This window comes from Choloepus didactylus, chromosome 18, assembly GCF_015220235.1.
Source record: "Choloepus didactylus isolate mChoDid1 chromosome 18, mChoDid1.pri, whole genome shotgun sequence".
In the NCBI taxonomy this organism is placed as follows: Eukaryota; Metazoa; Chordata; class Mammalia; order Pilosa; family Megalonychidae; genus Choloepus; species Choloepus didactylus.
The window spans coordinates 39481325-40058040 of record NC_051324.1 but is presented as its reverse complement, the minus strand read 5'-3'; the positions used below and the strand labels follow the sequence as shown (position 1 = coordinate 40058040).

Sequence of the window (576716 nt, the reverse complement as noted above, 5' to 3'; positions counted from 1 at the left end):
TTAATTCCCATTGATGTGGGTGATGACTGTTGGTCAAATACCACTCTTGCATCTGAGACCTGACTTCTCCCCCAATGTCCCAGTGGTAAACACGGAGGAATTGGAGGACAGAATGATTTCACCTCTGAAGTCCTATTTGGTGCACAATTTGAGCCCAGGGACCAGCCACGCAGGAGGCCTGAGGTGTTTTCACTCGAGCACAACCATGAAAGTGTTGTGTATTTTTTTCCCCTTGGGTGGAAAAATGATGGCTTTGCTTTCTTGAAGCATTCCTGCTGGCTTATTCATGGAACCCAAAGAGGGCAACATCCAAGGAGGGCAGCATGCAGCTTTCTGTTTCCCAGCCAGAGACAGGGTTTGGCAAAGAGCAAGAGCTGGAGGGAGGTGGGACTGCTCAGTGCAGTAGGTGAGAGAAGAGTTGGCCAAAAGGTAGGAAAGACTTGAAACCAAAATCCACACTCTGATGTGCAGGGCCTCCCAGTGAGAAGAAACACTCACCAAACACCCACATACTTATTTGGGTTGGAATAGGGTGTGCAGAGCCCAGGAGGCTATTGAAACAGAGAGCCGGCCCCCTTCAGTGGCCTGGGAGAGCAATGGAAAGCAGGGGTAGGGGCTGGAATGGGGACTGGGGGGAGGGGAAGAGGCCCCAGGCAGGGCTGTGGATGTCATGTCCACAAGAATGCATTCTGCAGGTTTACTTGGGACGTGGCTATAGGCTGTGCTCTGTGTAGGGGTGGATGGAGAGACTTATGGCAAGTGGGGAACTCTCTTTTCTCTGGAACCAGACAAACTTAGGTTTGAATCCAGACTCCACCAATGATGAACACTGAAATCTTGGAGAACAGTCACTTAACCTGTCTGAACCTGCATCCTCACCAGTAAAATGGGAATAGAATACCTACATTGTGGTTTTAAAAGAGGATTGCATTTGGCATTGCATGTGAAAAGTTGGTCCCTGTGGCCTGTCCCATGTCAGGTTTCAGCAAATACCTGTCATCATTCCATATATTAGAAACTTGGTTGTATATAGGGAGAGCAGCCCCATATAATGGTTTCAGAGCATGTCAACATGGGTGTAAATCCTGGCTCTAACTATTACCAGCATAAGTTTCTCTAAACCTCAGTTTTTTCCATCATCTAAAGGTTATCATAATATTTAATTGTGCTATCAAGAGAGTTGTGCTAGTGCATGATAAGCACCTAGGACAGTGCCTGGCTAGGTAAGTGTAGTGAGGCTCCATAAGTGTTAGCTGAGATGATAGTGATGGTGAAGCTACCACTGTGCTACAGCCTCAGAGGACAGAAATTGCATAGTCTAAACCATAGTTCTCAACCAGGGACAATTGGCTCAGCAGAGACAGATATTTGACATTTGGAGATGTCTGGGGACATTTTTTTTTGTTGTCACAACTAGGAGTGGGGCATTGCTGCTGGTGTCTACCGGGTAGAGGCCAGGAATGCTGCTAAATATCCTGCAATACACAGCCCCCAACCAGAATGAAATTATCTGGGCCAAAACATCAACAGTGACTAGACTGAGAAATTTGGTCCAAGCTAGGCATATTGTTAAGACTTAGTGTAAACTAGACATCAGAAGGCCACCTGAATTAGTAAGAGGGATGGTTACGTTTTTTGGTTATTTAAATACAAAGCATATGTACCTTCTAAATTGTACCTCCGTGAGTATAGGGACTTTGCCTTAGTCACCTTCATCTCCTGTAGCTTGGTACAAGTTATGCATTCACTAAATGTTTTCCAAATCAATGTATGAAATTACCCAGTGGACAGCTCCAGTGCAAGTTAAAGGTATAATCATTATTGGATAATCCATGGAGGATTTTCACCCTGAAACAAAATGGAAAAATGGGTCAGTATTTGGAAAGCGCATCATCTAGGGTAATCAGAGCTGGAACTGAGAAACCAAAGTAGCAGAAAACACAGGAAAGTTACTGCTTGGCATGTACCACCAGTGTGGGGCTGGGAAGGCTGGGAGTGGATTTGCCTTTCTAATTAGGTTTGACTTGGGCTAATATTGAAGTGAGCTTTTGTTCCCTGAGCAGACACCAGCTGGGAGGTAGTCCAGGAACGTGCTGGGTGGCAGGGTGAAGTCAGCCTGATATTACACATTTTCTCTGAGTGATCCATAAATAGATGGATATATGAGACCAGTCTATAAACTTCGCTCTGACGCAGAATGTCCTGAGAGGTCAGACTCTTGAGTCACTCTGGATGACAGTTCAAATCCAGGCTCCATTACTTGCTCACTGTGTGGCCTTGCACAAGATATTCAGCTTTTCTGAGCCTCACTTTTTCTCAATGTGGAAAATGCAAATGAATAATGTCTACCTCAAGAGGTTTATGAAGCATGAAAAAACAAGAGATAAGAGGTTATGTTGATTCTTACAACAGAAAACTTGGAATGGGCCAAAATTCATTATACCATATACTAATTTAGGGTAGAACATCCTCTAAATAATGACTTATGGTTTACTTAAGCTTTGTGTTACCTCTAATATCTACCAACACTTACCCATACTATTGGATGACTTCTTAAATGTTCTCCTTGCCACTAATCTCTTCTGCCCCACCACAACAATCGTTCTCAGAAGGTATTCCAGAGAGCTCCTCCTAATCAAGCTACTTCCACATTTAGAAAAGCTTTCTGTGACCCTCAGAATAAAATCTAGGCTTATTGACAAGGCTTTGAAGGTCTTCCACGATCTGGTCTCCATGGATGTTCCATTCTTAATGCTTACTAATGCCTCCATCCCTAACACATGTGCATCTTGGGCTACAGCTTTCAGGTTATCTGCTCTTCCTGAAATGTACCTATGGGTTTCATGCTGTTAGGTCTTCGCTTCTTTTGTTCCCTCAGCTTGAACCAATCTTCTTTGATGAAATCATATCCAGTGTTCAAGGCCCAGGTCATAGCCCATCTTCCTCCAGGAAACCTTTCTTCATTTCTGCTCTCTTGGTTGGGATGAAATCCCTCATTCTTCCAGCTTACAGAACACTCGCTGGCTTTATTTTAGGAACTCTGAAAGTTCAGTCCCTGCTACCATAGCAGTTCATGTACTCCCTTTACTCCTGTATGAAGTGAGGAGCTCCAGATAGGTACTAAAAATCTTTGTAACCCCGTCACTCTTCCTCCGCCATCACCTAGAAGAGTGTCTTGCATAGGGAGACACTAAAAAAGTGTTTGTTGAATTGAAAGGCAAGCTCATCAAGGAGTTCATTTCTTAGAGAAATTTCTGTTGCCAAAAGGATATCCTTCTATCCCATCAAAATATCTCCCAAAGGGTGGGTTGGAATAAATTCCATTTACTCTACAGGCCAGAACAAGTTCATGTCTGCCAGCACTAGAAGGTATATACAATGATGGGATGTGATTCAAAGATTTATGTCACATCATTTGTCTACTAAATAATCATTCCTGCAATGCAGGGCCATGCTGTGTGGTGCATGTGTGTTTTTTCTCCATCTAAACTGAGGGTAACTTGAATGTCCATGTATTATTTATATTTCATCCAGTTCCTATGTTGATGCAATACATTTTGGACCTTCCTAAAAGTACAGTACGGAAAGGGGGTGGGTGAGAAGAGTAACTTTACATTGGAGAAACCGACGAACACTACCTTGGCCAAGTGATCAAGACTAACACCAACAGTGTTGTCATAGTTTGTATCCTTGTTGATACAAGTTGATACATAGTTGATAGTCAGTATCTTTGGTATAATATGATGAGAATGATGCTTTACCTCTGTAGTCTTCCTCCCCTAAATTTATAACCCCTGTCTAACCATAAGTCAAACATCAGGCAAACCCAAATTGAAGGAAATTCTACCAATACCTAATCAGTATTCCTCAAAACTGTCCCAATCATTAAAAAAAAGAAACAAAAAACAACAACAACAACAAAAACCACCACCACCACCAATAACAACAACAAAAAAAAAAAAAAAAAAAAAGAAAGAAAGAAAAGTCTAAGAAATTCAGTCTAGAGACTGTGATGACACGATGACTAAATGTGATGTCTTGGATGGAAATCCTGGAACACAGAAAAGGACCCCAGGTAAAAACTAAAGATATCTGAATAAAGTATGGACTTTAGTTAATAATAATTTGTCAGTATTGGTTCATTAATTGTGATAAATATACCAGACTAATGTAAGATATTAACAATACTGGAGACTGGGTGGGGTGTATAGGAATGTCCTGTACTTCCTTCATAATTTTGTGAGTGAATGAAGAGGGGTATTTGAATTTGACTTCTGTGTGAAGAATTAGAAGAAAACTGAACAATTTAAAGCCTGTTTATAGCATGTTGATTCAATAACCTTGAGTAAGTCATTGAGCCTCTTTATTCCCTCATTTATTTGATTTTAAAAAAGTGCATAACTCATGGGATAGAATAAATTAAATAGATCTATACAAAATGCCTGGCACCCAGTAAGTGCTCAATAGTTTTTCATTTCTCTTTCCTTTGCTATAGTAGACTTGTGGGCAAGTCACTTAACTTTCCTATGGACAACAAGATATTTGTTATTGAAATGGGACTGAAAGAAAGTTATTTAAAACAAAAACTGTAGCTGTTACTACAGCCTTCTAATGAATGGGGTGGCATAATTTTTATCACTGGGGAAATAAATCTGTATACTGTCTACTTCCAATTACAGAGAATGATGGAAGGAGAGAGGAAAGATTGCAATTTCAAGATCTTCCATCTCTTCTGTGCTGATAAAGGATGAGTCGAGGGTGGATGAACCTTTGTTTTAGCAGGCTCATTAATGAGGCAGACAATCCAACAGAGGGTGGAGAGTTCAGAAGAGCTGAAATGTTCTGCAAAATTAAGTTAGAGCATTAGGATGAGAGGAAGAAAGACAGAGCAGCCCAGGGCAGTGAGATGCAAGCGAGATTTTAGGTGCCACAGAAAAAAGAATTTGTACATAGAAATGACCTTCGAGCACATGTAGCCCTGGAATTTGCAGAAGCTGGGGCTGGGTATTACATTTGGGCCATGTTTAATACATGAGGGCATGTGTGTATGTGTGTGATGAGAGTGAGAGTGTGTATGTGTGTATGTAGGTAGGAAGTAAAAGCTCACGGCTGCTAATGCACAAACCCTTCCACTTCTTGTCTGCCTTTCCAGACTGGAGACCTAGGGGGAAAGTGTGAGGGCTCATGATTCCTAGGCTCACAGTGCTCTAGAGAAGTGCCCTCCCCAGGACTGAAGGGCCCAAATGCACAAACAGGGTATAGTACATCCTCCATATCCCTTAACCTCATTTTCTGTTATGTTCCCAGATATTGGATTTGCCATATCAAGTCACTTACATATCCTGGAACACATTGTCTTTTATTCCTCCTCCATGCTGCAGGTATGCTATTTCCTCCTCTTTCATTTTCAGATCCCTGCTTATCCGTTAACCTGACTCTAGTCTTTGTTCCACTGTGAAGCTTTCCTAAGCACATTTCCTCCCCTCCCAGATTCCCAAAGTAGTGAGCACACTCCCTCCATAGGGGCACATTGCCCTGGGAAGGTGTTATACAGTATATACCATATACCTCCTGCAGCTCCTAACAGAGGGGATGCAGTTATTGGTTTACATAGCAGTCTCCCTACTGTCCCTCAGACCGTGGAGGCAGACAGAGGTGGAGGCCACGTCAGTTTCATCTTTGTGTTCTGAGCACTTAACACAGTGCCTTGTTCTTTTTTTTTTTTTTTTAATCTTCATTTTATTGAGATGTATTCACATACCATGCAGTCATACAAAACAAATCGTACATTCGATTGTTCACAGTACCATTACATAGTTGTACATTCATCACCTAAATCAATCCCTGACACCTTCATTAGCACACACACAAAAATAACAAGAAAAATAATTAAAGTGAAAAAGAGCAATTGAAGTGAAAAAGAACACTGGGTACCTTTGTCTGTTTGTTTGTTTCCTTCCCCTATTTTTCTACTCATCCATCCATACACTAGACAAAGTGGAGTGTGGTCCTTATGGCTTTCCCAATCCCATTGTCACCCCTCATAAGCTACATTTTTATACAACTGTCTTCGAGATTCATGGGTTCTGGGTTGTAGTTTGATAGTTTCAGGTATCCACCACCAGCTACCCCAATTCTTTAGAACCTAAAAAGGGTTGTCTATATTGTGCATAAGAGTGCCCACCAGAGTGACCTCTCAGCTCCTTTTGGAATCTCTCTGCCACTGAAGCTTATTTCATTTCCTTTCACATCCCCCTTTTGGTCAAGAAGATGTTCTCCATCCCATGATGCCAGGTCTACATTCCTCCCCGGGAGTCATATTCCGCGTTGCCAGGGAGATTCACTCCCCTGGATGTCTGATCCCACGTAGGGGGGCAGGGCAGTGATTTCACCTTTCAAGTTTGCTTAGCTAGAGAGAGAGGGCCACCTCTGAACAACAAAGAGGCATTCGGGAGGAGGCTCTTAGGCACAATTATAGGGAGGCCTAGCCTCTCCTTTGCAGCAACCGTCTTCCCAAGGGTAAAACCTATGGTAGAGGAGTGCCTTGTTCTTAAAAGGTACTCAGTAAACATTTGGTGAATGACTAGCTCAATGATATCTCTTCCTTTGCAGATTAACAACCTGGACCTTATGAAAAGTTAGATAAGGAGATTTTGATTGGTTAGCTCCCTTTAGCTCAGAGATTCTGGAACTTGTATGCACATTGGAATTACCTGGGAGCTTTAAAAGTTACTGATTCCTGGGTCCTCCCCCCCCCCCCCAGCCCCAGCAGTCCTCATTTAATTGGTCTGGGCTGCAGCCTAGGGTGGAGACTTCCCAAAGTTCCTTCACTGGTGCTAATGTGGAACCCAGGTTGAGAACAACCCACACTCCTGCTTGGGTTCATTTTCTCTTCCTCTCCCTCTCACTGCTGGCAGTGTTTCTGATTCCTCCTTTCCTCAAGGCCAATCTTACAGCACTGTCTATAAATACAATAAAATAATATATGGCAAAGTTATTTGAGGAAGTAAAAAGTACAGTAGGACTATTGGGTTAATATAGGAAAGTCTCTTGAACTGGGCTTGGTTTTCTAAGCCCTAATCAAGGTTATTTAACTTCCCCTTGCAGCAGACCCTGGTAAGGAACAAACAAAGGTTTCCCAGGAGTAGTGGGCTTTCTGTCCCTTCTTTCATCCTAAGAAGAGGGTGGATTGAGCAAAGAAGAAGGGCGAGGACATTCCACTAGGGCTTTGTGTCATCGTTGGCTTCATTGACTTGCTTAGAATTTCTTCTTTGACAGAGCCCCTTAACTGTGGCAGGAGGGACTCAAGCAGCTCTGGGATCAAGGATGGGGAGGAAACAGGAAGGTCCTCCTCACAGGCCCACTGCAAAGCTGCTCCCTCTCAGGCTGCTCCCTTGGAAGCTCTCATCTACTCATGTGGCCGAGTCATGATCCAGAAAGTCTCAGTAGAGTATTTTCTCTACTCCCCAGTCCTGGCCTTGGCAGATGGCTCTTACCCCTCTGATCATTTTCTCACCTCCCAATCCTTGCTTAACATTTTTAGTTAGCATCTTTTTTGTCTGTCCTCTTAGGTGGATGTCACAAACACACTAACATAGAGTCACACTGAAGCCCATACGAGCAGATGCTCATATACACAGCCTTATAAATAACAAAGATGCTTCTTTTAATCCTTATGCACAGCAATCTACACCCCAAACAGTATGTTCACAGCATTCATGAACCCAAGGTGGGATTATTATGAACATGTGTGTGATAAACTGAGGATCACAAAATGCTTAGGATCTTCTCCAAACTGTGTCTGATCCTATCTCCTGAGAGAGGAGTCAGGAAGATTGTGCCCATGTGCCATCTCTGCATTACTTTGTCCAGTGAGAGAGAAAGTCATTTTACTTTCTTGAGGCTTAGTTTACTTTATCTGCCAGATAGATTTAGGGAAACTTGTATTGCCTTACACATAGAGTTGCAGCAGTGGTCAAACAGGCACTGAATGAAAAAGTGCCTCCTTCAAGGTGCAGTGGACACAGAGAGTGTTCCATCCGTATACTCTCAGACCCCTCTTCCTGTTTCCAGGCACCCCTTCCCTGGCTTGTGTGTGCATTGCTTCTGAAGTGTACCTTTTACTCTCTTGGAAAGACACTTGTGAGCTGTGGGAGCCGCTTTGCCTGAAGGCTTTGAGAACCAGAGCGCCTGGAAGTACATGTCCCCTGGGGTGGCCCTGAGCCAATGACTGAGAATGAGAGAGTATAAAAGCCCAGCTCCCTTGTCCAGAGTTAGGGCATTCTCTAAGATGTAATTTACACTCCGGGGTCCCTATGAGGGACCAGGCTGAGGCCAGCACTTTGCCTAAAATTGCATGATGGTTTGCCTTCTTCCCCTTCCGTATCTCACTGCCCCTACTCCCTTACCAGTTCCTCCTCGGAACACTTCTTTAATAACCTACTTGCACACAAACCTCGTCCCAGAGTCTGCTTTGGGACATCCTAACCTAAGTTACAAACGTAACATGATGTGATGGTAGAACTCCTCCTGACTACTTGACAATTACAAAAATACATACTTATGGGTCACCTCCTTTGACACTGTTCAGTGGTTTTGATTTGAAACATGCATCACCTTATTTAATCTTTAGTCCAACTTTTGTAGATAGGAAGCTGGGGTTTAGGGAGATTAAGTAATTTTCACATGATCACACAGTAGCTTAGCAGTAATTAAAAAAGAGGTCAGACTGGAACCTAAAACTCTTGCTTTGGTGTGCTCCACCAAACTTAAGGTTTTAAGGAATGTATTTTTCTCTACCTTTTTGTTAATTTTTTCCTTTATTTTCTTTCCTCCTTGCCTGCCCCACCACCCAAATACAGGTCTAAGGATAGAATCATGTTCTTCTGACAGGCAGATTGGAAACAAAAACTCTGCTCACGGCTTGGCAAGTGCAAGGGCAGTGATTGATCTTAGGCTGCTGTTCCAAATGGCAACCACTTTAAAACCAATCCTGCCTCTGTCCCTGGGCGGAGAAAACATCGCTCACCACGCTTCACTTCCTTTCCAAGCTACTAGTAACTTGTTGCTTGCAGCTTGCAGCCCGGCTCAGGTGTGAGAAGTGAAGTGAGCTGTCAAAATAGGGTCTCGTTGCCAGGTGAGGCATGAGGGGGACTTCAGGCAGTAGTTCTTTAGGGAACCAGATGGCAGGTAACTTGAAGATTATTCCTTCAAATAATCTTATTATAATCTCTTACAATTAAGCAACTGCTGGTCACTATTATTTAATTCTGCATCGAGTATTGAGCATATGCTATTTGGCAGATGCAAATTACAAACATGAGTAAAGCTAGATTCCTGCCCTGGGGAAACTTGCGATCTATTGGTGAGACGCATGTTCAGTGAATCCCAGCCTAAGAAAGAATTTGGGGTCCAAGATCAAGGACAATCAAGTCTGCATTGGAGAGTCATAGAAGGCTTTGTAGAGAGGGAGCCCCTTAACTTGGACCTTTGAGATGATTGCAATTTCTTCAAGCAGAATGTTCGTGTAGGGTGGAGTACTAGAAGTTATTTCAGGCTAAAGAAAAAGAATCAGGAAAATCACAGGGCCTTACTATGTAGAATTTATCCTAGGAATGGTCCAGAGTAGCTGGAGTAGCTGGAATGGGTAGAGATGAAAGGTACAGGTGTATTTCACTCAACACACTTCATGATGTGCCTACTAAGTGTCATGTAAAGTGCTAAACACTGTAAAGAATATAAAAATGAATAACATGCAGACTTATCTTTAGGTGTCACAGGTGGAGGAGACAAATAAGCAAAGAGCTACCGATAGAAAAGTGTTTTGATAGGCTCAAAGAAAGGAATCTGCTATAGCCAGGAAGACTGCCTGGAGGAGGGGACACTCAGGATAAGTCTTACAGTTGAGGATGGAAGGGTAGACTGTGAACCAATTGCTGAGTGCTCCATGTCAAAACAGGGAGTTCGGACTTCATAATCTGGTAATGAATATTGGAATCAATGAATATTGATGTGCAGTGTGGGGGGCCACTATTAGACATGCATTTCAGAAAGATCACACAAAAGACAGAGCTGCACATTTGCTGGCCAGGTCTCCTGACACTTCTGCTGGTTGATTGATGTGGTTGTGCCCTGTTTTTTTGAGACATCAGTCCTGTTGTTCTAGCTAATTCACGGATTTATTTTTATCTCTATAAGTGGGTGGCTTTAAGGTCCTAGTAGAAGAACAGGGGCCAGGAGCAGGGTTGAGAGTTTTGCAGACAAAGGCTTTCCACTCACCTGCTGTGCACTGGCCTCTCATTCAATGTTCTGTAACAGAAGAGGAAATGGATGGAGGCACTGATTGCTGATTCAGTAACTATGGTAATGCGCAGGTTCCTGTCATTATGAAGGACCTGAATGGATTAGAAGCACCTTTTAAAATGCCTGTTTGTGAAGAGGTAGCTAAACACATCTTGACTGTCTGCCTCTGACAAGCCTGTTTCTGAATGCGCAGAGACAGGGTTTTAGAAGGCTGAGTTTCAAAGGCACACCCGATCCTTGCGAATGGGAAGAGAAGGCTTGAGGAACACTCGAGCCTGGCCTGGATGTTTCCAACTAACTCTGGGCAGCTGCCTCTAAGCCCACCCCAAGTAACCCATAAAGCAAGGGCTTTGCTTTGAAATTAAGCCTCTGGTCCAAATATTCATCTATTTTTAAACAACAACAACAGCAAAAACCTTTTGTTCCACATCTTCTTACCAGTCCCACCTTAGGAGTTTCAAGTATTTATATCCTCTTTTCTTTTTCTTTTCTTTTTTTTAATTATTAGAGAAGTTGTGAGTTTACAGAACAATCATGCATAAGATACAGGATTCCCACACACCAGTCTACCACCATACCCTGCAGTTGGTGTGGAACATTTGTTGCAATTGATGATAACACATTTCTACAACTGCACCACTAAGTCAAGTCATGGTTTAGCTTAGGGCTCAATGTTTGTGTGCTGTAGTTCCAAGGATTTTTAATAAATGTTTGTTGTTACCATATATACAATCTAAAATTTCCCCTTTTAATCATATTCAGATATATATTTCAGTGCTGTTAATCACATTCACAATGTTGAACATTTCCGTCAGTCCAAATAGGAACCCTGTACGTTTTACTCCTTAACTTTCCATTCCCTATTCCTGCTCCGTCCCCAGGTAACCTATATTCTAGATTCTGACTCTATGAGTTTGCTTATGCTAATTGTTTCAAATCAGCAAAATCATACAATATTTGTCCTTTTGCATCTGACTTATTTCACTCAACATAATGTCCTCAAGGTTCATCCATGTTGTTGCATGCTTCAGGGATTCATTCCTTCTTATTGCTAAATAATATTCCATCATATGAATATACCACATTTTCTTTATCCATTCATTGCTTGATAAACACTTGTGTGGCTTCCATCTTTTGTCAATTGTGAACAATGCCACTCTGAACAACATTGGTGTGCAAATATCTTTTCAAGTCCCTGATTTCGATTCTTTTGGATATATACCTTGTAGTGGGATTGCTGGGTCATATGGTAGTTCTATACTTAGCTTTCTGAAGAACTGCCAAACCGTCTTCCATAGCAGCTGCACCATTTTACATTGCTACCAGGAATGAATGAGTGTTCCTATTTCTCTGCATCCTCTCCAACACTTGTTATTTTCCGTTTTTTAATAGCAGCCATTCTAATGGGTGTGAAACGATATCTCATTGTGGTTCTGATTTGCATTTCCCTGATTGCTAATGATATTGAGCATCTTTTCATGTGCTTTCTGGCCATTTGTATATCTTCTTTGGAGAGGTGTCTATTCAAGTCTTTTGTCCATTTTTAAATTGGGCTGTTTGTCTTTCTTTTGTTAAGTCAAAGGATTTCTGGATATTAAACATTTTTCAGATGTGTGGTTACCGAATATTTTCTCCTGTTGTATAGGTCATCATTTTACTTTCATGATAAAGTCCTGGGATACACAGAAATTATAAATTTTGATGAAGTCCCATTTATGTATTTTTTCTTTTGTTGTTTTTACTTTGGGTCTAAAGTATAAGAAACTGTTGCCTAACACAAGGTCCTAAAGATGCTTCCCTGCATCTTCTTCTAGGAGTTTGATAGTTCTAGCTACTATGCTTAGGTCTTTGATCTATTTTAAGTTGATTTTTGTCTATAATGTGACATAGGGACCATCTTTCTTTCTTTCCTTCTTTCCTTCTTTCTTTCCTTCCTACCTTCCTTCCTTCTTTCTTTCTTTCTCCTTTCTTTCTTTCTTTTTGCAAATGGAGATCCAGTTTTCCCAGCACCATTTGCTGAAGAGGCTATTCTTTCCCAATTGAGTGTTCTTTGCCACATTGTCAAAAATCAGTTGGCTGTAAAAGTGAGAGTTGATTTCTGAGCTCTCAATTCTATTCCATTGGTCTATATTTATGTCCTTATGCCAGTACCATACTGTTTTGATTACTCTGGCTTTGTAATAAGTTTTGAGGTCAGGAAGTGTGAGCCCTCCAACTTTATTCTTCCTTTTCAAGGTGGCTGTAGGTATTTGGGGCCCCTTACACTTCCATATAAATTTGATGATTGGCTTTCCCTTTCTGCAAAGAAGGTTGTTGGAATTTTGATTGGCATTGCATTGAGTCTATAAATTGCTTTGGGTAGTATTGACACCTTGATGATATTTAGTCTTCCAGTCCATAAATATGGGATATCCTTCCACTTATTTAGGTATTCTCTTACATCTTTAAACAATGTTTTATAGTTTTCTGTGTCCTGGTCCTTTACATCCTTGGTTAGATTTATTCCTAGATATTTGATTATTTTAGTTGCTATTGTGAATGGAATTTTTTCTTGATTTCTTCTTCCAATTGTTCATTGCTTGTGTATAGAACACTGCTGACTTTGGGGTGTTGACCTTGTACCCCACCACTTTGCTGAACTTTGCTTCCTCTTTTGAGCTCCCATAATAATCTCTTTCTACCCCTTTTCTGTAATATCATGAGCCATATTTGTTTTCTAGCAGAACCAACATTAATGATAGTTAGGAAGACTGATTCAAATCCAAGCTCTACTGCTTTCTCCTTGCTCTGTAACATTAGAAAAAATACTTAGCCTCTCTGAACCTCAGTTTTCTGATCTGTAAGACGGATATGGCAGTGTGTATTTAAAGAGTTATTGGGAGAGTTTTGTAAGTCCCTTGTCTTATCCCTGGCACAGAGTGAATATTCAAGTAAATGGTGTTTCCTTTAACTTTCCATCCTCCTAAAACTGTGAGCTGCTTCTGGTTCAAGGTCCAACACTCCAATGCTTAGTGCATCGGGGAAGTGGAAAGAAAACCTAGATTGGATCCAAAGTTTTTGTTCAACCAGTTTTTATGCTCAATGTAGTTTATGTATTACATAGTTGAGTTACTTAGATTACTTGGTTGATTGAGGCCAATATGCCAGTTTAGCCAGACAGTGGTGCTCCTGCTGGGCCTGTGACTTTACCCAGACTCTACAAGGGGAATTCAACTGACAGATGAATGAAACTGATGCAAGCTGGTCTCCACTCCCAGGAAAGCAAGCCCAAACCCCTGATTTACTGGTGCAAAGAATTGTGGTTTTGCAGAAAAGATGGACTATTAGAATGTGGGAGCAAGAAGAACAGTCTCAGAATGCCCAAAAAGGGGTTCTAGTCCAATATCTTCAAATTTTTAGTCAGTTTTAATTTCTCTTTAGGTCCCCAAACCCTTCATTCCAACCTCATCATCCTTCTCTATCTGCCCATCTGCCTGGACAGTCCTTTGCATCTTCTCTCTGCTAAAGTCAGTCCTCCTTATCTTTCATGCTAGTTGCTTCCCTTTGTGTACCTTTCTCTGACTCTCCTGTTAAAGTTGATCCCCTCCATTCCAGACCAAGAAACGCACTTATGGTATGGATATGTACCATTTGAGAATTAACTATTAAAAATACCTTTTTGCATTCTAGTTTCAAATCAGAAGATAAAGGTGCTACAAGGCCAAAAGTTAAAAATTTAGGAATAGGAAAATCAATTACCCTTAATCCATATGCTTTAACACAACTATATTTGACATTGTGATATATTTACTTCCTGTGTTTTAATTTTTTAAGCATTTTTAACTTATGTGTAAGAAATAATTATATAAAATTTTATATATTGCATCCTTATTTTTATATTAAAATGTTAGCCTTTTCCTCTATTATAGCATAGTGTTCACAATCATTTTTCACGGATGGATTGCATTCTTTTTTTGTAGGTTAAACTCTCTCTGGTATTTGAATAGTTAGGTTGCTTCTGTTTTTTTACTATTATAAATAATGCTTCTATCTGCATCTTTTGCTTATACAATTGTATGAGTCATCATAGACTACATTTCAATGGGTTAAAAAAAAGTAAAGATCTAGCTCTTACTCATGTCCCAGCCCAAAGTCATCACTCATAATTATGCTTCTCCCATCTGGTGCCTTTGCCATCTTCTAGGACTTGAAAGTTCTCCAGAGGATCCTCTGCATTTAACAGCAGACAAGGGAAGAGATGATGCACAGAGGATTTTAAAGGAGGTTTCTGTGGTCTGTCTGGAGGTGGTGTATAAGATGTATACACACATGTCGTTGGCCAGAACTCAGTCACATGATTTTACCTAATTGTAAGGGAAGCCAGGAGATGTGGTCCTGAAGCCCAGGTAGAAGAGGAATTGGGTTTGATGAGCATCTAACCACTTGCTGCACAATTGCTTTCTTCGTTTTATATTATTTGTTTAGGCTCAATTTCTGGAATAATTTTGGTTTAAAATTCAATAATGCTTTTATACACAAGTCACCATTCTTCCATGCATTCATTTACTTAACAAATATCTGAGTGCCTACTATGATGCAGGTACCATGCTGAGTAGGCACTGGGTACAACACTGGACAAGACATGTATTTTGAATTCTGGCAAGGAAGACAGGCAATGAGTCCAGCCATCGATTACATACTCTCTTGTTTTGCTTGCAAGTGTTTTGATTTGTATAAATCTCCATCAAGATTTTATATTCCTTGAAAGCCGTACCTTTCTTCTATGGCCTTGATACTATCTAGCTCAGTGCCAGGCACATGGAATCCAGTGTGTCATAGATTAAAGAAGGATGTGATCAGTCATCAATTCTACTTTACAAGCAAAGTCCTGAGAGGTGAAATGACTGGTGTCAGATCTACAGAAAAACCCTAGAAACAACCACCAAAGGAAAGTGACCAGTGGAATTGGACGTGATTCCAAATGATGATTTTCCAAGGAAAGGAAGCATGTTTTCTGAGAGTGAGGAGGACTCCCCCATCTCCACCATGTACTTGAAATAAGAAAGCACAAATACTGCATTAACCCACAGCAGGAAGGACTTAGAGCAAAAAAAAGAGCTTCCTGTCATGATGGTTTATCTTAAAGTCAAGGGAGACTGTAAACTCCCTAACCATGGAATACTGCAAGAACAAAGTGAGTTTCCTATTAGTCTAACATGATTGGAAAAGTTCAGCTTACAGGAGGAAGCAAATCTTTTGTTTTTCCTCCATTTCTAAATGTACAACTTGTTTTCAAGCACAGTGCTGTTTGCTTTATGCTATTTTGTCCCCCCCCCCCACTTTTTTTCCAATGAAGCACTAAAATGAAAGTCCATTCCGTGCTGGAATTTATGGTTTTCCCTCCAATTCTCATATTTCTCAGCACCTGTTGGGCAGCTGCTACTACATTTTGCCTAAGCAGTGGCTGCTTTTGTGAGGACTAATTTTGAACAATATGGAAAGTTAGTGATATACTTAAGGGATTTGCAATATGAACTTAACTATAGTTGGTTGCTGGAAATATACTCTCATATTTCCTGTGTAGTTCTGTGGTCTCCTTTAAGAATCAATAAAAATAACAGCACTACTGAGTTCACTGTCTGTATGAATCTTTTCCTACAAGTATATATAACACATAAATGCAATACCTATATGGCCAAATATGTATGAATATGCATGTATCTATATTTCTATATATACATCTAAATCTATCTCTATATGCTGGATGCAATGATTTTTTAAATTGCATTACAGCTTAGCACTTATTAAGCATTTGTGACTGTCAGGCATTGTTCTAAGAAGTTTATGTATGTTGATATTCATTCAATCCTCAAACAACCCTAAGAAGTAGTTACTATTATAATCCTTATTGTATAGATGAGGAAAATAAGCCTCAGAGAGGTTTCAAACTGGACAATATGGATCCATTGTCCATAATTTTTAACTGGTATGCAATATTTAAAAATCATGGATGACAGATTCTAGTATTCAGCACTTAAATTTAACATACTATATTATACTTACTAAACTACACCTCGTAGTACAAAATGAGAATTGTTATTATATTTTTAATTTGCCAACAATGAGATTGAGATAGGTTGGACAAACATTAACAGTTATTGTTATTATTATTATTTCTCCCATAAAGAAAAAGTGAACCTCAGAGAAATTCATTGACGTTTTAAAGCTCATGTAGCTGGTAAAAGGGTAAGAACATCCCACATTCTAAAATGTGCTTCAGGGCCTGATGCATACATTCCTTGGATGTTTATAATAATGAAGAAAATGATTTGGAAATGGCATTTAAAGACAAATGAATTAACTTCTGATACAACAGCATTATCTGTTTGGTCAATATGTATTTATTTTAGAGCCTGTAATGAATTAAAATGCCCTACCCTAGGAAGAAAGGTAAAGAACATTTTATGATCTAAAAGAATTAAGTTCCATATTTCTTGTGAAAAACAAAATACATTGCTTAGGAACAAAAGCGTTATAGGTTTCTTATAACAGTCCGATAAGACTGGTTATTAAAATTTCAGAGCTGCTCCACATTCCATGAATAGTTTATATATCTGTGAGGTTCAGGAAAAATGAGATGAAAGATTGCTTGAGCCTGGGTTCTGCGCTAAGTTCTCCTAGAGATTGATCTCTGGTAACCAGGAACTCTCTAGGCTTCATGTTACTTGATTTAAAAAGGGGCCTAGTGATATCATTAGCTATGCAAAGAGCCTTGGAGCCCTGACCACCAGTTGCTTAACATTACTTATGGCAATGAAGGTGATGAGAAAGGGTGGACATTGCTAACGATGACATTTAGCCTGTTGAAGTCCCACATTCGGTGAAACTCCAGCAGAATCAGGCAAAAAGACAGTGTTTTGCTTGGTCATCTCTTTCTGCTTTTGAAGGTTTATTTCATCTTTATAATGAATTATTATTTGTCATTTGTTATATGCCAGGCACTGTTATAGGTATTGGGGATAGAACTGGGAACTATCATCAAAGTCCCTGCTCTTGCAAAACTTATGTTGGTTTTGGGGAAGCCAGAACTCAAGCAAGTGAGTGGATATTATATAATATGTTGTGAGTTGATAATTGCTATGGAGGAAAATAAAGCAGGGTAAGAATAGAGAATGAAAGTGGAGAGGGAAATCTTTTTTCTCATTTGGCAGGAAATTTTGGTTTGAACTGATGTGAGGCTTTGCTCAACTAATTTGGTGGGAATAGTTAATGTTTGCTGCAAAGTACTAATATATTTGAATATGGGATACCGCATCAAACTGTACTGGGGTGTGTGTATTACATGGCGTGTGCATATAGCTTTATGAAATATAAAAAATAAATTGCATTCCAAAGCACATCTGTACCTAAGTGTTTCCGAAAAAAGATTGTGGAGCTCTACCAGCTGGACTTCAGGAAAGGGGTCAGGACTGGAAATGTGGATGTGGCATTTTGATGAAGCCAAGCATCTGGATGAGATCACCTTAGGGGTGAATATAGGTGGCGAAGGGAAGGGATTGGGGACTGAACTACAGCTCACTCGACTGCTTAGAGGTCAGGAAAATGAGGTGGACATAGGAAAGGAAACTGAGAAGGGATGCCCAGAGTGGTGGGAGGACAAGAAAGAGAGAATATCCTCCAGAAAGCAAATGAGCAAAGTGTTTCAAGAGCACTGCAAGAAGGAGCAATCAGCTGTGTAAAATGCAGCACATAGGACTGTGCATGTGAAAGTGGCAGCAGCGATATCCAGAGTTCTTCCTTTTTTATTATTATTATCAGAATTGATTATACCGACAGCCATTCTTGATACTTGTTTGATCTCATATTTAAAATGACTGCATAAAACGACTGATATAAATTACTCACGTTGTCTGAGTGTGAGGCCTATTAGTCAAAACACAAACTTCAAAGTCAGATAGGGCTGGGTTCAAAGCTGACATCTTAATAGATAACTCAGATCAGTTACTTAACATCTCTATATCTCAGTTGTCTCACATGAAAAATGAAGCTAGTGATAATCTCACATGTATGCTGGAGATAAAAAGTAATCACTTATGTAAAGCGATTTAGCACAAATCCCTCAAAGTTCTCCCCCTTTTCTAGGGAAAGTGGACAACTGTGAAAATGAATCATGTTGGGAAGGCAAAATGTTCACAACGACTGTTTGTGAAACCTCTGATGGCTCTCTTCACATCTCTAAGCCTTAGAATCAGAGGCTAACAGCCAACGAGCTGGAGCTACCACACATTTTTGGTCGGAACATTGTCAAATAGGTACCACTCTCTAGTTTGTGACGGTTCATCCTTTCCTCATGACATCACTCATTTGCACTACCTGCCTGGCCTCTGAATCGATTTGAGTTTGCAATCCCTGGAATAAATAATCTTTCTAGTCCTTTCATTTAGAATATTTTATGAGTTTTGTAAGCAGCACTCCAAGAGGCCCTTGTTCAAGTCACTTCTATTGATTGGACAATTCAGACACAATAGGGTCTACACTCTTTTCAACATGTTTCAAATGTTTTAGACCTGAAAATAAATGTATTATCTCTTAAAAAAGAAAGATGACAAAATTAAAATTGCGAAAGTTCCCATACACAAAAATATAACAGCATATCAACCATTCAACTGTAACTCAATTCAAGTGGGTTGAACAGTAAAAAATAAAGTTTAAATCACAAGATTAAAATTAATAATTTGTCCTTTAGGCAACTTGGAATTATAGAAAAATATAAAACTATATTCAAATTTTTAGGACAAAAATTTCATGTATTGTTAATGTGGAAGCACAAGGTGGAATTCGTTAGGAACTATAGCTACTCTTTTGTTCTCAGGTCATTTTTCTTGGGAAATATAGTCCATGACTTTTGGCTTTTGCCTTGCATGTCCTCACCCCTTTCTCCAAGTTAACCCAGGAGTGAGGGAGGGAATGGCTATGGATGCTTCCATAGCCACTGTACATTCTTATCTCCATAAAACGTAGCATGTTGTAGATGTTCAATAGTATTTATTGGCCTAGTCATCTTCTAAGAGGAAGGTAAGGGCAGCAGGACTTGGGTGTCTGGGAATAGGTATGATACAATACTTTGAATGGTTCATCATAGGCAGTTGACTGTGTTGTAAGAAAAGAATTTGGATTAAGGGAGTTGATGGAATTGATAAGTTTTTTATGTGGTAGACCCTTGCGCCATTGTTGGGAAGGGAATGGTGTGAAGCAAAGAGAGTGTGGGCAGAAGGCAGAGAAGGTATGAGCTGTGGCAGTAAGGGAGGGAGCTTACCTAGTGTGAGCAACTGAATGAAATCTGAAATGATACCCTCGGAGCTACAGACTTCAGAGCTGCAGCAGTTCTAACCCCAGAAGATCATCTCCTTTGATTCCAGGGAATCATGCCTGTCTTGTTCACCACCGTATTCACAGCATCAAACATATAGTTACTGTTACATGGTAGGCACACAATAAATATTAGTCCATTGTGTGGGGAATAAATGAGTGAATGAATGAATGACATAGTTCAGATTATCTCTGTGTGGTAGATACTGTTAGTTGCTTACCCGCTTCCTGCTATTTATTGCCCCTTCTTACTTGATAATTGAACTCTGATATTGTCCAGGGAAGCAATATCCCCAGCATCCCTTGCTTCTAGGAGAAGTCAGGTGGCACGGTTGTGACCAAAGAGGCATAAGTATGAGTCTACTTGGGTTTCTGGCAAAGTTTTTACTTTTCTGGCTCAGTGGGACAGATGCAGCTGGCGTGGCACAGGGTCTTCCTGCCTTCAATCAAGTTGTGATTCCCAAAGGTGCTGATGGTATTTTGACAACAGGCTGAAGATGGTGGAGCAGAGAAGCTGAAGGAAATTAGGCCCTTGATGTCACCGATGAACTGCTACACCAAGTATAGACTGCATATTTCCATATTGTTTATTATGAAACAAATTTAAACCCTATTTGTGTAAGTCACCTATTTTTTTGGTACTTGCAGCCAAAAGATGCCTGATGGCTATGCCAGCAGATGGGGTGGTTAAAATGGAGATGGGGGTCACTGGCATTAACGATATTCAGGAATTTTGATGCTAAGAAGCTGGAGGTGTATTCTGTAAGGAAAGTGATTTGATTGTTTAGGTATACAGATAAAATCAAATAAGAAAAGCATTTAAGAAAACTAGGATGGGAGGAGGGTGTTGTGGGGGACATGTGCTAGGTACTTACACCCTTAAGTCTAAGATACCGGTGGATGATAGAACTACCAGATGCTTAGTATAAACTATCTCAGTTCAGGTACACAACTTCCTTGTATTCAAGATGATCAGGAATAGAACTTAGAAAGCAAAATGAAATTGATGTCTACCACACAGCTTACATTAGCCATCTACACATCTCAATTTTCTTAACAGCAATTTTGGCGGGAGCATGGATGGTAGACAATTCAAGCTAAATTCTTTGGAATTTCATGAAATGTAGCTTTTCACTGGCCAATTTATAAAGCGTTCCTTACTAGATGGTGGATACTCAAAGGGAGGCGCTAAAGAAGGAGGGAAGGGTTTGTGCATTTTGGGTTTTGGGGACATGGAGTTGGAGATAGGATATCTTTCAGGCAAACAGATAAAAAGCTGGGAATTACATAAGATGCTTTGATGTGGTTTTGGAAAAATGATTGATACAGATAGTTGGGAAAGGACGTAATTTTTGTCCTGTGGCTATTTACAAAGAAACACATATTCAAAGGTTTCCAAAATCATGTTTTCCTTGAGATACATTACTTAGAAATTTCTTTTCCAGTTTCATTCAGTTCTTTTGGCATTAGAGAAGCTGAGTGCTAAAACTCAGTCGATTGTGACATGGTGTAAATTAGCTAAAAGGTGTACCTTTGATCTTCATGACTGCTGTTGAATTAGACTATAAACAACTTCAGGGGGTGTCTGTATTTGCATATTCTTGTATGCCCAGGGCTGAGTACAGTGTCTTGCACATAGAAAACACCCACAAATATTTATTGACAATTAATTGCCTCCTGTAAAACTTCAAATGACAATATGAGTTTATCTACCTATTTTTTTTTTTACTCTTTAAACATGTGCAGTTTATTGTATGTCAATTATACCTCAATACAACTATTTTTAAAAAATCAATCCTTTGTAGTTCCACAAGAAGCTAAGTATGTGGGTGCCATAAGGTCCTGCAGCCTCATTACGGGGCATATACCTGGAAGATCTAAGAGAAGGAACATGAATGGACATTTGCACACTGGTGTTTATGGAGGCAGTATGCATGATTTGCAATGGGCGGAGGTGGCTTAAGGATATATGGACTGAGGAACAGAATGGTGAACTGTGGTGTATGCATATAACGGAATATTGAGAAACTACGCATCTACCTATTGTATATCTAACCACGATTATTTCCATCGTATATATAAGTAAGCTGAGGCTCAAAGAAGTTAAAAAAAGCAAAACAAAATAAAACCAGACCAGACATTGGCAGAGCTAGGGTTTGAATCTAAGTATCTTAACACCAAAGAAAGTACTCCTGCTACTAACTAAATCATACCCTCTTACCCTGACTCTCCACTTCTTTGCCTCATTCTTAACACTTCAACCTCATAATAAATACACTTTCAATTATAATATGGAAATAATCAGCGTCCAATAGGCAAGTTTTCATGTAAAAAATTTTTTGGAACAAAAGATAGCCTTCCTTGAAACTAGCCTGGAGTAACAAATATGTCTCAATCGCATCCAACAGAAAACAGGAAAGAATTAAGAGACTGACAAACAAACAATCCATGGGGAAGTAGGAGTCTCTGGGAAACAAACAATACATGGAGAAGTTAGATTCTCAGAAGAAAAGATAGGACTCGCAAAGAGTAAGGGGTCCCTGAACCCTGGAGAGAAACAGGAAAGAAAAGTTAGTGCAATAGGGCAGGGAGCCATTTTACAGGGTCCAATCCTCTGTGATTTGAATCTTAGGTTAAAAAAGTTTTCCTTCATTTTGAACTCTATTACTTGACTGGCAATAAGAATATTTAGAGTGGGGTCTGTGCTTCTCTCTCTCATTTATGATAATGGTTAAATTCTTGGGTTACAAATCAGTAACAGATTCACTATTAACTATCAGCTATATCAAGTTTTTGTCAACACTGTTTAATATTATGAAAACTTCTCTGAAACCTGATTTTCCAGGATTTGGATGAAGGTAACTGTCCAGTTTATCACCCTTTCTTTCCACAAGGTTCCTATATATTTGGAAAGTTCTTCCCTTCCTCTTGTAATTATTCTCTACATTCCCAAGACCTTAAAGACTACCAGGAACCTTTGGTCTAACCCCCATGAATCCTAAATATCTAGGATTTGGTTTGATTACACTTAACCCTTCCTAACATCACCTAAAGAATTTGGCTCCATTGCAGCCTTTTGTCTCAAATGATATCCAACTTACCAGTCATCTCTCTTTTGTCCTTCTGATGCAGGAAAATGATAAGCAAGTATATTTTAAAATAATATGTGGGAAAAATCAAACAAAACTAGTCTTTCAGATTCATGTTACTATACATTTTGTATAAAAATTTAGGTAAGTCATCTCCCTGATTTGGTTTGGCTCAGGTTCTGCTAAATACTAAATAAGTGCTTAGAATTCTTGAGTTTGAATCATAAATTCATTGCATGGCTTACTAGCTACAGAACCTTTGAAAAATTACTTAACATGCCAGTTACTTCATCTATGAAGTAAAAATAACTAATGCATATTGTTATTGTACACTGAACAAGAAGATACAGGTAAAACACTAAACGTGATAACAATTATTGTTATTACTTAATTCATGAAGATAACATTTTTTTTTATTCAAAATATTCATTTATTTTGTTCAAAAGTGTTCTGGATGCTCTAGCCATTACTGTAAGACAAGAAATTTCAAGGAGAATTTTAAATATAAAAGAAATAAGATTGTAAATTTTTAGATAATGTCTATATATCTAAAAGCAAGAGGTTTTAAAATCTATTGCAACATGTAAGATAATTTAATAAACAATTAGATTTTCATATATTTATGTGTGAGTATGTGCTATATATGTATTTATATATATACACACGCATATATATACACACATATCCATATGTACATATATACATATATTGAAACCAGCTTCATACTAAATTCTCATATATATTTATATATTTATGTATGCATTATCTCCAACAATAACCAGCTTTAAATGTAATTAGAAAATAGATTTATTTTCATAATGGTAAAATATATGAGACCGTATGTTTTTACCCCAAGACTCTGATATGACTGATAGAAAAACATGAACAAACATAATTAAAAGGTATAAAGTTTCTTTAATAGCTTAGGATAAGAATCATGTTAATTTGGAGACTTTCACACACAAAAAAGGAGACAAGAAGGCTTGGCCCTAGTTGAAGTCATAGGCGCCATGGGTTTCCTAGGGTTCCCCGTGAGTTTTCCATCAGCTCATGATACCACCTGCACTGAGTGAGGATCCTACCAGAGCTCAAAAACCTTGCTTTTGCTGAGGTTTTAAATATTTCCTCCCTAACCCTGGTCGCTTCTGACAAGAGTGGTTACAATCCTTCCTCCTCACCAGGAAAAGTAACAAGTGCAGAATAAGCTCAGATCATTCCTAAATGTCTGCTGTGAGACTGAGCAAAGAGAACATCAAATTCTCAGTCCTACCTTCCCTAAGTAACAGCAGGTCTTGGGCGTGCCTGAGCTCTGCACCTCTAGACAGATCTTAGATGAGTTTTCTTTTAGTTTTAGCCCAAGAGGTTCAGCCTGTTAAAAATCTTTCTAAATCATTACTGTTTTGGTGTACAGCATCAGACACAAAAACCACTGAGTTTTTTTCACATAACACTCAGGTTAAAAAAATATGATGCATGTACTACAAGCAGAAAAACTACCTTATAGATCAAAAGGTTATAAGTTCATTTATCTTTATTATATTTTACCCATTTATTATTTCCTTTTTACTTTATTCTATATGAGAGTTTGTTACTCCAATATTCATTCCTTTCCCACTAACATGTTCATAATTGTCATAACCAACCACTGTGTTCAAATATAAGTTGCTTTGCTTATCAAAAGACACTGTTAAAAACACCTTGTATATGAATGTTCATAGCAGCATTATTCACAACAGCCAAAGGTGGAAACAACTCAAATGTTCATCAACGGATGAATAGATAAATAAGTTGTGGTATATACATACAGTGGAATATAAAAATGAAAGAAGTACTAATACATGTAGCAATGTGGATGAACCTCAAAAAACATTATGGTAAGTCAAAGAAGCTGGACAAAAAAGGTCACATATTACATGATTTCATTTATATGATATATACAGAATAGTTAAATCCACAGAGACAAAAAGCAGATTGGTGGTTGCCAGGACATGGGGGAGCAAGTAATAGGGAGTGACTGTTTAATGGGTTTGGGGTTTTCTTTCAGGGTAATGAAAATATTTGGAACTAGATAGAGTTGGCAGTTGCACAACACTGTGAATGTGCTAAATGGCACTGAATTGTACACTTTAAAATTGTAAATTTTATGTTATGTGAATTTTACTTCAGTAGAAAATAAACAGGCAAGCCACAGTCTGGGAGATGATATTTACAAATATTTATCTGACAAAAAGAACAAAATCAATAATGAAAAGACAGTAAAAAAGTGGGCACAATATTAAATATACACTCACAAAACAAAATACATAAACAGCCATTAAGCTTATGAAATAGTGCTCAACATCATTAGTTATCAGTGAAACACAAATTAAGCCCATAATGAGATAGTATTATACATCTACCAGAGTGGCTGAAATTAAAAAGACTGAAAACAGAAAATGTTGGCAAAGATGTGGACCAACTGGAACTCTCATGCATTGTTGGTGAGATTTGAAAAATGGTACTACTACTTTGGAAAACACATCTGGCAGTTCCATACAAAACCCAACGCATACCTGATCCGTGACCCAGCAATTTCAATCCTTGGATTTATCCAAAAGAAATGAAAAGATATGTGATGGTTTGGAGCTGTATGTACCCCAGAGAAACATGTTCTTACACTTAGTACATTCCTGTGTGTGTGAACCCATTGTAAGTAGGACCTTTGGATGAGGTTACTTCAGTTAAGGTGTGGCCCAGGATGGGTCTTAATCCTGTTATTGGAGTGCTTTATAAGCAGAATGAAATTCAGACACCTGGAGAAAGCCATGGCTGGCAAGAGGCTGAAGGTCAACAGGAACCGGAAGAGACAGGAGAGGTCAGGAGAGGCCACCACGTGCATTTCTATGTACAGAGGAGCCCAGGACAAAAGATCACCTTCAGCCAGCCCCAGAACACCCATCTTCAGGATGGAAACATTGCCTTGATGATGCCTTGATTTGGGCTTTCTCTTAGCCTCAAAGCTGTGATCTAATAAATCAACAATGTTGAAACCAATCCACTGCATGATATTTGTTTGAGCAGCCCAGGAAACTAAGATAATACATGTCCACAAAAATACTTGTACAAGAAGGCTCACAGCAGCTGTATTCAAATAGCTAAAACCTAGAAACAACAGGTGTATGTATAAACAGACTGATATATTCATGCAGTGGGATACTACTCAGAAATAAAAAGGAACAAACAACATGGATGAGTCTTTAAAACATTATTGAGTGAAAAAGCCTTACACTAAAAGTATACACTGTATGGTTACATATATATAATGTTTTAGAAGAGGCAAATTTCATTTTTGTGGGAAAGAAATCAGAATAGAGTGTGCCTCCAGGGAGACTGACTGGGAAGGGGTATGAGGGAATATTCTGGAGTGATGGCAGTGCTACATATCTTGATATAGGGGTTTGGGTAACACAGGTATATGCATTTGTCGAGCTCAGCAAATGTACACTTAATATTTGTATATTTCATTGTATGTAAATTCACATCAAAAGAAAAGTACGGTTAACAAATATTGAGCCCTAGTTAAACGCATGCTACAGTATTTAGGGGGAAAGGTACAGATGTCTGCAATTTACCCTGAAAGGCAAAAAGAAAAAAAATAAGCTCAATTGATGGATGAAGAGAGGGATACGATAGAACAAAAATAGGTGGTGGGTAATGGGTGTCCACTGTAAAATTCTTTGAATTTTACTATATATTTGAAATTTTTCATATTTTTTGGCCCAAATATGGAAGCTTTTTTCCTTGTCTTTATTTGACTGTTTTACAAGCAATATCAGCTCTGTCGTGTGCAATATTGACTCCAGTCTTGGTGCCGATGTGTACAAAGTCTTATTTTCACTCTCACTTGATAACTACCTCTCTGAAATGAAAAAAAGTCCCCAAACTAAATCCAAATAAACACAAAATAACTCACAGACATAAATGACACCTAGGGTCCCCTTTAATTATAAGACAGCAATACACCTATCCCAAAGACTATTTGGAGACTGGCTTTGTGCCTTCCTGTTTACTAGATAAAGTAGTAAGTGGCAAAACAACTCAATTGCAAATCACTATTGGGATACTATGATATAAAAAGCAAGGTCCACTGGTGGATGCTAAAATTAGAGGCCCAAAATTTGAGAAACAGGATATTTACCTAATCTCAAAGTATCTGCTGCAACATAGTTATCAGTTACAAAGGGAGATGTAATAACGTTACCGTGGAGAAACTCAAGAGACACAATCCTAACGAAGTGATAAAACGTGTTGATGTTATATACCCCCTGATACAAGGACATGTCACTTCTGTGGTATTCTTACCAAAAATTCACAGTAACTGCAATCTTATCAACAGCAGGCAAGCCCAAATTGAGGGAACATTCTATGTAACAATTAACCAGCACTCTTCAGAAGTATCTAGGTCACGAAAGATAAGTGGAGACTGAGGAATCCTCATGGATTGGAGGAGACAAAAGGAGACACGACAATTAATGCAACATGGGATCCTAGAGTTGGTCCTGATCAGAAAAGGACATTCATGGGAAAACTGGTAAAATCTAGGTGCAGTCTGAAGTTTAGTTACTAGTATTGTATAGTGTTAATTTCATACTTTGATAATTATTCTATGGTTGGGTATGATAACATTAGGGGAAGTTTGGTGAAGGGTATGTAAGAGCTCTTTATTCATTTCACAACTTTTCTATACATCTAAAATTATCTCAAAGTAAAAATTTAAAAAGAAAAGAGATTGCAAACAATAAACAAAATACAAACTAGGTTTTTATATTAAAAAGAAGACAAAGTAGAAAACGAAGGGGAGGGAAATCAAGAGGGAAAGTGGAAGAGACCATTCCTAGTCCTGAGTGGTTACAAGGAATCTGAGTAAATTAAAAATCACTTTTCCAGGCTTTCCTTCTCTCAGCTGAAACAGGCTTTAAGGCTGCTTCCCTGCCCGAGGTTATAGACCTCATAACCATTTTAACGAAAACCATAAAATCTTAGTTAAGAATATGAAAGAAGATCCAAGTCAAAGAATCCTCCATTTAAATATCCAATGGGACTTGTGTGGGTAACTTGACTAATTGATAAAATTCCTCGGAGGCATTACAGAGCAGTGGAATGAAGTGTTTAAACTCATGGACTCTGGCACCAGACCTCCCAGTTTCCATGACTCAAATCCGGTTTCCATGACATATTATTTATATATCTTTAGACAAGTTATTAAGCTCTCTGTGCCTCTGTCTCCTCATCAGTAGAATGGTGTATTATAAGGTCTAAAACTTCATGTACTACCTTGATATTTTTGAACTTCACAGGGTCCCAAAGGCCCAAATGTGAGTTCCCCTGATCTCACCAGATATCCCCCCACACCCAGAAAGAAAGGCTCCCTACCTGGCTGTTTCCCGTATCAGCCAGACCACCTGTACTGCATCCAGGACTCAGACTAACTGGCTTCACTTCCCTGGCAGTCTGCAAAATTATTCAAACAAGCCAATCACATCCTCCTCTGGAAACTAAGGGGCACCTCACCCTCTTGTTGCTACGAAGCCTCCAGCCCCTACTGGTTCACTCTGCTCCTGAGTGCAACCTCCATGGGGCCCTGCATGGCATGTGGTGTCCTCCTCTCCTGAGCTATGAGTGTATGTAACTAATAAACTGCTGTCAGTTTCATCTGTCTCATGCTGGGTGTTGTGTGTTCAGCCATCTCATACTATTTAGGGCAGGGGTTCCATCTTTCAGCAATTGGGTGAATAGGAAGCGATCAGAACAAATGGAAATAATACCTATTTCATAGTGGTGGTGTGAGGATTAAATTGGGTTATACATGTAAACACACAGTTTGCAAAAAACTAGTGTTAGCAAGTATTATCCCTCTGGAAGAATTAATGCATAAGAATAGCCATGCTTTGAAAAAGAAGAATAAGTGAGAATGTTGTCTACCAATGGCCAAAACAAACCATGAAACTACAGTAATTAAAAGTTTAATACCAGGTATAGACAATTAAATCAGTGAAAACAAGTGGGAGTCCAGAAACATATGAACGGTGATATTTCAAAGAAGTGAAGAAAAGATGAATTATTCAATAAACAGATTTAGAAATTTTGGTTAAGAAACTAATTAGACCCTTATTTAACACACATAAACAAATTGCAAATGGTTTAAAAATCTCTACTTAGTCTTTTTCTTAACAATTCTTGTCCAGTCTATCTTGAGGTCCTGTTGGCTCTACCACCAAACCATATCCCAAATTCTGTCACTTATTACCATCTTTAGTAAGTATGTATTTCATCTTACTCCAAGCTACAATGATGTCTACTGCAAAAGCCTTCAAGCTAGTTATCCTACTTCTATTCTTGCCCTTACCCATGTAGCCATCCTTCTAGAAGGTGCCACAGTGTTCCTTTCCAATCTATCTTCCTAGCCCTGGAAGAGGTAATTACTATTCTGATTTCCATCCCCAAATATTAGTTTTCCCTGTCCTTGAATTTCCTGAGATTACTATATGTACTCACTCTTTTTGGTTGTTGTCTGGTTTATCCTCTTAATATGTCCATGGGGTTTATCCAAATCTTTGCATATTTCTCTTTGGATATACATTGGAGTGAGATTGCTGAGTCATGAGGCACATGTTTAGCTTTAACAGATACTCCCAAAGAGTTTTTCAAAGTGGTTGTACAAATTTACACTCCAGTCAACAATGTATGAAAGTCCAGGTTGCTCTGTGTTTTCACCAGAAGTTGGTAGTGTCAATGATTTTAATTTTAACCATCCTAGTGGGTATTCAGTCATATGTTACTGTGATCTTAATTCATATTTTCCTAATGAATACTGATGTAAAGAATATTTTTCATAGGTCTAATTGGCTATTGATATATCCTCTTGTGGAAATTTAGGTCATTTAACCCTAACCTCAACTTGAGGTCATCTAATCGTGGCCTTAAAACTACCCCATTCCATGGGTGATTGTATGGTATGTGAATACGTCTCAATAAAACTGAATTAAAAAAAAAAACAAAAACTAATCCATTGCTTTTTTCCACATCTCTCCAATACCTTAAACACTGTGATTTTTAAAAACAATATATTATTTTTTTCCCTACTGCACTGGACTCATTGGCCTGTTGTGACTTACCTCATTCTACTTGGAAGTGGAAGTTCCTGATATGTAGTTTCAAGTGACTCACGTCACGTTAATAACCTGCTTAACACTTCCTGATGCAATTGCCATGAAATCCAAACTAAAGTGGTCAATTATCAGCCTCTCTAACCCCACCATTGACTTGTCCGTCCTTCATTCACTGCTCTCCTGCCCAGTGGCCCCCGTCACCTCTGGAACGTGCGTAATTCATTCCTGCTTCAAGGCCAGAGCCCCAATTATAACCTCTATCTGGGCTCCTCTCTCCTCATATCATTACAAGTCTGACTCTTCTCATGATTCAGGTCTCTTTTCAAATGTCATTTCCTCTGAGACACATTTCCTGAGTTTCCTAGCTAAAGTACTGACACATAAGCTCATTTTTGTCATCACGCTCTTTTGTTTCCTGCATGGAATTTATCACTTTATGAAATGCTATTTATCTGTTTAAGGGCTTATTGTCCATCTTCCCAGCAAAAGGAAAGCTCCATGGGAGTAGAGATATTTTTGTCTTGTTCTTGGCTGTTTTGCAGTGTCGGGCACATGTAAAGTACTCAATAGATATTTGTTAAATGGCAAATAGAAGATCAAAACATAAAAAAGAACTGTAGAAGACAAAATTTAGGAACATGTTATTAAAATATTGTGATAGAGAAGGCTTTTTTTGGGATACCAATGAGCTGAGAAGCATAATGAAAGATTTGTGTTTTACACATAAAAGTATAAAATTTCTTTATAGTGAAATTCTCCATAAACAATGTTAAAAGAAGAAAATATTTACAGCATATATAACTAACATCAGTAAAGACTTAGTTCAGATTAACCCAACAGCATGTTTTAAACCTATTTAGAGAAGAGTCATCTTTCTGATTCAGTTTTCCCCAGACATCCTTTAATATAAGTATAATAGAAGTAATCATCATGGGAAATGATGAAATACTGAAGACAAACAGCCCAGCAGAAAAAAGGGCAAAAGTTATAAATAGGCAATTCACACATGTAAATGGACAGTAAAAAGATAAAAAAGCATGCTCAGATTTATTAATGACTTAAAAATGCGTATTACGTAATGCAATATAATTTTGTTGTCTATGAAATTGGTAAAAATTTAAAAAAATAGCGACATACTATGCTGTCATTGTGTGGAGAAAATAGGTTCTCCAACATGTAACTTGTGGGAATCTGAATTGTATTGACATTTCTGGAGGCCAATTTGGTGATGTTTATCCAAATTTAAATCTACAGGCCCTAAGCCTCAGCAATTTCATTTCTAGGAATGGATCGTACCAATACACCTGAATATATATATATAAAGATGTCCATTCAAAACTGTTTATTGCAGCATTGTTGTCCATTCAAAACTGTTTATTGCAGCATTGTTTACCATTATAACAAAATGATAACAATGCCCACAATGTCCAAAAATAGGAAAAAGGATAAATAATGAATGGCACACCCGTGATGGAATTCTGTGTGATTATTAAAAAGGAAGAAGTAAATCTGAATGTACTTACAATGATGTCTGTGGTACGCTAAGAGAAAAAAACAAGTTGCAGATCAGTATGTGTAACATAAGTCCCTTATTCTAATCTGCAAATACAAGATTCCTAACTGATTATGACTAAAATAGCAAAGGCATCTCATGATCCAACATAACAAATCTGGTGGGATTGTAGCAAGTTATTTTAGCAACCAAATGGCCCTAGGATTCTCTTGGCCTTTCTCTCATGGTCACAAAATGATTATACCTGCTCCAAATAACAGGTCTTGACACCAGTTTCCCAAGCAGAAGACAGCAGGAGGGAAAAGCTTTCTTTTCATGAATCTGTGTCTTTTTATCCCACAAAATAATCCTTCATAGAAACCTCCAAAACATTTTCCCTTACTTTGCGTTGTCCAGAACTATGGCACATTGTCACATATAGCTGCACGGAGCCCTGCAGAGGTATCGTACACAGGGGAATAGGGTTCTGTGGCCTGGTTAGAGGTATCACGACTCAACGCCAGGATTGGAGAAGGAGCCTGCTGCCCTGAGATCGAGAGATCTCTGCTCTCAAAAGCACTAACCATAAAAGAAGAGATTGATAATGTGGACTTCATTAAGTTACTGAATCGTTCAACAAAACAAATGAATCTCACAGAAATGCTGACAGAAGCCAGACACAAAAGATTACATGATGTATTATTTCATTTATATGGAGCTGAAGAACTGGCTAAACTAATCTATGGGGATGGAGGTCAGGAGAGTGGTTACCTTTGGGAGGTGTTGACTAGGAAGGGGCATGAGGAAGTGCTGGGGTGATGGAACAGTGTGTATCTTGAGCTGGGGGATGGTAGAATTACTGCCTATCTGTGTAAACGTTCATTGAACTTAAGATTTGTGCATTTTATAGTATACAAGCTGTAGCTCAATAAAAAGAAAAAAACAAAACCCCAACCCAACAAAAAGGATTTCTCTTTCCTTTAACTTAAAGAATAGGGGTCCTTTGAGATGGACAAGTAGGGGGTTGGTGTTGATGACTGCTGGAATGTCAAAGAACGTATCTGCCATCATTCCATATATATTTATATTTATATGTCTATACACATACACGTTATATATACATCTGTGGGTACATGTTTGTGTGTTTATATTAGTATAGAAAACACCTAAAAGAATGTATGTTCAGCTGATTACAGCCATTACATATGAAGATTGAACTGTAGAGGGATTAAAATGTCTTTGTTTATACATTTTTGATTATTAAAATAAAAATTAGATTACTAAAATTATTTAAATGAAGGAGAAAAAGCATAAAATTTGATCATGACTCTTGAGGATACCTAACTTAAAGGTGTTAGTGTTAGGGATTTGTCCTCTTGGGTGAATAAATGGAGAGAAACAGAGAAGAGGCACCCAATCCCCCAGAACTTTCCTGAGTGGCGGTAGGAAAAGTCACTCAGATCTGCAAAGCCTTCCCTGAGCTCATTCCATCAAGACGGAAAAAGCTACCAGGAAAATTAATATGCATGCGAGTTATTAGAATTAGCTACAGTATATTCTCCTGAAATGACATTTTCTCTTAAATAGATGATGAAAAGGGTAGGAAAGGAGCCTTAGAGATCATCTTATTTAATACCCTCAGCCAATGTACCAATCTTTTCCATAATTCTTACTTTTGAAGTGTCTCAGTAGTTGTTTAATAAGTGGAAAATATGCCTTTTACTATTAAGTAGGGGAGATGTACCATATGGTCAACTGGCTAGAAAACAGGCTGAGAAAATCTGGCCTGCTTGTTTTCTTTGCCTCCTGGAGCAGTGTTGAGTTTGTGTTCATGTGCGCGTGTGTGTATAGAGGAGGCCTGGAGAGACTGGACGAGAAAAAGAAACAGGCTGAGGACTGATGATGGGAAGGAAGCTGGTTCTTGGAACCAATTCGGCAGTGTTTGCTCGGGTTAAGTATTAACGTGTCTAACACAGACAGGAAAAAATAAGATAGATTTTCACTTCAGTCCTTTCATTCTGGTTTCCTCTGAATCAAAAGTGTATCAGGAAAAAGTTCTTAACTTTTCAATAAAGGAGAACTAGAAGTGTTCTGATGTGGCCTTCTTGTATGTCCCTCTCTGGGTCCCTGAAGACAGCTGAACTTAATGGTAGTGGTATTACATAAGTTTTCTGATGTCACCTGATGATTTTTATATCATTATTTGTGGTTACCCCTGATCCTCCTCCCACCATTTTTCTCAACCCTTTAACACATACACACTTTAGTCATCTTTTTTCTCCCTGGCGTTTTAGTTACAAAAATCTAGACACCAAGGGAAATAAAAGGAACTCGTGCATGTGGAGAGCAGATTTCAGAGACCATCTGAAGAGTAATAGCCATGCTTCTTTATTCTTCAAACTGACTTAGAGTTCTCAGAATGGGGAGGAGAAAAGTAAGAAAATATGTGTCAAGTTCATAGATACTGGTAATTCTGGGGTAGAAAGAGCGCTGTGACTGGCTGCCTGGGCCAAACTGGGTGTGAGCAGAAAGAGACTTCAGGTTAGTTTTGTTGCATTCAAGAGCAGAAAGTCCTTGTGTCTCCTTAAGGCACAGTTCTGGAGGGGCAGCAAGCCCCCCGAGAAGATGTGGGGTGTTTAGGCTAACAGGATGTTAAACAGCCTCCTAGAGTTTCTCAATGGGCAGTGTAGTTTAAACACAACAGAAAAATTGTCCCAAAAGAGACCCAGAGATATCAGAGAATCAGTCTGAAGGGGCTCAGTAGACAGAATGAGGATAACCTGTGCCGATGGACAGTAGAAGGGCCCTGGGCATCTCCAAGGAGATTTGCATGGACAGTGGCTGTCACCCTACTGTGTCTTGGTCCTGCACAAGCCTCTTAGGAACTCAGACCATCTCTGTGAGAGGCAAGGTATGGGGGATTGAATTCTAGAATTCATTGAGACTGATTTTCTGCCACCTAATTGGAATTTGGGCTCAAAATAGAAATTGACTTACAAAAAATGAAAAGTTACATATCTTCCTTACAAAATTTTGTTCCTAAACCATGGAAAAAAGCATGACTTTATCTGTTTTTATTGTTACATAATTGGTTCGAGTTCAACTACATTTCTCTGAGGCAGAGGGCCACTTCTTCCCAAATTCTAAATGTTAAGGAGAAGGATTCCTTAGAAAGTTGCTATTATTTCCTCCAACCTCCCACTGAACACTCCATGCAGGTCCTAGTGGGTCCTTTTAGTTCAGAGGGAACGGAAAGCACAATGGTGAGATCATCTCTGGAATAAACTCCTTTAGTATACTTAGGGAAAGGAAAACATGGGGAGAGAAAACACAGGGCGAAATAAATTTTTCTGCACCCATCTTCAAACTGCAGGAAAGTTTGCATTAGAGAAGCCAACAGGAGTGGCTGTGCTGTGTTGATAGGCACCTCATGGTAAATTTAGAATCAACCAAGCATTTCTCTGTGGCCTGAGGAGTCCATTCATAGGCATCAGATGACTGGAAACAGACCACCATGTCAGAGTTGGGCAGAAAGCTCAGAAAGATAACTCAGGCAGCAATATTCTGCTCCCAAAGCCCTCCCACTGTGTCCAGGCCATGCTACCCACCAGAGGTGTGCATGAGAGCGAAGAATTGAATGGCTTTCCCCTTTTGGAATCTTCCTCTTCCTCCTCACCTTCTCCTTCTGTTAATTGTTCCCACTTCAAAAGCCCCAGTGGCTCAGGTTGGGAAGCCTTTTAATGTTTATGATGGAAAATGTATCCTTTTCCACCCATCTTTCTTCGTAGCCCTTCTGTGCCCCTTCTCCTAAGTGATGGATTCAATGGCTGGTACCATTGATAGCTTTGTTGGCTCATCGTTTTTTTTGTTGTTGTTGTTTTCTCTTTTGCATTACAGATGCCTTCTTACCATTTTATTACCTGGCCAGTACTGATCTGGGTACCCAATAGATTTCCCCTCTCTCCACACTCCACTCTTGGTTTTTATTTAACTGGATCTTTGATGCAAAAAAATTGATTAATAATAATCATTGTTTCATGACACACTATCAACACTGATCCATGCATAGACCTTTTTATTTTATGTATTCATTTCTAAAATAAAGAACAACCATGAATTAACCACAGAACCTAAAACCTAGGGCATTGCTGATAGCTTACATTTACCTATTGTCTTCTACCCTAATCTTATGCAGCCCAGAAACTCTTTCTGTAGTTCGTTTAATGGGCATCAGCACTCCCTAAGGAGAGGAATATCCCATTTTGAATGACTGCCTCTGTCTACTTACATTCCCTGCCTCTCATCTATCTCGTGAGCTTGAATTTCAAACTCCTTGAATTGTTTCCAACCTGTAACTTAAACACTGATATACAGACGAACATTTCACTAGGCTTTGGATGAAAAATTCATGAATTCATGGAGATGAATGGTGGAATTAAAACAAAACAAAACAAAACAAAACAAAACATTGCTTTGTACCTACATAAGCCAGTACTTCTGGTAATTGCAAAATATTCTTCACATCTCTAGAATGAAAATCTAAGACCAGAGAATTTAGGAAGAAAAAGGACATTGGCAGGAGGTTTTCCATGTCAGGCCTGGCGCTGCTGCTGCAGCAAGTGAGTCTTCTTACTGTCTAGATTTTCAGCAGCCCCACTATTCATTTTGAATGAGGGCTACCTACTATTGTCAAACAGCAGCCAGAAGACATGAAGGAACGGGGCTTTTCATAGCTTTCAAGAATATTAAGTATGATATATTTTTCCTGGGAAATTTGAGGGATGTTATGTTTAGAGAAACTGGTGGGACTGTTGTTGAAAAATCAGCGGAAATCCGATGCCTACAAGAAAGGACCCTGGAAAAGCCAGCGATACATGGTCACAGGCAACAGGTATTTTGGGGAAGGGTGCACTGTGATAATGTTTTCAGAGGACTTCAGAGTGACTCTCTGCTTCCTCACTGAGATCCCAGAAGGTCTTAGGTATTTGTGTTTCCAGTTGTTTAAATGCAAGATGAGGGAAGTGTTGTACATGCCATTAGCTGAGTCTGTTCTATCTCTCCCAGCCCTTTAATTATTTTCTGTCCTTTCTGCAATTCTCCGCAAATACATCCTGATAGGTTCCTGGACTACTGTTAGGAACTGAGAAATGTGTAAGATCAAGGTTTTAGGCCTTCAACAAAATATCGGTTTTTTTTCTTTCTGGTTTGTATCTTATGGGAACTTTGGAAGTTGGCTTTGCTGTATCCTATTCAGTGCCTCATAATCAGAGGGCTTTAAGAAATTTCCTGAGGCCTAAAGTTCAGACCAAACAGTGGGTCTGGTTGTATTTTGTGCAGATAAAGAGTACATCATTTTCTGTCAGATTTTAGACTCCCTGAATGAAATGCCCTGGGAAAAGCATACTTGGGTGTTCAGGGCTCCCCAAATTTGGAGACTTTGGCTGGATCCCAACATGCTTAGGAGACCCTGTTTAAAAATATTTACCCATTCAAATGAAATGAAAGGGTGCTTGTCCTACAAATGGCCTCTGAAATAACTTTGGAAGTCCAATCCCTGCCACCGAACAGTGGCTATTACCCTTGGACACTGGTAAGCGGGGCTTGTAATTCTGGAATAATTTTCCTTTGAATTTATGACTCTTCAACTTCAGTTCACACATCAGCCTTCTCGTCTCCCTTCCCGTGTTAAATTGGCCCATAAAAGTCTACACTCCATTAAATGAGATCTGGATGGAAGTGTGTCAAAGCATCCCCCTAGATAAACATTAGGATAGACTCCCCCCACCCCACCCCCATCCCACCCCCCAAAAAATGGAAACAAAAGCCTGCTAGCCTGGAGACTTTATTTCAGGCAGCACCCAGGAAGGGTATGTTCTTGTTTAGCTGGGACAGAAGCAGATTTTATAAATGGAGGCCTCCTTTCTCTCTCCCCATTTCCCTTATCTGAGTAGTGGTCTACACAGAGGATTGAGAAAATGCCGGAGTTCTGCTAGAATCAGGAGAGCTGACACCAAGGACTTCTGTGGCCTGCCTCCAGCCACACGCAGGACAGCACAGCCTGGAGCAGCCAGCCCCGATGGTGTCTGAAATATTTGGCTCCTGGCTCCGGCTGTGGGCTGGCTGTCTGGTTTGTTTGAACACAGACTAGCCTGGGAGTCTTTGTGTATAATACTCCTTGAAGCTTTTTCCGTGACATCTGCCAATTAAATGTATGAATTACTCTGTTTACTCCACTGCGACAGGGCTGATATTTTATTCAGAAGCAAAGGATTTCTTCTCATCCTTGCTTTTTCCTTCTAACATTTGATGAGCCCCTAATATGTGCCAGATACTGTGCAAGATACTTTTAGATTTGTGGTTTCATTTTATTCCCCGCTGCAGCCCAGGTAAAAGGGGCTGTTTTACAGATAAGGAAACTGAGATCCAGAGATAGGAGGTGATTGGTCCATGGCCACGTGAATTAATCAGGGACAGAATAGAAACTGCCATCCACACAACTCATTACTTTGGAAAACTGGTAATTATAATAATAACAACGGCTCTCTGACTGTTATATGATGAAGGGACCCATCTGCATTATCTTGCTTCATCCTCACAACAATCCAGTTAATAATTATTGTTATTTCCACTTTCCAAATGAGGAAACAGACTCGGACAGGTAGGGTAATTAGCCCGAGGTCATACAACCAGGAAGTAGCAGACTCAGGATTTGAATGAAACTGCATGCTTCCAAAACTATGTCCTTCAAAACTATGTCCTTAACAACCAAAAAAGTAGACTGTTTTGTAGGAAGAGAAAGGAAGGAAGGAAGGAAGGAAGGAAGGAAGGAAGGAAGGAAGGAAGGAAAGGAGGGAGGGTGGAAGGAAGGATAACCAGCATTTATTGTCATCACTGATGTTGCCTCCATGGAATCATGGCAGCAAGTCTAAACCAAGAGGACCATCTTGGCATGAAAAATGTGGTCTTGGGGACAGCGACCACATGGTATATTCCTATTAGCTGCAGTCAGATTCCTAAGGCATGCAAAGACCCTCTGTGAATGTGGACCCATGCTATCCTCTACTGCCAGCAGGAATACCAGGGAGACCCTGTTCTTAGACCTCTTAAAGAAATGGAAGATTATTAATGCAAGTCGTTAAAAAGATTGGGATTTGAGTCATGGTGTGAGATTGTATTAGACTCATTCTTTTGGTACACCAAAAAATTCTACACTGGATTGCTAGACATTTATTGGAATGGTGGGGAAGGGAAGGCACTAAGAGGGGAGAGAGAAACCACAATCCTTACCATACATTTTGGAGCAAGAGGAGCGATGCTCCTCTGTTGTTTGGTTGCCTCCAACCTGAACACTATGATCCATCTTTCCTTTTCTAGGGTGGCCTATGGGAGACTGACTGGTGAAGACATCTGGGCTAGGAAGAAGTCAAAGAGGCTCCCAATGATCCCAGGGGGCATTTATAGCTCCAAGTCAGGTAGAGTTTATTTCATTCTTGAAAAATAGTTTTCATGGAAGTAAGTGACTTCCATGAAACAACACACTTACTTAATGGGTACAGGGTAAAAGGACAATGTAGAGACAAAAGAATGCAAGCCTACCAGTTGCCAAATGAGCTAAAAAGGGGGTATTAAAAAAAAAAAAAAAAAAAATTAAATAAATAAAATATTGCCCTTCATGGTACAGTGGTGCTGTGGCCTGGGGATGGAACTGGAAACTTTGTGTGGTGAGTTCTAGTGGGATGTGGGTTGGGCCAAAATATATTTGTTTCCAAGAAATACATTTTTCAAAATGCTAAGCCCTAATTTTTTTTTTTTTTTAAATATTAAGTAAACAGCCGAGAAAATGCCAAGCTTGATACTTTCTTGAATGGGGCCTTGGATGCTTCTGCGGGAAGTCCTTCTTGTAAGGGGAAAGCCGTTGTTCGCTTGGCTGAAGGCTTGCTGCAGTTTAGGTCCCTCCAGTTCCGGTTTAGCCCATCCACTTTGAATCTCTGCCCTCGGTGGCTTAACGGCCATGCCCAAACCTCCCCGTTCCATCCCACCACTAGCACATAATGTGCTTCCTTTTTCAAAGGGGCAGCCATATTGGAAGAAGTACAAGGGATGAAAAAGCAGTCTTCCTTGTCCAATAGTCAAATCTCTAAGCCCACAGAGATGTTTCCCTGACTGCCACATTTTCTTTGGCTCTTCCGGGCTCCATCCCTCTAAGCAAACATTCCCTCTACATTTAGACTCCTTCTAACACTGAGTATAATGTAATGGAAAGAAACATTAAGAGCTGAGATTTAGCAGTTTTGCTATTGACTTTTCAGCATTTAACATCCCAGACTTTCAGTTTTTCTCATCTTCATTTAATAATATACATCTCATAGTGTCAATGGAAGAATCAAATGGGATAATGTATTTGAAGGTATGTTACTATGTAAGAAACAAATACTCACTAACTGCCTGCCATGTTCTTGGCACTGATAAATTTGATGCTGAGTAAAATACAGCCCTTCACTTGAGGAGTTTATAATCTAGTCAATAAAACAGAGAAATTGGTTACTTTAATATAATGTGTGAAGATAGGGCGTATTTGTTTGGTCTGCACTTTTTCTTTTTGGGCATAGCAAATAAACCCATAAGCCATCCCCGCTCCCAAACCCTCTGCCACGAATCCCCCTTTCTCTCTTTGGGCCTCACATTTCCAATATGCCAAATGAAAAGGTGATCAGATAATTTGCTGTTCAAAGTGGGGCACTTATGAAAGTGAGAGGACATGCTGTTAATAGTTGTGCCAGAGCAACTGGTATAAAATGAGGTCTGTCCAAGGCAAACATGGATTATGGTCACACTACGAATGATATGGGGCAGCATTCAGTGATATCTGAGGCCAGTTCAAGTTCTTACAATGTATGGCCTTAAATTTATTATTGCAAGTCTCTCTCCTAGTCTCAGGTACATGGTTTCCTCTAAAGCTGCCCTCATGGGTGTGACCGTCGGTCAGTAGTACTGAGTGAGCTGAACCCCAGCAACCCCTGAAAATCCTGGTTCCTGCTCTCACAGCTCAGGTCACTGTACCATCTCCCCTATGGTCACATCATCTGTTAGGCTTAGCTGCTAAGCTGGCCAGAGAAACTAAACAAAACAAACCTAAACACAAGTGGTAGAGACTGTGCTACTGGGCAAAGTTGAGCTCCTGAATTGTGTCTTCTCATATCTCATACTTTGTTTATTAACCTCTTCTTTCAAGTCAGTAAGCCCTGTATTTATATGGGTATGCAAGTTTCCTGATGACACATACTGTTTAATAATACTCACCCACTCTGTGCTTTGGTAAACTTAAGATCAATAAGAGGAAACGATTAATGAGCTGATTTTTGTGTCACTCTCCCTCCATTCTCCTCCATCCTCACAAATTTATCCCCTTTCCATTTTCTCTCTCTCAAGATGTTTTTGGGCTTGGGATGAGATCTCAAAATAAAACTCTTTTTTAAAAAATTTTCCGTGCCATCCCATAAAAATATGCACAACCATAGTGTTAGGGAATCTGAGACAGAGATGGATCACATGGGAGTTCTTGACCTTTTACACACAGGGAATGCACACAATTCCTGCTAGACATTTAAGATTAGTGTTATATATCCAGGCTGAATGTTGCATATCTCCCCAGAATCAGAACCCTTTAACATAGTCTTCAGTGCAAAACCAAGGGGATGCTGCTATGCTAACCATGCCTCTTTCCAAATACATATATATATGTGATTCATATAAGTATCTTTTATCATAAAGAGTTCTAAGCACTAGGGATTCACATGGTCTTGGAGTTTTCTTTTTTCTGGCATCCTTTCTAGGTTTATCACCTCTATCAAAAGTGATGAGGATTGAGGAAACAAACAGATTCTGGAAAGAGAGTGGAGTTCATCACCCCGGAATTATAAGGTCTTGTCCTAATTGCTTTCATCTACATCATAAAACAACCCAGTGTGATGGTTCAATTTTGGGTCAAGAATTTGTGCTGAAAGAACCAGGTTGGGTGTTAAGAGAAGGCAACTGTGGGGAGGAAGGTTAAGGGAGAATACATTGATATTCCAACCCAATTCTGCCTTAAGCTGAAGGAACTTATAAAGACCTACTGAGAGGATGGTTATAAACCCAGTCCCTACCACCTGCTCAGGCACAATGAAATACAGGTTTTTTCTCTTCTTATTCTACATAGTTAGCCTATGCCACTACCATCCTCCAGTAGGACTTGCAACAACCTTGTGGAACTGCCATCTTGGTTGGCTGCCTGTGCAGTATGTGAAGGTAGTCCTGGGAATCACAAATCATGGTCCAAATAGAACTGCTACTATAATCATAAATTCCACTCCCTACTTCCTCAGGGGGATAGGATGATTAATACTTAGTGATGACATGGGCGTGAAGTGGAAGTGGAAGTTCTTCATATGATTTGGCTTGTCCCATTCATATGATTTGGACTGCTGGGACATAAGGTGGGACTCTAGAGCCAATTCTGGCCACTTCTTCTAGTAAGTTTTACTCTGGTCCTTGCTTCAGGGTCTGTATCTGTCTTTCCGTTGACTCTCCAGGAGACTGGCAGTCTTTATTTAGTAAGTAGGTCTTATGATTCCTAATCCAAGAGCCTCAGATTCCATATGGTGTGAAAGGAAAGTATGCACAGTATCTCAAGTTCTTTTTGCTTTGTGTTATAAAATGTTATCTTGAAGATCAAAAGTGAAAGCTCTCTTCTCATGTTGAGCCCAGCTGTCCTGTGGCGCCAAAGGCACCCCTGCTCAGCTGTGCTGGAGTGTGGAGTCAGAGTGTCCTAAACACATGCACAGCAAGTTGCCACTACCCTGTCTCCACCCTACTTTGGCCTTCAAGTATAATTATGGTGCTGTTGGCTCACTACAACTAGAACAGATGATTTGAGATTTTCAGCATAACTAACCAAATGTTTAGTAAGCATCTATTATGTCTCAGGCCCCCATTTTAAAATTCAGTTTTTTTTAAATATATTCACATACCCTACAATCATCCACAGTGTACAATCAATTGTTCACAGTACAATCAATTGTTCACAGTATCATCATATAGTGCATTCATCACCAAAATCAATTTTGAAAATTTTCATTACTCCAAAAAGAATTCTTAAAAAAATTAAAAAATAAAAAAGAATAAAAATGCAAGTAAAGAACACCCAAAACATCCCATCCCCTACCCCCCTATTATTCATTTAATTTTCATTCCCATTTTTCTACTCACCTGTCCATACACTGGATAAAGGAAATGTGAGCCACAAGGTTTTCCCAATTGCACGGTCACACCGTGTAAGCTACATAGTTATACAATTGTCTTCAAAAATCAAGGCTACTGGGTTGCAGTTCAACAGTTTCAGGTATTTCCTTCTAGCTATTCCAATACACTAAAAACTCAAAAGGGATATCTATATAATGCATAAGAATAATTGCCAGGGAGATTTACACCCCTGGGAGTCATGTCCCACGTAGCGGGGAGGGCAGTGAGTTTACCTGCAGAGTTGGCTTAGAGAGAAAGGCCACATCTGAGCAACAAAAGAGGTTCTCTGGGGGTGATTCTTAGGCACAATTATAAGTAGGCTTAGCCTCTTCTTTGCAGTAACAAGCTTTATAAGGCAAGCCCTAAGATCGAGGGATTGGCCTACAACAATAGTAGTCCCCAATGCTTGTGAGAATATCAGGAATTCCCTAGGTGGGGAAGTTTAATATTTCACATTTTCTACCAGTCCCTCAGAGGGACTGTGCAAATACATTTTTATCCTCTGCCCAAATTACTCTGGGATGTATGGTGGTTTCACACTAACCTGTACAAACCAACCAGATTTCACTCCCTATTCGAAGTTCCATGTATTTATGGTGTTTAAGTAAACTGATCAGGCCCTGTTTTTAAGTAGTTTTAAGTTCAAGAAGCAGGTGTTTGGGACTAACAAGATGAGATGAATAAGATATATTTTCAAGAAGCTAATTTACTCTTCAGGGACATATAAATAAGCAACATATAAATAATTGGAAAATAATGTGTAAACAACATGAAACAATGCAAAATGAGATAAGAGGTTTATGGAAGCATTTGGAGCACCTGGAAGGAGCTGTACCAGAGAGGTTCTCAGGTATGTTATCACTCAGAGAGTTTAAACTGAGCTTTGGATATTCATCCAAATGTTCATTCCATTTACCGACTGCCATTTATTGCCATTTACCAAAAGCCTATAAGTGCCAGGCACAGTGCGGATTTTGACAATGTTCCAGCCACCAGGGAGCTTATGGCTAACAGGGGAGCCAGGTAACCAAATGATTATCATAAGATAAGAATTGTTTGTTTGAGGCTGTTAATGATGATAATAACCGCCCATTTTTAATGTTACTATAGTAACTCTCCAGGAACTAATTTTCAACTCATTATCTATTTTGTAATTCAAGATAACCCCATACATTGGAAACAAATGTAAGTTTACACAAGAGGAAACTTGCTGAGTGTTGTCTAGCTAGTCAGTAGGAGAACCAGATTTTTTAAAAATTCAGTTTTATTGAGATATATTCACATACAATGCAGTCATCCACAGTGTACAATCAGTTATTCAGTACCTTCATATAGTTGTGCATTCATCACCAGAATCAATTTTGGAACATTTACCTTCCTCCAAAAAAAAACAACAAAAAAAACAAAAGTAAAACAGAACACCTAAAGCATTCCATCCCCCCCAATCCCACCCTATTTTTCATTTAATTTTTGTCCCCATTTTCTATTCATCTGTCCATACACTGGATAAAGGAAGTGTGAGCCACAAGTTTTTCACAATAGCACAGTCACACCATGTGAGCTACATAGTTACACAATCATCTTCAAAAATCAAGGCTATTGGGCTGCAGTTCAACAGTTTCAGATATTTCCTTCTAGCTATTCCAATACACTGAAAACTCAAAAGGGATATATAGATAACATGTAAGAATACCCTCCAGAGTGACCTCTAGACTCCATTTGAAATCTCTCAGCCACTGAAACCTTATTTTGTTTCATCTCTCTTCCCCTTTTCGGTCAAGAAGATTTTCTCAATCCCATGATGCCAGGTTCAGGCTCATCCCTGAAGAGTCATGTCCCATTTTGCCAAGGAGATTTACATCCCTGGAAGGCATGTCCATGTAGGGGGGAGGGCAGTGAGTTTACCTGCCGAATGGGCTTAGAGAGGGACAGGCCACATCTGAGCAACAAAGAGGTTCTCTGGGAGAGACTCTTAGGCACAATTATAAGCAGACATAGCCTCTCCCTTGTGGTAACAAGCCTCATGATGGAAAGCCCCCAGATGGAGTGCTTGGCCTACTAAGTTGATAGTTCTCAATGTTTGTGAGAATATCAGTAATAACCCAGGTGAGGAAATCTAACATTTCTGCATTTTCCCCCAGTTCCTCAGTGGAGTCCCACAAATACATTTTTATTCTCTGCCCAAATCACTTTGGGGTGTATTGGGATTTCACCCCAATCTGTACAAATCCACCAGATCTAACTTCCCATTCAAAGCTCCATGTACTTAAGGTGTTCAAACAAACTGACCATACAAGTTAAATTGTTTAGTGTGCTACAGAAAGCATAGATCCTGCACTATATAAACATCTCTTCTCTTGGTCACGCATAGAAATTGAAGTTTTAAGCCATAGTCAGTATAGTCCTTTACCCTTTGGCCTGATTTACCTTGGTCCTAACCAGATCTGCTTCATTCATATCTCTAATGGAAGTCTGAACTCTTTTTCAGCCTTTTTAACAGTTGCTGCATGAGGTAATACTGACATTCATAGCTGCTGAGCTGTAGCTCAGAGTTTCAGGTGTTACACAGATACCCAACATTCCAGAGACTGACCAGGTTATACACAGAGCTCAGCATCTCAGAATTTAATGATAGCCATTACAACTCAGAAATAGATGTGACTACTCTAAGAGCTTATAATTTAGGGACCTTTACATTAGGCCTTCCCCTGATTACTGGTGCTCTAAGATTCAATTCTCCGAGTTTGCACATTATATTTAGTCCATATTAGATGAGACGTTGTAATGTTTGTCTTTTTATTTCTGGCATACTTCACTAAAAATGCTGTCCTCAAAACCCATTCACCTAATTGCATGGCTTACAACTTCATTCCTTCTTGCAGTTGCTCAATTTTCTATTGTTAAGCATGCACCACAGTTCACCATTCCGTTCATCAATCAATGTATTGTTAGGCCACCTTCATACATTGCAAATCTCGAATACTGCCACCATAAACACCAGTGTGCAGATGTCCATTTGTGTTCCCTGCTCTCAGATCTTCCAAGTATATACCCAATAATGAAGCTGCAGGATTTTACGGCACCCACATACTTAGCTTCTTGTGGAACCACCACACTGTCCTCCAGAAAGGCTACACCATTCTACTTCCCCACCAACAGTTAATAGGTACATCCCTCTCTCCACATTTTCTCCAGCACTTGCATCCCTTTGTTTAAATTTTCCCTGAAATTTTATAGAGAAATATTTACATAACACAGTCATCAATGGTGGACAATCATTTGTTCGCAGTAGCATCATATAGTTGTGCATTCGTTGCCACAATCAGCACTTGAACATATTTATTACTCAAAAAAAATTTTTTAAAGAATAATAAAAAAGATAGAAAAATTAAAATACCACAAAATACAATATAATAATAAGGTCAGACAACAACACCACTACCAAGAATCCCATACCTCTCCCTTATATCTCCCTCTCATAGACATTGAGCTTTGATATATTGCCTTTGTTACATTTAATGGAAGCATATTACAATGTTACTGTTAACCATAGCCTCCAGTTGCATTGATTATATTTTTTCCCCAATACCATCCCTTTTTCAGAGAACCAGAATTTGAATCCTTGAATCCCTGGGTGCTAAATTCCAAAGCACGTGCTCTTAAATATTAAATAAGAGTTGGGAGAGAAAGAACAATGCAAAATAAGGGAAAAAAATTAGGAAAGACATGGGAGAGTGAAATTACGCTGTAGGATCAGAAAGGGGTACTGCCTTTTTGGTTGAAACTTAGACCATCCTGAGGGATTAATACAAGGTTGGACAAGTAGGATGGGTTTGATCTTTGGTTACCTTGGATGACATATTAGGGACTTCAGCTTTGTTCTGTAAACTGTGGGTACCCACAGCAGATATTTTTAGATAAGACGTGATGTGGAAGCATCCCCAGTAGGTGATAAGAATGAGGATGGGCTCCCTGGGTCCTTCACACATTTTCTGGAGCATGTGGGGAAGGTTAGGTCTTTGGCTCTGGACTTGAAATCATTTTCTTTTCTAGTGGATACATATGGCCCACCTAAAATTGAACTTTACTTTCATTAGCTGTGTATCTGGATGTACCAAAAAAGAAAAAAGAAAAAAAAAAAAAAAAAAAAAAAGGAAAGAAAAAGAAAAGGAGAAGGTAACTTCATTATTTTTGTAGAGTGCTGGTTAATCCTTACATGGCAGAAAACATAGTCTTAATGAGTTTATACAGTCATTTTAGGTTTAAACTCATTCAAATAAAAATTCACTCCTTCTTTCTCTTTGGGGTGGCATCTAAGTTTGGAGGGGCTTTCAAAACATCAAAGGATGGGGCTGGGGAGGTCAGAATCTCATCACTCACTGTTTATTCTTCAGCCACTGGTCACAAACAGAACCACTTTCAGTCTAACCAGGCATGTTATTGCTCTACTTTAGCCCCTTGCCTGCCCCGCTATCAGCTGAGTTCTCAAATGCTTTCCCACATCATTCTGGGGCCATGCAAGATTTGGGGGACATGTTCAGGTCTTCCAGACTTTGCTGATTTTCTGGGCCCCAATTAGAAAGCAAACACAAATCTCTTCTATCGCTGACTCCTCCTGGAACTCATCCAAAGTTCCAGAGCTCTCAGAAGCCCCCAGACCTGCCTCCAACTCTCCTCCCACTCTCTTCACCTCCTGAGCTCAGAAGGTCTTTATCTAGACTAGGGGCTTGGAATGATGAGTCTGTTTTTTGGGAAACGCTGATTATGCTTAATGGCCCTTCTTCCAGGTCTTATACCTGGACCAGGCCTCTCGGCCTTGAAAGCTGTGAATTTGATGAATGACTAAAGATGAGTCACATGGTAAATAGAGAGTACAAGTAAAAACACATGGTTGAACATTTTACAATATTTTACCCTCACTGTTAGACTCTTGGTGTGAACTTTTGCATCCTGGAGAAACTAACTGAAGTTGACTTTATATCCAAAGAAAAATTCAGTCTCAGTAGCCAGGCATTTTCAGGATGGCAAATTCCAACTTTCTTATTTTCTTTGATTCCCCAACAAGGGTCTCATCTATGATCAGAGCCTTTATTTTTCAACAGCACTGGCATATCCTTGAAGGTGTAATTAGCTACCATAGTAACTTTAAATTATAATCTTTCTTTGAATTTCCAGACAGCCTAAATAAGATGCCATCACTTTTCCCCTACAATTAATACTCCCTGAAGAAATATCTAAGTGTCATGATCATATTGCTAAATTTGGAGTCATGCAAGCAAAATTTGGTCATAGCCACCAGCAGTTGCAATGGTAGCAAATTCACTGAATTCAGCAAAATAAATGGGCACACAACCTGGTTAGCATAAGGAATTAACTAGGAGCTTGTGAAACTAAAAATTGAGTATCAGTTTAAAGAAGTCTTATTTATGCCTTGTTTGCCAGAAAGAGGTGGAGATCACCATTCAAGTGATACAGTGAATTATGGGGTTAAGTTTATCCTCTGTCACTCTTCAGAGCATTTAGTGTCAACTCACAGTGGAGTATTATAAAAAATGTTGAGCTACTCCTCCTGCTCCTCAAGATATCTGGAGGTGTTTTCCAGGCACTGTGCTAGGTGTTTTATAATGTTCTTCTCATGTAATCACAATAATAACCTTAGAAGTAGATCCCATCATCCCCATTTCACAGATGAGAAAACCCAAGTTCTGAAAGGGTCTACCCAGCCAGTAAATGGCAAAGCCAATAGTCAAACTCTCATATGTATTTGACAAAAGCAGGACAAAGTTTTGCTCATTTTTTTTCCCTGAGTCTAGGTCTGTACTTGGATGATACAACTTATACTCCATCTTGGTGACTGGTAATTCTCCCTGTTCAGAATATCTGGGTCACTCCCAGGACCAAGGTCTCCTGTGCTACAGTGAAAGGAGTCATCCTGCTGAGCCCTGGTTTCCACTTTGTGTTCCTCACAACCCATCTCCATGATCTTTTATTCTAAGGGAAGGTGAAGGAAAAGAAAAAATTAGTGCATACACTGTGTTCCAAATGTGTGCAACACTCTCGCAAGCTACATATTATTGTCCCCACTTTATAGTTGAAAAGCTGGGCCTCACATTGCTTCAAAAAAGTATTCAATTTTAAAATAAAATAAAAGTAATGATATCTAAAACAAAACAAAAACAATAAAGTTGTCCATGGTGACACTGTTAAGATGTCGAGCACGGAGACAAGACCAGGTCTGCCTCCCTTAAAAACCTCTTCCCATTCCACGATTAATTCACTTGACAAATATTTATTGAGAGTCTGATTATATGCCACAACTGGATATAAATTAGTAAATGAAATAGACATGGTCTTGCCATCACAGAGCATACCATCTGGTGAGAGAGACAGACAAATAATAATGAACAAATAACTGTTATAATATACACTACTATGAAAAAGAATAGCTGGGTTGTCTCCCTAGATATTAAATGTAAGTATTTAATACATTTAATTTATAAATTTATAAATAGTTTTATTTATAAGTAAGTTATTATATTTATATTAAGTCAAAGGAGAAGCGAGGGGTAAGGAATGATCTGAGAGGTTCTCTCTAAGGAAAAGCAGTTAAACTGAGGATGTAGGTGTGTGGAAGAAGGAGCAAGGGACTGAGTGTGGGGAAAACAGAAAAGGGTGTGTGAAAACTGCAGGGCAGTAAAGAATTTCAGAATGAACTTTTGTTCAGCTAGAGAGCAGTCTCTTTGGGGAAGAAGGGCCTGTGATAAGCTACAGATACAGCAGGGGCAGGTCGTGCAGGGAATTAAAGTCATGTTAAAGAGTTTGGATTTTATTCGGTAGACAGTGAGGAGTCAGGGAAGTGACAGGATTTGACTTTCTTTTGAATAGGTCACTCTGGCTGCCTCATGGTGATGGTATTTGAAGGATAAAGCAAAGTGAGCATGCAGTCGTGATGGTGGCTTTGCTGGTGGGGAGGGCGATGGAGATGAAGACAAGGAAACAGGTTGGAGGAGTATTTTCAAGGAGGAAAAGCAGGACCTGCATGGTCTAACCTAGAGTTAGGGTAGGAATCAGACCAATTTGCAGATTTCTGGCTTGACAAACGGGTACATGGTGATGCCAATTACTGAGGCAGCAAGAACCGGGGAGAGGAACCTATTTGGAGAGAAAATCAAGTGTTTGATTTTGGATGAACTTTAAGCTCAAAAGAGGAATTTGAATAGGTGATATAAATTCCTGAGTCATAGCTTATAGATGGCATTTAAAATGATAGGAATGGATAATTTACTTACAGGAAATCTAGAGAGAGAAGAGAACTTAAGACTGAATCATGAGGTATTCCAATATTTAAAGTTAGATTAGACGAAAAGAAACCCCCAAAGGAGACAGAGAAGAAAGGGTCAGTGGGGAAGGAGTCAGACCACAAGAATATTAAATGTTGCTGAAGGATCTGGAACAAAACCCTGCAATAGAACTTTCTGCAATGATGGAAGTTGTCCATATCTGCACTGTTAAGTACAGTAGCCATTAGCCCCATGTAGCCATTGAGCACTTGAAATGTGGCCAGTACACCTGAGGATCTGGATTTTTATTTTATTTTATTTCAGTTCATTTAAACTTAAATAGCTGCCTGTGGCTAGTGGGTTTCATATTGAATAGCACAGGTGTAAAAGGAAAATAACTGGAAAGAAGCCATTGCATTTATTGATTAGAAGTATTGTCACCTCTGACCCGGGAGGTTTTAGTGGTAAGAAGGCAATAGAAATCAGTGTAAGGTAGATTGAAAAGGCAAAGAAATGGAAACAGATGTTTTGGATGACACTTTTGAAATATTGGCTCTGAAAGGGGAAAGAGAAATAGGATAAGAGTGACAGAGTATGGGGGTTTATGAAAGTGGTGTTTTATTTGGGGGGAATGGAAGATGCCATTCATTTACTCATTCATCAGGTATTTATTGAGCACCATGAATTTCCAGGCACTGTTCCACCTAGTGGTGGAGCTGTGAACCAGGAAAACAAGGTCTCTATTTTCATGACATTCACAGTCTAGAGGGGAAGGGGAGATAATAAATTAATTATCTAAAGGATAATTTTATAGAGTGATAAGGACAAACAAAATGAAACAAAAACAAAGTAATGAGAGTGAGAGTGACCAGAGGGAGGGTGAAGGCTATTAAATAGGAGGGTCAAGCAAGGACTTTTCCAAGGTGGTGAAATGAGCCGAGACTTGAGTGATGAGAATAAGCCAGCCCTGAGAATTATTCCAGAGCAAGTCTGTAGGCTGATGTGGATGACTCGGCAGAGAGGTAAAGAATGATAATGTAAGAGAAGAGGATGAGCAAAGCCATAAACTCAGGGAGCAAGAGAAGTTAGGGACCAGGGCACACAAGGAAAGATTTCATGACTTATGTAAGGGAAAGGATTCATCTTGAGATTGGTGGCTTGGATGGCAGGAAGTGACTGAAGAATTATTATTAGCTAGGAAATTGAGCCAGGTAGGCAGGAAGCATAGGAGAATATGATCAAAGACTGATATGCTTAGAATCCTGGTTTGGGAGGTGTTGCTTTCTTGGTAATGACAGGCCCAGAGAATTGAGGAAGAGTGTTTTGGGCATGGGAGTAGAGGTCTTCAGAGCTGCTGGTGAGAAACAGAGAGGCTGGGGTATTGAATGCATCATCCACATGGGTATTGGTGTTGATTAGAGTGATGATCAAAGTGATGATGGAGAGGAGGAACATATACCTTTTTTTTTTTTTAATATATGAGAAATGATCGGGTAAATGATTGCAACAGGGACAGTATATCTGCTCTCAAAGAGCAGAGAGTTGTGAAAGAGTGGAGAAGAAAAAGTTCAAAAGATGGCATAGGAAGCAGGGAGGAAACTGATCCTGCTTCCACCTAAGGTGCGTAGGATTTGAAAGAATGAACAGCCTCTGCTTCAGAGGGCTCATGGCTTGTGGCAGACTCCATGGTTTCTTTAGCTCACAGCTACCGCACCCCCAATCTCTTCTTTCTTACTAAGATTCCCAATTGTGTCTCCAGTCCCACAGGGTGAATAAATGATTGGTCTAAGTTGACAAAGTCAATCCATTCCCTTTTGTCAAGTTTTGCTTGAGTAGCCTCCTTTGAAGCTAAGGATGGCTATGATATAGTTAGGGCCAAAGGACATTTGTTCAACAAAAGGTATTTATTGAGATGCATCCAGATATGCATGTGTATCTGGATGGTTCTAGGTACTGAGGATACAGTAGAAGACAAAACAAAAGCCATGCTCTTTAGACCTGACATTCTAATGGGGAAATGGCAGACAAGAAGCAAATAAATATATATTTCAAATGCCATTAGGTGCTTTGAAAAAAAAGACAGAGGAGGACAGAGTGTGACAGGGAGTTGCTATGTTAGAAAGGTTGGTCAGATGTAAGTGAAAACCTATTCAGGGACTTCTAGGAGAAGTTTTTGTTTTCTCATTAAAAGGATGAGTGTGAAAGATGAATTCACTAACATCTCATCTTCTCTCTTATTTTAGCTGTAGATATGGATATGATGACTGGTGCTGAGATAGCAATTTTGTGATTGTGAGGCAATAAACATGAGTACAAAAAGTTGATTTGCTGAAGGTAGCAGAGTGAAAAGATAGAAACAGTCTGGCCATCATTAAGGTCTTTCTCAAAACAAACAAAAAAAACCCCACTTTTTCTAGACTTATTTCTATGTGAGATAATTAAATGCCTTTATTGTGTAAGCCACTGTGATTCAGGTATTCTCCTATTTGCAGCTGAAAATATACCATGATAGAGCTACATGAGAAGCAATGTTATTTGGGGAGAACCAGGTATCAGTTAAGACAAAGGGCTGAAAAAATGTTTACAGGATAAATTGAGGAGGTTGGGTTTTACTGATCATAGACATACAGATTGAAGAAACATGGGGATAAGATTGAGAGGGAGGGTGAAGGTAAACACTTATTTAGTGCATTAGTTACATATTGCTGTGTAACAAATTATCCCAAAACTTAGTGGCTAAAAACAATAAATATTTATTATCTCACAGTATCTATGATTCAGGATTTCAGGTGTGACTTAAATGGGAAGTTCTCACTCAGGGCTTCTCATGAAGCTGTAGTCAAGATGTTGGCCAAAGCTGTAGTCATCTGAAGCCTGACCTGGGGATGGAGAACCCACTCCCAAGAAGGTTCATTCATGTGGCTCTTGGCATGAGGCCTCAGCTCCTCAGCATGTGCACGTCTCTGTAGGGCTGCTTGAGTATCCTCCAAGTGTGGCAGCTGGCTTCCTCCTGAGCAAGCAATCCAAGAGAGCAAAACAAAGTCTTCAATGTCTTTTATGCTCTAACTTTGGAAGTCATATCCCATTATTTTCAGTGTCTTGTTGGTTACACATGTCAGCCCCACTCAATGTGGGAGGGGACGACACAAGGGATGAATCGCCACGAGGCTGTCTTGGGGCTGGCTACCACATTCAGGTTATGAGAGCTGCAGGGTAGTATGAGGGCAAGACTTTGGAAGATCGTAGATAATGAAGGAGACTTGGACTTCCAATGGTGCATGAGGCAAATTAGGATGAGGCATAGTGGGATTGGTCCTGGTAATCCCTCAGAAGAGATGAGCAATCAGTTCTAGTGCTGTCATCCTGAATATGTCATTGGATGAAAGTCTAAAGGCAAGTGCTCTTTCAGGAGGCTCCTTGTGATGAGGTCATAGTGTGATTGGTGGCTGCTTCCTTAGACATCCCTGCCTAGTATGGCTGAGTGAGGGTCTGAGAGTGCTAAATTAGAGGAAAAGCAGAATGAAACTTCAGTTGCATTCCAATTCTGGCTGCTCCAACTTCTCTGGAAACTGGAGAGCCATTACTGGCCTTTGTTTTTCCAACAAATATCCCACACTATCCTCCCCCATTAATCCCATTCCAAAACCCATTCTTAAATTCTTACTTCCCTCCTGGCACAGCCAGTGTGTTATTCTTTACCACAAGGCTCTCTCTACTCAGTAATTTAAAGCAGTGCATGTCAGAATGGCATTAATTGTATCAGGTCCATCCCTACTCCTCATGAAAGATGAAGCTTTTAAAAGAGTGAAATGCAAAGATCTACTCCTTTTGTAGTGAACATGAGAACCCACTAGATTAAGGATTCAGCAAATAAAGGCAGTAAAGGAGGATTAAGGACAAGTCAACTTTTTAATATAATTTCCAAAACACCCATTTCTGGGTATAGGCTGAAGAAAAATATCTTTTGCTTATAACTTGTTTTAGCAAAATTCCAGCATTTAATTATTAGTTTGGTGAATGACCACAGTGGACTATTTAGTGTAACATGACAGGCCCTGAAGGGAGTAGTCAGTAATTTGAAACACCAACCATGGGTTTTGTCTAAAAAATTAATACCTGAAGCATAATTGGAGTTCCACCAATCAAAATGTCAAAAACAACTCCATGGTACTAATGAAGGCAACTACTGTTCTGGCTTATGGCAAACATAATACTTATTAACTATTTACTATGTGAAACTGCTATAGAGGCATTATCTCATTTCATCTTCTTGACCACTACATGAGCTAAATAATAACAAAAATAGCTATTTATTGAGCACACACTATGTGCCCCAAATTCTTTATTTCTTTATGCATTTTTTATCTTAATCCTTACAATATTATTATCCCTGTGTTACAGATAAAAAATCTTCAAATTAGAAAGTTTAACTAACTTTAGCAATAAATGATGGAGGAAAGATTTGAGCTGAGATTTTTCTAACTCTGGTGCTCATATACTTAACAGCTACACTACATAAAAAACATAGTGAACTCTTATTAATTCTGATTGACCTGGAGGGAGTGGAAGATTGTAGTCTGGATATGGGCAAAGTCTTAATTCCACAACATTTGAAAAATAATTTGTTCTTTTCCATCATGTTTAATTACAAACAATGCCAGCTCTTGGGCTAGTCAATAGAGATCCTTGCAGGATTTACTTTAATGATTAGTAAAACAGATTTGTTGCTGTACAGATAAATTCAAAAGCTTACAAAGAACCTGCTAGAAATAAAACAATAGTTGCCATTTATTACAGACATTGTCTCAAATACGAACTACAGTCCTAAAAGATAGACACTTCTGGTTGCCTACTCAACAACAATCATCACCCCCGTTCTCATTTTTAACACCTTGATTAATATACCCACCCTTCTCTAGTGGTCTTATGCTGTGGGAGAAGTGGGCCCAAACCCCAGCCCTACGAGCGAACCATGGTGAAACTAAGCCAGTTTCAAAGATGTAAACTACCTTGCCAGTGATTGGCTTGGACATGGACACATGGTACAATGCCAGCCCATGAGACATGAAGAGAAGACAGCAGAGGGGCTTCTGGGAAAGGTGTTCTTCTTTGCTCATTTAGAGACACATAGGAAGGACATCTCCTCTTCCTCCACTCATCATTGTCATGTCTGTGTGTGATGCCCAGCACTGCTCCAGCCCTCTTAGGACAATAAGGGGAGTTAGACAAGCACCCAAGGATGAAAGAGAGAAAATATTCAAAGAATATGGAGCCATATGGTGTTGAGTTATTTAATTCACCAACCCTGCTGCCCTATGTACTGCGGAACTTTTTGCTATAAAAGTTGCGATAATACATTTTCTGTGTCGAGTCAGGCAAATCAGGGTTTTTTTGTGACATGTAGCTCACTGCTTCCTAACTGATAGATTTATCATCCTTATTATGCTGAAGAAAACTGAATACTTGCCTAAGTTCATATCCAATAAATGATGGAGCAGAACTTATATCTCAGTTTGTACAATCCCAGAGCCTCTGCACCGTTAAACACCAGCTCTCACCCTTCCTTCTGTAGACTCCAGTTGCATTGCAAAACCCTATTCTCAAAGGGAGAGTTGAGGGCAATCAAAATGAATGTTTTCCTGTCTTCAACAAACGGTGCTGAGAGAACTGGACAGCCGTATGCAAAAGAATGAAGGCGGGCCTCTACCTCACCCCATATATAAAAATCAATCAAAATGGATCAAAAACCTAAATATAAAAACCAAAACTATAAAACTCCTAGAAGAAAATGTAGGGAAACACCTTCAGGAGCTTGTGTTAGGCAATGGTTTCTTAGACTTCACACCACATGCACAAGCAACAAAAGAAGAAATAGATAACTGGGACCTCATCAAAAATTAAAACTTTTCTACATCAAAGGACTTTACCAAGAAAGTAAAAGAAACAAAACAAAACAAAAACCAAAAACCTACAGAATATCTGGTAAGGGTTTAAGATCCAAAGTATATTAAGAACTACAACTCAACAGCAAAAAGACAAACAATCCAGTTAAGAAATGGACATAAGATTTGAATAGACATTTCTCCAAAGAAGATATACCAATGTCCAGTAAACACATGAAAAGATGCTCAGTCATCAGCTACCAGGGAAATGCAAATCAAAACAGCAGTGAGATACTATTTCACACCCACTAAAATGGCTACTATTAAAAAAAAAACACAGAAAATAACAAGTGTTAGAGAGGATTTGGAGAAATAGTAACATAGTAACCCTCATACACTGTTGGTGGGAATGTAAAATGGTGCAACTGCTAGGGAAAACAGTTTGGTAGTTCCTCTGAAAGTTAGGTATGGAATTACCACATGACCCAACAATCCCACTTCAAGGTATATACTCAAAGGAATTGAGAGAAGGGACTCATAGATATTTGCACACCAATATTCATAGTGGCATTATTCACAGTTGCCAAAGGGTGAAAGCAACCCAAGTGTCCATCAACAGATGAATGGATAAACAAAGTGTAGTATATATGTACAACAGGATAGTATTCAGCTTTAAAAAGGATGCAGCAACATAAGTGAACCTTGAAGACATCATGGTGAGTGAAATAAGTCAGACACAAAAGGACAAATATTGTATAATCTCACATCTATGAAATAATTAGAATATGCAAATTCATAAAATCAGAAACTAGAATACAGGTTATCAGGTGCCAAGTGGGGGTAGGCAATGGGGAGTTTAAGCTTAATTGGTACAGAATTTCTGTTTGAGGTGATGGAAAAGTTTTGGTAATAGATGATGGTGATGGAGGCAGAACTCTGTGAATGTAACTACCACCACTGAATTGTATATTTGTAAATGGATAAAATGGAAAAATTTAGGTTGTATGTAAGTTACCAGAAAAAAAACCCCACCTAGAACTGTACAACACAAAAAGTGGGCCCTAATGTAAACTTCATACTATAGTTAATCATATAATTATAATAATGTTACATCAATTGTAACAAAGGTATCACTCTAATGGAAAATGTTAATAACAGAGAAAACTGTGTGAAAGGAAGATATATGGGAACTCTGTACTTTCTGTATGATTTTTCTATAAACCTGCAACTGCTCTAATATTCTTTAATGCATGTTTTCCTATATGCTGAATATCTCTATCTGCATATTGGGCACCTGTTACGTGCTAAGTGCTGAGGAGACTGTAGTGAATGAGTCTTTCCAGGACCTGTATAACACTTCACCAACACACACACACACACACACACACACACACACACACACACACACACACACACCCCCCCTCTCAATTCCTTCCTTCAGCACCACAGGTTAAAATGCCATGACTGTCTGCTGTTGCTGTAAGGATCAGCTCAGACTCCAACAGTGTCTACAAGGCCCTATCAATCTAGCTTCTGCTTTCCTCTTCAGGTTCATCTTTTGCTGCTCAGACAACCTCAAGGCAGAGGATCCACTGTGGTTATTTATTTATTTTCTCTAAGGTACAATTCTTTCTTTCTCTCAGTAAATTCTTTTTCCTCTGACTTAATAACTCTTTTTCCTACTTTTTACTGGGGTACAATCCTCTCATCTTTTAGGTCATAGATTAACAACACTTCTTGCCCTCTTCTAATTCTCGTTTAAAGCACTTATCTCAATAGTATTTACTTATTTCCATATACATTTGTTTAACTCCTGACTTCCCCACTAAATTATAAGCTCTAGAATGGCAGGGGCTGTGTCCGTTCTGTTTACTGTTATTTCTCTAGTTCCTAGCCTAGAGGATTGAATTTGTGGTAGACTCAATAAATATTCGTTGAATAACTGAATGGTGATGAATGATGAATGAAGAAAACCCTTCCCTGCCTGTTTGTATATTGAGAATGGAGTGATCATAGGTTTGCTTGGATGCGAAGACGGGAAGGGGAGTATATGTGCATTTCTTTCACACCCTGAGTCTGACCAATTCTTATCATATTGTCTACCTTGATCCTATTCCAAACCACAATTATCTTTCCCTTAAACTCCTACAATACCGGCCTTACTAAGTTCCTTGCTTTCAATCTTACTATCCACTCTTATATCCCTTAACATACACACCACTTCAGTCTTCACATGGTGATTTTTTTAAATATTATTTTGAAATAATTTCAAACTCATAGGACAGTTGCAAAAACAACACAAATCCCATGCAGAGAACACCAACATACCTCTAGCCCCCCAGATACCTAGATCCACCAATTTTAACTTTTTGCTACCTTTGCCATATCATCCTATCTGTCTGTCTATCTATCTATCTGTTTTTTCTATCATCTATTATCTATCTGTCATCTTCCAAACATTTGAAAGCAGGTTGCACACATCATACTCCTTGAACACATAATGCTTCCATGTATATTTCCTAAGAACAAGAATAATCACTTACGTTATCACCTCAAGTACAGTTATCAAATTCAAGAAATGTAATATTGATATAAAGCTTACATTCTATATTCCAATTTTTTCTTATGTCTCAAGAATTTCCTTTTGAGACTTTTCTCTGTCATTCTTAGAGCCCATCCAGCATCATGTATTGCATTTGTCATTATCTCTTCAATTTGTTTTTCTTTTTTTGTAAATTGTGGAAAAATATATACAACATAAATTTTCCCATCCCAATCCCTCCCAAGCATACCATTCAGTGATTTTAATCATATTCACAATGTTGCAGTACCCTCACCACCCTCCATTACTTGATCTTTCCCTTTCCCCCAAACAGAAACTTTATGCTCATTTTGCATAACTCCCCATTGCCTCCCCCAACCCCTAGTAACCTCTACTCTTTTCTGTCTCTGTGAATTTTACATATTCACTGATATTTTCTTTGTGGTTACCATAGGGCTTAAATTTAACATCCTAAACCTGTAGCACTCTGGTTTGGTTTGGTTTGATATCAACTTAACTTCAATTGTGTACATACACAATGTTCCTATACCCTTCAACCTCCTCCTTTATGTAGTTCTTGTCACAAATTACATGCTTATAAATTATGAGTCAAAACCCATTAATATATGATTACATTTTATACATTTGCCTTTTAGATCCTGTGGGAAGTAAAAAGTGGAATTACAAATGAAAAATACAGTACTCTGTTATACATATTTACCCATGTCATTGCCTTCACTGGCGATTTTTATTCTTCATGTGGCTTCAGTCAATTGTGTAGCCTCCTTTTCTTTCATCTTGCTGAACTCTCTTTAGCATTTCTTAAAGGGCTGGTCTAGTGGTGACGAAGTTCCTCAGCTTTTGTTTATTTGGGAATGTCTTAATCCCTCCCTCATTTTTGAAAGACAGTTTAGCTGGATACAGAATTCTTGGTTGGCAATTTTTTGCTTTCAGCACTTTAGATATGTTGTCCCACTGCCTTCTTGCCTCCATGGTTTCCAATGAGTCTCTGTCTCATTACCCTATTTTCTTCATATCTATTATTGCTGTCTGAAAATATATACTTATATGTTGCTTAATGTATTTGTTGTCTATCACTACTACCATCAGACTATAAGCCCCATGAAGGCATTAACCTTACCCAGTCTTGTTCTCTGTATATTTTTATCACTTAGAACAATGTATGACAAATAGAAGGCACAAATAAATATTTTCCAAATGAATAAATAAATAGGTACATTCATAGAAGTGAATTATTGCAAAATAAGGTGCAGATTTGACAAATATTTATTGTGCCACTCAGGCAAAAATCACTGTGTTAGGCATAGGGATAGGCTAGGAAATGCTGCAATAGCAAATTAACTGCTAAATCTCATTGGCTTAAGACAACAAAGGTTTGTTTTTTACTCATGCTCCATGTAGTTACTAAAGGAACTGAATTGACTGAGGCTCCCCTGCCTTGTAACTGCAGCATATGAAATTTGCAGCATTCTTGATCACTAGGGTAGGAGAAGAAAGAATGGAAACCACACATAAGCTTTTCACTGCCTCAGCCTGAAAGAGACACAGATGATTGGCAAGCATTTCATTGGCCAGGACTAGTCACATGAACCTGCCTAATTACAAGGAAACTACAAAATGTAGGGGGTGTAAAAACAGGAGAATATTAGATTTGGTGAGCATTACTGCCTCTACCACAAGAATTAAGAGGTTACTTTTGGATTTGTCTATTAGCAGGCAAATTTTGCTTTTAGCCAGACCAATTTCACTAGAGCAAAGAGGCTGGAAGCCAGCTTGGAATTAACACATGAATGGGAGATGACTATGTTAGATGCTTTTATAGATTTCAGTATTCTTTACCATTTTTATTCTTGGCAACTACCATACGAGACAGGTATTATTGTTGTTATTTTACAAAGCATCACACAAATGCCCTGCAAGGTCATTTAATGATTCAATTATTAGTTATTGAGTGTTTGCTACATGCAGAACCGGGGATTTAGTAAGCAGTAAAATAAAGACACATTCCCTGACATCATAGAGCTAACAGTCAAATAATTATAGAACTAAATATATAAATACAGCTCTGGAACTTGCTGCAAATGAAAGTCTAAGATACTCTATGCAAGAGCCTGTGATGAGCCAGGCCTGTGGATGGCGAATGCCTCCCCAAATATGCGATGAGTCAGAGATCAGCAGGCAGAGTTGAGGAGTGGGAGTTGGAGCAGCTAGTCTGTTCTTCAGACAGAGGAAATGGTATGTGCAGGCATCATGGAATACAAGCAGCGTCTGAGGTACTGAAAGCCAGTGCGGCCAGAGCATAAAGAACCAGAGGAAGGAAGCTGATACAAGATGTGGTTAAATAAGTGATATGGGATGGGGCTGTCCCCATGACTGTGGGCCACACTGAAAGTACTGAAACTGTCTTATACTTCAGCAGAAGCTTTTGGTTTGTCTGTCTCTCCAGGAGAACACCATTGTCTCCAATATTTGGCCCAAAGTCACAGAGAGATGCTAGGACTGTAGCCCATGTCTGGCCTACTCCAAGCTCATCCACACCCTTCACTAAAGTCCAACTGCCTCTACAGCTAAAACAAGGCCATGTTCAGCTGGAGATGCAGCAGGCTGTTGTTAGGCAGCGTTCTAGTTTGCTAATGCTGCTGGGAGACAAAACACCAGAAACGGATTGGCTTTTATAAAAGGGGGTTTATTTGGTTACACCGCTACAGTCTTAAGGCTATAAAGTGTCCATCAACAAACAGTACCTTCACTGGAGAAAGTCCATTGGCATCCGGAAAAATATCTGTTAGCTGGGAAGGCATGTGGCTGGCGTCTGCTCCAAGTTCTGGTTTCAAAATGACTTTCTCCCAGGACGTTTCTCTCTAGACCGCAGCTCCTCTTCAAAGTGTCACTCTCAGTTGCTCTTGGGGCATTTGTCCTCTCTTAGCTTCTCTGGAGCAAAAGTCTGCTTTCAGTGGCTGACTTCAAACTGTCTCTCATCTGCAGCTCCTCTCTCAGCTCCTGTGCTTTCTTCAAAGTGTCCCTCTTGGCTGCAGCAAGCTCACTCCTTCTGTCTGAGCTTTTATAGGGCACTAGTGAACTAATCAAGGCCCAGGCTGAATGGGCGGGGCCACACCTCCATGGAAATCGTCCAATCAGAGTTATCACCTACAGTTGGTTGGGTCACATCTCCATGGAAACACTCAAAGAATTACAGTCTAATCAACACTAATATATCTGCCCACACAAGATTGCATCAAAGATAATGGCATTTTGGGGGACACAATACATTTAAACTGGCACAAGCAGGTTCTGGGTTGAGGTAACCAGGACAGCTGTTTTTATCACTTAGTATCCCTCCCACAGAAAATCTTGCACTGAACTCACAAATAGATGGCCCCATTTGCTGAAAGACGTGGAACTTTTCTCCCCCTCCTTTTCTACTTCCTGGGGGGACAGAATTACAGGGCTTTTCAAAAGTAATTTTATCAGCTTCCCAGGCTTTCTCATTTTTGTTCTCCAACTTTTCCAGGAAACAAAGAGTGGTGTCAAGGAGATTTTTCCAAGAGCTGCTTTTGAAGGAGTTTGCTTTATTTGCCTTTAGTTCTGAAGACTTTCAGACTGATGTACTGAAAATCTTGCAGTCATATTTGGCTTGGTCTTTCATGTATTAAAATCAGTCTGATGAAAACTAGACAGAAGTGCTTAGGGGGTGTAGGGGAGAAGAGGTAGCTTTAGCTATTGAGATATTTTTGTTTATATGAGCTTTAAAAATAAACATCATCTTTGTCTTTTTTTCCCTTCTGTTACAATGTAAAGAAAGAAAGAGAGAAGGATAACCCTTTCCTTTGGGGGCAGCACTGACAGGAGATGTAACACCCAGACCATGACTTTGGCAAATACAGCACTCTATTTATAAAACTCTAATAAGGCTAGCATGTGGCTTGAGTCCCTATTGGGCTAACCCACTGCACCCCTGATCTTTTTTATTTTTAAATTGCAGGTTCCCAAACAACTGTCATTTTGAACATTGATGCAACATCACTACCCACCTCCCCTACCTCCTCCTAAAAGTTTTGCTGGTTTTCTGCTCTAGCTCCTCAACCATGTCCATTAATTCAACAAGAATGTTACAGAATACATTTTTCTTTGGCAGGAAAACTTCTGAGAAGCAGCTTTGACTTATACACATGCACAAACACATATTCCATGAGAAAATAAATTTTAAAATGGGGTAACCTTTGAACTTTTAAAAATTTATTCAGGAGTTGAGTCATATGGGCCTGTGATGTCACTGGGATGGTAGAGGCTCAGTAGTTAAGGGCAGAGAGCTATGGCGTCAGTTGCTGGGATTCAGATCCTGGCTCTATCAACCGTTTAATGGTGGACAAGAAATATGGAGAAGTTACATAAACTCAGCATTTCCTCAGTGGATGGTCTTAGTGGTAAATACAATACAAATAAGGAGATTAGCACAGTGCCTGGCCTCGCATGAGCTCTCAGGACTTTTGCTATGAGGGGAGTTAATGCTTCAGAATGCAGGTTTTTTTCCCTGCCATTTCGTTATCTCCATCAACTTTTATTTTCAGTCAACATTAATTTATCACCGTGTGCTAAGCCCAGCAGATTCTGGAGTTTGAATGAATGAATGAATGAATGAATGAATGAATGAAAGACACATTGCTTCCAGCCTTCAGTTTGCTCACTGCCAACTTGACTGCACTGCTGGACAGTCAGTTCTGTTGCCAATCAAGGATCAAGGAAAGACACAGTTTCTTACACGGTCTCATCCCACTCTCGAGAGCCCTCTCTCGGCGCATGGTGTTCTCAGGGTGCTGTTGCCGTAGCATCTTGAGACTTTGTAAACTTGGCATCCCCAGGGCTGTGTCGGCCTCAGGTTCTGTAAGCACTGAAGACAGGAGATGAAAACACTCAAAGCAGGGATAAGGAGGGCTCCCAGCATTAAGCCAGAAAGAACAGTTGGTGCCAGGACAGTGACGCCAAGTAGCTGCCTGTCTCCGATGTGCTGTTTCCCTTGACTGGGGAGAGCCAGGCTGAAGAGCCACTTTGATGACCCGACCTCCCCCAGCTGTCTCCTAGATGACTAGGGGGAGGGAAGGGATAGGCGGCTGTGAGCCTTCTGTCACCAGATTATTTATAGTCCCTCCAGCCTCGTGACAGTCCTTGCCATCCATGCTACGGCTTTGTCCATGGCTTGTGGGATGGAGAGCAATGATGGGACACCAGGAAAATGGCTCTTTGGGGGCAAGAACTGCTTTCTGTGCTGCTGAGTGGGAGCCTACCTGATGGACTCCGAAACACCCCCGGGGCTTTAACGAAGGGCTGGAGGCTGCCAGGAGAACACTCCAGTTAGTTACTGTTTTTGCATGGCTTGGAGGAAAGAGACAGAGCATCTTTCAAATAGAATCTTTGTCGATTTTTTCTCCCTGTGTCTTTGATGCCAGGTTATCTGTCGGTTCTCCGCACTGCTCTGCATTTTCTTTTGTTAGTGACTATGGCTAAGCTTCTCCAGCTACTATTATAAAAAAAGAAGGAATGAAACATAACAGTAAATTGAAGGCCCAGTATGTGCAGAATTTTGAGGTTGCTCCCTGAAGGGTTGGAAAACAACAATTGAGCCATGTTCAATAATAGTACCAGAAAGGTACAGATGAACAAATGCCTACACCTTAACAACTCTCTCTCTCTCACACACACACATGCACACATGCATTTCAAATGAGACAAAGTCCTAGCACCCTCAGTGGATTTGCAACCCCACCCGGAACCCCCCTTAGCCAGCTTTCCTGACTCAGCATCTTCTGCCCCTAACCTGTTGCACCTTCCATCCTACAACTTCAGCTAGACCCCTGGAACTTGACCCTGGATTTCTCTCTAAGCCAGATGGCCTTTGTTTCTATCTAGTATCAGAACTGCCTCCCACCACACCTGGTAGAACTTGATCACTGAGACCCCCCAGGACTGGCCCAGCAGGGTTTGCCCAGACCTCAGCCATGGGGGATATGTGATGACATAAACACCAGACTTCAGGAGAGCCACAGTCTCATAGGAAAACAGCAGCTAACCAATTTGAATATAGCACTTTAAGGACCACACTGGAGGGGTGGTTAATGCAGCGGTTCCCAAAGTGAGGTCCTTGGAACACCAGGATCAGAATCACCCAAGATACTCACTAAAAGATGCACAAACTAAGTTGCTACCCCCCAAACTAAGGAATCAGTATACGTATTTTTAACAGCCTCCTTATGTAAATCTCATGAAATCAAATTCTGAAGACCACCCATGTAAAAACTGTGAAAATATTAGCTACCAATAGTATTGTTTCTGGAAGTTTAAACATACCCGCTCCCTCAAAGGATAATAGCTGCAGGTGAGACCCTTCCTGGATCACATAAGAAGGAACTCTGAGGCTCTGGGAAAATTACTGCTCTGGGCTTGAATGTTCTCTCCTGTATAGTGAGGGAGTTGGTTTAACTAATCTCTAGGTCCTGACCAGCTTGATTTCTCTAGGATTCTCTAGGAGTTTCTCAGAGTGGACCAGTCTCTAATGAATTGCAAGGGACCCAGTACAGTTCTAAAGAGTCAAGGAGAAAGAGAGACGATAAAGAAATTCATCATTAATGTGGGGTTTACAGGAAGGGGTGTGAAAAATAGAGAATCCAGCTTTGACATTTTAGACAACTTTGCATAAATACTTGCTAAATGATCCTTTCAGCACCTCAGTGTTGCTTTTGGATAAATGGGGCAAATGAAGGCACAATGTTTATACAACACACACTATAGGATTCAGCTATAGTAGTAGGTGTTCAATAAATGATGAATATTGTTTTCCTCACCTCAAAGCATAGTATTCAGGATTAAGGAAAATCATGTCCATAAAATCTCTGGTATAAGATATGGCACAAAATAAATGTTCCTAAAATGATTTTCTACAGTATACTAGAAAAACACTATACTGCATGATTTCATTCATTCATTCATTTGACCAATGTTTACTGAATTCCTAGTTTGCAGAAGATACAACATTGATATGGGGGTACAAAGATTACTGAGATGACCATGGTTCTGACTGGCCAGCGTTATTGTCTAAGGAGGAGTAAAGACAAGCAAAGGAATTATTAATGTACTGTGCAACAGTTGCTAAGTCATAGGAAAAACAAGGTATTGTAGCTAAAAAGAAGGTGCTAGAGTGTACCAGACTAGTAGAGAATAGCAGGTGCAAAGACCCAGGAAAGGGTTAGGACAGAACAGTCATGGAAATGAGAGAGGCTGGAGCTATAGGCAGGGGCCAGATCACAAAAGGCCATGTAAGTCATGCCATGTATAGCTTCACTTACCCTAAGGGCCATGGGGGACCACTGGTATGATTTAGGAAACTCACTCTGATAGCTAGGTAGAGAAGAATGTGATTTCAAAACCAGAAGCCAATGTAATACTCTTGGTAAAAGACGATGGAATCTGTGGGTAGAGATATAAGTGGAGGCATATTTAAGAAGTAGAATCTATAGAACCTATGATTGATTATTGGATTGGGGGATAAGGAAGTATTATTTTAGGAACAGCCAAGTTGTTTCCTGGTTACCAGAGTTGAAGCTTCTACATTTTCTCATTAACTATTGGTTAAGGCTGAGCTCCTTGAAAAAAGGTGGATTGTGTATTTAATAGGTTTATTTTAACAAATCTATCAATTCACTAGTTCAGGATCTTTGTAATTAGACAGCAGTCTCCTAAATTTGGGGGGAATTGAATTGAGTCAGAATTTTCATTTTTGGCTTTTGGGACTTGGATCTTGCCTTAATTCCAGGTCAAAGTCTCAGAACAAACATTTGCATCTTCAGATGCAATAATTAACTTTAACCACTTGATGGCCACATTTCAAAGTCCTTTGTCTTATTTCCCCACTTCTGGCAATTTTCTATATATTCTAATCAATTGCCTCTTCCCTTCCTGTTTTAATAGGATGCTTGTTCTTTGATTTGTAAGGCATGAGTCTGATATTGTACTGTGCACATATTTGAGCTTCACTAAAAATTACTGAAGAAACAAATGACCAAATGAGTGGATAACAGTGAAAACTGAACAAAGTATTTGGGAACTACCAAATACTTGGGACAGTTTGAAGCCTCATTCTCTTTCAGGCCTTTGAGATTCAAAGAACCCTGTCTTACCCCAATTAAATAAGTATTAGAGGGAAGTAGAGATTTTAGAAAATAGTTTAGATGCATAAATAACATTATAACCATACTAATAGAACTCAATGAAACAAATGAAACAAAAACTTTCTTTTCATTTCTGGTCCATATGCAATTCTAATTCTAATTTTTACATAGTTGTTTTCATTGAATACATGCAATTGTGCATTGTGCCTTTTTTCACTTAACATTTAACATGAATATTTTAGATTCATTAATATAGTTTCTGCCATATTAACCCTTAATTGATTGTATAATAGTATATTGAAGAGGTAAGCCACAATATTCTTGCTCATATTGCTTGTCATACATTCGAGACAATTCTGGATTTTGTGATAAATAGTTCTGTGAGTAATGTTTTTGTGCAGACTGATATTTCCAAGGAGGCAGCCCCAGAATGTTTAGAGTCCAACTGAACTTTGGTGAGTGAAACATTAAAATGAATACATAATTGATTGAGGTATAGATGTTAGTCATCTTACAGATGACAGAATTTATTAATCAAAAAGAGGACTGGCCAACCGTGGAAGTTGAAACACATGAAAAGTTACATGCAATCACTAATGATGGAAGAGGTACCCTTGGCAATGAAACTCTGAGTAGAAGTCCCCACTAATACAGCCAACCCTAAATGGAGATGGACACAGAAGCTTGCAGCTGAATGGCCTTTTGAACATTCAGGTCCCAAAGGCAAAAAACAGTCAAAACAGAATTTTTGTCTCATATCATTAAATATTCAATTTATCTAGCTCTCTGTTTTGAAATCATTCTCATCAAATAAAATTATGATTAGAATTTGGCATTCTGTGCAAATCTGCCTTCAGGGAAAGTACATGCCCTTTCTACAAATTTTCAAGTATTTCCTGTTCCCCTATATCAATGGTCTCTAATTATACAGTAATATAGTGCCATTTCATGCAGTTTTCTACAGAGAGAAAATGTAATGTACTAAACAAACGGATTTCAAATATTTCTGATCCCTGTGACAGTAATTTCACTTATAAATTAATGCACTGCCATTCTGATGTTATATATCAATCTCATGAGCTCAGCCAATGTGAATCTCTCTCTGAGAGATGGATGTGTTCATGAAGTGCTAAAAAAACCAGATCTGAGCCTGCAGGACCAGCAGTCAGATGCTAAACTAGAATACATTCACCAAGGCATTCATTTGATACTGTCTGGTCTCTTAAGATAAACCTTGCCATCTTTATCTCATAGTGGTCACTCATTAATTTCACTCTGGCACCAGGCATATGTATGCATAGTTTTTACAAAGAAACCATTGTGTTAATCAGAGTTGAGTCCAAGCTTTGAGAAACATGAAGCTCATGCAATTTCAACACAGGTTGGGAGAGAGTGTCTTCTTAAGAAAAATAATGCAAAATTATGAATATAAAATTAGCTAGGAAATTTAATATTTACTCAGAAATCACAACAAATTAAACCTTTTAAAGTGCTGAAAAATATCATGTCTGCCATGATGTTCCAGTTTGCTGAAGTTGCCATTATGCAAAATACCAGAAATGGATTGGCTTTTATAAAGGGGATTTATTGGGTTACAAATTTACAGTTCTAAGGCCGTAAAAGTGTCCCAACTAAGGCATCAACAATAGGATGCCTCCACTGAAGAAGGGCCAATGGTGTCTGGAACACCTTTGTTGGCTGGGAAGGCACGTGGCAGGTGTCTGCTGGTCCTTTGCTCCTGGGTTCTGATTTCAAAATGGCTTTCTCCAAAATGTCTCTGAGCTTATGTCTCTCTTAGCTTCTTCAATTCCTGGGCATCTGAGCATCTGGGGGTCCTCTCTTAGCTTCTCTGGGACAAACTCTGGGCTTCATCTCTTAGCTTAGCATCTCCAAACATCCTTCCATCTGCATCTCCCAGCGTCTCCAAGCTTCTGGGTCTGTGTGGGCTCTAGCTCTCCTAAGGCACTCCAGTGATCTAATTAAGACCCACCTAGAATGGGCAGGATCACATCTCCATGGAAATCATCTAATTGAAAGGTCTCACCTACAGTTGGGTGGGTCACTTCTCCATGGAAACAACCTAATCAAAAGGTTCCACCCTAATCAAAAGACTAATAAGTCTGCCCCCATAAAATTGCATTAAAGAACATGGCTTTTGTTGGGGACATAATAGATACAAACCAGCACGCATGATAACATAATATTTGTATTCGTCAACTGTGTGATAGATATGTAATAATTTCTTCCTACGTTTTTGACTGTGTATTCTTTGATCGCTTCTTCCTATGAAAACGATTTTGTAATATGATTTTCTATAGAGAATAGTGAATATATTCACACTTTTTCTAGAATAGCCTCATCATTGGTATTTTAGAAATACTTCTTTTAGCTTCAAGACTCATTAACACAAACATTTTTAGGATGTAATATTTTCAAAAACTCAGTCAGTTGTTTTTCATATATGCTGTACCAGATTTACTTGTTCTTTATAGTAGTGCTAAAAGTATCAGCTTTACAAATACATTTATGTGACCTACACTAATAAAGAAATAAAAATATCTGGGGCACATTACAATTCTATGCTTTGCATTATTGAGTGTACTCTTGGAAGGGAAGACCTGCGGCCTTGACTAGGCTAAGCATCAGTGAGAACAGAATCCTCTGCTTACAATTTACACAATTGTTGATTGAAAGAATCTTCTATAGTCTAGTCCTAGCTCCAATAATTTCAAGCCCTGTTTCTCCTCCACTTACCAAGTACTTGTGGTACTGGTTCTGTAAAACATTCATATCACTTACAGCTTTAGGCCATGCACCCTTGTATCACAGCGTGGGTGAGTTGACGCAGAGGGTGATAGGAAGGTTCTTGGAAGCCATCGGGTACCAGGATGGGTGGCTTACCTGAACCACACAGAAACGACTGTAGACTGTATAGAAATATAGATGATTCAGCTTTGCTGGATTCCAGATACACCTACAGCCACTGTGTACATCTGTGGATGATTTTATGGTATGGAACAACCTCAATAAAATTAAATTAAAATGAAACAAAGGAAATTGTTTTTCTGTTAGATAAAGGATCAGGCTGGCCTAACAATTGAAGACTGAGCTTTCTGAAGGTAGCATAACCAACTAAGCGATTCTTCATATATGTGTTTAATATATATCATTACTCAACTTCTTTCTAAAGAGATTCTTGTCCCATAGTTGTGAGTGTTGGGTTTAGGTCCTGGGGCCTCACACCATCCCCTCCCTTAGGAATTTTTCCATAGAGCCACCACCCCTAACCCCACCCTAGGAACCCCACAGATCTGCAATAAACAACTACCCCTACCGTAGGAACCCTGTGGGTCCACAATAAGCCACCACTCCCACCCTTAGGAATCCTGAATGCTAACATTTTAAACTTTCCCACTTCTAATTCCCTGCTTTCAAACCAGTCAAAGGAAAGTTGCCAGCTACCTCCTTTCCCAAAAGTAGCCACTGAGAAACTGCTGTAACTGTACCTCCAAGCCTCCCTATCCCTGGACAAAGAACTTTCTGCCGGCCATACTTTATAAGTCCTACTGTCCCTTGGCTCAGGACTGTTGTCATTTGTTTAGTCTTCAGCCCACCTGTGCATGGCCAGACACTAAAACTCCTTTTTATCAAGTGCTCTTCTCTTACTGATTGAAAAACCTAACGTTATTGGCAGCAAAACCCAGGATCAAGAAGAGAGATGAAATCTCCATGTGGACTGACTCCAACATCCACTACCAGCAAATGACCTCAGGGTAAGGAGAAAAAGCACCTTATCTCTCCAGCACTCTGTTTTGAATGGGACAACATTCATGGGAATCCTAGCATTAGGTGAGAGCTGCTTCTGTCAGATCCAGGACCCTATGGTTGAGTAGCATGGTGGGATGATTCATTTCACTACCCCATCACTGCACTGGAGCTTAGAAACTCTCAAGGGGGGATGCCCTCTTGATTGTTCCTCAACTTGAGAGCTGGTATTTCTCCTTACCTTACAAACCTCAAAGAACTCAGCCTCAGGATCAATCTAAAACCAAAGAAGCTCATTCTCTATTGAAATTCCTCCTTTCCACAATCTCTACCTGGCCAGAAAATGGAACACTTGATCACCAAATTCTTTTAACCTTGAGAATTACTATTAGTATCTCAGCATATGGAGTGAAGTTGCACATGTCCAGGCCTTTTACAACTTGTGCAGGTGCCCCTCTCCTCTCCATGTCTCTCTACCACTCTCTCTGCCAAAGTTGTTCCACCCATCAAATCCTTCACCTCCTTTTCCTCCCAACTCTCTCCTCAATCCTTCCAAAATGTTCTCCTCATTTGTCCTCAAGATCCTCACCTAACCACATCCATCAGCCTTCACTGCATTCAGAACCCACCTATCCCTGCTGGGCCTCCATGTCACTGATTTTGCCCCACCCCACCCATGCCAGGGCCATAACTACTGCTGCCTGCAATTCTCCTCCTCCTCCTTATGCAGCCCTCCTGGCCAAACTTTAACAGCTGTTAAACCATGACCAGTAAGCAACCTACCCCAACTCCAAATTCTACCTCAAAGTTTCAACCCTCCTTTCATTCCCTGTGAAGGACCCACTCCTCTCAACCTCAGCCTATTCTCTCCTTGTAAGAAGTGTCAGGACCAGAAGGGCCCATCTGTGTACATGTTCCCTTCTCTCTTTTTACCTTTCCCAAATTAAACAGTGCCTAAACTCATAGTCTAAGAATCTCTGCCCTTTTTTCTCTCCTGTCTCAGAAATGCCCTCTTGAACTATGTTAATTTCTTTCCTGACAAGCCTGAGGCTACTCTACTCTGAAATATGCACTTCATTTTTAAAGCCACTTCTGATATAGGCCACAAACTCTGAAAATTAAAATCTGGCCTCTAAATTCTGAAACTCTAACCTTCAAGGTGTTTAATAATATAAACCTGAAGTGCTCTCATCAGGAGTAGGAGAAAACAAAAGCCAAGGTTAACTCAAAAAGCAGACATGTCAATTACTATCAACAGCCTTAAAAAATACCCTCAAGCTGCATCCACTTTGCAAACAGTAAAGCCACTGCATCTGACTGCTATCAGGCCACTCCCAGCCAGAGAACATCAAACTTCTAAAGCCAATCCTATCCATGGCTGGAGTGCCCCAATCTCCTGGGGCTCACCATGGACAACTGAAAATGTCCAGGTACTAAAAAATCTCCAGTCACCACCATTACTCTGATGAAACCATGGGTAACCTCTCAAATGCAAGTAAATATATTTCATTCCTTTACTCTCCAACCAACTGACTCACTCAGCCCAAAAGGGAAATCTGAAGGAAAGGAGGCCATAGTGGAAAGAGACAGCAGATTTAACCAATTACACTTAAAATACCTGACTTTTGAAGAATTTTCAAAAGCACATGACTGTGTGAATACATCACTAGGGCCCTCCCAGGACTTGGAAATAAACTTTGCATGTAAAGTTCCCTAAATGTTAAACTTCATTAGCTTTGGATGTTATGCCTCTGGAATTAATGGACACTTTTAAGGGCTTTGATACATGTTGTCATATTGTTTTCCATAAATATTATATCAACATTTATTTCACCAGCAATGTTTGGGTGTAGCAGCCCTAATGACAGTCCAGGAAGTATTATCTCCATCTGTACTTTGATTTTGTATCTAGCAATTTTTTTAACTATATCAGTAATTTTAGTATTTTAATTATACATTCCATAATAGTTTTTTTCTTCTTTCCCAATCCATATGTCTTTTACACATGGTTTCTTACTTTATTGCAAAGACTGTGATCTCTAGCCTAATATTGAATAGAAATGACAATAAAGAACATTCTTATGTTGTTCCAGGTCTCAAAATATCTGTTTTTAACATAACAGGATAAAGTAATAACTTTGTTTTTCCAGGTTAAGTTCATTTTCTTCTATTTTTTAAAACATTGAATGACCGTTAAATTATACCAAAGACTTTTCCTACATCTATAGAAATATTTTTTTTCCTTTGATGTGTTAACATGGTGAATGATAGTAATGGATTTTCTAATGCACAGTTGACCTTTCATTTCTATAATAAACCCCATTTGGTAATAATGTTTTGTCTTTTTTAATGCATTACTGGATTTGGGTTGCTATTTCATTTGGGATATTTGCATGTCTGTTCATATTAGAGATAGGTATATAATTTTCCGTCTTGATGGTCTTGTTCTCTGGTTTTACAGTAAAGATTATACTAGCCTTATAAAATGAAATGAAGAGTGTTCTCTCCTTCCCTGTTTTTTTTTTGGAAGAATTTGTGTAAGATTGGAAATGTCTGTTTCCTAAGTAATTGTTGCAATTTGCCTGGTTTTTTGTTCTCCTTTTAACAACTAATTCAATTTTCTTACTGGTTATGGACATAGTTCAGTCTAATTGTTGTAGGTTTGTGTGTGAGTAATCTATTTTTTTCTTTATGGTTGTTTTTAATAGGTCCTCTTTTTCCTGTGTTTTCTACCACATCATTATGTTGTGTGTGGGTTATCTTTTGTTTGGGATTTGTTGTATTCCTGGATCTGAAGCTTAATGTCTTAAACAATTCTGGAAATTTTGAAGCCATTATTTTCTCTTCAAATGTTGCCTTTAACCCATCATCTCTGAACTTTCTCTATGGAATTTTGATTTAAGTATTTTTAAATATCTTGCTCTATCCTCCATCTCTCTCTCTCTCTCTTACTTTTTTTTACTTACTTTTTATTGAAATATATTCACGTACCATGTAATCATCCAAAGTGTAAAATAGTTGTTCACAGTATGATCATATAGTTGTGCATGCATCACCACAATTTTTGAACATTTTCATTACTCCAAAAAATAAAAATAAGAACAAAAATAAAAGTAAAAAGAACACCTAAAACATCCCATACCTCTCCTCTCCCATATTATTCATTTACTTTTCTACCCATCCTTCTACTCATTTGTCCATACACTGGGCAAAGGAAATGTGAGCTACAAGGCTTACACAATCACATGGTCACACCATATAACCTATATATAGTTATATGCTTGCCTTTGAGAATCAAGCATACTGATTGCAGTTCAACAGTTTCAGATATTTCCTTCTAACTATTCTAATAAACTAAAAACTAAAAACGGATGTCTATATAAACACGTAAGAGTTACCTCCAGAATCACCTCTTGACTCCATTTGAAATCTCTCAGCCAGTGAAACTTTATTTTGTTTCATTTCTTTTCCCCCTTTTAGTCCAGAAGGGTTTCTCAATCACATGATGCAGGGTCCAGGCTCATCACTTGGAGTCATGTTCCGCGTTGCCAGGGAGATTTACACCCCTGGAAGTCATGTTCCACATGGGGGGGGGGGCAGTGAATTCACCTGCTGAGCTGGTTTGGAGAGAGAGGCCACATCTGAGCACCAAAGAGCCTCTCTGGGGTTCACTCTTAGACACAATTATAAGTAGGCTTAGCCTCTCCTTTGCAGTAATAAGTTTCATAAGGGCAAGCCCCAAGCTTGAGGTCTCAGCCTACTAAACTGGTAGTTCCCAATACTTGCGAGAATATCAGGTTCTCCCCAGCTGGAGAAGTTCAATATTTCCACATTTCCCCCCAGTCTCTCAAGGGGGCTTTGCAAATACTTTTTATTCTCTGCCAAAATTACTCTGGGTTGTGTCTCCTCAATGTCTCTTAATGTTAGATTCATGCTTTTTCAAATATTTGTCTTTTAGTGCTGCATTTTGGATAATTTCTTTGTATCTGTCTTTCAGTTCACTAATTTCCCATTTGCTGTGTCTAATTTTCTGTTGAGGTTTTAATTTCAATTGCCTTTTCTAAACTTTCTATTTGGCTTTTTTTCAATTCTGCTGCATCATTTTGTTAGTATTTTATATCTTGCTCATATTTCTTACTTCCATTTTATTTTTGCTCTTATTCCTTTAAACATATAAAACTTATATTCTATGTCTGTTAGTTCCAGTGTCTAAAGTATTTGCAAGGATGAATCTGCTATTATTGTATAGGCTGACATTCACATGATGCTTTGTTTCAATGTTTGACTGTGAGTTGTTCATTTTTTCTTGAAACTTATGTGGAAGTGTTTAACTTTAAAGGCTAGATCAAAGTCATGCTTCTCCAAAGAGAAATTGTATTGCCTTCAGCAACTTGCCTGGGGAACATTGTTAACCTGTGAGCACCACAAATAAAATTATATGCCTAATATTTTTAAGATCACACCTATAGCCTTAATTTGGACCATAATGTGCATGAGGTGTGGCCTGTGGTTTCAAATTCCAAGATGAACGTTTTCCTTTCCACCCAATGCTAAGGCAGAGGTCAGCAGGTTTCCTCACAGGTCCCTTCTGCTCAGCAGGTCTTTCTCATTTTCCCCTAACAAAGAAGATGTTGTCCTTTCAAGTGATAGATTTTGATAACAATATTCTATTATGTGATCCACTTAAGGTGGCCCTGGAGTCCGTCTTTTGTTCCCTGTACCTGTATAGCTATCAAAGTGGAAACTCAGATTCTTCTAGTTTCAGCAGAAAACTTTAGGGGAAAAGCTGGCTTTGTTTCTTCCTTACTTCCCAGATTCTTACTGTCATTGGATTTTTGGTTTCTGCAAATTCCATCTCATAGTTTTAGATCTGTAATACACTTTAAATGTGATTTTTATTTTTATCCAGCAGTTTGGTTGTTTTAATCATCTACCATTGGGGATAAAGGAGTTAATGTAACTATTCTTAGCTGTCCCTAGAAATTCCTATTTGCATGGTTGTCCCTTGGCTGGTATCTGAAGGGTTCCTATCGTTCCCAGAGCTGATAAGTGGCTCACTGTGCCTAAACTGTTTTTACAAAAAATGTAAGTTATGCTAAACACCTGCTTTCCTTCCGGGAGTCTAGAATTTTGGTACATGCAAGCAGAGGGTGCCAAGTGACCAGCACCCAATAAAACCCTGGGCACTGAGTCTCTAATGCGTCTCCTGGGTAAACAACATTGCATGCATGCTGTCACAATTTGTTACTGGGGATTTAAGCATTTTCTGTTACTCACAGGGAGGGGACTCTTAGAAGCTTGCTCCTGGATCCCTCTGGATTTCACCCTATGCCCTTTTCCCTTTGCTGATCTTGCTTTGTCTCCTTTTGCTGCAATAAATTTTAGCCATGACTGTGACTATATGCTGAGCTTTGTGAGTTTTCCTAGTGAATCATCAAATGCGGATGTGATATTGGGGACCCCCAACATCGCCATACTGCCAGAAAATCCACCAATATCCATTCTTCAAAGAGGTGCCCATCTAATGATTGGAAATAACTGTAATCCAGAGATAGTAATTTAAAGATAGCACTCTTTAGGGGAATTGGAGAGTTTCTCACTATTGGGTGCCTTTTAAAAAAAATCGCATGGCCATAGACTGCTGCAGGAGGATAGCAGGTGATCATGATCACCAACTTCCTCCACCTGGTCCTATTCTTTGTTGTAAACCCAGGGCAAGTTTCTCTGTTTTATGTTGTTAAATTGTGTGTTCAACCCTTACGCTGGAACACATGTATACCATATTTTGGTAATGGCACCTCTATGACAAGAAGTAGTTCTATGGTCAAATAAATTTATTTTTGAGAAATGTCTGTAAACAAAGTTGAATGGATTTCTTTCAGAAGTGGTCAGAGCTTTTAATGCATTAACATTTAATAAAAAGATATGGTAAACAGTGTTTTCAAAACTTATTTGACCTCAAAATCCTTCTTTTCCTCAGAATTCATATTAACATATCTTAGGACACTTATATTTCTGAGGCATAGTTTAGAAAATGCTGGAATAAATACTTGCTTCCTATCTTTAGAAAAGCCTTAGGTTCTGAAGTGTATTTTCTTTTTTTGCCTTGTTTATTGGCTTGAGTCGTACTAAGAACCTTCTGGCTACCTCAACAAAATCATTATGGCTTTAAATAACTCTGTAATCCCCAGATCTACTTTCAGAAGCCAAAGTCCAAAACTCAAAATGTCTCATACTTAATAGGAAACGGCAGTGATTTCAAATAAAACCATTTCATGAATGCATTTTGTAAATTTGTAAGCACCATTCTCAGATAAGAAATTGTTAAACCTACAGATCTGCTCCTAGTGAAGTACTGGCATTTGAAGATTAGAAATAAGTTTGTTGATTATTTAATCCTACTGCGTTTACTGCTTTGAGAGAAGTCTTTCTTTTCTTTTTTTTTTTTTTTAGTGCCTGCTTGGGATAGAAAGAGAGCTTAAGTGGATTTCTTATATGGTCACCCAAAATGCTGATGGTAGAATTTACAAGAGCCAAACTCTCCCCTTTTGACCACTTGATCAGAGATTTCCCCAAAATTTCTTTAGTTACAGGTCACATAGAAGGCCAGAGTTCTGGCATTCTGTATTGCTCTTGATCTTTAGTCAGCAGATGGCTGCCTTTTCATGGCACAGGACTTCCTTCAACTACCACACCGTAATTCTCATGGTCCCGTATTCTGAAAGACTTTGACTCTCAGATGGTATGTCATTCATTTCTCCATTTCATCCATTTACTATCTCTGTAACTGCTCATCAGCAATAACTAACAACTCCTCTATCAAAAGCAAACTTAAGATCAAATATGCCTGGGCAGGCTTATCCTGGATAAATATTCAATTCCCCTTAGGAGTTTTGAAACTCTCATCATTTACATTTCCTGGAGCTCCTCTAGCTCTTTTGAGGACTGTGGCTTGGGTTCAACTCTGGGTTTGAAGCTGGCAAGATTTAAACAGCAGGCAAATGAGTGAGCAGAACTCTCTCCACCACACTTCTTGCTTGATCTTTGATATAGGATCTTTTGGCCACATTCATCGTATGGACTGGATCCATTAATTTTCACCTTAGATTGAATGCTCCTGCAGGGCAGTGCCCAACCCCACCATAGGAGACTGAGACAGATCTCTAGCAGCAATAGCAGAGCAGGCCACAACCACAGCTTAAAAGGGTACATGGCTGTAAGGAAAATAGCAAGAAACAAAGTCAACTGTACAGCCATTCTGCTATCAAGTCGAAGAGGGTGTGCAGAAGTAAGGTAACAACGCCAAAGTGTCAAGAACGAGAGAAATGCACAAACATGAAGAAAGATGAGCAACAGAGGAAAACACGAAAAGGTAAAATCCAGGACATTTTCAGGGAATAGCAAAAAGTCCCTTTTATTGTGCTTTAGTGACAGGGTAGACGAGAGCCTGCTTCGTTAAAAGACCAGGAGCCTGGTTTAAGCAGCAGGCTCTGTGTTTATGTGTCCATACTTCTCCCCTTGTGCAGCACTGGCTCAGAGACCATTGCTGGGGTTCTTTAAAGTACAGTAGCTCCCCATAGCCTCTTGTCTCTCTTGGCTAACCATGAAGCCAGAGGCAGCTCTCTTACCCTCCTAACAGCCACCCGATTGTTGAGCTAAAGCCCAGGGAGATGCATTGCCCCCACCCCTCTCCAAACACTGAACATGAGTTGGTTTGTATGCCTAAAACCAAAGCACTATTATTAACTTGTTCTCATTTGAAAAAAGGAACTGATGTGCGATGGATCTGACTCAAGAGGAAGCTGAAACAGGACTGTGGGAGGCCTCGTCAGAGGATCTGATGTAGGATTCAGTTGAAAAGCCCCAGGTGCTCTAATTTTTCTCTTCTCGTATTTATCTGAGTCAAAGGGTTAGCATGGCAGCATGCAAACATGATCATTACCAGCATCTCACATTTTATGTCTACATGGTAGGTTAATGAGTGTTGTCCCCTGTGCCATCGCCTTTGGACTCATATCACAACCCTGTGGAATCGGGAGGGAAAGGGACTAGTAACCTCAGTATTTAATGACCACTGCAGGAGTGAGGAGCTACTGCTCTCCTGGGGTAGTAAAGGGGGAATAGAGCTTCCCTTCCTGGTCTGGATTGTCATGGGGAAGTGTTGACGTCAATTCTTGGCCCTCTACCTTCCCTATCAGTCCTCATCTGCATCTTACCCTCCTACAGCTGTCTGCTGTGCTCCTCTCCCATAGCTGGAATTTCTTCAGCCCTTCCCAGAGGTGATGGGAATCAGAATGGTTTGGTGAGGTCATGGCACACCCAGAACATGGTACAGGCACAACCCCATCTGAATTCCCTGTGAGACAGCCCAGCTGCTGTGTGGTGCCCTCTCCCAGGGTCCCTAGGCACTTGCATTGTCCCATCTGCCTCCTGGGCCCTGGCCACAGAGGGAGCCCCATCAAATGTCTTCAGCCAGCTGACTGGGGTTTGCTGCTCCCATTCTCTGGTTCTCTTTTCAGAGCATCTGGAGCCATCCAGCCCAATGCCTGGGCCGGCCCTGGGTCTGTGTATCCCTGCTGGGACAGCCCCTACTGGACAGAGGTCTCTTTAGACCCCCAATGTTCATTGTCCCAAAACAGAATCTGCTCTGCCCCATTCAGTTTAGCTCTAAAACTTCTAGCCCTGCCCCTGGAGAGACAGATTGGAGCTTTGCTCCCGCTTCCCCGTATTCTTATTAGCACTTACAAGCTCTTGCTTTGATCTAGGCTTGATCTCCCTTGTTTCCTTCACATCACATGACAGTTTTTTTAAATTTGACTATTGTTCAAACCTATTTAGGAGAAAAGGGACCCTCAATATTGCCTTAAATTATTTCATTATTAAAATAGGTGTAAGGCCATAAAATACTAATTTGGGTTACTTATCAGTAAGCTAATCGCTCTCCTCTGAATGTCATCAGCCACTATTACTTGCTTTTAAGTTTGGAGTGGAAAAGAAGGAGGATATGATGTAGAAAATAAAAAGAGAGAAAAAGTCAAAGCCTGTCTCTTCTGGCTTTAGCAATATTTGCAGAAGCTATAGATAGATGATAGGAAAAGAAAAAAACAAAAGCAAAGAAACAAAACCATTACCACTAAGAAAACCCAGCCTATCTAGCTCCAAGAGATTGTGAAAAGAAGGGAAAGGCAAGGGGTGACAGAGGTAGAATGGACATAACCCCATTTAGTATTCGGGAATCTGGAAGGAAATCACCTTGCAGGCTGCCCAACACCAATCTAGGGGTGAGTAAATAAAAGATAACTTGGGGGTCCTATGTAAACAGTGGTTTTCAAAGTGTGGTCACCATGTGGACCCAATGTCCATGTATCTCTTGCACCCTTTTTGTTGTTGTACTTTTCTTTCTCTATGCTTTAATCTCTCTAATATTTCACTAATTCATATTTGCCTTTCCCTGCAAACACCCCTCAAACCTACATGTCAGTGGTTTCAGACTATGTCAGTTCCCATATCATACTCTCTGTGCCTTTTTTCACACTTCTCTTTCTTTCCAGGATGATCATCCTGCTTTCAATCCATCTAGAAAATATCTACACATCTTTTAACATTAATGTCCACCATCCCCTTGTCATTCACAAAGTTTTTCCTGATGCTGCCCAAACAGAACCAACCACTCCTATATCCCTACTTTACCTCATACAGATGAGTCCAGGACCTACACAATACTTCATGCACCCATTTGTCTGCACATCTGTCTCACACCAATAGACTAGGGACTCCTGTGCCTTATTCATCTTCAGATCTCTAAAATTCAGCCTAGGGCCCAGCCCACAAATAGATGGTAAGTAAATTGTTGCTGAATGAATTAGTGCAATGTACTGAACTGTGGCTATGCATTAGAATCACATAGCAGGGATGATTTTTTAAATATGATACTTAGGCACCATACCAAATCAAATCTAGAGATGGGACTAAGGTATCAGACCATTATTAAAAACCACCACAGATAATTCAAATGTGTAGCCCAGGTTGATGATTGCTGACTTAGTGAATCTCCGTTGGAAGGGTGATTTCATTTGCAGTGGGCAGAGGGCTGAAAAGATTGCCCTGTGAGGAGCTGAGTATGTCCTGTGAAGGTCAACGGAAGTTATGTGTGTCAGGGTGATGCATTTGGGTGCAGTTGTCTACAGATGCATATCAGCAGGAATGCTAGTGGAGGCTTATTGTGTGTGTGTGCATGTGTTGTGTGTGTGCATTTGGGAGGTGAGTGAGTATGCCGGTTTAGATGTATCATGTCACCTAAAATGCTGTGTTCTTTGATGCAGTCTTGTGGGGGCAGATGTTATTAGTGTTGATTAGGTTGGAATCCTTTGATTGAGTGTTTCCATGGAGATGTGACTCAATGAACTGTGGGTGAAATGTTTGATTGGATAATTTCCGTGGAGACACGGACCCCGCCCATTCAGGGTGGGTCTTGATTTAATCACTGGAGTCATATAAAAGAGCTCACGAACAGAAGGACCTCAGAATAGCTGCAGCCAAGAGGGACATTTTGGAGACGGCTGTTGAAAGCAGACTTCTGCTAGCCCAGAGTTTGCCTGGGAGAAACTAAGAGAACACCCCCAGATTCCTAGAGAGGAATTTCCTGGGAGAAAGTCATTTTGAAACCAGAACACTGGAGCAAGTGGATGTCAGCCTTGTGCCTTCCGAGCTCCATCCTTCAGCAAGGGTACCCTATTGTTGATGCCTTTGCTTGGACACTTTTATGGCCTTAGGACTATAACTTTGTAACCAAATAACCCCCCTTTATAAAAGTCAATCCATTTCTGCTGTTTTGCATAATGACAGCATTAGCAAACTGGAACAGTGAGGAATCCCAAAGGTCACAGGAGCCACAGCTTGGGACTCTAATCCAGATGCTTGTGTTGGTAAATAATCTGAAGAAAACTCATCTCTTCTCTCTTCCTCTGCAGCAGTAAAAGCCAACCCATATTGGCAGGCTATCCCTATCTGCTGGCAGGGGACATGCATGGTCCCTGTTCATTCCAAGACTTTTTGGAGATGGAAGGTGACTGATAAAGGCACCATGGGGTAAGGGAAAACTTGATGACAGGCCTTAGGTTAAGCTGTCAGCACTCCTGCCCCAGCTCAGACCTCTCGCTGTGATGATGAGTATGCGTGCCGCCAGTTGTCATGGAAACTGGATCTCTCCTCGTGACTCCTAGACCCTTTGCTGTGTGTTTGAGTTCTTGTTCTTTTAAATGAAATTAGGTGTGCAGTGAAGTGTGCACACACCCTCCCACATGACGTTGCTCTTCCAAATTCAAAGCGGCTCACGAGTAGCCCTGTGCATCAGGAGACAATCAGGGACTCTAGGTAGCCCCAGCCTCCTTGTTCTGCCCTCCAAAGGCTGTTGCCCACGTGGCTTCAGCAGTTACAGTTTGATACCAGCAGTCTGTGGATTCAAACTTCTGAGCTATTTTTGGATTCTCAGATCAAGCACTGGAGAGGAAAGTGGATTAATAAAATATAAGGAAGTAGGAAGAATATTCTCATAGACCCAAAGGGGATAGTTGTGATGTGCTATAATAATTAGGAGGATGACCCTAATCAGAGAAAAATGAAAGTAGCTCTCTGTTGATAGCAAACTGAGTTTAATAGAGTATTAACGAACTATTTACAAACTATCTCAGTTATTCTCTTGACAAGGATTTGAGTATCCAGTTACATTCACTGCCAGTGTGCTAAAGCCTATGCTTCCATGTCTTCCAAAATGTTTATGAGTGTTTCATCATGATTTTTTTTTTTTCCACGAAGAAGAGATTTTAAGGATACAAGCTAGTTATTTGCTTCTCTGCTACTTTTAGGTGTTAGAACTAAGACAAGAGTGTAGTATTATACAGAAGGTTTTTAATGAGCCATTTCCTCATTCCTTCTTCTAGGGTGGCGGGGAATGAGGAGCAGTTTCTTTAAAAACCAGTGGAGGCAAACATTGAAGACTGACGGTTTGGTATGCCGAGCCCTCTATCTTGGAGCTTGCCCATATGAAGCTCGTTACTGCAAAGGAGAGGCTAAACCTGCTTATAATTGTGCCTAAGAGTCTCCCCCGAGTGCCTCAGATGCAGCCTTCTCTCTCTCTGCTAAGCAACCCTGGTGGGTGAAATCACTGCCCTCCCCCCTACGGGGACCTGACTCCCAGGGGTGTAAATCTCCCTGGCAACACGGGATATGACTCCCGGGGATGAACCTGGACCCGGCATCATGGGATTGAGAACATCTTCTTGACCAAAACGGGGATGCGAAATGAAACGAAATAAAGCTTCAGTGGCTGAGAGATTTCAAATGGAGTAGAGAGGTCACTCTGGTGGACATTCTTATGCACAATATAGACATCCCTTTTTAGGTTTTAATGTATTGGACTCCAACCCAGTAGCCTTGACTCTTGAAGACGATTGTGTAACAATGTAGATTACAAGGGGTGACAGTGTGATTGTGAAAACCTTGTGGATCGTACTCTCTTTATCCAGTGTATGGAGGATGAGTAGAAAAATGAGGACAAAAACTAAATGAAAAAAAAGGACATGATGGGGGGTATTATTTGGGTGTTCTTTTTTACTTTTTTTTTTTTTATTCTTATTCTTATTCTTTCTGGTGTAAGGAAATGTTCAAAAATAGATTGGGGTGATGAATGCACAACTATATGATGGTGCTGTGAACAGTAGATTGTACACCATGGATGATTGTATGGTATGTGAATATACCTCCATAAAACTGAATTTAATTTCAAAAAAACAAACAGTGGAAGTGGGGAGGGAGTTGTCTGTGACATTCTGAACGGTGCTGTCTAATGTCCCTCTCACCACCATTTCTACTGGTCAAAAAACTCTTCCTCATGATTGAGCCAGAACCAGTTTTATCCTCCTTGCTTTCTAAAACTCATCAAAGCTTTATCCAATGAATGTACCCAGATCCCCTACTTCCTCCTAACTATTCTGCACTTGTCTATACCAGCTATTGTTGGACCCAAACTTGGAAGCAGAACAATGGCTGGGTGTGTCTGTAGAGAAGGTAGATGTTATGAATTTAATAAGATGAATGCCCCAGTGACCACTACCTTTGACTCAGTCTTTTGTTTTACCCACAAAGGAACCCATTCTGGCACCATGGTGCCCCATTCTTTACTGTCACTGAACACAGCTCTAGTTGTTCATTGATTAGCCCACATTCAACACCTCTTAAGTCTAAATCATCTTGCCCTTGGTCCTTTTGGTCTATGTATGTTACATGCAACAGGACAGAATACATTTTATCAAAATTATCATTCTGTCCAGGCGCTCTGCATCCCTGGAAATTGCTGAATTTATATCAAATTATGTAGAAATCCATTTCTGATATCCTAACAAATTATTTTGAGTTGGAGATATGCTGGATTTAGAAGTCAGAGATGCTTATTTCTCTGTCAGGTGAACCTTTTTATTCACTTCCAAGAATTCTAAAACCACTGAATCAGCCTTTATTTATTTTGCTGCATTGGAACCGAGAATTACATACAAACACCGACTAAACTGCTTCAGAGGGGTCAGTCTTCCAACAAAGACACGCTAGCCTCAATAATAGCTGTGTTCACCTGTGACTCAATGTGGAGCATCAGCCATTATAAGAAGTTAAATAGTTGATCCTGAGAAGCAGAACGCTCCTTTGGAGTGTTACCTTATGTAACAGCTCAGAATGAGGAGCCTGTTTTGTCTTGAATGCATCAACACTCAAAATCTTTACATAGAACTTGATTTACAGAATGTTTTTAGGGAAACATGATTATTTCCAAATAGTGAGTTACACCTGGAAGTTCTCTTGACCTAATACCAAATGGACAGAGTTATCAACAATGCAAATTTGCCCACAATCTCTGACCCAGAATTTTCTATTTTAAACATCACAGGATGTGCCACCCCCAGGCCAGGCCATGTCCATCTTCATCTCTCTGTAGGTGACTTTTTCAATACATCATGGCCCCAACAGACTGTAATTAGTTGATTGTTCCTTTATCCTCAGCATTTACTAACTCAAATTGTCTATCAGTCATGAGAGGCCAAGTTATACCAGCCTAGTAAAAGTCTAATTTCTCAATTGCTTAATACAGTGAAGATTTGTTTTGTATTTGCAGCAGATCCATAATAGACAACTCTCGATGGTAACCTTCCTCCATGAAGCAGCTAGCAATCCAGTTTGAAGTAGCCTCCACCACTACTTTTTTTATGCTGCTTTATAAAGTTGGGCATTAATGGGAATACACATGAACTAGGAACTAAAGTCAGCCATCTTGGATTTGAATCTTGAATGGTAAATCTATTAATAGTTCCCCATGACCTGGGCAAATCACTTTAACATTTTTGAGTGTCAGTGCCCCCCTCAGTAATATGAAGATGCTAATATCTGTTTTTTTAGAACTACTTGAAGACCAAAAGGGATATGGAAACTAAACATCAGGGATTCACGCTTTCATCATTTGATATTTTGTCTTGACCTTCTTGGGACCCAGTTTCAGATTCTCCATCAACTGAAAATTCACACCCACCCACAAAAGGGTGGGCATTGGCATACTCTGGGCTCCAGAGCTGAAGTCTAGAATTCCTCCCTTGTCTTCTTTCCAGAGTACAACCCATAATATTGCACAGAGTGGGCCCAGCGGGAAACTGGCAGTAGAATGACTAACTGAATTAAACAAGGAAAATAAAAAATAAAAAAGGAACACTAACTTTTCTTAAAAAACAAAAAACAAAAAAACAAAAAAGCAAAATTGCTTTTATGAGTTATGCAAATTTTTTTCTCCCTGCCTTTTCCCTCTTTGCAACCAGGAGAGAGTCATTATCTCTTAAACAGTTCTTGTACGCCACTTCAATCGTGTGCATTTGTTAGTCCAATGTGGTGTGTTTTGCCTCCAGGGTGGCTGGGAAAAGAATGAAAGTAAAGGGCAAGGGCTGTGGTGATGGAGGGCCCACAATGAGAGGAAGGGAGTGGCAGCTCCGAGAAGCATTTGAAGGCAGGGAATTAACGTTTGTTGAGCATTTTTCCTGGTGCCAGGAGCATTACACACATTATCTGATTTTATCCCCTCAGTAATACCGCATTGCAGGCAGTTCTCTTTCCACCAAAGAAGCTGAAACTCAAAGAGGTTAGTTAACATGACCAAGGCCTTACAGGGTTGCAGAGCCTGAAGGATTTGAAGGATTCTTTCCCAGGCTGTGTCCTCCCCAAAGCAGCTCGACCTGGATGGGAACCAATGACCCCTCTTCCTTCCAGGCTGGTTCATTGAACCATCTGCCCCACTAAGGGGAAGGTTGTAACATCCAAGGTAACTCAGTATCTGAAGGACTTCTCTGTGCCACCTACTCACTTATGGAAACCATTTAATACCTGCTCCCCTTTCCTAGCCTCCATGAAGATTTAGGGGTGAGCTTGCAGGCCGTCAGATTGTGTTTTGTCAACAAACCTCCAAATATCAGTGAAAGCTTAGAGAAAGGAGTATCATATGGAGATAAGGAGACCTAGGATCCGATGATAATAGTAATAATAACTGTTACTACTAACAGTTATTATTACTATATGCCAGATACTCTTCTATATATTACCTCATATAATCCTCACAACAATCCTATGAAGTAAATACTACTATTAATTATATTTTAAAGCTGAAGCACAGAGATGTGCTGCAACTCACCCCAAGTTGCACAGCTGGTAACAGAAATGGGATTTGGACCTATAAAGGGTGGCTCCAAATCCCAGTTGCTTAACTACTCTGCTAATCATATCACCTGGGAGGTTTTCAAAAATGCCAATGCATACCAGATATTCTGATATATTTGGCATGGGGTAGGGCCAGAACATCAGTATTTATGAAAAGCATCCGGGGTGAAGCTAATGTGCAGCCAGCATTGAAACCCTTTGCACTTACACTAAGCTGCTTCTGAAAGGCTCTAACATTTTCTCCTGTGCCTCAGCTTCCTCATCTGAGTATGAGAGGTGGAGTCTGGAAGTGCAAAGGATGTTTTGGGATGTCACAGTAAGTGAAGAGTCCTATCAGCATTTGGTGGGCAGCTTCCAGGGATGCTAAACATCAAACAATATTGAGGACAGTTGTGCCCAAGGAAGAATTTTTGCCCAAATTGTCAGTAGCATCCCACTGGTATAAGGTGCCCGTTGGCTCTCAAAATCTGTGCATGTGTGATTCTAAGTTCTACTGAGTACCGCGAGAGATGGGGCATGTTCTCCCATCCCTGAATGATGTTGCTTTAAACTTTTTAACCAGTAAGGTGCAAAGGAGACTTTGGCAAATCTGTGTATCCACTTTTCACTACGGTGCCTCTGTGACCCTGGAAAAATGTGTTACCAGTCTGGGCGAAGGATTCTGCATCTACAAAGTGGGATTTTAAAAAATCTCAAAGGGGTTTTCTGAGGATTAAATAAAACATCATATGCAAATCACTGAGCATAGAGGTGCTTGGCACACAATAAATTCTTATAAATAGAATACACAAACATAATGAAATTAAAATCACTTATCTCATTGGGCAGATTAGAGAAGAATCTATGCTAATTCACGTAAAGCATGATAATCATAACAAAAATAATAATAACAGATTCCCAGGATAGTGAAGCCTTCTGATTGTACGCTCACTGTACTCATCCCACTCTACCACCACAATCAGTTTCAACATTCTTGTTTAAAGGGAAAATCTTTTATAAGGCACCACTAATGTCTCCCGTCATAAATGTAAAAATTTTATTGTATTTCTAATATGGCAGGAAAGCAAGCCAGAACATAAAGGCATATAAAAATCATATATATGCTTACTTATATATACCAGATAACTGCAATCTCATGTATATAATTTTGATAAGGGAAAAATATTGATTTTCACCATACCCATCTTTTCTAAGGAGGGGATATTCCCCAACAGGATCCTTTATTTGCCAAACGTGAAGAAACGTATTGGAGGAATTCAGAGAGCACTAAATCACTTTACATTTGAAAAGGGCAGTGAGTGTTGGGGCTACTTGCAGAGAGAGGGGACAGGAGGCAGAGGGGCTGTGAGGGCGCTTGAGGGGGAGAAGGTATAGTAGCTCATCCTTATCTTAATCCTTTCATAGAATCACAGTAAAATAGTCATATTTTCCTTAATCCCTGTGGACTTGAATCTATTCCTTCAATTTGTTAAAGGAAAGTGCTGAGTCCTCCTTCAAGTTGGTTTCGAGTCCGGAACAATAACTGACTGTGTAAGGGTTGCCACATTCAAAAACTAAAAATTTCCGAATTGCCCATAGCCACGTTTGGATTTGGGACTGAAAGCAGTCTAGGTACCCTCCCTGGGGACGGGTAAGCGAGTGTGGAGGATGCCTATCTGGACACCATTTAGCAGGAAGAAGCAACAAGCTAGGCTGTTTACCAGCAAGTTAGAGAACGTAAAAATAGGAAGCAGCCATTAGCACAGTGCCCTTTATATGACTGTAGAACATGAACACACTCTCCATGGTGGAGAGTCAGAAATTCAGAAATTCAGAGATCCATATTCAGTGCATTAGAATGATGGAGCAGGAGTGGGCAATGAGGGAATGAATGGATGAATGAATTAATTTTTTAAAAAGCAAGCAAACAAATACAAATTGAGAGGCCATGAATGAGTCAATGACGATGGTATGCCAGGAACTGGGGAAAGCAATTAACTCAACTCTGTGCTAAACCATGTCACCCTTCAAAACATCCTTGCAACAACCTGAGAATTGGTAGCAGCAGCAAAATCAGCACTTTCCATTTTGTCTTATTTGGGGAGCTTGCAAATTAGTGCAAAATGGTAGACCACTCCTAGTGAATTTGAGAGCTGGTTTTGCTGATTTTAAAAAGCTGAACTATTCAATGCAAGACATGGTGAATGAGCACAAAAAACAGAGCTACATCAAACTGAGGCTAACATGAAAATCATACCGATAGAAGTTGAAGTCTTGTGCCTCCAGGCAGACCAGATACAGACCTTGAGCTGAACAAGCATTCTGTATAGAAAAATGGAATGAACAGTTGCACTGCTTGTATAAACTAGAATTGGTTATACAAATGCTCATACACAGAGGAACATGTTACTTTTCTTTTCATATGGAAAAATAAATTTAGCAACTGCCAGATTCTGAGGTAGGAAGGGAAGAGGCATCCATTTTATTGATTAAATTTTTCTGTGAATTTTCAAAACCAGGAAAAACACATCACCAGACAGAGGCAGAAGACATGACAGAGTCCTCGATTATATAAACTAAATCTCTCTCACTTTCCATGTGTGAATCTCTTTCACATCCTTTATAAAAGAAATCCAAAGAGCTAATTGATGAAGAATCATTTGAAAACAGTGTGAAAATATGTGTACGTGTGTTTGTGTGTGTGTGTGTGTGTTTTGGTGGGGTGAGTTGGAGGTGGAAATGGATCTTCCCACTAAGAAGAATTTGATATGAACTACCTTGACAGCTGGTAAAGGAAGTGGGTATAGAACAATGGCCTAAAGTATTGTCCTGAAAACTTGTCCAAGGCCACTAATTTCACCAGGGACTATCATAAAACACACTCATGTTGCAACCCTTTCCCCAAGCTCTTGGGCAGAACAAAGTGTGTAAGTGTCATATGATGATACTTGATAATTGGTCAGAGAGACAGAAGCATGTTTCGACAGAACTCAGAATCTCTGAAGTCAGCACCAGGCAAATTGCCATTCTGAAAACCCCTACAGAAAGAAAGTCTAATGGAGAAAGACCAAGGAAACAGAGAGGTTGTGGTGTCATAGGAAAAGGATAGCTCAGGAAGTCACAATGATGCGGTCTCCTATTCCAACTCAATCACTAGTTATGTGGCATTGTACCAGTTTCTGAACTTGATGCAGTCTACGTGTCCTCATCAGTAAAATGAGAGTGCTAATACCTTTCAGAGGTGTTTTAAGTACTTAAAACATTAAATATAAATCACAGTGCCTGGTATATTGTCAGTGCTCAATGAAGGGTGGCCATTATAATGGTAGTCAGCATTTAAGAAAAGTGCTAATCTTCCAACTGCAGTGCTATCAAAGAGTTTATATAGAGGGGATTCTTCCAAAGTTCTAAAGAGGGAGAAGGATATTTTAATTACTATTCCCCTCTCCCCTTCACAAAATATACAAAGTGGCCAATGGCTTCCATGGTAGAGAGTCAATTTCATCATCCCTATCACCAAAAATCTCCATTGTCATCACCATCACAACAGCAACAACAAAGCATGTCACCTCTGTTTAGTGCTTTCTTACATATTATCTCAGGCTCTCTGTCCCTCTAATTTTCCTGCTTCCTCAAAGCATGGCACTGAGTGGCTGATATTGTTGCACTTGGTGATTTCACTCTTCCCTGAGCCTTCATGCCCCTGTCTTGCTATATGATATGAAATGCATTTCCCCACAGAAACAAAGGCTGAAACTCTACCATCCATCTTAATGAGGTGCTCATTACTCTGGGGCTGATAATTACTCTGTTCAGTCAGTGTTATATGAGAGCTGGCCTGGAAACCAAACAACCATCTGTTTCTATAGGGGTGGAATGTGTTCTAAAGTCCTATGAAATGACTTGCAAGGAGACTTTTGGAACAAAAGTCAGGCCAATCACTTCACCTCCAACAATGGCTTAACAAGTCAACAGGAGTCCCTACTATGTTCTTTCATGTATGGGTAGACTTCCAGTTGGCTCTGAGGCATGGGGCTTGGGTCCGTAGCCTCTTCCCTTTCCCAGCATTGGGAAACTGGGTTTGGGGCTCCCCCATACACCAGTGCTTGCTGCAAATGTTATATGTACCTGGTCTATATAGCTGCATACTTTTCTAAATTAATGCAAATAGATCACTCAGTAGGACCCAGGAGAGTCATTTTGAGTCTACCATCATATTCATATGCCCGCAGCTGTGGGTACATCTGGAACAAGAAAGGAGTCATGCAATCAGGAGGGAAGGTTATGACCTGACTTTTTATCAAACTTCTCTATCTCTGAGATATTTATATTTCTTTTGCAATTGTGCCTCCAGAGTCCTCTGTTCCTTTCTCTTTAAAACCTCTGGATTCTTCAATTTCTCTAATACAAAATTAGTAAGGATTGATACTGTGTTGGTATCTATGTGCCAAGCTCTAGCAATATCTCATTTTATCCTCACAATAACCTTGAGGGATAGGTATTGTTATATCTGCTCTACAGATAAAAACACTTGACAACAGAGAGACTCAGGAACTAGCCGAAGGTCACCCAGCCAGCAAGTGGCAGATTCAGAATCCAAACCTAGATTAATCAGACTTACTTAATCACTAAGTTATAATTATTCAGTGCTTTATCATTTACAAAGTACATCATTTTTTAGGTGTATGATTAATATTTGAGCTTCCTACCAGTACTGGGAGGTAGGCAGGGCAGACACTGCTGTCTCCTCTTGGCACAAGAAGGACATGAGACTGAGCTGGGCAGATGGCTTGGCCTAGGCCGTCAGGCAGCAGCTGGTGGTGAAAGGCATGCAGATTTAGGAGTCAGAGAGCCCTGGATCTGGGGCTGCTGCTGACTTTCTGGTAGCTGAGGGAAAGTCACTCATACTCTCAGTTTTCTCACCTGTAAAATGGAACTAATTAATACCTCCTTATAAGAGACATTCTATGAGGTAGCCAATTTGGGGGCAGTTTAACATAATAGTTGAGAGAGTACACTGTTTATTTTGAGTGAACTACGCCAGAAACAAAGGCAAACACTACAATGCCTCCCCAATATGGACTAACTACAATGTGTACTCAGAATTGAACCTTAGAGCACAGCTTATCAGAGAAATGCTTATTGTAACAGTCCCAAGACTGTAAGCTCTTACAGCAGTCACATCTGTTCCTGAACTGTAATGGCTATCTCCAGATTCTGAGATGCTGATCCCTTTGTTTATAACCTGATTGATCCCTGGAACTTTGGGTATCTGTGTGACACCTGAAACTCAGAGCTAGAGCTCGGCAGATATGAATGTTAGTATTAGCACATATAGCAACTGCTAAAAAAGCTGAAAAAGAACCCAGGCTTCAACTAGAAATATGAATGAAGCAGATGTGGTTAGGACTAGGGCAAATAGGGTCAAAGGGTAAAGGACAATACTGACTGTGTTTTAAAACTTCAAATTCCATGTGAGACCAAGGGAAGAGATGTTTAGTTGGTGCAAGATCTATATTTCCTAAACAATTTGACTCGCACAGTTTGTTCAAACGTCATAATTACATGAAATTTTTTATAGGAAGTGAGACCTGGTAGGTTTGCATAGGTTAGTGTGAAATAGCGACACATCCGAAAGTAATTTGGACAGAGAATAAAAATATATATGCAGGGCCCCCCTGAGGAGCTGGGGGGAAATGCACAGATGTTGGGCTTCCTCACCTGGATTGTTGCTGGTGTTCTCACAAACATTGAGGACTGGCGGTTTGATGTGCTGAGCCCTCTATCACGGGGCTTGCCCTTAGGAAGCTTGTTACCGCAAAGGAGAGGCTAAATCTGCTTATAATTGTGCCTAAGAGTCTCCCCCTGAGTAACTCTTTGTTGCTCAGATGTGGCCCTCTCTCTCTAGCTAAGCCAACTCGGTGGGTGAACTCACTGCCCTCCCCCGTAAGTGGGACCTGACTCCCAGGGGTGTAAATCTCCCTGGCAATGCAGGATATGACTCCCAGGGATGAATCTGGACCCGACATCATGGGATTGAGAACATCTTGACCAAAAAGGGGATGCGAAATGAAACGAAATTAGTTTCAGTGGCTGAGAGATTTCAAATGGAGTTGAGAGGTCACTCTGGTGGGCATTCTTATGCACTATATAGATAACCCTTTTTAGGTTTTAATGCATTGGAAAGCTAGAAGTAAATACCTGAAGCTATCAAACTGCAACCCAGTAGCCTTGACTCTTGAAGATGATTGTGTAGCAGTGTAGCTCACAGGAGGTGACAGTGTGATTGTGAAAGCCTTATGGACCACACTCCCTTTATCTAGTGTATGGATGGATGAGTACAAAAATGGGGACAAAAAACTAAATGCAAAACAGTGTGTGGGGGGGTGTTTTGGTTGTTCTTTACTTTTATTTTTTATTCTTATTTTCACTTTTTCTGGTACAAGGAAAATGTTCAAAAAATAGATTGGGGTGATGAAGGCACAACTATATGACGGTATTGTGAGCAACTGATTGTACACTTTGGATGATTGTATGGTATGTGAATATATCTCAATAAAATCGAATTAAAAAAGAGAGAGAGAGTACACTGTTGAATTGGGCTACATGTTTTAAATGATTCTTTGGCTTTGGGAAAATTATTTAACCTTGGTTTCTATCAAACAGCACCTAATTTATGATGTCCTTGGGAGGGTTAAATGAAATAACCCAAGTAAAACAATTAGTAAGGAATTAGGAATAAATCAATAAACATTACTGTTATTATTATTATTATTTGTAAAGTAGCTCACAATGTGCCTAATATGTAATAGACAGTTGATAAATATTAATATCTTCCACCAATTCTTGTTCCCCTGCTCTCAAATGTACAGGTCAGGAAACTTCCTCCCTAGCTCAGTGCAGGCCTCTGCCCTCACAGCTCCCACCCGCTTGAACACAGGCCTTTGGGAGGCAGGTAAATGAAGTCAAGAGATGCCGTTTTCAAATGTAATAAACATATGGCCATCACAGAGGCATAACTCATTCCCACTGGCAGTTCATAGATAGTCGTTTCTCTATTACCTATGGCTAATTTTAATACAAGGCCAGTTTCCTCGCTTCACTCTCCACGTTGAGCCATGGCCTCCTCCTGAGACCCAGGTGGGATCTGCTCAGAGAGTGCAGGCTCACATTAGTATCATCCTGAGCAAAACATAATTAGAAAAATAAATCAGCTGCCCCAAGAATAGTGTAATGCTTTCCAAAGCCACATATTGACTGTGTGGACTATTGGTGTTTATGTTTTTTATTTTTTTAGGTATTTTCATTTGATTTGGATTATTCACATCCCTGATTCCCTTTATCAATGCAGAAAATCAAGATGATTGGGCCTCTACCTTGATTCCAGAGTAGGTGGCGGCAAACTAGGGCCCCACAGGTCTAGTCTAGTCCTCTGCCTATTTTGTAAATCAAGTTCTCACGCTACAAGGGCAGACTTGAGTAGTTGGGACAGAGGCCTTGTGGCCCACAAACACTTAAATATTTGCTATATGGGCTCTATAGAAAAAGTTTGCTGACCCTGTTCCAGTGTATCCCTAAGAGAGGAAGCCTCTGGAACAGCCTAAGAGGGGTTCTCGTCCCTCCCAATACTGGCATCCATCAGCTGCCCCCAAGACTAGCAAACTTGGGTGGTGGGGCTGCACAGGAATGGGTTCTCAAGCTGGTAAAATCACCTAACAGGTGATGAAAGCACCTAAGAGAACAAAGACTCCACACGGCCTTCCTAGATTGCCCTGTGCTCATTGCTCCAAGCAGTAAGGGTCCAGAGAAGACCTGCTGGGTCCTGCATCTCCTGGAGGTTGCCTTAGAGCTGATTCCATCCTTGTGGTGGGAAACCTCTGTGTGAAACCTCTGAGATAATTTCCACAGCTCACAGCTTCTGAGGCCTGAGTTTAAAAATGTTCCTGGAGAATTGCTTTATGTCAACTGTAGTCAAAAAAGATGGAGGAGACAGCCCACAAGGAGCCGTGCCTGACGGCCACATCGAGGCTGCTCTCCCACGAGGCGCCGTGCCCCGTGTGGGAACCAGTAACACAGAATGTTCATCTAGCTGTAGTAAAGGGCTTGCTTTCACAACTGCCGTGTGGTTCGAGTCGTGATTCATGACCAGGTTAGTTCGCGCAGTCTGCATCTCTCTCTCTCCTTCCCTGTTTCCCCTCGCCGGCCGGGAACCGGGGACCGAGCGGGGCAGCGCCGGACAACCCCCCACCCAAACTCTCCATGCTCTTGATTTTGGGATGGAGCTTGAAAGAAGAAAGTATTCCAGTACCCCAAGGAAGGAAGGTAATGGTAGACAAATCATGTGGATGGACAATGGAATTAGCAAACAAGATGAGGATACAGAGAAGTTTGGCAACTTGGCCAAAACACAGAGCTGAGACTGATACCAAGCCATCTGGATCCAGAGCCCTACTCTTAACCCCTACATGACAACTACATCAAAAAGGCATTTCATGAATTTCTTTTCCAAATTGGATCAAGAAGTTTTGGCCATTTGAGTAATGGTTGATTGGGTCACCCACAGAAGGGCAATGGTCTACAGAAATAATGAAAAAAAAAAAAAATAGTGGCTCTTCTGTCCTACAAAATTCATGGAGTATTTATTGAGCATCCCTGGTGAATTTAGCAGCAAAAAGATAAAAAATAAAAGTAAACTCTGTATAGAAGCATCAAAAAAAAAAAAAAAAAAAAAAAAAGATGGAGATGGGTTTACAATTATCATTGTGCCTAGAATTCCCTGGGGTACCTACTAAAAATACAGGTTCCTGGCTATAAACAGACAGTCCCAATTAGATAACTCAGGGTAAGGCTCAGGATTCTGTGTTTTTTGTTTTGTTTGTGTTTGAGCGAACATTTCTGTTTTTTGTTTGTTTGTTTGTTTGTTATTCTTGTTGCTCGTGGTGGTAGTGGTGATGACCTAGTAAAGTATTTTAAGAAAGCGTGCCCTGGTGCTGTCATCTTAATCATTTTCATAGCCGGAGAATCTGATAAAAGCTATGGAATCGCCATTTACTGGGAAAAAATGTAATTCTGTGTCCAGACATACACAATGTTGCATGTAACTTTACGGGGGTCCTGGGCTCTCTAGGTCCATTGCTAGAATCCCAAGTTAAGAACCATCATCCTAAAGTGATGGATGAAAGACAAAGTGCATAACAGTCTTGATGAGTTTTTGAGGAAGATGTTCTGACAGCTACTGCCCACTGTGCTGAAAGCCCTGAGGCTCCACGCCTGCTGCTCCACCCCTTTCCCTTTCGGTGGGCTACCATGAAGAGCAGCTCCTCCTCTGTGACAGACAAACTCATAGGGTTGTGAGGGTCACATGAGATCCCATGTATTAAAGCAAACTACAAACTCTAAAGTGTGCAATGCACACACAGCAGATGGTTATGATGCAGACTCAGGGTGAATCTTTGCAATATCGACATGAAGAGTTACCTTCCAGATTCACATCCTCCTCATGTCCTTCAGGTCCAATTTTGGCCAGACAAGCTGCCCCTACCATTTTCCTTGGGTTTCAGTGATTTGAAAAATTTCCTCCGCAGGAGACACCTTGGGAAACAGTGTCCTGGAATAAGCCATGAATATAAGCAGAGACAGAGAGCGCTAAGCCGAGGAAGAGCAAACACCTAGCCCTAGCTGGGAGCCTGCTCTGTGTTTTTAAGGAAGAGAAAGGAGGTCAGTGTGGCTGGGTGAAGTGAGGAAGGAGAGAGGTTGTGGACGGTGCTGACCCATGCTCGGGACAGTGGCTTTTATTCTGAGTGAGTTGGAGAGCACTCTGATTTACATTTTAAATTCATCACTCTGGCTTTGTGTTAAGAATTGGAATTACCTTTATAAAAGTCTCATACTTCCTGTTCAGGGGCAATGGCAGAAGCAGAGAACCCAATTAGGAGGTTTGTTCACTGCTCAGGCAATAGATGTTTCAGGGGCTTGGACCAGGGGGCGGCAGTGCAGGAAGTGAGGGTAGTGAGATTATTGCAAGGTTCTGGATGTATTTTAAAGGTAGGGCCAACCACATTTTAATGATGGTTAGATGTGGGATATGAAATAAAGAGAGAAGACAGGATGACTGCAAGGTTTGGAAACTAACAAATCTGAGATAGTGATGCCTTGGGAGGCAGTGGGTTTGGTGGGGAGTTGGAGCTGGATCAGAAATTTGGTTTAGGCCATGTTAAGTTTGAGATGCCCCTTAGGTCCCATTAGGTAGTAAATATGTAGTTTGATGAATTATTCTGGAGTTCAGGGGAGAGGTCTGAGCTAAAGTCAAGAGTATATTCACAGTATTCAGGTGGTATTTGACAGACTGAGGTTGCATGAGTGTACTAAGAGGGTGGATGTAGACAAAGAAGAGAAAACTAGAGAACTCCAGTGTTGAGAGGTTGGGCAAAAATGGAGAATTAACATAAGAAACTGGGAAAGAGTGACTTGTGAGGTAAGAGAGAAGCAAAACAGAGTCAAATCCTAAAATTGAAGAAAATGGTTCAAGAAAGAAAAGGTAATTCAGCAATGTCAAATGCTACTGAGAGGTCAAATGAAGACTGAGAATTGACCATTGGATGTCATTTTTGTCCTTGACTGTAGTCATTTCAGTGGAGTAGTGGGAACCTAAGCCAGATTGGAAAAGGGCTCTAGGGTAGATGGGAAGAGAGGATTTGGAGGCAGTGGGTACAGTACAAATCTTTAGAGGAGTTATGCTATAAAGGGGAGAACAATGGAACAGTACCTGGAGGGAAACATGGCATCAGGAAAGATTTCCTATGGGAAAATGTCAAGTCTATTAATGCAAATGATCTGAGAGAGAGGAAAAAGTTGAGGTACTGGAGATGGAGCAGAAATTGCTGAAGCAAAGTCCTTGAAGAGGTGGGGATGGGGGACCTAGTATACAATGAAATGGGCAGACGAAAGCAATTCAGAAGCAAGGCACTCAACCTTATAGGTGAGTGCAGCAGTTGCCCATTTTCTTGGTGTGCCAGTTTGAATGTATTACGTCCCCCCAAACACCATTATCTTTGATGTAATCTTGTGTGGGCAGACCTATCAGTGTTAATTAGATTGAAATTCTTTGAGTGTTTCCATAAAGATGCGCCCCACCCAACTGCGGGTGATGACTCTCATCGGATAATTTCTGTGGAGATGTTGGCTCGCCCATTGGGTGGGTCTGAATTAAATTACTGGCGCACTAGATAAGATCAGACAGAAGAAGCAAGCTTGCTACAGCCAAGAGGGACACTCTGAAGAAAGCACAGGAGCTACAGATAAGAGACAGTTTGAAAACGGCCGTTGACAGCAGACTTTTGATCCAGAGAAGCTGAGAGAGGACAAATACTCCAAGTGCAACTAAGAGTGACATTTTTGAGGAACTGCGGCCTAGAGAGGAACGTCCTGGGAGAAAGCCATTTTGAAACCAGAACTTTGGAGCAGACACCAGCCACGTGCATTCCCAGCTAACAGAGGTTTTCCGGACACCATTGGCCATCCTCCAGTGAAGGTACCCAATTGCTGATGTTACCTTGGACACTTTATGGCCTTAAGACTGTAACTGTGTAACCAAATAAACCCCCTTTTATAAAGGCCAATCCATCTCTGGTGTTTTGCATCCTGGCAGCATTAGCAAACTAGAACACTTGGCAACCAATGAATGTTTTGACAAGGTAGATCTATGCAAGGAAGGCCAAAATACATCCCCCCACAGCGCTAACACAGGATAGGTAGTCCATAAATGCATGGGTTGATTATTCATCATCTGTATAGACATATACATGTCTGAGAAAATCTGGAGCTACTACCGCTCGGCTTGGTTCTTCCCCTGCCTGCCTGTCTATTAGGACTGTCCCATGGTGGCACTCCATACTCGGGATGGGTCCCCCAGAAAGTCAGGTCCAGGAATCAGCAACAGCCATTTAAAAACTGTCTCTGGGCCTTTTTCACGAAGATGGCACCAGAAATAAAGAAGAAAGCCCTTGCACCTCCCAAAACCAAACCAAAGCAAAAGCAAAAGCTATGGAAGCTAAAAAGACAGTGCTGAAAGTCATCCACAGCCACAACCAAAAGAAGATCCTTGTATCACCCAACTTCCAGCAGCCCAAGACACGGGGCTTTGAAGACAACCTAAATATTTCAGGAAAGCACCCCCAGGAGAAACAAAGCTTGACTACTATGCCATCATCAAGTTCCCCTGACCACTGAGTTGGCCATAAAGAACAAAAACAACAACCCACTTGTGTGTATTGTGGATGTCAAAGCTAGCAAGCACAAGATCAAACAGGCTGTGAAGAAGCTCTGTGATATTGGCACGGCCAAGGTCAACACCCTGACCAAGAGCAATGGAGAGAAGAAGGCATATATTCATGACTTCTGACTATGATGCTTTGGACAAAACTGAGATTATCTAAACTGAGTCTAGCTGGCTAATTCTACATGTAAATGTTTTCACCATATAAACAAAACAAAGTATCACTGGAATGCTTAGATCAAAGTTATGGAAGTTTGCAGCTTATTGGAAGTATGTGAAATGAGAAAAATAATCTTTATTTCTTGTCTCTAGCTAGGAGTTCAGAACCACCCTTTCTGTCATAACGGAAACTTCTTGCTTGGATGTCAGCAAAAGTGGGAGGAATCTGAACTTGGACACTAGATATGCCCACATGGGAGCCAGGAGATATGAGCAGAGGTCTATGGAAAGGCAAGAATTGTGGAGTAGGCAAGGAAAGGTGTTATCCAGAATATGTGGGCAAAATTGGAACTGGGATGCTATTAAATGGTGTTGGGCATGGGAACCCAGGAACAAGCACCCCCCTCCAAAAAAAAAAAAAAAAAACAAACCAAATTAATAATATATAATGACATGTATATCATTGGTTAGGGTATTGGCTCAAATCCTAATGTAAAACTCTGGTAATCTGGCCTTAAGGCTTACTGTATATAATTCTATAATTCACGCCCATACCTCACCCTGCCCTGCTTGCCCAAATAAGAGCACATATTTTACAGCTAAAGCCTGGCTAATCACCAGCTATGTAACTTTAGGCAAGTTACTTCACCTGTTTTGGCCTCAGTTTCCTCATCTACAAAATGTTATAACAATACCCATTCTAAGGGGTTGATGTGAGGATTAAATGAGTTTCTATATGTATAAATCTTGGGACAGTACATAGCAAGTAAATTAGTAGGGTGTTGTGATTGTAATTGTTGCTTTTGTTCAAAGATAAACCAATCTGATGCATTTCCACCAACACCTTGGACCTAGAGTGATGCCTTCACCATCACTAGACTCTAGCGAGAGAAGATGTAGCCCATCAGATTGGAATCTAGCCAACTGGATCAGTACTTTCTCAGGGAGGAGGAAAAGGAAGGAAGCAAAAACATGAACCTAAAAGAGCCTTGAACATTGTTCCTAAGAGGCCAAGAGGCTTTAAATGCCAGAGCCAGGGAGTTACAGCAGATTCAGTTACAAAACCATGCATCCAGCATCTACTATCCGCCAAGCACACTTCTAGATGCTAGAGGCACCTGTAAGTCAGGTAAGATCCTTGCTTTCAAGAAACTTGCAGACTGGGGAAGGACGGGGCATGTAAGTGGATAAAGTAAGTGTAACATGGCAAGAGAAAGAATTACTGTGTCGGGTTTTGGGAGCACAATGGAGAGGTACCTAGGCCAGGATGTGGAAGGCTGGGAGGAACAGACCTGTAAGTCTTTCTAGAGGCAAAGAGGAGTCTTGAAGGATGAATAGGACTTTGGCAAGCCAGCAAAGGAGAGTGTGTCTGGCAGAGAAGTTATACACAGATTTCACTGTCAGTTCAGCATTCTGGGAACAGAAGCAGGAGATAGGAATAAGCAGGATATGGGGCATGATTTGTGGATTACAGCCCTGACCATATCCCATGGTAGTCCATGGAAGGAACATTGTCTTTATCCCTTATGTATTAATTTTCTATTGCTGCTATAACTAATTATCAGAACTTGAATGGCTTAAACAACAAAAATTTATCTTACAATTCCCTAGGTCAAAAGTCCAACATGAGTCTCACTGGCCTAAAATCAAGGTGTCATTCCTTTCCGGAGGGTCTAGGGGAGGATCTGTTTCCCTGCTTATTTTGGCTGTTGGCAGATTTCAGTTCCTATGGTTGCAGGCAGGAGTCCCCGTTTTCCTGCTGACTGTAAGCTGAGGTTCGGTCCAGTTTCTAGAAGCCTGTGGCCTCCTTCCTCCATCTTCAAAGCCAGTGATCACAGGCTGCGTACTTGTCAAGTTGCATCTCTCAGAGCCTCTCTTCTGCTTCCCTTTTAAGAATTCTTATAGTTAGATTGGTCTCATCTGGGTAATCCAGGATAGTCTCCCAATTTTAATGTCATCTGATTTGCAACCTTAATTTTATCTGCAACATGAATTCCCCTTGCCGTGTAACCTAACGTATTCACAGGCTCTGGTGATTGGAACTTGTACATCTTGGGGAGGAGGCACGTTATTCTGCCTGCCACACCACACACAGTGGGGAAACACTGAAATATTGTAAGTGGGGGTGTAGGGACTTGGTCAGATCTAAGTCACAAAAAGAATGCTGTGCTGGCAATGAGGACCATAGCGTGGAGGGTACAAGAATGAGGAGGGAATACTCCACACTGGATGTCTATTACAACCACCAGGTGAGATATAAGGATGGCCTGTATTAGTGCAGTGGCAGCTGAATGCAACATAGGAGGTATTAACCAGACCTGCTGATTGGGTGGATGAAGGGAAGAGAGGGCCAGAGGGGAAAGAAGTCACAGAATTCTAGCAATGGGGAGGCTGGGAGCTGGTGATAAGAAGAGTTCCATGCAGTCAGCTTTTGGGAGTATTAGTAACTGTGCTGGTTTGGAGGCACTATATTCCCCAAAACGCCATTATCTTTGATGCAGTCTTGTGTGGGCAGGAAACCTATTGGTGTTGACTGGGTTGGAGACTTTTGATTGGATGTTTCTGTGGAGATGTGATCACTCACTCAACTGTGAGTGAGATCTTTCACTGGATAATTTCCATGGAGGTGTGTTCCTGCCCATTCAGCATGGGCCTTGATGAGTTTACTGGAGCACTATATAAACTCAGACAGAAGAAGTAAGCTTGCTACAGCCAAGAGGGACACTCTGAAGAATGCCCAGGAGCTGAGAGAGTAGCTGCAGATGAGAGACAGTTTGAAGACAGCCGTTGAAAGCAGACTCTTGTTCCGAAGAAGCTAAGAAAGAACAAACACCCCAAGAGCAACTGAGAGTGACATTTTGAAGAGGAGCTGCGGCCTAGAGAGGAACGTCCTGGGAGAAAGCCATTTTGAAACCAGAACTTCAAGCAGATGCCAGCCACATGCCTTCCCAGCTAACAGAGGTTTTCCGGACACCACTGGCCATCCTCTAGTGAAGGTACCCGATTGTTGATGACTTACCTTGGACACTTTATGGCCTTAAGACTGTAACTGAGTAACCAAATAAACCTCCTTTTATAAAAGCCAATCCATTTCTGGTGTTTTGCATTCTGGCAGCATTAGCAAACCAGAACAGTAACAGTAACCTACAGCAGGGCTCCAGTTCCTACTAAAGAGTCCATAAGAACAAGGCAGGGCCTGGCTTGAAGGACTGGTCAGGGACTCAGACCCAAGGGAATAAGATAAAGGATGGAGAAAGACCTAACAGAGGAGCAAGACAAATTGCTAGGTCCTTAGTAGAAGCACAAGTTCAGAACTGGACTGGAATCAAGATTATCTTGACCCCGAGGGACCTGACTGCTGAACCACATCTCCTTAACTAGCTTCCAACTGCAGTGGTTTGATCTGGGAGCCTGGGATGAGGCTGAGCCTGCTGTCAAAGTCAAGTGCCTTCAGCTGTAGGATTTCAAGGGCTGTGGAAGTAAAGATCTAGCTCATTAAATCTCCTGCTCTCAGTGAGGAACAGACAGGGTGCCTCTCTGACAGTTGCTTAGACCTCTTGCTTCCTGGCCTCCTTCCATCTGCTATCTCCTGAAATCAGGCCACTGCTGTTTGAGTTGGGGAAGTTGTCTGATTTCCTGGTGGGCTGTAAGGAGATGCTTCATGTGTGAATGCTGAGGACTTGATATGTGATGCTTTAATATGCAGGGAGCTTGGTCAGTTGTGCCTTTTGAATGAACCCTGCCATTGTTTGTCTGAATTTAAGGTATGTTCATGTGTCAGTATAGTTCAATTCATTCCTTTATACATTCATTCTTTCACATAGGCATTCCTTGAGTACCTCCAATGTACCAGGCATTATATTTTTATCAGTGGAATGGGTCATTTCTAATACAGTTCTTTTTGTTGTTCAGACTAAGCATATTATTTAATTCCATATAGAAACTGGAAAAGTGATAAGCTTTTCTTTATCAGGCTATTTAATGAATCCAATTTTTATTTGAGTAAGTTTTAAAAGGCAACAGAAAAAGAAACTGAATTGGAACCAAGAAGCCTTGCACTTAATTACTGGTGGTAACTGCGCATGAACTGAGAGCCTTGATCGGTTATTTGAGCCTCAGGCATGGGTAAACCAAGCATGCAAAAATCATCTGGATGGTATAGACCCCAAAGACTTGAAAGCAGGGACTCAAACAGATGCTTGTACACCAATGTCCACAGCAGCATTAGTCACAATAGCCAAAAAGTGGAAGCAATCCAACTGCCCATCAACTGATGAATGGGTGAACAAAATGGGGTATATACATACTATGGACTATTATTAAGCCATAGAAAGGAATGAAGTTCTGATACACGAGGTATCATGGATGAAGCTTGAAGACAGCACACTTAGTGAAATGAGGCAGACACCAAAGAACAGATATATGATTTCACATATACGAAATAACTAAAATATGCAAATTCATAGAGACAGAAAGTAGATTACAGGTTATCCGGGGTGGGGTGGGTGTGGAGAGGAATGGAGAGTTAGTGCATGATGGGTATAGAATTTCTGTTTGGGGGATGGAAAAATTTTGGTAATGTATGGTGGTGATGTCAACACAACATTGAGAATGTAATTAATACCACTGAATTGTAGACTTGAAAGTGGTTAAAATGGGAAATTTTATGTTGCACATATGTTAACATGATAAAAAATATTTTAAAAAACACTGTTGGTGAGATGCAAGTATAATATTATTATTAAGTTTAAGTGGTGCAAATAATCTGATTTGAAGCTGGACAATTGCCAGACTGACATTCCAAGGCACTTTCTACTGCTTCTTGATCTGTTGGCTATCTGGTTTGGTCTATCTGCTGTTTTTGTGTGTGTCCACATCAGGCTTATACCAAATGGCGAATGCTCCAAGGGGTAGTGTATGTGTAGGAATGGGGTGGTTCAGTATTCCTCACCCCATACAGTGCCAGTGGATGGTTAAGCAATCCGGAAGTTTGAGACCTAGTCCTGGTGCTAGTTCTGGGAAACCCAAACCTCAGTTTCAATGAGGTACAATGAAAGATGATGCCTGCTTCATGAGGCTGCTGTGAGAATTGAATAAAATGTATGCAAAGATAATGACATACCTAATGTTTAGCAGTTGGTGAGTGAGGTAGGAGATGCTGGTGCTGCCTGTCGCTCATGCTTGTCTTTAGTTCCCAGCTTGAAATTGCTACAAGATATCCCAGCCCAAGGACTCACAAGAATCAGCACACATACTCCCTTCCTACACACTACCTCCAGGATACCGCAGCTACCAGGGTTTGTTCCCCTGGGGAGTCTCAAAGGAATATTCCCTAAGGATGGCTGTGAGATAATATGTTAAGGTTAATACATTCTCTACTGGTCCACTGATTTAAAACACTGTGATGAGTATGTAGGGAATAAAGCAATATTTGGGGGTGGGGTGGAGGCATGTTAAACTCTGTGAAATCTGCAGTGTACCCTGGGAGAAATAAGAAACTATTTATACTGGGGAGTTGAAGGGACATTTTAAAACTGAAACTGAGAGTTGCACACAGTGAAGCTAACTTGATAGATTCCCATCTGCTGAGCAGGGTAAATGCCCTTTTCTCACCTCCAAAGAAGTGATTTTTCATCAGAGAAGAAACCTGTCACACCTTTGAGCTGCCGAGCCATAAATCTCCTTTCCTCCAACTTGCTAATAGTTTTTCTTGCCACCTTTTCTGGTAATTCAGAGTAACTGTTACGAAATATGGGCTTGTTCTGTCTCTCCCAGCTGTAGCCCCTCTGTCTCCTGCAGGACCTGGGGAGAGGCAGAGGCCCCATGCTTGTCACCGGGTGCACGTTGGAAGCACAGCAGATGCTGTTACTAAGAACGTGACATCCTGATGAAACCCAAGGCAGCACGCAGCAGCCCTGAAACCAGAGAACAATGGCTCTTCTGCCCAAAACACACCAGCAAGTGGCTTCTACTTTGTTTACAGTGTTTTCTTCTTTGGCGAGGCAGAGAGAAAAATGTACCTCTTCAATCATGGGGATGAAAACATACTTTCATGTATGCTTTACTTCACAGAAATGTATCAAGCATCTGAAATTATCAGACTGAGTTCTGGGTTAAAACTTGATGAAAATGAGCTGTCTGATGTATATATCATATGGAAGCCATGATTAACTGGAGTTAGCTGCCAGGATGTTTTCTCTGGGAAGATATTAGGAGGCATGGGAGTGGGGCGTTTCAGTGAGTGTGGCTTTAAGTCTTCCCCATTCCTTATGACGTATGTTCTTAAAATCAATGTCTATGGGATTTTGCTTGCCCCGTCTGAGCTCCTTCCAGGTCCTGGAAAGCTTTGAATGAGCCTACCAAGCCTCTTAAATGCCCCACCATAGACCCTGAAACTTCAACATGGTCACCTTAGTGGTTGGAAAGGCTGCCTTTTGCAAGCCTGGTCTCCATGGTCTACATCTGGATTCATGGTCCAACTTCTTGATATGCCTAATGCCATCTTGCTACATTGTCCACAAGTTTGATGACAGTGACTTGGCCTCTTAAACGCACCCTCTAGGTAGAACCATTTGTGGAAGGCCAGTGCAAGCCTTTGCAGAGCATCTTCCATTGCCAGGCATCATGCTAAGCATTGGAACTTTCAATAGGAAGTTGAAGACCAAATCCTTGCCCTTAAGAAGTTCAAATAGAAAAGGTCTGTAGACTTCAACTGGCTTTAAGAAAAGCAGCATGCTTGGCAGCTCTGGCTCTACTCTTTGCTCATGGATCTCCTGGCTAAACATGTCTCCGTCTTGGCACCTGGTCACCTCGTAACTGAAAGCTGGCAAGTTAGGATCTGATAGGATTACTCTGACAATTACTTGAGCAATGATTTCTGTGCTATAATTAAAGCCTACTAACAATTTAGTTCTAATTTCTGTAGTTTAATGTAGGGAGTACATTGAGTCAAATGACCCAACACTAAATTGGGTTAAGATTCTGGGGGCCCATTTCTAAGAAAGTGTCGATGCTTGAATTAATCAACTAAAAATGAATAAAGCTCTTCCTCTGTGCCAGACATTGTGCTAGGAGCTTCATATGGATTATCTCATTTAGTTTACAAACCTCTTAAGTATGTACTATTATTAATTCCCATTTTATAGATGAGCAAATTGAGTTCTGAGCCAGTACTCCAGCCCAGGTATCTGGCACCAGCCTCCCACACTAAGCCTTATGATGAACATTTTCTCGATCATGCAAGATTGATTCAGCCACATTACATCTTTACTCGAAAAATGCTAATACATTCTTATTGGTTGCGATGTGTCCACATGATGTATTTAGCAGAGTAGTAAGAGTTGGGGGCTCAGGAGAAAAGGGTAACGGATGATATAACACAAGGACAGTATTGGCAAGGAAATCTAAGGATAATTCCCTGATCTCACTTTGATCAATTCCATTGCTTCCTGTTCTATCCCTGTGATGAACACAGAGGAAGACTTAGACATTCACAGAGAGTAGTCTGGGAAATAGGATATAGAATTAGATTTCTACCCCCAAATTTCAGTTGATTAAACCTGGTCCAATTCACGCAACTTTCTTATCTTTACCTGTAATGTTTTCTCCACCTGGATAACCGATTTCATCCCTTTCTCTCTTTCTCCTCCTGGATAACTCCTTCTTGTTCTTTAAGATTCAGCTCAAGTGTTACATTTTCCAAAAAGCCATCCCTAAATCCCAGGCCTAATCAAGAGGACTTACCCTATGTGTCTGTTGTGCGAGGTGAATCGTGGGAGGAGGGAAGAGACACAAACTGATACAGTGTAACTTTACAGAACAGAATTTATTGAATTACAAGCCTATAAACATTTTTTATTAATGATATCATAGTTGAAAGAAAAGCAGTCTGTCCAGTAGACAAAGGAAAGGAAAGAAAAACTCCCCAAACTGGAGAAAGCCCCCACATCTGATACTACTGGCTGGGGAAGTCCCGGTTCTTCAGCCTATCAGAGTCCCGGCTGGCCCACGGTCCCAGGCAGAGCGTCCCCTCCTGGGTGAGATCTCCAACTTTTCCTGGGACTTGGGCCAGTATTAACTATTATCGAAACTCCTGGGTAAACTCTGTTAGGCTTCAGTGACTTCCTTTGTTATATGTATCTTTGGTTCTTATTCCCTTTTAGACTGGCCGGCACCTACTGTCATGCAGGGCAGCTATCTGCTTGTGGTTCGTGTTGGCTTGATCCATACATTACACCTTCTACAATTTCTAACACAGTCCCGTATTGTCATAGCATCAGAACTGTCTGTGTGCTTTGCTGTATTGTACACCAGGCTATGTCTTCCTTTAATACAAAGACTCTACTTCTCTTTGCATACTCAGCATATAACAGAATGACAAACATGTAATAGGTTCTCAGTGAATGAGTGAATGAATGAGTGAATGCATTCTGACATAGCCCAGGTAGTTTTTATCTGGTTATAACCACAGACTGCCTGCTTCAACTTAGTTACCAGTCAGTCGGCTACAGTGCAGAACCTGTATAGCCAAAAGGAACTCATTGTCTAACAGAAATGTAAACCTGGAAGGGATAACAGAGATAAGCCTGTCTAACCTTGTCATTATTTACATAAAGAAACAGAGGCCAAACGGAGTGAAGAAATTTCCTCAAGATCTCTCAGATGTTCAAGGGCAGAACTGGGAATGGAAGCAAGAATTTCTGGCTGCTAAGAAAGACGGCTTCCCCATTTCACCAGAGTTCCCCCCTAATGAAGGGTCTGTTGGAACTTTGCACTGTGTGAGGAAGAACATGTTTGTACTGATGGATAGATTCATCCACACGAAAGAGATTTTCAAATCAATAAATGAAAAATTACAAATGAAAAGCAAATTTGTTTTCCTTCAAATTATTGGAAACAACTCACAGAGTCTTTGGTTCTTCATAGCACTCAACCACCACTCCTGAAACATGTTTTAAAAATTCAGTTACTCTGGGGCATTGTTTATTTTTTCCCAAATAATTTGGTGCACAGAAGAAATAATGCTTGTCTCTGAATGGAGAGTCGAGGGCATCTGCCATAAGGAAGATTCTCATTTCAGACAGAACTTTAATTTCCAATAAATCTATTCAAAGGAATAAAGTGGTTATTCTTCCCTTTGGTAAAATACACTTGCACCTCACAAAGTATTTTGTTGATGGAAATGTTAGCAAGCAATGACAGGCAAGCAACCTGCAGCCACTGAAATGTAGTGTAAGACCCAACAGTCACTAAAATTAACACATTGTTTTAGTGGTGGTTAGTCTAGCATGGTTTGCATAACATGTTGATAAATAGGGATGCCACCAAATGTATTGGAAAGAATAAGAGCTTTGAGAGCAGAAAGAACTTCTGATGTCCTATCATGTATTAACTCTATCATGTATTAACTCTGTGATCTTTGGCAAGAGATTTAATCCTCTTAGTCCCATCCATTCAGTCAAGAAATATTTAATGAGTGTCTACTTGGTGCAGGCTCTTTTCTAGGCACTGGGTGAATAACAGTGAGCAAAGGAGGAAAAATAAAAAAGAGACCTATCATCATCAAGCTTACATTCCATAGAGGGGAGACAAAAAACACATAGATGAAATTAAATATATATATATATTTAATATATAAATTATATATAATATGTTTTTTGTTGATTAGTAGTCTGGCAAAAAATACAGGGGGGGAGAGGGAATGCTGGGACGAAAGGACTTAAATAGGGTGATCAGGGAAGGTGTCATCAAGAAAGTAACATCTGGGAGAAGGTTAAAGATGTGAAAGGATGAATCCGGAGAGCACATGGGGTAAGTGTTCTAGGCACAAATGACAAGTTCAAAGGCTCAGGGGCAGGTTGTCTGGTGTGTTCAAGAAGCAAGAGGAGGACTGTGTGACTAGGACACTGGAGGCAAGGGGAGAGTAATAGACATTGAGGTTGGAGAGGTATAAGAAGAGTGAAGGAGGAAGGCAGATCTGCAGAGCCTTATAGGCCATTGTAAAAACATTGACCTTTTTCCTGAGGCAGACAGGAAGCCATTTAGAGTGTTGAACAAAGAAGTGGCATGAGCTGACTCTAAGTTTTAAAAGATCATGCTGTGTTGAGACTACACTGTAGCAGAGAAGGGGTGGAAACACACGGAACAGTTAAGAGTCTGTTGAAATGATCCATGCTTGAAATAATGGTGGTTTGCAATGGGTGGGTAGCCATGGAAGAGGTGAGGTGGTCAAATCCTACATACTGCATATTTGCAGGTGGTATGGTCAGGCTTTGCTGACAGATTGGATGTTGGGTGTGAGAAAAAGAGAAGTCAAGAATAGCTTCAAGGTTTTGACCTGAGCAGCTGGAAGGATGGAGTTGTCACTGACTGAGATGAGTAAAACTGTGAGAGGCACAGGTTAGAAGAGAAAATCGGGTGTTTAGTTTTGGACATATTAAGCTTAAGGTGTCTATCAAACTTCTAAGAGAAGAGACTGAATAGGCCATTGGGTCTAAGTTGTAGGAGAAAGGTCTAGACTGTAGATTTAATTGCATCTAGATGCTATTTAAAGCCATGAGACAGAATGTCTCCCATAGAAGAGCAGTTTCACAGGGACTGTGCCCTTAGGCATGCCGTGTTAAGAGGAGGCTAATAAGAATAGCTAACGCTCATGTAGTGTTTGCTATGAACCAGGCACTGTTCCAGGTGCTTTAATGTTAATCAAATCATTTGATCTTCATGCAATCCCATAAAGATAAGTACTATTCTTACCCCCATTTTGTAGATGAGGTAGAAGTAACTTGCCCAAGGTCTTGCACCTACTGAGTTTTGTGGGCAGGATTCAGTGCTGGGTTGTCAGGCTTCTGAGTCTGGGCTGTTAAACCTTCTCTAACACTGTCTCTCTAATAACTGGAGATAAGGTACCACCAATAGGGGAGACTGAGAAGGGACGGTTAGTGGGGTAGGAGAAAAACCAGGACACAGTGTCAGGTTCTGGGAGCCAAAGTGAAGAAATTGTTTCTAGAAGGAGGTGAGTGACTACCTATGTCAAATGCTGCTAATAGGTCAAGTAAAGATGAGAACTGACTATAGCAATTAGAGGTCTTCAGTGACTTTGACTAGAGCAGCTAGTGGAGTGGTGACCGTAAAAATCAGATTGGAGTGAGTGCAGGAGGAAGGGAGTTTAGACAGTGAGTTTTGACAACTCTCGAGAGGAGTTTTGCAATAGAGGAGCATACAAGTGGATAGAGGCTGGAGGGAAATATGGAATCAGCCGAACGCTTCATTTAAATATAGGAGAACAAATAGCATAAAGCTGTTGAGAATGATCCAGTAGGGAAGGAAAAACGGATGGTGATGGAAAGATAAGGAAATATTCCTACAGTGATGTCCTTGAGTAGGCAAGACAGAAAGGACAGTTTATCCATAGTAAGGGGAGGGAAGCAGAATCTCTGGTCACAGATCCTGTAAATGTGGTATATGGGTAAATGTGGTGGTGGAGCTTTGTAAACATTCCCTCTTTTTTTGGGGGAGTACATGTGAAAATCACGTAACATAAAATTAACCATTTTAAAGTGAAAAGTTCAGTGTCATTTGGTGCATTCACAATTTTATGCAACCACCACCTCCATTTAGTTTCAAAACATTTTCAGCAACCCAAAAGGAGACCCCATAACAATAATGCAGTTATTCTCCATTTTCCCTTCTCCCTAGCCCCTGGCAGCTACTAATCTTCTGACTCTACTCTGGAAGTTTCATATAAATAGAATCTTATAATATATGACCTTTTATGTCTGGCTTCTTTCACTTAGCATAATATTTTTGATGTTCATCCACATTGTAGCATGTATCATTCCTTTTTATGGCTGAGTAGTATTCCATTGTATATATATATACTGAATGTTCTCTTTTGATTGTTTCTATGTTCAGTTCCTTTGCTTCAATTTCCTTATCCATAAATTGGGCATTATATTATGTCTCTCCCAAGGTTGTTGTGAGGATTAAATGAGACAATGTGCATAAACTACTAGTGTGATGCCTGGCATAGCCTACGAGCACAAATCATAGCAATTGTTTCATCTTCCTTCCCATTGTTATTATTGTTATGATTATTACCATTAATTACTGCCATTTACTAAGTGCATAAATATAGCTAACACTATGCTAAGTCCTTGGCAAGCATTCCTCACAGACTGGTCCTCCTATGTTAGTGGGGTCTTACTGAGACTTTCCAAGCTCTTAGTGGGAACCAGTTTGGGATTTGGTTGTCTGGTTATTTCTTCCGCTCTGCAGTTTTCCTTCATATCTTAAATTTTCATCAGCCCCATGGGAGAAGCCTTTATCAGCAACTGTTCTTGTCCAGGCTTTTAACATTCATTCATTCACCTTGATTGACTCGGAGAGCAGAGCCGGATGGCGAGTACCTAGAAGCATATTTTCCATCTAACATCGTTGGTAGGGTAAGATGAGGCTTGGTAGACTGAACCAAGTCATTTGCCAACCCTGGATCTAGTCTGTGCTGGCTCTACCTAAGCTGTCTCAGCATGGTGGGAATCTCCCCACAGAACAGCTGGCATTTGCCCAGGCTCTGAGGCACAGCACAAGCTTTCTTCTCCTGATTTGGAAATAGTGGAGGTGGGAATATGAAGGTGGCGTTAGTAGTGACCAGCCCCTCAAAAGCAGTGTTCTCAAGTGGGAAAGAAAAGTTGGGACTGGAGGGCCTCAGGGGTCTACTCGGCATCAACATTCTGGATATTTTGTCATACTCTTTTACTCTTTGAAATGAATGAATACAAATTTCTCTACTGAGGGTCCACTTGTCAAAATCTGTCAGTCATAAGAAACCCCAATCCTCTTTAAAAAAAAGCTTCCATGGAAGTAGATTCCCATTCTGTTATCATAAGTCTGTTTATAAGGGGAAGCAGCGGGAGACAATGTCTTCTCCTTGCTGAGTGATTTTGATCAATCTGTGACTCTGTTTCCCGTATCTGAGAAATGGACATCCCAGTATTGTTACGCTAGACCTGAATATTAGGGCTGCCCCCAATATATGAAGTATCATTATCTGTTTCCTCTGAGGAAACAACCAGTGGATGATCCTGGTGTTTTAAATTACAAGCCTGAAATCCATCATGAGAGATGAAGAGTCCCAAAAGTGAACACACAGTGCTATAGAGTAGGTGATCTTTATTTCTCTAATGGGGTGCCTCTGTGTGACATGCATTGTACTAGACAGTTTATCTATATTGTCTCACTTCCTTCTTGTAGCTCTCCTATGGAACAAATATTATTAACCCTATGTTGGAGACAGAGAAGGAGACTCAGACAGTATAAGGAATTTGCCCAAATTTACACAGCTAATAAGTGATGGAGTTCATATTTGAACCTAAGTCTACTTAAATTTACCTAAGCCTTAGTGTTTCTAAAAGTCTTTAACTTCTAGCCACCAATGGTATTAAACTCCCCAACCCCCTTTTTAATTTCAACAATGTTGAACATGTCTGAGGGTTGCACAATCCTTCTGTGACACTGCCTTATAATGTCCATATGGCCTCACCTGGAGTCAGTCTCCAAGCTACAAGTTCATAAATAATGTCCCTTCAACTTGGTTAGGCTCCCAGTGCCAATGGAAGACAGATGATCTCCGGCTCTGCGCCGTATCATTGCAAGCTAATGTGTTACTTCGTAGTCTTGGGTTGCCATCCCCCGGAGTGTTTTGATGCGATCAGTTGTCAGTTTCAGGTCTGTTGTTTCTCTCACCAGAAGCCCAACCGGTGGAAGATGACAGCCCCAAAGCCCTGCCTGTGTTAGGGGAGCCATCGAACTTGGATAATGACATAAATGAGTTGGTGTTCATCTCGGGAATCTCAGACAAAGCAGCCCAGAGGAAAACCATCTCTGCCGATGAAGGTTTGTTTCACTTGCAACAGAAAAAGCAGCAGCAGCAGCAGCAGCAACCACAGCCTGTACTGCCCGTGCACAGGCTGGGGAGAGGTAAAGGGAGGCTGAAGCTGCCACATGTGAGTAGCATTTTATGATTCCTCTGCAGCTGGGAAAGGAATGCTGGGGAGGGGGCTTGGCTGTGAGATGGGCATGCATGTGTGGGTTGGGGCTTTTTGTGTAGCTGGGAGGGTAGCTAGTTTGTACAATTAACAAGTGAATTTGGGATCTATGTTCTTCTTTCAAACAAGCTGTAGAAGTGTGCCTACACGCACTTGCATTTTCTCTGCTGATTGTAATCAGTGTAAGCAGCAGGTGGGGGGATATTTTCCTTTGTTTTCCTCTTCATCATCATCCTTGGAGTGGGCTGCATGGGAGAAATATGCTGCAGCTGGAAGGAGCTTTCTCAAGCAGAAGGACTCTCCAGAGCGTTTCTTTCCCAAGTTCCTTTGGCAGACCTGTGGGTACCTATTCTATTTGTGCTGCTTCTTCTGGAGGGGTGTTTACATTCCACTAGTCACCAAGGGGCAAGGGCAAATTTTGCATCTTTGGTTCCCACTCGAATTGTCTGTGGTGAACAGGACCAAATCCAACACAATTTAACCTCTCAGTTGTCACTGTTGAAAGAGTTCAGGGAGCGCAGTCTGGGCATTGAAAGCATGGGTTGCATTTTATGCATCCTCTCTGCCGAGGACAAATAAGCATGTCATTCAGGGCTGACAGCATCAACGCCTTCTTGAACTTTGGGGAAGTTTCGTTTGTTTGTTTGTTTGTTTTTTAAATCAAGCTCTGGAATTTACTGTCTGTGAACATTATATAGATAGAAATTGATAAAATGCAGAAGAGATTGTTTTTGCTTTGAAGCACTCGTGCCTGGCGGCAAGTTGTCTTAGCATAGTGAGTTGGCAGGTACGTTTGGTTAATCACTTTTATCGATGCTAAATAGTGTGCTGAGCAAAAGTGTACCTGGTCATGAACTTGCTTGTATTCTGGTTGTCTGAAGACACATTTCTGTTTTGCTTTGTTTTGTTTCCCTCCTTTTCTTCTTTCCTCTTTTTCTCTTTAGAAGCTTTGATGTTGCTGAGCACGTCATGCTGCATGTTTAGATGTTTGAGCATCTGCAGTAAATGCATACAAGTTCATCTTCTCCAGGGGATGGGGAAAAGGTGGAGAAGGAGGGAGTGAGGGTGAGGGAGGGACACTTTGCGTATCTGAAGAGCAGGCTCTGAGCAGCTGTGCATAATGAGAATGGAGGAGTCTGAGGCACTTCATGCTGGGGTTTGGCCAGGACAAGAGCAGGCAGCTGGATGCCTGGGTGCAGAACTGAATGCCGCTATGCTGGAGGGGCAGGACGATGAAATATGAACCAGGGGATAGACTTCATGGATTTGGAGAGAGGAAAAAAAGGGAATCCTTTCACTGACAGTGCTTTCCACTCTTTCTCATACCATGACATGCTGGAGTAAGCAGATGAGGCTGCTTAGACATAAAGATGAATGGCTGAGACCCCACGTGGCCATCCAAGCAGTAGGGGTTCAATGTATAGGACATTACAATGGCTGGAGCCCATCCATGGCACAGTGGTGTACCTTGGCATACAGGTTGGGAGGATCTAACTTTAGCAACCTGGCAAAAGCCAAAGAAATGGGGCAAAATGAGTAATCTTATGTCTATGCTTTGTTATTATTTATTTTTGCCATTATTAGTAACAATGCATTGCAGAAATGTTATAAAGTGTTTTCTTTTTAATAAAAAGACACCCTCTCAGCACTTCAGATTCTTTTCTGTGCTGTCAGTCTTCGTACATGTATGCCTTTTTTACATTACACAGTTGTATCCACTGTTTAGATAAATTTATTTGCTCTCCTTTTCCCCCTAATATTATTCAATACTTTCTCATCTTCCTGTGAAAATTTCACAAATATTGTTAATTGTGGCTGGATTAAATATATTATTCCCTTAAATGGATATACCATCATCTCTAGCAACAGTTGGATTTAGAATGCTCCTAATTGTTCCATAATTATATTGCATTAGGAATTTCTGTGCACCCAGCATTGTCACTTTGCTTTCTTTTTAAAATTTATTATTTGGGGGTTAATTCTCAACACTGGGATTGCATAGGTAAAAATATGAGCATTTTTGTGGCTTTTCATGCCTATTACCAAATTGTTCTCTGAAACATATTTTCATTGTCCAAAACCATGAGTCAATACAGTCTAGATAAATACCAATTTATCTAGAATCCCATGCATATTAGAGTCTATTTCTTGCCCTAAATTAGAAACTGTAAAAAGTTTCTCCTCGTTTTTTTTTTAAGCTTTCCTTTGCATCATGTTGAGCTAGGCAGTATCATCACCCATACAATGAATCTGCAGGTTCCCTGTTTCCCTACCTTTATCAGTGGCCCACCCCCAGGAGAAAACCAAGTTCTCCAGCCTCCCCTTTTCATCTCCAAAAGGGGTGAAGAAGGGAGGGTGGGTGAAGCTATGTGTCCTGCCAGGGCACCTGAGAAAGATGAACTGGGGTGTAGGGAGTAGAAGCCAGCCTAGCGTTACCTCCAGGCCCTGGAGGCCTCTGGGGCCTTCTTTTCTCCTATCCTACCCTAACAGAACCAGTGCAGAGGTGAACTCACTCCTGGGTAGGAGTTGAGGACTGGCAGGGTGGGGATGGGGTCATTGGGTAACGGAGGACTAGCAAAGCTTATTGGGAAAAAAGGAACATGTTTTAGGATCTCCACTGCCCTGAGTACTTCCCCCAAATGCATGGTTTTATGATGGAGTCAGACGGAACTGACTGCTGGCCCATATCAAATAAGAGCTGTTGGATGCCTTTTAAATCCCTGCCTCCTGTAAGGACACTTCAATCAACAATATATTTTTTCTTTTATTTCCTCTTCCCTTGTATCTTGTCAATTTAGAGATTAATCTGTGCTTTTCTGACCTCTCGTATAGCTCACTACAAATTGCTTCAGTGCTATTCTATTTTGTTCATTCAATAATTATTTGTACAAAAGCCAAGAGGGCCCAGTGGGAACCATACAGCAACTCAGCATGTGTTTACCTACCCTGACCTGTGTAAGTGGGAAATGACAGTGTCTTGGTGCAAGATTTTCCTATCATAAACGAGCAGGTTTGATAAATGTGTGGGGGTTTTTTTTTTAAGTAGCTTTTTTGGCTCTTTCCATCTACAAGGGCTTATTATCAGAACGCTGCTTCAGAAAACTGGTGGTTGCTGGAAAGTGGACTCTGATCTGGGTCTGAATTCAAGTGGAGGGGACAGGGCAGTGGTCTAAGAAGGAAAGGAGACCTTGTTGCTTCCTCAGAGGGTAGAGGGACCAGGAAAAATGGAATGCTCATGGCCCATGAGAATGAATAAAACTTGTATCTACTAAGGAGAGGACAAGAGGCTTTTAAATTATAGTATAACTATTTACGCAAGGCAATAGGAAGGACTGCCCGTAATAGTGACACTTCCCAGGTGATAACTCTCCTCAGTCTTTATTTATTATTGGCTTAAGGTCTAGCTTTCTTGCTATATTATATTCTGGGAGTGCAGGTATTATTTCTGCTCTCTTCACTGTTACATGCCCACCTTTTTACTCAGGGTTAACTGCTCTTACTTGCCTTGGGTTTACTGTGTGTCAGGCCAGGCCCTAAGTGCCCTGTGTACATTATTGCTTTTGTTCTTCATGACAACACTTTGTGGTTTGTGCTATTATTATTCCAGTTTTGCAGATTTAAAAATTGAAAGACAAGGTGGTTATGCTGGAGAGCAGACAGGGCCTTGTGTATGCATGAGAGGGAATATTGAGGGAGAGAAGAGTCTCACGCCACTCAGAGGAGGCAGGACCATGATTTGAATCCAAGTGCTCTAGCTCCATAGTCTGTTTATAATCACTGCACCAACAACACTCATTTTACTCTGCCTGGAGGAATGATCGAAAGTCTGACAGAACTTGGAAACACTGTTGAATAGATAAAATGCCCTGTAGTAATAATTGTAACAATAGTGATGGTGATATTTATAGCAATGGTAGCTATCACTATTTACAATGTGCCAGACACTTTTTATCGAAGCATGGTACATGCATTTTGATTTAATCCCCGCAATAGCCTTTTAAGATGGCCCCCATCCTTATTTCTGTTTCACAAGGGGGGAAACTCAAGGCCACAGAGTGAGTCTAACTCTGACATCTGTTACCCCAGAGAACACATCACTGATGTGCAGGTTAGCAGAGGAGCGAGGGCCAAAGCAGTAACAGCAAAGGGTTTTCCTGGGATGGTCAAGCTAGGCCTGAGGCCTCTTCTGGCTCTTCTAACCTAGGGTTCTGGGATGACTTTTAGATCACCCTCTCATGGAGAGACTTAAGTCTCAGGCTATGCCTACCTAGTACTCCTGCAAATCCAATTTCTTAAAAGAAAAAGTCTCTCAAGAAATGTCCCCATTGGGCAAGTCGTCAGTGCCCTGTAAGGAAAAGATAAGAATGACAGTCGAGAACCTTCCTTCGTTCAGTACCTTCAACCTGCACTGCACAATATATTAGCCATTAGCATGTGTGGCTATTGAGTACTTGAAATGGGGCTAGTCCAAACTGAGCTGTGCCTTAAGTGTAAAAATACATCCCAGACTTCCAAAACTTAATATGAAAAAAAATTTAAACTATCCCAATAATTTTTATTGATTGCATGTTCATAGCATATTGAAATGATACTACTTGAATATAGTGGTTTAAATAAAATACACTATTAAAATTAATTTCACCTATGGCTAATAGAAAATTTAAAATGCCAGGCATGGTTCATACTTGTGGCTCACATTATACTTCTCTTGGATAGTGCTGTTCCGGACTATTCCCTCCTTCTCATGGCCCCCCCTCACCTTCATACATGAGACCTCAAATACGCTTCACCATTTGTTAGTTTGACTTTTCTCTCTTCCCTTCCCTAAGACCTGAGCCAAGAATCTTGGCTCTGGTCAGGCCCTCCCTTTTAGGAGGATCTATGAAAAGCTGTCATGTTTAGCAAAATTTTCTGTAGTTGAATGGAACTGTGACGTTTCTCAAGGGTAATATTCCCTTTTTCCATAATACATAAGTAGCAGGTCCAATAAATTGGGACTGAGAAAGAAAAGCTTTTGAAGTGTTTTGATTTTTTAAAAAGTTAACAGCTTTACTCAGTTCACAGGCTACAAGTAATTTTATTAACTACCAAGCAGGGAAGAGTGCTAAACCCATAAAGCATAAAGTCCTACAGCTTCTCATTTCTGAAATGTAGTTTCCCTAGAAAGATCTGGTCTTTGGAGCCTCAAGGCATTGAAACATTGTCCTTGTCATTTGAATTTCCCCCAAACCCCAAAGCCTTAACATGGCATCCAAGGTCTTTCAACTTCCCAGTTTTGTTTCCTACCACTCCCCACAGGCCCCTCCATATGAAAATAAGTGTTATTTATTAGTCCTCTAACATTCATTGTGCTCCTGGGCCTCCCAACTTTGAAAATATTCTTAACTAAACCTGCAAGACTTCACCTCACCTGTTTGCACCTGTTGAGAAATGACTCATTTTTCAGGGCATAGTTCAAAGCTCAGTTGCTCAGTGAAGCGTCACTGGCCCTTCCCTGTGTGGATGAGGGACCTGGTGGGAAACAGATGTCCTTATTCCAGTGAGTGGCTAAAGGGAGTTTATTGATGGACCCTTCCCAAAGGTGTGGGCAGTGTGTGGGCAAGACAGGAAACATGATGGGTTTTTTAAGGGACAGGGGGATGAAAATGCAGATGCACTTAATATTTCATAAAGTTGACATTTGTGAATGTTAGTGTGAATAGTCACTGTTGCAATGTATGAAGTCTTTGAAATGTAAGCAAAAGTTTTTATTGAGCCCCTGCATTTTGGCATATGCTTATTTTGCAGGGGCTACTGAGAAATTAAAAAACAAAAATAAAAACAAAAATACCAACATGGGATGGTGAAGTAGCCCAAGACTAGCAACTTCCAGAAGCTATTGGGACATGATCAGACTTGAAAGAGGGGCTTCTTGACAGCAGCTATGGCCTATCCTAGAGTGATGTAGTCATTGCCAACTTGCAGTGTGACAGGAACAGACTTCTTTCTCCTCCATCCTCTGATCTCCCACAGTTGTCTCCCACTGGCAAAACTCAACTGGAAGCCAGAAGGCATACATGCCTAGGGTGGTCAGCTCCCCAGAGAACAGAGCACAGAACAGGTTGGAAAAGGGTGTTGCGAGGATTTAGAGGGCCAGAGAATAGCACGAACCCGACCCCATCTCCAGATGCACTCACTCCCTTCTCAGCACTCCTAGCAGTGCTGTTTATACAGCAAGGTAATGCTTATCATACTGCATTCCCATTGTTCGATTAATTGGCTTTTCCCAGCTAAACATACGAGAATGAACCATTTGAAGGTCAGACTCATTCCTCTTGTCCATACATGCATCTCTAACACCTAGAAAAGTACCTAGTAGCAAATAGGTATTAAATAAATATGGAGAGAAGGAATGTGTTCTTCTAGCACATGTTTCGTTCCACAGCCCCTCTGGAATCTGGGTGATCTGCAGTGATTCTAGAATGGAAATTTCTCAATAAATATGGTACATACTGTTAATTGCTCTCTTAACTTGAATCCCCATCAGGGAGATAAAATTATTCAAATAAATGATTCTTTAGTGTCTCCTTGTGTTGCGATTGGTGGCACATTAAGTCCTGAAAAATTGAGGAACCTGAACGTAAGTGGTAGGAATCAGCAGTAAGATAGACCAACCATGAAAAAAAGTGTTTATGTAGGTGCCCAAGAGAAATCAAGCAGTCATTTGAATGCAAATCATGCAGCAGAAGTAAAATATATATATATCTTGTGCCTTTTCTTCATGGCCTCTCTAATTGGATTTTTCATTTAAATCTACATTTAGAGATGAAATTTAGAAATGCAGTGTCTACATTTAAAAATTTCTACATTTTAAAATAAAAGAGAGACTGGAGGATTTAATCCTTTGAACCTAAAGTGACTGGGATAAAGAGTTGGGGGCACAATGAAACATGCATACAAGGGCAATGGAAAGAAGAAGTTGAATTGAGACTGGACATTGACTATGAAGGGTGCATTCAAAGCTGAATTTGAGATCACCATGGTTGTTCTAAGGGCAGGTTTTATTTGGAAGACTGACCTCCTGACCAAACCAATGTGTGGAGACCTATCTCCAAAGTATGTTAATATATCTTGGCTTTGCTTATCTCGTTGCATCAATTTTTGGCCTGGAGTTAGGAGATCACGGTTGTTCTGTTAGCCTGCCTCCTCTCCAAAGCCAGCCCTCCATTTTGAGCCCTTGATTCCAAGTCCTCTCATCTTCCTGAGATCTAGGCGCTTGCTCCATTGATTATCCATTGATTATCTCCATTTTCTCTTCTGTATCTAACATTTTCTACTTGATCCTTCTCTTCAGCCTACAAACATTCCTTCCTAACCTTAAACAAACAATCTTTTCTCAATCTGACTCTTCCTTTGAGACAGGAACCCCTTTCTGATACCACCACACTTCACAAAAGCCTCTCCTGACCATCACCACTCCAGTGAAGGACCTCCCCTTTCCCTCATTTATTTTTAATAAATACAAATTTATTGACATATATTCATACACCATATAATCCATTCAAAGTATATAATCAATGGCTCACAGTATCATCATATAGTGTCCCTCACTTTTCACCCTGAGTTTTCCATGCTTAACTCTTGCTCTTATTACAAAAACTACTTATTTTGAAGTCACCAGGGAAGTTCTGATTGCTCAACTCTATAAACTCTGGTTCTCTTTGGTACTTCTGATCTTCTCTGCAATATCCACTTCTCTTGGCCATCTCTTCCTTCTTGAAGTTTTTTCTTCCCTTGGGGTGTCAAGTTAGGGCTTGCAGAGATCCTCCAGCTAAAAAAATAAAAAGTTCCCTCAACCAAATCCTGCCCAGATGCTAGTGAATTATTTCCCAAACTTAACAATTAATGCATTCCCTCCTCTCCATGAAGCATAGGTTGACTTTTCTTTAAAAATCTACTAAAAGCAAGAGCAGTATCTCCAACTACCTGTCAAATAATCAAGAGGTGGTTTCTTATTTCTAAATAAAATGTAGTTATTATAGTAAAAATAAAAATAATATACCCGTCACCCAAGATAACATTCCACTTTGTTCAGTAGGCTTGAGCCATCCTTATCCTACCTAGCTGTCATCTGGCCTCAGGAAGGCAACCATGAAGGGGCACAGCCCAGTGCTCTGCAGTTCCATAGCAAATGGATTTAGACTTTGATCCCAGTGACTTCCTCTACCTTCTTTCTATGGCAGAATTGTATAGTTTCTGTGGAACAGGGGAACTACCACTCACAGTGGCATTCAGCCGTTTACTAATTGGTCAATCTGAGTATGAGCTGCTGTCGTCTCCCTGGGTGCTATCGAGCGAAGGAGGATTTGTGAATTCAGCTATTGTTTAGACTTCAGACAGCAGCGGCGTCTATGATTGGCTGCACTCCTTACAATCTGAATCAGTTTTAGTTGCTCTCTTTAAAAAAAAAAAAAGATCCATTTCATTGCCATTGTCAAGGCCATTGGAATAAATCTGTATACACTACTTTGTAGCACAATTCTAACCTCCCTCTACTTTGAGAGTCATGTCTCTTCTTACTCCTGTATTACTCACCTAGGTTTTCTCTATCTCTGTTTTTAATTTTTAACCAGTCTTTTCAAGGGACTGGATTTTGGTTTTATTAATAGTATTCATTTTAATGTCTATTACATTGATTTCATTTTAAAAATTTTACTGAAGCATAGTGTACATACAAAAAAGGCGAACTCAGTAGATTTTCACAAAGTGAACACACTCGTGGAATCAACACCAGATCAAGAAACAAAACAGCACCAACACCCAAGAAACCTCCTCATGTGTCCTCTGATCAAATGCCTCTGAGGGTAGCACTAGCCTCCCTTTTAACAGCTGGATTTATTTTGTGCATCTGTTTTCTATTTCATATGTAATGTACTTATATAAAGAGTTTGTGCTATTTTGTGTTTGATTTTACTCACTGCTATGGCAGGTTTCTCCTCTGTAACCAGCTTTGAGTGCTATAAATATTGAAGATGATGACGTAAATTGCCTGGCACAGGGTCTGGTCTACAGCAGATTTGTGTAAATGGCAGTTACTGTCATGAAATGATGGCATTATCTGCAGATGAATGAAGTGGGGAAGGGAAGGGGAGGTGAAGAATGTGTGCAGTGGACAAGGCCCAGCTAATTTACTCTGACAAGTTCCCAAATAAGTCATGGACAGGAAGACCCAGATTAGAAAGCAGAATTTGATATCTCCTTTCCAACTGCCCACTGATACAATGAGTACCAGGTTTCATCATTTTCCTAACATTTTATGATGAAAATTTTCAAACATAGGGGAACATTGAATTTTATGGTGAACACCCACGTACCCACCACCTGTATTCTACAATTGATATTTTATTCTTTGTGCTTCACCCCATATCCATTATCTGTCCATCCTTATTATTATGCATTTCATAGGAAGTTGCAGACATTGGTATTAGGTTGTTTTTTTAATTGAGGAGAAATTTTAATAACATACATAATAACATACATAACATAAAATGAACCAAAGTGAATAATTAAGTGGCGTTTAGTAAATTCACAATGCTGTGCAACTACCACCTCTGTCTAGTTCAAAAACATTTTCATTACTCCAAAAGAAAACCCTGTACCCATTAAACTACTGCCCCTTAAAGAAAACCTCATAACTATTAAGTTAACTCCTCATTCTCTCTTTCCCACACCTCCTGACAACCACCAATCCTGTGTCTCTCCCTATGGTTTACTTATTCTGAATATTTCATATTCATGGAATCATACAATGTCTGACATTTTGTTTCTGGCTTCTTTAATCCATGTTGTAGCATATATCAGGACTTCATTCCTTTTTGTGGATGATTAATATTCCATTCTATGAGTATTCATTATTTGTTTATCTGTTCATCCACTGACAGTCATTTGGGTTGTTTCTACCATTTGGCTATTGTGCATAATGCTTCTGTGAACGTGCAGGTATAAGAATTCATCTGAGTACCTATTTTCAATTCTTGGGGTATATACCTAGGAGTGGAATTGCTGGATCATATGCTAATGCTATGTTTAACTCTTTGAGGAACCATTAAATGGCTTTCCTGGTAGCAGGTTTTAAACCCTAGGAAATCTCTTGCTCAAGATGGTCACCATATAATTAGATGTTGTGCCTCTATGGCCAGCTGTTGGCATGATGTGGCCCAGCCTCATGCCCCTGATTGGCCTTTCTGGATAAAGTACACAGGGATTCCAGGGGCGCATGTGAGGAGATGCTGGTCAGGCAGGCTACACTTCCGTCTTACCTTCTGTAGGGTATGTCAACCTATCTGGCAGAGGAAAGGCAGGTAGAGTGTCCCAGCCCGCGGGACGATCAACGGAAGCTCCAAGTCCTGCGAAGGAAGAATGGTATGGGACAAGAGACACGAAGAATGACAGCAAGACAGGTTTCTGATCAAGCTGCAAAATTTTATTGAAGACGCAGGGTATATATACTCTAAGGTAGAGGGAGTGGCTAGTAAGAACGGGTGGCGGCCTAGGATTGGTGGCTGCAAGGGCGGGTGGCGGTCTAGGATTGGCTGCTGCTGTTGCTAAGATGGAAGGCAGATGTAAGGTTAGCCTTTGGCGCAAACTGCTACTGCTTAGGCGGGAACCACTGTTACTTCCTTGAAGAAGGCTAATTATAGCTTAGGCTGTTCTTGCATCAGCCCTGGCGGCCATGTTGCATGTCACCGGTATCGCTGAAGGTGAATATTATATATGCTACCTTAATTGTCCCCAACAGTAGAGAATGTGGAGGGACACAGACTGCTTGATTAAAGTTTCCTCTGGTGTCATCAGTGTGTCTCCATTTCAGGAACCTGCCACATGGGGTGAGACCCTTCTGATGCCGCATGAGCCTCCGATAGTGGAAGCAGCATAAGGCCCTCAGGATTTCATGGGTTCTTCTAGGGGCTAACTACAACAGGTTTGGGTTGGAGAGAGAGGAATTTGCCAGAGAAAAGCCCCTAGAACAGACATTGACAGCTGGTGCAAGATATTCACAGTATTTCAGGCTGCCCCTGCTCCACTAGCCTGAGAAAATAGGAGGAATTCCAATGATTGCATGATATCATCTGTGCCTTAGTAGCATTTGTTTTTAAACTATGGATTTAATTGCTATTCCATTGGCTCCTATTTCTTCTTTCCTCAAGAAAAATGGAATCTTTAAAATTCCCTTGAAAACACACTCAATTGCCATGTCTGTTCCAACTTCAAGACAGAATCGTCCCTAATAATGAAAACAAATCTGTTATTGGCAAAGCAGACCCAAGTGTTGCTTTTGGGGAGTCAGGAAGGAGAAGCAATGCAGTGTCAGAGTGGTGCAGAGGCAGCGATAGCTTGAATAAAAAAGGTTGTTTATAAGCGTGCCAAAATCCACCACGTTTGTGCAGCATGTTGTCACATGCAAAGTCCATTCACAGCCACCTTGTCAGATAGGCAGGGCAAGTGTTAGTTAGCATATCTTGATTTCATATATGAAGAGCTCCAGATCAAAAATGATATGCCACTTAGTGAAACCACTTTTTCAAGACCACAGAGCCAGCAGGTTAAGTGACAGACCCAGAGCCCAAACCCTGTATTATTTCTACTGCATGAGAAAGAAATAATGATTGCCAAGTGCCGGGGAAATAAAACTTTGGAATCATGTGGAATCTGGAATTAGGCTGTTTGAATTGTGACTCAGCCAGTGACCAGTCTTGTAACCACGAACAGATCACTTAGCTGCTCCCGCCACCTCCTGCTTCATATTCCTCCTCTGTACAGTGCAGCTAATAATTGACCTGTAGGATAAATGTGAACTTAAAAATGAGCAATGTTTATGAAGTACTTTGCATATAGGTGGGCAATGGCCGATGCTAAAACGTGATACTTTTCCTGATGATGCTAGAGCATGCTGTGGATCCAGAAAGATCTATTTCTACCACTTATTTGACCCATGCTCTTTTTCTCCACTGTGTCTTAAATGACACATCCTCCAGTCCCCAAGCAGAGTTCTTCCAAATGAGAAAACATCATCCTTGACATAAGAACAATGGGGGTGCTTTGAGATGAGGGGACACTGTGCAGTCAGAGGGTAGGAAGCATCAATGTTCATTATTTAATTGGGATAAACTTTCATTTCTGTGTATAGCTGTCAGGAAGCAAAAGCTGATCAAAGGCCCATTAGTCACATGGCTGGCTTTGCAAAGGGCCACTTAGTCAAGTCAGTGAATTAACATGAAAGGAAAGATGGAGCTGGAACACTGGGGCCTGGTACATTGTGCATTAGTGAATATTTCATTCTGGTCCTGCTAGCTTTCGCCAGCAGAGGTTAACCCAGATCCTGAAGGCTGAACATATTAAGCATCCATGGCAGACACAGGCAATTGGTGGCCTTTAATCCCCTTTGAATTGGGCAAACTCAGAAACATGACTGAGAGGCAGAAATGTCTCATCAGATTTCACAGAAATGCTGGACCACAAAGACTGAGAAATGAGCCTCTTTACAGGGGAGAGCTGAGCTGACTGCCCTTGCGTCTCTTCCTGCCCCTGGCACAGAATTTGGAACAAGCCAGATATTTGAAAGGTCATTCAGTTTGGACCTCTGTAAGAGCTGTTTTGCACACTGATAGTCTAATAGCACTTGTCCTTTCCTGTGGAATTCTCATGTGCAACAATTATAATATTAATGATAATATTTATGTGGTTATGTTCTACAACCAGACAGTCTGAGCCACAAATTAATAAGCATTTGCTCAACACCCACAGGGCACCAGGTGCTGCTGCTACAATGGAGAGAGGTATTGCAGAAATACATGGAGAGAGAAATGGTTTCACATTTATTTTCATTTATTTTTCACATTTTGTAAGCACATGTATATTATACAAGCTCTCAGCACATTTGCATAGTCTGCTAGTTGAATGAATAAATTGACAACTCATAACGGGATTGCCTTTAATACGTGGTGAGGATATAATTGCTGCTATGGTTCTAATTGCCCTCATTTATTGAGTGTCTCCTATACGGGGTACCATGTGGTGACAGCAGAGGGCAGTGGTTAAGGATACCAACTCTGGAGCCACACTACTGGGTTTGGATGCTGACTGCTGCTTACTAGCTGTGTCTTTCAAAAGCGACTTGATTTCTTTATGCTTCAGTCTCACCGTCTGTAAAATGGGGATGCTAACAATTATGCCTGCCTTACAATGATGTTACAATGACTAAATAAAGGAACATTTGTGAGGTGATTTGAACAGTACTTGACATCTTGTAACATACACATACACACACACACATTTGGTATATGCCAGGTACTTTCTATGATTATTTCATTTACTTTCTACCTAAAGCTCTACACAGTAGACATTATAACCCATTTTATAGATGAGAAAGCTGAGGCCTAAAGTCTCAAGAGCACAGTAGATGTGAACTCAGGTTGGTCTCACCCCAAGTACATTCTCCCTCCACAAAGCTAGATGTGTCTTGATATTGAACCTAGTGTGCCAAGCAAGGGCCAGGAGCTTAATGGTCAGGGAATAACAGGGCCATCTTCTTTCACTATATGATGTAATAATAAGGCAGAGCCCTCTCATGCTTCCTTTTCCAGAAAGGAGCATGTCTGAAGCGTACTCTTCTAGTTTGCTAATGCTGCCAGAACGCAAAACACCAGAAATGGATTGGCTTTTATAAAAGGGGGTTCATTTGGTTGCACAGTTATAGTCTTAAGGTCATAAAGTGTCCATCAACAAAGAGTACCTTCACTGGAGAAAGGCCATTGGCATCTGGAAAACATCTGTTAGCTGGGAAAGTGCGTCTACTTGCTCCCAGGTTGCGTTTCAAAATGGCGTTCTTTAAAATGTTCCAACAGCTGTCTTTAAAATGTCTGTTTCAGCTCCAGCTAGCTATGAGCTCCTTCTGTCTGAGCTTGTATAGCGCCCCAGTAAACTAAACAAGGCCCACGCTGAATGGATAGGGCCACCCCTCCATGGAAATTATCCCATCAGAGTTATCACCTACAGTTGGGTGGGTCACATCTCCATGGACACCGAACCAATAGGTTCCAACCTAATCCACACTAATATGTCTGCCCCCACAAGAAGGCATTAAAGAATATGGCTGTTTCTTGGGGACATAAATATACAAACTGGAAAACATACACAAAATCCCATCCTTCCTGGAGCTGGAGTCGCCATTTCTAGAACAGTCTCTGCTTTAATATACAAGGATTCTGAGAAAGAAATTCAAAGACTCTCCTACCCCATTTCTAATATACTTCCTCAGTTCCACTCTGTCTAAGGAAAGAAGATAAGTTCATCTGAGAGATCAAATTCTCTAGGTCCCACTCCTCACCGATTGCAGAGGCAGCATGGCCTTCAGGGCATGTGGTCTGGTGGAAAATCCAAGAAACCAGGATAGGCTGGATCAAATGAGAGTTTACCCCAGAGTCACAAAGGAAGACAGTGTGGAGAAGAGGAATCATGGTTAGCGAGGGAACCAGGGATCAAGCTACAGAAGCAATACCAAGTGCCTGTTCTGTAGAACAAGGAAGTAAAATGGAAGACAGTGAAGAGATTAGAGAACAAAGCCCGAGGCAGAGTGGGGTGAGTAGCTCCTGATGGCTGAGTGTTCTGCCAAGAGGTGGCACGTCCTTTTACTTTAGATACCTGGCAGCCCAGCTGGTTTAAAAGGTACTGTGCCAGGCTAGAAAGAAACAAGGTCATCTTGCTTTACAAAAGGAATCCCTGGAGTCCAGAAAGAGTTAACGTGATGTAGAATTTTCTCTTCAGTCTCACAGCAATGAGGATGTTTGAGTCAGTGTCACATATCAAAATCATATCCTCACTCAATGATGGTAAGAGGGTAATTTGTTGAGTAGAAAGCATGAAGACGGAAAAAGACAAATCCTTTAGACCAAACATCATCAGGTAGCAGTACCCTTCATTTTGTCACCAACTTATCATTACACAAACAAGTATTTTATGTGTCTCAAGGGGGAGATTTGATTTCCAGGAGTCAAAATGATCTTTGCTAAGTTTCTGCATTGTTGTCTCTTCGTTTTTCAACATGAAAGTAAAACTTTGGTTAGGAGAAACCTGATGAGGAGACTCATGCACCCAGACCAAAGTATATTAATGGCTTGGTTGTTAGATACAGGTCGATTTTATTGGGGAGAGGGAAAACTTTGCCTTATGCCAGTCTTGACTGGAATTGGGAAGATGATACTTTTTCACATGACATTAGGCATCCCAACTCTATTAGCCATCCATTAAATTTTTTCATTTTACCCATTTAGGTAATGGTAACTGTCAAATCACCCTCTTCAGTGCTTTCTCCTTGAAGGGATAAAGGGATAAAGAGTCTGGGGTTGCAAAGCTATGATGGCCCTTCATGAGCAAAAGGTGCCCCACCATCACAGGGGAAATTTAGCTGCAATCTGTGGGCCTGACCAAAATCTATTTCCCAACTCTTAGATCTTTGGCTCTAGCCTGGTTCCTGATAACTGGTCCTGCTCTTGTCTTTATTCTTGCTCTGTCTTGCACCTGTGTATGGTTTTTCACCCTCCTGCTACTCTTTGAACTGGCCTCATGACTTCTGTTGATTCCATGTTTGGCTTATCTTCTGAACTCTCTTGAAAAGTATTTCCTGCCCTTCTCTATGCTACCTCACCAGTACTTGACATCTGACTTGAGTGTTGATCTCTCTCTCAGTTTATGCCTCTACTCTACTCCTAGGATTCTGGAGACTAACTTCTCTGGTATTGATAGATGTGCTCTCTATCACAGCCTGTTAGTTGGCATCTCCTGTGAAATACCCTCCAGACTCAGAAGATGCAGGTTATGACTCATCCATTAGCTGCATGCCAGGCATTATGCAAACAGTATGCTAAATACATCATCTTAAGTCTCACAACAACCCTTGAGAAGTAGTTATTGTTATCTCTTATTTTATAAAGAAATTTTGAATTGTTTCTGGCCATTGTGAATGTTACAGTATGGAGGCTCAGGATTCTGTTATATTTCTTAAAAGAGTGTTGATGTTTTTGTTTTAGCAGGCAATAAACTTGGTTAGGCTTAAATCTCAGTTGAGTTTTTTGTTTGTTTGTTTGTTTTGTTTTGTTTTGTTTTTTCCCCATAGCTGGGCTGTTTGCAGGTCTGCCCTGAACATGCATGATTCAGTGGTTAGCTAGAGACTTGAATAGAGTATACAGATAAAACCTTTATCTTTCTCCTTGCTAGGCTTCCCTCTTTACTTTCTGGAGGGTATGGCCACTCTAGGTCTGTCTTCTGATCTTTCAAGCCAGAAAGATGGCAGGTTTTCTATCAAAGCTTCGGCTTGTCTGTATCACACCATGACCATGAGCCACCCTAAGGACAAAGTTGCAACAAGATGGGAACTGACCCTCTGTTGATCTCACCTTTCAAGTTTTAGCTCCACTCTAAAATCTGTCTTCCTTTGTTGGCTCCCTAGAGCCTTTGGGCATATTTTACCTCTATCACATTTTCTTCCAGAGTGTTAGCTATTTGTGGGAAGTCAGTCTACTGGAAGTCTATTCCATCATACTGAAAGCAGAATTCTAGATATATTCAGTAAATAGTAAAATCTTTGTCATTATTCTCATGCCATCAGTCTGTTCTTGTTGACAGTTACAGAAGTACAGTCACCCTGGATAGGCATTGTGATTGTGAAACTGATGGACAAAAGGAACCAAGATATAATTCTGTAATGTAAGGTTTACATACCACTGCAGGGCTTGCAAAGCAATGGCTTTCTCCATAAACTGAGTGGGACATCACCCTCTCACAGTCATTTATATATATATATAGGAAATTCATTGATGGAGGGAAGAAGAGTCATCTTCTCCAGTGAAGCACAGTTTGTAAAGTGTTCATCTCCTGATGCTGAGGTACAATTTAGAACTATATAGTCTTTGCGAAGGACTATTTAAGAGTTCCTGGTCAAAATTTTAAATGTGTTACCCTTTGACAAACAATTTCACTTTTTTGAATCCAGCTTATAGAAATTCTTCCAAGCTTATAAAGATACACCTACAAGGATGTTCACCGCTACATGATTTGTGGTTGTGAAAAATCAGGCAACATAAATACCCAACATGAAGGAGTGAGGGAATCCAGGCTGTGGAATACTATTCAGCCATTAAAAAGAATGAGGTGTGTTTTTATGTAATCAAAGAGAAATTTATCCAAGATAGATTATTGAGTGACACAGGCAAGTTGCTAAGCCTTTCTGTGTTGGTTCCATTCTCAGAACTTGACATTAAGTCATGCATTTGATCCTCCCAACACCTCTATGATTGATACTACTGTCATCACCCTCCCCCCCCCACCTTTTTACTAACAAAGCAAACAAGGCACAGGGGGTTAAGTACATTTCCAAGGTGGGAAGGATAATAAATAGACTTTGTATTCAAAGCTAGACAGTCTGGCTCCAGAGTACGTTCCCTTAACTATCATGATACACTGCCCTGGTGTGTGTGTGTGTGTGTGTGTGTGTGTGTGTGTGTGTGTGTGTGTGTGTGTGTTGTGTTCATAGAGACATAGAAAGAATGTGTGCTTTGGAGAGACACATAATACAGGGTATTTCTGTAATATGCCACCCAATCCCCCCTTGAAGACCAAGGCACTTATTCCCCCGTCTGCTCAAACCGTTAGCTGCTGATGGCTCACAGCTAAGTCCCTCCCAGGACCTACCCTGTGCTGATGGGAGCTGTCTCTTCCAAGTTTATACCCCCCTTCCATAGGGGCTGAGGGGCTACTCACATCCAATGAATGGTGGAAGGGGGTGGCATATAGACACCTGGCCCTCTGGCCTCTTTATGGGACAACTCAGCTGCCATGCTCCCCCTTGGAATCAGATGAAGTTGTAATTGCAATTACATCACAGTTTAACTTCAACCTTTGTTTGGCCCTGGGTTCTACTTGCTTCAGTCCTTCTTTAATCTGGTTACCAAGGGCACATCACAGTAAACTTCCTGTACACTCATCTCTAATTCAGAGCTATGCCTCAGGGAGCTGGAAGGTGGAACGTGGAAGGGAGAGGTGAAACAGGGACTTCCATTTAACATATATTTCTATTTTATGTGAATTTTGTTTAATGAACATGTGTTACCTTTATAATGTTCAAGAGACTTATATGAAGCATAAAAACAAAATTAAGTGTAGCTGTACATCTGTAACCAACATAGAACTAAATTGGAATGGTGGTATTGGGCTGAAGATTTATGCCCCAGAAAGGAAACAGCATGGCTCTCACTTTCATTTTCCAGAATCCTCACCTGAAAAATAGAATTCCTTTCCACCATGCCCAGGTTTTCTCCCCTTCTCATATCACCAAAGAAATACTTTTCCTCTTGCTTCTCCAAATTTGGTCAGGAAGATCTGATATTTCTTAATCTCCATGGGCTCTGCTGTCAGAGGGTGAAGGAAGTCTGCTGTTCTCTTAAATCCCTGCCAAAGAGAATGGGAGCCAGTGAAGCTTGTTAGAGTTCTGAATTTACTGTAAAGAAGTGAGACAAAAGAGCTGTACATTTAATTCCTCAGAAGAGAAAGATTTGGTGATGGAAAGGAGGTTGATTTGGTGGTTAGAACAGGAGCCCAGTAATTTTCAGTCTTCCATTTTACTTGTAAAATCGGTGTCCAGTTAGTTCATTCATTCATGTATTCATTCATTCGTTAAAAGTTTATTAAGTTCCAGATACATGCCAAGTACTGTGCTCTTGGGAGGTGTGAGGGCTTGATCATGACCAGTTGAAACAATCCAGCGACTTACTGATTAGTGAGCTACTCTTGGATGTTAGTGAGATCCCATTCCATGAACTTGGTCCAGCAGAGGACAGGTGGTTGTTGTACTTGTCACAGAAAGCTCTCTGGGGTTTAGGTGACTTTGAAAAGGTGTGAATTACTCCAGCTTATAGAAAAAGCTACTGGGTAATTTGCTTTCCTATTTGATCGCAGAGATTCTGTGTTATACTATGTGGAACAGAAATAGATTTTCTTTCAAAGTTAGTATCAGTGACATTGTGATGACTGCTAATGGTAGGAGCATCATTTGCTCTTGAAGAACATTTGGGTGAGTGATGAGATTCTGAGATAATCAGAGAGCTGAAATACCACATGCAAATGGAAATTACAGGAAAGCAAAGTAGGCATTCAGAAAACAGATAAATGAATGAAAAACTCAACTTGCTTAGGAAAATGACTTACACATCGTAAGTACTCAATAAAGGACACTGAAACAAAATGTTTCCCCCAACATATTTTTAATTAAATTCAGTTTTACTGAGATGTATTCACATATCATACAATCATCTGTGGTGTACAATCAACTGTTCACAGTACCATCGTATAGTTATGCATTCATCACCCCAATCTATTTTTGAATGTTTTCCTTACACCAGAAAGAATAAGAATAAGAATAAAAAAAAAAGTAAAAAAGAACACCCAAATCATCTCCCCCATCCCACTCTATTTTTCATTTGGTTTTTGTCCCCATTTTTCTACTCATCCATCCATACACTGTATAAAGGGAGTGCAATCCACAAGGTTTTCACAATCACACTGTCACCCTTTATAAGCTACATTGTTATACAATCATCTTCAAGAGTCAAGGCTACTGGGTTGGAGTTTGATAGTTTCAGGTATTTACTTCTAGATATTCAAATACATTAAATCCTAAAAAGGATTATCTGTATAGTGCATAAGAATGTCCACCAGAGTGACCTCTCAAAATGATTTGAAATCTCTGAGCCAGTGAAACTTTATTTCATTTCATTTTGCATCCCACTTTTGGTCAAGAAGATGTTCTCAATCCCATGATGCCAGGTCCAGATTCATTCCTGGAAGTCATATCCTGTGTTGCCAGGGAGATTTACACCGCTGGGAGTCAGGTCCCACGTAGGGGGGAGGGCAGTGAGTTCACCTGCCTAGTTGGCTTAGCTAGAGAGAGAGGGCCACATCTGAGCAACAAAGATGTACTCAGGGGGAGACTCTTAGGCACAATTATAAGCAGGTTTAGCCTCTCCTTTGCAGTAACGAGCTTCATAAGGACAAGCTCCAAGATAGAGGACTCGACATACCCAGCTGTCAGTCCTCAATGCTTGTGAGAACATCAGCAATAATCCAGGTGAGGAAGTCCAACACTTCTGCATTTTCCTGCAGCTCCTCAGGGGGGCCCTGCATTTATTTTTTTATTCTCTGCCCAAATTACTTTGGGATGTGTCACTATTTAACTCTAACCTCTACAGACCTACCATATCTCACTTCCTATTCAAAGTTCCATGTAATTATGGTGTTTGAACAAACTGACTGTAGAAGTTATATTGTTTAGAAAATATAGATCCTGCACCAAATAAACTTCTCTTTCCGTGGCCACACATGGAATTTAAACAGTCAGTTTCAACCTTTACCCTTTGGCTCAATTTGCCCTAATCTTAACCAGATCTGCTTCATTCATGTCTCTACTTGAAGTCTGGGTTGTTTTTCGGCTTTTTTTTTTTTAACAATTGCTGTATGTGCTAATACTGACATTTATATCTGCCTAGCTCGAACTCTGAGTTTCAGGTGTCACATAGATACCCAACATTCCAGAGACGGATCAGGTTATACACAAAGGGATCAGCATCTCAGAGTTTAGAGATAGCCATTACAATTCAGGAATAGATTTGACTGCTGTAAGAGCTTATAATCTAGGTACCATTACAGTAATCATTCCCGATAGGCTGTGCTCTAAGATTCAATTCTGAGTTTACACATTGTAGTTAATCCATATTGGTGAGGCATTATAGTGTTTGCCTTTGTTTCTGGCATAGTTCACTCAAAATGCTGTCTTCAGGATCCATTCACCTTGTTGCCTGTCTCACAGCTTCACTCCTTCTCACAGTTGCTCAATATTCCATTGTATGCATACAGCACAGTTCACCATTCTGTTCCTCAGTCAGCGTACCCTTAGGCCCTCTCCACCCACTGCAAATCATGAATACTGCCTCCATAAACACCAGTGTGCAAATGTCCATTCATGTGTCTGCTCTCAGATCTTCCAAGTACATACCCCATAATGAGGTTGCAGGACCTTATGGCTTCCACATACTTAGCTTCTTATGGAACCACCACACTGACCTCCAGAACAACAGTAACTAGGTATGTTCCTCTCTCCATGTTTTCTCCAGCACTTTTATCCCTATTTATATTTTTTTCCTACAATTTTATAAAGATACATTCACATACCATACAATTATCCACGGTGTACAATCAGCCTCCAACATATTTTGAGCACCTACTATGTGTCAGGCATTAAGCCACTGATGCCTTTGCACATGTTAAGTCAAAACATGCTTTATAACTCCATGAAGAATCATTGCCCACACTCCTTCCTACTCTTCTGCTATGACCAGGACTTTTCAAAGAACTTCTATGTCAAAAGTCAGTGGCGGAGACTCGGGCAAGATGGCGGCATAGAGAGGAGTGGAAGCTAAGTAGTCCCCCTGGAACAACTACAAAAAACCAGAAACAACTAGTAAATAATCCAGAATAACTGCGGGGGGACAAACGAGACCATCCATTCATCATACACCAACCTGAATTGGGAGGAATGCCCGAGAACACAGCATAAAATCTGTAAGTAAAACCTGCGGAACCAGGTCGGGAGACCCCCTCCCCCATAGCCCGAGCTGCAGAGCCGCATGGTGCCACAGAGAAGCTCTCTTCCAGCAAGCGAATACAGCTCAGCTGAGCTCCAACTGGGGTTTTAAGTAGCGAGTGTGAACTGCTCACTACAGGTACGCAGCCCCAAAAAACAGACAGAGGCTTTGGGTGACGACTGACCTGGGAGAGCCGGAGGGTTGCCTTGGACTGGGTCTGAAGGGGACTATCTGCTTCTTTTTTGGCTCAGTGGAGAAAGCCCCAGTCATTTTCAGTTTCCAGGGCTGTGACTCTGGGAAGGGTGGAGACACCACAAGCAGAGAGCGAGACCATTGAAATGCTAATGACCTCCACCTAAGGGGTCTGTCTTCTCTAGGAGGAAAGGGGTGGGGCCCTTTCCATTCAGAACCAGACCCCAGAGCCTGGGGGAACACGGCCATACCTCCTCACACCAGTCAAGAATTATAGGCTAACAGGCGTCACCTGCTGGGCAGAAAAGCACAGTGACCCAAGGCATCAAAGGGTGGAGCAATTTTCTAAGACACACCCACAGGGATCTTCTTCCAGATACAGATACTGAATATTTCTTCCCTCTGGGACCTGAGCCTGTTCTGGTCTGGGAAAACCTGATTTGGATAACCAAGGAAACCATGCCTAGACAACAGAAAATTACAACTACACTAAGAAAAACAAAGTTATGGCCCAGTCAAAGGAACAAACGTACACTTCAACTGAGATACAGGAATTTAAACAACTAATGCTAAATCAATTCAAAAAGTTTAGAGAAGATATTGCAAAAGAGATAGAGGCTGTAAAGGAAGCACTGGACATGTATACGGCAGAAATCAAAAGTTCAAAAAACCTACTAGTAGAATCTATGGAAATGAAAGGCACAACACAAGAGATGAGAGACACAATGGAAACATACAACAGCGGACCTCAAGAGGCAGAAGAAAACACTCAGGAACTGGAGAACAAAACACCTGAAAGCCTACACGCAAAGGAGCAGATGGAGAAAAGAATGAAAAAATATGAGCAATGTCTCCGGGAACTCAAGGATGAAACAAAGTACAATAATGTACATATCATTGGTGTCCCAGAAGGAGAAGAGAAGGGAAATGGGGCAGAGCAATAATAGAGGAAATAATTAATGAAAATTTCCCATCTCTTATGAAAGACATAAAATTACAGATCCAAGAAGCGCAGCGTACTCCAAACAGAAGAGATATGAATACGCCTACGCCAAGACACTTAATAATCAGATTATCAAATGTCAAAGACAAAGAGAGAATCCTGAAAGCAGCAAGAGAAAAGCAATCCATTACATACAAAGGAAGCTTAATAAGACTATGTGCGGATCTCTCAGCAGAAACCATGGAGGCAAGAAGGAAGTGGTGTGATATATTTAAGATACTGAAAGAGAAAAACCACCAACCAAGAATCCTGTATCCAGCAAAGCTGTCCTTCAAATATGAGGGAGAGCTCAAAATATTTTCTGACAAACAGACAATGAGAGACTTTGTGAACAAGACACCTGCCCTACAGGAAATACTAAAGGGAGCACTACAGGGTGATAGAAGACAGGAGTGTGTGGTTTGGAACACAATTTTGGGAGATGGTAGCACAACAATGTAAGTACACTGAACAAAGGTAACTATGAATACGGTTGAGAGAGGAAGATGGGGAGCATGTGAGACACCACAAGAAAGGAGGAAAGATAACGACTGGGACTGTGTAACTTGGTGAAATCTAGAGTATTCAACAATTGTGATAAAATGTACAAATATGTTCTTTTACGAGGGAGAGCAAGCAAATGTCAACCTTCCAAGGTGTTAAAAATGGGGAGGCATTGGGGGAGGGATGCAGTCAGCATAAACTAGAGACTGTAACTAATAGAATCATTGTATTATGCTTCCTTTAATGTAACAAAGGTGATATACCAAGGTGAATGCAGATAAGAGGGGGGGATAGGGGAGGCATGTTAGACACTTGACATTGGTGGTATTGTCTGATTCTTTATTCTACTTTGATTTAAGGTTATTTTTCCTTTTGCTGCTTCCTAGCTGTCATTATTTTGTTTCCTCTTTCTTTTGCCTCTCTACCTTCTTTGACTCTCCCTCCTGCCTTGTGGAAGAAATGTAGATGCTCTTGCTTAGTATGAGCAGAATGTTCAATTAGGATGAACTTAAATGTTTGGAAACGAACAGGGGTGTTGGTAGCAAGATGTGAGAATAACTAACAGCGCCGACTGGTGTGTGAGTGAGGTGGAAAGGGGAAGCTCAGAGTCATATATGTCACCAGAAGGAAAGTTGGAGGTCAAAAGATGGAAATGTATAAAACTGAATCCTATGGTGGGCAATGTCCATGATCAACTGTACAAATACTAGAAATCACTTCATGAACCAGAACAAATGTATGACAATACAATTAGAAGTTAATAATAGAGGGGCATATAGGGAAGAACTATATACCTATTACAAACTATATACTACAGTTAGTAGTATTTCAACATTTTTTCATAAACAGTAACAAACGTACTATATCAATACTAGGAGTCAAGAATTGAGGGGGTTGGTTAGGGATAGGGGAGGTTTAGAGTTTCCTTTTCTTTTTTTCTCTTTTCATCTTTCACTTTATTTCTTGTCTGGAGTAATGAGAAGTTTCTAAAAATTGAACAAAAATTAAGTGTGATGGATGCACAGCTGTATGAGGGTACCCAGGGGCAAGTGATTGTACACTTTGGATCTTTGGATAATTGTATGGTATCTGAACAATCTCAATAGAAATGAAAAGAAAAGGAAAAAAAAAAAAAGTCAGTGGCGGGGGGTGGGGTGCAATGAAAACTCAAAAGTCATTTCACATGTACTCTTTGAACTTAAACGTAACTGACTCTTGAAGACATTCTTTTAACAGAGAATCTGCTTTTGGAACAACAAAAGTATTGTGTCAGTGCAGTGATGGCTGAGATATTTTTAGATGCCCATATCCTGACTTTGAGTAGAGTATGAAAGTAGAGCTACCCAGCAGTAAGAAGAAATAGGCAGCCAGGGAGCAGAAACCTCTAACATTATGGAAACTCAGAACAGTGGGGTGCTAAAGGAAAATCCAGTCCAACATTCATGCTCAGGCTGTGTTAGAAATTAGATGGGAACTTAGCAGAAGTCACCTTTGAGGTTTAAATGGAGGTATGTATGAATAACACTAGCCTTTTCTAGAATATTCTTCTTTCAACAATGTGAATGACATACTTAGGTGAAACCTTACTGATTTGATACCAGTTGACAAAAAGAAGGGACTTAAGTTCAAATGTCCTTAGTCAGATACCTTGAAGGAGAGAAAAAGCCAGATGGGAATAATGGCAATTTCTGAAGAGCCTGGGCTCGGTGGAAGTGATCATCAGATTCAAAATTAAAATAAATTATAGCCATGCAGAATGTAGGCCTTGTGATGTCACAGCTTATGAAGTTTAAGAGAAACAGGAAATCTTGACTTTTATTAAAATCCTCCAGTGTTTTTAAAAAAATTGGTAATCAGATCAAATTAAAAAAAAATTATACAAGCCAAATAAAACACATTTTCAGGCTCCATTCAACACATAAAATAACATTGACCAAAGAATTATGTCAATTGAAATCACTGATAGCCTCTGAAACATATTTATTTATTATAATTATAAGTAATTTAAAATTATGTATGAACTCATTGTAACGATTACATCTGTAGTATTGAGAATAGAAAATTCAGAGCAAGGGACTTAGATGCAAATCTAAGAGATCAGCATGGAATACAAGTGAGCTTTGGGGACCAGAGCTTTGGGGTTCTTTTGCAGCTCTGGTCCCTTATTAGATGCATGGCTTTTGGCAAATCTTTTAATTTGCTGGGTTTCAGTTTATCCATCTGTAAAAAGGGAGAATAATACCCATGTAACTGCTCTGTTGTGAGGATTAAATGACAGCAAGTATGGAAACTTTTGTATTAACTCAAGATTGAGTGTGTTTTCTTTGGTTTGATAAAGTGTAAAATCCCTTATAGTTTTCTTCTTTAATCTTGTTCAGAAATTCCATAACTAAATGTAGTTTGTCATTGCGTGAACTCTCTTATATCTTCTTCCAGATACAGCAATTCCCTATATGGCTTCGGTAATTTTCAAATTTATTTTAATCACTCTGTGTGATGTGTTTTTATTTTGAACTACTTCAGGTTTTCTTTTTTAAATAGGTGGTGTAAAATAAGAAATAGGTTATTTTTTAAGTGAAACTTAGATATTTTAACTATTGATAACTTTTTTCCAATTATGAAATAATGTTTCTATACATATTTCTATATGTACTATGTAGAATAGTAGAAAATAGAAATAGTATAAATTTTGAAAACACAGAAGAGAATAAGGAATAAAATAAAAATCACAGTCCAACCCCTAGAGAAAATCATGGCAAATTATTTAATGTATTTGTTTTGTCTTTGTTCTCTGGAAATATTTTAACAAGATTGAGATCTTAATGTATAGGACAGGTTTATGTCCTGTTTTTCTTTCCATTAATATACTATAATTTTCATCTCATATCATTCCAACTTCTCCAAAAATCTGCATTTTGATGGTTGCATAATATTCCACTGTTTGGGTGATCATAATTTATTTAACTCTTCTCTTATTGCTGGAAATTTAGGTTGTTTCCATTTTTTTAATATTTTAAATTGTGCCATGTGATTAACCTCATAGCATAAATCTTTGTGCATGTCCGTTTATTTCCTTAGGACAGAGTTCTGGGAGTAGAACTCCTGGGTCAAAGGGTATAAACATTCCAAGGCTCTCAGAACATACTGCCAAATGGTATTTTAAAAAAACCTTAGCAAATGAAAATTAGTCTAAGGGAAGAGTTATTTGGGGGATGGTTACATCAAAGGCAGGGTATCGTCTTGGCCATTCAGTTACTAGGCGACTATGTGATCTTAGGTGAGTGGAACTTCTCTTACCCTTAGCTGCCTCATCTTCAGAGTGGGAGAAATAATCACACCTGTCTCGTAGGAGCAGTCCAGAGGATTAAATGAGATGATGCCTGTAGCTTTATGATGAGTGCTTGGTGTTGGCTTGCTCAGGGTAAATACAGTTGATTCTCATTGATTGCAGCAGTTGTCTTCTATAGAATTGCCATGAACATAGAATTAGTGGACACTGAACCATTGCTAGGGGAAATACAAGCCTCTGGTCACAACATATTCATCAATCAGTCAATGCATAACCTTGTTTTATGTGTGTTTCTATTTAAACATATTTTATTCAACATATACTGTTGATTAACATTGAACTCACAGCCAACAGCCCTATAACTCATGCCTGAACAAATTTTAACACACACATTTATCTGTAAAGCATATCACAGCAATCTTGCACTTAGGAACATCAGACTGCACTTCAGCACTATACTTGGGGGCCATTTTAAACAGCAAAATCATCAGGAAAACCAAAGATGCAAAAAATAGTGGCACTAAATATACTGAATATGAGATAATCATTTCTCATTTGAGTACTGAATAAGATATTCAAACTGAAACAAGAAGGCAAAGCATGCCCTTGTTCAACCTCAGTGGGGAACATGCATCAGGCAACTCACCACTCTGCACATCTGCAAATGACCAGGAAAGCACCATGATGATTGATTTTGGAGTTACAAATACCTTTCAGTGAGTAATTCACAAGTACAGAATCCATGAATGATGAGGATCAACTGTGTATACTTTTTAAGGTTGATTGGGTTTTAGGGACCAGTTTGGACCCAGAGCCAAGGCTTGAATGACTTGGGCCAATCAATTTGCTTCTCCAGGCCTCCATGAACTTGGTTACTTATTGAAGAGATGATGTGGTCTCTGAGTTGCTTCCAGCTTTGACATTCTGTGGTGCCACCCCATGGCTCATATCAATTAAAGAGCACATTGGAATAGCCCTGAGGGTTGCACTGGGATGGTTTGGGCAAATACAAGAAGGAGAAGGAAAATAAGCACAATCTTTCATTTGGGACTTGAAAAATGATACATTAGGGGTGTGGTGAACCATCCAATCAATGACCATGTTTGAATGTCTATCTGAGATCAAAATGTTTTCACAGAAACCATGTCAACAGGTATCCCTGGTGCTTGGCTCTGGTCCTCATCCATGGTAGGTTTCACCCACATCTTCTGTTCTCAATGCTCAAGGAGCTGCTCTGACTGCTGCAGAAAACCCCAGAGTGGGACTTTTTATCCCAGGAAGAAGGGGCCCTGTGTTCCAGCCTCTATATTGAATTGAACTGCTGGACTTTCAGGTTTTTTTCTGTTTTATCTAAATAATGTGAATAATAGGACGCCTCCCAGCTTCACACAATGGTTTGACCCAACCAGTGGCTAACAGTTTGGCCAAGTCAAGGTCCTTCATTGACCTGCTTTAGCAGACAGATTGGGTTCTTTAGATATATAATGGTATAAACAATACCGTTCCCACTATGCCACTCTAACCCCATAAGCAATGTATCAAAATAGAAAGGAGCACAAACAAGGAGACAAATGCCTCGGTTCAAATTCCAGAATCAACTACTTAGTAACTATATGATTTAGGGAAAGTTACTTACCTTCTCTGTGCAGTGGTTTCATCCTTTACATAATAATAGTATCACCTCATGGGGTTATTATGAGGATTAAATGAATTAAAATATTAAGAGTTTAGAATAGCGTCTGGCATGAAGTGAGTGCTATCTAAGAGTCATTTGTCATTATTGTTATTATCATTATTAATATTATTCCATTACAGAGGAAATATTGTTTCATTATTGAAAAGTTAATGAATTATAGAAAAGTAGAGTCTAACTTTCTGTAGACACCATCCAAAGGCATATTTTGGTTTGGTTTCACTAATGAGAGGCATCATAAGGCAAATGGGCACCACAGTCATGAAAATGGAAACAGAGATGATGAATAGAATGTGCACCAGCTTGATGTTGTCATGGCAACTGAGAATGGGTACAGGGAGATGTCACTTGTGGAGTGTAATTTCCAACCTTCCTTTCTTTTATCTAAGTTTGGCATCCCGAGCAAAACCAAGAAAGTTATTGTGTGAATAAGGAACTTATTTTACTTGTAATATGCATTTGGCTTTTCTCTTTCACTGCTCTCCTGGCTTTGTGGCAATGCTGGGAGGTGATGGGGGGGGTGGGGCAGTGCTCATTGTTCGGAGATGACTCTGCTTCTCATTTTCTGGGCTGGTGTGTTCCCAAGCATCTCAAGCTATACTCCAGAAGTTTTCCCACTGGGCAAGAGCCTGGCCCTTCCTAATGTGTTAACAGTATGTATTTGGGAAAGTTATAGGAAAAGGAAGAGAAATAAAATTTGATCCTAACTGTCACCAAACTTCTTTAGCTCTGATAAAATATGCTGCTTGCCCTTCTTCATCTCCTTTTTATTTTCTGGACCATCATTTCACTTTCTGAGACTCTTTTCTAGGCCTAGTGACAGAAAGCCTTCAAGGCTATAAGATGAAGTGGAAAGAGTGCTGGCCCAGAGGTCTGCAGACCTTGATCAGTTCTGATACAGACTAATTGATTGACTTTTAGAAGGTTCTCTGAACCTCAGTTTCCCTCCCTATAGTGTGGGGGTGATTGGTGATAGCCTATCATGGTTTAAGGAGCCTCAGACTGAGGGACAGAAGATATGGGCTCAGTCAAGCTCCGGCATGACCTAGATGCATGATCTTGGCTAGATCACTTCTCCAGGTCTGTTTCCCAATTGGCAAAATAAGGCTGTTGATTTCATTGACTCAAAAAATATGTATGGAAATTCAACCACGTGCCAGGATCTGTAGGGGTTAGACTAATGTTGAATATTTCATAGTTCAGTCTTAGCCTTCTTGGTATAGTGGGACCAAAGGATATGTCCACATTGTAATCCCTGAAACCTGCGACTGTGACCTTATTTGGAAAAAGGGTCTTTGCAGATATACTTTTCAGTTACAGATCTCAGGATGATATCACCCTGGGTTATCCCCCATGTGGGCACGAACTCCAATGTCAATGACCTTATGAGAAACACAGAGGAGACACACAGAGAAGGCCACATGAAGACAGAGGCAGAGATTGAAGTGATGCAGCCACAAGCCGAGGAACACCTGGAGCCACCAAAAGCAGAAGAGACCAGGAAGCATCCTCCTCAGAGCTCTTGGAGGGCATATGGCCCTGACAGCACCTTGATTTTGGACTTCTGGCCTCCAGAACTGTAAGACAATACATTTCTGTTGTTTTAAGCCACCCAGTTTGTGATAGTTTGTAACAGTGGCCCTAGGAAACTAACACCACTGGGTTCAGGGTGATTAGCTGGCAATTTGTTTCTGCTCCTTTGTGGGGCAACCACCTGTGGTTGCTTTTATGAAGCAGCAACACTATGTTTCCCACTCAGAGCTCTCTGTGGAGGGAACAGTCCAAGGTAGTTCCTTCTGCTCAGGTGACCACAGTCTGTGCCACGTGACAAGGCCGTTCCTGTGACAGCTAGATTTACCAGGAGAAAATACCCAACTCAAGGTTGTGAGCAGCTTGCGAGGTACTGGGAGGAACAACTTTGCCTAATGAAGCTACGAGTGAACAAATTGGATCAATCAATTTCTTCCTCCTGGGGAGCTGGAATCCAAAATTCAAAGAGAGAGGTATGAGTTGTTAGAAGATGCAAAAATTGAACAATATAAAGCATCCAAAAGGCAGTAGAAAACATGAGTGTACAGAATTATGAGCCACAAAGGCTTTAGGTAAGCTGAAGCTAGGTGGTAGAGAAAGTATGCTTGTAAAGACCAATTACTTTTATTGAAAGTAGATTGTCCTCCATTGGGAAAAAGGTTACATTTTCCAAATTCCCATTTCCAATGTCTCCTTGCAGCTCTCCCCCATTTGGAAGTACAATTTCAGGCTTCTCCCATTAAGGTCCTCCTCAGGCCAGTGGGACTTCATTCAGATTCTTCTCCTTGGGCTTCTAACCTATTGGTGATGTTTCTATCCTGGGCAGCAAGCTTGGCCCAGCCCTCAAATATCTTCTTCCTTTCTCCAAATGGGAAATGTGCACATTGTCCTAAAGAGGCTTCATAAAGTGCCATAGACACCGTTCATGGCTATCTGTTCTAGCTCCATGTCTAGTGCCAGGTTCACATTGTTCCTGAATGCTGTTAATTAGAAAGTTTAAAATAATAACTATTACTTATTGAGCTCTAGCAACGTGTCAAACCTATATTTAGAATGTAGCATAATTACCCTTGATCCTCACAATAATTCTGTCAGGGAGATATTATTATCCAGTGTGTGACTTTAATTTACTCTCTCATTAATAATGAATTTGAAAGTTTTTTTTCTTCCACCTACTCACCAAGACTAAATAGTATCAATCATTTAAAACTTTGCCAGTAAGAGCATGGGAAGTGGTACAGTTTATTTTTTTACTTTAAATTCAATTCGATTCAATAGATGCATTTTGAGGATAGGTATGAGGCACAACAATAGAATAAAGACACATCTCTGCCTCTATTCCCATGGAGATAAGGACATGGGAGTGGAGAGGAGGCATCAGGGTGTGATGGAAGTAGCACTGTCTTTGGAAACAGAAGCTTGTATTCCAGCTGTGGATTTGCCATTTATCATCCAGCAGCAGTTCCTCCCTGAGTCTCTTGTTTCCTCGTACAAATATACACATGATAATAAAGTTGCCCTGGGCACATATTGGCTAATAAATGGCAGCTACTAACCTTCCTGCAAGACAGACTTTGCTAAGTGTAGACAATATGAAATGGAAGGACAGTATGAATGAAAGGATTCACTCTGATTTTTTTGTTTTTGAAAGGCTAAGCAGATCTGGAAAAGATTCATGGATTTGAGTAGGACTTGCTTTTTAGTGAGATAGGACTGCCAGGGAATTTTAAGTGGAAGGACCATCATGGGAAAAGGCATGGAGAAGGAGAATGCTGGGCGTTTTGGAGGTGGGAGTGAGCAATAGGATGCAGTTCAGAGTTGTTGCAGCAGAGAATGTGGACATCGAAATGGGAGCTGAGACTCTGGGCCAGCACGTAGAGGGCTGAATACCGGATGAAGTTACGTCATTTAGCTTCCAACCTATATGCAATAGAGAGGAACTGAAAGTTTTGGAGGAGGAGAAAATCACACGCAGAGAGCAGTGTTTCACCTGAAAGGTCAACTTTGTAAGGACTTCTAACACACCAAATTCAGTTTGTTTATATACTGACTTCCCCTAATAGAATGGCAGCTCAAAAAACACAGTAAACTAAAATAGCAGTGGCCCTTTTCCAATTGACAGAAAAAAATTAAGGTATAGAATTTTCCCATGCCTGGGTGTTTCTCTCTCTTATGCTTTTTTTTTCTTAAATCTTTGGTACCCACAAACACTTGTCTACACTAGACTTTAATATAAAGTCATGTTGGGTTTATAATTAGATAGTATTGTGTTTGCTTTAATTTTAATGCACTTTACCAATATTTCATGGTGTTTGCAAAAAGCATGAGGAGTTCTGGGTCTCCTTCTTTGGGACACAGTTGGGAACCATTGTGATAAACAACAAGAATCTTCTGGGCAAGGAATGGGTATTATTCATTCTTGTCTCCCTACCCACTAGTTCAAAGTGCAGACTGTAGTAGTAGCTCCTCAAAAACTATTTGGAGAAGTTAAGTAAAATACTCAAAACTCTGTGGGACCCAGGGGAGTGAATCTCCCTGGCAATGTGGAATATGACTCCTGGGGAGGAATGTAGACCTGGCATTGTGGAATGGAGAACATCTTCTTGACCAAAAGGGAGATGTGAATGGAAATGAAATATTCAGTGGCAGAGAGATTCCAAAAGGAGCCAAGAGATCACTCTGGTGGGCACTCTTACGCACAATATAGACAACCCTTTTTAGGTTCTAATGAATTGGGGTAGCTGGTGGTGGATACCTGAAACTATCAAACTACAACCCAGAACCCATGAATCTTGAAGACAATTGTATAAAAATGCAGCTTATGAGGGGTGACAATGGAGTTGGGAAAGCCATAAGGACCACACTCCCCTTTGTCTAGTTTATGGATGGATGAGTAGAAAAATAGGGGAAGGAAACAAACAACAGACAAAGGCACCCAGTGTTCTTTTTTACTTTAATTGCTCTTTTTCACTTTAATTATTATTCTTGTTATTTTTGTGTGTGTGGTAATGAAGGTGTCAGGGATTGATTTTGGTGATGAATGTACAACTATGTAATGGTACTGTGAACAATCGAATGTATGATTTGTTTTGTATGACTGCGTGGTATGTGAATATATCTCAATAAAATGAATATTTAAAAAATTAAATTAAATTAATCAGATTCAAAAAACAAACTAACTCTGTGGGTCATGGTAACACCCAAAATGAAGATGTAATTAAAAGTCCTGTAACAACCCAGCAATGAAGTTGGCAAATGATTCAACAAAAATGACAGGCACATAATAAAAACGTGTTAACCAAAATGAAACAGTAAAAGTATGATATGACATGGCAAAATCAGAGTAAAATTGTACAATTGATATTGTAGCATATATTTTAAGTAGATAGGATTACTTATCAATTAAATTTTATTTTTTCTTTCATTTCTGTCCTTCCATTTCATATTGTTTACACTTAGCAAAGTCTGTCTTGCTGGAGGATTAGTAGCTGCCATTTATTAACCAGTATGTGCCAAGGGCAACTCTATTATCATGTGCATATTTGGACGAGGAAACAAGAGAGTCAGGGAGGAACTGCTGAAGGTTTACCTGGATGGTAAACCTTCAAATACCTAAGTTTTCCTTCCTTCCAAATAAGACACACACACAAATGCATGCATGCACGTACATGCACACGCACACATGGTTCACTTCTCACTTACGCAACACAGATTAGTGATAATACTCAATATTCCTTTCACTCCAACATATAACATAGGAATTGAAACAGACTGTTGAATCAGTTTTAACAGTTCTGTTGCAGCAGCTACATTGTTCAAAAAATATTTCCATTTATCAAGAAATGTTGTTCCCTCAAGGGAAGCAAACACTGTGGTCAAAGCATTGACTTTCTTAGTAAAGCAAATGGAGAGTGAGCTCATTTTTCCATGTTGATGGCATCTAGATTTAAATTACTTAAACCAAAGAGGGAGATGCTCAGGATTGGAGAAACTCAATGCACCCAGAAGATATGTGGTTAATTTAAAATAAAAATAAGAAAACCCACTGTACTTGAGAGGATTTTGAATCCAGCAAGGTAAATGTATTAACTGCTTGCATTGTTAAATAATCCTCTGCAATGCATGTATCTCTTTCATGGGGAGGGTATGAGAAAAGGAGAGAAAGAGTATCACTCCTTCCCCACCTAAGATAATTTCTGGAACCAAAGTTAAAATGTGATTTATGACAATCAACTTTGCTTGGTAACATTTCCAAAGAGTACTTACTGTGAAAGCTTGCAGCAAGATATATAAAGGAAAAAAAGAAGACTAAAGAAAACATTACCGTAAAGTACATATTTACAAAAGAAAAATAATGCACCTTCTCTGTACAGTGCCCCTGACCTGTTTTCTTTAGTCTTCTTAAGGGTTAAGGCAAATTGGAAAGGGTTGGTGCTGTGTGGAGGCTCACCTGCCCACAGGAACCAGTAAGGGCTTCACTCTGTCCTTTTCTTCTCCTGTGTGTGTCACAGAACAGGTGGAGAGAGTAAGGTGGTAGGTTAGTAACAAATTACCATGAATTGAACTGTAGGTTTTTAGCCTACAGTTCTGTAGGTCAAAAGTCTAGGCAGGTTCAACTGGGTTCTCTGTTTCCGACGTCAAGGTGATGGCTCTGAAGAAGACTCTGGAAGTTTCCAAGTCCCATCCATCTTCAAAACCAGCAACAGGGCATCAAATCTTCTCATGCTCTGAATTTCTCTACCACCAGCCAGAGAAAACTCTCTTCTTGTAAAGGACTCATGTAATTAGATTAGGTCCTCTGGATAGTATTTCTTTGGATTAACTAAAAATCAACTGATTAGTAACTGATTGGTAAGTACATTTGCAAAATCCCTTTTTCCATGGAGATAACATAATCACATATCTCATCATATTCACAGCTCCAGGGGTCATGGCAGGAAATCTTACGGGCCATCCTCAGGTTCTGCCTCCCACAGGTACCACAATCACACCAAGTCCTCTCACAATGGGATGATTTTGGGTCATTTGGTTTTCTTACTTTGCTTCCAGCAAAAACAGTTCAGCAGTTTAGTAGCTAAGAACTAGGGCAGTGGAGTTAGTCTACGTAGGCTTAAAACCCAGCTCCTCAACAGTGGCTGTGTGACCTTGGGCAAGTTAAAGTCAGTACTGCTATAATACTGTTTTGAAAATGCATATTTGTTCCAACACATTTGTGTATTAGGGAACAATTTGAGCATAACATGATTTTTGCATTTGCTTATGCACAATTTCTTCCACAATGAATTAATGGTGAACACAGAAAACTGCACCCAGGAATCCAAACTGTCTTGTAGGAATGCATGAATGCACACTCACATACACTTAAACAACTATCAGCTCCCTCGGTCTGCTCCAAGTGTTATGAGTGGCACCCATTCAAGAAGTGCTACACTTGCCTGCTGATTTCAAATAACTCTCTTTCCACCATTTCACAGTAATTCAAAGCTGCAACCCATCCAACACTGTTTCCACAAGCAAACTTCAAGTCTTTTTCAATGTTAAGTGGCATATTTACTGAAGCATTTATCTATCTCTTAACCATTTAACATGTGGAAAACTATACTACCGTTTTTATTAGTTTCCTACCTTTATTTTAATGAGTCACTAATGAAGTGTTTTGAGTGTTGTGACCCAACCTCCTTTTTCCCATAAGACTCATGGTTTTTATTAAATTATTTTACATAACAGCAATATTTAGGAAAGCATATGTCATGTTATAGCAGAAGTGACTGTATTTAAATACTAAGTCTCAGTTTTCTCTTCTCTTAAATGGGTCCTCATGTGATTATCATGAGGTCTGAATGTTGCAGTGCATATAAAGTATTCAGAATGAAATACCATCAGTACTTGCTATTATTATTATCATCACTAGACTGCCTAATTTGGGGCAACTCTTAACAATAGAAGTGGGGATTAAATGGTACTCCAAGCCCCAAATTCACAGCCTAAAATCTACGTATGATGGTGAGCTATATTATACAGTTATGAAAACTGCACCTTTAAAGATCTCTGTGGAATAGCAAGACAATACATACAGCTAAATACAGGGCTCTCACTTACCCAATTTGGGTATAGTTATGGAACGTTGCTAATTTGGGGAAATAAGCCTTGAAATCCTATTAGAAATTGATCTTTAAAAGTGCGGTCACTATTTTCTATTTCTTTGATTGAATAGAATCAGAAGAAGTCCAGAGGAAACCCACCCAGCTGGTTGATGAACTCTTTATTTTGACTGGGTATCCTAGAGAGCTAGTAAGGCCTCGGGCTCATCTCTAACTTTCTCACCCTCACTCCCTCCACTCCAGCCAACCCTGCCTTCTTGTCCTTACTCTAACGGGGCAGGCATTCTCTGGGCTCAGAGCCTTTAGATTTTGACTTTCTCCCTCACGTTATTCGGGTCTCTGTTGTTGGCCGAATGGCAGCCTCCAAAAAGATACACCAACATCCTAATTCCTAAAACCTGTGAATGTCACCATATGTGGCAGAAGAGAGAACATTACTTTAGATGGCAAAGGATGTGGTTTAGTTAAGGGGCTTGAGGGGGGGAGCGTATCCTGGATGATCAGGGTGGGCTCTTCATGCCATCACAAGTGTCTTATATGAGAGAGGCAGAGGGAGATTAGACGCCCACAGTAGAGGGGAGGCAGTGTGACCACGGAGACACAGACTGGAGTGAGGCAGCCACACGTCAAAGAATGCCACGGCCATCAGAGCTGGGAGAAGCAAAGAGCAGAGTCTCCCCTAGAGCCTCAGGAGGGAGTGAAGCCGAGCCAACACCTTCATTTTGGACTTGTTACCTCCAGAACTGTGAGGGAATGAATTTCTGTTGTTTTAAGCCACCCACCTCATGGTAATTTGTTACAGAAGCTGCAGGAGACTAACACAATCTCTGTACATGGATTGCACTTCTTCAGGAAGGTGGTCCTTTGACCACACCATACAAAGCAACCCCTCTACACACACACACAGCACATGCATGCACACACATGCTAACACATACCCACATACACACTCCCTCACACACACATGCACGCACACTCCTATCCCCATTACATTAGCCAGCTTTATTTATAGCACTTACCACTTTCTGACATACATCTTTATGAATTTGTTTGCTTATTGTCTGTCTCCTACTCTATAATGTAAGCTCCACAAGGGCAGGGACTCTTTTATTAACTGACACATCTCCAGAGCCTGGAAAAGTGCCTGGCTCATAGTGAAAACTCTCTAAATATTTACTGAATAGGTGAATCAAGAGCTGTTTACTCAGGGAATTAACCGTTAACTGCATAAAGAACCAGCAGAAACTTTGAAATTACAATTTATGATTTTACACCTCATTGCATGCCACCAACCCCAGCAATTACAATTTATATTTTAACTTCCATCTCTACCATCAGAAAAGTATCAGTAAATATGTTTATTCTACTGCTACCCAGAGCAAATCCCTACAGGTCAGAAGGTGACTGTTTAAATGTGGATTGGGTGATGGATAGGGTAGGGAGGAAAGGAAGAACAGATTCTTTCCAGTTACATCTATATTAAACAATGCCAAGCTTATATACCCCTGAGGTTAAGAGGAATAAGAGTGCTTCTTTCCAGCCTGTCCACACCTGCCAAGCTCTTCTTTGCATTTTGCAATTTGCCCAGCAGGTTTGGAGCAGGAACAGTAATGAATGGATAGTCTTTACCTTGTCACAACACAAAAGTGACATGCTATTTTTTCTATGCACCAATTTTCTACCCTAGGAGCCTTTGCGAGCAGTGGATTAAATGAGGGAGAAAGCCGAATTTAAATGCTGAGGCTTGTTAGTCAAACAGGACACAACTGAGCCTTTCACCTAAAGCCCACAGGAAGGGAGCGATGGATCAGATCACGAGTTACTTAAGTGCTTAATTTGTCTGCTTTATTCCCTCTCCAGTGTTTCAGTTAGCACATTCAGAAATTTTCTAATGAATGGTGAGTTTGGATTGGGAGTAACCGGTAATGTTTGGAATTCCAAGTCTCCTGTCTTTCCCTCCTTATTTTTCTACCAGCCCGACTCATACTTCTTTCATGATGCTTCTGGGGTTCAGGAAGTGTTAAGTGCCTACTGTGTGCCACCTGGTGTTACACTCTGGGAATACAAAGGTTGATTAAACCCAGTACCCATTTGCCAGAGGGCTCTCAGTGTCCTAGAGAAGGTGGAAATTTAAACAAATCACAGCAACAATGTACTAAGTATGTAAGAAATGACAGTGGAGCTGAAAGGATGAGTAGAAATTCACCAGCAGAATGTAAGAAGAAGGTTCCTGGTAGAGGGGCCAACAAGATTGAAGAAAGACTTGGCTCCATCTGAGAAACTACAAATAGTTCTACATGGCTGGAGTGTCATGTCATGAGAAGGGGTGGGAGGAGTTCTGGGAGAGGCAAAGAGAAGCCATGAGGGATCCACCACACCAAGAGATTTGGACTTTAGTCTGTAGGTGATGTCACAGAGTGTGTTAAATGGAGAGTGATTTGGTCATTTTTGCTTTCCTAGGGGCATATGGATGATAGATGAGGGAGACAAGAACAGAGGCAGGGACACTGGTTTGGTGGCTATAGGAATATTTCATAAAGAAGAGAAGAAACTCTAATAAAGTGGTCGTGAACACAGAGAAGATGGGCCAGATATAAGGGACAGTAAGGAAGTCATCCCACAGGACTTGGAGACCAATCAGATGAGGAAAATGAGATCATGGAAGGAGTCCAGATTAGGTTCTAGAAGTCTGTCTTTAGAGATTAGGTGATCGTGCCATTCTACATTACATTTGATGAAAGAGAATAAGAGAAATCTCTCAGAGCCAGCCAATGAGCATCACTTAGGAACCCCACTGGGTTTGGAAACAATATTTTCCCTCAGGTTGTACATGAGCAAAACACAACATAAAGGGATATTTTAATGCAGAAGTCAACGTTAATCTCATATCTAGTGAACCAAATGATGGTGATTTTATGACATGTTAATTAAGTCATAATGGCAAACAGTTGCTGTAATGGTAGCTCTTGGCATTATATTGCTACAGTTAACCCCAACATTTTGCAATCATGTAGAGAGGAAAGCCTAGGAAATAGTAGGGAAATTGAGTTAGTAGCCCTCATATTTCCCTTCCCACCAACCTTGCTTTTCAGCCAAAGCCTTAGTTCTGAGCATTCCCAGTCCCACCTTAAGGAAAAGAATCTATTCTATCCCAATTCCTAAAATGTAGGGTTGGTGAATATGTCCATTGGAGTCCCATCAAACCCTAGTTTCGGTTTGATTCCTATTTGGGTCTTTCTAGATTAAGAAAACAGAACTCTTCAGAGAGGCCTCTGTACTGTTGTCTTCTCGTTGCTCCTCCTCCTACTCCTTGTTGGCCATATAGGAAACAATCAGTGTCCCAAATGAATCCTTCCATTCTCTTCTCCTGGAGATAGACGTATACCCCCAAACTTGCCTCTGACTAACATACATTCCAACCAATTAGATCTTCATCTCTCACAAACCATTATTATTGGGACTCTTGGGGTTACTGGGGTTGGGGACCTCTTAGCCACTCACAATGTAATGAAATATTTCTTACAACATAACATATGACAGTGCTACTCAAAGTGTGGTTCATGGGCCAATGTCAGTCCTCAAAAATAAGTGTTTAGAAACTTTTATAACAAACCAACTTTGCCACAACATCCAAGGCATGGTCAGTAGATAGTTCTCATTGAATTAAACACAAACCAGTTCAGGAATAGTCAAATTCATGCATTGAATTGCATATGTCATGAGTTGAAGGACCACAAATTGTTCAGTGACAGAATGGAAATAAAAACATAAAATAGAAATAGTTTGAGAAGCACTGGTTAATGAGCCACTAGCATCAGAATATCAGGAGTGCTAGTTAAAAATGCAGCTTCTGGTTCCATACCCTGGAACCTAATGAGTCAGGATCTCTGGAGGGTGGGGCTATAAAATCTGCATTTTAAACAAATAGCCTAATTTTTCTTTATTCCTACTAAAGTTTGAGAAGTATTGCAAATGTTTAGCCATTAGCTCTGTTAATTAGCATGTGGCCTTTTTTTTTTTTAACTAGACAAAAATTTATTAAATTGGCCTTATGCATGCATCATATTTTTAGTTTCAAGACATGACTGCAAAATACATCTTTCAGCAGTGCCAGGAAGTTCACCTGGGAGTATGACACAATCTTCCAAGTTTAACTGTCTGATTAAATGGGACAAAGATGCACTGGAGATGTTGCTCATAACCTGCCTCTATTGAATGTGCCAACAGTGCACTGAACTCATGTCCATTATGGTCCTCAAGGATGTGGATTTTGTTTGTTAGCAAGTCTGTCTCATCCACTAGACTGTGAACCTTTAAGAGCAGTTAATAGGTATTTTTCACCTTTGTTTTCCCCTCTGCCTTCAAAAATGGCATGGTGCCTGAATGTAGTAGCCACTCAATAAAGTACTTATCTTTCCTCCTTTCTTGTGGTGTCTCACATGCTCCCCACTTTCCTCTCTCAACCGTATTCATAGTTACCTTTGTTCAGTATACTTACATTATTGTGCTACCATCTCCCAAAATTGTGTTCCAAACCACGCACTCCTGTCTTCTATCACCCTGTAGTGCTCCCTTTAGTATTTCCTGTAGGACAGGTGTCTTGTTCACAAAGTCTCTCATTGTCTGTCTGTCAGAAAATATTTTGAGCTCTCCCTCATATTTGAAGGACAGCTTTGCTGGATATAGGATTCTTGGTGGCGGTTTTTCTCTTTCAGTATCTTAAATATATCACACCACTTCCTTCTTGCCTCCATGGTTTCTGCTGAGAGAGCCGCACATAGTCTTATTAAGCTTCCTTTGTATGTAATGGATCGCTTTTCTCTTGCTGCTTTCAGGATTCTCTCTTTGTCTTTGACATTTAATAATCTGATTATTAAGTGTCTTGGCGTAGGCCTATTCATATCTCTTCTGTTTGGAGTACACTGCGCTTCTTGGATCTGTAATTTTATGTCTTTCATAAGAGATGGGAAATTTTCATTAATTATTTCCTCTATTATTGCTTCTGCCCCCTTTCCCTTCTCTTCTCCTTCTGGGACACCAATGATACGTACATTATTGTACTTTGTTTCATCCTTGAGTTCCTGGAGACATTGCTCATGTTTTTTCATTCTTTTCTCCATCTGCTCCTTTGCATGTAGGCTTTCAGGTGTTTTGTTCTCCAGTTCCTGAGTGTTTTCTTCTGCCTCTTGAGATCTGCTGTTGTATGTTTCCATTGTGTCTCTCATCTCTTGTGTTGTGCCTTTCATTTCCATAGATTCTACTAGTTGTTTTTTTGAACTTTTGATTTCTGCCGTATATATGCCAGTGATTCCTTTACAGCCTCTATCTCTTTTGCAATATCTTCTCTAAACTTTTTGAATTGATTTAGCATTAGTTATTTAAATTCCTGTATCTCAGTTGAAGTAGCATGTGGCCTTTTTTAAAATGCAATCTTATTGAGATATATTCACATACCAGATAATCATACAAAGTGTACAATCAATGGTTCACAGTATCATCATATAGTTGTGCATTCATCACCACAACCAATTTTTGAACATTTTCATTACTCCAAAAAATAAAAAATAAAAATAAGAATAAAAATAAAAATAAAAATAAAAAAGTGTCGGTGCAAGGTTTTCACAATTACATAGTCACATCTTAAGAGCCATATTGTTATACAATCATCTTCAAGAATCAAGGCTGCTGGAGTACAGTTCATCCTTTTCAGGTATTTCCTTCTAGCTATTCCATACACTAAAAACTACGAAAGGGATATCTATATAATGCATAAGAATAACCTCCTGAATGACCTCTCAACTCTATTTGAAATCTCTCAGCCATCGAAACTCTATTTTCTTTTATTTCTTTTCCCTCTTTTGGTCAAGAAGACTTTCTCAATCCCACAATGCCAGGGCCAGGCTCATCCTCCAGAGTCATGTCCCATGTTGCCGGGAAATTTATACCCTGGGAGTCATGTCCCACACAGGGGGAGGGCAGTGAGTTTACCTGCAGAGTTGGCTTAGAGAGAGAGTTCACATCTGAACAACAACAGAGGCCCTCTGGGGGTGACTCCCAGGCACAACCATAAGTAGGCCTAGCTTATCCTTCGCAGGAATACATTTCAGAAGGGCAAGCCCCAAGATCGAGGACTTGGCCTGTTAAATTATGTACTCCCCACTGCTTACAAGAATATCAGGAATTCCCCAGGTGGGGAGGTTTTATATTTCCATATTTTCCCCCAGTCCCTCAAGGGGACTTTTCACATACTTTTTTATTCTCTGCCCAAGTTACTCTGGGATGTATTGGAGCATCACACTAAACAGTACAAACCACAAGATCTCACTCCTTATTCAAGATTCCATGTAGTTATGTTGTTCAAATAAACTGACCATACAAGTTAAATTAGATAGTCTGCTACAGAAAATATAAATTTTGCACCAAACAAACATCTCTTCCTTTGGTCTCACACAGAGGTTGATGTTTTAAAACACTGTCAATATCATCCTTTACCCTTTAGTCTGATTTGCCTTAATCCTAACCAGATCAACTTCATTCGTATCTCTAATTGAAGTCTGATCTCTTTTTCAGCTTTTTTAACAGTTGCTGTGTGGGGTAATACTGACTTTCATAGCTGCAGAACTCTAACTCTGAGCCTCAGGTGTCACCACAGATACCCGAAGTTCCAGGGAATGACCAGGTTATACACAAAGAGCTCAGAATCTATAAATAACCGTAACAACTCAGGAATTGATGTGACTGCTCTAAGAGCTTACAATCTAGGAACCTTTACAGTAAGCCTTTCCCTGATAACCTATGCGCTCAAATTCAATTCTCAGTGTTTGCACATTAAATTTAGTTCTATTAGTGAGTTGTTGTAACATTAGTCTTTTCATTTCTGGCTTATTTCACTCAACACACTGTCCTCAAGTTTCATTCATCAAGTTGCATGCCTCATAACTTCATTCCTTCTTGCAGCTGCTCAGTATTCCATTGTATGCATACACAACAGTTTGCCCTTCTGTTCATCAATCAATGTACCCTTAGACTACCTCCATCCTTTGCAAATTGTGAATACTGCTACCATAAATGTCAGTGTGTAAATGTCCATTTGTGTCCCTGTTTTCAGTTCTTGCAAGTATATACCTAATACTGGGCTTGCAGGATCATATGGCAACCCTATACTTGGCTCCTGCGGAACCACCAAACTGCCCTCCAGATGGGCTGCACCATTCTAGTTCCCTGCCAACAGTAGCACGTGGTTTTGAAAGCAAAGCCACACCTCTATTTCCATAATGGCAATTTTTTAAATGTCTTTAAGGGCTTAGATTGCACTCGTCACCAAGGAGTGCTCCTGGAAATCCACTTCTACCTCTTGAGAAATGCATCAAATTTCATATTCCAGTGAAGAAACATCATACTTACGCATGAAAGAAGAGCTCATGCCGCCTCCAGATGCCATCTCCCCCTGCCCCCAATTTGGAGAACCTATTTCTTCCAACATCAGTTCTCTGGATAATAGACTGAGAAGAACAGCACTGAAAAGGTGTGGGAAGCCAGATGTTTGGGGTCATTTAATGAAGGGACAAACAGTATCTGAATTATACATGAGCACATCAATAGGCTACTTAATATGCTAGCAATAGCATAGTACTTATTATTCCAGGTACCCTGTGTCATAAATATGAAGATCAATTATTATTTACTACCGCCTGTTTATGTTTAATGAATTAACTTTTAGAATAATGTGATATAAATGGTTAAATTGTTTAGATTCTTGAATTTGTCAATTTTATTAATCCAGGAAGTTCATGAATATAGAACATCTCATTCCCTGATGGTGTCACAGCAGTGGCTCTCAAAATGGGTGAGGATTTGCATCACCTGTGGGGCTTCAGAAAAAATAGATTCCTGAGTCCCTTGCAGCCATTGTCAGGAAGCCGGGATGTGGGTTCCCAGGAATCTGCATTTGCACACTCTCCACATAATTTGGGTGTGCAGGCTGAATTTGAGAATCATGGAATGGATGGCAATATTACTATAATATTATAACATGAACACTAAAGTCCTAAGCGGAGAATTGGATTTGGGTGGAGATAAATCAAAGTTCTGGGGAAAGTATATGCTTGCAAATTAAATATTACATAATAGATGGTACACAGCAAAATATGTAAATGAGCATTTGCTGTTTGGAAGTTAACAATTTGGGCCCTTTAATAGGACCGCAATGTTGTTGTGCATCTGGATATCTGTAAAATGAGCAAAAATGCTGATTGCAGTACCCTTTGAAAAGTCAATCAGCCCTGGAGAGAGGGATGCAATTCGGGTAATGAGTGGCATGTAAAGGAATTTTGCTGTGCTATGTAGCCTGTCCAGAATTGTCCACCCTGAATTCATCATGGCAGAGTGGGGAGGAGCAGAGCTGAGCAGGACCAGGACAGGGGCAGCCTCGAGTTATCAAGTCTGGAAAGGGCTGAAGCCATAGGCTCTGCAGGAGACTGGAACACGGCAGCTTCCCAGGGAGAACAGCTGCTGGTGGAAGACTGGAGAGCAGGAGAGGGGCCGTTCAGTGGCGCGTCCACAGCAGTCATGGTCCCAGGGCTTATCAAGAGATGGGCACCAGCGTTATGGGGCTGGTCCTTCCACAAGATGAGAGTGATTTCTTTCCCTGAATTGCCCAGCAGTTATAGGATATGCTGTAAAGAGAAAGGAGCTTAATTACACCAACTTAACCAAGGTTCTGCTATGTTGCAAACCCTGTGCCACAGGCTGATGATTCAGAAATGGAATAAATAGTTCGTGCTTCCAAAAAGTTCAGTCTAGAGGGGAAAGCAGATATATAAAAGCTGCCTAAAATAAAACAAGATGTGCCTGGGAACGGGCATGCACAAAGTTGTGGGGTGCACCCAGGAAGCAGCAGTTCATTCTGCCTTGGTCAACAGGGAAATTTGCAAAGAAAAGTGATATTTGAACTGGGCCTTCAAGGATATGTGGGGATTCATCAGATACACAAAGGGGGCAGGGAAAGGGGAGTGGAAAAGAGAGATCTTCTTGGCAGAGGAAATAGATCAGCTGTTCATGGTGAGAACAGTAATTGTAAACATAATGATTTCAGGACCTTTGATGGGTCTCAACTCCCAAGTTGCAAACCACTTTTCAAAACCAAGCTCCTCAGAAAAAGTCTTTTGGTGGGGGGAGGGGAGGGAAGCAAACATAGGATTATGAACTCCAGAAATTCTGACCATTAAATGTCTGTCTGGCTGGAGGTTCTCAAATGCTGAGTCAGGTTTTCCTGGGATCTGCAAAGTCACCCCTTACAGGACTTTTTAGGACTACCCTATGTAAAGTAACCACACCCCTCTGCCCTCAATTTTGGTCTGTTGCCTATCTTCCTAGAGTCAAATGGTAGAATAGAAGCGCTGAAGGTGGGAGAAAATAAAACGAAAACAAGCTCAATTCACAGATGAGAATACTGAAACTCAGGGAGGGGAACAAGCTGGAGCAAGGTCCCAGAGAGAGTTGGTGGTAGAACAGGAGTCAGGCAAGGTTTTCTAATGCCTAATACAGTGTGGTCTCTGCTGGGCCTCCCCTTTCGGCAGGCTGCTGCCTGGAGGTGCTGAGAACTGGCCATTTCTCTGGATCCCTGATCCTGTGACCACAAGGGCCCTGGAGGCTCAGGTGGTTTGCATGGCAAATACAAGACAATTAGCAGATAACTGTCCTGTCCTGGGTACCCCATGGCAGATCCCATAGGATTCTGTCCTGCTTCCTGGCAGCAAATGTTGCTGTTTCACCACTTGACAGTTAATGATAGGGAAGGAGGCAGAAGGGAGGGAGAGGGTTTTGAAAATCTTCCCATAAGAGTAGGCCACAGAGCCTATGCAACTCTGAAAAGAGAAGGATCATAGGAAAGCTAAATTCTAAAACTCACTCATTCAAGACGAGCTTAGAAAACACCTACTATTACAAGCCAAATGCTGGGCCAGATATTGAAGATCAAAGATGAAAGAGAGATGATCCTTGATCTCAAGGACCTCAGAGTCAAGTGGCGGGGCGAGATACAGAAATAGGTCATTTTACTGTCCTATGGTAGATGCTATAAGAGTACAAAGTGAAATGGGTGTAGAGAGAAAAAGAGCCTGGAAGAGTGTTGGTGAGAAGGTATCACAAAGGAAGATAAACCTGCTAGCATTTGAAAGAGGAATAGGCTTTAGCCAGAAGCATAATATGTGGAAACCCATTGCAGGCAGTGGAAACAATAGTCAAAGGATGTAAAAAAGAAAATCAGTGTTGTATTTGGAGGGAATGAGAGTGAGTAGTTCTGTGTGGAACACAATCTGTGTGGGCTGAGAGGGCTTGTAGTTGAGAAGACTGAGTGTTGAGAGTCTTATGCAAAAAGATGGAGCCCTGATCACAGAGTCCTGTCTCATGCCAGCAGCCTGCTCTAATGCACATGCATGGAAACACAGCTTCATGGAGCAACCAACCCACTGCCATTGAATGTTTCCAGCAACTGTCTCACTGTTTCTTTCCTCCTCTCTCTCCCTTCCCTTCCTTCCCCTCCCCTTCCCTTCTCTTACTCCTTCCTTTCCCTCTACTCTCCCTTCTTCCTTTCCTCCCTTCCTCCTTTCTCCCTCCCCCACTTTCTTTCATTCAAGATTTATTTGCTTCATTTGTAGTTATGTTTTTGGGCTTCTTGTATTTTTGTATTTGCATGTGTTTGAGAAAGTAATAACTTCACCATGGAGTAAGTCAGAAACCAATAGGCCAATGGTTCTCAGCTAGGGACACTCATGCCTGGAAGGAACATCGGGCAATGTCTGGAGACATTTCTGGTTGTCACAGCTCAGATGGTAATACTGGCATTTAGTGGGTTGTGGCCGGGGATGCTGCTAAATATCCTACAATGCACACGACAGCACCCGACAGCAAATAATGATCTGGCCCAAAATGTCAACAGTGCTGAATTTGAGAAACTTTGTCCTAGATGTTGATAATAATATTTCTCATACACTGGGTATTTATTCTATGCTTGACACTGAGCTAAGAATTTTATAAACATTAAATCTCAGAGCAAATCTTCAAGGAAGTTAATATTGTCCCCATTTTACAGATGACCTGCGTCCTCTTTCCCAGGTCACATAAATCAGCATTCCAACCAGGTCTGATTCCAAAACTTGTACTATAATAAACTCTGCTCTACCAATCCCTTTGTAAAATGGTGGCCAATGAGATCAGCTCTGTCCTTTCTCAGAGGTGTCAGGAGGATAACATTAAGCTAGATTAACTTTGTAAAAGTACTGTGTAAGCTGAAATGCAATTTATATAATGTGTGTACAAAGGTTAATTGTTAGACCTCAAGGCCCCTCACCTAAAAAACAAAGGCCATAGAATATGGTTGATCTTCAGGCTCCCACCTGGTTCTCAAATACCAGGTGAGGATTGATTTACATGATGATCACACCAAATTAATCAGTGGATTTGTTTTCTTATAGCAGCTTGGATAGGTAGTTTGAATCTTAAGTCCCAATTTCTTGTCCCATAAATGTCATAATTTAATACTGAAACCTTGGCAAATTATTTCACTTTTCTATGCCTCAGTTTCCACTTCTCACCTAGGAATAATAATATTTATTCTTCCTCAAAAATCTCATCTTGAAGTTCATCTAGTCCTACCAACTCCTTTCTCTGGATTTTGGTGAGGTGTAAAAGAAAATCCCAGAGAGAACACTTGGGGATGTATAAAGTGAAATACAAATATTGCTTACATTTTGGTACAATAATGATTATTATTTGGGGCCCAACTGGGTGACTGAAGCAATGGGCATTTTCCCAGAAATTCACTAGGGAGACGTGACGCTGAGAGATTTCTAAAATTGAAATATACCACTTTGCTCTTGGGCTATTCCCCCAGAACATCCCATGGAGCTTTGAGTTTGCATGTGCTATAGGCCCTGCTCCCAAGAAAACAACCAACATAAAACCCAGGGGCAAAGTCCTCCTTTCTTTAGTGTCATGGATCAAGAACATCATTTCTGGATCAAATTTGGGAGGTGTTGGTTTCTTCCCACCTCCAAAGCCTTGGCAGAGGGTGGCTCAGCTGCTGAAATGACCTTGGAGCTTGGGAACAGACCAGGTTGGGGCTGCAGAGCACCAAGGCCAGGCTTGTGTGATGAGCCCTGAGTTTTACTCAAAGCCCCACCCAGAACCCACTTATGATACTGAATTGTCTTACATGGCAATTATTGCTTCTCCAGCCCAAACTGATCATACTGTCTCTAGGTCATATTGTCTCAAGTTGTCACATCATCTCAATGCTTTGGGAAAAGCCAAGTCTTACCTCAATATTTGTGCTAATTCCTGGAACTTATAGTTTTCTGGACCTTTGGATTCCTTCATCTTCATGCTATCTGTTTTGTTCTGGGATGATCTGGACATGAACATTTCTTTTCTTTACACACACACACACACACACACACACACACACACACACCAAGCTTTCGTGAGCTTAGGGTATTGAGGGTCATAGGGAAGTCATGCTGTACTTGTCTTTGTTCATCTCTGGGTCCTCTTTCTTCTCCCTTATTCATCCCCCCCCCTCCCAAATTACCCCTAGGCTATGAAAAATGTTCTCCATATATATGCCATCTATGCCATCTAGTAGAGCCCAGTTCCTACTCCCAAAGAAGCATGTCCAAACTCAAAGTTCAGTAGAATGATGATTTCCGTTTACTGCAGTTACAGCTAGCAATTTTCCCTTCTTATTTAAGGCTTTGTGAGTTGCTCAAGTTATTCTTATTTATGCTTATATTACCAGAGCAGATACAGTGTCTGATACATAGAAGGTGGTCAGTAAATATTTGTTTAATTAATTAAAGAAAAAAAAAGACTAGCTAACCTCAACAAGATCATTTATTCAACAGAATTCATAGAGTATTTTCTATAATAAGATCTGGGTTGTAGGAGATTAGAGGAAAGAGAATGATATGCTCTCTGAATTCCAGAAGTGTGAAATGAAGTATTGAATAATGTGTTCTACAAGAGGAAGCAGTTATCAAACCTCTAATTATAACACTGGGATCCAGAGAGCAGAAATAAAAAATTACTAATAAAACACATCACCAAGTGTTTTTTCCAAGCTAGTAGTCCCTCTTTGCCGTGGGTCAGTTTAGAGGAAAAAATGAAGTTTTGGTTTAGCACTGGTACTACCCAAGAGCTGATGTTAAGGACTTTTCTCTTCAGACCACTACTGCCCAGCTGGCATCAAGGGCAGAACCTTCTGTTTTAGGATGTTTATCCTGGACAATTGTGAAGAAGGGTGTCCACATGGAGCTCAGAGAAGTGTGAGGGAAACCTGGGGCATCCTTTCTTCTGAGTGACTCTGAAGGGACGTGCAGGCAGCTGTTAATGGTGTCTGCCCAGGTGGGGTGAAGTGCAGTGTGCACTGCGGTGTGCGCAGTGGTCTCTAGACAGATCTCAGCTCCCAGGCATCTTCCTATCACTGGCTAATGAACAGTGCTATAGGTTAACTGTTCATCTCTCACCCTGTTCCTCAGGCTCAGTTCTGTCTCAGCCCCATCCCCCAATCTCCCCTAAGTCACAAGTCATGGATACCACACACCCTATCCTGGCCCAGGTGATCTGCATTTCACTTTGGAAAGGGGTAGGTGGGTAGTGAAGTCTGGACTTTCCTCTGCTTCTTTCCAATCTATCGTTCTATGCTATGTTCAGAGCAACTCTTTTTGATTCCTAAAGGCCCTTCCTTCTCGCTCCAGAAATCCAGCTTTAGCAAAAAATTAAAAAAAAAATGGGGACTTTTAAACCAGGTTCTAATGTGGACTTCAGGTATCTACTTTGGAAGTCAAGAGGTGAATATGAACTCTTCCCATTCCATTCCTTCATCAAAACTTCATTTATTTAATAAATGCTTATATCATGCTTAATATGTGCCAGCCACTGTCAAGATCAGATCATTAAATCCACTGACAACCCTATGAAAATAGTACTATAACTACCACATCTAATTTGCATATGACGAAACCATGACACAGAGAGGTTAAAAATCTTAACCAGCGTAACACAGCCCGGACTACAGTCCATGCACTGCAGGCGTGGCCTCTTAATACTAACCGTCCTAGCAGTAATGGGGATGACTCCAATGTTCTAGAAATAGGACAAGGGAGAAGTTCATGTATGTACAAGGAAGTATGAGGGACAAAAGCAAAAGATTAAAATTTTGAGATATCATCTTGTTTTATCAGCTAAACTTGTTTCTCAACATCTTTTGGAATTCCCTCAACAAACATCTGTCAGAAAAAATATGAGCAATTTTGAAGCCACCTTCTTTCCTTGGGAGTGGTTCAGTGACTCTTGGTTAGGGCCATTCTCCCTGGGGTTTGTCAGCAGGATTCTTAATGACTAGCATTTTGTTAATCATTAATAGATTAGTTAATATATAGGATTTGGAGTCTAGACAGTCTGAGTAAAAGTCCTAGCTCTACCTTGCTGTGTGGCTTTGGGCAACTTATCTGGCATCTCTGAGCCTCAGATTCCTGATTATGACATGGGATTAATCTTTGTATCTATGAGTGTATTAGTCAGGATGGATAAGCTTATGCTGAAGTAAACAAACATCTCACATTTATTAGTGGCTCATTGCAATGTTGGTCTTTCGCTCAAGCTCATGTCTAAAGCAGGCCCACAGAGGGGGATCTGCCCATCACTGTCACTCAAGAACACAGGCTGATGGAACCTACATCTAGACCAGAGTTTGTCCACGTTGGCACAATTGACATTTGCGGCAAGGTAATTCTTTGTGGTGGTGGTAGGGGGGCATCATCTGCTTTGTAGGATGTGTAGTAACATCCCTGGCCTCTACCCACTAGATAACAGTAGCAGCCTCTCCCCCGGTGTAGCAATCAAAAATGTCTCCAGATGCTTCCAGATGTCCTCTGGAGGAAAAATCACCCCTGGTTAAAAATCACTGATCTAAATACACATTTCCATAATCAGAACAGGAGAAAACAGAAAGGCTGGACACAGAGAATTAAGTCTTTCTACATGAAAATAACATACATACTACCTCTACATTTAATTGGCTAAAGCTAGACACATGATCATACCTAACTTCAAAGATATGGGCAGTGTAATCCTATCATAAACCAGGAAGGGAGAGAATTGGAATATTTATGAGTAAACAACCATCTAGGTTTGTTGAGAAGATTAAATTAAATAATGCATGTAAAGTACTCAGCATTGTGCCTGGCTAAGAAGAAGGGCTCCTTACTTGGAGAATATTACTATTTAGAACAAATGCAGGGCAGGAACCCTAAGGAGAATGAAGAGTTATAAGTTAAAATGGCTGCACCAACAGCCCCTTTATAGAATACATAATTTTCACCTCAATTGCTTGCATTTTCCTTTATCTAAAGGGCCATAGAGGTTGGTCGGTTTGGGGTACTTCTTAGCAAGGAGTGCTCTTGTAGCAATATTGTTGACCAACAGAAATTTCCTCCTATTGAAAAAAAATTCCTGGGTGACTTTTCATTGAAAAGAAAACAATATGAACAGTTACAACTCACATTTGAATATTTTTTTTTTACATTTTCCAAAGCACTTTTACATCATTTGAACTCACAACTATCTTAAGACATGGGTATTTTATCCCTGTTTTAGAGGCAAGGAAACTGGATCTCAGAGATGTTAAGGGATTTTCTTAAAGTCTAGACAAACAGATGGGGTTAAAACTTGAATTCAGGTGTTCTCGCTCTGTTATAGCCCCAGCTCTTACCTCAGTATTTGTAGCTCGAGGGAGATGTGTCACGATTATGGACCACTTAATAGGAGGGTAACCTCTGACAAACCGTGTAAACTGCCAGAGTCCAAGTGCCATCATTTGACGATGGATTGATGACATCTAACCTGCTTGAAGGCAAGGGGCTGGACCAATAAGTGACCCCGCATGTGCCTTCTGACTCTGAGATCTGTGCTTGCAATTAATTTATCTCGTGTGTATTTGTATATAACTTCCTTATTAGTTGTATTCTTGTAAGTATTATTTCACTTGTGCTTCCTTTGTCTTACTAATTATACCAAGAGTTTTCTTGGGGTAGGAGTCATGCCTACTCTGGTAAAACATAAAGAGCATTGCCTTGCCATCAGAAAGTCCTGAAAATGGCACATATCATGAGCTGTGTGAACGGAGGCAGTTTGTTGATGTTCTTTTGCCTCTGTTCATCCTGCCCTATCAGATTCTTGTATTAAATAAGAAAAGATACATAGAAAATGTGTGGTCAACCATAAATTGTGCAAATATAATCTGTTAATAAAAATTAAGAGAAAATAACATCTATTAAGATGGAACACTGCACACTCAGCATCTCATTTATTTCTTATGGGGTAGTTTGTTATAAACAAGGATGGAGAAATCCAGAGAAGTTGAGTGTCTTGTCCGTGGTCACACACAGTCAATAAGTGGCAGAACTAGGGTTTGTATCCATGGCTGTCTGACCCCCAAATTCCTTGCTCTTTCTACCCTTCTTCCATGTCCTACCTACCAACCCAAATGAGAGAACAGCCATGCTGTGTACTCCATAGAACTGCAGTAAATCCTGGCTCAGTAAATTTTTGAAAGAATGAAGGAAGCAGAGGTTGAGAGAGATGAAGTGGTTCCCCCTAGGGCTCTCAGAAAAACCCATTGCCATGTATCAAATTGCTCTTCAGATTAAAAATCCAAATATGTAAAATGGTCTAAAGGGCCTTATTTGTTCTCACCCTTGCCTAGTGCTCCAGCCTCAGAGTGAGCTAGTTTTCTTCTTACTCTCATGCGCTAAGCAGTGGAGACTTTCCTGACCCAGGCTACTTGCATGTGCTATTCCTTCTGTCTAGAATGCTTCCCTCCCTGTTCCATTCATATAGTTAATTCTTATTAGTTTCCTCGCTTGCAGGGAAGCTTTATGACTTCTCAGACTATGCACCTCCCCATCCCTGCCCCGACTCTAATAAATGCTTATAGCCCTAAGGTCCTTCCTTCATCACACTTATCGCAGTTTGTGGTTATATAGTTACTTGTGGAATTATTTGAGTGAATGTCTATCTCCCCTGCTGGGTTGCAAATTCCATCGTAACTTTCTCTCTGATGCACACTTTATTGTCTCGGGGCCTAATGCTCGGTTCATAGTAGGTACTCAATAAATATTTGTTGAAGAATGAGTGAATGAATGAATGAAAGAAGGCCACTACTGAAATCTGGGTCTGTTGAGACCTGCTCTGGCCTCTTTCCTTTATATCATGCTGCAGCCAAAAAAGTATTGTCTCCAACACACTCTGCAGGAAGGGAAAGGGGAAAAAAAATCCCCACCTAAAGAGTCTGATTTCTCCCCTCCTTGTCAGGACACTCCTAGCAGAAGGTATGCCACTTGCACACACACAGCCTGAGAGCCTCACCCCAGCCTGCCACCGCCGCAGCCGTATTTGCAGAGCAAGCGCAGAGCTCCCAGGTCCTGACTGGGAACCATGGTGAGGAGTTTCTAAACAGAGCTGGGCTGCCTCAAGCCGGAGCCTCCAGGAATAGCCTAGAGAGAGGCCTTGGAGCACTGACTGGCCGCCTCCGAGCTGCTGGTGGTAAGTCTGCCCTCTTTCTTTGAGATTCAGGGTTAGCTCTTGTTGGGGGGGTCTCGTTCATCTGGAACCACCTGCCCTGCTCCTGGCTGCCTGGCCACTGGCCTCTTGAACCTGAATGGGTACCCACTTTCTTCCTGGTTCAGACCTGGAGGGAATCCAAATCTCTCCCCCACTGGCTTGTCTCCCATTCCCACCCTACACTCTGGACTCCATCTCTCAGCGAGGGGTAGTTAATCACTTTCCTGCTAGTTAACTGGACCCTGGTCTACCAAGAATCGATGAGTTTCCCACCTGCATCTCTCGCAGACATTGATCCTTTGGACCCGCTCGAATACCACTCGGTCACAACTCACAGACTTCCTGCTTTTCCTTGTGTGTCTGGGACTCTCTTTCCCTCTTTGAAATATCAGCATATTAATTTTTGCTGAGCCATGCATGACATACCTAAAAGTAATACAAGTAAATATTCAAGCCAAAACCTCTTGTAAATGGTAAAAAAAAAAGATCGAGAGAGAGAGAGGTGTAGAAAAGATGGATTATTAGGAACAAATCCCATGATGCAAATGTATATGGGAGGAAAAACAAAACAGACAAGCAAACAAAAATAGATCAAGAGAAAACGGAGAATCAGCCACCGCTAACAAACGAAGACAAACCTTTGGGCTCTGCTTCGGGTGTGGTGATACGCTTGAAACACAGCAAAGCCCTGGTGGCAGAACTCATTGAGTTATTCCATTAAATCAGAAGGGCACTTGAGATCAGTATGAGCAAAATAGTTGTTGCTTCAGCGGCACAGCACATGGAACCAAAGATAAAAATGCTAATCTGAGAGAGAATCTATAGTCTGAGTCAAGGGTTTTGCCATGACTAAGTGCGTGGCAAAACCAAGTAGCTAACTACGGATGAAATCTTTGCTTCATAAATTAAGTTCGTTCATGCAAAATAATGAACCTTGATAAATAGTGATAATATATATAGTGATAAATATATATACATTTTAGGGCAATCGCTATTGCAAGTGAGGCTGGTGTCTTTTATTACAGCAAGAAGTCGTTTTTACCAATCCAGGAAAAGTCATTCATTTTATAATTCTAGAGTTTGTTCATGGGCTAAAAATCATTGTAAGGTCATTCCTGAGGGAGCTGACTTAAAAAGAATGGTATCCCTCCAGAATGGGAAGACACAGAAGTTTAGCTATGGTTGCTACTTTAATCTGATTTACTGTTTTTAGGAGTCATTAATGTGAGAAGCTAGTCTGGTTGCCACTAAAATCAATATTCCCCAGCTTCTGGTCTTTTCTTTTTCTCTCATTTTTATTTTTTAGCTACTTGATTGAAAAATAGCCAGGCAGAACAGATGTATGTAGAGTAAAAAGTGGAATTCTCTTTTCAACCCACATACTGGGTTGAATTCATTCCCTTCCCATTCCAGAAATAACCGACATGAACTGGTATGTATCCCACAGATAACTCTTTTCTTAAAATATACATCAGTATACACAGAGATTATACTTAAAAATAAATAAACACAGCAATGTTGGATTATTTTAAACTTGTAAATAGAATCACACTATATAATTTGATCTTTAGCTAGCTCTTTCATTTAAGAATATATATGTCTTGGAGATCTTTCCATGCCAATATGTATAGATAGACCTAATTCTTTTAAACTATTGCATAATATTCCATTCTGTAGATTATCATATTTTACTTCACATTTCTCCCATTGCTGAAGTATACATTGTCTCCATTTCTTATGAAGATGTACACACACATATGCACATATGTGTATGTGTGTATATAATCTATATATATGCATTTATAATCTTTATGCATATGTGTGACCATTTTTGTAAGATAAATTCCCTAAAGAGAAACTCACTGTGCTAAACTAGATGTACAATTTAAACTTTGAAAGATACTGTCACACAGACCTCCAAAAGTGCTGTGCTAGTTTATAGTGCCGCCAATGGTGACCGTTTCCCCACACCTTCACCACCATTGGATATTATCCATCATTTTCATTTTAGCCAATCTGAGAGGCAAAAAATTACATGCCATGGGGGACTTCATTTGCATTTCCTTGGTTGGGAGTGAGGTGGATCCAGCCTTATCTTTAGGTGTTTTGCATAATGAATCTTCAGTCTAAACCAAATACAGTGATTGAGAACTATGCCTAACACAAAATAAAAGAAAATGAGGTCACCTGGAAGCTTAGAATTGCATATAACAGGGGCTCTGCACAATGGAAAGGAGCCCCAGGTCAGCTTCTTTAATGAGGCAGTGCTGATGATGTTAAAAGAAAGCAAGACAAAAACACAGAAAGGGCTCTATTTAGCTTGTCACATACTGTGTAGAAAACAAACTGGTGGATCCAGGCTTCACAAGCTTCCGTTGCATTCCTAGACATGCACCATGGAACCTTGGACAAGTTACAAAACCTACTTATGTCTCAACACTCTTGTCTGTAAAATGGGGACTCTGATGTTGACTTTCTCATATGATTGTTGTGAAGATAAAATGAGACAGTTCACATCTGATCTTTGGGACAGCGCCTGGCAAACAAATATCGGACTCTATAAATCTTAGCCAAAATAATGGTAATGACGAGAGTTGTTATGACTATTGTTATAAGTTAGAGATAGTCATATACTCACAAGGAAAGCCAGGCAGTCTCTGCATAGTGACTAAGTAACACCTGAGCATGTCAGATAGCTACATGCCTGTGAGAGACGCAGGAGGGAGACTCATTGAACCTTTATAGAATAGGATCCAGTTAACCAGAGAGAAATTATTAATTATAGTCTATTTGGATATCAGAACAGAAAGGGATCTTAAAAGCAGTGAAGTACAAGAATCTCGTTGTATGGATGAGAAACTGAGACCCAGAGAGAATGACTTTTCCTAGGATCACACAGCTGGCCAAGTGACATAGCCAAGCCTGGGACCCTGCGTCTCTGACTTGTAAGACCATTGTTTCCTACATATTCATATTTTTGACATTATTCTCCACCTGTTAGTTGACCAGGGAAAAATATAAGGAGGCAAGAGTCTGCAAAAAGAGTTCTTTATTTCTTGTCTCTGATATTGGATTATGGTTTTTTGAAAAATAACCAAATTAAGAACTCTTGCACTTTTTAATAAGGAAATGACATCTGAAAAGAAAAATGGGCCAAAGTGAAGACCAGGTAATTCATAGAAGAGGAAGTATAAATGGCCAATAACCTTGTGAAAAGATGCCCAACTTTGCTAATAATTGAGGAAATGCAAGTTTAAACAACATTTGTTCATTTATTTCAGTCAAAAAGAATTTTTGAGTCCCTATTATGGGCCAGACATGGTTCATTTTTCATCCATTAGATTGGCAGAAATTTAAAAGCATGATAACACCAAGCACTGGTAAGAGAGTAAGGAAATTGGTACTCTCATGTGTGGCTGTGCAGGAGGTGGTAGATTAATGCACACATTTTGGAAGGCAATTTGAATAGTTCTTGGCAGAATAATGGTTCCCCAAAATGTCCATGTCCTAATCCCCACAACAGGGGACCATTTAGACTACATTGCAAAAGGAATTAAGGTTGCAGAAGGAATTAAGATTGCTGTTAACTGACCTTATTAAAATAGGGAGATTAGTCTGGATTATCCAGGTGGAACCAATGTAATCTCAAGGGTCCTTAAAAGTGGAAGAGGGAGGCAGAATAGTCAGTTAGAAAAGGAGATATAAGGACGTAAGCAAGGTCAAAGTGATGTGAGAAGGAGCCAATCTGCATTATTGACTCTGAAGATATCACGATATTCAATGAGCCAAGGAATGCAGGCAGCCTCCAGAAGCTGGAAAATGCAAGGAAATAGATTCTCTCCCAGAGTTAGGGAAAAGAACACAGCCTTGCCGTCACTTTGATTTTAGCCTAGTGAGACTCGTGTCAGACTTTTAACAGATGATAACTTTCTGTTGTTTAAGCCACCAAGTTTGTGGTAGTTTGTTGTAGTGTCAATAGAAAACCAATAACGCACTATCAAAAGTTAAAATGTTATGCCCTTTTGCTAGGCAATTGTTCTTCTTTTTATTATCCTAGAGAGTAACTAGCCTGTCTGTACAAAGTGCTCTGGGAAAGAAAAGTAATGAGCAATTGCAGGGACTTGAGCACATGATCCATAAAACAGAAATAGTAAATAGAAGTTAAAGTGGGTGACGCAGTTCCATAAGTTCTTTAAACCAAAGCATGAAAAACCAAGTTGCAGAACACATACAAAACATACCAATTATGTAAAGTGCCTACTCTCACAGAACAAAAGTATATATTTTTAACAGTCCATATATGTGAATTGAAAGATGCACACCAAACAAAACAGTGGTAACCACTGAGAAGACAATTGAGTTTGAAGGACTTATTTCTTATATAATTTTATAATAAAATTGGATTGAAAAATAATAAAAAATAGCATCTGAAGTCTCCTTTCTCCCCAAGTCACATACACTCATCTTTTGGTTTGACCTGTCTGATAGTGAAACGACATGGGGTTAAAATTAAAAGATACTCTATCTAGAAGTAAATGCTCCAACATACAGGAAGGAAGGATAATTCTTGAAATACTAAATTATCACTGGGACTAGAAGTCCTAGGAAATATAAATTTGCTTAGTTTGAGTAAGCAGGGTCTTGGGTTCCTTAGTCACCCTAAACCCATGGGGCAGTGCTGGGCTCCTGGGCCTGCGAGGGAATGGCAAGCCCTGTGTCAGGAGCCCTTGAGTACTGCATCTCTTCCACCTCTCCACCAACCTTCCCGTTGCGTTTTGTGAGGCTAAGGTTGGAAGTTCAATTTCTCAAATATATTTGCACTAACTACTTTGTACAGAGAACACCGTGTTGGTCAATATGGAGTATGGAAATCTTCCAAAACTCAGTTCAGACTTCACCTGTTCCCTGAAGCTTTGCTTTATATTTCCCTAACACCTCCCCTGGGAGAACTGACCAACTCACTTTTGGCAGTCCACTTGTTCTCATACATATTTGTTTTGAACACTAGACTACGGGTTTCTTGAATTCAGGAATAGTGTTTTATTGTTTGTGGTATTTGGTACCTAGCCCTTAATAAGTCTTTGGTTAAGGCTTATTGGATTAATATGAACAAGACACACATTTTGTACTCAAGGGATTTACAACCTGGTAGAATATATAGATACATGAAAGGCAAGTTAATAGATGGTATTAAGTTAAAATATTATCTTCTTATGATAGAGGTTATGGTTATCATTTGGGGGTGGGGTGGGCAGTGACTGGAGGGGGCCCAGTGGGTATTTAAGATACTGGTCATATTCTGATTTTTGATTTGGATGCTTGTTACCCAAGTGTGCTAACTCTGTGAAAAATTCACTAAACTGCATATTTATAACATCTTCCCATGTCTGCGTGCATATTCACTTCAATTGAAAGTTAAAAAAATTTTCACCTCCTCAGATGACCTATCTTGACCACCCTGTCTAAATATCACCTTACCTTACTTTTCTTCTCTTTCTCCATAGCATTTGTCATTCAATGACATTATATTAAATACTTGTGATTTGTTTATTGTTATAGAATGTAAACTCCATGAGGAAGGGAATTTTGTCTGTCTAAATTCACCACCATATCCCAGGGCCTTGAATAGGGCCTTGTACATGGCATGCTCTCAAAGACTACTTGTTGAATTTTAAATGGATGAATGTCGTCACAGGGAATGGAGTGATTGATTTTCCTTTAGTAACACCAAAAAGGATGCCTGATTTTATTTCAGGATTATGGGACTATTCTTACCTAATGGAAGAGAGAGAAGGAGATAGATCATGGGCTAAAGAAGTCATCAAAAACTACCATATTCTTAAAAACATGACCTTGTTGCCTTCAAATTTGGGAAGGCCACAGAAATACTACCCAAGGAGTTTGTGAAATCTAGTTATCTTGTAGAGAAATTTTTGCAGAGTAAGAATTTTGTCCAGAGAAGATATCAAATGGTGATTTATTTTTACTACAGTCAGAAGGATTTCTGTTCTCTCTGATCCAGCAACCACACAGGAGATAGCCAACATGGGACCTGGTAAAGCACTAGCCCCAGTACAAACGGTGTCCTAGTAAAGCAATTTTCTCAGACTTTTCCCTTTTATATCTTTTTTTTTTTTGCAATATATTTTACATGCCATACAATTCACCCACTTAAAGTGTACTATTTAATGGTTTTTAGTATATTCAAAAATTTATGTAACCATCACCACAATTAATTTTAGAACATTTTCATCACCTACCCCCACCCTCCACCAAAATTCCATACCCATTAGCAGTCACTCCCTATTTCTCCCAAACCCCCCAACCTCCAGCAACTACTAATCTACTTTCTGTCTCTCCATATTTGCCTATCCTGGACATTTCACATAAATGGAATCATACAATATATGGTCTGTTGTTCCTGGCTTTCTTTCACTTAGCATACTCTTCAAGGTTCATTCATGTTGCATAATCCAGTACTTCATTTCTTTTCATTGTTAAATAATATTCATTGTATGGATATGCCACATCATTTATCCGTTCATCAACTGATGGACATTTGGATTGTTTCCACTTTTTGGCTATTATGTGTAATACTGCTGCAAACATTTGTGTACAGTTTTTTTCATGGCCATATGTTTTCATTTCTCTTGGACACATACCTAGGAGTAGAATTCCTGGTTATTATATTAACTCTGTTCAACCTTTGAGGAACTACCAGATTGTTTTCCAAAGCAGAGATACCATTTTACCTTCCTTCCAGAAGTATCTAAGAGTTTCATATTTTCTACATTGTCCTTTTGAATACATTTTTGTAATATCTGATTTGCATGCAGACACCTCATTCATACATTAAAATAGATCATTTATGACCTAGAAGCTGTAACAATACATTTACTTATGTCCCTTCTCAGTATTCATACCACTATTACTACTTCTGCTGATGACGATGATAGCTAGTGTTTATTGAGGGTTTACATTGTGCCAGACCCTGGTCAAGTGGTTTATGTATATTAACATACATTTAATCCTCCCAGAAACCCTTGAGTTAGGTAGCACAGGTGAGAAATAACGATAGTTTGTACTGGAGGAGCAGTAATGGAAATGGTTAGAAACAAATAGAGTGCATCATTTATTTCTTATTTTGTCTTGAAATATTTTTGAGCATTTACATTCTGGCAGGCACTGTATGATATGCTGAGTTTACTGCTATGAACAAAAGAGATTTGGTCTCTTTAATCAAAGAACATATAATCTATTGATTTGAGAGATATTTGAGAAAAGAAACAGCAACTTGCTGATTAACTTGATATGAAATGTAATGCATGAAAAGGTTTCAACCCTTGGCAAACAGAGGATACTTGTGCCATTTCGTAAGATAAGGAACATAAAGGTTTGGGAGGTGGAAGGGATCAGGCAGAAGACAATGATTTCAGTTTTCATCCTATTGATCCTCAGGGATCTATGAGATCAGTAATAAGCAGTTGGCTATATGAATCTGGAGTTTAGACAGACGTCAGAACCAGATATATTAATTTGGGAATCATTGTCACATGGTGAGAGATTGGGCCTGAATTGCCTAGGGGCAGAGTAAAAAATGACATGAGAAGATGATCTAGGACTGAAACTTGGGAAACTTTGACCTTTAAAGACAGATAAAAAAAGATAAACCGGCAAGAGGAAAACCAAGAGCCTATGATGTTCCTGAAGCCAGAAGAAAAGTACATTTCATGGAAGGGAGCTGTCAACAGTTCTGAATGTCACTCAGAGGTCAAGGAGGGTGAAAGTGCTTTGAATTGACAGGCTTGGCAGTCATTTGTAACCTTCCGGAGAGCTATTTGGTAGCATAGGGTAAGGTGGGGTGGGATGAGGGAGGAGTACATCAGGCCAGTAGACAATGATGGAACAGAGGTAGAAAGGGTCCAACTCTTTAAGAAGTTTGGTAGCAAAGAATCAAGAAAAGGGCAGTAACTAGAAATTTTGTCTTTGATAGAAAAAAACTGAAGCCTATTTAAATGTATGAGAGCAATGGTTTATGCTCCAAGTTGAACCATATTTTATTAACTTTGACTGACCTCTATATGTATAGACTGAGCAAGTGTTGAAAGTTGTACTAAGCATGGAGTAGCAGAAAACGTGAACTGCATCCTAGATCTGTCACAGATCAAGTTATTTAATCGCTTTAAGCCTTGGTTTCTTCATCTTACTTTTCAGGATTGTTGCAACCATGAGAAAAAGCACGCAAAAAGCACTATCATCACACCTGGCACATAAGCAGCTCTCAATAAATGGTAGCACTTATGATTTCACCCCACACAGCTGTGGGATTTGTATTAGTCAAATCCTTCTTTCTTATGTTTTCACTGGCAGCAGGAGTGTTGCATCCATTAATTTAAGCTGCAAATAGCTAACTAGATTTCCTGTCCCTAAGCCTAATTCTCAAATGATGCTGCAGTCTTCCTTTAACAACATGTATTCATTCTTTCAGCACAGGTTTACCATCCCTATTGCATTACTCAGCTATATTTTCAATCATCTACTTTTGTCATTTAGTCATTATCATTCCATAAAAAGGAGTTCCCCAGCATCAACCTGCCATTCAAAGCCTTGAGCTTAGACTGTTTGACTTGATCTAGTTCTGCATCTCACACCGTTCTGCTCTTCCACAGGCCAAATTTTCTGCTATTCTCTTGTTCCCACCCTTTCATCACCCTTTGCACCTGACTCATGGCATTTTCTTCCTAGTGTTGACCTTGATTCCTTTTAGAATGATTTTAATGGTCTTTGGCAATCTTGGGCTATGCCATTGCCATCTGAATTCAACCTTAATATCCTCCTACTAAGAAAATGCTCCCACCTGGTTTACCCCAGCTCTGTCAGTACAGAACTTGGGCCAGAATTAAAATAAGAAAACTCAGAAAGCGAATTGATCTAATGAATAATTTACACTGATAATTTCCTAGGAGGTACTACTTGTTTCATAGCTCTATCTTCTTGACACTTCAACTGAGGTTTGCACTATCATCGTGAATTTAGGAGGTTTGTATATTAACTTACAAGGCTCCCTTTCTGGAATGTCCTCTCTCTGCCAGCACACCCCTTATTCTTCTAGTCCTCATACACTCAAAATGACAGTCTCTTCTTTATTCCTGCCACCTTTGCCCCATCCTACCACCCCCTCTACTATTATCCATTTAGGCATAAATCCATACTTATTCCAACTTTTTAGAGCCTTTTGAATTTACCCCTTTCTTTCCCATTCCCCTGACATTTTAACCTACATCCCTGTCCCTCTGGATTCTTCCTCATGGCACTTAGTGATTAATCTTCTCAGAATGTCACTTTGACCATATCATTACCCAGGTAAAAATCTCTGTGGTCCACATTACTGTCAAAATAGTGTCCAGACACCTTGCATTGTCTGGCATTCAATCTCCCTCAACCCTACCACTCCGTCTTTTTAATCTCTCCCTACTTCCTTTAGGAAAACCTTATTCCAGATAATGTGTTCTATCAGTTTTTCCCTCACTGTCACCTTATAGGATATTCCACCCACCTATAATTTCCCTCCTCTCCTTTCCTCCTCTTCAAGATTCTCAAGTTGATCATCCATCAGAAAATCATCACCCTGGCTGTTAATGACCTGTCCTCCTATGAGCTAAGAGAACTCACTGTCTTAATCTGACTTGGACATTAGTCATGTAATGCCTTGTGTTTGCCTGTCTTTGATTTCTTAGAATTTTAGATCTGAGAAGGCTCTTAAAGGGGACATTATCTCTGACTATATTGCTAGAGGTATAGTATTCATCAAGAAGGGACATAGGTTCTGTTCTGTGAAGTTCAGCCTCCACCAGGAATGTTTAACCAACGGATGGATAGTGGTCAAATGGAACACAGTCAGAGAGACTGTACCAGGAAAAAAAGAGGTATCTCAGAATGGAAGTGTTCAGGGTTGGTACATTAGACAGTTGTCTTCAGATATTGATGGATAAATATCTGAATAAAGATCTACATTTATCCATGGAATAATGGGGCCATTTGCAAGGTGATATGAGAATATTAGCAATTAATGCACCATGAGCAATGACCAATTAGAAGGGATATTGGCCGTGGAGCTGGCATAGAGCCCTGGAGGACTCCTTGCTGTACTAAGCCTTAAGTGTTTGGCTTCTAAATCGTGGGAAGCTTAGGGAGGTTCTTGAAAAAACTACTGGGATATTAGGGTAGTAGCTGAGACTTTGGAGGAGGTAGGCTGGGTTAGTGGTTTTCCATCACTGCACAGAAGTGCTTTGATAACTGACAGAGCCATACTGGTGCCTACTGATGAAGATCAGGCCGGGCCATTTAACAAATTGACTTTCTAAAAATTGGCTTAGAAGAATCTACCCCTAGGAGAATTGGCCATCTTGAGTTTTATCTTTGAGAATCGGTGAGCTTTCAGTTGTAATACTGTTCCAGTTTGCTAATGCCACCTTTTTGCAAAACACCAGAAATGGATTGGCTTTTATAAAGGGATTTTATTTGGTTACAACGTTACAGTCTTAAGGCCATAAAGTGTCCAAGATAAGGTGGCAACAATGGGTACCTTCACTGGAGGATGGTCAATGGCGTCTGGAAAACCTCTGCTAGCTGGAAAGGCATGTGGCTGGCATCTGCTTCAGAGTTCTGGTTTCAAAATGACTGTCCCAGGATGTTCCTCTCTAGGCTGCAGCTCCTCAAAAATGTCACTCTTAGCTGCTCTTGGGGAGTTTGTCCTCTCTTAGCTTCTCCGGAGCAAAAGTCTGCCTTCAAAGGCCATCTCCAAAACGTCTCTGTAAGCTGCAGCTACTCTCTCAGCTTCTGTGCATTCTTCAAAATGTCCCTCTTGGCTGTAGCAAGCTCACTCCTTCTGTCTGAGCTTATCTAGTGTGCCACTAAACCAATCAAGGCTCATGCTGAATGGGCCGGGCCACAACTCCATGGAAATTATCTAATCAGAGTTATCATCCACAGTTGGTTGGGGCACATCTCCATGGAAACACTCAAAGAATTACAATCTAATCAACACTAATACAGCTGCACACACAAGATTGAATCAAAGATAATGGCATTTGGGGGGACATAATACATTCAAACTGGCACAAATACTAACACGTGAAGTTGCTAGGAGATAGATTTCAGTATAACATAAGATAAATATAATTTTTTAGCCATTGAAGCCATCTGAAAAATGGGGGTAGTGGGAATCCTGTCTTTGGAATTGTGTCAACAAGGTCAGTGTACATGGGAGTTGTACACAGAAAATAATGTTGACATAGAAGACCCTTGAAAGCGTAGTCTGTCATTTTTTTTTGCAGCCTAATTTCCCCATCTGTGAAACTCAGGGAGGAATTGTGACTGATATCTGCTTTATAATTGTGAACTGCGGATTGGTTTTTCTATGTATATTTGTTTTTGCTCCCAAACATAGTCTGCTTCTTCTCCCCCCTACAACGATTCAAATGATGCTATGAACCCAACAGGGGGTTAATAAACATTTGATGTGTGAATGGATAAATTGCTCATCTCCATCCATATCTCAAGTTCAGGGTCCCAGGGAGAAAACTTAGTTCATCTTCTACTCCTTCCTCCTGTTTCAAATTATTGGAACTTACCACTGCTTCTGTCTTCCCTATCTGAATGCTAATGGAGGTGCTAAGGAGGCTCTCCAGCCAGCACAAAAAAAGAGAAAAAAAATCAAATAGTCCGATTAATCCACAAATTATAGTTGCTAAAAAAAAAGTGGTCATACAGGTGAACTCGCTGCCCTCCCCGCTACGTGGGACCCGACTCCCAGGGGTGTAAATCTCTCTGGCAATGCAGAATATGACTCCTGGGGATGAATGTGGACCCGGCATCATGGGACTGAGAGTATATTCTTGACCAAAAGGGGGATGCAAAATGAGACAAAATAGTTCCAGTGGCTGAGAGATTTCAAATGGAGTTGAGAGGTCACTCTGGTGGACATTCTTATGCACTATATAGATAACACCTCTTAGGTTTTAATGTATTGGAATAGCTAGAAGTAAATACCTGAAACTAAAACTACCAAACTCCAACCCAGCAGTCTGGACTCCTGAAGACAATTATATAATAATGTAGATTACAAGGGGTGACAGTGTGATTGTGAAGACCTTGTGGATCGCACCCCCTTTATCTAGTGTATGGATGAGTAGAAAAATGGGGATAAAAACTAAAGGATAAATGAGGTGGGATGGGGGGATGATTTGGGTGTTCTTTTTTCACTTTTATTTTTTATTCTTGTTCTGGTTCTTTCTGATGTAAGGAAAATGTTCAGAGATAGATTGTGGTGATGAAAGCATAACTATGTTATCATACTGTGGGCAGTGGATTGTGTACCATGGATGATTGTATGGTGTGTGAATGTATTTCAATAAAACTGAATTTAATTAGAAAAAAAAAAAAAGAGCAGAGTAATGGGAAAAAAATGCTGTCAAATTTGGGTGTTCTTTTTTCACTTTTATTTTTTATTCTTGTTCTGGTTCTTTCTGATGTAAGGAAAATGTTCAGAGATAGATTGTGGTGATGAACGCATAACTATGTTATCATACTATTGACAGTGGATTGTATACCATGGATGAGTGTATGGTGTGTGAATGTATTTCAATAAAACTGAATTTAATAAAAAAAAAAAAAAAAAGTGGTCATATTTCCTATAGAAAGCCAGATAGGGACTAATGGGCATTGAGCATTGATTGGAATTGGCTCCTTTGGGTGTGTGGTTTGGAGTTCACCACAGGTAACCTTGTTGTTTTTTCAGGGATTATGAAGCACCACTTGGCTTCCATTTGGGCAGAGGTCACCAAAACTCGGTTCCAAGTCTGAGCTGTTCGCTTCTTAAATGAGAAAAGGAGGACAGAGAGTAAACTCTTTGTATAAAGTGAGACTAATATTAATAGCAAATATTTATGAGTACTTATTGCATGCCAGGCACTGCACTAAGCATTTTATTTGCATGGTATGTGTGGGCTCTGGTGGTGGTAGCTTCTATCATTGAACTTGGGGAATGTAGCACAGTTTACCTTGAGCACCTCAGGGGGATTAGGGCTGGTACTCTAGAAAATGGGTTTTTAATGGATTTCATTTGAGGATGTTTGGGGAGGGGACAAGTGGTGGTATGCCAGGGAGCTCTTCACCGCCGGGCCATCTCTTCACAGTTAGGCCAGAGCAGAAAGTGAAAGGGGACACTCGGGGACCGGTGTTCTTATGTGTTAGAGTGGAGCCTCTCCTGGGCTTCCCAACAGGACATGGAGGATTTTCACTATAGCGGAGAACACGGGCCTTTTTCCAGTGAGAATCAAGACACCCATGTTTAATAGTTAACAGTGCTCTGAGTGGCAAGCAAAGTTAAAAGTGTGAACTTGCAAGGTGTGCTAGGTTGAAAACCAAGGGAATTAGGCAAGAAGTTAGGAATAATTCGGTATAAAGAGAGGGAGCTTGCTGTTCATGGATTAACAAATTCAAGTTTGGCTTTTCCTGAAAGCCCGGGGAGCATTATGTGTGCGAGTGTGTGCACATGTATACAGGACACTGTGCGAGTCACTGGAAGTCTACGGGATTTAATGAGAGGTGTTTCCTGGCATGGTCAGTCCTGTCCAGTCCTTGAACCTATAAGAACCGCTATGGAGGGCGGGGCAAGATGGCGGACTGGTGAGCTGTATGTTTTAGTTACTCCTCCAGGAAAGTATGTAGAAAGCCAGGAACTGCGTGGACTGGACACCACAGAGCAATCTGACTTTGGGCATACTTCATACAACACTCATGAAAATGTGGAACTGCTGAGATCAGCAAAATCTGTAAGTTTTTGCAGCCAGGGGACCCACGCCCCTCCCTGCCAAGCTCAGTCCCATGGGAGGAGGGGTTGTCAGCTCCGGGAAGGAGAAGGGAGAACTGCAGTGGCAGCCCTTATCGGAAACTCATTCTACTGATCCAAACTCCAACCATAGATAGACTGAGACCAGACACCAGAGAATCTGAGAGCAGCCAGCCCAGCAGAGAGGAGACAGACATAGAAAAAAACAGCACGAAAAACTCCAAAATAAAAGCGGAGGATTTTTGGAGTTCTGGTGAACATAGAAAGGGGAAGGGCACAGCTCAGGCCCTCAGGCTCATATGCAAATCCCAAAGAAAAGCTGATCTCTCTGCCCTGTGGACCTTTCCTTAATGGCCCTAATTGCTTTGTCTCTTAGCATTTCAATAACCCATTAGATCTCTGAGGAGGGTCCTTTTTTTTTTTTTTTTTAATCCTTTTTTCTTTTTCTAAAACAATTACTCTAAGAAGCCCAATACAGAAAGCTTCAAAGACTTGCAATTTGGGCAGGTCAAGACAAGAGCAGAACTAAGAGAGCTCTGAGACAAAAGGCAATAATCCAGTGGCTGAGAAAATTAACTAAACACCACAACTTCCCAAGAAAAGGGGGGTGTCCGCTCACAGCCATCATCCTGGTGGACAGGAAACACTCCTGCCCATCGCCAGCCCCATAGCCCAGAGCTGCCCCACACAACCCAGTGTGACAGAAGTGCTTCAAATAACAGGCACACTCCACAAAACTGGGCGTGGACATTAGCCTTCCCTGCAACCTCAGCTGATTGTCCCAGAGTTGGGAAGGTGGAGCAGTGTGAATTAACAAAGCCCCATTCAGCCATCATTTCAGCAGACTGGGAGCCTCCCTACACAGCCCAGCAACCCAGAACCGCCCTGGGGGGATGGCACTCACCTGTGACATAGCACAGTCATCCCTCAACAGAGGACCAGGGGGTGCACGACGTGGAAGAGGGACCCACTTGCAAGTCTCAGGAGCCATACACCAATACCAAGGACTTGTGGGTCAGTGGCAGAGACAAACTGTGGCAGGACTGAACTGAAGGATTAGACTATTGCAGCAGCTTTAAAACTCCAGGATCACCAGGGAGATTTGATTGTTAGAGCCACCCCCACTCCCTGACTGCCCAGTAACACGCCCCATATACAGGGTGGGCAACACCAACTACACACGCAAGCTTGGTACACCAATTGGACCCCACAAGACTCACTCCCCCACTAACCACAAAGGCAAAGCAGGGGAGAAGTGGCTTGTGGAGAACAGGTGGCTCGTGGACGCCACCTGCTGGTTAGTTAGAGAAAGTGTACTTCACGAAGCTGTAGATCTGATAAATTAGAGATAAGGACTTCAATTGGTCTACACATCTTAAAAGAACCCTATCAAGTTCAGCAAATTCCAAGAGGCCAAAAACAACAGAAAATTATAAAGCATATGAAAAAACCAGACGATATGGATAACCCAAGCTCAAGCACCCAAATCAAAAGGTCAGAAGAGACACAGCACCTAGAGCAGCTACTCAAAGAACTAAAGATGAACAATGAGACCATAGTACAGAATACAAAGGATATCAAGAAGACCCTAGAAGAGCATAAAGAAGACATTGCAAGACTAAATAAAAAAATAGATGATCTTATGGAAATTAAAGAAACTGTTGATCAAATTAAAAAGATTCTGGACACTCATAGTACAAGACTAGAGGAAGTTGAACAACAAATCAGTGACCTGGAAGATGACAGAATGGAAAATAAAAGCATAAAAGAAAGAATGGGGAAAAAAATGGAAAAAATCGAAATGGACCTCAGGGATATGATAGATAATATAAAACGTCCTAATATAAGACTCATTGGTGTTCCAGAAGGGGGAGAAAAGGGTAAAGGTCTAGGAAGAGTATTCAAAGAAATTGTTGGGGAAAACTTCCCAAATCTTCTAAACAACATAAATACACAAATCATAAATGCTCAGCGAACCCCAAATAGAATAAATCCAAATAAACCCACTCCGAGACATATTCTGATCACACTGTCAAACACAGAAGAGAAGGAGCAAGTTCTGAAAGCAGCAGGAGAAAAGCAATTCACCACATACAAAGGAAACAGCATAAGACTAACTAGTGACTACTCAGCAGCCACCATGGAGGCAAGAAGGCAGTGGCACGATATATTTAAAATTCTGAGTGAGAAAAATTTCCAACCAAGAATACTTTATCCAGCAAAGCTCTCCTTCAAATTTGAGGGAGAGCTTAAATTTTTCACAGACAAACAAATGCTGAGAGAATTTGCTAACAAGAGACCTGCTCTACTGGAGATACTGAAGGGAGCCCTACAAACAGAGAAACAAAGAAAGGACAGAGAGACTTGGAGAAAGGTTCAGTCCTAAAGAGATTCGGTATGGGTACAATAAAGGATATTAATAGAGAGAGGGGAAAAATATACATGACAAACATAAACCAAAGGATAAGATGGCTGATTCAAGAAATGCCTTCACGGTTATAACATTGAATGTAAATGGATTAAACTCCCCAATTAAAAGATATAGATTCGCAGAATGGATCAAAAAAAATGAACCATCAATATGTTGCATACAAGAGACTCATCTTAGACACAGGGACACAAAGAAATTGAAAGTGAAAGGATGGAAAAAAATATTTCATGCAAGCTACAGCTGAAAGAAAGCAGATGTAGCAACATTAATCTCAGATAAAATAGACTTTAAATGCAGGGATGTTTTGAGAGACAAAGAAGGCCACTACATACTAATAAAAGGGGTAATTCAACAAGAAGAAATAACAATCGTAAATGTCTATGCACCCAAACAAGGTGCCACAAAATACATGAGAGAAACACTGGCAAAATTAAAGGAAGCAATTGATGTTTCCACAATAATTGTGGGAGACTTCAACACATCACTCTCTCCTATAGATAGATCAACCAGACAGAGGACCAATAAGGAAATTGAAAACCTAAACAATCTGATAAATGAATTAGATTTAACAGACATATACAGAACATTATATCCCAAATCACCAGGATACACATACTTTTCTAGTGCTCACGGAACTTTCTCCAGAATAGATCATATGCTGGGACATAAAACAAGCCTCGGTAAATTTAAAAAGATTGAAATTATTCAAAGCACATTCTCTGACCACAATGGAATACAATTAGAAGTCAATAACCATCAGAGACTTAGAAAATTCACAAATACCTGGAGGTTAAACAACACACTCCTAAACAATCAGTGGGTTAAAGAAGAAATAGCAAGAGAAATTGCTAAATATATAGAGATGAATGAAAATGAGAACACAACATACCAAAACCTATGGGATGCAGCAAAAGCAGTGCTGAGGGGGAAATTTATAGCACTAAACGCATAGATTAAAAAGGAAGAAAGAGCCAAAATCAAAGAACTAATGGATCAACTGAAGAAGCTAGAAAATGAACAGCAAACCAATCCTAAACCAAGTAGAAGAAAAGAAATAACAAGGATTAAAGCAGAAATAAATGACATAGAGAACAAAAAAACAATAGAGAGGATAAATATCACCAAAAGTTGGTTCTTCGAGAAGATCAACAAGATTGACAAGCCCCTAGCTACACTGACAAAATCAAAAAGAGAGAAGACCCATATAAACAAAATAATGAATGAGAAAGGTGACAGAACTGCAGATCCTGAAGGAATTAAAAAAATTATAAGAGGATACTATGAACAACTGTATGGCAACAAACTGGATAATGTAGAGGAAATGGACAATTTCCTGGAAACATATGAACAACCTAGACTGACCAGAGAAGAAACAGAAGACCTCAGCCAACCCATCACAAGCAAAGAGATCCAATCAGTCATCAAAAATCTTCCCACAAATAAATGCCCAGGGCCAGATGGCTTCACAGGGGAATTCTACCAAACTTTCCAGAAAGAACTGACACCAATCTTACTCAAACTCTTTCAAAACATTGAAGAAAATGGAACACTACCTAACTCATTTTATGAAGCTAACATCAATCTAATACCAAAACCAGGCAAAGATGCTACAAAAAAGGAAAACTACCGGCCAATCTCCCTAATGAATACAGATGCAAATATCCTCAACAAAATACTTGCAAATCGAATCCAAAGACACATTAAAAAAATCATACACCATGACCAAGTGGGGTTCATTCCAGGCATGCAAGGATGGTTCAACATAAGAAAATCAATCAATGTATTACAACACATTAAAAATTCAAAAGGGAAAAATCAAATGATCATCTCAATAGATTCTGAAAAAGCATTTGACAAAATCCAACATCCGTTTTTGATAAAAACACTTCAAAAGGTAGGAGAAGGAAACTTCCTCAATATGATAAAGAGCATATATGAAAAACCCACAGCCATCATAGTACTCAATGGTGAGAGACTGAAAGCCTTCCCTCTAAGATCAGGAACAAGACAAGGATGCCCACTGTCACCACTGTTATTCAACATTGTGCTGGAAATGCTAGCCAGGGCAATCCAGCAAGACAAAGAAATAAAAGGCATCCAAATTGGAAAAGAAGAAGTAAAACTGTCATTGTTTGCAGATGATATGATCTTATATCTGGAAAACCCTGAGATATCGATGATACAGCTACTAGAGCTAATAAACAAATTTAGCAAAGTAGCAGGATACAAGATTAATGCACATAAGTCAGTAATGTTTCTATATGCTAGAAATGAACAAACTGAAGAGACACTCAAGAAAAAGATACCATTTTCAATAGCAACCAAAAAAATCAAGTACCTAGGAATAAACTTAACCAAAGATGTAAAAGACCTATACAAAGAAAACTACATAACTCTACTAAAAGAAATAGAAGGGGACCTTAAAAATGGAAAAATATTCCATGTTCATGGATAGGAAGGCTAAATGTCATTAAGATGTCAATTCTACCCAAACTCATCTACAGATTCAATGCAATCCCAATAAAAATTCCAACAACCTACTTTGCAGACTTGGAAAAGCTAGTTATCAAATTTATTTGGAAAGGGAAGATGCCTCAAATTGCTAAAGACACTCTAAAAAAGAAAAACGAAGTGGGAGGACTTACACTCCCTGACTTTGAAGCTTATTATAAAGCCACAGTTGTCAAAACAGCATGGTACTGGAACAAAGATAGACGTATAGATGAATGGAATTGAATTGAGAATTCAGAGATAGACCCTCAGATCTATGGCCGACTGATCTTTGATAAGGCCCCCAAAGTCACTGAACTGAGTCATAATGGTCTATTCAACAAATGGGGCTGGGAGAGTTTGATATCCATATCCAAAAGAATGAAAGAGGACCCCTACCTCACCCCCTACACAAAAATTAACTCAAAATGGACCAAAGATTTCAATATAAAAGAAAGTACCATAAAACTCCTAGAAGGTAATGTAGGAAAACATCTTCAAGACCTTGTATTAGGCGGCCACTTCCTAGACTTTACACCCAAAGCACAAGCAACAAAAGAAAAAATAGATAAATGGGAACTCCTCAAGCTTAGAAGTTTCTGCACCTCAAAGGAATTTCTCAAAAAGGTAAAGAGGCAGCCAACTCAATGGGAAAAAATTTTTGGAAACCATGTATCTGACAAAAGACTGATATCTTGCATATATAAAGAAATCCTACAACTCAATGACAATAGTACAGACAGCCCAATTATAAAATGGGCAAAAGATATGAAAAGACAGTTCTCTGAAGAGGAAATACAAATGGCCAAGAAACACATGAAAAAATGTTCAGCTTCACTAGCTATTAGAGAGACGCAAATTAAGACCACAATGAGATGCCATCTCACACCAATTAGAATGGCTGCCATTAAACAAACAGGAAACTACAAATGCTGGAGGGGATGTGGAGAAATTGGAACTCTTATTCATTGTTGGTGGGACTGTATAATGGTTCAGCCACTCTGGAAGTCAGTCTGGCAGTTCCTTAGAAAACTAGAAATAGAGTTACCATTCGATCCAGCGATTGCACTTCTCGGTATATACCCAGAAGATCGGAAAGCAGTGACACGAACAGATATCTGCACGCCAATGTTCATAGCAGCATTATTCACAATTGCCAAGAGATGGAAACAACCCAAATGTCCTTCAACAGATGAGTGGATAAATAAAATGTGGTATATACACACGATGGAATACTACACGGCAGTAAGAAGGAACGACCTCGTGAAACATATGACAACATGGATGAACCTTGAAGACATAATGCTGAGCAAAATAAGCCAGGCACAGAAAGAGAAATATTATATGCTACCACTAATGTGAACTTTGAAAAATATAAAACAAATGGTTTATAATGTAGAATGTAGGGGAACTAGCAATAGAGAGCAATTAAGGAAGGGGGAACAGTAATCCAAGAAGAACAGATATGCTATTTAACGTTCTGGGGATGCCCAGGAATTACTATGGTCTGTTAATTTCTGATGGATATAGTAGGAACAAGTTCACAGAAATGTTGCTATATTATGTAACTTTCTTGGGGTAAAGTAGGAACAGGTTGGAAGTAAAGCAGTTATCTTAGGTTAGTTGTCTTTTTCTTACTCCCTTGTTATGGTCTCTTTGAAATGTTCTTTTATTGTATGTTTTTCTTTTTTGTTTTGTTTTTTTTTTTTTATTTTTTTTTTCCATACAGTTGATTTAAAAAGGAAAAAAGGGTAAAAAAAAAAAAAAAAGGAAACAAATATGTAGTGCCCCCTTGAGGAGCCTGTGGAGAATGCAGGGGTATTGGCCTACCCCACCTCGATGGTTGCTAACATGACCACAGACATAGGGAACTGGTGGTTTGATGGGTTGAGCCCTCTACCGTAGGTTTTACCCTTGGGAAGACGGTTGCTGCAAAGGAGAGGCTAGGCCTCCCTATAATTGTGGCTAAGAGCCTCCTCCTGAATGCCTCTTTGTTGCTCAGATGTGGCCCTCTCTCTCTAGCTAAGCCAACTTGAAAGGTGAAATCACTGCCCTCCCCCCTACATGGGATCAGACACCCAGGGGAGTGAATCTCCCTGGCAACGTGGAATATGACTCCCGGGGAGGAATGTAGACCTGGCATCGTGGGATGGAGAACATCTTCTTGACCAAAAGGGGGATGTGAAAGGAAATGAAATAAGCTTCAGTGGCAGAGAGAATCCAAAAGGAGCCGAGAGGTCACTCTGGTGGGCACTCTTATGCACAATTTAGACAACCCTTTTTAGGTTCTAAAGAATTGGGGTAGCTGGTGGTGGATACCTGAAACTATCAAACTACAACCCAGAACCCATGAATCTTGAAGACAGTTGTATAAAAATGTAGCTTATGAGGGGTGACAATGGGATTGGGAAAGCCATAAGGACCACACTCCACTTTGTCTAGTGTATGGATGGATGAGTAGAAAAATAGGGGAAGGAAACAACAAACAAACAGACAAAGGTACCCAGTGTTCTTTTTTACTTCAATTGCTCTGCTCTTTTTCACTTTAATTATTCTTGTTATTTTTGTGTGTGTGCTAATGAAGGTGTCAGGGATTGATTTAGGTGATGAATGTACAACTATGTAATGGTACTGTGAACAATCGAATGTACGATTTGTTTTGTATGGCTGCATGGTATGTGAATATATCTCAATAAAATGAAGATTAAAAAAAAAAAAATACGAACCGCTACGAAAGCTCCTCTTCTGCTCTGAATCTAGGCTGCAGTTAGTCACACCTTGTGATCAGTAGGCCAAAGCAAGGAAAACAAGAATAGGCACACCTGTTGGTTCTACACCAGTGTTTCACCAACTCTAAGGTGCATATGAATCACCTGGGGGTAGTTGAAATTCATATTCATAGGTCTGATGGAGGCTGAGAAATTGCATTTAGAAACTTGTTAGAACAAGTTCCCAGGTGCTCATCTGTGAACCACACTCTAGACCCTTTACATAATTATCTCTTTGGATCCTAATATAGTGTGTATAAATGACCATGTTTCAAAAACAAAAACATTAGGGCTGAGAGTACTGAATGCCTTGCTCAGTCACAGAGCTACTAATAAGTTCAATCCAGGTCTGATGACTCCAAAGTCCATACTGCTTCCATTATACCCGACTATAAACTGCATGCACATTCAAGCTGCACTTTCCCTTGAGACTCAATCTGGTGGTCTACAAATATGCCCCTGGCACTGGGGCACAGTAGAGGCCCCAGCATTCCTGCCCTCATGGAACTGGTTTACTCAGTTCATTGTCTTCCAAGGTCCCTGAGACTGGTGCATGCTGTGACTGGAGTCTGGCTTTAAACCCATCCTAACCTTCTTATTCAGGTTCCTTGCCACCTTCTGACTCAGGGCTAAGCCCACCTGCCCCAGCACAGGCTCAGAAAAACTCCCTGTTCTTCTGCTTAAGATCTGAACTGGCTACTGTGCTCAAGAACGTGCACTTACCTTGTCCCTTGGACTGGAGTTCATGGATTAGAATTCCACCCAGAATGTTCTAGGACACCAAGCCCTCCTTTGGGTTTAATGGTTTGGTCTTCTCAGTCCCACCCTCTTGGGGCCAGTCCCTTTGTTCTCATTTTGTCCTTTATCCCTTGCTGCTCTTGGTTCCCTTCTGGCCTGGCTGGGGCCTCTAAGCATGCCTAATGGCAAAGTGAAGCAGTTTCTGAAATGATCTCTGGCTTCCTGGAGCTAACATTCCAGTTGGAGTGATGAAAGCAAATTGCCAGTCACCTGTCTCTCTACCTTTGCCCTTCCTTCCCCTCTACCCTATTTTTAAATGTCTAAAGCCCGAAGGGGCCACTGCAAACACCATCTTCTCCATACAGCCTCTCCTGATGACCTCAACTCAAAGTCTCCTTCCTCTATACACCCTTGACCCCATCTAATGGCATCTTCTTTGTATATGTCTCATAGCACTTAACACTTTCTTCCTTGCACTATGGCCAATCTTGACCATGGCTTCCCTCCTCTCTTTGGTTCCTTTGATGGGAGTTCTCATGTCCACCATTGCATCTGCAACAATGGCTTTGCATATTAAATGTTCCTAATTAATGTTTATTAACTGAATGAAATTATTTCAAGTCAGACTAATAAATGCCATAATAAAGAAAAGAAGACCAAAGAGATGAAAGAGCAATTGAATATAAAGGAGGCTGGGATGGAAGGAGGAGACTCCCAGGAGGTCTCAAGGAGGAAATGAGATTTATCTGACTCTCATAATGGGATTAATAGTAACTATAATAATAAAATTTATTGAGTGCCTGCCACGCACTAGATACTGGCTAAACTGTGGGCTCATTCCATCCTCACCATAACCCTCTAAGGTAAGCTGGTCCTATGATGGTTTCTATCATATGAGATGGGGAAGCATGGAGAGAGGCAAAGAGAAGCCGGCTTACTCTAGAACACATGGATTGTAAGTAATGAAGCCAGGATTTGAATCCATCGCTCAGACTCTATAGCATATATATTTAAACCCGATGCTTTAGGCAGTGATGGGGCATTTCAGGCAACAGGTAGAGGCATGAAGAAAGACCATAAGACAGGGTGGAACCTCAGTTGATCCCATGTGAACAGCAGGCGTGGGGGCATGGGCAGAGGGGCAGAGAGAATGGTGGGCTGCAGCAGTGTCCGATGAGGCTGGGAAGGTGCTCTGGGGACTGACTGGGGCCGTGTGTTCCCTCCATGAGAATGAGGAGTGCGAGCCATACAGAAGAAATACTGAGTCAGACTTGCACTGAGAAGCGTTATTTAAGTGTTGCCTCTGGCCTGGCCCAGGGCCACTGTCGCGCGGGAGAGTTAGGATCCCAGCCAGTACCCTGCACAGCTCTGTGGGGCCATGGAGCTCACTGCAGTCACACTTTGGAGAATAAAGCTGCTGGTGATGCCCAGAGGGGCCCAAATAAAAGTCAAATACCACATTCAGTCCTCCAGGGGTGTTTTTGCTATTAAATTAAGTCTGGAAAATAAATAATTGTCTTTGGATCTCATTTGAGAGATTTTTGGTAGTTGAACACTCAGTCCAAAAAAAAAAGCTAACTAGTTGTTGAAGGATTCTTGACTGGCTCCTCCTGCCAGATGACAGCAGATCACTATTGAGGCATGGCTGTCTGCAAAGAGATGCCTTTTCTCCCTCTTGATTCAATTATCCCTGAGAAATAGGAGGGGGAGGGGAGGTTCTGTCATATGTTCCAATTTTTATTGCTGCATTCCTTGGATGGCTCCATATGTTTACCTTTAGCTGCCTTTAGACTTGGTGTTCTCTGTGGCTGCTGGCTTCGGCCACAGAATTCTTTCATGTCTATTACTTTATTAAGGAATGTGAAAGCCACATACAGACCGACGGGGGACACAACAGCAGGAGATACAAATAACCCCGCATGCATTTGCTAAGAGCCTAAGGGAGGCTTCACACCTAATTCTCCCAGATGGTCTGTAAGGCTTTCAAGGACCAAAAGGGGGCACTCTTAGCACTTGCTCCCAATCCAATCAGTAACAGCATTCTGATGAATAAATAGTGCAGAAACAACACACAACTTAAGATCGGTCCTGATGGAAGCAGAACAGGGCAAAAGAAACCACACTTGTTACCAGGGACTGCTTCTTTCTTTCCCCCATAATCTTTTTACTTTTCTTTGACGAGAAATGGAATCTCCAAATCTTAGGGAGATTAAGATTAAATGGGATAATGGGATAAATGCAAAAAAAAAATTGTTTTACACAATGCGTTGGCACTAATACTATAAATGCTCAAAAACAGTATCTATTATTTAAGCATATCGTCTGGTCTTCTTCTGTCTCTTAAAAGGGGCACTCGAGCTAGGTCTGGATTGGCTCATAGAACAAGGGTATTACTGTGGAATGAGTTTTTATATTGGATAGCATGAGGCAGGTGGTGGGGGATAACCAGTATTTCTTGAATTCTCACAGTATGCCAGGCACTTTGCATCCATCATGTCACTGTACCATTTTATAGCTGAGGGAATTGAAGCTCAGGAAGTCTAAATACATTGCCCTGGTATGTGGCAGAGGCATGATTCAAACCCAGGTCTGTCTGACTGATTCCAAGCCTGAGCCAGCCTTTTCCATTTGGCAAGAGATCACAATTCAGGATCTACTTCTCATAATGCATTATTTTCTCACTTAGTCTTAGCCTCCAGCACTCACTTTACCAAAGCTTGAGCCAGCACTGAAGTCTTCCAATCACCTACAAATACAATTCCAATCTTACTCAAGGAAACCAAACTAAAATTCTTAGATTTTCAGGCAAAACATGTTTTTGGAGAGATGGAGAAGAACTGATGGACCGGGTAATGGAGAGAATTCCTGTGCCATCAGCCTCCAAAGATGTTCATTGTCGTCTGGAGGATCTTTATTTGTTCTTCTTTCAATGAGTCTCTCCGGGTTCCTAGATTGTTCCCCAAACCCAGAGCTTCACAGGACAAAGTCTGGAGTCTGAGCACCATCCCTCTTCCCCTCTCTCTCCCAGGGTCCTCACTTAATTTGCAGATTTTTGCTTTCAGGGATGTTAATAATCTGTGTTCTTATGATCACTGCTCAAAAGTGGGAGGTTAAAACAGAGGGCCCTCAATCAAAAAGGCAGTTCTCGCATGTCAATCCAGAGTATGAGGATGGAAAAATTGCGTAGAGTAGAGATGCATCTTCACTTCCCTCACGGAGTTGAAGACCTACCTGTTCCTTCCTGGTAGGTGTTCAGAGATTAAGGGTAGAAATGCTTTACTTTGGCTTGAAATGGGAAGAAAGGATTCTTTGCTGAGATGACAAACATGTTTGCCTTGTTATTTTCCTTGAGAACCTACAGTGGGTGAATGACTTGTAACTGAAAGGTGTTTTGGTTGTCAGGAGGGTTTCCCTGTAGCCCAAATGAGAAAGCCCTCAGCCCTGCTGAGGGTTGGGTGACCTTAAGTTTTCTCAGCTACATAACCCCCTCATTGAGTACAAAGAGTTCTGTCCTGGAAAAATTTACAAGTGACCATTCTGTAGCCCACCAGGTCCTTTAAGGAATCTGCAGAATCATCTTCTCTTTCCTTCTCGCTGCATCATTCGTGAAACTTTTCATAAAACTAAATACTCTTTCCGATGAGAGCAGGCTGTGTGTATCTAATATTTACACTGGGGCAATAGTTCCCAAGGTAGTAGTAAAGGCTCTGAGAAGTCCTGTATTAAAGAAACCTATGTCACTTTACCTAGTCCAGCAATTCTTATATATGTCTGACCACAGAACCCTTTTAGCATAAACCTATTAATATCCCATGGAAACAGTTCAGGTATGCTGAAACTCTTGAAACTGCTTAGAAGGGATAACCTCTATGGATTTGGATAGATTATTTAAAGCAGAACTATTGGCCAAATATTTGGATAAAAACTGAAGCTGCCTTAGTATTCTGTCTGGATTATTTTTAGATCTGTGTAAGTATGTATGCATGTGTTTATATATATAGATTACATGTAAATAGGCATTTTAACTGTGAGGTTAGAAGAAGGGGGTAGGAGGAAAGGATATTTCTTTTTATTAAAAAAGCAATCAGTGTCCTTCAGGATAAGAGTAATGTCTAAATTTTAAGGGATTAGCACCACCTCCTTTTGCTGACAGCCTCTGTTCACAAAATCAGCATCATGTGGTTTTCTATAATAGTGGAAACACGTGGACTCCTGCTGTCACCGAATGCCCAACAATTGGACACGATGATGCCCCCTCTCAAAGGCCTCATTTCCTCAGCCTGGCCCAGCTGCCCCCTTGATCCACCCCACCACCACCACCACCAATCCGGCAGCCAAATCACTTCTTTAGAAGTCCTTAAATACCCATCAACTGTAATCATTTTTACTCTTTTAGATCGTAGATTAAATAATTCAGAAAACAGTGTTGTTTTCAATGTTTGATTTGATTTTCATGTTCAGAGCATGTTGGAAGTCTCAGAAACCCACTCTACAAAAAAGTGAACAATTACATACGTGTGCATGTATATATATTCTTGAAAAGTTGTGGGGGTTGTTTTAAAATCATTTTAAATGAAATATAAGGTTGTTTTTTAAAATAGAACTTTACCCATGGTTGTTTCTTTTTTTAATTGTCATATATAGGGTGATTTTAAAGGCAGTAAGAGCACAAGGTTCATATTATTTTAAATGTATATTGTATTTGTCTTCTCAACGCTGTGGTTTTTAGGTCTGTGAATAGCATCATAGTATGGAGCCAGCCTATTAAGCAGCCTGTTTGGGTAAGGAAACTGTTAGACCAGCACAATGTTGTATTGCTCACTGTGTCCTTCCAATATGGTTAGAATTCCACAACCTAAATGATCATTTGTTGAACAAATTCATGCTTTTATTAGTCAAAATACAGAGAAAACAGAGCCTCCCTGTTTCAAGATATTTGCTAATGCATGGTTAATTATCACATATAGCTTACTATAATTCATTTTACAGGGGAGACCTCCTGCAGGTAACATACTAGCAGTTTATGAACCAAAATAACCTCACTATAGATTAGAACTGTTTCAGGGCTGGTCAGACAGTTGGTGCTTCTAGACCTTCTCACTTCACATTGCTAATTCGAACAAGGCTTTATTTTTATATTTGTCAGCAGCAAGACTGTAGGATGGTTGTTAAACTTCTCCCAGGCCTAATTAGAGCAGCAATGCTCGCATTCATAATGAAGCTCGTGTCTTGCTCTGGAGGCAGCAAGCACGGCTGTTACAGTAGCTTCCTGGCAGGCCAGTCGCTGGCAGTTTTAAGGTAGCTAGTGGCTGCACTATTAAGTGACTGTTGAAATTCATTGACTCCACCACGGCTAATGTGTCTAGATGACAACAAGTTTACACGGTTCTTTTATAGTTACAGCAAATGGGTCCATTTAAATATTTATTAGGTGATTATGGTGATGTGAAATGGAAAAAAAATTGCAAACGTACGTTATCGCAAGTATGGCTGTTTTTAATTGTTTATGTGAGGCCGGGATCATGGTATCACTCAAAATCGCCGCATCTTTCCCTTATAAATATTTATATTAGATCAGCAGTTATGAATGCTAATTTATTTGCATTTTGTTTCTTTATTGACTTGTCCCTGGATAGAGGTTAGCTGGGAAAAGTTGTGCAGGCTTACCGAGTGGGAGATATTTCAGTCAGCCATCCAAGGGGCATTTTGATTAGCCGGGAGAAAGTTCATTTTACTGAGACTGAGGAGTCCTTTTTGCTCATGGGGATGAAGCTGGAGAGAGGTGTTCTGCCCTCACCCGGAGTTGATGTGCATGCTGGCAAGCAGTTTTGCCTCCAAAAGACTGCTTTTCTGTGTAGCAACTTGTCAAACCTCCTTGGATCCAATTGAGTGAAGTTGGCTGATTTGGGTGTTTGTCAGACTTCTAATTCAATTTTTTTTTCTTATCCCATGAGCCACTTAGAAGACTTTAGACTTGTTGTATTTGTATCTATTTATAATCTCTAAGCTAAAATTTGCCATTTTAACCATTTCAGAGTGTACAATTCAGTGGCATTAGTACATACATAATTTGCACAGCCAACCAATACCACTATCTAGTTCCAGATCTTTTTCATTACCCAAGACTCTGCATTTTTGCAAAAGCAGAAAGGCATCCCTCTCAAAATTGGTTGGGCCACCTGAGAGAAAGAGAGAATAAAAAGAACCCAGCTCTGTTCTGTAAATGTTAAATCTACATGATACCCAAGAACTCAAGGGGTCTATGGGGAAAACTGTTGGAAAATATCAGACAGATAAAGGGCAGATGAAAGTTTTCGCTTTGCTGATTTTGATTGCCTAGATAGGACATAAGATAGCGATTCCCAATATTTTCACAACCCATAATGCTATATATTATATTGTTCCTTATGCCTCAAAACAAACTGTATCTGTTCAGACTTGGCATTTGTAAATTTGTAGAATTTCCAGGAGGCTTTCAGTTTTGAAATAGCCCAATACTACATTTAGGATGACCTAAAGGTCTGAGGATGATCCAAAAAAATGTTTACAGAGAAGACGTAAGACCCTTGAATTAGGAGGCTCTGAAGTTACCATAGTTGCTTCAGCTGGAAAAGAAACATTATCTCAATAATCTCTGATTCTTGTTGTGTATCTCTATTTACAAAATGCACTAGTCTCTTAGTAGAGTTTGACCTCCTACAGTGGGCTTCAATCTTGGACCTGCTCCAAGGACATTAATTACCAAAGAACCTAGAATTACCTCATTATATGATCAATAAGCTGTCCCTCTAGGACAGGGATGTGGTGAGAGATCATTGCGGTGGTTTTCTATAAAGTCAGATGCATACTGAAAGAGATGTAAAATTATGTGAGAATCACACTATTGAAAAAATGCTGTGGTAACTCTTTGGTCATGTGAAGAGTTCTCTGATGATGCAAATAAATATCTTCAAATCTACAAGTGTGCATTCCAGCTTTAAGATTCCAATTACATGGACATCAGATTGAACGTATAAGTGTAGGATCCTTGTCGATACAGGGGTTTCGTGGCTTCATTTATATTCATGGTTGGTCATAATTATTTACAAGTGACCCAAGATATGTGGTTTGTCATTTTTGGGGTAAGTTTGAATCTACTGAGTTGAGAGGATGGTGTACAGCGGCAGATCACTCAGTGTAAACAAAAACCCACATCTGTGCCTAATATTGCTTTTCTCAATTAATAAACATATTTCATTTACTCCTTCCACCACAGTGAGAAAACATTTACTCTCCCCATTTAGAAAATGAGGAAACATGAAATTAAAGCAATCTCAGAGCGGGCTGCCCCCGGTGCCAGGCATTGTGCAGAGCCCGTGCCCTATATGGCCATGCACCCGCAGGACAATTCGCGTGCAACTGTCAGGGCTCTGCTCAGAAGAGTCAATCTACCGATATTTTCTCTACTCACAATTTTTCAAGGAGATGGCTATGTTATAAAGCAAGGCCCCTCTGTATTGCATTTTCCTAGAATCAGAAGACACCGTTATATGCAGCTATAGAGGCAGAGTAGGTCATTGGGAAAGGTCAGAATAATACTGATTCAGAATTGTTTTCTTTGCCATCACTGTGTTGGTGCAAAGGCAAGGCACAAAATAGGGAAGTGGATTCAATGTACATGTGGGAGACCATTATAACAGTCATTTAGGCTTACCATTCTAGATAGCAGCTCAGGAGAGTTAGCATTGCATTACACATGCTGGAAGTAGTTAAAGAAAAACATCGGGCCCTTTTTGACACTGCCACTAAGTCTGTGTATCCTTGAGTTGGCTGATTAATTTATTCTGGGTAAAAAAAAAAACAGCCTGTCTCCAAGTACACTGGCCCATAGATTTTTACATGGTGAAAGATAATTAATTGCTGAATGTTCTAGCTTGTATGTATGCTATGACCCGCAAAATAAGTCAACCCCAGATTTAAATTACAATCAACTTCACCGTGAATGATTTCAAACAAAAGCAATAAAACTCTAGATGCACTTTCTTCTCCTAATGCATTTTCCTCCTGAAAAAATGGCAGCCTTAAAAATGAAACTGTAAAGCATTATTTGTTCTCAGCCCTGATGTCGTTTGGAATATGTGTATCTGTACATATGCCCATGTCACCTTGTGTGCTCATGGATTTAGGACATGCTAGGCTGCAGAAGCATTGTTTTGTGCTGTCAAGCCCAGCTCCAACATCATATCTGTTCCTGTACCCTTCAGTATTACTTTCCCCTTGACTCTCAAGAGTTGTCAATGTGAACCATTGTCACATCTATAGTTCTGACTGACCTGTACAATAAAAGAATTGTAGGTAGGAAATCAGTTGATTAATTAATGATGGTATGGCTGTCCAGAGCAATAAGCTGAGAGGATATTAGGTTGTACTTTAAGCTATTTTATATCCTGGTATAAAATACCCTAGTGTAAGGAAATGACAATTCCTCCCACCCTCAGCCCCAGCCCCATCAATCGTCGTATGAGGTGTGTCTTGTACAGTTATTGATTTTATTGTTTTGTCTTCTGATGTGTTGTTCTGTTGGACTCAGGGTAAAGCTGTGAGGTGGAAGGTGAGAAACAGTGCTTTTCTAACTGTACATCTTCCCAGAATCATTCATTAGGGAAAGAAGTGGAGCCTCAGGCCAGGAAGCAGAACTTGGACGTCTGGGGATTATTATCATCCCATTTTACACAAAGGGGAATTTCTCAGACAGGATGAGGGATTTGCTCAATCTCCTATAGCAGTTCTGCTACAAAAATCAAGAGTCTAGAATTGTTCATTACAGCTTACCCTTTTTATGGAGTCTCTAAGACACCAAGCTAGCTTAAAAGTGTAGTGATTAATTAAAATGTAGTATTTTTGCAGCACTATGCAATTGGTAAAATATATACATTATGTGTATATGCACATATGTTTGTATTAATTTGCATATACATATGTGTATGTGTGAAAGTATGTGGGTATATACATGCATGTGTATATATGTGTGTTTGTACAATTATGCACATAATTGTTATGTGTGTGTGTATATATATGTTGTACATCTATCAGTGAAAAGCAGGGACTATTATCTGCCCCACTTAATAGATCAGAAAATAGAGATTCAAAGTCAAGTGACTTGCCCCAAACCACAGAATGTTTGAGTTTGGATTAGGACCCAGTTCTCCAGATTCCTTGTCTGATGTTCTTCCACATTTCTGTGACTATTGTAAGCCTACTAATATCTCCATTCCAGCTTATTGAGAAGCCAGATGAAGATTCTCAAATATCTAGATTATTTTCTACAGAAAATGTAAAGGAAGGAGAGTAAACTGCTTAGTCAGCAATGCTTGAAAACAATTTTTTCTTGCAGCCCAGAGCTGCTTTCTTGTTCTTGAGGCTGGGTAGTGATTCACATTGATTAGGAGAACTTCCTGACATTCAGAATCTATTTTGTGTTTCTCTTCCCTCCAAGGTTATTGATTAAGAGTTCTATTTACTCTATGTTCAAACTTGAGTGACCGCTAAAATCAAAGGAAAAGGTCTCAGGATCACCTTGTTATATTCCAGTTTAATTTAAAAGGAACATTATAGGCAGTAGAAAAATAATTCAGGAAACAAGCAACCAGATAGAAAAATATGCCGAAGTTGTGAAGGGAAATAGGTACCAAAAGCTATGGATTGAGAAATAAATGGCAAAACTCTGCAAATTCTTGTGGTGGAATATGCTTTAAGACACTTTGATAAAAGACACTATCCTGTGCTATCAGAAAAATAAAAGAGATTTACAGGGACCATCACCCAAGAAGAACCTGTTATCAATCCCAGAGGAAATGATCCATTGGGTGGAGTGTGAACTGTTACATCCAGAGACACCCTTGGATATGAACAGCCAGCCAGGAGACCACAGTAGAGGGTATATGGCAACAGACCCTTATGACCCTGAACCCCACCCTTCACTGCCCTCTTCTGCTGGTTCCCATGGGAATGAGTGGCAGGATAGGTCTCCAGAGACCTTAATTTTCTGGATAAAACATTGTAGAGGGACTCTCAGGACAGGTGATGCTTTCATCTCTACTTCCAGCTGAAGGTCATGTCTTTGGAACAGGAAGGAGGATAAGGGGAGTGAACAGCTGAAGATGGTGCTGAAGAGAATACAGGTTTCTGGGCTATGGTCCGTGATAGCAGAACAAAGAGTTCTGGTCAGGACCAGGTTGCACTTCACAGAGACTGGGCAGATAGCATTTGGCAGTTAATTCTAACCTGAGTGGAAACAGGATTTTTGTCAGAAAGTGGGGGAAAATGTACAAATAATCTGCAAAACCAGAATATAAAGGAGATGCTGTGTATGGCATGGCAAGAAGCAGCAGAGTAACTGTCTGGGTTCCTAGTATTTCTTTGGCATTGACAAATGGCATTTATGTACCAAACTGCAGAGTAGAGTGGACAAACAGTTGGGCTTAAGATGCTGAGATAGAAAGATGTATGCAGTCTCCTGGATATTTCTCTACTTGGATGACGAAACCTATGACTGGAATATACAATATATAAATAAACCTTTGGAGAAAAGGCAAAAGAAGAATATTAATCCCATCCAAAGAAACATATTCAAATGCCAGATGTGTGTGACCAAGAATTCTTGCCCTGACTAAGTTGCCAAAGATGAGAAGTCTGTAGCTCTGGAACAGTGGGATCACCCTTGATAAATCAAGACACTCCTGCAAGTGATCCCCCACAAACATGCCCACAAAGGAAATCAGGCCGTTTACCGAAGAAACATTTACCATCTGCTGGTTGGTAGAAATTCACAGATGAATCAGACATAGTCCCTGTTCTCCAGGAGGCTACAATTTAGTAGGGAAAAGAAATGTGAGAATGAAATACTTAAAATCCAGAAGGCTGGATATATTCACAGTCTCTATAGGTATAGTGCAGATATAAATAAAATCCCAGAGGGTAGAGAAGGGAGTGAGTTGTCCAGCAGTTGACGTAGCTCTTCCTTTGGGTACAGACAGTGGAGATTTGTGGCTGAGAGAAAATAATTTATTCCCTTAGGGGAGTTGGCTCTACAAGACACACTCCTTTAGTAACTCAGGATGTTGTAGCTTTGAGCAGGGTCCATTTCTGCCCTGGTGAACAAATTTCTCATGAAGCAGAGGCCTCATCCAGCCCTGATGAACATTTCCATAAACTTCCAATCTACCCTTTCTAAGTGTTTCTTGCTTAATGGTGGCTTGTGGCTAGTCCTGCTTACTTGTTGTAAATCTTTATTTTTCCTTCTCTCTTTTTATTTCTAACTGAACACTGTTTTTTTAGAGAACTTGTGGGTTTATGGAAAAATAATGCATGCATAAAATGCAAGTTTCCCATATACCACCCTATTACTGACACCTTGCATTGGTGTGGTACATTTGTTACAACTGATGAAAACACATTTTTATAATTGTTTCATTAACCATAGTTCATGGTTTTACTTAGGCTCACTGTTTGTGTACAGTTCCATGGATTTCTTAAAAATTTTATTCTTTATTCACCTTTCTTATTTCATAGTTAGTTAATTAACTTCCTCTGGCAATTGAATTGAAACAAGCTTTACTCCTTAATCTCTACACTTCTATTCTTTCTCCCTTGGAGCAGCTGTATCCACTGACCTTTGCACTAATGTTTCCTAAGTATGCATCCTAACATGTCTTCTTTTGACCACTTTCAAATATATAATTCAGTGCTGTTAATTACATTCATGTGAATCTTTTTATCCCAATTGAGGAAAATCGGTGTTACTGTTTGTCAAGTACAGGAGAAGGATAGGAAGTTAGGCTTGTGTAAAAATAGTCATACAACTGTACAAAAATCTATAGATGTGCAAGAAGTAAACTTAACAGCATTTCAATTATAATAAAAAAAAAGAGAAACGAAAGTTCTCTTTTGATGGTAGTATACTATAGGCCCCTTGGCTAGATAATGTTTGAGGATATTGTGATGGTTAGGTTCATGTGTCATCTTGACCAAGTGATAGTGCCCAGTAGTCTGGTCAAGCAATCACTGTCCTGTTCCTGCAAGGATACTTGGTGGCTGGTTAATAAACCAGAAGGCTGGTTTATTAAATCATCAGTCAGTTGATTGCATCTGTGACTGATCACATGTACGATCAACTAAGGGAGTATCTTCCGCAATGAGAGAATCCAATCAGTTGGATTTAATCCAATCAGTTGAAGACTTTTAAAGGAGAAGAGAGAAATTTCATTTTTCTTCAGCCAGCCAGCATCTCCTGGGGAGTTCATCAAAGACCTTCATCAGAGCCTCCCCTATGAAATGTGGACTCGTGCATCAAGTTGCATGAGACACTTATAAAATCTCATACTTACAGATGTCTCCTGTTGGTTCTATTTCCCTAGAAAACCCTGACCAATACAAATATTTTCCTAATCCAGATTATAAAATATATGGTCCAGAGGTGGTCTTAGTATGATGGGGGACTTAAGTCTCCATATATTTACCAGAAGTCTAATTGCATTAAAACTAAAGTATCTCACAAATATTTGCCTTGTTGACAATTTCATTGTTTAGACAATAGAGGAAAAAAATAGAATTGCCCATTGGCCTTAACATAACAACCTTCTGTGTCATATTGAATTCATAGGAATTTCAAAAGAATGATCTCAGAGAGATTAAAGATACAATGAGGATTGCTGAACATGTACACTTCAAGAAATTCAGAGAATAGATAAAGTGAACCCACATCTAGTAGATTTCTAAAGTGAATGAGGATTTCCAGGTCTGAGAAATGCCAATAGTTGACACTCTAGTTTTTCCATTGAAGACAATCTCAGTGAGAACAAAAGGGTATAACCAAGAAACCAATGTGACTACACAGGGGGCTTTCTGCACTCAGATCACAAAAGAATCCCTTCAGAAAATGGATTTGAAATAGAAGATGCAATAGTGTGATAATCAGTTCCTGGCTGCCAAGAAAGGTAAGACCAGAATGGAGTAAATCTTGGGCAAGATTCTAGTGTCACTCTAGTATCATAGTATCGAGCACAAAGTAGTCAGTTATCAAACTGAACTGCATTGCTGGAAAAGAGAAGGAAGGCACTAAACTTCTATTTGGTTTTCAGATTACTTAGCAAGAATTATCTTCACATTTGTAATGACAAATAAACAATATAAGGAGTGAAGTTCAAGTCAAGATTCAAAGTGAAAAATTAGATGCATGTAAGTCTAAGATTTTAAGGCTTTGAAAAGTTTTATCTCAGGTTTTTGAAAACATGTACATATATCCTCGTAGCAGTCTGATGAATGAGGGAGTTCTCAGAGAACTGGTAATAGGAAGATATCCAAATTTGTTAAAATTAATGCCTCAAACTTCAGTAATTTTTATTAAAATCCTTCACAAAATTGTAGTAAAGATGGCTAAATGGTAGAAAACTTTTAAAAAGATTAAAGTGATCACCAAGAACCCATGTTTGTTCATTAAGAACAAATCTTGACAAGCTTACTTCATTCACCTTTGAGTTAAAATTTACTCTTGATAAATTAAGCGACTACTCCCCAAATATATTACTTATTCATTTCAGCCATTCAACAAAGTTTCCTAAATAGATTCACAACTTGTTGAATAATTGACCTCAAAGACTGTGACTTGGAGAAATTTTGTAGCATGTTGCATGGGCTGTAACCTGCTTAGATGGTTTCGAGGTTTGTTTTAATCAGCATTGAGCCCATGCAGTCTTCCTCTCACTATGCTGTGTTGCCTACAGAAATAGCAGGGTGATGGGAGGGTGAAAGGTTTTAAAACCATCACACAACAGCAAATATTAATAGGACAGAGAACACTCAGCCTAGAGAAGTAAGGAAAAGGTCACTCTACTTATATTTACTTCTTCAAAGCCACTGTCTTGTTTTCTATCTCCATAACCTCTCTGAAGCATCACACGTAGTTGATCATCCCCTTCTTTTTTTATATCTCATCTTCGCTTGATTTCCACAATTTTAAACTGCCTCCATTTTTGACCTACCTTCTTTATTCACCTTTCTCTATTTCATAATTAGTTAATTATGAAATAATTAACTTCCTCTGGCAATTGAATTGAAACAAGCTTTAGTCCTTAACCTCTACACGTCTATTCTTTCTCTCTTGGAGCAGCTGTATCCACTGACCTTTGCACTAATGTTTCCTAAGCCTGCCACTTTCCTAAGCTCAAGTCTCACTTAGGCAATTGCATGATATACACATGTATTTTGATGTCCTACAATCATCTCAAACTCAAAATGCCTGAAGGATCACTGATCCTTCTAAAACATGCTTCACCTTGGCTTCCCTAATTCTGCCAATGGAACCACCATTTTTTAAGTCAAAACTTGAAAGAAGTCTTTGACTTCCCGTATCTTTATCTTATATCCAGTTGCTCATCAGTTGTGTCAGTTCATCATCTATAGATTCATTTGAATTTCTCTAGTCATTTCATTTCCACAGCCCACATCTAAGGCAGGTATTGGCTAAATCACTGCACAGTCCTTAAACTTGTTTCTCTGTTTCCTTTTCCAAATCCTCTGCATATTGCCATAGGTCAGCAATTGAAAAATGAAGGGAACAGTTCTTTCATCATGTAACTTACTTTCTCAAGAATATTCTGCCCTTACACACAGATGAAAATACTTCTTAACCTACCTTCAAATTCTGACCTAAGTTCTGTTTCCTCCCAGGAGGTTTTGACCCCCAACTCTGCACTTCCTAGCTGTGTGACCTTGGGCAGCCTACTTAACCTCTGTTTCAGTTTCCTCATCTTAAAAAAAAAGTGATAGATCAATATGGCACTGTAAGACATCCCCTGAAAAAGCCTATATGTCCTCAGAGATTTAGTGAATAAAAGGACAAATCCTACTTTCTTGGAACTCTGGAGGATGGTAGAGACTGGAGAAGGATTCCATAAATGCTGCATTGAAGCAACAGAAAAATATCAGGTAAGAAAATTCCATCCCTGACCACCAGTCTGTTTCCACTCCTGTCTACCTCACTCAGTCCCACACAACTTGGTAGTTGCACAGAGGCAGCATGTGCTGAGTCATTTCTGCCATGGACAGAGACTATAGAGCAACTCACACTAGCAAGTTGGAGCTCCAGCATATCTAGCCATAGGGACCAAAATCCATAGAGACCTAGAGTGAAACACAACCACTGAGGAGTGCTGCATAAAAAATGGCCCCCATGAAGAGATTAAAAAAAGAGAGAGAGACCACAATAGAAATGCTGGCAAGAACTGTTGTGCCCTCACTCAATCCAGTTTCAGTTAGCTGGACAGCCTAAGGGCAAAGCATACTTTTCCGAAGTGGCCCACCTTTCTGGATTGATGACATCTGGCTCCCTGGGGTGGAATACCCTCATGGGGAAGATACCAGAGACAGAAAAGTCTCACAGAAAAAAATGGGAAAAGGGGTGGACTGAACTGATGTAAGATAGGTTGGGTCCCAGAACTGAAAAGTGTAAGGAAAACAGGCCACTGAATGAGGAAGAGAATTTAAACAAATCTTGGGAGTTGGAGAGAAAAGTCTACACAAAAACAAATAGAACAGATCCAGATTCCCATAGAGGGAACAGGAAAGGAAGCTTTCTTCTGGAGGTGAAGGAATTGCACAAAAAGTACAGTCTTAAAAATTGTACTCTATAACCAGGGCAAGAATCAGATGAAGAGGAGCTGAGAGAATCTGAACAGTTAAACACAGGCTTTTCTAAAGATATAGAATAAGTCAGACCAAGCATCAAAGAAGAGCCTTAACACAAAGCCAATCAACAATAAAACCCTAGACAAGAGGGAACAATGGACCTTCAGTGTTAACTCATCAAGATAATCAGATGCCTAGATATCAGCAAAAAATTAAAAGTCATAATAAGAAACAGGGAGATATGGCTCAGTCAAGGGAACAAATAAAACTTCAGAGGAGACTAAGTAGTTGGAACAACTAATCAAAGATATTCAAACAAATCTCCTAGATCAATTCAAGAAGATGAAGGATAATATGCATAAAGAGATAAAGGATATTAAGAAGTCAATGTGTGAGCATAAAGAAGAATTTGAAAGTATAAAAGAAACATAAATTATGGGGATGAAAGGCACAAAAGTAGAGATTAAAAATACACTAGAGGCATGCAACAGCAGATATGAACAAGCAGAAGAAAGAAAAATGAACTAGAAGTCAGGACAATTGAAATCATATGGTAAGAAGAAAAGACAGAGAAAAGAATAGAAAAAATTGAGCAGTGGCTCAGGAATTTGAGTGACAGCATGAAGTGCACAAACATATGCATCGTGGGTGTCCCTGAAGGAGAAGATAAGGGAAAAGGGGCAGAAAAAATGTTTGAGGAAATAATGGTCAAAAATTTCCCAGCTCTTATAAAGATATAAATATACATGTCCAAGAAATGCAATATACTCCAAACAGAATAAATCCTAATAGGCCTACTCTGAGACACATACTAGTCTGAATGTCAAGCACCAAAGGTGAAGAGAGAGAATTCTGAAAGTAGTCAAGGAAAAGTGATTCATCACATAGAAGGGATCCTCAATAAGACTAAATGCCAATTTCTCATCAGAAACCTTGGAGGTAAGAAGTCAATGGTATGATATACTGAAAGAGAAAAACTGCCAGCCCCAAATTCTTTATCTGACAAAACTATACTTCAAAAACAATGGAGAGTTTTAAATATTCACAGATAAACAAAAACTGAGAGCATTCATCAACAAAAGGCCTGCCCTACAAGAATTACTAAAGGGAATTGTGCAGGTTGAAAGGAAAAGACAGGGGAGAGTGGCTTGGAGTAGTGTAAAGAAATGAAGCTCATCAGTAAGGGTAACTAAAAGGGTAAATGCAAAACTCAATTGTAATATGTCCCAATATACAGCTCTACTTTTTAATTAATATAAGAATCAGAATACAATTGAACAAGAAGAAGGCATATTTCCTGATAATGGACATGAAAAATATAAAATATTAGAGAAAGGACAAAAACAATCTAAAGAGGGGAAACAGAGGGATATGGGAGCAGAAAATGTGCATGCTATTGAGGCAGTGTTGTTGTCTTTTCAGATTAGTAGGTTATAGATGTCAGTTATGTAATATAACCTCAGAAAACCACAAAGAAAGTACTTTAAAAATTTACAGAAACAAAAAATGAGAAAGAGACCAGTCAGTTACATCACAAAAGATCAACTATACAGAAAAGAAGGTTGCAATAAAGGAAATGAGAGACAAAAGCTATGACATAAAAACCAAAAGGCAAAATGACTGAAGTAAGTGCTGCCTTCACAATAATAACACTGAATGATAATGAATGAAATCATTCATTCAAAAGACAATCAAAAGACAAAGGTTGATAGAATGGATAAAAAAGCATGATTCAACCAAATGTTGTTTACAAGAGACTCACCTTAGACCCAAAGACACAAATAGGTTGAAAGTTAAAGGATGGGAAAAGATACTCCATGCAAGTAGAAGAGCTGGGGTGACTATACTAATAATGGACAAAATAGATTTTAATTTAGAAGCTGTTATTAGAGACAAAGAAAGACATGATATATTAATAAAAGGGGCAATCCACCAAGAAGGAATAACAGTCATAAATATTTATTTACCTAACCATGGTGCCCAAAAATACATGAGGCAAACACTGGAAAAACTGAAGGGAGAAATAGACACCTCTACAATAATAGTTGAAGTTTTCAAAACACCATTCTCATCATTAGATAGAACATCTAGACAGAAGATCAACAAGGAAACAGAGAGCTTAAATAATATGATAAATGAATTAAATCTAACAAACATATACAGAACATTGCACACCAAAACAGCAAGATATACATTCTTCTCAAACAAAGTTGAGTCACAAAACAAGTCTCAATAAATTTAGAAAGATTGAAATTATGTAAAGCATGTTCTCTGACCATAAAGGGAAGAAGCTAGAAATCAATAACAGACAGAGGACTGGAAAATCCACAGATATATGGAAGTTAAGTAACACTCTCTTGTTTTTTGGTTTAGTTTTGTTTGTCTTGTTTTGTTTTTCTGCAATTTTACTGAGATATAGTCACATACCATACAATCATCCAAAGTGTGCAATCAGTTGTTCACAGTATCATCATATAGTTGTGCATTCATCACCACAATCAATTTTTGAACATTTTCATTACTCCAAAAAATAATAAAAATAAAAAATAAGAATAAAAATGAAAATGAAAGTGAAAGAGAACACCCAAAACATCCCTTATCCCCCATCCTTCCCATCCCACCTTATTATTCATTTGCTTTTTGTCCTCATTTTTCTACTCATCTGGCAATACACTGGACAAAGGGAGTGTGAGCCACACAGTTTTCACAATCACACAATCACAGTGTAAGCTATATACTTATACAATCATTTTCAAGAATCAAGGCTACTGGATTGGAGTTCAGCAGTTTTGGGTATTTCCTTCTAGCTATTCAAATACACTAAAAACTAAAAAGGGATATCTATATCATGCCTAAGAATAAATCTCCCAAATGACCTCTTGACTCCATTTGAAATCTCTCAGCCACTGAAACTTTATTTTGTTTCATTTCTCCTCCCCTTTTTGATCAAGAAGGCTTTCTCAATCCCATGATGCCAGGTCCAGACTCATCCCTGAGAGTCATGTCCCACATTGCCAGGGAGACTTACACCCCTGGGAATCATGTCACATGTATCAGGGAGGGCAATGAGTTTACCTGCCAAGTTGGCTAAGAGAGGCCACATCTGAGCAATAAAATAGGTTCTCTGGGGGAGACTCTTAGGCACAATTATAAGTAGGCTTAACTTCTCCTTTGCAGTAACGAGCTTCAAAAGGGCAAACCCCAAGATTGAGAGCTCGGCCTACTAAATTGGTAGTCCCTAGTGCTTGTGAGAATATAAGAAATTCCCCAGGAAGGTAAGTTTAATACTTCCACATTTCTCCAGTCCCTCATGGGGACTTTTCAAATACTTTTTTATTCTCTGCCCAAATTATTCTGTGATGTATTGGGGCTTCACACTGACCTGTACAAACAAACCAGATCTCACTCCCTATTCAAGTTTCCATGTAATTATGGCATAAATAACACTCTCTTAATCAGTGGATCAAATAAGAAATTACAAGGGAAATCAGTAAATATCTTGAGACTAATGAAAACAAGAACACAACAAATCAAAACCTATGGGATGAACAGAAGGCAGTGCTAAGAGGGAAATTTATAGCCCTAAATGCTTACATTTAAAAAGAAGAAAAAGTTAAAATCAAAGACCTAACTACTCCTGGAGGAACTAGAGAAAGAACAGCAAACTAATCTCAAAGCAAGCAGAAGGAAAGAAATAGAAAAGATTAGAGCAGAAATAAATGAAATTGAGAATTAAAAAAACAAAAGAAAGAATCAACAAAACCAAAAGTTGGTTCTTTGAAAAAAGCAATAAGATTGACAAAGAAAAAAAGAGAGAAGACATAGATAAATAAAATCAGAAATGAGAGGGGGGGACATTACTACTGACCCAACAGAAATTTAAAGGATCATAAGAACATATTATCAACAACTGGATACCAACAATTTAAGACAACTTAGATGAAATGGACAAATTCCTAGAAGCACACAAACAACATGTGCTAACTCTAGAACAAAGAGAAGACCTCACAGACCAATTACATGTAAATAGCTTGAATCATCAAAAACTTTCCAACAAGAAAAACGTGGGACCGGATGGATTCACAGTTGAATTGTACCAATCATTCCAAGAAGAATGAATACCAAACCTGCTCAAACTCTTCCAAAAAAAATTGCAGAGGAGGGAGCACTACCTAATTCATTCTATGAAGCCAACATTACCCTAATACCAAAGCCAGGTAAAGATGCAACAGGAAAATAAAATTACAGACCAATTTCTCTTATGAATATAGATGCAAAAAATCCTCAACAAAATACTTTCACACTGAATCAGACATAACATCAAAAACATTATAGACCATGATCAAGTGAGTTTTATGCCAGGAATGCAAGGGTGGTTCAACATAAGAAAATCAATTAATGTAATATACCACATCAACAAAATAAAGGGAAAATACCACATGATCATCTCAATTGATACAGAAAAGGCATTTGACAAAATTCAGCATCCTTTCTTGATAAAAAATCTCTTAGAAAAAATAGGAATAGAAGAAAACTTCCTCAACATGATAAAGATTATATATGAAAAAAAACACAGCTAACATCATACTCAATGGTGAAAGACTGAGAGCTTTCCCTTTAAGATCTAGAAGAAGACAAGGATGCCCACTGTCATCACTGTTACTCATCATTGTACTGGAAGTTCTAGCCAGAGCACTTAGGCAAGAGAAAGAAATAAAAGGCATCCAAATTGGAAAGAAAGAAGTAAAACTTTCCCTGTTTGCAGATGACAAGATCCTATATATAGAAAGTCCCAAAAAATCTACAACAGAGCTACTAGAGCTAATAAACAAATTAAGCAAAGTGGCGGGGTACAAGATCAACATGCAAAAATCAGTAGTGTTTATTAGTAATGAGCAAGCTGTGGAGGAAACTTTTTAAATCCCATTTACTATAGCAACTAAAAGAATCAAATATCTAGGAATAAATTTAACCAAGTGTAAAGGACTTGTACACAGAAAACTACAAAACATTGCTTAAAGAAACAAAAGAAGATTTAAATAAGGACATTCCATGTTCATGGATTGGAAGATGAAATATTGTTAAGCTATCAGTTCTACTCAAAATGATTTATAGATTCAATGAAATCCCAATCCAAATTACAACAGTGTACTTTGAAGAAATGGAAAAGCCAATTATCAAATTTTTTTGGAAGGTTAAGTGTCCCCAAATAGTCAAAAAAAATCTTTAAAAAGGAGAACGAATTTGGAGGACTCAGACTCCCTGACTGTAAAGCATGTTACAAAGCTACAGTGGTCAAAACATCATGGTAATGGCCCATGGATAGATATATCAACCAATGGAATTGAATTGAGAGTTCAGAAATAGACCCTCACACCTATAGCCAATTGATTTTTTTAATTCAATGTTATTGAGATATATTCACATACCATACAGTCATCCAAAGTGTACAGTTTTTCACAGTACCATCATTCAGTTGTGCATTCATCATCCCAATCTATTTTTTGAACATTTTCTTTGTACCAGAAAAAGTGAAAATAAGAATAAAAAAATAGAAGTAAAAAAGAACACCCAAATCACCCCACCCACCCACCCAATTTTTCATTTAGTCTTTGTCCCCATTTATCTACTCATCCATCCATACACTGGATAAAGGGAGAGTTATCCACAAGATTTCCACAATGACGCTGTCACCCCTTGTAAGCTACATTGCTATACAATCATCTTCAAGAGTCAAGGCTACTGGGTTGCAGTTTGATAATTTCAGGTGATTACTTCTAGTTACATCAATGCATTGAAACCTAAAGAGGGTTATCTATATAGTGCATATATAGAGTGACCTCTCAGCTCCATTTGGAATCTTTCAGCCACTGAAACTTTATTTCATTTCAGTTTGCATCCCCCTTTTGGTCAAGAAGATGTTCTCAATCCCATAATGTCAGGTCCAGATTCATCCCTGGGAGTCATATCCCACGTTGCCAGGGAGATTTACACCCCTGGGTGTCAGATCCTATGTAGGGGGGAGGGCAGTGAGTTCATCTGCCAAGTTCTATAGCAAATTGATTTTTTACAAGGCTGTCAAGTCCACTCAATTGGGGAAGAATAGTCTCTTCAACAAATGTGCTGGGAGAATTGGATATCCACATGCAAAAGAATGAAAGAGGACCCCTATCTCACACCCTATTCAAAAATTAACTAAAAATGGGTCAAAGACCTCAATATAAGAGCCAGGACTATACAACTCCTAGAAGAAAATGTAGGGAAGCATCTTCAGGATCTTGTGTTAAGAATGGTTTCTTAGACTTCACACCCAAAGCACAAGCAATTAAAGAAAAAATAGATAAATGGGACCTCCTCAAAACTAAAAGCTTTTGTGTATCAAAGGACTTTCTCACAAAAATGAAAAGACAACCTATTCAATGGGGAAAATATTTAGAAACCACATATCCAACAAAGGTTTAGTATCCAGAATATATAAAGAAATCTTGCAACTCGACAATTAAAAGACAATCCAATTTAAAAATGGGCAAAAGAAATGAATAGACATTTCTTCAACGAGGATATACAAATGACTAAAAAAGCACATGAAAAGATGCTCAATATCACTAGCTATTAAGGAAATGCAAATCTAAACTGCAGTGAGAGATCATTTCATACCCACTAGAATGGCTACTTAAAAAAAATACAACAGAAAATTGCAAGTGTTAGAGAGGTTATGGAGAAACAGGAACACTAATTCTTTGCTGGTAGGAATGTAAAATGGTGCAGGTGCTGTGGCAGCCCTACTACCAGGTATATACCCAGAAGAATTGAAAGCAGGTGCTCGGACAGATATTTGCACACCAATATTCATATGCAACATTATTCATGATTGCCAAAAGACAGAAGCAACCCAAGAGTCCATCAACAGATGAATGTATAAACAAAATGCAGTATGTACATATGGTGGAATATCATTCAGCTGTAAAAAGGAAAGAAGTCCTGATGAATGTGACAACATGGATGAACCTTGAGGACATTATGCTGAGTAAAATAAGCCAGACACAAAGGTCAAATATTGTATGACCTCACTGATATGAACGAATGATCATAAGCAAACACAGAGTCTAGAATATATGTTACCTGGGGATAGACTGGGGGTAGAGAATGGGGAGCTGATGCTTCATTTGTATAGAATTTCTATTTAGGTTGATTGAAAAGTTTTTGGAGATGGATGGTGGTAATGGTAGTACATTATTGTGAGTGTATTAAATAATGCTGAATTATGTATGTGAATGTGGTTGAAAGGGGAAGTTTGGGGTTGTGTATGTTACTAGAAGGAGCGTTAGAAGATAAAACATGGGGCTGCATAACACAGTGAACCCTGTTGTGGACCATGGATGGGGGTTAATAGTACAAGTATAAGAATGTTCTCTCCTGAATTGTAACAAATGTACAACACTAATACAAGGTGTTAAGAATTCGGTGGTGTATGGGAAAAATACACCTAATGTAAAATATAGACTATAGTTAATAGTACTATTTTAGTATTCTTTCATCAGTTGTAACAATGGTACCACACTAATGCAAAGTGTCAACAATGGGGGGGGGGTATATGGGAATGCTATAACTTTTACATGACTTTTCTGTAAACCTGCAACTACTCTAAAAATAATAATAATAATTTTTAAAAACATTATGCTAAGTGAAAGAAACCAGACAGAAAGTACTACATGTTGTATGATTCCATTTATATAAAATGTAAATATAAAATAAATCTATAGAGACAGAAATATATTAGTGGTTATGTAGGGCTGGGAAAGGATTGAGGGATTGAGAAGTGATTGCTAAGGGGTATGGGGTTTTCTTTTTGGAATAATGATTGTGATGATTAATGCACAGCTCTGTGAATTCACTAAAGACCATTGATTGTACACTTTGGATAGACTGTATGATATGTGACTATATCTCAATAAATGTGCAAATCTGCTTTAAAAAATGGGTATACTTAAAGTACCTACTTCATAGGGTTATGAGAAGGATAAAATGAGTTAATATCTGTAAAGCACTCAGAACTATTATGCTGATTTGTATAAATTATGCCCCCCAGAAAAAGCCATATTGTTTTATGCAATCTTGTGGGGGCAGATGTATTAGTGTTGATTAGGCTGGAATCTTTTGATTTGAATGTTTCCATGGAGATGTGACTCAATCAACTGCAAGTGAAATGTTTGATTAGATTATTTCCATGGAGGTGTGGCCCCACCCATTCAGGGTGGGTCTTAATTTAATCACTGGAGTCCTATAAAAGAGCTCACAAAATGAAGGTACTCAGAGCAGCTGAGGCAGATGTTTTGGAGATGGCTGCTGAAAGCAGACTTTTCCCGACCCTTTGGAGATGCTAGCCCAGTGTTTGCTCCAGAGAAACTAAGAGAGGACAAACATCCAAGAGCAACATTTTAAAGAATGCACAGGAGCTGAGAGAGGAGCTGGAACACAACCCTGGATCAGCAGATGCCAGCCACGTGCCTTCCCAGGTAACAGAGGTTTTCCAGACACCATTGTCCATCCTTCAGTGAAGGTATATTTGTGTTGATGCCTTAATTTGGATATTTTCATGGCCTTCAGGCTCTAAATTTTTAACCAAAAAAACCCCCTTTATAAAAATCAACCCATTTCTGGTATTTTGCATAAGGCAGCATTAGCAAACCAGAATAATTAGTAAATGCTATATAAGACATTAAATAAAATAATAAAAACTCATATGCTTACTATTAATATATTTCAGGCATAACCCTTAATCTGTACCATTTACTAAATTATGTTGTCACTTGTTTTCCCGCATATGATGTCTATTAGTGATGCACATAGACTAAAAACTTGAGGTTAAAGGTCATGTCATGTACTTCTTTGTACCCCCACAGGCCTTACTATCAGCGTTACCTATTGGGAATATGCAAGTAATAATTATGCATTGATACGCTCCTGGTTTTCCAGAAGTAACCCCTGGATTCTCACATCCTCAGTCCCATTTGTTTGCTTTATTTCTAGATCTGGCTTCACAGATCTTCTCCAGAGGGGTCGTTTGAATGGTACAATCCACCTCTCTTGTTAGCCATCTCTGAGTGCTACATTTATTGGGACAGCGGGTCTTGGCAGGCAGACAAGAAACACAATCTGTAGACAGAGCCACCACAAGCCAATCTTGCCAGTACAATTCCTGCAGTCTCTTGACAGTTGTGTGGTTGTTTTCCAAACCTCTAATATGGCATGCCATAGGGCCTTTAAGGAGAAGTGGTTGAGATTGGGAAAAGCTGGCTTTTTTCCTCCATTTTTTTTTCCTTTGGGAGGTCATGTGCCTGACATTTGACTCTAAAACCATCTGAGCTGCCATTGCCATCACATAAAGAATGGTTGAGCAAAAGAGCGAAGTTTTGGATTGATCTGGTGTGAATGCTTCAGTAAATCTTCTGAAGATCATCCAAAGCCACACATAAATAATGAGTTTGGAATGGCAACAAAAATGCTTGGGATGTGCCTTCTGAAATCAGCCATTTAGTGTTCCTGAAGGGGTGGTCTATTTAGGGTAGAGGGCCATGTAAAAACTTTCATCAGGGTATGGTGGGGGAAAAGGTTTTTTGAGCAAATGGTCCCAGCACACATTGTATTTCTACACAACATCACCAGCCGTTTGCTGTGACCTCAGCCAATGCAGAGCATGCAGAGTTGGGGTATTTCATCTCCACAAACTCATGAATTGTTTCATGCCAAAGAAAGCTCTGATATCCTTGTACGAAAAGCAGTACCAACCCTGTGTCATGTTTACAGAATCTCTCCCATTCTTTATAATCAGAGGGTTGGCTGGGTCTTATTTTATGGTCTAGGCAGTTTCACGGGAATCAGAGAAGAAGCCACACGGATGCTGCTCTGATAATACCGTCAACTGGATAGAACTGACAAGTTGAAAATCTCCTTGCCAGTTCTCTACCCAAAGCTCATGTCAGGGTTAGCTATTGGCCAAGTTCACTCCATGAAGTTTAAATCAATCATTCCTCTAGCCCAATAGCAGATGCTTTTGGAAGCATGTTCCCTTTAAAAGCCAGTACTGGACTCAAAGGATACTATACAAGAACTTTACTCATCTGAACCTTATGCCTAAAGGGTTAATTTACCTGCAAACCAGCTTCTAGGATGAAATGCAGACCCTGGAAAATTCTGGTTCTAAAAACAGCTGTGCCTCAGGAAGGATCTCTGTCCATGAAACTTCTCACTCACCCATCCTAGCCTGTATTTTCCTGAGCCAGACTTAATCTTGAGAATCAGTATGATGCCCAAACATCACATTCTTCTTGAATTTTGCAGGGGGTGAGGGCTCTTTGCCTTTAAGAGGCCTTATCTCGTTTGTGTTTCCCTGTGGCACATTTGCTTCTTTAGACTCTCTGTGATCTGTATCCTGTCTACTTCCCCAATATGAGGCCTCACCCGGCCCCCTCCCCAACTCATACTCCATGTATCCCATTCACATACACTATTTGTGATTCCCCATCCCACCATTTTCTCTATTTGGCCAGTCTCCCCAGAGGCGGGCTCTGATCACATCCAGGAATGTATTTGGATGTTGAAACAGATGACACCTCATGCTCACCAATGAATATGAATGAAGTTTATATATTCAAGAAGCTGAGGATTCCCAGAGGAAGGGTTCACACAGGAGTCCATGAGAAGATGAGCAAGGGGGTTCAAATCTTGGTGACTTTGGGCTTTTATTGTGGTTAGGAAGTGGGGCCAGGGTGGGGAATCCCCCATGTGGTGGGCTGGAGGCTGTGCTATTTGAGATTCCTGCCAGTCCACAGAGGTCTTTCTTATCAGGTCACACAGGTGGTGGGGGTGAAGGTTGGGGATGGGGAGTGGAAAGATAAGCAGGGAGGGGAACTGGGGAGCCTTTCCCTGGTCAAGCACCAAAGGTGGAGACATTTTTATTGCATTCTCAAAACTCTGAGTCTACTCACAAGCAGCTCCTTCTACTAGGCAGATGTCAACTTGTCTTCTTTTAGGACTCAGCTCCTCTGGAAGTTTTCCCTGACTCTCACCCCCAGCTACATTAGGCAGTCTCTTCCCTGTTGCAGTAGAGTCTTATGCTTGCCTCTACTTTTGTAGCACTTGTCACATTTGGTCTTTGTAGTGGATTGAATAATGTCCCCTTGAAAGGTATATCCAAGTCCTAATGCCCAGTACCTGTGAATGTGGTCTTATTTGGGAAAAGGGTCTTGACAGATGCAATTAAGTTGAAGATCTTGGGATGAGATCATACTGGATTTAGGGTGGTCCCAGTGGCAGGCATCCTTATCAGAGAAAGGGGAGAGATTTTTCACAGAGGCATGGGGGGAATACCATGGGAAGATGGAGGCAGAGATTGGAATTACGCAGCTGCAAACCAAGAAACACTAAGGAGTGTCAGCAGCCACCAGAAGCTAGAAGAGAGGCATGGAGTGGATCCCTCCTCAGGGTCTTTGGAAGGAACCAGCCCTGCTGACACCTGGATTTCAGACTTCTGGCTTCCAGAACTGTGAAAGAATACATTTCTCTTGCTTTAAGCCATGAATTTAGTGGTAATTTGGTATGCCAGCCCTACGGAACTAATACAGTATTTTAATTGTGTCTGTGGTTTCTTATCTTCCTCACAAGTACTGTGATCCTGGTGGGCAGGGGTTGTGTTTTATTCATCTTTGAATCCCTAGAACTTAGCACAGTGCCTGATGGGAATGGAGGAACACCTGTGTGCTGGTTTCTTTGTACCCAAGAGTTCAGCTCTCAGCCTAACCCTTTTCTCTCGCATTTTACTATAAGCTGCAAGGAGAAGCCAGGCCACACTTTCCACATTTAATTTGGAAATCTCTTCCACTAAGTATCCAAGCTCATCACTTTCAAATTCTGCCTTCCATCTGACAGCGGCACCCAATTTTGCCAAATTCTCTGCCACTTTGAAACAAGGATTGCCTTCCTTCCAGTTGGCAACAACACATTCATCATTTCTGTCTAACGCCTCATCAGAAGTATCCTTAGTGTCCATACTGCTACCAAGAGTCTCTTCAAAGCAATCTAGGCCTTTTCGATCAAGCGCCGCACAATTCTTCCAGAATATTCCTCTTATCCTTTTATAAAGCTGTTCCAGTACTTTTGGTATTTGCAAATCACAGCACCCCACTTCTCAGGTTCCAAAGCTGTATTAGTCATGGTTCTCTAGGGAAACAGAACCAACAGGAGATAACTGCAAATAGTGTGAGATTTTACAAAAGTGTCTCATACAACTGTGGGAATGCACGAGTCCAAATTTCATAGGACAGGCTACAATTTGGCAACTTCAATGAAGATTTTTGATGAATTTTCCAGGAGAAACTAGCTGGCTGAAGTAGAGACAAAAATTCTCTCTTCTGACTGCTGAAGTCATCACCTCTCCTTTTAAAGCCTTCAACTGATTGGTTTACTTGTCTCTCATTGTGAAAGAGACTCTCCCTTTAGTTGATTGTAGATGTAATCAGCCATGAAATGTCCTCGCAGCAACAGTTAGGCCAGTGCTTGCTTGACCAGACAATTGGGCACCATCACCCGGCCAAGTTGACACATGATCTTAACCATCACAGTCCACCCCTTGTCAACTTGACAGGTTGACAAAAACTACTGAACCCAAACCAATCATGTACAGAGAAAAAAGGACTCCTGAAGTTAGCGCCAGAACTGAAGACTTCTGTGAGTCTTACTAGATACAGCCAAATCACGAAGGGCTCAATCTCCATATGAATAATCAAGGGTGCACTAAAATTTGCACTTTAGATTGTTTATTTTTTTGCCTGCAGGTGGATTTCTAGAACGACTAGATGGTGGCAAGGGTCCTTGTGCCAATCTGCAGACACTAAAGTGCTTTGGCATGAATCCAAACTTTATCTCTAGGTCCATGTTAACCAGATTTGTCTAGAAGATGTACAAGTAGTCTGGACACTCTGATTTAAAACACATGCCCTCCCAGGAGTCCCTGGAATGAGGGTTCCAATGTTGCAAATAACCTGTTGTTTGGTTTGGGTGCTTTCTTCTCTAGCTGAGCAAAGAGATGACTTTTTTTTTTAATCGGGAGGAGGTGAGTGAGTGAGGATGAAAATATTTACTTAGGGACCACCTAGGCCAGGTCTGAAAACTCCTGAGCCAGGTGGGAAACATCAGTCCAGTGAGAGTTCTCTGTTTTTGTTAAAGAAAAAGAAATTACAGATGGACAGGCCGGGAAAGCTGGAGCAGACGTCTGAGACACGGATCCCTGAAGCAGACCCATTGACCACTGCCCTTTCGTGCTTTTCCATCGCCTCATTTTACAGATGACAAACAGCCTGGCCACTTGTTTAAAGCTCAGGGTTTACTTTTTCCCCCTTCTTCTCTCTCACTCTTTTTTTCTAAAAGCCACAAGAGTGTTAGGTGATTTTTCCCTCCTTGGCTGGGGAACATTTATTACAGATGCTTAATCTTTCCCCTCTCCTTAGGGCAGCTCAGTCCCTAGAACCTTAGGAGCTGAATCATTGCCTTGGCAGAAAAGGTTGCCCACACAAAAAAGGTATGTGCTTTTTGTTCTTACCTGTTCCACAAGACATACATGGGTGAGGAGCAAGCACTGAGCATATACTGAGCAGACAACAGAGAAATAAATGGGAAACAATGCAGTGGTCCAAAAAAAAATTGAAAGACTTGTCCCTGCCTTGGAGGAGCCTCCAATCAAACAGACAGACTCAAAAGGATGTAAAAATAAAGCAACTTTTTTTGCCAGCAGATTGGAAAAACTGGTGCTTTTTGCTTTTCAAAGAACCTTTGCATCCATGACATTATTTTACCTTCTCAAGAGTCCTGGGATATAAGGCAGATGATATGAGGCCCATTTTCCAGATATGGAAACAGAAAGGTTTTGTGAATGGGCCAAGGTCACACAACTAATCTAGTCAAGATGGGACCAAAGTCTCCATCTGCTAGCAACCACTTCAAACATTTTCCACCTTATTAAGAGCAGCTAACCTGTTTGTTCCTTTCCCTTTGTCAGTTTCTGTTCTAAGAACTTTGCATGCAGTATATCATTGAATTCTCACAAAGGCCATACTGTTTTTAGTCCTATTTTACAGATAAAGAAACAGAATTCAAAGCCAAGTCTGTCTAACTGAAAAACTCTTTTTAACTGCAAGTTACAGACTTTAAGATCCCATCTGCTGGGAGGATGCAGAGTAATGCAATGGTTAGATCAGGAGGGCTTGATCAAGGAAATTCCTTAGGGGATACAAACTTTGAGTCCACTTCAGAAATGCAGAGAATGAGTGGGAACATTTATAGCACAGTTAAAGTAAGTGAGGCCCTTTAGAAGAGTCACTACTCTATTGCTCTCTCATAACCCTATGTGAAAGGCACAATTCTCCTAATTTTACAGTTAAAGGGTTAAGGCCTGGAGAGATTGGGGGCATCCTGCTCATAGTCACACAGGTAAGACCTTGATGAAGTCAAAATTCACATTCAGATTTGTTTGACCTCCAATGACATGCACATCTCCACTCTGCCATGCTTCGTGGCACAGTGGAGATGAAAAGTGACTGCAGTCTGTCTCGTGTGAAATCTATAAGGTTGAGTATGAGCAGGTTGTTTACAGGAGATTTGAGGGACTTTTTCTTTGTCCATGTATTTGCTTTGGAGAACATAGGAATAACATAACTAAAATGTTTGGAGGACAGACTTGCTGGAACTTGGCAGCAGTCGGTTTTCATTTTCTTTATTGACAATTTTTTTTTAATTGCACTATAGCAGTACACATAGATCTGTAAAAATTTCCATAATTTACCTAACTTATTTCAGATTCCTTTGACATTTATGTCACATTGTTGACAGACGCAAATGCCCTCTTTTCTCCTCCCCTCTAATGCTACATTGATTGTAGGGAGTAATATTAATGGCTGCTACTATTTTTTGAGTACTTACAGTAAGATAGCCCACATCAGATCACATATCTCCGCCAACAACCTTACAAGGTAGGTATTATTTATCCCAATTTTAGATGAAGTAACTGAAGCCAAGGGAGGTTACATAATTTTTTCAGGTCACAACAGGGCACAAATGGCAGAGCCAGGATGTAAACTTGGGTCAGTGTGATTCCAAAATCCATTCTTTTTCCATTGCCTGAAGGAAATTGGATAGGCTCTACACGAAGGCAGTGAAAAAGTCTTTTAAGGTCATGTATGTATATTTTAATATAAGATAAATAACAGGGAAAGTGATAACATGATGGGAATGGTACTTGGGGCAGGTGGGGAGAGACTGGAGACAAGAAAACACCTCCTTAGGCGGCCATGAATAGTGATAGGATTTTGGAATGATGAGCACCTGGATAAGGATGGTGGCTGTAAAAATAAGAAATGGTGTCTCAGAACCAGTGGAAAAATAATTTTTGAGAGTTGAACTATAGCCAAAGGGAAAGGAAGAGCTGAAAGGGACTATGGAGGAAAGTTCTTTGGAGGTACGGCTTCAGTATCGTAACTGTGAGGGAGATAGGTGATGATGACAAGAGCTTCCAAAGGCAAGTGTGGTTTTTTTTCTCCTCAGGGTTAAGCAGAGAGAGCTATAGGCAGGGCAGCCACGGTGAATGGTTGGACCACATGTAGTTGTATCAGTGGCAGGGGGATTTCACCATTGCCAGCCCCTTCTCAGCTGTGAAGCCCTGAGTTTATGCTGGCTAAGAACTGTGGAAAATATTCTTGAGACTGTGTGAAAAAGAACCCGGTGCTGAGCGATGTGGGTGTCTTCACCAGGATAGTAATCCCATTCTGCCACGATGAACCCTCTGCAAGCCCACCCATGCACAAGGAGGAAGGAAAGCCTTTGGAGCTGTCCAGCTCCCAGGGTTGAAGGGGAGTCCTTATCAATCCCATCTCTATTCCAAACAAAGCTACACCTCCTGAGAATGAGCTGGGACTTTCATTAGTTGTTTTTTATTCACTGTAGCACCTTCGATTTCACTGAGTTGAGATCATTTATGGCTCTGCCCTATTACCCCGTGGATGTTATTACATAAACTTTGCAGTTTGGATTATTGACAACAACTACACATCCCTGCCAGCAGATGCCTATGTCCACGCTCTGGATATGGCCCACCAATATATTTTGTTTAATCTACACAATGTTAACATTTTGAATCCACATTTTTTAATTGTGAAATTTCACATAAAATCCCGTATTTCCAGTTTCTCTTACAAAGGTAAAAAGCTCCAGCAATCCTGGGTTCGCAACCCCACTTGGAGACGCCACAAGCAGCCAAAGCTGAGTCAGTGCAATTCTCTTTACACAAAGCATTTTGTCTCTATTTCACAGTCCCCACCACCCCTGTTGCACCAGATCTACTCTCCTTGTTTACCTGTCCCTGTAGCCATTTAAGTTTGAGAATCCAATGTATGATAATGGTATTCATCTAAGTAGAAATTAGTTGGTGCCCAGAAAGTATGAATGCACTTGAGTTGTAGGTACAATTGAATTCCAGTTCCTTTACTCTTCCTTTATGTGCTCTTCTCCTAATTACACTATCTCTCCAAATGCTCAGGCCTTCATGATGAAAGCTGAACACCAAGACATTGCCCCCCCTTCCCTTCATGGCAGCATAATCTAATCCCAGGTTAGCCTTTTTGCATGACACCTTGTTCATAGCTTCCTGGAACAAACAGCAGGATCTCACCAGCTGATTTGGGGAGATATCAGACATTGCCAACACTCGAGTCATGTTTTGACAGAGGAAAAAGAAAGAGAAAGAATGGCAAAATAAAACAACTGCTCTGAGTATTTGTGGAAGTATGTCAGACACTAGGAAAGTACGTAGAATTGAGGGAAAGTTGGGAAGGGCTGATCATAGAGAGCCTGACATTGGATTTGATCTTAGGACAATGGACAGCTGTGGCCATATCTTAAGGAATAAGGAAAAATGATCTGCCTGGATAGATCACCCTGGAGTGTGGGGCAGGGTAGGAGTCAGGCCGGAGGGAGAGGGACCTGAGGTCAGGAGACCATTCTGGAAGATGTTGTTGGGTGTTACCAGGCTTGGAGTCTAGTCCCATCTCTGGCCACTCAGTGTGTAACCACCTCTCTGGGCCTATTACTCATCTGTGATCTTCAGAAGACTTTAAAGTATTAGCTCTTTATTTAGTACTCTCCCCTGCTATTTCCATTGTGAAGGTGCAGTGAGGACAAATTCTGCTCCCTTTGGTTGGAATTCCCCACTATCACCCACATTGACCAGACCATGTATTGGGTCACTATAGAGAATTAGAGGGAATTGGGTCACCTATAGAGAATTAGAGGGAATCCTGGGCCCAGATATTTCAAAATGATAGGGATATCCAAAATTCTCAATTCTGTTTTATTTTTAATTTATTAGCCATTTTGTAAAAGAGAATCAGCTTCATAGTGTGGGGAAAGTGCTATAATGGGGCTATTTTCACTAGGTGACATGTCCTTAACAGAGTTTCTTTTGAGGGGACAGGCTGAAAAAGCCAACAGTATTGCCAAGAAGAAATAAGCATGTGCCCTGCAACCTAACTGGGCCTGTTTACAGCTCTGGGCTTCTGGCGTTTCATACCCACAATCTGACAGACAAAACCACGAAGAGCGCTGGATTTTGTCCATTGAATAAATGCATTACTTCTTTTATTACTCTCAGCTACACTTACTGCAATAGACTTAAGTATATTTAATGACCAAGTTGTTCATCTTAGTGTTTAGAAACAGGCAGATACTTTACCGTCAACTTCTCTTGAATCCTCCCTAGGGCCTAATATAGTTGACACTCAATAAAACACTGACAAATTGACTCATTGTTCTTCAATTCTTTGCTATGTGTGTTATGCACCTACTATATAATAGGCATCTTATCGGTATTAAAGAGACAAAAATGAATGACAATGGAAGCTTCCCCTAAGTAGATTACATTCTGGCAGAGGGCTATCCCTATGGTTGTATACACATATGTGGGTGATGAAATCATTGTAATACTTATTACAAGGAAGAGCTATAAAAAGTGCTATGGAAGCTGAGCTTGGATTAGGGATAGAAACTTCCTAGAGCAACTAATGCCAGAACTAAGCCTTAGAAAATAGGAAATATGAGAAGTTCACCATCTGCCAGGGAAATATATGTTTATGTATATGTATATGTGTATATGTGTGTGTATGTGTGTATTTTGGTTTTTTTTCTCTATACCATTGGAATTTGGTATGAATAGCATCACCCCATGTTTAGCCCAGATGCAGAATTGACTAGTTATTTCTTCTCTTGTTCTTTACTTCTATTTTCTCCTGTTGTCTGGCCTACATTCAGATAGAGAGTTCCCATGAATTCTCTATTGAAAAAGCAATTAGGCTTGTGGTTGAGGGTAATGGAATTACGTTAGGAAATAGGCTCTCAGCTCATGGCTCTCCTTCACTGCCCTTCAGGTGTGGACACCAGGTAAGTCATGTCTCCTCCCCAAGCCTGAGCTGCCCTTCACTCAAGTGATTCATCCCTCATCCCTTGCTGGACAGGCAAAGCATTGGAGATGCATTCACCCTCCACGGCCATTCAAGCAGCAAATGTCTGAGCACTGTGCCGGGAAGTGAGGTCTATCCCAACTCCCCAGCTACTGTTCAAAATGGTCTACCCTTGACAAATGGGTTTACAGAATATGTGTCCTTTTGGACGTTCCCTAAGAGAACTTATTCTGAAAAGGAAAGCCAGCTCCCAGCCCCTAAAGTTAAGGCCAAATGAAAACTTGCTTGGCTATCCAAATAATACCTACCCAAAAAACCTCCAAGCCCCACCCCCGGACTTCTAGGAAACAGCCAGGCAACTCTTCCAGCCAATCCAGTAGCCAACAATTTCCAGTCCAAAGCTTCAACTAAGCATTGAACTAAATAATTGTTTATCCGATTAATATTCAGAGTCTGCTGAAGGAGGCAGAAAAACACACCCCTTCCATGCTTCCCCTCAGTCTCCCTCTCAATCCCCCATCCTCCCTCCCAGTCTCCTTTAAAATATATATTTGAATTCTACCCCTTCAGGGGCCACAAAAGCCAACCCAAATCTGGTGGCTGCATCATCGATAAACCTCTTCCCTCACCACCGGGTGCCTCTTAAAGACATTATTTTTCAGTTTCTTTCATTCTCTGAAAGTGGTTTCTTTGTCAGAAAGCATGTGCGCGGCTTCCCCTCCCTCTCCTCTTGACCCTGCGCGGCGAGTTGGACACTCCTGGAGCCAGGCCGTGGGAGAGGCGGCCACTCTCAGCTTCCCGGCACAAAGCGAGGGTTCCCTTGGCAACCGGAACCGTGTGAGGTTCGCGAAGGGGTTTCCCTCCACCCGTCAGGTTCTCTTTCAACTCAAGAGCTCACCCCTGAGTTCCTCATGGAGGCGTCTCTAACCAGGGTAGGAAAACAACAGTTCTGAATTTCGGTAATTGGCATTTGGAGACAATTGTTTTGCATGCAACAGGCAGGAAAGTCTGAGGAGCGTGGGTGAGTGAACGCGGGCGCGGGCTGCCTAGCATCCCAGGTCCGGGCAGAGAGAGGCTGGTTTTGTTTCTGGTCACAGGCAAGTCTAGGTCCAAAGTAGTTGGGGGCTGCAAAGTGTGTCTTTGTATTTTGGGACGAGGGAGAGTGGAGAAGGATGGAAGGACAGAGGCTTCTAGAGGCAAGTTTTTGCTTTGTTTTCTGGTTTCTCTCCTATCCTTTTATTTATCTGAATATAAGGAAACCAGGGCTTGCTTGTTTCCATGTTAATATCAACTCTTGCTCATTGTTTCTAACAGTCCAGTGCCTGCAAGATGGTGCTGGCTCGTTTTCTCTCTCTCTCTCTCTCTTTCTCTCTCTCTCTTTCTTTCACTTTCACTCTTTGGGGACTTTATCTTCACCATGATGGAGAGGAAAGATTTGTTCTCAAGTTGGGACTGAACTTCTCTTGCAGGATGTCATCTCTGAACCGCTGAGCCAGGGTTAGATGCTATGGAGACTGACTTATGTCCCTCTGCTAACCCTGGGGATTGTGTAGAAATCTGAATCATTATTGACCCAAGTTGGTTCAGAAGACCTCATATGTGCTTTTGGTTGATGAAGGAAACATCTGTTACTGACTTGGTTAACGTTAATAGAAAGTTTCTACAATAATTCAGAAGTTTATTATTAAAGCAGAGACTAAGGGCTGGATAGTGGATATTGAGCAGGAGCAGTAATTAAGCTCTTTGGTTTCATCTGAGGACTTCAGAGTAGGCTTCTAACGAGTATCCCTCAGCTTAAAGGCTTTGTCAGAAATAGAGATATGTGCAAGTAACAGATAAATGGAAGAGGACAGAGCATCATTCAATTTCCCTTCCCTTCCCGTTTCTTTATCTTCTTTTGGTAAAAACTGCATCCAGAGTGAGTTCTAACCATACCTGCTTATGGAAGCTCTGAGACAGTGCTTTGAGGTTCTTGAGGTTAAACTGGTTACTGCATTAATCTATTAACCAACAATTCAATACAAAAAAAGTCTTTCTCCTTTTCTTCTGGGTTCACCCTTCTAGTAAACTCTTTGGTGACAGGAGCTGCAGTGTTTTCATTGTTATACCCTAGATTCTAACCAATTATGGGGCCAGGTGTGTGTAGATGCTCAATAAATGTTTGTAGAATTGAATCTAATTGAATTAGAATCTGGGTTGTTTACCTTGCCCCATTTGTTTTGTACAGTGTGGAGCTAGGACTGGTCTTGAAATCCTAGACTCAAACCTGACATTAATTAGTAGTGGGATGTTGGCCAAGCTGTTTTGGTTCTCGGATGCTCATTTTCTCCATCCATCAAATAAACAGGGTTTGGATTAGAATAGTGTTTCCCCACCAAAAGAAGTTACCTGAAGGCCTCACACTGCCTTCTAGCCTGAGGGAAAGGAGGACGGGGGAGGGAGAGGTACGTCTGGTGAGGAACAGCTGTTGCGGAGAAGGACTGTGCAAGCAGAGGAGGAGGTAGAGCAAGAAATCGCTGCAAGGTAGGAAGCGGGGAGACTCTGGACACTAGATGACCCCTCAGGTCCCTTATAACTCTGACATTCAGAGTCAAGTACTTTCTGAGGACAAGACAAAGTAATATTGTGATTTGTTCTGACAGAGCCAAGCAAGTAGTAGCCCACTATCCTTCCCACTAGGGGTCATGGGGCAAAGCTTCTCGCTACTGACAGATTTTAATTACTGCTCTTGCAGTGGTGAGCAGCTGGGCCTAAGTCAGCCACCTTCTATCACCTCCCTCCAATATATTCTCTCATTTATTCAACAATTCAACAGAAAGTTATTGAATGCCTACCAAGTCAGGCACTGTTCACTTGTTTGTGGACAAAGTGTTTGCCCTCATGATGCAAAAGAAGAAGAAGTAGGGGAGAAGGAAGGGAAGGAGAAAGTCAGATAAATACACGATATATTGCCTAGTGTAATAAGTGCTACAAAGAAAACTAAAGCAATAAAAAGGGATAGAAAATGCTGGGTAGTGCTGTTTTGATTAGAGTGGTCTGGAAAGGTCTGTTTGAGGGGGTGACATTTAAGCTGAGACGTCAATTAAGTGAGGAATGAGCCATGCTGATACTGGGAGGATAGTGTTCCAAGTTGGGGAAAAAGAAGCACAAAGATCTTGCTGTAGGAGCCTTCTTGGCATGATTAAGGCAGAGCCAGGAGCCTGTAGCTGGAACAGAGTGAGTGAAACAGAGAGGAAAAGGGGTCAGAAGGGTTGGAGTGAGGTAGCACAGTTCCTAGGGACCTTGCAGGTCATGGTAGGGACTTTGGATTTTATCCCAAGTGTGATGGGAAGCCATTACACAAGTTTTCACAAGGAAGCAATGACATCTGATCACTCCACCAACTGCATGGAGAATAGTGTACCAGAGACCATGTCTGCAAAATGGTTGGTTAAAGTGAAGGGATTGAAAATCAAGCAGTTACATGGGAAGCTGCATGGTTTATGGAAAAATCTGATGTGGTTGAATGGACCTGAGTTTGAATCCTAACCTTGCAACTTACTCATGGTGTAACTTGGGCAAATTGTTTAACCTCCCTGATTTCTGATTCATCACCTATAAGGTAAGGATCATATTACCAATGTCAGTGAGTTGTGAGGATGAAAAGAATGGGAGAATGTATGCTATTGCCCAGCAGATGGTCAGATGGTTGCCAGTATTGCTGCAGAACAAATCTCATGACCTCTGCACTGTCAGCCACAGATGACCAAGACAACAGGAGTTGTGCCAGTCCAACACATTACCCCCTGAATGCCACGCTCCTTCTGGGGGTGTGGGAGGTGAGAAAGGAAGAGGTGAGGAGGCTTGCTCAGAGTCATGTGCTTTCAGGGCTATGACTAGGGAGCCAGGTTCTTTATTCCTGCCTCATATTCTTCCTACATCAGGGGTTGGCAAACTGACACCCACAGGCCAAACCCAGTTTGCTGCCTGTTTTTGCAACTAACACTTTATTGGAACCCAGCCACACTCATTCATGTGCTGTGTTTTTGGCTACTTTAGGGCTACAACAGTAGGGTTGAGTAGTTGCAGCAAAGACTATATGGCTAGCAAAGGCTAAAATATTTACTCTCTGGTCCTTTACAGACAATTTTTTCAATTCTGGATTTACACCATTCTGCTCCTTAATTGTGCTGACTTTACTGTATTTAGCTTAGGCATCGCCAGTGAGGAATGGTCAGCCCTCCCCAGGTTTCCAAACCAGTGGGACTGAGAGCACTGGGAGAGGGCAGAAAATGGGAAGAATGAGGACTTTGGACAAAAGGATGTGAGTCAGGAGGAAAAGAATACTAAATCCTCACTCTCAGGTATTTCAGATCCCAGAGACAGATAAAATGGAGGTGAGGAAGAAAGGGGAAGGCTTAGGAAATACACCTGTGGAAGTAGCTTCATTTGACCCCCTCAGCTTGACCGTGTACGAGTGAGTGGGTTTGAGACACACCAAACATTGCTTGGTATCCTGAACCCCAGATGACATCATCAGCACACTTACTCTGAGAGACCACGGCTCTAATTCTTATGGGCCTAACTGAGGGATCCTCCTTCCTCTCTCAAGACTTTAGAAGTGTGTGGGGACTATGGTGTCTTGCAAAGGGCTGTTTTCCTTGCCTGGCACTAAAGAAGGCCAAAGGTTAGCCTCAGTCCCTTTGATCTCCAAGTTCTCATTGATACACTTAAATAGATCCTTCTACAAGGACCCTAATGCCTTAAACCTACCTAGGCACTCAGTCCAGACAAGTGATTATTTGACTACCTCAAGGTTTTAATCCTGTGTTTGAGAGTACATTTATAGGCTTGAACCTATAGGTCAGGAAGCATGGAGACTTCTCTTGATTGGAAGTTTGGAATCTGAGCTTAAGCTTCACCATTAGGTGTTCCTCTAACTCTTGGTTTCAGACTTCAGCTTGTTGCCTTAAGCTGTGGAAACTGGGTAACACAGTTCTTCAACTCCAGGTAATATAAATACAGTACCATGTATTTCTTGGCACTGTTAACTTTCCACCCAGCCTACATGGAGAACACCGTAGCTTTTTGGAATGCTAAATAATCCACCAGACCCATCAGCCATGGTGTTTCACAGCTAAGTAGGCTTCTTCCACTGATCCAAGGAACAGATGTGCTAATTTTTTGCGTGCTCAGAATGCCTCAGCCATTGGAATACCATGTCGTTGGGGATTGGACCAGCCATGCTATGCACCAACGCCCTAGCTTATTCACGGACAGAGCAGCTACTCTCACAGATACCCAAGGGTTGTCTTGCCTAACTCCTAGAAGCAGTTCAGTAACTGTGAGATGAAGTGGCATGGTAGCTCAATTCCAACCTGGGCTTGCTTTCCCCCCACCCCAGAACTTTTGAAAAAGAAAAGAAAGGAAACTTTCCTAGGCTCAACCAACTATTTCCTTTTCTTTATCTTCAAACATACTGGTGCTTAGATGAGGCTATGGTCATCACAGAAATGCTTAATGGAACTTAAGAAAAAGCTTCAAATAAAAATACTTCTGACTACTATCAGAGCTAGTAGCATTCATTAAGCCAGTGAGGGGCTCTAGGCAAAATAAGTGGAAATAAAACAACCCCTACCTTCTTGGAGCTTCCCATCAAGAAAAAACACGGGAATGAAAATGAGTAAGGAGATTGAAGGGGGTAAAGATAGACAGCTGAATAGCATGTGGAGAGAAAGGGAATGTTATAGAAAGAACCCATGCTAAAAATAAATGATTTTTTATAACTGTGGTTAACTTTACTGAGACTTAAAAATACGAAACACAGCATGCATTCCCCCTGCCCCAAAAATGAAAGCTTTGAGAAAGTTTGATCTGCCTCACATAAAAAGCTCCAGAAAAGGAAATTATCTGTGAAAACTTCTAAAATTATGACCATATTTCAAGTATGAAAATCATCAGGAATATTTAATAATATCAGAAATAAACTGATGTGGAATTCTTTCTTTAAATCAATTTTGTCATTTGTGCTGCCCCATTATAAAGACTCCCTAGCACCACTATTTATGGAAGATATCTGTATGCCATCATCTAGGAGCAGTCCAGGCAAAAAAGAAAGAGAGGAAGGAGGGGGTAGTGTGAGAAATGGGCTAATTTCACTGAATTCTGTACAGTGTGACGAGTTCCCCAATCTCCAAAGCGAAAGTAATCGTTCATTTTAAATTTAATCTATAGCCAGAAAATGCTATTCAGTACTAAGGTTGAGATTTTTTGTGTGTTTAGTTGGAACCAGCTGATTGAACCGGCTAAGATGATGCATTTATGAATCAGCCTTTGCGTCTAATGAATCGGATATCTATCACACAGCCCCAGCCACGTCTCGTCTCTGCTTTTTATTTCAGGTTATCAGAGTTGGCCTGAGCAGATGGTGCGTTTGTGATTTCTCAACATTTCTTCAGCAACTCTTAAATAAATATGAGAGTTGAAGCATCATCTTTCTCCAGCCAGCACTTATTTACACAGATATAATTTTGTCCCCATTTTATATGATATTAGCAAGTAGTAACTACTGGGTGTTTTTGTGCAGCGTTATTCAAGCTAGTACTGCCTGAGAGTGTCCACTGGAGCGACTTCTCTCTAACGTCCCCCTTTCCAAGGCACACACAGTAGTGATATGGGAGCACCAGTAGTTACCTGTTTTCCTTGAACATTGTTAGTTTTAGTCCGATGAAATGCTTTAAAATTTGGGGTTTGGGTTATATTTTTTTTGTCAGACGAGGTGGAGGGGCAGAGAGAAATGAGGGACTGTCAACTTTTCTGCATGTTGTAAGAGCAGGGATGATAATGGAGATTAAATTTTAAGAATATAGGATATAAATTTGGGGCAAGCTGGAGGAGTAGTTAGAGGATTGGCCAGAGGAGGGGGGCGGTGGGAGAGGAGCAGGAGGACAGGAGGGGTGGGCAGTCTGGTGTTAATCTCCTGCTGTGTGTTTGTAGGGCAAAATAGTCAGGGTACTTTGTCAGAGTACAGTCTGCTTTTGCAGACACAGATGGAGCAAAAGGGAGATTAATACATGTGGTTCTAACCACCTTTCATATCTTTACAGCTAAACATTATTTATAGAAATCAATTAGTCCTCTGTCTCTGCAATTTTATTATAAGGCTCTGTCCGAGTTTCTGGCAAGCTCTTTAAGAGGATGATTGATGGTAAACTTTCAGAATGAATAAAAAATGAACCCTCCCCTAGGAATTGGTGTGGTGGAGAGAAAGGTAAATGATAAAAGTTACAAACTCTGCAAGTCACTAGGAAACTAATGTAGGCTCAGTGTGGTCCTTGTTACTTTCTTTTTTCTTGCAGGTTTCTTTCTTCTTTTTTTCTTTCTTCATTTCTTTCCTTCTTTCTCTTTCTTTCCTTCTCTCATTCTTTCTTTTCTTTTGAACAAACACCCCTGCCTGTTTGCTATGGAAACTTTTAGGAAAGCTTGATGCCTACAATTGAAACTTGTGGGAAAGTAAAGTTTTATTCATTTGCCAAGCTAGTAAATGCCACATTGATTACTGATGTTCGTAAGAGATAAAGAATCCCAGGAAAAATGGAACAGAGCTCTCATGTTTTGTCTTATGGAAACTTTTATAAGAGACAGGAGCTGCCAATCAGCCTCCATTAAATGAGTCTAGGAGCCAAGTGATAAGTATAAAATCCTATTGCAGTGAAGCACATGGAAGCTTTAATTTGGTTTATTCTGAAATTCTATTCTTGGAAGTCTGCTACCACAACTCACACCCCAGGGTTAGAAATGAAACAGAGATAATGCCTTGGAGGTGAAGAAGTAGCTGTCAAATAAAACAAAACTCTGAACCCAGGCGAGAAAGGAGTCAGTGGTATACAGTGTATAGGTTCTAACTCCAGCTCCTCGTATCTTAGAGTGTGAGGAGTTTCTGTTTTGATAACTGTTTTCAGAGGACGAGATGGTTCTTTGGGCCTTTAATAGTTTAGATGTTGACGGGGTAAATAGAATTAGAGGGGATTTGTGGTGTGCTGCTTTAAGGAGTATAAAGGATGATGGGTGACTTTAAGAAAATTTCTTAACCTCATTCAACCTCAGTTTCCTCTTCTGTAGAGTGAAGATTATAATGGTACCTACCTCAGAGGTTTACTGTGAGGATTACATGAGATCAGGCATTACAGAGCTTAACAGATTGTAAATACAGCAGATTCTCCTGGGGGAGTGTTCTCAGAGTTAAGGGGATTTAAAATAACCTTTCTCATTTTCTTAAGGTTTGGTGTTCAGCACAGAACTTGTTCCTGTTTGATAACTGTCATATGTATCCGAGAAGGTCCTAGTAAGTGCCTTGAAGACAGGAAATCTTTTATTTGCATCCCACAATGTAGTACTTGATTCAGGCCTTTGTAGAAAAGTAGTTGCTCAATAAACATTTTCTGATTTAAAACTAGTTCTCTACGTTTAAATGGAATTTTCCATTTGCTTAATTTGAGCTGCTGGTATAGATATAAGTAGGCTCTACACAAATGACAGTTTAATGATATATGAAATATCTAATTTCTAAATATTCAGAATTCCCCACATTACACAGAATATATTCCAGCTTATAGTTTGGTGAAATCACTTTACATAATGCCTCACACATAATATGTTCTTAGTAATGATTTTCTGAATGAATGAATGAATGAATAAACTCTACATAGACAATAAAAGAGAACTTAGCAAGGAAAAAGTTTTAAATAAAATTTTTATTGATTTTTATTTTAGATTCCAATAGAAAAAAAAGTACATAAACTGAATTTGAAAAATAGTTGTTTGCAAACTATAGAAATGAGTCTTCCTATCCCAAGATAAAACAGAGTTAGAAGATTTGGGACATTTCTCAGAATCTGTGAGCATGGGAGATAACCATGGCTGTAAAAAGGCAATACACTGGCAGCAACACAAGTTTATGTAGCAGAAACTATATAGAAGCCTAATTGGTCTGCACCATGATAAGCGTCTACCATTATTTCCATTCTTCTTCCACTTAAGAAAAAATATCCCAGGAGAGAGTCTGATTGGCCTAGCTTGGGTCATAAGCCCACACTAGTATAGGGCAGGGAACCTTATTTCCAGTCCTACCAAGAATATACAAACTGAGGAGTGATGGTTCTCCTACAAGACATCATGATGCTGTAACCAAAATAAAAAGGAATGGATGGTAGAAAATAAATGGTCACACTATAAACTTTCTAACATCTAGACTAAATAAATATTCATGCCATAAGCATATGACTTTATTGAATTAATCAAATGAGTGGATACATCAACTGACAAATGAACTTTGTGTCTACAGCATTTTGTAGTGAGAATGGAGTAGCTGTTCAGCAAACTCCACAGAGGTATTTAATGTTTCCATTTTGCTAGTTGAGCTGATCAGAACAGAGATAAGCAAGATTTTGCCCTCCTCCACTGATTCTTAAAAACACATTTGAACATTGACAAATGAGAACTGGTGGCTCTCATATCTGAGATACCAATTTTACCTATAAAAAATTTTTAGATTTTTTTTTTAAGAGCAGAATCAAGCACAATGACTCGTTATTACCTTTACTCCACAAACAGATTTTCTCTTGGAGTCTGGCCACTGTTCAGATTTGATGCTGTCCAACCTTGAGCAATGCATGAAGCAAATAATAGCCACGTGATGATACAGAAAGCCCAGACCCGCTCCTGGGCTATTTAATTTGCTTCCTAAGACTTCTAGCTCATAGTTTATGTTCCTATGATTCGTACTTTCTCAACACACACACATTTATGGTCTTTTTCCATGCCTAGTGTCCACTTTTGCCAGGTCTCTTCCTCCATACCTATGTTTCCTTGGAAAGATGTACTCTTGGGCAGCAGGTCTCCACTGACCAAGTATCTAAGAAGTAGCCTGCTTCTGAAAGCTTAGAGGTAGTTTGTACCGTTTGCATCTTTGTAGGGTGAGAAATGGCATAGCAGTGCCCTGAGGTCTGCACATCCATGGGCACTTGCCAGCCAGCTCTGCCTAACAGTGCTTGCCTTCCTTCTTCCCTTCCAGTGCCTGAGAGTATTAATTCACCAGACTTAGAAGGCAAGGCAAACAAACAAACAAACAAACAAACAAACCAGTTACATGATTGAAGGCACCAACTCCAATCTGTGAAGACGAAAACATCTAGAAATTTAAAACAGCTTTTGTTTATTATTTACTGGGAATATAGGCATAATGTGATGTGTTTTTTGGGGTGTGGGTTTTTTTGCCCACATAATCATAAACTGTGGATTAATATTCATCAGCAGTAGCTGGCATGACTTTGGTATAAAAAGTATTTCCCCATGAATCAAAAGAGTGAACTTTTGGATTCCAGGCCTTCTCACAACCTGGGCTCCATCTATATCTCAAGCCCTGTCTTTTGGCCCCTTTCCACTCTGGCTACATGCTTTCCCACTCTTCTGTGTCTTTTCATCTGCTGCTTCCTCTGCCTGAGAAGACCTTCTTCGTGCCCCTGCCATCTTCTACATCCAGAGAGCTTCTTTTGATGCTCTGTGTCTCAGGTTAAACAGCAGCTCCTCCAGGAATCTCTCCCTGCCCATCTCCTCGTCCCTCAGTCTCCTCTACATCCCATAGGACCCTGTCCATCTCAGCCATGTGTGTTCTCACTCTATTCATAACTCATTGTTAGTTTGTCTCTTTTCACCCAAACTGTGAGTTCCTTGAAAGTGAGGACTGTATATATCTCAAGTCTTATTCTCCAGCCCCTAGCATAGCACCTGGCATGAGATTAATGTTTAACGGACAAATGAAAGAATAAACATGAATTAATGAAAACATGAAAGAGACACAGATTTCTTAATATCAACAATCTGGAAGTTCTGAAAGCCTATTTATTTGAAAATAGTATCAAAATCCCCTTAATATGGACTCATATCTCCCAGATTCCAAGTTGAAAATAGTCTAGGATCCCCAAGTTATTCTTGGGGCCTCACATTACAAAGTTCAGCCCATTTCTCAGGATAATGCAGCAATTTATTTCTCAATAGGAATCTGTTCTGTTGATTAAAAATACTCGGTGGTGGTAACTATTGCACAAGCCACCATGGAAAATAAAATCCCCTACGGACCACCAAAATTATAGCCTGCTAAGAAGAAGTGGTCATATACATAACATGCCCATTATTATGGTGTAGTGAAAAGTACACTGAACTGAGAGCCAAAAGACATAGGCTCGGATCTGGTCCCCACCCATTTGCGAGTTGGGTGGCACTGGACAGGGTGGTTAATGTTTTCAGAGTCCACTTAACTTGATTTCTGTCAAATTAGAAATAGAGTTCACTCAAATTGCCTTATGAACTTTAACTTCTGTGTCAATATATTAGAACGAGGACTTATATTGCTTAAATACCTACTGTGTGCCTGGACTTCTGTTGAGTATTTTAAAAAACAGTAAACCCAAATGAAGGTTGCCCCAGGTCAGATGGGATTTGACTCTTTCTATTCCATCGCATATTGTCATCCTCTAGTTCACTACTTTACAACATTTTTTTAATATTTCAAAATTACACGGAGAGTGTTTCATGACATTTTAATTGCTGCTATATAGACCATTATTATGTGGAGTGGTGTTAAACAGACCATTAGATGGATCATTTGCTATTCTAAGCAGGATTTTATTTGAATGACATGGGTGTTTCCTATGTGCCATCTCCTTGTCAAGTGAAGGAGATTTGCCCAAAAGATACAAATGAGTGTTCTCTTGATAACATGTTCTACATACTCAAACTTGTCTGAGTTGTAGTAGGATCTGTCCCATGCTGCCTCTGAATCAGCTCCATGGGATGTTTGGTGTCCTACAGACCAAACATTCAGATGTTGGACTCGTTTTTTTCAGTTTTGATATAGGTGTTTGGCACTCGGGGAACCAGCCGACTTCAGCCCGGAATACAGCATACAAGGATTGTTTAAACATGGGATTACTCTGGACTTTCTGGGGGAAATGTTCTTTTCAATATCACTTTCCACATCAGGGCAGGGAGGTGATCCTGTTTATGATCAGCGTTGTCAGTCTTGTTGTAACAAGAAGTCTTCCCCCTCTGTCGTAATCGCACTCATCCTGTCCTTACCTCTGCTGCCGTCGCTCCAGCCCTTAGTACATGACACCAAATTCTACTCCAGAAGGCACCTAACCCTTCCCTGCCTCTGCTCTCTACACTTTAATCTGCCAGCACAATGTCACTGTCAGTTCAATGCGTTCTCCCTGCTTAAAAACTTCCCGAGTCTCCCTCTCACCTACGCAATAGTTCAAATGCATCATGTCTTCCAGGATCTAATGCGTAGCATGGAGGAAAAAAGCCCAGGAACAGAAATCAGGGGTCTTCATTCTAGTTCCAGTTGTGCCACAATCCAGCTCCATGTCCTCGGGAGAGTTGCTTTCTCTCTCTGGATCTTAATTCCCTTGAATGGGAAATTAAGTGACTGGACAAAATCAGGGATACCAGACGAATGGTCCTGAGGCACCACTACTTTCCAGTGGCACCCTGGCAATCCTTTCTTTATCGATCATTGGTTTTTCCCACTGGGCACCAAAGTGGCTTCAGAATCAACCCTGCAGTCACTTCCAACAGACCAGAGTTTACCTCTGAGATCAAAGCCTTTTGACCAACCTAGATGGGATGGTCTCTGAGGTTTCTTCCTGCTCTGTAACATTTCACAAGTTAACACCTACTGCTCCCAGTGCAGAGCTCACACTGCATCAACAGGTATACTCATCTTCCAAATGCATCAGGAACATGTCAGGCGCCTGAAATGCCCTTTTCCCTCACAGTCTTCAGTCAGCATCCTACAAAGCTCAGGTGAGCTCCACTCGCCCATGAACACTTTGCTAACAACCCCAGCAGGGAGTGATCACGCCCTCCACTTCTGAATCTCCCCATAGCATTTGTCACTCATTAATAGGCATGTATTGGGGACATACTATGTGTACCTTCCTGACCTTTTTTACTACTGTATTTAATGATATATTTATGTAGCTCTCTTGATGATGTTGTTGGTTTCATACAGGTGTTGATTTCCCCTCTTCCTTTCCAATGGAATCTAGACTTTGTTTAAGTGTCCTCCCCACCCCCACCCAGTCTGGCATCTTGGGGCAAGCTAACCCCACCCCAGCTCCTGAGGAGGGTCTAAGAGATCTGAAGATCCTTTCCCCTAACTGGAAGGACTTTGGTACCCAATTCATCCTGTGAGACACGAGGGGAAGTATGTGATGTGGCATATGGGAAAAGGTCTCCCCCCACCCCCACCATTGTTGGGTCAGATGGACTCCAGGAAGTGCTGCACTCTGGCCTGAGGACGAGTCTGACACTGACCACAGAGTAGAGATGAAAAAATGAATTAGTCAGCCCTGGAGCTTGCCCCCTTGTTTTGTAAGATGATAAATCTGCTTGTTTTTTGTTTTTTTTTTTAAGTTGATTTGAGTCAAGGTTTTCTATTACCTTAAGCTGAAAAAATCCTACCAGAAACTAATGCCATTGTATATTAGGCATTTACTCATTCATTAACCAAGTAATAACCGGGGCTGGGTGTTTGGGAATCAGTGGTGCTGATGTGAGAAAGAACAGCCACCCCCGTGAGCTCATGGTGACAGAAGAGGAGACAATCATTTTCCACAGCCAGCTCTCTTGTAGTCTGCTTGGTTTTAATAAATGACAATGCCGTCTTTCCAGTTGAGCTGCCTGAAAACCTTGGAGTCGTCTTTGACTCCTCTTTTTCTTACATTCCTTAGCCAATCTTCCAGCAAATCCATTTGGCCACACCCTCAAAATCTATTCAGAATGAATCCACTTCTCATCACCTCCACCGCAACCGCTCTGATCCAAACCACCGTCGTTTCCCAAGTGGTTGGCTGCAGACTACCTCTCCATTTGTGTGTATATAAATCTCATTTGTCACCTTAGCCAGAGCTGTTTCTTTGGAGGAATGAGTCCTATTTGGAGAGGTTGAGGAGTGAATGAGTAAGTGGAGAGAGCAGGCTCGGACAACTGGTTTTAGGCTTTTGACTGTGAAGAAAAATCAAGAGATGACTACGTTTGTGGTGATGTGGTCTCAAAGGGGCATGGTTCTGATGATCACAGAGCATGCTTGAATACTGTGAGGAATGCAAAGGGGAGTTTGGAGATGCCAGAGGAAATGGGAAAAACTAATGGTCTCTGGTTTGGAGCCAAAGAATGACATCCAGAAGCTACCTGGAGCGGAGGAAAGACATGCTCTCCTTTGTGACTAAAGGAAAGGAGCAGAGGAAGAAGCAGTGGCAGGGAGGTCTGTGGAGCTGACAGGAGAAAGATGAGAGTGTTTCTATTTGGGGACTTCTAATATCTTCATGAAGTATGAGGTAGCAGTTCCACCAAAAGTGAGATGGGAAGGGAGAGCAGGTAGCCGGATGAGTGGCAGGTACTAGGAGAGCAGGAAAGTAAGATAATCATTGAAGAAAGCAGCTGAGCAAGTTTCCTGGAGACCCCTAGGGTCAGTGCCAAACTGTGTTGAAGGCTCAGCTTGAAGGTGATGCTAATGAACTGATGGTGGGAGGAGCTGCCCTATTGTACCTGTTCTGGCAGGGAGTATGTGCCTTTGGGGTAACCCTGCAGATGTCTATGCTAGGAGGCAGGGGGTGAGAGCCCATCTGCTCCTTGAGGCAGCCTCAATAATCCTAATAGTGTTAGCTCATTGATTTTGGTCACCCTAATGATATATCAAGAAGCTTAGAATCCATAGGGATTCTGGTAACAGGATAGAGGCCCTGATCTGGCCAGTCTGGATAATCCATGTGGGTCAATGTCAGTTCTGCAAAGAAAAAAGGCCTTGCAGGCCCCCATTCTGGGTCCTGAGAGGTTGTCCTTCTGAGATTTGGGGATTTGCACACTCTCCTAGCTCCAAGTTGAAAATCTGAATAGAAATATCTTCAAAAAATTATCTTGGGGTCAAAGAAAGTAATGATTGGTGAAAGCACCTATTTATTCATTTACTCATTCAATCAACTGACATTGATTGAGCTCCTAGTATATTCCAGGTGCTGCCAAGGATTCAAAGACAAATAAGGCAGACTCCCTGCCCCAGCAGGGTTCTCTGCCCAGAGGAGGAGATGGGTACTTAAGTAAATGATTACCACTGGGTCTGAGAAATAGGATTACAGAAGTAGTTGTTAGAACTACAAGAACATAGAGGAGCAAGTGATAGACGGAGTCTTTAGGAGACAGGATGTTTGAGTGCACGGTCATGGGGGATATATAGGGATGTGTTTAAGGCCATTCTTAGTGAACTTCCTTAAAGTATCATAATGTCCTCCATGTTTACATCTCTAGTTACAGCCCCTACATATCCCCCTATACACACCCAACACACACATCTTGCATATTCCTGTTGATATAAAGCCTTGGAAATAAGAACAGTTTAAATTTATCTTCTTTGATTGAAAGGGAGTGGAGAACAGAAGGACTCCCTTGGAACCAAGTATTGTGGGGGTTGAACCCCAAGGAAGAGACGCACAGGTGTGAGAAACTCAACTGGCGTCCCTGAAGGAAGCAGGAGCCACCATCTGGAAGTGCTCTTGATGAGTCAAGGCCTCAGGTTTGAAAATGAAAATGCCCAGAGGCATCGTCCTAGTTCCATTTCTCCTGACCTTTGTCCTTATTCTCTCCTTTGGTGGAGATGAGGAACTAGAGTCTGAGAGACTAGAGTCGGTGGTTTGGAGTCAGGACTGGGAGATAGGAACGTGCAGACGGGAATCCTGTCTCCGGCACTAATTAGGCAAGTGGACGGGCCAGGAGTCTGCTTTCCCTCGGACCTAAGCAGCACCTTATACCCAGTCAGCCTTCTGCAAACCAACGCTCTACAGCAGTGACTGAGAGGGCAGTGCGTGAGCAGCCACTGGCATTCCCGGAAGTTGTGTTGTTTATCCCCAAACTACCTCTCCATTTGTGTGTAAGTGAGTCGCATGATTCATTTTCCATAAACAGCTTGGGTGAGGGTGAACAGAGGGGAAAAAAATCCAAAGTCTGGGGACTGGCATTTCACTCTGTGGAAACTGCCAAGGAAAAGTTATTTTCTTCGTTTTGGCATCCTTCTGAGAAGAGGCCAAAGTCTCCAAAACAAGAGGTTGTCCACAGCTGGGTCACATCACTTTGGCTCTGGGTCTTTACACAGACCCATTAAGTCTGTCCAGGCACGGATGAGAAGACAGAAAACAGCAGAGGAACACGTGACTGAAATGCAGACTGTAGCGAGACACGCACGAAAGTCTTGAGTAGGAAACTCCCATGAAGCAGGGGTAGTGAAGGAACCAAGGAGGGTGTCTGCCCTGGCTTTCCTATTTATCACCCTGAGGTTTAACCTCCTTGATAAAGATCTTCCAGAATTTCACTCCCAGCCTCCTTTTGTATTATTACCATAATAGCAATAATAATATTAATAGCAAATAAATAAAAAAAAAACTACTCTGTATTGATTATCTCATTTTATACTCTCCACTATTCTGAAAGGCTTAAAGTTATTTTTATCCTTATTTTATAAGTGAGAAAAATAAATCTTAACTTGATTAAGTAACTTAGCCCCATGTCTCTCTGATTGGATAAAACATACCCTTCATATCAGGTCACAATATTCCCTTACTTACTCCTTAACTTTAAAGTGAACGGTGTGCTCCCCATTCCCTCAAGAAATTCCGTAACTTCCTTCCTCTGTCCTTGATAGTAAACAGCGCCTTCCTCCCACCCTTTCACTCATCCGATTCTTTATTATCATGCCAGATGAAAGTCCAAGACCTCATGCTGGATAGAACTGTCTCCAGCAGTTTCAGGACCAGGAAGCAAAAAACAGATGACATACTCAATCCGATACAAGAGGCAGTCCGGAAAAGCCACAGTCAGTGCTAGGAGGTGGCAGTGAGAACTCAAGAACAGGACATGGCTGTGCCAACTGGGCATCTAAAGATCAAGCCCAGGATTAGGAACCGGGGTTGCTGCCAAGGAAGTGGAGACGGAAGCATGGGGTGAGTTTGCTGGGCCAAGCTGTTTGGCTGGGTGAACCCATCTGGGACATGTGAGGGGCATTTTCTCAGTTGGCCCCTGCCCCATGCTGTCTTAAGGCCCTGCCTGACACCTAATACTACAGGTCAGACAGGGCCCATTTCAGGAAATCCTTTAGAACCATGCCAGCTGAGAGGGACAGAGCTTCCTCCAAATGCTTATAGCACTTGTTGTCTGCACCACACATTTAGCACTTGGCAAGTGCCAAGCTGCATGGTTAGTTTTTAGTCCCCTCCACTGTGATGAAAGCTCCTAGAGGGCAGAGGCTGCCTTATTGGGGTTTTTATAACAGGCACCTAGCCCAGAGCCTAGTCTAGAACAAGAATTACAATTACAGATGTTATCAGCTTCCCTCACCAATTCCCCTAGACTTCTGTCTGCCACCAAATAAAATCAGTGCAACTGGGTTCTTCACCTGGACAGGAGTTGGTCAGCAGTTTATCAACTAGCTGTAAGAATCACATTTTTAGACGTGTGTTCTCAAGTGTGTGTGCTTGTGTATCTGGTGCTCTGATGACTCTTTGTTTTCCCCTCTGACTACTCCCCTTGGCTCCTGGGTCTGGCCACACGCCGTCTGGCCACACACCCACCTCCTGGTTACTCACATACCACACACCTTTGCTCCACGTGTTACCTCTGCACAGAAGGCATTTCCTCCAGTCAGTGGCAGGTGACTCCCTCGCCATTCTTGAGTATGCTCAAATATCACTGTTTTGGTTTGCTAAAGCTGCCAGAAAGCAATATAACAGAAATGGGTTGGCTTTCTCAATGAGGATTTATTAGGTCACAAATTTACAGTTCTAAGGACATGAAAGTCTCCAAATTAAGGCATCAAGAGGAAGATACCTTCTCTGAGAAAAGGCTGCTGGCATCCGGGATTCCTCTGTCACATGGTAAGGCACATGGTGATGTCTGCTGGTCCTTCTCTCCTGGTACAGATTTCTGGGACCCCACACCAGAGATTCTGGTCCCAAATATTAGGTACCTGGCTTCCATGCTCCACAGCCTGCTCTGAATGCTTCTTCCTTGTCAGCACAGACTCCTTTCTCCTTTCCCTCAGTCACCCCTCCAGAGAGCCACTATCTCTTTGTGCCACCTGCCAAGTTCCTGCGGGCCTTCCTTTACTCTCCGCTACACTTGCTGCCTTCCAAGAATCCTTGGGTCAGGCTGACATTGTGGGCAGTGCAGTTGGGAGGGGTGGGACCCATTCCTGTTCTGGAGGCCACTGTCTCTTTGCCCTCCCTTGTCCAACCACCATGCTGGCCAAAAAGCCGGATGCCCACAGGGTTCTCTCTTTGCCAGCGCCCACTCAGCCCTCCTCTCCGCAGAGCATTCTGGCAGCCCAGCCAGAGGATTCTGAAACTGATGCTGCTTGGAATCCTGAGCAAGTGTACAGAGAAGTTATGTTCTGGGACAGCTGAGTTGGAGGATGGAGGTTGAGATTGACTTCCAAACCTTGCAAGCAAGTGGTCTCTTCACTGAATTGCTTGAAGCCTCTTTGGCTAGAGGTGATGCAATTATTTGTCCCCCTTAAGAGTTTCTCTGTCCTTGCATCCTTCTCTGTCCTTCTCACCATTGTATTTTGTGATTCTTGGTTGCTTTCTGCTATATGGATCAGCTGTGCATTCCTGTGAAGGGCCCTATAATTAGAGCACAAGAATTGCAGCTCCGTTTGGATTTTGCCCAAAGACACCTTCAGGGACATGCAGACGGCTGCCTAACCCCTCTCAAATCTGTTCTTTTACTCTCAAGTCAGGGAACAAGGATTAACAAGGATTGATCTCCCCTAGTCTTCTTCCTCTCCTCTTCATCCTCCCCTTCGTCTTTCCCCTCCCCCAGACTGAATGTCCCTGTTTGAAAGCCAGGCATAACCATAGGGATTTGGCAAGGGGGAAGGAGTGGGGCAGGGAGTGGACTTAATGAATGTCAAAATGAGTCTATAATGCCCATAAAATTAATTGAGCCTTATTTTTTTTATTAAGTAGGAGGGAGTTTGTAATCTCTATGTCACAATTATGTCCCTTGGCTCCCACCCACCTTTTGAATTTAAAAGTAATAAGAGAAATAAAACCTGTATCCACGGTTGCATTAAACATTTTCCAATATTTAGAACCAGACTTCTTTCTCCCAATATTCTCTAAGAAAAACTGGAATCTCATTGATGGCTGCAGGATTTTAGCTACACAAAGGCAAGATATCAAAATACACATTCCATAATCTTTTGCCCTTCTACATTGTGATTTTTTTAACTAGAAAGGGTGCTAAAGATGTAACAGGATGGAAACCCTGGGCTCCAGCTCATTGAGGTGTTTTGCATGAGAAGGGAGGTAAGATGCACCTAGATCTAACTGGTTAGGAGTTGAGACACTGCCACTCACAACCATTTGTATCATTTAAACTCCTGCCAAAACTTGGTGGTGTCACAAAGATAATACCTCTATGATTCCAGTCCCGTGCAGTGGTGACTTGAGTTGTTTAAAGTTGCTACACACATTCCATAGAGGCCTTGTGGGTTATCATCAGGGATGGGCAACTCAGATCTTGTGAAGTCAGAGCCAGCTTAGCCTGTAGGCAGAAGTCCAAGACAGTGAGGCCCAGAGCCCCACCTACTTTCACTGGATAAAACACTCTGTCACCATCTATTTCCATCTTTCCCCTACCCTGCAGTCAGCAGCCCCAGGCTCTCCCTCCCTCTGATCACACAGCTCTGCCTGCTCCTGCGGCCCTAGCTATAGAAGTTTCCAGCGTCATACATTCAGTTATCAATCAATGGGGATCTCAGCTGCAGTTGGGCTGTAGCGGACAAACCAGCCTTTCTTTATGCCAACAGGGACTGCTTGAAATAACTAGACACACAACCCTGATTGATGCAGCCACAGTTTACACACCACACTTCAGACGGTCTGAAAGGGCTGGAATTAATAGCCTATTATTGGATAGTGTGAGGTGGAGGGGAAGGAGAGGGAGAGACGAGAAAATACCTTTTTATGATCTTCTAATTTAAATTCATTTATTTGATTTTTGCAGAGTGTGATATGATGGGGGGGGGGGCTGTTCTTACCACCCTGCTGTGAGTCCCCTGGGGGTCTGCAGCCAGCTTGGCACCAACATTCCACTTCTTTTTTTTTTTTTTTTTTTTTTTGGTAAATGATGCAAGTCCATGTGCTTGGGCAAGGAGGGGTTAAAGAGGCTGGGGAGTCTGGGACTGAGGGAGGCAAGAGTAGGGAATGCTTGGTTCACTTGCTGTCATGCCAGGCTCTGCTAGCCAGCTGGAGAGAGGGGAAATGGAGTTTAAAACCCCTGGGAAGGAATTTTTCCTTGGTCTGAACATTGTTTAAATTCCTGAAGTGGGTGATCCCTGTAATAAATACCTTGGACTTTGTAAGACAGATATATTTACTCAAGTTTAAAGTTTGGATTTGATGGATATGCGCTTGGGAATGCATGGATTGGAGTGTTTGTTATATGTTGGAACCTGTTCAATGCACACAAGGAGTTAAGAGAACTCCATTTATAGCAAAGCAGAAAGTCTTAATCATTCCTTGTGGTCGTTGTGTCAAAGTCTGTGCTTCATCCCATATTTTGAACATAGTTGGCCCTCAAAGGACACTAAATGAGAGGGGGAGTCTGGCCCAAGATATTCAAGGCAGTTTCTCAAGATTTGTGTGAAAATGAGGCCTTGAACTGGGACACCTGCCTTAAATGCAGGAAAAGACACACTTATCTGAGGAGAGAGAAGGTGATCTGAGGCAGAATACAGAGGCAGAGAAAGAGCTGGAAAAACCTGAGAACTCAATCCCATGTTCTTTTCTGTAAGGCTCAGCTGTTGTTATATATTGCAGGAAAAAAGACATCCTATCATTTGAAATATGGATTCTCTCAGGGCACAGGGCCTCTTGCCCAGTTTGGAGCTCTGGATATTCCCCTAAATAATACCACTTCAAGACTACCACTGCTTGAGCAAAACAACTAAGCCAGGTAATTGCAAGAAGACCAGATTGGAGTTTCCAAGAACATTAGCCCCACTGTTGCCCTCTTCAACCATAGAGAAGTTTGTTTCTCCACAGCCCCATGAAATGATCCCCTGCCCTTCTCTCCTCGGTAAATGACAATGTCATTCCAGACTGATTTGCAGAGCGAACAGCTGACTGGCCACCACCAATTGTGCTCAACTGTTTGGTTTCCCCAGGGGATTCCCATCCAACCACAGATGTGTCCCCAGGCTCCTTGACCTTGCAGAGCTGATGGGGACATGGCCAGAAGCCTCTGTGTGCATGTGCTTCTGCCCCCAGGACGAGGCGGAGAGAGTTCTGGTGTCCCAGCATGGGAATGAGTATCCATCTTTTCATGATGGACATGTGTGATGTAGAAAACCATCTCCCTTGGGCTTGAATAGGCTGCTCAGAAGCAAGAGCCAAGTGCAAGTTGGAGATTCCTGGTCCATCTTCCCCAAAAAGGGGGATTGCAAGGGGGTACTTTTCATAATCTTCCTACAATTAATTTCCCTCTTGTGGCTGATGTACCAGCCCACTTGTGGGTGATTTTAGCTTTCCATCTAGACTTATTTGCTGGAATCAGAAACATTCCCTCAAAAGATAGAAGACCAATGGAACATTTGTTTGTAAATGCATAGGACTTTTATAGACTGAAGTATATGATGTTTGCTTCAGCAGAATTAAAGATGCGAAAACATTTTATTCTATGATATCGGCGTTCTTCTTTTTAACTGCCTAAGCTCTGAATTTTACCAGGGCAGCCAACAAAGGTTTTTGTTGTTGGGTTGTTAGTTTTGTGTTTGTTTGTTTGTTTTTGAGATGCTGGGATTTTTTTTCCAGTATGTTATTAATATTTGTCACTTCCTAGGCAATATTTTCCAGTTCAGTTTATGATTTAGTTGGGATTTCATTGTCCCTTAAGGGAAGTCTCATGATGGAATTGATTATAAACACAGAGTAACTGCTAAAGAAATTTCTATTTACAAATTTTTCCTGTGTGTTAATGTAGCCAACCCTTAAAATTAGCTGATCATTGGTCTCTTGGGGGTGACTCCATGTCATTTGTCTCCTCACTACAGGTCCACACCCACTTGTTGTAACCAAGTTAAAAGATCCTGTGAGGTTGTTGGCATCTTCGAAGGGAAAGATGCAGCTTTGGTAAACAGGGTTTGAGTTTAATTCTGAAGATACCCAGAAACTTCTGACACAGCAGTTTGCCTCCTGGGTCTCTTCAGGTCTTCTGTAACTATGAAGGGGACCGGGAGAAAGAGCAGGACTGAGGATCCCTTAAGTTCTTCTTCAGAAATTTGAAATAAAGTTATTTGGAAGACATTGACTGAAACATGCCCCACTATAAACTTCATCACTAGATGTACGTAGTCAATATAAGTAACTGACAACATAAACTAATTTTTGTGATGTGAACACATTTTGGGCCCTGTACTGAATAAATAGGGAGCTTATCTAGATTCAGATTTGAAACTTTGTCATGAAAACCTCAAAGTAGGGGGTGCTCATTCAGGTGTTAATTCTTAAAATTACCTAGAAGTTGCTTAAATATATAATTCAGAAAGTGTTTAAAATTCTCTGGGTTTCTAATAAATCAGAGTCTCTGGAGGTGGGCCTGGGAATCTGTATATTTTTAAAATTCTATCTCTGTGTAGGTGGGAAAGGCCTTCCAGGGGGGCTAATGGTTTAGCTAAAAATAATGGGTTGAAGAAAGGTAATGGGATGTGTTTTGATTTGTTTTTGCTGCAGGACTTCTCAGAGCCTTTTGTATGCTAATGGACATAGTGACTCATCCTAGGGGTATAGTACCAGGCATTTCCCAAACCTATTTTATCCTAGATTCCTTGCATTTTGGACCATCTCATAGGACAAGTAAAATATTCTTTGGAAAATTCTAGGCTAAGGAAATGAGAAGACAAAATATAGAGATCCTCTGTGAACAACTTTCTGAGTTCTTAGCAATACAGGGGACTGGAGAGCAAACCCCTTGCATCTCCTTAACCAGAAACCGTAGACCAGACAAACCCAGGCCATGCTTGCTCTCTGGTGCTGAGTCCCTGGTCTCATTTGAGATGCTGTACTAAGTGGTCCTGGCAACTTAAAGAAGAGAATACATTTTCCAGAGCGCACATCAAGCTGCCAGCGGAGGCTGGGGAGCAGGGAGCAGGCAAAGATCGGGACAGAAGTCATTTGTAAGGACAGTAGAATGAGCGCATACTAGATTTTTTGTTTTTCTGCCACTAGATCATTCTGGGAAAAACTGAGACCTAAAAAGGCCTGAACATCAAGAGGGAGGGCAATCTGAGACTCTGATTTTAATCCCTTCTCTGCTTCTCGCAAGGCTTGTGACCTTGGGCAAGTCACTTAACCAGTCTAAATCTGTTACTTCAACTGTATTATCTAGTTATCTACCTACCTACCTACTTCAACTATAACATCTAGTTCTCTGAGGAATAAATGAAATTACATATGTAGGATGCCCAGGACAGAGCTCAGTGCTTTCTCCCCCAAATTTGGAGATGGAAGCAACTTTCCTTAATCTGAGTTCAGTTCAGAAGCCTTCATTGAGCGCTCTATCCTATGAAAACCAGTAGACTGAACATCACATATACATCACATAATTTGATGCATGACCAGAGTAGGCATTTTTATATGACTGTAGTTGTATATGAATAAATAACAAAGAGAACCGCAGGTTCATAGAGGAAGAAGGGAAGAAGTGATCAATAGGGGTCCCAGGTAGCCTTCCGTTGCTTTCTTGTACATGGAGTGTTGGTGGGAACACTTTTGTTCTCTCTTCCCACCTCTTACTTGATTCTCCCCAGGAGAGGAAGAGGGGTTGCTCTATCAGACCGCATTATTTTAGGGGTCAGGCTCATTTCCTGTCTCTGAGCTAGAAGCAGAATAAGCAGATCTGACTATAGTAGGACTACAATTCTTTGAACTGCCTGTGACTAGGTGTGTGAGCTTGGCTATGGCCCCTTATGCTTACAGCCAGGAAAGGGAATTCAGAGCTGCCTCTGAGCCCAGCCACCTCAGTCCAGGTAACCCAAATGTGCATACCCCAAGTTTCAGGATGGGAGCTCCATCTGAGCCCCAGGCCCACACATGCAACTAAGCACTGAAGGAGAACTTTATTATGAAGATGATGCAATTGCATATAACCAGAGAAATGTATTTAGCATTTAATTCATGAAATGACATCACAGGTTCTCCCAGAATATGGTGTTTCAACTGGTAAAACAATTGTACTGTTTTCAATCCTTATTAATCTCCTACAGGCAACTTTATTGGTATCCCCCATGACAACATAATTAGTATTCTAAGGATATTTTTCACCAGCTGCTTATGTCTTCAAGTTAAAAGTCAGCAGCTTAATATATAGCATGGTAAGAGTATAAACGATAAAATTGATTTTAACACTCAAAACAACTTGGTTATCTATATTTATAGCTGTAATTAGAGAAAGGCTTAATGCGTTATGTAATTGGTTCTTTACTGAAAGTTTCATGACAGTGGACTTGGTGCTAATTTACCTTGCAGCATCAAGGAAGGAGCACTGCTCTTTAAGCCACACTGTTGGCTTTTGCTTCGAGGTTCATTAACTACAAAATGCATTGCCTTACATTATATGTAGTATATTAAGGGCTCTTTATTGAGCAGCCCTCAAAGGGAGTTTCTATTCCAAGTTGCTAACATAATATATGCCTTTCCCCAGAGCCTGGCCGACTGTTTGAGTCTAGGGAATGAGTGATGCTCTTTGTTATTATTGCTATAATAATGTTAATTCTGTTTAATTTCTATATCATATCTATATCATAACAGCAAAGAATTTTCATCTTTTGTACGTGGGTGCCTCTTTATCTGGAAAGTCTTTGAGCCTATTCCTACATCTTTTTAGTAATCTTTTAGCATTTTGTTCTCTGAAATCAGAGAATTTTTCCCAAAGTAAAAAAAAAAAAAAAAAAAGAGCAAATTTCCAAATTTTCCTCGTGCAGTAATAGCTAACTTACTGGATGCCAGACCCTTTACAGAGCACTTAAATATATTATGTCATTCCATCCTTGCAACCACCTGATGAGGAAGGCACTATTGTTCTCAATTTTATAGAAGATGAAACAAGGTGTAGAGAGGTGAGGTGACTGTCCTAAGTGACACAGCAATAAGTGGCAGCACCAAAAGTTAAGCTCGTGCATCCTGGTTTCTGAGGATGAGTTCCTAAACAGCACCCATTCAGCTACCAACCAAATGAAACACCCAATGCGCAGGCTACGGCTTACTGCTTTCCCGTTGTTCTCTTTCTCTAACTAGAATAAGCAAACATTTTATATACACATGTATAGATACATATTTATAATTTATGTATATCTGTGTATTAGGTACATACATACATACTACATGGAAAGAACATAAACTGTAACTTTGATTTGGGTATTCAAAACCACTTCATTATATTTGTAGCTATAGTTATTTGAGGGATATACACATCCTTTATGCCTCAGTGTCATTTCAGGATTTTCAAACATTTTCACATAAAGCATATTTCTCATGATCTCATATGATCCTTAGTCCATCCCTGAGAGTTGGGAAGATCCTGTGTTACTCATTTCACTTTAGAAATGAAGTGACTTGCCCAAGGTCAATCCACTGCTTGTGCAGATTGCAAACCAGAACCTGTTCCCAGCTGTTACTCCAGAATAGCCAAGTACCGCGCTGCCTTCCATAGGTCTTCAGGCGAAGACTGGCAATCTGGGCAATGCACAGGCTTAATATGAAAATAAATTGACCATCAAGTAAGAAATTTAACATGAATCTTGGGCCCAGTTGTTTGACTAGCCGAGTTTCATGGGTGAGTTTGTACTCGTCTCGGGAAACGGCCATCCTTCTCTTTCCTCAGTCTCTGTCCATGTAGGGTTAACTGTGTCTCCATTGTTCCACCTTGCAACCTGAAGAAAACTCCAATCACAATTGTCATCTCCGGCTGTGATATGTTCCATATATATTGGTGCTGTCCATCCCTGCTCCCAAGTGGATTCTGTGTTCACCTCTGTAATCCAGTTCGCAGCACAGAATCTGGCAGTAGAAGGTGCTCAAATATTTGTTCATTCACTTATTTGTTCCACATAAAAGTTTGCTGAATTTGTCACTGGCAATTGAAAAATAAATGAAGAAATAGAAAAAGATTTAGAGAAATCCATTCCATTCATTTTAATTATTTTGCCATAGGACAGGGTCTCCCTTGCCTTTCCAACCTCTCTGCCCCAAATACTGAACTGTGGAAAAACACGCCTAGGAGCTTCACCTTCCAAGAACAGGCCAGGGCAGGGCTGGTAGTCCCAGAAATGGCCGACAGAGCAGTTCTTTGGAGACTCAATGTGCCCTCCAGGATAGTGGAACCTATAAAACTTGTAGGAGGGAATTCTAGGGAGGAGACTAGCATGGCAAAGCAAACCACTCCCTCCCACCACAGAGTTAAAAAACAATGTCCAGCCTTTAAGTTGTGGGAAAGAGAATGGTGAAATCATTCTCTGTCTGGCACAAGTTGCAGACTATTAAGTCGTTTGGGAAATGTGGACTTGTACCAATCTATGAGATTGGCCATGGCCATTTTAATATGTTTTTGAAAATCAGCGAGTGCTTAAAAACTTGTAGTAAAAGCCCTAATAAACTAAATTAGACCGGGACTCTGCCAGAATTGTATTTACCTCCTGAAGTGGAGGGTTAGGAAACCACGTTGAAATTAAAGTGAAAAAAAAAAAAAGAGAGAGAGAGAGAGCGAGGGGAAAGAGCAATAGATCCCATGTGTTTGGGAGTTGTTCGGTCAAAAGAATTAACTGTCTACTTTCAAAAGCAGCTCATTTGCAAAGTGGTGGGCAAGTCCTTTCGATGACACATAGTTCTCATGAATGATGCCACTTGCCATCCCATTTTTTGCTTTTGTTTTGTTTTACGAGTCTTATTTGTTTTTACAAGGCTAAGTTTGGGGAGGGGGGCGGTTGCAGTTCCTGTAGCCAGAAGAATAATAAATGCTTTGTGCATTGTGCATACCAGGTAGTATACTGAACAAGTACTAATAAGAGTAAAATTATTGGAGCAAATAAAATCACATATGCCTTTTAGTCACTTGGGAGACGGGGTGTGCCAGCCTTCTTCAACATATAAAAATAATAATTCTTCACATCTGAATAGCATTTTGGGATTTATGAAGCCCTTTCACAAATATTATCACATTTGATCTTCAACAACCCTGTGAGCTGGGAGTGATCTCTGTTATTTTCTCATTTTACAGTTAGGGAGGGGTTAAGTGGCTTGGCCAAGATCGTGGAGCTACTAGGAATCAGCATTCCCACTAATGTTCTGCCTCTAAAGCATCCTACTTTGTCCACCGGGATGCACGGGAGCAGTGGTATGAATTGTCAAATATATCACACGGGAAACGGACTTACCACCAGGTTCTCTAGGTCAGGGAAGTGATCTATACTTGGGGAAGAGTAGGAGACGAGGGGTATCATACGACCCCGCTCTGACACGTGTATCTCTTAGGACACACATACAAAATGAGGAACTAACATATGCTTCCTACATTCTGTGGGTGTCGTTAAGATCAAATGAGACTAATGTAAGTTTTGTGCCTTTTGAGAATTTCTAAGTGCTCGCTGGCCTTGAAGTCACTTTTTCTGTCCGTATTAGTGAGGAGCCAGTGTATTTGTTTCCTATTGCTGCTTACAAATTACCACAAATTTAGTGACTTATAGCCACACACATGGAATTCTAAAATCTGGAATCAAGGTGTCGGCAGGGCTGCATTTCTTCTGGAGGCTTCAGGGGAGAATCCATCTCTTTGCCCTTTGCAGCTTCCAGAGGCCTCCCGTGTTCCCTGGCTCATGGCCCCTTCCAGGCATCATTCCAGCCTCTTGCTTCTGTCGGCACATCTCCTGCTGCATCCGCTTGCGTTGCTCTCATGAGGACCCTCGTGGTGACTTTGGGCCCTCCCACATAATGTAGGGTAATCTCCCTATCTCAAAATCCTTAATTTAGTCACATCTTGAAAGTCCCTCTTACCACATAAACTGACATATCCACAGGCTCTGGGATTAGGGCATGGATGTCTTTGTGGGAGAGGTGGGGCATTATTCAGTCTACCACATCTACTGCAGCTGAGGCAAACCAAACCCAGACTGAACCTGTAATGTCTGTTCTATCCGTTATGAAAAGAATGATAAAACTCAGCAGTATAAATTTGCTGTCCTTCCCTTTTTCCCCACTGTCCCTGTCTGTTTTCTACTTATAGGGGTCACATAGACAGGTCAAGATGTTTCATAATGAGAGCAAGAGAGTGAAAGCAAGACAGCGAGAAGGAGGGACAGAGAGGGGGTGTGGGGAGGGGGAGAGAGAGAGAGAGAGAAATGGGGGAAAAGAGAGAGAGGAGGCAGAAGACAATTGAGAAGTAGAATATGATTTGCCTCTCTCAGCTTCTCTTTTCCCATAAGAAAGAATATTTAATGAACACATTTAAACAGCTGATACCTGAGTGCTAATATTCTTATGGACTTCAATTCTTATATCTAGATTGGCATTTTCCTTGACTCTTCTAGGAAATTGGGTGCCCTCTTTGGTGCCTCCACGCATTTTGCACATAACACTAATAGAGCACTTATCGTTTTGAATGTTAAAAACTGACTTGTGATTTGGAAGTCACGATTTTCTCCTTCAGTAGATTTGGCTCCTTGAAGGCCTGTGCCTAATTCATCTCTATGTATTCAAGGTCTATCTAGCTCCTACAGATAAGTCATTGATAAATGTTTGTGGAAGAGTGTGTTAAGAGAGGATTTTATTTTACGTAGTTATAGGCACCAAAGGAAAACTCCATTCATCCTGGCTCCCTTTGCTTGGTTCCCATTTCTGACTTCCTCGTTTCAGCTGTGTCATTATCTACAGGACTTTGCCTCTTGTCAAGCTCCCCATCTTGACCTAACAACTGGCTCTGTAAGATAACCCAGGGCCCGGAAGGAGGCAGATGCTTCTGTGGTTAAAGCAAAAAGGAGAATAATTCTGAACCTATTTCCTTCTCCCCATCCAGTAAAGGACAGCATTTGTGTAAGGAGCCAGCCTCAGAGAGAATGACTTAATGTGCACACTCATCCTATTACTCTGCTTAAGCCCTGTGAGGGCCTACAGTTGTCCAGCTCCCACCCAATAACAGAGCATAGCTCTCTTTTGACGTCTTCATGCATTTCTTAATTAAATAAGGAGAAGAGATGAAAGTGCCCAGGTATTGCCTACAAATAGTATGTATACACATCACATTATATATTGAGTTCCTCCTTCAGATATTTTAATGCCTAGTGTTACTAAAAAAAAAGAAAAAGGAAAAATGGATTTTAAAAAGAAAAAGACGGTGTTGAGTAAGTCATCCACAATTTGTAGTTAGGACTCCATCTTAGCAGGAATGTAAATACAAAGAATTATTATTTCCCCCATACACTCACTCAAGGAATTCTGCTAGAGAGTGAAGTATGATACTTTGAGGTTTAATCAAGGTCAGATCCATTCAGACTGGATCAAGTGCTGAGAGGGATTATCCCTCATGCCCTTTTATGTTTGAGCCATCCAACTCTGGTGCCTAATTAAATAGTAAATACTTCGGGGAGAAACTGTGGCCAGTCAGAAGGGCCATGTATACTGTGTCATACAAATTCTCCTTTCTGACCTGAACCTCAAAATTAAATTAGGAGCAGATCAGAGTGTGGCTTGATTATTATTGTATTGGGAGGTGTCACACAAACAGTTGGCCAGCCATACTTACCTCATTGATGCAGCTTTATTGCTGGGAATTTCTTAGTACTTCATTAAAAACACTTTTGTGTGTTTGTTCAAATGAAAGAAGATTTGTCTCCCAGGAAAACCATTTAAAAATAAGACTGCTATCTCATTTTCAAATATTAGGTTTCATTTTCTGACATATCATGCTGTTCAGTGCAGCATATCTATATTAAAAAGCATGAACAAGCCAGCCTTGTTCTGTGCCATTCCTGTCCCTTCCTAATGTACATTTATAAAAACACAGACATATCTAATTCCACACACAGTGTACAATATTTTATCGATTACAGTGAAACTTAGTTATATCATGTTTCCAGAGACTGAGAAAAGAAAACATAAAGAGTGGGAAACACTGAATTTGATTATGGTAGGCCTGCAGTTTAAAAGATCTGAATTGTGGGGAGGTCTTGTATGTGGGAATAATAAAAATAGATTTTACTAGAATACTACCCTTTTACAAACCGTCAGATGGAGAGATCCTAAGCATATTCTTTTGTGTCTAGACAAGCAGTGTGCACAGCAAATTCCCGGGAAGGTTGCTATTAGTTTCCATAGCCTTCTCCTGCTTTTTCCACACTACCAAGCTTTAGTTAGTCTCTTGACATCTCTGGCCCAGATTATTCCAGTGGTCTTCAAACTAGGCTGCCTGCTTTCAGAGTGCTCCTTGTGTGAAGTCAGCAAATGCTTTGCAGAGAACAAATCTACCTAAAAACTCCCAGTGGCTCCTGATTGTCTGGATTTACATCATTCAAAGTCCTTTAGGCCACATAGAAAATAGTTTAAATTATAATTTATAAATAATTAATTTTAATAATTAAGTTAATAAATTGCTAATGTAATTTATAAATAATTTAAATAGATATTTGCCCTTATTTTCTTCTTTTTGGTTTAACTTTCATGTTTAATGCATCTGGAAATGAGTTTTTCCTATGAGGTGAAAATTATTATTTTTTCAAATAGATACCTAGTTAATTCTATCACCTTTTCTTGAGGACACTACAGTCTGTTTCTGGTCTCTCATTTCCATTCTGTTTTCTTGTCTGCCTATTCTCCCCAAACATAACTCAGATGTAAGGAATATACGTTTTATTTTTTGGAATGTTTTAATACCAGTTAGGGTTAGTTACCCCTTTATCAATCTTTTCTTTTAAATTTCTTTAACTGTTCTTACTTGTTTATTCTACCAGATAAATTTCAATTCATTTTCAAGTTCCACATATAGTCTATTGGGATCTAGGTTGCCATTTCATTTATCCTAAATGTAAATTTTAGGAAAACTTACATCTTTACACTATTTGGCCTTCTCATATAGGAATACGGTGTGACTCTCCATCTCTGCATCTCCATTTATGTCTCTGATCATGTTAAACTTGTTTTTATATAGGTCCTGCACATTTTACAGTAGTTATTATTTGTAGTTGCTTTATATTTTTTGATGGTATTTCAAATGCAGTCTTTTTTCATTGTATTTTCTAGTTGATTAGTGTTGTTACGGAAGAAAGCTACTGACTTTTTAATGTTTATTTCATACTTAATGACCTTACTGAACTCTCATCTATTCTAACATTTTTTTTGCTGATTCTCATGGATTTTCTAAAAAGATATTTTCTGAAAGTAATGATTTCTTTTTTCTCTTTTCCAATAGGCAAAGGTCACACTCCTCATTTCTGTCCTGGTTCTCATGAAATTGACTGGAACTTCCCAAACAATGTGAAATCACAAACTCAATTTTGATCTCCCAACTTTAATGCACCTCTCTCCCCACACCTACACTTAGACAGCCTCACTCTTCCTGGCATTTGCACTTGACTTTCCCTAATGGATTCCAACATCTCTTGGTGACTTGGGTAAGAACTCCCTTTTCCAAAACTGACCCCTTGGAACTTCACTCACTAGTCCACTCGGCTGCATGAGTTAAGACTGACAGTTAAAATACAGAATGCTCAGTTAAATTTGAATTCCGGATAAATAGTGAATACATTTTTTAGTATAAGTATTTTCCATTCAATATTTGGGAAACACTTATACTAAAAAAATTGTTTACCTGAAATTCAAATTTAATTGAACATCCTGTATTTTTATTTGTTAAATATGGCAAGGCTAGTGCCAGTTCTCATCCCTAAGCCAAGAAAGCAAAGTTTACCTCTATGATCCCACAGCTCTTTGCACAAATTTCTAGTACCATTTATTTAATATTCTGCTATAATTATATGTTTACATGTTACTTCCTATCTCCACAACCTATGAGTCACTGATATATCTTAGTCATTTAATGTTTGTTTGTTAAATGAGTTAAAAATGCATGAATGATTGCATGCGGATCATCAAATATTATTGAGCATTACTTGAACACATGGACTGTAAAAGTTTTGATGTTTAGATAAACAGGTATGAAAGCTACTCAGTGCCAAAGCATCCAGGGAAAAAAATTAAAGTACAGCTAATTGGAGGGATTTGGGTTTTCTTTTTTATTTTTATTTCTTTTCTGGAGTAATGAAATGTTCTAAAATTAGTCATGAGGATGTATGCATATCTGTGTGATGCTGCTGTGAGCCAGTGATGGTGTACTTCAGATGGGTTGTATGGTGTGTGACTCTATCTCAATAAAATTGCATTTAAAATAATAATATTTTTTAAAATACAGCTAGTTATCCAGATTTTCAGAACTGTAATTTTAAAAATCCCAGATGGCAAGTGAATGTATCACTTTCTCTTTTGTTATTCAGAGCACTGAAAAGGAATCAGGGGACCTGGGATCCAATCCTGACTATCACAAATTGGCCATTTGACCACGAACAAGTCACATCTCTTTCCTGGGGACTCAGTTCTTCATCTATAAAATGGGACAATTGGAGTAGGCATGATTCTAAAACTTTTTAGTGGTGGGGTCCTTTAAAAATGATATATTACACAGAATCCCAATATCGAGTATAGATAAAGATAGAAATATTCTGATAGAAGAGGTTGTGGCAGGGCCAGGGCCCCCAGTTCAACTCCCCCTTTCCCTTCTGAGTGGCCCCTTCAGGAACTCTGTAGAACACTGAACACCATTGGACTGGATAATCTTTAGGGCCAACATCTGTTCCAGCTTTAACATTGCATACACATGTCACTGAGTTACAGCATCCCAGGTCCAGATTACCTGAGAATATAAAGGTACATACGTGTATAGAGAGTAACATCTCATGTAACCAATACTTGATTTCTACTTCCTTTGGTGAAAAGAAGGAAAATTAGTAGTCTGGGGTCATCCCAGACCTCTGTAGTCTTATCTAATAAGAGTAAACAGAGTGATGATCCCGGGAAATGCTAAGATTCTGAAGCTTAACAAGAAGATTAAATTCCACTGCAGATGCTCTGTTTCCCCATGTACCCCTCCATCCTGGCCCCAGGCTAGGGATGGACTGCTGCAATTGCCCCCTAATAGGTCTATCTCTGCTTCCACTCCCATAATCCAATCTCTCTGTGTCCTCAAAAGTGACCCCCCTAAATGTATATATTGTTTACATTGTCACATATATCGCAGTCTTCCCACCACTACTGTTGCCTAAATGACTTATCTCTCTGGGTATAAAGTAAACAACCCTCAGTGAAATTTACCAGGACTCTCTCTGCTCCCATCACATAAGCTCCTCCAACCACCATTTTTCCTCCCACCACCAGGCTGTTCCCCTGCCTAGAACGCTCCCTTCCCTCTTCTCTTACCTAACACCTACTCATCCTCATATCTTTTCTTGAGCACTGCTTTCTCAGCTCTAAATGTATTCATCCATCATAAGCTCTCATAGAATTCTATGTTCTCTTCTTCATCTCTCATCATCATTGCAAATTCACATCTGCAACTGTGCAACTATTTAATCAATGTCTGCCCTCCCTACCACAATGTAAACTCCGCAAAGGGGTCTATGTCTAGCACAGTACATTACATACAATGTAGCTTTAATATTTGTTGGCCACATTACTAATAAGATAGGAAAATAGATCCAAAAATTTTTCAAAGATTTGCCTTGAGAGTTAAGAACTAGTAAGTGCTCTGGTTAATTAAAAGTTTTGTGTGGAAAAGAAATTTTGGTTAGCTAGGACACCTAATTCTCTAAACCTCTCTGATAATTGTGATTTTATGTTTTATTCAGTCCAGCCAGGAGTGGAGAAAAACCACTCAAGGATTTTTGACATAGCAAATTTAATAGAGGGGATTGTTTTCACTGGAATAAAACTGCTAAAAAGCTAAACAAGAGACCATAGGGAACCCTTAAATAAGCAGTAGCAGAAAACTATCACCACCCTTCTGAGGGGTAAAGGGAGAGATAAAATAGGGCTGTCCAGTGAGACCACAGAGGGAGGGCACATCCTATGGGAGGTGGAGCATAGAGGAAAGCAGCTCCTGCCAGAGATGCCAGAGATGCCTCGAAAGACAGAAAATAGTGGGGAGAAATATCCTGGCTTCCCCACTCCTCCAATCCTTTCTTTTACCAATCCCTTCCATTGGTCAAATGTACCTAGTAGCCAGAAGGAAAGAAACCTGGAAAATTGTAGTTCTCTATGATACATAGCAAAGGAGGAGAAGACCTGGAAATGGATCTGGGTACAAAGTTAGTTTGTTAACCATCACAGTACACAAAGTAAATGATAAGAGTAGTAATAGTAATGTGTTCAAGAGCTACAAAATTAGTCTTCAAATGAGCAAAAAGAGTTAAGGCCTTTCTCCAACTCTGCGCAGCCTGGAGCAGGGCTCTCCTGAAGGGCTCCCCGTCTCCCACACCACCCTCAAATACTTTTATGCACCCAGAGCACTATCTGGGCCCTTCTTTAGCTTTCCATGGCTTGTAGAACTTGAGAAGCTTCTTACCCCAGCAGTGCAAGCCCTCCGCAGCTGCCTCTGCCTTCCTCTCCAATTAAATTGCTTATTTATGGTGATCCAAATAAGCTGTATATCTCCCATGATTTGCTTGCTCCATCTCCCCCTCTTGAGCCTTTCCAAACCCTCTTCTCTCCATTTGCCTGAGTCCTGTTTGTTTCTCAAGGAGCAATAAATGTTCTGACTCCCCCCAGAAAATGTACCTGACTTCATCAGCCCAGTTGCAGTGATTTTTATTGGAAGATCATGGATTTGTATCTTTAAAATAATAGACAAAAAGTGTCCATATGTTGAAATATTACATAGTTGCTTGAAATCCAGTTGTTTTTAATTCCATATGATGGAACACTATGGAACTGTTCAAAACCAAGTTTTTGGAAAATATTTAATGATGTGAAAGAATATTCATCATTTAAGTGTAAAAAGTAGAAAACAAGACATTTATAATTTTGTTTTAAAAAACACAGACATGTATATACACATAAAATACTAAAGAGAAATATTAATCATTGTTATTTCTGGGTCAGGGGCCTGGGAATTATGATCATTGACTTCTTTTTAGATTTCTATCATATCTTGATTTTTCTTTCATGAATATGTTTTATTATTAAAAAAAAAAAAAGTTAAAGGAGAGAATGTGCATGAACTTTGGATATAAACACGCAGTTTTAGTCCTTGGCGATTATCCTGTCTCTGATATGGGTTACCTGTCATGAGTTGCTGAGGGCCACTATTTATATTTTCCTGTCGTCTCTCTGGATGTCTTCCCTGAGTATGAACTTCCTCAGGATACAATTGTGTCTCAGCCTCTTTGTCCTCAGCACCTTGAAGAGTGGCTTGCACAGCCCTTGTGCTCAGTAAGGGAGGAAATGAAGACTTTTCCTCCCTCCTGTCCGTCTCCTGTGTCTGTTCAGTCCCACAGTTATGGCAATACTTCTTTCACAGAGTTTCTCTGCCCCATCCCAAGCTTAGGCCCTTAGTGTTCATACCTGCTCTCTGGGCCTTCCATCTCTGTGGCCAGCCTCCAAACCATCCACGGCGCCATGGTCAGCTTAACTGTCCTAAAACTCTACCTTGACCAGGTTACTGTCCTACACCATAACCTTCAAAGACTCCCCACTGCCCCCCAAATAAAGCTCAAACCCCTTCACCTGGCAATGCACTCAGCTCCACTAGAATGTACTCACCCTATATATGTGTAAACATCCACTAGGTGTACTTGCCTGTGGGGGCAGGGGTGTTGTCTGTTTTGTTCACTGATGAGTATGTAGTAGGTACTCAAAAAATAATTGTTGAATTAACAAGTGAACTAATGGGCTTATAATGCTTGTCTTTTGCAGACCAGTTTAACACTTCTTAAACAACTCTAGGTGGCAGTGAAACTGATTTATTTAAAATCTCCTGAAAACATATTGTACTTTCTCACAGATTTAATTTTGCTCACTACCTTTGCCTTACCTGAAGGCTAATTCTCTTTTGTAATTCTCCGAATTCTTGAGCACACAGCCCAAATCCCACCCAGTGTGACTCCCTCCTCACGTTGCCCTGCCTTCCTGGCTACCTCTCCTTTCACTGCCTGGCTCTCACTGGCCTGCCAGTCCCACATGACCTTGTGGCATCTTTCTTTTTGTTGGCCTGAACTGTTTACCATCTTAAAATCACTCCTCATGTAACTTTTGATTTTCTACGTGGTATTACTACAACTAAATTATATGCTCCTTGAGGAAAAGGGCCATCATAATTCTTTGTATCTCCCGCAACAGGGGTTCCAATGCCTGACTCAAAAGGCCTAAATCACCTTGTATGTGCACTGCAGTCATCGAGGGCTCTGCTCGTCAGGGTAGCTCAGGGACCCTGGCTGAGGGAGCGGCCATCTTGGATCTGGGATCTTGGATCTGACGGGTTGCCATGCCAGAGGGAAAAGAGAGACCCAGAAGGACTCACCTCCACGATTAAATGTGTGGCAAGGAGGTGCTCTTCACTTATGTTTCTGACTCACTGAGTGAAGTAGTCACGTGGCCCCAGCTATCCACAGAGAGGCCAGGATGGCAGTCCTCCATGGGAAGAGTCAAACATTTGGCAAACAGCATTAGCGATTACTCTGGGGTTCAGTAAAGGGTTAAATATTGGTTTAGAACACTGGACAGACACAATCTAGCTAGAGATATCTAATTATATGATTAAAGTTGATAGCTACAAAAAGAAGCTGGAGGTGGGATATAAATTGGGAGGGAGAGGGGCAAGAAATGGGGAAGCTTTCAGACTATGCCTATTTTCTTCTCTGAAATAGTGTTTAGTTTGTTCATCTTAGGAAACCAGACACTGTTTGTGGTTATACATTTTTGATTGGAAATCCTTGTCCTGACGTTGACATTTCAAAGCCAATGTTCAGTACTTCCTGTGAGCTTGGTCCCTTTCTCTCCTCCCCACCCACACTGCTAGTACCGGTGGATTTGATAATTCAGTGTTACACTCTTCCCAACTCTGTTCTCCTGCACCAAGAATTCCTTGGCTGCAGAAAGAGGCTTACAAACCACTATGTTTTCATGACTGAAGAGTTTATTTCTCCACCAGTACAAAGAAGAGACTCCCCAGAGACATCTCCCCAAAGTACTCTTTAGATCAAAGACCTTAGCTGAGCTACTGAAGCGTTAATTGGCCAAGTACAATTGTCAGGAATGACTTTGTATGTGAACCAATTAAAACAAGATAATTGGGAGTTTTCAGCACTTCTCAATATTTATACCAGTCGATGCAAATATTTATTTACATATCATCTGTTAGCAATTTTTATTACTTCTGCTCTCTGCAAAGCTGCTCATAGACCATTAGATCATTTCTTTTGATGTTTAAATTAAAATCTAAACTTATTCTAGTCAACTGACAGAAAGCTAAAATATTTTTCTTCAAATTCATTTGACAATGTGTATCTTGGACATTGTGTTTATATTCCTCATTTATAATGGAAAGCAATACTATAGCCATCCTATCAAAGGGATATTTCTGATTTTTTTCGTAGCCAATTCATTCTGTTTTCCCATGTGGTATTCATTAAAGTAATTCCCAACTTTGTTGATTTTATCGTATCAATAGAGAGTTAAAACTCTTTCACACTTCTGCAATTGGTTAGCAATACCAGCCCAGCTGTGCTTGACATCTTTTCTATTACTGTGTATCAAATCTATGCTGGTTCTGAAATATCAGGAAATTTTGGAGTCTCTTGATTAATGGCCCCTCCTTTATTGGAGCAGAACTCCTCCTCTTTGGCTCACAAATCCTCTCCCCAGCCACAAATCTCTCACCCACCTCAAAGCACATCTCCACCCACACCTTCCTTACCATTTCAAAATTTGTTTACATGTCTTGTTTTCTTTTCCATCTGTCTTTGAGAAAGAAGGGTCCTGATGAGTTTCTAATGCTAATACTTGCTTTAAAATGCATAAAACCGATAAAGTTTATTATTCCCATTATATATGACATTCAAGTTAATAATGGGAAAATTTGTGAAAAATGTCACCACTTAGAATAGCTCCATTTTGATGCCTTTCCATCTATAATTTTCCCTATGAATCATGTTTTATTTGCTTTTATGTTTTCTGTGTTTGTGATAATATTATACATTCAGTTTTATCCTGCTTTATTTTTACTTACAATAAGCATATCCTCCATGTAATTACAACTCTTCATAAGGTATTTTTTTAATGGTTACATGATAGTTCTTAAGTTAATGGATCTGTAATAGTTTAGTTGAACGGTTAGTTCCTCACTAGATTTTAGAAACATAGGATTGAGTTTGGTGCCTGAATCTGACTTCTTGATCCCCCTTCCTGTTGATAGAAAAAGTGTCCTGAGAACAACAAAGAGGCAAATGGGTGCAAAGTACAGAGTCATATTGTGGTTATCAGCTATAGCTATACCAGAGCCCTACATTTCATTTGGGGGTAAAAACGGTTGACAGAGAAAAATTTGGAGATGAGAAATGGTTTTGATTTCAGCTTTGTGAGAATGCCTATCTAGAATCCAGAGACATCTCCCCAAAGTACTCTTTAGATCAAAGACCTTAGCTGAGCTACTGAAGCATTAATTGGCCAAATACAATTGTCAGGAATGACTTTGTATATGAACCAATACACATTGGAGAGGAGAGGAGGGGAGAGGAGGGGAGCGGAGGGGAGAGGAGAGGAGAGGAGCATAAACAGTTGAGCAAAGGCATTACATATGAAGACAAGTGAAGGAGACCACTGTCACCCTGTTCTTCCCATGTCCTTGGAGACTGGGAGGGAGAAGGGAATCCATGCATCATGTGTCCCCGCTCAGAAGCTGCCGTGTGAGACACCCCTATCTACATGCAAAATTAAGAAATTTATAGTAGGGGCCCTAGTCTCCAGATCTTGTTCTCAGTTCTGTACTGCATATTTGAATCCTTTTAATTCCATTCCCTGTTTGAGCCCTGCATTTTGCCCCTCCCCACAATGCTGAATCATGGGTGAGCCCTTTACAATGACCCTGCTTCCTCGCCCTCTTTGAGCAAGTTGTTCAAAAGGGAGAGGCACCTGTCCAGGCAAGATTCGTGGCTGTGCCTTCCCCAGAGTCTCAATCTCTTGCTCTGCTTTTTTTATTTCTCCTCTGCAGCAGGATCATGGGAGTTAGTGTCCATGGCCTTGGCTTTATGTGCCAGGATTCTGTAGACCAGTGGTTCTCTAAATGTTGCTCTTGAACAGGCAATGTGAGCATCACCTGGGAACTTGTTAGTGATGCATTTCTCAGGTTCTGCCCAGACCATTGAATCAGAAACTCTAGGGGTGGGACCCAGCGATCTGAGACTTGACAAGCCCTCCACGTGCATCAGATACGTGCTGAGTTTGAGAACCATTGCTGGCTGCAGACCTATCTGTGTGAGGTATCTTCCTTGCTTGCATATTATCTCAGTGGGGACTAGTCCGCAGCAGATCTTCAAACTGAAGCTCTTGATGATGTAACCACAGCTTGCATGTGTAGGTAGGTCTAAATCTTCCCTGGTTTGGCTTGGTTTTTTAATTGAGATGAAATTCACATAGCTTAAAATTAACAATTTTTAAGTGTGTAATTTAATGGACATTTAGTACATTCACAGTGTTATGCAAACACCACCTCTATCTGGTTCTAAAACATTTTCATCACCCCAAAAGGAAGCCCTGTGCCCATTAAGCAGCCACTCCTTATTGCCCTTTCCCCCAGCCCCTGGCAACCACCAACCTGCTTTCTATCTCGATAGATTTTCCTATTCTGGATCTTTCATACAAATGGAATCATACAGTATGTGACCTTTTGTGTCTGGCTTCCTTCATGTTGCATAATGTTTTCAAGGTTCCTTTTATTGTAGCATGTATCAAAACTTCATTCCTTTTTATAGCTGATAGTACTCCATTATATGTAAACAGCACAATTTGTTTATCCATTTATCCACTAATGGACGTTTGGGTCATTTCAACCTTCTGGCTCTTGTGAGAAGTCTTTCCTCAGTTTTTAAATCCCTAAGCCTTGAGCGAATTATGGTCCTTCAACGGTAGCAAAAACATTCATCTCTGCCACCTCTGTTGCTACTACAGTGGCAAATGCCTCTAATGTTTCATTTGTCTCTCTCATTCCCCATGCTTTTCAGATAAACTTAGCTGTTTTACAAAGTGCAATATCCTCCCTAACTGGGCTGCCCACTTTTCTCTTGGTGGTGCTGATACTCTTGGTTGGACCACAACTCTCTCCCTCCTTTCTCTTGCTCCTTGCTTTCAGCCCGCCCCATTCCTTTGTTTTCCTTATGATACTATTCCAGATTTTGTCCTTTGAGATCCCCCTAAATAAGGGATATGCAGTCAGCGATATTAGATACTGCCAAAAGAGCCATAATTCAAACTATTTTGTCCAAGTTTAGCTCCCCAAGTAGGATAATTCCACCCAGATTGTAGTCTCCTATCAGCCCCACATGTGACTCCATCTGGACCCCAAATTAGCCCAGCCTGGCTTCCCTTAATCCTGGGTTGCTCCAAATTGGCATTTGGGACTGGATGCTTTTTGTTGTGGGGACTGTCCTGTGCCTCGTAGAAACACTACCTTAAGGTGATCTCATTCTCCCTGAACCTCCCTTAAAGGACTATATGCACGCAGTTCCTGGTCACACTTCCTTATATCACACCCTAAACCTGCTTTTTCGTTGCAGTAACTCTGCCATCTTGACACTGGTAAAATAACCCCTGAAGGATTCTACTCTGATCTTCCCCCTCTCTCCTCATCATCCTGTGCAAATCTCATGGAACCATTCAGTGTGGCTCCCCCAACCTAATCTTCAAGAAATAATGTCCCAAACCAGCAGCTTAAGAGGATGCTCCTTAATAGCCCTGTATTTGGGCATGTTCTGGAGGAGTTAGTCTCCTTGGTTTTCTTTCTTTAATCTTATATTAGATTTTGTGGGCCCCTCTTTTTAAAATCTGACTTTAAGAGCATTTAGGACATTTTAGGTGTGTGTCTGTCCAATCTGGCATCTAAATCCTCAACATTTCTCCTAGAGAAATAACCCCCTGCCTTCCACTCAGAGCATCTTCTATCATTTTTCTTTCACTTCCAAAAGCTTGTGCTCTGAATGCAAGATCAAACATATATTTTAAACCAATTCCATTCTTCCTCAACTGTCTGAGCAAATCTCTCCAAGAAACAGATTGTTCAAGAAAAAAGCCTTTTAAATATCATCCCTGGCCTAATGCCTGAAGATAACAAATCAGGGTCCCCACTCCTCTCTAACCATTATCAGAGCCAGAGTCCCTTAAATCCATACCACAATCAGGCTTTATGAAATAAGCTCTATGAAAAAAATCCAATTTGAGGATTTGGCAGGGAGCCCCAGGGGCTCTTGCACCATGTGCACCAGGGGCAGTCCTCCCACAGTCCGTGCCTTGGGCCTGAGCAGTTCAAGACAAGAAAAAGAGGAACCCAAGAATCAGCTGAGCTAGTGTTTCCAGGACCTAGCACAAAATCTGAAGGCCAAAACCTCTCACTCTAGTTCTCCCTACCTTGGATGGAATTGAGTTGTTTTACCACTTAAAGTACATATAATCTAGTGTTGGCCTCAGCAGCAGCTTTACCACAAGCCACTGCCATCCAAGCTAGTAAGAAACAAAGGCTAGTGGTACCCATTCATGCTAAAGCCAATCACAGTGGCTCTACCAAGGTCCTTGGACTCATCTCTGACTCCCTTGCTCTCCGTGTGATTGTGTTTATTCTCAAGGTTTCCACTGGCATGGGGAGGTCTGGATGCCAATCTTTGCTGCCTCTTCTTTTCTACACATGTATCAAAGTATTGACTTTACCCATGCTTAGGGAGTATCCAATAGCTCCAAAATACAGGGCATCTGGGGAAGTTAATTGGAAAAGTCAAAACAGGGCTTCTAACTGTCTTGCCCTGAATTGAAGACACTGAGCCTGACGCCAAAATGTCTTGCCTTTCCCATCCAGGCACAGTCTGAGAGAGCATTAGACAGGAATGCAGGATTCCGTGCTGCACGAGAGCAGGGCCCTGAAGCCAGAAAGCTTCTCCGCTCTGGAAACCCACCTACTGTAGGCCTGGCTGCCCAGAGTCTGGTAGATCAGCCTCTTGGTCAGAGGAGGAAGAAAAGGAGTGTAAAGAGAAACCAGAAGCACTCACTCCAGTATCCATCACCCCTGGGTGGGAGTGTGGAAGCCTGCTCCTCAAAGGGGACATGGGGAGGCAGAAGAAACATTTCTCCTTCTCTATGTTGAACATTAAGGCTCTCTACACCTTTTCAGCAGAGCGCAATGGTCAGGAGTGGGGGTTTGGAGCCACACTGCCTGGGATCACACCCTGGATCTCTCACCTACTAGCTGTGAGCAATGTATTTAATCTCTGTGTGCTGCATGCACCCATTTTCCACCCCTGTAAAGTGGGATAATAATAGTACCTCCCTCCCAGGGTTGTTGTGAAGACATAAGGAGGGGTCAGGTTTAAGGAGCTTGGTACAGTGCTTGCGGTGAGGAAACGAACTCTGCAAATATGAGTTGCTCCTGTTCACTCTCACAGCCTCGCAGCCCCTCCCAAGAGCCACTCCAGCTCCTATGGACCATTCCACTCCCCAAGCTGGTGGTCCCTGCTCCTTCCTAACTGCAGGCCCCACTCATAGTGCTGATGGGAGGAGCTCGCCTCCATGTGCTGAATTCCTTGACCATCTCTGCCTTCAGGGACTAGCACCGGCTCCTCTCTCGAAGGAACACCTACAAGGGCTGCTTGGGCCTTTCCTTTTCTTTCCCCTCTCCAATAACAGTTCTTAATCAAGTTCTAGGGAAAAACTTAAAATTTGTTTTGAATTCTAGTATTCTATTGTCCCAATCTCCCCTTCCAGACGTGACTCTGACATGGCCCAAGCAGGGTCCTTGATTGCCTACCCCCTCCTGGTATATGGATATGGATGGGATGTTAATGTTCTTGTAAAAATCCTATTTACACTCATAAATATATGGGTGCACATGCCTAAAAGAGAAAGCACAGAGCACTATATACTACATAGATGTTAACAGTGGATTATCTGAAGTAGTGAGTCAATGAATGCTCTACATTTCCCTCCTTTTCATTTTAGGTATTTTCTGCATTTTATTCAATGATCATGTTATTTATGTAATTTTAAAAAAATAACTTTGTAAATTGTTTAAGAATGGGAGACACTGAAACAGAAAATATAGTTAAGAGTTCATTGTAATAATCCAGGAATGAAATGACAAATATCTCAGCTGGACTAATGATAGGTGAATGCCAAACTCTCCTCATCTTGCCCTATTCTCCCACTTACTCACTAGTTTTCTTTCAGGTCCTCAAACAAGACATGCTCTTTCCTACCTCAGGATCTTGGTACAAGCCATGCCTGGTGTTCTAGTTTGCTAATGCTGCCAGAATGCAAAACACCAGAATGACTGGCTTTTATAAAGGGGGTTTATTTGGTTACACAGTTACAGTCTTAAGGCCATAAAGTGTCCAAGGCAATGCATCAACAATTGGGTACTTTCACTGGAGGATGGCCAATGGTGCCCAGAAAACCTCTGTTACCTGGGAAGGCACATGGCTGGCATCTGCTGCAGAGTTCAGGTTTCAAAATGGCTTTCTCCCAGGACGTTCCTCTCTAGGCTTCAGCTTCTCTCCAAAATGTCAGTCTCAGTTGCTCTTGGGGTGTTTGTCCTCTCTTAGCTTCTCCAGAGCAAAACTCTGCTTTCAAAGGCTGTCTCTAAAATGTCTCTGTAAACTACAGTTCCTCTCTCAGCTCTGTGTGTTCCTCAAAATGTCCCTCTTGACTTTAGCAAGCTCGCTCCTTCTGTCTGAGCTTATATAGTGCTCCAGTATAGTAATCAAGGCCCATGCTGAATGGGCGGGGCCACACCTCCATGGAAATTATCCAATCAGAGTTATCACCCACAGTTGGGTGGGGCGCATTTCCATGGAAACAACCTAATCCAAACGTTCCAACTTAATCCCCACTAATATGTCTGACCTCACAAGATTGCATCAAAGAACATGGCTTTTTCTGGGGGACATAAAATGTACAAACTGGTACACCTGGTTTAATGCTCTGCTGTCATGTTCTTGAAATTCTCAATAATTTTAGAACAAGAGGCCCCATATTTGGAGTTTTCCACTGAGCCCCACAAATCCTAAGCATGGAGATGGGTGATGGAGGCAGAGTGGGTATGAAAGGCTGCCGGGCAGATAGAATCTTGTCATCAGGGAAGCCTGGAGCTTCATTCATTTAACTGATATTTACTGAAGGGCCAGTATCTGTTGAATACTCTGCTAGACATTGTAGACGAAAAAAAGATGAGTAAGAAGATGCCTGGGTTCAAGGACTTTGAGCCATTCCTATTGGAAATGCTTTAGAGCCACATCAATTGAAGTCACCTTTTGTGAGACAGAATTTCAGTGGGCTTCTTATAGATTTGTGGACTTCATAATTTTTTCTAAGTGACTTCAAAGGATGTGTTTCATTAAAACTGATAGCTTGATGTGTAAACAGTGGCCATTGATTAGCTTTCATATCATTTACAGTAGATTTGAAAGATATTGGATTCCTTGCCAAAAAACCATCAGTTTGAAATTTGTTGTTTAATTTTAAAGTTTGGATAGTAGTCTGTGAGACATGAAAGAGTTCTATGAGTCTGTATTTTCAGCTGACAGAAGACAGAAATTTGAAAAGAAGTATTTGAAAAAAGAAAATATTCTGAGCCAGGTAATATTGTAATGATGCCATGAAGGAAAAATTTGAATATAAGTGGAAATTTAAGACATCCTTGGAATGAGTCCTTAGTCAAATAGCTTTTATTCTGCCTTTTTTTTTTTAAATTCTAGCAGGGTTATTACCTTGAAGCTGCTAAAGCAGATGTCGGGGACCCTTCTAAATAGTCGTGTCAGGGAGAGATGGTTTCCACAGGCAGTGTGCACTACCAGAAAAAGCACAGAAGTGGGAGCCAGAAGACCTAGGCTCTGTTCCTAAGTGCTGTGGCCCTCTGGACCCCAGTGTCCTCATCTGTGAAGAGAGACATTAGGTGAACGACCCCCACTTTGATGTCACTCTCTATGCTGGGACTTCACGCAGGTCTAGACTAAAGGGCCTCCAGGTCTTTTCACTTCAGAAATTCAGCATCCCAAAGGATAATTACGCTTACTAGTAATTCTAATCAATGAAGTTATCCTCAAACAAGGAAAGTTTTTATTGTAGAATGTGAAAGACGAGGAAGAAAAGGGGGAATGTAAGGAGAAAGAGTAGATGACAATGGTAAGGACAATGACTGATTAAATCCAACCTTTTCACAGAATTGCTGCAAAATTATGGTATCCCATTCTCTCAGCCCCATATGCCTGTTAAACACTCTCACTTCCCCCAGGCTCTTCTTTCAGCTCCACATCAATTAAGATTGGAAACAGACCTTTTTGGGGGAGGGGGGGTGCTGGGGTGATCACCCCGAAATAGCTTGCACAAGGCATTTGGGGAGTATTTGAGACATTGGAGGAGTTTTACATAGTAAAATCATAAACAATTGAGCATTGACTCTTAAGCACCCCTGTAATGAACGGTCCTGCACCCAGCCACCAGGAATTCCCCCAGGATCTCCTTTCTTGAAGAGAGCCCTGCTGCTCATCAGACTCCCTTCCACTTAAGTTAAAAGTTCATACCCTGCCACTTAATTCCATAGCAGAATTTGTCTCCACACCATCCAGGCCGACTTTGCATTTGCAAACATTCATTAGTACATTCTGCTAAAGAAAAGGCCCTCTGCTCTGGGTTTTACCCTTTAGATCCTCAAAGGAATTAGGAGAGTTCTTCAAAATTCCACCACATTATGTCAAAGGGAAAGTACATACGGAGCAGTGGTTCTCATTTGGGGGTAGGAGGCAGGGAGGAAGGGGGATAGTGGTATCTAGTGGGTGGAGGCCAGGAATGCTGCAAAACATCCTACATTGCACAGGATGCCATCCCCCCCCACCCCCAGCAAAGACCTATCTGATCCAAAATGCCCATGGTGCTAAGGTTGAGAATCCTTCTTACAATTTATTTTCCCACTAATATGAATAAGTTTGTCTCCCCTTATAAGTCAGAAGAAACTAGTCAGTTTGTGTTTTAAATAATATTTTCTTCTCCATGCTAAGTTTGTTTAAAAATAATTCAAAAACAAATAATAATTCATATTTGTCTTTTCTCAGTTGAGGTTATTGGGTACAGAACGTCTAAATGAGGTCTACGTCTCCTGGGGAATAATTGCATGACCTCTAGATTCCCAGCACTGCTTACTTCTAACTAGACAGTCTTATCTCTAATAGTTAGTTAGTATCTTAACTGTTAAATGTCCCAATGGTGCCTCAAATTCGGCATGTCTGAAACTACTTCGGCTACAGCTTCCACCTTCTGCTCAGGCCCTCATCCCTTCTCACATGAATTCTACGTCCTAGTGAATCCTTCGAAACCTGCTCCTCCTCCCATATTCCCCATTTCCATAGGTGACTTATTGCACATACTCTTCCCCAGGATCACCCTAATCCCCTGCCTTCCGGTCACCCCACATCCAATCAGCTCCCCGGTCCTAAGCTCTTTCTCCTTAGCTCTGGGACCCCTTCTCCTCTGTCTCTCTCTCTCTCTCTGTCTCCCGCTCACCTCCCAACCCCAACACTCCTCCCTCTCTCTTTCCCTGTCTCTCTCTTTGCTCTCAACACTAATCATCTGTATTAGTTCAATATCTGCTCCTGACTATGCTTCTTTCTCCAGTTGACCTCTCTGCCATGCCCCACTGCTGTACTTCTGCCAGGGAGATGTTTTTAACAAAGCACATCCATTCATTACCTCTTCCCTATTTCGGAAACCTTTAAATACATTGCTTAGATTTCAAGATAAAGTTCAACCCTTTAACTTGATAGAATGATCCGACCAACTCGTGCTTATCTCTAGACCTGCATCTCATCACTTTTCACCTGGAATTCTTCAGTCTAGCTGTTTTGAGCCACTTAGAGTTGCCTGGGCACAGGCCCTGCCTCTGTGTTTTTGCACTTGCTGTTCTTCCACTGGGAATCCCTTTCTCACCTCTTCTAGCTGATGCCTACTCACCTTGACAGCCCTGCTCCCAAGTCCCTCCTCTGGGAGGGCTTCCCTAGATCACCTGGGCCATTGTTCTCCCAGTGTGTCCCCCTAAATGCTCAGCAAGAAGAAAGTGTGGTCACATAAATCTGGAACTTTCTCCCTCCCTGAAATTTATAATAAATAGTAAAATATTACAAGCTCTGGAAAGGACTGCGGTAAAGAGACCACTTTAGCTATCTTTCTTCAAATTTGAAATCCAGTGTTTCTCAAAATGACAGAAGAACCTAATTGTGGATTCATTTTCTAATACCTCTTTCCTGTGCTGACTGACTGCAAACTCCTTGGTGATGAAATAATCATCATGTTTTTTTAAATGTTACATGCCTAAAACCTAGAACACATTTTAAATATCCAGTATATATTTGATAAACCAATATATTATTGGACAAAAAAAGACCATTTAATTTATTGCTACTGATAACTAGCATATATTCTTTGAATAGTATAGTATGAGCAATCAAATTGTTTTGCTAATATATCCTCATTATTCAAGAGAGAATAAAGTCTGAGAATGCCATGCTTATGTGAATTTTCTAATTTCCTTATCCTGAAGGTGAGGGTCTACTTGGCCTGGAATGTCAATTTGGCATTAGCATGGAAATTTCTTTATTGTTTTGTGGGTGAGTTTTGGATTTGTTGTTGTTGCTTTCTGTTTCTTTTTAAGAAGATTGTAACTAAAGTACATGTCAATTGTAAATTATTCTGAGTCATTCTATGCCCCAATGGTAGCTATTTAAGACCAATACCAACTGGCAAGAGTTTTAGTAAGAGTCTTAGGAGACTCTTGTTTTTGAATGTTAAGCTCAAATTCAAAACAACCTTAAAAGTCACTTACATTGCAATTAGAAAGTCTGTATTCTAGTTCAAATCTGCTGGTTGTTATGGCATTTAATTTCACCAAGCCCTGTTTCTTCCCGTTAACTGTGAGAGATGGTAGATTTGTTCTCTGTCTCTAAAACGTAGTATGAGGATCACATGAAATGATATATGTGAAAATTCTGTATAAGCTTGAAAGCTTTCTGCTTTCAAGCTCCTAGAAGGTGGAGCCTATCACTTACTTATCACATCCAATGCCTCATATAGAACAAAGAAAATATTTATTAATTCTGAATTCATTCATTCATTCAAATAATGAAATATTAAAACATTAGCCATGAAGCCAGTTTAACATAAGGGAACAAAATTAAAATACATTTAAATATGTCAATATATTATATTTATACATCTGAATGCATATATAGCTTACCAGTGAAAAGCCTAAAATCAATGAAAGGAGGCAAAATTATGAGAATTTTTAAGAAAAATTAAAATGCAATTTAAAAGTTGTATTAGGATTTGTTAAAGATTGAGAGTCAAGGAAAAGCTTGTGTGGTATGCTTGTATGGTTTTTTAAAAAGTTCTGTGGTAGTCAAATATAAATCTATAGCAAATCTGTACACTCTCATATGGTCAAAAATACATTCAAAACCTCTTAGACCAATCAAGATGCATAGAAATCTGAATTTAATTTGAAGTGGTTGAAAATTTGGAAGAAGGGGCTATATAGGAACCCACCTCCACCCTTAGCTTCCTGCTGGGGTGATTAAGTGATATGGAAAGTAGCTCCCTGGGAATGGAAGAATCTTGACCCATGTTTGGAGTTTAGAGGGAATCCCAACCCTCTGCGGTCCTCAGAGATGGTGCACTTTCAGCCAGTGCGTGGGCAGCTTCTGGGCACTAACGTTTGCAGGGCTGTGGAGGGCCAAGGTCCCAGCAGCCTAGAGGATGCCTGCTTCTCAAGAAACAGGGGACACAAGTTTCCATTAGTCTTCAGTCTGAGGGCCCAGCTCATGGAGCTTACAATTTTGCTACTCAAAGTGTGGTTTGTGGATCTGTAACATTAGCACTGCCCAAGAACTGATAAGAAATACAGAATTCCAGTCCTCACCTAGACCTGCTGACTCAGCATCTGCATTTGTACAAGATCCCAGGTCACTGTGGGCACATCAGTGTCTGAGAAGCACAGTCTTCGTGGATGCCTTTAGAAGCTCTGCCATTTTTATAGAACTTGAAAAGAACTGCTAAACTCTGCATATGTCAGAAGCACCATGAGGATACAGAGGCCTCCCTCATAGCACTCAGCTGAGGTGTCCTAGTCTATGAGCCCACTCACCAAGACAATATTCCTCTTTTGCCTTTCACCATGTGAAGACCCACTACCACTTAAGAGACCCCCAAAATCTATCTGCAGTGTGCTGAAGGTGCCCCTGCCCATAAAGTATGCAGACAAGGAAGAGTGAGCAGAGAAAACACACAAGGCTTTGAAGATGAATCAGTAGTTTTAAGGAGGAAATAACAACATAAATAATCAGGACAGGTGGCTTTCTATGACAGAGCCTTAAAGGGAGAAATAAAAAGAACTATTTAAAAAATAATGTAAATTCCTAGGAAGACTAGAAAAGTTATTAAAAAGGAGCAATCTGAGAAAAAGAAACAGTTCTTGGAACTAAAAACATTGCTGAAATCTGAATTATGTATTTTGAAGCTCAGATGGAAGGGTGAACACAAAGAAAAACTCAGAGAAATAGGAATTATGAGTGCAAAGTGAAGGATACATATGGGGAATGCATCCTGTTGTTAGCAGAGGGTGAGTAGGTTCAGCCTTTCTGAAGAATAATTTGGACTCTCCATCTATCTGATATTAAACTACATATCCCTATTATAAAGTACCCACAGTTCTAAGAATCTATCCTACTGTAAAAGAGCATAAGTCTGTAAAAACACTTTTAAAATCCTTGTACATTGTAATAGGAAAAACTCACAAACAGCCTAAATGCTCACCAGTATGGGATTGTTAAGTAAATTAAGGCATGTTCATACAACAGAATTCTATTTATTCACTAAAAAGAATGAGGAAATCTATGTATTTCGACTTGGAATGTATTTTCACAAAAATACCATTAAGAGAATAAAAGCATGTTACAATTTTATAGCATGACCTCATTTTTGTTGAAAAATTTTTAATGTATATGTGTATAAGTATAAAGGTCTATGCATGTATGTAAGTTTGCATAAGCATATAAAAAACAATTTAGAATGATACCCCCCACACTGTTGATATTTAATTACTTCTTGGACATGGGACTGGAGTGTGGAGCAGGGTATTGACTTCTTAGTAGACTTCAAAATGAATCTGTGGGGTTGTGAATTGTTTTTACTTTATTTTAGTGCTCTTCTGTATGTTCCAAATTTTCTGTAATAAAAAATGCTTTTTCAATTTAAAAAAATTGTAACCGGTTAAACACTAGAAAGCAATCAAAACACAAGAAGCCATTTATAAGTAAGCACAATAAAGGAAAGCAGAGGAAGTTCTCACTGAGGTCTCTGCAAAGCAGAGTCAAGGCTAGAAACAAACAGTGAAATTCCAATACTATAAGAGAAGCAAGGGGAAATGGTAATAAGATTCTTAAAATACCAGTGAAACAAAACTAAAAGCTACTGTGAGCAAAATTAAAAACAGTCATGAAAGAAAAAAACCTAATCAGACTTTTAAAAAAAAGAGCCCGCTATGGGTCAAATCAGCACCCAAAATCAAAGAGGCATGAGATCCTCTTAAACCATCTAAGGAACTAACTGGTACAGAATATTTTGATCCAAATGGAAGGCACAATTCTTTGTAGAGTGATTTTTCAGTTTGGACTTAATAAAGACAATCAGAACTATCATATGTTGAGTGCTAGAATGGTCAAGGTTCCGCCAAGTGCTTTCTATGCATTATGTCCTTTAACCACCAGAATGATTTTTAGTTTCTTTGTATAGACAAAGGCATTAAGACTTAGAAAGGTTGGGTAACTTGCTGGGGGTCACACTGGAGGTCATTGGAAGAATCACGACTCAAATGCCTGGCCCCTCTGAGAGTGTAGCCTTTTCCCCCCCGAGCCATGGGCAGATGCCCTTGAACTCTCAGCATCAAATCTCTGTGTCTGCAGCAACAATCTCAAGTTTTGAATTGTTGCTGCTGCTGTTGTTGTTATTATTATTATTATCTGACAGCCAAACTGTTCTACCTTAACTAAAACTTACACTAGTTCATTCTTACATTCATTTATCAGGTACTTTTGAAGGCTTTTCGAAGGCAAGTTAATGATCCCCAGCACTCCTAGGATAGGAATAGATGCTCCTGCCATAGCATTAAGCAAATAAGTAAAGTTAACATACAAAAGCATTTATTCACTATTCAGAATAAGAAGAGAGCAGCCACATCTTCTCAAAATTCATGGTCTTTAACACATGGGATCTAGCTTATACATAACATTAAAAAGGATAGGTATACAGGAAGTTTGACTCCATATGTTACATTTCTTTATTAAAAGCGTATTATACTTACATTGGTACATCTTTTTACATATCAAAAAATTTGGAATAGCAGACCACTTAAGCCAAATACTTCGATCAGCATAGAGTATTCAGAAATTACTGAGAGGTCTGTTCTTTGATGAGTGTCAATTGTAGGTTATGGATTGCAACCTGATGGGATCAGCCACAAGAACCAGGAGGAGAAGTCAGGACAGATGGTGGCACAGAGAATTCCCTGTTTGAGCAGTTTGGTCTAGAGATCAGCTACTCCAGGGCCCTCAATAGTGAGCACAGACACAGGCGGATTCCCAGTGATCATCAGAGTTCATTCGGGGGTGGATTCCTGACATGAGGACTTTGCAAAGATGGCATCCAAGGACTTTGGGCAAAGAGTAGGTCCATTCAAGTACACCTACCACTGGCTCAGGCACAGGTGCTTCCATGATCTGATCTGAGGATGAGACCTGTTGGCCTTGCACTTCCCCTGAGAGAGGATCGAGGGGTACTAGGTGTGGGGGCTACAAATGCAAAGAGCCAAGATGTACCTTACATCTCACCAGAGGTGGGAGCAGAGAGGCTACAACTTATCTAAAATTTCCTAGGATTGATAGAAGAGTCCCATACATGGTCATTTAAAGATTCTTTCATGGTGGAAGAATGGCTTCTGCTGAAAAGTGTGCAAAATAATGCAAATGTGGTTTTGGTCTCTTGCTCTCTCACAGGAGCTGACTCCTGCCGACCCCGGGCCTGTCTCCTTGAGGTTGATGTTCCTTTGCCTGGTGCTCTCCACACCCCCATTGCCTCCTTAACTCCTATTTTGGAGTAAGAATAGTGCCTCCCTAGGGTTGTTGTGGGGAATAAATGAATCATGACATGTAAAAGCATTTAGGACAATTCCTGGCACATTAAACATTCAGCAGTTTAATTAAATATCTTTATTAAATATTAATTTTTCTTCAGATATTAACTCAACACCTCCACAAATTAGACTTCCTTGTCTAGAACCAATTACCAAATACTACCTTCCCCCTCAACTGACCACTGTTGTAATTTTACATTATATTAGGATGGGATCACTCCAAACCATCTAGTTGTCTCTCCAACCATAAAGAAGTTAATCATGAAGGTAGGAGATGAATTATTAGGGCCTGGAACAGTGTCTTGCACATACTGGGCACTTCAGGAACATTTGCTAATGAATTAGTAATTTTAAGGGCTCTCTTCCTTCTTAAAGAGTGCAGGTTTTCTTTTTCTTTTGTGGAAATAAGCTTAAAAAAACAAAAGATCTGTTTTTATGTACCTCCATGATCTGCAAATCTCAAAAGGTTCTTAATTGATTTATTTATTTTGTACCCCAAGGAAAATAATTGGTACTATGTCATCAGGTAGCTGCATCATGCAATCTCAAGGACAGCTCTGAATAGTTTTCAGATTGATCAGTAATATTGCTGTGAAATTGTTGCCCAAATGAAGATCTCTTGTCCAATGAATCTGTGAAGTAATAGACAATTTTCTTTGTTAAAATACTTTCATGTCTAAAGAAGAACCCATCGTATGAAGCAGTAGTAAAAACCTTTCCTGGTAGGTTAGAATATTCTAAACTTGTTTCCTAGCAACAGGTTCCTCAAAGGAGCAGAAGGTATTTGATTTCAGAATTTTCAGCACACTTGTTTTTTCAGAGGGGCAAGAGATGGAGGGGATGTGTGTGGCCAGGGCAGTGTTCCTACCTTCCTCCAGTCAGTGCCACACGTGGAATCTTGCTGGGTCACACTATGGTATCCATTTAAAAATGCAGTGCAGTAAAAATGTATTGAGCATCCACTGTGTGTGAGGAACTCTGAAAGTTGAATTTTCCATAGTCTCTATTCATCATCGGCCCAGTAATGCAATAATTTAACAATTTGACAGTCTATGACAACCCACCCATAACCATCTCCATGGATAATAAATGAGGAATTAGGTGCCTTGCTGGAACATTTAGGGATTTTCCAATATGGATGTTAATATAACTAGTATTATACTCCACAGTTGGAGGAATGAAGATTGGAGGAAGGCATTCTTGGAGAGAAATGTGGGGCAAACAATGGTATAGCTTCGGCTGCCAGTGCCTTCTTAGCTCTGATTTCATGAACTTATCAAATCTTAATTTGGTTACTCAAATTGGCCTTCTGATAATAATAATAACAATAACAGTAAACACTGGGTAGCATTTATTGAGCCCCTATTATTATTTCTATCAATCTCAGAGCATTGAATCAATTTGCCAAAGTCACACTGCTAAAAACTGGCAGAGCCTGGAAAAATATTGCTCACCGAAGTGACTAAACTGACTTTCGTATCCAGATCAATGTTGGTGGCATGAGAGGCTCTTTCCATGGGTCTGAGGACACCATGACTTGAGTGTTCAGTCTGGGATATGGCCTGGACCTGCCTGAATCCCAGAATGCAAATAGTTCATATCAATCATGAGGACTTAACTGACATCCCCAAGTAAACTTGTCACCCTGAAAAGAACCCATTTGGATATGACCAAGATAGACCCCTCCCCCCCAACCCAAAAATGGATTTGGAGACAAACTGAATTGTCTGGTGGGCTGCCTACACTAAGCAAATTGTTTGCCTAATTGGCAAACTCCGTCCAAGCATCGACACAGTCTAATTGTTCCTCTCCTTTCACTGCTGTCTTGAATAAAGAGAAACCTGGCATTGATTTCAATCCCTCCCTCTGAACCCCCCAAAAGCTTTTTATTTCTTGGAAAAGAAAACTATCCACTTATCCCAGTGAGCACAAATTGAGAAAATCATAATTTTCAGGAGGCGTTTCATTGAATGGAACAATGGATCAGAACTGGGCCTGCTAGAACAACCACAATGTCTGTATGAAACAGAAGCAAGAGACTGAATCTGAGCATTGACCTAGGCTACCCAGAATCTTCATATTTCTTCTCTCCAGGATTGGTCCTGGGAGACTGGAACATCAAGTAGTCTGGAATACACAGAGCAATGGAGCTTGGCATGCAATGATATATGGCTATAGACTTTGATGTTTTCTTGTGGGCTACAGCTCCCTGTACCTCCAAGAAGAGTTTCCCAGTGAATATTTTCTCATCTTTAGGCTTTTCATGTTTTCCATCAGTGGCTCTATCTTTGGAGGCAATGCAATGCCTTTTTCATTTTGAATCAGTAACTATAAAATTTTTATAACATATTTTTTTCTCTTTTTTTCCAGAGGCTACCCTTTAAAGACAGGCATTTCGCTTGCAGTAAAATGTAAGTACGTTTCCTCCTTGAAATGGTATCTATTCTCAGCTGTGATTCCTAAAATCTCTGCTTTCAGACTCCCATCTCACGTTGCTGCATGTTTAATGTCTGGCTCAACAAATGGAGCCAGAGTTTGAATCTAACATTTCACATTTTATATTGCATCTAAAAAGCTAGAAAAAAGTGAGGAGTGAAAAATCAGGCAACATTTATTTGGCCACTGTGAACATGTGACACCAAACATTTGAATATTTAGGTTCTCTCCAACAGCTGGCTATTTATTGCCCTTTGCCCGGTTGCTCCTCATCATGCAGTCACAGACTATTTCTTGTTTAGCAGCATGGTGGTGACCGTAATAATCCCTGCCTGCATGTACTGCCTTACAGCCACTCTGTAAACAGTGTTCCTTTCTAGAACTGATCTGTGTATTATGCGGCTTTTCTCCTGTCCTCCCAGAGCCCGTACCCACGCTGCAAACACTTCAATTCTGAAAGACCAGATATAATTACATTGCGTCTGAACTGGTGTTTCTGAGTATTTCAGAGTTTTGCCTTTTGGAATTAGGATGTAAATTTTATTTCTTTTATAATAAAATGAAATAGATAAAGATTTTAACAAAAAATATGAAAATTCCATCTGTCTCTGGAATATTTTGATAGTACCTGAGTTCAAAGAACAGGGGGCAGATTTAGAGTCAATTTAAAGATCCAACTGTTCAAAAGTAGCTTAAATGGTAGCAAGTTACCTGTCACTCCAGATAAGTGAGCAATAGATCACAGACCCAAGGAAGAGGGTTGAACCAGGTAAACCACAGAGGATACATCAACACTTACATCCTGATTTACATGGAATTTCCAGTGGAGGACGCATCTCAGCAGCCACTGACGCATTTAATTAGACATTCGTAGACCCATCAGATTCCAAAGGTCTTACTCGAATTATGCATGTTCTTGTAAATGCTCTTTTAAATCAGACAATCCCTGAGAAAACTATGTGTTGAAATGAACTGCAAGAAAAGCTTGGTTTTTGCTGATTTCTCTGACTGACATTTTTTGTTTGCTCTCTAGAATAAATTGATCCCACTGCTATACACCAAATATTCAAACATTAGCACAGGAGACATTCACCCTCAAACTCATTTAAATTTTATGTCAAAGTGTTATGCACTCACTGGAATTTTTTAAAATGTCAACCTCTGTATTATATTGCTTTGAGTCTTTATTGCATTATCAAGACACCTGCATGTTATGAATGTTTAAAGCAGCTTTTCCCAGTAAAGTCACGTTAGATGTTATGAGCCAACCCCCTTTTCATATGCTATCACAAGTATATTATTTACACAAATGTTAACTTTTGATCATATTCCTTCTTTTGAAAATAAGCTGTTCAGGGAAAATATGTTTTGAGCCAACCCCCTTTTTCATATGCTACCATGAGTATCTTATTTATACAAATGTTAACTTTTGATCATGTTCTTTCTTTTGAACATAGGCTGTTCAGGGAAAATAGCCTGTGTTTGCTTTCCTGCTTATTCACACTTGGTAGGTCTTTATCACACCATTACTGCCTATTTAGGGCTGCCACTGCTTTTAAATGATTTAATGTAAAACACTAAAACATAGTTGGTACATGTTCATGGTGAAAATTAGATGAAGGGCAATTAGTAAGGCAACATTTTAAGTCATTATATGAAATATGTGAATGGAAGCTCATATATTTTTACTACCCCCAAGATTTCTTAATTAAAATTTCATTTGAAAGCACCTTTTACCTCTGAGATGGAGAGGGGGAAGGCCGGATATTTCACTTTATAGGGTCAATTTGGGATGGCTCTATTTTTTCTCAAGGGCATAGAAAGTGCTGGGTGACCTATTTTATTAGTAAATATTCTGAGAAGTAAACTTGAACTAGGATTTTACACCATCCAGACAAAATGGGACTACGCACCTCCGCTCCTCATCCCCGAGGAGCTGATGGAAGGTTAGTCTGACCCATCAAACCGTGCAAACCATCAAAATCACCAGGCAATTGTGACTTAGGTTCATTTTGGCGGCCAGACTCGATCAGCCCCTCTGGATTTGGCATGATGTCATATTGATGATTGTATTATACAATCAATACAAATGGAAAATGATCTAATTTAATCAGCACTCCATTCATCAGAGGCTTATATCTCTAGTGAATGGCTGAAGGCTTGACAACAAAGGACTTGGAAATATGTATGATGTACATAATCCCAACCTCAATGACACAGGACGGTATTAGCCAAGTCTGAAGGATATGCCCCTCTAGAGAATTAGCACTAGGTGATGGAAGGAACTCAGCAGTAAATATCAGAAAGCCCATGTTTGTGTTCCAAATCACCCCCTCAGAAGTGGTATGACTTTGAGAATGTTTAGGTAACCCCTTAGTATCATAGCATCTTATATGGAAAAACAAATTCAGAATTAATTTGGTAAATGGAAAACATTTTTCCTGCCTACATTGAAGAGTTCCTTATTGATAATCGCATAAGATAACATTTCAAAAAGTATTTTACAATCTAAAAATGCTTTATGTCTTAAAGGGATTCTTATTAAACTATTGGAGATTCTCCCTGTTTAAATGGAAGTCTCCAGGACTCTGGTGACAAACATTGGGCCTTAAAATCAACATGAACAATAGAAGAAAATAGGATCCTATTGGTCTAAATCAGTCCCTGGAAAGACTTGCACCCACATTTTTTGTTTCTTTTTAACTAACTGTCTGCTTCAAGGCCACTGTCTCTGTTGGAAGAGAATTGTCTTCTGGGTGGTATGGGTGAGAAAGTTGCCAAACAAACCTGAATTATCCAGAGGCCTGTAAAATGCACAATTGCTTTTTAAGAGGCATGGTGATATTGTGTGTTCCTTTCGATTTCTGGCAGTAACGATTTTCTGCAATTTGTGGTTTTGCAATTTCTCTTTACTCAGACGACACCCTGGCTCTCATTCAATGCCCAATGAGGGGGCAGGAAAGGGGAGAGAAGAAAGAGTGATTCCTGGGGGCTCTGGCTGCTGCAGAAAAAGAAGGAAATGTTAATAAAATAAGTCAGAAAGAATGCTTGAGACTAGTGAAAGCAGGTTGGCTAGCAGGAAAGAAACAACTTTTAATAAATTGCTTGGAGTGGCTGGGACTTTATCTGGGGCTCTTGTAGGCCGTGCCGCTTGCAGGGTGAAGGTCCTTTCTCCTTAGCTCTGCCTGGCTCTCCACTGAGCTTTGTCTGGCTCACATTTCATCTTGGCCTCTTTTCTTCTTTCCTCCTGTATCCTCCAAGCCCAGAGCACTCTCTTCTTCTGGCCCTCTCAGGGCCTTATCTGGCCTTGGCAGGGCTTTCCTAAAACACTTGGTCTCTAAGTGTCCCCTTGCTAATTGCATTAACTCAGTTTGTGTGAATTACCTCAAGATCCAGGTGCCAGAATTTTTGCCCGCACTCTGCTTGCCTTTTCTTCCCCTTCCTCACAGCCAAAATGCCCTTTTCAACAATGTAAGGTTGAGCTGGGCGAAAGACATTTGTTCTGTTTCTGTTCATCACCTCTGGAAAAGCTTTGCTGACTTTTGTTTGCTTTTTATGGCTGCCAGGCACTATGCTGAAGGATTTAAGGTTGCATCCAGAGTCAGCCTTGTGTTCCTTGTCCATTCAGTGCTTGGAATCAAAACAACCCTGTGGTCTCCATGGAATGGATTTGAGGGTTTATGCCCATAGTCTACCGGCTTTCTGTGCACAAAGGCAATTGCACGAGCCACTTGTTTCTTCTCTTGTCATGACCTGAATGTCACTGCTTTTTTTGCTTCCAGGAGGAATATAAAGATAATAGCTACTCATGTGTTCATTGTACAGTTTCCACAAATTTGGGGGGAGTTTTGATCTCCTTACCATACGTGTATATTGTAAAGGTTTAGGGAATTGTTTCTGCTATGGAATCATAAATTATGAGATTTTAATTTTGGAAGTTATCTTCAATATGAAGTGGTTCAACAGCTCCCACCCACTCCCACCTACCACCTTCCACCCTCCCCCAAGCCCTCTTCCTCACCACACCTCTCTAGATATTCTCTCACTACCCCATGGTAACTCCATCCCACCCATTTCTAGTAGCTCAACTCTTAGAACTTTCTTTTGGTAAACTGAGATAACCTCCCTGTTACTTCAGGTCCTTTGTGCTGGTTTTGCCTCCTGGAATGGCTCAGAAAAAGTTGACTCCTTCTTCCACATGACAACCCTCCAAATATTTTGGAATCTGATCCCACATGCTGAGTCTTCCTTGTCCAGGCTAAACAACCCCAGTTCCTTCAGCCATTCTTCCTATGACGTGCTTCAGGTATCCCTTTCCAGTTGCCCCAGTTACATTTTCAATGTCCCTCTTAAAATGCGACAGTCAAAACTGAAAAAAATACCATAGAGATGCCTGAGTATCAAGGGGCTCAAAATTAAAACAAAACAAAACAAAACAAAAAAACACTCTTGTTCTGGACATGTTGTTTCTATTACTGTAGCTTAAGAGTACATTAAAAATTTTAATAGCACCTTAGTCCTTAGGTTCATTCTAAAACCTAGATGTGTTATATGAATCTACTATAATAGGTTTTACCAGTTCTGTACATATGCACTGGGTTTTGAATACTATGAATACTTTTCCATTTATCCCTGTAATATTTATTGGTTTCTGAATATCACTGGAAGCTATTATGATCTTTACGAATTTGAATTATTTTCAATCCTGTCCAATTTTGGATAATCCACATATTCAATTTGTCTCAATGGGTCATTCAAAGGATTGATAGAAACACTGAATAACTGGTTATTAGGCTCCTCAAAGGTGAAATCATGTTTTCTTCAGCTTTGTCTCTCCTGAAATGACTGTAGCATTCTCTTAAACAACAGGATGCTCAATAAATGTTTCATTAAGTCAGTTAAAAAAATCAGATAGGGGCAGCTTTCCAATACCCTGACAGAGTCCTATCTATTACTTTATACCAATTACCTTAAAAAACTGAGAAGAAAAATCGTACAGTTTATTGCTAAATAGTAGAGGAGATTTTGTGGCATCACACAGTTACTGGCAGTGTGGCATCCAGGCTAGATTGCTTGGATTCAAATCCTACTGGATTTTCCTAGCTGTGTGCCTTGGCGCAAGTGATACCACCCCTCTAGCTTGGTTTCTTCTCTATAAAATGGTGATAATAAATTATTTGTATCCACCTCATAAGGTTGTTGTGATGTTTAAATTAATTGATCCATGTAAAGAATACAGAACAGCTGCTGATAGTATAAAGACAATAATTAACAGTAGTAACTGTATGGATGTTGCTTCTGTGTCATTCTCAAGATATGCTCGCGTAACCACCATCCTAGGATGAATGGAGGGAAGTTGGGCATAACTTGTTCATAGTAAACCCATATTGACTTCAAATAATCATTTTATTGTCAAAATGCTTGTGTAACCTGAATATAACATGCTTCATGGCCCATGTAAGTTCAGCTACGCATTCAAAATAAACACCAACACTTGAAAAGATGAAAACAATGTAAATTTTTCTAAAATCCCTCAAAGGGGAATTATATTGCATTCCACAGCAAAATATTCTGAAGATCTTCTTTACTCAAATTCCTCATGGCTAGCTACTCAAAAATCTCTCCTTTCTCTCTCCCTCCGCTCTATATAATAAAATCTCAGTTTGTGTTGCTTTTTTCCCCCTCACTTACTTCTCTCCTGCACAATTCTCCAGATTTACCTGTCTGTTATTTTCTGTCTCTAATATCACCATTTCCTGTGGAATTTCAATATGACCCTTCCAGGCTGCTTCCAGTTTTACATGCTGCCATTCCCAGGCAGTACCTTGAAACTGGTAAATGCTTAAAAACCAGTTCACTGAAAAAGGAAAAAAAAATTATAAATATATACAGTCACACACACACACACATATATAATGAGCTTATTATAGCTTGTAGAAACTTACTATATATATATATATCATATGAATATATAAATCTTATATAATGGATGTGTAGCATTTGGGGGTATAGGGTTCTGTTTAGGGAGATGAGAAAGTTTTACTAATGGAGGGTGTGAAGGTACTACAATATTGTCAATGTGATTAATCCCATTGAATGATATTTTGGGGAGTGGTTGAGATGGGAAAGTTTGTATCCTATAAATGTTCCCACAATTTTAAAGAAAAGAGCAACTGAAGAGACAATGACAATTAAATGCAAAACATGATCCTGGATGGGCTGTAAAAAGAGAGGAAATAAGGCTCAAAGGGACATCATTGGGACATATGCAAAAACTGGAACACAGACTATAAGCTTTATATTAATGTTGAATTGCCCGAATGGGTAACTGCACTTAAGGTGGTTATGTAAGTGAATGTTCATAGGAAATGTACATGGCAGTATTAAGCGTTCAAGAAGAATGATGTATATAACCTGTACTCAAGTGTTCATATAGATAGATAGATAGATAGATAGATACTAGATAGATAAAATGATATAGCACATGTGGCAAAAAGATAAAATTGGTGGTTGGGGTATCGGGATGGGGGGATAGGGATATGTTGGAATTCTCTGAATCACATATTATTTTTTAACTGTCTGTAAGTTTAAACATACTTCAAAATAAGAACTTAAAAAAAAAAAAAAAAAGCCAGGGTACTGCCTCACAAAAAAAGAAAGAAGGGGAGGGGAGGGGAGGAAAGCTTGAGAACCACTTTTCCAGATCCATACCCTCAGGGTCTGAGAATCAACTAAAGCCATAAAGGAGCAGTTGGAGAGGGACTTCTGTGATATAGTTCTGGGGGAAACCCACCTTTCTAGGGAGCCTCCTGCTCCCATGCTATCTGGTATGCTGGCTTTACACATGGAATGGCAATTTGGTTGGCTATTGTAGAACAGTTAGGAAATCTTCCCCAGTTATTTACTGTGCATCACTAACATACTTGTTACCATATGGGGAAACTGTGCATGGGCTGAAGTTTTACAGTAACAACCAGAAGAAGTTAAAAAAAAAAATCTTCAGAGGTCACCTAGGGTTTAAATCAGAACTGTGAAAAAGGGGGATGTAGTATGTCAGTGGAAGTTAGCTCTTGTTGATGAGGATTACTAGACTGGTGACTGTGGTACAGCAAGGGGGATGTATTTGGGAGGCAAGGGCAAAGAGCAAAGAGAGGAACACAGAATAGTTAAAGGGTAAGGTTTAAAAGTAGTCAAAGGAGAAGGTTTAAAGAAAAAGAGAATTTGAGGAAACAAGACCAGAATTACCTCCAAACATCAATCCTTTTAAAAACGGATTAAGTCCTCCCTATCCCACTTATACCAAGGCAGCAAGGGTAGGTAAAGGAAGAAACAGGACTTTTCATGTGTAGTTTGCTTGAGTATAATATAAGCCAAAGTTTATGGGGCCCTGTATCTGTATTACTACATTTGGTATATAATAAACAGAAAAAAACCAAGATCACAAATGTTTTCAAGTAAAAAAATTATGAAAATCATAATATAAATAATTTCTAAGTCCTATATGCAGATATTCAAATGTCTTATTGATATGATTATTTTTTTCTATGTAATAAATATTTTGAATTAAAAAAGAATAATGTTTGCTGTATATTTTTGGTTAAATGACTTCTATTAGTTTATGAAAGATCCTTTCCATTCCTTGTTTACCAAGATTTTTTAAAAATCATGATTGTGTGTTTAAATTTATCAATTAATTTTCTGTATCTATTGAGATAATGATATGGTTTGTCCCTTTAATCTATTCTTGTGATAATTTATATTCATAGATGTTCTGAAGTTGAACCAGCATCGCATTCCTAGCATGAACTCTACTTGGCAATGATTTTAAATTTGCAGCTACACAATTTGCAGATATTCTATTTAAATTTTTATATTTATGTTCACTTGTGAAAGGGTCTATAATTTCCTTTTTTTTTTTTTTTTTGTCATTATATTATTCTTTACATCTATTCAGCATTGGATTTCTTTGTGCTTTGGAAATTTTATTTATATCTTATTTTCTCCCAGAGTTGTCTTTCTGTCCCTCCCTCCATCCCACGCTTCTCACCCCTCCTTATTGAAAGGTTTTGCTGTCACCTCTCCTCGCCTCCCACCCAGGGCTTCTAATCCAGTCAGAACTTTTCTAGGGCCTTATGCTCCTGCCCCACAGTGATCCTGAGTCTAACCAAGCTCCAAGCCAACAAGCGGGAGGTAGCCAGGCTCAGCTCCTGCTTCTTTCTGCTTGTTCTCTAGCCTCCCAAGGCCACAACTACAGTCTATTACAACAGTTGATAAACCTTTTTATGCCTCCTTTGACAAGCTGCGAAGACCCACTTTAGCTCTGATTTTCAATGAGTGAGCCCAGCTTCAGGTTCTCACTTGAGATCAAGCATTTTGAATCCCCAGTAAACTACAGGTGCTGAATGAACTCCTGGTCCCCCCGATTCTAGTACATCCTATTCCAGATGGGAGCCCAGCTGGCCTCGGACTTCAAATCCCACTTCTTGTGAAAGAAGGGAGCCGACTCTGTCTCTGTGTTCATGCAAAAGAAAGTTTATTCTACTCATTCCTACAGGATTTTGTAGCATACAAGGTAGTTTTCTACATGACTGTTTTCAGGTATTTCAGGGAGGGTGCATTTTTTCTAAAGCCATAAGGTGTGATTGCATGTCTTTGATCTCAAGGGACAATCTCTTTGGGGCTAGATGGGAGACAGCAGGATCAGGAGACAGGAGCATGGAAGGAGCCCGGCTATGTCCTTATCTAAATTGGTGTGCCTGCCTTCAGGCATGCAAAGCTTTGGCCTTCTCCCAGCCTGGTGCCCGCCTTCAGGCACACAATGCTTAGGAGGTGGCCCCCCTGTATAACCTATCAAGCCAGGGAAACTTCCGTGTCTCCACAACTTCTCTCTTTGCTTTTCTGTTTGTTTGTTTGCTTTTTTCTTTTGGGTGCTATTTTTGGCATTTTTTATTGTGATATATATATACAGAAAAGTGATAACTTTCAAAGTACAATTTAACAAGTAGAGAGCAAATTTCAAAGAGTATTATGGGTTACAATTCCACCATTTCAGTTTATTTCCTTCTAGCTATTCTAATACCCTAGAAACTTAATACATATATATATATTCAGTATTCATAATCCTTTGTTAAATCCTATCTTGTCTGTTGCTACCCCTCCCTCTCATTTAATTACTGTCTTATCAGGGATATCTGGGCTGTGACCACCCTAACTTGTTCCTATGGAAAAGGGGTGCTGGCATTATGGGAAAAGGAGCTGCATCTTGTTGATGCTGTTGAAGAGGCTGTTGCCTCTGGGTTTGGGGACTTATCTGGTGTAGGAAGACTCTGGAGGATTTAAGTTTCTGAAAAATAAACTTGGTGAGTGAAACTTTTATAGAATCTCAGATAGGGTCCTAGGTATTCTTTAGTATTTTCAGAACAACTGTTGATTTGGGCTTGGCATACTGTGGCTATTGGAATATCTAGCTGAATTCAGCTTGCATAAGACCATCTTCCAGGGTAGTCTCTTGACTCTATTTGAAATCTCTTAGCCACTGAAACTTATTTTGTTATCTTCCTTTTCCCCCTTTTGGTCAAGAAGGCATTCTCAATCCCTCGATGCCAGGGCCAGGCTCATTCCTGGAGGTCTTGTCCCACATCATCAGGGAGACTCACTCCCCTGGACATAGGGGGAGGGTATGAATTTATTTGCAGAGTTGGACTTAGAGAAAGGCCACATCTGAGCAACAAAAGAGGTTCTCTGGAGGTGACTCTTAGGCATAATTATAGGTGGGCTTATCCTCCCCTTTATAGCCATAAGTTTCACAAGAGCATGCCTCAAGATCAAGGGCTTGATTATTAAGTAGGGGGTTCCTAATTTCACATAGCATATATGCTGACCAAGATAAATAGTCAGTGTTTCACATTATCGTCACTTAGTTGCACAATTATCATCACTCTCAATTTTAAATAATTATCATAACCCAAAAACCTCAAAGCTCTTATCAGCCCCTGATTGTTTATCCCTAGTGTTAGTGTGGTACTAGTAAGAAATTCCTATTAAATATAGTCCATAGTATGGAATAGGTAGTTTTCCCATATACCACTCTGTTGTAAACTCTTTGTACCACTGTGATACCTTAGAAGTAGATCATGCAAGCATTAATTTATATTTGTAGTGTTATCTGTGGGATACATGTCTTTAAGCAACCCCTTTCAATCATGTTTGCCTTCAGTGTGGCACTGATACAAATAATCCCATTAATGAGCTATCATCACCCTTGTCCTTTCCCCTATCTTTAAGTTCAACCTCATTAACAAGTCTGTACATATTAGGTAATCATTCCTGCTTCACTAGCTTCTGTCTACCTCTAGGTCTCCTATATTCTACATTATAAGACACCAATTTTACACTATTCAATGAGATCATATTAGTGATAACATACAATATCTCTCCTTTTGTGTCTGACTTATTTCACTCAACATTATGTCTTCAAGGTTCATCCATGTTGTCACATTTCATGACCTCAATCCTTACTGCTACATAGTATTCCATCATACGTATATACCACATTTTGTTTATCTACTCACCTGTTGAAGGACATTTGGAATGTTTCCATCTTTTGACAATTGTGAACAATGCCACTATGAACATCAGTGTGCAAATGTCTGTGTCACTGCTTTCAGATCTTCTAGGAATATACTAAGTAGTGGAATTGCCCAGTTGTTGGGTAACTCAATATTTAGATTTGTGAGGAATCACCAAACTGTCTTATACAGTGTCTGTGCCATTATACATTCCCACCAGCAGTGGATAAAAGTTCCAATTTCTCCACATCCTCTATAGCATTTATTGTTTCCTGTTTGTTTAATGGTGGCCATTCTTATTGGTGTGAAATGATATCTCATTGTGGTTTTGATTTGTATTTCCCTAATAGTCAGTGAAGATGAACATTTTTTCATGTTTTTTAGCCATTTGTATTTCTTCTTCAGAAAAATGTCTTTTCATATCTTTTGCCCATTTTATAATTGGGCTGTTTGTACTACTGTCATTGAGTTGTAGGATTTCCTTATATATGCTGGATATCAGTCTCTTATCAGATATATGGTTTCCAAATGTTTTCTCCCATTGAGTTGGGTGGCTCTTCACCTTTTTGACAAAGTACTTTGAGGCACAGAAGCTTTTGATTTTGAGGAGTTCCCATTTGGCTATTTTTTTCTTTTGTTGCTTGTGCTTTGGGTGTAAGGTCTAAGAAGCTACCTCCTATTGTTACATCTTGAAGATGTTGCCCTATATTTAACTTCTAAGAGTTTTATTGTACTGTCTCTTATATTGAGGACTTTTATCCACTTCGAGTTAATTTTTGTATAGGGTGTGAGGTAGGGATCCTCTTTCATTCTTTTGGGTATGGATATCCAGTTCTCCCAGCCCCATTTGTTGAAGAGAGCATTCCATCCCAGTTCAGTGGATTTGGGGGCCTTATCAAATATCAGTCAACCATAGATCTGGGGGTCTATTTCCAAACTCTTGTTTTGATTCCATTAATCAATATATGTATCTTTGTGCCAGTACCATGCTGTTTTGACTACTGTGGCTTTATAATAGGCTTTAGAATCAGGAAGCATAAGTCCTCCCACTTCATTCTTCTCTTTTAGAATGTTTTGGCAATTTGAGGCCTCTTTCCCTTCCAAATAAATTTGATAACTAGCTTTTCCAAGTCTGCAAAGTAGGTTGTTGGAATTTTGATTGGAATTGTGTTGAATCCATAGATCAGTTTGGGTAGAATTGACATCTTGATGATGTTAAGCCTTCCTATCCATGAACACAGAATGTCTTTCTATCTATTTAGTTCCTCTTTGATTGCATTTATTAAGTTTTGTAATTTTCTGTGTAGAGGTCTTTTACATCCTTGGTTAAGTTTAATTCCTTGGTACTTGATTTTTTTAGTTGCTATTGTGAATGGAACGTTTTTTCCTGATTGCCTCTTCAGTTAGGTCATTACTAGTATATAGGAGCATTAGTGACTTTCACTCATTAATCTTGTATCCCACCACTTTGCTGAATTTGTTTATTAGCTCAGGTAGCTTTGTTGTTGATTTCTCAGGGTTTTCCAAATATAAGATCATATCATCTGCAAATAATGACAGTTTTACTTCTTCCTTTTCAATATGGATGCCCTTTATTTCTATGTCTTGCTGAATTCCTCTGGCTAGAACTTCTATCACAATATTGAATAAGACTGGTGACAGTGGGCATCCTTGTCTCATCCCCAATCTTAGGGGGAAGGCTTTCATTCTCTCATCATTGAGTACTATGCTGGCTGTGTATTTCTCATATATGCCTGCCCCATATCATATTGAGGAAGTTTCCTTCAACTACTACCTTTTGAAGAATTTATCAAAAAAGGATGCTGCATTTTGTTGAATGCTTTTTCAGCATCTATCAAGATGATCGTTTGATTTTTACCTTTCAATTTGTTAATGTGTTGTATTACATTGATTTTCTTATGTTGAATCACCCTTGTATATCTGAAATGAACCCCACTTGGTTGTGGTGTATAATTATTTTAATGGGCTTTTGGATTTGATTTGGAAGTATTTTGTTGAGAATTTTTGCATCTATATACATTACAGAGATACTTTTTTGTAGTATCTTTATCTGGTTTTGGTATTAGAGTAATTTTATTTCATAAAATGAATTAGGCAATGTTCCTTTTTCTTCAATTTTTTGAAAGAGTTTCAGCAGAAATGGTGTCAGTTCTTTTTGGAAAGTTTGGTAAAATTCCCCTGGGAAGCCATCTGGCTGTGGGCCTTTTTTGTAGGAAGATTTTTGTTGACTCATTGGATCTCTTCACTTGTGATTGGTTTGTTGAGGTCTTCTATTTCTTCTTGGGTCAGTCTAGGCTGTTCACGTGTTCCCAGGAAATTGCCCATTTCCTCTAAGTTGTCTGGGTTTTTGGCATACAGTTGTTCATATTATCCTCATGGTTTTTTAAAAACTTCTCCAAGATTCATAGTAATGACCCTCCTCTTATTTCTGATTTTGTTTATTTGGGTCTTCTCTCTTTTTAACTTTGTCAGTCTAGCAAAGGTGTTGTCAATCTTGTTGACTTCTCAAAGAACTGACTTTTTTAATTTATTTTATTTTATTTTTTTAATTTTTTAATTAATTTATTTATTTTATTTATTTCTATCTCTCACAAGTTTGTTTTTTTTTTTTTATCTCTCAGAATAAAGAACCAACTTTTGGTTTTATTGATTCTCTCTGTTGTTTTTTTTTTTTTGTTCTCCATATCATTTATTTCTGCTTTAATCTTTATTATTTCTTTTCTTCTACTTGCATTAGGATTAATTTGCTGATCATTCTCTAGCTTCTTCAGTTGTTCAGTTAGGTCTTTGATTTTAGCTCTGTCTTCCTTTTTAATGTATGCATTTAGAGGTATAAATTTACCTCTCAGACCACCTTCACAGCATCCCACGTTTTGATATGTTGGGTCTCATTTTCATTCATCTCTAGATATTTACCAATTTCTCTTGCAATTTCTTCTTTGACTTACTGATTGTTTAGGAGTATGTTGTTTAACCTTCATATATTTGTGAAAGTTCTGGTTCTTTGGTGGTTATTGATTTCTAGTTCCATTCCATTATAGTCAGAGAATGTGCTTTGAATAATTTCAATCTTTTTAAACTTATTGAGACTTGTTTTGTGCCCCAGAATATGATCTATCATGGAGAATGTTCTATGAGTGCTAGAGAAGACTGTATATCCTGGTATTTGGGATGTAACAATCTATAAATGACTGTTAAGTCTAATTAACTTATCACATCATTTACATTCTCAATTTCCTTATTTTTCCTCTGTCTAGGTGTTCTATCTGTAGAAGAGAGTGGTGTGTTGAAATCTCCCACTATTATTGTAGAAACATCTATTGCTTCCCACTATTATTGTAGAAACATCTATATGCCAATGTTTGCCTCATGTACTTTGGAGCTCCTTGATTGGGTGCAAAAACATTTATGATTGTTATTTCTTCTTGGTGAATTGTCCCTTTTACTAATATATAGTGTCCTTCTTTGTCTCTCATGATATCTTTGTATTTAAATTCTATTTTGTCTGATATTAGTATAGCTACCCCTGCTTTCTTTTGGCTGCAGCTTGCATGGAATATTTTTTCCCATCCTTTCACTTTCAATCTCTTTGTGTCACTGGGTCTAAGATGAGTCTCTTATAAACAGCATATTGATGGATCATATTTTAATCCCTTCTGCCAATCTGTATCTTTTAATTTTGGAGTTTAATCCATTCACATTCAAAGAACTCTGTAGGCAGTTCTTGAATCAACCATCTTATCCTTTGTTTTTTATTTGTCATATATACTCTTCTGCTCTCTTTTTTTTCCCCTTTAAGTTACCCTTACTAATACTTCTCAGTTCTGTGCCCTTCTCCTGAGCTCTCTCTCCTTTCTTTTTTCCTCAACCAGTAGAACTTCCCTTTAGTGTTTCTTGCAGAGCAGGTCTCTCAGCATTTGTTTGTCTTTGAAAGTTTTAAACTCTCCCTCATTTTTGAAGGAGAGCTTTGCTGGATAAAGAATTGTTGGCTGGCAATTTTTCTCTTTCAGAATCTTAAATATTTCATACCACTAACTTCTCTCCTCCATGGTGCCCACTGTGTAGTCAGTACTTAGTCTTATGTGGTTTCCCTTGTATATGGTGAATTGCTTTTGTCTTGCTGCTTTCAGGACTTTCTCCTTCTCTTTGACATTTGATAATCTGATTAGTATATGTCTCAGAGTGGGTCTATTTGGATTTATTCTATTTGGAGTTTGTTGGGCTTCTTTGATATGCATGTTTATATCTTTCATAAGGGTTGAGAAGTTTTTCTCAACTATATCCTCAAATACTCTTCCTAGCCCTCTACTCTTCTCCTTCTGGGACATCAATGATTCTTATATTTGTGTACTTCATGTTGTCCATCATTTCCCTGAGATCCGTTTCAAATTTTTTTTATTTTTTTCACCATTTGTTCTTCTGTGCATCTGCATTCAATTGCCCTACCTGTAGTTCACTTATTCTTTCTTCTGCCTCTTCAGATGTGCTGTTGTCTCTAGTATACTTTTAATTTGATCTACAGTATCTTTTATTTCCATAAGATCTGCTACTTTTTAATTTACTCTTTCAAATACTTCTTTTTGCTCTTCTAGAATCTTCTTAATATCCGTTATAACTTTAGCCAGTCCAGTGAAGTTGTTCTGGAGACGTGTATGTACTTCTTTGATTAATTGCTCCAAGCTCAGTGTCTCCTCTGGCTTTTTAATTTGGTCATTTGGCTTGTCCATATCTTCTTGGGTCTTCATGTGCTTTGTGATATTCTGTTGACTTTGGGGCATTTACTTATCTTCACATGGCCATTTTGGGAAATGTAGGATTATTTGAACATTGATTTAAAATTTGGCAGAATCACAGCTTGGTAGAGTGCACTTTCCCTGTCTTCCCAGCAAATGGTGCTCTGGAGCCACCTCTTACCCTCATTTCAGGTTTTCCCTAAATGCAGCTGCACTCTGGGTGGGACCCAAACCAGGCTGAAATCCACTTGGTGCAGCTGTTCTCCATGTGCACTGGAGGCTGCCAGCCCTGGAGGTGGCGGTTGGACCTTGTGCAGTTCAGCAGGGAGTCCGCTTAATGGCACAGTGGGTCTGGTGTTTCCTGGGCCTCCAAGTGGATCACCCTTGGGCTGTGGGACTTTTCATCTCACCCTCCAGCTCAAATGTGCCCTGGTTCCTGCCTGCCTATGCCTGCGATACTCCGAGGTGGGGGAGGGGCTCCTGGTTCTTCCATGTGGCACCCTTGCTTATCCCTGCCTCTTGCCCATGCACACCATGGGCTTCCGTGGTGGAAGAATAAATGCACCAGGTTTTCTGTGTGCAGTCAACACAGGTCCTCTGTTTCATAAGTTCCCTCATGGGAGCTCCTAGCCAAGGGGCCCAGAAGGATTATCTCCCCAGCTAATTGCTTAGATGGGTACATGGGAATAGAGAGCTGCTCCCTCCCCTGCTCAGCAGCTGGCTCACACCTGCCAGTCCCCAGTGGTCCCTGTTGAATAAACTCACCCCATCCTTTCCAATGTAATTTCTCCACTTTTTCACCTAAGCCCCCCTATATATTGTAGAAGTCCTCCTCTGGCCACTAGTACCCTGGAACCACTGTCCCGGGCATTTTCTGCCTGTCCTCTACTTTTTCATGGAGGAGTTTGCTCTGCCTCTCCTATTCCACCTTCTTCCTGCTCTGTTTTATTTTGGTCTACAGGTTTACTTATTTTTTGTGTGTGTGAACATGGCTATATCTTTTTAATACTTGTTTTATTTGATTAAATTGAGTTCCATAATACATAGTTTTCTGAGGGAATGAACTGAGATATTTAGGAGAATAAGTTTTAAAAACTCAAAGGGTAATAGCAATAAGAGGAAATCCTTGTGTAAAGCTGGTGTATGGTTTCTGCTGAGAAAGTCCTCCCTTTTCCTTTCTGCCTACCTAAATCTTAATCAACCTTCCCTCATGACTTACTCTAACTTGTCTTTTCTCCTCCTTCAATTTAGTCTCATAAATATTTATTGAATACCTACAATATGCCATGCACTATACCAGCACTGAGATACAACAAGAAGACCAATATGGTCCTATCTTCATGGTGCTTATGTCTAGTGAGGGAAGCAATTAAACAAGAAATCATAATACAGTGTAATAATATTAATGGCACTAGAACTTAATATCAGAGTATCCTATTAACAATTGATTGCATACTCATTTTGATTATTCTCTAATAGTTTAATGAGGATTAATCATATTTTCCTAGTTCTGATAAGTCCATGGAGATAGTGAATATATCCTATATTTTCCTTATTTGTGTTCATAATTTCACACATAGAGCCAGGAATCATTCTGCATACATGATTGGGTAGGCTTTGTCCTCCTGTGAGGTTAAGGATGTTTCAAGACACCAAAGCACACAAAGAAGTTGTTTTAAGATCAGCTATTATTGCTTTTAGCCAATGGCCACTATAGAAGTTACAGAACAATCTATTGGTATGGTATCAGTTACAAAGTCACAGAGTTCAAGTATGTTTAAGAATAAGAAGATTTTATTATCTTAAAGTTAATTTTTAAAAAAAAAACACAAGATTATTGTGTCTTCATGTTAATTTAATTGTAATTCTAAATAACTTTATTCCTGATTTATGGAGCATCTTGTATTTTAAAAAGAGAGAAAACAAGACAGAGATTCAGTGTTACATAAAAGATGCTGTCAGAAACTAACTGTTCAGATAAGGAATACATACCAGTCTAAAGTGCCTCCAAAGGACCTCTAGCATATATCCAGATATATGGATCAAAATAATAGATAACAAAATGAAATCCACTAAATGGCTACAACAAAAGAGACAGGTAATACCAAGTGCTGATGTGGATGTAGAGCAACTAGCAGTTTCACACACTGTTGGTATATGAGATATTTGGTATAACCACTTTGGAAAACTGTTTGGCATTATCTCCTAAAGGTGGATACATGCATACTTAGCAATTCTGTTCTGATGTATATGCCTAGCAGAAATACACTGTTGTATATTGACACAGTGAAATACTGTACAAAAATAAGAATGTATAATCTACAACTACTTACAACCTATGAAAAAATCTCACAAACAACGTTGAGTGAAAGAAGCCAATCAATGGAAAGTGCTAAAGCAATTGATAATCATTGTGAATCTATCTTAGGAGTTGTGTAGCCAGATACAATCTAAATTTGGTTGAGGTTGACCAGTTGAATCTTTTCCATCTTATATTTTTTCCCTGAATACTGTCATGTCAACATCAGATGGAGCAGGTTAAAATGGCCATCTTCCAGAATCTAAGTGATGGAAAGACTACAAGATAGCAGAGATTCACTTGACCCAAGAGGTCAGTAGGCTTGGACAGGGCACAAATACCAGAGATCCAGAGAATGCAGCCATCTTCTTAGCCAGATACTTTATGGCAATAAGAACGAGACAATCAAGAAGCAAAATTTGAGCAAGGAGGCTGAGGACCCATAAGAAAATCCAAATCAATTGGAAGGGATCATGTAGTGAGTTGATGTCACCATTTGGGCCACCCAAAGAGAAAGGAAAGAAAGAGGAGCCCATGCTTGAGAGAAGATCATTCTGATAGCTAACTTTTTCTTCCATTCAAATTTCACTGTATTTCCTGATTTCAATATGTGATTTCCAAAACAGACTTTAAATAATGTTGAGTATTTGAGTTACCAAACCCTTGCTAAGGTAACTTCTATATCTCCTTGAGATGTGCTGAGTATAGGTCCAAAAAACACTGTGTTTTAAATTATTATATTCAGTGGTCCACTTTTGAAATATGCAAATTTTAAATCTGTATAATATCCATCAAAAAGGAAAAGAAAGATAGCAGTTAAATCATATGAACAATGTCTCCCACTGACCAATGGACCTTCCAGGTCTGAGAATCAGAGGGGAGGCCTGAGCCGCTGGTTCCTCAGGTAATTGATCTCAGGCCTTCACCACTGTCCTTGAGTGGAGGGCTCACCAGGGGCATATGGGTCTGGCCTTCAAAGATTCTTTTTTTTTTTAGCATCATGAAGCCAAAACAGTAACTAGTTTACCTGGTGCTCAGTTGTTTCCACCACATTGTGTTGGCCTCACTGAAAGATGGCTCCATATTGTACTTGATGAATGATTTAAGGAGTATTCACTGGTAATTTTAACAATTGGCAATTTTTACCAAACACACTGACTTTAAAACCTAAAACCCACTTGAACTATGACTTCACTGTGATTATTAAATTTTGTCAGTAACCTTTTAAAGCTAATGGCAAACACTTAAAGTAATACCATGTTATCTGTATAAAAGAGAATATGATTTTAGTTACAGTGTTTAAAAGATGAAAATATTCTAGTCCTTTTTTAATTTTGTCATTAAAATGACTAAATTGAAGTAGGGCTGAGGGAAACTCACTCCCCTAAGATAAATGAAGAATCCTACTTTTATTCTGGAATTGAACACAGATCAGCAGGTAATTGGTTTTTGTAATTCTTCTACAGCAATAAGTCATGCTTTATGTATTCTTTTAATAGGAGAGCTTTGTTGCGATTGATTAAAAGAGAAGACAGGTAGTATCAACCTGCTAAAAGGTCAGAGGGGGAAAAAAAAGCAGATGGGCTTCATCCTCTGAGTCAGATTAAAATGGTCCTTCCTGTCCAGATAGCATCTCTTTTGTAGAATATATTATTTGTCCAAAAAAAAAAAAAAAAAAGACATCTGCAGTCAGTGTTGCTCCTTTCTTTAGTTCCACACCTCCATCCCCTCCAATCAGATGAATAAAGAAATCAGTAATTTTTGCAAGGTGCTTCTAAGTGCATTTAAAATATAACTTGGGATATCAGCTACCCAGATAGCAGTAGACTTCCTAATTTGCATATTTGGATAGCATCAAGAGACAGAGGCTTTAGTGAAGAAAAACTGAGACATTTTACTTATTGTGCCACCAAGGAAGAAACTTCCTCAAAAAAGATCAAGTCCCTAACAGATACATAATAACCAGTCAGCCTCTGAACCATTTCTGCCACTGAAGTATACAGCTCCAGCTAAAGGTAAAAGGCTACACAGCAATATTTGTTTGGACCCATTTTATATATTATTTGGTTAATTTAGTGGTTTTCAACCCTTTATTATTCTTTTTTTTGGACCCCTTTTGCAATTTTCGCCCTTGTGGAGTTCATGCATTGAAAGACTTAGCCTACTAAACAAATCATTAATAGCAAATGTTGCAATGTTTTTATTAATCAAAGTGGGAAATTGCCAATCGGAACTTTGATTTCACTGACATGATCAGTTATCATGTAAATTATTATAATTTCCTAAAGAAACAAAGAAACTTCCCATTTTAATTAGACTTTTTAGAAATACAGACAGCTTCCTATTGATGTATACAATCCATCACTAAGAATTATGTTAACAGCTAATAAATGAATGTTAAAGCATAGTCTTGCATGTCATAAGGGAGCTTCCATTCATGGAGAACTTACATAATATTATTAAAATCCCTGATTACACATTGTCTTTAGGCAAGAAAAGGATGCCCACTGTCACCAGAGTTATTCAACATTGTACTGGCAGTTATTGCCAGAGCAATTAAGCAAGAAAAAATAAATAAATAAAAGGCACTCAGTTAAGACAAGAAGAAGTAAAACTTGCCCTATTTGCAGGTGATATGATCCTAGGTACAGAAAACCCTGAAAAATCCACAACAAAGCTCTAGTGGCCAATAAATTTCAGCAACGTGTTGGGGTAAAGATCAGCATGCAAAAATCATTATTCTTTCTACACACAAGCAATGAAGAATTAGAAGAAATCAAGAAAAAACTTCCATTTACAATACCAATTAAAAGAATCAAATATCTGGGAACTGATCTAACAAGGATATAAAGGACTTGTTTGTACACAGAAAACTACAAAACATTGCTAAAAGAAATCAAAGACCTAATAAATGGAAGGACATTCTGTGTTCATGTTTTGAAAGACTAAATATTATTAAGATGTCAATATGACCCAAAGCAATTTTTAGATTCAATGCAATCCCAATCAAAATTGGGAATCCTGTATTTTGTGCATGATTGTTCTGTAAACCCACAACTTCTCTAATATAGAAAAAAAAAAATGCATGTTCTCCAGATTGAAAGCTGCTTACAACAAAAGCCATATACAGTGTTGTTAATAATAAAAAAAAGATAGTCTCGGTAATTGGTCATTGTTTCCAAAGAAAGCCAAATTTGATTTGTTTGATATTTCTGTAATTGATCTCCTATTTATCATGGGAGATTAATACATCTTTGCAATGGTGCAAAATAATGTTTCAACTGTAACTTACAAGATATGAAGCCAAACTCATGGTCTGTGACTCAGTGAGTAAAATTATAAATGAAATGTTGCAAAAGTGTATGCAGCTGATTGAAAAAAATGAAACCTCAAAGTCTAGGTCAGGTTTCTTCTTAAGCCAACATTTAACTCAGTTGAATTTAGATCAACAAAGACTTTTGTCAGACAACTAGTAGAGAGTATAAATCCTTCACTGCCCAAAAGGGTTCTTCCCTGATGCCTTAATTTCCAGATTAGGCTTTTGCCTCAGAACAGCACGTGTTTCATTTCCACTTATTGTTTTGATGCTAAAGACTGCTCTCTTGGCTTCATCTAATTTGTTTCAACTCCCATCCCAGATGAAGTTTGTAAACTAATGTGGAAATGCATTTCTTTCCAGGAAAGTTAACAATGATAACAAAAAATAGTAGCCAATACTCCTATCTTCTGTAAGAAGTGATCTTGTAGGTCTAAACAAACAAACAAAAATCCTCAATTTGAGATGCTATTCGGAATGTGTTCATTTCTTCTTTCCTTCATTCATCCATTCACTCAACAAATATTTATTAAATGCTTACTACATGCCCACTTTCTTGAGGATATTGTGGAGAAGGAATTTCAGGGATATTTATTAATTATAAACTTCTTAGGGGCGAGTACCAAGTTGGCTCAAGGCAATTAGCTGGCAGGTATTTTCTTGTGAATAATAAACTCTGTGGTTTAACCTCAGAGCACTGGATCACAAGTTGCCATCCATCTGCCATTCAGTACCTTTGTGAGTTGGTGGTACATATTCAGAGAATGAGAACTCTTTCATACATCCAAGGTTGTCCCCACTGAAAAGGACTTTTAAAATCATATATTTCTACTTCTTCACTTTTTAGATAAAGAAACTGAAGACCTAGGGAGATGAAGTGGCTTGTCTGAAGTTACACAGCTGATCAATAATGGAAATGAGACTAGAACTCTGGGTACAGTGTTATTTTCATTAAAGAAAAATACAGGGCAGTAAATCTACAACAAAATTATTTAAATGTTTTCCTAGGCCAATATATTTGTTTTCTTGCTTGCTTTTCTCTTCTTCAAAAAACAGTATTTTTTAAAAAAATTGAAATACATGCGGTATAATAAGATAAAAATAACAATTGAGAAACCCTGGCGGGACAAACAAAAAGTGAGAAAAATTAGGTGAAAAGAAATGAATTTCGTAGACTAAATGCAACCATAAAGCTCTACACAGTTGCCAGAAGTGGGTCACTAGTTAGTGCTGTACTTTCTAGCAGCAGAAGAAGGAAGGAAACAAAATTCATGGCAGACATCAGAAAAAGACAAACTAGATTGTCAGGAGAAACAACTGCTCCTGGCCCTGTGGCTTCAATGAAATTTCTCCTGTGGTTCTCAGAAAATGCAATGCTGTGTCAATTCAACAGTAAATTTCACCAGGCCGATTCTCAAGCCACTCTTCATGAAGGCCAGTGTGAGTGTCAACACACAGGTCCACGAAAGCACCTGGACAAGAGGCCAGAATCCTGCGGTGGGGTGTGTGGTAAAGGTGGTTGGGCTGCCTCCGGGGATAACATTTAGGCCACCTGGAGGAATAACAAATGATTGATTGGGCTTAAACAATGTGCCAGGACTATTCTGGGCATTTATATATGTTACCTTTATACCTTGGCAAGTCCTATTGATTATTATTTCTCAAAACTGAAATGAAACTTTCAGGGTTATTAAGGCCATATATTCTGTTGAGAAAGTAGAGATTTGGGATTGCTTAACCAATAGCCTTTTATGAAAATTAAAGAGTTTAACCAAAACATGCCAGAAAGTGTTCAGGGGAACAAAGGCAAATTGAACTGTTTTTCAGCATAATGGTTTATGGAATCACTGCCCTGTCCCTTCCATTAGTGCAAGGCATTGTTAATTTATAGTATTCTTGGGTTCTATAATTCCTGAGAGTATAAGGCGTGAATGTTTTCACTGATTTTTGGCATGAATGTTTTCACTGATTTTTAAAGTTATGACTGTGAGACAGAGCCACATGGCTAACAGGAGCCTAAGTATAGATGAACCAAGTTTAGTGTTTTTCTCAAACAAAAGCTATAACAAATTATGGTCGATGCTCATTATTTTCAGATTCTGCATTTGCAAATCCACCCACTTGCTAAAATTTCTTTGTAACCCCTAAATCAATACTTGCAGCACTTTTACAGTTGTTCACGGATAGGCACAGAACTGTGAAAAATTTGAGTCACCCAATGTGCAAGTTCCCAGCTGAGGTTGAAGAAGTAGCTGCTGTGTCTTCTTGTTTCCATTCTCATACTTAAACAAATGTCCTTTTAGCAATATATTTAGCTCCAAGTTTTTCACATTTGTATGCTTTTTGCTGGCGATTTCACTGTTTAAAATGGCCCTCAAGCATCATGCAGAAGTGCTGGCCAGCGTTCCTAAGTGCCTTACAAAAAAAATACACGTGTTAGATAAACTTCATTCAGTTATGAGTTATAATGCTGTTGGCTGTGAGTTCAATGGCAATGAATCAACAAAATATATTAAATAAGGTGCCTTTAAATAGAAACTCACTTAAAACAAGGTTATATATTGATCAGTTGATGAAAATCTTGTATCCAGAGAGGCGCACAGGAATCTAAACCTGTATTTCCCCCAGGAGCAGTGGTTCAGAATTTGCTAATTCAGTGTTCACAGCAGCTGTATAGGGCATAACCACCACAAATGATGAGAACTGACTGTACATTTTCTATGTGTATTATTACACTAAGGGTGATTAGTTGCCGATGTTAGCCAGTTCACATGACTATGTTCGTTTTTCACAGCCAGGTCTTTCCAAAATTTCCTTTCCCTTGGTTATGTCTCCAGAATCTCTTTTCCTCTGACACTATATGCAGTCTGATTTCTGTAACCCCCCATGCTGGTCCTCATAAAGAAACAAGGGCCCTGTTTCTGATTCCTCCACTGCAGCACTTCTCAATCTCTGTGCACATCAGAATCATCAGAGAACATGTGAAAAACCCTGATCTCCAGGCTGCAGCCCAGAACACTGACCTCAGCACCTCTTTGGGTGGGAGAGAGAGATGACAGAAACATAGTATAAAGAAAGGATTGGGAGCATGAACCCCAGACCCCTGGTATCTGGGATGTTAGGAGATGGGATAGTGAGGAAGGAGGCCACTAGTGGGAAGGGAATCCAACTGTATGGCCTTAGCTGGAATATAGGACAACCTCAGACACAAAGGATCTACTCTTTCACCCCTTTCTGTGGATCCTGCCTCTAACCACCAAACCAGTACTGCCTCTGAAATCCATTAATACTAAGACTTAAAAGACTGCTGTCAGAGAGGGTCAGGGGAGAGGAAGAATGTAAGAAGGCAATGAATAAATGGACAGGAGGGTATGAGGGTGAGGGAGAAATTCAAGAAAAAATACTTTATTTGTTCTATACTACCCTTGATCTTGGCCATTTAACTCTTCAGTGATTCTCTTTGGTGCCAGCTTTGTGTTCGTGGTATTGTAGTAGAGAGAGCACTGACGGCTGTTGTCCCATAGTCCTTGAGCCAGGAACTACAGAAAGAACATTGGTGCTTTGGGGTGCAGGGAGGTGGGAAGTAAGTTCCTTCTCTTCTCAGTCTTCGGGCTTCCGTTGAGAAACAGAGAGCTCCAAACACCTGGCATGTTGGATTAAGCTCACTCTGCCAAGGTAATCTACCAAGCACAGAAATTTGCTCCAGAATAAGACACTCACTTCTTCCATTAATCCCAGGCCAGGTAGAAGGGGATATTCCTTTTGAGAAACAGACTTGTAAGCAAAAAGAGTACATTTCCAACTTTTCTTTGGTTCCCAAAAGAAGTCAAAATAATTGCCTAAATTTACAAGTGGCTAATTTTAATGGAAATTTAAGCTATAAATTACCCCAATGAAAAAGTAGCCTGTTTACAAAGCAAGAAGGTCAGTGTGGCAGTGTAACCTGACCAGGCTTTGTAAATGGGTCAGCTTTTCAGGGGACTATTTTAGATCACACGGCTTTTACACAAGCCTATTAAATTTTAGACATTTAAGACAATCATGTTTAAAACATTCAGCACCTTGATTATATTTTCTGATTACTGACTAAGCCTCCATATTCTTATATTAAAAATTTATGCAGGGACTTCAAAATTGCTATGGAGAAAAATGAGTAGATAATTTTTGCTGAGGAAAGAATATATCATGAGCTGAGTCAATCCAAAGAGTGGCCATTTCCATTCTGAATGCCTTCATTGTCCAGCAATTCAAATCCCCAGTGCTAAAGTGAATCCGAGAAGAGCAAGGTAGGCATTGGAAAAGATTAGTGGAAATATTTTCAAAGACTCAAGTCAAGCCATTTTACTAAGGAGTAGGGAAGTATTGATTTTAATCCATTGTTCGTGAGCTTGGAAGGAAATAATTATTTGCAAATTGCAAAATAAGAAAATATAACATTTTGGGTTTTTTTTTAGTCCCTTAAAACCTGGGCATTTTCCCCTTGACAAACATTAGCCTTCTCTCCTCTAGTTCTCTTGCCTTATGAAAGGGGGATAGCATTCATAGGGTTTGCTAATTCATGGTGAGAAATTATTTGAGACTGAGAAACTTTGAATAGAGTATAGAAGAAAGGGAGTCTCAAGTTCTGAAGGTGTAGGAATGGTAGGAGGTGGAAGGACAGAAAGTGAGGCCAGCTTCCCTTGACTGCCACTTGCTCACAGCTTTTTTCTTTTCTTGAATGATAGTTTTAGGCTTCAAGCAATTATCAATTAAAATGAACATTTAACATGTTAAAAAATATATGCAACATTTATTAAGGACCAACTATAAACCAGGCACTTTTTTATATTATATGTAGGGTTTTTTTCTGACAAACCTACAGAGTGGTTAATATTATTCTCATTTTACAGATGAGAAAATTAAGCTCAGAGATGTGTAATAATAACCTGCTAGGTCCACACATCTAAAAGTGACATGTCCAGAATTTAAACCCAAATCTAGTACATTCTGACAAATGATTCTGTCTCCCAAGGTTATCAAGAGTCACCCAAGTGAGTTGTTAAAATGGGCCTTTTTAATTACTCATTCATTCATTCACTCACTCATTTATTCATTTATTTTAGGCCTGGATTACCTAACTGCACACTGGTCACCTACATAGGTTTATGATCAAGTCCTAAATCGGTCACTCGTTATTTTTGTGACTGTGGTCAGCTCACTTAATCTTGGGTTCCTGATTTATAAAGAGGAGATAGTGAAAATACCTGCTTCAAAGGGTTATTGTGGATTAAATGAAATAACTTAAAGCCTGATTTGGCTCCTAGATATAGTAAGCACCTTAAAGCTTATAGATAGTGGTAATGATGCTGACAATGATGACAGTGCAGTAGTACTGGGGATAGAGGTGTCTTTTCTTTACTAAGAAAACATGTCACTAGAAGGCTAAGATAATGGTCAGAGACCCTAGAATCCTGGAGCCTATAAGGACCTTCGGATTCATCTGTTCCCTCTGGCTGCAGCTGGAACTGCCAACAACAGGGCTGCATTAATGCCACACAATGATTATTCACTGGCCTTTAAATATTAACACGGCCTCTCTCTTGCTCATGAATCTGGAAAAAGAAGGTAAATCCCACAGGCTCAGGGCCTGCAGACACCCAGATGACATGGGAGGAGTGTTTTCCAACAGCGTGTAAAACCCTCCACTTGACACTCAGCTTCTCTCCTGGGACGATGCCAGTTTACTCACAGTCACCAGCCCCCCAGGCCACAAGTGAACGAGGACATGGGGACTATTCAGGGGGTTGATTTCCACCTCCTCCTGTGTTTGGCACCATGGAAACAGGCATAGTCGTAGTTTCCTTTGGACAAATTAAAAATTAGTATTAAAGCATGTGTCACCCCTGGATTGCAGGTTGCCATAGGTTTTCTCAAGTAGCATTTGGATCTCCAGGAGGGAATTTTGGTGTCAAAGGGGAAACATGTGCTGGTTATCCTACTCACAAAACTCTTCTCCTTGCCTCCCACCAATCCCCCTTCCAAGAGCACTTTCGTCAGCTGCTTGCGCTGTGCAATTCCAAGAGTATGGAAAACCTCACAGTTGTTCCTCAACTTAGGATGTGAATAAAGTAGAAACTGACACTACCTCCTGTAGCAGACTGATGACGTGGCTGCTGAAGATCTCTTCTTTTGGAAGTTTAGAATTTCAACCAGAGAAAGAACAGCTGGGTAATGGCTTACAAATTTAGCTTTTTCTTACCTCCCTTTTCACATAAACATGGTGATTTTATTAAAATAATAGAGTATTTTTATTTGCCATGAAATCCCCATTCCACATTCTAATGGGGTTCAGATGGCTTTACCTGATAGGTGAACTTCCAGGAACTTTCAGAAATGCACTGGGTTTCATGTGAAGGTAGCCCAAAATAGATTTATCTAAACCACAATGGCCTAAGAATTATCATAACAAATTTAAACTTTCTGATATTTGACTTTCCCAGTGTGACTTCCTGTTTTGCAGAAAAGAGCTTGAAAAAATAATAATAAAAGACTCATACTCATTTCTGTTCACCGAGAGGCTTGTTCAAAACAACATTTTAAGTGGTTTAAGTGTAAATGAATCAGAAACATACGGATTAGAATTCCCTTAAAATACACAAGGATTTTGAAATGAAGGGGAATGGAATGAAGAATTGCCCCAAATTTAATGCTCTTTGGAACTGACTTTTTCTAATGGTATTTTTAAAATTGGTGTTGACGGTAGAGTGGGGATAGTGATTCACTTTGAACTGCATCTGGCAAATGTGAATGGGACAAGGAAAAGGTTTCTTTAAAAGGGGAACATACTTCTTTCTCCTTGGGCATCGAATAATTCATCCCAACCAACATTTCTGATGAATTAAGTGTAAATGAATCAGTAATATACGGATTGCATTTGAAATACACATGGGATTTTTAAATGAAGGAAAAAAGCTCTTGGTAAAGTATGTCTGGGCTTTTGCCAATCCCATAATGTTCAAAAACATAGTTTGGAACAATTGATGAATCCCTTCCAGATACTGCCAGCCTCACTCAGTGGGGTGACACAGCGGGGCTGTTTGTAGGACTCCTGCAGTTTCCTCCCTTGAAACAGTAGAGAACAGCTGTAATGTTCCAAAGAGTCTCACCTGCCTGGAGCGTGGGTCACTTCCTAATTTTAAGATAAGATTTTTCTGCACTAAAAAGGATCATATTTTTTTTTGTACAGAAAAGGAATACAGAAGGCTAACTTATTCCTCTCTCCTGAGAGCAAGCAAATATGAAATATTTGGCTTTCCAGTCATTTGTTTTCCTAGGTAAACGTAAAAGGCAGAGATGGAGATCTGTCCCAAAATGCAATCTGCCTTTTAAAAAAAATTTTTAATGTAAAATTTAAATTTTTTTTTACTTTTAAATTTTTTAATTAGAGAAGTTGTAGGTTTACAGAAAAATGCAAAAAATACAATGTTCCCATATACCACCACCCCACCCCCTGCAATCTTTATCTTGTATTGCTTTTTCAGTTTTCTTTTTGGCACCTGAATAAAACAAGCTGTGACCCAAGGTTTCATACCCTTCACAATGTCCCAGCCCCTAAACCAGTGGCTCCCCACTTTTTACTTCCATGGACCTCTTTATCTTCTTCTCCCGGATGCCATATTTTGCGTGAAACTGTCATTAAAACCAGATGCAGTATTGAGAAATAATTAATTTCCCCATGTGTTATTTATCAAAAATTGCCATTGTAAGAAAACCAACATAAATAAACCCATTGAATCGATAGAATTTTAGCCAAAATAAAGAAAATATATTCAATTTTCCCTTGCAATCTGAACCCACTTAGCTCCATGAACCCAGGGAGTATATGTGACATGCTGAGGATAACTCAGAGAAGCCCATTTCTGCTGCAAGGATCCCCAAGGGGCCGGGATCTCAGATGAGGAATCATCAGCCTTACGGGTCTGAAAACGGCATTTCAAGACGGAAGGATTTCCAGACTAGCTTCAATGGGATTCTCTAGGGCCAAGCCCTCCAAGTTCTAGTATCATTTTCACAAACCCTTCCCAAATGCTAGACAGGTGGAAACACTTGGTAGATCTGTGAATCAGCTCGAAGAAAGGATGGGGAGGCTGAAGAGGACAGGTGGGTCCACTCTGTCCCCCGACAGTGACTCCCTGGAGCGGCCCTGCCTCCTGAGCCTCTCTCCTTCACCATGCGGTGTGCTCCACTCCTCATTTCAGGCCTGAGGCCAGCGGGTCTGTTCCATTTAAGACTGCGGAAGCTTCAATGGTTTCAATCCGTCACAGCCACACAAACACCTATTTTATTTTCAAGAAAATTAAGTGTGTGTGTTTTAGGGCTTGTTAAAGGGCTTAAGGGAAAATTGATTTTATTATTTCCCTGCTCTGTTTTTGAGGGTGGGGTGGGGGAGTGGAGTGGGAAGGAGCGATTGTTTGAAGATCTATATAAAATTTCAGAAGTTAATCTTTTCACATCAGGGCTTCAACAGACATAATCCTGTATGTTTTTTTCGGAGTAGGTGGGAAGCCAGATCCTTTATAACATTTGAAAATCAGCTTGCTCTATAAATTCCTGCAAAGCAGACAGAGCTCTGGCAAATGCCTCAGGAGACTGATTGTCTTGAGACAGCCATGGAAACAGTTTGACATTAATGAAAATGTGCAAATGAGATAATAAACTAGAATGGAAGAACCATTTCAAAACACTCCGTGACCTTTTTTGCTTTCTGCCTGCCATGCCCCCCCACATAACAGTAACACAGCAAGATAGTTCAGAAAAAATGAACCACAATGGGATTAATAATTAGAGGGGGAGGGAGATTCTCCCCTTTTTTTCAATGTGCTTTTCTGTTGTCGAGCCCCAGAGTTAAGATGCTGCCATAATAACAGCAGCTCTTTGAATGAATTATATCTGTGGCTTCTGTATACTTAGTGCTCAAACAACTGAACATCAGCAGAAAGGTCGAGCCACTGGGAGCAGGCATACAGGCTTAATTTTCCTTTCGGGAAAGCAGTCGACAAGGGCCACTTAGGAAGGATGGTGGACCCACTCAGAAACAAGACGGACGAGTTCACAGGCCATTGCCCAGGAATCTCCGAAGAGCTGACATAAGATCGATGGCTGTCCAGGGCCATTTAGCAAACAGTTTACATAGGCGGCCTGGGCACTGGATTTAAACCAAATGAAAACTATCGGGAGAATTCCCTATAAAGTGGACTTGATCTATATTAGGGAACAGGCTAATTATAGGGATTGGCATATATGGAATCAAAGTGAAACACTATATGGGACTGGAGAGTGGTGGTCTTTTATAGCAGGGTGGTCTGAAACCAGGGTTTAATGTATGTACAATATACAAACATTTTTGACAGACCATTAACACCTATAATCTTGTAAATATTTGCAATTTTCTAGATCATAAATATAGCTGCATAAGCAGTTCTTTCAGAACATCATTTATACACCATTAAAGGTTAATTTACAAGTTAGTACCTTATAGAAAGAAGATATGTGGACTTTATGCTAACTTTCTGTAAAGGGAGACTAGTGTCTCCAGAAGCAATTTGTAGCTCTCCTGTGGGTCTGACTGAGGTCCTGTTCAAAGCATTATGTGAATTCTTTTCATCAGCTCATGTTCACAGCAAACTTAATCTTCTGTTAGGGGAAGAAGAAGAAAGAAAGAAAGAAAGGAAAAACAAAACAAAACAGAGGAGCGAGCAAAGTCTAAGGTCTTCAGGCTCTCCTTTTGAGCATCCAACTGTTTATTTGAACAGCCTCTCTTGACACCATTCTCATCTATCCCCTCTGATACCTGCTGTTGTGCCTTCACCAGCACCCCAAGAGCTTTGCAACAGTTCTAGACTTTAAGACCCCTCTTCAGGGCCAACCAACAATGAAAATCTGACCTCCAAGGCCACCATCGTGTGACATTGCATTTTGTACAGATCAAAAAAGGGAGAAAGGGTGAGGAAAGTGTGGGACCTTTTTCCCCTCCGTGGAAGCACCACTAGAGTTCCAGTGAAGATGGTGATAGGGACACAGGTTCCTGTAGGAGCTGTCTACAAATTATAGCAACAGAAAGAAGCTGGGGCTGCTTGTGAAAAGAGCATCCCCTTTGTGAGGGAATTGGGAAATATGGGTCAAATAAATGATGAGAAAGCCACAGAGTGAGGTCAAGTGACCACAGCACATTGGTGTTGTCTGTAAAGAAGCTGAACTGTGTAACCCATTCAATATGCTGGATCCTCTTTTCCTCTGGTGAAGAATCCTGTCAGTATCAGTGCCCTTTTCCTGAAATCTCAACAGGCAGACCCTCTGGCTGCATGCCTCCCTGACGTAGCAGGGGCATTTTTCATACATTGTAGGCCTTCTCTGCCTCTTAGCCTTCCTAAACTTAGAAGAATGTCAGTACTTTTTAGCAGCTCTGGTTTACAGGAGCTCGTTAAGACACTGGAAGCAAACTTTAAGAAGTTTGCAGAGTCTACTTACAATCTTCTCCCCCTTTTTCTGTTGATTTTGGGAAATTTTCCAAGCACAGCCAATCTTCCCTGTGCTCTCCAGCCCCTCAAACTCAACCCAGTTCTCCGGAAAGCAAGTGTGCCAGTTTGAATGTATTATGTCCCCCAAAATGCCATTATCTTTGATGTAATCTTGTGTGGGCAGACATATTAGTGTTGATTAGATTGTAATTCTTTGTTTCCGTGGAGATGTGCCCCACCCAACTGTGGGTGATGACTCTGATTGGATAATTTCCATGGAAGTGTTACCCCACCCATTCAGGGTGGGTCTAAATTAAATCACTGGAGCCATATAAATGAGCTGACAAACAGAAGGCACTCAGTGCAGCTGAGAGTGACATTTTGAAGAGGAGCTTCAGCCACGAGGGACACTTTGAAGAATACACAGAAGATTAGAGAGTAGCTGCAGATGAGAGACAGTTTGAAGACGGCCATTGAAAGCAGACTTTTGCTCTGGAGTAGCTAAAAGAGGACAAATGCCCCAAGAGCAACTAACAGTGACATTTTTGAGGAGCTGAAGCCTAGAGAGGAACATCCTGGGAGAAAGCCATTTTGAAACCAGAATTTGGAGCAGATGCCAGCCACGTGCCTTCCCAGCTAGCAGAGGTTTTCTGGATGTCATTGGCCATCTTCCAGTGAAGGTGCCCAATTGTTGATGTGTTACCTTGGACACTTTATGGCCTTAAGACTGTAACTGTGTAACCAAATAAACCGCCTTTTTTCAAAGCCAATCCATTTCTGGTGTTTTGCATTCTGGCAGCATTAGCAAACAAGAACAGCAAGACAACTCTCTTTCACACTTGCATCCCTCTGGTATAGATTACTGAAGTGGGAGTCTAGGGATTTGGATTCTAGTCTCAGCTCTGCCACTATCTGACCTTAGAAAAGTGGCAGTCTATTTAGGCTTCACTTTTCTCATTTGTAAGTGACCACCGTGGGTAGTTTACTAGAATTCTCTTCCACGACTTGTATTCTATCTTCTATGGTTCCTCTTGCTCGGGATCCTTTAAACCTATTAGTATTCTTCTCCTTCTCCCCTCAAAGTTGATGTGGGTTTTGTTGTTATTGTTTTGCTTTGTTTTGAGTGAACAGCAACCCTCCCCCTAGCCCTCCCCCTAGCCCTCAAGCTCTGGTCCTGTCATCACATACTTTTTAGTGGTTTTCTCTGATATCCCCATCTAAATCATAGTCACTCTGAACAATTTCTATTGCCTCTTTCTCAGCTCCACATCTCCCTTCCCATGCTAGTTTAATACTACTGAAAAATGAATGTTAATATTCACTCATGGGATTCCCACATTTTTCTTAGAAGAAACTCAGGATTTGAGCAAATAGTGCAATGTTAAATAAAGTCAGAATTTTAGACTGTGGTTAGGGAGTTTGGGAGCCAGATAGGACCATCTCAGCCTAAATGCCAAGTGCAATTTCTATATGCAAAGTAACCACGCAGAGGATTTGATGAGGTGGAAGGGCTCCTGAAAGAAACATATTGTAACCATGAAGACTGTCTAGTTATTGGCTTCTCTCTGGAACAACCAGAGCAGAGAGCTTTTATAGTCAATAATAGTTGAAAATTGTTTTCTCAATATTTTTCCAATGTACTTGAATCATATGTAAGCAACACTCTTTATCTGAGTGTTGGGGTCTCTTCCATTTGGAAGTACAGACATTTTTAACCCCAGGCTATTCATTGTTCCTTCAATTTCTGTTTTGGGGCCTCAAAGCCAGGCCCCATTATACCAGCACAGTCACAGGCCATCTACTCTATGAGAGTTTAACCTACATTTTAATCAAATCTACAGCCTCCAAGACATATCCTTGTTGAATCATCATGAGTCTTTATAAGGCCATCTTGGCTTCCCCTTTTCTCCCTCCCCCTACTGCCTCCTGCCCTACTTCAAAATGACCTTCTCCTACATAGCTTTCGCTTAAGACTCTGTTCTCAGCTGTCTCCAGTAACAGTTAACTAAAGTGGTAACCTACTCTGTGCACACTGGTGGTTTCCACTGTGTTAACTTGTTAGCTGTGCCTCCCGTAGTCCCTAGGCACTATCTATCCCATTATGAATTGAGATCATCTAGGCAAAGGATCAGGCTGCAGGACCTTAGTCATTGTAGAAATTCCTTCAGAGAGCTGGATTGCATAATATGTCCTTTGTTTTTGTTGAGTGTCAATAGATGAATCAGCCATATGAAGAATGTTTCTGCATCTTTGTAAATTTGCTGTTGAAGACCAACCATTATGTTATTCAATGTCCCTTTTTTAAGGAACCAGGAGATCATTTTTTTCCTTAGCAGTCAGTGCTAGAAAGAGAAAAAAAAACTCTCTTCTAATTAATTATATTGTTTGTTTTTAGTAGGTAATAAGAGCTACAAAACTCAGATATGTAATAGGAGTGATTTCTTAAATCAGGAAAGGTACTCATAATGATCTCTTTTCCTTTCTGCCTTGATCACCAAGAAGTTCAATGGCAAGTCTTTCACTAAATTGTCACTGTGCCCTTATCCTACATCTTTGAAATGGTCTGACTCTCCTCTTTTCAACACTCTGTTCTTTGTCTCTTATTCGTGCCTTCACTCTCTCTCTTTTCGCCTCTGTTTCTCCAATGCTTTGTGGGAAGAAGAGAGTTAAAATAATACATTACTTTCCCCAAGTAATATGTTACTTTGGAGGTGTCTTCTGAGGGAAACAGTGCCTTAACCCCAGGTCTATCAAAGGATGTTCTTGTGAGATCCTCCTCCAAACAAAGCAAAACAGAACAAAGAGTTCTTTGAATAAAGTTTAGGAGGTATTATATATTCCAGTTGCCTCTTGGAGATTCTCAGAGAATCTGAGAGTAGTCTTGAAGTAAAGAAAATAAATGTATTTGAACACACAATCCTTTTACATGTGGCAGTCAGAAGAGACGGTTCCACTGAACACACTTGGAGAACTTTTGACAAAATGTAAATAATGGATTCTAGTGTTGGTTCTTTCAGGTCCAGGGGCCAGCAAGCAGAGGGATATGGGGTAAGTGGGGATATGCAGAGGTGGCCCTTTCCTGCTTCCCAGATAAGAGCAGAGGTAACTGCCGTGCTCCTTCCTGACTCCACAGTTTTTTAACTCCTTTTCTAGTTGTCAAAGATCTTCTATTAATGGCTTCCACAAATGATCCATTCATCCTCATCAATTCCCAGAGCTCTCCCCACCCTATCCTAACAGATCAAGCTCATTACCAACTGTATTTTGACTGTTGAATAAAAGTGTCAAAAAGCTTTTTGGAGAAAAATAATGTATTGGCTCATGTAATTGGGAGATCAGCGTGGAGTGAAGTCATCATATCTGCTCCATTCTTCTTCTGTTGGCTCCGCTTCTGACTGTCGATTCATTTCATTCTTAGTACCTCTCTATATGTTGGGAAAGAAGGCCATGATCTGCTCTAAATCTGCATCCTTCAGACTGGGAATCCAGAAGGAAAGGAGTCTCTTTATCTTTCCTATTGTTCATATAACAGTTAATAAGGAAGTGCTGTGACTGGCCCTATTTGCAAGGTCAGGTGCCCATCCCTAGAACAAGAGCTAAAATCAGGGTGTTACTGTAAAGCAATGGCTCTAGCTTGATTCATGGGCCCACCTTACTCTGTCTCTATAATGACAAGAGAAAAATTATGCTACTGTTTGAATACGAGTATATGTCTTGTTTGTTCTGGAGGCATGAACTATCCCATTTTCTTTAAGAGTCTGTCTTCCTTAAAAAAAAACAGCCTTATTTCATTTCATTTTACATCAGTCATTTATGTTGTATTACTTTGCTCTAACTTATTTGTTCTCAAGATTTTTCATATACATCTTGTCTCCACAGCTATACTGTAAGCTCCTCCAGGACATAAATCATAGTTTCTTTTTATTTTCTATCCCTTTTTCTCCCACCTAGTAGTCTTCATTTATGCAATAATTCTGAAAAATTTCGCTGAATATCTGTTGCACACCAGACATTGTAGTAGGACTTGGGGATAAAAAACAATTAAAAATACAAGATGCTTAGAAAAAAAAGCTTTACAAATAACTGAACCTTATTCCTCATGACATTCCCACTGCTAAGAATGTACCTTATTCTCTCAGCCATAGGTTTGGTAAAACTTTTAGTGAGATAGTTTATGTGACCTTAGGCCAGTCATTTGCCCTTCTGGGCCTCAGGTTCCTCAAGTGTGAAATAAAAAAAATATTAAGACGCTGTTCTCTATGCTCTAAAATTCTAGGGTTCTAAGTCATGGACAGCCACACAATCCAGACAGGAAGAGATGCTGTTTTTGTAGTCTTCTGTGATTAACTCATTCCAACTTAGATTACAACCTAACCCTCTGTCAACATAAAAAACTAAAAGGAGAACACATAATTCACCCTTGCCTGCTCCACCACATTTCAATTCCATGTAAGTTGGAATACCATTTTAAAGCCATTCCCAATCTTTCTGTTACAGTCATTGTAATCAGCTATTTCACTTGTATGTACTCTGAAATTTATATAGCCCTTTCAACTCCATGAAGCAAAGAAGAAAGGAATTGTCCCCATTTTACAGATGAGAAAGTTGAGGTTGAGAGATTATGAATACTGGCTTGCTCAAGGTCACCAAGCTGGTGTGAGTTCCTGAATGGAGCCCAGATATAGCCCCCTCACCTATATAGGGAAGTAGCAAGCCTAAGAGAGATTCAGCTCCTGCCATCAAAAGACAGGATCACATGAGAACAAAATCTGTGAACTTCTTACGATGTTTAAATCAAAATGGGTTTGGTGAAGCATAGTTTTCACCCACATTATAACAAGGCTTTTGGCCAACAGGCAAGAAATACCAGAAACACAATGTCTGAAAGGAAAATTCAGCTGAATGCCACATATATCAAGCAGCTCTCATGGTCTGGGGATGGATGAAATTAGGGCAGGGGAAAATCTCACAAGGTTTGGGACCCTCCATTTGGTGGAGTTCTCATTCAAGATTTTGCAGAACTTAGCCATGTTTCCCTCATTTCCCTAACCCCTGCCTTTCATTTTTAAACCCAAGTGCCTGCAAAGAGAAACCCAATCCACATGTTTCTGATTCATTTACACTTAACTCATCAAGCTCTGTTTTGCAAGAGCTATCTAGTGTCCAAAACGCTTTTGGAGTCTTGTTTTTTTTCTTTTAATAAGCCATTGAAAGCTTTTTTTTACTGATATGTCCATGCTTGAGTTGAGCCTATGTAAACAAATAGGGCACCCAAAGAACCTAGAGGATATTTAGGCCCCAGTCTTCTCAGAGACCAAGAGGGGCAGTTCTGGTCAGCCAGGTCTCCTGAGCGTCACAGCAATGGGGCAACACTAGGGGAGCACAAAGAAGCTTGCCCAGGGCCAGGCCCATGGAGCCTACATAAGGACCAGTGAGAAGCAGACAAGACCACAGATTCGAGGTAGAGGGTTTTCCCTGTCCCTGCCCAGCCTCCAGAAACTACAGGAAAGGGAGAAAAGCTACAGAACAGCTGGCTCAGAAGGGCACCATCATCCCAGGGCAAGACAGCCCTGCTCACAAGACAAGTGGTCTTAGCCACCCTCTTCCTTCACCTGGACCCCTGGAACAGCCTCCATTTCCCCTCTTGATACCCTCTAGGCCAGACCCATGCTGGCAGAAGCCAGAGATATCATTTAAAACACAGATCAGATCATGCCCCTCCCTGGCTTCAAAACTCCCAGTACCTTCCTGGAGCATTTTGAATAAAATCCATATTCCTTACCATGGTCAAATCATTCAACGTGACCGAGCCTTGCCTGCTTCTGCAACCTCATCCCCTGTTGCTCATCTGGTTTGTACATGACAAGCTCATCTCAACTTCAAGTTCTTTGCATTTGTTGTTCCCTCAACTTCGAATGTTCTTCCTTTAGTTGAATGGTTTGCTCCGTCTCGTTATTCATTTCTTCATTCAGAACATCTTTCATCGTCACCCCAGCTAAGGTAGCATTCTACCCTAACTTGCTGTTATATGTTTCATTTTCTTCTTAGCACTTACCATGATCTGAAATCATCTTAATTAATTATGTCTTTGTTTATATGGTTATTTATTTTGACCCCTACCAGAGTGTAACTTCCAGGTCAGGGACCATTCTGCCTTATTAACCTCTGAAATCTCCAGCACCTAGAACAGTGCCTATCATAGGATAATAGCTCAATAAATATTTGTTGAATGAATGTGATGCCTCCCAGTCTCTGAGCAGCAGGAACAAGTAGACTCAACAAATAGTCCCACCTCTGCCCTGGATAAGGTGGTATCAGTCCATTGCACTAAAGCATTTAGCCCTGGGCTGTGTGCCTTTAGGCAAGTAATTTACCCTCCTGGAGCCCATTTCTACTTTTGTAAACTGAGAAAAATAATATCTAACTCACAGAGTGTTATATAAAATGTGTAGTGTACCAAACACTGGATCTAATATAAAATGGGTGCTCAGTAGATGGTAGCTATAGTTATTGGGGAGAATAGAGTTGCAGAAATTCTGATCATGAACCAGAGAAATATGGTTTGTCACAATATTAGGACAAGTACTTCCCCAGACTGGTGTGATCTGGGGAATTCCTCAGCCCACCAATCCAACACTTTTTAACTGGTGGCCAAAGGAAGGAGGTGCAGGGGGTGAGTAAAATACCATGAAGCAGGTCTAATTCCACACTTATCCCACTGTCTGGGAAAATTTTGTTTACTTTGTTTCCTTTAAATCTTTGCCTGGGAAAACTGGAGATGCCTGAATTGGGCCCCTAGTCAAGAATCCCAATATTTTTTCCTAGATATAGCTGTTAATTCATCTTAACAGCCCAAGCCATCACTTTGACACAGAAGACAGTGAATTCTAACTTCTATAGGACACCATTGTACAGGTCTGGGACTCTGAGCCTCTCTGGCTAATACTTTGGTGTTTTTTCCTTATTTTCATGTATGTACGATACAGTATACATAAAAGTGTTTTATATAGCTAAATACCCAATATGCGTACATTTGAGTCCCTTTCTCATTTAACATTATATAGCATATTTTTTTCTCTTGTTATAAACAAGTCTCTTTAAATATCTTTATTTAATGGATACATGATATTCAGTTTTAGGACTGCTCGCGGTATTCTTAGCCATTCCCCTGTTATTCAAAACTAGGTTTTTTCCCTTCCTGTTTTTCACTATTATATATAATCTGTGAGTTTATATAGTTTTCTTAAGCAAGGGTACCAGAAATGAATTGCTGGATCAAAAGCTATGAATATTTTAAAGGATTTTGACAATACTGCCAAATCAATTTCAAGAATACAATACAATTATAGACTCTAACCAGTTAATCTATCTCATTTTTATTTGCATATGTGATTACTAATTAGGCTGAATTTTTTCATCTTTATTAGCTGTAAACTAGATTGCTGAAAAAAGAACATTACTAAAACCTAAAGGAAATAACAAAGGAAATAACAGAAAAGACTAAAAGTATAAACATGGTTAAGTTCCCAAAGTATAGGCTTAGGCTCTGAGCAAAATAAAAGTAGCTAATATTGTACATTTAATATGTGTCAGAAACTTTAAGTGTATATGAACAAAATGATCTTTTATCCTCACAACAATTATATAGTGCAGTTAGGACATTTTTAGTGTATTACCCCCAAGCAAGTAACTAATTTAATTGAAAAGGCCTAGGGTAAGTTTGGCTTTGGGTACAGCTTGATTCAGAACCTTAAATAATACTATTAGGGCTCCATTTCTCTCTATTTATTGCCTCTAGCTTCCTCTATGTTTGCTACAACTTCAGACACCACTTGTTTGCCCAAGAGCTTGGGCCAAAGTCTCACTGCAACTCAGTGACTCTCACCAGGTCAATTTCTATGGCCAGGGTAATAGAACGCTCCTATTGGCTAGATGGAGTCCCATACAGTGGCATCCAAGGCACACAAACAGAGAACAGGGTAAAGGGCAGAACCACAAAGGAAATTTGGCCCCTAAGACCAGGAGAAGAAAAGTCAACGTATGCTGAGCAGAAAAGTAATTCCACTACCAGCAGTGCCTCTTACTAACCACATTTTTACGGATAAGAATCTGAGGCACAGAAAGCTTATTTAACTTATTGGAGACCACACAGCTAGTAAGGGACAGAGAGTAGATCCAAATGCAGTCTTGCATCTGTCTGACCCTAGTAGAAGCACTGAAGAGCTTGGCGAAGCCCCCAAATCTCTGATCCTACAGTAACCTCATTCTAGTCCCTGTGGGCTGACAGTTTATCTGGATTCTTCCTCAGCTCTGGGCCTCCAAATGATTATATTAATTCAGCCCCCCACCCACTCCTCCAAGTGGGAGGCTCCCACCCATTCTGGCTCCTGGTTTAGTGGACTCATGGTTAAGAGTGCCGGAGGTGGAGGGCAGGCAGGCCTGGGTTCCAATGTCATCTTCGAAAAACGTAGCTTGAGGATGTTACTTAAGCTTGTTAAATTTAAGTCTCCCCATCTATAAACCGGAGTAAATAATAGTCACTATTCTTAAGGTGGTTGTGAGAATCAAGTGAGACAATGCATGAAACCTGTGTACGGCCCGTGCTGCCTCCTCGTTGGTACCCAGTGGTGACCGGACATTATTTGGCATGAAAGGACATGAAACTTCATGAGCCTCTGTGAACATTATACTCATCAGCAACTTTTCTTGTGGTATAACCACCATTCCTCACCCTTCCTCGGGAAATGTTTGTGTACAATTTCCAATCTAAAGTGGTGTGTGAGGCTTGAAAGTGAGACAAAGTAAGGGAGGTCATTCTGTCATGGCAGAGGCTTTAATTCCTACTTCAAATTGGAAGCTCTGTTGATAGCAAAAGAAATGATGTTATGACAGGGAGTTGATTCTTATTCCCTTTCCCACAAGCTTTTCATTCCCTTTATGTGTAATAGCTCCTCTGCTCGCCGAGTTTTTTCTTCCACATCATATATTGTGGCTGGTCGGAGGCCGTGTTGACGTGCTTCAGGTGAGATTGTCTTACTAAGGGAGCGCCAGCCTCACTCCATTTTCCTGGAATTGTGGCAAGGTCAGTTTTGAGGTTTATTTGAGGCAAAGGAGGCTTTTCAAGGAAAAGGCCCTCTGTGCACCATGTTAGTATTGTTTGTGGGTTATCCCACTAACTCCTAAAAGCCCACCTTTGGAAACAACATAGAATATAGGGATCATTCAGGCATTCTCCCACTGCCACTTAAGGGAATGACCACCAATTGGTGGCTTTTTAGTATGTCCAGTTTTGTGTAGAGATTTATCTATAAACAACTGTCAGTTCTCTTCTTGAAATTCTCTAGGAACAAATCTAACTTCAGGAGTCAATTCCAGGGTTTTATATTCTTAATAATCAAAAATTCATATTTTCACTGAATTCTAATTTTTCCTACAGTATTCAATAATACGCAGTGAGATAGTACACATTGAGTCATTTTAATAATAAAATTAAAGTAACTTTCATCTCATTCTGGAGTGATAGCTAAGCACTTCCTAGGCAAACTTTGGAATGAGAAGTATAGGAATTTACAATTCCAATTTCTACAAGTTTGACTTGCAAGACATCAATCTTGTACACTGTATTTGAGACCGTTTCTTGTCCTACAGAGTTATCCTCTGGTAGTAGAATAATAATGATAGTGAAAATAATAACAGTAATGAAAATAAAAATGATGATGATAGCAGCTCTCCTGTGTTGGTGCCTCATGTGAGCCAGGTCCTGTCCTGAGTGCTAAATCTTCATTTTCACAAGTGGGCTTCCCGGTAACTCTGCAAAGTAAGTATTCATATCCCTATTTTACATTTTACAGAGGATGACATTCAAGTTCAAAGAATTTTGTCCAAACCTTCATGAATAAAAAGTAACAGGACCAGAATCAAACCCAAATAGGGCTAACTCCAAAGCCTACACAGCTTACAACGGGGTTCACAACCCTCAGAGTTTGAGCTCAAACATTTTGGTCTATCACGGAATCAAACTTTTCACCCAAAGGGTACATCCAAGGAAATGAAAGAGTGATTTGATCAAAGCCCTGAAGCTAGCAGTGCAGGTAAATTTTTATGTAAGAAAATATTGAGTCATGTCATCCACAGTGTTTCTGATAACATGACACAAAGTGTCACTATCGGTGGCATCCCCACTGATGACCTTTTCAATATGTGACTCTACAAATAAGAGCAACAGATGATACCCAGTCTGATATGGGTGATTTGAAAAACTCTTGCTCCCTTAAGAAAGCAAGCATTTATCAAGCAAATATCAATCAATAACTTTTTAAAAGCAATTCTCAATAAAAGCCACTTTGAATTACCCATCTGCAGCAATATCAAAATGATCAAAGCAGCAGCTTGTATCTCACACTGAAGCCTTATGGTTCTTTGCCAAGCTCTCTAGCATTCTTAAAGATAACTGCAGGGGATTGCAATTCAGTTTCTGCCAAGATAATTCCAAAGGAATTGGTCCTCCTCTGTTTCCCTCACCCCCTCCCTCGGTCATCCCCTCGGATCTAAGTTTTCCAGAATACCCAAATTAGGTATTAAGTACATGTTTATTTCTTAATGATTTTCTCCTTTAATCTGGGAGATAAAAATAACAGAAGGAACAGTCTGTCTGAGGTCTCATTTGATTTTCTCTACTGTCTCAAAAGTAAACTTCAGAATGTCCCTAATCTTGAGCGTCCTCTTTCTTCATTCAACCCAGTCCCAAAAGGACGGCTTTGAAGGTGGACCCCACATACAGCTCCAGTTTATAAAAAATACTATTGCTGTAGGAATATGCAGACTGATTCTGAATATGCTCTGGCACATCATCAGTGTTTTTTATAACTGATTCTATAGAATGAGCCACTTATTGGCTGCAGTAATTCTGAAAACTAATAACCAGTAGATAGCTTGCAAGACCGCTGATGCCTTATGCCAAAACACAACATATCATAAACAAATTATAAGAGCCTATGCATCCTAACACAATAGATACATTGGAATGGTTTTCTTTTGTCTTGAACTGTCTTGAAATGAGAAAAATTGTGAAACTACGACATTTATTTTGAAAGATGTTCAACATGGAGCTTAAAGGTAAAACATCTATTTAGCATGGGTTTTTTAAAAGCTTCGAAATGGAAAGACTGGTTCTTAAAGTAAAAGCAGTAGGATTTTTGCTAGAAACTTTTCATCTTTAGTAAGAAAGTTCAATTTAACACCCACTGACAACCCTCTATGTGCCAGGCACTGTGCGAATGAGAATATACCATTGGTTTCTGCCTTCAAGCAGCTTGAAAGATCTCATGCTGGATAAAAACACTGCAAATTCTAATATACTCAATTTAAAGAACTGAATATTGTGTAACATCAGTTTTTCTACCTATTGTCCTGTAATTTCCATTTTCCAAACAGAAGGAAGTTGAATCCCATAGAGAGAAAACAAATGTGCATGCTGAGCAGTGTTCTTTTTCATGTGAGTTTTACAAGCAATTTTCTTCAAATGAAATTTAAGTGGAAATTGCTAATATAGAAATTAGTAATATTATCAGCTATTCTGTGTTATTACCCCAAAAGCCTAAAACTTCAGTTTTCATAGCTTGTCTCCAAAGAAGCTCTTGTTTTTATAGCTTAAAAATTGACAACACAAAGACAGCTATTGACTTGGTTTCCAGGGGTGGGTAACACACCTGCTCCTAACGCCTGTATTTTTTCTTCCAATCTTCCCTCTCCCTCTGTTCCTTCTCTTTGTCTCTTCCCTGAGGAAATTCATATTTAGAACTTTGTTCAGGAGAACACAAAGAGCTAGATAACATGCTCTGCTGGCAAGAAAGTGACAAGTATTTAGTTTTGCTTGGGAGCTGTACTGCTTGGTTTTTTTTAAGGTTTACATAAATTGTTTTGAACAAACATATGACATTTATAGAAAGTAGTAGGTTTAGAGTGAATCTGTGAGTTTTATAAGATTAGGCAACTCACTAATTTCTGGGCCATAATTTCCACATCCATAAAATTGAACACTAAACCAGCTGTTCCCCAAGTTTGCTGCAAATTAGAAATACTGGGGGAACTTAAAAAATCCTGATGCCTTGTTTGCATGCCAGACCAATTAAATCAGACTGTCTCAGGGTAGGAGTCAGGGATCATTTTTGTATAAAGATCTCCAGGTGATTCCAATGTGCAACATAGTTAGGAAACCACTGCAGAAAACTACAATTTATCCAAGGTCTTTCCCAGCTCTAATATTCTAAATCTTATGGCTCTCTGAGCTTCAGTTTGTTCACCTCTATTATGAGGCACAAAGTTATTAAAAACTTATAAATAGCTTCAAAGCAATCCAGATCAAAATCCTGGTAGGCTTTTTTGTGGATGGTAACAAGCTGATTGTAAAATCTATATGGAAACGTATAGGATCTAGAATGCCCAAAACAATCTTGCAATGTAAGAACAAAGTTGGAGGCCTCAAGATTATCACACTACAGTAATCCAGATACATAGTATTAGAATAAGACAAATAGATCAATGGAACAGAACTGATTCTCCAGTGCTTGACTGTTACTTACATAGTTAAATTGACTTTCAACAAAAGCACAAAAACCATTCTGTCAGGAAAGGGACCTCTTTTCATTGAATGGTGCTAGAGCAACTAGATAATAATTTGGTAAAAATTGAATTTTAAACCCTCACACCATATACAACAGTAAATTTGATATGGACTGTAGACCTAAATGGACAGGCTAAAACTATAAAACTTCTAGAAAATAGATAAGATGAAATATTTGCAACAATTTCCTAAACAGGGCACCAAAAGTACTAGTCACTAAAAAAACATAAGTTGGAGCTCATCCAAATTAAAAATTCAAAAATATGAAAAGACAAGCCACAGACTGGGAAAAAAATATTCTCAATACATAGGACTTATATTTAGAATATATAAAGAACTCCTACAACTCAATAAAAAAAATATATATATAAATGCCTCAATTTAAAAATGGGCAAAACAATTGAACAGATACTTCATAAAAGATATAAAAATCACATTTTTTAAAGTGCTCAAACTCATTAACGTCCAGGAATTGCAAATTAAAATCATAATGACATACTCTTCATACACATTAGAATGGCTAAAATTTTAAGTCTGACAAAACCAAATGTTAATAAGGATGCAGAACAATTGTAATTTACATGCATTGCTCATAGGAGTGTAAAAATGGTATAATGACATTGGGAAACTGGCAATTGATTATAAAGTTGTACATATACCTACCATATAACCCTGCAATTCCACAACTATTAACCAAGGGAAACAAAACACATGCCCACGCAAAAATTTGTACACAAATGTTCAGAGGGGCCTTATTCACCATAGCTCCAAACTGGAAACAACAAAATGCCCATCAACAGATGCATCTGTAAACAAATTGTGGTATATTCATACTCAGCAAAAATAAAATAGACTACTAACACAGAAAACAGCATGGATTGATCTCAAAAACATTTTGAGCAAAAGAAGCCAGACACAAAAGAATACATACAGTATGATTCCATTTATATAATGATGGAAGTCAGAACAGTGGTTGCTTTGTGTCGGGTGGGATGCAATGGATGGGAACTTACTGGGATGCTGGACATGTTCCATCTTAATTAGGATGTGGGTTCCAGGGATGTATACATCTGTCAAAACATTTGTTAAGCCTCATCAGACTGTATACCTAATATCTGTATGTAAATGAAATCTCAAAAATTAAAAGAAAAAAGTTTTTTGAACTATATAGTGTCAGGCAAGTATTAGAAAGTGTTTTAATTTTTTTTTCAGTGTTCAAAGGAAAAGATGAGTTTGAGGTGTTGTTGAACTGATGCCAGATAATCATATGCCTCTGAGTATCCAGTTCTCATCTGACATTTGACATGAATGGATCCAATAAGATGAGCTTGTTTTATAACTTAGAAAATGAATTCAGTGCCTTCTAACCTCTCTAACTAGCAATTTTTAAAGAAAGGAAAAAAAAGTCTAATACCAAGAGTGATCTATACATAAATATATAAAACCTTGGACCTTGACAAAGTGTTTGCACATTCATTTTATGTATTGCGATTGCCGGTAATTTTGGTGGGGTACCTTTGAACTGAGGCAGAAAGACACAGAAGTTTGAGACGTGGCACTAGAAATCACATTCCGTAGGCCAAATTCTAAAATAACCACAGCCCAATATGAAAACATATGCATGAAGCTGAAAAAGTGAGAACTATTTTAAATATCTTGTGATACAACAAAATCTCAGTTAAGAAACCCTCCATGAGACTAGCTCCTTCTCCATACTTCTTATATCACACACACACACACACACACACACACACAACACACATACACCTTCCATAAAGCCCTGGGAACAGCATTAGCTCGTACCGCAGCAGTGTTCCCTCTGAGTCACAAGTACAGATATTCAGGAGAAACCCCTCTTTACCACTTCTTTATAGCCACACCCAGCTTTGGGTATGAAGGGCTATTCCAGCAAAAACTGTAGAGCTCACAGGGTTTGCTCCTAACACTGGCCTTCTTCCAGAGTTTCAGTGTAGCTTGGGGTGCTGCCAAGCTGAGTGCTCCATCTGGAGAGTCCTCCTGCACTCCTCCCACTCCCCAAATCATTGTCAGGCCAGGTTCAGGTCCGCTTATCAGACGGTCTCATACATAAACCAAGGAGCCTCTCCTTCAAAGCACTTAACTCAGGTATATCTGCACATCTAGATACTTACACTGCAGAGTGTAAGCTCATTGAGGACTTTGCTTGCTGTTAATCTCAATATCTAAAACACAGCAAGTGCCACATACGTTTTCCAGATTACATGGCTCAATGAAAAATATCGGACTTCACAGTGTCATTTTCATGATTAAATGAAACAACATATGCCAAGGCCCAGCAGGTCCATTACGAGCCTAACACCTAGTTTGAATATCAGCTCCTTTTTCTCTTTCTTCTTATGTGGATTTTTCTTCCTTCAGAAGACTGTTTCCTGCCATTAAATGACCAGATCTTATTCATTGTAACCACCCAAACCCAACCCCTTTCAAAATAAGAAATAATCTGACATTATTTAAGCTATTGAAACGTCAATGGCACTTTAAAGTGACTATGTTATGGTTTATGTGTTTCTTCAGCCAGCAATGGACTTTTAGACAGAGATGACTGTGGAATTTAAATGCTTTATACCTTTGAAGTTGATAAGTATCCCCAAAGAGATCTGGAAATTGTGTATGTGTGCATTTACATGTATGTGGACGTTTATGGGTGTGTATGTGAGAGAGAGAGAAGAGACACACACACACACCAAAAGAGACTGCTTAAATTCCACTCTGGACACTCTCCTACTCTGAGTCATACAACATGCTCAAAACCTGTGGGAAAATTGATTCGTGAAAGCCCAGCAATGGATTTAAATGTTAATAAGTTCCATGCCTAGACCACCAAAAACATATTATAAAATTCCCAGTTATAATTCACCTTTTAAAGTTGTCTTTGAAGGTACAATTTCAAAATACTCAAGATTTTTCATTTTGGTCATTTCCTTCACAAGTAAACACACAGTTAGAACCTACTTAAGTCTAAAAAATATCCAATCAGGGCTAATGATTTCCAATTATCTTGACTGAATTACACTTAATGTAACAGAACAGCCCAGTGTAGGACAGCACAGCTCAGAACAGAGTGGAGTGGAAGCGTTTAGAATACAAAGCAGACTGCTTTTGAGAATAAATGACACCTTGTGAAATTTTTGTTTCAGTTTTATATATGTGATGTGTGTGTTAAAAAGTGTTTCTTAATGCAAGTCATGGTCAAAGTAGTGTGAAAGCCATTCTTCTATGCAATAGCTCAAAATTCCACTCGGTAACTGAAGTGTGAAAGTCTAAATCTGGTAAGAACAGAGGTTTAGGAATGTCAATATATAGATGTGCAAGAGGATCGGAAACAAACTGAGAACTCCCAGGTAGACCAAAGACTGACTTAATTGAATCCATTGAGCGCAAGCAGAGTGTGTTCAGGGAAGAGGCTGGCAAATCCTCCTCAACTTCCCAGAGGAGAAATAATTGTCATTAATTACCTGGAATTGACAATATAAAATATGAATCACAATTCAAGATTCTACATATTCTGGGACTATATAAGAACTGCACTATTTTCTGCTAGAAAAGAACATTTGAGCACTTCAGTAAGTCATCTCATGGAGAGATCTACAACTATAAAGTCCTTGTAATCTGTTCCCCTCTCACAAAATTTTAATTGAGCCCCACAAATGTCATTTAGGGTGACAGCAGGGGTGTGGTTGGGGACTGTGTGTGGTCTTTTCCTTGCAGACAAATTCCTATTCTCTAAAGAGGCAGGGACTGGACAGGCTGCTGGCGTCCCACCTCACTGCTTTATTTAGGACTGCACAGGTCCTTCAAGAACTTGCTACTAGCCCTTATCTTTTTCCCCCGTCTCTTCTCTTTCCACACACACACACACACACACACACACACACACACACACTACAGATGGCTTCTTCACGCCTCTCTCCATCTTTATTCTACTTCTAGTTAAAGATTTTCTTGCAACAAAATGGATAGTGAAATTTGCCCTCTTGGTAAAGAGAGGTGTCAGAGTTGGAGCAGTATAATGCTGATGAGTTTTCCTTCTCAATTTTTTCTGTTATTAAAATTAGGCCTCCCTCTCCCCACACAAGGACTCAATTCCTGCCTCTCTACCCCAGCCCTGTGACTTTGGAATTGCTACCAACACCGACTTCCCTGCCCAGATCCCTAAACAGTGCTCTTCCTAGATTTCCCCCTGCTATAGTCGGCCAGCCTGTCACCCTTCTTCACCTCTTACTAACCTCACCAGTGTCAATAAATCCCAGTTCATCCAGGACATCGCCATCTACATCAGTTGTCCCAGAATAACTCTTACTTAGACTGACACCCCCTTTCATTCTCAAAAGCATCCCAGCGTGGACAGTCACCCTATCTGATACCCCACTCTGCAGCTGAGTGCCCACCCAGCACCAGGTCCATCCTTTTATGTCTATTGGCTCAGACTCAACCTCTCCTGCCTCCCAGCATCATAATGAGCTTCCAGAAGGGAAAGCTCCTCTGGCAAGATGAACCTTAGGGAAAACGGTCATGTAAACTTGGAGTCTTTTTTTAAAACCCTGTTTAGATACTGAAAGTAAGTATCTATTACTGCAAACTTATTGGCGTAAAACAACAATAGCCATTTATTGTCTCTCACAGTTGCAGGATCAGACTGGGCATAGTGGGGACGTCTTGTCTCTGCTCCATGATGTCTGGAGCCTCAGTTGGAAGATTCAGAGGTTGAGGGGAATTATCTGAAGGTTAATTTGCTCACATGTCTGGAGGTTGATGCTGCCTGTCAGGTGAGGGCCTTCTGGGGTCTGCTGCCTAGAATAGCCACACACAGCCCCTCCATGTGACCAGTGCTTCCTTACAACCTGGTGACTGGTTTCCCAGGGTCAGCATCCCAAGAGAGAGCCAGGCAGAAGCTGTACCCTTTCTATAGCCTAGCCTCACTCAATCCTCCAGCCATACCACATCACTTCCAGGGTACTTCACTGATCAGGGAAGTTGCGTGCAGCTTCAAGGGCAAATAACATTAGACTCCCACCCCTCCATGGGAGAAGAGGAGTCACATAAGATGATTATGTGGGATGGGACATATATATATGGCCATCTCTAGAAAATATCACCTGCCACTCCCCTTCCAATACCCCACCAACCCTAGGCAAGCTGTCATCATCCTTGTTACCTCCTTCTATCAAAATTTTCCTAGGATAAGTCCCTTGACATTGTGATATGGGGCAATGATTTCCCAATCAGGGACACTGCTAAAATCCCTTACGATTGTGAGACATGTTACACTTTCACAAATCTTTGCATCTGATCCTCACAACCTTGTGAGGAGGTAAGACAGGCCCCACTCTCCCCACTTTACAAGTGCAAAGGGAAGCACAGACAGATAAATCAGTCACAGGGCTGGGACTTGATGCCCTCGGTCTGGTGTGGAACCAGATTTCTTTCCACTACCAGTGAAGCTCTACTAGTGGGAAAGCAAAATAGCAGAGTGGCATGAGCCCAGGCTTTGGCTCAGACAAGCCTGCGTTCAAATCCTGCTTGTACAGCTTTGTGGCTTTGGGGCAAAGCCCTCAACCTCCCCGGGTTTCAGTTTTCTCATCCCTAGAATGTAGGCAATAAAACCTACCTCTTGTATCTAGCTCCTACCATAGTATTAATGGATATTTGTAAAGTGCCTAGGACTAGTGCCTAACACATCTTAGCACCCAAATGGTAACTAATAAGTTAATATTAATAATAATGTGTGATCTGACCCACAGGTGACAAAACATATTTAGAGCCAACTTTAAGACATAAATGCTAATCCAGGTAGCAACAAATAGGGGAGCTGCTTTGTCTGTGTAGATTGGGAGAGAGAGAGAGCCTTCACAACCATCCTCAAATCACACCTGCTTGCTGGTCAATTTAGAACTTGCTTAATAGCAAAATATCATGACTGAAGGAGAAACCTTACAAAGGACAATCAATTCTCAACCCCCTCTAAACAAACGATGTTGAATGGGATACAGGCTTATAGCTTAAATCTTTGGCTCCACAGACTGGATGTGCTGACTCCCGGTGGTGGGGTGGCTTGCTTTGTTACAGGGAGCAGGAGCAGGTGGGCTCTGGGTGAACTTTCCCTCAGCCAACCTTTGATGCTGGGCAAGGGACAAGGGTAACACAATTGAGAGGCTTTCAGCAAGACACCCTCGGATGCCGTATACACATAACTTTGTATTGTTATCAGTTCCTGTGACGGTGAGTCCTGAGTCGTTGGAGGGCTTGCATTTCGCCCTCCTTGTTTCAAGACAACAGAGCGTTTGATTGGCAAAGGCGACCGGATTATTTGTCATTAATGAGAGGCAAGTGACAGGGCTGTATTAATCAGTGTTTACAATGGCTGAAGACCACCACATGCTGGAGGGGAGAGGGGAGATGGGGAGGTTGCGCACTAGAGTCCTAGAAGTTGCCTAGTAGACCCTGAGAAAAGGCCATTTTGTTCGAGTTGAGAAATAGTTTTCCTATTTCTTCTGCCCTGTCACTTGGGCCTGGTTATGAGTTCTGCCTCCGTGGCCAAAAGGACAGCGGATTTGCCCATGAGAAAGCCCCAGGGATACTTAAAATTTACTACCCGGTCCTCAGCTCCTTACCCCTGTGAAGTTCTCATTCAAGGCAGCAGGAAGCCTGCCCACAAGGCAGGGCATCTCAATTGAGTTCTTTCTCTGCTTAGCTGGTTCCCGATCAAACTCGCCCTGTGGTTGTGTTAAGTGTTGATGCCTTGGCATCAAAAAGCAGGGAGACAGCTCCATTTCTACTGGCGCCTGGAGCACACGCTTCAGGGCAGCTCACCCTCCTCCCTTGGGGATTGCTTTGGAATCCTCACTGTTTATAAACTAAGCCCACATTGGCCGGCTTGCAGCGTGTGGCACTCCTCACTCAGTAGCAATGGGGAGTTCAAACGTCTTAAGTGACCCTCCAGGGTAGCCAAAACCCTGAATTCCCTAGTATAGAATAACTGACTGTTTCTGCAACAGTGCAGTGTTTCTGCAACAGTGCTACTTCAGAGTTGAACAGCACCTTGTATTCTTCAAGCTCGTTCATATACATGGTCTCCTGTGGTCTAACAAACCCTGTAAAGAGGCAAAGCAGATGTACTAGTCCCATTTTACAGATGGGACTAGACAGGTTAAAAACTGGAGTGAGTAGTTGTGGGGCTGGGACCCAAACGCTCAGCCCATGTCATCTTCCCCTTCCATGGCTTAGCATCTTATTTTCACTTCCTTTCCCCCCTTTTTTCTTACTTTTCCTTTTCCATTCCCTCTTCAACCCCTCTCTCCTTTCCCACTTCCCTCGCTCCCTTGTTCCTTTCATCCTCTCTGTCAATCTCTTTTTCTCTCCACTCTTTCTTCAACTCTCTTGTTCCAACAAGGATTTCAAGCAGGCACAATGAACATTCTGGAGTTATAGCACCAAGTTCACCATTGACCCGGGAATTTAAGCAGCAACTTGAATAGCTCTCAGGGAAATCATTCTGCTTTCTGCCTCCCTCTATCTCTGTGGTACGTGTTTTCCATCTATGAAATAGGGATATTGTGTGAATAACTGCAAGATAATAGAGTTGAAAGGGTTCTTAAAAGCCATAAGAGCCCAAGGAAATAATGATACAGGCGCTACATACAAATGGTATTTTTTTAGATCAAATTTATGTATATCTTGATGTAGCAATTTTTACCTTCACTTTTTAAAAATTTGGAATTTTATTGCATTGGTGCATCTGCATTGCAGCCAAACCCCAAACTCTCTCCCCACACCACCCCTGCTACTTGAGGAGACTTACAAACTAAATATTCCAAGGGTCCAGAGAAGAGTTAAGCCTATCAGGGCCTTGAAATAAGGATGATATCTCAGCAATTTAAAGCAAAAGTATTAAATTTTCCATTCACAGTCCAGCTCAGCAGATGATCACCAATCTTATTAGTCATTGCACAATGCCTCCTTATAGCCCTTCTGATCTCAGTTTCTATTGATTTTCAGATGTTTGGAGGAATATCTGATATTGAAATTACTCTTTGAACAGTGTCTGATCCCATTTCCTCCCCTCCTGTGAAAATTAATGACATGAAGACAATCTTTCTCCAGACTCTGAGGGGGCTATAATGCTTAGAGAACACTGACTTAGTACATGAGGATTTAAATACCTGCAACCTAATTCAGAGAGGCAAAGGAAGGCAGTATTTCAAAACTCTGCCCCTTAATTCTTAGAAGCAATATTTCCAGTTGGCAAATGAGGGTCTGGTATCCTCCTGAGATGTGATCAGAATGGAGGGAAACCTATTGAGGCTGTCAATAATCCCTGAGGGGCAGAATGTCTACAGAAGAATATTACTGGATCATTTCCAGGGTCTGTGGGGTCTCATACTCCTGTCTTTTTGGAAGGCTGTTTTAAATCTCCCTAAACTACTTGTCTGGTTTTCCCTCTTTAAGGGCCTTGAACGGTGTTTTAACTCATTAATTGACTAAACAGATGGGTTTTCTATTTTGAGTGGATTCATGCTCATAATATCAGAAGAAACTCATGTGCTTAGGAGGTATTAGCTTGTAGTGACCAGTATTGTCCAAGTAAGGCAGATCGACCCAGGTCAAGGCTGCATCAATGAACATGGGCTATCCTATTGCAGAGAACTGACCTTTTGGTGCTCAGATGTATGATAGACCACAGCACGTTCAGGAGCCTAATGGTCCTCACTAACTAAACCCTGCCTTCATCTATCTGGGCTGACCTGTACTGGACAACTGCCTTTTACAGTGGCCTTGGGTAGCCTTCGCTTCTTGCCCAACTTGGCCTGCAGGGCTTGGAACTTATAGCAGAGCCAGTAGCAGCCTGACCACACAGCATGCCCCTGGCTCTCCCACGGGCCATCCAGAATTCTCCAGGGTTCCTTTTGAAGCAAGAAAGGGTTGTGGCTTGCTACATTTGGTCTAGAGTCATCTGTTGAACTTCCCTAATCTGTTCACCTGTTTCCCCAAAGTATTCTTTTAGTGCCAAATACTTGCCTCGAAAATGAATTGGCAAATGACCCCAATTTAACAAAGAACTAGAAGTTTACTAGCTTAAGAGAACAGGGCACTTAATCCATTAGTCTGCATGTAATTCTTCTACAGTTTGTGACAAATTTTTTATCATCTTTAGAGCTGCTGCCAATATTTTATTCTTCATTCCAGTAGAGGATGAGAGAGTCAATCAGGTAGCATATTAGAAGGAGCTTGTTGGTGAGAACGTACGTTGCTAAGTAGTGGGCATGATTTGTTTCTCCCTGCTTTTCCTTTTCATCGCTGGCATGGAAATTACAGTTCCTTCCAAGGAGGCAGAGGCTGAGTCAGATTCCTGCTAGGACAAAGTAAAACTTAGTTTCTTGGGGAGTGCAGCTAAACTGACTCAGAGGTTAGAGGTTCTATAATCCCAGGAGGAAAAACAAACCAGATTTCAGTGCTCTTGATCCTGGACCATTCCAGGCCTGCCTTCCAGGGGCCAGGGATGATGTGATCAAATTGAAAATGTGGTCTCATCTTCCGAGTGTGACTCTGAGAAGCTGAAGTCTGTGGCTGGGGAAATGGCCCACCAGAGCATGCTGTGTCCAGGATGAAACCTCTCGGGAGAAATGGAGTGTACTCTCTTTTTCTTGTGTCTGGGATGGGTCTTAAGGTGGTCCTGGAGGACAAGGGTGCAGATATCAATTGTAGTGCTCATTTTCTCCAGACCTTTCTTTTCTCTGCTACCAAACCAGACAGCGTCTCTCTTAGCATCTGTAACCATTTCTAGGTAACATCCATGTTCCCTTAAGCAACTGGAAAGCAAACCAAATAAATGCTGAATCTCTAAGCAAAGCAGAGTTTGATTAAAAAAAAACAAACTGCCATCTCACCTCGCTAACCCTAGAGTGTTAGAAAAAGACCACAGGCTGAAGGCAGGCTGCCTGGGCTGCTGAGTCAACAATAGGAAAGAGCTTCTCATGCTGAAAAGGCAACCAACAGCCCTGTAAAATGGAGTCATACTTTTCTCACCTACCTACTATAACTATGAGGTTCCTCCGGTTGAAGCAGAATAACTGCCCCCACTGAGGCATCTCTCTGTGCCTTGAGTCTTCATTCATTCATTCATTCATTTGTTCAGACAAGAAAAATTTATTTAGCACCCACTTAGATTCCAGTCATGTTCAATTTCATACATTCACCCATTCATTCAGAACTTCCTTATTATTGAATCCATTTGTATGAGCCAAGCACTGTCTTAGGTACTGGGCATATGAAGACACAGTCCATAATACTAAAAAGGCATAGTGTAAGCTAGTGATTCATACTCTATCCACTCATAGTTGCTGAAGACCTTTGTGCCAACCACTGTGTTAGGCACAGGGACAAACATACTTCTCCGAACCTTCCCCACCCTCTTTTTAATTCAGTGTATCACACAAACACCGGCACCACCACCACCCTCTGCAAAAACTAACCCAACAACTTTTGGGGTTTGGATGTGTGGGTTTGCATGTGTAGGTATTTTAGGGGGAGAGTGGAGTCAGCTTCTGGTGGATGTATAGGGTTATTGAGTTATTCCATCATATTCCTATAAGGAGACATTGGTTTCAATCAGGGTATGTTATAAGAAGGCAAATAATTGATCCAGTACAGTACAAAATGAACCTTTGAGCAAGGATCTTTGGGGAAACATGCCGTAAACTTCCTGCCCCAAGACGTGGTTGGAGAGCAGGCAATGATGTGCCAAGGTCAGCACAGAAGAGATGCTACCCAGGAAACTTCTGACCCCCAATCTAGAGTGTCTTTCTACTCTGAGATTTGATTTCTACAACAATCTTCTATATACTAAGTGTTTAGAACATATTTGTCAAATGAATGACTGAGTAAGCTTTAAGCCATTTACTGGACCATGAGACCCTCAAGGGTAAAAATTGTGCCTTACCTCTTGTAGCCTCGATGTCTCCGTCCCTTCTCCAAGTCTCCAGGGAATAAATAGGCCGAAGCCTCTGAAATGGAGGCTCTCCAAGCTCCCTTCTGAACATTCCAGGCATGAACATCTTCTCCCTGCAGTTCAGCCACCAGGCAGATTCTCTCTACAAGGGGAGATCCTTTGTGGGCATATTTAGTCCTCTTTTAGTTGATCTACAGGCTTTGCTTCCTTCACTGATTAGCAACCTATGGGTCCACCTCCCCCACCATGGGGCCTTATGTGCTCAGGGAACAAAACCTTGTTTTGCTTTCAGCTAGAAAGACAAAATAGCTATAAAAAGAAACCAAACAATGCCTTCCCAACCAAACACTAGAATTGGCTGCTGGGTGAGCTCTGTTTGGGGCTATCTGTGGCCCTGCTTCCCTCCAGTAGTGCAGTAATCAAGAAGGGAGTGATTGATTGCCACTGAAAAGAAGCGCTGGAGCCACAGCAGTGTGGGCCACACACGGCTCTCTGGAGAGAAGCTAAAGGCAGGGCAAGCCAGCAGCACACATCAGGATTTTCGGGCTGCAGCCACACTGTAATTCAGGTCACTGTACTTTGCCAAGAAAGCTTATCAAAGAAGAAAACAGACTGACATTTTCTGGTTCTCTGGTTCTCTCAGAATGCTCCTGTGGGGAATTGGGCTGACTTTCTCCATCCTGGGGAGAGAGAGTCGACGTTTGAGATGTGTAGCTTATAGTATAGCATTTCGTATGCTATTTCACATTAGCAAAATAGCTTAAGGCACAAAATTTCAAAGTACAGCAAGGGCCTGACCTGCTTGTTCATGGCTGTGTCATTCAGGGACAGCCAAAGTCTGGCAGAAGTAGCAGGAATTTTCTGCCACAGAACTCAACCCCTTGATTTAGATGACAGTATTACTGAGTGAACACTGATTCAAGCTCCCGCTACTTCAGCTTAACAAGGAACTCTGGAAAGCAGTGAATGCAGGACGAGGCCTGAACACTCAGGGGCCCAGGTGACATTTCACAGGGGATTTCGATGGGTGCATTTGAGAAATCAATCACTGTTTTAGCAAGGGAGCATGATCTTTCCTACAGGGAGGAAAGTCCAATCTCTGAGACTACAGAAAAGGCCTGTTTGTTTGTGACAGTCTCTGAAATTACACCAGTTAACAAAGGAGCCAATATCCTTTCCCATTATTGACAGGAGGGTGACAATGTTAAGCCAGCCTATCAGAAAACATTGAGAGTTTCCCCTGTCTTTTATCTGTTAATGACCACCCGTGGGACTTCAAGGGCAATGGCCCTTCCTCAGGGTCATGAGATGGAAGACTTGCTTAAAGTGGGCCCAGATCCCAGATGATCATCCCCTCTGGTCTTATTGCCATCAGTCATTTCAACAGAAAGACAAGGTCATATGAAGGGCGAAAGGGAATTTTCTCTAAAATGTTGTGGCAATGGTGCCTTTCTCTGTAGATTAAAGCCTATACAACTTATCTGGCATATCCTCTGCTCCACTCCTTCTCAAAAGTGGTCCCTGGGTCAGCAGTATCAGCATTACTTGGTAACATGGTAGAGAATCAGATTCTCAGGTCGCACCCAGCCCTACCGCCTCAGACACTCTGAGCTGGGTCCTGGCACTCTTGTGTTTTAACAAGCCTTCTGGGTGATTCTGATGTGTGCTAATGTTTGAGAACCACACTCTGTTAAGATGCCTAGGTCCCACCATAATATAAAAATGTTATACAATGTAACACTTATATAATATAAAAATTAGAATTATATTAAAATATACATAATTTTTTAACCAGAAAGATATGCATTTGTTTGCTAGCATTCTGTTATTTTTATTTTGGTTAGTACTTTTTACGGATTTTTTTTTTTAACTCAGGTTTTAAAAATAGGATAGTAGCTTTTGTTGAAACCTTTGGCTAATTGTGTGATGACTCGGAGTTCCTCTTAGACTATGTCCAAATGCTACCTGTGGTCTGAGTACCATTGGGGAAAACCAGTAACCCAGAAAACCAGGAAACCTTCACTTGGCTGATTTAACACAGGCTGTTGGCTCCACCATTTAATCTTCTCCAAAAGAGTGAAATGCTTGGTCTTCTTTGGCATTTAGATGAGTCTGATGAACAACAGATTAAATGGATACTAGATATCTCCTTAAAAGAGCTGAATAGAGTGACAGTAAAGAGCATGGGCCTTGGAGTCAGATAGACTTGGGTTTACGTGCACCTCGCTCACTGGCCAGCTGAGTGACACTGGGCCAATGGTTTATCCTCTCTGGTCCTCCATTTCCTCACCAGTAAAAAGGGAAGAGTAATAGTTCTGAGCTCCTAGGGTTGATTAAATCTGAGGATTAAATCAGCTAACACACATATATAGCATGCTTTTCAAATATCACTGCTCAGATACCATTCGGTCTTACAGTTATTATTAGCTGGACTCACCCATTGAATAATACCAGAGTGCCCAGAGATTTTTTGGAAACATTCTGCAGAACTGTAGGCATCATTTGTAATATTCTCAATTGTATCAAGTTTTGATCTAATGGGATTCATATTGTCATTATTTTTTGTTGTTGTTGATAGGGATGCAGGAAGAGTGTGAGACAATGAATGTGAAAGAAATCCCCTGGCTTTTGTAAATTGGGGGGGAATGGTAAAGGGATGAGAAAAAAGTGCAGGCAGTGGATGAGGGGCACTTTTTGGCAGGGCTGGGGCTGCTTGGTGTCATTGGCCTCTGAATCTCTGTGGGAGCCGCAGTTTTCCTTTCTCCTCATTGTCAAGGGCGTCTGGGCAGAGAGGAGCTTCAGAGCCAGACCTCTGAGGCTCTGTGTGGTGAGCCTGCAGGGGCTGGCAGTCGCTTAGGGCGGAAACCACTGTTTGAGAGCTGCTGGTGGTTTAACTGTTTCTGTGGCTCCTTGCTGGGGATGAAAAAAAGGCAGGAGGGCCAGAACATTCCACATTGTGATTCTGTTCTTGGTAAGATCCTGCTCATAAGCGTTTCAAAGTTCTCCTTGTAACCATGAGCTTACCAAGCAGCTTCTGGAACAATATTTTTGCTGATTGTATATCAAAACAGCAGACTAGTAGTCTTTCGTCTTGTTTTTCTCAGGTATTTCAAAGGAACCACCTGGCCCATTGCAGAAGTCAGTAATAACGGCTTCCTTGGCAATACAGCTTCCTTAAGCTTATGAAGTCCTTGATGCACACCTAAAATCACTTACTCAGGACCCTTCCTATTGGTGGTGTGAGGGCTGTGACTCCCCAAAACCTAAGGTTGCCATAGAGCGTAATGTTTCCTTTTACCTCACAGCCTTTGGTGTGCTTCTGTCTCAAGGCTAGTGGTGCATCTCACTGATCTGATGCACCACTGGTTTCTTAAAGAAATATCACACCCTCCAATTCATGGCTGTGGAAACGCTGTTCAGCCATAGGGGAATGGTAAACAAGTCCTGATGCAAAATGAAGTGAAAATAGGAAGAATCAAAACCAATGTAGGGCAGATCTCTGAGTGAGGTCCCTGGACCTGCAGCAGCCCAAGCAGCAGCACCTGGGAACTTGTTAGTTACACAGATCCTCAGGCCCCACCTGGAACTACTGAATCAGAGACCCTGGGGACTGGGTCCAGCACTGGGTGGTTTAACAAGCCCCCCAGGTGATTCTAATGTGCTCTAAAGTTTGAGAACCAATGACACAGAATATGAAAATGTACGTATCTGGAAGAAAGTACAATAAAAGATAAAGTACTTCGCACTGCAATAGGTTTATGGCTGATTTTTGTTTCTTCCTGTTTACTTTTTACTTTTTGCATTTTTTGTATATTCTACTTTTTCCAAAATGAGAATATCTTGCTTTTATAATTAGTGAAAGTAAAAGCTGAAAGGATAAGGCTATTTTATTACTATGTTAAATAGCATTGTATCAAATACCATATTAACGTTTTTTGAAGGCTTAACTATCCATGGATCTTCAGTGTTCTTCAGTTTCTTATTCTTACAAGTTGACCCACCTATATTTTCTTTGATAAATCTTCTCAGGCTTGTTGCTTGTTTACCAACTTTCCCACCCTCAAGTGTTGACACCCCCTGCTATTGTTAATAAATAATATTTTGGAAACTTGGTTTGTCTCTATGCTTGGTTTGTCACAGTCGGGCAAATAGTTTATTATTTTAAAGCACTATATCTCCTTTTGTATATATTTAGAGGTTAATATCTTTTCATGTATTAGTAACAATTTTAGACTGCACATATTTTCATGCACAATTTACATTTGTTTAAATCGATTTTTTACTACATCTCCTTAAAGCATTTTTAACAACCTGAACGTTCTAATGTCACAGGTTCATTTACAAAGTAAGCAGATATAATGAATTTGCATTTATACAGGAGGGTTGTAGTAATGTTGAATTATGTACCCCAGAGGAAAACATGTTCCTAATCTTAATCCCATTCCTGTGGGTGTGAACCCACTGTAAATAGGACTTTTTGAAAATGTTATTTTAGTTAAGGCCAACTGAATCAGGGGGGTCTTAATCCTATTACTGAAAGCCTTACAAAGAGAAAGCCCTGGAGAGGAGACAGAAGCTGGAAGTCAGCAGATCCTGGAAGAGAAAGGAAAGAACATCACCAGGTGATGGGGAAGCCAAGGAACCCCAAGGAACCCCAAGGATTGCTGCCAGCCAGAATGCTATTGACCCCAGGAGGAAGCAAGCCTCCTAGCCTCTAAACCACAAGCCAATAAATTACTGTTGTTTAAGCCAACCCATTGTGCGACAGTTGTCTTAGCAGAAGGAAAACTAAGACAAGGGTTCATTTTTAAAATCAGCAATTAACATAAATATCAAAATTGCTCCATCTCAGAAACACCAGCATAGACTTAGACTGTTGTTCTTATAACCCTGGAACAGACCTCATCTGAGAACCAGAAAACGTGGTTAGGAAGAATGTTGTGCAAAAAGCGCACACTTGTAATTTCTAGAATCACTTAGTGCTATGAGACGCTCACACCTAGAGAAGCTGTCAGAGTTGGAGTCCAACAGAGGAAATAATAGAGTCTTGCTCCTATATTACCTTACACTTATTTACTGGGCAGTGACAGATGATGAAATTGCCTGCGCTACTTAAATTATTTGGGGGGTTTTGTTTGGTTTTGGTTGGCAGTACATAATTGCATTTGCCTGAGTTAAAGGTGTGTTCTGTACGATTGCCCTGGATTTCTGCAGTGCCTTTTGTTGTTCCCTAGGCTTTCCTCTTTCATGCCCCTCCCTGGAATGTTTTCCCCACCCTGAATGACTCTGCCCGCCCCCCCATGGTATGCAGAATTTATTCATCCTCTAAAATCCTATGCAAAGCTGCCTCCTACTCAAAGATTTCCTAATCTCCTCAATGGAAAGTAATCCCTCCATGCACTGGATGTCTCCAGGACATTTATCACTCTTCATTATATTCACATTTGAATATGTCTTAGCTTGCCCACGGACTCTAGGGTTCTTGCAGGCAGCAGCCAAAAATGTCTTTAACATCAGTCTGGGCTTTGAATACTAGATCTTTCCTTTCTAGCCAGTCTTGGGTAAATTGTGAAATCCGTCTGTTCCTCTCTCATCTGTAAAATGGAGTTCATCTTAGCACTGACCTCTGAGGGTTAAAGTGAGGGTGAAATGAGATACTGCGAGTTAAGTGGCTAGCACAACATCCAGCATATAATAAGCCCCAACAAAGGTTAGCTGCTTTTATTTCTACTTTCCATTATGATTCCGATATTAAATTTGTGCTCCATAGGCATTTGTTTATTGAATGTATATGAATAAATGTTATTAGGTTCATACGCAGCCCTCTGAATTCTCAATGCTTGATGGGGAGTGTCTACAAATTCATTATAGAACTTAATGAACCAATGATTCTCCTTATTCTCAAGGCAGGGGTGGGAAGGAGGTGATGAGGGTCATAGGGTAAATTTTCTGTCTTGAAAAAACTGCCACCAACCATCTAATTTAGACTTCATCAAGCACTGTGTTTTCACCCATGAAATGTGAATTATAATGCTGATCTCCTGTGACTTTGCTTGGATACAAAGAGAACCTGAGGCAGACTAGGTGTTTAAGGATAAATTTTATAAACAGGGAATGTTTGGGGATAATTTGAAGAATGAGAGCATGAGTTTGCAAATTGGCATATTTTAGTTACAGAGATTCCTATCACACTGGACTCTAAATGTCACTAGATGAAGGGATGGGGCAAAACCAGCTGCTTTTTGGGTTTGTCGAGCATCTCAAGTTTTTCTCAGGAGTTGGGGTTTGGCAAAATCTGTACCCCCTGTTGCCAAGTCCTTTCCCCCTTAATTTTTAAGCCCATGTGTATTTTAAGGGAAATTTAATCTGTATGTTTCTGTTTCCTTTACACCTAACTCATAAAAATGGTTTGTCAGAGCAATTTGATGTCCCCAAAGTCTTTAGAGCCTTTATGATGATATTTTTTAACCTTTCCCCCCTCCCTTAGAAACAGGAAATTGCATTTTCTAAAAGAAAATGAATCAAACTGAAAGTCTCAAGGTCGGTGTTGATGGGTGAGACACACAAGCTGAAGGAGCTGTGTGTTTAAGAAAATGGAATCTTCCACTACTACTCCTGCAGAGCTTCGAGGGTGGTAGAAGATATATTTCACGCCAAATAATTGGTAGTGTGTTGTGATAGAGTCTTCAGATATTTGATTGGTTGCCTGCCAGGCTGAGACTCTCTTTCCTATGGATACCACTGGATCAAGAGATCTGTTCCATGCTCCTTAGAACCAAGTCCCTCCACCATAGTCAAATTCTGAAATTCAGTCCCGGAAATTCATATATACAAGTTGCCTGGAAGAATTGTTGTCCCTAATTCTAAAACATAGTATCTGTTTTTCTGATCTAGTTTTATTCATCTTATGCTTACAGCCATAGGAAGTGTTCCCACAAAGCTTTATGAAGATGGCATTCCTCCAAAGTTAGTGAGTTTGTTGTCACTGGAAGGAATCACACAATGCCCCAGCTGTCCACAGTGCAGGCAGAAATGTTCCATGTGGTGGTGCTAACTCTCAGCCATAAGGGGGGTTATGTGAGGTTGTTTGATCTGCACTGGATCCAGGTTGTTAAGCATGCCTCGTCTTCTAACATCGATTGTAGTTAAATTCCAGTCTATCTCCTTTCTGACAGTATTTTTACTGCCAGACTGGATGAGATCGTTCGGGACACTAAGGGCCACAGAGTCTCCCAGTGCTTGGCATGTAGCAGTTTGGGACAGCTCAATCATGACATCTTGTATTAATCCAAAATGATCTAAAACCATCTGGCTAGCTTATTCCATCCCATTTTCACAAGATGGTATCATAACTCTGTAACATAATTGCCCCAGCCAAGGATTTTCCCTGCCATAGGAACAAAAAGCCATAGGGACATTTATCTCCCAAAACAAAGTTGCGAATAAGAGATTCTGTCAAGGAATGTCCTAATGGCTCTGTCATTATTTAAATGGGTGTATTAGGGTTTTCTAGGGAAACAGAATCAACGAGAGATATCTATAAATATAAGATTCATATAAGTGTCTCAAGCAACTGTGGGTATGCACGAGTCCAAATTCCGTAGGGCAGATAGCAGACTGGCAACTCCAATGAAGATGTTCGATGAACTCCTCAGGAAACGAACTGGCAACTTCGACGAACTCCTCAAGAAATGCTTCACTGGTCAGTGGAAGAAAAAGTGAAGTTCCTCTATCTGTCTTGCTTAAAAGTCTTCAACTGATTGGATTAAATCCAGCTGACTGCATTCTCTCATTGTGGAAGACACACCCTTTGTTGACATCATCAGTCACAGCTGCAGTCAATTGACTGATGATTTAACAAACCAGCCTTCTGGTTTATCAAGCAGCCACAAACATCCTTGCAACAATGGTTCAGCCAGTGCTTGCTTAACCAGACACGTGGGTACCATCACCTGGCCAAGTTGACACATGAACCTAACCATCACAACGGGGATGGGAGGGCAGGTGGGGGTTAGGTGCAAAACAGCTGGAGTCACTGAATGAAGACGCAGAGCTTCAAAAGGCTTCCTCTACTAAGTTAGCTGATAACAGAGATGGAACAATGAAATTCTGTACCTAGATAGCCAAGTGGAGGGCAAGAGATGGGCATGTCTATAGGAAATGAACATTGAACCAGGGGACAGCAACTGCATATTTTATTTGGGATTGTCCTGATTCAGTAAAACTGCCATAATGCAAAATACCAGAAAATGGATTGGCTTTTTAAGTGGGGGTTTATTAATTCACAAATTTACAGTTCCAAGGCCATGAAAATGTCCCAATTAAGGCATCAATAGGACAATAACTTCTCTGAAGAAAGGCTGATGGCATCTGGGTTTCCTCTGAGACATGGTAAGGCACATGGCCAGAGCCTTCTGGGCCTCTCCCAGGGTTAGCTTCTGGTTTCCATTGCTGTCTCTGAAATGTCTCTGGGCTTCTGACTTAGCTTGCCTCTCTCTCAGCACCTGTGCATCCTGGCTTTTTTCTCCCAGGGCTTTTCTCTCTAAGCGTCTGGGGTGCCTCTCTTAGCTTCTCCAGGGCAAACTCTGGATTTCATCTCTTAGCTTCTCTCCTAGTTCTGGTTTCAGTGGCTGTCTCCAAAATGTCTCTGAGTGTTTTCTCTCTAAGCGTCTCTGAGCGCTCTTCAAAATGTCTCTGACTTTTATCCTCTCATAGAGGATGTCCTACTGATGCCTAATTAAGACCCACCTTCAATGGGTGGGGTCACATACATCTCCATGGAAATATACTAATCAAAAGGTCCCACCCACAATAAGTCTGCACCCACAAGACTGGATTAAAAGAGCATGGCTTTCTGGGGGTACATAATAGATTCAAACCAGTACAGGAATCTTGGATGAGACCAGAAAATGATTGACAGGAACAGTCAGTGGCCACCCTTGGAAATTCAATGAGTCCAAGGGTCCTGGTGGATATCAAGGTTTTATATGAGTGATAAGTTGTAGGCAAGAGATCAGGTACTAGGGAAGGAAGGACACATAAGCCCCATTTTCATATTTGGGCCCTAGGAGATCCAGGAGATTCATGTTGTTGGGAAAGGAGTACCCTCCAAATAGGCAGGTTGGATTCAACCTAAACAACATTCTAGGAGAGGGCTCAATTCAAGTCAGTGCACCAGCCTTCAGTACCAGGGAATTTAACACAAGTGGGAAGGGAAAGGCTGATTGTGCATCCCAAGGAAGCCAATTACAATCAACATCCTCGAGTCTGACACAGATTAAGTCCATCTAAGAGGTACAATGGTATTATGATCAGGATTGAAGCAAATCCTTGCTCCTCTCCGATTAGATTTTATATGTTCAACAAGTCATATAACTAACTGCAGCAAAGGATGAGGGTGAGATCTTCTAGACATTTGTGAATTTCTGTGGGTTACTTGAAGAAAGATTCCAGAGAGAGTGACTGTATAGTGGGACCAATTCCACCTCTCAGATATCCTGGTCATTGTTGATGCTCCCACTTTTCTCAGAAAACGGCAATATGTTTTGTCAGTCTTGCCTCCTTCATATGGGTCAAGGCTGTGCCTTCCATCTGAGATTTTACAGGTATACAACACAATAATTTCTGTGGTTTTGGTATGGGTGTATAGATAGATTTCCTCTCAGAGAAGAAACCAAGAGAGAGGAAGAGGCTCTGTGACTGTGTCATCATGACACCAAATTATCAAGTCAGGTCAAACATTTTGAGAAAAAAGAAAAATCAGTCAAACTTGTTATTGTACACTATGTGAAAAAAATAGTTGATGGATGTTTCACTACTTCAGCAGATTATGCTGTTATCATTGCAAGTGCAGACTCAATTGAAAAGTAGAGGCTTCGCATGGCTGTTGTAGAAAACAAAAATAGAAATAAAAAATTAAAAAAAAAACAGAAACAAACAAGAAAACAGAACTGTCCTCAAAAAGTACTGACCAGAAGTGAACGAAGGAGAACTAAGGAGACAAGTTGTTCATCTGCGTTCATGTCTGGCTCAGTGCTTTGGCTAAATTCCTCAGTCATATCCTGTTGGGATTAGATAGCCTGTTGCCTTTCTCCTCCTCCTCCTCCTCCCTCCTCCCTTCTTTGTCTCTATCTCTTCCTCCTGCCCCCTCCTCCTTCTTTCTTTATGTCCCTTTTTCCCCTGTCTCCTACCCACACTGAAAGCAGAAGTCAGAAATCTATCACTTTTCAAAGGTTTCAACAATAGTTGAGATGTACAAATATACTTTCTAGATTGCCAGTTTTGAATCAGGCTCTGGATCAAATGTTTGCATACATTAGCTCATTGAATTCTCATGAAAATTTTATTAGTATCATTATCCCCATTCTACAGGTGAGGAAACCTGGGCTCCTAAAGTTACTTACTGGGAGATTAACTTTTCCAAAGTTACACAGCTAATGGAGGTGCTGGAATTCAAACACAAGCTTCTCAAACTCCAAAAGCTCACTCTCTTTCTTTAAAAGAAAAAAAAATCTTCGATTAGAAAAGTTATTAATATTAATAGTAACCTATTTGAACAATACAGAAATAGAGTACAGAGTTTAAGTCCCTCATAATCCTATCCCCTCCCAAGATAACCATGTTAATAGCTTAGTATATATATTTAAACTTTTTCTATGTCTGTACTACCAAACTTAGAGACATGCTGTGAGAACTGTTCTGGAACTTGCTTTGAAATCCTTGTCAGTAATACAAAGCTACCATGTCATTTTTAATAGCTGCATAGTATTCCACTGTAAGGATTGCCATGGTTTATTTAAATATATTTAAGAGTGTGATTGATTCCAGCTTCTGGAGACTAAAAACACTACTGCAATGAAATGTACCCTGTTAATGCATGTTATTACACACTGTGGATATATAGCACTACAAATGGATTTGCTGGGCCCAATCATATGCTACCTATGTTCTGTCTGGTATACGAGGCAGCTTCCTTTGTCTCATTGAATACCAAATTTTCATACAAGTAACTCTTTCTTTGCCCCTGGACTTCATTGCTAGGGAAACTGAGCACCAACAATTCCTTTGGAATTGAGGTACCATCAACACAGTCCAACTATGAGCCAGAAGAGTTAGTAGAGTTCTTAAAGTGTCCTTTTATTCAACTTACCTTTCAACAAATATGCATTGATTTCATGTGTTGTACAAAGTACTGCACAAGATCCTGAGGAAACAGTGGTGAACAAGACCCCATGCCTCCAGGCCATTGGACTAACTGGTTTGTGCAAAACTGACCCGGAGTTAAGCACAAATCTGTTGCTCTCTAGGTAGACATGGCCATGATGTTACCAGAGCCACTCCATAATGCTTGCTTTAGTTTTTATGCCCTGGTACTGCCTTATGGATAGGTATATTGAAAGAGGATTAACTCAAACTACTAAAGCAGGCTATTTTCACAATTGGTTAACTTTTTATTAAACTTTTCATTTTGAAATAATCGCAGATCCATATGCTTATGTAAGAAGTAATACAAAACAATCCCAGGTACGCTTGACCCAGTTTCTCCCAATGGTAACATCCTACATCTTGTATTAAATCACAGCCAGGGCATTAACATTGATCAGTCAAGGAACAGAGCATTTCCATCACAACAAAGTTCTCTCATGTTGGCCTTTTATAACCACACCCACTTCCTTCCCACCCCAACTCCTCCTTAACCTCTGGCAACCACCAATCTGTTTTCCTTTTCTATAATTTTATCATTTCAAGAATGTTATATAAATGGATCTTACAGTATGTACCCTTTTGGAATTGTTTTCGCTAAGCATATTTCTCTGGAGATTCTTCCAGGTTGTATGTGAGTGAAAAGTTTGCTCACTTTTATTCATGAGTGGTATTCCTCGGTATGGATGTTGTACAATTTGCTTAACCATTCACCCACTGAAGGACATCTGTGCTGTTTCCAGTTTGGGACTCTTATCAATAAAGCTGATATAAACATCTATGTATAGGTTTTTGTGTGAACATAAGTTTTCATTTCTGTGGGATTAATGCCCAAGAGTGCAATCATTGGGTTGTATAATAGTTGCATGTTTAGTTTTTTAAGAAACTGCCAAACCATTTTCCAGAGTAGCATTTAACTTTCCCACAAACAATGTGTGCGTGATCCAGTTTCTCCACATTTTTACCAGCAGATTTTTTACCTTTGCCATTCTGATAACTGTGTAGTAATATCTCATTGTGGTTTTAGTTTGCATTTCTCTAATGGCTAATGATGTTCAGTATCATTTCATGTGCTTATTTGTCAGCAGGACACTTCTTTGGTTAAAGGTGTCCATGTCATTTGCCCATTTTCTAATTAGAATGATTGATTTTCATTGTTGAGGTTTGAGAGGTCTTTATATATTGTAGATACTATTCCTTTGTCATATATGTTGTTTTCAAATGTTTTCTCCCAGTCTGCAGCTTGTCTTTTCATCCTCTTAACAGATCTTTCACAGAGCAAAGTTTTCATTTTGATAAAGTTCAGTTTATTAATTTTTCCTTTTAAGAACTCTTTGCCTAGTCCTTAGATCCTGAAGATTTCCTACCAAGTTTTTTTTTTTTCTAGGAGATTTATAGATTTTTTTCCTAGAAGACTTATAGTCCATGATTCATTTTGAGTGAATTTTTGAGTTTAGGTCGGGGTTCATTTTTTGCCTATGGATGTCCAATTGCTTCAGCACCGCTTGTTCAAAAAACTCTCTTTCCTCCATTGAATTACTTCTGTACCTTTGTCAAAACTTTGTTGGGCATATTTATGTAAGTTAATTTCTGAATTTTCTTTCCCTTGTTCTGGATGTCTGTCCCTCCCCCAGAACCACACAGACTTGATTACTGTAGCTATGTGATGTCTTTCAAGAGGGGAGATTGATTCCTCCTCCCACTTGATTTTTCTTTCTCAAAATTACTTTCACAATTAAGAGTTACTTTGCCTTTCTAAAAGATTATTTTAAAATAATATTTTCTATATCTCCAAAGGCTTACTGAGATTTTGATAGAAAATACCTTAAACCTATATATCAACTTTAGAAAAATTGACTTCTTTACTATGTTGCATTTTCCAATCCATGAACACAGCATGTCTCTCCATCTATTAATATCTTCTTTGATTTCTTCCATCAGTATTTTGTACTTTTCAGCATTTGTAACCTGAACATTCGTTAGATTAACAACTAGGTATTTCATATTTTTAGTGATTATAAATGGTACTGCATTTTTAAATTCAGAGTCCACATGTTCATTGCCAGTATAGAGAAACACAATGAATTTTGTGCTTACCTTGTATTCTGTGACCTAACTTATTAGTTCGGAGTTTTTTTGTAGATTCCTTGAGATATTCTATGTTGATAAGTATTTAGTCTACAAATAGGGACAGTTTTATTTCTTCCTTTTCCTTTCTGATCTGTATGTCTTTACTTCCTTTTCTTATATTTTCTTATACTGGCTAGAACTTCCAGCATTATATCAATTGAAAATGAAGTTGCTAAAAGCAAATTTTGATGACCTAAAAAATGAATTTGCAGAAAAGCAACCAGAAGAACCTTATGGTCAAGCAATATATCTCATTCATAGAGTTATTCTTTATTGTTTTATTTAAAATTATGATACAAAAATATTTTGCATGTATTTATAATTTTATATTGTTACTCACATATGACCTTTACACCTCTTACATTGTACAAGTGATAAAATATTTTTTTTGTTTGTTTGTTTTTTTGTTTTTTGTTTTTTTTCCATTTTTATTGAGATTGTTCAGATACCATACAATTATCCAAAGATCCAAAGTGTACAATCACTTGCCCCTGGGTACCCTCATACAGCTGTGCATCCATCACACTTAATTTTTGTTCAATTTTTAGAAACTTTTCATTACTCCAGACAAGAAATAAAGTGAAAGATGAAAAAAGAAAAAAGAAAAGAAAACTCTAAACCTCCCCTATCCCTAACCAACCCCCTCAATTCTTGACTCCTAGTATTGATATAGTACGTTTATTACTGTTTATGAAAAAATGTTGAAATACTACTAACTGTAGTATATAGTTTGTAATAGGTATATAGTTCTTCCCTATATGCCCCTCTATTATTAACTTCTAATTGTATTGTCATACATTTGTTCTGGTTCATGAAGTGATTTCTAGTATTTGTACAGTTGATCATGGACATTGCCCACCATAGGATTCAGTTTTATACACTTCCATCTTTTGACCTCCAACTTTCCTTCTGGTGACATATATGACTCTGAGCTTCCCCTTTCCACCTCATTCACACACCATTTGGCGCTGTTAGTTATTCTCACATCTTGCTACCAACACCCCTGTTCGTTTCCAAACATTTAAGTTCATCCTAATTGAACATTCTGCTCATACTAAGCAAGAGCATCTACATTTCTTCCACAAGGCAGGAGGGAGAGTCAAAGAAGGTAGAGAGGCAAAAGAAAGAGGAAACAAAAAAAAAATGACAGCTAGGAAGCAGCAAAAGGAAAAATAACCTTAAATCAAAGTAGAATAAAGAATCAGACAATACCACCAATGTCAAGTGTCTAACGTGCCTCCCCTATCCCCCCCTCTTATCTGCATTCACCTTGGTGTATCACCTTTGTTACATTAAAGGAAGCATAATACAATGATTCTATTAGTTACAGCCTCTAGTTTATGCTGATTGCATCCCTCCCCCAATGCCTCCCCATTTTTAACACCTTGCAAGGTTGACATTTGCTTGTTCTCCCTCGTAAAAGAACATATTTGTACATTTTATCACAATTGTTGAATACTATAGATTTCACCAAGTTACACAGTCCCAGTCGTTATCTTTCCTCCTTTCTTGTGGTGTCTCACATGCTCCCCATCTTTCTCTCTCAACCATATTCATAGTTACCTTTGTTCAGTGTACTTACATTGTTGTGCTACCATCTCCCAAAATTGTGTTCCAAACCACACACTCCTGTCTTCTATCTCCCTGTAGTGCTCCCTTTAGTATTTCCTGTAGGGCAGGTGTCTTGTTCACAAAGTCTCTCATTGTCTGTTTGTCAGAAAATATTTTGAGCTCTCCCTCATATTTGAAGAACAGCTTTGCTGGATACAGGATTCTTGGTTGGTGGTTTTTCTCTTTCAGTATCTTAAATATATCACACCACTTCCTTCTTGCCTCCATGGTTTCTGCTGAGAGATCCGCACATAGTCTTATGAAGCTTCCTTTGTATGTAATGGATTGCTCTTCTCTCGCTGCTCTCAGGATTCTCTCTTTGTCTTTGACATCTGATAATCTGATTATTAAGTGTCTTGGCATAGGCTTATTCATATCTCTTCTGTTTGGAGTACGCTGCGCTTCTTGGATCTGTAATTTTATGTCTTTCATAAGAGATGGGAAATTTTCATTAATTATTTCCTCTATTATTGCTTCTGCCCCCTTTCCCTTCTCCTCTCTTTCTGGGACACCAATGATACGTACATTATTTTACTTTGTTTCATCCTTGAGTTCCTGGAGACGTTGCTCATATTTTTTCATTCTTTTCTCCATCTGCTCCTTTGCGTGTAGGCTTTCAGGTGTTTTGTTCTCCAGTTCCTGAGTGTTTTCTTCTGCCTCTTGAGGTCCGCTGTTGTATGTTTCCATTGTGTCTTTCATCTCTTGTGTTGTGCCTTTCATTTCCATAGATTCTACTAGTAGGTTTTTTGAACTTTTGATTTCTGCCGTATACATGTCCAGTGCTTCCTTTACAGCCTCTATCTCTTTTGCAATATCTTCTCTAAACTTTTTGAATTGATTTAGCATTAGTTGTTTAAATTCCTGTATCTCAGTTGAAGTGTACGTTTGTTCCTTTGACTGGGCCATAACTTTGTTTTTCTTAGTGTAGGTTGTAATTTTCTGTTGTCTAGGCATGGTTTCCTTGGTTATCCAAATCGGGTTTTCTCAGACCAGAACAGGCTCAGGTCCCAGAGGGAAGAAATATTCAGTATCTGGTTTCCCTGCAGGTGTGTCTTAGAAAATTGCTCCACCCTTTGATGCCTCGGGTCACTGTGCTTTTCTGCCCAGCAGGTGACACCTGTTAGCCTATAATTCTTGACTGGTGTGAGGTGGTGTGGCCGTGTTCCCCCAGGCTCTGGGGTCTGGTTCTGAATGGAAAGGGCCCCACCCCTTTCCTCCTAGAGAAGACAGAGCTCCCAGGTGGAGGTCATTAGCATTTCAATGGTCTCGCTCTCTGCTTGTGCTGTCTCCACCCTTCGCTTCACAGCCCTGGAAACTGAAAATGACTGGGGCTTTCTCCACTGAGCCAAAAAAGAATCAGATAGCCCCCTTCAGACCCAGTCCAAGGCTCTCCAAGGTCAGTCGTCACCCAAAGCCTCTGTCTGTTTTTTGGGGATGCATACCTGTAGTGAGCAGTTCACACTCGCTACTTAAAACCCCAGTTGGAGCTCAGCTGAGCTATATTCACTTGCTGGGAGAGAGCTTCTCTGTGGCACCACGAGGCTTTGCAGCTCAGGCTATGGGGGAGGGGGTCTCCCGACCTGGTTCCGCAGGTTTTACTTACAGATTTTATGCTGTGTTCTCAGGCATTCCTCCCAATTCAGGTTGGTGTATGATGAATGGATGGTCTCGTTTGTCCCCCCGCAGTTATTCTGGATTATTTACTAGTTGTTTCTGGTTTTTTGTAGTTGTTCCAGGGGGACTACTTAGCTTCCACTCCTCTCTATGCTGCCATCTTGCCCGACTCAGCTCAGATAAAATATTTTTAAAGGACAAAACTATTTTAGAACCCTTAATGACACACTTTTTCCTGCTTTTGAATACAGCCCCCACATTTAATTTTTTTTTATTTTTTTATTTTTTGAGATTGTTCACATACCATACAATTATCCAAAGATCCAAAGTGTACAGTCAATTGCCCCCGGTACCATCATACAGCTGTGCAAATCACCACAGTTAATTATTTTTTCAATTTTTAGAACATTTTCATTGCTCCAGAAAAGAAATACAGACAGAAAAAAAGGAAACTCAAATCTTCCCATACCCCTAACTACCCACCTCCATTGTTGACTCATAGTATTGGTATAGTGCATTTGTTACTGTTGATGAAAGAACATTAAAATACTACTAACTGTAATTAGTTTGTAATAGGTATATTTTTTCCCTATATGCCCCTCTATTTTTTTTTTATGTTTCAGAATAGTATTTAATTTTCAGATATTTATAGTCATCTTATTTGATATCACAAAATAGTGGCCATGTTATAAATTTTACAGATGAGGATATTGTTGCACTATTCTCACCATACATAGGTTGCATAATAAATCTGAATACAGATTAATACTTCCCCTTCTTCCTCCTTTGTATATTTACAAACATGCCTACACATAACCCTTGCTATTCAAATTATTTTTATCTGATCCAAGGAACTAAATGCATTGAGATAATTTTGTTTTGTTTATAGGAATTCTCACTGTAAAGTATACAGCTTAGGGATCAGAGAGTAAGTAGATTTTTTTTTTTTTTTTTTTGCCAAACCCTCTATCTGAACTCAGAAGCTAAAATGGTTCAGTATTTTCCATTAACTATGCAATAAATAGCAAATCTTGGGTCCACAATTAATGTTCTTTTGTTTCAGTGTATGAAATAGAAGTTAATAATTGCCATTTAAATTTAGTTGTTCAATGACTACAATAACAGATGTTTCTCCATATACAAATAGATATTTTCACCAACACTGCTCCCTATATGCCTTTGCTCTATATATCCCATGCCTATCTCCAGGCAATGGCATCTAATCTACACCAACCAATAAAACATAATTGAGAATACACATTTTTCAATGCTCTCAAAAAGTATAAGAGTATTCCTTTGGATTTTCAAAAGAAGTCTATATTTTCAGACTTAAATTTAATAGTTTTTAATTATTCTTAGTCTAATTCCTGTTTTATTAATTAGGAGACTAAGAGTCATCTTACAAGTTAAATGAGATGACCACATTTACAATCAGCAAGTCATAAAAATGAGGCAAGTATCTTCATCTTCTGACTTCTAGTGTTTCAGAAAGAATGCCATACCATACACCTGAGTTATGCATTTGAAATAGAGTGAAAGAAATGGTAGCATGGAATAGGATGTGATACCAAGTATGTTTTCTCCTTCATAATGTCACCATTCTGCAATGTCTGTTTATTCCTCTCTGAAATATGGAATTAAAAATAATTTAATATAGGGTTGTGTCTTATGATGACTATGATGATAAAGCAAAACTTATATTCAATGGTCACTATATGACTTAAAAAATGCATCTTCATCTAATATTACAGAACCTTTCTCAACAGCTCTCTGTCCTTTCTTTGTTTCTCTGTTGGTAGGACTCCCTTTAGTATCTCAAGTAGGGCAGGTCTTTTATTAGCAAAATCTCCCAGCATTTGTTTGTCTGTGAAAAATTTAAGCTCTCCCTCAAATTTGAAGGAGAGTTTTGCTGGATAAAGTATTCTTGGTTGGCAATTTTTCTCTCTCAGAATTTTAAATATGTCATGCCACTGCCTTCTTGCCTCCGTGGTGGCTGCTGAGTAGTCACTACTTAGTCTTATGTTTTTTCCTTTGTATGTGGTGAACTGCTTTTCTCTTGCTACTTTCATAACTTGTTCCTTCTCTTCAGTATTTGACAGTCTGATCAGAATATGTCTCAGAGTGGGTTTATTTGGATTTATTCTATTTGGAGTTCGCTGGGCATTTATGCTTTGTGTATTTATGCTGTGTAGAAGATTTGGGAAATTTTCCCCAACAATTTCTTTGAATACTCTTTCTAGACCTTGACCCTTCTCTTCCCCTTCTGGGACACCAATAAGTCTTATATTTGGATGTTTTAGATTATCTATCATATCCCTGAGGTCCATTTCGATTTTTTTTCCCCATTCTTTCTTTTGTTCTTTCATTTTCCATTTTGTCATACTCCAGGTTGCTGATTCATTGTTCAGCTTCCTCTAGTCTTGTACTGTGAGTATCCAGAATCTTTTTAATTTGGTTGACAGTTTCTTTCATTTCCATGAGATCATCTATTTTTTTATTTACTCTTGCAAGTCTTCTTTCTGCTCTTCTAGGCTCTTCTTCATGTCTTTTATATCCTGTGCCATGCTCTTCTTCATGTCCTTTATATCTTGTGCCATGGTCTCATTGTTTGTCTTTAGTTCTTTGATTAATTGCTCCAAGTACTGCGTCTCCTCTGATCTTTTGATTTGGGTGTTTGGGTTTGGTTTATCCATATCGCCTGTTTTTTTCATATGCTTTAAAATTTTCTGTTGTTTTTGGCCTCTTGGTCTTTGCTTAACTTGATAGGGTTCTTTGAGGGTATGTATGCAAATTCAAAGACTCCTCTCTAATTTGTCAGATCTACAGCTTGGTGGCGTACACTTTCTCTAACTAACCAGCAGGTGGCGCCTGCAAACCACCTATTCCCCTCAATCCAGTTCTCCCCAACTTTGTCTTTGTAGCATGTAGGGGTCTGATTCTTGTGGGGTCCAATTGGTGCACCAGTTTTGCATGTGTAGTTGGTGCTGTCTGCCCTGAATGTGGGGTGTGTGTCTGAGCGGTTAGGGAGTGAGGGAGGCTTTAACAATCAAACCTCCCAGTGTTCCTGGAGATTTAAGGCTGTTCCAAGAGTCTAAACCTTCAGTTCAGTCTCGCCACAGATTGTCTCTGCTGCTGACCCACAAGTTCTTGGTATTGGCGTATGGTCCTGAGATTTCCAAGTGGGTCCCTCTTCCAAGCTATGCCCTTCTAGGGCCTCTGCTGAGGGAAAGCTGTGTTACATCACAAGTGCATGCCAGCCCTCAAGGGAAGTTCTGGGCTGCCGGGCCGTGTAGGTGCATTCCTAGCCTGCTGAAAGGATGGCTGAATGGGGCATGTTAATTTCCCCCTTTTCACACCACTCTGCCTTCCTAGCTCTGGGACAGTTAGCTGCAAATGCACGAAAGGCTATTGTCCACGCCAGATATTGTGGCATGTGCACACATTGCTGGAAACACTTCCCGTCGCAGTGGGTTTCTTGGCGCAGCTCTGGGCTGTGGTGTCGGCGCCTGGCAGGAGCATTCCCAGCCCACTGGGAAGATGGCTGTAAGGGGTGTGGTGTTTTTCCCCTTTTGGCTAACCTCTGTCTTCCCAGCTCCAAGACAGTTAGCAGCAGGTGTGCAAAAGGCTATCATCCATGCCAGATATTGAGGCATACTCACAGGTTGTGGAGATGCTGTTCCTGCTGCTTTTCCCTGTGCAGTTCCTGCTGCCGTATCCACAGCCACTTTTGGGTTTTTAAAAAGAACTAGTCTGACTCCAAACACCCACCCATGGTTTCCCTACACCACAGTGTGTCTGCTGGATATTCAGCAGGCTTACTCACTCGTTTCAGAATGCAGACACCTGGTTTCACCAAGTGCATGGTCCCTATGGATTTAGCAGACCTTGTCCAGCTGGTGCATTGCTGGAACTGATGTTCTGGGTGACTTTCTGGCTTTTATCCAGTATTTTTCACGGAGGTGTTTTTTTGCCCTGTCTCTCCTAACCACCATCTTCCAGAAGTCCTGATCCACAGTTTTTACTTACAGATTTTATGCTGTGATCTCGGGCATTCCTCCCAATTCAGATTGGTGTATGATGAGTGGACGGTCACGTTTGTCCCCCCGCAGTTATTCCGGATTATTTACTAGTTGTTTCTGGTTTTTTTTGGTTGTTCCAGGGGGACTACTTGGCTTCCACTCCTCTCTATGCCACCATCTTAGATCTTCCCCCACATTTAACTTTGCACTACGCCCTGCAAATTATGTAGATGGCCCCAACTACAAGTTCAGAAAAACCCTGAGGCTAATTTTCATTGGCATAGCTTGAGACACAGGACCCATCCCTGAACCAATCCCTGGGTGGGTGGGTGGGGTGGTGAATATGGAAGTACCATACTCTCACTGGCACTGGTAAAGTTAAGGGTCAACCTCACCAAAACCACAGGTACCTAGGGTGTAGGAGGAGTGATTACCCAATGGAAAATCAGGGTTCTGTTACCATTAAGAAAGAAAATGGGGTGCTGGGGAGGCATAAACCACAGATGTCCACTACAATAATTGCATAAGCATATTTTAAGGAATTTCAAGGGATTTATGGTGACAGTTAATTAAGGATTTCCTAAGATATTTTGGGAATATCCCTCACCTTGAATTTTTTTTCCTAACAAAATGAGTTTATTCTTTGTAACACAGAGAAACTAGTAGATAGGCTTTTTTTTCTTTTTTTTTTTTTCTTTTTCTTTAAATTTTGTTTATCAAAAAATTTAAAAACTGACAAATGATTAAAAAAAAAACATTTCAAACAAAACAGAACAAAGGAATAAGAAACGTAACCTTGAAATTTGACAGTAAAGGGAACAAACAAGCCTTCTTACCTCATAATCCTTGGCACATTTTTTAAAGGCAAAATCATGGGGTAAAATGGACCATGAATCTAGCCGACCTGATCACTTAATCACATTCATCATGCTCTCATGTGGGATGACTTTATTAGGAGGTCCATTTGATACTTCACATTAAGAAACCATTGTATAGACGTCAAGATATTTTAGCTTTCAATCAAACAATACTGAACATTGGTGAAGCCATGTCCTGCCATCCACTGTTACTGAAAGTTGTGTTATATGCAAACAATTGCCCTCTGGGAATGTGGAAGTAAGTTTTACTCATCTTCCAACCATGACACTCTGGCCTCACTTTTTTCATCTGTTAACTCAGATGCTTCCCCTCCAAGAGCTGGTGGGTATAAAGGACTCTAATTAATAAAATCCCACACAAATGCAAGATATTATTTTGTGATCAGTTTCTGTCCCCAGAATCTATAACTTTTTGTAAAATCTCTCCTTCAATTCTATGGTCCACTTGAAGCCTTGGTTCTAAAAAGAAAAAGCCTTTCAGAACATCTTATTCCCTTGTGGATATTCCCATTCCACTACCCTCCCACCCCCCTATGTTGGTCTGACTGTGATGGGCTTACTCTCCACATCCCAAATGGTACTCTGTGTGCTTTGATCCACTCTATTGCACTCCTATTTTCTGTGCTTCTCCCCACCCCCATCTTAGATCTGGCCTGCTTAAAATTAAATGGTACTTTTCTATGAGAAGGTGCTTGATTTTCTACTTGTGTCTGCTGTCCACTCCCAGAGGTGTTTTGATTTGACCCCATCTGTGGTCCAGCATTGCCTCTTATATACTAAGAGTATATAAGTGTGTAAGAGTATATAAGGACATATAACCCAAGCTCAGGAGTTCCCTGGGTTAGCATCTACTCATTCTTTCCACTGATTATACTCTGACCCATTCTCCTAGTGCTTGGATATTCACTCCTATAGTTGGGTCCCAAACAGACGTACTTTCTACTTTTTTCTTTCTGCTTTCTCAGTGTCTCCTAATCTCAACTTCCCTAGCTACCAGATCTGTGGCCCTCCATGGACCTCCCTGGGCCATGGCCCTCCAGGGAACTCCCTGAACCTCCCGGACCTCCCCTTTCCTCTGCTGGTTTCCAGTTGTTTAGGCCTTTGCTCTCTTATCACCCTCTGGGAAAGTCACCACTTCCCCAAACTTCTCAGTCTGCATCTGACTTTGCCATTCATCAAACATTTGTAGAACACCTCCTATGTGTTAGGCACTATGTGATACCTTGGGATATTATGGTGAACAAGAGACAAATGCCCTGCTATCATGGAACTCACAGTGTAGGAGAGGGAGACCAACAAAGACCAAGTAAAGAAATAATAATTACAAATTATGGTTGGTGCTTTTAGGAAAACAATATGGTGCTGAGATAGCAATTAATGGAGATGAGAGGAAGATATTTTCTCTCTGAGAAAAATGGCATTAAAGTCAGGATGTGACCGATGAAAACAAGCCAGTCCTGTGAAAATAGGCAGACACAGCCTTGGGGAGGGCCCTCATGTATAGCTGTGCAGATTTTGCCTGGCATAATCAGGCCTGACCTAGGGGATGGAGGTAGAGGTAGGGGTTTGAAATCCAGCCAGGCTCTGCTCCCTAAGAGGTGTGCTAATGGAGAGGGAAAGGAAAAGTTCATTTCTCTGATTCTCACAAAGGCTTGTCATGGGCTAGCAGCGGATCTGTCCTTGAGGCAGAAGGAGAATTGCTCTCAGCCCTGTTCTCTTAGTCCTTGGTCTGCAGTTTGGGTTCACATCCTGGGACCTCACACTCTGCCTGTAAACTCATGTCTCCATATGCCTGCCCATTCTTAGAAACTGGTCTATAGCTCGTCTATCTTTCAAATGGTATCAACTCATATTTAGGTGGTGTTTTACATTTGCTTCAAATCTCCTTGGATCCTCCAACATCTGTGTAAGGTAGCTAGGGTGGGCTTTTAAAAACAATGGGATTATAATTTACCTAAAATAAAATGAATAGATTTGAAGTGTTCTGTTAGATGCATTTTGATAATTGCATACTTCTACCAAACCACACTTAAATCAAGGTATAGAACATTTCCAACAAGTCTGAAATTTCCCTCATGCCCCCTTATGATCAGTCCTACAACCACCCCAGTCCTAAGCAGAAATTGTCCTGGTTTTCATCACTATTAATCAATTCTTTCAGTTCTTGGTCTTCAAATAAGTGTAATCATGCAGTAGGTATTCTATTGTGCCTGACTTCTTTTGTTCAATATAACGTTTTTGAGACTTATCCACATTGTTGTGTGAGTCAGTAGTTTGCTCCTTTTCATTGAGTAATATTCCGTTGTATGAATGTACCACAGTGTGTTTATATATTATACTATGAGTTACATTTGTACTATTTGTTGTTTGCCTATTTTTAATAAAGCTGCTATAAATACTCTTGTACAATTCTTTTTGTGGGCATTTACTTTCATTTCTTTGAGGCAAAACCTAAGAGTGGAATTGCTGGGTTATAAGATAGATTACATTTAACTGTATAAGAAACTGCCAAATAGTTCTCCAAAGTTATTATACCATTTATACTCCCATCAGCAATCTCTGTGCATTCCAGTTGCTCCATTCCACCAACATTTGATTTTAGCCATTATTTTGGATATAGAATGGTACCGTTTTGTCATTTTATTTGTCAATTCTCTGCTGACTAATATTGATCATACTTTCATGTGCTTATTGGCCATTTATATACCTTCTGTAGTAATGGGTCTATTAAAGCCTTTTGCAGGGTTATTACTATTAACTCCATTTTATAGGTAAGAAAATTGAGACTCAGAATCAAGGGACTTGCCAAAAAAGTCTCAGAAATTACATAGCAAATCCAAATCTTTAACTCACATCTCCTGATTCTGGCTGGTATTTCATTTCCAATGCACTGACTTCTTCTGACAATAAGACCTCAGCCTTGGCTGCTTCTGCATCCTGAACCACCTCATGGTCTATTAGATGAGGGTGCAGTAGAGGAAGGTATAGACATGGAGAATAGAAGAGGGGGTGGCTTTAGGCTAGCTGAAAACAACAGAGACTCTTTTAAAACAGACCTCAAAAGCATTTCACTCTAAATCTGGGGTCCTTGAGTGATGCTGGATACCTTCTCAGTCTCAACCACTCAATGCTGCCAAGTTCAAAATGAGCTCTTCTTGTTCAAGTGCAAATGTGTTTCACTGGGCTTCACTCTTCAGCCTATTTGGTTTTAATTCAATCAGTTAAAATAGCCACAGTTTATCCTGTCCATGTACCACATCGCACTAAATTAATATTTGGTTGATGAAGTGTAAGTGCTTGATTTTCTCACTAAAGTGTATCTGGAGGAGATAGTATTTCTTTTCTCCTCCCCACCCCCTTCTCTGTTTGTTTGCTTTGACAGGTAAATGCATTCTGGAATTGGACTGTCAGTGAAAATTCCTTGATGCTGAAGGTAAATCTCTGAAGGAGCAATGAAAATGAATAACTAGCTCTGGTTGTATTTGATACAATAAGTTTGAGTGTTACGTTTCTAAGAAACAAGTGAAACATTACAGCCTCACTTTCAAACCAAGAGGACACTACCCTAACTAGATGTAAGGCACCTGTTGCTGTCCTTTTAATTCTCTTTGAGCAAAGTCTTGGATTTTTCCCCCAAATAATGAGTGAAGTGAATAAGCCATTGAGTCTCTAATTCCATTCAATGCCTTTGCTCTCCTGCGAGGTGCATCTGGTGGGTCTGACAATGCCAGAGAAACACTTGAGTACTTGGCGTGAAGAGTCCTTGACAGAGCTCTGCTGAGGAGTCGCATGGAGTGACCTGAGCACCCCGTTCAGACCCGACTGTCTGCTCTCTTGGGAGTTCAGAGTTCCGGACAGCGTGAGGGAGAGGAAGTGGGACAGGAGTCTGAAGACAAAAACTCGGCCAGGAATAAAAGGGCTGTGCCAGCTCTGTGAGGAGAAGACTGATGAGGCTAAAATTTAATGAGAGGAATCTTCAAAGCTTTCTTAAAAAGTGTTATTACAACTTCTTCAACTTTCTTTGATTATTTTTTCCCTCTTTTTTTTCTTCATTCTCCAATTCATTAAATGTTTTTTTACTTTTTTTGCTGTGCTGTTTTAGGCACAGAAAAGTTGATCTGGTGCTTTTAAAAGAAAGGGGAAGAATTTTTTCCTTTCAGTTGAGAGTCATTTTAATGGATAAAGTGGCATTTACAGTCCAGGGTTTAGCTACAGTGCAGACTACGTTTGTAATTGCTGGATCCAATCACATGGCCATAGGACTTCATTATTAGGTTTGAATGTGCAAACACAATTAACTTCCTTACTTCTTCTTTACCTTAATTCTTTAAATTTTCACCATGATTAATTAACAAAGAATTTTCTCCTCTCTTAAGATTTGATGTCAGGAAGTGAAGGAGGTAAACCAAGGGGACCTTTCCATTTGTCAAATTGGTGAGGCATTTCTTGTGGGGATAGGAAAGTGAGTAATTTGGCAGGAGACTGGATCACGAGCCAACCATGCAAATATCATCTAAGGAGCTCTTTGGCTATGGAGTAAATGGGGAAAGAGGACCTGGAAAAGAGAGAAGTTCTCTTTAGAGATTTATTTATTTAGCAGTTAACCGAAGGTGAGAGGACTTTTTCTGAAAACGTGGTCTTCAGGGCCTTGAATTCAACTTAAGCCTTGGACTCAAACTCCAAACAGAAACACTCCTGGTTGAGTTTACAAAAACCTATTTTAGTCGACACTCAGGAGAAAAACATAAATGAGGGTGGAGGGAGGAGAATTTTCTCCATGCTTGACTGTGTACTCAAACTACCCAGATTACTTAAACATATCAGATCCCAATGAGTGGGGCACCTAGAGCAATCAAATGCTCCCTGCAATATTGTAAGCAATGGAAATATCTTGTTGGCTTTATCCCAAGAAAATCTGAATAGATGTAGGGTTCTATTAATGAATGAGGCATGTCTACATTAAGTTTCTTAAAAAAAAAAACCATTCCTGGTAAATAGCACATGTTAAAACAGATTTCAGTGAACTCTAGGGAAAATGAGGTCACATATATTGACCACGAAATATTGAAACATATACAAAGCAAAAGTAGCTGGGTAGAAATAAAGCATTTTGTTTACTTGGCAGAGATGTCCTTTTATGTGCTAAGTGCTCCATTAGGCCCTTGATAGCATAACATGTTAGAGCTGGAAGTGGTATTTGGAGATCATCTAGTTTGTCCCCCTCACCTTACAGAGGAGGAAGCTGAACGTGTAAAAACAACAACAACAACAACAAAATGGTCAGGAGAATCTTTGACAAGATTCCAGTTGATGCCAAGAGACACGGTTTATCAACCTGCTCAGACCCTTCTGCAGAAAGGAACAACTCAGCCTGCTTTCATCTTTGACTCCTAGGAAAGGTGTAAATCCCACCCACGTAGTTAAAGCTTTCTGGCGAGACTGCTGCTTGTTTGGAAGTTAACAAAGGCTAAGGAAGCCCACTGTGAAATGTTTATTTGGAGGGCCAGAATCTAAACTGACACTCTTGTCATGGTCATTTTTTTAAGAGGATGACAGATGGGAGCAGTGGGAGGGGACAGACTCCAGCAATGCTAGGAATAGGAAACCATGGGAATGGATGCTCTTTCTTTACGGTTTGTTGTTGTTGTTTTCTTATGGCCATGTCCTTGTAGGGGTATCAGGTTTATCACCATGGCTAGGGATGGGGTCGGGAATGTGGTGGACAGGATGATAATTTCCTTCCTGGTATGTCCCTGAATGGCCAGTATAGTCAACTCATGTTGTTGGAGAATCTACGGCTGCAGTGTTGCTGTTGACAACTTCATTATGCCAGTGATACTCAGCTGAATAACTCATTTACCGAGCACGGCAGTATCTCCTGATATGCCTAATGGGTTGAGTGTAATTTTGTAGGCTTTTGAAGACGAATGTCTCCCCTTATGCTTAGCTTTGCCCTAATATGGGAAACAATGATAACTACCATTAGGAAACAGCATTGTGGTGTTCAGCTTTTTAGTTCAGCCACGAAGGCAGGAAACATTAGTGATTTTAATGGTACACTAGACATGGGTCACTTTTGTCCCTTGCAACTGATTTTTTTTTTAAATCTGGCTCTGCAGTAAACCTTGAGATGACCAGGGCATTCTCCAAAATAGGTGACCTTGCCAAGGATATAAAGTAGTTAGTGGTTCCGGGGGTGGGGTGGTCTTTGGTATGGTATGTCCATAGTCACTTACCAGCGCTGTCCTGAAATGGAAGAACCAGATGAGATGCAAGAAATGTGGTGATCCATGAGTAGCCTCCAAAACCCAAGCTGCAATGTTTCTTTAAACATAGGGACAAAAGTATAAAATGAATTCTTCAGAGTTCTCTTTAATTTAGTTCAACTAAACATATATTTGTTGACCATCATCTACCATGCACAGGGCCCTAATCCTTGAGCTGTGAGGGAAACTCAAAGATTAGTGTGGTCTGAGATGTGCTCTCTTGGAGTTTTCAATCCAGTAAGAAAAGTAGGTAGAAGCCCAAGTATCTCTAACGACAGCAGGCTGTGCTGAGAGCACCACTTATTACAAATAGTTATAATATATTACAATGAGAGAGGAGAGAGATATTCATTCCATTTGGGGACATAAAAGAGAAGGTGAATGTGCTCTGTCCAAGGACTTCTTCCTTCATCCACCAGCAGATCTTAATTCTTTTGCGATAATCTGGTCTCCTGAGAATCTTACTTGAGTCAACCTCAAGTTAGGACTCCTCATTGTATCTGATTCCTTTTTAGTCATCACTGATGACGATCAATTCCAAGTATCCCAAATGAAAATGGAGATGCTAACATAAAAATAGACCTAAGAATCTTTCAGCTTATCTTTTTATCCTTCTACCACTGTGCCTGTTTTTTTAGCTGTATAAAATAAATCCTACTAGACAGACTCCTGATGGCAGCTAGAAAATAGACTGTTCCTAGGTAATACTTTGTACTATAGGCATTCTTTACACACTCTATAGGCAGTAAGCAACAACTGCCCCTTCACCCCTTGTTTCGTACCCTGGAACCTCTAATCTACTTTCCCCCTCTACTAATATGCTATTTATAGGTATTTCATATGAATGAAATCATACAATATGTGGCCTTTTGTGTCTGGTTTCTTTCACACAGCATAATACTTTCAAGGTTCTACCATGCTACGGCATGTCTCAGAGCTTCATTCCTTCTTAACAGCTGAATAATATTCCATTGTTAATAATATTACACACACACACACACACACACACACACACACCACATTTTGTTTATCCATTCATCTGTTGATGGACACTTGGGTTGCTTCCACCTTTCAGCTATTGTGAATGATGCTGCAATGAACATTGGTGTACAAATATCTATTTGAGTCCCTGTTTTCAATTTCTTTGGGCATATGCCTAAGAGTGGAATTACTGGGTCATACGATAATTCTTTGTTTAACTTTTTGAGGAATTACTATTTATTTTTGATATTGATATTCTTTACAAAAGAAGAAGGAGGAGGAGAAGGAAGAAAGAGGCTGCCTAAAGTTCAGCAAAGTTTTTTATTCTTTGGTATTTTGACTCAACAACTTGACCACTTTTACCTGTATATTGGCCACATACCTTTTTTGGCTCTGGTTTTCATGCTTCCTTTTGAAGATTCAAAAGCTTTGATGGATAGGTGTGTGTGTGTGTGTGTGTGTGTGTATGGGAATTTGGAGAAGTTGGAACCATTTAGTCTGCTAGTGGCTTCATTGTCCTGATCTGAGCAAACTCCTCTGGTTTATGAATTATCAAATCCTGTGACAATAATTTCACTTAAAAATTATTTGAGAATTCAGCACAACTTTCTTAAGAAAGGCACAAAAGTCATCTTTGTCTTTGATTTGCAAATAGATGCTCTCCATCCCCAGAGAAATGGAGAAAATGAACATTGTGAATAGAGAGAGATCCCAGCATCTCTGCAATGGATCGTGTTCCTCTACCACAAACAAACCCCAATTACAGTCCAGCTGTCACTATGCAGAGGCATGATCGAGATCCAGTTAGCAACCCACTTATTGCAAATGTTATTCATTATGATAAAATCCCAGTATATCAAGGATTATAGATGGCCTTGGGGATGGTTGTAAGAAGTGACCTGCGCTGACTCCTCTTGGAGAGATTTAGGTGAATACTGCCACCTATTGATAGGTGAAATATATGCCACAAAGTCCTCCTCTGACCTGACATTGTGCTAATGTTTATCAGAGCAGATCTCATTACTCAGTCGGCCAAAGCATTCCTAACATCCCTAAGTTCACAATACTTAGTACATTTATGATGACAAGTATGTTATACTTATTTAAAACAACTTCTCCTGAAATATATGTCGAGTAAGAGGCAAAGGAGTGTGGTAGAAATGACATAAGTTTTGCAGCAGTCAGAGATCTGTTTGAATCTGATCTCAGCCACATAGTACACACAAACTAATTAATCTCTCTGACCTTTAGTTTCACCATCAATTAAAAGTAGATAATCCTGCTTTGTTGGACATGAGAATTTGGTGATGTTGCTGCATGACCCACAGGGGATATTTGATAAACGGCAGCATTTATTATCATTTTTCCACCAAGCTATTACAAGTAACTATTTGTGCAGCAATGATTGGTCATATGACAAACCACATCATGTATCATACTCTGGCAAACTCTTTTGCGTCGTTCAATTATCCCTTGGCAATGCTACTTGTCTACTACAGTATCTTTGACATCCAAAATTAGGACAGTGTGAACATAAATATTAGAACATTAAGTGTGTCAATTGAGAAAATGAGGATAAATGGACCTCATTACCAAATGACTGCCCTAGAGGATATATGGGGCTGAGAAGATAAAGAATTATGATAAAACTTTGGAGCTGCGTATAAATGGGGCTTTGTGACCTGCTGGATAAGATTGAGTCTTAGAACCAGGCCTAGGAGGCTCACATTCCTTCCTCGGCATGGTGTGGGGGATCCCGGCCTCAGGCAGACAATAGGGGATTCATAGCTGGAGAATTCTAATGATGACTGAAAGGAGGGTGGCAGTCAGAACAAGAACACTTTTCAGAAGCAGGGACCCTGATTATCACATCGGTGTTACAGCCTGGCGAGTGGCTGCTGGGAGGCAGGATGGAGCAGTTCTTGGAAAGCTTTCAGTGAAGTGTTTGCAGCCTCCTTAAGAGAATCCCATTTCTCAAAACTGTGACACTGGAAAATCTCACACGATTAGTTCAGATAAACACTATCATCAGATTGCACTAGAAGTCACACGGACCATCGCTTTTTGAAGAGTGTTTTTGAATGCCATGCCTCTATTCTCCAAGACTAGGAGAAAAACTCCAAAAAGAGGGTTTCTCAGGATATTTGGGGACCTTCACTTTGAGTTTGAAAGGTCAACTGGTGCTTAAAACAAAATAATCAAGAAATAACATGCCTATGAACAGTCTGCACCTTTTGAAAAGGTCTGCTTTGGATTGAATAGCCAATGCCCTCCCCACTCCCTTTCTTTTTTTCTTTGGGGCTTAGAAATTGAGGAGGAGGAGGAGGAAGAGTTTCACATTCATTACTAACAACTTCACACATAATAAGCATGTTCAGATACACCCTGGGGTGTTAGTTTTCTTTTCCTATTTTTTTGTTCCCTTTTTTAGCCGCTTTTGGTAAGTAGCACATTTTATTTTTGAAAAAAGAATTAGAGCCGTTATTAAGCAGCCGCGCCCTATGGAAGGTCAGGAGATTAGGGAGCGGAAGCAGGCTGGCCAGGCCCTTTGCTGACCACAGTGAGGGACTGACACTTTCTTCCCATAATTTAATTTTGAGACTCCAATCAAAAGACACCCCATAAAAGAAATCTCTGCTGAAAAAAAAGAGTGAAACATTGTTCGAAAATGGCCATCAAAAAGTGATCAATTTAAATTTATGTCTTGCAGACAGACCACATGGAACTAACCGCAAGGCAGACATGCATTTGCAGTAATGTGTGGACATTCTCAAAATATGGGCAGGATTTGCAGGCGAGAGTGGACATTAACTGAATTTTGATGTCAGTGGGCTTTGGCCTCGTTTCACAAATATTCTTCTGATATTTTAAATGAGGCAATTGACAAATCAGAGGACACAATACAAAATGGAAGCTTCCCAGCTCCCTCATCTTACAAGGAGGGAAACTGAGGCCTAGAGATAAAAAGTAACTCACCCAAGGCCACGGAGCCAGTGAAGAACAGCTCTAGGACCCGGGCTCAAACTCCCCATTCCCAAAGGGGTGTACTTCCCAGCGAGACTCCACCCATCGCCCCTGCAAATGGCCCTACTTGTTTCCAGAAGCTGTTCATCTATCACAACCTTCTATCTCTGACCTCTTTACCTGGTACTGAATGGCTTCTTAAAGCAATCGATGCACATTCACGTGTACAGAGGCTCCAAGGACTCAACCTCCTGTTCGTTTCCCTATCTTAGAAAAGTGCACAGACCATAATATGAACACCCAATTATCTCTATGTTTGTCTACTGGAACAGTTGATGTTACCATTATATGCCCATCACCAAGGTTAAAACTTTGAGTTATCTTCAGCAAATCTCTCTCTTTCTCTCTCTTATACACACACTTCCTCCCCTAAGCTCACCTGTACCTTTGAGGAGTCCTTTAAGTTCTGCCTCCAAATTTGTGTTCCACAATCATCTCCTAATTTACATTTTCACAGGTCCTAACCATCCCTGTCTTCCTGCTTCCAGGTTCTTATCACTTCAATTCATTGTCTACAATGGGTAGACCAGAGGGACCTTAAACTGCACAGACACCCTTCTGCTCAAATCCCCATCATCTATAGGATAAAGGCCAAACTCCTTAACATTCCTAACATTCAAGCCTTCCCCATTCTAGCCCTTGCCTACTCTTTGAGCCTAATTTTCATTAGATCTGCCCATCACTATTCACTCCAGCCCCACGGGACTACTTGTCAATCCCCAACTACTCCAGGAACTCTGTGCCTTGACTTAATTCCCTTCCCTTCTTTTTAACCTGTAGACTGTCTTCATTCTTCAAGATTCAGTTTAAATGCAGCCTTTTCTGTGAACCTTTCCTAATCATCCCAGTAGGAAGGAATCATTCCTTCATTTGTGCTCCCATAGCACATTGCTCATACTTTTTTATGGCACTTATTTAATTCTGCCTTGTATTATAATCAGTTGCATCTTCCTCACTAAATAGATCTCTTTTGTCTTTGAAAAGATGCCTCATTCATTTTTTTATCCCTCTCCACCATAGTGCTTGGGCCAGTGCTTTCCGTAAAATAAGTGCTTATCTTTCTTGACATTTGTCCAGCATGTACTGTTTGCAACACACTAGGTCAGGCACTGAAAGAACTGAAAGAGGATGATATAAAAATAATTAAAATTCAATCCCTGACTTCAGAGTAGCTTTTAATCTAATCACTGAGACATATTGACAAATAACATAAGCAAGTGAATGAATTGTGGGGTAGAATTGGGTGGAGGGGAAGTGTTAAATATGGAAGGAAACATTCCCAACTTCCAAATGAGAATGTTGGGTGGGATAATGGGGAAGGGGTGGAGGTAAATAAAGAACAAGGTTGCTTTTAAATCCCATACCTGTGCTGTAGTCATTGTTAGGGTCCTCATCCGGGTCTGGCCAATCCAGTCTATCCTTCCCTCCAATGTAAGAGTGATCTGCGGGAAGCAAGACTCTGATCAGTGAACTCCCTGTTCAAATGTTTACTGTTAAATGAATCAAGCATTAGATAATTGCAGACTGATGCTAGGAGTAATGGAGAATACCAGTTTACAGAGATGAGACATATGCCAAGAGTCAGCTGGAGAAAAAAAAAAACAAGAACATGCTGTAAAAATGCTGAGGGGTGGTGAACAAAGTAAATGTGATCAGTGTAGGTTGGGATTAATCAAGAAGGGCTAAATGGAGTAGGCAGACCTTGAAAGGCTAGCCACTTGGCAAGAAAAATCAGATGGACTAAGTGAGCTTTAAGGTTCCTTTCAATTCTGAGACCCCATATTCTTTGAGATGGTTTATTCATTCATTCAGTAAATATGTGCTAAGTACTTCAACAAAACACTCAATAAATATTTCTTGAGTCTCTTCTATATGCCAGGAACTCTGCTGGACACAGGAGATACAGTAGTAAATAAGACTTTGCAGTATAATGTGTATAATATGGATGGCTGATGTTAAGCAAATAAGTGCAATAAAATGTGATGGATAAAATGATAGGAGAGTACAAGGTAGAAAGGGACCTTGATGAAAAAGATATCCTTCTGAAAATGAAGGGCATGAATATTCTCAATTAGATTATGTTTCTATGGACAAATATATTCAAAGAGAGAAAGATATAATGAATGTTCCAGAGAGGGATTCTGCTTTTTAGTAAGCAAAGAAAAAATAAGACAATTTTAGAAAGCGAACTGAGCTCTTCCTTAGGAGTCCCAGATTTTATGAGTCATTGAGCCTTGCCTCAGATCCCAGCTCCATGTCAGTGGTGAGTGAGTTACCAAGCTAAGGTATTGTCTCTAGAAAAGGGGAGATTTTCAGGAATACTAGATGCCAGTCCCAAGATTCTAATTGTCGGCACAAAGATTAACACTCCATACTCATGTTTATAACCAGGGGACTTTCTTCTGATTTTCTAGAGTCACATCCAAAATTCAGGAGTGGATTTGGCTCCAGGTATAACAGAAGATTCAGTGCCTGGTAGAAAGGTCCAAAATTATTTTTGAAGTTATCGCAGCACTAAGCATTTATTTGTCAGAGAGAGAATATGAATAGAGCTTTAGATAGACTCTTAATGCTGTTGCTAGGGACACGTGTGTGTGTGTGTGTGTGTGTGTGTGTGGTATTCATGTGTGCTCTCAATCAGCAATGCTCCCCCAACATAATACGCAGCCCACAAAGGCCATTTACCATTTTATTTTGGAGAGAAGCATGAAAAATGCCTCCATATGTGACTTTCTAGGAAATCCATTCTGTGTGTTTCATTAGTCATGTAAAGCAAAACACTGTGAAAGGAGCCAGGTATACCCATGTGTGGCTGAAATAGAAGCAGCGCCCAGAATCTTCCTCCTGAGACTGAGCCTCTCAGTGTCTGAAGTCCCACGTCTGCTGACTACTTTCTCTGAAACTGCTCAGACAAAAACTCAACCATTGGCTAAGCAGCCCTGACTAGGTTTGGTGCTTCCTTAAGATGCCCCTGGCTCATGCTGGGAGCTCATAGGGATTGCATAGGTACCCTGTGGTGAGGAGATGTGGCTGCCACTTGTGTGCTTTTGGTTCTGTGCAGCTGGTAAGAGTAAGGGAATGTCTAAAACCAGAAAAGCTATATACCATTTGCAGTCAAAATTACTGGATGGGCTGGTGGATGCCAGACGATATTTCTTTCCCTGCAGTTGACGGGATGCAAAGCTAACTGGCTGCCTCCTTGCCCCTTTGTTCACCCCTGAGTGACAGTCAATTCCAATTCAGTCATGTTTACCATGAAGATTGTTGTCCCCGCATGCTCTTCTGAATGGTCCTCAGAGCTACAATAGGCTAAAAACACACTGAAGTCATGGCATCCTTTTACTACACAAATGAGCTTGAGAAATTAAGCCTTCCTGGGGCTGCAGTCCCGAGAATACACCTGGATGCTAAACCGAGCCGATTCCCTCTCTGCTTCTCTCCCAGTGCATTATTTGCTCTTATTTTGCATTAAGAGTAGCTTAGTGATCATGGACTTTGGCTCTTGCCTGTAGTGATCCTGTTCGCATTTTATTCTTTACACAGAATAGGAAGGAGGTTTGCTTGCTTTGCGCAGAGGCTGAGCCACAGGAGAAAGCAAAGCCAATGTGATTTATTGAATGAAAGCACTGGACAATTACCAACAACTTGTTCCTCTGCTGCCTCCAACAACCTAAACTGGTAAGTCAAATTGATTGTTGTCTTTCTTCATGTGAATGCGGGGCTTCCTTAGCCACTGATTATTTTTAAAATGTGTATGTGTTGCTGCAGTTTAAATGATATAAAAAAAATCGGCATCTTCCAAAGTTAGCTGCAGTCAGTCCATGAAGAATGCACACAAGCACACACACAGAGCTCTATAATAGCACATGCGTGTCCAGGTGAAGAGGCAAGGAGAGGGTGGGGAAAGCCCCATTTCTGATAGATGGAAGGTTTGTGTGCAGCTTGCTTAGACTCACTGGTGCTTGCATAACTGATTATCATTAGCTATGAAAACTAGATTACTGTTTTGTTGTGTAAGACCATTTTCCAATCAGGTTCCTGAGTACCTACAAAATACCTGTTGAATCAAGTAAAGATGGGTCCTATCATGCTTATAATTCTGAATGCAAACCCAGGTGTATTGCTGTCTTTAATCCAGTTTGCAAGCTGGGCATTCAGAGTGGAATGCCAGCATTCTGTGCTCCCTGGGTGAGTGTGCCCATAAATAACATCATGACCATGATGTCAAGTCTACTTGCCAAATAGACACAATGGATGTGCATGTAAACACTTGCTTGGTCCCCTGCCGCTTTTGCATCCATGTTCTTTTCTTTATTCCATGAAGGTATATGGCTGGTAGAGGGCACTGGGTTCCAAGGGGGATTTTGTAAGTGTGCTGTTATCTGTGTCAGTCACTGGCCCAGTCAAGGGCACTGGGAATACCACTGATAATCAAGGCTGAGTTTTCTTCTGTCCTGGACCCCTCAAATCCCCATGCTCACTTGATTTCTTTGTTTCCTAAATAAGTTGTAAGTCAAGCTCTGCAGAGGTGGAAAGTGAGTGGAGAAAGCGATTGCTTTTCCTATCCCCCACTCCCTCTCCACCACCAGTCTCCTTTGTCTTGTTTGTCTGGCTACCACAAGGTTTTATGGCAGCAGCAATCCATCCCTGGTGGGCTCAGAGTCCATATAAATGTCTATATAGAGTTTAATGTCTTTGGCGCACTCTATCTGCAGTATATCATTGACACTCAGACAAAGTTGTCGCCTTGGGTACTGACAAAGATGGATGATGTTGGAACAGTGAGCAGCATGCTTCTCTAAATAAAGACCAAAGTTAGGAAATCAGAGAGATGAGTAAAGTTTTGCCTAGTATCTCCAGGCCAGTCAATCATAGAGTAGGGTCATTCTCCCACATGATTTCGTTATTTCAAAAATGATTCTAACAGGGAGACAGCATTGCCTAGTGGTTAGAGGAATGGGGATGTTAGGAGATTAGGGCACTTTTGCTGGTTCCCCATTAGGTGTGTGACTTTGGGAAATACCCATGTCTTCCCTAGATTCCCATTCCTCCATTCCTTCCACTGATTGTTTCAATGAAGACATGTCAAGCCCATGTCTTCATATTAGATACTACTTTAAGCTCTCTTGGGAAAAAGTGTGATAAAGATCATCACCCATCATGCACTTTATCCCAAGACCACTCATCATAGACCCACAGATAAGAGTTATGTGGGAATGGGGGGATACATGACCTTCCCTCATGGAATGGATGCAGAGTATTCTGCAGGAAGCAAGGACACACTGAGGGGGTCAGAGCGGAGAATAGAGCTAAAATGTAGCATTTAAAAGCATTCACACTGAAAGAAATAGGTCATGTAAATAATCAATTTTTTCCATATTGATCAGTAATAACTGATCTTTTATACTTAGAATCCTAAGATAATGAAGGTCTTAAATGTTTTGCAACAAACAAACATGCGAATATTGAGGGGAAAGGTAGTTCGGGTATGGATAGAATCCATGTAAAGAATACATGGTAACTTTCAGTTGCACAAATTGCCCCCATTACCCAAGCCACTTTCCATGCACATGGGGCTAACAGCTGCAAATCTACTGATTTGAGGATTTCTAGAAGGCCTGTTTGCCAAAAAATTCTCCCACCTCTACAATTAAGTTACCTGAAATTTTTTCATCAGGGATTCAAGTAAGTAATGCTATCTTTGATAAAGTACTAATATTCTTAGGAGGAATAATAAATTAAACCACTCATACATTATCAAAAATGAATTTATTAAATTTTTCTCCAATAAGAGTAAGGATGTTGAATTAACATTATCCTAACACTTCTGCTTTCTATTTACTTCACACCTCATTCCAAGAACTTCCCCCATAATTATTTCACTCTTTATCAGAACAACTAAGTGGCCTTTAGGACAAGCTGTTTCCTTCTTTTTATGGAATACTTGGATTAGACAATCCCGTCTTGATTTTTTAGAGGCTCTAGAGAGTCACATTGTGGAAAGCCAGTTTACCTCCTTTATCTTTTGAATCTGCCCAGCTATTTCCATCCTCACTATTACATGTTGTGGTTAAAGTCACCAGCTTTTACTGGGGCTTTTTCAAGAGCTGCATGCTTGTTTTTCCCCTGCCACTGGTCGGTCCCACTCCACCTTTACGTGGTTCTTTAACTTCTTGCTACCAGAGTAACTCACTACAAATGCAAGTGTTGGCATTTACTCAAAATCCTTCAGTGCTTCCCTGGTGACTGTAGGTTAGTCTATGTTCCTTATCATGGCATACAAGCCCCTTGATAATCTGACCTCCACTGGCATTGACCTTCGAGCAATATCATGATACTTCACATCTCCATTTTGTAATCTGAATGCTCTTTTCTTCCCTTTCTGCCAGCTGATTCCTCATACATCATTCAAAATCCTGCTCAGGCATCACCTCCTTTGACCCATTTGACTTTTCTGCCAAACCACCTCCTGTCACCCACAAGGCCAATCACTCACTCCTCTGCATTAGTTTTGTACCTTAGACATTTTGAGAGCAGTGCTTAAAGGCTAAAACCTCAGATCTAGACCTATATTACCTGGATTTGAATCCCAGAATTGTTCCCTTAGTAATGCCTCAATTTCTTATTTTGTAGTTGGAATAATAATAGCCCTTACTTCACCCTACGAAGAACTGTTTCTTAATCACTTTTGAATCTTCAGGATCTATCACAGGATACTTAGATTACAAAATAGATTATCCATAAGTGTTTGTTGAATTATAGAATCAATAGTAATTATCTTTCCACCTTCAGCTTCATAAACTGAAGTTTTCAAACTTCAAAAATCATTGTACTAAGATGACTGTGAATATGGTTGAAAGAGGAAGGCTGGGACCATGTGGGACACCAGAACAAAAGACGAACAATAAAGACTGGGACTGTGTAACTCAGGGAAACCTAGGGTGCTCAACTATTGTAATAAAAGGTACAAATATGTTTAAAAAGAAAAAATCAGTGTACTTTTTGGCATGGAGTCATAGCTGAATTTTCCAAACTTATCACTGAATAGATTATTATTTACAAAAAGTAAAGTGCCACTGCAGGAACTGTAAAGGTAGCTTTCACCCTGTTATACGTCATCATTGTAACAGAATTGGCCACCTTTTAGCAGTCAAAGACATACCTGTCATGTTAACAGCAGGAAGAGAATGGGAGGGAGTCAAGCATTCTTTTCCATCTAGTGACAGGCAGGTCGAAGCCTAAAGATCTTCCAGTTCACATCACAGCTTGAAGAGCAACCTTGTCCCAGTCAGAAATGTTCCCTTTGCTGAATGTACCTGTCTATCAGCTGTCAAGACTGGCTAGAGTTCTCCTTTCTAATGTGCTGTGTCTTACAGCTGCTCCTCACCCAAACTGGCTCAGAACTTCCTTCACAGTACGAATACAATGAGAAGGTCCCACAACCAAACTCTAATGAAACACGGATTCTGGAGGTGCAAGAATTCATACCAAGGGCGAGAAGGTCTTGTATTCAGAATCAAGGTCTAGGAAAAAAAAGCGGACAGGCAGCCAGACCAGGCTGTTAAGAAAATGGGCCTTGGAGACAGGCTTCAATTCCCACCTCCTCCATGTACCAGCTGTAAGACCTTGGACACATTAACTAACCTCTCTGGGCCTCAGTTTCCTCATTTATAAAACAGGAATATAATAATAGTGCCTAATTCCCCATTGGGTTATTATTGCGTTTTAACCCAGGGAACAAAGCCTGAGGCAAACCTGATTGCTATTGTTGTAATGAGTATTGGGAGGTACAAACTCAAGGTATCAGGAGTGAAGGAAAAAAGAAAAATGAGACATGAAAGGAAAGAAGACAAATACCAAGTGGTTCATAACTGAGCTAGCCACAGCTTCACAAGGAAACACAGCTTCTGGTTGTCTGCTTAAATGTGACGGCTCCCGGGAAGCCCTTCGGTCTACCTGGGGATGAATGGAGAGGCCACTTCCGGTCTCCTGTTTATCATTGGTCCAAGGTTTTTCCATTTGCAGATAGTGTTACCTAGTCCCTCCAGGCAGCCACTAGAGAAGCTGGAGCTTCCATGGGTATGGCTGGATCAGAACTGCTGCAGCTACTGTCATAGCAGGCATGATAGAGTAATGCCAGAACCCAGTCTTCGCTTTAGACGGCTGGTGGTGTAAGGAGGCAGGATGATGACGGCCAAGGCCCAGGTGGTTTTGAAGTAAATCTGAGGAGGCACCCATTCAGGATTAAATGATTTAATATGCACAAAGCTATTAGAGCAGGGCCTGCCACACTGTTACCTAGAAGTTATCTAGCATTCAGAAGCCCTACTACCCTTTAAAACTCAAAGAACAATAGTCTAAGCTACCATCCTGCTTAAATACAGGAAATCTAGCATTTCTCCAGCTTCCCTCCCCCCATATAATTTTTGGAAATCTCCCTAAGATTATGTTTCATGATCTGTTCTAGTTGTTGCTTGCCACCTCATCCAGCCATCTCCTTTCAAACCACTCCATTCGCCACAGCTACTCTTGTGATTTCACACCTAGATTCTCCAGGCCACTGCCACTCTTTCCTTACAGCATGGCTCCAGTTGTATTCACAGTAGTCCTTCTCAAGTCTCCAAAGTGTAGAGATCAGGCTGAAATATTTAAAAGAGCAGAAGTTTTTAACTTTGACAAAGTCCAATTTAGCAATCTTTGTTTGTTCTTTTTCTATCTCCTCTAAGGAAATCTTTGCCTTCTCCAAGTTTACAAAGATTTTCTCCTGTGTTTTCTTCTTGAATTTTATAGTTTTTGCTTTTGTGGTTAGGTTTATGATATGATCTATTGCAAGTTAATTTTGTATATGATGTAAGGTAGGGGTTGAAGTTCTTTTTTTTTTTTCGCATATGGATATCCATTGCTCTAGTACTATTGATTATTTTTGTCCCTATTGAATTACCTTGACACCTTTGTCAAAAATCAATTGATCATACATGTGAAGGTTATTTCTGGGCTCTCTATTCTGTTCCATTTATCAATATGTCTTTTTTAAGCCAATACCACAATTGTCTTTACCTATATGGCTATCCTTACACCATTACCACTTGTCTAGATTACTGTAGCTTTATAGCAAATCTTGAAATCAAGTAGTGTAAGTACTACAATTTTGTTCTTCTTTTTCAAAATTGTTTTGGCTATTTTAGATCTTCTGCATTTCTATAAAAATTTAGTATAAGCTTGTCAATTTCTAACTTCCCCCACCAAAACAAAACTTGCTAGGGTTTTGATTAGGATTGCAGTGAATCTACAGACCATTTTGGGGAGAATTAACACCTTAACAATATTAAGTCTTCTGATTCATGAGCAAGGTATAGCTTTCCATTTATTTAGGGTCTCTTTCATTTCACTCATTAATATTGTGTGGTTTTTATTGCATGTATTTTGTTACTTTATGCCTAAGTAGCTTTTTTGTAGATTTATTAGACTATTCTACATAACATTCATGTTATCTGCAGATGAAGACCATCTTGCTTCTTTCTTTCCAATCTAGATGACTCATTTCTTTTTCTTGCCTTAATACATTGGTTAGGATGTCCAGTATAATATAAGAGGTAAGAATGGACATCCTTGCCTTGTTTCTAACCTGGGGGATGGAGGGTAGAGAGAGGCTCTCAATTTTTCACCATTAAGTATGATGTTAGCTATAGGTTTTTGCAGATTCTTTTTATCAGGTTGAAGAAATTCCATTACATACCTGAAAGTTTGCTAACAGTTTTTGTCATGCATGGATGTTGAACTTTGTCAAATGATTTTTGGCATCCATTGAGACAATCATATGGTTTTCCTCCTTTATTCAGTTAATGTGGTGAATTGCATTAATGGGTGGATGCATGCTATAACAACCTTGCTTTCCTGGAAAAAGCAAAAACAACAAAATGCTACATCAGGATGTCTTATCCTTTTTATAGATTTGCTGGATTCTATTTGCTAACATTTTATTGAGGATTTTTCACCTCTATGTTCAGAAGGGTCATTGGTCTATAGTTTTTTTTTTTACTGTAATGCCTTTCTCTGGTTTTGGTATCAGAGCAACACTGACCTCAAAAATGAATCTAATTAACTGGAAGAGTTTTGTGTAAAATTGGTATCATTTCTTCCTTAAATTTTTGGCCAGCTATAGCATTTAGCATGATTTTTATTAAAATTTCTAGGATAAAAGAAAAGAATTAGAATGCAGAAGAAGAAAATGTAAGGCTCAAAATTAACTTTCCCACAGATGGTCTCTTGCTGGATAATTATCCCTTAAAGCCAGGGCCTGCAGCCATGTTGCTGGAATCACCCCACCTTCAACCAACAGATCTATGTCTCTTCTATTTGGAGCTCAAGTCCTCTAAAGTGCTCTGAAGGAAACATAGAAGGAAATAGAGGAAAGCCCATGGGTTTCCATTTTTCCTTGTTAAAGTAATAGCTAACAAATGAAAAAACAAACAGTAGTATATCCATACAATGGAACACCCCTCAGCAATAAGAAGTAATTAGCTATTGATACACATAACAACATGGAAGAATCTCAAACTAATTATGCTGAGTGAAAGAAGACAGTTTAAAAAGAAAGAAAATAAATACTGATGATTCCATTTACATACAATTCTAGAAAATATAGCCAAATGTATAGTATCAGAAAGCAAATCAGTAGCTGCCTGGGATCAGTGGGCTCCAGGAGGAGAGGGGCACAGCTGGGAGCTGGAAGGAAGGATTACAAAGACATATGAGAAAACTTGGGAATGTGATGGATATGTTCCATATCTTGATTGTGGCAATGGTTTCACAGATGTGTACATTTGCTGAAGATTATCAAATTGTACTCTTTAAACTTGTGCAGTTTATTGTGTATAAATTATATATCAAAAGAACTGCTAAAGATAATAACTAATGTTTTTTAATATCTATTTGTTTCAGGCAGTCGGCTAAGCAATTTAGGTGTATTTTCTCATTCAAAACTCATGATATCCCTTTTAAACACAACTGTTATTATTAGATGAAGAATAGTGCTAATGATGAAGAAATTGCAGCTTAGATGAGCTAAATAACTTGCTCAAGCTCATACAGTTAATAAGTAGGAAAACTGAAATCCAAAGTCAGATCAGCCTGATACCAAAGTCTCTACTTTTAATACTGTGCTTAACACCACCATGATCATCTTGGAGTTGAAGAATGGAATAAAATGTAACAATTAGATCATAGCCTGTTGAGTTTATTAGTAAAACTGGCTAAAATGGAATGCTTTCTGAAGAGTATGTCCCAGACTTCTTACAATAAATATAGTTTCCCTACTAGGTCTCCTCCTAGGATCTTGTATCTATTTACATAAAGTATTTCATTCAACAGTTGAGTCTTTTTCCACATATCTGTGGATTTTCCTGTTTTCCTACTATTATTGATTTCTAGACCCCATCCACTATGGTTAGAGAACATACTTTGTATGATTTCAATTGTTTCAAATTTTAAATTTATTGATGCTTGTTTTATGGCCTAACATCCAGCCGATCCTGGAGAATGTTACATATGCACTTGATAAAAATATATATTCTGCTATTGTTGAGTGGAGTGTACTTTGAATTTCTAATAGGTCTTGTTGATTTATAGTGCTATTTGAGTCATCTGTTTCCTTGTTGATCTTCTGTCTAGTTGTTCTATCCATTATTGAAAGTAGAGTTTTGAAGTATTCAATTATTATAGTTGAATTTATTTTTCCCTCCATGGCTGTCAGTTTTGGCATCATGTATTTGGGGGCTCTGTTTTAGGTGCATATATGTTTATAAATGCTGTATCTTCTTGGTGGATTGACTCTTTTATCATTGCAAAGTGTCCTTTTTGTCTCAGTAACAAACTTTGTCTTAAAGTCTATTTTGTCTGAAATAAGCATAGCCATTCCAGTTCTCTTTTGTTTATTGTTTCATGGAATATTTTTTCTATCCTCTTACTTTCAACCTATTCATGTCTTTGGATATAAAGTGTGTCTCTTGTAGACAGTATATAATTGGATCATGGTTGTTGTTTTTTTTTTAATTTTTGGATCACTGCCTTTTGTGATCCAAAATAGTGTCTAATCTATTTAAATGTTATGTAATTACTGATAATTTAGAAATTACATTGCCATTTTGCTATTTGTTTCCTATATGAATTATGTCCCACTCCCCATTTTTTGCCTTTCTTTGTATTAAACAGATTTTTCTAGTGTGATATTTAATTCCCTTATCCATCCCCTCTCCTCCCTCTCTTATTTTTTAGTGGTTGTCTTGGGCATTATGATTAACATCTTAACATACAAAAATCTAGTTCAAATTAGTATCAACCTAATTTCAATAGTATACAAAAACTTTGCTCCTGTATAGTTTCATTCCCTTCCTTCTCCTTTGTGTTATTGTCATACGTATTATATGTATACATCTATATCCACATTAACACATATTTATAATTATTGCTTTATGCAGTTGTCTTTTAAACCAGAAGGGGGAAAAGAGTTACAAACAATAAATAGATTTATACTGTATTTTTGTTTTCCTATGTAATTTCCTTATCAGTACTCTGTATTTCTTCATATGGATTCAAGTTACTGGCTAGAGTCCTTCCATTTCAGCCTGAAAACCTCTCTTTAATATGTATTGTAGAGTAGGTCTGATTCCAATGAATTCTCTGTTTTTGTTTATCTGGGATGTCTTAATTTCTCAAATTTTGAAGGATAGTTTTGTGGGGTATAGAAATTCTCTGTTAACAATCTTTTTTTCTTCCAGCCTTCTGAATATGTCATCCCACAGCCTTCTGATCTTCATGGTTCATGATGAGAAACCAACCATTAACCTTACTGAGAATCTCTTGTATGTGATAAGTCATTTCTCTCCTGTTACCATCATGTTTCTTTCTTTGTCTTTAGCTATTGAAAGTTTGTTTATAATATGTCTAGGTATAGAGCTCTGAGTTTATCCTACTTGTAGTTCACTGAGATTCTTGGATGTGTTAATGTTTTTCATCAAATTTGAAAAGTTTTCAGCTATCATTTCTTTAAATATTCTTTCTGCCCTATTCTCTCTCTCCTCTCCTTCTGAAATTCCTCTTATGCACATGTTGGTACACTTGATTATGTTCCACAGGTCTTTGAGGATCTGTTCATTTCCCTTCATTTTCTTTTCTGCCTCTCACACTGGATAATCTCAATGGGCTTCTCTTCAAGTTTGCTGATTGTTTCCTCTGCTGGCTCAAATGCTGTTTAGCCCTGCTAGTGAGTTTTTCACTTCACGTTATGGTACTTTTCAATTCCAAACTTCTATTTGATTGGTTTTTAAAAATAATGTCCATCTCTTTATGGATATTCTCTATTAAGAATGCCTATATGTGACATTGTTGTCATCTTTTTCTCTACTTCCTAAGACATGGTTTTCTTTAGTTTTGAGCATATTTAAAATAGCTGATTTAAAGTCTTTGTCTAATAAGTCCAACAACTGGGCTTCTTCAGGGACAATTTCTGTTGACTCCTTTGTTTCTTGTGTATGAACCATCCTCTTGTATTTCTTTGCATGTCTCATAATTTTTGTTGGAAACAAGACATTTGGATAATATAATGTGTCAACTCTGGAAATCATTTATCCCTCTCCCTAGAATGTGTTATTGTGACTTTTTGTTGCTTAGTGATTTTTCTGAACTGAATCTATAAAGTCTTTATTTTTTGTCATGTTTGGCCACTGAAGTCTCTGCTTGGCTAACTCACTGGTCAGCTAATAATTATACAGAAATTTTCTTAAATGTCTAAAACCAAGTGCTCTGCAAGAGTGTTGGGACATGCCTTCAACACTCAGCCAGGCAATTGACAGCTCTGCCTTAGCCTTCATTTCCTATTTGTGCAGAGTCTTAAAGTCAGCCAGAGGTGAGAGTTTAGGGCCTTCTCAGACCTTTCCTGAGCATGCACCCAGGCCTGGGCATGTACACAGCCTGCGAGATTCCCAGGGATATGTCAGAGCTTTCCAAAGTCCCCTATGAACATCTCATTCCCCAGTTTTTCCTTTTAAGTTCTTTGGTTCATATATTATTTGCTCCCAGTGCTGTCCACCACCTAAGGTTAAACCATGATGTTAAATGATTGCCACTGATTGTTTTTGACAAATACTCCTGAGGGAAAGGTTGTTTGCACTAGGTGATCTCTGAGTGTGATCAAATAGGCACAAGCTTTGTGAGCAGGATCTTCCAGGAAACCACCAGACAGGTTGAACAATGACATTATCTGGATAAGGGACTTTTAAGGAATGCCAACCCCATTCTGCCCCCTACAGTGGCAGCCAAGCTGCTGTTTTCTACCATGATTCTAGGTTGTTAGTTTTCAAGGCTACTGTAGAGTATGGAGAAGAGGGCATGGGAATAGGGTAATTTAAAATGCCATGAAGCTCAGTGTTTGTACTTAGATTCAGCCACTTTTCTTGAATAAACACTCCCTGTATTGCTGAAAGCCTTTGCTTTATTTCCAATGTTCTGAAAAAGTTGATTCTGACTATTTGTGCTAGTATTTTCATTGCTTGATGGAAGAGAGGATTTTTGGAGGTCTTTACTTTGCCATTCCCACTGACATACTATTAATTTATTTTTAATCTTTCTGTGTATTTTTATTTAAATGTAAAACTTTTAATTGTCTCTTTTTAAAAATCCCAATTTGAGAGTTTTTGTCTTTTGTTAGGAAAATTAAACCTTTTGAATACACTATGCTCACATGTATTCAGTCTTTGCCCTACTATAGCTGTACTATTTCATCTTTCATTTTCTATTTATCATATTTTCTTACTTTTTAATTTTTCAATTATTTTTAGATTTATCTTTATTCCTCATTCCTCTAACACTTTAAAGTTCTACTTAAATAATTTTAAATTATTTCTGCTTTACTATAAGTTACTGTAAACATACATAGTAAACATATTTAAATTTATATTTTTTATCAAAATAAAAATTCACTAGTATAATAAATACATAAAATCAGACTTGAAGACTATGTTTAAAATAAACAAGAAAACTATCTAAATTATTGCTATGTATACCTTAATAATTGTGGCTATTTATTGAGTGATTACTATATGCCAGGCAAAAGAGGTACCTTTTATTTGTTAATTCATTTGATCTTGAAAACAACTGTATGAGAAATGTCTTATTATTATATTTTGACTTATGGTTAAACAGACTCAGAAAATTTTAAATCAGTACCCAAGGTCACAGAGCTTGTAGGTAATAATATCGTGATTCAGCTGAGGTCTGTCAAATTCCAGAGCTAAAGCTACACTGCTCCTCAAATGCTTGTCCCTTTCCATAAGGATATGAATTTCAAGCACATTTAGTTGGGAGGGACATGCATGTTATGAGAAAGTTGTCTTTCTCACTCTCTCTCATCAGACACAATTTTAAATATGGTGGGGCAAAAGGAAACATAATGATAGATGAAAGCTAGAAGAGTAGAAATGTGTTAAAGAGTAGCTGGGAAGGAAAGGACAGCTGGGGGGAGTATGAGAAGGAAGTCAAAGAGACAGAGAAAGTCAACTTGTTTTGACTGAAGGGAACAGATGGGAGGTGAGCAAAGACGAAACGGGCCATGTGGGTAGGTGTCATCAGTTAGAAGGCAAGTAGCTGGAATTTGATCAATCAGCAAGAATTTATTTACTGGACTCCTGGGCACTGTGAGAGATTCAAAAGGCTGTAGAGTTATTTGGGGAACAATAATGATGTAGACAAGACAGATGGCCTGAACTGGGACATTTATGCTGAAGAAAAATGCTAGAGACAGAAGGCAGAAAAAATAGGTTAAGGCAGTCCCCACCTGAGCTGGCTTACATATGAATCTGGAATTTTTGTGGTCATAGAAAGAAATAAATTGTTTACTTTATTAACAATTAAAAATTGATTTACCTAAATCAGAGGTAAAGGATTTGTAGATGGAAAGAGAAAGATGCCGAATCACCCACCCTTGCTTTCCATTTCTGATTCTTTGTAAATTAAAAGATTATTAAAAAATTATATAAACACATAGCCACACATGCATACACTATACAAAGTGCTTTGCATCATACTCTCAAATGTAAATATATCCATTTAGCTGAGATTGCATAGGACCTAATAGACATGACTAAGACTGAATAGATCTGACCACCTTGGAAAACACTAGGAGGTCTTTTGGTCTTGGAGGGAGTTGCAAACAGGCATTTAAAGGTGCCTAAAGACATTCACCAATGTAATGGAGATGGATTCCCTTCTGTTAAAGTGAAAGTAAATAAAGGTTAGTTGGTGTTAGGGGGCCTGGACCCCTCTTCAGAGACATGGGGAAAGAATGAGTCTTCTGGGTAGCCATGTCAAGCATTAGTCATTCATTTTTTTCTAAAGTATCTATTGAGTGCCTTCTATAGCAAAAATGATAGCCACCACAAGTATCTGCTATATTCTATGCTCTTTACATGCATTATCTTATCAAATCCTCATAACTGTAATATGTAGATGCTATTGTTATCCCCGTTATATATATGAGAAAAATAAAACTCAGAGATGTTAAGTAATGTGGCCATTGTCATGTCATCACTAGGTAGAAAAGAAAAGTAGAAATTCATATCATAATCTGTGTTATATTTATTTTTCCCCAAGGCAGGTACATTTAGCTATCAGACATAAAAAATTAAGACATGGAGGTCCTTGCTTTCCTGAAGCATGTAGACTATCCAAGAAACGGAGAGCTAAACAATTATAATAAAATAAGGTTCTTGCCATAAGAGGTGTATACAAAGTAAATGACTAAAGAAATACATAAATTTGCCTGGAGGTGTCAGAGACCTTCTGAGCCTAAACTTAAGGATAAACAGTCATTTCCTAGGTGATGAAGGCAGTATATGCAAAATACAGAGGTAGGAAAAAGTTTAACTATTTGGAAAACTCGAAGGAGTTTCAGCAAGGGCTGAGATAAAATGCAAAGGTACAGTGGGAGATGAGGCAGGAGAGGTAAGGACTTGTATGCGAGCCTAAAAGATTTAGATATTATCTTGTGGGGACTGGGGAATCATTGAAGCAAGAGTTTGATCAATAGAAGAGGTTCTGCATGGCATTGTATCATGGAGTCCATAAGTTTATAAAAACGTAAGGACTGGAGATGACCTAAGGATCACAGTTAAGTAGCAATGGCAGGATTACAGATGGAAGACTCCCTTGGAGGTTTGAGAAGTGATAGTGGGAAGGCATCAGCATGTTCCAGAGAGCCCTGGGCCCACTGAACGAGAGGCCTCACTGGGGATGGGGATGCAGCACACAACTATCATGGCCAATTATTTCATGCATGCATTTGTTCATGTAATACACATACACATGCCAGGCAGTCATAGCTTAGCAGCATCAATATTCCAGTATTTTACTGAAAATGACAGATGGCTTTGAAATGGCTTGCCGCATCTCCTTTAAACTAACGTCAGGTGTGACATTGGTGAGTACCTGGTTAGAGACTTCTGGAAGAATGGTCGAGTACTACTTTGACAATGGCGGAAGTGAGCATTCTGGAAGAAAGTCTGGAGCATCTGGGGTGAGCAGGGATGGGCCCATGGATATAAATCTGCCAAGCATGTGGACAGTGGAGTAGATCACCAAATCTCAGAAAACAGGCACAATTTAACTGCTACCTTGAAAGAAGTGAAGGGAGGGTCTATGAAGGGAGTAATTAAACTTTCTTGTATACCCAACAGAGGTCAGCTTCCAGGAGGAGGTAAGTAGAAAAAGCCAAGTTACTTTCACCCAAGAGGAACTGAGCAAAACCCCCAAGGTAGAGAATTGTGATGCTTCCACCCCTGTGGGACAGAGACCAAAAGACTGAGTAGAGTCTCGTGTCATACACATTTGTAAGTAAATTTATGTGTTTATATTTTGATGGAGGTTGCCATTGCATTCCTCCCACCAACCAGCTAAATGGCCATAAACGACCTGCTTCTCTTCCTTTGGTTTAAGTTTTCTCATCTATATGATGAAGGAACTGGATCTGATAATCTCTAAGGTTTTTTCCAGCTATAATATTTTATTAGGATACCCAGTGGTTACTGGAGATGAAAAAATTCTTTGTCCACTTGTAAGTATGTTTTGTAAATGATACAAAATCAGATTTTCCTCTTCTTAGGAACTGCCGTGTGAAAATGACCCAACAAATGCAGAATTTACAACTTTGTCAGTCAAAAAAACATAGTGCCCCATCATCTCCCAATGCTGCCAAGCGTCTGTACAGGAACCTCTCTGAGAAACTGAAGGGGAGCCACTCTTCCTTTGATGAGACCTATTTTAGAACAAGAACTGACCGGCTGAGTCTCAGGAAGACCTCAATGGTAGGTAATAAAAGCCTTTTACTTCATGTCTCAGTTTGATTTGTTCAGTTATGTTTGGGTTTAAGGGAATTCTCAGATGATCCATGATTGCAATTTTATAAATGCTGAAACAAAGTCAGGTAAGGCAGGAACCAAACAAATCCCTGCTTTTACCTAAAGTTTAAGTGATTGTGAGATTTTTCTCTTTCTGAACTAGACCAATGAAATCAATCTCCAAAAAAATAGCAGTTTGACAAATATAAGATTAAGTAGGCTCTGAGAGCTCCACTCAAATATTGATGGGATCATTTACTAATAATTTACAATATATACCCCCAAGTTTTCCAAAGCGATTCAAGACAGAATCCAGGCACAGAACGCGTATGTATTAAATAATAGACTCATATAAAAGGAAAAGAAAAGATAAAGGGAATAAAACAAGAATAACCTAGAAAAATAAAATATTGGGGGTGGGAAAAGAAATAGATGTACCAAAACCTAGGTAAATATACTAGTACTTAAAATTTATCATTGAATTTATCTGAGTTCCCAGGCAGTCAAAGCAAATGGTAACCATAATTGGTTACAGCATCTCCTTAACTGATAACTGAAAGCATAACTATCCATCAGGAGAAATGATTGTTTTCCTGTTGCAAAATCCTCTGGTCTCTATAGATGTCACAGTGAATTATGTAATGGAGAATGGTGTAAAGAGTAGTATTGGTGGTATTATAGACATCTTTATATAGTAGTTTTTTAGATTGACCCTCAATAAAGCTGAGGGCATAAAATTAATATGCTCAATAAGGGTATTTCTACAGGGGGAAATGGCACCATTTCTTTGAATTTAAAACAGAAATAAGTCCTAGCACTTCCAGATAAAAGCATGCTAAATTTTGCCAACAAAAACATAGTGGAGAAGATGGCTTAAAGTGAGAGCAAATATGGCACAAAAGAAATACGACTAAGAATCACAAACAGAAACACAACTGTGGATAGGGCAGCATTTTAACTTGAACTCATTTGGTTTTCCATTTCAAATTCATCTTTTGGGAGTGCTTGTTGTTGCTGAGTTGTGCCCTAAGCATCAGAGACTCATCATTTTGGCAGATTGTCAACAAATCACTTTTTCATTCTGCAGATTGTCCTGCAGCAAAGAAGCCTGCAAACCAGAATAGCTATATCTCCTGGGTCCCCATTGTCAAAACAAGCATTTGCATAACAGCTTTGTATTGTCCTCAAATTTCAACCATGTGTTATGTACTCAGGTAAAGCCAATCTGCAGCCTTTGATAGGAAGAACTGATTTTTGATGAGACTAAAAATAAAACCTGCCTTCCTAAAACACTAGGCCACTGAAGACCTGCCACGTTTATCAAGCTAACTGTATGCTAGGTCAGGACCAATGGTGTTTCAGCATTTTTGAAGACCAAGAAACTCTTCAAGAAGATACCAAATAGATGTTTAAATAGTATATGTGTTTGTCTTCTCCCATGAGCAACAAAAATATGTATTTGAGAAAATTCCAGCGCTCTTTTCTTTTGTTTACTGTTAATCCTCTGAAAGAACTTTTCAGAGGAATTATATTGTCTTTAGCTATTTTTTTTTCTATAGGTGGTTGTATCATATGAATATTCAACTTCCAGCCCTCTTAGGCCCAGAGACAATTTGCCACCTAGCCACTTAAACCCTCCCTGGACATCACTCTTGAGCCCCTCACCTCAGAGCTCAGAAACTTCAGGTGTTCAATGGTTGGAACTCTGGGTTGAAAAATTGTAGGAGTTTGAGTGCCAAGGAGTATAGGAGTTTGAATAGCAGCCTGCATGCAGTGTGGAGCCATTTGAAGTTGTAAAGAGGGAGGTGGCATGGTCACATTGCACATTTTAGAAAGATTACTTCTACATCAGTGTGGAGTGTGGGCTGGAGGAGACCAAGACAAGCAGCCTGGCCCACTAGGCAGGCAGGCCATTACCATGGTCCAGACAAGGGATGGTAATGGTCCAAGTAATAGTAGAGGCATGGAGATGGAGAAGGAGTGGATGGGTTTGAGAGAAACAGAGAAGAACTCTCAATTCCAAGTTAGTCATAAATTAAGAACTACATTAGCTACATTATCTATGCCAGCATTTTCCAAATTACGTTCTCTAGAGCACTATTGTAGGGACACTTAAAATAATATTCAGAACATATCCTAATCCCCTTCCCTCTTGGAGAGTCACAATTGCATGTGAAAATTGTCAAAGGTTCTGGGAGATCCTATGGAAAGTAATGAGTTAACTTGATTTAGTCCAAGGTTCACTAAACTTACTTGACCACATGCTACTTTCTTTATAGAACATTTTTTAATGACCTATTGAAGTGTATGCCACAAAACAGCAGTTTGGGTAAAACTGAATTTTGCTCAAATCTATTCACTAGCTATGACAAGTATAGGTATGCTGTACTATATTGTTTAATGAATCATCTAAGTGCATCTAAATGTACGGATCTCTTCATGCCCATTCGAAATGATGAAGAGAGGGTCCAACACAGCATTTACACTGGGAGCCCTGGAATATATTGTCATTTTATCATTCATAAGTGGGAAATCGGTTGCTGACACAATCTCTAAAATTCAAACTAGGTAATCTGCAAAGACTCACTGGCTTATGAAACTGTGCTATCCTGCTTTTGTTCTTTTTCTCCAGAACTTCCAGGGCAATGAAGCCATGTTTGAGGCAGTTGAACAGCAGGACATGGATGCTGTGCAGATCCTTCTGTACCAGTATACACCAGAAGAACTGGATCTCAACACACCTAACAGTGAGGGGCTGACACCCCTGGATATTGCCATCATGACCAACAATGTGCCCATTGCCAGGATTCTTCTGAGGACAGGGGCCAGAGAAAGTCCACACTGTAAGTAAACCTGAGAATTAAAAACTCATACCATTAAAGCTAGACACCAGCTTTATATCACCAAAATAGCCATTGCTGACCTTCAGAGCAGTAATGTTCGACGAAGCATTGATTTTGAAATCTTTTACATTTTCATTGACTTTTCATGCAAATAGGGATGGTACTTATCAGCCAAAATAACAAGTTGCATTTTAAAGAGTCTATAATGAATGGTATTTAAAGAAGGCCTCCAAGAAACTCCTTCCTAAGAATTTATCCCAAGCTTTAAAATACTATGTGAGCTATTCTAAATGATGGCATAGAAAAGGAGGTATACAAGGAAAAAGAACGAGCATGTGTATGTTTGTTTCTTCATATCCACAGTCAATATGGTGGCCATATTCTTTTGTTTATCCATTCATTCAACAAACACTGAATGTCTGGTGCTTCCATAGGAAGAAAGCAGTAGTGAGCAAGACAAAATCCCTATTCTTATAGAACTTGCATACTAGTGGGGGAGACTTTCAATAAACAAGGAGATAGGTAAATGAAAATAGAAACTAGAAAATAAATAAATGAAAATATAAACTGAAAATCTAAATTAAAATATAAGCTCAAAATATAAATTAAGAACTCAAGGTATATGCTACGAAGAAAATAAAATGGAGGAGCTCAGTGGGGAGAGGACTGTTTTAAGTAGGGTGGGCAAGAAAAGACTCTCTGAGGCAGTGATATTTGAATTGAGTCCTAAGAGATATAAAAGTGAGTCATGAGAAGAAGCAGGGATCAAATTCTAGGCAGAGTGGCCAGCAAATAGAAAGGTGCTGAGGCAGGCAGGAATGAGCTTGACATATTTGAAGAACAAGAAGGCCAGTGTGCTTTTACGTGGAACATAAAGCAGAGTGAGCAAAGGGGAGAGTGACAGCTGACGAAGAGGTCCCTGGGGATCAGATCACGCAGGGCCTTGCAGGCCGAGCAAGATGTTTAACTTTGATTCTAAGTGTAGTGGGAAGACAGTGGAGTGGTTCAGCAGGTGAATAACGTATTCTACTTTACATTTTAAAAAGCTCACTGCAGATGTCTCTGAAGGACAGTGATGGGGCAACTGCAAAATCAGGATGATGAATTAGGAGGCTATGTGAGTGGTCCAGGAGTCAGAGGCCGGCCACTTGGACTTGAGTGGTAGTGACAGTGATGGTAGGCAATAATAAAAATTGGATGTGCCTTTTTTTTAAGAACTATGTTGAGATATAAATGGAAAATGTATAGTAGAATGATTTTTAGTATATTCACAGAGTTATGTAATCATCACCACAACCATTTTAGAACAATTTTATCACCCCAGAAAGACTCAGTATTCTTTAAACTTTTGTTCTTCCCCTAATCCCCCAGCCCTAGCCAATATTAATCAATTTCTGTCTCTGTAGATCTGCCTTTTCTGGACAATTCATATGCATGGAAACATACAATATGTGGTCTTTTGAGACTCGATTCTTTCTGGGTGTGTTCTGAAGCAGAGCTAATCAGACTTGCTAAAGGGAACTTCTCAGGGATCAGTGGTAGACCCTGCCTAGGTGGGGATGGGATAATAGCACACAGCACTGACCCTGTGCAAAGCTCTATTCTGAGCACTTTGCGTGTATTGACTTCTTTAATCCTCACAACAACCTTATAAAGTAGGTACTAACATTCCCCTTGGTGCAAATTCTCTGACCCAATGACCACAATTCCTCTGAGCCATAGTTTTTATGTTTCCTAAAAGAAAAAGGTAAACTCACCAAACTTTTAGTCTCACTAATGCTGATTCACTTACTTCCAAGGGGTGAGACACAGAAGGCTGAAAGAGAAGCAAGCAAATATATAATTAGAGGTCACATCTCTGCTCTAAATTTCAGAAACCACCACCACCCAAAGATTTCCCTTAAACTAGGTACAAGAGACAGATCCTTGTATCAGAAAACTCTTTATTTTAAAAATGCTAAGTCTACCACATCCATGTCAAAGACAGTGAGGATTTGAGTTGGGTAGAGTTTGGGCTGTCCATAAGAGCTTCATAGTCAAAGTGTCACTCATTTTCAGTAAAACTGGAGGGTTTCAAGGGAAGGACCGATAAGGGTAGAAAGAAATCACAAAGGCTTCTGTGCTGCCTTCAGATTTATTCTGCAATAATGTCTGTCCCAAAGATCCGGTGAGAGAGGGGTGGAGGGAGAATCAGTAGGTCTGAACATGGAGAATGCAGACTGAGCACCATTCTGTAGGAACAAGGAGACCATTCATCCAGATGTTGCCACGGCCATTCTGCACGGGGCTGGATGAAACATTAGTCCTACTTACCTGAGACGCTACAAAGAATTCTGCATTTTCCATGAAAACAGTGGGACCCCCTAGCCTCCCAAATCCCCCTTGTGCATATTTAAACCTTCATAAAAGAACCCAAGTCCTAAATGTCAAGTTAAACCAAAAGTAAATTTGTTCAAGAGATCCTTGGTTTACCTGATTCCCTCTGGGTTGATAACCCAGTTATCATCACAAAGTTGTAAGGGACAGTAAGAGATAAACCCTGGTGTCAGCCTCTGAAATATACTACATCTAAGTCACCTGTGCAACCCAAAAAGTCAAAGAGAAAGTACCACGTGGAACCTTACACAAAAATGTAAAAATTTGCAAAGGAATATTGATTGAGATCTATAAACTCTCACATGTATGTTATCTAATCTTCACACTAACCCTTTAGGATGATGTTATTAACTATTTCAAAGATGAGGAATTTGTGATTCTGAAAGGTTAAGTGACTGGTCAAAGGTCACATATCTAGCAAATGAACAGGATACCAGGTACTCAAGCCAAGTCTCGGCTCCTTCTGCTTGAACTTTATGCCCTCTAAATAACCAATATGGAAGGCAGGGGCCACTGGGCCCCAGCATTTTTCCTTTGTACTGAAATCCCGCAGTGTTGCTCTTTATTCTATTCTATGCACTTAAGTGTTGTTCCTGTTGGAGAAAGACAGGATAGAAAACACAATCTGTTTTCAGGGATTCTTAATTCACTTAGACATCAAGTTCAAAAGAAACAGAATTGCTTCTGTATGTGAGCATGAGCCAGCCCATGAGAAAAACCATAGCCTTCCAGCCAGAACCAGGTAAGCAAACACCTGCTACAAACTGTTCCCCAGAAACTGCAGAGGCAGGCAGCACACAAAACAGAAAAATAATGAAGATACCTTAAATTTTTAGAGTGTTTTAAACATTGCAAAAATGTTTTGCCTGAATCATCTTACTTGATTCTCAAAACTGGGCTGTCAGGTGGGAGTTGTTTTCCTCATTTTTATCAATGAGGAAACTCGAATAAAAAGCCAAACTGAACACCTGAAGCTTCAAAGCTAATCGATGGTGGAGCCATGATTCAAACTCAGATCTTCCATATTGAATGCTTTGGTATCTGTGGAAAAATTTTAGCGCATTGACTGTCATACAGTAAGTACTCAATTCCTTCCTTCCCTGGCCCTCATCTCTTCCCCTCTTCTAAATGACCATCAATATTTCAAAGCAGAGTATAGGGTTTCTTAGTAAGGTTAGCTTTCTCTCTTCTCTTCTCCTTTTGATTCCCTTCTGAAAACCAGCCCACTACTCTTTCCGCTATGCCAGCAAAGGATCCCAACACAACGCAGAAGATAGCCCTCAGCTGCATCTGCGCTTCTCTACATCTCACAACAGGAATCACAAAGACACTAATGGATTTAGGGATTTAACTCCTGAACCATTGGCTAGGCCCACCTTCCAGTCTTTTGCCCCTCAATCACAGAGCTCTGTGGAGGTATTCTTTATAACACAGTTTGAAACTCACCTATGTACATTTCCTTATTCACAGGAAAAAGTCCCTGAAATGACTCCCCAAATGTACACAACTGCCCTGAAGTTAAATATTTGCAGAATCCCAGCCTACTAAAGAGAGTGGATGAATCTACTTTTCTCTGCTTGTCCTGCCTTTAATAAAGTACAAACTAATATTCACCCGTTGTGGTAAAAAACATCAGCCATTACTGGAGTAGAATTCCAAGTACTTCCTCTCAGAAAGTTTCTTTCTCAGGAAACGTGGCAGAATCTGAACCACCAAAACTAGGAAAGCCAGTTTTTACCTCAGGGTACTTGGGGACTCTACCAGTAATTGTTTCATACCCTCAGCATCCCAGCTCAATTGAACAACTGCTATCCTAGAAAGACATATTGTCTCCACATATAAAAGCACCTCCCCCCACCCTATCATAAACCCCTCCCTCATTCTAATTAATTCATGCACTGCCCCCACCCTCAAATCACAGTTAGAGAGTCTCCAGGAAGGATTTGCTGAACCATCCACAAGGGCTTGGCTTTCTGAGGTTACCATTTATTTAGCATCACTGAGGCCATAGAAATAGTAATCAGTGAAGAAATTAGCTCTTTTTGATTACCTACCATGTGCTAATCTGATCATTTTCACAGATTTTGTTTTCCCTTTGACCCCTCTACTTGGCACATAGTAGGTTCTTAGAAAAATTCAATTGATATTTTAATCCTTTTAACAGCCCTTTCTTATGCTGTTGAGAAATTCACCTATCAAATTTTAGCATGTGCGCGCACACACACACACACACACACACACACACACACACACACACACACTATGTATGGGAAAAACCTTTAAGTCCTCGATTAATTTATAATTTGGGGTACTTTTTGTTGTTGTTGTTTTTACTTTGGCTGGCGGATTGGTTTTCCAGGCATTATTATAAAATTTGGTTGTAGATGCAGCCTGATTTTGGTATTTTTACATTATTTAATAATGTGGACTTGTAAGAACGGTATAATACTCCTCAATTTTAGTCTTTCTATCCATTCACTTAGCTTGATTCTCCCTTCTCTCTAAACCCTCTCCATTATTTTGTTGTTCGTTTGTTTCACCTTCTCTCAGATACTGCTTGTGGAGCTAGGAAATATCACCCAAAATTAGTTACGTTTATTTACTTCATAAAATGAAGTTGCGTAGTAGCCATCATCTGAGTATAGTGCAGATACCAATGTTACAATTGTGGCACACTTGTCAGGATGCACCACTAGTTCCTGCAGTGTTGGGGTGTTCACAGAGAAGCTAGCTGGTGCTGGGCTGGTTCGGGCCACTTCTAAGAGGTGTGACTATAAACTAATGAGGTTGGCTTTGTGCAAACAAACACACCAGCAAGTCTACAATCCAAACGAGTGTTATCCTTGAACATGGTCCTCATGGGAGACCCCACACTTGCTCCAACAGTGCTGCCATTGCTCTAAACACTTTTGGAATTGTCCTCAGAGCCAGTTTATGAGAAAATCTGACTCGTTGCTTAGAGTCACACCTGAATTTTGTTCCAAAACAGCACTGCCCAGCGTCATCACCCTCCATGCTCACCAGACTTGGCCTCAAATGATTTAGGGCGGTTTCCTGAAATCAAATCCACCCTCAAAGGACAAAGATTTGCAGCCATTAAGGATATTTAAAGAACTTGCCTTAGGCAGGTCCCCAGAACGAGTTCCTAAATACTTTAGCTGCCACATTAAAATAGGTGTATAAAGCCTCACCTGACTAACAAACCTGTTCCTTAAACCTCATCTCATACTACCCCTCACCCATGAGGTTCCAGCCACACCAGCCTCCATTCCCTTCCCTGAACATGCCAAGCTATTCCTACCATAGAGCCTTTGTTCTAGCTATTTCCTCTGTTTAAAAGGCTTGAATGCTTTTAATCTTGATCTTACCATTCATATCTCAGCTAAAAAATCAAGCCTTCAAGAGAGACTTTCTCTGGTCAAGTCTAAAGTCACTTTCTAACCATACCACTCTATTCTAATTTTCTGCCTAGCACTTCTCACTATATATTTTTTCAGTTTTTCTTTGCTTATTTCTGTCCCTCCTGCAGTAGAATGTAACGTCCATGACAGCAGGACTTTGTCTGACTCATTTATCACTGTATCCCCAGCAAGTAGTAGGCACTTGATAAATACATATTTAATTGTGTGAATCCTGAGGCTACTTCTTTTGAGAGGTGTGTACACATTATTTCTTTTGAAGGGAATGATTTTATGAAATCTAAAATGAATTGGCTTTTTCTGAATGTTTCCAAAAAATTGTTTAGAAATCAGGTTGCTCTAGCCTAAGTTCCAGCCACCTGTCCTTCAGAGTTGACAGTTGTATTTTCATTCTTTTGTTTTTCAATTTTTAAATATACACATAACACAGAATACATTCTCCATATCAAAAATTAAAACACATTATAGAGAAAGCTAAAGATGCCTTTGAAGCCAGCCTAACACATGCACATGCATACACAATCTAGGTCTCCTTCCTGAGAGCCTCCCAGTGTAAAATTGATATGAGTTTGATGGCTAGCCAGACTCGTTCCCGTGAATCTTCATATACACACCGCCATCACCATCACTACCACCACCACCACAACAGAAAACAACAAGTGGATTTTGTGTGTGTATGTGTGCGCAGCTTTTAAATTAAATACTCAGCATATGCTAAGAATTAAGTTTCTAGAGTCAGAGGGTTCTGGCTTTAAATCCTTTCTGTGCTACTTACTGGCTATAGGCAAGTTCCTTAACCCCTCTGTGCCTTGGTTTCTTCATTTGTCAAATGGAGATCATTTTATCTACCTGTTTTATAGATTGTTGTGTAACAAATTACTGCAAAATTTAGCAGTTGAAGACAATAAACATTTATCTCACAGAGTCCCAGGAATTTGAGACTGGTTTTAGCTGGATAGTTCTGGCTCACAATATCACATGAGATTGCTGTCATCTTAGCGCTTGACTAAGCTGGAGGAGCTCCTTCCAGGCTTACTCAGGTGGCTATTACCAGGAAGCCTCAGTTCCTCACTGGGTGCTGGCCAGAGGCCTCTCCCTAGGGCTGCCCCACGACATGGGCCTCTCCCTAGGGCTGCCCCACGACATGGCAGCTGGCTTCCCCTGGAGCAAATGGCCTGAGAAAGAGAGAGCGAAGAGAGATACCACCCAAAATGGAAACCACAATGCCTTTTATGATGTAATCTTGGAGATGACATACACTCATTTCTGCTCAATTCTGTTGATCACACAGACCACCCTGGTAGAACGTAGGAGGGGACTGCACAGGGGGGTGAATACCGGGACACAGGAATCACCGGGGCCCCCTTGGAGACTGGCTACCATACTACCCATGGAGGGTTCTTGAGAATTACTGGGAGCACATTAAAAACATTTCTCATATAACCTGGCACATAGTAAATGGTCAAAACCATGTTAGCTAATATAATTCTCAAAAACAAAATAAAAACAACCCAAGAGTTTCTGGTGAAGAATTTAAACATTTATCCATCTGTTGTATAGTTTGTGGTTGCAAAACACTGCCCAATACAAGCACTTTTTAAAGTTTGCAGAATTTTACCTTCTAAAACTACAACTGTGCCACACAGGAGCTACTAGCTACATGTCACTATTGAGATGTGCTGTAAATGTGAGATTTTCTTGGATTTCAGTATATTGAAATTAATATATTGAATTAATCAATACATATTATTAAAATTAATTTCACCTATTTCTTTTTACTTTTTTAATGTGGCTATTAGGAAATTTAAAATTACATGGCTCATATTTCTACTGGACAGCACTGAAACTATTGGCAGAGAATATGATTATCTTGTTTCGTGCTTAAGCCCCCTATGATGTCATTGAGTAATCTGTTTTGGAAATTATAAATAATTTGCTCAGGTATTCTGTGTGTTTGTTTTAGAGAAGGTATCCATTTGCCCCTTTGAGGTTGGTGAGACATGAGCAGGAAGTCCCTTCTGTGTTGCTGTCTCTGTCTTCTTAACCACCAGTTACAACCTAACTTAAATGATATCATGTGGACTTATGAGTCCGTGGTCTCACAAGAGAGTAGCGGGACGAACACCCCAGAGCACCAAGTCTGGGTTTACTGAGTTCTAGGAGAAGAAAGTGCTGCAGTAATTCATATGAAAACACCTCTTAATCTCCAAACCTTGAAAACCTTTTTGGAACCACATTCTCAAAGTCCTTGGGAAAACCTGAAAATAAGACAACAGATTGAGATCTAAGTGAAGCCAAAGTGAGTTCTGAGTCCTGAATCTTATCAAGACAGGTAAATTGAAACTTAACTTTTGTATGAGGGATTTTGAATTAAAAACATTTAATTATTTGAGTGCCTCTATATTTCTTCTGACATTCCTACCTAAAATAAGTCAGTTGTGAAGTTAGAAGGTTGTCACTCTTGATCAGCAAAGATAAATATTATTAACTGCCATTCTTGGTTGCCCAGAGGCTATTGGCTTACAATGCATGGTTTATACCTCGGTGGCCTTGTTTTCTTTTTTGAAGTAACAGATAAAGTTGAAATTAACACCACTTATTGGCATATATTACATTTCTGAACAGTAACGGGAACAGAAAATTGTAATCTGAGACAAGAATTTTTTTTTGATGGAAGAACATAGGAGCTACTCTAGAAAACAAGCTTTTTTTTTTTATTTTTTGCATGCATACCTTTAAAAAAATATCACAAAGACAGTGAATGGAATAGTAATAATACAAACATCCACTGATTGAGAACCTTCTGTGTAATGATGATCACTACCTTACTGCAGCTTATGAGATGGGCAATGTTATCATCCCCATTTACAGATGAGACACATGGGCTCAGGGTGGCAGCATAACTAGTTAGGTTCACACACTCATAAGTGGCAGTGCTTGAGCTATAGCACCCCAAAGCCCTTATACCGCATTGCCTCCACCTTGGAAGTAACAGGAGAGCAGACTTCAGATCAGGATAAGGAAATACATTTTAAAATTCAGAAATGCATGAAAATGGACTAGGCTCCCTTGGCAAGCTCTGCATTCCCCACATGATGCAGGAAATGTTTCAAGGCCAATGATACTATAGGGAGAGTCCCTTAAAGTTGGTTGTAGAAGCTTTCTAACACTGAGATTAAATGATTGTTTTAGTGCCTCATTTTTCTCATCAATAGAAAGAAGAAAATGTTAAAAACAGTAGGAAAGTTGCTGCCGCTGCATTGCAAAATAGCATATCATGAGTAGTGGTCAGATGCCTCCGTTTTTTTCAAACAAGCCAAATGAATTATTCAATTAAAATTTGTTTACATTTTAACCTCAGTATATTTTCTAGCTTAAAGCAATTTTCAACCAGGCCCAAATTCACCAATTGTGGGACAAAAGCAAAATTAAGGAATAGTAAGTAGTTGGCAATCCATAGTTTCGATTCTGACAGAGAAGAAAATCCCCTTAGTCCCTGATCATTATTTATCTTAGGATTTAAACAGTAACTGTAATTGTATTCTTTGAACACCAAGTTCCCAGCCCACCTCCCCACCCCCCACCCAGTAGTTAATTAGTTGGGCAGGACTTATAACAAATGCCCACTCATAAGCACTGGGTGGTAGAAATGCTGTTGATAATTAAACACCACAATAGCATGGAGCCTATTTCAGGAGCTGCCGAGTTGTCTTGCCCCAGCCAGTGCTCACCACGTACTTACAGACCCTCTATTGTGCTGGCTATGGCTGCTCAGAGGGATAGCTGTTCAGCTGGAGAAGGTACAAATGGCAATAAGACAGAAGAGGCCAAACCTTGCAAACAGATGAGAAGCTCTGGACCCAAGGGGAAAATATCCAGTGGATGCAAGGAGCGGGGGAATGGACCCAAGCAAAAGAGAAGTGAATGGGCAGGAAAATCAGTCACAAAATAGACATATCCTTTCTCCAATAAATCAGGAGGTTCAAAGTGTTAAGAAAATCCGTTCTGGTTATGTCTCCCACTCTCTAGTTTCTAAGTCACCAAAGCCATGTTTATCTGAAAATTTCTGGTCCTAGCTTTGGTACTTGTCTCTTAAAACCAACCGGTTAGGCAAATTCACCAATCTCATGTCAAATGGATGGTAGTCAGAAGATTGCAATATCTAAATTGGTTGATTTGTACTCCCTTTGATTTAGAGGAAGTTCACAGAGTTGTTTAAGCCTTTAAAGAAAATCTTGGATAAGGCCCTCCCTGGGCCTCTGTTTCTTCTTCAATCTTCAAAATGAAGGTGTTGAGAAAGTTCTCATCCCAGATCACAAAGCTAGGAATGTGTGGTCTCAGAATAATTTCCAAGATGTTAGGAAGCCTAACCTATCACACACAACGCCATTTCTCTCAAGATAAAGGTGATATAGTCTCCCTTAATTATCAAATGTATTTGTTTTTGCTTAAAATATATCATCCCAGTTTGGTATACCATTTATCTCATACTGAACAGATGCTTCTATTATCAGTTATATGGGTAATTAATACTAGGGAGAAAAATAATTTATTTGTAAGTCAGCTGGTTTGATAAGACAAAAAAAAATCTTTCAAAAGGGAGTGTTTTATTAAGCTATTTTTAAAATCCAAAGGGAAAAATACCAAAAGGTATGCGTGGTGAAATGATTGGAAACCCCTGGCTCAGTCATTGCCTCTCTGACACATCCATGGAATTACCTCTAGTGAAAGAGGCAAGCGAGTGGTATCCTCAGGGATGCCTGGGGATGTCACCTGAAAAAAAAGGAGAGATTTCTATAAAGTATCTCTTTTTTGTAGTCTTCAATTTGGAGGGAAATTTTCCATTCTTTTTCATAATATAAGTGCTTGTTTTAATTTCTAAATAAAGTTCTTTCACCAAAATCTGCATGTAAAATGTGATACTCCAGGAAGACTCACATATTCCTACTGTGGCTCAGAGATGCCTGCTGTACCTCTCACCACCTTGGGAATTAGATTTGAGAAGCACAGGGATCTGAGATGGCCTTCGAAGGCTCACCTGGCTATAAAATTCTCCCTCTTCAACTATGAAGAGGCAAATGTGTAATCCTGAAGACATAGAAACCCTTTGCCACTACAACTCAGCATCACGTCTAAAGCCCAGGGCAAACAGGAAAGACAGGTACAGAAACAAAATATATTGTGCTGGGGAAAACAGGAAAAATTTCAAGGGAGTCAAGCATAGCTAAAGAGAAGCTGTCCATCTGAAATGCCACCTGGAATTCACACCAGTAATAACGGCTGTGGATATAAAAATTAATAGGGGGGATTTCATAGTATTAGAAAAATTTATTTTTATAAATCATGTGTCTATCACCCAAGTGTTGACGCATGCATGCAATTCAAACATCGGGCTTACAATAAAAATCTCACTGAATGACTTAGCAAAGACAATTCCCCCATTTTCTCTATAATTTGGAGTGGAAGGAGGGGGCGGGGGACTGGGTAGAGGGTGCAGTTACTGGGTCAATTAATCAACCTGAAAACTGTGACACAAACTCTGACTCCTAACCTATGTCTAAAAATACACAAATGTATACGAATTTGTTTTAAACTGTCAATGCCTATATTTAGGACCTTCCCAGCAAGGCTATAATGAGACTGTGTTTGAGGGCTTCAGTCACAGCAGACCCTACCATTAATCTGAAGTTAGTTAAATTAACAGCATTTAGTACTGACTTGTCAATCTCACTGCTCCAGGAAATTGCACCTTGAGGCTACTAATATTGCCAATTTTTCCACTGGAGTGTGCACCCGCGCGTGTGTGCGTATGTGTATTTTTTTTTCTCTAGAACCTCCATGTTCATACACCATCATTGCTTCCTACGTCCACAGCACTTATATTATCATTTATTCTGGCCTCCTTAAGCTTTCCCGGGGGATTCTGCCTAGTGTAGCTGCTCAGTGAAAGAGTTTTTTAGCTTTATATTTATTTGTTTATTTTTCTGTCATGGCTCATGACTGAGGCTTTAAAAAAAAAGGGTGACAGTATTTAGAGTACATGATTGACTGTTACAGCAACATTCATTAACCATGACAAATCTGCAGCAAAACACAGTCTTGAGTGTTCTAAACAGCAACCTTAAAAAGAAAGAAGAAAGAAAGAAAGAGAAAAAAAAAAGACTCCATTAATTTTTCATTGACCTCATCTGTAAATAAATTTAAACTGATGGTGAGCAGGGGCAATAACAAATTAGTGTTCATTTCCTGTAATTAATGCAAACATGCCTATGAACACAGAGAATATAAATATATAACCACCTAATTTCCATTTCAAAATGCACCCAACACATTTTCACTTGAGTTATCTTCATAATATTTTCCCCTTTAATGAGAAGAATGAAATGGTTGGATCTTTTTCCCCACCTGCCAGGAGGAAATATTGTTTGGGTCACAGGGAGTGTTAAACACGTTTTGGCAACAGATCTGCAGAACGTGAGTCTGATTTGCCTCATTATTTGTGTGATCCCCTGCTGGATGCCCGTGCTGCGGCTGTCTCCTCTTTCATCGCTATGCAGGAATGGCTCCACCGCGGTGACCAGGTGTCCACTAGACAGACCTTCACATGCGTGCAGACTGCTAGTAGACCAAGAAGCAGCCTCCTGTCCTAACACAAGAATGTGGAACATCCCGTCACTGACATGAATATCCACTCACACAGGGGCTGGTTGAGTAAACAATATGATGCAAATCAAATAAAGCCTCTCATGCATTGGGTAAAAAGAGAGAAATCAAGCTCTTGGGCCTGTCTCACAAGAGGAGCTAGTATTACATGCTCAGCAATGTCTGATCCCACCCAGGGCATCCAGCACCAGACTCACTAACTCTGCTGTTGCAGTGGTAGTGGAGCACTTCATTAGCAACAAATTACTTGGTTGATAATAACAAAATTATGCCTCTAAGACACATATACACAAATGTCTATGAGGTGGGAAGAAAGTGATAAGAGAAGAAAATTTGAATTAGGTTCTACAAAAAGGCAAACAAAAGCCAGTGACTTTGGCAAAATGCAACTTGTTTCACAGGCGACTTTTCCTAGAGCCTTCCTAACACTATAAGCTTTTGCTTCCAAGTGTTTGTCCCTCTAAAGGTCATGGAAACAAATGTGTGCGATCTGGATTAGAAGTGGTCCTCTTAGGTACTTGACAGTAGAATTCTAATTAACTGCATTAAAGTACTGATTGGGGTGGATGTGACAAGAGGACCAGAAAGCAATGGAAATGTCTTAATTTGATGAATTTACTGCTTACTCTAGTTCGTAAATGTCAATAATTAGACCTGATTGTAATAAGACAGTTCATAACAAGCACAGGTCTCACTTTACCCAGGCACTTTTCTAAAGCCCGTGAAAGACTCTCAGATATCCTGCCACCGAGGCGGCATTGCTCCAGAGAGAAAGGGTAGTCACCCCATTTCTTTCCCTTTAGTTGTCAGCCTGGAAAGCCGGGCAATGCACCTCAACACGCTGGTCCAGGAAGCCCAGGAGAGGGTCAACGAACTGTCTGCCCAGGTGCAGAATGAAGGATTCAGTCTGGACAACACAGAGAAAGAGAAACAGCTGAAAGCTTGGGAGTGGAGGTATCGGCTTTACAGACGCATGAAAACGGGCTTCGAACATGCCAGTGAGTATAAGTAGAGACCTTCTACATTTAACCAGACCAGACCTCGGTTTGAGACAGCCTGGGCTTCATTCGTTGCTTTTTTTTGCAGCTCTCCAAGGTCAAGGATAGCCGTTGTCAGCCTATTTGGAGCAAGGACTCTGGGAGGCTGTAAAAGGATCTTTTGTCTTGCTTGATTTTCTGGCTCCTGATAGGTTCTCTGACCACAGCCATGAGGCTTCAGCTCTTCTGGCCCCCTCCACCGTATCACACTCATCTAGCACTTTCCACCCACTACGCCTTAATGCCTAAAGACCTGAATGGTCTGATGTCCTAAGTGGCTATATTTTGGGATGAGGAGGTAGAAAAATATTTGTTTGTCTATTTGTCCAGTTTCTGCTTCAAGCTTAAGTTTGAGTTATTTGTTTTCAACTCTCCACTGCATTTTTTATATAGGGCTATAAACTGAACTTCAGGTAATGCAGGTAACAGAGAAGAACAGTAAATCAACTCATGAATTATGCTTTTGTCTGCATTTCCATTCTCTTTACCAATTCATTCTGTTAATTTAAGGAAAGCCTCCTTTCTGGATAATACTCATTAGCACTGGAAAGTACTGCTTTGCTTAGCGCAGACCCTGATATAAAAAGAAAATGTAAAGTTCAAACACTTGTGAAATATTAAACTTTTATTTTTAAAAATATCTTATTTAAACAACAAAAATAGACTTGAAATTTTAAATATAAGAGAAGGCCCAGTACATCATTTTCCTCTACTGTAGGAACCTTAGTAGTAATATAGAGAAAGACCAAAAGGCAAAAAAATTTTGTTTTGATTTTGTTTTGTTTTCTTAAATAGCACTGTACTCTAAGTACCAAATCTGAGCCTAATCCTGTCTCTTGAAGCAAATGACTTAATGAAAGGTGGTTTGTTTCAAAAATCAACAATCTCTTCAGCAATCCTGATAAGTAGAATAAAAAAATGAGAAGACATTTAATAATTGTTCTTATAAATGCATTTTTATTGTGCCTCATTTAGGACAGATTAATACTAGAAATAGATCTATTTTTAGACTTGATGCTTTTTTTTTTTTTTTTGGTAATTTTCAAAATTTCCAAACACTTTCTGAGGTTAAGGAATACTTAAAATCATTGAGGCCTTTAAAACCTCAAATTCACCCATGTATTCTTTCTCAGAAAACACTACCTGACATGAAGGAAACAGCAGAAGGGCAAGGTGAGTTAGCATTTCCATACGGACAGAGCCCAGAATCAGGCATCTGGAGCCATGGAGTGTTCACCCTAGCTCTGTTTTCTCTGTGTCCTTGAAGAAGTAATTTAGCCTCATTGGGCTGCAGTTTCCTCATCCTAAAAGGGGAGGATGTCGTTACTTGCCTTTTCTACCTACAAGGTTATGAAAAGATTCAAATGAGATGATTTATATCAAAGTACTCATGAAACGTAAGGGTCTCTAGCTACAATGTGAGATCCTACTGTCACTCTCTTGCCTCCTCTCCACCAGTCCCACTCAGTGTCCTGTTGTGTTTCCAGTATACTTTGGAAAGGCTTAACTGGCATCACTGACCCCTTCAGAGGATGTTCTAATGCCCCAGTAAGACCATGATGGCAACAAATAGAAGCCATTGAGACATCTAATGGAAATGCTCAAAAGCAAAAGCTGTTAGGCTCTACAAACAAATGCTTCCAAGTGTGTGTTTCAGGGTATCCTTTGAAGAGGCAGGAACATTGTTTAAAAAGGATTTGCTATATTAAGATCCTTGTGTTTTCCTTCTGTCCCAGGAGCCCCCGAGGTGCCAACCAATGTCTATCTCATGGTGACCAGCAGCACATCACTCACCGTCAGCTTCCAAGAGCCTCTTAGTGTCAATGCAGCTGTAGTAACCAGATATAAAGGTACTGGACTCCAGATAATTTTTTTCATTGCTCCTTCTTAAAAAAGATTTGTTGTTTGGGGATCAATTGTACATTTTGCGTGTTAGTTTTTCTGCTGATAGGATTGTTTTCATAGCCTTTACTTGTGGAGTTGAAATATTTCCGCAGGCACTCATTATGTAGAGGAACATTAATGTGACTGAGAAGCCACAGAAAAGACGAACCACGAGACTGGGGTTAGGGATGAGACAGAGTAGGACACAAGGAAGAATCAGACTTCATCCAAGGAGCTCAGAGGCTGGGATATGAAACATACTAAATAAGGGGCATGTAAATTGATAGCTATAATACCAGGTATCTAGGGTTGAGGATTTAAAAAAAAAAAAAAAAAGCAGATAAAGTATACTGGAGGGCAGAGAAGAAAGAAGTTAATTGTGGTAGAGAGATTGTTAAAGGCCCCAGTGTGGAGATGGCATTTGGACCTGGTTTTGAAGGATGGCAAGGATTTGGACTGGAAGACATTGGGAAAAAGTAAATTCCAATTAAAGAAAAATAAGAGAACATGGAAAGGGAATAGAAAGTAGCAAAAGAAAATGGATGCAGTGAAATTTGAGTGAAACTAAGGTCAGAAGGTGGGGTCGGGCAGACTTTAAGGATGAGCTCTATGGAACCACTGAGTAAGACAGGGACAAGATCAGAGGCAGACCTTTGAAGGAATAAAGTGGCAACACTGCATATGATGTATTGGAAAAGATGGGGATTTAGAAGAAGGAAACAAATTAGAAAGCTCTTCAGAAGAGGTCATGACTGCTCGACCTGGCTAAGGTTGCAGCACTGGGGAAGGTGGGGCTGGGGCGGGGTTTGGGGGGGAGGGCGGAGCCCAGAGGAGAACCATCTTGCAGAGGTGTCGTGATGAGAACAGTCAGTGCTTGCCTAGCGCCTGCTGTGCCCTAGGCAAAGTTTAAAGCCACTGTATGTGTTAACTCAAGTTAATCCTTACAACAACCCTGTGAAGTTCTGCTATGATTCCCACGTTGCAGATGAAAGGAAAGGATGAGGAACTTGCCCACAGGCCAACAGTAGAGCCAGAAGTCATCACATTATGTTGACTCTTGAATGTGGGGGACAAAAAAAGAGAAAGAAATCCATGTTCCCAATTCACCAGGACATAACGGAAGCATCCTGCACAGTCCTAAAATCTGATAAAGCTTACCACACATCTTCCAAGGTGGCAGGCCCCAACACAAAATTTCTAAGAGCTTGGGTCACAACTGCTCCCTCTGCCCATGAAAATGCCCAAGGAGTGCATGTATCTCCCCTCCTCCTTCCCAGGAGAGCCTTGCATCTCTGCAAGTAACACTACTCTGCCTACTCCTTATAGCTTCCTGGGGTGCTTGGAATTTTCCAGGTAACTGCACTCTGTGACACCTTAGGCGAGACAGAATTAAATTGGTTATCATTTTAAGTTTTCTGTGTCTGTCCAAGACTCTGAAGGCAGCTTTCGGGTATGAAACCAACAAATGGAGCCACCCATGATGCCTTTCCTTGTTTGTCACACCTGCCAGGACTTCCTAAAGTTCAGATCAAGTGTGTGCACAGGCAACATCGGACTTGGGCATTTTCCTCTCTCTACCTCTCTCCAGCTCAGGGTTTTTATGAAGAGTTTCATCAGTGCTGCTCAACTTGACATTTCCTTCTTACATCTGAGTAGTGAGCTCTCAGGAGCTAATTTATCCAGACTGTCAGCTATTTGATACTTGACCATAAAGCCAGCAAATTCTATCAGTATTCCCATATTAACACTTCTGATCTCAGGAGACCTGCATTTGGGTAAGGGTGAAACCAAAGGTCACAAATGGGTTCTCTTAGTGACAGGGGAGGATTAATTAAGCATTATAAATAGAATTGTCTGTTGCATTATGGAGTAGGTTTTCTTGTGTTAATTTATAAGGTCATAAATTGAGTCCTTAACCTGACCACTCTCAGGGGTTATTTAAAACAGCTGACAGCCTACTGCACCCACAGAGACAAGAGGACAGCTTTGAATTTGGGGGTTGAAGTAATTATTTAATTATGAAAATATTACCAAAATTACCCTGAGACAAGACTAATTATTTGGTTTGCTTTTAAAAAAAGAAAAAAGAAAAAACAATCAAGAAATCCACAGAATGAAATGGCAATTATCTAATTCGTTAGAGGGACGGCTTAACCATGCAGTATTTGGGGTTTGGCAAAAACATCTTATACAACTCTCCAGAATTTCTGGGTTCAGCAAAACCTCAAACCTGTTTTGACTATTGGATGTTTTCCCCTTCATGCTTAAGCCAATGTGTGTTTGGAAAAAAATCTACATCCTTCTGTTTCTCATCTGTTTACACTAAACTTATCAACATGTTTTTAAAGAATTTGTTGACATCCAGAAATCTTTTTCAGAGAATCTCTTTATAAGTCTTCGTCAGACCCAGGGGCCATGGTCCAGGCCAGTTGCCATCACAACTTGGAGATTAAGGGCATCAATTTCAGCTTGACCCCAGGGAATAGTTTTTAGTGAGACTAGATTTTTCTGCCTTGAATACAATAGAAAAGGGCTTAGAGAGCTACTGTCTGTTTCTAAGTGTTTCTTCCTCTGATTCAAAGACCTCTTGCATCTTTTGTCCTATCTCACCAATTTTCATGAGCAAAACTAGTTATTTCAGATGTTTTGATTCTTTGGACAATTACCAGACCTTGCTCCACATTCTCTCCTCACTGCCTTGGGTAACCCAAACCTCTCATTTGCAGAGGACATATAATTTCTTGGCAGGCCCAAAGCAGAAAACATTTCCAAAAGTGCTTTTGCTGCTGCTCTTTGCAGAGATGGGGAGTGTACAATATAGGAAGGCATCTTATAACAGGTGCAGCACAGCATCTGTTTTCCATCTGCAAGATGAAACACTTTCTAGCTTTTTGAAGTGGCCACACGGAGTTTTCTGATTATGAGATGCTGCAGTGGTTGCCGTGGTGCACGATCTGGGTCTAGGTAGTGCTCTTCCCTGCCTCTCTTCCTACCTTGTCCCCTAACAGATGAGAAACCACCATCCTAATTCCTCCCTACAGTGGCTCGTAATAGCAAATTGTTTAACTGCTGTTCATTTGATGGCAAGTGTTTTGAAAATACAAAAGCATTTCTCCTTGCAGGGATTGCCAGGGCTGTTTGGGAGCTGGCAGTGTATCACTTCTGCAGAGGCTAGTTGTCAGAGACTGACACCTACCCCTTCAGTCTCTTTCTCAGAAAGACAGGAAACCAAAGAGTTCCAGGGAGATGTCCAGGGGCATTTCAGCTTCTAGGAGGGAGAGTCTGCCATTTGCACATTAAAGTCCACTGGGTCGATAATTTCTAACAGTAGTGTAAACTTGATCATAACTTGATGACTGAAGCCATCTGTTCACAAGATGAGAAAAAACTGATTTCATGAGGAACGGGTACATATTGCGTGGTAATTTACGTTCTTTTCACCCCTTCTATTATTTTTCCCTCCTATACCTTGTAGTTTGAAAGATATTTGAATTGTATTACATAGTATACTTATCTTCCATGTTTAATTAATTGAAGAATAATATAGCCATAAACATGAGAACTACCCTCATTACTAGACTGAAGTGACATAATTCTATGAAGCAAAACGACTTATGACTTTATTTAGTCTGTTGGGGGTCAGGGGAATGTGGCCTTGACCAAAAAAATTGCAAAGGAGAGCGACTGGGAACAGGGAGAGGATGGTATGCCAGAGGATATGAAACTCAGGGATTCACTTATTTTGCACGATGGTGAAAACATGTCAGTGAATTGAGTGACTAAATGTATGATAGAGATAAGTAGCAGGTACAGTGAAAGAGAGAGTGGGAAAAGTGAAAGGCAGCACCACTGGAGAGCCATTCCTTCCAAACCATTAAAGCCTTTGCATTGTTGATCCTCTTCTTTGGGCCACTCTTCCTCTCAGTGCCTGTTTTCAATATCCAGCCCCTCTCCTCTGCAGCCATCAGTGAACCACCTTAAATCCTTTTTCTATAAGATGTGTTATAAAGAAAAAAAGTAACTCTCAAACTATACAATACAGGGTTATATAAAACAAAGAGTCAAAGTACTCCTTACCCCTCCCCCATCTCACATCCCATCACAAAGTTAATCTGTTTTGGATTTGTTGTATATTTTCACAAATACTTATTGATGCCCCCCCACACACACACATACATACACAAAGTGTACGGTTTTGTTTGTGTGCTCTAATATAAATATTACCACATTACTATCTAATCCTAACACTGGATTTTTTTAACTTCAATGATATTTTTAAAATTCAGCATTATGTCATATACATCTTTCTATGTCTGTGCATTTGGATCCTCTTCATTCTTTTTAATAATTGTGTAGTGTTCCAGAGATGGAGGTGTCATAATTTATTTAATCAGTCTTCTACCTGATGGACAAAGGTTGTCTTCATTTCTCCCCTATTATACAATGTTGCAGTCCTTGTATTTGCCTCTTATATTTACATGTAAAAATATTTTTTTCTAGAATTTTTCTCTAGAAGTGGAAATATAGAATTGAAGGGTCTATGTGTGTGCATTCCATAATGTTTCATTGATCTATCTACACCTATGCTGATGCTAGATAGTAAATTTATAGTATATTTTACTATATATTTGGTAGGGCAAGTCCCTCTTCATGTTAATCTTTTTCAAAATGCCTTAGCTATTCACACACATTTTCTCTTCCAAATGAATTTTCAAATTGGCCTGTTAAACTCCGTTTAAAATATCTTATTGAGCTTGCAACATATTCCTAAATTAATTTGGGAATACCTACCATCCATGGGCATCGTATGTCTTCCTAATCAACTTTAATTTTATGTATTCAGGAAAGTTTAACCATTTTCTCTGTATGAACCTTCTAAACTCTGTTGGCTTTCATTTTGGGTATTTTACAGTGTTTGTAGCTATTACGAATGAACTTTTCAAGATGTTCTCTAATTGACAGTTGAGGCAGAGTAGAAAAACTACTGGTAATTTTTAAAAAATCTTTAGTTTGCTGCTCTCTTAGTAATAGATTTTTTTCAGTAGAATGTCTTGCACCTCTTGAGATTTTTTTGCATATCATCTTCAAATAATGGTGGTTTTGTCTGTTCCTTTCCAATGCTTTTCTGATCTCACATCACTGACTAGAATCAATGTGAATTCTAGTTCCCAATACAATGTGAATAGTAGCCATAAGAGTAGGCATCCTTCTCCCTTACCTGTTTTTGTATAAATGCATCTAATATTTTACCATTATGTGTGACATATACTGTAGGTGTCTATAGATACCCTTTACCAAACTAAAGAACCTTTATTTTATTTCATTTGCTAAGATGTGTTTGTCTTAGTCATAAGGGAGTGTTAAATTTTATCTAATGCTTTCTCCACATCTAAATAATAGTATGGTTTTTCTATATTTTTCCCTAGAAAATCATCAATTTCACATGGATTATGATTATTGACATAATGTTGTACATAGTAGAATCACATAATTTTTAAATCTCCTTTGTGATTATACCGCCTTTTATATTTCAAATGTTTACTTGTATCTTTTCTTTTCTTGGAATTTTTGAAAATTTACCTATTTTATTGGATTGCTTGAATGATTAATTTTTCTGCTTCTTAAAACCATTTTTTTACTTATTTTCTATTTAATTGATTTCTATTTTTAACCTTGCCACTTTCTGCTATTCTATGGCTTTACCTTATCGGTTCTTTGCTAGCTTTTTCTTTATTTGCAGAATTATTTCTTTTTTTCCTTTATTTGTCTGGTTTTCTAATAAATGGATTTAATGCTATGAATTTCTCCCTGAATACTGTTTTGTCCAAACCTCAAGAGTTCTAAATGCAGTGCTATAATTATCATTTATTTATACACAACTTTTAATATGTTTGATTTCCACATTAACCCAAGAGTTTTTAGAAAGGTAATTTTAATTTTCAATTAGCCAGATTTTTGGTATCTTTTTATTGTTAATTTGTAACTTTATTATACTTGTAATCTGAAAAAAAAATTTAATGCATATGTATCCTTTTGGGATTTTTAAAATTCTTACTTGTGGCTGAACACTGAGACAGTTGAATATGACATATCTGGTGTTTGAAATGAATGTTTAACCTTCATTAGGTATAAAGTGTGAATGTATGTGTTGTTCAAATCTCCTATTTCCTTATTAAAGTGTTTCTCTCTTTATCTGTTGATTTCTGAGAGAAACTGCTTTATCAGTCTTGGTTAACGCTGTTTGCCTCCATTTCTATTTTGTTTGTTATTAACATTGCCTTCTCTAGGTATCATTTACCAGCTCTCCTTTTCTATCCCTTCATTTTCATGCTTTCCATGGCATTTAAAATATATTTGTCTCTTGTGAAAAATATATAGTTAGGTTAATTTACTCAGTCTTCAAGTCTGTCTCTTTTTACATGTACTTTTTAATTTTTTGGTTCAAAATGATATAAGAAAGGAATTTAAAAAACAAATTTGTACTAAAAGGCTTATCATGAAAAAACAACAGTCATTTGCTGTCTTCTTCTTCACCCTCATCTCCTCAGAGCCAGCCACTTTTAATTCCTTTAGGTCTGGTAGTTGCCTCTTTACTTTAATGCTTCTATAACTATTTCTTAATTTATTAATTGCAGGTCTTAACCTATGCGGTTAAAACTCTAACAGATGCTGCAAAGGAAAGGCTAGACCTGACTATAATTGTGCCTAAGAGCCTCCTCCTGAAAGCCTCTTTGTTGCTCAGATGTGGCCCTCTCTCTCTAGCTAAGCCAACTTGGCAAGTGAAATCACTGCCCTCCCCCTGTGTGGGATCTGACACCCAGGGGAGTGAATCCCCTTGGCAACGTGGAATATGACTCCCGGGGAGGAATCCAGGCCCGGCATCGTGGGATGGAGAACATCTTCTTGACCAAAAGGGGGGATGTGAAAGGAAATGAAATAAGCTTCAGTGGCAGAGAGATTCCAAAAGGAGCCAAGAGGTCACTCTGGTGGGCACTCTTATGTACAACATAGATAACCCTTTTTAGGTTCTAATGAATTGGAACAGCTAGCAGTAAATACCTGACACTATCAAACTACAACCCAGAACCCTTGACTCTTGAAGATTATTTTATAAAAATGTAGCTTTTGAGGGCTGACAGTATGATTGGGAAAGCCATATGGACCACACTCCCCTTTGTCCAGTGTATGGATGGATGAGTAGAAAAATGGGGGCAAAAAAAAAAAGGCACCCAGTGTTCTTTTTTACTTTAATTGTTGTTTTTCACTTTAATTTTTATTCTTATTATTTTTGTGTGTGTGGTAATGAAAATGTTCAAAAATTAATTTTGGTGATGAGCGCACAATTATATAATGGTACTGTGAACAATTGAATGTATGCTTTGTATGACTGCATGGTATGTGAATATATCTCAATAGAATCGAATTTAAAAAAAAAACTGTAACAGAAAAGAATTTAACTCTCTCATAATGTCACATTCATCTACATTCCCCTATTCTTTCAGTTTAGTTAAATCTTTTTGTCAAAAATGTTTATATAAGTATGAATATGTAAATTTTTAACATTGCAAAGTCAACTAGTGTACTATGATTATATTTATTTTCCTATGTATTTTCCTCAAATCTCAAATTATCTTTTTCTCTTTCTGACTCTATTTTCCATTCTCATATTCTCAATTCATTTCAAGCAATCCTTTCAGATTGCTTAGGAGGGACTCTCCCTCCAAAAGTACTCTCCCAAGAACAAAATAGTGGTGAGTTTCCTGGGTTTTCTTTTTGCCTCATATCCCAGACTTGGAGCTGAAGAAGCTGGCAGCCCAGAAATGCCAAGTACAGACAAATAAAGGCCCAAAAAAGCCTTCTCTTTCTAGCCACAGGACCAAGGGCAACCTAGCAAGACAGAAAAACTTTGAGACAATAACTGCTCTACACCACAGGTAAAATTGTGACCTCACAACCATCCATGCCAGCAACAGCTGAGTGGGGAGCCTAGACTTTCATCCTGCCCATAACAAGGCACCCAACCTCCATGCCAGAGTACTGCCAGATAAGGTTGATTAGGAGCAGGGACTTTCATCCCTACTGGTGGTAACAATCACCTCCACTCCCATGGTGTCAATGGAGACTATGTGGAGGGTATGGAATTCCACTCCCAATGAGCAATAACAAGACACCTTCCAACACCCTACTAGAGTGGTGTCAAAGAAACCTAGTGAAGAGTAAAGACTTTTACCACTTTCACCAGCACCCACTGGTAATAAGGTCAGCCCTTCCCCCATGGTATCTATGGAGGACACCCATGGAGCTGGAATTCTCACCCACATTCAGCAATAACAAAGATTCCCCCCACCTTGGGTGACAATGAGGTTAAGTGGGGAATGTGGACTTCTACCCCAACCCAACAGTAGCTCCACTGTGCTGTTCACATTCCTCTGCTGAGTGGTGTCAGAGGAAGTCAGCTAAAACAGAGTATGTTCTCCAACCACAATGGATAAAACTAGAAATTAAAAACAGAAAGATAATAGGAAAAGCTCTGTACACTTGGAAACTAAACGACACACTTGTAAAAAGTTCATGGGTCAAAGAGGAAGTCTCAAGGGGAGAAAACACCAATACATTGAACTGAATGGTAATGAAAATACATGTCACAGTTGATGCAACATAGCTAAATTGATAGCACCTAATGAATAAATTAGAAAAGAGGAAAAGTCTCTAATTAATAAATTAAGTTCCCATCTGCCTATGAAAAGAAGGTGGGAATTAAAAAAATAATAAACCCAAGAAAACAGAAGGAAAGAAGTAATAAAGATAAGAAATCACTGAAATTAAAAAAAATAAAAATAAAAAAAGCAATGAAACAAAGAGGTGGTTCTTTGAAAAGATCATTAAAACTGGCAAACCTGTAGCATGACTGACAGAGAAGACACAAATTACCAATATCAGAAATGAAATGGAGGTAGCACTAAAGACCAAGCTGACATCAAAAGGATAATAACGGAATGCTACGAATAACTACACAAATAAATTTGACAACTTACAAAATGGACCTCTTCAGAAAACACATATTACCACAACTCACCCTATACAAAATGGATAATTTGAATAGCCTTATAAATATTAAGGTTATTTAATTTATAACTTAAAAATTCCTAAAAATAAATCTCCAGGTCAGATGATTTCACTAGAGAATTCTACCAAATGATTAGAGAATAATCACCACAAATTCTACCTTCTTTTCTAAAAACAGAAGAGGAAATAACACTTCCCAATTCATTTTATGAGGCTTGTATTACCCTGGTATGGAAACCAGCCAAAAACAGTTAAAACAAACAAACAAACAAACAAAAAACACCAACACCACTACAGACCAATATCCTTCATGACTATAGATGCAAACATGTTTAACAAAAGACTAGCAAATAGAATTCAGCAATAAACACTATGACCCAAGTAGTGTTTATTCAAGGAATGCAAAGCTGGTGCAATATTCAAAAATCAATCATTGCAATCCACTATATTAGCAGACTAAGGAACAAAAGTCACATGATCATATCAATCATTGCAGAAAAAGAATTAGATACAATGCAATATGATTCATGGTACAAACTCTCAGAAAAATAGGAATAGAGGATAACTTACTCAGCTTGATAGGAGCATCTACGGGAAAAAAAAAAAAAAGCCAGCTAACATTACACTTAATTGTGAAAGGTTAAATGCTTTCCCCCAAGATTGGAAACAAGCCAAGGATGTTCACTCTCACTATTCTTATTCAAGATAGTGCATAAAGTTTTAGCCAGTGTCATAAGGCAAGAAAAGCAAATAAGAGGCATATAGATCAGAAAGGAAGAAATAAACTGTCCCTATTTTTAAATGATAATAATGTCCACTTAGGAAATCTAAAGGAATCTACAAAAACTCCTAAAACTAAGTTACAGGATAAAAGATAAATATGCAAAAATCAATGTTTCTATATATTAGCAATGAATACATAGGTGCTAAGATTAAAAATACAATATCATTATTGTACATTACACAAATCTTATAAAATGCCAGCAATATTTCTTGTAGATATAGACAAGATTTTTCTAAAGTTTATGTTGAAAGACAAAGGAACCATAATAGCTGAAACCGTTCTGAGAAAAGCAGAATATAATATGTGAGGGGGGATTAATCTACCTGATCATATAGCTATAGTAATCAACACTGTATCATATTAGAAGAGGGATAGACATATGGATCAATGGAATAGAATAGAGAACCTAGAAATAGACCCACACAAATAAAAGCCCAGCTGAGTTTTGACAAAGGTGCAAAAGCAGTTTAATGGAGGAAAGCAAATGAGTTTTTCTCAGCAAATGGCGCTGAGGCAATTGGACATCCATAGCCAATAAATGAAAGTCTAAGTCTCACATGTTATACAAAAAATTAACTCAGAATGGATCACAGAATTTAAATGAATCTCAGAATTTGAAGTGAAAACTATAATACTTTTAAGAAAAACATAAGAGAAAATCTTCAGGATGTTGGGCTAAGCATAGACTAGTTCTTAGACTTGACTCAAAAAGCATAATCCATAAGAGGAAAAATTGAAAGTTGGACTTCATCAAAATTTAAAACTATGCTCTGAGAATGACCCTGTTAAGGGTATGAAAATGCAAGCTATGGAGGAGGAGAATATATCTACAAACCACATATCCAACAAAGGATTAATATGCAGGTTATAAAAAGAATTCTCAAAATTCAACCATAAATAAGCAATCCTTACACAGACTATATGAAGAGATGTTTTTATGAAAGAGAATATTCAGAGGGCAAATAAATACATGAAAAGATATTTATCATCTTTAGCCATTAGGGACATGCAAATTAAAACCACAATGAAATATTAATATACACCCATCAGATGTGCAAAAATAAAAAATAGTCACAACACCAAATGCTGGCAAAGATGTGGAGAAACTGGATTACTGATCCATCAGTAAGGTTATTGTAAAATGGTACAGCCTTCCTGGAAAACAGTTTTGCATTTTCTTTTAAAACTAAACATGCTTATTCAAACAACATAATTACCTGCAACCTAGAATAGGGAATGGGATCTTGTTATTCTGTAAAGGTTAATGTAATACCCTGATACCTCCCAGAGTATTTTGGGCAGAAAAAAAAAGTATTTGCAAAGTCCTCCTTGAGGGACTGGGGGAAAATGTGGAAATATTAAACTTCAGGGGACTTCCTGATATTCTCGCAAGCATTAGGGACTCCCAATTTAATAAGTCCAGTCCTTGATCTCGGGGCTTACCCTTATGAAACTTATTCCTGCAAAGGAGAAGCTAAGCCTACTTATAATTATGCCTAAGAGTCACTGCCAGATAACCTCTTTTGTTGCTCAGATGTGGCTTGTCTCTCTCAGCCAACTCTGCATATAAACTCACTACCCTCCCCCCAGTGTGGGACATGACTCCCAGGGGTGTAAGTATCTCTGGCAACATGAGACATGACTCCCAGGGATGAGCCTGGCCCTGGCATCATGGGATTGAAAATGCCTTCTTGACCAAAAGGGGGAAAAGAAATGAAACAAAATTAGGTTTCAGTGGCAAGAGATTTCAAATAGAGTCAAGAGGTCATTCTGGAGGTTAGTCTTATACATTCTATAGATATTCCTTTTTAGTTTCTAGTGTATTAGAATAGCTAGAAGGCAATAACTGAATCCATTGAACTGTAATCCAGTAGACTTTTCTTGATGATGATTGTATAACTATATAGCTTTTATCATGCATGATTGTGAAAGCCTTGTGACTGACACTCCCTTTATCCAGTGTATGGGCAGATGTGTAATAAAATAAAGACAAAAATATATATAAATAATAGGAGGGGATAAGGAGTGTGGAATGTTTTGGGTGTTCTTTTTTTTGTTCTTATTATGAAATTTAATATATATGCACAAAGGTAATAACAAAGTATGAGTTAACAAGTAGTCATACAGGATATTTCCAAAACTGCTATGAGTTACAGCACCATAGTTTCAGTTATTTCCTTATTGTGAAATATATGTTTTTAAAAAGGGATAACTTTCAATTTACAATTTAACAAATAGCTATAGAGCAAATTTCAAAGAATGCTATGGGTTACAGTTCCACTATTTCAGTTCTTTCCTTCTAGCTATTCTAGTACCCTAGCAACTAAGAAAAAGAAAATTATATAGAGATTCAGTATTCTTAATCCTTTGTTAAATTCCATCTTGTCTGTTGCTACCCTTTCCTCTAGTTTAATCACTTTCCTGATCTTCAGGAATGCCTAGGAAGTGACCACCCTAACTTGTTCAGGTTAAAAATGGGTGTCAACTTTATGAGCAAAGAGGACACATCTAATTGATGTTCCTGAAGAGGCTATTGCCTCTGGGTTTGGGCACTTAGCTGGCATAGAAGTTCTCTGAAGAATTTAAGTTTCTGAAGAATAAACTTAGTGAGTGATACTTTTATAGAGTCTCTGATAGGGATCTGGGTATTCTTTATGGTTTCAGGACTACTGTTGACTTGGGCTTATCATACTGTGGCCATTTGGCATAGCTCTTTTTATTTTTACTTTTATTATTTTTTTCTTTATTTTGGGGTACTGAAAATGTTCTAAAATTGATTGTGGCAATGAATGCATAACTATATGATGATACTGAGAGCCACTGGTTGTATACTTTGGATGGATTATATGGAAAAAGAAAGAAAGAAAGAAAGAAAGAAAGAAAGAAAGAAAGAAAGAAAAAAAGAAAGAAAGAAAGCACGAACTGCAAATATTAGAGGAAATAGATGAAAGATTTAAGCAGCCTTTAAGGAATGGGCCTGGAGGTGATGAATGGGGCAGAGAGCGGTTGTTTCTTGCTATAACTTCTTAATATTATTTAATTATGTACAAGAGTTACCTTGATAATGGATTAAAATTTTTTAAGCTTAAAAAAAAAAAATTAAACATGCAACTGCCATTCATTACAGCAATTGCATTCCTGGGCATTTATCCCAAAGAGGTAGAAACTTATGTTCACCCAAATGTTTGTAGCAGCTTTGTTCATAATAATCCAAAACTAGAAACAACCCAGATGCCCTTCAATGGGCCAATGTTTAAAGAAAGTGTGCTACATCAATACCATGGACTACTACTGAGCAATAAAAAGAACAAACTAGTGATATACACAAGTACCTGGATGAATCTCCAGAAAATTATGCTGAGTGAAAACAGCCAATCCTAAAAGAGTTCATCCTGTAAGATTCCATTTAGATAACATTCTTGAAATGACAAAATTATAGAAACAGAGAACTGATCAGTAGTTTCCAGGAGTTATAGAACAGTAGAAGACAAGAGAAGTAGGTAAAGCCATTAAAAGGCTATATGAGGTATCTTGTGCTGATGAAAATTATCTGTATCTTGACTGTATCAATCTTAATATCCTGGTTGTTAGATTGTACTACAGATTTTCAAGATGGCATCATTGGGAGAAACTGGGTAAAGGGTAAAGGAAATCTCTCTGAATTATTTTTTACAACTACATGTGAATTTATAGTTACCTAAAAACAAATTTATTTAACTCATAAAAATTAATCATTTGGATTTCCACTTTATGAAACTAAAAAAATATATATATGAAACATGAGAACTTACTGTATTAAATTTTTCAAAAAGCAGCTTTATTGGGATATAATTTGCATCACATACAATTTGCCATTTAAAGTGTAAAATTCAATGGTTTATGATATATTCAGAGTTGTGCAACTTTCACCACAATCAATTTTAAAATATTTTCATGACCTCAAAAAGAAACACCATACCCCATAGCAGTCACTCCTCATTTTCCCCCAATCATCTAATCTCTAAGCAACCACTAACCTACTTTATGTCTCTATAGATTTTCCTATTCTATACATTTCATATAAACGGAATCATGCAATATGTAGTCTTTTGTGATTGACTTCTTCCACTTAACACAATGTTTTCAAGGTTCATCAATGTTGTAACATGTATCAGTACTTCATTTCTTTTTATCTCCAAATAATATTCCAATGTATGGATATACCACATTTTACTTACCCTTTATTTGATGGGAATTTGCGCTGTTGGGTTGTTTCTATTTATTGACTCCATTATGAATAATGCTTCCATGGACATTTTTGTACAAGTTTTTTCATGGATGTGTTTTGCTTCTCTTGCGTCTATACCTAGGAGTGGAATTGCTGGGTCATATAGTTACTCTATGTTTAACCTTTTACACAACTGCCTGACTGTTTTCCAAAGCAGCTGCACCAGCGTGTAAGAGTTCCAGGTTCTCCACATTCTCACCAACTCTTGTTATTATCTGTCTTATTTTGGGATTATGGTCCCTTCTAGTTGATGCAAAGTGATATCTCATTTTGCTTTTGATGTATGTTTTCCTGATGGCTGATAATGTTGAGAATCGTTTAATGTGCTCATTGGCCATTTTTTATTTTCTTTGGAGAAATGTCAATTCACTTGCCCTTGGATTATCTGTCCTTTTATTATTGAGTTTTAGATGTTCTTTATATATTCTATATACAAGTCCCTTATCAGCTATATGATTTGCAAAAATTTTCCCTCATTCTGTGGGCTGTCTTTATACTTTTTTGATGATGTTCTTTGAAGCACATTTTTAAATTTTTGATTATTCTAATTCATTGATTTTTTTTTTCCTTTGCCTGTGCTTTTGATGTATATCTAAGAAATCATTGCCTATTTCAAGGTCATGAAGACTTACAATTCTGTTTAATAGTTTTAGCTCTTACATTCAGGTCTCTGATCCATTTTGTATATGGTATGAGGTAAGGATCCAATTTCATTCTTTTGCATGTGGCTATCCAGTTGTCCCAGCATCATGTGTTGAAAAGACTATTTTTTGCCATTGGATCGTTTTGGTACCCTTGTCAAAAATTAACTGACTGTGGAGTGATATCTTCAATATGGCAATGCAAACAGCTACTTAAAACTTCTCTACAGAGATTCAATGAAAAAAAGGACAATTCTGAATTGTTCAAAACTCTGGAAGAGGATATAGACTGGAGAAGGACACTGCAAATGCTGAATTGAGGAAAAAGAAGAAATTTCAGGTAGGAATATTCCACCCTGGACCATCCAGTCCTCTCCCCTCACCCTCACTCAGTCTCAGTGTGGGAAAGGCACAGAATCAGCAGATGGGACTCCTCCCACCAGGGACACAGACTGTAAAGTCTCTCACAGCAGTGAGACATACCCCCACTGTTTGAAGACCTCGGGGACAGGGGAGGGTATTTCAAGGCCCAGGTCAGTGAGGGACAAAGAGACTGAGAAAACATGGATAGAGACTGTGTTTCCAGCTCTGAATCTGAAAGCCCTTCCCCCACCCTTGAAGGAAGCAGCAGCTTGTGGCTGTTTCCTTGCCTTGGGAATGGCTGGAGTACTGGGTCAGATGAGAGAGTATTTTGCTACAGGTGGAGCCCCACATCAAGTCAGATTTTGGCAAGCAAAGTGAGCCAGGGATTCCACAGTTTCAGCTCACCTGTGTAGATGCAGCCTGCGCTGGGAAGCAAAGCAACTGCTGAGGACAATTAAGTTACCTTACCTAACAGCACCATCTACTGGATAGTCCAAAAGGTGCAAGGGAATTGAAACACTTTTAAAAAGATGCTGCAGACCCATTCTTAGGACTATAGGAGCTGGTCTACATGCCCTATACAGAAACCTGGCCCTGGTTTGGCTGAGAAATATGGAAGACCCAACTGTTAAAGCAGGGCTCTAAAATAAACCCAGGTCTTACTGGCTGGTGGAAAACAGAGCACCACTGGGAGCCAGCAGATTTGTATTACACAGTGATACTTGCTGGGGTGCCCAGTACCTACCTCCCATCCCTCCCATGCCTGATTTTGGGGGGAAAACTGGGGGGCAGAGTCAATCTGACAACTAGCCAGTGAGAGAAACAGAAAAGATAGCAATGAAAGACAACCAACAAGAAAACCCAAGGGAAAAGAGAGAAAACAACCTCCAGAATAAACTAATCAAGAAAAGCAGATGCTTATACAGCAAAAAAATCATGAGCCATACCAGGAAACATAAAGATATGGCCCAGTCAAAGGAACAAACTAGCACCTCAACTGAGATTCAGGAGTTAAAACAACTAATTAAAGACATTCGAACAAATCTTCTAAACCAAATCAATGAGCTGAAAGAAAATGTGACAAAAAGAGAGGAAGGATATAAAGAAGACAGTGAGTGACCATAAGGAAGAATCTGTAAGCTTGAAAAAAACAAATGGCAAAACTTACAGGAATGAAAGGCACATAGAAGAGATGAAAAATACAATAGAGATATACAACACCAGACCTGGAAAGGCAGAAGAAAGTATTAGTGAACTAAAGGACAGGGCATCTGAAATCCTACAGACAAAAGAACAGATAGGGAAAAGAGTTTCAGGGAACTGAATGACAACATGAAGTGCATGAATGTACATGTTATATGTGTTCCAGAAGGAGAAGAGAAGGGAAACGGAGCAGAAAGAATGATAGAAGAAATAATCAATGAAAATTTCCCAACTCTTATGAAAGAAATAAAATTACAGCCCAAGAAGTACAGCATATCCCAAACAGAATTGGTCCAAATAGACCTAAACCAAGACACTTACTAATCAGATTTTCAAATGTCAAAGACAGAGAATTCTGAAAGCAGAAAGAGAAAAGCAATCCATCACCTACAAGGGAAGTTTGATAAGACTAAGTGCTAATCCCTTAGCAGAAACCATGGAGGTGAGAAGGCAAGTGGTATGGTATATTTAAGATACTGAAAGAGAAAAACCCGCCAACCAAGAATCCTATATCTGGCAAAATTGTCCTTCAAAAATGAGGTAGAGTTTAAAATAATTACATAAACAGACACTGAGAGAGTTTGTGAGCAGGAGACCTCCTCTACAAGAGATACTAAAGAAGTACTACAGACAAATAGGAAAAGACAAGAGAGAGAGATTTGGAAAAGAGTGTAGAAATGAAAATATCAGGAGATAGAAAGAGGGTAGATATCAGGCATTTGATGCTGAAGGAGTATAGAATGTTCAAAAGGATTGATTGTATAGATCCAGAAATGAATAGCACAATACTGTGTGATGGTAGCACAATACTGTAAGTACACTGAACAAAGATGACTGTGAGTACGGTTGAAAGAGGAAGGTTAGGGGTATGTATGACACCAGAAGGAAAGACAGAAGATAGAGACTAGGACTGTGTAACTTAGTGAAACCTAGAGTGGTCAATGATTGTGATTAAATGTACAAACATAAGAATGTTTTTACGTGAGGGAGAACAAATGAAGGTCAACTTTGCAAGGTGTTGAAAGTGGGATGTTATTGGGGAAAAAATAGTCAACACAAACTAGAGTCTATAGTTAACAGTAACATCATAATATGCTTCCGTTAATTGTAACAAAGGCAATATGCCAAAGCTAAATGTCTGTAAGAGGGGGATATAAGGGAGGGGATGAGATTCTTGGCATTGTTGGTGTTGTCTGACCTTTTTATTGTATTTTATCTTGTTTTTGTTTTATTTCTTTAGTTGTCTTTTTTGTTGTTTTCTTTTTTTCTTTTTTCTTTTTTCGTCTCTTTCTTTTTCTTTGTGGAAGAAATGTAAATGTCCACATTTAAATGTGGTGGTGAACGTATAACTATGTGATTGTCCCAGGAACCACTGACTGTTTACTTAGGAGGGATTGTATAGTGTGTGAATAAAACTGTTTAAAAAAAAATCAACTGACTGTAAATGTAAGGATTTATTTCTGTACTTTCAATTCTATTCCACTGATGTAGTGTATCCTTATGACAGTAGCACACTACCTTTATTGCCATAGCTTTGTATTAAATTTTGAAAACAGGAGGTATGAGTCCCATGAATTTATTCTTTTTCAAGACTGTTCTGGCTATTCTTGTCCACTGAATTTCCATATGAGTTTTTGAATCAGTATCTAAATTTCTGCAAAGAAGCCAGCTGGGATTTTGATAGGGATTGCTTTGCATCTGTAGATCAGTTTGGGATATACGGTCATCTTCACAATATCAAGTCTTCCAATCCATAAACGTGGAATGTTTTTCTATTTAGTTACATCTTTTTAACTTTTGTGAAATGTTTCACAGTATTTCAAGTATAAGTTTTGCACTTCTTTTGTTAAATATATCCATAAGTATTTTATTCTTTCCTGTGCTACTGCAGATGGAATTGTTTTCCTAATTTCATTTTCAGTGTGTTTATTGCTGCTCTATAGAAATGCTTGTATTTTTTTGTTTATCAGTCTTGCATCCTGCAACCTTGCTGAGTTTATTTATTAATTCTGATAGTTTTGGGTGCATTCCTTAGGATTTTCTATATACAAGATCATGTCATTTGCAAATAGAAATAGTTTTAGTTCTTCCTTTCTCATTCAGATGTCTTTTATTTCATTGTTTTACTTAATTGGTCTGGCCAGAATTCCCAGTACAATGTTGGATAGAAGTGACAAAAATGTTGTTCCAGACCTTAGAGAGAAAGCACTAGTCTTTTACCATTAAGTATGTTTGTTTTAAGTTTTTTGTAGATGCACTTTATCAGATTGAGAAACTTCTCTGCATTATTTCTTGCAACTGCAAGTGAATCCTCAAATGTAACAAGATAAAAAGTTTAATTTAAAAAAAGAAGAAATGAGAAGTAAGCTTTATGAGTCTTGAGACTGAAAATGTTTGTATTTTGCATCCATTTATACTAAACACTCAATAGGCTCTTCCAGTCTGAATGCTCACGTCCTTTGGTATTGTGAAATTTTCCATAAGCTTTGGGTAGTTTCCTCCTCTCCATTTTGTCCTCTAGTAAACCTTTTAATTGGATGTATTAGGCCTCCTCCTATTGAAGTTTTCTGTCTCTTATATTTCCTGTAATATTTTCCATCTCTTTGTCCTACTTTCAGCAATTTCCCCAAATTCCTCTTAATCTTTCTACTGATATTTCAACTTCAGAAATCATAATTTTGATTTCCATGATCTCACTCTTGTTTTCTGATTGTTTATTTTTCATTGTATCCTTTTCTTGCCCTATTAATTCAGTATTTTCTCAAATCTTTCCAAGGATACTAATTAGAACTTTTTTAGGTATGCCTCCTTTGTGACCTGAATCATTTTTAGAGAATTTTTATCTGTTTCCTTTGGCCTCTGTTTTTCATGTTTGAGGCTTTCCTCTAAAGTCTGGTGGTCTTTGGTCATCCATTCACATTTAAGAAGGAGACACTTAAAAGTTAATTAGGAGAGCTGTTATGTATCTAGAGTTTGTTGATTGGTATGCTTTGTTCTACAGTGATTAGGCAAAGAAGACATCATTTCTCCAGGGGATTTCTAAACCAGCAAACGGATATGTTTCCCTAGGTCAGTTCACCATTCCCGGAGAAGAAATCTTCTATCTCATGCTTAAATCAAATGTTCTATATCTCACATCAACCTCTCCTCCCCACAATACTCTGCCCAGTGTTTCTGAATCCTGAGCTTCTCCAGGGTGGTTCAGTGTAAATCAACTTTCTTTTCATCCCTATCTCCCTTTCCCACAATCTTAGTCTGTGGCTTTCTCCATGCTGCACATCAGCTATTATTCCTCCATCAGTTTTTCATCCTCCATAAATCCATTTAAATCTCCCATTTGTTAATGGCCCTCCTCCTGTTCTGTTGGTCATTTGGGGTTTAAATGTTGTTTTAATTCTTTTTCTATCATTTTCTATTCTATCATTTCTATCAGTTTCTATTATTGATCATTTTAGTGGGCTCTCAAAAGGAAATAAAGATAGAGCATGTAAACAACCTGCTATCTTAACTGAAAATGCAAACTTACCTCCTTTAATGGATGCTAATCCATTCACAAGTTTTCATTTGCCATCTATTTTTTCCTTTAGTAATGTCCAAGATATATTTTTTTTTTTCATTTTCATCTAGTCATTATCCTAAACTTTTTAACATATGTATTAAAACCTGTATCTCACTAGTAATATCTAGAATTAATTGGTATCTGTTCCTCCTGGAGGAGACAAAAACATTAGCATGCCCTAAGTTCCCACTAGTTCCCTTTTCCACAATCTCCCAAAATTTATGATTTTAGTTCTAGGGTATTATTTTTAATTTTTAGATTCAACAATGATTTAGCTGTTTTCTTTCCTTATACAGTTTATTATACCTCATGTCTTCTTTCTTGGATTCTTTTTTTTTTTTTTTCAGTGCAGTACAACCTTGATTTATATTCGTTCTTTTAGAAAATATCAGTGCATGCTAAACTTTCTGATTCTTGGGTATCTAAAACTGTCTTTTATGTGTTCTCACACTGGTATGTAAGTTAGAGTAGATACAGAATTCTAGGTTCCAAAGAATTTTTTTGCCCCATTGTTGTTGACTTCTCAGTATTTTATAATTTCCATTGTAATTACCAATCTAGTCCATGAGTTACTTGTGGTTGCATTTTCAAGTTTCCAGAAACATTTGTGTTTTCTTTTTAATTCCTTTTAATTGTTGATTTCTGATTTAATTTTGTTACAGAGAAAATAATCTCTCTGATATAAAATTTTAAAACTTTCTTAAGACTTCTTTTTTATCTAGTATGTAGTCAGTTTTGTAAATCTTGTATGTATACTTTTAAAATTGTTTTTAGGTATATATACCCTTAATAATTTTATTTTTATTTTATAACTCACTTTCTGAGAGAGGCCTAATAAAATCTTCCTTCTCCACCCAGATGTTTAGATACTTGCCAGTTTCTCCTTAAAATTCTGTCAGTTTCTGTTTTATGTATTTCAAGGCTGTTTTGTTATGTGCTTATAAGTTAATGATTGTCACATTGTCTTGGTGTATTTTTCCCTTACTCCTTACCTATTGTCTATACCAAAGAGAGATAAAACATTAATTTTAAGATAAATTAATTATTCTTAAACAGTGTGTCTAGGTGAGTGATATTTTTTATTTAATCTGCTTTATACTCAGAGTGCACATTCAATCTAAGGACTCATGTCTGACAAAATTATCAGCCACTACTACTGCAAATATTAGTTGTCCAATTGTCTCTTCAATTTGCTTTCTCAGGAAGCCTGGTTGGAATTTATACTGGAGGCTCTTGATCTATTTCTCATATTTCTATTTCATTTTTGTTTCTTTGTCTATTTCTTTGTATCTCTGTGCTGCATTCTGAATGAATTCCTCAGTACTATCTTTCAAGTCACTAATTCACTCTGACTGATTATAGTCTAGAGTTCATTCCATCCATTTCAGTTTTCTATTTCAATGCCTCTCCCAAGATTTCTAAGTAGATCTTTTACTTATCTGTCCCTTCTTGTCACATTTCTACCTATTTTTTTTTTAAATAAGTTCTGTTCCTTTTTATGGGCAATATTTTATCTATCTAATTGAACATCCTAAATCTGTCCATGGCTGTCTTTTTTAGCATTCAGTTTCTTCATGTGTTTATAATTTTGGTTTGCAGGCTCATTTTGAGTGGGAGTATTTTTATGAATGGTTTTCCCTTTCTTTACCTCTGTGTTCATTCCTCTTTCTACCACCACCCACACTGCCCAATCCATACCAGGTATTATAAAGATTACTCCGGGTTTAAGTGATATTAATGATATCATGGAGCAAGTCACAAAGTTAACAAGTAATTCTATTACAGGACTATGTCCTCTCATTTCTCTTAGGTTCATACATTTTAGGGAAGAGGGAATGGGGCAGAATTCTATAAGTCAGAGTCCCAAGCAGCAGTCAAAAGCAGGTTTGTTTGTTTGTTTGTTTGTTTGTTTGTTTACTCCTATCATGAGCTAGGCACCCTTTCCCAGACTCTGGCTTCAAGCAGTGAGTCCGGTCCAGTCTCAATGTTACTCCACAGGCATCAGACTCCAGTGTGCTAACACTTGTTTCTGGACCAGAGCCCAGCAGGTATGTGGTTTCACTCCTGCTCACTGTGTTGCATTTCTGTTCTATCTCATTTCTTATGTTATTTTATTTTTCTCTGATACTTTATCAACTGTTATTATGTATTTGGAGCATAAAGGTGAATCAAATCATGAGCTTAGTACATCATCTTAATCAGAAGACTTTGTTTGTGCTATTTAAGGTAAAATTACAAGATTTTATCCTTAGATCAAATACTATCCTTGTCAACTGGCAGTAGTGGGGTGCGGGGTGCCTGATTTCTTACCTATTCCAATGCAGTTTAATTAATGACCATAAGCTCTCTTGATCTTTGAAATTGTTCTTTCTGAGCTTGAAATTCTCCAATCTGCATTTAACCTTCAGAGTAGTTGTCTTTTGCTCATTTTGGGGACTGGTTTGTTCCACTCTTATTGAATATTTAATGCTTTGTACATCTCGCAATGATTCACCACAATTTTTAGTCCACTTGTATGGCATGTTTTTGTGTTTTCAGGCTAATGGGTACATTTTTAAATACCTTGTTTACCTTTTAAAGGATTTGGAGAAAAAGCGTAGGCAGGCATGTGTGTCAGTTTGCCATCTTGCTCCAGTTTCCATGTCCCTTCTTCCTACCCAGACTCTGTATACTCATTAAACGTGACCTAATGCTACTATCAGCCTGAGCCAAACATACTTATGAAAGCATATCTTCTCTTTCAAAAAATTATTCATTTACCTAAGGGCAAAAATGAAACTGGCTCTTTATATCAGCCAGTGAAGGATTTCTTCTTCCTGTTATATCTGGAAAATCATAGATCCATAGAGTAGAAAGTAATTTTTTTGAATACATGAGTTTTCCCCTATAGTTGAGTTCCTTGAAGGCAGAAATCTTATCTTTTTCATTTTTTTCCCCTCACCCAGTATATTCCAGTAGCACTGGCCTTCTTTCTGTTCTTAAAACTCTTCCCCCACCTCAGGACTTTTGCACATGATAATCCCTCTGCCCAGAACACTGCCCCTCCTGCCCTACTGCCTATTGATACTTCAGTTCTGTTATTAAAAGTCATTTCTTCACAGGAGCATTTTCTAAATATATAATATAAATTAGGCCTACTATAATTTCTATCATGCCCTTCACCTTTTTTTTCAAAGTAATTTTCACAGTTTGTACACATATGTTTATTCATGTGGTATTTTTTAAGGTTAAACAGATTTATTACAGCACTTCTTGGGAGTCTTTAATATATTTAATAAACTATTTCCCAAACCTAGTTTGACAATCATTGAACATTTCATGAGAATAATGTTTTATGTCACCCTGAGAATATTTCAACCAAGAATCTTCAAACTAAACTGCACATTAGAATCACATGGGGAAGTTTTGAAACAGATCCATGCCAAGCCCCCTTCCAAGACCAGTCAAATCTGAGTCTTTGTGGGTGAGGGCCCAAGTATAGGTATTTTTTAAGATCTACTATGTGATCCTAATGTGCAGCCAAACTGAGAATGTCTGATTATGTTTTTAATAGTCTCTCCCCACCAGACTATAGACTTAATGTGAGCAGGGATTTTTTATTCATCTCTGTATCCCTAGTACTTGGCACAGGGCCCAACATATATATCTAGGCAGTAGGGATATAACCATAAACAAAAGAGATAAAAATCCCTGCTTTTGTGTTATTATTCCTGTGGAATAATAACAATACAATAGATATCAAGCAGTTACTACAAACCAGTCCCTGTTCTAATGACTTTATATGTGTTAACCCATTTAATCCTCACAACAAATCTTTTGGTCGTATTATTACCTCCAATTTATGGTTGCAAAAACTGAGACACAGGTTGGTTAAGAAACTTGTCCAAGTTTCCATAATAATAAGTCAAAAGGCAATGGCAGAGCAGGGAATTGAACCCAGGAGAGTTGCTCTAGGGCCCATGCTGCAACCACTGTGTCATTCTGGGTTACAAAACTTCTCTGAATGAATTAACAAACAAATGCATGGATCAGTCTCTGAATTCCCAAGAGCCTAGTGAAATGTCTGGCTCATAATGGTGATCTGGTTCAATCTCCAATCTTCTGCTGTAATTCCACGCGTCCCTTACAGGGAGTCCTAAAGCCTCTGCTTCAATAGCTCTACAAACTAGGGACCCACCTCTTCACTAGGGCAGCCTTGTCTATAGTTGAACAGGAGTTTTTAACCCTTATGGGCCATTTTCTTCACTCTAAAATCAGATTTGAATTACCTTCAATACTGATTGATGCTTCTCAAAGTCATGGATAAATAAACACATTGTAGACACAGCAAACACACTAAAGGAACCCCTATTTTACCAACATATTTAATACCAGATGGAAAAATATAATAAACTAAACTATAGAGATATTTTATAGCCTGGCAACTAAGTAGGCTCAGAGTCTATCCTGCCTTCTCACCCTCAGGACATATCTGTAGATCCTTTTTCTCTAGAATGTGGAAGTAGGACTAATTCAGAACTTAGAGGAATAGGTATTATTGTTCATTGTTATTCAACATATTTTAGAAATATTTTCATAATATTTATTGAGTGCCTGTCATGTGCCCTGCATTGTAGTGGGTCCTTTTATACGTGAAAGCTTCCCAATAACTTCTGCTCACTGATTCTAGCTCTGGCCTACAAAACTTCCAGGAAATTCTCCTGGATAGTAGCCCTTCAAATGTTTGAAAATTTCTATCACATCCCTCCCTCTCCTTTTTTGTTCATTTTGTTCTAAGTTAAATATCCCGTGTTCCTTTCATTGCTCTTCATATAACATGGGTTACAGATATCCTCATTTGCTTCCCTCATTTGGAATATTCTAGAATGTGACTCTTCCTCCTAAGTGTGGGCCTCCAATTGAACGAACTCTTTACTCTGTGGCCCAAGCAGCACTGATAGTAGGACTAAGTCTTTGGCCATTTGGACATTATATCCCCTGAAAAATCTAGCTAAGATTTGTATTATCTAAGATTGCTGCAGAGAAGAGTCCAATCTAAAATTTGGTGCTAACCCCATCATTAGGCATGGCTTTCCCTTCCTCCAAGCCTCCTAATATGTGCCTAATAAGCCCTGGTGAGCCTTCAACACTTTGTTCAGGCCTCACCTCCTCATAAAGCTGACTCCCACCACCGTCCCCTGCCCAGACGGAATCAGCCAGTCACATCCTCTATAACATACCAGTGCCTTGAAAACACTATTTTTATTGAGCGCATTAGTCAGTATTGCATTTATTTGCATGCCTCTCTATATGGGCAACTTGAATGCAAAAAATATATATATTGTGTCTTACTCTCTTTCATCTCCTCAGTGCACAGTGTCTGACTAACTGTTGAACTGAACTAACCTCTAGATGAAAAAGGACCATGAAAGCAAAAGCCCCATATAAAGACAAGAGGAAAATATAAGAATAGCTATTATTATTTATTATTATTCAATAGACCTATAGAAGGTCTTCAGCCAGGTAATGTGAACAGAACAAGGATGTCTAGTACATGACTTCTGCCCTCAGGGAGCTTATACTCAAGCAGTCATTCACTCATGTGTTCATTTCTTCCTTCTTCACTCATCCTTCAGCAAACACTGTTTTGAGTTCCTACTGTGTGTCTGGCACTTTACTAGTCACTCGGATGCAGCAATGAACAAGAGCAGTACAGTTGCTGCCGTAAGGGAGCTCCTTGTCCTTCAGTAAAGGAACTTGCTAACATTTAGTCACTGGCTCCTTTGCCAGTCAACAAATACTGATTTAGTACTTGTTACATACCAGGTGGAGTGTGAGACGCTGTATGTGTGACAATGAACATGATAAACACAGTCCACTGCTTCTGGGGCTTAGAGGTTAGTGGGGAAGATAAAGCACACCCCAAGAAGAATTCACTTCACAGTATAAGGAAAATAAAACTTATCATTGACCCAAACACTGGAGATTTTAACTGGCTTTGTCCAACACCCTCTTTTATTGGGCCTCACCTTTCATCCCTTTCCTTTATAAACTGTCCATTCTCTTCTAGGAAATCCCCCTACACTTCACCACCTTCAGTTGCATCCTTCTGCACTACGCCGGCTCCCCCAACCTCACTGTCATCAATGCACTTGCCCCCGGAAAGTTTCTGCAAAGGTGATCACGTCACTGACCGACTGGGTAAAGCAGTTTATTTCTTCCCCCCTCCCCTTCACACACCAGAACTTTGGAGCCATGAAGCTTCTTGGCAGAGAGGGAGGCCCACCAGGCAGTTTTTATTACCATGGAACTGTGAGATTCTTCCCCACACTTCCTTTTGGGGAAGTCAGCCTGCCGGTTGAGATTTAACAGTGGAGCAGTGCACAGTGACATGCCAAGACCCCCCTTCCCTCCCCACCAGCCCCATCACCACCTCACCATCCCCACCCCTGGACTGAACAAACTGTATCACTTACCCCCTGGGAGCCTGGCACTTGCTGAGCCCAGACGCCACAGGGGCTGGGGAGTTTCCAGTGGCCACAAAGACAGGTCTCCACTCAAGACAGACGCTGACTCAAGCCCAGCTTTGCACACAGCTGGCACTGAAAATGATGAGCCACTTTCTGGGCCACCTTCTCCCCCCAGAGATTTTCTCCTAATTCTTTTTTGGCCAGATCCCTTTGCAGCATTACAGTTTGTCAATAGCCCGCAACTGCTTTCTAGAATTTCTCTCCAGGAGAAAGTGTGTTTTTCTAAGAAATAGGTGTTCTAGCCTGTAGCCTGATTTCATGTGAGGGCTCAGAAATGAAACAAAAATAATCACCCTTAAGTCTGGAAGCTGAGGGGCCTCTCCACCCCCTGAAGAGTGCTTCTTTTTGGGAGGTGGGAAGCAGGGGTTGTCCTTTGTGTTGTATTTTTTGAAGATACAATTGCTCCAATCCTAAAAATAATGCATGCTACTTGTGTCAGCCAGAGTCCCAGCAGGAAACAGAAGCCACACTCAGCTTGACTTCTGAAGAAATTTTAATGAAGGGATTATTTACCAAGAGGTGAACAGGGTTAATGAATGGACTAAGGATAGGGAAGCAGGCGGACTAGTGACAGTGGGAAGCTGTTGTCACCCCTATGCTTGAAGGGGAGAGGGGGGAGAACTGTGGGGCAGGGGCCAGCAGTCAGGAGCTGCTATGTCAAAAGACACAACCACCACCAGAACTAAGGCCCTGGTGAACCCAACCAGAAGCCCCCAAGGGCAGGTGGACCTGGGTGATGTAGTCCACAGGGGTCAGCCTCCAGAAGACACAAAGCAGGACAGAGAAGGTCAAAAGATGGTTCTAGGGTGGGAGTAGCAGGGGTGGCGGTGGGGGGGGGGTGGTGGAAAATCCAATACAATAATTATAGAATGTTGCAAAGAACAGAAAATCTAACAGAAAAAAAAATCACCCATAGTCATGCATTCCAAAAAAATCCACTCCTTTGAGGAACTCTCAATATTTTTTCAATATCTCTATAACAAAGTTGAGATCATATATTTAATAATAAAGGTGAACATTTGTCGAACCCATGCCATGTGCCAGGCACTGAATCCAGGCTTCTTCTAAACCTCACACAGACCTATGGAATAGAGATTGTTATTATTCTCTCCTCATGAATGAGGAAACCAAGGCAACAACGGGAACTTGAAGGTCCTACAGCCAGTATATGCTAGAGTTAAGTTTAATCCAAGTCATTGGATCCAAAGTTCTGCTCTTAAAGATTACGCTATATCACCTGCTTTCCTACTAATCAGCAAAACGTTATGAATTTCACTTTAAAGAATTGTTTTAATTCATATGTAATATTACATGGACTATATCAATATGCATTTTAGTCTTCAATTATTATTCAAGCTGCCTCCATTTTTTTTTCACTATTATAAATGTTGCTGCCATGACCATCTCCAAATTTAAGGTTTTTCCTGCATTTGTGGTGCTATCTTTAAGGAGAGTTCTAATAGTGTTTCCCCATGTCAAAATCAAACTTGATTTTTCTGTGGTTTTTGAGTCACATAGTTGCAAGTAGCTACATGTGAATATAGGCAATAACATAAAAACTTTCATGTTCTACCACTCCACCCCACCCCCAAAGAAAAGAAAAATATAGTTAAGAAAAGGGGGGTGGTGGAGCAGAATGAGTCAAGGATCTCTAATTTTAACAAGAAATGGCATCTAAGTAAGTTACCAATCTATCACTATCTAATCCCACTGTTGCAGATGTTAAATGAAAATGCATCTATGAACACTGAGTGCAGGCACATAGGATGTACTGCATACACATTAACTGAAACTAAATAAATAGGGCTGTACCTTTTCTATTCTTACCACCTATTCTCACTCCTGATTAGTGTGTGCTGAGCACTACATGGATAGATTAAAAAAAAACTCATTAAATGAACTTAGATAAAACTTTTCACTGTCCATCGACAAAGGAAGGATTTAGGCTGTTCTACAAAGTGCTTTAAACTCTAAGAAAGTGACCTCTGGTTAGGCAGTTTCATCCCACTGCTCAATACAATAATTAATGAACTACTCAAGGAATATGAAATAAACTATTTTAAAAAATATCTAATCAAACTACAACCCAGAACCCATGAATCTCAAAGACAGTTGTATAAAAATGTAGCTTATGAGGGGTGACAATGGGATTGGGAAAGCCACAAGGACCACACTCCACTTTGTCTAGTTTATGGATGGATGAGTAGAAAAATAGGGGAAGGAAACAAACAGACAAAGGTACCCAGTGTTCTTTTTTACTTCAATTGCTCTTTTTCACTCTAATTATTATTCTTGTTATTTTTGTGTGTGTGCTAATGAAGGTGTCAGGGATTGATTTGGGTGATGAATGTACCACTATGTAATGGTACTGTAAACAATCGAAAGTACGATTTGTTTTGTATGACTGCGTGGTATGTGAATAGATCTCAATAAAATGAAGATTAAAAAAAAAAAAAAGTAGATTGGGGTGATTAAGTTGTAACTATGTGATGGTACTGTGAACAACTGATTGTACACCATAGATGATTGTATGGTATGTGAATATATCTCATTAAAACTGAATTTAATTTTAAAAAAGTAAATCAGTATTGGGGGGAGCGGGGGAATGGAATGTTTTGGATGTTCTTTTTTATTTTAATTTTTGTTTTGTCTTTTTGAGTAATGAAGATGTTCGGGGATTGACTGTGGTGATGGATGTACAGCTGTGTGATGATGCTGTGAACAATTGATGGTGCACTTTGGAGGATTGTATGTTATGTGAATGTGTCTCAATGGAGTTGCATTTAAAAAAAAAAAAAAAAGAACAAATAGTGTAATTTTCCATGTGAAGCGTTTTTAAAATTAATTTTACTAAACATTTCCAAAATTTACAAATACTTTATACCCACGAAGCAACAACTCCACTTTATCCCCTCCTCATCCTTTGGTAATTTCTAATCTCCTTTCTATCTTTACAAATTTGCTATTTCTATATATTTTATATAGTGAAATCATAGAGTATTTGTCTTTATGTGTTTGGCTTGTTTCTTTCAGCACAGTGTTTTCAAGGTTATCCATGTTGCAGCATGTGTCAGTACTTCATTCCTCCTTACAGCCAAATGATATTCCATTGTGTATTTGTACATTTTGTTTGTCCTTTCATCTGCTGGTGGACTCTTGGGTCGTTGCCACTTTTTGGCTATTGTGGATGATGCTGCTTTGAACGTTGGTGTGCAGGTATCTGTTTGGGTCCCTGCTTTCAATTTCTTTGGGTACATACCTAGGTCATATAGTAATTCTACATTTAACTTTTGGGGGGGCTGCCATACTGCTTTCCACAGTGGCTGCACCGTTTTGCATTCCCACCAACAATGTGTGAGGGTTCCAATTTCCCTGCATCCTCTTGAACACTTGTTATTTTCTGTTTTTTTTAATAATAGCCATTCTGGTAGGTATGGAGTGGTGTCTCATGGTTTTGATTTGCATTCTCCTGGTGGCTGGTGATGCTGGGCATCTTCTCTTGTGTTTATTGGCCATTTGTATATCCCCTTTGGAAAAATGTCTATTCGAGTCTTTCGCACATCTTTAAATTAGGTTATTTGCCATTTTGTTGAGTTGTAGGAGTTCTTTATATATTCTGAATATTCAACCCTTATCAGATATATGATTTACAGCTATTCTCTCCCATTCTGTAAGTTGTCTTTTCACTTTCTTGGTATGTCCTTTGAGGCACAAGAGTTTAACTTTGATGAAGTCCAATTTATGCATTGTTTATTTTATTGCTTGTGCTTTTGGTGTCCCATCTAAGGATCCATCACCAAATCCCAGGTTAAGAGTTGCCCCTAAGTTATCTTCTAAGAGTTTTATGGTTTTAACTCTTATATTTAAGTCACTGATCTATTTTTTTTCCTTTTCTCTTTTTTTTAATGCAATTTTATGGAAATGTATTTACATGCCAGACAATCATCCGGGGTGTGCGGCACTTGTTCGCAGTGTCGTCGTATGGTTGTGCATTCATCGCCGCAGTCGGTTTTTGAACATGTTCATTACTCCAAAATATAAAAATAAGAATAAAAATAAAAGTAAAAGAAGAGCACCCAAAACATCCCATACCCCTCTGTGCTGGTTTGGATGTATTATGTCCCCTAAAACATCATTATCTTTGATGCAGTCTTTTGTGGGCGGGAAACGAATTGTTGTTGATTGGGTTGGAGACTTTTGATTGGATGTTTCTGGGGAGATGTGATCACTCAACTGTTGGTAAGGTCTTTCATTGGATAATTTCCATGGAGGCATGGCCCCACCCATTCAGCATGGGCCTTGATTAGTTTACTAGAGCACTATATAAGCTCAGACAGAAGGAGTGAGCTTGTGACAGCCAAGAGGGACACTTTGAAGAATGCACAGGAGCTGAGAGAGGAACTGCAGTTTACAGAGACATTCTGGAGATGGCCTTTGAAAGCAGACTTTTGCTCCAGAGAAGCTAAGGGAGGACAAACGCGCTAAGAGCAACTGAGAGTGACATGTTGGAGAGAAGCTGAAACCTAGAGAGGAACATCCTGGGAGAAAGCCATTTTGAAACCAGAACTTGGAGCAGACGCCAGCCTTGTACCTTCCCAGCTAACAGAGGTTTTCTGGACACCATTGGCCATCCTCCAGTGAAGGTACCCAATTGTTGATGCATTACCTTGGACACTTTATGGCCTTAAGACTGTAATTGTGTAACCAAATAAACCCTCTTTATAAAAGTCAAAAAAAAAAAAAAAAAATATCTAGCATCATTGCAAGTATTTGTCAAAATCTTTTTTTGACTGATCTATACAGTGTGCTGACATAGCATGGTACAAACTAACTCAAAGTGACACAATCCCTGGGAGCACATGTGGTCTGTGAAAGATAGTATTACTGCAAACTTTGGTAGCAGAGCATGGGTTTGCACTAAGAGGTTGTAATACAATGGAAGGAGCCCTAATCAGAAAGTCAGGGGGCTGTTGTCCTAGTCCTGGTTCTGCTCTAACTAGCTGGATAAGCACGTGGGTAAGTCATGTCTCTGCTTTGAGCCTGAGTTCTCTCCTCTGCAGAAATGAGGAAATAGGACAAGACCAGTGGTTTTCAAACGGATCCATAAGAACAAGGTCTCCATGCCTCCATGCCTCAGAGACAGCATGGGCTAGAGGTGGGGGGTGGTAGTGGCAGGAGTTGGGGGCTGAACAGATGCTCCTAACTGGTCTCCCTGACTCCATCCTTGCTCAGCTCCAGTGTAGGTTCCACACTGCCACCAGCGGGCTCGACTTTTAAAACATGAATCAGTTCATGTTCCTCCCTGATACTTATTTTCCCCCTGAGTTTTCATCACCTCCAAAATATAATCCTAATAATTATATTCTCTCAGGGCACCATGTAATTTTCCCTCAGTGCCCTTATTCCAGTTTAAAATTACATCTTTATCCATATAGTATTTGCTTAATATCTGTTTCTCTCTTTCGACTGTATTCTCCATGAGGGCAAGGACTGTGCCTATTTGGTTCACCATAATAAACCTAATGACTAGCACAGTCCCTGGCACCTGATACGTGATAATTTGTTGAATGAATGAATGGGTTCATGTCTCTCATTTCTGGATGTCCTTATAAACCTAGAGATGACGGGTTTCAGTAAAGCACACCCAATGTTGTCCTCCTCCTCATTATTGAACCAGATGGAAAGAACTAGCCCTGAATCCTGACTCTACCCTGACTTCTTACTAACTTTCTGACCTTGCACACAGAGGTCACTTCTCTGAGTTTCAGTTACTATTCTGTAAAAGGACTAGGTTGATCTATAATTTCTCAGGTCTCCTCCTGGTCTAACATTCCATGATTTCATGATTCAGTCCATTCTTCAATCCAAAGAGGGTTAGATACGGCTGACAATTCTGCATAAATTTAGGACTCATAGGATAGCACAGAGTGAATCTATGAGAATGAACAAGCTCTTTGGTAGAGAGAGATATTCAGAGACTATTTAAATATTCTAAGAATTGCACCCATGAATTGGCAAAGACACAGAACTAAGAGGCAAGTCATCACTCTGCCACCTACTAGCTTTGTATTCTTAAGCAAACCATTTCATCTCCACTGAGCTGCAGTTTCTTCATGTATAAAATAAAGACAGCAGTACCTGTCCCAGCTGCCCCATGTGATGTTATGAGGATCAAAGCAAATGAGGCAATATAAGTGAAAATGCTTCATAAATTATAGTGTAGCACTATACAAATTTATGATATTGCTATCATTATTATTAGGTTAGCATAAAGATCATGCTATTAAAACATTATAAAGCCAAAATGATTAAAACAGTGCAGCACTGGTACATAAATAAACCAGTGAATCAGAAGGGAAAATCCAGAAGTAGCTCCAAATATAGGAATTTGGTATAAGATTAAAATGGTATCATAAATCAGTTGAGAAAAGATGTACAATTCAATAAATGCCTTGAAGGCTAATGGATAGCCATCTGAAAAACAAATGCAATCATGTCTCATACTTTATTTCAGCATAAATTGTAAAGGAACCAAAGATTTCAATGTAAAAAAATTAAAATAAAATCGTAAAAGTTCTAGAAGAAATCATGGGAGAATTCCTTTATTAACTATACTTGGAAAGGTTTTTCTAACCATAATTCAAAATCTAGAATAAATCCAGCTTCAGTTTTTTAAAAATCCCTTTGGCAAAAACAACCATAAACAAAGTAAAAAGACAAGTTTTCATAAATAAACATAGGCTAATCTTCCTAATTGATGAATAGTTCTTGAAATCTATAAGAAAAATTGACGGTAGGATATGAATAGATAGTTCACAGGAAAGGAAGCACACATGTCCCCTAAGCATATAAAAAGATGTTCAGCCTCACTCACTTCATATAAATGCAATTTAAACTAACATACAATTTCATTTTTCACCTTTCAGAATGGCAAAAAAACAAAAGTTTAATATAACCTCTAGATGCAGCTTTGTGAAACTGGAACTCTCATATAATGCTGGTGAAAGTGTAAATTTTTATGACCCTTACGGAGAGCAGTTTGGCATAGGCAAATACATCTAGCCTTTCACCCAGAGATTCTAATTTGAGATATTTATACTATAGATGTACTTAGATGTGTGAAATGATATATGTGCAAGATTATTCATATCAGCATTGTTTATAGGAATAAAAAAGAGTAAGTTACAACACGAGCAGTTTATAAGAATAAAATATCAGAATATCTATCAATAAGGAACTAATTAAATAAATTGTCCTATATATCCAAGCAATGCAGCTATAAAATGGAATGCAAAATCTCATTATGTATTAACATGGAATGATATCAAGATAAGTTAAAGAAATTTGGAAAAGTATATGATATGCTATTTGTAAAATGTACACATGTAAAATAGGAGGGTAAGAATCTATATTCATAACAGCTTGAGTATGCATAAGGAAACTCTGAAAGATATTGAAGACATTAAGAACACTGGAGGAGGCAGGGCAAGATGGTGGAGTGGTGAGGAGCAGAATTTCGTCTCTCCCCTAGAGCAGCTGGCAATTACCCAAGAACTACATGAAACAGTGTTTTCAGGGTCTCCAGTAACCAGTCACACATTGGACACAAGTTTGGAATTGGAGGAAAAGCTGAGATCGCAGCGAACATTGTAAGTTCCCCGGACCAGGGGTCTGGCACCCCTCCCCACCCAGACCTCACAGACTGTCTTGCTGCCGGCTCCCTGAAAGGGGGGAAAAAAAAACCAAAAAACAGCAATCTGCTGAGGGCAAGAAGGGAGGCTCAACCCAGCCTCAACTGCACAATTAATTAACAAATTAATTAACTAACTTTGGGAGCTGGGGTGCTAAAGAAGGGCTGGGCTCCGAGAAGTGGGGGCACGTAAAAGCCGGCACCCATTCCCAGACTCCAAAAAAGCCATTTTTTTTTCCCCTACATTTTGTCCCTTCTGGCTTCTCACTGATCCCTTATCTTTTTACATTTCAATAGCCCCAGGCAGGGGTAGAACTGAAGCGGTTGGAGAGTAATTATCAGACAATAGCCCAAAGCATATCTTTAAATGCTCTGTTCTGACACTGACAAAACTTCCAGGCTGGGGAAAGACTTTTAAAAGAGACTTTTCTTTTTTTTTCCTTTTTTCTTTTTCTTGTTTTCTTTTCTACTTTTTTTTTTTTTTTTAAATCTAAAAGTAATATACGTGGTTATTTTCTATCGGAAAGCCCAGGTTGAGGGACTAGGCTGGGCTTGGGGGAGACAGAGTACCCACAGTGTCTTTGAATTCCATATTCACTACTGAAGGCCTCCACCCCCGTCTTTAATTGGCAACTCAGGCTGACCAAGGAATCTACCTGGAGAGGCCCCAAAGAGGAGAGAGGAGAAGGGAATAGTGCCCCTGAGAGACAATTGGAGTTCTGAGGATTGGGAGAGTGGAGGGAGGTCCAGCTCAACTGGCAGTCCTCCTTCTGGGAATTCAGACCCCAGGGGCTGGAATTCAGATTCCAGCTTCAGTCAGCCATGCCACTGACAGGATCAGAGTCACCAGGAGAACTAAAGGCTCCATACCTCCTCACACTGGTGGGGGAGCTGCGGGCTGGCCAGCACCACCTGCTAGACAGGAGAGGAAAAGCACCAATTCTAAAGGCCTCATAGGAGGGTCTCATTCTCAGGAAAACTCCATACCCTCCCAATGAGACCTGGGCCTCATTAGACTGGGAAAATCTGACTAGGGTCGACCATATCTGAGGAGACCCACTCACAAAAAGGTTACATAGAGGCAGAGCAAGAAACAGAAAAAACAAGAGGAAAAAAATTCTGATCAACTAAATAGAACCTAAGTTAGAGGTCTAGAATAAGTTGAACTGAATAACAGAGGCCAGAGAACAAAGCCAACCAACAAGAAAACCACTAGGTAAATGACAGAAAACAAGCTCCAAAATAAACTAATCAAGAAAATCAGATCCCTAGACAACTTAAGATAACAAGCCATACCAGGAAACACAAAAACATGGACCAGCCAAAGGAACAAACTAATAGTTCAGCTCAGACACAGGAGTGGAGGCAACTAATGCTAAATAAATTTGATGAAATGAAGGAAGATATAGCAAAAGAGCTGAAGGATATAAATAAGACACTGGCTGACCATAAAGAAGAATTCACAAACTTAAAAAAACAAATGGCAGAACTCATGGGAATGAAGGCCACAATGGAGGAGATGAAAAACACAATGGAGGGACACAACAGTAGATTTGAACAGGCAGAAGAAAGGATCAGTGAACTGGAAGACAGGTCATTAGAATTCATACACACAAAAGAACAGATGGTGAAAAAAATGGAAAAATATGAGCAGGGTCTTAGGGAGCTGAGTGACAACATGAAACGCACAAATATACGTGTTATGGGTATCCCAGAAGGAGAAGAGAGGGGAAAAGGGGCAGAAAGAGTAATAGAAGACATATTCACTGAAAATTTCCCAACTCTTATAAAAGACAGAAAATTAGAGATTCAAGAAGTACAACATACCCCAAATAGAATAGATCCCAATAGACCTACTCCAAGACACTTACTGGTCAGATTGTCCAATGTCAAAGACAAACAGAGGATTCTGAAAGCAGCAAGAGAAAAACAATCCATCACATACAAGGGAAGGTCAATAAGATTATGTACAGATTTCTCTGCAGAAACCATGGAGGCAAGAAGACAGTGGCATGATATATTTAAGATACTGAAAGAGAAAAACTGCCAACCAAGAATTCTATATCCAGCAAAACTTTCCTTCAAAAATGAGGGAGAGATTAAAACATTTTCAGACAAACAGACACTGAGAGAGTTTGTGAATAAAAGACCGGCACTACAAGAACTACTAAAGGGAGTGCTACAGGCTGATAGGAAAAGACAGGAGAGAGAGAGCTGGAGAAGAGTGCAGAAATGAAGATTATCAGGAAAGATAAAAGGAGAGGAAAAAATAAGATATGACATATAAATTCCAAAAAACAAAATGGTAGTAGAAAGTACTGCCCTTACAGTAATAACACTAAATGTAAATGGATTAAACTCCCCAATAAAAAGACACAGACTGACAGAATGGATTAAAAAACAGGACCCATCTATATGCTGTCTACAAGAGACTCACTTTAGACACAAGGACAAACATAGACTGAAAGTGAAAGGTTGGAAAAAGATATTTCATGCAAACAACAACCAGAAAAAAAGTGGGAGTAGCTATATTAATATCAGACAAGTTAGACTTCAAAAGTGAAACAATTGAAAGAGACAAACAAGGACACTATATATTAATAAAAGGGTCAATTCATCAAGAAAACATAACAGTCATAAATATTTATGCACCAAACCAGAATGCCCCAAAATTCATGAGGCAAACACTGCGATCAGTGAAAGGAGAAATAGATACCTCTACAATAATAGTTGGAGACTTCAATACACCACTCTCATCAATGGATAGAACATCTAGACAGAGGGTCACTAAAGAAACAGAGATGTTGAATTGTATGATAAATGAACTAGACTTGACAGACATTTATAGAACACTACATCCAACAACAGCAGGATACACTTTTTTCTCAAGTGCTCATGGAACATTCTCTAGGATAGACCACATGCTGGGTCACAAAGCAAGTCTCAACAAATTTAAAAATATTGATATTATACAAAACACTTTCTCAGACCACAATGGAATGAAGTTGGAAATAAATAAAAGGCAGAAGGTCATAAAATTCACAAACATATGGAGGCTAAACAACACCCTCTTAGAAAACCAGTGGGTAAAGGAAGAAATTACAAGAGAAATTAGTAAATACCTCGAGGCAAATGACAATGAAAATACAACTTATCAAAACTTATGGGATGCAGCAAAGGCGGTGCTGAGAGGGAAATTTATTGCCCTAAATGCCTATATTAAAAGAGAATAGAGAGCAAAAATTGAAGAGTTAACTGCTCACCTGGAGGAATTAGAGAAAGAACAGCAAACTAACCCCAAAGCAAGCAGAAGGGAAGAAATAACAAAGATTAGAGCAGAAATAAATGCAATTGAGAACAGGAAAACAATAGAGAGAATCAACAAAACCAGAAGTTGGTTCTTTGAGAAAATCAATAAAATCGATGGACCATTGGCCAGGCTAACAAAAAAAAAGAGAGAGCAGATGCAAATAAATGCAATCAGAAATGGGAAAGGAAATATAACTACCGACCCTGCAGAAATTAAGGAGATAATGAGAAGATACTATGAGCAACTATATGCTAATAAACTAGACAACTTAGATGAAATGGACAACTTCCTAGAAAAGCATAAACAACCAACATTAACTCAAGAAGAAATAGATGACCTCAACAAACCAATCACAAGTAAAGAGATTGAGTCAGTCATCAAAAAACTCCCAAAAAGGAAAAGCCCAGGACCAGATGGTTTCACATGTGAATTCTACCAAGCATTCAAGAACAAATTAGTACCAATCCTGCTCAATCTCTTCAAAAAAATTGAAGAAGAGGGAAAGCTACCTAACTCTTTTCTTTGAAGCCATCATCACCCTAATACCAAAACCAGGCAAAGATACTACAAAAAAAGAAAATTATAGACCAATTTCTTTAATGAATATAGATGCAAAAATCCTCAACAAAATACTTGCAAATCGAATCCAGCAGCACATTAAAAGAATTATACACCACGACCAGGTGGGATTTATTCCAGGTATGCAAGGCTGGTTCAACACAAGAAAATCAATTAATGTAATACACCACATCAATAACTCAAAGCAGAAGAACCACATGATCATCTCGATTGATGCAGAAAAGGCATTTGACAAAATTCAACATCCTTTCCTGATGAAAACACTTCAAAGGATAGGAATAGAAGGGAACTTTTTCAATATGATAAAGGCAATATATGAAAAACCCACAGCTAACATCACTCTCAATGGGGAGAGACTGAAAGCTTTTCCTCTAAGATCAGGAACAAGACAGGGATGCCCACTATCGCCATTGTTATTCAACATTGTGCTGGAAGTTCTACCTAGAGCAATTAGGCAAGAAAAAGAAATAAAAGGCATCCAAATTGGAGAGGAAGAAGTAAAACTTTCACTATTTGCAGATGACATGATTCTATATGTAGGAAATCCAGAAAAATCTACAGCAAAGCTACTAGAACTAGTCAATGAATACAGCAAAGTAGCAGGCTACAAGATCAACATGCAAAAATCTGTAGTGTTCCTATACACAAGTAATGTGCAACAAGAGAGGAAATCAAGAAAAAAATCCCATTTACAATAGCAACCAAAAGAATCAAGTATTTAGGAATAAACTTAACCAAGGACACAAAAGACCTTTACATAGAAAACTATAAGAAACTGCAAAAAGAAATTGAACAAGACCTGAAAAAAATGGAAGAACATACCATGTTCATGGATTGGAAGACTAAATATAGTTAAGATGGCAATTTTACTTAAACTGATTTACAGATTCAATGCAATACCAATTCAAATCCCAACAACTTACTTTACAGAAATAGAAAAACCAATAACTAAATTTATTTGGAAGGGTAAGGTGCCCCGAATAGCCAAAAATGTCTTGAGAAAGAGGAATGAAGTGGGAGGTCTCACACTACCTGACTTTGAAGCATATTACAAAGCTACAGTGCTCAAAACAGCATGGTACTGGCATAAGGACAGATATACTGATCAATGGAATCGAATTGAGTGTTCAGAAGTAGACCCTTACATCTATGGACAACTGATCTTTGATAAGGCAGTGAAGCCGAAGCAACTGGGAAAGAACAGCCTGTTCAATAAATGGTGTTTGGAGAACTGGATATCCATTTCCAAAAGAATGAAAGAGGATGTCCATCTCACACCTTATACCAAAATTAACTCAAAGTGGATCAAAGACCTAAACATTAGCACCAAGACCATAAAACTCTTAGAAGAAAATGTAGGGCAATATCTCAAAGATCTTGTGAAAGGAGATGGTTTCTTAGACCTTAAACCCAAGGCACGAGCAACCAAAGAACAAATAGACAAATGGGATCTCCTCAAAATTAAACACTTTTGTACATCAAAGGACTTTGTCAGAAAAGTCAAAAGGCAACCTACACGATTGATGATGATATTTGGAAACCACAGATCAGATAAGGGTTTAATATCCTGAATATATAAAGGAATCCTGCATCTCAATAACAGAAAGACAAACAATCCAATTAAAAAATGGGCAAAAGACATGAACAGACATTTTTCTGAAGAGGAAATACAAATGGCTCAAAAGCATATGAAAAAATGCTCAACTTCACTGGCTATTAAGGAAATGTAAATCAAAACCACAATGAGATATCATCTCACACCTACCAGAATGGCCATTATCCAAAAAACAGAAAATGACAAGTGCTGGAGCGGATGTGGAGAAAGAGGCACACTTATTCATTGTTGGTGGGAATGTAGAATGGTGCAACCACTCTGGAAGACAGTATGGAGGTTCCTCAGGAAGCTAAATATAGATCTGCCATATGACCCAGCTATTCCATTGCTGGGTATATACTCAGAGGAACTGAAACTTAAGACACAAACAGGCATTTGTAAACCAATGTTTATTGCAGCATTATTCACAATTGCCAAGAGATGGAAACAGCCCAAATGTCCATCAAAGGACGAGTGGATAAACAAACTGTGGTATATACACATGATGGAATATTATGCAGCTGTAAGACAGAACAAAGACATGGATCATGTAATAATGTGGATGAACCTTGAGGACATTATGTTGAGTGAAGTTAGCCAGAAACAAAAGGACAGATTCTGTATGGTCTCACTAATATGAACAGACATTAATGAACAAACTTTGGGAGTTAAACGCTGACAACACAGGTGACCAGGAGATAGAAAGAGGGCAGAGATCAGCCATTTGATGCTGAAGGACTACAGAATGTTTAGGATTGATTGCATAGATCCAGAAATAGATAGCATAATACTGTGTGATGGTAGCACAGTATTGTAAGTACACTGAACAAAGATGTCTGTGAGTAAAGCTGAAAGAGGTGGGATAGGAGAATGTATGACACCAGAGGTAAAGATAGATGATGAAGACTGGGACTGTATAACATGGCAAAAACTGGAGTGGCCAATGACTGTTACTGAATATACAAATATAAAAATGTTTTTGCATGTGGGAAAGCAAATGAATGTCAACCATGTAGAAATTTGAAAAAGGAATGGTATTCAGGAAAAAACATAATCAAAGCAAACTGGAGTCTATGGTCAACAGTAACATTGTAATATACCTCCATTAAATGTAACAAAGGCAATATGCCAATGCTAAATGTATATGAGAGGGGGATATAGGGGAGCAATATGGGATTCTTGGTAGTGGTGTTATTTGCTGTCCTTAGTAGTATATTGTATTGTATGACATGTTATTTTTCTTTTTATCATTTTTTCTTATTGCTAAAAAAAAAAAAAAAACAATTTTTCTTATAGTAATCAGTATGTTCAAGTGCTGATTGCAGTGATAAATGTACAACTTTATGATGATACCATGAACAACTGATTGTACACTGTGGATAAATGTATGGTATGTGAATATAACTCTATAAAATTGTAGGAAAATAAATATATAGGAGTAAAAGTGTTGGAGAAGACATGGTGAGAGGGATGATGCCTCACCAATATGGACTAACTACAATGTGTAAACTCAGAATTGAATCTCAGAACATAGCCTAACGTGGACACAATAATTGTAATAGTCCCTAGATTGTAAGCTCTTACAGCAGTTAACTCTATCCCTGAATTGTAAGGCCTATCTCTAAACTTTGAGATGCTGATCCCCTAGTGTATAACCTGATTGGTCTCTGGAACAATGCATATCTCTGAGACACCTGAAACTCAGAGCTAGAGCTCGGCAGATATGAATGTCAGTATTAGTGCATACAGCCACTGTCAAAAAAAAAAAAAAAAAAAAGCTGAAAAAGAGCCCAGACTTCAATTAGTGATATGAATGAAGCAGGTCTGGTTAAGACCAGGGCAAGCCAGGCCAAAGGATAAAGGATGAAACTGATGGTGTTTTAAAACTTCAACTTTCGTATGAGACCAAGGGAATAGATATCTATTTGGTACAGGATCTAAATTTTCTAAACGGTACAACTCTACAGTCGATTTGTTCAAACACCAGAATTGCATGGAACTTTGAATAGGAAGTGAGATATGGTAGGTTAGTATAGGCTGGATTGAAATAGTGACACATCCTAGAGTAATTTGGGCAGATAATAAAAAATATATTTACAGCCTCACCCTCCCCAGCCCCGAGGATCTGGGGGAAGGTGCGGATATGTTGGACATCCTCACCTGGACTGGTGTTGATGTTGTCACAAACATTGGGACTGGCGGTTTGATGTGCTGAGCCCTTGAGCATGGGACTTGCCCTTATGAAGCTCATTACCACAAAGGAGAGTCTAAAGTTGTATGTAATGGTGCCTAAGAGTCTCCCCCTGAGTACCTCTTTGTTGCTCAGATGTGGCCCTCTCTCTCTCTAACTGAGCCATCTCGACAGGTGAACTCACTGCCCTCCCCCCTACATGGGATCCGACTCCCAGGGGTGTAAATCTCCCTGGCAACGCAAAGTATGACTCCCGAGGATGAATGTGGACCCAGCATCGTGGGACTGAGAGTATCTTCTTGACCAAAAGGGGGATGCAAAATGAGACGAAATAGTTTCAGTGGCTGAGAGATTCCAAATGGAGTCGAGAGGTCACTCTGGTGGACATTCTTATGCACTATATAGATAACACCTCTTAGGCTTTAATGTATTGGAATAGCTAGAAGTAAATACCTGAAACTACCAAACTCCAAGCCAGCAGTCTGGACTCCTGAAGACAATTATATAATAATGTAGATTACAAGGGGTGACAGTGTGATTGTGAAGACCTTGTGGATCACACCCTCTTTATCTAGTGTATGGATGAGTGGAGGAATAGGGATAAAAACTAAAGGACAAATGGGGTGGGATGAGGGGATGATTTGGGTGTTCTTTTTTCACTTTTATTTTTTATTCTTGTTCTGGTTCTTTCTGATGTAAGGAAAATGTTCAGAGATAGATTGTGGTGATGAACGCATAACTATGTTATCATACTGTGGACAGTGGATTGTATATCATGGATGATTGTATGGTGTGTGAGTATATTTCAATAAAACTGAATTTAATTTAAAAAAAAGTAAAAAAAAAAAAAAAAAGAGGTCACTCTGGTGGACATTCTTACGCACTACATAGATAACACTTTTTAGGTTTTAATGTATTGGAATAGCTAGAAGTAAATACCTGAAACTACCAAACTCCAACCCAGTAGCCTTGACTCTTGAAGACGATTGTATAACAGCGTAGTTTACAAGGGGTGACAGTGTGATTGTGAAAACCTTGTGGATCACACTCTCTTTATCCAGTATATGGATGGATGAGTAGAAAAATGGGGACAAAACCTAAATGAAAAATAAGGTGGGATGGGAGGGATGATTTGAGTGTTCTTTTTCTTTTTCTTTTTTATTCTTATTCTGATTCTTTCTGGTATAAGGAAAATGTTCAAAAATAGACTGGGGTGATGAATGCACCACTATATGATGGTACTGTGAACAGTTGATTGTAGACCATGGATGACTGTATGGTATGTGAATATATCTCAATAAAACAGATTTAAAAAAAAAAAAAAAAAAAACACTGGAAACCTATGGCAGGGAGGGCAAATCTGGGAAACAGGCAGATAGCAGACAAGGAGTCTCTGTGTAACTGTTTATACCTTTTGGTTTTCGAACCATCTGGATGGATCTATTCAAAACATTACATTTAATAAAAGGATCAAATAAAAAATAAATTTCACATGATAGAAACAAAGTGAGGCACAGAAAAAGATATATCAGACAGAAGACTAACATGAAGGGGTACACTTTAAGCAAAAGGTAAGAGCATTGAAAAAGGCAAAACCAAGTAGAGAAAAGCTTTTCATTTCATGCCCAAGAGAAAAAAAAATGCTCAGAAGATGCACCTGAAAGAAAAGAAACAGAAAACAAAATTTTCTGGAAATTTCCAGTATTTTTCCTGTATTGACAAATAGGAGAGAACAATGCAGTAAGCCAAAGTGGGGAAATTATTTCAAATCTTTCAGGGAGAAAGAAAAAACATCTGCTGCTATAATTTCTGCCACCGTAGGGGGTGAATTTCATGGAGCAGTCTCCCATACCAAACAAAATAATAAATTTCTCCAAAGGAGTCTTTTGTAGTGCTTATTTAAGCTATCAGGAAAGTGAAGAGTCTTGAATGACAAGGGTGTTTACATATTTAATTTTCATGTAACATTAGAACCATAAAAGCTCTCTCTTTAAGATGGGGAACATGTGACACATGCAGTTAATTTCCACATTAAATTATTGAATGAAAAATACACACATTATCCATTGCGACTGCAGGATTAGGTCAGGTCAAATTTTATTGCTTTTGGCCAAGGGCTTTTGTAAGACTTACAAGGCAAAGAGCAGGTACAGTGTGATCTTTAGTATAAGTTATAGAGTTAGAATGAGGTTCTGAGTGGGAAAATACTTCGCATTTCAGAGGTAATTTCATGAAAGTCATCATGCAACTAGCACATCACTGTGTTGATTTAACTGGAACTTTATAAGATCACTTTAGCTCTGGTTTCTAAAACTGCAAAGTTTCATGTATCTGCCTGACAATAAATCACAAACCTTTTTTAGATTGATCTGTAATGGATGCTAATTTGAATTACTCCCAAGAAGTTTCTGGCTTGGGACCAGAAAAATATAGCAAGGGAAAAAAAGGAGAGAAAATGTGGATGATTCTCTAGCTCAGGGGTTCCATGCATACATGTTTGATGGGCTAAAGGTGTCTAGGAGTATCTACCTTCAAACCTGGATGTGGGCATGAAACCTGGGATTCATTATTCTATCAGAGTAAAGAAAATGTGTATGTGATTTTTAAAAAAACAGCCTACCAAATGGGCATTTTGAATAGTGCTATCCCTTGATTGGTTTATGAGAGAAATGTACTTAGAAGTAGTAGCAGCAATAGTAGGATATATTTATTGAGCTCATATTATGTTCCAGGCTAAATGTTTTATGTGGATCCAGCAGGAATAGTCTCTTATTATCTTAGTGGTGGAGGAAGTAGTGGAGCAAGAGAACAGATTCTTAGTTTTCAAAAACTACATGCAACTCAATAGATTTTGTGAAAAAGAAACCATGGAAGGGTCAGATATACTAAGAATTAGATTGTTGTATTAGTGAAAGCTTTCCTTTCTGCTACCTACTTCAAAAGTGTTTGTTCCAGATAAAATAGTAAGAGTCTACAATGTTGACATCTTTCCTAGTTACTAAGATAGCCAGCTCTTAAAAGATCAGCATAGTCACTTCAGCAGAGATGGTTAAATTGATACCCCCCCCCAAAAAAAAAAAAAAAAAAAACAACACTCCTTTTAAACTGGGTTTGACTAGAGGAATTAAAAATGACCAATAGGTGGGGATCAGGAGGAAGTCATGAAACCATGTTACTTAGAAACACAAATGAGATTGTTTCAAGTCTTCATCACACAATTTGCTTATCCAGCCCATGAGATTCCAAAGGAGCAGTAATCTTAAAATCTCATCCATTTACAGAAAGATGAGGTATACATTCTTTCCCCTATTCCTGCTGCTAACTACAACTAAAAGTACTGATGCTATATATAAAACAAACATAAGAAAATTCTAAAAGATAAAGAAAACAAGACAGATTGGCTAGAGACTTTGGGACCCTAGAAAAACATAGTATTGCGTTTCCTGGTTTTTCTTTTTGCTTCATGTATTCCAGACATGGAGCCAAAGAAGCCGGCAACCCAAAAATGCCCATGGGCCCAGACAAAAAGTCCCCCAAAATCCTGCTGTCTCTAGTTGAAGGACCAGGAAAGGAGAAGCCTGGCAAGCCAGAAAACTTTTAGATAATAACATTCCCACTTCTACCCTGTAGTAGGGAGGACCCACACATACCCAGGGGTCAGTGGAGGCTGAGTGAGGAACCTGGATATCTACCTCTACCTGGCAGTTACAAGGTGGCAGCACTTCCCCTGCTGGAGCTGTGCCAGAGAAAGCCAGCTAAAACGGAAGTTTAAAGAAGATCCATATTCTCATTTAAAAAAAAAAAAATTGCCAGGTTCAATTAAAATCTCTTGTAAAAGCAAGAACCAGGAAGGTCTGAAACTGAAAGAAAATAATCAAGATACCAACACCAGGGTAACAGAGATGTTGGAATTTTCTGACAGAGTTTAAAGCAACCATAATAAAAGCACTTCAGCAGGCAATAACAAACATGCTTTAGATAAATTAAAAAATAAAAAGCCTCAGCAAAGAAATAAAAGATCTAAAAAGAACCAAATACAAATTTTTAAACTGAAAAATACAGTAACCGAAATAAAAAGCTCAATGGATATGCTCGACAACAGATGAAGGTACAGAGGAAAGAATCATCAGTAAATTGGAAGATAGAAAAATAGAAATTACCCAATCTGAAAAACAGAGAAAAAAATATATTGAAAAAAATAAACAGAGCCTTATTGACCTGTGGAAAGATAACAAAATATCTAACATTCATGTCATCAGAGAGAAAAGAAAGAGAGTGGTGCTAAAAAAAAAAAAAAAAAAGTATTCAAAGAATAATGGCTGAAAACTTCCCAATATTTGCAAAAGATAGAAACTTATAGATAGAAGAAGCTGAGCAACCCCCAAGAAGGATTAAACAAAAGAAATCCACACAAAAACACATCACAGTCAGACTTTGAAAAATCAAACATAAAGTAAAAATTCTGAAATAAGCAAAAAAGAAATGACACCTTACTTATAGGGGAAAACCAGTGACAACAGATTTCCTGTCAGAAACCATGCAGGTCAGAAAGTAACAGCACAGCAGTTTCCAAATGCTGAAAGACAAGAACAGTCAACTCAGAACACTATACCCCACAAAAATATCCCTCAGGTATGAAGAGGAAATTCAAGATATTCTCAGATAAAGGAAAACTAAGAGAATTTATCACCAGAAGACTTACCCTCCAAGAATACTTAAGAAATTTCTCTAAGCAGGAAAAACCTTGGAACATCAGGAAGGAAGAAGCAACACAGTAAGAAGAAATATGGGTAACTACAATAGACTTTCCCTTTCTGCTTGAGTTTTCTAAACTCTGACAGATGAAGCAAAAATTATAACACTTTTATGTTGTTCTAAATGTATGTGGAGAAAATATTTAAGATAATTCTATTAAAAACAGGGAAGTGTACAGAGACATAAGGGGAGGGAAGATGTCTACATTTCACTTAAATTGGTAATAAAATTACACAAGTAGGATGTGATAATTTATGTATATATTATGCAATACCTAGAGCAACCATTAAAAAGATATACTTAGGAATATACTCAAACACTACAGCTAAATCAAAATGGAATTAGAATAAATATTCTTGTAACTCACAAGAAGGCTGGAAAAAGAATATAGAGAAATGAAAAACAGAACAAACAGAAAAATACAAATAAATGGAGACTTATAAGCTCTAACATAACAATTACATTAAATGTATATGATCTAAATACTTCAATTAAAACACAGAGATTGGCAGCATTGATTTAAAAACATGGTTCAACATGGCCCAACTCACTTCAAATGTAATGATACAGCAGTTTGAAAGTAAAAACATTGAAAAAGATATATCATGAAAACAGTAATCAACAGAAAGCAGAAGAGGCTGTATTTATATCAGAAAGAGTAGACTTCAGAGCAAAGAAAATTACTTCAGTGAGAGAGGAATATTATATATTGATAAAACAGTCAATGCATAAAAAAACATAATAGTCCTTTGCTAAGAAAGAGAGCTGCAAACATGTGAGGCAAAAATTGACAGAACTGAAAGGAGTAATAGAAAAATCACAATTACAGTTGGAAACTTCAACACCCCTCTCTCAACAATTGATAGAATTGGACAGAAAATAGACAGGTGTGTAGGAGAACTCAACAACACCATCTACCAACAGGATCTAATCGATATTTACAGAACATTCACCCAACATCAATGGAAGACACATCTTTTCAAGTGCCTACAAAACATATAACAAGGTCAATCATATCTTGGGTCATAAAACAAACCTCAGCTTAAAATAATTGAAATAAATAAGTAAATCTACAGCTATTTAAAAAAAAAAAAAAAGAGGATGAAAAGACAAACTGCAGATAGAGAGGAAATATTTGCATACCACTTATCCCTCAAAGGACTGGTATTCAGAATATATAAAAACTCTCAAAACTCAACAGTAAATAAACTAGCACTCCAGTTAGAAAATAGGAAAAATAAATGAAATAACATTTCTCCAAAAAGGATATAAAAATAAGTGCATAAAATGATCTTCAACATTATTAGCTGTTAAGGAAATGAAAATTAGACCATGATAAGATATCACTAAAACTATATCAGAAATGGTAAAAATTAAAAAGAGTGACAACATCAAATGCTGGTGAGGATGTGGAGGAACTGAAGAATCAATCACTCATACATGCAGGGGCAGGGGTGGGGGGTGTTACGTAAAATGATACAATCACTCTGGAAAAGAGTCTGGTAGTTTCTTTAAAAACTAAACATGGAGTTACCATATATCCCAGCACCTGCACTCCAGGGCATTTATCCCAGAGAAAGGAAAATTTATGTTCACACAAAACCTGTACATGAATCTTTATTACAGTTTTATTCATAATAGTTCAAAACTTCAAACAATTCTGATATCATTCCATGGAAGACTCAATCCCATGGAATACTCCTCAGCAATAAAAAGGAACAAACTATTGATGCCCACAAAAACCTGGATGAATTATGCTGACTGGAAAAAAAAAAAAAAGCCAATCCCAAAAGGTTATGTTTTTTATTATTTCATTTATATAATATTCTTGATTGAAAAAATTATAGAAATAGAGAACAGATGAGGGATTGTCAGTGGTAAGAAGGCAGTGGCCAGAGGGTGGTTGGTGCAGCTATCAAAGGGCAACATGAGGTATCTTTGTGATAATGCAAATGTGCTGTATCTTCACTGTATCATTGTTTATATCTGAATTGTGTCTTTGTATTACTTTTGCAATATGTTGCAAAATATTGCAAAAACTGTGTGTTATTTCCAGATGTTATCATAGGGAGAAACTGAGTAAAGGGTATAGGGGATCTCTCTGTATTATTTCTTACAACTCCATGTGAATCCACAATTAACTTAAAATTAAAAGTTTAATTAAACAAAAAATGTTAAAAAGTAAAACATTAAAAAATATCTCAATCAGAATCCCTGTCTTGCTCACCATATAGCCTTGATTGGAAAGGTCTTGGAATGTGGCTTGCAGGAAGTATTAAAGCCTCCATAATTAATTATTAATTATCTAGTTATCATCTACCTTTAAAATAGATAAACAATAATTCCTCTTAAATAAGGAATGGCTTCATAGTCATAGTTAGAATTCTCTATAGGATAATGTTGAATGAAAAATGTACAATGTAATTTGAATTAAATTATGGCTACAATGATGTAAAAATTCTGGGGGGTGTTATTTATATGGAGAGCATGACAGAGAAAGAGGGGGGTAGGACAGAAAAAAAAATTTAATTTGGGGGGGTGGCTGATCACAAGTAAATATTTTCATTTTATTTTTGTGTCTGTTTATGCTACCATTATGTTACTTATTTTTAAAATAAATATTGTCTTCAAAGCTATAGAAAAAGTCCAAGAATGGGGATTTCTACAAGTAATGATTATAAAACTATTTTGAGAATGCCTAAAATTTTAGAGGTTTACATGGGGAGAAGAATTTATTTTAAAGTCCCATTAATTTAGTGGCATCTAAATAAGCCCTGATGGTTGACTGCTCTATCATGAGAAGAGCCTTGCAGAAGTTAACCATCTTTTTTAAATGAGATTCAGTCTTCATGACCCTAGATGTTCCACTTAAACCAAGAGATCCCAGATAATTAAATCATGGTCTTAATACTCTTAGTATGTCTATTTTTTTCCCCTAAAACATGTTTAATAGAAGAAAATAGGTGCACCAGCAATCACTCTTCCTTTTCCAGTTCCTCTATGTATTAGCTGTGTGACCTTGAGCAAGTTACTTAATCCCTATGTCCTCAGTTCCTTCTGTAAAATAGGAATACAATGTTTCTTCTATTTTCAGAGCCACAAAATGGATGGGCAGAGCCCTAAATAATACATATATTTAAAAAATAACTTGGAGTACAGTAAACATTAAACAGGAAGAAAAGTCAGGCCAGTTTGGGGAGTTGAAGCACTAAATGACAGATTTTCCATTCTCTTTGCCCTGGAGCAACTCCTTATTATAACCCAGAGTCTACCAGGATTCTCAAAAGTCCATGCTCTTACCTTTCTCCAAGAAATTAGATCTTAAGTTAATTTTGTCCACCCAGGAGGATGAGCACTTCCTAGAGTTTTCATCTTTCCTATATAACTGTTTCCTTGAATCAGAATACATTCTGCTTGCTTTGTTAGTCAAGGGGAGGGACCCAATTTCTTGTAAATTCTGCTTAAGATGTTATCAATTGGATAGTTTCAACTACCCAACAGAAATAGTTTGCCAATTTCCGTTTTCACTTCAGTCAGGGAGAGCTCTTCCTTGAGGCCAAATGTTATGTTAAATGACCCAAAGCATCTTGACCTGCTATCCTTAATTTTTTATCTTGAATCTGTCCCAGAATTGGGAGAGGGAAGGATGCCAAGATCAGTGTCTACTGGAGACTAGAATCTGGATTACAGCCATCTCCTGAACCCAGAGACAAATGCCCCAACATCCCGCAGACTTCCTCACCACTGCCTGCTTGTCCTAAATTGATCATCGGGATGGAGTTAATACATGACTTCATTCTTTCCAGGCAGAAGTAGACACAACAGAAAAATAAGCCAATAATGCTGTTATTTAATGGTGCTTATCAACTCAGCATTATGATTAAGAGTTCAGGTTTTAGAGACTATCAGATGTAAATTTCAGTCCTCGCCATGCCACTTACTGATTATGTGGGCAACTTAGTCAAGCCAATTAATTGTTTTACTACATCTATTAAAGTAACATCTATTAAAATGACAAAATAAAAAATTACAGAAATATTTAATATGAAAAGTAAACCGTTCCCTACCTAAAATTTCAATTTTCACCCCAGGATAACCACAGTTGAGGGCTTGATGTATATTCTTCTGGTATTCTTTTCAATGAATAAATTAAAATAAAAAAATATTTTTCTCAAAAAGTAAAAATAGTTTGCCAAAACTTCCTTGGTATTTCCAAGTATAGTTATTTTATCATAATTTATTAAATGGCTTCTAGAAGTATCCTTTTAAATGGTACTTACCTTTATTTTCTCATAACTTTATTCTTCCAAGTTTAAATAGTTGATTCTGTTTGACACCATAGTGGTAAATTCTTTGCTATTTGGTAAGGAATTAACAAAGCTAAAGAATGTGGTTTGTGTTTGGTTTGATGTTCTTTGAGATCAGAGGATAAAGATTTGGCCTTATAGATCTTTTGCTCATTTTGTTTGATCTTATTCTGGAAAATCAAAACCCAGGAAAAATTTAGAAAGTAATTGAGATTCATAAAAGTCTTAAAAGATGACCCTTTGTTTTAAAAGCATTAAGAGGAATGTGAAGTGATAAAAGGGTAAAGTAAGAAATAAAAAACATAAAAAATACAAAGGTATAAAATTAATTTTAGAAAAGAATTTTACTTAAAATAGTGATGTCATAAGATCTAAAAAGCAAGACAAAATCATAAAGTACTGAAGTCCACATAAACCATGTATAATAAACAATAAAAGAAAACCCAGAATCCTGGACTTTAAGGACCAGAGAAGAGCCAAGACCATCTGGTGCAATCTATTCATTTAAAACTGAGAAAACTAAGACCCAGAAAGGTCACTTGCTCAAAGTCACAAAACTACTTGGCAGAGCTAGGACAAAATCCCAAAACCCCTAACTCCCAAATCACAATTATTTCCCCTATGCCGTACAGCTTCTCAAGTAAAAATCACCAGAAACCACAGAGAAACCCAAAGCCTAAACTAAGAACTTTAGGGGTTAACGCACCTTGCCCAGGATCTGAGCAATTTGTAGAATGAGGTGACAATTCTTGAGTTTGCAGAAGGCGAGAATTCTCAACAAGAGGGGCTTGGTCCAATTCTGATCTCCCTGGGATTAGCGTTAACATGCCAAGAGCTCTTAGGCCCTTGCCGCTTCTGCTGGCCTCAGAGGTTCACACCTCAGCCCTCAGATCCCTGCATTTTTAACAGGGGTACATCATGGGAACACACCAGGTCAGAACATCCAGGCAGTTAATGGGAGTATCCCACTGGCTTTCCTCTCTGTGACCCTGGCCATGATTTAAGAAGCACAAATTCAGTGGTCTGATTTTGCTTTTGATATGGATTCCCTGTAGGTATCACCAAGCTTTATATGGAGATAACTACAGAGGTCCATTCTCCTTTAGCATGCACACAATCTTTTCACAACCTGGCCCCAGTGTACTCTTCCAGCCTTATCTCCCACCACTCCTCATCTTTCATTCTATAGTCAAAACCACAGAACAGCTCACCTTTGCTTGGACTCATCATAATCTTATGCCTCTATGCCTTTTCACATGTTGTTCCCTCTGCATGGGATGCCATTCCACCTTCTCTACATCTACAGATGAGTGGATGGATGGAGTGAGGGAATGCATGAATATGATATAATTTTAGGGACCACTAGAAAAATATTGCTGTCTTAAAGCAGCTTCAGCTCCCATTCAAAAAGGTAAAACTAAACCTCTACTGTTTGCATAGACAGTCTCAGCTTCCCTGTTATAGGGAACCCAAGGCTATCCGTATAATAGTACTCTAGCTCCCTTGCATCCTGATATGCTTTCTTTAGTACAAGAGGTGAAGTTGTACCCAGGGTGCAGGTAATTGTGCATTACCCTGGATACATCTATGGGAATGCAGCACATATAGGTACCCATCATCCATATGGATGCAGCGGAGGAAAAGAGCTTGGAAACCCTGTAATATAAACTAATATCTTATGTTACTTCTTCTGACTTCTGCTTTTAAAATGAAAATCCTTTTGGAAGAAAACCAAATAAGTAATTAAAGTACATAGATTAAAATAAAATAGTCTTGGGGTGTGACTTTATGCTAATAGCCATCACTCATACTTTGATGTAAAGTAATTTATCATTAGATGTGTCTATAGTTTTTTATTAGAAGTTTAATTTTCCCCTGTGACAGCTGGGATAAGAGTGTTTATGATGAGAGAAGTCAGAGAGGTGATTTTGGAAGCTTGACACAGTGGCACAAGATAATAGGCTTAGTTAGAGGAACAGGGCATCTCAGTGAGGCATATGTAAGCCCTGGCTTCCCAATGAAGGCCAGGATAGGAGAGAGACCCAGAAAAGGGGCATCAGAATGTCTGAAGGACAACTAACAGGTTCACAATCTTTGTCCCCTCTTTCATTTGGTGCACTTTCAATGATTGGGGCACAATACCAAGAAAATGGCACTCATTCTCAAGAACATTGGTTCTAAACCACTTTGGGATCTCTCCCCCTTTGAGAACCTCAAAAAATGCATCTGTACACATGCCCAATATATTTTGTCTATAATTTCAGACCTTCACAGACACCCCGAAACTAAACTTTAGACTTCATAGAGTCTATCAACTCTAGATTAAAGACCTTGTGAATGCTGAATATTTGCAGACCCTTCCAAAGTTTGTCAAATATTTTCCATATTATTATCTCATCTGATAACAACCCAATTAGACAGGTACCCTCTCATTTTACTCATGAGTAAACATAACGTCACCCTGATTTGTCAAAATATAGTATATATTTATATATACATTGAAAATATCTGGAAGGAGAGTTAAGAACTAGTGTCACCAGTTGCCTGTGGGGAGCAAACTAAATGGTAAAATATCTGTTTGTAGTGTTTGCATTTTCCATATGTGATGTCACTTATTTTTTCTAAAGGAATATGTCAGATCTGCTACTTTCAAATTTGCATTTTTACCCCTCTGAATAGGAACAATTATGGGAGCACTTGAAAAATCGGATATTTCCAGTGTCTTCTTTTACACAAATTCATATGTTACTTTTAAATCATTTCTCTCCTAATACTACTCAGATAATTCATGGATAAATTATATATTTTAAAAGCAGATTTTTTTCAGCATGGTCAGATTGTGCCTTGCTAATACATGGTAGTTATATTTGTAGCAATTAAATAATGTTTCGTTAGGTTTCCTTGGCCCTTTAATTGCAAGTGGGTTTTCAGTAGGCTTATTGGAATATGCAGTTTATGCCAGACTTTTTGATATAATAAATACTTAAGTTAATTTCCATTTGTTTATTCTCCACTCCCAGGCAGCATTTAGCCAACCAACCTCTCCTCATACACACACACACACATTTTCAGTTTTTTCTTATTTTTGTATGTTACTAAAATGTTTAGAGAATTAAATGATCAGTATCCATTATTTGAAAATGCTCAAAAAAATAATAAATACCTGAAGACTGAGATGTTCATGACTTTTCTATTTTTAGGCTTAAAAAATAAAAATAATTGGTAAGGACATGTGAAACCAGATGAGTATGATGAACACCTGGATGTGAGACACTGCTATTCAAAATGATTTGAAAGAAATTATTGAACACTGACAATTAACATAATCCAAACTCTCTATTCCAGCCCTGACCCAACTCCAGTAGGTTTTGAAATTTCGATTAAGAAATGGGAGGGTCTATTCCATAAAGGGGACAGTCAAAGCACCATAGCTGTATTAGCCTCTAACTGGGCTCTGGCTCTTGCTGGAGATCAGGACAGGTCCAGTGAAGTGGATGTAAACATGCTCAGCCTCCCAACAGGTCTTCTGTGAGGGGAGAAGACCATGTGCTGGATCTGGAACTGTACTTATGCAGGTTCCCAGGGTACCAGCCCAGTCCCAGGAGGATGAGAGCAACAGAGGATTCATGCATCCAAGCTCTCTGGGTTCAGTGAGGCTGCAGTCAGATGATGGGATTCAGCATTTGTCAACACCATCCAGCAGTTTCTCTGGGGAGATTTATCTTAGTGACTGAGTTGAAGTCAAAGAGAGATGTGTAGAAAGGTCATGTTCTCAGGTATACCAGAATTTCACAGGAAATCTGTTATCTGAATGCACAATGGTGGTGGTGAATGAGCTAGACAGACCACCCAAATATTATAAATCAGAGGTGCTACAGAAAACAAAGAGGTCCTGGCTTGGTGGCACATAGGCATGTGATATCAATAGGAATTGAAGTCAGAGGCTGTGCAGTTGGTTGTGATGCTGGCACCTACGGGTGTTGGGAAAGCCACCAAAACACTGAGAATCAGCATCTTTATTTGAAAATAGGAGTAAGAGCTTGCCTAGCAGAATTTGTTGGATTTAAATTTTGCCAGTGACCCTCCTAACACCAACACCAATCATCAAACTAAAACATGAACTGATCATGTCATTCCCTGCTCGTAAACCTTCACTGGCTCCCCACAACATCCGGACTAAATCCTCAGCATGGCGTTGAAGGTCCTTCACACGTCAGCCTATCCTTCAGCTCCCACACCCTGCTTTCCTCTTGTGCAAAACATCACTCTTTTACCTGATCATTCCAAACTCTTCCAGCCCTCAGTCTTCTCCCTGGACTGTCCTTCTTCTTGTGATAAAACCCTAGTCAATCTTCAAAACGCAGAGCAAATGTTACCTTCCCTTATCCCATTCCCACTCTCCACTTGGCTGATGCTTGGGCCTTCAACAGCACTTTGTTCATGTGCCTGCTACAGCTCACAGTGCATCTGACCATAAGCACCTGGCTATTTCTCATCTGCCTGCTGGTTGGCAAGGGCAAAGATGACGTCTCATTCATGCTTAGACCCCGGCACCCAGCACCGTGCCTTCCGATCTTAGAGATACCAAAAACAAACAAACAAACAAAAATACTGGCTTCATATGAGTAAGTGTGAATATATGAAGTTGTTTTAAAATTGGAAATTGTCATTAAAAGGTAGGAATTACTATTGTTGAATGCAAAGAGCCTGAGCAATAAGAATTTGGTCCTAGAGTTTTGCGCTTGAAGGAATTGGAATCACAACCCTTTTGCCCAGGGCCCTGCAGGGGAGTGGGTGGGTGCACCAGGGGGCAGACCTGCTGGGGTTACAATGCAGAATGCATTACACCTTTGTTGTGGGTTCAAGCTGGCCCGTAGAACTCTCCCTTCATCTGATGACTAATTGAAGATTCAGAGGGTCCTGGACCTTTCCTTAGGCTTCCTCAAAATCAAAACTTAGGAATCGGTGTATCTCTATGACTCCTTCTCTGCAGCTACTGTTCTCCTCACCTTCAAGTACATGCTGAAGTTTCATTAAAACTGTGGGGGGTGGGGGTTAGAGGCACTGGATTTTGAGCCCAGACAGACCTGGGTTCAAATTCAGATCCTCCCATTCATTCCCGGTGTAGGGCCTTGGACAGTACATTCCCAGTGTAGACCTTGCCACCTCACCTCCAAAATGAGGAACATGGATAACAGGATGTTATAAAAATCAAATGAGAAAATATGTGGAAGAGGGTACTGCAAGTTGAAACATTATGGAACTATAAGATATTATTTCCATAATGAGAAGGTGGCAAATGACCAGCCGTAGTCGCACCTTCCTTTATTACTTCTTCCCCGTATTCTCTCTCCTGGATTCCTCCCAGAGGAACCAAAGGCTGCATGTACATTTGATGGACTTGGGTCTGCTTTTGCCTAGAGGAGCGTTGCTCCAATCCCTAATAAGGTGATCGACTTTTCTTCTCTGCAAAGGGAGAACTTGGCAGGGGGTGGCAGGGGGTGGGGGGGTCAGTTTCCGCAGCCCCTATGGAAACAATTTCTTTGATCTCTTGCCACTAACTGAGTGTTGTTTTGAAAGTTTTTAAGGATGAAAGCATCCCCCCAAAAACCTACTGTCAAAGGGGATTTCAGCTCACCTCAAATCCAACCAACTCCGAGGTTTTGAATGTGCAAAATTGAGATGGCGACAGCTACATAAATATTAAATGAGTAATGAGAGGTCAATGTTTTTATTAGTGTTTGCAATTGAACTTTGAGTAAAGCTGAGACCAGTTACGTACACCTGGACAGGGAGCATGGTTTTTGATATGACCACGATATTTGATTTGGAAATTTTTAAGTATACAGTGTTGCTAATAGCTCTTAGTGTTAAAAAAAAAAAAAAAAAAAGTTACACTCCAGTATTTGCTATTTCCTATGAGAGTATGCAATGCCAAATATTTGGGTTTATATAAAAATTTGGCTTACAAATGCTTCAATGAATAGGAGAAGCTGTCTCTTGGTGGGTAACAGGAAGTCAGGCAGTTTCCTTCTCACAAAGAGTGAAGATAATGCTGGTCCTGAGCTGGTATCACGTCTTGCATGGACGATGGCGCCAACATCTTTCTGGTCTGCCTGACCACAGCCTTGCATCTCTCCAATTTTTCTTCCAAAAGCTACAAGACTGATCTCTCTAAATATGAATTTGATCATATAATGGCTTGATTTTTCAATGGCTCTCGCCTTCAGAATAACACTGACACTTCCTAGCATGACTTCGAGTTCCTGCCTCCTTGTCCAGTCTTATCCCTGGTTCAAGTCACACTCTCATCCCACCTCATGTCTTCTCCTGTATCCTGTAATTGCCTTGCAATTCCGTGACCACACCATGATTCTGTGCCTTTGCACACGCAGCATCCTATGCTTAGACTGCCTTTAACCACTTGCTTCTCCTGGCAGGTGACTGCACATCGTTCAGGACTCTGCTAGAGACCAACTAGCCCAGGAAGCCATTGCTAACCACCCCCTCCCCAGTCTGTTTAAGGATCCCCCACCCTGAGTTAGCCTCTATCATAGCCTTCATCATATCATAGCATAATCATTTATTGACTTCTCTGTCTCTACTATTGGACTGTAATTTTCTTGAGGGCAAGGACTAGGCTATAGTCATATTTGCAACCCCAACACTCTACAGTGTCTGGTCCCTAGTAGGAGATTAGTAGAAGTCTGATAATCAACCAGCCAATCAACACTAGATTTGAAGTTGGATTTGACTTCTTATCCCAAAAATGACAGCAATTAGTTTGGTGACTTTGGACCCAAATCTCTCTAGATACCTGTTTCCTCAGCTGAAAAATAGTAGTATTGGAATAATAGGTACAAAATTTAATAACTCAAATATTATTATTTATTGAGAACTAGTTGTGTATATTTCCCTCTGGTAAGTCCATATAATTCTCCTTCTGTCTGTGGTCCAATACCTCACTCCCCAGATTTAAATATTGCCAATGGCTTTCCTGTCCAGCCTTGGTTATCTTAGAATAGATAAAAGACTTTCCAAAATCTGAAGAGCTCCTTTCCTCCAACTTCCTCCCACCTATTTTGAAGGTTTGCAAAAATAGACGTCTTATTTTTCCATTTTTACTGTGAATGTGGCATAGTCTTCCTTATTAACTATCCTATTTAATTTAACTCATTCATTTAAGAAATCTTTTTTGGTCACCTACTATATGCCAGTTGCTCACGTGGGACCAAGATAAAAGACAAACAGATGAGCTGGAAAATACTCAACATTAAACATTGTATGTCCAAGCTACCATTCGTGTTTTATGAATGTTGAAAATTTAAAGATGCAACATGTAAGTAGAAATACAGAAACCAAAGGCAACACATAAAATAGAGATAACTATAGCACTACCCCAGGAAAAAGAAATTAGGTCCTTCAAATAGCTCCAGCAAGGATATACATTGTATACTGTGTTGTTTACAATTTTTTTATAGGGATCTGAGCAGGGGGGAGGGTGGGGAATGCACATATGTTGCTTACAATATTAAGGGTTTTATTTGGAGTCTGTAAACCCCCAAGAAAATAACTCCCATGTGGATATCTTGAGGCTTGTGCCCAGAACATCAGCCAGTCCGATCATCCATACAGAAGCAGAAGCTGAGCTGGGAATGGAAAACAAGGCTCTTTTTCTCTTCAAGAAGCTATATAAGGAGTTGTTCAGAAAATATTTCTTATTAAATCAATGGATAAAGGAGGAATAGATTCCATAAGGTGAAAGTGGAAAAGGATAAATAAAGTTATCAGAGTCCTGAATGATAAAATATTTGGCAGTGTAGATGCTATCAAGACATGACTGAGCTACCTGGTGACAAATTTAGAACGTTATACTGAGACTCAGTTTACAGGGCCTGTCGGGGGTCTTCATGGTAAACTTCTTAAGAAAGTCACAGATGAATACCCTAAAACATCCCCATAGGGAGCCCCAGCCTCTGCTGATCCAGTGCCTACTTTGTGCCAGGCACTTTACACGTGCTACACAGTATTCACTAGGAACATATGAGGTCATATTCATATTATCTTCCTTTTGCAAATGGGGAAACTAAGGATGCCAAAAGTTAAGGAACACACTCAAGCTCACCGATTGTTATTGAAATTATGAGACTATCATTCAAATGGAAGCATTATAGTTCTTCAGAGCCATTATGATCCCAAAAGGAAAGGAGAATGATAAAGATACACTGGCTGAGGTTTTTTGAGGTGCATCAAAGTGTTCCAAACTGTGGCTTACCTTGAAGTACCATGGCGTGGATTAAAAGGAAATTTGGTGAGCAGGCTCCATCTAAACGACTCTCTAGGGAAGCTATGTGAAATTATTTAAAAGAGCGAGGGGATCAAACAGTACTTATTCTTCATGCAGAAGTTGCACAGAAGTCATATGGAAATGAAAAAAGGTTTTTTGCCCTCCTCTTTGTGTATCTTATGGGCAGTGAATGGAAGAAAAAAAAGAACAAATGGAACGCACTGGTTGTTCTGAACAAGAATCTCAACCATGTGCATTTATCGGAATAGGAAATAGTGACCAAGAAATACAGCAGCTGAACTTAGAAGGAAAGAACTGTTGCACAGCCAAAACATTGTACATATCTGATTCAGACAAGAGAAAGCACTTCATGTTGTCTATGAAGTTGTTCTATGGTAACAGTGATGACATTGGTGTGTTCCTCAGCAAGTGGATAAAAGTTGTCTCCAAATCTTCCAAAAAGAAGGAGTCATTGAAAAACGCTGACTTGTGCATTGCATCAGGAACAAAGCTGGCTCTGTTTAATCAACTCAGATCCCAGACAGTTAGTACCATATACTTGCACGCAGAAGGAGGCAATTTCCATGCCAGTTCACAGCAGTGGGGAACATTTTACATCCATCTCTTGGATGATGATGAATCAGAAGGAGAAGAATTCACAGTACATGATGGCTATACCCATTATGGTTCAGTTACTAGCATGGCACTCCCAAGGTTGATAATTAGGAAAGTTGATAAGCAGACTGCATTACTGGATGCAGATGATCCTGTGTCACAACTCCATGAATGTGCATTTTACCTTAAGGATAGAGAAAGAATGTATTTGTGCCTTTCTCAAGAAAGAAAAGTCCAGTTTCAGGCCACTCCATGCCCAAAAGAACCAAATAAAGAGATAATAAATGATGGTGCTTCCTGGACGATCATTAGTACAGATAAGGCAGAGTGTACGTTTTTCAAGGGAATGGGTCCTGTCCTTGCCCCCGTCATACCTGTGCCTGTCATAGAAAGCCTTCAGTCAAATGGCAGTGGGGATGTAGCAATGCTTGAACTTACAGGACAGAATTTCACTCCAAATTTATGAGTGTGGTTTAAGGATGTAGAAGCTGAAACTATGTACAGATGTGGAGAGTATGCTCTGTGTTGTCCAGACATTTTTGCATTCCGAGAAGGTTGGAGATGGGTATGGCAGCCAGTCCAAGTTCCAGTAACTTTGGTCTGTAGTGATGGAATCATTTATTCCACCAGACTTACCTTTACCTATACACCAGGGCCGCGCCCACACTGCAGTGCAGCCAGAGCAATCCTTCAAGCCAATTCAAGCCAAGTGGCCCCAGATGAGTCAAACACAAACAGCAAGGGAAGTTACACAAATGTCAGCACGAATTCAACCAGTGTCACATCATCTACAGCAACAGTGGTGTCCCAACCACCGTCTTTTTGCTAGGACTTAAACTGACTTGAGTGCTGCAAAAAGTTTACAAGGGAAAAAAAAAGGAAAGGAAAAAGATTTAAAAAAAAAAAAAAAAAAAAGTTGTGTAGGGCTTCTTCTTGCCTTGATGGGAAAAATCTAAAGATTGGATTTTTCAAGATCAGTAAGGCACCCTGTTGAGTAATTTACAGTAGAATGTGAAAACAAATACCAAGGAAAGACCCCCAAACAAGACATTTCCCTTGGTGAGACACAGAGAGAGCGGGACTGTGGCTGGCTGCTCCCAAGGTGGTCTAGTTCTTTCTTTCTTATTTATTTATTTATAATTATCCCCCTAAATTCCTTTAGATCCTGAGGAACTGCTCCTGCTTAAGAGTTGTTTCTTCTCAGATTCTCTAGGCTATCTCTCAGCTTGGTCTCCAGCCAGAGGAGAAAGAAACAGGTGAAAAAAGTTCCAAGCCTTATCTGAGCCCTCGGGAGGGCTCAGAATAGGCTATTGAAGGGGGGAGGAGGAGGAAGGCTTGGCACCGTTAAGGTTACATAACATGAAACTAGCTCAAATTAGGTGCCAGCAATTTACACCAGTCTTCTGTAACTATTTACATTGCTGTTTATTTTTTTAAAAAATCAGTACTTACCTTGGCCACCGCAACCACGTGCAGCTGACATGCAAATACAGAACACCTTCTTGAGACTCACAGGCCCCAGCATCAGTACAATGCCCTGTTCTGCTCAGGGATCACTGCCCCCACCCTCTCTCCCTCTTGAAACCACAACAAGGAAATCACAGTATTGGAGACAACCCCGACCCTTGCAGAACCAGTAGCCCCTGCCTTCGCTTCACGCAGCAGAAATCGAGTGTTGCAAAGACTTCCTGCAAGCTTTTCACAATCTGGACTTTCTGTAGCCAAAAAGACCTCCATGTGGCTGCAAGTCCATTTATCACTTTATTCCCATATGGACTTGAAAGGCAGACAATACAGACAGGGGTTCAAATCCAGACTCCATGTTAATCATCTGTGTGGCCTCGAGCTGGTTATTTTAAAACTTTGATCCTCAGTTTCCTCATCTGTAAAATGAGAAAAATATTACCTACCATACAGGATCATCATGAGGATTAAAGGAAATATTTATAAGTATGGTGCCTCAACAAATATTGATATATTCTCCCAGCATACTTCAAAGATCACTGAGTATTAGCTTCCTGTAAACCATTATCTGTTTTTATTTTAATTCAGGGTTTTCTTTTTACCTTTTATATTTTGTAACATTATGCATACATCATATCTTAAAAGGTAATCCATAACCTTTTTTAAAAAAAATGGAACACTTGTCTTAGGAAAACTGACAACCCCACACTTTGCCAATGGTTCTTTCCCATTATCAGAAAACACCTGACCTAGCTCTGATTAACTAGAAATACACTTCATTTGGGCATGTAATGTTCCCGTCACCACTGTGCTCTGGGAACTATTCTGGAATCCATGGCCCCTCCTTAAAATGTTCTCTCAAACAGTGGAGGGTAGGTGAGGCAAAAGCAAAAAAAAAGATGCCATGCATGACACTGTTTCTTGGGGTCCAGCTGACAAATGTTTTCTCACCTTACCTTAGGAGGAGGGAGGAGCAACTGCCATTTCATTCTTTCAACAGCTGTTTTTTGGAACTCTTACTCCGTACAAGGGAACTATTTATGTTGATTGTCCTGAGAAAATGAGTCAGACTCAGGGTCTGCTCTGAAGAACTTAAGGGAAGATAAAATGTTCATTTGTTTACTTACAATCTTTTTGAAGGCCTACAATGTGCAGTCCCTGCTCTAGGCTCCAGGGATACAGGGGGCAGGGGGGAGGGGGGTGGTAAAGAAGACAAGTTCATTGAGCTCTCATTTTCTTGAGTAAACAAGTAAACTAATAAATAAATAAGACAATTTCAGATAGTGATAAGTGGTTAGAATAAAATAAAATAGGATAATGTGTTAGAATAAGAGGCATGAATGAGCTCAGTAGAAATAACTTGGTAAATGAGTTAGAGAAACAGAAAGTGCAGATAAAGCAAAATGGGTAAAAAGGAGAATGAAGAAGAGGGGGTTTCAAAGAAGTAGGTAGGAGCCAGATCATGACTCCTCCTAGACCAGGGGGCAGGAAACTTTTCCTGTAAAGCGTCAGATAATAGGCTTTGTAGATCATATGGTCTCTGTTGCAATTATTCAGTTCTGTCTTTGAGACAATAAGTAAATGAATGAGCAAGACTGTGTTCCAGTAGAATTTTATTTATGGGCACCGAAATTTGAATTTCACCTAATTTTCACATGTCACAAAATATTTATTCTTCTTTTGATTTTTTTTTTCAATGTAAAAACCATTCTTAGCTCACAGGCTGTACAAAACAGGTGGTAGGCCAGACTTGGCCTGCAGTTTGTAGCTGGCTGACCCCTGTTGTAGACCGTGTTAAGAAGTTTGGATTTTATCCCAAATGCAATGGGGAGCCATTAAAAGGTATCTGTGTTGGAAAGTATTACAGTTTATGGTTTGGAAAGATCATTCTAGCCTCTGTGGACTGTGAAAGTATGAAAACAAGCAGAGAGACTAGTTCAGTTGTGAAAATATCATAGGAGTACAGGTATGAAATGATTGTGGCTTGGATTAGGGTAAGAGTAAGGGAGTTAAAAAAAAATAAAAAGGAGACAGACTTGAAATATATTGTACAAATAGAGTTGAAAAAACATGTACATAAATCATTATAATACAAGGTAGAGAGAAGCACTAGAAATAATGACAGATAAAATTACTCCGGGAGATTAGAGAGAATGACCTGGAGTTGAAGGATCCTGAACTGTTCCCTTGAGAAAGTTTTTGACAAGGGTAGATGGAGGAGGCATCAGTCTGGAAAGGTGACTTACTACCTGAGAGGTTGCTTGGTGAAGGGGAACGAACTTCAGAATCAGATAGACTTGACCTCTCTAAACCTCCTTTCCTCATCTGTGAAAATGGACAATAATATTAAACTGTAAGCTCCTTGAGGCCAGAGGTCATGTCATTTGCCCCTTTGTATCTACAATCTAGCTGATCATAGTCTAACATTCCATCCAGTAAGTATTTATTGCCCTACTACGTGCCGTGTCATATGCTGGGTGCTGGGGAGCACAGTGGTGGGTAAGATGGACATAGTCACTGCCTCATAGAGCTTACAGGATTAAAGAGACAATTGCACAAATAAGTAATCACTGGGCTACAAAGGCGATGATTTGGTGCTCTGCGAGATATAACAGGGACCTAATGTTGTCTTGGGGATCAGGAAAGGTTTAACTGCAGAGGTGATATTTACACTGATTGCTGAGGGATAAGGAAGAGATGACTAATGAAAAGGAAGGCAGAAAGAGGGAGGAAGAGCATTTCTAGCAAAAGAAACAGTATGTGTGAACTTCCTGAAAGAGGAAGTAACCTGAAAGAAGATCTAAGAAACCGAGAGAGGACTAGTGGACACAATGAAGCTGAAGCTAGAAGTTGGAGAAGGCCTAGAAGATGATCTCGGGCCTCGTAGGACAGGATAAGGATGCAGAACTTTATTCCAGGCTCAATAAGAAGTTATAGGTGAGTTTTGGGGTCAGAAAGATCTGGTTTAATTCTCACTCCTGCCACTTGTTAAATGAGTGGAATTACTGAAAGAATGACTTAGCATACCTTGCAAGAATATTGTGAAAAATAAATTATAAAACTGTCAGTGCAAGAACCTGGTATATTTTCATTATGTGTTAGTTTCCCTTCCCTGAAGCACAAGGTATTATACAGAGTAGTGTGAAATAAGGTTAAGAAATTAGGTTAAATGCCCAGCCAAAGAGTCCCAATTGTGTACATCATAGGAGGCAGAATGGAGCTACAAAGATTACTATCCTATTAATAGGATATTAATATTAATATTAATATCCATTAATATCCATACATAAGTCAAACCCACTCAGTCTAAGCCCCTACTTCATACTTCCACAAGAGAGGGTAGGGGTGGGTGTCCAAAGTCCTATATGGCATGGGGTCCTGTCCTCAGGAGTTTAGTTAACTAGTTAAGGAGGCAAGTGGGATGTTAAAATGAGGTGTCGTCAGAGAATGGAAAGAAAGCCAGAGCGCCTCTCTCTAAATGCAGGCTCGTCCTCTGGCAGGAAGGCTGGAATGCTTCTGCCTTTGTCCCTGTGGCTGGTTATTTTAATTCCATGAAAGCCCCAGGGGATTGAGAAAGCTATGAATTGGCCAAACATCTTGGACCCTTGTGTGTATAAATCAGACAATTGATCCTGTGCTTCCCTTGTTTTGTATCCTTTAGAAATGTAAAGTAGCTTTCCAGAGATCTCTCCCTGCAGGCAACAAGTGCGTCAATCTGCTGAATACAACACAAAACCAAAATCTCAGAATCCTAGGCAGCTTCCCCAGGAGGAGAGCTCTTACCCCAAGGAAGAGGGGTCTGATGCTGCCTGTGTTCTGGGAGAAGGAGAGGCCAGCAGCCCTGGCCTGCTCATCTCTAATTGTCACTTGGTTTTGAGTCCCTGCTGTTGTTCATTTACATCCATTGCAACCTTTAGAAAGCTCATGCTTCTTTACTAAAGAAAATTTGTCATCTGCACAGTTTCTCCTTAAAAATTTAGTTTAAAACAACTGAAAAGCTATCTGGACATCTTACAGCTCAAGCATAAGTGTTCTAAGGAAAAAGAAAAGTGGAGAAGTTTGTGTGAATTAGCAACCTGTGTGTTTTATCATCAGTCTATCGTGTCCTCAAAGTGCTATTCATAAAGCCCAAGTAATCATAAAACAAATACAATAATAATTTGTAATACTACTAAGAATAAAATATTATGATATATAATAATATAAAAATATTGAAGCCCAGATAATCCTGCTTAGGTGTGGAGACCTTTCAGGCCATTAGGAATACAAGATTGATATGTCCTGCCCTATGTACAATCAATATTTAGGTTTCCCGCCTGCTGGCCTCTGACTTTGCTATCATGGTTGCTCAGTCAAGGCCACTGACATCCACCCTTCAGTCTGTATCCTGCGCCAATTCCTGGGCCAGCCCTGGCTGGGGCAGAAAGGCCTGATTCAGGGAGCCTGGACACCTCTGCTGCCCAGGGCCTGCACACGCCTGCCACATGGAGGCTGCTTGGTAACTGAACTTCTACCCTGGACTCTCTTTATTGTGCTGCTCCTGCCTCCTAAAGGGGTTATGGACCTCAATCTTGACTCCTGGTAACAGAACATTATCTAATTTATGCTTGAAAAATCTACGTGCCTCGGTCACCACACTCTGCTGGTCAGAGTCCACCCACCCACCCTCCCAGGGTCCACTGAGTAATCACCTGGCATTTACATAGTCGTGTGCTGGCAAATGTTTAAAGGCTCTCAGGGAAAAATATATGTATATATACATGCCTATGAGTCTACCATAAATTTTACTGATAAAAAGTATGCACAGCACACAGTTTACAAACAATAATGAAATATACAATCTCTTTACAGTAAGTTCCATATAGCCTATTACTTTTGTTGATTTTCATAGAACTCTTGAATCTATAGCCAACCTATAGCTGCAACTAACAAACAAGTTGTAGTTCCCAGGTAAAGGTTGGTTGACATTTTCATTTACTTTACCAAAGTAAAACAAACATGAAACAACCAAGACGTATGTTGGAACTTCAGTCATTCATTAATGATGGAGGCAACTTCTTGGTTGAATTAGATAATAGTTTTCCAGTACTGGAAGAATATTTCCTCAATTTGTTGTGCTATTTACAATGAAACAGCTACAGAAAACTTTAGAATTTAATCTGCATTACTAACATTTTTTTCCATCACCTTCTTAAATCTAGACCAGAGATCAGCAAATTTCTCCTGTAAAGAAGTAAATATATTAGGCTTCATGGGTCACATACGGTCTCTGTCAAATATTCTTCTTTGTTGTTGTTGTTTTTGTTTCCAACCCTTTAAAAATGTAAAAACCATCCTCAGCTCCTGAGCTATACAAAAACAGGTCACAGGCTGGATTTGACCCAAGAAACTGTGGTTTGTCTCCTGGTCTGGACCGTTTACAAAATAATAAATCAAGCTCTGATCCAATGGCATTTGCCAATTTCTATGATGTAAATATTCCCACTATGGCCAATTTCAAGCTACCAAGGTGATGTCACTGAACCCAGAGCTGGGAAGAGATAGAGAGTACTATACCATTAGGTATTATTTACGTTAGACAGATACAATAGATGTCAGTAACCCCAAGAGCCTAGACAATCATAAAATGTAGTAAAATAGTTAGGGAGTGATGAGTTTTGAATATTTACTATCTTTGTTTTTAATATAATTTATTTGATTTTAAGTTTATACAATTCAATTTTTAACAGTGGCTGTGTTTAACCCCTAGGTCACAAAATTCCTAAAATTTTAACAATCAACTCTCACAAGCCACAGGGACCAGCTACTGGATTTATTCCATCTAAAGATAGACCTGGGGCAAGTTCTGACTCCCTCCACTGCCCTATTTATGCTACCTCTAAAAGCCACCCTTTCTCACTACTCAGTGTTAGTGGTGACATGATGAGTAGATTTTGCACTTTGTACATTGTGATAAACCTGAGAACTTTCCCAACTGTCAGTTTGACATTCTAGGAAAATCAGTACGTGAATCTTCTAAGGAAAGACATACTTAATGTCTTCCTAAGGTGTGAAAAAAAAAAAGATTTCTGTATGATTTGGGTTTGGGCAGTATTTATGCTTCCAAACTCCACTAATGCAGATTATTCAGACTTATTCATCTCCAAATTGCAGAAATTGCTGAAAAAGAAAATTTTTTTAAGATACCCCTGGTTAAACATGCAAAAAAGTACATGAAAGGTAAAGCTCACTGGAGACACTATGCTGGTAGCAGCTGGTCTCTGGAAGACTGGTATTCATTCAACAAACATTTCACGAGCCCCAAGTGGGTGCAGAGGGAGAACAGTTATTAATAGTAAGAATAATAAAAATGACCGCAACTTTTATTTAGAAAACCAAAGGGATCAAGGGAAAGAATGAATTTAGGTAAGAGCCATACAGGATAAATTATTAGAAGGCAAATAAAACAGCAAATTAATCAAACTGTGGAGCAGACATTTTTGTGGTTACTTATAGAATTAATGTAATTTTCAAAAACCTGAAAATTTTGGTATTTCTCTTTTCTATCTTTATCTGTGTGTGCCTCTATCGTATGGCAGGCAATACTGAGCCAGTGCACAACGTACACAGAGAGGCACATATTATTTTTGTGGATGGCAGAGTCTGACAATAAATAAATGAATATAGACCTCCAATTCCATTTTTGCTTTTAATCAGCAGTGGGTGCAGGAAAGTTTTCTGAGTGCCTCCCTCCCCCACCAAAAAAAAGCCTTTTGCCCTTAATTTAAATCATTGTTTTTCTAGGGAAATTTAATTTGGGAAAAAAATGTTTTTCTAATTAACTGGAAGACTGTGTGCTACGCAAACAATAAAGATTCTTGTTTGAAAGTAATGCATGCCCCTGCTCCTAGGACTACCAGGGGAATTTAAAATAAAAAATGCAAGCGGCTCCAACCTCGTATTTTGCCAGAGCTAAACAGAATTCCCAGATCCAGAGTTTTCACGTCAGTTCCTAATTTAAAACCCACAACTGTTGAGCGGGTTCATGCTTCAGCAAGACACATCTCATCTCTAGAAATGACTGTATTTGATCTCGCTTTGGGTTTCTCAGCATGTCTCTCTCTCTCTCTCTCTTCCTCTTGTGCTATGGTTGGCCTGAAAGGTTAGAAACTACACAATTAGATGGATCAGTGGAAGATTTCATAATGCCCTGGTGCTGGGCTGGGCAGTCTAGCCAAATTCCGTTCATTAGCTAAGGCGCCAGGGTGAGTGTGGCCAGTAAGAATGCTGTTTTGGTTCCACAGAAGTGCTGATAGGGAATAGGAAATAAACTTTTTTTTTTCTCTTGGTTTCTGAGAGGCGGTGTGGACAAGTGAAGAGCACAAGATGCTGGGACTCTCGAGGCCAGGAACTGGTTCCATCTCAACCACTGCCTGGGCAGCTTAATAAGCAACTTCCATCCCGTTTTTGATCATATTTTTCTCCATTCTGACAATATTCTTGTTCTCTATGTACCAATATTAGATTTCTATCATCTTACACTTTAAGCATTCTGAAGTCAAGGATCAAGTATTCAATTCACCCAACGTTTATTGAGACTCACTCTCTGTGCTAGGTGCTGTGATAGGTGTTTTAGATTCCAGTATTAGACATGGCCCCTGCCCTCAAGGAGCTCATAACTGCAAATGAGAGAGATCTCTCAAAAAATAAATACAAAACAATCAGGCAATTGTTTTCCCATAGCAAAACAAAATTGCTTTGGGAAATTTGGTGAGAGAGAAATGCCTTCTGCCTTGGGAAGCCAGGTAAAGCTTCAGAAAGCAAGGGACTTTGAGCTGGGCCTGTTTGAATGATGGGGTAGAAGTTTCTGGGAGGAGGAGGACATGCCAAGAAAGGAAACAGCATGAGCAACAGTTCTTTGGCTGAAAGGTCCAGTGACTAGTGGGGCTAACGCGGAAGGTTTGGGTGGCACCTGGGCAAGAGGGAAGAGAGCATAGCATTCACAGAGTAATCCTGGTGTGTGAACCAGATAAAACAAATCTGGGTTTTGAGGCAGTTGAGACTTTAGGGAGAACCTGGACAAGAGCAGTTTTGTTTGGTTTTGAATCAATTGAATACAAATTAATTACACTTTGCTGCAGTGTTATCTCTTTGTGCCTTTACTTTTGCAAAGTCAGTCTTCATCTCGCAAGAAGCTGGCCTGCAACTTAAGAGTATTCTAGCTAAAGCAAGTGTGTATTACTCACACAGTCCACACCATGAGATTTGAACTTTACCTGAGTTTTAGACTATATTTTCTGTGTGTGCACCCTAACACTTCTGGTTGTGAATTTTCTACTCTCGTCACTGATCTTGTGACATTTTCCATCACTTTATAGACTTTAGGTGGCAAGACCAGATCTTGAAGAGTTTTTTTTTTTTTTTTCTTCTTAAGCTTTTGACCTGTAGATTATATGGTTGTCATCAGGAAAACAGTGGTGTTCAGCTAGACTGTTTCTGCCCAAATGACTATATTTCTCAAGCTCAGATAAAAATTAAATATTTGTTAAAATAACAAAGCATCACATTTAAAACACTCGTAGTGACTTGATATAAATATAATGAATCACAGTTTGAGCCAGAGCCAAATTTTAAGAAATACTAACACCTAGATTTTAGCTGGTACCTTTCTTGCTAATTTTTAACTGCTATGAGCCATTGCATGATTAAACCCTGTTTCAATTTCCCAGACCTAAGTAGAAACAGTTGCCCTGATCTTTATCTAAAATTATAAGTCTCATATAGTTTTAAACTTCATATACACTGCTCCAGCCCTTCAGGCATTTAGAGCAGGCTTATAAGTGATTTTCTCGTGGATTTAATATTAAGTTTTTAAACTACCTACACACAACTTTCCAGACACCCTGCTTAGTGACTGTCGTAGAACTCCTGGCTGTGTCTCAAAGTGAATCCTGTTCAATCTGTTTCTCCTCTTCATTCTTTAAATGATGAGAAGCTTCTTTCTTGTCTACATGGCTTCAGGCTTGAAGGAGTCCACCACCCCAAGGAAGGACATAGAGGGAAAAAAAACTGTTGGTTGCCCCAGAATTGATTGCCCATTCCAACACCAAGAATTTTTTTTCCTTCAGTGTGAATCTTCTCCTTCTCTAGCCCTTCCCTTTGAAACCCAGATGTGTTATACAATCAAATTAGACTTATATGTTTAAAACTATCCATTGACCTCAGAGCAAGCCCACATCTCCTTACAACCCTACTTCTATTTGTTTTTTATGTTGCTTTGTTTTAAAGAATCCAGGCCCTCATTTCCACCTGAAACATGCTTTGTAAAATACATTTCAACAGAACATGAACAGATTTATGCAAAAAATAAACTGCAGTTTCTTGAGAAATTTTAAATATTGTATCTTTGAACAACTTTTAATTAATCTCTTGCCAAATAATCTAGTATTGTTCTGACTAATCCCCAGCTCTTCTATTAGAAATTCACCCTGAATCCTTAGCCTGGAGTCCAAAGTCCTTGATTCCCAACCTTCAGCTTGGAGCTGCACCACAGCCATCAATCATGCATGCCTCTATGCAAATCGAGGGTGTATTTATTTCCAGAATGTTCCTATATTTTTTGCTCTTTCTAGATGTTCTTGTACATATGTCACAGATTTTCATTTTATTATGTTTGCAATAACTCCCTCAATCCTTCTTTTCTTTAGCTAGAATTAAGTCCATTATTCTCTGATTAATCATACTTTGAAAGTTATCACCTTTTGGTATATATGTTATACTTCACAATAAGGAAATAACTGAAATGGTGGAGCTGTATCCCAAAGCATTCTTTGAAATTTGCTAACTACTTGTTAAATCATACTTTGAAAGTTATCACTTTTTTGTATATATGCTATATTTCACAATAAAAACAATGTTAAAAAAAAAAAAAGCCCTCCCCAATTTGGCTTTCAGAGATTTGGCTTCTTAAAGAGCTAGTAGCTCATCAGCAGAATTAAATGTTCTGAAAAAAATTATATATGTTTTAGACTATGTATTTGTAAGGAGAGCTAATAGATAATCTTAATCATTTAACTCCAATTAAATTTTACAACTAGTCTGAGCTTCAAAGGGCAAGAGACTGGAAAAGAAGATTTACATAGAAAAAATATATCTCCATAAAAAATTAGTCTATTTTGGCAAACACACACACATAATATATGTATGTATGTATGTCTTTCAGCTGTAAAATGTTTAGCAAGTACCTTCTATGCATCAAGCACAGACATAGGTACTAGAAAAGAAAAAAATGAATGGCACTTTTCCTATTCTCAAGATTTGCACAATCTAAGAAGAGAAGAGACATATACAATAAAACATAATACAATACAGTGTAATAAATCATGCACTTACCCTATGAATAAAGGACTTGGGAGCACAGAGACAAGTGTATTTAATCAATTTTTCCTGAGGAATTTAGAGTTGATTTTGCTAGATCTTAAAGGATGAATAGGGATTCACCGAGAGCAAAAGGCACAGAGGCATAAAAATACACAAAATAATCAGGTAACAGGGACTAATAGAACAGGGACTTCCATTTGGGGAATGGCAGGAGAGGCAGGTTAATAGTGTAAGGTTGAGGAACCAGATGATGAAGGTCCTGGAATACCCTGTGAAAAATTAATCTTATTCTGAAAGCAAATGGACACGATGAAAAGATTTTAAATGAAGGTATGCAATAATTAGATCTGTGTTTTAAACTATATTTCTGGCTATAGTAAGAGGACTATACATAAAGATAAGGAATCATGGAGGAAAAAAATCAGAAGACTATTTCAGATTTGATGCTCATGATTATGAAGGCCCGTTCTAGGGTAACTGCAATGTGAGGAGGTAACGGGAATTTAGGGGAGACATTTTAAGGGTAGAATCTACTGGGTTTAGTGATCAACTGATTGTGAGGAATTGAGGAAAAACAGGAAGCAAGGATCCTTCTGAGATTTTTGGTTGGGTAATTGGATATACGGCATTGCCCTTGACTGAAACTGAGAAAACGAGGAGAGATTTATTTGGGTAAAGAGAAGTATTTGCGGACTCTCAAGTAGAGATGTAGAGAAGAAATCAGTGAAGCTAGACCTAAAATTGCGGTTTTGAGAGTCATAGTTGGAGGCATAAATGTGGATAAGGGCAAGAATGTAGAGTGAAAAGAGAGCCAAAAACCAGACTCCCAAGGAACTTCACACCAAGAGAAGAAGAAAAAGAGGAACCAGGGAGAGCCTGGGTAGAGGCAGTCAAAGAGGTAGGGGAACAATAAGTCAGGATGCAACTGAAACCAAGGGAAAGAAAGTTTCAAAAAGTGGAGGATGCCAAAGGTGGCAGAATTTTCCAAGAAGAGGTTTTTGCTGCCTATCAGAGAACTAGGAATTTGGGGAGAACAATTTCAAGGGAATGAGGAAAGCAAGGTAGATTTCCTGGAGCATAAAGAAAAGAAGCAGATGATGGTGGGCAGCAATTCTAAAGCAGGGGAATTGTATGTTTCCCGAGGGCAGCAGCAGGATTTGGGGATGGTTTGGTTTTGTTTTAAAGTTTAAAGTGCCACAGAGAGTATGATTTAAATCCAAAGGCCTATAGCTTGTCACAGTGAGGTTTAGGAACATGGAGGCCTTGTCTTCTGTGTGACTTGGACCCCTTAAGCTCCTGCTTCTTTTAGGCTTGCCAGGTGTAAACTGTTACATGAGACACTTTTTACTGATGATGCACAGTTTACCTTTCCTGCACGTGGTTTTTTCAACCAATGGAAAATTTTATAAAAGAACATGGTCTCAGGGTAAAACGAGCTGTTGGAGTTTGGATGATTTAACTGTGAATGAACACCCACTTTGGGGATGCCAGGAGGAAGAGACAAATTGAACAACTACAAGCCCCATGCTAGGGCTGAAGAGGAGGGATCAGGGAAAAGAAGAGCAAGAGGAGGGGTGTATGAGATGCCAGACAAAGAGAAAGTTTTCAGAAGGAGAAGGTTTAAAATAGTCAGAGGGAAATAAAGGGAAGTGTCTTGATTTGGAATAAGAATGTCTTTGGGAATCTGAATGAGCATTTTTCAGGGGAATGGTGAGACAGAACCCAGGCTCAGGGAGTGACTAGAAGGTAATATCCTAATGTGCCTGTCACTTCTCACATTCAGTAAATAATATATCATCTATATACAATGAACCTTTATATTTAATGCACCTGAGTGTGTCTATATACATATACATATAATATACACATACACATATACACATGCTCATGCACACACACACACACATATACCATACCATATAGCAAGTCTCATGGACAGTATATTTAATATAAATTATATCTCACATAAGAACACTGCAATATACATTATATTTATTGAGCTTCAAAAAATCATAGGGTATGTTAATCACTTTTGAATTACTGCTTTTTATCCCTTCTTGTTTTAAAAAATAATTGGGGAGAACCTAAGATGGTGGCTAGGTGAGACAGGGCAAAAAAACACCTCTGTGAAAAATACGAGATTAAAAACCAGAAAGTGACCCAGAACACTAGTTCCAGCGATGCACCAGCTGGACAAGGTCTGCTAAATCCATAGGGACCATGCACTTGGTGAAACTGGGAGTCTGCATTCTGAAACGAGTGAGTAAGAGGCTGAATACACGGTAGCCATGCTGCGGTGTGGGGAAACCGAGGGTTGGCGTTTGGAGGCAGACTAGTTCTTTTTTAAAAAAACCCAAAAGCAGCTGCAACTATGGCAGCGAGAACTGCACAGTGAAGTGCGACAGGAACAGGCTGTGCAAATGCCTCAATATCTGGCGTGGAAGATAGCCTTTCACACACCCGCTGCTAATTGTCTCAGAACGAGGAAGGCAGAGGTTAGCCAAAAGGGGAAAAAACCACGCCCCTTGCAGCCATCTTCCTGGCGGGCTGGGAACGCTCCTGCCCGGCACCGGGGCCTCAGCCCAGAGCGGTGCCAAGAAACCCAGTGTGACGGGCGATGTTTCCAGTGGCACGCTCACACACCACAGTGTCAGGCGTGGACAATAGCCTTTCATGCACCCACAGCTAATTGTCCCAGAGCTGGGAAGGCAGAGCTGTGTGAAAAGGGGGAAATTGGCACACCCCATACAGCCATCCTTACAGCAGACTGGGAACGCACCTACACAGCCCGGCAGCCCAGAACTTCCCTTGAGGGTCAGCGCACACTTGTGACATAGCACAACCTTCCCTCAGCAGAGGCCTTAGAAGGACACAGCTTGGAAGAGGGACCCACTTGGAAATCCCAGGGACCATAAGCCAATACCAAAGACTTGTGGATCAGCAGCAGAGACAATCTGTGGTGAGACTGAAATGAAGGTTTAGACTCTTGCAACAGCCTTAAATCTCCAGGAACACCTGGGAGGTTTGATTATTAAAGCCGCCCTGCCTCCCTAACCACTCATACACATGCCCCACACTTAGGGCGGACAGCACCAACAACACACCAAACTTGGTGCACCAATTGGACCCCACATGAATTAGACCCCCACACGCCACAAAGACAAAGTTGGAGAGAACTGACTTGAGGGGAATAGGTGACTCACAGATGCCATCTACTGGTTAGTTAGAGAAAGTGTACGCCACCAAGCCGTAAATCTGACAAATTAGAGATTCTTCTTTGAATAATCCTACATATCCTAAAAGAACCCTATCAAGTAAAACAAATGCCAAGAGGCCAAAAACAACAGAAAATTTTAAAGCATATGATAAAACCAGGCAATATGGTGAACCCAAACCCAAACACCCAAATCAAAAGATCAGAAGAGACGCAGTATTTGGCACAATTAATCAAAGAACTAAAGTCAAACAATGAGAGCATGGTACAGGATTTAAAGGACATGAAGAAGACCCTAGAAGAGCATAAAGAAGAAATTGCAAGAGTAAATAAAAAAAATAGATGATCGTATGGAAATGAAAGAAACTGTTGACCAAATTAAAAAGATTCTGGATACTCATAGTACAAGGCTAGTGGAAGCTGAACAATGAGTCAGCGAGCTCGAGAACCACAGAATGGAAAATGAAAGAACAAAAGAAAGAATGGGGAAAAAAATCAAAAAAATCAAAATGGAGCTCAGGGATATGATCGATAAAATAAAATGTCCAAATATAAGACTCATTGGTGTCCCAGAAGGGGAAGAGAAGGGTAAAGGTCTAGAAAGTGTATTCAAAGAAATTGTGGGGGAAAACTTCCCAAACCTTCTACACAATATAAATACGCAAAGCAAAAATGCCCAGCAAACTCCAAATAGAATAAATCCAAATAAACCCACTCTGAGACATATTCTGATCAGACTATCAAATACTGAAGAGAAGGAGCAAGTTCTAAAAGCAACAAGAGGAAAGAAATTCACCACATACAAAGAAAACAGCATAAGACTAAGTAGTGACTACTCAGCAGCAACCATGGAGGCGAGAAGGCAGTGGCATGACATATTTAAAATCCTGAAAGAGAAAAATTTCCAACCAAGAATACTTTGTCCAGCAAAGCTCTCCTTCAAATTTGAGGGAGAGCTTAAATTTTTCACAGACAAATAAATGCTGAGAGATTTTGCTAATGAAAGTCCTGCCCTACTTCAGATACTAAAGGGAGCCCTACAGAGAGAGAGAAACAAAGAAAGGAGGGAGAGAGATGGAGAAAGGTTCAGTACTAAAGAGATTCAATATTGGTTCAATAAAGGACATTAAGAGAGAGAGGGGAAAAATATATCTGACAAACATAAACCAAAGGATAGGGTGACTGATTCAAGAAATGCTTTCACAGTAATAACATTGAATGTAAATGGATTGAACTCCCCAATTAAAAGATACAGATTGGCAGAATGGATCAAAAAATATGACCTTCAATATGTTGCATACAAGAGACTCATCTTAGACACAGGGACACAAAGAAATTGAAAGTGAAAGGATGGAAAAAATATTTCATGCAAGCTACAGCCAAAAGAAAGCAGAGGTAGCAATATTAATCTCAGATAAAATAAACTTTAAATGCAAGGATATTATGAGAAACAAAAAAGGCCACTACATACTAATAAAAGGGGCAGTTCAACAAGAAGAAATAACAATCATAAATGTTTATGCACCCAATCATGATGCCACAAAATACATGAGACAAACACTAGCAAAACTAAAGGATGTAATGGATGTTTCTACAATAATTGTGGGAGACTTCAAACACATCACTCTCTCCTATAGATAGATCAACCAGACAGAAGACCAATAAGGAAATTGAAAACCTAAACAATCTGATAAATGAATTGGATTTAACAGACATATATAGAAAGAACATCACATACCAAATCACCAGGATACACATTCTTCTCTAGTGATCACGGAACTTTCTCCGGAATAGACAATATGCTGAGACATAAAACAAGCCTCAATAAATTTAAAAAATTGAAATTATTCAAAGCACATTCTCTGACCACAATGGAATACATTCAGAAGTCAGTAACCATCAGTGACTTAGAAAATTCACAAACACCTGGAGGTTAAACAACACACTCCTAAAATAAATTGTTTATAATGTAGAATGTAGGGGAACTAGCGATAGAGAGCAATTAATGAAGGGGAAACGATAACCCAATAAGAACAGATGAGCTATCGTGGGTAAATTTAATGTTCTGGGAATGCCCCAGGAATGACTTTGGCTTGTTAATTTCTAATGGGTATGGTAGGAACAAGTTCACAGAAATGTTGCTATATTAGGTTATTTTCTTGGGGTAGAGTAAGAACATGTTGGAAGTAAAGTAGTTATTTTAGGTTGGTTGTCTTTTTCTTACTCCCTTGATATGGTTTGTTTGAAATGTTTTTTTATTGTATATCTTTTTTAAAAAAAAATTTTTTTTACATACTTAATTTAAAAAAAAAGTTAATTAAGATATATGATACTGGAGTAGATCTAAGAATGGAGAAGAAAAGCTCAAAGGGGTCATAAGGAAAAATTGGAACATAGAATTTAAGCTTTATATCCATATTAATTTTCTTGAATTAACTGCAGTTAAGTTAATGACATAAGTGATTATCCTTGTTCGTAGGAAATGTACATGGAAGTGTTATGAGTTCAAGGAGTATGATATATGCAACCTGCTCTCAAATGTTCAGAAGATGATAAATAGGTAGATAGATAATTGATAGAAAGATAATAGATATAGTTGAAAGAAAGAGGGGGGAGAGAGGGAGGGAAAGAGGAAGGAAGGAAGGAAAGAGAAAGAAAGGGGTACTGCAAAGGTAGCAAAATGTAAAATTGGTAGATACGGATATCTGGGGATGGGGGGGTGTTGGAATTCTCTGCATGGGGTTTGTATTGTATTTGCAACTGTCCTATATGTTTGAAATTATTTCAAAATAAAAATTAAAAAAAAAAATGGGGAACTTGGAAAGCGACCATCCAAAGGATGATTGTTAGATATGCAAATATTGGGAATGGCAGGTAAGCTTACTGTTTTTGAGAGGGATTATATGCTAGAGTTTCTATGATATTTCTTGATATATAACTGAATTTGATGTTATTATTCTTCTCCTCCCTCCTCCTCCTCCTTCTCCTCCTTTTTTTCTCCTCTTCCTCCTCCTTTTCTCCTCCCCGCCTCTCCCTCCCTCCCTCCCACCCCACCCCCTCTCTCTCCATACCCTCCCCATCCCACCCCTTTCCAGTGGAATGGAGCATGTCCAAAGACTTTTCTCCTTTGGCTGGAGAAATAATCATGGATAACCTGCATACTCTGAGATGCACAATCACAGGACTTACAAGGGTAAATGCTAAGTCCTCCCCTTAGAGTTCCCATTTCCCCATCTCTGACATTTGTGTTGGGATTTTGGTAGCGAATGCCTATTCTGGAAGCAACAGCCAACACCCCATCCTCTGGCAACAACTGCCACTCGTTAAGCATGATATGTCTGGTATCCATAATCTTAATTTCACAAAGGAGTAAGCAGACAGCATGAACCACTTTGTAAGCTGTCATGTTCTGAGGAGATCAGAAAAAGACTGGCCTCATGCAAGCCTTAAAAGCTGCTGCTTTCTGGATCACAGTTTAATCTTCCGGGGGGATCAAAGGCTCTGAGAGATCCAATTTTGACTCCCACTGTCTGATGGTAAAAATAACAGCCTCATCTAACCCTCACCCCCACAACCTCGGTGGAGATCAGTCATCAATTGGAGTCACACAATTTCCTGAGAGAAATCCTTTTCCCTTGATTAAAAAAAAAAAAAAAAAAAAAAAAAAAAAAAAAACTGCCTAAATATGCTTTCACAAAGAAACTATATATGGTGGAGCTGCATTTCATAGTAACCTGAACCAATTTAAACTGTGAGTGAAAAACTGGAAAAAAACTGTGCTCGTTTGTTTAACCAATCTAAACCAAAATACTAATTATTTATGGAACTACAAACCATACCATAATTGCAAAAAATAAAACATCTAGTGAAAAAGTTGAAACTGGAGCAGACCCTGTATTTCCCCAAACAATTAAAATGCAACACCACTGGATCATCAAAATCAAAAGTGAACTTAAATCATGTCTGTATTTTTGGTCCAATTCAAATAATTAATATAGAATATAATACAATTAATATAAGACCCTCACACAGTCAAGGTAGGAGGAGAATTGTATTGTTGTTTCTAAAATATTAGTTAATTAAAACACTTATTTGTAAAGTATAATCCTGAACCCCAGCGTTTAAAAGCTGCATTAAGTTGCATCTCTTCAAGTCGGAGCCAGTTTATTCTAATAGAATTTGTGGTGGCTGGGTCACTGCCACAGAATTCTGCCTTTTAGTACCGATCACACGTCCACACCAGCGGCTAACACTGAGGATTATCAGAGCAAACAAAGCCCCCTGAGTGGGTGGCCCTCAGAGACTGTTTCAGCAGAAGACTGATTCCCCACTCAGTAGCTCACATGATGGAAGCAGGCCAGAAGAGAACCCTAAGGGAATTTTCATTGCTTAAAAGAAAAAGTGATATGGTGAGAAAAATGGAAAACACTCCATAAAGAACTTCTCTAATATCTGAACTGATTTTTATAGGGATTAAGGTTTTCTCCACTTGGCTGTCCAAAGAGGGCAATGCAGACACTATCCAAATCATATAAAAGCCAGGGAGTAGATTTACACTTTTACAGAATCCCTGTAACTTTGTGGCACACAAAAACCATTTTTTAATGTTAAAAAATTAACTTCATAATATGGTTAGGCCAACATTATTCAATCCCTAGCAAAGGCTCTACAAAGATGTGCTATTTATTTTTTAACTTCAAACACCATTTTACAATTCAGTTTTTCCAAGCAATTCATGATCAAATATAGGCTTCTAAATGTTTCTTTGGCTTCATTAAGAAAAAAAAAAAAAAAACTTCACAAAGCAAAAATATAAAACATAAACATTTGAAAAAAAAATCAGCAAACAAAACAACTCCATAGTTCTTACTGCCATAAAAAAAGACATTAAAGAGTGTTGCCATTGTTTTAATAACGGGTTTAAATTTGAAGTAACATCTAAGAGTTAATAAAATAACAGTTTGAACAACTGAATAAAGAATATTTATTGCATCATTATTTAGCATTATTTACTATTATAACAGAAATAATCTAAATGTCCATCAGTGGGGGGTTGGTTAGATATACAATGATGTTTGTGCACAGTGAAATACTATGCAGCCACTAAAAGAATGAAGCAGATCTTTAATGTATTAACTTGGAAAAAAAATGTTCATTGTAACTTGTTAATTTTATAGAACAAGTTGCCCAGCTAAAAGAGGTAATGGTGGTTGCCTCTGGAGGGGGAAAATAAGGACAAAGAAGTGAGGATGGGGTTTGCTGTTTTTGGTAAACAAACCTATAGAACTGTGTGATTTTTTAAACTTGGTGTACTTTTTTTTTTTTTGGTCAAGAAAAATGATTACGATATTCTGATTCTGGAAAAAAAAAAGAGAAAGTACTCGTAAACTTAGAAGATACTCCAAATGTAATTATGGTAATATAATAATCAAGAAAAACCAGAAGCTTCAAGCATACTTTCTTAGACAGAAAGTATGAGCAACAGAGTTCCAAAAGGATGGACAAGTTAATCAGACACAGGAATCCATTTCTAGGGTAAAACTGATTAAATAACATACCTGATGCTTCTTTCTCTCTGTATCAATATTTTGCAGGGCCAACAGTATTTTATGCAAGTCTCAGCTTATAACATGAAAGGATGGGGACCTGCTCAGACCACAACACCGGCTTGTGCCTCTCCTTCCAGTAGGTGGTGGCTGTGAACCCTCTCCAGCCTGGCAACAGGCTCCAACTCCCACTCCATCCCCGGGTGCCATTGCCATTCCCCACCCCCACCCCCTCCCCCACTGCTTGGGACCACCAAGACCTCCTCAGGACAGCACCCTGGGCTGCACAATGAATGACTCCTCTGCAGAAATATTCCCCTAGGAGGCAGCTCAGTGGAGTGAAAGGAGAGGAAATTCGGAACATGCAAGACTAAATTTGAAGCCCTTTACATTTTATTGATGCTGTGTGATCTTAAAGTCTTTGAGTCTCAATTTGACCTCTGTAGGATGCATCTGATGATTCTCCTCCATAGGGCTGCCATGTGATGGGGTAAGATGGCACAGTGAGAGTGGGTGGCCCCGAGGACATATGGTCCATTTCAGCAGTCATCCTCCCTTCCTCACTACCAGTAGCTACATCCACGTTGATTTGATAAGAGAACAAAATCTTGCAAATCTTTCTTATCTGACATTCTGTCAGAAGAAACCCTTTCTTACTAACAGGCTCACTCTGTTACAAGTACCATCTATAACATTTGTTATGGTAGACGAGAAGCCCAACAAAGCCTCTTCTAATTAATTGAAGATTAATTATTTATGCCTGGTGTGTTTGGTAACTCTCTGTTACCCAGAAAACTTAATTAACCAGGACAAACATCTCTAGACATATCCTGTGATAGATTTTTCTACATAACAAGAATATTGCTCTGAATTACATTTTCATTTAAAAAAATCTTCACTAATATGATTGCTAAAAATGGTGTCATATGCTTCCTGTGAAGAGTGCAAACTGCTACATTCTCTGTGAAAAGAAATGTGCCATCATATATCAGCCTTCTTGAGAAAATCTATATCCTTTTACCCTATAATCACACATCTAGGAATCTAATCTAAGGAAACAGATATGTACACAAATGATTTCATACAAAGATGTGCACTGCAGCAGTATATTGATAATAGCAAAATATGAGTAGTGGGAAGAGCAAATATCCAATATTAATTTATGCTTAAATAAAGTATGACATATCCATATCCCTATCACAGAACAAAATGCAGCCACTAAAAGTGGCATTTAAAAAAATTGTGTGAAATAAATTCTCACAATATAAGTGCTATGTAAAATTATAATGCAAAATGTGTTTTCCACCTAAAATCTAAACTGTGAGTTTGTTTACAGTTGCATAGGTCTTTCTGTGTGTGTAACTATCAAAATTTACCGTGCCTATTTGAGTTGTGAGATTGTGGGTGCTTTTAGTGTTCTTTCTTATATGTTATACATTTTTCAAGTTTTATAAACTCCCTCTACCCAGGATCAACCATGAATCAGGCTGTATATTATGGACTTTCACATTCAGCATCTCACTTAATCTGTACAATAATCCTTCATCATTGTTCCTGTCTTATAGGTAAACATCATCATTATCATCATGTGCATCTCTATCTACATCAGACCTAACATTTATAAGACTTATTTGTATGTGGATTAACTCATTTAATCTTCGTAGCAAACCCATGAGGTATTTTTTATTATTAGACCCATTTTACAGATGAGGGAACTCTGAACACAGAGGCACATACACAGAGTCCAACATCACACACTTAACGTAAGCAGGTCCAAACACCATGGTCCTTGCTCCTAACTACTATACTGTTGTCCTCCTCCTCTGTTAGTGAGGAAATTGGAATTCAGAGAGGATGTTGCTTTGCCCAAGGTCTGGTACATGGCCAAGCCATATTTGAGCTGGGATTGGTCCACCACCCACTCCCCCACCACCACCACCCCCCCACACACACATGACACTTGTCTGTCAAGAAAGGTCATCAGTGCCTTTCTTGACAGACAAGAAATTAAGAGCCAGCCAACCATGTCTGACCACTGTGTGGTGGATTCAATAGCTATGCCAGGTCATACAGAGCCTCCTTGGACCACCAGTGTTAGAGATCTCTGAGGTCCCTGCCTCCCCCAACATTTGATGTTTTAATGGTTCCATTCATATTTGGAGGTCTTTTGCTTTGAAGATTTACCAGAAACACAAACTGGGAAGATTAAGATACTAAGGGAACCAATCCCATGCCAGGGGAAAAAAAAAAAACAAAGAAAAGAAAAACAGTATGTTTTATTGGGGTTGAAGGGATGGAAAGGACCAAAAAGTAAAAAAACACTAATCTCAGTTGACCCGAAAGCCACTTTCAGGTGGTGAGGAACCCACTCCATATGCATACATCATGCAGATCCTGATCTGCATATGGACACATTTACCTATGAAGGGTCAGATGTTCAGGTTCTACAAACTCAAATTCTCTTCAGACACTCTAACAGCCATTTGAAGAGCTCTCTGCAGAATGACAAAGCAATTGTCTTGGCCTGGGAGGAGTCACTTAATAATTGGTAATTAACATAGCATTCTAAATGCTTTCAAAGATGGCATGTTTGGTTAGTAGAGGTAACTGTCAAAGAACTGAAATCCTAACATGTGGTTATAGTTGCTGCAGACATGCCATATCGCTTGGAAAGAACAATATAAAAACACTTCAGTTCTATTTATAAACAGAGCATGACATTGTGATGTAACATACATGGGTATTCAGATATTTACCAGAGGACAATGTATTCTAACATGACACAGTAATTGGAAATTTGGTAATATGTTCCAATAAGCTATAAAACTTATTTTTCAATATTTTTACAAAAGGCCTTAATGTGTTTTTATAGACTTAATGTTATATGGTATGGTACATAGTAAGTGAAAAGGACCCAGACAGGCTGGTCTGAGTTATGATCAGGAAAGCTCTGATATCGCCAGTGAATGTAAGCTCTGCATTGTGTTGCAGTTGAAGTGCCTCATTACCAGAACAGTGAACTGTATCATGTGGCACAATCTGCTCTTTTCCTACCACACTATGTTTATTCCTGTCAGGTTCCTGATTTCTTAATATATTTTCAATTTTCTCCCTCATCCCTAAAGTCCCCTATTTTATGTAGTTGTCAGAACCTTCCAAACATCTATGAGAAAAACTCATTCTTTCCAAAATCCTTGGCATCTTATCCATGCTCACTTAGGCTGCAATTTAGCAAGTATTCAAGTATCACAAAGTCCTCAGATCGTGCTCACCTCTGATGTCATAGGGCTCAGCTGAAAAAACCAGGTTCATCACAGCTCCCGTTGCTTTCATAGCAGTGTTGATGCTCATTAGAATGTATGGGCATGTTTGGGGCCACATCATAATTCAGCCATCCTGGAGTCTTATTAAGCAAACAACATTGATCATCTTATCCTGAGCCCTTCAGATGCATCCATCCAAATAAGAGAACAAACTTATAATGGCCTCTGGGAATCCATGATGGCAACTTTTGGTGCGCGGATGCCAGGCCACTAACAGTTTCTTTCCTCGTGATTTCCAAATTTCCCAGCAGAAGCCCTTCCCTATCCTGTTCTTCCTGCACACCATCATGCATCTATTCATAATGCCTCACCACCCTTATGGGGTCTCCCATGTGCCTACAATAGTGCTTTACTTTATTTATTTTAAACTCAAATAACCTAAAAAGAGATTCAAAAACCCACTTCACAGAGAAGAAACCTGAGGCAAAGAGCAAGTCCTGGTTCCTGCCACAAGGAACTAAGAGTCTACAAAAGACACCTGTCCCAATGCCTGTCTTCAGACTGGACCACAGTAGGTCACACCAGATGAACTCCAATCAAACTTCCGACCCACCTCCCCAACAGAAATAAAAAGTGCACATCTGTGGTATAATATAGTGACTCTATGGGGGGGTTTCACACAACTACATTATAGTCCTGGGTGACACCAAAGGCTGAGTGACAAAGGACTGGAATCTCTGGGCCTCAGTCTTCTGAAAGGTTACAATGGAGAAGGGCACATGGGGGAGGACAGGAGAAAGAAGGGCTAAAAATTCTGCAAGGCCCCATTCTTCATAGGTAAAAATCATCTGATAATGAGGCATAGTGTTTCCATACTCACTACCCAGGGAGTTAGCTCTCCTCCATCAATGAATTCTCTTCTTTTTAAGTTACTGTTTGCAGAATGTCTGCAGGCAATGGACATGGTACCCGATGCCCAATACATAGTCTCTTATTTAATTCTCGCAAACATCCTACAAGGTAGATACTGTCCTCATCTTTTAAATTAAGGGATAGAGGCTCTGTCAGTGCAAGTAAGTTGTCTAGAAACACTGAGCTAAGAATCCACAGATCTAGGATTCACACCCGAGCCCGTCTGACTCCAGAGCCTGTTCCTCCTAAATGTGCCATACTGCTAGGTCATAAATGGACCAATGCAGAATGCTTTCACCTAACTTTAACTGCACAGCATCTGCTTACATCTCTGAACAAGGGAACCCCATACTGAAAAATGAATCTGAGGTGGAGAGGGATCTGAAACTTATTCAACTAGAATTTAAGCCCAAGATACTCTCTTGGTTAGTTAGTTCATAACTGGTTAATTCATAACTTGGTTAGTTAGTTCACAACTGGCTTTTCTGAGGAAGAATGACTAGCAATTTTGGAGAAGGAATTTCAACCAAGAACTGCTTTAAGTTGTGGCTTTTGAAAGGTTCAGCAAGTACAACTGAGAGAAAGCGAATAGGGGGAAGAAAGGATGGATGATGAAATGACTGACCTGCTGAAAATAAAATCAAGAGTTGGAGACAGCAGAATTACAGCCTTGACATTAGTCCCATACAAGTTATTACTCTTGATATCATTATAGCCAAATGGAATGAAAATAGAAGGGGGAGAAAAATCTCAGTGGGTATTGCAATTTAAATTTGCTATGTAAGCTAATACTGTATATTTAGAGACTGCAGACAGGGTGGTTGGTGGCTCGGAGTATGTGCAGGGGTTACTGTGCCAGCTAACCAAAGCAGACATTCATTAGAGTAAAATGTAGATTTCCATTTCTTGGCATCTGACATGGGCTCTTTCCTTGGAAAGAAATGTCAATTTGGCCAAAAGTGTGAAACCTACAGTAAAAGCATTGGGACTGTGGATTTCATCTAGTTTGCACATTTCCACCTCTTTCTTTCCTACTGTGGAAATCCAGTGAAGACTCGGGGTGCTGAGAGGGGCAATGGCCCAGGAACTGATTAGGACATGGGATGCTGAAAAGGAGGGCAGGGCGCTGGGAGGCTGGAAGAGGAGACAGTTGAACTCCTAATGCCTTTTGGCTTTCAGTGACCATTTTCTCTTGCCCTAGAACTGCCCAACACAAGAAACCAACCACAATTACTGTTTTGCACAGGGCCCTGAACAATGGCAGCTTCCAAACAGCTGGCATTGCCTGTGAGCTCTTGTGTGCCAAGGGCTCATCCAGAGGCCGGGGGAAGTGGGAGCAAAACTCCCACATCTCAGGCAAGCCAGGGAATAGGCCTCCCCTGCTTTAAAATTTCACTTTGTTTGTTTCTTTTGTTCAATAGACTGGAAAGACTATGACGACAGAGAGCCCAGACACAAGGGACAGAGTGAAGTTTTGGAAGGTCTGCTGCAGCAGGTCCGAACCCTTCATCAGCAGTGCAGTTGCCGGGGTAAGGATAAAAATCTGTGCTGGGCCATCGGCTGAGGTCTCAGTGGCGCCGGTAATTTTAGTAGTTTCCTAACTGGGTCATACCTTCTCATTCATCAGGGAGAGAGAGATATTAATATTTGTACATCTGGAATCACTTTACAGCGCTATCTTGCTTTAACCCTTAAGAAGAGACTTCCCTCGCCTTCCCTCCCTCCTCTCTTTCTCTTGTACCCTCTCTCCATAGGAACAGTTTGAAAACAAGCACAGGAAGAACAGTAGTTGCCATTAGTTCCCTTCCCTTTGAATTGTTCCTTCATAAAGCTCCTCAGTGGGGCTGGATCTTTGGGATATTCTCCCTCAAACTTCTCACCTCCAAGGAAATTCTCCAAGCCTCCTTGAGGCGGCTCAACCAGTCACAACAGCAACAATAACAATAAACCTTCATATATATTTGCAATATCGTTTCCAGTGCATTTGCAGAATCAATATCTTCTTTCTGTCCTCTTTTGGCAATTACCACTGGAGTAAAATGATTTGCCCAAAGTCACAATGCCAGGAAAAGACAGAATCAGAACTCCAATCAGGGGTTTCTGACTCCAATTCCACTCCAATCCCAGCTCCCTTCCTGCCACACCTTATTTTTGTCTCCCACCCTTGTATCAGAAGCAGGGCTCTGAATTTTAGTTTCACCTTGAATTTTAATCTTCCCCTGTACTACTGCTCAGGGGAAAGCAAAGCATACCTTCCCTAGATCTCAGCCAACTATACCCAGAGAAATCTCTGAAAAGCTTTTGGAAAAGCTTCTCTTCTACTTGAGCTGTTCAGATGGGTCTGGGTCAGCTCTTCAATCTGTGTAATGATTCGTGGAAAGGCACTTAGTTTTATTTGGAGAATTAAAGCCTCCATAAAGTTTTCATTTTTCATGCTCCTTCATCCATCAGATCCCCAACTGCATTGCACTCTCTAGCTTCAGGGCACTGCTGGGCCAGCTGGGTAAGAAATCCACAGTTGAAAATAAGAGATGCTGAGATTTAGCTAGGTGCAAAAATATCATACTTAGCATTAGCAAGAAGTTGTTCCCAATTGCTGTAGAACTATGACTTCAGAGCCCTTCAGAAGGGTTGGCTAGAAAAGAGGACAAGTGTTTGCAAGAAAATAAAGTTCTTCTAATGAGTGTTTCACTAAGAGATGTGTGTTGATGCTTGAGAAGGAAACTCAAGTGGGATTTTCATTACCAGATCTCTACAAAGACTTTCCTCAGACCAGGGCCTTCATTGTTCCACACTGACCCAAGTACAGTTAGTTTTTCAGGGCTCATTTAACCAGACCTGCTATTATCTAGGCTCCTTTTTCCTCTTCTGCCTCCTACAGCTTCCCCACTCACTCCCTTGCACGTTGGATCTATATGGTAGGCAAAAGACATGAAGCAATTGGACCAAGCCAGATAATTCTTTGCAATTCAGAAGGCACTTCATATTTGATCTTTACTGGAGAGGGGAAATTAAAACTACTCATTGAGAATAAGGGTTTTGGGGTATATTATCTGAGGATTTAGATGTTCTCCCTGTTACTATCCAACAACAAGAAAGATTTGTCTAGACAGCCCAAATTTTTCTATAGTTTCAACATTTCTCAAGGACATGCTCCCTACCCGCCCCGCTCCCGGACACACACACATAGGGAAGTAAATATGTACACAATATCAAGAAAGATTTAAGTAAGGTATAAGGTAGAACTTCCCAAAAAGGAGGGAATTTTTTTAAATCTTGAAATGTACTCAGGACACTCACACAGTACCGCAAGTGTGTTTCAAAGAACACTGGTCCCGTAAGCTGCTCAACTGAGAAATGTTCTCTAGTCAAGTAAGTTTGGAAAATATTGTGTTCTACATTTCTCTCCTGAAAATAGAGAAATATAGACACTGAAATATTAAAGACTCTGAGAAATCATGCAATGAAGAGACACTGAATTTGATTAACCAAGCATTTTCCAAACTTAATTGACTATGTGAAACTTTTTTCACAGAATTAGTGTTCCAAGGCACAAACTTTGGAATTGTGAACCTATAGGACACCAAGATAAAAGAAATGACCTCATGCAAAAGGGAAATAATTCTGTGATAGTTTAACATAACTCTAAATCTAAGGGGATAAAATAAGGATAACACAGGTATTGCATAGTGAGAACTACAAAATTGTTATTTAAGATACTCAACTGCATTGATGCACTGTGAAGTTTATTGGAGTAATAAACCTTTGCAAACTTCAAAACTGGAAAAAAAATTTTTACAAATACCAGTTCTTCCACTTATTATCTGTGTGTCTTTGAGAAAATCATTTAACCTCTTTGAGCCATAGCATCTTCATCAGTAAAATTAGGATGATATCTATCTTGCAGGGTTGTTTTGAATATTAAATAGATAATGGATTAAATTCATTAGCACAGTGGATATTTAAAGATGTATTTATTCTACCTTTATTCAAGAGTTTAGGTAAGTAAATAATGCATGGTTAAAATAATTTTCATTCAGATTTTGAAAGCATTGCTTCATTCTCTTCTAGCTTTCAGTGCTAAGAAGTCCAATAGCATTCTGATCCCAAAGGTTTCATATGAAAAGTTTGTTTTCCCTTTCTGGAAGGTTTTAGGTTTTCTTTCTGTCTTCAATGTTCTAAAATTTGGAATATGCCTTAGTGTAGCTCTGTTTTTATCTGTTATGCTAGGCACTTCGGAAGTTTTCTCAATATGGAAACCCATACCCTTCAATTATAAGACATTTTCTTAAATTATTTATTTCACTCTTTTTCCTCTGCTCTCTCTTACTAGAACTCCAGTTCTTCAGATGTTTAACTTCCTAGATTAGCCCTTAAATTTTCCTTTTTTTCTCTCTTCTACTTTCCATCTCCCTATCCTGTCACTCTACTTTTTGGAGATATCCTCAATTTTATTTTCTAAGCCTTCTATTGGGTTTGTCAGCTTTTTATAACATATTTTTGATTTCCAATTCTTTTTTTCCCTCTGGATTTTTCTTTTTAAAGATTTCTACCCTTTCTACAAGTATGCAATATTTTCTCTTATCTCTTGGGACATTAATGATAGGCTCTGTTTCATTTTGTATGTTCTTTAGCAGAGTCTCTCTTTCCTCTAAATTGCTCTTTTGTTTAATTTAATTTAATTAATTTATTTTGGGGGGGCCTCTCTCTTTCATGTTAGATGCTTTTCTCAACTGTCTGGTGATTCTGAACATTAGCTCAAATTTAAGAGAAGGACACTGAGTAGCTATTGGGAAGCTGTGAGCATGTGAATAGTGCTCTTTATTAATAGGCTGAACTGGGGGGCGATCTGGCTTGTCTTTTTCATTGAAAAACCCCCAATGTCAATATCTTTGGGTATTTTCTCTTGGGCTGATCAGATTTGCCGGAGAAGTTTCTTCTCTAGAGGGCATCAATTTGGGTACCAGTGTCCTGAGAGCCCAAGGGGAAACACTGCATTGGAACTTTTATTTAATCCACCTATTTTGGGTACAGTATCATACACACATGCCTGCCCCATTTTGGGGGGTTATTTTAAAATTCAGCTTTATTGAGATATATTCACATACCATACAATCATCCACAGCGTACAGTCAACTGTTCACAGTACCACTGTATAGTTTTGCATTCATCACCACAATTTTTTAACATTTTTCTTACTCCAAAAAAATAAAAATAAAAGTAAAAAAGAACATCCAAAGTATTCCATCCCCTCATTCCACCCTATTTTTCATTTAATTTTTTCCCCATTTTTCTACTCATCTGTCCATACACTGGATAAAAGGAGTATGAGCCACAAGTTTTTCACAATCACACAGTCATACCGCGTAAGCTACATGGTTATACAATAGTCTCAAGAATCAAGGCCACTGGGTTGTAGTTCAACAGTTTCAGATATTTCCTTCTAGCTATTCCAACACACTAAAAACTAAAAAGGGATATCTACATAATTCATAAGAATAAGCTCCAGAATGAGCTCTAGACTCCATTTGAAATCCCTCAGTCATTGAAACTTTATTTTGTTTCATTTCGCTTCCCCTTTTTGGTCAAGAAGATTTTCTCAATCCCACGATGCTGGGTCCAGGCTCATTCCCTGGAGTCATGTCCCACGTTGCCAGGGAGATTTACACCCCTGGGAGTCAGGTTCCATGTAGAGGGGAGGGCAGTGAGTTCACCTGCCAAGTGGGCTTAGAGAGAGGGCCACATCTGAGTGACAAAGAGGTTCTCCGGGGGAGACTCTTGGGCACAATTATAAGTAGTCTTAGCCTCTCCTTTGCAGTAACAAGCTTCATAAGGGCAAGCCCCAAGATCGAGGGCTCAGCCTACTGAATTGGCAGTCTTCAATGTTTGCAAGAAAATCAGTAATAACCCTAGTGGTGAAGTCCAACATTTCCGCATTTTTCCCCAGTTCCTCAGGGCTGCCCTGTAAATACATTTTTATTCTCTGCCCGAATTACTTTGTATCCCCCACCCCATTTTTAACTGTATGTGGTATCTCCTACTCTGAAGACCTCTATTTTTATACTTTTTAGAAAATAAGCCAATAGTTTTCTTCTAGAGTGGAAAAGGGGCATTTGTCCAGCTATAAAGGATAAGGGCGTGATCTAGAAGTCTGATTGCTTTCGACACAGACTTTTAACAAATCCTCCTGATTTTAGCTTCCCTCACCGCACACTTCTGGAAGGATGTGCTGCCCATGAGGTGAATCAGATTACTTCCCAGCTTTCTCTACTGCTGGCTTAGGATTCATCTTGCTCAGGTCTGCTAAATCCATCTGTCCATCTGTTTTCCAGTCTCCAAAATTTATTTGCATTTCTCTGCTTTCCCATCTCTTTTGTCTTTATAGATTGATGTATCTCATTGCTATGGTTTTAGTAAAGTTTCAGGAGACAGCGATATGGAATGAATATGTTTAGTATGCTACATTTAAAGGGAAATCCTAGCAGCATCATTTTCAAATAGGATATGACTAGCCAAATTCATGTTCAAGTCATAAAAGAAAATGCTTTTGCTTTGTTCTGCCAGGGATAACCAGTACCAGCACAAGCTTGAAGCTGGCATGAATGCTTGGGTCAGTCAGTTCATTCCAATGCTCCTACAAGATCATAAGCAGAACCACACTGGGCCTCAGCCATGGGCCATCCTTCCAGGTTTCTACGCCTAACAGCAGTGATATAGGCTATGTTCTTATCTCCAGTGACATGTCTGTCAAAAGTTTGGTGGTGATCTCAGTAACCTCTGCTTCCTGTCATTATATAGAAAATGAGAGTTGAAAAGGGTTTCAGTGATCATCTAGCTCAGCTCCATGGAGCACTCTTTTCAAAGACTTACTGTTGTAGGAAATCTACTGTGTTTATTAGCAAGAGCCCCAAGTTGTAAATTAAAGAGCAGAGCGGAAGCAGTGGATGATTTGCTCACCACTGCAGCCTCAGAGCCTTGCACAGTATTGTGTCCCAATAAATATCTGTTCAATGAATGAATGAATGAATGAATGAACATTTCCATTTTTCCATATACTGGCTTTCTGATCTTGGGTAATTTATTTAACATGTCAGCCTCAGTTTCTTCTTCTGAATAATAAGGATGATAACCATACTTCTCCCAATAACTATTATTAAGTCAACATATGCATTGGAAAAACTGTTGCAGAATGCCAGGAGCGATTGTACTAAAATGGTGGAATAATATGGGGAAGAGGCTTTTTTTTTTTCTATTCTCTAAACTTTCTGTAATGTGCTTATATTAATTTTTTAATGAAAAAATATTTAATGGAATATGTAAACTAACAAGGAGAACTTTGCCAGCAATGAGAAGTGTGTGAATATTTAAAGGCAGTGGGAGAGGGAGGGAACAGAAGGGAAAGGAGTTGATTCCATATCTCTTTATCCTACCTTATAATACATTCCTCACTCTGAGAGTAAAAACAGAACATCTAAGTGGTTTGCCCTGGAGTTATAAATATTTCTCATCTCCATCTTTTTTTTTTGAGGAGCTGTTCATTAATTGAGTTAACCACTGGCATCTCAAGGCATAAGAGCTTCTTGAAAGGAATGAATGAGCTGAATCCCTACATGAAACTGAGGATATGTGACACTGCTGGGGACAGGAGAGGGGAAGGCAGGAAGGTGGGAGGTAGGAAGTGGGAGTTTTCATCTGCCAAATGGAATTTACACTGTATTTTTTCCTGTGTTCTAGAAAGTTCAAAATTGCAAACCACAGGCCGCAAGCAATCAGTCTCAAGGAGCCTGAAACATCTATTCCATTCCTCAAACAAGTTTGTGAAGACGTTAAAACGGTGGGTCCTATGTAGCTTTCCAGGAAGTCTTAACTTTTCAGGGATGAGCTGGTTTGGGTTCTGAAGTAGAAAGTTGGTGGAAATTTCTTTTGTTATTAACAGAATGAAGTTCACTTTTCTCCTCAGAATCTGGGCAAGGTAGTCATTTCTCAGAGATTTCTCATCGGTGAACTTACTTAGCAGGAAAAATTAATGCTCTTCGTATATTAATGCTCTTGGTATATTGTAAATTATCTTCTACAATGTGCAAAGAAAATTTTTCCCAAGACTCAGACTTGGTAAAGGAAGTGGTTGAGGACAATTTTTTATTTTGCTTTTTCTCTTTAGGGGGCTCTACATAGCTGTTATATTTTATTACAAAGACAATATGTTAGTCACCAATGAAGATCAAATACCGATTGTTGAAATAGATGACTGTCACACCAGTTCAATTATACAAGACTTTCTGTGGTTCACGAAGGTATACTGAGTTCTGATTTCATTTTTCCCTACTTGGCACTGATGTTACTGCACATAAATCTCTGAAACCTTAGTTGAGGGGTCTCCAGTGATCAAAGTATTGGGGGGGAATAAATTATCACAAAGGTCCTTTTCAGTCCTAATATACTCATACCATAAAAAACTGCAAAGTAGTGTCTACACTACATTTTCAAAGCAAAGAAGCTTGCATCCTGTCAGATTGTGTCTCCACTATTCTGAGTTATGGGATCTTTTGGCAAAGACTAAAATGTGGAGCTGACTGTTTCATTAGCATTCAGATCTTTTTCCAATTGGACAAAGATCAAAAAGTTGTTTTGCATGTATCTGAAAATGGACTAGAGAACAAACATCAGGGGTCAGGTTTCCTTCTCCCTGCTTTGCTTTGATGCCACAACCTAAATCATGCACTGGCTTGGACAATGATATGACCTCGTGACTTCTTTTGCAGCTGTCTTGTATGTGGGAAGATATAAGGTGGTTGCGGCAGAGTGTACCCATCTCCATGTCCTCCTCCACAGTCCTGCAAACTCGGCAGAAGATGCTTGCAGCAACAGCCCAGCTACAGGTGAGGGGCCAGGCTTCCACCCAGTCCCTGAAGGAAAGTTTAGAAAAATGTGAACAGTTCAGTCACTAATCCCATCACTTGCCTGGAAAGGAAAAGGGTGAGTTCTTTCTTCTTGCAGATCCCTAGCAGATGAAGACTTCTTAGACAGTTTGAGACACACACCTGGTCAGGTAGGGAAACTGTGACTTTGGCAATCCCTTTGAAGAGGAACAAGGTTCTCTCTTGACAAGTCCAGGAGTGATCCATAAAAAAGCAGTGATGAGACATCAGTTCCAAATTTGATATTCATAAGTCAGCTCATTTTCCTGGCCTGGGCCTCAGTTTCATCACTTGAAAAACAAGAGGAATTCCACTAGATCACTGGAAGACTCTATGGTGCTCTGTCATCCTGTTTAACTATGAGTACATGGAGACAGAGGAAGAGACCAGTATATGTGTAGGGGAGTTTCTCGGCTTGATGTTTTTGATAAAGCACAGACAGTTGCATACATTTTTACTTGTTGCTTTCTTTTTAACTCTTAAAACTTTACCTTTAATTCTGAAATTATTAATCCTTCCTCACTATCAATCCAATCAGATCAGGTTCCCAAGTTCTGCAAGAATCTATAGCCTACAGAGTTCCTCTTAGAAATGGCATTGAATTCCAGCCAACCTCTTCTGGGTTTTCCTCTCATTATTTTCTGGTATTACCTGAATTTGTGGTTCTTGGCACAGAAAATCATCTGTTAAATGTAATGGGGGTCTTCATGAAATCATTAAAGCCTTTATCAGCAACAAAGGAACAAAGCTGTCAGTTACATCGACCACAGGAATCTGCATAGCAGGGATCTATGTAATCTGTCTTTGGCCAGGCCAGACCAGCCAAGGCATAAAAATAGGGTCATTATACCATAAAAATATTTCTGTAGCTCAAACCCCACCTCTAGTTGGAGAAACTTCATTTCTTGAACTCCTGCAATAACAATAATTTGACCCTCAGAAATGATAATAATTATTGTTTTTATTATTATTTATTCCCAATTAATTCTGAACATCAGCTTTAACCCTTCCAGGCTAGATTCCGTTTCATAGGTGGTTTACTAAACTGTGTCTTCAGTGGCCACAGTGGTTTCAGCAAACAGTGCTCTCCATTTTGACTCACTCTTGACTGCAGAATCTCCTTCAACTCAAAAAGTTGGAGCTGGGCCAAGATGACTGTGCTGAATTCAAACCACTCTTCCCTTTTATCACTGACCCACTTGCATTAGACCAAACCACCATGCTTCAAATTGCTCTTCCTTTAGGACAAAGTTCATTCCTAGAAGCCTCCTTGGTCCCTTAATAACATTGTTTCCCAGAAAGCTCAGAATCCTAAATAGACCTTCCCAATATCCACCATAGAGCCCAGGCGTGCCTGCATCACAGGCTGAACAACCTTAGAATTTCAAGCAGAGTTTTTTTTTTATATATGTTCAGTTGAGGCTTCCTAGAACAACTTCATCTGATACTGTCAGTCACCGCTAGAAGGATCACATGTTGCTTGGAAGCCAAATCCTGTGCAGTTAGACAATGCAAGGCTAGAGGGGAGCTGTGACGGTCTGTGTGCCCCACTCAAATACTCTGACTGAAATAGCTCTTCGCTTTCCTTGGTCCCCAGTATTTTGACTTTTCATAATCCATCAGCCTCCCTGCCCCCTGCCTCTCTGAGATTATTTCCTTCCTCATCCAGCTTAGATTCCTTAGGCCATCATAATCAATCCCTTGCAAATATCCTAAATTTTCTAGTCTCCCTCCATGTTATTTATTTAGCAAAAGCCCAAGCCTGGTTGCATCCAACATGTCTACACTGGAGTAGTAGCACATTGCTGAAGAAAAACCAGAAAAAAAAAAAAGGATGGCTGGTTTATGTTAAATTCATGACACATTTCTCACGTGTAGTGCCACCTAGCAGCCCCATTCCATCTCCCTACGAAATTTGCTTTCCCACACTATAAGACAACAATTTAAAATGTTCTCTCATCTCCCACATCCCTTCCCCTAACTCCTACTCTCCATCCCCACCTTAGGTGATACCTTCACTGTTTAATTCATTAAGAAAATAAATGGGAATTAATTATTTTTCCACTACCAAATTTACAAATCTTCTTGCATTAACCCCACCTCCTCCTTCTTCACTACTACTCCAAAAGATAGAGTTTCACTCTTCCTACAAAAGGCTCATCCCTCCAGATGTGCTCTTTGTCCCATTTCTTCTCTTCTATCTTTACTTAAAATTACTCAGTTCTATCGAATTTAACCTCCCCCTAAATCCCTCCCTTGACTTCACAGGCTTCTTCAGCTACCAAACTCCCTGTCTTCTCCTTCTGACACCCTAACTTCTTGAAAGAGTTGCCTACATTTCTCTTTCTCCATTTACTCCCTCACCTCCCTTTCAGTTCTTGTCCTTCTCTTTTCCTTTCCCTGGTACCTGGCCCACAAAACGGTTCTCTCTGAGGCTACCAGTGGACTTAGATGCTAGACTTAAGTAGCAGACTTAGCATGATGCTGAGGAACCTTGCACTTCTAGAACTTTCACATGCATCAGCCCCTGTGAGTACAGGGCTTGCCTGTTTTAGGTGGGAACAGTTGCAATCAGGAAGCATTTCTGGTAGACTACCAAAGGAAATATCATGGGGAAAAGGGGACCTGAAACTCCAAATACTTAGTGTTTAGGGGGGATTTTTTTTTTCTCATTCTAAATAAGTATTCACTTTTACATTTAATTTTATATTTGTAATTTTGTACTCTTTGTCTTAAAGAAGGCCCCAAAATTGTATGGTTCAGGCCCCACAAAACCTGGATCTATCTCTGCCAATGACTTGAGTTTCACTAAATCCAATGGACACTTTTAAATTCTCTACTCAACTTGACATCTTCATAGCACTTGATACACTTGGTCCAGCTCTCCTTTTTTAAACTGTCCAGCCATTGGTTTCCATACCACACTCCTGATTTTCTTCCAACTTTCTGGCCTGCCTGTCTAGGTCTCCTTTACTAGCTCACGTGCTGTTTCCTTGCCTTAGAATCCTCTTCTTTCACCTCTTTGTCTTGCTAATGCCTACATATCCTTCAGCTCTCAGTTTAATTTTTACACATCAGGGAACCTTTCTCTGATCTCCTGATTAAGTGAATCACTCTCAGCACACTCTGTATTCTTCCTTCAGAATGGTTATCATTATCCCCTTTAGTTAATTATTTGTACCATTATTTGTTTAGTGACCCACCAGACTATGAATTTCTGAGGTTGGTCACCACTCTATCCCCAATGCCTGGTATATGGTAGACCCTTAGTAAGTACTGGTGGGACAAACAAATGTATCCCCAGCACCCCAAATATCACACTCAAGGAAAACGCTAACCCAAGGGAAAAGGGATCACAGAATTGTGCCTCGTGCAATAGTTCCTACCTGCACGACTGCCTCAGCTCCATCCCTGCTTGGTGAAAGAGCCTTCTAGTGCTAAACAGCTACCCCTTATAGGGTCCCACCAAAGACCCGAACACTGCTGTGCTTTCCCTTCTCTTCTTCAGATTCGGGCTTGCCTGATGAAATCTTTCATCTATTTTTGTAGAACCTGTTCCCCAAACTATTTGATAATCTCTGGAATAAAAATGCCTTAAAATATTGGAGCCACCTTTTTTGTGGGGTGGGAGGATGCAGAAAATTTTCAGAGGGGAAGAAAAAAATTGGGGGAAATGGATACATTCTTAATATTTTAGCCTGTTTTATTAATCTAAAATTTTTTACTATGTTCTGAGGAAGGTAAAATGCATTGCATATAGTCTGATTGGCATCAGTCACACATACATCCCATATGTTGGTTTACCACTAGTGTATCTCATTTTATTCTCGTTTCCTTCCCAGTCACACTACCACTGCCTGATTACTCCAATTATGTCAAAAACCTCCAAAATCATCCCTCTGCCTCCAGTCTTAGCACCCTCCAATCCATTCTCCACACTCCTGCAAGAGTAGGCATCTGAAACAATTCTGTCCATGTCATTCCCCAACTTATGCTTTTTAATAGTGGCCCAGATATTTTATCAGGGCACACGGAGGCCTTCATCACAATATTTCTTCCCCGTCACCACCCCCATTTCCACAGCACCCTGACTTACCTTTCTCACAGGGCATACCAACCTGTGTGCAATATGTGCCTTGTTTTCAGTTTCTCCTCTACAGTGACATCTTTAATATATAATAACAATAGTAAAACACTGTTTCACTCGTTTAACAGACCAGGTGCCAGGCACTGAGCTAAGAACTTTACAAAATTTATCGCACTGAATCTTCACTTAATGAGAAAGGACTATTATTAATATTCATTTAACTGATGATAAAACAGGCCCAGAAAGGTTAAATAACTTGCACAAGAGCACTCAAGTAGGAAGTAGCAGGGTCTGGATTCAAATCCAGATATAGCTAATCCAAAGTCTGCATTCTTCCTAAAACTTCATCATCTTATTATGTTTTAATTAACAAAAATTTTAGACAGAAGAAAGTATCCATATTATAGTGAAAAAGAAAAAAGAAGGAGTCTATTCTGCATCATTTGGAACCTATTTAGGAGACATGGCCTTAAATTTTATTTGAAAGCAGGTGAGATATATGTTAATTAATTAACATTACCTAGTCAGGAGGACAGAAAAGTATCTACCGGCAGTTGGATAAAAAATTAAGATGAGAAAGCCTATAAGTGGCCCAGACCCCATATTGTGTTTCTTTCTCCTAGGATAATGGCAAAGTCCTTAAAAGGCAGCAGTGCACCTTGCTCTTTTATTGAGAGGAGTCTGAACTACATATCCTTAAAACACAGCAATAATCTGACACTACAGACTGTGTTATATTAAACTTTCCATCGACATGGCTTTTAGAAATGAGTGTAAGAGCCAAATAATTTATGAATATTCTGTCTTTTTTCATTTCTCAAGGGTAAATAGAAAATGGTTTCCCCAAATTTTACTCTTCTTTTCCAGGCCTTCATGTCCCGACTCTGGATGTTCTTCATCTTCCCATGCCATTACTGAATAGAGGTCTCTAAACAGGGCCTCTGTCTAGGGCTCATTGACAGTCCTGTGATTTGTTCTAGTTATAACCTTGCTGCATTCCTGTTAGCCATCACGTAGCTCTTATTCCTCTTTACCCTGCAGGATCAGCAGGGTGTCCAAATTTCCTAACCTTGGTTTCATAGCATGACTCTGGCCCTATATCCCCCAGATGGTGGCACTGCTTTTCCTTTAGACCCTAAAGAACCCTGAATGTGTCCCCAAGGAACATGGTTGCAATTTATTTTCACAAAGATGCTCTGCATTTAAAATGGGCTCACCCAAAAGTTAGCTATCCAGCCCAATTTGATGTCAATGAAGAATTTCAGGAAGAATTCAGTGTTTCATTGCTCAGACCATTAGTTAACATGCCCAAAGCTGACAGTGAACCACTGATAATAACTTTATTTAACTGAAATACCACCTCAATCAATATTTCTCCATCAGCTTTGGTCCAAAGTAAATAATGTTTTCCAATGTCTTAATGCAGTGTGTTAATTCAGTCAGCAAAATGTTATTGAGCTACTGCCAAATGACAGGCACCGTGCAAGGGACCCAGAGACACAGAAATGAAACAACCATGATCTCATGATATGTACATCAATAGATGCAGTAAAGCCAGAGATGTTCTAAGATAAGATAGAAGTTTATACAGGAAGTACTAGGGGATAAAAGAAGAGATGGTAAATTCTACCTGAGAGAGTAGTTGGGAAACTTTTTACAGAGAAGGTGAAACCTGGGCTGGGTCCTGAAAATGAGTAAGTGTAAGCCAGAGTAGGGTCTCAATTAGCACACTAAAGAAAGCCCTAAACCTTGCCTTATTATCAAGCTTGAGTGTTGACAGTGCATGTTCTCATGCATGATTTTATTTAACCCCCCAAACACTATGAAGTAAGAATTAATGTTAGGGATGTCTGAGCTATAAAGACCCTTAATTTCAGATGATGAAAGTCAGGGCCACAAAGGATAAGTAATTTTTCAAAAGTCCAACAGTTAATGAATGACAGCCAATTGTGAAACGCAACACCAGTATAACTAAAGTCTTAATAGCAGTGGTGTACTGGAGCCAACTTGTGCTGGCTCAGGAGAGCGAACTGCTAAATATTCAGGAGTTTTGAAAGCCCGTTGTCAAACCCTTGGTAGCTTGAAATCGGCTATGAAGGGAGTATTTACACCACAGAAATGGTCAAATGCTACAAATCAGCTTCTTTTTTTGTTTGTTTGTTTGTTTGTTTGTTTGTTTGACAGCCCATTTACCAGCGTATAGGTCAGTATTACTTTCCAATATATTGTTTCTATATAAAACTGTAGTACTACATACAGCTGGACTAAAAGCCTTACACGAGTTACTTCTCTGTGATTTAGAAGTCAGTTATTGGAGAGCAATAATCTGAGTGATTAGACCATTTTAAAAAATAATAACCTTGCCAAATTAATTTTTATAATGTGTCAATAATTATTTATGAAATTCCTTATTTTGTTATGTGTCCAGTCTCTGTAGGGAAAAATAAAACGTTTAAGACACAGTCCCTACCTGTGTGGGAACATTCCAATGTTTTCATAGATGTGCATATTGACCAGCTGGTTCATTCACTTTTAGACATCCTTGTCACTTTTACTAATTCCACGTCTCCCTTTGCTCTCATGCTAACAGGTCATCTCATCAGTATTGGGGTGAGCTCACAAACAGCAATGTAGCTATTTTAGGTTATTTGTTCTTCTGATTTCTTTGTTTTGTTATAGTTTGTTTATTTTCTTGGGGTAGGGTAGGAACATGTTGGAAGCAGTGTAGTTGTTTTAGGTTATTTGTTCTTACTCCTTTGGATTTTGTTTGAAATTTTTTTTTATTGTTTGTTAATTTTTTGATAAAGTTAAAAAATAATAACTGCTAGTAGCTCTGGGATGACAAAATTTATTTTAAAAATCATAAATATTTAAAGCAAGAGGGGATTTTATCTTATCCTTCTAGTGCTCTAGGATAAAAACCTTCAAAACCTGCATATTTGCAAAATTCCTATTTATGTTAGGAACAGCTAACTAGGCTTCTCCACAGTTAAGATGTCATCTTACCCTTCCTACCTTTCTAAAAGTATTGTCTCCTCAGGTGACCTAGATTATAAACAATTTTAACAAAATATTAAATAAATAAAACCCCTGAAATGCAGATAAGTCAAACCAGGCCAATCTCCCAATTAAAGTATCTTGAAGGGAATGTGCAGTCACTTGGGGACCTGCACAATGTGCTGCATTGTCAATTCACTTCTTCATTTTAAACAGCCCACCTCATACTAGCTTACTGTAGATCTCTTGAAAACTCCACAAGCAGCATACTTGAAATATCAGGAATTTTTCTTTAAAGCATCTGGGATTCCCTTCAAGTACTGGTAACTGAGGTTTATGTGCTGGTGTGTCTATGTGGGTAGGAGATATTTACAGATATTAATTTGCTTAAAAAAACATAATTTTCTGCCTCTTGCTATAATCCTTTCAGGCAGATGGAGAAGACATTTTTGTGTGGCTTCTTCTGTTAAGTACATTTCTATGATGCCAAATATTTAGGTGTAGGTCTGGAAAAAAAAACAGCTTCTCAGAAACATCAGATAATTATTCACACTGTCTTTTATTGCAGTGTATGGCTTTATTGGAGTAACATCATCTAAACTAGCAGTAATCTATTTGTTTCTAGAATTTACTTGGAACCCACAACTTGGGAAGAGTATACTATGAGCCCATTAAAGATCGACATGGAAACATACTCATAGTCACCATCCGAGAGGTAGAGATGCTCTATTCATTTTTTAATGGCAAATGGATGCAGATCTCAAAGCTGCAAAGCCAGAGGAAGTCTCTGTCAACACCTGAGGAGCCAACAGCCTTAGACATTTTACTGATAACCATCCAGGTATGTAGTCTTTTCAAGTTCCTCATATATTTTAAGTTCCAAACACACGTATCAAGGCTCTAATGCCAGGAACCATTTACATATGCAGTGATGGAATGAAGATGGTCCAAGGACAGTCTGCTCATATTCCATGCACAGAAAAGTTTCAGAAGCTAATTTGTCAATCTACAGATCTGATATTCATCAAGCAATACAAATAGTGGGCCTTCTGAAAATGCCACTGACCAATGGAAGCATTGAGACAAATAATTGAGTAGGGTATCTACAGATAGTATAAGCAAACATTAAACCAATACTTGAAGGGACTATAATAATAATGCATTTCTAAACCATAAAGTGACCTATATAATCTATGTATATAATATATGACACTTTAAACAGCAACACTCTTATACATAATTACTCTTGCTTGTTCCTTACAATAATCCTAAAGACAGCCAGGCAAGATTCAATCTATTTTAGGAATGAAATAACAGGCTCAGAGAAGTTAAGTGACACAGGGCCACTCAGAGAGAGAGAGATTTAGTTACACTAATGAAGCTTACACATCAGAGATCTTTGCTTGCACAAGCCCCTTCCAAGGCCCTGGGAGAGGCCCTAGCAATTTTGCATTCATAATTTTGTATCTTTTTCCTTAAAGAAGATACAAATTATTATATCTGATTCAGGCCCCACAAAACTTGGATCTGCCCCTGGTCACACAGCTAGAAAATAGCAGAGCTGATACTTGAACTCAGATATTCTGATGGGAAGCCCAGGTTTCTTTCTGCTGTGTTACATCACATTCTGGGACAGGAGTTAGGGATGGGGAGTAAGGGATGAAATAAAGGATGAAAGGCTCACTTAAGTACCTAACAGCCACCCAAATTCAAAATCCAGGGAGCTTAGAACCAGATTCTTAGCCTATTTTAGGTGGCAGTACCTGGACACAAACCCATGTCTTCTACTCCTGTGTTTAGCGAGCGCTCTCTCTGCCACCACACTGCCTCAGGTGTTCTTATGTGAACATAGGCTTCAAGATGTTTCTTTTCTTCCCTCCCACCCTCCCCCCTCCCTTCCTCCCCTCCTTCCTTCCTTTCTTTTTAAAAACTAGTGATGGAGATGAGCTGTATAGAACTCTCCAGTTAGGAGGGAAAGCAGGCAGAAGCATCTATACTGAACCCCTGCAACCAATGGCATTTATCCAGTAGACAGTTGATCTGGAGTGATGAGAAAGGAGGGGCTCAGTCACACATAAGTAAGCCGGATCCAAGTCTTGGCCCAAGTAGCCCTTCATGGTCACCATAAGCAGCTAAGCCACCAGTTCACTAACTTACTTTAATTCCCTGTCAAGGGACAGCTAGAACAATAATCTCACCTTTCCATCACTTGCATTGGCACAAACCAGGGCAGAGTCTAATGTAGCAAAAGGTAAACTAATTGGTCAAAGCCAATACCTCTGGTTTTAATTTTGTGGAATCTGGGCTCATATGAAATTGATAGAGGATATGTGTGTATGTGAGAAGGAGGTGGGGGCATGGAACACAGACACATTCGTGGCTCCCTTCTTCACTTTTTATAAGCAAGTGCTAAAAGAAACATTTTAAAAAATCATAATAAATTGAGCTTTTATAGGGTGACTAATACACTAATTCCCTATAGGGATAAACTGGGGTCTGGACTATCTTTGCTCCTAGAAACACAGTACAGGCCTCAGCATGATATAAAACCTGATTTCTACTAGACCTATTACATTAAAAATGTGTTACAGGTGCAGAAAAATTCCAATCCGGCTAAAGGTTGTTAGAGAAGGAGACTAAAAATAGAGGCAGGATCATATTTCCACACAGATCCAAGTGGAAAATTTACCCCCATTGACAGGCACATTCCTCTTCGATGTCATTCCCCACCTGTACCTTGAATGTATTATGTCCCCCAGAAAAAGCCATGTTCTTTGATGCAGTCTTGTGGAGGCAGACATATTAATGTTGATTAAGTTGGAATGTTTGGATTAGGTTGTTTCCATGGAGATGTGCCCCACCCAACTGTAGGTGATAACTCTGATTGGATAATTTCCATGGAAGTGTTGCCCCGCCCATTCAGTGTGGGCCTTGATTAGTTTACTGGAGCACTATATAAGCTCAGACAGAAGGAGCCAGCTTGCTTCAGCCAAGAAGGACACTTTGAAGAATGCACAGGAGCTGAGAGAGGAGCTGCAGATGAGAGACAATTTGAAGATGGCCATTGAAAGCAGACTTTTGCTCTGGAGAAGCTGAGAGAGGAAAAATGCCCCAAGAGCAACTAAGAGTGACATTTTTGAGGAACTGCAGCCTAGAGAGGAACGTCCTGGGAAAAAGCCATTTTGAAACAAGAACTTGGAGCAGACACCAGCCACGTGCTTTCCCAGCTAACAGAGGTTTTCTGGACACTATTGGCCATCCTCCAGTGAAGGTGCCCGATTATTGATGGCTTACTTTGGACACTTAATGGCTTTAAGACCAAATAAACTCCCTTTATAAAAGCTGATCCATTTCTGGTGTTTTGCGAAAGAGCAGCATTAACAAACCAGAACACCACCCAACCCCAACTCTCCTTCCCCCCTCCCCCTCCACCTGCCGCACCTTTCCTCTCTCCTCTCCTTCCCACACAGGGCTTCCACTGGGAAATGGGGTATAAACTACTGTGGCTGGTATCAACCACACCTAGATTTAAGATTTGATTATGTCAAGAGTTGGCCCCACCAAGTCAACATGAAACTGGAGATAAGTCTTGATGTTTACCCAGAGGAGACTGAGCAATCCCACAATTCCAGGCCACAAACCATTCAGGAGCAGTGAAGTGATGACCACCAGGTTGAAGAGAAGCTCTGGCTTCCTTCTACTGCATCACATCATATTGTGGGGCACCATTGTAGAATGAGGCTGGCTGGGTATGAATCCTGACTCCACCCTTTCAAGCTATGTGATTAGGGCAAGTTGCTTCACTTCTCAACCCTCATGTTTCCTGCCCTCCAAAATGGAGATTATGTAGTGCCTACATCATAGGGTTCTTTTGAAGATTAAATGAGTAAAGCATTTAAAAGAGTGCACAAAGTGAGTGCTCAGTAAATCATAGTGATTTTTATTATTTCTCTCCTCAGAAAAACCCAGGCAGTGTTAGAGTCTCCTAAGTATCACTGGGGAATGTGTTAGAAATAAAGGCCCCACCCCAAACTTATTGAATCAGAATCTACATTTTATCAAGATCTCCAGGTGATAAATATCCCATCTTGGCTGTTCACACTTTTCTCAACTTAGCTTGCCACAGGTTCACACTTCCCTGCTCTATATCCAGAAACATGGCAGAAGCTTCTAAGTTACACACAGAAAACAGCATTATCCTCCTAAAGTGTCCAGTTAGACATCTCTTTTCCAGTATTCCCTTGACTCCCAGCCACATTCCTGCTCTTTCTACCCTGCAGGCAGCCTCTGACACAAGGATCAAAAACCACAAGAATCAGGCAGATTAATGGAAATGAGCCAATTGGATAAGACATAAGAAACATAAAAACATTAAAAATGCTGTTCTTAGCAGCATTATCCATAATAGCTATCCATAATAGCTGAAAAGTGAAAACAACCCAAATGTCCCTCACTAATAAGTAAAATGTGGTGTAACCCTGCAATGGAATATTATTCAGCCATAAAAAATAAATGAAATTCTGATTCATGCTAGAACATGGATAAAACTTGAAAATATTATGCTAAATGAAAGAAACCAGACACAAAAAGCCATTTATTATATGATCCTATTAATATGAAAGATCTAGAATATAGGCAAATTCAGACAGACAAAAAGTAGATTAGCGGTTCTGGGGGTGGGGGAGGAGAGGACATTGGGAGTGACTGCTAATGGGTTTAGGATTTCTTTTAGGGTGATGAAAATGTTCTGGAATTAGACTGTGGTGATAGTTACACAATCTTTTGAATACCATTGAATTCACAGAGAAAACCACTGATTTGTATGCTTTAAAGGGATGAATTTTATGGTATGTGAATTATATCTCAATTTTAGAAAAGAAACACGTGGGAGTGGTAGGGACTGTGATAGCCTGGAGAGCCAGCCCTTGTCCCATCTAAAGGGAATAGCCCCTATTTAGCATCAGCTACTTGCAGTAGAAGGAAGTGGTCCTAGTGTTGAATTCCTGATTTTTTAAAGAGAAGTTGAAAATCTAGAGTTTGTGCTAAAAATCTCTTGGTTTTTTAAAGTTAGAAAATAATTCAGTAAATTTTAATTCTTTGCAGTCTACACAATCTTGGGCCCACAAAGACCACCAGCTGCCATTTTGTGACCTCTTCTGTCCTCAGCAATTCAGTTTCCATATACCAACAAGAAAAACAAAAACCCAGTAGTTACTGGAAAACTCTCCATTGTTCTCTTACAAGCTTTTGGATTTCTGACCAATGAAGAGAGGCTGGATATACCCTTACTAATCACTGCACCAGTGCTGCATATTCTCTCCCAGAGGCCCAACCCCAGACCCTGCCACCTCTGGGCCTCTCACTTCATTTTTAATAAACATTTTTCTAGCACCAGCTAGGTGCCAGGCACTCTTCTAGGTGCTAAGGAAAAACAAATGAATAAGTCAAGGTCCCTGCTCTCAAGGAGTTCAGTCAAGGAAGGGAGACAGACTTGTAAACAAATCAAGGTAATACAAGGCAGAATTAAACCAGAGCCTGATAGCAGTACAATCGCTGTACTATGGGAGCATAGACAAAGTAGCCATTAATTCTGCCTGGAAATATCAGGGAAGGCATTGCAGAAGAGGTGGCATTTGGCTGAGCCGTGAAGGGTAAGTTAAGTTTACCAGGTGAAGAAAGAAAGAGAGAAGAAAGGAAGGAATTAAATAGAGGGACTGATGAAGAAAAGAGGCACAAGCTGGGAAAGTAGAGCTAACCCTCCCTTGAGCCCACAGTGGACCTTACACAAGCCTTCTTGTAGCCTTTATCACACTGAGGTAGAAAAACTTGTGCGTCTCTTTCACACATTGAAATGTGAGTTCCATAAGGGAATGTTATCAATATCCTAGAACAATGCCTGATACAGAGCAGGTGCTCTGTAAAAGTTGGTAGAACGAGTGAGTCAATAAACCAACAAACAACAAATAAGAGAGCATAGGGCATGTGTGGAGAAGGAAAAAGCAAATCCATTTTGGCTGGAGAAAAGGTACACAAAAGGGCTGCAATGGAAGAGGCTAGAAATGCAGGCTAGAGATCAAAGAGGTAATATATAGGCCTGTGGACGTTTGATTTGGCCTGAGGAGACCTTTCTAGTCTCTTTCTACTGCCATGCATTTCTCAGGCTCCAAAAACATTGTGACTAATGAAGTATAAATGATTATGTAAAGGCAGGAAAATATATAGTAGATGCTCAGTAATGGTCTTTTAAAAAATTGAATGAAAGTGAATTACTCCATCCCAAAATGGTGTTGGTTTTTGCATAACCACAGTATGTTCCTGACTCACATTCTATTTGTGGTCAGTTCTGACCCCCGACATGTTTTTCTCTTACACTCATACCCATCCTATATTTGTACTTTTGGATTTGAGTCTTTACAAGCACATTTTCTTATTAAGTTTCAACCCTAAGTATGATAGGTTTATTTTTCCAATGCAGAGGGTCATTCAAAGCTTTATTACTATTTTCCAGAAAATCAAAACCACACCAAATTTGGGACCCACAAATTTGATACACACATTCTTGATTTCTTTGTCTGGAACGTCAATAAATAGACTGAATAGACTGACCCTCAGGGCCAATCCTTTCTGAACATCACTCAATATGTCTACTATTCCCACTCCATCACCCACTAATTTTTAACCCAGATAGTCTGCTTATTAAAGTAATGTAGTCAAGATTCTATTTTTCCCAGGTTATCTAATGAAACAGATTATACTGGAGACTCCTTTCTGGTCTGTGAATCCCATTTTATTGCTGTTAGAAATTAAAATTGTCAGTATGACTTGCTCTTCATGCAACCACGTTGACTGCTATTTAGTGTCTTAGGATTTCCTAAAGTGACTACAAATTGATTGTTTGATGGTTCCTTCTCATAATTTTTCCCAAAGATCAATCAGTTGGAGGTCTTTAATTACTAGGGTCATCCTGCATTTCTCCCTTTCCTGTTTCAAAGATAGGCATATTTGCCCTTTTCTAGTCCTCTGGGGCTTTTCCAGTTCTCCATGACTTCTCAAAAATAATGACCCATGGGTCAGCAGCCACATCTGCTGGTTCAACCAGGACCCCCAGGGTGCATATCATTGAATTCTGCTTTGAATTTTTCCAGCTTGCCTCCTGTCATTAACCATTTCTCTCCCTTTGATTACCTATTCATTTTCCCAAATTCCACCTTCAGTGAACGTCCAGTCAGCTACTTATCTGTGATATGTTCTGAAAAGACAGGATAGAAGACCTTTAAAATTTTCAGACTTATCTCCTGGTATTGATAAGAATTCCTTCCTTCTTGATCAAGAAATCAAAATTTCTCTAATCTGTTTTTTGCTAAATATCTTTTAAAAGTTGGTTAGTCTCTGCTTTTCTGCACATTAGTTAGTCAGGTCTTCCTCCCAATTGAAACCATCCTTATTTTGTCCCTCTTCTCCTATTTCCTTATGTTCTGTTTGGGGGGCCTGGCCTGATTTCCATATTGTGTATACCTATTGTATAAGGCAGTAGTACTGGATACAAAGGACATGACACAATAAAAAAACAAGTCCAGCTCTTAATTTCTTAGACTAGTCCAAAAAAAGAACATAAAAGAAGAAAAATGTAAGTTAAGCACTCCTTCCACTGTATGCCTGCACTGATTTCAGTGTATTGCAATCATTTGTTTTTATCTTTCTCGACCAAAGAGGAGGGATTATATCATGTTCACTGAAACCCCAGTGTCTCCTATAGTGCCTGATACATCACAGGAACTCAGTAGGCATTTGATAAAGGACAGGGCATGATAGTATGTGTTAGATGTTTGCCAGGAATTGTACAGAAGAGGGATCACTCCTTCAGAGTATCAGGGTCAAGGAAGGTCTCATGCTCCTCTGTTCCACACAGAATTCTGTAGAAAGTTCAACATGCCTGTTTTTCTTTTCCTGTTGCTTTCCCCACCTTTAATGGTGGAGGTGATTCCTTTTATTTCACTCTCTTCAGAAACCAGGCTGAATTCCGACCTCTAGGAAGCCTTCCCTTAGAATCAATTTAATCAATTACCTGACTCATCAGTCCTAACTCTGCATCCCACTCCCCCACTGCCCAAATGTTTAAAAAGCTTTACCTAGTGATGGTGGGGGGAGGAGACATGTCTGTATTTTCCAATAATTCATTCTCTGAGTGTCTCTGTATTTCCCAATAATTCTTTATCTGAGGCCCTGCAGTTGTATAGGAAAACAAAAGTCATAACCCAAATAGTTCAATAGGGAACTGACCACATATAAAAAAAGACTCGGCTCAAACATTCTTCTCTGATTAACTGGACTGGCACTTCCTATTGCACCAAAACTCCTACGATCTCTGAGGCTTGTGGAATGTTGTGATGTGATGATACACTGCAAATTCAATGCAAATCTATTAAAAGATAAAATTTTATATCTTGTATAAGATACAGAATTTTGTGAAGATGATGTGGTGTCCTAATGAATTCACCTTCAAAGTCATTGACACCTGAGACTCTAGCAGTGGTTATTGACTGAAAAACATAAAATAAGAAAATGATTTGAATACGAAAAGTTTAAAGATGTCAGAGAAAAAAAAACACTTGAAGCCCTCAAACACTTGCAAAAACTATTCTTTTTATGATTATACTGTGAAAGTTAAATATAAGGAATATCTTTGCAGCTGTCATACAATGTAGTACAAAAAAATTAAGCCATTAAGAGAATCAAGATTTAATTCTTGAAATCAGTGCATAATGGTGATTACAACTTAAATGTATGTGTAAAGATAAAATAAACCTATTGGTATTACTTTTTTTCATTTTCCAAGATAAAGAATTAATTGCACCTTTTATTCCAAATTACTATAAAATTTTGATTCCATCTTCACTGGTTTCATTTTAAATGGATTTTTCCTGGTGTCAATTATCCTGGGATAATGAGGACTTCCTGCACAGCTTTGTCAGCTTTTACACTTGCAAATTTCTGTTTTCCCCCAACTAAACAATAAGCCCTCAAGAGAGAAATTATGAATCTATTTTTGTTGATCACCCATCTCCACACCACCACCCCACTCCCAGCTGCAACCCACCAATCTACCTCTAGCACAAGAGATCTGTAGAGAATAAGTATGCAAAATATATTGATTGATTACCTAGCTTGGAAGAGAATTCTCCTAAAGGTAAGTCTATTTTACCACCACCACTTCCCCAACATTCCTGGTGGTACTCAAAGTTTCTCACCTAATTACTCAGCCACAGCTGCTTTAATTCCTGGCATGGCCCACCTAAGGAAGGAAAAGGTTTTGAGATTGCCCTTCAAGACTAGTGCTTTTTGTTTGTTTTGTTTTGTTTCATTGTACAGGATATTCTCTCTTATCACAAAAGGAGCCATCAGCGTCTCTCTCCTGGATTATATCTAGGTTTCCTAAAGCTATGTAGCTCTGTGGATCAGATCAAAGTTCTTGTCACCCAAAAGTTGCCCAACATTCTCTGCCACGTGAAGATCCGTGAAAACAGTAACATTTCCAAGTAAGTGGTCATGAGTTTGGATTTTCCTTGTAATGAACCATTGTCTCAAGTGAATAATTTGATATGCCAGAAGGAAGCTGGAGTGTTACTTCTCAGTGTAATTTCTATGGTATGATGTCCTCAGGGTCCAGCACACTGGAACAGAGGCATAACTGGGTTTTAACATTTGGAAGGTAGGAAAAGGAGAGCTTGTGGTATTGTAAGAGGTATGAGCCCATTAAAAGGGGCACTGTCCTTTGATTTTCTTCTTTGCATCTTTCATGGTGCAACCACGGATACCCAACTGGTTAATGAATAAATGACCTTTACTTTCTACATTGCTTTTTTCCAGTATCTTTTCTTCATAATCTTAAGTGATCATGTTCATTTTTCTCTCTTTGTTGTTTTTTTTTGTTTTTTTTTTTTTTAGTATCATTTATGGTAATGGGTTCTGATAGAGCAACTGGTCCCCTTGATCTTAAACAAGCCCCACCCTCTCACTTATTCTCCTCTCTCCCCACTCTAGCCTGGGGACTTTGCATGTTTCCTATATTCCTTATGGTTTCTAGGGAAGAAAAGAAGTAACATGGCCTGAGCTTCTGGAAACTCTGCTCTATGGTTTGGCATTATGGTGACTTACCCTGCTAGCTTTGGGAAAGTTGCCCAGTCTTGGTAATCTGGCTCTCAGAGTAGGCCTTTACAACTAGCTCTCGTAGCAGGCCTCTGAAAGTCTAGTATAATGAACTGAATTGTGCTGAACATGAAAAGCAAAGAAAAAGAACTCTCTAGAGTTCTTAAGGTTAGAAGGAGTACAAAGTAGATCCTCAAATTCTAGTTACACCCAAGGACTTGCTTAACCAAAGGAGCCTCTAATTTGGTCATTTACTTTTGGTCCCTAAAGTCACAAGAGTTTATTAACATATCTATAATGTTTCACAGTGTTCATTATTAAATAAGTACTCTTTAATGACAAAGGAGGAGATGATGATGATGATGATGATGACGACGATGATGCTCTCTTTGAAGAACTCAGTAGCTGCCATTAGTCTCTCACTTATCAACTACACCTAGACTTTTAAGTCTGCCATCCGGTGGTCACTTCTACAGTCAACATTAGTTGACCTCTCAGTCTTTCCCAAAAGGTTTCATGGCTCATTTGTGGTTTGGCTTGGCATTGGTTACTTTCATCCAGGTTATAGATTTAGAGTCTCAGCTTCAGACTCCACCTTTTAAGTAATTATACCAATGAATTTCCCCTTGCCAAGGATCCAAGTTTTATTGTACAAAAGATTCCAATCGTCTTGAGACAGCTGGTTCCATCTCCTTATCCTTATAGCCCAAACTGATTAGTTGGTGGTAGGTGTTTCATGGTACATCTACTAATAGGAGAAAAGAAATAGTTCCACAGCAAGTTCTCAAAGATCTCAATTGTTTCTGTAAAGCCAGTAGTATGTCCAGATTGTAGTATGATTTAATTTTGATGTTTTTTTCCCTTTTGGAGACAAAGGATGAATTTTTCATTGTCTTGTCCAGTGTGGGAATTGAAATGAAACCAATATCTTAAAAACAGAAACTTTTCCAAGGGGTTAGTTGGTTAAAATAGTGTTTTCTGATGAAAATCTCATAACACAATGAATTTAGTTTTCTGATCCACAGATTGGAGCCCAGGCTATTATATCCCTTTGGTGAGAGCTCTCAGAGGGTTTTCACAAAGGTGGAAACATATGTCAGCACCTCCTCTCTTCCCATCCCCAGAGAACAGAGTGATCCTTTACTCTCTGGCCTGCTCTTGGGAGCATATTGTTGCTCCCTGTACAGTTGGAAGAAGAAGCTGGGCCAACAGAATGCGTTTTGAGACTTGTGCTAAAATACCTGTGGAAATAATGTTGCCCAAGAGGCATTTACCTTGATCTTTTCAAGCTCCTTTGGAAGAGCAGCCTTTGGGGAACAAACCAGATGTGCTTTCCTCCCACCACTATTCTTTTCCCTTCCCTTCTGGGTGACATTTGGAAAAGTTCATTAGGGAGGATTATAGAACATGCAGGATAAAGACACAGATGACTGGTTCGCAAAGAGGTTGGAAGCAGTGATGTGTATCCCCTGATTCCTTTTATTGGAATTGTCTGGTGTTCCTGTTTGTGATTCTCCTCAAGCTTCTGGAAGGAGAAAGAAACCAAAATAGTCCCCAAGATTACAACAGGCCAAGGCTGAAATGTGCCATGTGGTTTGTTGCCTGCGTTGGACCAGAGTCCTGTGGTTATCCAACTGCTGAAGCTAACCAGCAGATGACCCACAGTAAAATGTAGGGTCTTAGAACTTAAGAGAGGATCTGCAAAGGAAGAAAAATGGGGACAGTCAGGAAATTATTACCAAAATATTTGAAAGCTCCAATCTCAAAACCTGATTCTTACTAACTAGACCTGCTGTTCCAAGGTTTATGTGGTTTGATAGGTGAACTCAGCTTAAGTTAGAAAGAGCTTGTTTTAAACTCTATTTGGGTGGCAAAAAAGTTGAAATTTCATAAATTGCATTCAGTTTTAACCACCAAGAATTGGTTATCCAGGTTCTGCACATACAAACTAAGAAATTTCTGAGCTGGGTTCTGAACTTTTGTTGTATTTCTAATTTTAACTTAACTCAACATACAGAGAGGAGTGGGAATGGATCCAAAAGCTTTCTGGCTCTGAATCTATGGAAAGTGTGGATCATACTTCTGACTGCCCCACGCAATTGTTCTTCTACGAGCTCCAGATGGCAGTGAAAGCTCTCCTTAAGCAGATCAATATACCTCTACACCAGGTACTAGACATTACCAATTTTATCTTCTTTTATGGCTCATGGGAACTGCATTGCAGCACAAAACTTACTTGAGCAGTAAAAAATAATAGGCTATTTATGCATTTAAATACCACTTTGCATGTAGTGTGCACGTTTTGAAGCGGCGACCTAAAAGTAGACACCAGTTGCACTTCAGCTCCATTTCTCTAGCTTCTCCTTGTTGATCACCTCCAAGTTTCCTAGTCCCCACTGTGTTACGTTCAAGCGTGCAAAAATCATCGGTTAGTCTATCCTGAAAGACACCAAGCCTCAGCCTCAGGATAATATGGAGCAAGAAGAAACAACAAACCATCAAACCAAGTGTATAGTTAGTTGTACAAATGATTTCTCTAAGATCAGAAGAATACAATGTTTTCTGCAGCAATAGCCACACTATTTTTTCACAGAGGATTTGCTGTCGAAAAAATTGTCTTATCTAAAGCTAACCTCCACTACTAAGTAACTTTAAGAAAAAGTGTTGGCATAGAAGAGAATAGTAAAAGTTCATCAGGCTCTGTCTAGCAGGTTAACATGAATTAGCACTAGGTTCAATTCCTTTTATTTATTTATTTTTGCTATCTGTTCAATATCACCACCCACTCACTGAACCCCTATATACACACACAAAAAGAACCAGTAAGTTTAGCCAGTAAATAAGAAGACCATTACAGGAGTGACTGGCTCTTTTTAAATAACAGAAAGACAATCATGAATTGGCCTCTAACCCCTGGAAATAGAGGGATAGATGAGAGACTCCAAGAGAGTTCTCTCAGTGGGGTACTACTCTGATTGTAAGTCAATATTGCAAAGCTAGTTCAAAACTGCCAACACTATGGTGCAGAATAATTTTCACAAGATGCCATAAAGACCCTAGGGGAGCAAATGGCTCATTCCAGGGGTGGCCGCATGCTCAGGTGGAGGGAAAAAAGTACCAGCTCTACTTGTGACAGTAGATACTATTAAAGGGTTTCTTGGGCTTAGCAGGTTTGAAGCAGCTCAGATTTCATTGGTGACTCTTGGGCTACAAATACACGTTGGGAAAAGGCTGCCTAACAGTGCATACAACAATTTTTGTTTTTTTAGATACTTGTAAAATTTTCTCAATCCTTGGCCAGAAACTACATTTTTCCCCCTTAACCAACTTAAATTGAAACTAGTGGATTTTTAATTCAATACATTTTTGTTGCTTCATGTAATTATATTCATCATTTTGAAAAGCCCACAGAATGTAATCATTTTCTGCTTTTATAAGAAGCATAAATGTTGTTTTCAGAGTTTATGTGGAACATTACTGCCTTAAATCTTGATTTTATATAGCATTATTAAATGGGCTGAACCCTAATATTTATGTTGTATAAAAATTCCAAGCTTGAAGTCGTGTAATTTTGTTAGATGTTTTATTCCAGTTTGGTGTTGTTTATGTAAGTGCCATGTTGTAACTCTTCTATTTTTCCTCCGCGCATGTCCCTCTGCAGGCAAGGAACTTCCGCCTCTACACACAGGAGGTGTTGGAAATGGGTCACAATGTGTCCTTTCTTCTCCTGCTCCCTGCCTCAGACGACGTCTGTACAGCCCCAGGACAGAATAATCCTTACACCCCACACTCAGGGTTTCTTAACCTCCCTCTTCAGATGTTTGAACTTGGTATACTAGCTTGTTTCACCTAGAAATATTAACCCAGCCTCCTTATAATAAAATCACAAAGTTATATCTGTTCCCTCTTGTCCCAGTGGAGGGTCAATAAATCACATGATGGCTTTGGCAACAACCCTTCCTAGAACTGTGTACAAGTCTGAGAGAAAGCAAAGTTCCAAGACTATGTGCCTGAGCAATAATTACTGAAACCTAGCTAAGACCCAATGGAGAGGAGGGAATTCTAAACAGAAAGTTCAGTTATCAGGCTGCAGTTCTTGCCTCCCCTGTGCTTCCTTAAAACAGAAACACAAGAACTGATATTTTCATGAAAATATCTGCTCCTTCCTCTTTTCCCTCTCTCTCCTTCTCCCCTCCAACTGGGAAGAAAATAATAATGAAATTAAAATGTAGAATGCATATCACTTTGGAGGAAAAAAAAAGTCTATAACTTTTTAAGTAGTACTGGTTTATTAAATAGACTCTAATATTAAATAGACTCTAAATTGCTGACAGACCATTTGAGAAACTGACAGAATTTCTCAGGATGCAATATTGTGATTATAATGTTGGATTCTGAATGGGGGACGACCTTGTCCTGACTTTCAAAAGTGAATAGCCTGGGCCCCAGTTTCTCTATTTTTGCAGAGACCCCAGCTGCCCACTGAGAATGTGAATAGCGAGGGAGACTATTTCAACTTGTAACAGGCCAATAAGAGGCAATTAGCAAGAGGGTTCAGTCAGTGCCAGTGAAGTGTACAATTTGTGGGAGGGTGAGTGGGTAGGTGGGTGGAATGGAGGCGAACCCACTTTGGGTTACTCTCCAGCCACCAGATTTAGCAGCAGACAAGGCAACTACCTCACGTCTCCCTTTGAGGCCTGGGCATCTGAATCTGAATTTATCCGTTGAGGATAAATTGCTTAAGCCTCTGGGTTTCCCTTGCTAAAAGCAGTTCAGATAAAGAGCAATTGCGATTTTCCGGGGGAGGGAGAGTTATTAAGAGAAGCTTGAATCAGGCTTGCAGAACTCTGGGTACCCTAATATGTGGCACTGGCAGTCATTTAACCTTTCTGTACCTTCTCTGTGTCAAATTACTATTAACACTGGCCATGTCACTCCCAAGGGCCCAGAAGTGAATGTGACCATTTAATGAGTTCCCCAGCCAAAGAACATCATTAGTATGTGATAGAACTTTATTGCTGTTGTGAAATATGGTAGGATCTTTCAAGTCAACAAATATCTACTGGGTATCTAGTGTGGAAATTCAGAGATGAGAAAGACAAAGGCTTTGCCCTTGAGGAGTTTTCAATATGGTGGTAGGAAGAAAATAAGAATACAAATTTTAATAGAATAAGGTAGAGCATACCAGAAATCCTAAGTATTAAGTGATATTGAAAAGAGAAAAGAAAGAATATTTTCTAAAAGATGACATCAGAAAAGGCTTATTGGAGGAAACGATATTTGATGTGTCTTAAAGAATGGATAGGATACTAATAAATATGTATAAAAGGAAAAGCTTTCTTGTCAGGGGAAGCAGAATGAGAAAACAGAAGAACCCAAACAGAGTCAGGGAAACAACTAGTGGTCCAGTTTCACTAAATCTGAGAAATGATGTGAGGAAATAGTAGAACATAAAACCATACAGACAAGTTGGGGCCATATTGGGTAGTTTAAGAGTCAGGATGAGGAATCTGTTTAAGGTAGATTGAAGGCTGGTGTGAGGGGTGAGCAAAAAATTCAGAGGCTATTGTAATAATTGTCCAGTGTTATGGTAGAAACCAAAAGAAGGAAATACACAGTTAGAAGAAACATTGGGAGTGATCCACAAGATTGGGCAACTGTTTGAGTGAGCAGAGGAGAAGTCTTTCCTCTGGGGTTTTACAGCCTCTGGGATTGTGAGGATATTGGTGCCATTACCAGAAGTAAGGAAATCAGAGGGGAAAATAGTTTGAGAAAGAAACTGATGCTTTTAGCTCTGAATATTTAAATGTAAAGTTGCTAATTCAACATCCAAGTGGACATGTTCCATTGGCAGTGGGAATGCAGGAGAGAGAGTTGGGTAATAAACACAGAAATTTGGTTAGTATCTACTGATAACAGCTGAAGTCATGAAAATGAATAATTTCCCAAGGGTCAATAGTTGACCGAGAAAAGAGCTAAGGAAAATATTTTATTGAAGAGCTAACCAGGAGTCCACACTGTAAATGGTCATTGTTGTTACATGATATAGGCAAAATTCATGAAATTCATTTCCCCATGCCTCAGTGGCCTTGGTGGGAACAATCAATGTTTTGTATCAGTCAAAATTGAACATGACTTCCAAGAACCTAGAGTGTTCAAGCCCTGCAAGTCTCCTCTTTCCTGCCTTTCTGGGAGGCTCACACACTTTTCTTGGGCAACCGCCCCTTGTTCCCACTGTTGCTACACTCTATTCTACAATTCAGTGGCTTCTGTTAGCATCCGTTGCCTGTCTCCATTCATTCATTCATTCATCAATAAACATTAATTGAGTAGCTTGTTCAATTAATGCCAGGCTCCATTCCAGGCACAAAAGAATCAGCAATGTGCAAACTCCTCATGGAGTTTACATTTCTAGTGGGGGAAACATAATGAACCAATCAACAAACGATTATATTATAAATTTTAGAGAGTAATAAGGGCTATGAAGAAAAATCAATCAGGGTCATAAACTGGGCTGAAGTGACAGGAGCTGCAATTTTAGACAGGATGATGTGGGAAGGCGTCTCTTAATATATTGGAGCAGAGACCTGAGATTTCCAAGCAGTGGAAACAGCAAGGGAAAAACAGCAAGGGCAAAGGCCTTAAAGTAAGAGTGTGCCTGGCTGGACTGAGGAACACTAAGCAATCAGTGCAGATGGAGTGAGGTAAGCAAGGAGAACAGGGGTAAGAGATGAGATCAGAGAGTCAAAGGGGACCAGATCATGCAGGGTCTCACAGACCATAGGGAGGACTTTGGATTTGATTTAAGTGTGGATTTTGAGCAGTAGAATAATATATTAAAAGCTCTGAGAAATACAGTAGCAAAAATAAAATAAAATAAAATAAGAACTTTATTTAATCCAGCATTTCCCAAATTCATTTGACCATGACTAGAACCTTTTTTTAGCACCCATTAAAAACCCACAGAGTATATACTTTGGGAATATACTACCCTAGAAGTGTTTCTCAAACTTTGATGTGCATAAAATAAGGTTCATTTGGAGATCTCGTTGAAACACAAGATTCCTAGAGCCCAATCCCAGAGACACTCAGTCGGTCGGTCGCGGGAGGGGGCACACGAATCTGCATTTGTAACAAGCTCTCAGGGGATTCTGGTGCTGCCAATCCACGGACCACACTTGAAGTAGCACTGCCTAGCACACAAAGATAAATACCTTTTAGGAATTTCCAGAACTAGGATGTAAGTACCATCATAATATAGTGGAATCCAACTGTGCCTGTCTCTCTGACCTGTCTTTCCTCTTCTTGCTGCTAAAAGCAATATAAGACCATCAGATATTATCCTTCATCTATGAAAACCAGGTCATAGATCAAAGCCTGGCTCTCAGTAGTTCCTGACTTTAATATTTTTTTTCCTAGAGAAAGCCATACTTTCTTACCGTCTTGGTCCTCCCTTATCACCATATCATTGGTGATTCAACTGATTAATGAGGATGATGTAAATTTCCAGAAGAAGCCACTTGGTTGAGTTTGGTTACTTTGGCATACAAAATTCTTTTCTAGGGACCAAGGGAAAATGATGCCAATAGCAGGAAATAACTACATTCTCGAGTACAGTGCTTGTTGCACTTCAACAACACTAACAACAACTTTTAAAATATTGCTGGGCCTTAGTGAGAATCATTTAAACTGTATCTTATCACCCAAACAATCAGAGCTTTCCAATAAGCAGATTGCCATAGCTATATACCTCTATTAGGCCACTAAGAATTTGCTAATACCTTAAGTAAGAACTGTTAGAGGCTTGCTATGGTGGACCTAAGCCCTTCTAGGAAAGATGCTAAGCATTTTTTCATTTGTTTCTTAAAAATATGATGTCCATCCTCCTTAGGTAAATCCATAGTAAAAAGTCAAGAGATACATACACTAAGCTTTTCTGAAAAGGGAGAGAATATGATTAGAAATTCAATCAGAAAATTTTAGTTAATAGCCACATTGGAATTCTAATGAAACCTGAAAATGTGTAAATTATAATAATAGAATAAAGGGTTACACTATATTTCAGGTTTTCTTTTATGTCATCCCTGTCCCGTGAAAGGATTTGAGATTGGCAAACTGACCATGTTCCTGCAGTGGCCTAAGTGATTCATAAATAACTTGCTAAGTAGCTATGGAAAACTGTATCTGTGCCTATTCAAGCACTAAATAGGTCTAGCAAGAACAAAATGATAAAGGAGCTTAGTCCTCTATCTTCTGATGTAGAGACTAGGCTGGGGCAGGCCCACAGGAGTATTCTTTCACAGGATTACTTCTGGATTAGAGAGAGACTGTCATAGAGAGGATAACATGGGACCTCTATGAGCAGGGCTGAGCTAGAGCAAAGTGGTAATGTTTCACCAAAGACCCATTCCCCTTCCCATAGCCTGAAGACTGACATTTCCACTCTGCTTTGAGTAGGAGTAGGATAGGGCCCCTCTGCAGTAATAAATCATGTGCCTGGGGTCTTACAAGGGTCACTATTTACACTGTTTCCTGGGACAAAAGGAAAAGCAGCATCATGAGCCCTTAGGAACGCTATCCAGTGCCATGGCCTCGTGAGGATTTGCCTGCTCTAAGGAAGTCACTGCCCTGTCCCCATGGGCAGTCACAATTGACAGCAGGTCTATGATGAAGAAAGTTGATTTTTATTGACCCCCTTGGCTCTATGGTTCATGCTAATTAGACTAGATGGACAAAAGACCAGGGAATTTTAAAAAACTAGTTTGAGGCCTGGTATACATATATTTCATGCACCTGTGCTTGGCTGTACCCTTCATTCAGGAAACATTTCCTGAGCTTTGACTGTCTGCCAGGTACTGTACAGGCACTGGGCATGTAGACATTAATAAGACACAACCTTTTTCCACCAGAGCCTCAGAATAAATGCTATAACTGAAGCATTATAGTTGAGGCCTCCTCATAACTCATCTATACAAATAGTCCCAATACAATGAAAGAACTACTGTAAGAGTTACGTTGTTGCATTTCAGAGGACAAACACCAAACCTTCTTTACAGAGAAAAATATTTGGGCTGGGACCTTGAAGGATAGACACTCACTCACCAAGCAGAAAAGGAAAATCATTCTAAGCAGAAGGAACATCATGCACAAAAGCTTGGAGACCTGACAAAATTCAGCCCAATGGACTCAGTATCAGTGTGACAGATGCTTAAGGCATGTGAGGAGGGGCAGCAGGAGAAGTAGTTAAAAATACAAAAGGTCAAAATCATGAAGGGCCACTTAACGCCTTCCTAAAGAGGCTGGACTTTATCCTGTAGGCAATAGGGAGCCATTAAAAGATTATAAGAAAAGGGATGATGTGCTCTTACTGGTTTATAGCAGCTCTGTGGCAAATGTATTGTGGGAGAGCGAGAAAAGACTGACACTAGAAGCAACAAGGCAGTTAAGAGACTTCTCACTGGTCCCAGCAGGCGATGGTAAGGACCTGAACCAAGGCAGTAGCAGTGAGGGTGGAAAGGAGAAAGCAGATGCAAGAGGAATTTAGGAGATGAAATCAATGGAACTTCGTGATTGGTTTGATGTGGCTGAAGAGCAAGATGGCGGAGCCAGAGAGTCTGAAAAGGGTGCTGAGATGGACAACATTGCCACAGACCAACATAGGAAACGTGAGGGGAGGAACAGGTTTGGGGGAGGAGAGAGATGATGACTTCTGTTTGACAGATGATGAGTTTTGAGGTGCCTGTGGGATAGTCAGGCAGTGGCCTAATGGAATCCAGGCCACAGTCTTACAGGAAATGACATGGTCTCAACTCTCATTCCTAACGCCCATTTTTCATGATTTAGAATACTATTCGTGAATTCCAACTGTCAACTCATTCACCACCAAGAGTCATTAGAGGGGAACCTTGTGCCTAGGTTTTTTCTGGCACCTTGGCAAAGAATCACAGAACTAAGCTGACCCCAGAAGGTTATCCTGTTGAATCCTTGGCTTCCAAGCTAGACCACATGTCCTAGACTTATTAGGACTTTACTGAATTAGAGAGCCTTAGGAAGTATATTCTAATCCCAATCCTGTTCTAATGTTCTAACCACTCAATACCTCATTCTTCCGGGGGGCGGGGGGGGGGGGTGTGAACATTGATTTGTATTTGATATGTGCAATACACTGTGCTAGGCACTTGCTATACATTGCATTATTTAGCCCTTGGTAGGCATTATTATCCCTGTCTTAGATATGAGAAAACTGAGGCTCCCAGAGATTACATACCCACTATCACACAGGGAATGAGTGACAGAACTATGATGTACTTTCCATTCTACTATACTCCTAATCTGACTTCTAGTATTATAGTTTGTCATTGTCTTTTATAGAAAAAAAAGAAGGATAAAGAGAGACACAGAAAATTAGTCTTGGTTTGAGAATTACTGACGAGTCATGTGGTACAGATAATGACATTAGTATAGCCATATACCATTTTTTCTGGAAAATACATGTGATCTGCATTTTAAAAAATTTAGAAGCTTCCAGTCTATCCTCCCCTCTCAGTGATGGCTACCAAATGTATCACTGCTAAACCACAAAAGACTATGATAAAACAACATTTGTTAAAGTAACCACTAGAGCAAGAAACTGAAGCGTTATAGTTGAGGCCTCTTCATAACTCATTTATGATGCATGGCATGGATGGTGTGGTGCTGTGAGACCACCCACTGGTCCACAGCTCCTACCTCAGGTAGACACAGCAAGAGAAAGTTGTGAACACCCTGGCTTTTAAGAATTAAGTATGGACTGATAGTGTTTCCTTTAAAGAAATTCTTTAGTGCCTTTTCCTATCTTCCCAGTAATGTTTTAGAAAGAAAAGTTTTTTCTTTCTTTCTTCCTTCCTTTTTTCCTTCTTTTCTCTCTCCCTCTCTCCCTTTCCCCTTCCCTTCCTTCCTTCCCTTTCCTTTCCTACTTGCTTTGAAAAGGAAGGCTGTGAGACACTTCATTCTCTGCCCTCTGCACTCTCCAACAAAGAGAGGACATCTGTCAGCTGCTAATGGGATATAATCCCTCCTTGAAAGGCATAGAGACACATTCAGGGAGCCACAGGGGTCAACATAACCTACACAGTAATAGTGACTCCTTCCTATAGAGCTGCCTATAAATATCACAAACCTGAAACATACCTTTCAAAATAGGAAAATCAGGAACACAGTAAGAACAGAGGACCAGAGGAGACTTTGGAGGAAGGATCTGCACTCTTCAGATCAGAACATGCATTCATTCATTCATTCATTAAACGAACATCTATTGAGAAGCTGTAAGTTTTGAGTTCCAAGTTTTGAGGAAATTAAATTAAAGACATGGTTTTAAGACAGTATGATAGCAAGGCAGTCAAGTAAACACAAGATATGTGTCATGATACATTTAGAAACAATAGCTATAGGAGCACAAAAGAGGGGGAAACTAATTTTGCCTTGGAGGGGAGGAGGTATCAGTGAAGGCTTTACAGAGGAGAAGACCTTTAAGCCGAATCCTGAAGCACCAGAAGCTAATCTGAAGGTATTGGTAGAGAAGGGTATTTGAAGAGGAGGAAAAGACATATTTAAAAGCATGGAAGTACAAAAGGACTTGTTATGTGATACATTCAGCTTGACTGAAGCTTAGGGTTAATGCAGGATAGGGGAGGGATGCCGCAAGATGAAAGATATGACTGCAGGTATATTCAAATTCTGGATCGCAAAGATCTTTCTTTATGGTGATGATGTTTGGATTTTATCCTGAAATCAAGAAGAAGCTCTGTGAGGCCTTTAAGCAGGGAACTGAGAGGGAAACTAGAGCATTTGGGAGAAGATCAATAGTCTGTCATTTATTGAGAAATCTGTTCTGCTTGTCAGGCAAGGAAGTGCTAAGCAGTGTAAAGGAATAAGAAGGAAGGACCTAACACCAGAGAGAAAAATCAGCCCCAGAACTGAGACCACCTGAGTTAAAATGGTGCACAGCTGGAATAAGGATGTTCCACTGAAGCCCCTGCCCATTCTTCTCTTCCACTTCCATATGATGAAATAGAAACAGAGCAGGTTGCCATTACAGACAACTAAGATTTACCCTAAGAGTAAATCAAGCAAGGAAGCAGGCAGCAATAAAAAAAGGAATTGTAGGGTGCACAGAAATTTCTCAGTACATAGGGAAGGATGGCTTTCTCGGTAAGGTGTAGAAATAACCAGAAGCCCCAGTTTGGGATAGTTTGGTTTTATCTTCCCTAAATGGTCAGGTCTCTATCTAGGGAATCAGCAGCACAGAAGCCTAAATCACAGGAATTAGATGTTCTTTCTAGAATCCCTCACCAAAGAAGTCAGAATTAAAATGTTCTGACAGACTTATTGAATTAAAACAGCCCTGTTTCCAAAGCCTGGAATACACTAGTACAGGTCAGAGGTACACAGAGCAAGTGAGATTCCTGGAGAGCGAGTCTCCAAATTCAACCATGACCAGGAAGAGGCTAGTACTACTCTGGTCTAAATAAGGATACTTTCCTTATCCCCCTGGAATCTGAAGTTATGGTTTATGATCAGAGCCAGTCAGAGAAGACTGGAAAATCTGACCCCATCATGCTGCCTGGGACAGGCTCAGTCCTGCTCTGCTCTGCTCATCCTGAAAAAGGGCAAATGACGGAGAAGGTCAGACTCTTTCCTCTGGCCTCTCCCCTATTGAGAGAGGAAGGCCAAGTCTGCCAAGGACCAAGATGGTCTGTCCAGGCATCAGCTCCCGTCATTCTTCCAGAGGAGCCAAGGAAGGGAGAGGCAGGAGGAGGATCAAAGCCCATCACAACAGGCTTGTAGAGACGTTTTCCAGTCAGATGAGAACCACCTCCAGAAAAGCATGTCTTACTTCTTCCAGGGCTTCTGCTCCTGGAAAGGAGGAAGCAAGATACATATTGGAAATCATACATCAATATCAAAACTAGATTTCAATTTGCTGCTTGGCTCATTTTTTCTTTAAAGTGATAAGCAAACTGAATTTCCCAGTTTCTCTATATATAAACATACGCAGTCCTGCTTTGGGGAAAGTCCACATAAACTGCAGCTTGGGCCAACCCCCCTTCCCCATACCTTACCAGGACCTGGTAAACCTTAAAAGGGAATACTGTTTGCCTAAAGCCAGACAACTGGCCCCTAAAGAACACATTTATAATTTATTTATGGCTTAATATTTTCCAGTGATAGGATTAATAAATCATGTTTTCATTCAACTTGTTTTCTTTGAGGTATGAATTTCTCTATTTTGATACCAGATCTTAACCTGTTTTATTTTGCTTGTCCATTTTCCAGTTCATTTTTGTAGCTACAGGGAGAAATTTATTAGTCTGTATTGCCGCCTTTCTGCTGTTGTGGAGCTGGATTCTCTGAATACCCAACAAGCCCTGAGGGAAGCTATCTCAGACAGTGAGGTTGCAGCTGCCAAACAAAGATACCAGCAAGTTTTAGATTTCATTCAGGTAACAGTTTATTTCTTCTGAGGTAAAAAGGAAGGAAGAAGAGGCAGGGTGGAGGGGATGAGAACCAAGCAGGGGAAAGAACAGCAATCTGGACCAATTCAAAGAACACAATATGCAAGCAGCCTATTGATTTGGTTAAAATGTGGAGCTCAGGAAGATGTGAGTTTTCAAACAAAGGCTTAAGAAAAAGCCATAGATAAATCCCAATATCACTAAGAGCTGTGAGCCATGAGCCACTGTGGTGGGTAACAGTAGCTTCTCATACTGGAGTGAAAAAGAAGTAGTGATGAAGATCTTGTTCTTACCTGGCACCCTGTTGATGATTCACACACACACACATATCTTAGTAATTAACTAAATATCCCAGGGGGAAAAAAAAAGAGAGAAAGGAGAAAATGACCCACCAGTTTTTTTAACCCAAAACCATAGAACCTAAGGTTCCTAATGTTTTGGACTTCTTTATGGCAGACTTGACCCTTTAATCTGTGGCTGCAGAGGTTAGAAAATGTGTTCACTGTCCATGGTCTTGTCTGGAAAGGCCTTATGGTTACACCTCAGGGTCTTGTGAAAGGGGTAGTGATTGGTCAAGTTCAGTAAATAATTTGCATATCATCCCTGGATTTAAGGGGAAGACTAAAGCCAGGGAAACAAGTTAAGAAGTTGCTACAACCATCTGAGTGAGAAGTAATGAGAACTTAAGATGAGGAAATGCTGTGAAGTTTGGACTAATGAATCTCTCTAAGCCCCAATCTCATCTGTAAAATGGATGATAAAAGTACCACCTCATAGGGTTAATGTAAGAATTCAATGAGATAATGCAGAGTGCCCGGCACATAATAAATATGCAATAAATTATTTATTTATCCATTCATTTTTCAATAAGAAGGGAATATACTTTGAAAGATGAGTATGCAAGATTTAGAGTTTTTTAAGTACTCAGGAAGAAGATATTGTAATATACTTGCAAAGCGATGAGCAGACAGATCTTCAGGATCATTCTATTTCCCTCATCCTGTAAATGAGTTATCTTCAGTGGCTTTTCAGATTAAAGAAATCAGCCTTTAAATACTACTGAAAATGTAGTATTTAAAAATTTAAAACATTTATTTCACTTATTTTATTTCCAGTAGAAATGAAAGATAGATAGGGAGGGGGCTGAGGGGGGAGGAAGACCATAGTATGAGGAGAATATACAAGGCCAGTTTATCTTTTGAACCTGGTATAAAGGACAGTAGAGCACAATAACAATAACAGACCAGACGTCAAGGAGCATACATTTTTTTAGTCCTGGTTCCTCTACTAATAAACTTTGGAGTATTGGAAAATTCACTGGGTCTACATGGGACTCACTTTCTTGAGTGAAATGACTGGATTAGATGACTTCTAAGGTCTTGTCAGCTCTAACATTTTATGACTTCTTTAACAACCATAAATATTTTTAGAGCAACACTTTTCTAACTGTACCTTAGATTCTCTTTCTCTTTAATTCTACTTAAGCCTCCCCAAATCCAGTGTGTTCATCCAATGAGAGGGTTGACTTTTTTCAGTCTATCACAATCTCAGATCCCTCCAACAGGAGTTCCTGGCTCCATTCTTACTCCCTGCCTACCAACCCTCCTCCTTTCTTTTTCACCTAGCCTAGGGATCCACTGCCTTTTTCTCTTTCATCACAACATTAAGTGGGCTGGACAAAGGCAAGCCAGGAATTCTTCAAAGTTCTGTACTGCTCTGGTCTCCCAAAGTAGGTAACTTGAGGCCCACCACCCCCACCCCCACCCCCGCTCTACACAGTCTCCTTCCAGCCAGCCAGGTACATGTAGACTTGGATAAAAGCCAATTCCCAAACAGTTCAAAAAATAACTTCTTGGCCAGAATAAAACCAGACCATCTCCTTGCACCCACAGCCATCAATGGACTGCCTTGCTCCACCCAACATTGATAAATTGATACCTGCATAGAGGGAAGATAATTTTGATATTTTGATATCATCTCTCTTCCTATTTATGTTGAGCTTCTCAGTCAGAGTCCAACCCCCCTCCCCACTTCTCCCTTTCTCTCCCTCTCTCTTTCTCTCTCAAAATGAAAACCAGCTGTAGCCACTCACCCATTGGTGTTCACAGCTCAACCCACCACACACCATAACCTACAGAGGCGACCGCCAGCCGCGAGAGCATTTGTATGATTCCAGATCTAAGACAGTGTTGAAGTCACTACACAAACCAAACATTGTAAAGAGCAAGGGAGTCTATGTAAATACAGTTAGGAAAAGAAGCCAAGGAGTGCAGCCAGAAAGGGGGAGGGTTGGACCAGGGGAGGTGTAGAAAATCATAGATAAGGTATACAGGCTTTGTAGACAGCACACACAGCAGAAATGTCAAAGTGTGGGGACCTGGAGCTTGGCATATTTTGAGCTGCTAAAACCTAAAGGGCAATTAGGCTATAATTTATATACTGTAATGTTTCAAATGCTCCTAAGCTGTAATAGAAACACAGCTCATTAAATATGGCCAATCTATCATCCCCACAGGCACCTTGTAACTGTGTTGTGAGAAAACCAATCACCTTACATTTAATAAAAATATTATCTTGCCTGAGTACAGAGAAAGGGGTGTAATTTATGGGATGAAAACTGAAATTTTTAAGGAGCAGAGTGAGAAATGGATGCAGAACTTTTAACCAACAGACCTAGGGAGTTCATGGTCTTTCTTTTTTCAAATATGTCAGCAAGTCTTTAGAAGGTGAATTTGGACCTTAAAATCAGTGGGGATTATGTTGTCAGTTACTTTTAGATCAACAGTATAATGTAAAATGGGTGAAAATTGTACTTCTTTTGGAGCCACTTAGCTAAGTCCCATTAAAGTCAATACACAGGCCTCCCTAAACCTGTGTTTTTTAATTTTTCTTCAGTTAAGACCTCCCTACCTCATGACTGAGAAAAAATAAGAGGTAAACAGTGTCTGTGTACTAAATCTCACTGTCAGTCCCCGACAAGCAGGCTGAAGCAATCTTATCCAAAGAGAACAGGTGGTTTTTTATTAATGATTATATTAGTTTCAAACGGCTGCTCTAACATTACCACAAACTGGGCAGCTTAAAACAACAGAAATTTATTCTTTCATGGTTCTGGAGTCCAAAATCAAGGTGTTGTCAGAACCACACTGACTCTGGAGGCTCTAGAGGAGAGTCTGTATTTTGACTCTCAGTTTCTGGTGGCTGTTGGCTTTCTTTCATTTATGGCTGCCTCACTCCTGTCTCTGCTCCCATAGTTGCATTGCCTCCTCCTGTTCTGTCTTCCAAATCTCCCTCTGCCTCATTCTTACAAGGACACTTGTCATTGGAATTAGAGCCCATCCAGATAATCCAGGATAAAGACCTTCTCTCAGAACCCTTAAACACATCTTTTGCCCTATATGGTAATATTTATTCTTTTATCATATAAAGTCATATTTATAGGTTCTGGGGATTAGTGCATGGACATATCTTTCAGCCAACTACAATAATCATCATTGTCATTTAACAACTAAAAATTTTAGAACATATGGTTTATAAATTGTACTCATTATTTACATTATCTTACTCTATTCTCACAATAACTCTGTTCGAGGGGTAGAGATCTAAAGAATTAAGTAAACATTCCAATCATTCATGCATTCATTCACTGAAAAAGCATTTTTTGAGCGCCCACTCTTTGGGGGTCACAAAAAACACAAAAGCACAGTCCCTGTCCTTGAAAGGCACTCTAAAAACTGTCCACAGTCATGAAATGCCTTTAAAATAATTTTGAGGCAAGAGTTTACTACATGAGGTAGGACCAATAAAAGTCAAATGAGAGGGCAGCAACCCCATCATGAAAATTTGTCCAAGTCTCATGTGGGATTCCCACTTTGGCTTTACCCCCTGAACTTCAGATTTCTTCCTTGACTCAGTGATTCCTCATGGACTTGCCTGCTACTGAATCTCCTGCCCAGTTTACCTTGCTAACAAAGCCTAAGGCTCAATCTTCCACTTTCGTTGTAAGCTCTGAATACGCTGCTAGGTTGTTAGTCGCCCCAGGGCAGAACAGAACTAGAAAGCAGAGGAAAATGGCTCTTAGCCACACTAGTTCACTCTCACTTGCCTGTCACTCTGAACAGAGAGACTGAACACCAAAATTTTTAGAGTGTACTCCATGTTTGCTGACAGCAGCAGGTTGTGGATAATCTTTTAGGAGTAGGTTTAAAGTACAGATTAAGACTCTAAGAAGGAACTTTGAAAATAAAATATAACACTGAGTAGTTCCTTACTTTTAAAACCTCTATAATTACAGAAACCTTAACCTTGCATTATTCACACAATGAACACCTTCTACCCAGAAGCTGAATGACACCAACTTTCTAAATATTCTTCAAAAATCACTCATAAATTGTCAGAGCTGGAGAGGACCTCAGACATCATCTAGTTCAACCTCCTCTTTTTACAGCTGCATAAATTGGACCAAAGAAGTTAATGGTTTGCCCAAGGCACCCAGTAAAATTAAATGCAAAGCCTATTCAAGCTCCAGGGATGCATGAAAACTATGTGACTAACAGCCCCTCCTTGGATATGGTCAGAATAACCAGAAAGTTCACCATCAGTGCCTATGAAGATTTGGGAGAACACCTATCTACAGAAGTAGACACAAAAATATGAGTGACTTTTACACCAACTGGCTTCAGAGTAACTATCGTACTTTATAGTGAAAATATGATTAACCCTGAAATCACTATATCGAAATGGTAACAATCTAAAATGGTGTGATACTAAAAAATGTAAAGATGTTTAAATTACTTAAGAATAAGCTGTTTAAGCTGTTTTGTATTTTAGAAGCACTTATTTTAATGTAAGAAAGTAGTAAGTTTAATATATAAAACTACTTCTTTCTATTAAATAAGACCAAGAATCTATACTTGGTAAATTATTTCAGTAATGTTTTGTTTTTCTAGACCACATATAAGAACTAAAACTACAGGTTTTAAAGCATTCTGAAATTCAGACTTTATCATATGCCTTCCCCACAATATTCCAATGAGGAATATTTCATTATATACTAAGAATTAGTAACAGTTTATTTGTATGAGCAATATGTGCTGCAGATTTCCAAAGCACTTTCAAAACCATCACAGCCACCCTGTGTAGTATAAAAGGGAAGATGTTCTTGTCCACATTTTACAAATAAGGCAACTAAGACTCAAAGAGGTCAAATGGTCATTATAGAGCTAATAATAATTACAGTTATAGAGGTAAGAGGCAGATCCCATTTAGAATCCAGGTCTTCTGTTATTTGCACTAAATGACATAGCCCCTCAGGTAAAAATATGCCAGTATTTTATGTTGAAAATATTTTACTCTTGCTCAAAACCAATACTATAGAAAACGGATCATCTTGGATTCTTGGGAAACATTACTTTTCAAGAACTGTTTGTAACAATATCTTCTACCATTTTGTTTTGAAGAAAATAGATGAAGTTTGGCGTGAAATGAGATGGATCACAGATGCTCTACAGTATGCAAGATACAAACAGCCAGTTTCTGGCTTGCCAATCATGAAGCTGATAGATCCCTCAGATGAGCAGAATTTAAAGAAGATCAGCTCTACATCATCACATATAGACTGTCTTCCATCACCATCACCATCCCCGGAGATGCACAGGAGAAAGGCAGTGAGTGGTAAGCAATAATATGTGAAGTTCAGTCACCAGATTCTTGGTCCTCTCTTAATTGATGAGGTTCTTCATGCTGAGGCATTGCTCCCAGCAAAGGATAGGAAATACTGCTTGGTGGTTAAGAGTCCAACGGCATAGAAGGAACAGAAACGGAACAGTGAGGGGTGGGAAATTAGGGCAATAACATGAGATCAACTCCAATTAGGAGTGGGAAAGATTAAGTCCAGTTCTAGCCCAAGCTTCCAAGCTACAAAAGAACACAGAGGAAGGATAAGGCTTCAGAAATACGGAATGGAGACTAAGGCAAAGTCAGGTGAGGGCCAGGTCAGCCAAGGGAATGTAACCAAAACCAGGTAAGGAAGGAGAACAGGCCTGGCCTCTAGTAATTAGGCTGACAGGAAGCATGTCCCAGCCTTGGTTAAGAGTTCAGGGCAACCTTCCCACCCACATGGCACCAATGTCCTGGGGTAGAAAATGGGGAGGAGAAAAACCTTGGATAAACAAGAATCCTGAGCCTGAGGCCAAATAAGTAGGTTGGCTTCAACGTAGGTACAACTGAGCTGGAGGAGATGCCTGACATGGCACTTCTAACCCTGAGAATTAAGTAGGAAGGACCGTGTCCAACTCTTTCGAATTTACACAGCAAAGGCTAGTAGCAAAAACATGACTAGGTTAACACAAGTTTCTACAAAGCACCTTTATGCGTATAGGCAGAGAGAAAGCGTATTCGGCAAAGGTAGTATAGACCTCTTGCCTGGGACATGTTGAGGCTACTGCCATTTTTTTTCTAGTCAGTTAAAGTAAAGGCCTTTCAAAGCATCTTTCTTGATTCTATAATTCATAAGACTCTCCAATTTTGGAAGCTTTACAATAATAACTGATATTTTTAATAAACTTCTGATTTGTGGGCTTGTCCCTTAGGGGGTATCATGGTGCAGCAAAAAGAACATGGGATTAAAAATCAGAGACCTGGATTCAAATCCCAGTTTTGCTTTACTAGCTGTATAAACTTGAACAGATTACCAAATCTGAATCTCAGTTTCCACATATGTGAAATGAGAATAATATCTACACCTTGAAGAACTACTTGTGAATGACAATCTATGTCAGAGATATGTGTTATATCATAGACAATAAATAGTAGATATTATATTTAATGATATTCTTATTATAGAAAACTTCAGTAGTGATGCAAGCTTTTTATATAAGTAAATTTATGTGTGATCCTATGTTTTAAAAACCTCAATGCCTAAAAATCAAAACTTGGCATGCATGGGAGCTTGGGAGAAAGTGAATTTACAAACAGCTCAACAAAAGCATTCTTTAAGTGGAGTTTTTAGAGTGTATTTTTATAGATTCTGACCAGGCTGGGGATACAAACGCAAATAACTACTATCCCTGCCAGAAGCTAATCTAGTGGGAGAGACTATGAACAAAAAACTGCATGGTAATTGCATGTGTGCTATGATGAGGGTATGCATCGGTTACTATCGAGTCCATTGGAGGTGTTAATTCTTAAACTCAAGGTCAAGGAGAACTTCCTGGATGAAGTGGCATTAGAATCAATTACTCAACAGTAAGTAGGAATTGAACAGAAAAAGAGAAATGAGGAGAGCATCATAGGCAGAGAAGTAGAATGAACAACTGTGTGATGGGTGGAACTGCAAGCAGTCTGACTGAAACACAGGATCCTAGTACACTGTTCAGTCTTTATTATTATTATTATTATTATTATTATTATTATTATTATTATTAAAGAAAATATTTATTGGTTACTCACTATGTACCAGGTACTCTTAGAGGTAAGAGGAATATAAGGATAAACAAGGTCCCTGCTCCTGAAAAGCTTACATTCCAGAAAGTGACAAACAATGAAAACAAAAACAAGATAATTTCAGATAGCAAAAACTCCAGTGCATAAACAAAAAGCATTTGGGAGTTGAGTGGAACAAGAAGATTGCTGAGTTTACTAGGATGATTAAGAAAGACTATGTGAGAAGGTGACATATGAACCAACCACAGAAGGAGCCAGTAATGCAAAGACATGGAGTTTGAATATTCTAGTTAACAAAAGAGCAAAAGGCCCTCAGGTGGGTGAGGGATGGAAAGACCAGTCACTGGAGCAGAGTGAACAAGGCAGGGTGAGTGGTGAGAGATAAGGCAGAGAGAAAAGCAGGGGACAGATCATGCAAGGTTCTGTAGATCATAATAAGTAGCTTGGATTTTATTCTTCTTGCAACAGAAAGCCAAGGGAAACTTTCAGGTAATGATATGATCAGAATTACCCTTTAAGATCAAATCTGGCTGTTGTATAAGAGACGAGGAGGGAAATACTGGAAGCAGGAGACCAGTTAGGAAGCTATTAACAAAGGAGGCACCAAGTTTTCTGGCTTGGTTGCCTCAGTGTGTCGTGATGCCATTTACAAAAAAAAAAAAAAAGTTAAGACAGGAAGAGACACTTCAAGCATGTTGAATTTGGATTAGCTCTGGAACATTCCCCACAAAAAGAAACATTTTGGAGAAAACAGATGCATGAGGTCTGGTACTCAGGAAAGAAAACTGGAATAATAATAGAGTCAAGCATGATGATTGAAGTCATGAAATTGCTTGCGATTGCCCAGAGAGGGTGGGTAAAGTAATAAGAGGAGACCATGAGGGGATCCCTGTGTAACAGCAAGATTTCTTAGTCTAAGAAGAAACAACAGAGAAAGAAGATAAACAAGGGAGTGGTGTCACAGAAATTAAAGGTTGTCAAATGATGCAGAGAGGTTAAACAAAACAACTGAAAAAATTCTGTTGCTTGGTTTTGTTTTTTGAGTCAACCAGAAAGTCAGTGGTAATCTTGATGGGTGCAGTTTGTGAAGGGAAGAAGGTAAAAGCTGGACAGAAGTAGGTCAGGGTGTAAATAGGAGCTGAAGACGTGGAACCAGTAAAGACCCGCTCCTCTTCAAAGCCTTGACTATGAAAGAGAGGAGGGAGGGAGGGCAGCAGCTAGAGAGGTGTTGAATTGAAAGGGCATTTTTTTTTAAGGTAGGATACATAGAACATTACTGACGTTTCACAATTCATATAATTCTACAAACAACTTTTCAATTCTACTTCCATCTTCACAGCCCTTGTCTGCCCTCTCTGTTCACAGAAATTTCCCAGTGTTTCATCCTCTCTTAGCCACAGGATCCTAAGTGGGTTCCTCCTTGGCTGCATGAGGGTGGCCTCCTCTGTGCCACAGAAGCACCAAATTCTCGTCTTGGCCAGAGGACTGGTTACACACTCCCTGCTGGGAGGATCTGGCCAATCACATTTGGATTTTATTATTAACTTTAAAATGTGAGTGACCATCATTCTGTTTCTTAAAATATAACTCTCTCTCTTGGGTTCTTCTGTTTCTCTGAAGCCAAGAGTCCAAGGGCTATGAAGCACAAAGATGTGGAGGGTAGCAAATGAAAAATGGAACTCAATGACAGAGCAGCTCTACTGAGAGCTGGGAGAAAAAACATTTAGCATCCTGTCTCCTCACAAAAGCAAAAGCACTTTAGAGCAATGAAATGTGCTGCTGTGTACTCTGTTCTTTACACTAGTGTGACCACTTTGAATTATTTAATCTAATTTAAAGAAACATCTCCCCTTGAGTTGCTCATCGGGTAAATTAGCAAGCATAGTCCAGTTCCATGTAGGTAGGACTCACCTAACCTAAGGAACCTGCTGGAAATACAAAGCCTATCATGAATCTAGCCTCTAGTGCCAATCCAAAGTTCTGTTCTAACATTGTTAGAGTACCTTGAATTTGTTTGCGTGTATCTGGGGGGTGGGGGGAGGGGAGGAGTTGTGAATGAAACTTTTTAACTTATTTCCCATTTCTGTGTGGTTTTCCAAATGCAAAGTAGAACTCCTCTGAGTCAATTAAAATTAAGCATCTCCCAAGGACCCAAGGGGGAACGCTGGCTCCTATAAAAGGCAGCTCAAGGCAGGGGGTGGAATGATTTGATCCATCACATGGGTATTTTCTCTCCCACTCCTTTTCTGTGGGTATAGTGGTCACAGACAGCAGCATTTTTTTTTTCCAATACTGCTGTTTCTCCTAGTGACGCATCGGTGAGGCAACAGAGGGGAGGGGAGTGTTGTTTCCTTCAGATCCTTTTGGAGATTATCCTGATCTTCCAAATGTAAATCTTCCTGGTAAACTTTTCCTAGATGATGTTAAGAACACTATGGCATAAACTAAATAGTTCAGAAGATCAAGAGGACTCTGAAGATGTTATTTCTCTTGGGAAATTAAAAAGTGAGGTTCTTCCCAAGACTTGATGAGAAGCTATTTAAAATTCTACTCAAATACAGTGGAAATAGATTCAATGAAGCAGAAAAAAATACAACTTTGAATAATGATACTCAAAAATGTGAAGACAGGTTTTAGGGCAAATATTACTTACTATTTCTTTCTGTCTGTCCTGCCATGCCCCATGCCTTTAAAAGAAAATAGCTTTAAATCAATTATTCTTTCCTGAAATGTCATCTCCCCATAATGCCACATCAGCTCTACTCTGCTGTTATTGGCTCATCCATAGAGACCAGGAGTTGTAACACCCATTACCATGGCAAGAAAGCCAAGCTTCCTAAGCCAGCACTAATACTAGGGCAGAACTTTCATCAAACATCTCCTGGGTCAACCAGAGGGGAATCTCAGGGTTCTAAAAGTGCTGGCCTGCCCAGTGGGCCCTCTAAGGGAAACTGAAGAGCCACAATCAGGTTTTTTTAAAATAACAACCAGGCAAGGTGCCTATAATGGTTAATGGAGCATATGGCCTGGATCTGTGGATGGAAGCTACACTTTGCATTCTTTTCCAGGAACAGAGGGAGTAGCAGTGGACTAAGTCCCTGGAAACTCTCTTTGGTGCCCTGATTGGCATCCTGGAGATCTTCCCAGCCTGTTCTGGGAGGGGTATCCCACTTGAGCAATAGGCTCCACTAAGTCTTTTAATAAATAATGCAACCACCATGCAAGTCAAATATTTAGATTCCCACCAGAGCAATGTTTCTCAAGTGTGGGCCCATAAACCAACAAGATAATATTTACCACTCCATAACCAAGCCCTTTTTCACCTCCCTTCTGGGTTCCTACAGTTGTAACTAGTTCTTCTCTTGATTTATTTCTCCTATATCCCTGAATACTGGGAGCTATAATAAAGAAATTATATCATTTATTAATTCACTGCCATAGAATATATGCTATGTGAAATTAGGAATCCCCTACCTAATAAGTCAAGCCCTTGATCTTGAGGCTTACTCTTCTGAAACTTAAGACTGTAAATGGGAGGCTAAGCCTTCCTATAATTATGCCTAAAAGGCACCTCCAGAGAATCTCTTTTGTTGCTCAGATGTGGCCTTTCTCTCGCTAAGCCCAACTCGGCAAATAAATTCATTAACCTTTCCCCCACATGGAACATGACTCCCAGGGGAGTGAATCTCCCTGGTGACATGGGACACAATTCCCAGGAATGAGCCTGGCCCCAACATCGAGGGATTAAAAATGCCTTCTTGACCAAAAGGGGGGAAAGAAAGATAACCAAATAAGGTTACAGTGGCTAAGAGATTTCAAATAGAGTTGAGAGGCTATCCTGGAGGTTACTCTTATGCAAGCTCCAGCCAGATATCCCAAATGGCCATAGTATGCCAAGCCCTAACCAACAGTACTCCCAAAATACCTAGGTCCCTATCTGAAACTCTATAATAGTTTCACCCACCAAGTTTATCTCTCAGAAACTTAAATCCACCAGAGTGTTCCTATGCCAGACAAGTCTTAAAACCCAGGGGCAACAGCCTGTTTAAGAACAACAACCAGATGTAGCCCCCTTCCCCATAATGTTGACACCCCTTTTCAATATGAACAAGTTAGGGTAGTCACTGCCTAGACATTCCTAAAGATAAAAATAATAATAATAATAATACCACTGTTTCTAAGGCACTTACAAAAGTGTTTTCAACAAACAAATTTAATCCTCACAACACATATACACAATAAGGAGCAAGGCAGGACTTCAGTTTGTCTAATTTTAAGATAATTGTTCTTTCTGCTACATCTCAGCTGACTCTTAAGTCAATAAGCATCATCAAATAGATAACAGAATATGAGTGAGTGTTTTCAGGAATTCCTATGGCAGATTAAATAAATTAGATATTTTCAGGCTTCTCTTAGTATTGCTTTTAAAAGACTTGTCAAATCTCACTACTCATTTTGCTCCCAGATTTCAAAATATTTGTTTCAGTTTCAATTCAACTCAACATACTTTGCTGAGAGTCTTCTATATACCAGATATAGCACAAGAGGTTAATAATAGAATGATGATTAAGACAGTCTAGTTGGAAGGTCCTCATGGTCTACTAATCTGTCCTTGTTCAGATACAATGATCTGGGAAATAGAGGATTCTACATATCCCTTTGCTTGACTCCTTCCTTAGTTCATTCCTTCATCGACTAACTTATTCAATATTTACTAGGCAGAGATGAATAAGTCATAGTGCATTTCCTCTAGAACCCACAGTCTAATGAGGAAAGCAAATATGCAAATAGTAATTTATAATAAACCTTAGTAAATGCAGTAACAGAGATATAAATGAAATGCTGTAAGAACCCAAAGAACTGAGCAACTAACTCCACCACGGAAAATCAGGGCAGGCTCTTCCTGAGAGGCTGGATCCTAAAATACAATGCTCTGTTGAAATATTAGAATGTCAACTCCTTTAAATCATGTTTCCATATACTCCTTAGTTCCCCTACAAACAATGAATGCTCACTATTTGTATGTTGAGAAATGAAAGAACAAACTGCTTTTGCAAAGTGGTTGACGATGGTCTGGAAATAGGAAGAAAGTGTCACAAACTCTTCAATGTTTGCTTCCAGTTATAGTCATCTTTACAATCAGACCTGCAATGGACTACATGGTGGCCCCCAAAAAGCTATGTCCAAGTCCTAACCCCTGGAACTTGTGAATGTGACCATATTAGGAAAAAGGGTCTTTCCAGAGGCAATTAAGTTAAGGATTTTGAGAGGAGATCATCCTGGATTATTTGGGTAGGCCCTAAATCCAATGGCAAGTATTTTACTTACAAGAATCTTAGAAGAGGAGGAGAAGGCACAGAGACAGAGGATAAGGCCATGTGAAGATGGAAGGGAGAATGGACTGATGCAACCATAAGGAATGCTGACAACCACCAGAAGCTTGAAGAGTCAAGGAAGGATTCTCCCCTAAAGCCTCCAGAGAGCGTGCAGCCCTGCTGACCCCTTTCTCTCAGACTTCCGGCTTCTAGAATTATGAGAGAATAAATTTCTATTGTTTTCAGTCACCCAATTTGTGGTAACCTGTTAACGGCAGCCACAGGAATCTAACATAAGACCTAACATGTTTTTCTGGAAGCAACAATGTCAAGAAGCCCTTACTACGAACTTAAATACATACATATTACTCTGCGTCGGTGAATTAGATGAACCAGGCTCGGGCCTTCAGGAAACTTCCACTAAGAGCCATGGGAGTGCTAAGGTGGGTGGCAATATAGCTGGGCTTTAAAGTGAAATAAATCGGCATTGTGGTCCCTGCTCTGCCACTTATTAGCTATATGAATTGGACATTTAAAAAGCCTAAGCCTCAGTATTCTCACCTGAAAAATGGGAATTGTTGCTAGCATTAAATGAGATAAAGCACTGAGCATAATGCCTGACCCACAGAAATCACTAAATTATTATTAGGTATTGTTATTACTATTATGGACACATTTGAGTGCATGTAGACAGTTGAATAGACAACACTGATAAGACAAATGGAGAAAGAAGTTCAACTAAAGTCAATTATCAATTATTTGTGTGGGTATTCCAAACCCAGTTTCAAATCTCTGGTTAACCTCTCCTCATCATCACCCCTAAGGTACTTATCCCCACCATCATCAAAAACAACCAACCAATAATTCTGAAAGCCTGTTATGTGCAATGTCTGATTTTTCCCAGTATGGATGGGGAAGAGTACTATCTAAAAACGTTTAAGAGAGTATCAAAATCATTCATCCCAAAGCCTTCATCCATTTCCCTCCTTTTATCCTGAACCTCTCTTTATATCTTTGTCGTCTTCTTTAACCACTGGTCTCTGAGGACAGCATGTCTCCCCCACCCCCATCTTTCTAAGGACCAGTGCTAGAACTGGCACTTGCAACTGATCATCCCATCTTTGTTATATCCATTAACCTCACTACTCTCGTATCTTCAACAGTTTCCTCTCCAATGGTTCCTTCTTCTCTGCCACAGACATCTTCAGACCCCTCTATTCCAAAATAAGCAATTTCTCTCAACTCTGCTATCCCACAGGATGTTTCGTCTCCTCCTGGATGTTTTGGCCATTCCCTCAAGCTCAACCTGTCCCAAATTAAATTTTCTATCTCTTCCACTGACCAACTCTGCCCACATCAGCGTTTTGATCTAACTCCTCTGGTTAAATGCTACTCTATCTTCCCAGGCACCAAGGCTTGAAACCTACTAGTTACCTCAGGACCTTTGCACTTGCTTTCCCCAGTAGTCTGGAACACTCTTCCCTACATCTTTCACATAGCTGGTTCCTTCTGATCAATGGGGTCTCATCTAGATTTCCTTTTCTTCAGAATGCCTTCCCTGGCCACCTTGTCTAAAGAACCTTCCTCCCAAGTCACTCTCTAGCTAAAATCCAGTTTCATTTTCTTCATATAACTTTTCACTATCTGGACTCAATCTTACATATTTTGGACTTATTTCAACCCTTGCTTTATGAGCTGCTTGAATACAGAGAACTCGTCTGTCTGGCACAAAATAAGTACTCAGTAAACAGCTTTGAATGAATGACTTTCCTGGGTTTTATCCTCAACCACTGCTCTGGTTCAGCCCCACAGCCTGAACAAAGATAAATATTTATAGGAAACATAGCCTGGCATCCCTGATTTCCATCTCTTCCTCCTCCAGTTCATCTTATATCCTAGCTGCTACATCATCATTGTACAAGATCAAAACCAAGTGGTTGGTACAATTCATAGAGCTTATCCAGATTTTACTGGTTATACATGCACCCGTTTGTGGAAGAGACACATACTCACATGCATACATGTAAAACTCTACACAGTTTTATCATCTGTGTAGCCTTGGGCAACTACCACCATAATCAATATACTCAACTGTACTATCACCACAAGACTCCTCTCTTATCCCTTCATAGCCATACCCATCTCCCCATCCCTAGCTCTGACAACCACTAACATATTCTCCATTGCTATTATTATGTTATTTCATGAATGTCATATAAATGAAATCCTTTATTTTTATTGATGAGTAGTATTCCATGGTATGGACATACCACAGTTTGTTGAACCATTCATCCATTGAAGGACATTTAGGAAGTTTCCACTTTGGAGCTTGTGCCAGTTTGGATATATTATCCCCCCAAAAGCCATATTCTTTAATGCAATCTTGTGGGGGCAGATTTATTAATCTTTCTGATTAGGTTGTGACCTCTGTTGAATGTTTCCATGGAGATCTGACCCCGCCCACTCAGGGTAGGTCTTGACTAGTTTACTGGAGTCCTTTAAAGGGAGCTCACACACAGAGCAGCTGAGAGAGGCTTTTGGAGAGATGCTTGGGAGATGACCCTTAGAGGTGCTTGGAGACATTTGGAGATACTAGCCCAGAGTTTGCTCCAGAGAAGCTAAGAGAGACAAGCCCAGAGATATTTTGGAGACTGCCATTTTGAAACACAACCTGGGAGCAAAGGAACAGCAGACACCAGCCATGTGCCTTCCCAGCTGACAAAGGTGTTCCAGATGCCATCAGCCATTCTTCAGTGAAGGTATCCTCCTGTTGATGCCTTAATTTGGACATTTTCATGGCTACAGAACTGCAAATTTGTAACCAAATAAACCCCCTTTATAAAAGCCAATCCATTTCTGGTATTCTGCATAGCAGCAGCTCTAGCAAACTGGAGTAGGACTATTACAAATAAAGCTGCTATGAACATTCATACACAAGTTCCTGTGTGAAAAGAAGCCTTAATTTTTCTGGGATAAATTCCCAAGAGTGCAATTACTGTACCATTTTAGTCTTATCTTTCAAAAATTCCTGTTCCCTATATTCTAGTCAGACAGGATTTCTTGCGCTGTTTTCTCTTCCTCTCTGGTTTCTAGTCCTTTTATGATAGTTTGCATTTTTTTATTAAAAGCTGCCTTGAATTACTTTTTGAAAGTAAATGAGGAAATTAATATACACAGATAATAGAGATGAATAAATGGAGGGGAAAATAAACAAATAAGAAATGGTAGACAGTTCCATCAATCCTATCCCAAGAAAATATGATCCTCCTTTCTTATGAACATGCATCTTATTTGTTAAACTTCCCTTATGAAATTCGTGTTCTGCTATAGTCTCATAGATGCATACTTATTCTATACCCCCATTAAAACAGTAAACTCCCTAGAGACAGAGATTATTTCTTATTAATTTTATAAATGATCAAGCAGTAAGCACAGTGTTTCTATTACAGCAGAAATTCAAGTAATACAGAATCTTGATTGTTGAATGAATGGATGAATTAAATATCTCTGCCTTAAGAGAGCTCACAGTCCAACCAGGAAACCAGGATGTTATATTTACCTAAAAAGGATAACCAAAAATACAAGCCTATACAGGCTGTGATGGTTGGGTTCATGTGTCAACTTGGCTAGGTGGCCTAGCTGTCTGGTCAAGCAGGCACTGGCCTGACGATTCCTGTGAGGCTATTTGAGGCTGGTTGGTTTGTCGGATCATCAGTCAATTGACTGCAGCTGACTGATGACTCATCAAGGGGCGTGCTTCCACAGTGAGAGAATGCAATTGGCTGGATTTGGTCCGGGTGATCAGTTGGAGACTTATAAGCCGGACGGTTAGAGAACCTTCACTTCTTCTTCAGCTGCTCAGTGAAGCTTTTCCTGGGGAGCTCGTCGAAGTTGCCAGTTTGTTTCCTGAGGAGTTCGTCAAAGTTGTCGGTTCATTTCCTGAGGAGTTCTTCAAAGTTGCCGGTTCGTTTCCTGAGGAGTTCGTCCAAGTTGTCGGTTCGTTTCCCGAGGAGTTCGTTGGACGTCTTCCTTGGAGTTGACAGCTTGTTGACGGCTCTGCAGAATTTGGACTCGTGCGCTCCCGCAGTTGCGTGAGTCACTTTTACAATTTGATAATAAGAGACATCTCTCATTGATTCTGTTTCCAAGGAGAACCCTAACTAATACAACTTGGTACCGGAAGTGGTTCTTGAGAAACAACTGTTGGCCTGCTACTGGGCCTTAGTAGAGACAGAACGCTTAACCATGGGCCACCAAGTTACCATGAGACCTGAGTTACCTATCATGAGCTGGGTGTTATCTGACCCACCAAGCCATAAAGTTGGGCGTGCACAGCAGCACTCCATCATAAAATGGAAATGGTATATACGAGATAGAGCTCGAGCAGGTCCTGAAGGTACAAGTAAGTTACATGAGGAAGTGGCCCAAATGCCCATGGCCCCCACTCCTTCCACCTTACCTTCTCTTGCCCAGCCCACAGCTATGGCATCTTGGAGAGTTCCTTACAGTCAGTTGACTGAGGAAGAGAAGACTCGGGCCTGGTTTACAGATGGTTCTGCGCGATATGCAGGTACCATCCGAAAGTGGACAGCTGCAGCACTGCAGCCCCTTTCTGGGATATCCCTGAAGGACAGTGGTGAGGGGAAATCCTCCCAGTGGGCAGAACTTCGAGCAGTGCACCTGGTTGTTCACTTTGCTTGGAAGGAGAACTGGCCAGAGCTGCGTCTGTATACTGATTCCTGGGCTGTTGCTAATGGTTTGGCTGGATGGTCAGGGACTTGGAAGGAACATGATTGGAAGATTGGTGACAAAGAAGTCTGGGGAAGGGGTATGTGGATAGACCTTTCTGAGTGGGCAAACAACATGAAGATATTTGTGTCCCATGTGAATGCTCACCAGAGGGTGACTTCAGCAGAAGAAGGTTTTAATAACCAAGTGGATAAAATGACCCGTTTGGTGGATATCAATCAGCCTCTTTCCCCAGCAACTCCTGTCATTGCCCAATGGGCTCATGAACAAAGTGGTCATGGTGGTAGGGATGGAGGTTATGCATGGGCTCAGCAACATGGACTTCCACTCACCAAGGCTGACCTGGCCACAGCCACTGCTGAGTGTCCAATTTGCCAGCAGCAGAGACCCACACTCAGTCCCCGATATGGCACCATTCCTCGGGGTGATCAGCCTGCTACCTGGTGGCAGGTTGATTACATCGGACCACTTCCATCATGGAAAGGGCAGCGATTTGTTCTTACTGGAATAGACACATACTCCGGATATGGGTTTGCCTTCCCTGCACGACATGCTTCTGCCAAAACTACAATACGTGGACTTACAGAATGCCTCATCCACCGTCATGGTATTCCACACAGCATTGCTTCTGACCAAGGAACCCACTTCACAGCAAATGAAGTGAGGGGATGGGCACATGCTCATGGAATTCTGTGGTCTTACCATGTTCCCCATCATCCAGAAGCAGCTGGGTTGATAGAACGGTGGAATGGCCTATTGAAGACTCAATTACGGCGCCAACTAGGTGGCAATACCTTGCAGGGCTGGGGCAGTGTTCTCCAGGAGGCTGTGTATGCTCTGAATCAGCGTCCACTCTATGGTGCTGTTTCTCCCATAGCCAGGATTCATGGGTCCAGGAATCAAGGGGTGGAAACAGGAGTAGCACCACTCACTATCACTCCTAGTGATCCACTAGGGAAATTTTTGCTTCCTGTCCCTGCAAGTTTAAGCTCTGCTGGTCTACAGGTCTTGGTTCCAAAAGGAGGAGTGCTTCCACCAGGAAACACAACAGTAATCCCATTGAACTGGAAGTTAAGGCTGCCACCTGGCCACTTTGGGCTTCTTATGCCTCTGAATCAACAGGCAAGTAAGGGGATTACTGTACTGGCTGGGGTGACTGATCCTGACTATCAAGGGGAAATAGCACTGCAATTACACAATGGAAGTAAAGAAGAGTTTTCCTGGCATACAGGAGATCCCCTGGGGCGTCTCTTAGTACTACCATGCCCTGTGATTCAAGTCAATGGAAAACTGCAACAACCCAATCCAGGCAGGACTACCAATGGCCAAGAAACTTCAGGAATGAAGGTTTGGGTCACCCCACCAGGCAAAGAACCACGGCCAGCTGAAGTGCTTGCTGAGGGTAAAGGGAACATGGAATGGGTAGTGGAAGAAGGTCGTGATAAATATGAACTACAGCCACGTGACCAGTTACAGAAACGAGGACTATGATGATATGAATATTTCCTCCTCGTTTTGTGATGATTATGTTGGTATTTGTCTGTGAAGAAAATATTTTTGCTTTCTTCTCTGTCTTATCCCCTTATCATATGGCATAAGCTGTAACGTTCATTTTGAAGATATGGTTTTAGGTGATGTGTACGACTGCCAAGTTGACAAGGGGTGGACTGTGATGGTTGGGTTCATGTGTCAACTTGGCTAGGTGGCCTAGCTGTCTGGTCAAGCAGGCACTGGCCTGACGATTCCTGTGAGGCTATTTGAGGCTGGTTGGTTTGTCGGATCATCAGTCAATTGACTGCAGCTGACTGATGACTCATCAAGGGGCGTGCTTCCACAGTGAGAGAATGCAATTGGCTGGATTTGGTCCGGGTGATCAGTTCGAGGCTTATAAGCCGGACGGTTAGAGAACCTTCACTTCTTCTTCAGCTGCTCAGTGAAGCTTTTCCTGGGGAGCTCGTCGAAGTTGCCAGTTCGTTTCCTGAGGAGTTCGTCAAAGTTGTCGGTTCGTTTCCTGAGGAGTTCTTCAAAGTTGCCGGTTCGTTTCCTGAGGAGTTCGTCCAAGTTGTCGGTTCGTTTCCCGAGGAGTTCGTTGGACGTCTTCCTTGGAGTTGACAGCTTGTTGACGGCTCTGCAGAATTTGGACTCGTGCGCTCCCGCAGTTGCGTGAGTCACTTTTACAATTTGATAATAAGAGACATCTCTCATTGATTCTGTTTCCAAGGAGAACCCTAACTAATACACAGGCTATGTGCCAAAGGGTAATATAAACAATGAATATTACAAAAATACTGACAAGCGAGAATCCCTTCTAGGCAAGTTATGGAATGCTGCCTAAAGGAGGTAATGTTTGAAGAAAACCTTGAACATATGAGTAGAGCTCATAAAAGTACAAGAGGGAGTCCTTTCCTGGTAGCCATTATTTAATGAACAACATATAGGTCAACCTCATTCTCTGTAGATGCTAGATAGTATTCTATAATATGGATGTGCCACAATTTCTTTTACCATTCCCCTACTGATGGACATTTAGGTTTGCTGAGTTAGGATTACATTTGGATGCATGTTACAGAAAACCCAAATAAGAGTGTCATAGTTTCTTTCTCTTATGTGAAAGAAGCCCAGAGGTAGACAATTCAGGGTTAGTTTGTGGACTCCACGGCAGTAGACACTAGGCTCTATTTTTCAGCTCCAACTTCCTAGCACATGGCTTCTGTTTCCAAGGTTGCCTCTTGAGCCCAGCCAACACATCTTGTTACAGGCAAAAGGCAGGAAGGAGGAAAAACAAAATGGTCCATCTCCCAACTAAGCCAACTCCTTTTATGCAGCCTTCCAGGAAGTTTCATATAATACTTCCAGTTCTATCTCAGTGGCCAGAATTTAGCCTTATGGTCATGCCTAGCAGCAAGGAAAGCTGAAAACTGTTGTCTTTAACATGAGTGCATTGCTGTCCCAAATAAAGATTTTGTAACTAAAAAAGGATAATGGCTATTGGGTAACAACCAGCAATGAGAGAGCAAAACTGACATCTTGCCCTGCCAATTATGAATAAATATGTACTTATCTTCTACAGTCAGGGGGGTTGGGGGGGAGCACTTTACACTCTGACCTGAAATAAACAAACGAACGAGGAAAAAAGTCACTCCATCTAGTTCTAGTCCCTAAAAGAGAAGAAACCTTGATTCCATTTCTGGAATCCTTAACAAAACAAACTTTATCCCTAACGTTTCCAATATTCTTACGATAATCATGTCTGTTTTTCTACCATAAGCAGAGTAACTAACTTTTTAACCTTGTGAGCTTTTTTTCTTTAAATATCTGTTATATTTTTTAATCATCAAGCCAGTGCTTTCAAATATGGCTTCCCTTGCAGAACCTGCCAGTAAATGACTTTTCTTTTCTTAATGCTTCTTTGCCTGTAAGCTTTCCTTTCACAACAGTATTATTTCTAGTTTTCCACTATTACAAATCATTCTGCAGTAAACAATTTGTAAATGCCTTCATGTGCACATTGTGATAATTTCTCAAATATAGATCGCTAGGAAAGAACTTGCTGAGACAAAAAATGTCCATACTTTCAACATATTCTATTAAATTGTTATGTAAGATGTGTACCACTTTATACCCCCACTGTCATTATATGAGAGTCTCTGATTTCCTACACATCATCAACACAAGATATTATCAATCTTTTTATTTTTTCAAATATGATGGGCAAAAAATGCCTCATAGTAATTACTATCTAGGCTGAACATCTTAATTATGTTTATTTGTCATTTGAATTGATTATTCCTTGAAGTGTTGGTTCTTATCTTCTGCCTATTTGGGTTGTCTTTTTACTGATTTATAGGCATTCTTTGTATATTCCAGACATTAATCTTTTGTTATATATGTTATTACTATTTTTCTTTCAATCTATTACCTATCCGTTTACTTTGTTCATGGTATCATTTGTTTAAAAAAAATATTAAACTTTGATGTAGTCAAATTTATCATTTTTACCCTTTGTTAAATTATTGTATAAACTTAAGACTATTTCTGCACTTTATTTTTCTGTTCTATAGATCCATCTGTCCATTCCTATACCAATACTACAAAGTTTTAATTACCTAAACTCTATTGTCTGTTTTGATATCTGGTAAACTGGGCTTCTCCATATTGTATTTAAAAAAAAAAAAAAATGTGGTGACCACTCCTATATATTTTCTCTTCAAGATGAATTTTTAAATCAATTTATTAAGTTCCATTAAAAAATTCTATTGGTATTGGTATTGCGTCAAATTTATAGATTAGAACTTGGTTGAAATTGCCTCAAATTTAAAGATACGGAGATTTGTTCTTTTTAAGAACACTTGCATATGTTTCCAAATTTTACATATATTTATTTACCAAGTACCTACCAAGTGCTAAGTTGTGCGGGGAATTCAAAGAATTTTAGAGTACTTGCACTCCAGAAATGTACAACCTGATTGGAGAAAGAAGAGATAAACAATTAGTGTATTAAATGACAAATGTCTATAGAACTAAATTTGTGGCTCACTCCTGGTCATTATTTTATGTACTTTGAGCCTCTGATGGTACTTTTTCTTTTTGTTTTTTTTTAATTTGGGCTGACTTTTTCTTTTTCCTGTTTTGTTTTGTTGTTCAACACTTGGCAATGTGTTAAGTGTTTATACAAAGAACTGATTTATTTCTCACAATCACCTCAAATAAGAAGTTCTATTGTCATCTGCTTATTTCAGATAAGGAAACTTAAAGAAGTAAGATCACAAAGCAAGTAGGTGGAGGACAGCTAAGATTTGAAACCAAGTTTCCCTGAATTAGATCATCATATTGCCTCCTCCTCTCCAAATTCCCTGTTTTAAATTCCTGCTACTTTGTCAAAGGCAAAAATTGTTGCTGAAATAAGAACAGGAAATGAACGAATAAATCCTGTCTGGCTTGTTTCCTGTTTCATCCTCTCCACACACGTCCAGTGAATAATAAAAGTATTCCTGGGGGGTGAGGGAATGTTCCCGGCCACTGTCCGTGTTGAACCTGTCAGAGTTCCTTCCTTCCTTCCCCTTAAACCAAGACCAGGACCCCCTATATACGTTCCTCTGCAAAATGAAAATGCGGGGACCCTTGTTCAGAATTATTAAGAATTTCAAGAGACTAGCAGCAAACCATTAAATGAAGCCTGGTGCCCTTCTAAGTGCGAGAGACACAAATGCATCGATCCTACATTCATGACACATGCCTTGGCTAAGAGTTTACCTTTTAATTAACATCAGTCTCTGGCTTTGCAGATTCACAACCCTGTTCTGATGAGGAAGGCTGCTCGGAAGTCTTCCTCCCCACTGACAGCGACTATGACTCCAGCGACGCCCTAAGTCCCCGCGATCTGGACCTGGTCTACCTATCGTCGCACGACATTGCCCAGCAGGCCCTGAGCGGCCTGAGCGGCAGTGCCCCCGACGTCCTACAGGTGCATGACATGAAGTCCCCGACGGGGCCGGGCCCGGACCTCCAGAGCCGGGCCCCAGGGCCGGACTCTGACCATTTGTGCGCAGAGTTCCTCCACAGCCTGACCTTCACGCGCTTCGCGCCGAAGAACCACGCCAAGATGGCGCCAGGCGCGCGGCCGCCGCTGGGCTTCCCGGGAAAGCGTAAGCAGGGCAAGCACCAGCACTATGGTGGCTTCAGCCGCCACCACCGCTGGCTGCGCATGCACAGTGAGACGCAGTCGCTCTCGCTGTCACTCTCTGAAGGCGTTTACACACAGCACCTATCCCGGGCCTGTGGCCTGGAGCCCGGAGAGGCCGAGCGACTAGGGCCTCTCCCCGACGGGCCCCGAGGTCTAACCCTGACCCACGCTGCAAGCCTCCCAGAGGAGCGGAAGAGCAGGGTCCAGGACCCGAGCCCTTCGGTCCGCCGCATCTACGTGGAGCCCTACCCCGAGGCCCTCGTGGGCCCGGATGCAAAGCCGTGGGCTAGCCTGAGCCCGCCCCCAGGAGGTTGCTCGGGCCTGCCGAGCCCCACGGACCCAGAGATGACCCTGCAGGACCCAACGACTTCTGCGGTATCAGAAATACTCAGCAGCATGCTTTAGGGAGGCCTGCAACCAAGCTGTTCGCCATTCCACCCCAAGCCCCTGCGTCCTCCACCATCCCTCCCCAGCCCGCTGCACCGTGACCCCATCCCTTCCCAAGTGATTTGAATGTTAAAAATCAGAGTGTTGTATTTAGTGTGTTCAAGACCATTTTTTCAGAATAGAGTGAAATGGAGATGAGGGCTGCCAATGTCATCTCAAGTTAGGCCTCTAATGGGTATGTTGTGTCAACTTGAGCCCTGGATGCAATTGTTCAAACATACCTCCCTATTGGTGGCACCTGTGGCTGAGGTAGGCCACACTCAGTTCTGCAGTTGCCTCTGTAATCTGACCCTGAGGTTAGGGCTTCTTTGGGTATTGGTGATTGACAGGGAGGATTTATACAGAGGGAAAATAAGACTAGCATAGTTTTTTCCCTCATTCCAAACCTTTAGAAGAGTTTGAAGGAAGGAAGCCCAGGATGTGCCTCAAGTAAAGCTGTGCTGGGTTCCCTGTCAGTTAAAATAACTCATTCCAAAGTGCAGAGTTCTCAGCAGCTCACCAAATCCAGCTTGTCCATCAATTCTGGTCTGATTAAGTAGGACTTGGATAGGCTTTTCCTCTCTTTGTACTGTGTGGAACCACCAGAAACAAAAGTAGAGGACACTTACAACACTGTCCTTTACAGACAGAATAGGGCAGGGAGAAGCCTTTACTGCCCACTCAGCTCTATTCAAGCATGAAAATGGGCCATAATTGTTCTAGGGTTCAAGAAGATGGCGGTGTTGAGTGAAAGCCTAGATTACAGATGAGACAAAGGAAGGGAGAGAGACATGAGCAGAAAGGTATTTCCTTTACAGTCTTAAGATAGGCAAAATAAGTCCATGTGGTCTGTCTCTCTGAAAAATAGTGGATCAGCTCCAGATTCTCAGGTAGTTTCAGGTGTATTAGGTATATTATCATTGAACAAGAAAGTGCCCTTCAGATATGGCCTGGCCAAGCAGAGATAGGCTTCTCCAAGCCACAAGGCACATGCACTTACCCCACGTCACAGGACAGATTGCCCAGGGCTTGGGTTGCTGCCTTCCTCTTTTGGACCCACCCCTTTCAAAGAGTCAGTTTTTCCGATTATCTGTCCCATTTGCCTCAGGGAGAATCTTTCCTTAGAAGTCCCTGCTGGTGGGTTCCAAAGATTTGCTCAGAGACATCTAAACATCCTGCTTTGCCTACCACCCGCCTGTCTCAAAAACCGAGAAACCTGAGTCAAAGACAAATCACACTACATATTCAGAAATATCACCCTACATATTCAGAAATTCATCTCCTGGAGCAAGACTCAATCAATTAACAGACATTCTAAAGGGTCCTTTTCTGCTCCCCATGCATTTCAGTTAAATATTGCTCACCCTCACAGTTCTACCATTCCCCCTCTTGAGGATTCATACGAAGTTCCCTGTTTGCAATGTTATTCTGATGACTTCCATTTTCAAAGCATTTGATTTAAACATAAATAATTACCCTAGTGGAAAGGTACAAATTTGGCCCATGGCCTATGATCATTACAAAACTAAAGTCTGGGAGTCAGTCCTTTTTTTTTAAGAGATTTTACCCTCAATGAACCCCCAAAAGAATCTTGATCAAAATAACGGCAGTTCCTTTTCTGTGCCTGCAAGGGTTTAAAATGCAGTTTTCTTCTATTCTGAGTTAATTTTATGTATATGGATGGGTGAGTGTTAGAGCTAAGAAAAGACCATCAAATTAGTTTAAATTCTTGGATTTACAGATGAGGCAGTTAAAGCCCAGAGAGGTTAAGTGACTTGCTCGAGGTCACAGAGCTAATTAGTCTCAGAGTTAAGGTCAGAACTCAGAACCATTCCCTTTATAGTAGGTTGTCCTACTAGAAATTGGTACATACCCAGTCAACTCTTGATTGCCTACAGGTTACTTACCTATTTTGTAGATCATTTGTCTACTTCGAATTCCAAATTCAACTCCCTCACTCAACCCTCGCTAGCAAGTTTCCAGTATCACAGAGAATGCAAATTTGAATTGCCAGGAAATACAAACTTAATGTAATAGACATCTAACCTAAATTAATTAATTAAAAAATAAAATTTGGGCAAAGTGTTATTTTAAATTACATACTTTATGACTCCCCTTTAACAACAGGAATGACTGAAAGTCATCTGCACTCAATTTCTATTTATTTCTAATTATATGGCAGATTGTATATGTTTAGTGAGTCTGTGAGACGAGATGCTGGAACTGTCAAGAACTAAGAAGTCAAGCGATTTTATGATCATGACCATTCTCATGACACAGGGAGAACTTTGTGACTGTGAATTATCTGGGAGATACTCCATAGGCAGCAAAGACAGAGACTTGCCCAACCCACCTTCCACCCCCTCAGCCCCTCATTTGGTCAGTAAGTTCTGGCATACAGGACCAAATAATGACCTATGAAGTAAGGTTGCGTTAATTTCAAACCCACTAATTTACATTGGGGACACAAGGTTACTTTCTCAACTTCTGTGAGGAAAGCAGGCATGCCCATGAAAGGAATAATGCAAATTAGATTGCAAGGAGCAAACTTAATCTTCTTGGAATGCATTTTCCCAGCAATATTCCTATATAAAAGTGGATAGGTTCTATCCAAAATAATTCACTGTTCATGCAAGTAGACTTCGCCCTGAACCTCCACTTTACAACACGTTGTGAGCCTACTTTAAAATAATATATTCCTGTGAGAAGTAATTGTGTTCTCTAATGCAAGTCCTTTATTCATTTGGCTAATCTTCTAATTATAGACTCCACAATGTCTGAGGGATTTTGTTTGTGTGTTTATTTTGTTTTGTCGTGTTTTGTTTTATTGGATTTTTTGTTGGTTGGTTGGTTGGTTGGTTTGGTTTGCTTTGGGTTTGGATATGATGGACTTTTGTTTTCCATTCTTTTTAAATCTAATCTGAGAGTCTCTAGAGGAAACTTTCCTGTTCCAGGTCTCCTTTTCTAGAGTTTTTCTAACATATTTGACTCTCACCTTAATTAACCAGCTCTTATTATGTGTGAAAACCCTCAAAAATCATTGACTGAGGCTCCCTATATGTCTATCTCTATTCCACGTCCCATTGAGAACAAAAGACATCAAGCGTGAAACACACTCCCAGGTCACAAAGAGCTCACAATCTGATCTAAGAATGTGGCCATCATCGCCATACATCTTCTCACCAATGTCTTAGAAGAGGCAGGGGCCTGTCTCCTCAGCCAGGCAGACCTGGTGCATCTTAGGCTAGACATCTTTGATTTCACTCTTTGTCTATTCAGGAGGGGGAAGGGCAGCCTGAAAAATGCAAGTCACCAACGTATATGCTTGGCAACCATTTACAAGGCTACCATCCTCTTAATTGGTGAGGGTACCTGGGAGACAGTAATTCAAAGCACCCACTCCAGGAGATGAGTACTTTAAGAAGTGGGTACTTAAAGATGAGACCCATTCCGTTTTAAGAACATTCACTAATGCTCGAAGCAATAATTACACTGGAGAAACTGGTTCCATTTGGTTTGAATATTGAAGCCAATCCCCTTTCCTGAAGGATCCCAAAGCACTTTATAGAGAGTAATGACTGAAGCCTTGTTTTCCTCCCCCAAAGAGACCTTGTCGCAGAGCCACCTGGCAAACACCTACCCTGTCCTTGCCAGGAGATCGTGCCAGGCAAGTGGAAAAGAGCACTGGCCTCTCATTCATTGTTATCCTGGCACACAAACACACGCCCTCCTGAGTATTGAGCTCTTCCCTTGAAGACAACTCTGTTAGACAAGGAAGCATAGCAGAAAATCCCAACTCTTTGGCCTCTTCTTGTTCTTCACCCTCCCCCCAAAATGTACTCTCTTTCTCTTGGAGAATGATCAACTCAAGCTGTTAAGGAGTCTGCAGTGCATCTGAGTTCCCTAATTATGTCAACAGCCCAAGGAATTCACTGGCTTCTTAAAAATGATACTTGCCAGAAAGATGATGCCATTATTTTACAGTTGTCTCAACTTTGTTCCTAGCAGCACTACAGCAGAGAGTATGCATCTCTTAGTTGGTATATCTCGTTATTAAATTATAACATACCAAGTAGAGAGGATAGTTATAGGGGAACAAGAGAACCCTCTCGGAGAATTGCAAGTGCTACATTGTCACTTTATAAAGTCTAAATATTTTTTCAGATAAGTCAACGAAGCAAATCTGGACTTTAAGTAGTTTTTAAAGGAGCTATTTGGAAAACAATGGTACCTCCTCACAGGTAGTAGGGTGAACAAGGGAAAAACTTGTTTCTTTGCCGATCACCTCTCATAAGATGTTCAAACACATGGCTCATGACTGTTAAGCTAAACTTCAATGCGGCCTTACAAACAACAAGGGTAGTGTATTTGAAACTATGTTGTACAGCTTGGAAACTTACTCTAAGATCTTAATTCAGAGTTTTTCTGAGGTGTTGAACTTTGCCATTAGCAAAAAGTATTTTTAGAAAAATCCATTGACTGTTTATGAAGCACTGATTTTGCCATATTTTGGGTCTCTGGTTTTTCCACCACAGCTGCACATGGTAGTTATATTTGTTTTTTCAATTATTTCTACTATTTCAATTAATAATGAGTTTATAAGATGGTTGTCAACAGGACAGTTATTTTTATTTTTTAACAATCAGATAGGTGGACCATGAAAATATTCTCTCTCTCTCTCTCTCTCTCTCTCTCTCTTTTTAATATCCCTGGGTCTTTCCCCTCCAGATACATACTTTTTTTTTAAATTATAGAGTAAGCCAATGTTTAATCTAGTGATAAACGTTATGAAGCTATCAGTTAATGCTCTCTGCTCCTCTTCCTTCAGTCCATGACATCAAAGTTTGAGTACACTTTCACAGTAACCACCACCAAGTATATGATTTATAAAAGCCAAGTCTGGCAAATTGTTGTGTTAAGTCACTCTGAGTTGTTGTGTTTCCTCTTGCTCTGAGACAAAACAAGATGTTTGGGGATATCCCATGTATGTAGTCACAAGCATCAATTTAATGTTTATGATGGAAAAAGAATTAAAGAGGTGTGTATGAGTGTGTGTGTGCGTGCGCATGTGAGTAATTGGGAGGGGGGTTCTCATAGAAAAGGTAATTTAAGTGACATTCTATTAGGCAGTGTTTAATTGCTTCCTGCCTAATGTGTACATAGTAATTTGGCTGATTATTGGTTGTTATTTGGTCAGAATTTATTGTATCTTGTTGCTGTGTATGCAACTGTGTGTATGTTAAAGTTTAGACTTCGGTATGTTATCTGCACAATTTTGTGTGCTTTAAACCTCTGTACATTTACAAATGAATTATGTATGTTGTGTTAAATATGATCCCCAATCTTGAAATAATATTTTTTAGTATGTACCTTTGCAAACTATTTGAATATTTTAAATGGATATGTAAACGGCCAGTACCCTCATTTAAAAACAGCACTGGTAAAATGCATGCCTCTTCAACCTACTGATTTGTAAGAAGAGGTCAGGGTTTAACAAGAATTAAGATAATTTTTCTAATGGCAAAAGTATTTTTGATAATTTCCTACCTGCTTAATTGTATTTGCAAGAAAAAATTGTCAACAGAAGAAATCTTAGCTATCAGAGGGAATGACTTTGTTTCATAGGTATTAAATAATATTAATATACTTTATATCTAACCTGATATTGTTGAAATCTAGCTCAAGGGTTAAGTCATCAAAAATATATTTGATTATTCATAGGACTTTTTGCTATGTAAAAGACAGTTTCCAAGCCCTTTGTCTTCAGTGTGAGGAAATGTCAGTTAAATAATAAACTAATAGAATTCTCAGTACTTAACTTACCTGATGTTTTTTCCATTTCTCAGCTAAGACAAAAAAATTTTTCAGCCTGAGCTTTCAAAATCTTTTCACAGAAACTCTGGAAAAGTTATTATTTGGGGCATTGTTTTGACACTTATCCATAGTCTCACCAGTTGGCTCTTGGTTGACCAATAGCAGTTGGGTAATTTCTCCTCCATAATTGGTTACCACCAAGTGTTAAAATTACAGAGTAGGTTGCCATGGCAAATACTCTCACCAAGTTGCACCCAGGAGCTCTGCTGTCTTAACCCTGCTCCTTCCTCCACTGCATGCATGTTTAAATGTCTTCAGTGCGTTCAGGCCTGCGCTGTCCTATCTCCCTCTTTCTCTGTTCCCTCTTTTTCCATACCTGTAAAGCCCCTCCCTTACCCCCATTCCCTCTGGAGGAGATTTGAGATTTCTTCTGTGTTTGAAAACACTACAAAGAGAATACTTCGATCTCAGAAACCTTCACAGAGGTTATTCTGAGTTCCCAAGGACAGGAAATGTGCTGCTTTGGATCTTCTATTTGTCTTATGCTGTTCTACAGAATTCTTTTAAACGCACACACACACACGCGCGCGCACACAAAGATTCAACTCTTCTATTGGCATGTTTGTGATCGGCTTTCCTGACAGCCTCAGAGGGCTGTTTTGTTGTCCTGGCCAAATGTGCTGTTTTCCCTATGTAAATTGTCATCTTTCTAAGCAAACCATTACTTTCTTTTCCTAATTTTGTCTTTAAATAAAAGTTTACCTTCTTTTTCAAACCAAACAGATGACAGTGCTCTTTAATACCCTCTTTCCTCTATGAACACTCCTGGGGTGATACTGGAGGAGGTAATAGGGTAAGAGGAAGACTTTCAAATTTAAGCTACTAAATAAGAAGTATGCCTTCGTGGCATGCTTAGCCCTTTCAATGAGGTGTGCTAATCAATATCCAGTGGTTCCATTTGCCAACAAGAAATAATATCTCCTTCACCATAATAGAAAAAAAAATCATATTAGGGAAGTAGATGACTTCAAACCAGGAGTTTCTTGTTGAATTAGAGTGGCTAAAAGGGAGAGGAAAAAATAAAACAAAAACCTCATAAGGAAACTCTCTTGCCCAGTATTATCTGTCAAGTAAGTTAGATCATTGCAATGATTTCTCAACTGTGAATATGCATTTCCCCTTTAGGTAGCCTATGGCATTCTCACCTTTGAATAGTGTGCCTGGTAGTAGCCTGGCCTGTCAATCACAGCATTAAGTTATTGTGCCACAGAAGGGACAGGTGTTAGATGTTAACTAGAGGCACCAGGTATATACCAGACTATATCAGATGCTGTAAGCCAGAAGCAAAAGTCCATTTTGCTGATCATTATCTCCCCAGCACATTTCACAGCTCCTGGCACAAACACCTATTGAATGAGTGATAAACTGATGACCACCAGAAGTTGTAGAAAGATCAATTAAAATCAGGCTAATTCCCATAAACTGCTTAATTTGTTCATGAAGAAAGGGACTCCAAGTTACTTCTGAATGCCTGTCTACCTAGGCTCTCTAAAACAGCTCAGTTGAAGCTCAGTTTGTCCCCAGAGAGTGCCTTAAAAGTATTTCTTTGGGCTTTCCTGAATAACTCCACTGCCCACCCCCATACACACACACACACACACACACACACACACACACACACCACTGCTGGAATGCTTTGACTGGAGTCAACCCTACCTTCCACTCCCCACCCCCAAATAAAAAAGAAAGTAATAGGCCTGGGGAGAAACCTGCTGTTACTTACAGTGCGGGATGCACTTTCCAACGCCAACAGTTATCTGAGTCTTACGATATCTTGCCCAGTCATTGGGCACCATGCGGAGCAGCACGCCATATCTGAAGCATATCCCCTGTCCCAGCTGTGCTCTCTTAATACACACAATCCCTGCAAAACTCCTATCCCAGTGCCCAACAAGGCCCCTTTTGTACATACCCTTTTCCTCATTAAGCTTTTGATAACTGCTTATAAAACACTTTCATAAATGTCATCCTATTTGAGCTTGATAAGCAGCCCTGAGAGATTATCAGGGCAATGATTTTTTTTTTTTTTTTTTTTCAATTAAAATTTTATTTTGAGGTAACTATTGATTCACATGCAGGTGTAAGAAATAATGCAGAGAGGCACCATGTACCCTCTGTGCATTTTCCCTCAATAACGACATCTTCTAGAATAACGGGACAATATTACAGCCAGGAGGTTGAACTCGATATAGTCAAGATACATGAGATTTGCATCACGATGAGAATCCCCCTGTTGTTCTTTTATATTCACACTGACTTCCCTTCAGCCCCACCCTCTCCTTAACTTCTTTTTTTTTTTTTTTTTTGTTTTGTTTTGTTTTTTTTTATTTTTTTTTTATCATCATTTTATTGAGATATATTCACATACCACGCAGTCATACAAAACAAATTGTACTTTCGATTGTTTACAGTACCATTACATAGTTGTACATTCATCACCTAAATCAATCCCTGACACCTTCATTAGCACACACACAAAAATAACAAGAATAATAATTAGAGTGAAAAAGAGCAATTGAAGTAAAAAAGAACACTAGGTACCTTTGTCTGTTTGTTTGCTTCCCCTACTTTTCTACACATCCATCCATAAACTAGACAAAGTGGAGTTTGGTCCTTATGGCATTCCCAATCCCACTGTCACCCCTCATAAGCTACATTTTTATACAACTGTCTTCGAGATTCATGGGTTCTGGGTTGTAGTTTAATAGTTTCAGGTATCCACCACCAGCTACCCCAATTCTTTAGAACCTAAAAAGGGTTGTCTAAAGTGTGCGTAAGAGTGCCCACCAGAGTGATCTCTCGGCTCGTTTTGGAATCTCTCTGCCACTGAAGCTTATTTCATTTCCTTTCACATCCCCCTTTTGGTCAAGAAGATGTTCTCCATCCCACGATGCCGGGTCTACATTCCTCCCCGGGAGTCATATTCCACGTTGAGGGCAATGATTTTTACCCGCATTTTACAAATGAGGAGAGGGAGGCTCATAAAGTAAAATTTAGGGCCCAGAACTCTTGACTCTTTCCAGTGTGCCACATGCCTTTGAATTAGGTCCTGCAAGGAAAAACAATGCCCAAAATGGCCAATGAGACTGCCCTCTCGGGAACACTCTGTGCAAAAACACATGCAAGGAATATATATATATATATACTCACACGGATAATGACCCCCAAACCAAGGCAAACAAGACAAGAAAGGGACATAAACCCTCTCCCGCCAGACCTGCCCCCTAGTTTAGGGTCAGATACTCTGACCTTATAGATGAAAGCATCTATAAAATACATAAGCTCTTTTTCAGCTTTGAAATTCCATGAATCTAAAATACTCACTCTGATTACCTATCAACGATGAGTAGGGATTCTCAGAACATTTTATTTTATTGGGGAGGGTAGGTTGGGGGAAGCAAGGAGGAGAAGACGTTATGTCTATTATAACTGAAGGAGAGTAGAGAAAAAGTAACTGAGACACACATGCTCAGCATCTCTTGCCAATATTCCCCCCTCAAAACAAACAAACAAATAAACAAAAACCTTTCTGGAAAGATTTAAATCAGTCTTCTTGCATTTGCCTCACCGTGATTCCAGTCTCTCTGAGCAAACAGTGCCACCTGTTTCAGCTCCCCCATCCTTGACTGTCAGTCCACCATGGAATCTCAGGGGATGGAGTCAGGAATATCCATTGGACCTTCCCTGGCACCAGCACTACCCACCAGCCATTCTCTTAGATCCTGCCCGATCATCGCCCTAAGCTCCCTTCCTTGGAGTGTCCCAGAGAAGGTTAAAGCACTGCGCAACCCCAGGGGACACTATTATGAAGTGTGGAATGTGCTCCACTTCCCATTTCCCAGAATCCAGTCCTGAAACAAGCAGACCCTTTCCCAGATAGCAAGCCTGGGGTGGAAGGGAAAAGGAAGGATTGAATGTTTAGGATCCCATGTTTAGGATGCGTACCATACCACAGTGGAGCCTGCTTTGAGGTGCGATGTTGGACACTCATTAAACCCCTCCAGTTTAGGGGCCACTCGAGCACCAGCTTCGACCTCATTTAGGCCATTCTGGTTTGGCTAAAACCAAGTGCCACGCATTGTTCTCCCTCTGCCCTTAGTGAAGTCTGTGAAGTCGGGGCAGCATCATTCTCTGACAAACATTCAGTACATTTCCCCAGGTCCCAGAAGGCCTGATATTGAAATGTTTTCCTCCCCATCGTTATATTTTCCTTAGTTGAAAAGTTTTGTTTTGGAAGTTGCTACCCTGTCGAGGTAATGAGTCAGTTTGAGAGGCCGGTGCTAAAGGGAAAATGCACATCATTGGCAGAAACCAGAAAGATGGGGGTGAGAGAAGATGGGAGATTCCGGGTGGGAGAGAGAAGTCCACACCCTCTGTCCCCTTCCTGCCCTCTCGGGAAGAACACAGCCCCGCCTCGCCAGCTGGGGGCTCTTCACGGGGGACGAGGCGGGTGGCCCAGCTGCTGCTTTAGGACTTCCTCCTGGAGAGGACAGGAAGGCAGGAGAGCAGCTAGCATTGACTGGCCATCTCTTGAGTGCCATTGAAACTTTTACTTTCTATTTTCTGTACTTCTTGTCATCCTCATTTTCATCTTCATTTTACAGATTGAGAAATTGAGGCTCAAAAGAAAGGAAATCACACATCCACCATCACCTAGCCAGCAAGTGGCAGAGCTGGAGTAGGCACTCAAGCTCAATACAGGGCTCCAGTGACTACTATATATACCGGTTGCTTTTGCAAGACTCCCTCCTACCCAAAGAAACAGACCCAAGGACTTGGAGGAAGGATAAGAAGACCTGTCTGGAGAAACAACGGAATTTATCAGGCTCTGGGTAGGGGTGTGTTGCTGGCAGAGGAAGGGGAGATGGTTTATGGACTTAGACCATCTTTCCCTTTCTCTTCCATCCTCTGCCTGTCTCAAGTTTTTCACCCCATACATTTCCTTCACTTGGAGAGAAAAGTCACAGAGCTACAAAGGCACACAGAGACACACGAACACACACTGATCACCGCCTCGCACACAACACAAACATGCACGTCCACACAGGCACACAAGCACAGAGGCACACACATCTGGTGGTAAATGTCAGGACTCAAGGGTTGGCCTTGTGCCAGCTCTGAGCCCCGAGTAGCCGCTGAGGAGCCCTGGTCTGCCTCACTTTGGGAGGTCAAATCAATGAAAGAGCCCTGGTAGTTTAAAAGAGAGAAAGGGAGAAAGAAAGAACACCAGCGCCTCTCATGATGGGAGGTCAGAGCAAATGAAACCCAAGAGGAGGGGGTGGTGGCGGCATGGGGGTTGGGGTGAGAGCATGGGGGTGGGGAGCCCAGTGCTGGCAGCTGAATTCCTACCCTGGCCCCACTCCAAAAGATTAAAATAGAGCTCTTAGAGTGTCCCCTCCACAGACCAGCCTGCCAGGGGCCAAACAATACGTGGGTTTGTGCTCCGGCACAGGCCTCCAGAGAGGTGATGTTTTTACCCGGACAGCTAAAGGCACAGAGGCAGGTCTAAGCAATTCCAAGGCTCCTTTGGCCCAAAGTCCCAGCACAGGCCACAGCACAGGGAAAGCTGTCAGCTGCTGGGATGCACACAGATCTTCCTTCTCTCTTCTCACCCCCAGGCAGGCCGCCGGGCTCCCGCTTCTTCATTCTATCTACCCCAAAACGCCCAGCTGGCAGGGTTATGAGGAATGAAGTCTCAGCGGATTCGTTATACTTTAATTGGGGGGGGGGGGGGAGTTCAGCTGCTGTAAACAGGCAGCTCTACTAATGAGGGACTGACAGGGCGTCTCTCAGGATTATCTGAAGTACTCGGATGAGTACAAACACCTCTTTTTCTCTCCTCGTGGAACACAGCTTCCCCAGGAGGAAGCCTACTGGCCGCTTGAGGTCACATCTGCTTCCTTGGAATTCACGAGGATTTCAGGCAGCTGGGACTCGAGTCCAGCATCTGAGACCACTTGGTAATACAGAGTAACGAAGACAAGAATGTGTTGGTTAAGCACGCTGGTTCCGGAGTTTGCCACACGTAGGTTCTAATCCTGACTCTGCCACTTAATAGCTTTTTGAGTGTGGGTTGGTTACTTAACCTCTCTGGAACTGAGGTGCTTTGTTGATAACAGCACCTACCTTATGGTCATAAGAATTAAATGAGAAAATGCATAAAAAGTGTTCAAATCAATGCCTGACAAGTTATCTACTCAAATGTTAGCTCCTGCCAGTTCCCCCATAACTACAGTGCCATTATAATTTATCATCTAAACTAAAACACTTTTGATAGTGAGAGAGAGCACTAACTGGACAGGACCCTGGGACACTGGCATAGAAGGGATGGTCCCAGGGAAACTGAGTTATAAGATCCCTCTTGCTCTAACATTTTTAAGGGTCTCTTTTTAACACTCCATCAAGGTAACCCCTTTAAAAATGGCCCTAAAATTTACTCTGTAGAATAAAGCCCTTTGGAAGTCACAGCCCTCTATGGTATACCATGATATCTATATATGAAATTTTAATTTACCACATAATTTTGTTGAATATTTTTAAATCATAATATTGTAGGTAAGTGGTAGGAGGTGAGTCATAAATCAAATTATGGGTTAAGAACTGAAAATGGAGAAAATTGTATCATCTTAATTTTTTTCTTTTCTGCTTACTGGAAAAAGGCAGCTATTATTCAATTTTAATGGAAAAACTCCTCCTTGCAGATCACAGAACATCAATATTCCACAAAAGCAGAGTTTGAGAAAAGTTGCCTTAAAGAATCAAGAATAACCCCCAGGGAGGTGAGGAATAGAGGGATTTTCAAGGCATATTTTCTTTAAACAGTTTTAGCCATTTGGGGATGTAGGATAACCAACTAGCCCAGTGTGCCCGGGACTGAAGACATGGAACTTTCATTTTAAAACCAAGACAGTCCCAGGCACACTGGATGAGTTGGTTGCCTTAATGAAAGAAGAAAACACTTGAGAAGTATCCAGGGACGCCTCAGCCTAGGACTACAGCCAGCAGCCTCAGTCTATCAGAAAGAACCCTTAGAACCATCATCAAAACCAGACTGCTCTCCAAAGGTAATCCTGGGCAGCCAAGTGGCTTATGGGTCCCCAGATGCAGAAAATACTTAAGCAGACTTCCTGTATGGCTGTTTGGAAATAAGCTCTTGATCCTAAGCCTCGGGGATCTTCCACTCTACCCAATCAGCCACTCTCTAGTCTTTCAGTGTCACTGGGATTTGTCCTTCTGGTCTTCTGGAAAACCCATCCAGCAAAGGGGCCCAATGGCCTCTTTCTGGCTCCATGTTTTTGTTGGATGGTTGGTTGGTTGGTTGGTTGGTTGGTTGGTTGGTTTGAGAAGACTAACATCTTCATCTGGAGTGTTTTGCTTCAATTAAATAAATGTAAATAATACCTGTGGAGGCCTTTATGGCTTACAATGTCATCTCTCTCTCAGTTCTCACAATCTATATGGTAGGCATTGCAATGGTGCCCGTTTTTCTTACAAAGAGATCAATTCTAAAACAGCCAATAGGTAGAGGAACCAGGAAATTCAGACCCAGCTCTTCTGACTCTAAGTTCTATGCTCTCTCTACTTTATCACATCACAGTATTGAGTTCCTTCATTTCATTTACCATGGAGTGATAATTAGACATGGTTAGTCCTTGGATTTCAACTGAGCCATTTAAAACACAAAACACCCCACACACACACCACACACATGTACACACACTCACCAACACACATAGACCAACTTCAAAACCAGGTCCACATAAATTAACCCACCCCTCACTCCCACCCAAAGAGCGAGCAGATGCATTTTCCAGGATTTCACTTCAGCTAAATTGTCACTCTGGGAAGTTGGCCACTGCATGAACAAAATAAATAATGGCTTAAAGAGAGAGTTGGTGTAAGAGAGAGAAGACAGTACATTGCTTATTGTACCATAAACTAGCATAAAAAATGTTAAACATGCTACCAAGTGGAGCCAAAATCCCACTTTGGGTAATCTATCTCATAAAAAATACAAGCACTGGTAGATAAAGATATACACATGGAATGCTTATTGCAGCATTGCTGGTTGTGGCAAAATTAGCTGGAAACAACCTAAATGCCCACAAATATGCTACATCTGCAGTACTATTACAAAGAATGAGTAAGAGCCATTTGTATTACCTGGAAAAATATCCATCATGGGTTGAAAAGGAAAGAAAGAAAAAGAGGAAGGAGTGAGGGGGGATAAAATGTTTTTTATGATCCAGCCTGCTATAAACAAATTTTTTTAAAATCTTATTATTATATGTGTATGTGTGCTGTATATATATACAAAGACATCTATATGGAAAGAAACACAAGCTGTTAACTTCAGAGAATTTGGACTAAGGGAGGGAGGAGAGAGATTATTAGCATTTTTACAGACCTTTGAATTATTTGACTTGATAAAAAGGGCACATATTACTTCTGTACTTTAAAAAATAATAATAATAAAGTAGATCAAAATAACCTAAGCCCAGAATTTAACCAAGTCTGATTGGAGCAAAAAAACCTCAGGTCCTCCCCTTATGTCTTTGAGTTTCACCCAAAAGAACTCTCTTAATTGGCCCCAGAAACTGACATCTGTGTGGGGCTCCTTCCCTCTTTACCCTCTATACTAGTGTTCAAAATGGCCACCTCTGCCGGATGTCAAGATTTTAGTTGTAACCGGTCCTCCCTATACCTAGATCTCCCGCCACCCACCCACACCAAAAAAGACTTCAGTCCCAGCAGAAAAGGCCAAGAATAAATCCTTTCCACCTCAATGACTTGGCCAATACATCATCCTCCCCACTCTTTTCTCCCTAACCTCCAGATGTCGGACTCTGGAAATGGGTGACTGTGGGAGGCAGTGGAAACTCTCTTTCTAAAGGTCTTTACCAAGAGAGAGACCCACATCTGTTAAGGATGCCTTGGATTTAAGTGCAGTTAGAACAAGTTAGTTATGAGTTGGTTTTCCATTTGGAGAGTGCTGATTGCATGCAGAGCCCAGTGAGAGGGAGGGACAGGAAATCAGATGACAAGGGGACCTGGTGGAAGAGGAAACATACATAGATGAAATAGCTTGGTAGCCTGAAAAAGCAATATTTAATCAATGACTTGAATGCACAGCTAGATTTAATTTGGAGGGAGGCAGCCTTTGCTACATGACAGACTCATGATTCAGCATGGTCTTGACCATCAGATGTCATTTAATAGGTAATAAAGAAAAGTTCCATATTTAGGTTTAAAAATCCAAGAGCAGGATGGAAGAATCTTAGCTGGGCAAAATATTCTAAAAAAGAGTTGATCTAGGCATTTTAGTCAACAAGTTTGAATTAGGCCACAGTATAAAAAGCTGTTTAAAAAAAAAAAGAAGACCAAAAAAACACAAATCAAAAAAAAACTAAATAGTCTCCAGATATTTTAGTAGAATTGACCCTTCTTTCTATTCATATGTTCATTCCTTCAATAACAAACATTAATTTAATGCCTACTATGTGCCCAGTTAATGAGCTCTAGCAGTTGCATAGCATTCTTCACTTGTATTTGGAGTATTATGCTCAATCCAGGGTACTATGTTTGAGTTTTGTTGGCCTACTATACTAGGATAGTGGGGTGGGGGTGGGGGGGTGGAGGGTATAAACCAAGTCATAAGTCATGCAGGCAATAGTCAAAGAAGTTGAGAATATTTAGCCCAAAGCATTAAGATACGATAGCTGCTGTCAAATATCTGGAGGGCTACTATGATAATCAAAGAGACTTGTTTTATGTAGCACCATTTGGGAGAACTATGACTGGTGGTTTTAAAGTATGTGCACAAATTCTTTGATACTGCTTCCTTCAAAATGTAGAACCTAATTTCTCTCCTCTTAAATGTGAGCTGCACTTAGTGACTCAATTCAAATGAATAGAATGTGCCAGAAGGAACAGTGTGTGATTTCCAAGACTGGGTCATAAAAGGCATTGTGGATTCCTCCTTGCTCTGAGAGAAGCCAGTTGCCATGTCGTAAGGATTCTTAAGCAGTCCTGTGGAGAGGTCCACCTACTAAGGAACTGAGGCCTCCACCCACAGCAAGCAAAGAACTGAGGTCTTCTTCCAACAATCATGTGAGTGAGCCCTCTGGAAAGCAGATCCTCCAACCCCCAGACTTGACATCATGACTGTAATTTCATGAGCCAGAACCACCCGGTAAGCTTGCTCCTGAATTCCTGAACCATGAGATAATAAATGTTTGTTCTTTTTAAGCTGCTGAATTTTGGAGTATTTTGTTATGCAGCAATAGCTAACTAATACAAAGATCAAAACACAGACCTGTCAAGGAGACCAATTTAGCCTTAACCCAAAAATGCATTCACATAATCAGAGCTGCCTAACAGTGGAATGGTACCACCTGAGACAGAAACAATGAGTTCCCTGTGTTCAAACAGAAGCAGGCTCACCACCTCTCAGGTATGCTGTAAAGGTGAGGCCTACAACAGGTGCCTGAGGATGAACTCAGAACCCACATTCATCAGTTTCCATCTTCATTCTTCATCTGCCAACCAGCCGTCAGTAATTTCCTAACCTTCACTCTTCTCTGTTTGGTTAAGAAGGTACAAACATCTTGATACTAAAGCAAGGCAACCCTGAGATTATTTTTTTCTGAGCCTTATTTGGGTCTAGATTAGGCTTACCTGCATCAGGGAGAAGCCACTGCTTTGTTTTCGTAATGCCATCTCTGCCATGATTTATAAAATTGCCTAATGAGAATTTGATCTAAGGCTCACTAGTCCTGGATTGTACCAAGAGCACAGTAATCTCTTCCAAGCCAAAGTGGCAGCAGTCAACATTCCCCCTGCTGCTGATGATAATTTGTACCATACTGACTAGGGTACTTAGCATTTGCAAATAGGATTCCATAGCGGTTAGATGCCAAATGCATGAAATAGCTCTTCATCAACCCGGAGCCCGGACCCTGGAGCCAACTCTCCTGGCCCACCCTTTTGCCACTAGAAACTTGGGCAGTCCACACTATCTTTACTACCCACATACCCGGCTTATTTCTGCTCCTGCTAAGAGTAGAGACCTCAGCCTCATCATGCATGCAGCTTCTTGGGGGAGGGAATGGAAGAGGGAACTGAAGGCCCAGAGAGTCCCAGAGAACAAACCAAAGGCAGGTGAGACATGCTCAGGAACTGAAGGATCCAATTAAGCCCAATTCGCCAGGACCCAGAGTTTTCCTACCAAATTCCTAAGGAAACCATATTGAATAATGTGTCGCTTATTCAGAAACACACATCCCCGTGCTGTTGGCCAAGGCAGGGGCAATGTGGTGGGGGCTTAGGCGAGGGGGTGCAGGTGCACAGAAATGAAAACAACAGACTAAAACAACAAGCTCCCCGGTCTGTAAAGAACAGACCCGTATTTTGCCGGATTCTTTGGTCAGAATGTGCGTGCATATATATGTTGGTTCTTGTGTGTGTGTGCAGCTGGAGCTGGGAGTCTGGGTGGGGGTGGAGGGCCTTCCAAGGAAGGGGCAAGAACATGTCTACATATTTTAAATGATAATCACAAAGAAAACCATCAGAAGTGTTCTAATATATGTTTGGCACTGCCTTCTGCCAGCTCCTACAACAACTTTTGAATCTCCTCCCTCCTCATTTCATAAACATTTTATATACATTTTTAAGTGGGAGTATTTTTGCTCATTTGGGAAAAGAGTGACTTTATGCCATTGAGTCAGCCTAATTTTCAGGGATGGGAAGAAGGGGTTGTGTTGAATGCTAAAATGTGGACTGGGGGTAGGTTGGTTTGGGATGGGGAGAGATTTTCGTGAAAGGGTGAGAGGTAGACAAATCTGTTAGAAGGAAAATTTTATCACTGTCTTGCTTTGGGTCTGTTCCATACCTTCCCATAGAAAACCTGTTTAACCTGCTTTAAAAAAAAAAAAAAAAAAATCTTGTGGCAATTGGAAGTTATGAGTAAGGGGTTGTGTTGCTTTGCTGTTCAACCTCCAGTCCTGCAGGACTGAACAATTCAATCTCTCTTTCCCCAGCTTACCTGTGGCATGTGGGGCCTGCTCAGCTTGAATAAATGGCTGTTTCTGGATGATAGCGTCTGGTATCCCCCGATGAAGTCACCTTGTTATGTTAAATATTTCTGCTCCTGGTGGAGAAACCCGAAGCTGACTGCTCTCGAGACCACCACTGCCCAGCACAGACAGCACAACACACAAGGTGCAGTTCACACCTTTAAAAGAACATTTAGGCTCTTCTATCACCCTGAAGCACCCCTCCCAGGCCCAACTACGAGAACAAAGGATCACAACTTCGACCTAATAATACCAATAATCATACTACATATGGATTACCTTTTCATCTGGGGCTCTGAACACCTTGTCTGGCTTAATCCTCCCAGCTGCTCTGGCAATGCTATTGCTTTCATCTCCATTCTAGAAATAGACAAACTCAGGCTTGAAGAAATTAACTTGCCTGAGGCTTCACTGGGAGGATCTGAACTCAGGTCCTTCTGGCTCCCAGGTTCAGGATCATCCCACCTCAGGTTCTGGAGAAAACAGCTTGGAGAAGCGGAAAGAGTCAGAAACACCATGCAGTCCAATTATTTGACCTCACTGTGCCTCGGTTTTCTCAGGTATAAAAAGTGGGAGATGACCACCTTATAGGAATGTCCTGGGCCAACTGAGGTCTTAGATACGACTTGCAAATGTGTTGAATGTCTCATGGCAAGTTTGTTGACTGACAAAATGAACCAATGAATCTATAAATTGATAAACTAAATTTTCTTCCAGGCATAAGTTCCCAGATGAAGCCCACTGTCCCCCAGAAGAGGGATTCTAAAGAATTTTATTAATCCTTGGATTCCTGAAGAGAAATGAGACTTGGATCTGTAAAGTCACAGAGTTCTCTGCAGAAGATCTGATGCCTGATGCTTTCCTGAACTATTGAACAACGTAACTCCAAACAGGCATGTTTTTCCAGTGTTCTCTCGGTTGCTATCCTAAAATGTGGGGGAACATGGGGAAAAAAAAAACCAAATGGATTCTTTTTTTAACAAGGTTGGAAAGGCGTACCAAAGATTTCAGCTCCCCAAGGTATCCACTTCCCTTCAGCTGTCCAAGGGTTTTCAGCTGGGTCTCAGAAATGGAGTTCAGGACACCCAGAGAAGTAATTCTAACCAGCAATGCCAGGAAAATATTAGCATTTGAAAAAATAAAGCAGAGATTCGTTTATTTTTAAAATATATACATACCTTCCTATAACGTCCCTCACACCAAAGAACCCTGGACAATTCTGCCTTCACCTGCCCAGGATTAGCAAATTCAGAACCAAACCTATTCATGTCTTGCTTAACCAACCTTACAAGCGTCACCCCCACCTCTTTTTTTCCTCTTGACGCTTATTTTCTAGAGTTCACTGCCTTGTGGGATGAATTGGTTCTATTCCGAAGATGGTGGGGGCGTTCTGCTGTGATGACGCCGTTGTGGTGAGCCAAGTCGCCAAAACTCTTGGGCCTGAACTTCTCTCCAACTCTGGCTTTTCAACAGCCAGTTGTCCAGATGGTACAGCCCAGACTTGCTGCCTCCTGCTTCTAGAATCACCCTGGGGGTCACAGAAGGAGACCCCAGAGAGCCATAGGGTTACCCAGCCAACCATAAACATTACCTCCTCCCCTGATCTTCAAAGGCTTGAGGAAAGAAAACAAACCACATAAATCTTTATCAGGGCTCCTTACAACTGCCCCGGATGGTGGCTCCCAGAAGAGCCAGGTAGTGACACTGTACTGGGGATAAAAACGTATTTCAGTTTAGCAGCCCCTGAGCCAGAAATGTACTGCCATTTTTTTTTCTTTTCCCCTGTCTTCTTTTGTCCTCCCACCTCCGGGGAGTGACTTCTTTTTTTTTTTTTTTTACTTGCCACCCGACAACTATTCCATGGTGAGGCTCCCTGGTCATCTACCGGCCTGTTTTCCATTCTAGATAATCCCCTGATGATACAAAAGAAGATGGAGACTTCAGAAGAAGAGCTATCATGTTCAGGAACCAAACAAGGTGGTGGCCATGTCTGCTTTAGAGGTTTGGCCAGGAGACTAGTTTCTCTACTATGAATGGGGTCATGGAGTAGATTTGGAGGGTGGGTGTCCACCCTTTGCTGAAAATCTCTTGATAAAATGCCTTTCCATCCAGGAAAAATTCTCCACACTCATTCCAGACTCTAAAGCAGATGTGCAAGGCAGTACTGCCTGCAGTTAAGAGCAAGGACTCCGTGGCTCCAAATCCTGCTCTGACATTTACTTTCTAGGGGAGCTTGGGCAAGTCACCCACCCTCTCCTGGTCTCCTTCTCATCAGCCTCCTCATCATCATAGTGACAGGAGGTAACACTTATGACATCCCCTGGTAATACCAATCAGCAGGTTGCTAAGTACTTTGCATACATTTTCAAAAATTCAATCCTCGCCATAACCCACTGTGGTGGGAAATATTATATTATTATCACCATTTTACAGATGAGGAAATTGAGACCGGAGAGAGGTTAATTCATCCGACGTCACATAGAAACAAGGATAATAGCACTTAACTCACAGAGCGGTAAGGAATGAATGAGATAATGACTCTAACGTGCGTGATTCCTGGCACTTTGTGCCTTCCCTGAACCCCAGACCCCATCCTTCCCTTCCCTCACACACCTCTACCAGGTCTCTGTCCCCACACCCTTGTCAATCTCTCCACACCAGGAGCTCTTCAAGGGCAAAGATGTGTCTCATCTCTTTTGTGCCAACCAATGCCCAGCACGTAGTGGGGGCAGAGTGAGTGGGTGTCAAAACAATGAATGAATGAATGAAATGTTACAAATGCCTAGTTAGTTGGCAGCTATTGCAAAAAAATAATAAAAATAAAAAATGAATACTGCTAATAAAATGACTTGTTCTAAAGGTAACATTAAAGATATCAAATTTCCTGGAGGAGTCTGTGTGCTAGTAGAAAAATGTGCAAAAGGGAATAAGGGACAAAGTTATCCTCTTTTTTTAAATACCAGCTTTCACCTCAGTGTAAGGGCTTCACGGACTTCCCCAGAATGTTCATGAATCATAGAAAGAGAACCCAAGAGTCCTGAGTCCCAGTCACTCTGACTAATTTCAGCAAACATCTTCTAGTCCCAGGGAAAGCTGGACACCCATGTTCACTTGCACATGCACACACACACATATACACGTGTGTGCACATGAGCTCACACACGTACACACATGGACATACACAGGGACACATACTCATACCACACCAACGAACCAATTCCTCAGCCTTGATGGAGCACCTACTCTGTGGAAAGCCCCTTATGAAACTCTAAAGAAAGTTATAAAAGTTCCTAAAGACCCCAGGACTCAGAGCATAAAGAATGAGCAGTCCAGCTGCTGAGCTAGGGTTACAGGAAGGGCGTCAGGGAAGTGAAGAGAGTTTTTTGCTAATATGACCTACTATTATCTGCTATTTTCTGGGCACATATAGGACCATACAGAATTCCCAGAAAGAGAGGGAGACACAGGCCCTGGGGAGAGAGGAGCTAATGGTTAAAGTATATGCTTATATTCAACCATGATTTAATGAGCCTATTATGTGCCAGGTACTATTCTCCTTGAGGGGGATAAAACAGTGAACACGACAGGCAAAGTCCCTGCCCTCATGGAGCTTACCTTCTAATCCTTAAAACTAAAAAACCCAGTGTAATTAATTTTGTTTGGAAAATGGCAACAAAATGTAAATTAGACAAACTACAGAGAGTTAAGTTTGACCCAAAGCTTCTCAGTTAGTGGGAATGCACAGAAGATGGAGATTCTATAGAGAGAGGAGAGGTAGACCAGAAGAATATCAGAGGCAGGGGAGGGGGCAGGTTGCTATGTATTTTTCCTGATAGGCAAAGGGAGTTAAAAGAGATCTCCAGAAGAAAATTAGGTCCCTTACATGAAGACCCTCAACTCTCAGCCCAGGGATGTTTCCACCAGTAAAAGTCCCACCTTCCTCACATCCTGAACTCCATCGGCAGGATGCAGTGGGGAAAAGCCTATCAGCCTGGAAGCCAGACAGATTGCATGCGTAACTCCTTTCAATCACAGGAAAATCACTCAACTCCCTGGGTTATGACATGACTGAAGAGTGGAAGTGTAAAGCTCAATAAATACCAGAATTTATTATTGTTACTGCCATTATTGCCACGGCCTTCAAACTCACCCCCTGCTCCGTCCCTACCAACCCAACATCTCTCTATGGGATGCTGAGACACTGTCCACATGCCATCTCACTGAATTCCTTTAGCGTCCTGACAGGCACCTACTGCTGGTGACTTGCTCCAAGTCCCATACCTGGTAAATGCCTGGGCTGGGATTTGACCCTAATACCCCTTGCACTTAACCACTGGGACACGCTGGCCTCCAGGTTCCCGAAAGCCCTACTTTCCACATGTACAGTCCCAACTCAGGTATCTGCGCCAGACCCCTTGAAGGCCGGCTACACTGGGTGCAAACTCTTGCTCTGATTGGGCAGAGCTCCCTGTTAACATCTGCCACACCACCCTGCTTCCCATTTCTATATTTTGCCCTGTAGTTTCCTCACCCTGAGTGCCCTTTCTCCAGCCCTCCGGTTGCTGCATGCCAACTGCACAAGGCCTCCCTCACTTGCCTTTTCTTCCATGTTCCTTTCTCTAGCATCTCCATCACTCACGGATCTCCTTCTTCTCAGAACATCTAGTTCACACAATCAGCATCTACCTGTTCTCAACTCAACAAGCATTTATTGTTAACCCTTCTATGTGCCAGGCCCAGCATTTAGGCCTGTAGGGGGCGCCGAGATGGAAAGGATCCTCAAGAATCCTACAATCAGGAGTCAACAGGACAAGCCTGCAGATGTCTATAATGCACCCAAGGCAACACAGCACGAGGTCCGTGAGAGAGATCTGTGCAGGCGCTTGTGTGTTTGTTCAGCGTCCTTGGCTAAGTACGTGTGGGTGTGCTCCAGCAGTGAATGAGGCAATATAAGGTGGGGATCAAGAGGGTGTGCTGGGGTTCAAATTACCAATGGTGTGATTTGGGTAAGTTAGTGAACCTCTCTGTGCCTCAATTTTTTCATCTGTAAAAAAAAAAAAAAGGACAAAATAGTACCCCTCTCATAGGGTGGGTGTGAGGATTCAATGATTTCATACATGTAGAGTCCCTACCTCTCTCAGTGCCTGGTACATAGTAAATTCTCAGTAAATGTCTGCTTTTATCATTTATTATTACTATTATTATTATTATTACCCAGGCAAAGGGAAATTCCTCAGTTCCACCATTTTCTTTTTTTTTAGCAAAGTCATATCCACATACCATTTTCAGACCATATCATCTAACCTTTCTGCAGCCTTGACAGAATTCTCTGGCTGGTAGCTGAATAGGGCTCTGATTGATTTCAATTTATGGTAGTTATTGCTTTCCTGCCCTTCGACATTTTAACAGATTGCTGTTGTTTTCTCCTACATTTTCCCTGTCTGTAAAGGGAAAGAGGAGAGCACAATTTTCCTAGTGGAATCAATGCATAAAGCAAGGAGCTCGGCTTCTCCTTCCCACGGACGCAACCCTGTCAGCTGCTGCTCGTCCCCCTCATTCACACACAGCAGCTCCTCCAGTTTATGCCTCCCAGCGGGACAGTAATTTTCAGTTCAGGTTGAAAGGCTTTGTTTAAATGTGACGCTTATGTGGTAATAGAGCGTATTGCAGGGGTTGTTTTTTCTGAGGGTCAATGTTGAATTTAGTCTCAAAATAAACAACCCTATCCTCTTCCATCCCCTCAAAGCTGTGGGTGGGATTGAAAAAAGTGGTGGGGGCTAGAGGTTGAGAAAGAAGGAAGGAAAAGGAGACAGGGGAGGGTCTGGGGTTGCACAGGGAGGGAGAAGAATAAATAGTACCAGTGTCCTCCACAGAGAGACAAATCTACCTTGTCTTCCAGAATGCTTTCAAAAATAACAATAACAATCATTTACTGAGAGTCTGCTGCATGCCAAGGAGTGGGCTAAGTGTTTCACAGACATGATCTCTTTTACTTTTCCTAAAAACCCTCTGGAGTATATACAGCTGTCCCCATTTTGCAGGTGAGGAAACTGAGGCCCAAAGAGGTGAAGAGTCTGCCCCAAATCCCACATCTAGCAAGTTGTAGAGTTGAGATGGGAACATAAGTCTCACTGACTCCATTTACGAGGCTCTGTCTACTGCCCCATGGGGCAACAATTCAAGCTTGTTCAATAACGCAGATGATGGGAGAATCACATGATCACTTATAACAAACCGAGAATTGGTATAGAGCTTGAAACATATTGTAACAAACGCATATTATATTTGACATCGAGTCTGTCTCAGGTGGGAGGCAGCAGGATAGGCAGGAGATTATGACACGTGCCACTCAGAATGAGACCTGGGGATGCAAATCCCACTGGAGACGGAGAGGGAAACATAGGCCTTGGGGAGAGAGGAGCTAATGGTGAACCTTGAGCAGCAGCAAGTGAGGAACCCAGGGGATGTTCAAAGGAAGCCTGAGTCTTGCTGTGGGCTCAGCAGAGACAAGGGTGTGTCCCAGAAGCCTTACAGCTGTGCAGATTGTCAGCCACCACCCACATGTCCCCAAGCAGTGGTATTGGGCTCTTAGCAAAGAGGGTTCTGCAGACTTTCCAGCACTCCTTTAAGAAGTTTTAGAAAGGAGTTTATGTTTTCTTTCCAGGAACCTAGCTCAAGCCCACTTCTCTGCCAGAAGTGCTGTCCAGGAATTCTTGCCTGTGAATATCCTTCTTACCCAGTTATTGTATGATGTGAACATCCCCATTTTTGAATCAGATTGAATTGGGAAAACATGGGTGTCTGAACCATCTCTCCAGTCTGTCTCCAGAGACATGAGAAGAATGATGGAGACATGGGGACTTCAAACAAAATTAGGCAATATGAACACTATGCTTCCTCAGCCAGAATTTTGAAAGGACTTAAAAACCAGCCTTTTGTCATTTCAGCTTTGACATAGCTTGGAGCTTGTTGATGTATTATTCACGTTCTTGCTCATCCCATGGAAGTATTGAAATCAAGAATAAATATCAATTCATAAAGAGATTAATGACTGATGATTTGGTGTACAAGCAGCCAAGCAACCATGATGCATAGCCCAAAGAGTCAGAAGTCAACTCTTATTAAAGCACCATAATCCACATTAATATGACAGACTAGAATAACTCTGAGGGAGCCATTATGGTCCATTACGAAAATAACGTTTATTTGCAAAATGAGGAACATACCAAAATGCAAGTTGTTCCAGTTCTTTCAGCTAAATTACTCATTAAGCATGCAGACTTCCTCTTCCAACATTTTGAAATGGTTTAATATGTGCTCAGGCTGGCCAGGGCATGGATTTTCTAAGACTGTATCAATAAACAACCCCAAAGGTGAAGCCTGGAAACAGGAGCCCTGATTGCCAGAGAGACATTTAGCCCTGGTGGGGGTGTTGATCAGGTGGGCATGATGGTGCTTTGGAACTTCTCCTAGGGGGACAGGACTGCCACCAAGAGGGATTCCAGCTGGCTTCCTCCAAGAGCATATTGGCTGCTTACCTCCAGTGGTCAGTTGGTTAGAACCTGGGGATGAAGTGTAGTGGACATTTGTTGCTTTTCATCTTTCAAGCATTCATTCATACCCTCTCCTGGTAACAATTCCTTGAATTTCCTTTGGGGAACCATCTCTTCCCTATTCTCAGTCCATGCAATAACAGCTAAGAATGGTAGCTAACATGCATTAAACTCTTACCATATTACCAGGCATTGGTCTAAGCATTTTACATACATTAAATCATTTAATCCTTATACTAACCTTATGATATAGGTACTATTATTATCCCCATTTTAGAAATCTATCAGTCCAAGGTAAAATAGCTCTTAAGAGGCAGAACCAAGATACAAATGAGAGCAGTCTGCATCCAATGCCCACAGTCCTAACCACTAGTAGTTGCTGTGAGACTGAACTCTTCCCCAACTCCAAGCAATGGCCCGTGAACTAGGTCTGACCAATCCAAGTGTCACATATATATGCTATTTATATATGACACACACACATTTTATATATATATATATTTCCCTCTGCAAGTGTGATTGGTTCAAAGAGAGGCATATCACCCAAGGCAGGTCAATCTTGTACAATCAGTGCTAATCCAAGGATATAGACTTGAGCAACCAGGAAATATTTGTTTGTTCCCTTTGTTTCTGCTAAGCCGGAACCTGGGGCAGGGAAGCCAGGAATGTCTGGGAGCCACCATATGGAGAGGACCTAAGAATGAAGTGTGTGCAATGAGATCAAAGCTGAGAGGGTACTGATAACATTACTTGAACCCCTAGACTTTTCTGTTACACTGTTACATGAGCCAATGGATTCTCTTTTTACTTAAAAAAGTTTGAGTTGAATTTTCTGATATTTGCAACATAAACAATCCTAACTAATATAGAAATTAAGCATTATTCTAAGAACAATACTTTCCATTTATGTAGCACTTTACAATGGACAAAGCTTTTTCGTATACAATGCTTCAACATTACATTTATTTATTCATCCATTCAATCAATCAATAAACACTTGCTCTTCATCTCCTAATTTCAAGCACTGATATAAGTCCAGGGAATCCTGTTCCTCCCCCTTCTCCCAGGTTAGTTTCCATAACTTTATCTCTCCTGCAGCACTTACTTATAATTGCTATCTTTGCTTATGTATCGCTTACTAAAATGTAAGCTCTTCTGAGTTAAACACTTTTTTTATTCTGGAATCCCTGATGTCCACTTGGGTCCCTGGAAGAAATTCATTCATTCCTTTTAAAATATTTATTATACACCTTTTGTGCCTTAATTACCATGCTGGGTACTATGTAACCTAGTCAGCATCCTTGGTTGTACACCACGAAAACAACTCTGGCTAACATATGCAGAAACAAAATTTCCAGAAGGATATCAGGTAGCTCAGAGAATCACCAGCAGGCTTGGAGAACCAACGTGTAAAATGAGCAGCAGCAATGAGAGGAAGCAGCCAAAGTAAAGCCATGGTCACATCTCAGAAGAGCTGTTAAGGTGTCAGTAATGCTGCCACTGGACACCAAATTCTGCTATCAGGGCCACCAAAATGAATCCCTAAACCTTCCCTGCTTCTCTGCATCACTAGCTCCAGATTCAAAAACCCAGACAGGAGCATCCAATTGGCTGAGCTCAGGTCGCGTGCCTGGGCCTGGCTGTCAGGGAGCAAACAGGGAGTATCTGACCCTGACCCTGCAAAGCCTCCCTCTGAAACTCACACCATGGCAGGTTCCTGAACATTTCTTGGGGGCCAAAAAGCAACAATTACTCCCTACAAATGGTGAGTTAAAAAACAAACAAACAAATAGACATGGTCAACATAGTCTTTGCTCTCATAGAGTTTATAGAGGAGAATCATTAATTAAATAATCAGACAAGAAACCTACAGTCACAGGTGTGATGAGTACAAAGCAGGAGAGGAATGACATAGTCTAAGGGATATAATGCCATAAGTGTGTTTCAGTTATCCATTGTTCTTGTGTGCTGACCGGGCTCAGCTAAGCAGTTCTCACTTGGGCTCTATCATGCTGCTACAGTCAGATGATGGCTGGAGCTGGAGCCACAGGGAGACCCAATGGGCTGGACATTCAAGATGGTTCATCACATGATGGGCAATCGATGCTGGTCTCAGCTGAAGCTTTGGACCAGAGCACTTCCCACCTCTCTGTGAGGCTTGGGCTTCTCTTGGCATGCCATCCGAGAGGGAATAGCATCCCAAGAACAGCATTCCAAAAAGCCCAGGTAGAAGCTGCAAGGCTTCTTATGACCAAGAATGTTACCTCTGCCACATTCTATTGGTCAAAAAAATGAGCTACAAGGCTGGACAGATTCAAAGAGAGGGAACCACAGAAAAGTGCATGAGTGCAGAAAGTGTGCTTCGTTGGGGGCTATCTTTGGAGACCAATTCCCTCAAAGGGTATGTAAAAGAAGAACCTGACCTAGTATGAGAGGTCAGGGAAGATTTCTAAGAAATTGCATGTTGATCTGAGATCTGTCAATGAGTAAGAGTTGACCAGGTAAAGACATGAAGGAACCTGTTCCAAGCAGAGGGGACAGCATAGACGA

The 576716-nt window shown here is 40.0% G+C and overlaps 1 protein-coding gene and 1 pseudogene across 4 annotated transcripts; both read left to right on the top strand.

Moving 5' to 3' along the window:
* Positions 1–165982: 165982 nt before the first annotated feature.
* Positions 165983–555210, top strand: ANKFN1 (ankyrin repeat and fibronectin type III domain containing 1). 4 transcript variants are annotated; one of them, XM_037809529.1, is made up of 20 exons: positions 165983–166063; positions 277493–277533; positions 367866–368000; positions 382474–382675; positions 385341–385551; positions 398813–399007; positions 400783–400896; positions 478783–478880; positions 481282–481372; positions 486830–486937; positions 493143–493242; positions 493570–493702; positions 494171–494287; positions 502036–502251; positions 510780–510946; positions 513574–513724; positions 515218–515386; positions 524871–525037; positions 530509–530722; positions 547842–555210. In XM_037809529.1, the coding sequence occupies exons 4-20, from the start codon at positions 382490–382492 to the stop codon at positions 548642–548644; spliced, it is 3240 nt and encodes a 1079-aa protein (XP_037665457.1). In that variant the 5' UTR covers positions 165983–166063; positions 277493–277533; positions 367866–368000; positions 382474–382489; the 3' UTR covers positions 548645–555210. The 4 variants fall into 4 exon arrangements, with proteins under 4 accessions (XP_037665457.1, XP_037665459.1, XP_037665460.1 ...); XM_037809532.1 differs by lacking the exon at positions 165983–166063 and adding an exon at positions 224990–225046; XM_037809530.1 differs by lacking the exon at positions 165983–166063 and adding an exon at positions 357434–357484 and having other exon boundaries at positions 277496–277533.
* On the top strand, positions 460035–461479 carry LOC119513775 (annotated as a pseudogene).
* Positions 555211–576716: the final 21506 nt, after the last annotated feature.

What these genes read in the sequence shown, in the direction of transcription:
- ANKFN1 (XM_037809529.1), top strand. Translation starts at nt 382,490, where the DNA reads ATGACCCAACAAATGCAGAATTTACAACTTTGTCAGTCAAAAAAACAT. An exon ending in AACGGGCTTCGAACATGCCA is followed by an intron (nt 399,008 to 400,782) that starts GTGAGTATAAGT and finishes CTTCTGTCCCAG; the next exon opens with GAGCCCCCGAGGTGCCAACC. An exon ending in CAATCACAGGACTTACAAGG is followed by an intron (nt 478,881 to 481,281) that starts GTAAATGCTAAG and finishes AATATTTTGCAG; the next exon opens with GGCCAACAGTATTTTATGCA.